The sequence below is a fragment of the Haliotis asinina genome, chromosome 1, assembly GCF_037392515.1.
Source record: "Haliotis asinina isolate JCU_RB_2024 chromosome 1, JCU_Hal_asi_v2, whole genome shotgun sequence".
Lineage (NCBI taxonomy): Eukaryota > Metazoa > Mollusca > Gastropoda > Lepetellida > Haliotidae > Haliotis > Haliotis asinina.
The window spans coordinates 55,536,180-56,058,098 of NC_090280.1; the positions used below are offsets into that span (position 1 = coordinate 55,536,180).

General features: G+C 40.1%; 18 protein-coding genes, 1 long non-coding RNA gene, 35 other non-coding genes and 1 pseudogene across 63 annotated transcripts; 43 read left to right on the forward strand and 12 right to left on the reverse strand.

Annotated features, from left to right (window-relative positions):
- Positions 1-6,634: 6,634 nt before the first annotated feature.
- On the reverse strand, positions 6,635-27,485 carry LOC137294426 (uncharacterized). Its single transcript, XM_067825439.1, has 2 exons — positions 27,227-27,485; positions 6,635-10,222 (listed from the first exon to the last, which is right to left on the reverse strand). The coding sequence occupies exon 2, from the start codon at positions 9,792-9,794 to the stop codon at positions 8,109-8,111; it is 1,686 nt and encodes a 561-aa protein (XP_067681540.1). The 5' UTR covers positions 9,795-10,222; positions 27,227-27,485; the 3' UTR covers positions 6,635-8,108.
- A 47,406-nt stretch (positions 27,486-74,891) lies between these two features.
- LOC137294291 (serine-rich adhesin for platelets-like) lies at positions 74,892-98,146 on the reverse strand. The gene is made up of 8 exons (XM_067825295.1): positions 97,814-98,146; positions 87,879-88,023; positions 83,601-86,618; positions 80,984-81,031; positions 79,518-79,610; positions 78,338-78,497; positions 77,554-77,640; positions 74,892-75,735 (listed from the first exon to the last, which is right to left on the reverse strand). Exons 1-8 carry the CDS (start codon positions 97,855-97,857, stop codon positions 75,587-75,589), a joined length of 3,744 nt encoding a protein of 1,247 aa, XP_067681396.1. The 5' UTR covers positions 97,858-98,146; the 3' UTR covers positions 74,892-75,586.
- Positions 98,147-104,274: 6,128 nt separating this feature from the next.
- LOC137294403 (protein retinal degeneration B-like) lies at positions 104,275-225,120 on the reverse strand. The gene is made up of 22 exons (XM_067825409.1): positions 224,995-225,120; positions 179,305-179,503; positions 155,929-156,061; positions 154,542-154,745; positions 152,728-152,976; positions 151,875-152,231; positions 141,079-141,171; positions 131,531-131,641; positions 129,706-129,846; positions 129,112-129,283; positions 128,335-128,548; positions 126,847-127,360; positions 126,424-126,594; positions 125,781-125,936; positions 120,362-120,510; positions 119,602-119,721; positions 118,601-118,717; positions 117,979-118,127; positions 117,333-117,482; positions 116,711-116,894; positions 114,077-114,205; positions 104,275-113,663 (listed from the first exon to the last, which is right to left on the reverse strand). Exons 2-22 carry the CDS (start codon positions 179,380-179,382, stop codon positions 113,316-113,318), a joined length of 3,939 nt encoding a protein of 1,312 aa, XP_067681510.1. The 5' UTR covers positions 179,383-179,503; positions 224,995-225,120; the 3' UTR covers positions 104,275-113,315.
- A 6,754-nt stretch (positions 225,121-231,874) lies between these two features.
- LOC137281126 (uncharacterized) lies at positions 231,875-285,853 on the forward strand. 4 transcript variants are annotated; one of them, XM_067812269.1, is made up of 6 exons: positions 231,875-231,993; positions 281,273-281,344; positions 283,193-283,378; positions 284,339-284,545; positions 285,077-285,228; positions 285,637-285,853. In XM_067812269.1, the coding sequence occupies exons 2-6, from the start codon at positions 281,278-281,280 to the stop codon at positions 285,814-285,816; spliced, it is 792 nt and encodes a 263-aa protein (XP_067668370.1). In that variant the 5' UTR covers positions 231,875-231,993; positions 281,273-281,277; the 3' UTR covers positions 285,817-285,853. The 4 variants fall into 4 exon arrangements, with proteins under 4 accessions (XP_067668370.1, XP_067668367.1, XP_067668373.1 ...); XM_067812266.1 differs by lacking the exon at positions 231,875-231,993 and adding an exon at positions 278,569-278,910; XM_067812272.1 differs by lacking the exon at positions 231,875-231,993 and adding an exon at positions 279,069-279,254.
- LOC137258772 (U1 spliceosomal RNA) lies at positions 234,150-234,314 on the forward strand. The gene has a single exon (XR_010954639.1). It is a non-coding gene; the product is annotated as a U1 spliceosomal RNA (small nuclear RNA).
- LOC137258842 (U1 spliceosomal RNA) lies at positions 235,965-236,129 on the forward strand. Its single transcript, XR_010954654.1, has one exon. It is a non-coding gene; the product is annotated as a U1 spliceosomal RNA (small nuclear RNA).
- On the forward strand, positions 237,368-237,531 carry LOC137258919 (U1 spliceosomal RNA). Its single transcript, XR_010954670.1, has one exon. It is a non-coding gene; the product is annotated as a U1 spliceosomal RNA (small nuclear RNA).
- Positions 238,613-238,776, forward strand: LOC137258869 (U1 spliceosomal RNA). The gene has a single exon (XR_010954659.1). It is a non-coding gene; the product is annotated as a U1 spliceosomal RNA (small nuclear RNA).
- On the forward strand, positions 239,858-240,021 carry LOC137258988 (U1 spliceosomal RNA). Its single transcript, XR_010954684.1, has one exon. It is a non-coding gene; the product is annotated as a U1 spliceosomal RNA (small nuclear RNA).
- On the forward strand, positions 241,103-241,266 carry LOC137259020 (U1 spliceosomal RNA). Its single transcript, XR_010954688.1, has one exon. It is a non-coding gene; the product is annotated as a U1 spliceosomal RNA (small nuclear RNA).
- LOC137258779 (U1 spliceosomal RNA) lies at positions 242,348-242,511 on the forward strand. Its single transcript, XR_010954640.1, has one exon. It is a non-coding gene; the product is annotated as a U1 spliceosomal RNA (small nuclear RNA).
- Positions 243,593-243,756, forward strand: LOC137258876 (U1 spliceosomal RNA). The gene has a single exon (XR_010954660.1). It is a non-coding gene; the product is annotated as a U1 spliceosomal RNA (small nuclear RNA).
- LOC137258884 (U1 spliceosomal RNA) lies at positions 244,838-245,001 on the forward strand. The gene has a single exon (XR_010954661.1). It is a non-coding gene; the product is annotated as a U1 spliceosomal RNA (small nuclear RNA).
- On the forward strand, positions 246,083-246,246 carry LOC137258924 (U1 spliceosomal RNA). The gene has a single exon (XR_010954672.1). It is a non-coding gene; the product is annotated as a U1 spliceosomal RNA (small nuclear RNA).
- Positions 247,328-247,491, forward strand: LOC137258890 (U1 spliceosomal RNA). Its single transcript, XR_010954662.1, has one exon. It is a non-coding gene; the product is annotated as a U1 spliceosomal RNA (small nuclear RNA).
- LOC137258896 (U1 spliceosomal RNA) lies at positions 248,573-248,736 on the forward strand. Its single transcript, XR_010954663.1, has one exon. It is a non-coding gene; the product is annotated as a U1 spliceosomal RNA (small nuclear RNA).
- On the forward strand, positions 249,818-249,981 carry LOC137258931 (U1 spliceosomal RNA). Its single transcript, XR_010954673.1, has one exon. It is a non-coding gene; the product is annotated as a U1 spliceosomal RNA (small nuclear RNA).
- Positions 251,063-251,226, forward strand: LOC137258786 (U1 spliceosomal RNA). The gene has a single exon (XR_010954641.1). It is a non-coding gene; the product is annotated as a U1 spliceosomal RNA (small nuclear RNA).
- On the forward strand, positions 252,308-252,471 carry LOC137258937 (U1 spliceosomal RNA). Its single transcript, XR_010954674.1, has one exon. It is a non-coding gene; the product is annotated as a U1 spliceosomal RNA (small nuclear RNA).
- Positions 253,553-253,716, forward strand: LOC137258789 (U1 spliceosomal RNA). The gene has a single exon (XR_010954642.1). It is a non-coding gene; the product is annotated as a U1 spliceosomal RNA (small nuclear RNA).
- LOC137258795 (U1 spliceosomal RNA) lies at positions 254,798-254,961 on the forward strand. Its single transcript, XR_010954643.1, has one exon. It is a non-coding gene; the product is annotated as a U1 spliceosomal RNA (small nuclear RNA).
- LOC137258804 (U1 spliceosomal RNA) lies at positions 256,043-256,206 on the forward strand. Its single transcript, XR_010954646.1, has one exon. It is a non-coding gene; the product is annotated as a U1 spliceosomal RNA (small nuclear RNA).
- Positions 257,288-257,451, forward strand: LOC137258809 (U1 spliceosomal RNA). The gene has a single exon (XR_010954647.1). It is a non-coding gene; the product is annotated as a U1 spliceosomal RNA (small nuclear RNA).
- LOC137258963 (U1 spliceosomal RNA) lies at positions 258,533-258,695 on the forward strand. Its single transcript, XR_010954678.1, has one exon. It is a non-coding gene; the product is annotated as a U1 spliceosomal RNA (small nuclear RNA).
- Positions 259,777-259,940, forward strand: LOC137258815 (U1 spliceosomal RNA). The gene has a single exon (XR_010954649.1). It is a non-coding gene; the product is annotated as a U1 spliceosomal RNA (small nuclear RNA).
- Positions 261,022-261,185, forward strand: LOC137258904 (U1 spliceosomal RNA). The gene has a single exon (XR_010954666.1). It is a non-coding gene; the product is annotated as a U1 spliceosomal RNA (small nuclear RNA).
- On the forward strand, positions 262,267-262,430 carry LOC137258822 (U1 spliceosomal RNA). Its single transcript, XR_010954650.1, has one exon. It is a non-coding gene; the product is annotated as a U1 spliceosomal RNA (small nuclear RNA).
- LOC137258912 (U1 spliceosomal RNA) lies at positions 263,512-263,675 on the forward strand. The gene has a single exon (XR_010954669.1). It is a non-coding gene; the product is annotated as a U1 spliceosomal RNA (small nuclear RNA).
- On the forward strand, positions 264,757-264,920 carry LOC137258830 (U1 spliceosomal RNA). Its single transcript, XR_010954652.1, has one exon. It is a non-coding gene; the product is annotated as a U1 spliceosomal RNA (small nuclear RNA).
- On the forward strand, positions 266,002-266,164 carry LOC137258971 (U1 spliceosomal RNA). The gene has a single exon (XR_010954679.1). It is a non-coding gene; the product is annotated as a U1 spliceosomal RNA (small nuclear RNA).
- On the forward strand, positions 267,246-267,408 carry LOC137258976 (U1 spliceosomal RNA). The gene has a single exon (XR_010954682.1). It is a non-coding gene; the product is annotated as a U1 spliceosomal RNA (small nuclear RNA).
- On the forward strand, positions 268,490-268,652 carry LOC137258944 (U1 spliceosomal RNA). Its single transcript, XR_010954675.1, has one exon. It is a non-coding gene; the product is annotated as a U1 spliceosomal RNA (small nuclear RNA).
- On the forward strand, positions 269,734-269,897 carry LOC137258848 (U1 spliceosomal RNA). Its single transcript, XR_010954655.1, has one exon. It is a non-coding gene; the product is annotated as a U1 spliceosomal RNA (small nuclear RNA).
- On the forward strand, positions 270,979-271,141 carry LOC137258957 (U1 spliceosomal RNA). The gene has a single exon (XR_010954677.1). It is a non-coding gene; the product is annotated as a U1 spliceosomal RNA (small nuclear RNA).
- Positions 272,223-272,385, forward strand: LOC137258982 (U1 spliceosomal RNA). Its single transcript, XR_010954683.1, has one exon. It is a non-coding gene; the product is annotated as a U1 spliceosomal RNA (small nuclear RNA).
- Positions 273,467-273,629, forward strand: LOC137258951 (U1 spliceosomal RNA). Its single transcript, XR_010954676.1, has one exon. It is a non-coding gene; the product is annotated as a U1 spliceosomal RNA (small nuclear RNA).
- LOC137258856 (U1 spliceosomal RNA) lies at positions 274,711-274,874 on the forward strand. Its single transcript, XR_010954656.1, has one exon. It is a non-coding gene; the product is annotated as a U1 spliceosomal RNA (small nuclear RNA).
- On the forward strand, positions 275,956-276,119 carry LOC137258836 (U1 spliceosomal RNA). Its single transcript, XR_010954653.1, has one exon. It is a non-coding gene; the product is annotated as a U1 spliceosomal RNA (small nuclear RNA).
- LOC137258862 (U1 spliceosomal RNA) lies at positions 277,201-277,364 on the forward strand. Its single transcript, XR_010954658.1, has one exon. It is a non-coding gene; the product is annotated as a U1 spliceosomal RNA (small nuclear RNA).
- Positions 285,854-286,734: 881 nt separating the features above from the next.
- On the reverse strand, positions 286,735-299,915 carry LOC137281151 (acetylcholinesterase-like). Its single transcript, XM_067812280.1, has 8 exons — positions 299,850-299,915; positions 297,800-297,848; positions 296,783-296,950; positions 293,242-293,420; positions 290,564-290,720; positions 289,243-290,057; positions 288,159-288,262; positions 286,735-287,899 (listed from the first exon to the last, which is right to left on the reverse strand). Exons 1-8 carry the CDS (start codon positions 299,913-299,915, stop codon positions 287,677-287,679), a joined length of 1,761 nt encoding a protein of 586 aa, XP_067668381.1. The 3' UTR covers positions 286,735-287,676.
- Positions 299,916-321,926: 22,011 nt separating this feature from the next.
- LOC137294527 (uncharacterized) lies at positions 321,927-379,054 on the forward strand. The gene is made up of 2 exons (XR_010957522.1): positions 321,927-321,978; positions 378,839-379,054. It is a non-coding gene; the product is annotated as an uncharacterized lncRNA (long non-coding RNA).
- Positions 325,764-336,185, reverse strand: LOC137281161 (uncharacterized). 2 transcript variants are annotated; one of them, XM_067812290.1, is made up of 2 exons: positions 335,971-336,185; positions 325,764-329,700 (listed from the first exon to the last, which is right to left on the reverse strand). In XM_067812290.1, the coding sequence occupies exon 2, from the start codon at positions 329,691-329,693 to the stop codon at positions 327,963-327,965; it is 1,731 nt and encodes a 576-aa protein (XP_067668391.1). In that variant the 5' UTR covers positions 329,694-329,700; positions 335,971-336,185; the 3' UTR covers positions 325,764-327,962. The 2 variants fall into 2 exon arrangements, with proteins under 2 accessions (XP_067668391.1, XP_067668398.1); XM_067812297.1 differs by having other exon boundaries at positions 335,963-336,185.
- Positions 339,350-344,259, forward strand: LOC137294411 (uncharacterized). 2 transcript variants are annotated; one of them, XM_067825420.1, is made up of 2 exons: positions 339,350-339,695; positions 342,214-344,259. In XM_067825420.1, exon 2 carries the CDS (start codon positions 342,221-342,223, stop codon positions 343,835-343,837), a length of 1,617 nt encoding a protein of 538 aa, XP_067681521.1. In that variant the 5' UTR covers positions 339,350-339,695; positions 342,214-342,220; the 3' UTR covers positions 343,838-344,259. The 2 variants fall into 2 exon arrangements, with proteins under 2 accessions (XP_067681521.1, XP_067681529.1); XM_067825428.1 differs by lacking the exon at positions 339,350-339,695 and having other exon boundaries at positions 342,103-344,259.
- Positions 351,822-353,430, reverse strand: LOC137258437 (uncharacterized; annotated as a pseudogene).
- On the reverse strand, positions 364,070-370,851 carry LOC137281179 (uncharacterized). The gene is made up of 2 exons (XM_067812303.1): positions 370,605-370,851; positions 364,070-368,554 (listed from the first exon to the last, which is right to left on the reverse strand). Exon 2 carries the CDS (start codon positions 368,541-368,543, stop codon positions 366,834-366,836), a length of 1,710 nt encoding a protein of 569 aa, XP_067668404.1. The 5' UTR covers positions 368,544-368,554; positions 370,605-370,851; the 3' UTR covers positions 364,070-366,833.
- On the forward strand, positions 370,961-379,054 carry LOC137294499 (leukocyte receptor cluster member 1 homolog). Its single transcript, XM_067825532.1, has 7 exons — positions 370,961-371,042; positions 372,433-372,532; positions 373,130-373,348; positions 375,092-375,209; positions 375,777-375,867; positions 376,419-376,515; positions 378,311-379,054. Exons 1-7 carry the CDS (start codon positions 371,020-371,022, stop codon positions 378,632-378,634), a joined length of 972 nt encoding a protein of 323 aa, XP_067681633.1. The 5' UTR covers positions 370,961-371,019; the 3' UTR covers positions 378,635-379,054.
- Positions 379,055-387,640: 8,586 nt separating this feature from the next.
- Positions 387,641-398,470, forward strand: LOC137281190 (uncharacterized). Of its 2 annotated transcripts, none has more exons than XM_067812321.1 (4): positions 387,641-387,956; positions 391,443-391,635; positions 395,563-396,586; positions 397,593-398,470. In XM_067812321.1, exons 3-4 carry the CDS (start codon positions 396,174-396,176, stop codon positions 398,437-398,439), a joined length of 1,260 nt encoding a protein of 419 aa, XP_067668422.1. In that variant the 5' UTR covers positions 387,641-387,956; positions 391,443-391,635; positions 395,563-396,173; the 3' UTR covers positions 398,440-398,470. The 2 variants fall into 2 exon arrangements, with proteins under 2 accessions (XP_067668422.1, XP_067668415.1); XM_067812314.1 differs by lacking the exon at positions 387,641-387,956 and adding an exon at positions 390,514-390,874.
- A 10,749-nt stretch (positions 398,471-409,219) lies between these two features.
- On the forward strand, positions 409,220-416,631 carry LOC137294518 (uncharacterized). Its single transcript, XM_067825555.1, has 4 exons — positions 409,220-409,241; positions 413,558-414,428; positions 414,979-415,035; positions 415,725-416,631. Exons 2-4 carry the CDS (start codon positions 413,758-413,760, stop codon positions 416,575-416,577), a joined length of 1,581 nt encoding a protein of 526 aa, XP_067681656.1. The 5' UTR covers positions 409,220-409,241; positions 413,558-413,757; the 3' UTR covers positions 416,578-416,631.
- An 809-nt stretch (positions 416,632-417,440) lies between these two features.
- Positions 417,441-425,920, reverse strand: LOC137294302 (CD2 antigen cytoplasmic tail-binding protein 2 homolog). Its single transcript, XM_067825306.1, has 4 exons — positions 425,615-425,920; positions 424,132-424,253; positions 422,374-422,941; positions 417,441-421,918 (listed from the first exon to the last, which is right to left on the reverse strand). The coding sequence occupies exons 1-4, from the start codon at positions 425,772-425,774 to the stop codon at positions 421,632-421,634; spliced, it is 1,137 nt and encodes a 378-aa protein (XP_067681407.1). The 5' UTR covers positions 425,775-425,920; the 3' UTR covers positions 417,441-421,631.
- Positions 425,921-426,319: 399 nt separating this feature from the next.
- On the forward strand, positions 426,320-452,546 carry LOC137281205 (SANT and BTB domain regulator of class switch recombination-like). Of its 3 annotated transcripts, none has more exons than XM_067812330.1 (21): positions 426,320-426,398; positions 427,242-427,395; positions 429,152-429,332; positions 431,916-431,985; positions 432,564-432,604; positions 432,964-433,155; positions 434,563-434,621; positions 435,202-435,296; positions 435,954-436,019; positions 436,409-436,495; positions 437,463-437,528; positions 438,677-439,007; positions 439,404-439,564; positions 440,646-440,757; positions 441,877-442,018; positions 442,756-442,834; positions 443,398-443,468; positions 445,365-445,447; positions 445,903-445,994; positions 448,358-448,433; positions 451,758-452,546. In XM_067812330.1, the coding sequence occupies exons 2-20, from the start codon at positions 427,249-427,251 to the stop codon at positions 448,422-448,424; spliced, it is 2,142 nt and encodes a 713-aa protein (XP_067668431.1). In that variant the 5' UTR covers positions 426,320-426,398; positions 427,242-427,248; the 3' UTR covers positions 448,425-448,433; positions 451,758-452,546. The 3 variants fall into 3 exon arrangements, with proteins under 3 accessions (XP_067668431.1, XP_067668439.1, XP_067668446.1); XM_067812338.1 differs by having other exon boundaries at positions 448,358-448,442; positions 451,758-452,185; XM_067812345.1 differs by lacking the exon at positions 448,358-448,433.
- Positions 452,547-454,227: 1,681 nt separating this feature from the next.
- Positions 454,228-457,737, reverse strand: LOC137294313 (uncharacterized). The gene is made up of 4 exons (XM_067825315.1): positions 457,643-457,737; positions 456,677-456,806; positions 456,122-456,244; positions 454,228-455,000 (listed from the first exon to the last, which is right to left on the reverse strand). Exons 1-4 carry the CDS (start codon positions 457,670-457,672, stop codon positions 454,969-454,971), a joined length of 315 nt encoding a protein of 104 aa, XP_067681416.1. The 5' UTR covers positions 457,673-457,737; the 3' UTR covers positions 454,228-454,968.
- Positions 457,738-457,916: 179 nt separating this feature from the next.
- LOC137294325 (uncharacterized) lies at positions 457,917-462,519 on the reverse strand. Its single transcript, XM_067825326.1, has 4 exons — positions 462,433-462,519; positions 460,815-460,947; positions 460,108-460,230; positions 457,917-459,340 (listed from the first exon to the last, which is right to left on the reverse strand). The coding sequence occupies exons 1-4, from the start codon at positions 462,457-462,459 to the stop codon at positions 459,309-459,311; spliced, it is 315 nt and encodes a 104-aa protein (XP_067681427.1). The 5' UTR covers positions 462,460-462,519; the 3' UTR covers positions 457,917-459,308.
- Positions 462,520-466,305: 3,786 nt separating this feature from the next.
- LOC137294334 (uncharacterized) lies at positions 466,306-480,486 on the reverse strand. Of its 2 annotated transcripts, none has more exons than XM_067825338.1 (4): positions 470,977-471,051; positions 469,368-469,500; positions 468,644-468,766; positions 466,306-467,914 (listed from the first exon to the last, which is right to left on the reverse strand). In XM_067825338.1, the coding sequence occupies exons 1-4, from the start codon at positions 471,001-471,003 to the stop codon at positions 467,883-467,885; spliced, it is 315 nt and encodes a 104-aa protein (XP_067681439.1). In that variant the 5' UTR covers positions 471,004-471,051; the 3' UTR covers positions 466,306-467,882. The 2 variants fall into 2 exon arrangements, with proteins under 2 accessions (XP_067681439.1, XP_067681447.1); XM_067825346.1 differs by lacking the exon at positions 470,977-471,051 and adding an exon at positions 480,403-480,486 and having other exon boundaries at positions 466,312-467,914.
- A 15,640-nt stretch (positions 480,487-496,126) lies between these two features.
- LOC137294349 (uncharacterized) lies at positions 496,127-499,666 on the forward strand. Its single transcript, XM_067825359.1, has one exon. It carries the CDS (start codon positions 496,169-496,171, stop codon positions 497,540-497,542), a length of 1,374 nt encoding a protein of 457 aa, XP_067681460.1. The 5' UTR covers positions 496,127-496,168; the 3' UTR covers positions 497,543-499,666.
- Positions 499,667-509,562: 9,896 nt separating this feature from the next.
- LOC137294360 (transmembrane emp24 domain-containing protein 2-like) lies at positions 509,563-518,993 on the reverse strand. Its single transcript, XM_067825368.1, has 4 exons — positions 518,686-518,993; positions 516,186-516,381; positions 514,455-514,562; positions 509,563-512,694 (listed from the first exon to the last, which is right to left on the reverse strand). Exons 1-4 carry the CDS (start codon positions 518,869-518,871, stop codon positions 512,570-512,572), a joined length of 615 nt encoding a protein of 204 aa, XP_067681469.1. The 5' UTR covers positions 518,872-518,993; the 3' UTR covers positions 509,563-512,569.
- Between the last annotated feature and the right edge of the window lie 2,926 nt (positions 518,994-521,919).

Below are 521,919 nucleotides of genomic sequence, written 5' to 3' on the forward strand. Positions count from 1 at the left end.
TCAAGTCCCAGAACCTGTTCCATCATCACGATCCCTGCATCACTGCAGTTGCTAGGACACGGGAATGTATTACCGGAAGAGACTTGGCACTCGCTGAGAATGTCGTTAGACTGGTTCTTCTTGTTTGGAACGGTTGATCTTGCAGCTACATCAGAGACAGAATCAAGAGAACAGGTCAGGTTTCAGGCGATGAGGTCATGCCCTCCATGTGATGACAGCCAAGTAATGCATGCATTCATGTTTAAAGTAACAAAACTGGTTTTCTGTTCGTCGCACGCATTTAACGAAAGTACTTTTCTTTCTGTGGGATTTGACTCACGTCACCACCCAACTGTCAAAGGTGATTATTCACAGAAGAAACTGACAGACTTCTCACTGATGTCTTGGCCTAAAATTCTACTTCCGCCTGTTTTTGTCTTGTTTTTTGTTTGTTTCATGGTTCCGGGGTTTAGCGTGTTACACTGACAATTCAGTCATGTGTCTATTTCCCTTGTAGGCATGTCATACAAACCAGCAATACACCCCCTCCTCACTGTTTAGGAAAATATTGCTTGGTTCAAAAAGTCGGGTGTTTCCGTTATAAATTGATATTTAAGAAGACAGTTTAGGGAGTAGAATGAATGAGTTTAGTTTTTTATTTGCTTTTAGTGACTTTAGCGATATTCCCAGATATCACGGCAGGGGACACAAGATATGGGCTCCACACAATGTGCCCACGTGTATAATCGGACAGGGGTCTTCGGTGTGACGAGTGACTGCTTTGACCACGAGGCTATCACCACCATTGAAGAATGAAGTTTGCAGTTGGTGATGTGGGAGAACACACTGAAATACTCCCGTTGTATCTATTATTTGTTTGTTTCCTTGTTTCCTAACGCCCCTCTCAACAACATTCCAGTTATTTGGTGGCGATATGTAGAAACTGTATGTATTGTAATATCTTGGTCTCTGAAAGATATTAAAACAAAAAAGGAAAGTTTATGGATGTCAGTTCACAATTATTCCACTTCTAAATGCCCTTCAAAGATCTGAAAGGTATTTTCCATTTTGTAAATTGAATAACGAATGTTATTATACCGAAGTTGACTACCATGTAATATCTGTCTATTCACCTGTAGGCTAGCAAGGTCTACTTTAGTAAATCTGCACAGAAATATTGTAAACCTTTTAGAAACTTTGTAAATCTAATGTCCTCAACAAATAAGAAATGTTATATTTAATATCATCTGGAGAAAGTCGAAAGACCAAGGAAAAAGACGTTATTACTTCGAACGTAACTTAAACATTCTGAAAATACAATACCAATGACCTTTTATTGAAATATATCTGTCTGTCTGTCTGTCTATCTGTATGCCTGTCGATATCGATCTCGGCAGTCACCGTCATCTTTCGGTAAACCCGAGTTGGAAAAAAAATCATTCAATTATAACCTCAGGATTTTCAATCACTTTAAAATCATAGTTTGCAAGTCGTAGTTTAACACCAGTGTGGTATTCAAAACGATAATAGAAGGCCTCCACCTATCAACCACTATATGTGGATCTTACATTATATTCTGTCCGTTGTGAAAACGGTGTTGATCGTGTCGATCGGTAGTGGCGTCATGAATCAAACAATTACAAACGTCTAACCTACCACCCCTTACCAGACTACGGTTTAGATGTATTAGCATACCTATTCTATAGATATGTGGGTTAAAGTAAATGTAAAGAGTTGGGAGGGACGCGTAATCATAAATACATAATACCCTCTTTTCAAACATTCGAGTTGACGTGTTTGCTAGTCCGATGACACGTGCATTTGATGTTTTATAATCCGGGTTTAAATTTTAGGTCTACCAATTTGATTGTTGATGAGAACATGTTGCAGCAATACTAAATATACTTGAGTGATTGTGTGTATTTAAATACAGACATACATATAATATAAATATAGATATAAATAAACTTTTACTGATCCGTAAAAAATCTGATGTCACAGTCAATACAGTAGATACGCTAATAGTGTGCTATTACTCACAAGGCCTTTGGCGTATGAATACAAGGCAATGATATTGTCAACTCAGCAGAAGAAAAGAGATCGCGGTAACTAGGCGTTTTCGTCGCGTTTGTGTTCTCTATTTTTTCGTTATTGTATATTAAGCACGACCTCTCTCACGAACCTGTGTATCGCCTTCTACAGATGTAAACACAGACTATGACAGTGTCAACACCGTCACAACGCCACACGCCTATGTTGGTTTCAGCATCGTATACGGTGATACATAGCTATGGTTCGCCATCCATCGGTTCCTTGACGTACACGGAAAGTATTGTGAAGCAGAGCAACGATTAATCGATATCAAATTCTGGTTTATCTTTGTTCAAATGTTGCCCAAAATATCCAAAATACCAATACAAAGGTTAAGAGTTATGGTGTGTGTTTTGTTGTTGTTGTTGTTGTTGTTGTTGTTGTTGTTGTTGTTGTTGTTGTTGTTGTTGTTTTAAGATTTGGGTTACGATGACACGTAATAATGTTGCTGACAAAATGAAGAGGGTGTTGGGGAAGGCAAATGGTTACAACGGTTACTCTTCGCGCTATGACACGGGTTCGATTTGGGTACAATCTGTGAACCTATTCCTGATGCTCAACGCTATTTCATCTTATCTTACTCGCTCCCTGAGGTTGGCACTAAACAGAATGCCATGGTATCGGTGACTTGCTGAAGCCCGTTGACGTGGCTGAGCATTGGTGAGTTCTTATCAGTTATTTGTTATAGAGGGATACAGCGGGGTAGATAAATACAATTAATTCAGAAAGCAATATCAATTTGCTTGCATGTTGTTCGACGCCGCACTTAAAATCTGTCGGCAGTATGATGACGGGCTAATCAAAACTGTGACTGATGTTATGAACAAGCATCCATGCCGACGGGACGGCGAAAAAGCCTTGTTATTAAAGCGTCCACTCATCATGGAGAAGACCCGGGTTCGATACCCCACATGGGTACACTCTGAGAAGCCCATTTCTGGTGTCCCCGCCGTGATATTAGTGGAATATTGCTAAAAACGTCCTAAAGCCATAGTCACTCACTCCGAGTTTCACCTCTCGATTAAGCTGCCTCTTATAAGGGTACAAGACACCTGGAATTTGATGACATAGTCGAAAGTTTGTATAAGACTTTATACTATACCTGTGTGTATTTATATCAAGGAAATATAGTGATGTCACGATGCATTTGGCTGTTTTGAATCTATACTTGACAAAAAATAGCTAGGGATATTTGTAAATTTTGAAATTATGAATAATGGTGTATTTATTCATTGACATACTGATAAGATATCAGTCATAAAAATATCAATATCGCTAACTGTTTTGTCCAGAATATAATGCAAAAAACCGTGGCCAATGATGAATATCAACCGAATATCGTGAGTGCTATATTCTGGACACACGTCCATGAAAGCCACGACAACAAACTATATATATGACATTAATTCCTTCAAGTAAAATACCACTGCAATTGTATGACGAGTACAAGTCTGTGTGAATGACTACCGATCTTTACCATTGCATATCTGAAATAACCCTTTCCATATAAATTCATTTTTCAATGTTGTTTTCGCTGAACAGTCAGACCAGTGCGTGTTTCTTTTTTCTTATAATTATTTTTTTTAATTCTCGTAAAATTATTTACTTTTAACTTTCACTTTTAACGTGATGGATAGATAAAAGAAGATGAATAAGTATGTTAAACTACGGGGAAGGAGTAAAATATAAAATATCTGTTATGTACTTAGGGACATATGTGTAAAAATCGAGCAATCCACGGGTCAGATTGAGACCCAGTTAATCCGTGTCCCCACGCAAAGAAAGAAGGGAAGCCAGTAACGTGACCATTTATACATGACATTGATGCTGTGTCACGCGGTAAGTGTAAACAGTGATATACGAGAACAATACACCTTTGTCTTACCTTGTAGTCTACAGAAACTTGTCGGGGTAGGAAAGTACAAATACGCCCGGCATTTCATCATGGACCTACATATAAAACACACACGCGCAAACACACGCGCAAACACACGCGTGTGCTTGTGTGTGTGTGCGCGCGCGTGTTTGCGCGTGTGTGTCTTATACGTAGGTCAGTGATGAAATGCCGGGCATATTTGTACTTGCCTGCCTCTACAAGTATGGCACGTACATAAACGCACGCACGCACGCACGCACGCACGAAACCACAGCACGCACGCACGCACGCACGAAACCACAGCACGCACGCACGCACGCACGCACGAAACCACAGCACACCATAAGTACTGGCCATCCCATTCCCTCTAAAGGATTGTGTTTCACAATTGTCAGGGTGACGTGCGAGGGTCCCCGTGACACTAATCACGAGAAACAGATACCTGGCACAGTATACATATCCCCTTTGTGCACCACTCATGCCTAAATTGTAAGATAGTATGGAAGCCCTCATCCACTTGTGTGTTCCCATTGACGGCAGTACTTACATATATACTGTACTATCTAAATAACGCAGCGTCCATTAAACAATGTTATGTTTCATTTAAGCACTATATTAGGTAGTTAATTCTCTGCGCGCGTTGCCTATTACAACCATGACCGTTTATAAGAATATACGTCAACCTTGCCAACTCAAGCATGCCGATGTAACTCGTATTCTTTAAATATATGTGTGAGTTCACTCCCTTAGCAGCCAGGATCCGCTGTTTTTTCGGCTCGAATTTCAAATCCCCATGACCTACGTCACCTTCCTGTGTCAACTTGACAAGTCGTTGTGTAAGTATTTCAAAAGGGATTTTAACCTAGTTCCGTCTAAACAGTAGTACCCATAGCGTCTGTCACATTCCCCTTTCTCCTCCGCCTATGTTAAACGTGACCCACCCTTCAAGAGAGGGATTTACTGCTGGGAGTAGAGAGTATACTTTAAACCCAGATGTGTCTTGCAACCACCACCGCGGCGTCGATGTATTTAGAGGGGTATATATATTATATTTCTGTGCTTCGAGTAGGTACACAGGGGTCAGGTGACCTGCACGGACACCCCAAACAGAGATAAATAAAGTATATGTACATTGTGATGTGGGTATTATTTATCATCTGAAGACATCAAGACTCTTTAACAGTCTCGTGAAATCTCGTGTCCCATGAAATTTCGTACAGACGTTTACTTGTCATCAGAATAAAGAAATGTGTTACAACACAGGGTGAAAATGTAATGGTCACAGACCGTCTGATTCGTAATCCAGTGCATTGGTCCTTTGATATTCGGTTGGAATTGGCGTTCCACCTGTATGAGTTTACGTTTGTGACCATGATCCTTGGGATCCATCTAGATGGAACGCCTTGATACATACTAAACGGAAAAAGAAACTCAACTCGATTTTTGTCATGGTTTTAAACAGAAGATAAAAACATGAACGCTTTCTTTTATGAAATTTTAATTTTTTCGAAACTTGTGATTCTTTTACTGTTCACTATGCCTTTCAAATGTTAACACAAGTCACTCAATACATTAGAAATGACTTATAAACTTTCTGGGTTCGAATTCAACATTCGCCGTGAATTCAGTATTTACTCCAATCTGCTGACACCGCGTGACTGTCTTATAGTTCTTTTTTTCACTAACACGACATTAAGGGGTCAGGGTTGTACGGACAAAGAGCCAGGCAATGAAGAAGAAACCATACTCCTTCTTGTTTCCCCTCCCGTCTATGTCTAGGTATAAGGTTTCGACGCCATCACACACGACACGCACAGCACACACAGTAGCTGCCGTGAGCTTCACTCATAACGGAGTCTGGTCAATGGCCTATTCACACATTTGTTTCAAAATTTACCTCTCTTTTACTAAAAATGGTTACTTTGTGCATATCGGTGGAAGGTGGTATACAACACGTTACTTCTTGAATGTTAATTACTGAAACACGATCTCAAAATAATTCCGAATTACCACAGATTTATTGTAACTTTCACCCTGTCTGTCCTGTAAGCAATACACTCTCGCTTTATTGTCTACAAATGTACGTTGTATACCGTTGTTCCCGGATACCCCGACGTTGTTGAATGAGGTGCTGTTAAAGACCTTTAACTTGTGTAAAGGTTTTTAATGCAAGAGAAGCTCGAACTGTCATTAATTATACGAGACTTCTAACGAGCCCAGGATAAGAAAACAAGGATTCATGAGGGTCAGTCTAGGATTCGAACTACAATCATCGGATCATGGCATAAGTAAGGGAGGAAACTGTAAACTCAGTTACAGATATCTTGGTATAATCTGGCAATCATGTCATCTAAAAGTAATTGTCTCTGTGTGTTCTTTTCACCAATCGACTTTTTGTTTCCACTGAGCACCTGGTGCCATGGACTGACGGTGAGCCATTTATATAATTTCTTTTCTTTTGCAAGCTCAGGAATCCGTAGGCAGATGAGTTCAAAAACATCTCTTCTCATCTGAACCTTCAATAACTCAAATATCAGATTACTGCGTTGTCAGCCATCGCTATAAGCCACATGCATTTCTAACCTAACCCTGGACATCATTGCGTTTTGTTGTGTGCCATGAAAACGCACATATCAATGAATCAATTTACGACATGCTCATACCAATCAATAAAGACAAAACAATACATTGTAATCAATGATGTTTATACAGTCACAACAGGTTAGCTTGCACATGCAAAAAGCGCATATTGCAATCAATGTATCAGGACTAAATCAGATATCGAACAAAATAGAATAATAGAGGATCTATAATTTAGCAGAAACATATACCCTTGATAGCTTGATGCTGTGTTTACATTTAGGCCAAGACGATGAAATTCTGACATTAGGTATCGTTGTGCAATCGTTAACTTTTACCTCAGGTTATGAACCTTAAATTATATAATTTGAGCTAAAATATTAATAAAGTTCGGCTTGAAAGAATCAAACTTGTGACGAATAAATAACGCGGGTACACGCCCCCTGTAAAGGAAAACAGATTTTCACAATGCACTTAATGGTAATTAAAGCATTGATTTTCTATACATAAAGATCTAGATTTTTCAGAGTATTATACAGTGCAGGGCGTAACTGAAAGACGGTATACGTGTATATTGAATCAGTGTCTGTATATGTACATCGGTATAGTCTTTAACACATAAATAATATTTGCCGTTTCTCAAAGGCACGTCAACGATCTCGTTGGGTAATAAATAAAATTGAGTTCAACATTCAGTCACAGAGGCTATCCCAGATTGCTTATGAACTTTCCGTCCATACCAGTCCTTCAAGGGACCTTCAAGCCATAGTCTGTATTTAAAGCAACTCTTTGCATGAACGCATTTGTTTGTCGGGTCTTTGCACGCCTCGTAGGTTTACACGCTGGTTTCTCTAGCTCGTGATTTAATATGACGATTATCCCTTTGAGTCCAAGAACCCTGGAATGATTCTCTTGTTAGATTAGTCTGATCTCAGATTAAGGGAGGTCTCAACTAGAGCCTAAATCTCAGTCTGTGGAACAAATCCTCCTGGATATCGGCAGAAAGAAGTCATTTGCAATACAGACAAAAACACATTACATAAACAGTCTGGTCTGTTCAGGTTGGTTGAGAATGGCGTCTTCAAGTTGATTAACCCCTTCACTGGTGATACTGTTAACACTTCTGGCCCTATGCATGACGCTAAATGGCCCTACAACTAGTTCAGGTGGACCGTTGCTGTCACAACGTCTTCTCTGACGTCCGTGCGGTTGCGTCCACCAATCACACACACTGTTTTCAAAAGTTTCTCAAATCACTTTGTCCATTATGGAATTCCCCGTGTCGTACGTTTTGATTTTAACAGAATATGTAGCTATATACACATTATGTCCTTTGAATATGGAAATATGTCTCTGTAATTGATTTTACAAGTTGCACTTCAGTTATTTACAGAACTCTTATTACGCTGCCATATATCCTGAGAATATAACTTGTTCGTACACAATTGTACTCCGTTGTCATTGTGTACACGCTCCACACAATAGGCACACTGTACACACGAGATTCCACCTGCAGTCAGTATTAATAAACAGTGAGGCGTGTACAGTGTTCGTTAGAAAGTCATTAGGAATTGTCCACACTTCACCTGTACATGGAATTTCCCCTCTTAGATACTTGCGCATACACATCCCTATATTGAGCCTCGTCCCCCATGTTCTGGGATCTCCGGGGATCCCTTTGGCCTCCAGCTGACATAGCCAAAAATTCCCGTCTCAACTCCGCCTGGGGAAAGCTTTTAGTCAGCTCCTCTCGACTCATGTATTCCGAGTTAGGAGCTAAAACCTTCCTCCTCATTTCCGCCGGACCCATGGTTCTGTCATAATCAGCAGGGGGTGTGTCTTCTACTGACGGGTACATCACAACTTCCTCTCTTTCATTGCTACCCCGACTACCTCTCGAGCCGTCGCTCTTGTAGCTGTTGTTGCTGTACATCGACGACTGTGACGTCTGACGGCCGTGTGCGACCATGCGGGGACTGTTGGGCCCGCTGTCGCCGTTGTAGACAGGGTTAAACCGACCGGGAACGTTGCTCTCAGAACCGTACTGGTTGTAGCTGGACGATTTCTTCAACCCTTCGTGACGTCGCAGCGCAGGGCTGCCTATGTCGCTGTAGTTCTCCGAACTATGTTGACGTTGAAAGACGTCGTTGCGACGGAGCGATGGACTGATAGGGCCGTAGCCGTTGAATTCCCGAGAACTTCTTGGGCTGTCCAGATCTCTTGAGCTAACACTTCTCCTGTTGTTTAGAGGACTGTCTGGAGAGGCAAAGGGGTATGTAAACTCCTGTCTTAATTCAGGGGTTATAGGGTTAATAGGCACATTTTTATCAAGTCCTTCTGTATATTCGGGTAGCTTGCTACCGGTTTCACTAGTGGGTGAGTTCAAGTCTATCCCACTTTCGCCCGACCCGTTCCTCTCACGGCCTCCAATAATGTCCATATTCAAACACCTCCTTTCCTTCGTTCCGGCCAAGTTCCCGTGTTGTCTGTGAACCGTATCATAGTCTTTAGGCGGAAGCAGAATCGGGGCATCTCCGATTTTCAATCTGAATTGAAGTTCATCAGCCACTGAATCAAAGTGTTGCACGTCAGACAAGCTCTGAAGGTCAGGGTCGATCTCATCGCTACCGAAATGAGGCGAGTCGTCACTGAAGGAGCTGTTACTGGCAGCGGAATCAGCAGGAGACTCAATAGAATATTGAGGATCACTCATACCATCAGAGGAGTTCAGACCTACCATTGTGCGACGGGGATCCTCTATCTCCCCCTTTTCAGCTAAATCCTTCTCCACCTGTCTGATCCGCACGGCGTTCGTATCCGTGATTTGGTTGATCATGTCCACAAAGGTTGCAGCCGTTGCAGCTTCGTCGAATCTGTACACGTGAGCATGGACGTATTTCTGGGTGCGCGGCATGTACCCTAAATAGATGATAGCCACAGTGTCATCAGGTCGACCATCCGGAAACATCGACTGCACAGCGAACGTAACATCACGGGAGGGAATCGTCGGGAATTTTATCTTCTTGATACTCCTCTTCTTCTTCTCCTCCACATCCTGGCTAATCTTCACCTCCTTCTTGCTCACCTGGATGGTCAGTTTAGGAGGCCTCTCCACATTTTGCTGCCTCTGCCGCAGTATTTTTACCACTGGTTCCGTGTACCGCTCACCTCGGAGACCGTTCGTCTCCATCCAACCCAGAAACTCTACATAAAAATTTGCCTTTTTAGACAACAAGTCTTTTGTCTTGCTTCCTGAGAATAATGACATGATTGAATCCAATGAGCACAATCAGTCCACTAAGAAACTAGTCCGGCCTTTCGGAGCGGCCCACAGTAGTCAACTAAATCCGTTCATCCAGCCCGGCGAGGCAAGTCGCCTACTGTCACTCGAGCGTTAACAGCTCTGAAGATCTACTGCCGACCCAGCGAAGCGAGGACTTCCAGCTCCCTCTGTGCCTGTTCAAAGACTGTAGAGAACCTCAATAGTCGACTGTTGAGCTGCGGCGGGCGGATCTGTCTGCCCAGTTGCTAAGCTTGTTTGCTTCAGCCACGCTCTGCCAGTTTCATTGAGACGCTCCTCGTATTCTGTAGGCCCGAAAGGAATGTTCCCTTTCACCGTCGTGTCGGGTGTCGGTGATAAACCCGGGCCAGGTAGTATCTTGATGTCGCAATCAACCTGTCCTTAGTCGCTCCCACCTGTTGAAAAGATATACAAATAGTTGAGTACATCGTATTGAATCCTCGTAACATCTCACCTGCGTTTCTCCGAAATGCAAAATGAGACTGATATGGTTTCTTTCAGACAACTAAATGGGTTGGGGAGGGTAATGCGTTACTGAAACAGTCACATGACATTCGGGTACTTCATCGAACGATGTTTTCAACATTATTCGTCATCGCTGGACTTGAGTGAATAGGGGAATTTTATGAACAGCTACTTTCGTAACGTTGTGAAACATTTCAAAGCATGAATAGAAAACAATATGGATGGGCTATGTTGCCACAGGATTATACAGGGGTGTATTCAGTGCAGTAAAAGCTTTGGTGATGTTTCTGATTCAAACAAATTACAAGTTGTTCAAGGTATATAAGAACCGAAAGACAACTTGTAATCACTCTTGCTTGAAAACGGCATAAGAATATATCCCAAAATATCACCATGACATAATAAAGTCGAGTCCAGGTCTAGCTTATGGCTACAGATTAGTTTTATGCAAAAGCGCACATTTATGTTAAACGTGCAACATGGTTTTAATATGTTAACAAAATTCCCGGGATATAAACAATTTTAGGCTTATTTACCAATCCGAATTTCATTTATAAAATATTATTCAAACTGTCGTTATTGTAACAATATCATATATCTATGTATTTTCAAAGTGTTTGTTTTGAAATTATGTTCTCTAATCAAATCACTTTAGGCATTTTACACAACATTGGCAATACAACATAAACCTGCTGAATCATTACATCCAACAGAATACTGCCTAGTCAGTTTTCTTATTTACAATTTGTAATAACTGAGGCCAAATTGTTCGTCACGGAAGAAAAGCGTGGCCACGCTCTACTAGAGGCAAGTTAACGTATGCCTACAAATAACTCTAATTCAGTTTTATACCGTTTATAGCAATATTCCAGCACCATCACGGCGGGCGACACCAGAAATGGACTTCACACGTGGTACCCATGTGGGGAACCGAACCCCGGTCTTCAGTGTGACAAGGGACCGCTTTAACCACTAGATTATTCCCACCGCCCCTACAGATAAGCTTTTTGGACTTCAGACATCAGAAAACGTCTATCCATAAACCAAGCCAAAATGGCAACTTATTTATGCACAGAAAAAATGAAACATCAGTGAAAATAATAATGAAACTAATGACGCAGAATCTGAACAGAGTAGTCTTTTGGGCACTTTTAATACATCTGTAAAACAAATAACAAGGTTAATATCCCTACAAGCTGGGTCTATATTCCCTCGACGTTTACACACAACCGATATAGGTATATATGTACATAGATATACAAACGCTGGCACAATCGCAGTAGGGCACTCTAGCACGTATTTGCATATTCACAATAGACAGGCATATCAAATATTTATCTTGAAAGGTGAATGGATCGCTACCAGCGGAGTGTTGACTAGGATACAAACTGGTAGCCTACAGCCTTGAAAACCTGCTTTCACAAACACTGCACGTAGTTATCATGAATATATTATTTCAACGCCCGAAAGAAACCATTGACAGGCTCAGCGAATCCCGAAACACGTTGACAGTTTGTTAAAGGGGTGAGGACATCATGAACGCGGAAGTTGACACAGAATGTTGTTAATATCTTATTGGAGTTTTTATGAAAATCTTGTCAGTGTTTATTTCAAAAGTAGCGGAATAAGGAGCAGAACAGAAGCTGTGAAGTCATCTGTTTGGATGCGACACCGCGAGTCACTCAGCGCCCTCTGGTGTTAATTAGTTGTTGTACTCAAACACCGACAGTTGACATAGACAGCTGTCAAAGAGGTCGATAAGCTGCTATACCTGATGAGTGAATGAAGTGGGTATAGTAACTCAATTTCTACGACATGTGCTCGAAGAAAAAGCAATTTATAGGATATATTTTGCATATTGAAATACTTAATAGAATTATGTCGAAATGTCGCCTTTCAAAGAAAAAATATCATTCTTTATCTATTAAAATTGAAACTACATTGAAATACGTTGAAACGTTTTGATTGCTTGTTTATGTAGTCGAGTTCAGTGATTGACGCCATGAGCATCCACATACGCAACTAGGATAGGATGAGATATTTTAACCAAGTCAACTTTACCATATGAAGGTATTGCCTGGTAGGACAAGCATGGGTTGCTGAAGGTCAGTCAGTGTGTCATATATGCATGCCCTAAATACTAAACATCTCAATTACATAATGGTATCGAAATTTTGGGCGAGAGTGGGAGAGACTGATTTTACGCTGCTGTTATGTATATTCTAAATATGTACCAGTAGGTACAGTAAGTATGGGTATCACGCACTTTTACGAGAATCGAACCGACGATTTTTGATTGACGACAGAACGCCCGAGCCACTGGACTACCCTCCCCGTTGGGTGGCGGCGACTTCTGAATGAACTGATATTTTCCCAGGTCACTACGAAAACTGCAACATTTATAATTAATATCCATGACAGACATCATCATCCAAACCACTCATTGCCCACGCCACGCTTATCAATGAATGTCCCTTGTGCGTCATTATCCTCTGAATATCAGAACACGCAGATCTTTAAACCCAAACTCATTTATAGTTTCTTAACGATATAATTACAGCTACGGGGTGACCAAGGATGTTCTCACGGTGACAGTACATATTGTAAGCAATGCCCCGTGACATATAAGCCCAGCTTTTGTTGTTTCCAATAAATCAGCTATGGGTATGTTGGTGTAAGGGCGCACCGCGCATGGGTGGCCACATTGACATCTTGTCATGTATCACAGTGTGCAATAATGCCGGTATATCCCAGTATGGGACAAGACATGATCTACTCATATAGCCATGTACGTGTTTCTATGCTGTTTTGGAGAAGACCCTTGTTCCAGCACAGTGCCTCCACGGTGCCATTCCCGATAGGTATCGTAGGTCGTTAAACTTGTCCTGACCTTGTTGAATGATTGTGACGGTGTTCATGCTATCCACCATTGGTTTATTGTCAGGTTCACCATAACGTCACGTATCTAGGATATCTTTTTACTGCGGTTAATGAGTGAGTTTAGGTTTTACGCCACTTTTAACATAAAGAAGAGCAGAGGACACCAGAAATGGACCTCAGGCATGTACCCATCGTGGCAAATTGAACCCGGGTCTTCGGCGTGACGAGCGAACGCTTTAACCACTTGGCTACCCTATCGGTCCTTCTAACTGCGACATAAACCAATATTCATTTCAGTCATATAGATACATTGTATTGACAATACTGGTTTATAGCGCAAGCATACTGAGATATTATGCTGCAGTTTAATGGACACCCAACACAGATACAACCAACAAAGACCCCCAACCAACCAGTCGCAGCTCTGTCCTCATCAATGCCAACCACGAACTGGGTAACAACAAGTACTATATTTCAACATTGGAATGACATGACCTGGAATCGAACCACCTCAACCGTTCTCCTGGCACACCTCTGTCTGTTAGACTACGGAGGTGGGCATTCGTCTTGACTAAGGCTCCAACCCTGAATGCGAGAGTCGCAACGACTCGATAAGATTGGTCGAAGCCCCCTGGATATGGGTATGTGTTTATCTTTATTGGTTTTATTGCCTAGTATACAAGTATACATAGGTAATTGATTATCTACTTTGTGCCAATAGATCACTCGGGAGACAATTTATGTCATTCACGATCGATAGCTTTCACCTGCCTCGATACGGAGCTATGTAGTAATATGTCATTTGCTGTAGAAGTCGTAAACTAAAATAGCCAAGAGATTTATTGCGGGCTTTGCAAGCGATCTCATCACTGATAGCGCAATAAGACGTGTTTCTGATTCTTAACAATTTGTGATAATTTCCTCGAATATTTAACCCTTGGTGTTCTCTATAGATCATGTTTGTAGCACACGTGTCAAGCTATAATAAGACGCCCATGAGTGGGTGAATATAGATTTATGCCGGGTGGCAATCTTGCACAATGGGAGACATCTGAAATGGGCTTCATGCATTGTATCCATGTGGGGAATCGAACCCGAGCCCTCTGACCCATGAGGAAGGCTTCAATCACACGGGTACCCAATTGTCACAACCCACGTGTGGAATAAGCCCGAATGCAATGGTATACCGTAGTTGTGCCAGACATTACAACATCTTTAAATGGTCGATTCTGCACATGGTGGACAAAACACGTAGGGCAGCCTAGTGGATAATTCGAAGAATGGATAATTGAAATCTGAAATGGCACCATATAACACATTCTTCAGTTAATCCGGTCAGTCTCGAAATCAGTGGAGCCAGTGTGAATGTCCTAAAATATGCGACAACATAGGGTTAAAGTAATATATTTTCTCCTGACTAGGACGATAAGGAGATCCGAGCGGTCGTATATCACGCCCTTCATGACAGACTCCGACATAATATCGATCGCAGATCGTTACACAGTACATCAAGTTTTGTCGACCTACCCACCTACCCAACTGCGCAGGTAATTAAAGCATGTTGACAGAAACGTGTGTACGTTGTGCATGTGTCAAGAAGTCCGCAGACCATTGTTCTCAGACACACGTAAGTCAACGGAAGAGGGTGAATTGGGAGCCACAATTACCGTTACATTCAAATGCCATCTGGAAAACGTGCCTGTCTTAATAGAACCTTCCAATTAATATGTGCCAATATGCCAGGGTGTGAAAAGCAAGGTAGCCCGTGGGACCACTTCTCGAACAAAACAGTCGATGTTTCTTTAAAAATTACAGACATTTCTACAACAGAGTGGTTGTATAACCGGTTTACCTTCCAAGTAGCTGTTCGATCCGTTTTGTATGGGTGATCAAAAACCACGCGAATCCAGATGAAATTATGAGGATATAATCGGATATATTCCATGCAAGTCGGAGTTTGTCAAGGATTAGAACCAATGGTTTATCGCTTAGTGTTCAACAAAGGTATAATCACAGCCTCAGTTACCTGTACGTGAGACCCGTAACCAAAATAATAGCCAGCCTGTGCCAGGCACCGTGTGGACAAGGTCAAGGTTGAACTAAGTGGTCGTTACGAAGTTTCCACCAGCGTATGTGTGTCACTGGTAATGTAGCGTTTATGATCGCATTAACCTACAAATGACAGTTATTCCCTCGACAAAAATAAGAACTTCTTTGAGCGGTATTTTTGAAGTTGGGTCGTACAATATGGAACAAACTCTGTAAATAACTATTTGTTTTATCACGTGAGAGTACGTATCGATACAGATTCTTGTACCGTTGCCCTGTTTGACAGTGGTACAAGAGCCTGCATCGAAACGTGGCACTTATGAAATGAAGGCAACTGTCATCTATGATTTTTGTGAAAATATAGACATAAACTGGCAGCAAAACATGAATAATTGAATATGATGTCAAAATTATTTTAAACGGTTTACTGAGCTACACAGCTTTAACACCCGTATTTACCAAACCACCATCGAATAATGAAGAAAAAGGCTTCGTAAAATATTTTTAAATGTTTCTCGGGCACATTTTTTCAAAGTGACGACGGCAGTAGGTACGAAAGAGTAGTAGGGCCACGATGAAAAATATATTTAGGCTCATTGTCTCCTACGTGCTATGATACTATCTCCTACCTAGGACTTAATATCTCCTACGTTGGACTTAATATCTCCTACGTAGGACTTAATATCTCCTACGTAGGACTTAATATCTCCTACGTTGGACTTAATATCTCCAGTAGATGATGGATGTATGTTAGTATGCATTAATCTGAAATGGCCGACTTAAATCACAAGGCACGCAAACAATGTCCGGTTTAACTGTTTCAGTCACTTTTAAAATTCTACAGTCATAGTGTTTCGTTCACTTTCAGAGTCCACAGTTATGTGTTACATTTATCAGTAGAGTCTACAGTTATGTGTTACATTTATCAGTAGAGTCTACAGTTATGTGTTACATTTATCAGTAGAGTCTACAGTTATGTGTTACATTTATCAGTAGAGTCTACAGTTATGTGTTACATTTATGAGTAGAGTCTACAGTTATGTGTTACATTTATCAGTAGAGTCCACAGTTATGTGTTACATTTATCAGTAGAGTCTACAGTTATGTGTTACGTTTATCAGTAGAGTCTACAGTTATGTGTTACGTTTATCAGTAGAGTCTACAGTTATGTGTTACATTTATCAGTAGAGTCCACAGTTATGTGTTACATTTATCAGTAGAGTCTAAAGTTATGTGTTACATTTATCAGTAGAGTCTACAGTTATGTGTTACATTTATCAGTAGAGTCTACAGTTATGTGTTACATTTATCAGTAGAGTCCACAGTTATGTGTTACATTTATCAGTAGAGTCTACAGTTATGTGTTACATTTATCAGTAGAGTCCACAGTTATGTGTTACATTTATCAGTAGAGTCTAAAGTTATGTGTTACATTTATCAGTAGAGTCTACAGTTATGTGTTACATTTATCAGTAGAGTCTACAGTTATGTGTTACGTTTATCAGTAGAGTCTACAGTTATGCGTTACATTTATCAGTAGAGTCCACAGTTATGCGTTACATTTATCAGTAGAGTCTACAGTTATGTGTTACATTTATCAGTAGAGTCTACAGTTATGTGTTACGTTTATCAGTAGAGTCTACAGTTATGTGTTACATTTATCAGTAGAGTCTACAGTTATGTGTTACGTTTATCAGTAGAGTCTACAGTTATGCGTTACATTTATCAGTAGAGTCCACAGTTATGCGTTACATTTATCAGTAGAGTCTACAGTTATGTGTTACATTTATCAGTAGAGTCTACAGTTATGTGTTACGTTTATCAGTAGAGTCTACAGTTATGTGTTACATTTATCAGTAGAGTCTACAGTTATGTGTTACGTTTATCAGTAGAGTCTACAGTTATGTGTTACATTTATCAGTAGAGTCTACAGTTATGTGTTACATTTATCAGTAGAGTCTACAGTTATGTGTTACATTTATCAGTAGAGTCTACAGTTATGTGTTACATTTATCAGTAGAGTCTACAGTTATGTGTTACATTTATCAGTAGAGTCTACAGTTATGTGTTACATTTATCAGTAGAGTCTACAGTTATGTGTTACGTTTATCAGTAGAGTCTACAGTTATGCGTTACATTTATCAGTAGAGTCCACAGTTATGCGTTACATTTATCAGTAGAGTCTACAGTTATGTGTTACATTTATCAGTAGAGTCTACAGTTATGTGTTACGTTTATCAGTAGAGTCTACAGTTATGTGTTACATTTATCAGTAGAGTCTACAGTTATGTGTTACGTTTATCAGTAGAGTCTACAGTTATGTGTTACATTTATCAGTAGAGTCTACAGTTATGTGTTACATTTATCAGTAGAGTCTACAGTTATGTGTTACATTTATCAGTAGAGTCTACAGTTATGTGTTACATTTATCAGTAGAGTCTACAGTTATGTGTTACATTTATCAGTAGAGTCTACAGTTATGTGTTACATTTATCAGTAGAGTCTACAGTTATGTGTTACATTTATCAGTAGAGTCTACAGTTATGTGTTACATTTATCAGTAGAGTCCACAGTTATGTGTTACATTTATCAGTAGAGTCTACAGTTATGTGTTACATTTATCAGTAGAGTCCACAGTTATGTGTTACATTTATCAGTAGAGTCTAAAGTTATGTGTTACGTTTATCAGTAGAGTCTACAGTTATGTGTTACATTTATCAGTAGAGTCTACAGTTATGTGTTACATTTATCAGTAGAGTCTAAAGTTATGTGTTACGTTTATCAGTAGAGTCTACAGTTATGTGTTACATTTATCAGTAGAGTCTACAGTTATGTGTTACATTTATCAGTAGAGTCCACAGTTATGTGTTACATTTATCAGTAGAGTCTACAGTTATGTGTTACATTTATCAGTAGAGTCTACAGTTATGTGTTACATTTATCAGTAGAGTCTACAGTTATGTGTTACGTTTATCAGTAGAGTCTACAGTTATGTGTTACATTTATCAGTAGAGTCCACAGTTATGTGTTACATTTATCAGTAGAGTCCACAGTTATGTGTTACATTTATCAGTAGAGTCTACAGTTATGTGTTACGTTTATCAGTAGAGTCTACAGTTATGTGTTACATTTATCAGTAGAGTCTACAGTTATGTGTTACATTTATCAGTAGAGTCTACAGTTATGTGTTACATTTATCAGTAGAGTCTACAGTTATGTGTTACATTTATCAGTAGAGTCTACAGTTATGTGTTACATTTATCAGTAGAGTCTACAGTTATGTGTTACATTTATCAGTAGAGTCTACAGTTATGTGTTACATTTATCAGTAGAGTCTACAGTTATGTGTTACGTTTATCAGTAGAGTCTACAGTTATGTGTTACATTTATCAGTAGAGTCTACAGTTATGTGTTACGTTTATCAGTAGAGTTCACAGTTATGTGTTACATTTATCAGTAGAGTCTACAGTTATGTGTTACATTTATCAGTAGAGTCCACAGTTATGCGTTACATTTATCAGTAGAGTCTACAGTTATGTGTTACATTTATCAGTAGAGTCCACAGTTATGTGTTACATTTATCAGTAGAGTCTACAGTTATGTGTTACATTTATCAGTAGAGTCTACAGTTATGTGTTACATTTATCAGTAGAGTCTACAGTTATGTGTTACGTTTATCAGTAGAGTCTACAGTTATGTGTTACATTTATCAGTAGAGTCTACAGTTATGTGTTACGTTTATCAGTAGAGTCTACAGTTATGTGTTACGTTTCTCAGTAGAGTCTACAGTTATGTGTTACGTTTGTCAGTAGAGTCTACAGTTATGTGTTACATTTATCAGTAGAGTCTACAGTTATGTGTTACGTTTATCAGTAGAGTCTACAGTTATGCGTTACATTTATCAGTAGAGTCCACAGTTATGTGTTACATTTATCAGTAGAGTCTACAGTTATGTGTTACATTTATCAGTAGAGTCTACAGTTATGTGTTACGTTTATCAGTAGAGTCTACAGTTATGTGTTACATTTATCAGTAGAGTCTACAGTTATGTGTTACATTTATCAGTAGAGTCTACAGTTATGTGTTACATTTATCAGTAGAGTCTACAGTTATGTGTTACATTTATCAGTAGAGTCTACAGTTATGTGTTACATTTATCAGTAGAGTCTACAGTTATGTGTTACATTTATCAGTAGAGTCTACAGTTATGTGTTACGTTTATCAGTAGAGTCTACAGTTATGTGTTACATTTATCAGTAGAGTCTACAGTTATGTGTTACGTTTATCAGTAGAGTTCACAGTTATGTGTTACATTTATCAGTAGAGTCCACAGTTATGTGTTACATTTATCAGTAGAGTCTACAGTTATGTGTTACGTTTGTCAGTAGAGTCTACAGTTATGTGTTACATTTATCAGTAGAGTCTACAGTTATGCGTTACGTTTATCAGTAGAGTCTACAGTTATGTGTTACGTTTGTCAGTAGAGTCTACAGTTATGTGTTACATTTATCAGTAGAGTCTACAGTTATGTGTTACGTTTATCAGTAGAGTCTACAGTTATGTGTTACATTTATCAGTAGAGTCTACAGTTATGTGTTACATTTATCAGTAGAGTCCACAGTTATGTGTTGCGTTTATCAGTAGAGTCTACAGTTATGTGTTACGTTTATCAGTAGAGTCTACAGTTATGTGTTACGTTTATCAGTAGAGTCCACAGTTATGTGTTACATTTATCAGTAGAGTCCACAGTTATGTGTTACATTTATCAGTAGAGTCTACAGTTATGTGTTACATTTATCAGTAGAGTCTACAGTTATGTGTTACGTTTATCAGTAGAGTCTACAGTTATGTGTTACGTTTATCAGTAGAGTCTACAGTTATGTGTTACATTTATCAGTAGAGTCTACAGTTATGTGTTACATTTATCAGTAGAATCTACAGTTATGTGTTACATTTATCAGTAGAGTCTACAGTTATGTGTTACGTTTATCAGTAGAGTCCACAGTTATGTGTTACGTTTATCAGTAGAGTCTACGGTTATGTGTTACGTTTATCAGTAGAGTCTACAGTTATGTGTTACGTTTATCAGTAGAGTCTACAGTTATGTGTTACGTTTATCAGTAGAGTCTACAGTTATGTGTTTCGTTTATCAGTAGAGTCTACAGTTATGTGTTACATTTATCAGTAGAGTCTACAGTTATGTGTTACGTTTATCAGTAGAGTCTACAGTTTTGTGTTACATTTATCAGTAGAGTCTACAGTTATGTGTTACATTTATCAGTAGAGTCTAATAGCTAGAGACGTCGAGCTCTACCTCGTCACATTCGTGACGTGACCAAGGGTAATGATGCATTTATAAACTATTACGCAGTAATGATATATTATGACGCATAGTCTTATATAATTTTATGTTCATATGATGAAACACATGCTTTTGATAAAGCAACAATAAAACACTGTATTCAGCTTTCGTTAAACCCGAAATGACTAACGGACAGAAGTATTATCTCGCTGTACATACCCGGTTTCTACGATACATCACAGGGACACCAGCGGGTTGCATTGAAAATTATTTTATGATCCCAAAGTTTATTTATTACGAAAATAACGAATGTGTCTTTAATAAGCAGACCCGTGAAGGTCCCGGGGTAGAACAGGCCTTCAGCAAGCCATGCTTGCCATAAAAGGCGACCCTGCTTGCCGTAAGAGGCAACTAACGGGATCGGGTGGTCATTCTCGCTGACTTGGTTGACATATGTCATCGGTTCCCAACTGCGCAGATCGATGTTCATGTTGTTAGTCACTGGGTTGTCTGGTCCAGACTCATTATTTACAGACCGCCGCCATATAACTAGAATATTGCAGAGTGCGGCGTAAAATTACTCACTCACTCACTTTAATAAACATTCCTGATATCAACACATGCTTCGATAAAGCTAGAATCGTACAAGGGTATACTACTGCAAATACCTGCTGGAATGTTGTGCTATAGAGCTTCTAACACGCGAGAAAGGTAATGATACCGGTAACACAGTACATGCATACCCTTTTCAGTAAGTAGTGATTGTTTCTTGCCTAACGCCGCACTCATCAATATTCCAGCTATATGGCGGCATTCTGTAAATAATCGAGTCTGGACCAGACAGTCAAATGATCAACGGTATGAGCATCGTTGTACGTAAAAGAGATACGATGACATGTGTCAACAATGCCAGCGAGCCTGACCACCTGATCCCGTTAGTCCCCTGTCACGACAAGCATGGATCTCTGAAGATTCTAGCCCGGGTCATTTCGCAAAGACCAGGTTTCATCAGTCATTGCCTGTGACACTCTCGTCATCATGGTTTCTACCAATGGACTGTGTTCGGGCAGATAATGGAGAATGGTCATTTGGTGGAGTTGATGTTAAGAATTAGGATGATGAAAGGGTTTTCGCTGCTCATAACAAATTATGCACGCACCGGGAGCATGAAATGCCCGTGTAAGTATGTGTTTACTGTCTGACGTATTTACAGTGTGTGGGAACCTTGTGCTTGAGATCTGGTGGATCCCTTCTCATCACACGCTCTACGTAACAACTAATAATTAGGTGATTCATATCTGTAGAATGTAGTTAAACTTTCACCAGTTGATTCCATGCGTGACTCGACGGCAAGTGCAAGAATTCTAATTACTGACCCAGCCATTACATGTCAACATCTCGATAATTATCCAAGGTCAAGCGCCGAAGACGACCAGAATACGGAATCGAACCCAGCTCCTCGGCGTGACATGAAAACGCTTTACCTACTTTCCATGAAAACGCTTTACCTACTTTCCTAATCCATTGTCTCATGGATCCACTGATCAATGTATTGTCTGGTCCAGACTCTATTATTTACAGACAGCCGTCATATAGCTGGAATATGGATCCGGGCGGCTTTAAACAGCCAACCACAGCGTCTTATGAAAGTCATCATAGCAGTTCGCTATGCTTCAGGAGTTTAGTCTTGGCTTCAGTTGATTGTTTGCACTCAGAATCCTGCACCCACTTCATTAATAAGATTTACCAGGTTCGTCTCTATTGATCTGTATTGATTTGTATTTTCCAATATGTCGATGTCGACGACTGTCCTGGACGACCTATTCTCCCCTGTGTGTTGCGCTATCTCTTGAGACAGAACATCCGGTCCAGTAACACAGTTGTAGCGTATTGTCGTTGAATCAGTAGTCTTCCCATTTCAAATCGATTATCGATTACAAAAGGTGCGGTATATCCCTTAGGAATAAGAATGGTTAATATTCTAGTAGAGACAAGCGGGCCGATTTTATTTATATTGCATTTTTAACAAATTAGTCGAACATTTTTCTACAGCCGATGAAGCTGTGGTCGGCGTACTGATTAAGGGCTCGTCCACCAAGCTTATGACCCTGTTTAGATGCCATATATGGGTATTACATGTGAAGGCCATACATAATATTTTTTTACAGTTGAGAGAAGCTTCAAAATGGCGACCTTCTTTCACATCATAAATTTCTTACCCCCTGATAATTCATTTCTAGGGTAAACCCTATTCATTTCCGTACTATAGTACATTGATTTAACCGCCACTCGAGAAGAACGATGTATGTTGCACAGGTGTAATGATTACAACCGAAATACAATACACCCTAATTCGCTGATTGTCACGTTGTAGTAGGCACATCATTTAGGTCGACGAATTGGAACTAAAATATTCATTATTTGACATCTCCTTAATCCACCACATACGTAACGAGACAATGCGAGATTTGAATAGAGTAAGTCGTCAGTGTTTCTGGATTATGTCACACAGTCGGGCAGACGGGGGCATTAATGCCACATGGCGCGCTCTGACTGAAGACTGCTCCGTGCAGGTGCAAGACGTGAATCCGAGGTCTTGTGAAAAACATTGACATGGGTGAATGAATGTGGTTTTAGGCCGTTTTAGACCGTTTTCATCACTATGTCTTATAGCGGAGGACACCAGAAATGGACTAGGATTCGAACCCGAACTTTCGGCGTGACGCTTTAACCTCGAGTTGACATGAATATAGATATTTTCTCCGAGCCAAGCCAATGTGAGAGTGAAATTGGGGTGGATATAGCTACAGCTTCTTGGCTGACACACTAGTATATAGGCACATCGATGTGCCTTCCTTAGACACCAAGGCGGCAGTGTTTCATTTTGTACTTGGTTCGTTGTAATGCTGAAGTAAATTACTGTGATATTGTCACATAAAAAAATGCCATGTCTTTGTATGTATTTTTTATGGAATACACTCACCTTTTCGATCACCTTGTATCATTACCTTTTGAAAGTGATTGATTTACTACACTCAGTAACGCAATGTTAAAGAGCTTGGTGTAAGAGTTACAATCGGCAACATTGTATGTTGATTCAGTCAGTCTTTCATGCAAATAAATCATCTTGCGTTTTAGATCAGGGTTTGGTGTCAGCAAACAAAGGTCTTATAAAGTTATCAAATTTATGTCAGAAGTTTTAGTTGATACCGACAGCAATCTCATATCACAAGGGCTTACTGAAGTCAAGTACGTTGCAAATACGGCCTGCAGTGTTTCCATACAAAGCAGCATATGATACGCCAGTGACGTATGTCCGACTTCACATCCTATACACATGACGCGTTCTAGACATGCTTCACCGGATGGAATTTCAACAATTACGAATTACATTGAATATGAGTAACTGGTTTAAAGGAAGCTTTAAGGTTATATCAAATCATCTGTTATTTAAATCCCATGACTCGTTTACTCTATAATGCATGTCAAATGCACCAAATAATCCAATCCCATCTTCGATTACCCAGGGAAATATGTCTCCATTACATGCGGATAAATGCCCTGGAATATTTTGCTATCTTAGTTTCGTTGTGGAAGTGATCTTGGCATCTCAAGTTCATCTATCTCTAATCTAGCGCAGCTCATCACCATCATCACCACATCATCACCATCATCATCATCCTTAGTGTGCCCTGAGGTTTAGGCTTGTATCAAACATACGCGCAATACATATATCGAGTTTATTGAATAGCACTTTCCCTATCGACTTTTGCAAATACCATTTCGATCAAAATCACTTATAAAGCGTTATTACCCATTCCTCTAGTCCGGACCCGGTCTAATCCGGACGATTACTCTCAAGAACGTTTTCAGTTTTCTTGACCAGACAGTCCACAGATTGACATGACACAAATCCCCTGAATATCAATCAATACCAATCACTGCATTGTCAGGCCATTCATTGCAGCGTTAAACAGGAAACAACCCAATACGTCTAAACCTGTCAATGAAATAACTAGTGAAGCCATTATAAGGAAATTTTTACAGCTTATGTTGGGAATAAATATATTTATGAATGGCACCGTTTGGTGTTAGCTAGTCTGACCTACATTATCAAGGATCTGTGCCAGCGTGTGCAGACACAAGAGTAGATCGACATGTTCCACATCAATATATGCCCCAGTATCATACAACAAGGAGCACGTGTGGTCTCACAAAGCTGAGTGACAGGTGTTACCAGCTACCAATCTCAATCTACAACAGCTTGGCGAGTGGATTTCACCAACACAGCACATATGTGAATATCTATTGACAAGGGATGGTATGGTTGTATCCAATAACGTTTCACGTTCCATGCCCGTCTTCCATGATATATTGCTGGTCGGGGAATGTAGAAGGGTCATCGAGGCTTCTATTCAAATTTCATAACACATGGCAACGAGTTAAATGTTAAATTCGACTGAAACCTAAACTGACCGATGATCGGGATATAAAATTGACTCTCTCCAGGTTCCGTTTGTTCCCGGGTTCGATTCCCTACATGGGTGCAATGCGTGAGGCCCATTACTAGTGTCCCCCACTGGAATGTTCCTAAACACGGCATATCATGAGATTCGCTCTCATGACAAGACTCTTAATAATGCTGCAAAATACTGTAAAAGATTGCTATAGAATATATATCCTATACACTGCTAGTGAATCTGTAACTGATACTATTATACTGACGAACCTGTTCAAGTCATTGTTTACGAATCAGTGCACAAGACACTGTCCACGAATATCTTCCAGCGAATGTTCAGGAACCGGTATGACACACTGTCCACGATCATATGTAGCGCAGTGTTCACGAGCTTGTTTAAGAAACTCCAAAAGCCACAGTCCAAAAATGTAAAGACGTCTGACCCAGCTGTATATCGGGGAGGGTGTGGTCAAGGTCTGGACACAGAGGGAGGGTGATCACGGGACGTGTCACCTCAACCCTTGAGCATGCCAACAAAAGCATTCGTCACCGGGAGGAGGTAATTAATTATCCGGCATATTCCTATGCCCTCTTCCTGTGGTCTCGACAACTCCTAGCTGATAAACCCACTCCAGGTGGACGAGAGGTTGCGGGGGAAAACCCGTACACACTCGGATTACCATTCCCGGACACACCAAACTATCTCTGCAGCTCGTAAATTTGGAAAACCACGATCTCACGGTGTCTGTAGTTTCTCACTGTGTCTGACCTCAGAAGCCTAGCTGGCGGGGGCAGGATGGACGATGTGTGTGTGTGTGGTGGTGGTGGGGGAAGGGGGGGGGGGGAAGAGTCTCGCGACATTTTTCACAGTGCAGCAAGGAGTGATTCTAATCTGATGCAGAGAAGTCATACCAAGACAGAAAACGTCGCAATTATTTGCGATGACATGTACCTGTGCCAGCTTAAACGTAAACATTTCGAGTCTCAACTTGTAAAGATAAAGAACTAAGCATGTTTGAGTCATGTATACATTTTCCTTGTTTTACCGTTGCCTCACGAGCACAAAACATACCCGGACAATTTTCTTCCGTCTCAAATACAGATTTTGTAATGAATTTGATAATTTAGTATATCTTCTTTCACTAATCTCCTTTGATAAGATAATCAGTTTGTATGTAGATGAATTGCCTGGGCTACCGCGTTGTTATTTCAGATCTGATTTCGTTTTTTCTCTTCCGTGTCCTCTTAATTTGATATACCGGTAGTTTCCTTACACCCGGGTCGTTTCGTTGTCTGGATTTCATATGCTGCATTCGTTTTAGAGGCAATTGATGATAACATCAACTTTAACTTAGTATTGATAATATTATTCATTACACAAGTAAATCTCTTTTTCTGTCTCCCATTCTATCATGATTGACTGAATATGACTAAACTATACGAATATGACTATACTAACTAAAGACTAAAAATAATAATTGTTCCATGCTCCATTTTTACCATACTAGTATCTTCTGTTTTGTGGAGATATAAATATACATTGAAGAAATATACGTTTCCGGGAGTAGATGATAGTTTAAGTCTGCCAAAAATAAAGATCACCATGTACCTCTGTTTCTGACATTATCGCCTATTCTTGATAAAGAGTAAAACTGACACGTAAAACCAATATACTTTGTTCTGATCACATATTAACATGCATAGGTAGTCACACTTCGGTACTCACACACAGACGCCGTAATAACATAGTAACAGCTGTTTTAGACTGCGCCCTTTGCCTCATTGCATAATAGATTTGTACTGGTTGCAAATATTAAAACCAGATATTAAAACATACCAATTGCAAGTATTGCTGAGTGCTACTGGTGAATGAATCGATTGAGTGAAGTCACGTGTGTCCCATATCTTTCCGCCTGAATTCTCACAGCGTAATACTGTTAGGATAACATCACAAATAAACAATAACGCGACGATGAAGATAATACACATCTTGATTAAAAGCATGTAAGTCCCATCAGATCTACAGACCGTCGCATCGAGTGTGAGTGTTTGAATCACTGTGTATCTTCGAGTGATCGTTGTTGTAGTGCTGACTGATGACGGCGGTTATGCCTGTGCCGGCGAAGACATCATTCAGACTAACCAAATCTTGATATCTATGTAAACTATATTTGACTATAACTATGATTATATCTATACGTTAAAATCACAAGGTATTATACATAAAAACAGTTCAAAACCTACCTGTATTGCAATGACCGTTGGTCAGCTAGATCTCGAACACCTTGTCCGTCCAGTGCGAATGACAACAAAATGTGTCCTTTTGAACCCAGCTAATTGTCTACTGCGTGCGATCAGGATATCAAATCTATTCTTCTACAGGTGTACGCGCCAGTTTCACCCGGAGGGGATACCCAAACACGGCGTTAGCTTTCTCAGGTGTGGGCCACAGTGAACGCGCGTTGCAACTGCTGGAGTCTACAACTGAACGCCCCAGGTAGACACACGCATCGTCCTGACGCTCGGTGTTTGTCAGTGGCGTAGCTCTGCACGGGGACCATTGTTTTTTTTTTATTTGTAAGCTTATTAATAACCACTGTAATAGTACAGTCTGTCCCATGCAGTATGGCCGACAGGTAGTCACTGCATGCAGTATTTGCATTTACGTTTCGGTTTGTCGTTTCACAAGCAATATTTAACTGACTTTAAATAGGTCTTGTGAGTGAATACACAATACAGTATAATTGTACATAACTTCTTTCAGAGACATTTTAGAAGTAAAGATGAATGAAAACCAAGTTCAAGTTCAATGGGCAGTCTGTTTCTTTATTGCAATGTGTACGACGTTTTGGTGCAGGTACTTGGTGCATGGCCGCTTACTTGATAACGATATTAGTACATATACCGAAACGCCACACCTATTGCACAAAAGCATTTGACTGTTTATAGAACTTTCGTTTACTTGTACATACACTGACAAATGATTATCCATTTTCAGTTTTGACAGTTTTACGCGTCATATTAGGTCGAATTAAGTTATTGATCAAGCGTTAGAGAACGCTGTATGTGTTTGGTTGCAGTACTGCCGCATATAAACCACGAATGCCTCTATAACCAGTACTATGGAGACCAGAACACGATTATGAGTTGTAACGAGCGAACGCACAAACCTTTTGCCTACAGCCTCTTGCCTTAATTCAGTGTGAATTTGCATCGCACAGAATTAACCAACTTGATTAAGAAACAAATGGCGTAAATGATGTAATATTCGTCTCAGGGTAGCTCAGTAGGTCAGGCGTTAGCCCATTACTCCGTGTTTCATTCCTGAAGCTATGGTCCTTTCTCCATCCTTACCTGTGCGGATTTTCCAGCTCTTTGAGCTGGAACAGACTAATTATAAATATGCAATTATTTTATTATTGTTATTATCATTGTCTTGAAGTGTGTTATGGCGTGGATACCACTGAGCATGAAACTGTCATACCCGTCTACAGAAAACAAATATTGTTTCATTGATGATTTAAGGAGACAATCTACCCAAGTGACTCGCATTATTGTCCATCTGGGATCGGTCGGGGTGTGTGATATCGGCCACTTAACACAAGGAATTCAAGCTATTCAATCTCCAATAGCCGAACAATACAACACCACGTGACCTAATAAGGAAAACACACTAGAATGTCAACATCTCCCAAAACACATTCCCTCTCACCAGCCGAGTATGGGTTATTACCTACTGTTTGTTGAAGGTATTTCGATTAAACGCCGACAAACCCCGTCTATGTTATTACTGAGGAAAAACAGTCTCAGATTTATTATTTGGACAGGGAGAAAATACAAACTGACCACAACCCATCACGTATGTGGATTATAGATTCATTGTCCGTCCAAGGAGGTCAGCGTTGTACAATATTTTATACAACAACAAAATATTGTATTAACAAAGACACGACTAAGGTAAAGATCAGTGATCAGACTGTGAAAAGGTATTAGTACTTGACTGGTTCCAGCTGCGTGTTTTTTGAACGCTTGAATAGGAGCTCCGAACAAAACGAAAATATTTTCTGCGCTGGATCATGGGTAATCTTGAAAATATGTTTACTCCACTGTAAAAGCTATTTCCAAAATATTTCTAATCTCTTACTTTAATTGCTCGGTATACAAGTTCTATAAAACGACACCGAACAGTACCGGTATGATGTAGATCGCGGTTCTGATACATGTCTGCTGCTTTGAGTCATATACTCTCGTCACACACTTTATTTGCTCGGTATACAAGTTCTATAAAACGACACCGAACAGTACCGGTATGATGTAGATCGCGGTTCTGATACATGTCTGCTGCTTTGAGTCATATACTCTCGTCACACACTTTATTTGCTCGGTATACAAGTTCTATAAAACGACACCGAACAGTACCGGTATGATGTAGATCGCGGTTCTGATACATGTCTGCTGCTTTGAGTCATATACTCTCGTCACACACTTTATTTGCTCGGTATACAAGTTCTATAAAACGACACCGAACAGTACCGGTATGATGTAGATCGCGGTTCTGATACATGTCTGCTGCTTTGAGTCATATACTCTCGTCACACACTTTATTTGCTCGGTATACAAGTTCTATAAAACGACACCGAACAGTACCGGTATGATGTAGATCGCGGTTCTGATACATGTCTGCTGCTTTGAGTCATATACTCTCGTCACACACTTTATTTGCTCGGTATACAAGTTCTATAAAACGACACCGAACAGTACCGGTATGATGTAGATCGCGGTTCTGATACATGTCTGCTGCTTTGAGTCATATACTCTCGTCACACACTTTATTTGCTCGGTATACAAGTTCTATAAAACGACACCGAACAGTACCGGTATGATGTAGATCGCGGTTCTGATACATGTCTGCTGCTTTGAGTCATATACTCTCGTCACACACTTTATTTGCTCGGTATACAAGTTCTATAAAACGACACCGAACAGTACCGGTATGATGTAGATCGCGGTTCTGATACATGTCTGCTGCTGAGTCATATACTCTCGTCACACACTTTATTTGCTCGGTATACAAGTTCTATAAAACGACACCGAACAGTACCGGTATGATGTAGATCGCGGTTCTGATACATGTCTGCTGCTTTGAGTCATATACTCTCGTCACACACTTTATTTGCTCGGTATACAAGTTCTATAAAACGACACCGAACAGTACCGGTATGATGTAGATCGCGGTTCTGATACATGTCTGCTGCTTTGAGTCATATACTCTCGTCACACACTTTATTTGCTCGGTATACAAGTTCTATAAAACGACACCGAACAGTACCGGTATGATGTAGATCGCGGTTCTGATACATGTCTGCTGCTGAGTCATATACTCTCGTCACACACTTTATTTGCTCGGTATACAAGTTCTATAAAACGACACCGAACAGTACCGGTATGATGTAGATCGCGGTTCTGATACATGTCTGCTGCTTTGAGTCATATACTCTCGTCACACACTTTATTTGCTCGGTATACAAGTTCTATAAAACGACACCGAACAGTACCGGTATGATGTAGATCGCGGTTCTGATACATGTCTGCTGCTTTGAGTCATATACTCTTGTCACACACTTTATTTGCTCGGTATACAAGTTCTATAAAACGACACCGAACAGTACCGGTATGATGTAGATCGCGGTTCTGATACATGTCTGCTGCTTTGAGTCATATACTCTTGTCACACACTTTATTTGCTCGGTATACAAGTTCTATAAAACGACACCGAACAGTACCGGTATGATGTAGATCGCGGTTCTGATACATGTCTGCTGCTTTGAGTCATATACTCTCGTCACACACTTTATTTGCTCGGTATACAAGTTCTATAAAACGACACCGAACAGTACCGGTATGATGTAGATCGCGGTTCTGATACATGTCTGCTGCTTTGAGTCATATACTCTTGTCACACACTTTATTTGCTCGGTATACAAGTTCTATAAAACGACACCGAACAGTACCGGTATGATGTAGATCGCGGTTCTGATACATGTCTGCTGCTTTGAGTCATATACTCTTGTCACACACTTTATTTGCTCGGTATACAAGTTCTATAAAACGACACCGAACAGTACCGGTATGATGTAGATCGCGGTTCTGATACATGTCTGCTGCTTTGAGTCATATACTCTTGTCACACACTTTATTTGCTCGGTATACAAGTTCTATAAAACGACACCGAACAGTACCGGTATGATGTAGATCGCGGTTCTGATACATGTCTGCTGCTTTGAGTCATATACTCTTGTCACACACTTTATTTGCTCGGTATACAAGTTCTATAAAACGACACCGAACAGTACCGGTATGATGTAGATCGCGGTTCTGATACATGTCTGCTGCTTTGAGTCATATACTCTCGTCACACACTTTATTTGCTCGGTATACAAGTTCTATAAAACGACACCGAACAGTACCGGTATGATGTAGATCGCGGTTCTGATACATGTCTGCTGCTTTGAGTCATATACTCTTGTCACACACTTTATGAGGGTTATACCGCATGGTGCACACACTGGAACACCAAAATAAGTTCCTTAAGATTATATGTATATTTCAAATTTAAGTGGTTTTTTTTTTTAATTTTATATTTCCTGAAATTGTCAAGTACTTGCAAAATGGATCGAGAGAGTTTTTAAGATAAACTTTCATTACGATTCAATAATATTTTATAAAATATATGCATATTGATATGGACTGTACATTAAATGATGTTTTTCAAAATTTTTATCCGAAAATACACTGCTTTGAATATGTTTAATATTTTCGCATTTTTATTTCTTCTTTTCGGTTGACTTTCAAATGTGAAATGGTCGTCTTCGTCGCTGTTTCAGAGTAAAAATGTTGAACACGAGATTAAAACAATTTACCATCACCTTAGTGATAATAACAAATAAGGAATGATCGAGATAGTATCTCCACAGAAACGACAAATTGCCCTTGCACCCATAGTAGGTGACTCAATGTCAACTAGCGAGTCTACTTTACTGACTTAACCGCCTTGGTAGAATTGGCTTGGCCTCTAAAACCCTCGCAGCAAGTACACGAGAAAGATTTGTAAAGAAAAGCGATGACGTCCAAGCATAATATGATTACGTCACAACACGTAACCCCGAATAGAGAGATCGTCTTAACCTACTACAAAGCAAACTGCCTCGGGGTGACTGGGAGCCGTGTTAAGATGTATTTATCACATGTTTGAACGTTCCTGAGAGACAGTGTTGTGAAGATTACACCTATTATCAGCCATCACCACCTGAGGCAGTCACGTGACTACGTGCACCGGCGCACGTACATCCTGTGGCGCCACTGGGTGCCCCACCCGGAAAGCCTCGGGGATTGTACATGTATATATTACGATGTACTGCCGTGATGTTTTCGCTGAATTGACGTTTTCCTGGACATTTCTCTTTGGTGTGAAACTGTGGAACATTTGTGAAAGATCGATTTAAGAGATAGATCATTTTTGCGATGAAAAACTTTCATTTCGTGCTAATACTAAATCCGGATTGCATCAGAGAAACGTTTTAATGTTCTACCCAAGGGGTTACAGGAAAGAAATAAAACGCAGGTATTTTGTTTACTCTTCGACGTAACAGGACAAGATTTGAATGGTTTGCTTGGTCGTAAAAATCAAATCGCACTGTCAAATATTACAGTGCCCATGTTTGATGCGGAAAATCACAAAACGGCTAAAGACAAAAAAAAAGACTCAGGTGAAATATATACTGAACAGCAAAAGAAACGCAAGTTTCGAAAAAATGAAATCTCATAAAAGTACGGGTTCATTTATGAAACGTTCACTTTAAAGTGACAAAAAAAACAGACATGCGTTTCTCTTGCTGTCGGTATATTATATAACATTTAGCGTACCGCGACATTATGTTTCATGACGCTTACCTGTAATGTTATCCTGTCCACCCAACCGTCTGCTGAAGTGAAATCTACAACAGGCGGCACTGAACACTCTTCCCACAATGCATCAGATCACAATTAACATCCTCGCAATGGCATTGCTGCACTTTTCTCTTAAACTAACCTTAATCCACTGCATGTTCATTATACAACAACAAAGTGTTTATATTTACAGTTTTATATTGTAAAGAATTTAAATCCATCTTAGTAGGGTTTTTTTTTCTTTTCACAGGGTGTTTGCTTCCGTGGATCCGGATCCATGAATGATCCAGCTTTGATTTGGCCTTCAGTAACCCATACAGTTATTAATCGTGAGAGGCAACTAACTGGATCGGGTGGTCAGGCTCACGGACTTGGTTGGCACATGTCATCGTATTTCTGTTGCGAACATCGGTACTCATGCCGGTAATCACTGTATTGTCTGGTCCGAACTTGATTATTCACAGATGGCAGTCATTTAGCTGATGTATTACGGAGTGAGTGATAACCAACCAACCGACCAACCAACCAAAGATCCTGGTTGGAATTTGTACTCAATGACTCATGTTGGGAAGGGGGAAGACGCCGTCATATCAGGTGGTCATTTGCTTGATGGTTGATGCATGTTGTCCTATCTGTAGTCTGTTACGTCAATCACCGGACTGTCTGATCTAAACATGTACAGTCCACAACCATGTAGCCTGGATGTTGCCGAGTGTGACGTTAAACAACAACAAAACATGAACAACCATCCACATGAAAAAATGGAGGGTAAGTAGCCTAGTAGTTAAAGTGTCCTCTCGTCATGCTGAACACCCGGGTTCGATTCCCCACTTAGTTGTGTGAAGCCCAATTTGTGTTCCCTTACCGTGATGTTGCTGAAATATTGCTGAAGCGGCGTAAAACCATACTAACGCCAACGCACTCACACATACCATATAACATAAAGGGCGCAGCCTTAAGCATTTTTTGAGGGTTTTACGGCATGGTGTTACACTGTAAACATGATAGTTGAGACGTGTAGGTCATGGCTGAAACTCCAGTCCTTGTTCCTGCTTACTAACATAATTTAGTAGCGTTCAGTTTGGGTGACACAACTCTGACAAGCAGACTGCAGGACAAATGTGCCAACTTAATACCTAGACACGACTCTGCCTGAAGCTATGTGGAGATAATGTGTTCATAATTAGCTGATGTGACGGGACATATTTTGAACAGCAGTTGGAATTCAAACAACTTGGAAGATCCTGACTGGGATGAAAGGCTATGAGTGCGTGTGCGTTTGCGTGCGCGGGTGAGTGAGTGTTTGTGTCTGTGTGTCCATGTGTGGCTGTGTGTCCATGTGTGTCTGTCTGTCTGTTTGTGCCTACATTATTGATTAAACAAGTGCTGTTTTCAGGGAGGCACATCCAAAAACATAATGTACGAGATAAATGGTGAAATATGTAACAAGACAAACTTATCCTTAATGCCACTTCAACAGAATTCACCCTCGTTATCGTGCCCGGATTTTAAACCTCATCAGTGAGGGTTTGAGGAGACGTAAAGTGTGTTAACGTGGCACGTGTGTGCGTGAATGTGTGCATGCGAACGTGCATGCATGAATGTGCATGTACTAGTTTGCTGTTTCATTGTTAGTCAGCCTAGATACTCTGCCTCAGTTTAACTGTGACACCTCTCCATTATGCTGATTCCATGTTCACCAGCCTTTTCGTCAGTTCATCTAATGTGAAGCACCAGGAAGGGAAACAAAATATGCCATTTATTAACGCATGTCGCGGTTAGGGAATCGAACAACCGGCCTTCCGCACTCCGGCAAAGTGTCTATTCACTCTCAAGTACAAGTTAAACGACTGTAACCACATATAGGTATATAAATGTGTCAGGTAGCGTGCTGCTGTGAATATCCACACGCATATGTGTAGGCATTTCGAAAACATTTTTCTCATTGGTTTGTTTATTCATCAACCGTATCTACAATTTGTCAGACATTGTCGATCATGCGCATGCTCAGATTGCAGACATTGGATCGAGGACTACTCCAGTTGTTCAAGTGTATTGGCAAGATTCCGAAATATTAAATTATACTCTACTCAGTATTATTTATTATTACCTTTCATCAGGATTTCAAGAACAGTCCTGGCTGATAAGACATAATATTCAGAGCGTCTACGTTATAGACTTGCTAAGAATCTTTGAATATATACGGTACGTAGAACACAAACACTGTTTTTTTTGTATAAATATGATTGCTATACAAAAATATCTCCGAATGGTTTCGCAGTTCCATTTGGAAAACACCTCCTCAAATGGCATGATATTTGTCCATGTTATTTTCATCGCCTGTTGGTGTGCCCGTCGTTGTAAATGTTGTCACAATTAATACTTACGTTGTTAATGTTGCTACAGCCTTGTTCCCGTTTTCATTGTCGTCGCCGTTGTCGCTGTCGTCGTTGTTAATGTTGTCATTGTTATTAACGTTGATGTTGCAGTTGCTGTTGCTGTTGCTGTTGCTGTCGGTGTCGTTCTTGTCGTCATTGCTGTTGTTGTACATGTTAGAGCCGTTCCTGGTCACCACAGGCTGACCTAGCCTACCCCACCATCACTTGCGTGACCAACGTGCATTCATAATCCATAATCTGTCCTGTCATCGAGTCACGGATCCCAGGTGATGAATACCAACCTGTAGACCCCAGCATGGGGCTGGTAACCCAGCTCCAACACCCCCACGCCACGGGACGATCACAGGAGTATCCGCCATCCCTCGGTCACACAAGTCACCGAAGTCCCCACAGCACACAATAACAAATGCTGATAGATATCTCACATACCGGCGGGCGATACAAAACACTGTTCTATACAGTACAACTGTCTACATGTAGATTGTTTCTGATAGATACTGTACAAACACTCTTTATAACTCGATACAGTTTAAAGCACACATGTGAATGGTGATATTATCTGTAGTTACAAGATCATTGCTCTGACGTTGTAGATCCTATGTCTGATTCAGAAAAACGTCGGTGTCGGTGTCGGCCCTGGATTGATGACGTCACGCCAAGACATGGGGTCATTCTCTCGGATGGCTAACAACAGAGATGTGATTTGTTTGTTTTATCATCGCAGTATTGTTAAAATGACATAAAGTTTACGATTTTGTTAGGACTGAAGTTTTATTAAATATTAGATTACACTGACAGACATTTGATAATCAACACTAAAAATTGCCTGCACCCATTGATTTCATTTGGGATTTCAAATAGGATTTTCAGTCCAACAAGTCAACATGCTGAATAGGAGCATTTCAATAACATAATGCTAAAATATGTTTGTATCGGGAAAACCATATGGATAGTGACGCAAAAGTAAGTTTACACGTATAAAAACTGGATTTGATTGAAACATATGCACGACGAAACCCGGATCCCGAATCCCTGATAAGTTCCAACTCAAAAATGTACTACAATGTGTGAGTGAGTGAGTGAGTTTAGTTTTACGCTGCACTCAGCAATATTACAGCTATATGGCAGCGGTCTGTAAATAATCGAGTCTGGACCAGACAATCCAGTGATCAACATCATGAGCATCGATCTGCGCAATTGGGAACCGATGACATATGCCAACCAAGTCAGCAAGCCTGACCACCCGATCCCGTTAGTCGCCTCTTACGACAAGCATAGTCGCCTCTTATGGCAAGCATGGGTTGCTGAAGGCCTATTCTACCCCGGGACCGACCTTCAGGGGTATACTACAATGTGTGAGTGAGTGAGTGAGTGAGTGAGTGAGTGTACTTTCCGGAGAAAATGATCACTCAAATAAACAACAACGAATAATTTCATTTAGGTTTCATTTATGTTCCAATGATATAGACAGAACCCCCAAAATGAATCACCCAGAATAACAAGTGCCCACAGTATCTTAATACGACAAACAGCTCTTGGATACAATGAAGAAAACATCGGCATCATAGGTCCGTAATATTGAATGCACAAAATTTAACCAATAAACAACAACAAATACACTATGAATGGCATCATAACCATCCCTGGGTTAGAACTGGTCTTCAGTAACCCATGCTTGTCGTACGAGGGGACTAAAGGGATCGGATGGTCAGACTCGCTGACCTGCTTAACACATGACATCGTGTTCCAGTTACGTAGATCGATGCTCATGCGGTTGATGGCTGGATTATCTGGTCCAGAATCGATCATTATAGACCGTGATCATACAGGTGGAATATTGCAGAATGCAGCGTTAGGCAAAAATCGAACCAAAGCACCTTGATGAGCGAAGCTTGTAGATCAAGCACACATGGATGGGGTCAAGGCCACATCGGGGCGTTTCCTGGCAGCACATTCTGCCCTTGTGCATAAGCACTTAGAATACCAGCCACCAGAACTGGAACTTTTTTCCCCCTAGATATTACAAATGGTCTGTCAGCGAGTGCAGACTAGCAACTCAACAGCATACCTTATCATGCTTATTACTTCTAATGAATAACAATGTCCACGGACATTACGCTAAGGACATAGAATGCCATACCAGGCAGCAGTTATAACAAATGATTCACTGACAAGGAGGCAAAGGCATAAAACAGATTATAGTTGTCACGAAAACATTACGGCAAACGATGGAAATGACGCCAGATATTTTAAAACAGATTGCGACAATGAATATTAAGATTGTTTTCCAAAACACAGAGCTTTAAGCCATTTCAGATCTTAATCCGGTAGGCAATAAACAACGGTCTGGTTTGGGGTATCATAAATATTATATATCAAAATCTTAAATCTTATTTTGAGAAATTAGGACTCGTTTGTATTGATTGAAATTGCTATTAACACGGTTGGAGCGAGTGAGTGAGTTTAGTTTTGGACCATATTCCAGCAACATCACATTTAGGGACACTGAAAATGAGCTTCACACCTTCTACCCATGTGGGGAATCGAACCCGGGTCGTCGACATAGCAATCTAACGTTTTAACTACTACTCTACCCCAGCGCCTAACATGGTTGGCCATATGTTCAGGGACATGCACTCTCCAAGACCGCAATAACAAAGATTCCAGAATACGGGGATTCACATCTACGCGGTGACACTGGAATACTTATCGTGTTATGTATATAATATCCAGGATCAGCCTCCAAGTCATCTTGTTCGTTTACAAAAAAAAACAAATCTATAAATGATTTCTGTGTAGTTTCAGTGTCTGCGGGTTAAGTGTGAACCTGCACAAAATACCTGTAATCTTAATCCTAGTGCACCAACTGAGTATGCCACTAATTGCGGTGCAAGTCAGATAATCCCCACCCCGACCTATCCGTCTCCACCCCCAGGGTGGTCTCGACCCCCACTCCCCTCTCGGTATACCCAAAGGGGACAAGCTCACCTTGTCGGGACACACAGGAGAGGTCAAAGGAAAATGCTTGATTGTCACGTAAATGTATTTTATTACGTTTTGAAACCTAAGACAGTGAAATCTATAGTGTTGCACACAGGAGGGATCTATAGAAGATCTGCTCAAGAGCAAAATGTGTATTTTCAGTTTTATTTAACTTGAAACTTTAAATCTTTTGATCGCAGTGCAAGATTATGCTCTGTGACCAAGTTCGTGGGTTGCCTAGTGATTAACGCGTTTGCTCGCATGACCAGAGTTCAATTCCGAAGGCAGTAAAACTTTTTGTACGGCCTCTTCCAGTGCCCCATATTGAGATCTCGCAGGAGAGGTGCTTTAAGTATAAGGGGCTTAACTAAACCGACAAAACAGAACCCACATGGAGGTAACATATGTTTGATTTCGCCCTTACTCATTCTCGTGTGTGAGCTTGCAAGAAATTGGTTATTTATGTTGGTAAGAACAGTACGTATTTTGCCATATTTCCTGTGCTCAATCACTTAATATATTTTACTACAGGTTCCGTAAGTAGGTCACGGCTCCATAAGTAGGTCACGGAACTTCTTTAGCACTTCGGTGACAGAAAATGTTTCACACCTTTCCGAAAGGTCTCGTGGATGTGAATTGACAGTAAGGAATGATGTCAACAATCCTTGCAGGAATAACAGACTGACGATCTAACCATTCCAAGAGTAGTCAAATATTACGACTGTTAAAAGCTGTGACAGCCAAGCCTTTCTTGTCCACTTGGTTGGTTGACGGTCCAGGAAAGTCATATCTAGCGGTCGCGCAACTCAGAACCAGGACTGGTTCTTGAATTACACGCTTCTCACCGGAAACCTGGCACCCGAAGTAAGCTAGAATATCGCAAGTTGGCGCGCGCAAAGGGACAGTGAACCAGTCCAGTGCCGACAGTAGCGCATACAGACTTACAGGCCCTGTTAGGATCTGCATCGCCCTCCAACAGATGATAAATTCTAAGGTCGGAGATCCTAACGGGCTTCTTCCGCTGGTACCAATACACGGCCTTCCTCTTGGCAAGCTCATTTACCTTAACACATCTAATGTCCTAAAACGCAAAACTTGTCAAACAAGACAATCCTTGTACTTATTTCTTTTTAAGGAGGGCAAACAATGCTGTACCTCCATAACGACGAGATCTCTCGAGTAGGTGGCAAGCCCTCTCCCCTCTCTACCCATCGTTGTCAGGGGCCACTGAATGGGCATCTGTCAACACACCACTTGCACGGATGAAACGTACAGACCCTGTAATTGCGTTTTCGCAGCATGACGTCACTCTCGGGCTACCAGGGCGGTTTACATTACCGAGGATTTTTACATTTGAGTTGACCTCTTTGAGGTTGAATACTGTGCTTTGGAAACGAAACCATAGTTCGCGAAACACTCATCGATCCAAGCGAATTTAAGGATCTGTTTTCATAACTAAAAACGATCTTGTCAACGTTCTTATGTATTGTGGGCGGTGGGGTAGCCTAGTGGTTAAAGCGTTTGCTCGTCACGCCGAAGACCCGGGTTCGATTCCCCCTATGGGTACAATGTGTGAAGCCCATTTTCTGGTGTCCCCCGCCGTGATATCGCTGGAATATTGCTAAAAGCGGCGTAAAACCAAACTCACTCTTATGTATTGTTTAATTTGACTGATGAAAACCATATAATCGGCAGAAATTCTGTCTCATCAATCAGTCTCTAATTTTTTTTTAAACACCTACCATTTATACATGAGCAAAACACAATATCTTCGTTTTTGTTATTTTCACTTAGGGGGATTCCATGGCCTTTCCCTTATCATGAAGATGCAAAACCAATTATGATGCCTCTATTTTTACATACTTTATAAAAGGTTTACAAGAAATACATCTCTGTCTATGATGGATTATCATCGTGCACCTACTGTAGTTCAACAGTTTACCTCCAGCCATACCAGTTTGCCAGGTATTCCTGGTTACAAACATTGCCGAAGATGCATTGCTTTGCCTCAAGGAAATGTTAATGTAACAACAGGTTACCTACATTTTAACAAACATTAACTACATTCTCTGTTGCACTAATGTTTACATGCTTCCACCACAAAATAAATGATGCAACATTCTACACATACTTGAATAGAATGCTTCTTGTTTGAATAGGCAGGATTTCATCTATAATTTTCACCTCTTGAAACGTCAAAATTTCACATTCTTTATTGTTCCTGTGGTGAGTGAGTGACTTAGTTTTAAGCCGCTTGAGTAGTAACACGAGGGAGACAGCAGAAATTGTGAGGAATGTGAGGAATCGAAACAGGGTCTTTTTTTGTCTTTTTTCCTGTCAGCAGTTGTTTCAGTTGTTTCAAAGGCATTTGGAAGTTGGTGGAATCAAACTAAAAATGCTTTATGGTTCAACTTCTTTATTATACAAGGTCACAACGTTTCGAGACAGTTCCTAGTCTCTTCTTCACCTCTTTCCTATCAGCAGTCGAGGTATACTGTGCAACAGAAAGAAACACAATACATAGTTGAATAAAACGAACGATGACGTGGATTACTTTACCGTCATCCTCCGATGTTAATTTGTCTCATTATGTATAGGATTCCAAAGTCACAAGTCACAAGCGAGCATTATGTATAGGATTCCAAAGTCACAAGTCACAAGCGAGAAGGTTGCATGACAGGGTTATATCGTGTTATATCTGTTTCCAACAGAACAGCTATCTCGGTATAGTGAAGAGAGTGTGTCTGGAGCCCGGTAGGTCTGTGGTTCGATCCTGGTTGCTTCTTAGAAAAAGCTCTCCAAGATGAGAACTTCTTTAAGTGGCACGGGGCGTTGGGGTAGCCTAGTGGTTAACGCGTTTGCTCGTCATGCGGAAGGTCTGGGTTCGATACCCCAAATGGGAGCAATGTGTGAAGCCCACTTCTGTAATGCTGGAATATTCCTAAAAGAGGCTAAGAGAGGAAAACTCACTCACTTTAACTGGCATTTAGAGGTTGGTGTGATAGCAGGGCTAGTTCTATGAACATAAAAACAATATTATTACTATGAAGGAACTGATGTACAAACTGCAGGAAAAGCTTAATTTATATACACGATCAAAATTTGGAAGTTACTTAATGTTTACACAATTGATGACGTCGATATACGAAGTGTGAAGGATGTTCACACAGACACTAGAATTAAGAAACTAGGAATTAAGAGGGTAAGCTAGTGATATGCATATGATAAGCAGGGTAAGACAGCTGCTCAGTGATGAGTTGACGGTAGGAAGTGGGAATGTGATTATCATATCTTTGTTTAAGGCCGACTGGATTCTCACAATATAAATGATATCGTAGAGCGTAGGATATCTGGTTAATGATTTGTTGGTGCTGTTCCAGAGCTGGTCTGGGTGAGCTTGGATTTGATGCTGGGTTTAGATTTTCTATTTTTCACAGAGGTTAATTCTTACAGGGAGGGGACTTCAAGTTTCACTGTTGTATAATCACCATAGTTCCAGTTTAAACTATACCCGAGGGGTCTTTATTAATTATAGGGGCTGGTCTGCCACTGACTTAGGAGAACGGAATAGGTTTACCTCATGGAACAACATAAATGTTGGCTTGGTGTTGGCTGACTTTGTGTCTGGTGGTACTTATCTGTTTTGTCATTTTACAGCCAGCCACCAAATCATTTCTGAAAGAGGAACTTGAGATGTAATGAAGATGCTCCAATTTTCCGTACAAAGTTACTCCCCTATAATCGTGGTTTCGTAAACCCTTGACTCTTATGTTGACGTGTCTAGATTTGTTAGTGTCAGATGTGTAGGTTCGTAAGCTTCAGTGAAGTGTTAAAGTCAAATATTACATTACTTCGGGCGTTTAACAACCTGACATCATGATATCACTGATATAAAGTCCTCAGTTAACCTCTACTAATGCGAATGTTAAAATGTAGTATATCAGTTAAAATGGCCCCATAACTGATATTACGTCATTCAGAGCGGTCACATGGCCAGCCTTATGACCAGAACCTTTTACCTGGACATTCCCACATGGTCATCTAGTGCATGTGGTCAAATTAATTCACCCACAAAGCCCCTAAGCCAATTATGAGTCCGGCGTACCATCTCCAATGTCCGTTTGTATGTGTCCAGTGTCCTGAACTCTGCCCGAGGGTCGACTGACCCTTCGTGACGCCCTCTGTATTGTGGGCTTGACCGTGACTGGCCATCGAGGGTGTCCATGTGTACTGACCCCTATAGTCACCAGACGGTGGGTGCTATGGAGTCATTGTGGACAATAGCCTGACTAGGAGGGGGTACGTGTGCACGTAGGCACTTGACTGTGAAGCCTGTAATTAACAGTGTTAGTGAGTTTGATTTAACGCCCTGTATGTATTGACGTCGGTTTTATGAGGGATGAAAGTCTGAAATGATACAGGTCTCATTTGTTCATCACTTTGAGAAAATCAGCGAGCAACGAGCTGGCGAAACTAAACACACTGTAATGCAAGAGAAATGTCGTAATGTTACAAATGACATTTAAGTATCAATGAAGTATCTGAACCTATTTATAACATATAAACTGGAAGTCCAGTTTGAAGAAAACAAGAATCCTCGTCGTATAGCCTGTGTTACCCAATAAAGTATTGTTTGAGATTGAGGTTAAACATGTTTTTGTTTGTGGAAAGGGGACAGATCGCACAAACACAACACTGAAATCGAGATGCATGTGCATTATGCATGCATTCAGGCATAAATGTCCGCCCTGAATGGCAATTGTTCACTTATAACACAGCAACTGTGGCTAGGCTAACGGGAGATCAACAAGCCATTGGACGTCTACACAATCTCCTGCGACGTTTCTTTTTCCTTTCAGTATATATTCAGGTCGGGAAGGGATTCGAACTCACGATCACAGACTTCACAGATCATAGTCAACGGACGCATTTTTCGCCTCACGCATATTGGAATGACCACCGTACAAAGTCAATCGTCTCTCGTGAACGTAGTATTAGAACATCAGCGTAAACAAGTGTTGGGGGTGTGTACAATATGACCTACTTTGTCGGGGATGTGTACAATATGACCTACTTTGTCGGGGATGTGTACAATATGACCTACTTTGTCGGGGATGTGTACAATATGACCTTATTTGTTGGGGATGTGTACAATATGATCAACTTTGTTACGGGGGTGTACAATATGACCTACTTTGTCGGGGATGTGTACAATATGACCTACTTTGTTCGGGATGTGTACAATATGACCTACATTGTTGGGGGGTGTACAATATGACCTATTTTGTCGGAGATGTGTACAATATGACCTACTTTACTGTCCCAAACGTCCGAGCCAAGGAATCCTAGCACTATTATGTCGTAAATCACATATTTACAACTTACGGTAGTCACTAAGATCACTATGTGCAAATTCCTGCGCGGTCTACAGCATGAGGATCGATCTGTGCTATTGGGATACGATGACATCTAAGTCAGCACGATTGAGCAACACTGGTTCTATATGTGAAGCCCGTTTCTTTTGTCTTATTACGAAAGCACAAATGAAATATCACTGGCATAAATCATGTGTACTCTCCGACATGTCGGTCTCGGGGGAAAGATGGTGCGTTGGGGATGAAGGTATCAGCTTTCTGTAACTTGTTAAATTCCGCACATTTTAGACAGACATGTTTCAACATATAGAATTCGAAAAGAATGTCCATCTATCATGATACATACAGTTCTACAACAAACCAGTCTGGGGTCGCGTGTCGGGGACAATGCGAGCAGCCAGGCAAGATTAACCATAACCATTGAATGCACTGTACAGATGAATATGGTAAGTGAGATCCGGTTTCAGTGCCATCTGCGGACTGTCACGTGGTTAATTGCTCGCAGTACAATATGTACCTCCAACCAAGGAGAGTTCCAGCTGAGATTTCTCAAGGTTGACACCAAACGTTTTCTCACGGATTTATCTTATGCACTACAATGAGACGGTGTGAGATTGAAATGGGAGGTTTTACTCCATTATCAATAAAACGCACAGGTGGATAGTTAGTATACAAGGTTGAGTTAAGTATGTTTATTCAAGCAAAACGACGTTCGAGATATTTTAAATCTTTTTCCTGGTAGAGGATGGTCACATTCCAAATATACATATTAATACATGAATTCATTAGGGGCAATATGTGCTTAAACAATGCATATGTCATACAGATTCCTGCCCAGAACTGGTTCCAGTACACTGTTTGAGGTTCTTGAGATCCATATAGAAGTTGGTATGAGACAAAACACTATGGATGTCAACTTCTTCTTTATTGTATACACAACGTTTCTCCTGCGTTAGCAGAGGGAATATTCTCCTGACGAAGGGTCAACGAAAAGCCCAGAAACGGTGTGTATGCCAAACAAAGAGTGAGAGAGTTTTGTAAAACTGAAACAATGCCTTTATGACTCTATAATTTACTAACTATGTCTGTCGTAACATGTGATCTACACTGACCCAAAAAAGAAACGCATAGCTGAAATCTCATTTTTAAAGTAGATTTTTTCGGAAAATATGGAATGGAATGACAATTAATGTAAATATTAAGTGTTTTTATAGTCAATACAACCAAAACAGACAAACAAACACAACCTCTGGTGATTATTCGCCACACCACAGCACCTTGAAAACGCTTTGTATAATCTGCACGTGGGAAAATCTGAAAGCATTATGCACGTGCAAATGCAGGATCTCAATCTTGATTATGATGGCTATAAAAGGGGACAGGTCCTGTTGCGATTCATTCTTCGAATTTCTTTCTATGCGACGCGAAAAATGCCAAGGTTAAATGAAGAAAACAGAAATAGAGCCATTGGACGTCTGGAAGCTGGGGAAAGTCAGTCATCAGTTGCCAGACGTCTGAATGTGAGGCAGAGCACGATTTCCCGTCTCTGGCAACGATACACGCAACACAACTCGACCAGAGACCGTCCAAGGAGTGGGAGACCAAGGGTGACAACTCCAGCACAAGACCGCTACATCCGGGTGCTTCATCTGCGTAATCGGGCCGTCACTGCTACGTATACCGCTGATCACGTTCCTGGGCTGCGTAGAGTCTCTCCACAAACCATCAGGAATCGCCTAAGAGAGCATGGAATTCGACCTATGCGACCTCATGCAGGACCTGTTCTGCATCCCCATCACCGTCGTGCACGTCTTCAGTGGTGCAGGAACGTTCGGGCATGGAACCTCTTGAATTGGAGGAGGATCTGGTTCAGCGATGAGTCACGTTTTCTGCTGTACAGACATGATGGAAGGATGCGTGTTTACAGACGTCGAAATGAGAGATATGCTCGACAGTGCGTTCGTGAGGTCAACAGACACGGTGGTGGAGGTGTAATGATGTGGGGAGGCATATCTATGAACGGCAGGACACAGTTGGTGCATGTGCAAGGGAATCTCAATGCTGTACGCTACCGGGATGAAATTCTGAACCGTCATGTTGTTCCTACAATTGACGCTAGAAGGGAAATTTTCCAGCACGACAATGCAAGACCGCACACAGCACGCATTACCACGGATTTCCTTGCCAACAACAACATTACAGTTCTTCCATGGCCCTCAAAATCGCCGGATTTGAACCCAATTGAACATTTATGGGACCAATTGGGTAAACGGTTACGACGTCGACAGCCGCAGCCACAGACACGTCTAAGTTGGTGAATGCGTTGCGAGATGAGTGGAGAAGAATCCCACAAAGGCGGATACGACGTCTTATACAGTCAATGCCCAGGCGATGCAGAGCAGTGATTGATGCCCGTGGTGGTCACACCAGATACTGACTTTCTCACTATGCCATGGAAAATAGAGACGCTTAATACCACTGTGAATGATTGTATATGTCTTGACACACATATGTTAATACCCGTGTGAATTATCATTGCTCAAGTTCCATTACTTTTTGTGCAATTTATGTTAATAAATCATCTCTCATAACATTGGATTTTCACCTATGCGTTTCTTTTTTGGGCCAGTGTATTAATCCTGTGTAATCGAATCCAGTTCATATGGGCTTGGCTGATAATGTGGATCACTGGTTTGTCTGTTCAAGGCTCTGAAGAACGGGTTACTTTGATCGAGAAACCACTGTGTGGCTGATCACCATGCATCACCGTATCGATATCCCTATTGCGCAGATCGACGCTCATGATGTTAATCACTGGATTGTCTGGTCCAGATGTGGTCCTTTACATACCGTAGTCAAATAGCTGGAATATCGTTGAATGTGGCGTTAAACATCAGACAAACTGTATAAAAAATGCAAACCGGAGTGTCCGTTTCTCACACAGATACAGATTAGTGGTGTTCCCTGACTCGAAAAACTTTGCTAAAGCCATCAAACCGGATAAAATCGTAATTATTATTATGAGTGTAAATGTATATTTAGATATTGGTGACACCGAAAGAGGGACACCTGTTGCCCCTACAGGAGATTCAGTTAATTTTGACCTGTATTTGTGTTCCATCGAGCGGTGAAATCTTGACATTTATGAGACCAAACGAAGGGGTAATTACATATTCATGAAGGTCTATCCCCTCACGCCTTTACCCCCATCCCCGTTTTCCCTGCTGACAGGTTTATAGTTTAGAGATTAAAGATGGTAAACCTCCCTCCCCATATTTAGGAAGAAACCAGATGGTAAACCTCCCTCTCCTATTCTATAAAAGCAGGGGTTGTATATGAAGATCCTAAGCTATGTATTTATCATATGATCTGACCATATTTCTAGCTGAGTCATCATTAATAAAGAATGGGGCCATTTTACCGAACGATTGCATGTAACATATGTACATATATATACTTGCAAGCTTTTCGTGGAAAGGTGTTTTTGAGAAAAAGATCCTTCATTAGTTACTGAAGAGGTACTGAAGAGCCTGTCATCTTACGCCAACTGCGTAGATTGATGCTCATGCTGTTGATCACCAGTACGTGTGGGCCAGACTTGATTATTTACACACCAACCAACCCACCATCATACGATCCACGATGGCCCTGTCGACTGCACATCGTGACGTTAAGAAACCCATCACCTGATCCCCGGTCCAAACGTATAGTGCGATGCCAGATTCATACGTACACACGCCCTATGCTGCCCACTCATAACAGCGGAATACAAAATACCACGTTATTAACTCTTAAACAGATGAATTCATCTGTATTCAAATTTTATGTACAAATTGCCTCCCTTAAACCACGCTCGCCCGAGGCGACTTTTTTTCAAAGCAAATGACTGAGATCGTGTAACTTCATCAAGCGATGGAGTGTCTTTGATGCGCTCCTTCTCATCAATTGACCTACTTGCATCGTCCTTATAACAAGTATCTGGCAAACGTGTGAAATATTTTATCATGTTGCGCAGAACGATCTCTTTGTGTTCTAAATAGCGTTAATGCAGTGGTATGTATGACGCCTCGGCTGTGAAATACCTGTCCCTGGTACAGCAATCGTCCTCCTTTGTTGTGAGATAAGATAAACTTTCACTTTAGCATTATGTTAATAAAAGATTCAAACACGTGCTACCCGGGTATAGATGACGCTGAAAATGGGAAGATGGGTGTGTATATGGGTATATCACAAGTAAGCAAGAGGTATAGGGGTAGATCAGACGCTGCCGTGCTGTAGAGCGTCTGCCTACGGATGAGAGAATTTGCGGTTCCAATCCCGCTTTGGAAAACCTTTGCTTTATGAGTGTAATATTGAACAATATTTATCAGCTGATTTCAAACAGTCATGTATCATTTGAATGTTAATGTTCATGTAAAGTTAGGAAAAGTAAAACCTGGGAAAGCAGTCTTACTCCAAAAGTAAAACCTGGGAAAGCAGTCTTACTCCAAAAGTAAAACCTGGGAGAGCAGTCTTACTCCAAAAGTAAAACCTGGGAGAGCAGTCTTACTCCAAAAGTAAAACCTGGGAAAGCAGTCTTACTCCAAAAGTAAAACCTGGGAAAGCAGTCTTACTCCAAAAGTAAAACCTGGGAGAGCAGTCTTACTCCAAAAGTAAAACCTGGGAGAGCAGTCTTACTCCAAAAGTAAAACCTGGGAAAGCAGTCTTACTCCAAAAGTAAAACCTGGGAGAGCAGTCTTACTCCAAAAGTAAAACCTGGGAGAGCAGTCTTACTCCAAAAGTAAAACCTGGGAAAGCAGTCTTACTCCAAAAGTAAAACCTGGGAGAGCAGTCTTACTCCAAAAGTAAAACCTGGGAGAGCAGTCTTACTCCAAAAGTAAAACCTGGGAAAGCAGTCTTACTCCAAAAGTAAAACCTAAGAGGCGGAGTGAGACAGATAGTCACACGTCAAGCAGATTCTCTATGTAAAGAAATGCCACAGGAAACGTCCCACGATATATGACTGAGATACTACCTTCCAAGAAAAAAACACAACTATTTATGTAATCATTAGAAATACCTAAACTTTGAGAAGAGACATACCTGACCAGACCGTGAGTTTGTAATATCAAATAGTCAGTAAATATCCAGCGGCTAAAAAGAAATCGTTATATAAGTCTGTTCGTGATAAGCGTTGTCTTCGCTATATACGCAATAAACGAAAACATCCGATAAGCGTCAACCCAACCTCTGTCAAATGATACCTTCAAGGAACGGACAGCTTGATCCAAATAAATGTAATAAGTTTTCGGGAAAGCGTCCCACGATACACTGACCTATATACAATGTACTATCTTCCGAGGAAAACCACTATTTATGTCATCATAACAAATACCTCAACTTTGAGGAGTGGCTTGCGTGTGGGATGATGATGTTGGAGGTCAGAGGTCAGGCCCCCCGTGATGTTCTCGTGTGTAGATATGGGGATGGGGGTTAACAAAGGAACCTTTTACCATTAGAGGGGCTGTGATTATTCCTGGTGTTGAAGTACGCTGACAGTTTTATTGGATGACTGTACGCTGCACTCTTTAATCATACCGCGTTGGAATACCCTCACGGCCTTTTAAGCTATGATCCACTTTTTCTACCTGTCTCTTCTTTGTCCATGGTCGCTGCGGGATACAGAACATGGTGTTTCTGCACAGCATTCCGTTACGCCGGGTTCGATTCCCCACATGGGTGCAATTTGTGAAGTCCGTTTCTGGTGGCCCGAAAAAGGCAATAGGGGAGTATAGAACTGCCCAAGAAGAATGTTTACAGGTGCATTCAAGACATTCGCTATCATTTGTGGGTGTCTTATTTTTTTGCCATAGGCATTTTTATTGCACGCGATGCAGTAAAGCAACGATAGTATGATATCAAGGTACAAGAAGTAAGTGGTCTTCTACCACGCATAAATGAGAGTTGCCGCCCTTGTTGACATTCCCTGAAAGGCCAGATTAAAGGGTTGGTAAACGGGAAGACAGTGACCTGCGTCAGAAAGCCCAGACTGACTGATCCCATAAAGCAATAATATACAGTTCACCCTAACAAAAACTAAAACCTCTTCATTCATACAATTAAAGTCGGGACAAAGAATATGAAGCTGCACCAGACAGCGGAGACAGTCGTTACGAAAGTAATACATGTATTGTATGCGGCAGCTATCACAAGAGTTTGCTATTCCTAAAGCTACACGGCTCCAAACATTACCCCGTAGTGGCGACGCGCTTGACATAGTAATTTCAAACAAGAATAAACCCCTACGGAGCATTTCAGGCGATAATATGTTTTTCCTTTATTCACGAAATACCGGTTCTGCCCACAAGTTGACTTCCTTTTTTCAATATGGCCGCCATAAGCTATTACCCTTACGACCATACATAAAGAGAACATTTAACATATTTTGGGCTTTTTTCAAAAACCCACCTGATTCAGCCTGAAGGTAAATACCGCTGTGTGCAAGGTCAAGGTTCAAGGTTTCCTGCCTTGTCTCTTGTTTTGTGGGATATCACTGCCAGAGTTGACTCGCCCATAAAAAAAGAGTTCATCCCGTGTACACACTGGTCATTTTTCATTTTCATTTTTCATGTGCAGTAAACTACTCTTATAACGAAAACGCTTGTAACGAAGTGATGGATAACTCGAACTCTACTTTGTTCCGGTCACTTGTCGATGTTATCATTTGGTCGAGATACATATAATGACCTGCGGTTAAAAGGAACAAAAATTAGTGAGAGGGTTTTAGTAATATTCCAGCACTATCACACCTCTGGACACCAGAAATGGGGTTCAAACATTGTGTGTCGATGTAGGGAATAGAAACTGAGTCTTCGGTGCGACGAGCCATAACCTAGTCACGTCGAAGAACTGGATTCGAAGTCTTATTAACAAATTTAAGGTAGAATGCAAGAAAGATGTTAAACTGATTTACTACCAGTAATGCTTTATGGTTTTGAATTTTAAAAAATGTATAAGGTAGATTGGTGCAGATAGTATATAGATAAAGTACACACATATTAGGGTGTTGGAATTATGACTATAAACGATAAAATAATAATTTTAAAAATGTTTAGGATAGATTGGTGCAGATAGTATATAGATACAGTGCCCACATATTAGAGTGTTGTAATGACTGCAAATGATACAAGGTAGGGGGAGGCCAGTCGCATTCGCAACGTGATATGCAGGGTTGCCTCCCTTGGATGAAATCATCAACATCCACGTGCGTCATGTCCTCCTTTCCGTCCACTTACTCACTAACTTACTCACTAACTCCATCCAACCGATCCACCTGGCTCATTTCGGTTTCACCTTGAGCTTTCCGCACTGTCATCGTGTTCTGTAAATGAATGTATTCGACAATATATATCTTGACACGGTCCCCATAAACAAACCCACCAGTTCAATTTGTTTGTTTGGATATAACATGGCCTTTGTGCCGTGAACTGGAATATATGGTGAATTCCAGAATATACAACGCTGAGGGACCATAAAAAACTAAACCACTACCAATACCATCAATTTCCTGGCTGATTGAACGGGGCTTCGATGTGTTTACAAACACAAGCAAATCTTGCTATGGGCCTAATCAATTAGGAACTGTCTGATTTGGTGAATATATTGATATAATCTCACAATCCAAACAGGACACGCCTTAGTGTTACAGCCCCAGGGGAGACAATTCATTGAAATCATATGGTCTATTATCACTATCATCAATATATCAGTAGAATGCCACGATGACATTCAACATTAGTTCTTGGAATGTCAGTAATTTGAACAAAAATGGACCAAGGACACTGGTATTTACAGAGTGTGAAAATACATAAATAAATAATAACAATTAATTCAGACTACATTTTAAAAAACAACGAAACCGTCCGAAATTACCAACTGAAGCATTTTCACCTAACGTGCCAAAGGGACATTCCATATAAACGTCAACTGATCTGTGGAACGCGGTTGCTCTTCATAAACTCCAATGCTGCACGTGTGTAAAAGAGCGCTGTCTCTCTTACTGCAACCGAGAAATGTGTCGCTGGTGTGAGTTTACATGACATGTCACATACTTGATGCACTCCATGGGCAGAAGAAATGTTACATACAGAAACATTTCAAGTAGAATTAATATCACTGATACATCCATACTTCTGGACACCCAATGGACAGGTAGGCTGATGGTGAAGGTGTTCGACGGACATCCAAAAAAATCAAGGGTTTGATCCCGTCGCGATGTTGTGGGAATATTATTTTAGACTGAAAGCAGCGTTCGAAATAATCGCCCTCCCGGAGGCCCAGAGCCGACTGTTATTTTCAAAAATTAGCCATCCCTTGTGACCTTCAGAAAATTATCCGGTTTTTGTTATTGCAAATGGAATCTTTTCCTTATTTTATCTTCTTTATAAAGGTTCATGAATTATTCATGATACTTCATGTAACGATGACATACAGCTTTAGTTCCAGGTATTTCACTGCTTTGCGCAAAGGAATGTCAACGCCAGTTTTTAACAAATTAGCAACGTCCCTCTGCGCCTTCGGACTCGCTAATTGATGTTGTAGAAACTGGGCACAGTGTAGTCTATTTTGTTTTTATTGGTTTGATTTGGGCCTGATGGCTTCAGATTTTGAAGTCTGCAGATCCTGATGACCAACTTGCAAATTAAAGTATTGCAAACACTGCTTAAAAGTGTCACGATACTAACTTAACAATTGGAGAACTACTATCTACCGTCAGACCGACAAACAGCTTTACGAAATGAAAGGGACCACTAACTTTAGTACGGTACATCCCTAGTTCCCTATCCCTGATTTCGACTTAAACAGACACCAAGTGACCAAGACAAGAAAAAATGTTCGTCATATCCATTAGTTCGTTATATATGTGTTACAACACCCACATTTATAAGACTTATCGTGGAGCCAAACATTTCCATTGGATTTTTACGACATATTGTTTTGAGGATGAGTTTTATGTAAAACATAATGTCACATCAACTAACTTTAGAGGTGGTATGGGTCACAAACGTCTAAAGAACTAAGCATGGATTTAATCTGGCATGTTGAACTGTGTAACTCCACCTGTTAAGAGTGGACCGAGGAGTTACCTCCCTCTGTTTATTTTACTTCCGGACTGATTCTGGAAGTTGATCGTGTGGCATGGCACTTGTTAGAAATGTCTAGGACTGTAAAAAAGATATAATTATAATGGAGAGTTCTCGAGATGTATGGGAGAACGACTTTGGATTTACGCGCATCTGTCTGTCAACACTGACGTTTCAGGACCTACCACTCAAGAGGCCTTTATCAAACTTTCAACAGCTGACAACAAACTTTAACCAGTAGATCAACAATAATGCTGTACACATTATTTTTGCATTAGAAATATGTACTGCCATTCACTGAAACCTTATCTATCTGTTATTCAATATATTAATGAACATTACAGACTTTGGGTTTTTTTTCATATTAATTTGCTGGTTTATAGAGGAATCACAAGCCTGTTATCAAGGCAATTTCTAAACCGTAGCAAGATTTCCAGTAACTTATCTTCAAACCGTATCGGTTTTTAAACTAGCTTTTATGATTCAGGAGTGGGCAGTGAATAAATCACTGAATGGTACCCGGAATTCTGAGGAGGGATGCCCCTCAAGGTTGCCCCTGGCTGTAGGCGATACTACGAACCTCACGACTTATAAGGTAAGACCTTGCGATAAGGTTTTACGGTTTAAAAGTGGTTGTACTTTCTATATTGCGCCCTAGGCAATGCCATGTCCGTTTGAGCACTGAGTGAGATTGGCCTTGCGCCGAAAATAGTTGGTAGGTGACCAGTTTCGTGTATACTCTTTGATGTGGAAAACAAACATAATTGCGTTCCCTTGGCGGTAGACAAAATTACGAAACATTTGATTTCATACCTCTTTAGATCTTCAGACACCATTCATGTAATTATGTATCAGCAATCTCAAGCTAGCTCGGACTGTATGTGAACATTTCATTCTTGAAAAGGAGTCATGTATGAAGTATGATAATAACTTTTCAGTGAGTGAGTGAGTTTAGTTTTATGCCGCACACAGCAATATTCCAGCTACATGGCGGCGGTCTGTAAATAATCGAGTCTGGACCAGACAATCCAGTGATCAACAACATGAGCATCGATCTGCACAATTGGAAACCGATGACATATGCCAACCAAGTCAGAAAGCCTGACCACCCGATTCCGTTAGTCGTCTCTTACGACAAGCATAGTCGCCTCTTATGGCAAGCATGGGTTGCTGAAGGCCTATTCTACCCCGGGACCGACCTTCACGGGTATACTACAATGTGTGAGTGAGTGAGTGAGTGAGTGAGTGAGTGAGTGAGTGAGTGAGTGAGTGAGTGAGTGAGTGAGTGAGTGAGTGAGTGTCGTGTGTATGTGTCAACCAAGTCAGCGAGCCTGACCATCCTACCCCGTTAGTCGCCTCTTACGACAAGCACAGTCGCCCTTTATGGCAAGTATGGGTTGCTGAGGGCCTATTCTACCCCGGACCTTCACGGGTCGTTGGGGTGGGAATGGGTGGTTGGGACTGTATGTCCAAAATGCAGGTCTCAGACACTTGCGGCTTTGCGGAAACCCACGTGTACAAGAATACAGATACCGAACCTTGAAGCGTTGAATGGGTTATCGAAATCACAGTCACAGACTTCGTGCACGCCTATGGTCGGAAGTCTACCAAGAAGACTGGGCCACCTGTCGCCATGCATAAATTACACATACGCGACGAATATATATCTCTACTAGAATAATTGTTTGTATGTTCGTGTGCTATTGTGATCTTTCGTGGTCTAGTTTCTTGTGGCAATCTCGTTGAATTAAATCTTACTCTCTGTCCATAACATTAGTACATATCGGATAGCACAGGCCAACACACAGCATTCACACTAATATGAATAATTCAGGACGCGCAGGATCTCCGCTCGTAATATTGCCGTGCCACCTTCAGCGTCGCCGAGCCTGAATATCGAACAATGCCTTGAGCTCGTATTCTTGATGGCTGTCTAAGAAAGGATATCACCAACAGACATATTATAGGAAATGCTTTGTAATAAATACATGAAATACTTAGTTCTTTTCTTCCTTTGAAAACACAATAGTGACTCACATATTTTTTCAGTCTACATAAACCACATTATTATTGGAATGTCATAAGGTTTGTTTGCTTCAGGTAAAGTTTATTTACAGGGTGATCCGTGCATCACAAGTAAGTCATACAGTTTTTTGTGTTCGTCTACGAATTTGTTGGCTTGGGAACTAGAAATTATACTTTGCAACTGACGGGGTAATGTTTGCTTTGCTTTGCTTTGCTTTGCTTTGCTTTGCTTTGCTTTGCTTTGCTTTTGCTTTGCTTTTGCTTTTGCTTCGCTTTGCTTTGCTTTTGCTTTGCTTTTGCTTTTGCTTTTGCGTTTGCTTTGCCGCATTAACCAACAGTATTGCTGCCGTACGACGGCGGTGTGTGAGTAATCGAGTCAGGGCCAGACGATACAGTGATTGACATAAAAGCATCGCAGTTAGGAAAACGATGGCATGTATCAACCAAGTCAGCGAGACTCTCCACACGATCCCATTAGTCTGCTCTTACGACAAGCACGGGCTGCTGGCGGTCAATGGTCTGATTGCTGCACCCATGAAGATCCACTTTAGAAATTGTTGTGGAGACCATTTGACGGCTGGACGTTCACGGATCGTAATTTACCCGTGGATATACCACGGGCACTATGTCTTCGCGGTATCGGGTCCACGTTGTGTTATGTCCACATCACATGTCCACATCACATAACACAACAGAGGGCACCAGTTTACCAGTAGGTTATACACGTGTAAATCAAATAAGCAACAGCTCTGAAACAACGTAGATAACAAGAAACAATACTTGGTATAATCCATCAAACTCTCACCATTAAAGACAATGTGACGAACTTTATCTGGGTAAATACTAGGGCTGGATGGACCTTCCCGCCTACAGTTGTTTAATTTCTCTGGGTCGGTGGCACAGTGTATTCGCTTCACAACATGCATGCTTACGATAATTCATTGATATACAACATACCCGTCAATCATTCAACGTCGACTGTCTTTACTACACTCACTCATCCACTATCTCACAATCAACGAATGAATAAGAGTGTACTCTTCCCGCATGCTATCTAAGATTAATTATTCGCTTCCTTCTGTAACGAAGGCAAATTATATATGTACATTTTCATCCCTGTCGGGTTTTCAGGGTAACATTGTTAGGCCATGTCATCTCCGACACGTGTTAGTAGCATCGCACGTGTTTCAGTGTTGAAAGCATACATGCACCTGGCTTCTAAAACTGAATATTTAACAGCTCTACCATCACTAGTTCGATGATCGATGTACTACTTTCCACTCTACTTATCAACAGTACGACAATTACAACATACCTGTCACGGCCTCTTAGGAATAGCGTCTATGTTATTTATGAGTGTAGCAAATGGAATTTGATGTTGTTGAAGAGACTCGTAATTATCTTTCTACTCCATAAACCCGAGTAATATTGGCGTATAATTGACGGTATGGTATGTGAGGGAGATTGTTTGGCTGCTTTGTCAACTGTGAGACACGTTATCGTACACATCAGAGAAGTAGAGTATGTTGTTATGATGTGTTGCATCATGAACTTATATTTTCTTATCCTCGAATGCGTTTTTAAGATAATTTTTAAATTTCATTTTATTAGACCCGAGGTTAACCCGGGGTAGAATAGGCCTTCAGCAACCCCCGCTTCCCATAAAAGGTGACCCTCCTTGTCGTAAGAGGCGACTTACGGGATCGAGTGGTCAGACTCGCTGACTTGGTTGGCATATGTCATCGGTTTCCAATTGCGCAGATCGATGCTCATGTTGTTGATCACTGGATTGTCTGGTCCAGACTCGATTATTTACAGACCGCCGCCATATAGCTGGAATATTGCTGTGTGCGGCGTAAAACTAAACTCACTCACTTACCCAAACCAACATTCAACTGTCACACTATGGCGTAACAGGACACCTACTGACAGGACTACTGCGCTGTTGAAAAGAGCTCACCCATAGGAATTAATACGAAAGTATCGACTTTAGTTTGTTTTCATGTTTGTGTGAGACTTTAATGGCTTTTATCATTTTGGTTTGCTTTTAAACGCCACACACAACAAACATCCAGCTGTTAACTAGCAATCTGTAAACAGAGATTCTTTATGAGACAAACCAGTGATTGATATTGAGAGCATGGTCCCTACAGACACGCCGTAGATCGAGTAATTAAGTGTCATTAGTTCATTTTGTCTATTTTGTCTAGTTCTTGTGCGTCCTGTTTCTGTTAGGTTGCATTAAAAAATGAACGTTTCTCGGGCACTTTCAAAAGTGACGAGGGCGGTAGGAGAGTTTTTCTTAACTTTTGATAGAAAAAAGTGACGAGGGAGGAACAGATTTTTATTTTTTCTCTCTCAGAAATACAGCTTGGGAAGTACCACACACGTGTCGTAGATTCTGCCATACTCGTTCTTACAGACATTCATTCTTATGTTGGACAAATGGATGATCAAAATATTTTTTAAATGGCACTGAAAATTGTTACGCGCACAAATGAAAGTGACGCGCCGATGTACGAGGAACATTTCACAAGTTTACTTAGTCTTATATTTGTACTGGTGATGTATTCAGCAAAGCAAAGCAAAGCTTGTTTACCAAACCGGATTCTCTAATGGATTCCAGTTCTAACCCAAATACACACACCATCGTCTTGAGTGTTTAATGTTTAATGTTTTTGCAGTTGACAGAGTGAGTGAATCTTGTTTTACGCAACAGAAAGCGTATTTCAAGATTTGGCGACGACCAGAACATATACAAATCTTGACCTGCAGTGATACACGCTTTAGTCACACTCTGGCACACCGTAAACAAGTCGACTTATTCCATCACCCACAATCGACAGGGAGATAACCCTATATCTTCACAGGGAAACTAACTCTTATGTAGCACTCCGACACGAAGGTATATAATGGTATACATTATACATTGTACATGGTATACATTATACATGGGTCATTGACAAACTGGCCAATAAAACACCAAAGACAACAATCAGTGCCACTGCTGTTGTCGACCTATGATTGACAGGAACATATTTCAAAGCTGATCCCGATATGCCCTTCGTGTTTCCAGCACTGACCGTCAACAATGTTATGACGTGTTTGATTGACAGGTGTAGTTATAAGTGACAGGTTGTCGCTCTCAGTTGAAACTAAAACCCGTGTTGTGACACACTGAGTGATCGGAGCAGGCTTCAGCTGTTGTTTATACAAAATCACCTCAGTGCTACACGAACTGAGATAAACACATCTATTTCAAGAATTTAGATGTTTATACGTATAAATATAGACAGGTAATGTTTGACGTGTTTACGCTAAATTATCAATACAACACAAACAAATCGTGAAAATTTTGATTTTCATGTACACAGGATAATTCTTACGGCAACGGTGGTGCATGAGAATACAATATTGCTATAGCCGTATAAATACATACATGTCAAGATGTCAGATAAAAGCGAAAAAGAACCAAAAGTTAATGTATCTTTGTAGACTTACATATCACATGTCTGTAGCAAGATTTTTAAGATTTCGCGTTTGTTTGGACGTGAACAGTTTGGCGACTTTCCACGCTATTGAATTCAGGTAAGGAGATAAATACGTTTGTCCATACCGGAACAAAGCATCGCTCGGGAGATAATGGAGTAACAAAAAGTACACACAGAGACATTTGCCCAACCGCCAACTTCTACAGGGAGGTGGTGACTATTTGTTCTGAATCTTAAAATCGGGAAATACATATGTTTTGGCAGACAGAGACATCTCTCAAATTCTCTATCGTTTTTTATGATACGGTAGAAATATGATTTGGAGCTCTGTATCGTGGATGTATGTCATTTCTGTGAAAATTGGTCTTTGAGGATCTGTTCGATCTTAAAAGAGAAACTTAGCTGGACAGAGAAATGGATTATCAAATATTTCAGATAAACCACAGTCATTTAGTGTCTTTCTTACAAACTTAATCCAGGGAAGTAATTGATTTCAGAACTAACCTACGACAGGATAGAATAATATATATTTTATGATAATTTGGCTGGGCGGATGTTTGTTACCATTTTGTGCCAAAAACATATACGTCTTTTGCTTGATTTACTATACATCGGGTTTCGACCAAATTCTCCGTATATCATATAATCTGGAGTTAAATTTCTAAGACCTGCAGCAAGTTTCATACATTTCATACGTTAGAAGCGATTAACAGGATCGGGTTGTCAGGCTCGCGTAGATAGTGGCTCATCATTGGATTGTCTGCTCCAAGACTAGATTATTTACAGACAGCGGCCATATGGCTGGGGTATTGCCTATTGAGGCTTAAAACAACAAACAAACCAACAAACTGTCATGATATATGCTACGTAAGGCATGACTGAATTCTTATTGGCGTAACTGACGAAAGAATTATATAATTCAGTTAATTGTATTGAAAATACCGCACAGTTGTATTCATTTTGGTAATTTATGCTTAACATACAGACGTTTTCCGTAAACAACGTTTGTCGCCATGCGTTAACCCTGACCTTTGCATTTCGACAGCGAGGTAGGTCTACATAAACAACGTGTATTTTTGACAGGTTTGATAGTCAACGGAGCTATATTATGTCATTGTGTGATCCCTTAGTGAAAGGTAGATCGGGATTAACATGTGACATTGATGGCTTGTAGAAAAGTACACGTTCCCATTAATAATTTCGATGATAAAACGCGAGTGCTATATATAACAAGCAAACTTCGGAATGTGTGAAGTGAAAGAGCCTGCGTGAAAAAATGACCTGGTTTCTTTAAAGGAATTCAATAATAGATTCAGACTCTGTGATTAATTGTTTAAAAAAACACGCGTGAATCATACATGTCAGGGAGCGTTAGGTACACTGCGACGAATTATATAATGTTTTGGAAAGAATTGAACACATGTAAAGGCTTTCGGTGACGTTAACATCTTCTAGTGCGTGAGAAATAAACATACTCGACACCTCCCGATCGGAGTCGCAGTTTTGTTGGCCAAGTAGATCAAGCTTTGCCAATCACGCTTGAACCCGGTTTGGAATCCGGCATTGGTTTATCGTAAGAACTCCATTCCGTATCGTCAACGATGACATAATGAAGTTTTATCTCCGAGTTCACTAATTTGTGAATGGTGGTTTATGCCGCATCACTTATTCGGCTATTCCAGAACGTTCTATGAGCAGTCAAAATTCGGTTTTGTTGTCTTTAAACACGATAAATGCTCAGTTTTGAGAACGCCGTTTTTTCCATATTGTTCCGTGTTGATTTAGTAGTTGTAGTCGAAATTCATTCCTTGAAAACGCAAATAAAAACAACAAACAAAAAAGAAAGATGACAAAATATTCTGACAGTAAGTTTACATATCAAAATAAAAGTTGTAGTACCAGGACCGTCAGCCTAATTCAAAATACAACATACCAGTGCCCCTACGCCAGCAGAAACAATGTAATACAGCTGACTACGTGCAGCATGGGACTAAGTGCTCGTTCACACATGACCTTGAAAATTGTGTAAATTCATGCGTCTGGAAAAATCTCTCGTTTTGTGTTGTGTTTAACAACGCTGCACGGCGTGTGGCCTTCTGCGTGCGAGATCTGTATCACTTACCTCTCCTTCAGCGTTTAGGGGTGGTGGAGTAGCCTAGTGGTTAAAGCGTTCCCTCATCGCACCCAAGACCCAGGTTCGATTCCCCGCGTGGGTACAATGTGTGAAGCCCATTTCTGGTGTTCCCCGTCGTGGCATTGCTGGAATATTGCTAAAAGCGGCGCAAAACCATACTCACTCACTCAGCATATAGCTGACATAACGGGGAGATAACTGTTAAAGCGATGTTAAACGCCACAGGGGCTTGTATTTGCTGAAAATTATACGTCCTAGGTCCAACAACCGTACGCTGATATCCACATACATATACAGAAGGATTTCCTTCTTGTCCAACAAGCGTACACTGATATCCATATACATATACAGAAGAATTTCCTTCTTGTCCAACAACCGTACACTGATATCCACATACATATACAGAAGGATTTCCTTCTTGTCCAACAACCGTACACTGATATCCATATACATATACAGAAGGATTTCCTTCTTGTCCAACAAGCGTACGCTGATATCCACATACATATACAGAAGGATTTCCTTCTTGTCCAACTAGCGTACGCTGATATCCATATACATATACAGAAGGATTTCCTTCTTGTCCAACAAGGATTTCCTTCTATATATGCATATGGATATCAGTGTACGCTTGTTGGACCCAGGACGTATTATTTTCAGCAAGACAAGCCCCTGTGTTAAACACACTCACTTAAGAACAATGACATATGTACCAGCGCAAACAGAATGTGACAAAATAGAGATAATTCATTCCGTCACTAAAATTTAAGTATATTAAAAGTAAAGTAAAGTAAGACACGTCCAATATATTTCAAAATCAATCATTACAAAATGAATTCAAATTGTAACAGACTGGATTCAGTTCGAGCCGATATGGAAGGACAGCAGTAATTCAGTTACGATATCAAACAAGATGAAAGGAAATAACAATAACAATTATTGTGAAATTCAGAAAAATGTAGAAATTACGCATCAAAAAGAGAGACAATGCAGATCTGTCTCATACACCAACGGTGAGACCTATTTTAGATTCCTGGTATCAAATATATGTATGTGAAGCCCATTTCTGGTGTTCAATGTCGCGATATTGCTGGAATATTTCTAGAAGCGGCGCAGAACCATACTCACTCACTCAGATAAAGGCGTGGTGGTCACAACAGAACGAATGAAAAGAGTACAATGGGATGACGTCACTCAAACCCCTTGTGTTTTGGTATTGATGCGATTACAACAATATATGTGCTTTGAAACGAAACTAAAAAGTACGCTTTAAGACGTGCAAGGAACAGATTACTGCACTCATGAAACTCTGCTTTTTTCAGTTTATCTGACATCCACTTCTTTCAAAACTAGAAAGTGGACTGGATACGTTTTGCAACAACTCGTTACAAGAAGAATGGTGTCAGGGAGGGTCTCGTGAAGCAATCTCTACGTGTCAGGTTGTAACTGACGTTTATGTCCGTACAACACTATTGGCTGTCACTGGAACGAAGTCACTGGAACACAATGACCTCTGACACGGTTCCTCTTCACGCCTGCGCAATAGATACAAGATGATGATAACCTAAAAACTAACCGACACATCCGCAACAAATCCCACCAGTCAACCAGCGAATACCTGCCCCGATCTGAAGATACAAGAGATGATCTATGTATTTCATTAACACAAAAAATAAATCGTTCAAAGTGTCTGCCGGAGAGGTAATCGGGCGAGACACGTTTGTTAATTCCCGCACACTCTAGTGACCTAGGAATTCTTTACAGCCGTATCACTGGTTTCAAGTCCCTGTGGTTATCAGGGACGATCGTCTACAGTTCTGGCAGAATGAAACACGAGAGGGTCGTCAGGTATCAGTTAAAATCCTAGCCGGTTGTCAGGCAAACACTATTGTCTGGTGGAAATAGTGTAGAAACATCGTATTATCTCCCGAAAGCTTTTGAATGTTGTTACAAATGTGAGCCCGGTTCTGTGATATAAGATACACGAGAGGCTTTGAGAAATGTTTTCACCATATGTCACCAAAGATCAAGGGTATGATTTATATATTGTCCTTGTCACGTCCGGCGTTCGTCATTGATGAAGGTTGCAGGGTTTCCAGCTTACCAACGTTGAACATGACACCATCAACACAAGCCCTCTACCTTCCACTGACATCCACATAAACAGGGCTTGACATCCCATGGCGATTCCGGGTTAGACAGGTCCTCAGTAAAGCATTCTGTTCGTAAGAGCTGTAAATGTTGTAGCCGATAGTTTATAGCATCGATCCAGCCTAGATTGCTGCTCATGATATCGATCACAGGTTTGTTGCTTCAGATGTGTGTGTTTGACCATCGCTTTCAGTAGCTAGAATATTGCATATACGGTTGGCCGTTGCACATTTAGTGGTAACCTCGTCAACCCGTGTAACGCGACACGATATTCGGTGGTCTTGGGAGAATCATTGAAGTCGATGTGATTTATCGGCACCTCCATCTTATCATTGCTAGAACCCTAGGACGAGCAGGTTAGATTTGGTCTTTTGCAGCTCATGTTTGTCCCTCGTGAAGATCCGGGATAGAATTGTTCTTCTGCAGCTCATGCTTGTCCCCGTGAGGATAGGGACAGATTTGGTCTTCAGCAGCTCATGCTTTTCCCCGTGAAGATCCGGGATAGATTTGGTCTTCTGGAGCTCATGCTTGTCCCCGTGAAGATAGGGACAGATCTGGTCTTCTGTAGCTCATACTTGTCCCTCGTGAAGATCTTAGATAGATTTGGTCCTCTGCAGCTCATGCTTGTCCCCGTGAAGATAGGGATAGTTTTGTTCCTCTGCAGCACATGCTTGTCCCCGTGAAGATCCGGAATAGATTTGGTCCTCTGCAGCACATGATTGTCACCGTGAACATAGGGATAGATTTGTTCTTCTGCAGCTCATGCTGGTCACCGTGAAGATCCGGGATAGATTTGGTCTTCTGGAGTTCATGCTTGTCCCCGTGAAGATAGGGACAGATTTGGTCTTGTGTAGCTCATGATTGTCCCCGTGAAGATCGGGATAGATTTGGTCTTCTGGAGCTCATGCTTGTCCTCGTGTAGATCCGGATTAAATTTAGTCTTCGGCAATCCATGCTTGTCCCCGTGAAGATCCGAGTTAAGAATTGGTTTTCTGTAGCCTATGGTTGGCTAAAAGACGGTTAACTGGACCGGGTTTAGAGCGCTATAACTTGGTTCGTATCCATACTATGTGGCTATAACTGACTTGTGAGGCAAAGTCTGGACATTTCCTGACCGTCGTTGTAATGGAAAACAACGACTAACAAATATAATCACTTGGCGAATTTTCCCTAAGTCACAGACTCGTCTGGCTTAATGAGTTATATTGGTTATGTTTAACCGAATCTAATTCTGTAACAAATGTCTTTTATGAAATATAATTATGCTTTTCAACAGTGTTTAGTGGAGGAAATACATACCACATCTTACTAATCAAGATGATTATTTTTACGACTTATTCCAGTACATATATTTTTACCCGTTAACGACCTTGAGAGCGCCCCCTGTATACACCTGTGTATGGCTAAGGTTATTCGTGCCAGAGTTTGATGACCGTTTTGATGTAAGATACATCCTATCTATAAGATGTGATCTCGTTCATGAATGTATCGACTAAAGACCTTTACTGGAGTCACAATAAACTGTGTGACGTCAAGTAGTTTGTGCCACGATTCCAGAATGTGGGTCAATGTTCGCCTAACATAAGGTCAATGCAAATAAGGAGATCGGATTAACTTAAATAGTCCTTTCTGACCCATCAAAAAGTCAAACGAGGAAGGACAGTTGTCTCCCCCTGTAAACTTCAATGATGCGGAAATGATATTTCCATATTAGAACAGAGAATTTTATGGAGCGTGAAAAATTCCTGTGATACTTAAAAACCCAGTGACCCTCGTATAGATAAAGCTGAGGGAGACTTAGTCGGTGTCGCATTCCTCTGAGATTCCTGGAGCTGTTTCAATGGTCCGAAGGGGGTTATTGTCAAAAGAATGCTTGGAACATTTCCACATAATGTCGCAATAAAGCAGTCTCATCATATTCAACAAAGCCTAGTCTAGACACTGATGAGATTATTATAAAACAACACAGTGTATAAGAGACAGTTGTCCTTAGAACTAGTCATAAGTAATTTCTGAAGCATACATTTTGAAATCATACAATCTGAAGACTACCTTCATGACCATATATAATGTAGCCGCTCAAAGGATATTTATGCCTACCGTGGTTTTAATCGTAGAATATTTGTCTGTGTATTAACTTGTCGTTTGTTTATGTATTAACTTGTCAGCCATCGTCAACAGCTGGAGGGAAATTGCTGATAATGCTGAGCTACTGTATAGGAAACAAAACTACCGTAAGTTTTCTACGGTCTCCAGTAAGGTGATCTGCCTATAGTTGCTGGTGGTGCACGCCAAGCCTGTTGAATTGTATGGAATCCCAGTGGGGACATAGTCGCTTTGTTGCACTATAGACAGACAGCCATATAAAAAGTGTCTGTGGACGATAACATGAAATAGTATACACAAGAAAAGTAATAAGGTATTCATTCACCCAGCCAATAAGGCTTATGGGACACTAGAATCTCTTTAGTAACTTTATGACTGTACATTTCGGTTTAAAATAAGATTAAATAGTTTTAGTGAGAAATAAATAAACGGTCTTCTACCAAAGATGTTAACAGTAGGTGATAAAACTAACGACATTAAAATATTTAATAATGGCACATTATCAAAAAATAATAATAAAAAGAACATGCATCCAATCTCAAGTTACTTATATCATGCCTCAGTTATTATAGGCTCACCGAAGCGACTAAACCAAAGGTAATTTCAGCTGTTCAATGCCGGTAGTATCTTCAGCATGTGTTTATGAATTACTATCAAACAGCTTTCACCAGTCTGAATTCAGATTTGTATTTCTAATGTAAAAAGTGGGAAAAGGACATTTAATAATACAGTAACACAGACCCTCGAAATCATATCAAGATGTACAGGGCGGTGTAGGATGCTTAAGATTTAGAAAAGAAAGCAATACAACAACATGGAGGTGGACAATCAAACAAAGACATTTGGAAATGTAGCGGGTGTGATTTGAGTCCATGCTGGAGAGTTCCGTGCCTGGTTCATTGTCACGCCAGATCGATCTCAGTCTTTGCCGAAACCACCCACGAGTGGGCCTTTGAATGACATTCAGAGTGAGTGAGTGAATTTAGTTTTACACCGTTTTTAGCAATATCCAAGCAATTTCGCGGCGAGGTACTCCAGAAATGGGATTCACACGCGAAGCCCATGTGGGGAATTGAACCCGGGTCTTCACCTTAACCACTTGGCTAACCAACCGCCCCGAATGACATACAGACGTGATACACATAAGGAGAAGTATTTTATTTACGTTAACTTCTTTATTAAGAGGAAAACAACGTTTTAGAGTACATATTTTCTACATCATCAGGCGAACAAGTGGTTTGCTATAAATTCAGCTCGCATCCCTCATCAAAAGAATTCTTAGCACAGTTGTTTCATACTGACACGACTCTTTGTTGTACATTCCTGACAGTGAATTCCTCCATCAGCTATATGACTATATGAATGGCAAAGAAACATTGTCAACAGCCGGCTAGGCTTCGTCGTGCCGGGTAAGGGGGCGGGGGGAGCCAGGGGACCACACCACAGAAATACATCAAACAAACACGTCACAATATATTATAGGGAATTGTATGCAATGAAACTGACAGGTTTAGAGGTTTACAAAAGTATTTAGAAAGAAAACACCATCGAACAGTACTAGAATTTGTACTTCACTAAGAATGTGAAATCCCAAATATGACATATGTTGAAGAAAACACTAGCTGATGTTTTCCAGCACATCAGTGCTGTTTTTAAGTACCACCATCAGTTCCCGGTGAAGGTGCGATGAAATAAGGTTAAATGTGTTAACTTTTCATCTGCCCCCGTGTGAGCGCGTGCATGGTTGCGTGTACAATCTTGTGTGCCAGATGTGTAGTGCAACACCACCCGCCACATTATAGCAACACTCCGCCGCACCATTCGTGCTTTTAATGTGAAAAATACTAGCATCAAAACAACTGCTTTCGTTTAAACGTGTATGTCAATGGTAATCCAAATTCTGATAATACGTCTTGTTTATTTTCAAATGTCTTTCTATCCCTAGTCATATTCAACAAATACCCAAGAACTTTGAGAAAATGAATCATCTTGTCCGATCGTTCTTGCCCAAAGATTTAAAGTATTTTTCAAATCTCACCAAATGTTCAGTCACTGTGTTTGTGCTTCCAGACAAATAAAGGTATATTCAGGTAAAACTTCTTTATTACACCGAACCGTGTTGAAGCCCAGGGTTAGAACTGGTCTTCAGCAACTCGGGCCTGTAAGATGATACTAAAGGGGTCGAGTGGTCGAATATTTAGGATTGCTGACACGCAAGTTGCATAGCATAGTATCACAAATTCTCCGTTGTTGTTAAAGCAAAGCTCAGCAATATTCTTGTAAGATATCACAAGTCTGGAAATAATCGAATCTGGACCAGACAGCGTAGTGATTACCATCGTCAGAATCTCTGAAGGCGACCACCATACGATTGCATTCATCAGCCAAGACAGCGAACCTGGCCACCCAATACGAACAGCAGCCTTTTACGACTTGCATCTGTTGTTCTGAGCCAGATCGTGTCAAACTTCAAGCCAAGATATCTCATTGAGTGACTTGTGGCAAACAGTCATTATCTCAGTGTGAGAAAAGTATTCAAGGCGGATTTAATCTGATACACATAATAATTAGTATGCTACAAGCTGCCATAACATTCCGAGTTCCTGGTAGGATTCGAACTGCAGAACTTCTGATACAAGTCCGATACCTCGTCCACATGGCCAAAGGGGTAACCCTGTCAGCAATGTGCGAGGACACGTGATAACTCTCAATCATCCTTCGTCGATTGTTTAATGACATGAAGTTTAGTGCTTGAATTGTCAAAATCCAGATCACGTTGACTACGTTAACCTCAGTTAATCTCAGCCCAGTGACCAGAAAGTAGGTGGTTCGATCCGCATATAGTCAGATCAAAAGACGGTAAACGGTGGTGCATGGCGTTCGGCACTGTGGATAAAAACTACACACAGAAACACGCATGCATGTCTCATGTCTCTGTATAAGTGCAACGATCTTGGACGCGAGATTAAGCCCCGTTCTACCTTCACCACAACATTAAACAACATACACAAGAGCCACCGACCGGCTTAGAAGAGACACGATCCTCCTCTCCCAAGATAGACTGGATAGAATTACAAATATTCTTTCAAAACAAGAGTGTCCGGGAAGTGATCGGTGCTTTGGAAGTTGATAAATGCATGCGCCGTAATTACATACAATCTCATAAAAAGATACCTTTCAATGATTCCGAGGTACAGATATTTGTTGCTAATTTAGATTTAATCCGTAGAGGAGAGATCACAAGAACTGATGAAAAAGATTTTGAAAAACAAATGTAAGTTCTAAAATCTGGTTTGTGGAAAGTCTTGCGATCTGAGACTGACACGTGAATAACGTTGTTCATTATGTCAGGAAGAAGAACATTTTTCGCGATAATGAGACACACAGGTCAACAGGCGTACATACCGGTGTGACGGAAATGTGTAATTTGGCTGTATCGAACTGAGGAGATCCATGTCAAGTCGTTCGCTGGTGTTGTCGTGAACGTGAAGTCAGTGTTTTCACAATAAAAATGCTTGCCATAAAAAGGCGACTATGCTTGTCGTAAGAGGCGACTAACGGGATTGGGTGGTCAGACTCGCTGACCTGGTTGACACATGTCATCGGTTCCCACTTCCGCAGATCATGTTGTTGATCACTATATTTTCTGGTCCAGAGTCGATTATTTACAGACCGCTGCCATATAGCTGGAATATTGCTGGTGCGGCGTAAAACTAAACTCACTCACTCTATACACAAAGCAACCGAAGCGCGCTACGCTATTGTTTTCAGAAGAAAAGACGCCTTTAGAACTCATATGCAATCCAAGTTTGTACATAAAGAGGATCCGTTTCACCAAGTGATGGTGATCATTGCGCAACAACTGTCGTTAGTTAATACTATTAAAATACAAATGCTCTCGACGAGTTTTTCGGTGGCAGAGTTGCGTCCCTTAGCGGCCCCCTTGGTCGGTCCGTTTGACTGTCACCAAAATAGTGAGACCTGACACCTGTGTCACTTCCGGGTTTAGCCTTAGCGTTAGAACATGATGACATACAATCACCTAGAGCACAGAGTGAGTCCAACCAATCAACGGTTTTCATTTCCGCCGTCATCAGACAGAATAAGGCTAAAACATCAATCAATGTTAAAAACGGCTGTACAATATGGGTAAAGGGACGGACATATTTCATATGATATAATGAGCATATTCCTAAGACACTAGCATTCACCAACCAAGTCGGGGGTGAGGGGGTATTCCATTGTCCAGACGTAAATCTCTAACAACGAATACGCACTGTACACGGATATGTATACGGAAAAAAAATTTTTCCGTTTCTTCCAGACACGATTAAACGACCGCCTACCTGAGTACCCAGTGAAACAAATCGAGTACAAGTCAAGTACTTTGCTTTCTTAGTATTATACCAGAGCATGTTTCAATTTAGATAAATTCTTTCAGTCCGTGAACAATGCAAGGGAGGTCACTCTCGTTAACCACAATTTCGTTTTCTCGAAGTGATTTGTTCTGAACCGAGATCGATCCACAACAGAAACATTTCATTTTCACAAGACACATGAAAATCAGACATTGTGTACCTAAAGTAAAGACAAATAAATGAATTAAATTTCATTAGTACATTTTGTTTATTTCCACAAGAAAGCACCTAACCGTGGTCTAATGTAGAAAACACTCAAAAGCATCTGATTTGAATAAATGACATTAATACAAGTCACTGACCCCGATGTGGCCTCGAGTAATAATTGTACATTCACAAACTCATTAATATCACAAAATAAGCCCACAAGTTTTCAAATGCCGCCAAGAACTTTGACTGTCAAAACAGTAAGACAAATACAATTATCACATAAAAAGTAACATAATTATTTTAACTCTTTAAACATACTTTTAATGTTAACTTCACTAAAAAACATAAACCAACTTACAAATGTTTATAGTGACTAATAATCTGCATCATTTGGTTAACAAAATTTTGGCATAAATTCAAAACAGGTGGCAAAGAATATACATTTTTTTTCAATCAACTTCCAGTTTGGTACTGCAAGTTATAAATGAAATAAAACAATTCGAACAATTTACAAAATCATGCTAAAAGATAATTCATTTAGATTTTTTTGGTTAAATTAAATACCTTCACACATATTATTCACCATTTCTTACAAAATGCATTTCTTGTTCACCTGATCCTAAATCTGAGTCAGTTGATATTTGCTTTGTTAAAATAAAATTCAATCACATTTTTTTCTAATTTTGGCTTTTTGGGTCAGTCAGCTGTAAATCAACTAAAGCATATTTCATTAGAAAGAAAGCATATTTCATTAGAACAATGTTTCATGTAAAGATCAGTCATTGTGACAACAAGAAATACTATTCCAGAATGATTAAACTACTAGTAAATAAGGAACACTTCAACAATTGTCAGTTTCACAATGTGAAAGCACTTCTTGTAGTGCCTTCATCACATGATTGCCCCAAACTGAAGCCATTAAAAATATCTCGGGTGTAATTAGTAAAACAAATATGCTTTGTGCTTTCATTTGACCCAAACTCCAACAGCCTGTACATTACGTCTGACAACTTTTCAATCGAAGTTATCAGATCTTTCCATCCAATGAAGTCCCAAGCTGGGAGATATCGTATCATAATAAAAGGTCTTATGGCAAAGGCAGCCCATAATGTTTTCTGTGTTTTTCATCTCAGATCAGAATTAAACATCTGACTCTATGGCCATTGTCCATATTTTTTCTGTTTTCATCTCAGATCAGAATTAAACATCTGACTCTATGGCCATTGTCCATATTTTTTCTGTTTTCATCTCAGATCAGAATAAAACATCTGACTCTATGGCCATTGTCCATAATTTTTCTGTTTTCATCTCAGATCAGAATAAAACATCTGACTCTATGGCCATTGTCCATATTTTTTCTATTTTCATCTCAGATCAGAATTAAACATTTGATTGTACGGCTGTAGGTATTCCATTCTGTGTTTCCCATCACACACATTCCCATAATTTTCATTACATTGAGAGGCCAGACCAACTTTATTTCTTGTATTTTAGCTGAATTTTTTAGACAGTATCTCTTTGTTTTTGACCCATATACGCTTCATAAATTGTTTTAAGTAAAATACATATGTTATTTAAAAGGAATATTCCTTTGACTGGATATTTTTTTCTTTAGCCTGCCTTTATGTTTTCTGAGGTCGAAAATCCATAAAATAAGAAATAACTCTGGTCTGGCCTGAAGTAGAAAACCCCACCGTATGTCGTGCCTGTTGAGATTAGAAATACTCTTCCCTTTGCACAGTCATGATAAAAATAGTCAGCCTGAACTCCTTTTACCCATGTATTTCTAAAAAGTATTTCTGAAGCAAAAAAACTACAGGTCTAAATTTTAACATTTCATAAAGTAACATAAATTAGACTGTTGGTTACACCTTCGTGCTCGAAGGTGGGATTATAAGAAACACATAAGAGAACTATGGATGGCCCTGTAAGTCTGATCATCACTTCGTTGTATATGTGACCTCACCTGTATCACTATTACGTAGTCACACTGAAGGCAATGTTTGGGGACAAAATTTGTAACATATTTCACTAAATACTGCCAGACTTGGTTTTAAAACATTGTAATTGTTCTGTCCACCACCTGGCATTGCTGCTTGGCCAAACACTGATCACTAGGTGACCAAACACGCTTTTAAGATAGACATCCAAACACTGTTCTTGCCTTGAAAGTAGAGCATGAGTAAAGATTGAGTGATGGAGTTTAGTTTTACGCCATTCTTAGCAATACAGCAACAACATGGCAGGGAGACACCACAAAAGACTCAACTTGTTGAGAATCAAACCCAGATCTGTGTTCATGCTCTATCACTAGGCCACCAATGACAACCAGTTGAGCATAAGACCTATACAGGCAAAGGCACAAGACTGATTCAAGGGTCTTTTTAGACAGCTTAACATCATTATTTTGCTGTTGTCTTTTACCACTCTCAGCAGCATTAAAGCTGCATGATATTCTGTAAACAATGAAGTCATAAGCAGGGATTTGGTTCCACGTCACACTAAATGACACGTTGCAAATGTGATGCCTCCTTAGGGAAGTGATTTGTTGAAAATGTGCATCAATTCACTTAGCAGTACATGGGTACCTGGTAGGGTCAGATGGTTGTGTGACTATTACCTTCTAGCATCTATCAGGCAGCTGGAGTTGAAAACTCTATGGGATCTCTACTCTTGGTACAATGATTAAATAGTGCCATGACCTTTCAACTGTGGAGGCAAAAGGGCGCATCATAAATGCACTAATTACCAGTGATTGATACCATGAGCAACAAGCATAAAAACACCTTTGGGGTAGGATGACAGGCACACAGTCACCAGACTGACTACCTGATATATTTGGTTGCCCTGGACAACCAACACAGGTTGCTAGGGACGTATTTTAAGCAAGAGTTCACAACCAGAAATAGACATCTCTATCCAGAACCATACTCTCTTACAGATTGTGTCCCCTTTACCATGGACCATAATTAGTATTTGCTTACAAAAGTAAACAGAAGAGGAAGGGCAGTTGGTTCACAAATTTGAAAAAAAAAAAAAAAAATTACAAAGTTGAATCTTAAAAGGATGATCTGTCATCTTGCCTTCAATTCTTGTGACGATCCAGAATTTTATGTGATAATAATTAACATAATTTCATCTTAATGTTAAGCCTTAACCCACTGTCATGAGGAGAAATTCTGAGAATTGATCTGACCAGCATTTGACAACAAGTAATGGAGGACTGGGACCTATTAGTCAGGATCCTAAACACATGGCCTGACAACACAAGAAAACATTCAGGACAGTCTACAATGACCAAGCCACCCTCGTACACCTCAGAACTTGCATTTTAGCAGACTCCAGGATTTCTGCATCTGATTCTCAATATCTCAGGTTACCTGCCCATGATTTACACTGGACAATTTGACTTCCAAAAGTACTCAGTCAAACAGACCAATCAGATGGCAAGTTTCAGGGGTTTTTTTAAGTATCCATTGCATGATGACCAGACCAACTGAATATAACAGAATCTGCCACAAAAAATATGCATCATAAAAACTTTACAGGAACATTTCATTGAAACTGCACATTGTGAGTTCTTCCCTTAACAATTTCTTTTTTCATCTCAACATTTGATTGGTTGGCAAATGCAAATCAAGGGCAGATAATTCAAGATTGCATTGTGGAAAACATGTGAATGGATCAGTACAGGTTTGTGAAAACACAAGCCCAGAGGTACAGACAATATTTAAAGGATCAGCACTGTACATGGTCATACCATTTTCAGGAAATGTTAAAAAAAATTAAAAATAAAAATATATCCATCCACATTCAAAAGAACATGATTTGCTTTTTGCCTATTTTTTGGTATAAATATTCATGTTAAAAATGGCTACACAAGTATGTACAATATAATAACAAGATGACTTCACAACAATACTATCTAGTCAATCACATTTACTTGACTTCTGTGTGCTGTCAAGACAAACTAATGTTGTCATGGCAACATAAAAAGTATGTAAAAGAACAATTTTACCAATGTAAATGTGGCATGATGTGGCCAATGATGTATGTGATAACATTATAATCAAATCCCAGCAGCCTCGTCGGAACACTGTGATTACGCATGAGTAAATCTTGTTTCAGTCTTATCAAATAAAGCCTCACTATGTGTTTGCCATGCCTAAGTATTTGTCTATCTAGCCTAAGTATTTGTCTATCTAGCCAAACAGTAGATCTAGCCTCAGTTTGAATTCCCCATAATTTCAGGATAAGATATTGCCTCAGTATGATATTTAGTCTCATTCATAGCATGTCTTCCCTCATTCATAGTACATGTATATCTAGCCTCAATAGCAGAAGATCTAGCCTACAATATATTGTCTCATCTTGTATACATCTTGCCTAACTACCAGCTCATCTGGCCTCTGTACCTGCACATCAAGCGTGCCATATATCAACTTATCTTGCAAACATCTACATCTAGCCTAATTACCAGTTTGGGTATTCTCAGTACCTGCAGATCGAGCCTACCATATATTTCCTTATCCTGCAAACATCTAGCCTAATTACCAGTTTGGGTATTCTCAGTACCTGCAGATCGAGCCTACCATATATTTCCTTATCCTGCAAACATCTAGCCTAATTACCAGTTTGGGTATTCTCAGTACCTGCAGATCGAGCCTACATTATATTACCTTATCCTGCAAACATCTAGCATAATTACCAGCTTGTCTATCCTCAGTACCTGCAGACTGAGCCACAGTATTGACAGATCTTGCTTCAATTTATGCAGTAGAGTGATCATATTAATGAGTAAGTGACTGAGTATGGTTTTACGTGGCTTTTAGCAATATTTCAGCAATATCACTGCAGGGGACACCAAAGATGGGCTTCATACATTGCACCCAAGTGGGGAATCGAACCCGGGTTCATGAAAAGAGCCACTCAATATCTTAGGGTCAGAAGAAATTCACTAGGAAGTTACATTGTCTAGTATGCCCACGAATTGTGGGACAGTAGGTGTCTAAGTCTATTCTAAAGGAGAGGAGCTGCCACGGTTGTTCAAATTAAACGACAGGGATTTAAGCCTGTTTCGTAGGACAAAAGCTGGAAGTGTCGTAAGTCTGTTTTATAGGATAGGAGGATAGACTGTCAGTAGTGCACAAGTAGTTACATCTGGCCTATATTTCAAGTCTATAAATGAATAAAACATTTCCACTGCCTTGATCATGAGTTCCAGCAACTATGAGTATGGCACTTAAAACAGGACCAGTTTACCTCAGAGTGAGTAACTCAGTATGATTAATCCAAATACAGAATGAGTGAACTGACTTAGCTTCCCTCTCTACAGAAGTAATGGAATTAAAGTAAAGATTTGACTATGTAGGCGGTCAACAGTTGTAGTGCTAAGATGACATCATTTAACAGGGTTATGTTTAGCAAAGTGATCTTAGTGCTAAGACGATCTTAACTCCTGATTATAGGAAAAAAGATCCTCAGTCAAAAAGTCGCTGCTACAAAAATCCTTTTGTAGTAAAACTGACTTAGCTATTTACTTGACAAGATTGACTTCAAATACTGATATAACATGTATAATGACAGATTACATTTTGACATAAAGCTTCTTTTTTCTTTCAAACAAAATAAACCATAACGAAACCAAAAGACATTTACATTTGTTGCACGTGTGAATGAAAACAGGACATATTTCAAAAGGGTATTTTTACCTAGCTAAATTCAGGACATTTTAACAGGTACTTTTTGACCGAGGACTTTACCAAACACTGTAGATCCTACCCTGTAACATAGACTTACAAGTTGTAGCGCTAAGATCACGGTGTAGAACACGTCCCATTTCAGCGCTAAGATGACCCTAACTTCCACACTGTAACATGAATTTTCAGTAGTCTTAGTGGTAGGATGACATTGTGGAACAGGCCAATTTGTCAACAGTTCTATCACTATCACAGAACAGCAACATCTACAACAGTTGTAAGGTACTCATAATAACGACTTCATCTTGTAAGGTATTCATAATAACGACTTCATCTTGTAAGGTATTCATATTAACAACTTCATCTCAAACTGTAAAGTGTATGTAAATACAAGGTCACATGGAAGGAGTTAGGAAGATCGGTAGCGCTGACAATTCTCCAGGAAGACCCAGCAGCTCAATATTGAAGATAATCTCATCCAGAGATCTAATTCCACCAAAGCCCTAGCCCGGAGTCATGAAGTCTTAGAGCCTTGGAGATTCATGATAATGTTAGTCTGCCATGTGTAGTTGCCATGGTTACAAGATGGTATACAATGTTCCTGCTCAGTCGCTATCTGATCCCTCACTGTCAATAATGCCTTTCAGTCCAGCTAGCCTCATCTTCAAAGGAGTCATCTTCTTCTGTGGAGATGGGCTTGGGGTCAGGCCACGCTTCTTGTAGCGACTCTGCACCTTCCGTCTTGGCGCACGACCTGATATAGAGCACATGATAAAATCAACCACCTGCAAGATGTATTTATCAACCATAACAACTACCCACCCCAGTTAGTGAACAGTACAATTGCAGTAACTCTGTTGCCACGCACTACTAAGCCTCCTTGACCTGAATCTGCTTCTATAAAGATTTCCAAACTACACATCGACAAACCATCCCAACAGATCAGTAGGCTTCTTAAGCAACAAGCATGCATCAACAGCACCTGTTCTACCTCAGTCACCATCGACAACCTCCTGCATGCTAGCGGAAGAAAACACCCACAAAATATGAAAGCCACCCCAAAAGCATAATCTACAAAACTGACTATAATTGTGGACACTAATATATAGGTGAAACATCCTGGCCTGTCAACACCAGAATCAAGGAACATCAGACATCAGACATCAAATCAGACCAGAAATCAGCCATATTAGACCACATAGCGGCCCACCCCAATCAACTGGACTAACTTTACCATTCTCCCAAAGAACTATCAGACTTTACCCAATGCAAGATAACTGAAGCAATCAACATCAAAAGATAGGGTACTCCATCCTCACTGCTTACGATAAGCTCAACAACCCACTCTAGCCACCTGTGCAATCTATGCTGTGTGCCTCCCCGTAACTCCACCTTTCCTTAATTATCATCACACTGTTAATTTGTATTCATTCTATGCTCTGTGTATCACAAGCTTCTACTGTCTTTTATGTTTAACCTTGCAATCCCTTATTGTTTGTCACCACTTATTAATGTGTCTTCTGTTCTTATATATATCGCCTATTCTCTTCCTGTATAAACGATACAAGAACCTCTATCGAAATGTCATACCCTAGTATAAAAGAAGCTGTCATCCATATATATACTTGTTCTATCTGAAATAGAGGTTGTTTGATGTGAAGGAGAGTGAGCTCTGTACAGAGAGTTCACTCAAATGCACCTTGTTAGTGTTTATGGAATTGAAACATTCACCAGTCTGTTTTGGTCACTGAAGACTGTCAGATGTAAGAAATCAGGAGCCATATTCGTTGGAATCAGTCAGTTTTAAACATTGAAATAGTTCAAAATTCAGCTGTTAGGGATCCTAAAATTAGTTAAATTCTTAGATATTCGTTTACACTAAATTTTACATATTAGTTCAGAGAAAATAAATCTTATCACAGTTATTTAATTCATTATTTTGGCAGGGTTTCAGATAATTTTTCATCATGAGGAGTACATACGCTTTATTTTTTCAACAAAAGAGTCCTGGGAAAAGTTAAGAGTACTGAAATGGAATTTAATGGCGTGTAAGTAATCTCGTGTTTAGTTTCATATATGCACTAGAACACTGCATATGTGTAATATATGTAAACACATCAAAAAAACAATAAAGCAACACTTTTTCAGATAAATACGTCTCTAAATTATTCTTAGACTGTACACCATTGCTGTGGGGTGTATCTGCTATGTTTTCTGATTTATTTCCCACCATATCGAACATGTTCTTTAGCCGTACATACCCCAATATGGCCCTTATCTGGAGCCCTGAGTTTAGTACGCTTCCACAAAACTTCGGATCAGGCTTTTAGCAGTATACCCGCCACAATACAGGGTGGATTGTCCAAAGTCTTCACTAAAATACGGTGAATCAAACCTGTTTTGTTTGTTGTTCAACACCACACTCAGCTATGATGATGATGCTCAGATAATAATCCCAGACAAGCCCATCATTGATTTCACAGCATCTCTTTACGCAATTGGGATACACCAACACACATGAAGTCTCGACCACCCTGATTCCGTTAGTCTGCTATCATGGCCTGCCACCTACCGGACTCTGAGATGATGTTATCTGTGTCAAGCTCAGCTGCCTCTTTCTTCAGCTTCAGAATCTCTGCCTTCTTCATACTTGGGGCTCCTGAAACAGAGACCAAGGGAAACATGTTAGCCCTAACCACACAATATACACATATAGACTTCACAAATGGTTAATACTTACCTTATCAGGTACAGTTACAGGGATGCCATGACAGCATATAGAAATGATAATCAGGTTTTTATTAACGTCTTTTCAATACATCAGTACAAGGAAACGCAGGTTCGTTCCAAACAAATCATCACAACCCTGACAGGTTCCCATATAACATATTACCATAACCCTTGTGTGCCCCCATCTCGGAGCAGTCCTTTCATCCCCCTCACTACTGATCATCACAACCCTGTCAGGTCAAATCACTACAGTTAAGCACAACCCTGACAGGTCCCCTCACTACTAATCAGCACAACCATGAGAGGTCCCATCCTTATGGTTAATTACAACCCTGACAGGTCCTCACCACAGAAAAGCACAATCCTGACAGGTCCCATCACTCCAGATAAGCACAATCCCGACAGGTCCCCTCCTTACTGATCACCATAACCTTCACGTGGTCCCCTCCCTACTGTTCATCACAACCCTGACAGGTCCCCTCACTATTGATCAGCACAACATTGAATGGTCCCCATACTGTCAGATCAACTCACAACCCTGACAGGTCCCCTCATTACTGATTAGCACAAAACTGAACAGTACCCCTACTGCCAGATCATTTTATCAAGAGAGGTCCCCATCTCACCTTGCATCCCCCTTGAGCGCAGGATTTCCTTGATCTTATAGATCTTGGCAGCATCTGTGTCACAACCCAGGAGCTCCACAGAGTTCCGCAGGATGATCCCTGCACACCGGCAGATCTTCCTTAACTGAGTCAGCTGTGAGTCACCTCTCCCACTCTTTCCCTGCAAGAATTACTCTGTCAGAAGACCTTGCAGGAACAAATAATCCAGAGAAAACTGTAGTCAAACTTGCTTCCTACTTACCCTGCATGCAGTGTTGGTTTGTAATACATGAAAGAGTTATCACCCTTGCTTCAAGATGGTTGTTGGTTGGTTAGTTTGTTATTTAGCCCTGTACTCAGCAATATTCCAGCGATATGTAAATAAACATATCAGGACCCAACAATCCAGTGATCAACAGCATGAGCATCAATCTACAGAAACGGGTGGCCACCACCAGATCCCATAGCAGCCTCTTCTAACCCAGGTCTTCATGGGTCTCAACAGGAAGGATACTACTACAGACAAATTCCCTACATAAGTTTCACCACACACAAGTCTGGAAGTGGACACAAGAATCAGAACAAACAATACATAATCAATGTTAAGGGAACCACATTTTGCATGCTGATTTCTTTTTAACCAATGGCAAAACATAGGCAGATGAACTGAATGAGATTGTGCATCAAATTGCTGAAAAGCATGGGCAAATATTGTGCACGTGAACAGTTTTGTTTTGGTGTAACGCTTTGCTAAGCATTCTCCATTTCTCACTAAGTTTCATGATTTATTGAAAGCATGACAATGATATTTCACCATTACAAATTTGATTTACAATACATCGGTTTATCTAGCTTAGAACAGCTGACTGAAGTAAGTGGTTCCATTTACACTTACACTAGTGAGTCTAACTTTTGATGGTTTAGTAGTATGTTTTCAGACACATAATAATATTAACAGTATTGATCAGGGATGTGTATCTCAATCACATCAAACAGTCAGTTCAGAGATGCCATCTCCCAAATAACATCTCCAAAATAAATACAGTGGGGCAGAATTAATGGCAATATTCACAGTTCTCCCAAACAGCCTGATGCAACTGCCTAATTGTTTTCATAAATTAACACTTGATTGTTCATACTTTTTCATGTGGTCTCTATCACAAAGTGTAAACGTACATCCCTCATGAGGATAATCTCTTACCTTGGATTTGCCTGCTGCTTTGTTATTTGACTGATGCACACTGGCTGCTTCAATGGAAGACATACTGTCTTCAGACCTCACCTCTACTGACCCCTGGAACAATGACAAAGCATTGATTCAGAAATACTGTGAGTGAGTGAGTTTGGTTTCATGCCGCACTCAGCAATATTCCAGATATATGGTGGTGGTCTGTAAATAATCAAGTCTGGACCAGAAAATCCAGTGATCAACACCATGAGCATCGATCTACACAAATGGGATACGATGGCATGTGCCAGCCAAGTCAGTGAACCTGACCACCTGATCCCGTTAGTTATCTCTTACGACAAGCAGAGTCATCTTTATTGCAAGCATGGGTTGCGGAGGGCCTATTCTACCCCGAACCTTCACATGTCCGTTTATACTGTGTATCTTAAATACAGGATTACCTGTTTTTAGACAGGTATCTTATTTTGACTTCACAGTCAAATTTGCAGCAATAGTAATACTTTATAGGTATATTTTGCAACATCTTCAACTACAAGTCTAACAAGTTAACTGGAAAAAAACAAACAATTGCAGCCTTTACTGTACATTTACAAATGTTATAGTGTGGCCATTATTGTTTGCCATTCAGAACTATCCATTTGCACTGGTTTTAGACAAAAGGATTGCTGCTGTGAACAGAGATTGAGAATCATTACTAATCTGAAAATTTGATAAAGCCAAACAAAAACAATGCTGTGACTCTGACTACACCACTTTAAAATTTAGAGTAGGGTTTTACATTTTTACATTTCACAGCTTTATCGATGTGTAATTGTTAATTCAACCAAGCTTGCCAGCTTTCTCTATCAGAATGACCGATGGCTGTCATTTCTGGGGAAAAACAACAGTATTTGAAAAAGCTTTCCCTTATCCAAAGGATGGCCAGGTGACTGGAACCACAACATTTTTTTTATGCCTGATCACACGATGGACGTCCCCGAGAGAGTATCATTGTATTCAGAATGTCAAAAGCTAACACAAGTCAGTGTAGTTTCCCACAAGCCTCTTACGATGATGGGAAATCAGTGCCCACCTGCCAACTAAGTAAGTAAAGGGAGGTAACTCTGTTATGTGGTTTGTAAGAACAGATCACTGCAAGATATATTGGTGGCAGGAGGCTGCTGTCAGTTGGTCAGGTTCCGTAACACTGGTCGACAGTGGGACATCATACCAGTCAAGTTCCATCACTGCTAATAATATCACCTGCTCAGAGACAAGTTTGAGTAATCCATCATTTACATTGCAGTAAATAATACAACAGCAATATTGCTGAGTTCAGCAGAAAACAACAAACCATTTTGCTCTCACAACCATGATAACAAGTTCCTTAGAAAATTTTCTCTGAAAAACACCGTCAACAGTCTGCACTTGCTGGAAGAGACTTTATAAGAATATTTTGACATTGTTTGACCAAAAAACAACAACAAAACTGCACTCACCAGAGAAGGCGGCTTTACTACAGAACTCGAGCTGTCATCACTGTCACACTGGAATAATAAAGTTCAAAACCCTTTATGAACATCATAACACAAAAACATTTCAACACAAGATATAACCCTATTACACTTCAAAAACGAGGAACAAAATATTTTCAAAATGCCTGGGCACTTGGATGAAATGGGGATTAAAGTTGTGTTGAAGACAACCACCGTCATACAGCTGTGTGCATACACATATGTGTACAGTGAGACCTCAAACCCCAAATATCCAGAAATATTGCCATCTGGTCAATTCTCGTAAGAAAAACTCCATTTCTTATGTTATAAAAGTGACTGTCTATAACAGATATTCATTTTCCATTTCCTGATGGTAAATTTTACAAACAAACCTGCAAATAAAACTGACTTACTTGTCTGCACGAAACTTTGATCTACCATTGAAAGGAAGAGCAAGTATCCATAGTAATTTGACACAAGACAAGGTCTACTAATCCAGATTAATGACCAACAAGCAGGGTATTGGTGGTGATAAGTAGACCAATCTGACACAGAGTGAACAGTAATTGGCAAACATCAAACAACATACTGGAAGTAATTTTAACGAAGAAGTGTATGCTAGCTTATGTTTCAACAACAAAGCCTAGATGACAAAAATCCAGACATCTGAATATTCAGATATCCAGACGATACACACAAAAATGAGTATGTCCGGATATCCAGGGTTTCACTGTATAGCTGTTTGAATTTGTGCAGATTAATGCTGGTTAATAGTGTCAGACCACTGTTCGATCAGCGTTTAATCCCACACACAGCAATACATGTATTCCACTTTTATATGTCGGTGGTATGCCAATCATCAAGTTGGAACAGGCAATCCAGTGATCAACACCATGAGCATCAATCTACACAAATGGGAGACGATGACATGTGTCAACCAAGTCAGTGAATCTGACCACCTGATTCTGTTAGTTGTTAGTTACGACAAGCGTGGCTGCAGAAAATCAATTCTAACCCCCATGTTGACTAGTATGTCAGTCCACTGAGATGCAATGGCACAGAAAACAGATAGTCCAGTCAGTTACATCACACTGAATTAGACTTGAACAGTCCTTGTTTCTCCTCTTGAAACCAGGCAGGAACCATCTTCTAACACCTTTCAGTATTACTCACCCTAGACACAGACATTGAACCACAGACCTTCCACTCTATGAGCAAACACTGTCAACAACACCATCATGGTGTGGTCAACAATGTTGGTGAGTGAGTGATTGAGTGAGTACTGCAAAAACTCATCATTATACCAGATCTGAGGTGATTTTATTTTAAATCATTTATACACATGTCCAACTACGCAAAGAAGCAATGGTATGATACTAATACTAACAGTATAAGCTTGATACAACTCATATCTGGATACAGTGCTATTCTTTCATCAGTTTATGTTCTATCCCTTTCTGCATGTGAATCAAAACCCAGAAATAGATCATTTTCTTAATTTCAGACAGTGAAGATGGGATAGTGGATGTGAGAATAACACAGTATTTGAGGCACTGTGCAGACTCTGCTATTTTGGTCAACCCCAAAATACTGGAGAATTGGCGTGAATGAGAATAATTTCCATTTTTATTCACGTTTCTACACCAATAGGTCGTAAATTATTATACATTTAATGAACAAGTGCATTGAATCATGAGACATATCAAAACTTTTTGCAGTTCTCCCAATCTCAAATTACCTCCCTTGATTTTCATTCCCAAGCTAGATCTGTTGAGCTCCTCTCTTGAGAATAAGGGACCAATCAGAATGTGAGTTACAAACCAGATAGTTAGGTGGGTGATATCTAGAACATGGCAGCCAGTCCCACTGATGACAGTATCTCCAGCAGTCACATTTTGGTAAACCTACACTATCCCTGGCATCCACTGCCTAGGTTCTCATGATGTCAATTTAGATGACATTTCTATGTGTTAAAGGGAAAGGGAAGTGAGCATTCTGAGGCACCAGGTTAGTGCTCCAGCAAGCTTAAGGTGCTGGGACAGGTCGTAAAAGCCTTGGACAGTTGGAGTCAACTCTGTGTGCAGAATCTTCAGTGTTGTCACATCCCCGAATGTACAGTTCACAACCTTTCGCACTTGACAGTACCCACAAATTCTCTGGTAAATGACCAGATGTTGGCCACATTAATACGTGGAAACACCCACTTGCAGGTACAGCAACGTGCAGTAAACTTGGACTAAGTACTGTGACTAGGTGTCCTAGCCCACTCACATGTGAATGGGTACATCATAAAGATGGGAAAGCCACACTATGCACCAAATGGTTGCAAGAGTTGTATGATCACAAGGGAGTTGAGATTGAAAAATATGATCTGCCACTGAGATTGACATCCTGTAATTTATGTAAAACAACGTGCAGCTGAGCCTGATATTGGTGCTATGCAAATATCATTTTATAATAATACAAAATAGTATTGCCATAACGCTGTATATCAAGTCATATACAGCATAAGGTCTGAAAATTCAGAAAATTGGATCTTATTGAACATTAATGAACCAATCAAATCGCAGCAATCTCTTTCATGTTAAATTATCCAATTTACATCGCTCTGTCAACCCACCTCTAATGCTGATCCATGTTTTGGCGTGGAAAACCCAGTTCCCCACACATCCTTCTCTCTCGTACTGATGTGAGCACTCGCATCACTGTCAACCTGTACAGAGTTTATATCACTACCATGTGTTTGATTAATGCTGCTGACGTCTGACAATCCATAAACGTCATTATCAGAGTCCTCTCCCCTTGACACACTACTTGACCTTGAAGACACATTGCTTGATTTGATTTTCTGTTTCTTTGACTTTGAATGCTTTCCTCCCAAATTTAATATGTCAAAGTTCCTTGTACTATCCTCCAGAGAAACATGGTCAGATTCTGCCTCACTGACATGAACAATTTCATCCCCTGAATCTGACGTTTTTGTTTTCCCTGCCTTTTTTGAGGGATTTCGTTTTGATTTAATAGGGCTAACTGACTCCGTAACACTTAAGCTAGACTCGTTCACACTATCTTCTGAGAAAGTTCTACAGCTTGTAGACTTGGAAGGAGTGACGTCCAACTCACTCGCAGTCTTCTGTGGGGAAACACAAACACTGTTGTCCGACACTGCTGCGACAGGGATTATTTCATATTCACTGTCACTATCAATTTTACCCCGTTTCTTGCCTTTCCCACTCCTGGAAACCTCCCCTTCTGACACTGACGTATCAAATTGTTTCTCTTTTCGTTTCGATTTCTTTGTTTTCCTCATCCTATGCTTTACTTTAGGAGTGTCCTTAATTTGAACACCAAAACCATCACTTCCTGAATTATTTAACCCAATTCTAATGGGTAACACTCTTTCGTAACTACTTTCAACACCACTGCCATTTACAAGTTTCTTCAGTGATTTCTCGTCATCGGATTCAAACTCAGAATCGGAGGAATCACTGTGGTATTTCTTGGCCACAGTCCACCGCCTCCCTCCTTCCGTGTCATTCTCCGAGCCGCTGCCTTTTCTCTTAATTACCAGCTTAAGGGGTTTGTGATCACTGTCTGGAGCTTTCATCGCCTTTCCATTTTTCTTGGCTTCTGGACTCTCAGTCTCAGAACTAGACAGTTTATATTTCCGTTTCCTTTTCTTTTTCTTTACAGATGGTTTGTCAACAGATATTTTCTTAACCGACAGCTCCTCTGTGTCCTCAGATATGGGAATATCATTCTTTTTTTCACTTACACCTCTGGGAGCCTTCAGAGGAATGTTGTCCTCAGAATCAAACGATTCATAATTTTTTAACTTAGTGGCCTTTTGGCTACACTGGGTGGAACGTTTATGAGATTTTCCATTGCCAGTTTTTTTCAACTTCTTAACCACAGGAGAAGCTGACAAAGTCTCCCCATCAACTTCATCAAAAGACAAGAGTGCAACTTCGTCCGATTCGGAAGAGGGTTTCTTCGTCATCTTACTGCTCATACACATCCAGCCAATCTGATCGTCAACACGCTCCAATACAACTGAACAGGTTTTCACATCAAAACTCTCACCTTCTAAAATCTTAGAAATATTCCTCTGTTCGAATTCCTGGAACAGACCTCGTCTGTCCTTCCGAACCAGATGATCACTTTCCGTTTCTGATACAGAAAACACAGATTTTTCTTTCAAAGAAGGGTCTGATGAGAAACCTGGTGTCTCACTATCATTAGTATCAACACTATTCAAGAGATCTGAAAACTTTATTTCTTTCATTTTTCTTTCGTATTTCTTGGAAGATGAAAATTTCTTTTCCCTCTCAATATCTTCCAAAACCTCAGACACATTCAGGGAATTCTTCCGAATGCCTGATCGCCTGCGATACTTTCCACTTGGTGTTAAACTCAGACAATTTCTTCCATCAACCTCCTCATCTGTAGAGTCCAGACTCTTCACCTGAAGAACAGTTTCTTCATGCATTATATTCTTCACCTCTTCCTCCATCGACCTCTTCTTCTCCTTCCTGGGTGATGTCCTAGTCTTTATGGATGGCTTGGTCTTGTGAGAATCTGCCTCAACAAAGGCTGAGTGTTTGTTTAAGTCCACATTGACACCACTGTCTTCAGATGCAGCATCAGAGATCTTGCTGGACTCAATCCTGCTGGAGGTGGACTCTCCCTCACTCCCAGAATCAGATGACTGAGCATAGCTTTTTCTCTTACATGATCTTGAGGTCTGTCTTCGTTTTTCAGGTGAAGTGACTTCGATATCGATCTGCAGGCGATCATCATCGGAATCAACTGCACTCATGTCATCCTCACTGACGACTTTCTTTACTGCTGGCCTTGGAACGGACTTCTTCCTAGGATGTGTATTCTCAACATCAGAATTCTCATCCTCAGACTGAATGACTTTCCGCTTTCGTTTTTTCTTTGGCACAATAATCCCACCATCACTATCGGACTCAGAAACCAAAACTGCATCAGATCCTCCATCTTTATCAGAGTCCATCATGGCTGTTACCACTTCACTTATGCTCAGCCTCTTTTGTGATTTGTTCACCGGTGTAAATTTCCTTCTCGTATTCTTAATCGAATCTACTCCTAATGTAGATTTATCAGACTTTTGCGAATTTACTTTTCTAACTTGTGATGATTTGTTTTGATTTTCAGAACGAATTTTCTTTGCTGGTGACCGTTTAGGTAATTCTTGTGTCTGTTTACGTGGTGATATTGACTTAAGTTTCGATGGTAAACTCATTTCATCTTTAATGACTCGTTCCTTTTCAAAGTCAATATCTTTGGGGTTTTCTTTGGATGTCTGTGTGTTTTGCTTCAAAGGAACTGACTTCGATTGACCACTTTCATTGGTTATTGTTGACTCAATCTCATCATTCTTGTTCTGATGTACTGACATCAAACTGCATGACTTGCTGTCCTCCTCACCACGACATTCCACATCATTATCACCAGGCTTTGGGCATTTCTTTTTCTCTGATTTTGCATTAACCTCAGGGATATCAGGTGCACCCGACTGTTTGCTACTATCATTAGTTTCTGATTTTCTTCTGGGAAGAGTCCAGGCTTCTGTTTTCTTAACAGGTGATTTAACACATGACTTGTCTTTGTTCTGAAGGATAAAATACAACAGATGTGACAGGAGAGATGAAGTAAAATGTTATGGGTCTAGATCACTCCACACACTTCTACACCCTACATGTCTTCTCTCATCCGTTCTGCATCTCTCTACTATGGTCTATTGCCCAGACCTTTTCCATTCCCATCATTCCACTACTCTTTATCCCCCCATATTTCTTCCAGTAACTCTCCCACACTCTTCCTCAAACTCTCCCAACCTTTTCCTTCTAAAATTCCCCCAATCACTTCCTCCTCTCCACCACCTCTACAGTCCCAATCACTTCCTCCTCTCCACCACCTCTACTCCCCCAATCTCTTCCTCCTCTCCACCGCTCTCCAAATCTCTTCCTCCACGCCACCACCTCTTCTCTCCAAGCCCCTTCTTAACCGCCACCTTTCACTCACTAAATCTCCTCCTCCTTTCCATCACCTCTACTCACCCAATCCTCCTCCATATTCCCCTTCTTTCACTCCTCTTCATCGCCCTCTAATATCCCAATCACTTCCTCCTATCCATCATCCTCTACTCCACAAATCGCTTCCTCCTCTCCACCACTTCTGCTCCCCAGTCTCTTGCTCCTCTAACTACCCCTTCTCTTCCTCCACTCCATCACCCCCTACAGTCCCAATCACTTCCTCCGCTCCACCACCCTCTACTCTCCTAATCTCTTCCTCCACTCCACCACCTCTACTCTCCCAGCCTCTCCTAATCTCTACCATCTTCCTCTCCCCATATCTCTCCCTCCTCTCCACTACCTCTACTCCCCCAATCTCTTCCTCCTCCAACTTTCCCTTCTTTTCCTCCTCTCCACTACCTCTACTCCCCCAGTCAATTTCTCTTCCAACTTTCCTTTCTCTTCCTCCTCTCCACCACCGTCCACTCCTTCAATCTCTTCCTCCTACCCATCATCCTCTACTCCCCAAGTCTTTTCCTCCACTCCACCACCTCTATTCGCCCCGCCTCTCCCAATCTCCATCACCTTCCGCTCCCCAAATCTCTTCCTCCTCTTCACAACCTCTACTCCCTTAGTCTCTTCCTCCTCAAACTTCCCCTTCACGTCATCACCCTCTACTCCCTCAATCTCTTCCTCCTCAAACTTCTCTCCTCCTTTCCCTCCCCTCCACCACCCTCTACTCACATAATCTCTTCTTCCTCAATACCCTCTTCTCTCCATCTTCTCCACCACACTCAGTTCTCTACCACTTCCACCTCTCCACTCTTCACTCCCACCTGGTCCCCATTTACCCTTACCTCTATCCGTACAGGGTCCCCCTGAGTGAAGAGTTCATCCAGCACGCAGCTGACCAGTTCTTTGAGTTTCTGCTTCTCCTCATGAGACAGCTGTTTTCGTGTATGTTTCTCATACGCCTTCCTCACACCCTTAGTGGTCAGGACACTGCAAAACAGAAGCTGATACCTTAAACCACCATAGGATCAGCACCAGAGCTTCTACACATGTAGACAAGATCAACAACACGGGATAATCAGACGTTTCAAATTTCAACAAGAACTTCTGATTTCATCATTGTTAATAGGAAAGATCTTAAGTCAAGATAGCAGCTTATAAACAATCAAGGCTGGGCCACCAGGTGATTGATACACAATGAAACATATCATCCAACTCTGATATGACTTTATCCAATAATCTCTTCTCACTTAAGCGTGTATTACAATATGACAGGCACTTTATCTGGGAGAACCGATCATGTGCAGTGGGAGAGATGTGTACTGAAAAAAGATGTGCTTGGCAGGACACTGCAACATATTGCAATATCGGTATCTGTACTATGATACAAATTGGGATACAATCAAATCTCGTAAATCTGACATCATCCATTGCACAACAAATTGTCGGATTAACAAGGATGCCGGACTAAATAGATGAGACTAAATTATGTTTCTTCAATTTGTTGCCAACAAAAGCAACGAATAAAGCCAACTGTCAGGTAAACTGAGAATGGATTAACAACACTTGACTGCATATTGTTAACCAAAATGTGGATACTGTTGATTAGAGTAAAGCATGTCAAGAGCTAGCAAGGGAGTTGCAGCCATCTTGAATTTGAAGTCAAGACTGTGGAATTAAACAATATACAAACAAAACAATTTTTTCACCATTTGACTTCAACTTGTGAGTGAGTTTAGTTTTATGCCGCTTTTAGTAATATTCCAGCAATATCACGGCAGGGGACATGGGCTTCACCACACATCAGATCCATGTGAGGAATCTAACGTGGGCCATTGGCCTGACAAGCAAACACTTTAACCTCTAGCTATACGGACGCCTCAACATAATAATATATTAATACAATCAGGGCCCTGTTTCACAAACCTACTGTAACAGCTGTGACTATCCTATCCAATAACTCCTAGACTGTGACATAAACTAATGACAGTTGTAGTGCTTTGACAGCTTTGCGGTCAGGGGATGACAAACCTTCATAGATTTATTAAATTCAAAACAAACATAATACACTACCCTTATATCCCAAACAAAATAACCTTTAGGAAATAGCTCCAAAATCCACACGGAAACAATTCACCTTAATGATACTCATCCTGCATAAGTTGGTCAGTACTTATCACCTTGAAGTTCAAGGCCATCTTCAACAACCCTTGTTCACAACCGCCTCGGATTACCAAACAGTAATATGGCAATGCTGGCAGGACGTGCAACAGTATTAATCCCTAGAATTGAATGCCTGTTATTGATTGGTAATCACTCCTACCGGTACTTGTCTCCATTGCAATAACTAGAAAGATTTCCTTTTGTGGAAAACACTCATAAAATTTCTTTCCCTCTGAATAAAGTAGCCAGGTGGCGAAACTATATGAAATTGTTAGACCGAACTAATATCACTTCTTGCTACACATAACATTTACAGATTTCATTGCTGAAATACCATGAGCAAGAAACATAAAAATGCAAACAGTAAACAAGAACTTTCTAAACAGCTTCAAAAGAGTAACATATCCACAGTGTGAATCCTGTCAATCAGTATAATTAAACAAAAAGTTTGTGTCCCCCTATGACCAACATACAAATTAAGATTTTCTAAAAACAGGAGAAAAGCACAAACACATTTGAAAGCTGCTCACAATTGTTTTTCATAAAATTTCATACACACGAGTTTACATTTTCACTGTGACGGGAATCAGTTATTTTCCATTGTACTCTGTTCCTTTTTCTCACATAAATCTAGGCGACAGACATTATGTCACCCAATGCCATCAAACAATGGATGACGACATATGCTTGGTGCAAGCTGAAGTAAGACAAACATGAAACTCTCCCAAAATGTTGACTATTAACAATAAAACAATATCACAGCTTGTGACATTCACAACCAGTCTGAAGTCTTATCGAGCAAATGTTTTTTCATACTAGCGCATCTGAGAAATAAACAAGGAAAAAGTTACTGGAATGATTGTTGTTACGTCTACATTTATGAACCTTAGAGAGAGACATCTAGGAATTCTCAAAAAGCAATATTCTGCCCCAAATCTAAGCATACGTTTAAAAATTCATATTTGAAATAAAACATAAAGTTGACTTTCACAACCCATATGTATGTAAAAATTACAACACTTACAGTGTTCACGAATGATGTTTCAAAGTAACAGGACATTGGGTCCTATAAGTTTCAGATGTCTGTCTGAGTCTCTGACCCACTGAACATTCACAGGACCCACAGAATAAAATTAAACACACATTTCACATTTTACATTTCTCATAACTGGCATTGAAATTATTAACATTATATAATGACAAACATTATAAACATAAATTTATAAACAGTGAACAAGTGTCACATGCCACAAATAACAACTTCAGACAAAGTTATTGTGATATATTCTGTCAGACACTGGGGCCAGCAGGTTGGGGACTTCTGTCTGATCGTTGGCAAATCTGATGGATTTGTCAGAGGGTCAGACACTTCACTTAGTTTCACATTGTTGTATTAAATACAATGATAAATATTAATCAATTAAAATAATAACCGTTATAAATAATGCTCATTTTAAACAAAATAATTCTGTGTTCTCAATTTGTTCAGGCACCTAGTTCAGAATCTGAGGTAAATCTGTTTGGTCCACATTCATCAATACTACTAGAAAGAGGTTAAGGACCCCAGATTCTTTCATATCAGAACTGATCTGGTGGTGTGTGGTCCTTTGCATAGAGATCAGGTCACAAAATAAGTTAAGCAACTTAGGACACATAGTCCTTGAATCGGTGCCTGTGTTTGGCAACTTGCCTCTTAAGAGTTTCTAGGACTTCACTCCCACAACATGATATGATACATGTGGTCTTACCTTAGGAACGCAAGTTTGTTCAAAACTGCCTCTGATCACCCAGCAGAAAATGGGTACCTGGTGGGATAAGTCTTGTGGCTATAACCTTCTAGCGCCTCACAGGCAGCTTGGGTTATCTAGGGTAATAACATATCTGCACTAGGAGCATGCTGTCAGTGTGGATTTAGCACAATATAAACAGACTAAATATTAAATTTATCACATGATTATTCATTACACCAAAGAACAAACTTCAGACATATCTAATCCAAATGTGCCTAAAAAGGCAACTTACTTAACTCCACACTGACAACTATTGTTTGATCATTTGTTTCAATATCCTACATCTACCATGACATTAATGCCAATATTTACCAGGACAGGTGAGACCTGCAATTAAGTACTCCCTGATAGTTGGCAACAGTGACAAACAAATATGATTAAAACAAAAAAACATCCCCTTTAGTAAATGTACCTATTTGGTGACATTTCATTCATGATGTCACTTACTCCAAAACCATCAACCTGTGATGTCACGTCTGTACCTCAGGTTGCTTGTGATAATACTTCCATTTCTGACATCACCTGCGATGTCACTTCCATTTCTCAGTTCACCTGTGATCTCACTTCTGTTTCGGTGGTCACCTGAGACGTCACTTCTAGTACTGCAGTCATCTCTGACGTCACTTCTAGTACTGAGGTCACATCTGACAGCACTTCCATTTCTGAGGACATCTGTGACGCCACTTGTGTTTCTGATGTCACCCATGACGTAACTTCCATTTCTGAGGTTAAGTGTCCCCTGTGACATTAATTCCATTTCTGAGATCTTCTGTTACTTCCATTTCAGAGGTTACCTGTGACATTAATTCCATTTCTGAGATCTTCTGTCACTTCCATTTCAGAGGTTACCTGTGACATTAATTCCATTTCTGAGATCTTCTGTCACTTCCATTTCAGAGGTTACCTGTGACATTAATTCCATTTCTGAGGTCACCTTTGACAGTAATTCCATTTCTGAGATCTTCTGTTACTTCCATTTCAGAGGTTACCTGTGACATTAATTCCATTTCTGAGATCTTCTGTCACTTCCATTTCAGAGGTTACCTGTGACATTAATTCCATTTCTGAGATCTTCTGTCACTTCCATTTCAGAGGTTACCTGTGACATTAATTCCATTTCTGAGATCTTCTGTCACTTCCATTTCAGAGGTTACCTGTGACATTAATTCCATTTCTGAGGTCACCTTTGACAGTAATTCCATTTCTGAGATCTTCTGTTACTTCCATTTCAGAGGTTACCTGTGACATTAATTCCATTTCTGAGATCTTCTGTCACTTCCATTTCAGAGGTTACCTGTGACATTAATTCCATTTCTGAGATCTTCTGTCACTTCCATTTCAGAGGTTACCTGTGACATTAATTCCATTTCTGAGATCTTCTGTCACTTCCATTTCAGAGGTTACCTGTGACATTAATTCCATTTCTGAGGTCACCTTTGACAGTAATTCCATTTCTGAGGTCACCTGTGATATAACTTCTGTTTCTGAGGTCACCGGTGAAGTCACTTAATTATCTGACTTAACTTAATTCCAAATCAGGACTTGATTTCAGCATCCTTGTGGACAATATTTACATACTGATGACACTGTTTGGGTAGGTAAATATGTTAGGTCGAGTACCGAACAATGATAACATGGACTGACGAATCCACCGATACACTGATTTTCGTGATCAGCAAATAACAGGTTTGGGTGGTCACGCTCACTGTCCTGGATGACATGTCATCATATCCCAACTGCACACATCGATGATCATTATGCTGATTCCTGGACCATCTGTTCCATATTTTTGCTTATCATTTACAGACAGCAGTCAAGGAGCTGTAATGTGGCTCAGCCCATCTTTAAAAAACAAACAAGCAAACTCATTGTTTGTTGTGTAACCCTCCACCTAGAAACATTCCACTAATATCACAAGTCTCTAGCGAGTTAAATGCCACTCGTATACATAATAGCTGTGGTCAATGAGGGAATTTAGTTTGATGCCACTTTTAGCAATATTCCTACAATATTACAGTGGAGGACACCAAAATTGTGTTTCACACATTGTACCCATGTGGGGTATCGAACCCCTGGTCTTTGACATGAACGAATGCTTTAACCACTCGCCTAGCTCACCACTCCCTCACCAGGAATGGCCCTCCACATACAGCTGAACAACTAGGCTACCCAACAGTCCTAAAGTTGAGATCATGATCATCAAGCTGCAGAACTGGGATTTGAAACGTTTCGTTTCAGCAGTAACGTAATGAGAAACATCAAACTTGGGCTTCACACATTTTCTCTATGTGGGGAATAGAACCTGGTTCGTAGAGGCCACAAGCAAATGCTTTAACCACTAAGCTAGCCCACCCGAGGATACGAAGATATGCAAAGAAAGTGAATCTGACGTTGAGATGTTCTCAGCTGCTTTTCACTAAAACCATGGGTTGCTGAAAATTAGTTCTACCATGGATCTTCACTGATTGTGAACCAAGCAGGAACTATGTAACACATGTTATATCCGGGATTCAAACCCACACCTTCAGAGTCAGGCACCTAATTGCCAGCACACAAAGTAAGCCATCTAACCCGCTCGGCCACCACGACTTCCACAAAAATGAAAGTCGAACAACTGGTGGTCTAGACTGTGGGCTTTGTGTACCCCTCAAAAGTGAACGAAGTCCCTGAGACTGTTTCAGCTCTAAGAACATTTTACATATGACCAAAAAAGTTAATGCTTACTTTTTTTTATTTTCTTTGGTTCTTTCAGGACAATATTATCATTTTTTTTTTTTTTTTAATTCACTACAGATTCAATAGCAACTTTATTATTACAACATTTTTTTTTGTTCACTACCTATCAATAACTTTATTATTGATAGGTAGTGAATGAAAAAAGAAAAATAATAATTACTTAGATCGTGTGTATATTTCGTATATCTCTTCATGATGTCAGGGTTAACCAACATCGTAAAAAGAAAGTCAGTGATAAATCCAACACAGAATCGATTTGCTTGCACTGTGATATGAAAGTTGCGGAAAATGAATACCACATTTTCTTTATCTGTGATTGATATGTTCTGCTCCGTAATGAATACTCTTTGTCCATCAAAAAATATTGCAAAGCTAGATTAACATTGCAACAAATATTCAACACACCTGATGTAAATGTAGTATGTCTAACATCTACATATCTGTTAAAAATATTTTGGTCATGTGAATATGACTCGATACCTTATAATATACTGAAGTACAAAAGAAACATCACACTTTTCAAAGTCATCTTGCTCCCACCTGATTTTGGTATTTGATAGGTTCACTCAACAGTTTAGGCTATTGTAACATTACAAATATGGCATTGACCATTCATAACACATCATCCTAAAGAAATTTCTGTGTAGGATTCAAACTCATACCGTTTCCGTGAACATGGTAACGCGCTCGAACGCAACTTTCTGAAAAGCATGACGCAAATCCCTGGTCCACTGGGTACAATATGGACCCCAAACCATCATCCTGTCATTTGATTCCTGATCACTGTCACCATACCACGTCTGACTCGAAATCAGAGGGATCAAGCCATCTGACGTCTTCACGCTGGTCAATGTTCTCGGGTCATTGCCAATGACTTCAACTGCAGTGTTCAGACAGTCGAGAGACTGCTGGAGCATTACAATGCAACCAACAACACCAACGATCGTCAGCGCAGTGGCCGTCCCAGGGTAACAACAGCATGCCAAAATCATCATCTTCACCGGGAGCACTTGCAGGATCGCTTCCGCAGAGCAACAGAATCGCCTAGAACGACTGTGGAACCCACAACAGACCCATTTCTGCAGCAACAGTTCATCGTCGGCTGAGAACTTTCAACCTGGCCTGTCGACATCCTGCTCAGGGTCCTGTCCTGACAGTCTCAACATTGTCTGTAGGCTCAACAACATCAGAACTGGCGCCATCAGCAGTGGAGGACTGTCATCTTTCCAAATGAGAGTCATTCCTGGATATCCGTGGCAGATGGCAGAGCTACAGTTTGGAGAAAGAGGGGTGAATGGTACATTGATGCATGTCACATGGAGAGGGACTCGTGGGGAGGACCAAGCATCATGGTTTGGTTGGCATTGGACTGAACCACAAACTTGGACCCCAAGTCTTCCAGAATATTGGTCCAGGTCGAGGAAATAGAGTGACTGCTGTTTGCTACATCGATCAGGTGTTAAGACCTCACATTGTGCCACATTTCGCCTGTCATCCAAACAACATATTTCAACAGGATAATGCACGTGCTCACACAGCCAGGTCAATGAGAGACTTCCTCCAACACCACAACATCAGCACATTGCCCAGGCCTGCTCTAAGTCTAAATCTGAACCCAACTGAGCACCTATGGGATGAAATTCAGAGAAAGCTGCATGACCTTCGACCAAGGCCGACAACTGCGGCAGAACTCACCGCAGGTTTTCTCAGAGTGTGGAATGCTATTCCCATGGCCTTCATCAACCACTTGATACAGGCCTTGCATGGCAGTTATCAACACAATTGGTGGCCACACACACTACTGACTTCAAGTTCAACCCTGAATGTCAAGGACATGACCTCATCATGTGGCACCATGTGTCATCAGACTTGTTTCAGGAGTACTTGTTCATCAAGACAAAACAGTTCCTTCAATTTCAACCTTAAATAACAAACATAAATAATAAATATGTTTCCACGTAAATAAAACAGTTTCAAGTACATACATGTACGACGTTTCTTTTGTAGTTCAGTGTACAATTGTACTTTGGGCCATGTGGCCTAAAATACAGAATAAAGTTGATGATGATGTACCAATGATAACAGCAGCACTCTTTTTTGTGCATAATAATTTGCATAATACCTAAATCTTTATCTAGCCTCATGTATGAATGTTGAGTTTTGATTGGTCCACGTGACTCTGATAAAATACCATGTACATCCATCACGATCCGTCAGCGGGAATATACGACTTTTATACTCCCGCTGCGAAAGTCATATCCTCCCGCTACGCCTCGGTGACAACGCGAGAAGTGAGAAAAGCGTGCATCGACAAGCCTTTAGTAACATGCGGTGCATTGAGGTCAAATGATCAGCTGGTGTCAACATGGCAGCAAGTCAATCCGATGCGTGTTGTTTTGTTTTGATTTAGTGAAAACATTCAGCTAGATAAATGTGCCTCCAGCTCGGGGAATACAACCTTACTCAGGACTGATAAAACCCTGTATTTCCCTCGACACGATGTGATAACTTATAGTATAACTGTTGTCTATAGTAAGGCAAATAGCGTTTGGTTTTGTCAGTCTGTCTATCATGCTATTGGAACTATTGTAATGTTTGTCATTAAGCATATTGCAGTATGATAATACAGTGCATGCCAGCTCATGCCAGAGCAAAAAATAACTTTTATGGTCATTCAGGTATGTGCTCGCATGTGTTCATCTCAACCGGGTGTCTAAATTTTCCTTTAAGTAACTAAACAAACTGTACCCTTTGCACTGGTTACTTTGCCATTTTAAATCAATTGTAAAAATATAATACAGCTTAAATGCTGATATATGTGTTTGCTATTTATATTTAATCTGTAATACAACAAATGATAATTCACTGATACGCAATCTGAAATGTTACATTTTAGTGTGCATGAAGGCAAGATCAAATTTATTGACTATTTACATAAATTCAAGCTTATTTGTAGTTGTATGTAATAGGTTAAATAGGAACTGAGTTTTCAGATACATATTTTAGCAGTATACACAGATACACAGCTTTTCTGTACCTCTGCATGTACTATGTGAATCTCCTAAAGGATGTCAAGCGATACTGTTTCAGGAATCAGAGTTGCTTAATTGTGTAAGATTTTGTTGGACGCGTGACTCCAAACAAAACCAAGGTACATTTAATCACAGACTGGATCATTTAGAGGAAAACAAATCAATATGAGTTATTATAGTATTCTAGTGAGTAGGCCTTTTTCCACTGTTTGGAGCCCCTGTTGTTGCATTATATTAGAAGAAACATAGAGTCAAAGATTTTCTGTGGACTAAAGTAGACACATCTACTTGCAGTTCCACAAAAATCCAAGTGATTTGCACATTCAGCTTTAGATATGGAATATTTCCAAAATGACATGGAGAAAATGGCAATAACTGGCCCGTTGCCATGCCATTAAGACATTTTGTAACATAATCTACCAATGTCCTAGAAAATGAACTGACTGGAAACCTGTGACCAGCCAGAACATACTAAACATCAGATTTCTGTCACATTGTTGGGGCAATGAAGCTGTTTATCCAAACAGATGTATACAGTATTACAGATTTAAAAAAACAGTAATGTGGATTAAAAGAAATCCTTTTGTTGCACAGGTACAGATGAATCTGGCAGTGCAATTCGCAATTATGACATATTTGGGCTTCATACAGTAAGGTGACATTTTAACATATGACAATTTAAGTCATTCTTTTCATGACAAACAAAACTATACTGGTAAACAAGCAGAGGTTTTCATGACATCTCAAAACTCATATTTTAGCATAATAATTACAGTATACACTACACATGTATTGAATTTGAAGACTTCTCCAATTCCACACTTAAGTATCTGTTGTTTACATTGTGTTAAATGTAGACATCGATCGGAGAAGTACTGATCAAGAGATATTTGCATTCCACCATATGACTGAGAATTGTTTGCCATGCTGTTGAATCGATGTTGACATCCTGTGCTTGTCATCCCTGACTCGTCACGACATTGCGTCGCTGTGCGATATCTTCAGGAAACAGTTCATTTGCTAGTACATCTGAAATACTAAATGTCCTGAAATACTAACCTCAAGTCGGATTCCTTGATCAAATTTTTCACAAACTCTTCCATTTTTGGCGCGTGCTCTTATCACATACAGCACTGTGGCTCTTTCGTTCATGAATGCGTCAAGCGACTTCCGCTCAGAAGCGTTACATGATTAGGACAAATGCTAACTTACTGCCTTGAAAAAACTAACAACATAATTTTCACGTATATGTTACTATGATACGGCATGTGACAATTACAAAATTTTGGAAACGTTGGTCGATAAAGAACGTGAATTTTGCCACCAGGCTAATGTAAACATCTTCTCTTTTCGCTAACCGGTCCCTTTCCTTGACTTTCTTACCTTCACGACAAAAGATGCACGGGGCCCTATTTGGGTATTCCTGTCAAGTCGTTGAGGTTCACTGAACACTATATTATTCAACCAGACGATAACGCCCCAAAAATATATATCTGTATATCATTTAACTTATTATTTATGCAATTTAATGTTGTGTTAAAATTACCATACTTGGGCTTGGAATGAACATGTGTAATTATGTTTATCTGTTTAATAGCAAGAAGGCTGAAAATCATTTGCTGGAGTAGGAGGACCTTTGAAATATGACATTACCACTTTATAAGGAAATGGACATAAACTGGAAGAGAAACATTTTTTAAACATATAAAAAAAAAAAAGAACTCAAACATGACATTTCTATGATTTTTTTTAAACATATGTCTGTAAATCACCACTGTTTTCTGTTCAATAAAATTAACAGCTGATTTTAATGGTGTAAGGGTTTATAAAATACCCAGCATACCCTAGTGTCCCTTGGTAAACTGGGTTCAGTTAAAAGGTTTTGCTATGTGTGCAAGCAGATGACTTTTATCTATGAAAGATAATAAAGGAAAACATACAGGCTAAAATCGTTAAAACATCCATTTAGAAGGGTTTTTTAAATAAAATATATTACTGAGTTTTCCTTGACCCTTTTCTTAATTCAGGTGTGATTTTGACTTCATGGCTGTTTTGTTTCATATTTGTATGTGTTCTATATATTGTTTATTCAAGACCAATATTGCAATGTTACAGATGATTTTAGTTATTTAAGTATCACAGGAGAGAATCATAGGACTCTGTTAGGCAGAAATTTCCTAAAATTGTGTTAGATTAACAGTGTTCATCAAGAAATAACTAAAATCATGCTAAAGAACATCTTTGAATACAAACACAGCATTCAATTTAAAATTTATTTGGCTTGTTGAAAAATACAAGCAAAAGATAGATTTATCTTCAGTTCAAACATGATGTTTCACTCAAAACCGTTCAGTCTGACAGTTTAAATGGAAAATGAAATTAATACATGTTTCAACAAATGTTTTTATTCAGTTGATGACATTTGCATAATAATGTTATAGACCATCACAGTCATGTTTCATCATCACCATGCTGCTATTGGAAACAGGCTCCCAATCTGTTTCATACAAAACAGACAATAATGACAAATAATCACTATTTATACCATCTGTATTGGTTTCGAAATAATGAGTAAAATCCTTTTTATTTTAATGCAATATTTATTCACATGACATTTTATGGAAAATTCTGTTTATAATTGGATAATTGTGACCACTAAACGAGATAAATCAAAGGTATATGTGTTGTGGCACAATAGGTCAGGATAATGTATTTTCTTATTGTTTACCCTACAGTCTGACAGCTCTGTTTGATGTAGGGGACTATGAAACGTGCTGTTGATTTCTGGGAAAGGTCTGGACACTGTAATTACAGTCTTCTGTGAAGCTGATCTCCTGTGTCTGTGTTGTAAGGGTACATTTATGGGTGAACTGTTGTTAGATAATAATGATTAAGGTAGCATACACTTAGCTTGATTACGTAATTCTCCTGCTTGCCCCCACCAGCAGAAGAAGGACATTTTCTGTGGAGAGGTTACTGATTTTGACTGATAAATACATTGTCTTTAGTTGATAATGTAATGCATTGTTGAGCATTGTTTTGTTCATCTTTCTGATCAGTTCTGACTGGCAGGTGATGAAAAAATAAATAATCTTCACCTGCTTTATGAATCTAATATCATTGTCAGAGCAAACATTACTGTTTGAAGTATTAAACCCCCATTTTTCTGGTCTAGAGTCTTTGTCAGCTGAACTGTAAATCAAGCCCCCAAAGTGTTAAGTCTGATGTATATTAAAATCTACACTTTTATTAGATGAGTGCAAACCATTTTTTTTCTCGTCTTTGTATCTGTAAAGACAAAAACAGGGGTTATTTGAAATTGAGGGGGGAAAAGGCCAATGAGTAGTAATTTCCTAGGAATCAAAGATGTGTGTGTGTGTGTGTGTCTGTCTGTCTGTCTGTCTGTCTGTCTGTCTGTGAGACAGAGAAAGAGAGAGAGATTGCTGACTTTGGTGATGTATGTAAACATATCCATGAGTAGATTTATGCTTATGATGCCAGTCACTGGATTGTCTGGTCTAGACTTAAATATTTACAGACCGCTGTCTGATAGTACAGAGAGTCTTACCAACCAACCAGTACTGGGTCGACAATCTAGAAACATACAAAGGGTAAACCAAGATTCATAGGCACAGTCAAATATTCCTAGTATGCCTGTGGGATGGTCTCTGCTAAAATTGTAGCGCCCCCCAAAACACAAGTCCATCCTTAGTGATATGAACATGTGAAGATCCAGGTTAGAATTGATATTCACTAACACATGCTGGTTTAAGGGGTGACTGAAAGAATCAGGTGGTCAGGCTAAGTGGCTTAGTCAACACAGAGACCTCTGGTTAACACATTGGATCCCAGCTGCATAGATCAATGCTCATGCTGTTGAACACAGGGTTGTCTGGTCCAGACTCCTTTATCTGCGGTGTAAAGCTGAACTCACTCACTCACCGTCCTGATATAACTGAAATACTATTCAAAGCATAATAATAGTTATTATATTGAAAAATTAAGTCTTTAGACTTTTCACATTCATTTTCAGAAACAAAATTCATAGCAAATTTGAAGAAATATTATTTTGTTTGTATGTTTTGTGTGGCTTGTGGCAGTGTTGCTGGAGTGACAGGGTTATGACTACTGATGTGGGCAGCATCTGTTGGTGAGCCAGTTGTTCCCCAGTGATCCATGACACACTGTTGCAGGCTACAATGCCCCTGGCTACAGCCCTGACCAGGAACTCAGATGCATGTCTATCTGTATGAGTGATGTTGACACATCGAACAGCCAGTCACAGGTATGACATAATGTGATTGATTGTCTATTCCTATCTGTTCCAGCCATTTCAGTGTTGGTGTTGTCATAGCAACATGGTGTACCTTACAATTAAGTGGTTGTCACTGACCTGGAAAATTGTATTTTTAAAAATGACCATAAATGTCTTGTTGATAGACACATATCACCACATGAGTGATGTATATAGTAGAGCTGCTAGCCGTATGTGTGTGTCTTGATGATAGACAGAGATCATCACATGAGTGATGTATATACATGTAATACAACTGTGATCTGCATGTGTCTTGTTGATAGACAGAGATCATCACATGAGTGATGTATATACATGTAATACAACTGTGATCTGCATGTGTCTTGTTGATAGACAGAGATCATCACATGAGTGATGTATATACATGTAATACAACTGTGATCTGCATGTGTCTAGTTGATAGACACAGATCACCACATGGGTGATGTATAGCGTGACAGCTGTGAGATGTTTGTATCTTGTTGATAGACATGGATCACCACATTATTACACAATGTGTAATTAAACTGGAAAATTATTAAATTGTGACCTCTTCAGTGGATGATTAATTAATACACTTACAAAACAAGTGCACCTGCTTTTACTATTGGATCACCACATGAGTGATGTATATAGCACAGCTGTGATCTGCATGTATCTTGTTGACAGACACAGATCACCACATAAGTGATGTATAGTGTACGGCGGTGATCTGCATGTATCTTGTTGACAGACAGATCATCACATGAGTGATGTATATAGCACAGCTGTGATCTGCATGTATCTTGTTGACAGACACAGATCACCACATGAGTGGTGTATAGTGTATGGCGGTGATCTGCATGTATCTTGTTGACAGACAGATCATCACATGAGTGATGTATATAGCACAGCTGTGATCTGCATGTATCTTGTTGACAGACACAGATCACCACATGAGTGATGTATAGTGTACAGCTGTGATCTGCATGTATCTTGTTGACAGACACAGATCACCACATAAGTGATGTATAGTGTACGGCGGTGATCTGCATGTATCTTGTTGACAGACAGATCATCACATGAGTGATGTATATAGCACAGCTGTGATCTGCATGTATCTTGTTGACAGACACAGATCACCACATGAGTGGTGTATAGTGTACGGCGGTGATCTGCATGTATCTTGTTGACAGACAGATCATCACATGAGTGATGTATATAGCACAGCATGTATTTTGTTGACAGACACAGATCACCACATGAGTGATGTATAGTGTACGGCTGTGATCTGCATGTATATTGTTGACAGACACAGATCACCACATGAGTGATGTATAGTGTACAGCTGTGATCTGCATGTGTCTTGTTGACAGACACAGATCACCACATGAGTGATGTATAGTGTACGGCGGTGATCTGCATGTATCTTGTTGAGACATATCATCACATGAGTGATGTATAGTGTACAGCTGTGGTCTGCATGTGTCTTGTTGATAGACACAGATCACCACATGAGTGATGTATAAAGTACAGCTGTGATCTGCATGTGTCTTGTTGATAGACACAGATCACCACATGAGTGATGTATATAGTACAGCTGTGATCTGCATGTGTCTTGTTGATAGACATGGATCACCACATTATTACACAATGTGTAATTACACTGGAAAATTATTAAATTGTGACATCTTCAGTGGATGATTAATTAATACACTTACAAAACAAGTGCACCTGCTTTTACTATTGGATGTTCATTGATTTAGGATCCAGTTGTATCCTGATAAGTAACGAGAAACATTCAGACAAACAAAATGCGGTATTTTTTGTTTATTGTATATCATTGTAACTGAGATAAATGGTCAGAAATGTCACTCAGTACTGCTGATGTAGTGAGTTTGCATCCTACACTTTGAATGGAAACTCCGGTTTCAGAATCTAAAATGTACCTATTTTGCAGACCCTTATTTTGGCTATGATCCTCTTCCCATTAGATGCCAGAAATAATGAGCCAGAGATAGAGGTGACGAAGACCATTTCTCCTTTAAATGGAAAATCTATGTTAGAATTTAATTATTATAAATGTGATTAAAAAAAGAAACACCTGTAATTATTTAAATGCTTTTTAGTAAATTCAGTGTCCAAGTAAACATTTGATATTTAGATTTCAAAACATTTCCTAAATAATACTATGAACATTCATTTAGTTATGTGCTGAAAACATTTGAGCTTTATGATGTAACTAATTTTCAGTAATTATGCTTTCCCTTCACTGACAGTTGATGTCACAGAACAGCAGATTCCACCAGAATTCAAAATTGCAAAGCGCTTTTGTGTGTATGTATTTTTAATAATTTAGTCTAGTGGTTACAGCATGCGCTCATCAAAGACCCGGGTTCAATTCCCCACATGGGTACAAAATGTGAAGCCCATTTGTGGTGTTCCCCGTCGTGATATTGCTGGAATATTGCTAAAAGTGTAAAACTATATTTTGTCAGTCATTCACTGAGGGCTGAGGAGGAGTACTCTCACATGCATGATAGTTTCTCAGCTTTAGTCTTGCACCACTCTAAAGAAAATGCATCATATGGTGTGTCCTTAGGCAGGTGACTGTTCAGAAATGCCCCTGATTACCTCATAGTGAGGCTGCTTGGTAAGTAGGGGTGACATGACTGTTAGACTAATGGTGGTTCACAAGCATCTTGGCATGTGTACTTCAGAGGGAGCTGAAAATTTGAATCAAGTTCACTGACCTATTGACCAGTGTAAAAATGTAAGGATTTCATCATGGTTTTGGGTGTCATCTGGAAGTGTTGTAGATGTGCACAGTATCAGTATAAAGATTTAATTTATACCAAATGCCCCCAAATATATCCTGGCACCAGAAAGGGACTCAACTCAGCGAATTTTAAACTGTGATGTCAGTAGCTCATTGTGTAGCTCTTCTGATGAGCAAATTTGGAAGAGGATGGAAAGTCCTGTTCCTCCATATGCCTCAGACAATAAACCTACAATTTGCCACTGGACCAGTGAGTGAGTTTGGTCTTATGCTGCTTTTCAGCAATATTCCAGCAATATCACAGCAGGGAACACCAGTAATGGGCTTCACACATTGTACCTATGTTGGGATTCAAACCTGGATCTTTGGTGTGACAAGCAAACACTTTAACCACTAGGCTACTCAACAGTCCCTTGGCCAGTGAGACAGGCCCTTTGCTAATGAGAAACAACAACTCAACGGTTTGTATTTTCCGTTTATTGTACCACAAAAGATACATATAAAAGCTTCACCTTTCATAACAACAGGACTAGACACTCAGCGGAAGGTGATAACAATCATAAACCCCAATCCTTAACTCACTCTGATCATCTTGACAGAAATCTAAAATACCATACATCCTCCATTAAGAACTGGGCCCATATTAGAAATCATTCCATGCAGTGTAAATATAACAAAGTCTTGGGAGTTGTGATCAGTATAGCACTATGATGTCTGTCTGTTAATTGTTTAACACTAATTCCAGCAATATTCCATCTAGTATCAAAATAATCAAGCCTGAACCAGACAATCCTGTGATGATTTTGTGATAATGATTTATCGTAACTCTTATTCTGTAAAATGTAGTTCTGCCTATCGTAAATCCTTTTCTTTAAACTGGAGTTTGGCCTATAATTTAAAATGGAGTTCTGTCTGCCATCCACTTAGGATGTGGGACTTGAATCAACGTGATCTTTGTGCTAAGATGGTTATAACACCCATACTGTAGCACAGAAATACCATGATCATCAGACTAAAATGACTGTTGAATAGATCATTCTGTTACACAAGGGGCTCTAAAGAGTTACCACTATAATAAACCATTGCTTAAAAAGGAAGGACAAATGATCGCCATAGCGCTAAGATCGCCTTGTGGAACAGGCCCAAGGTCAACTGATAATTCTCATTACTTCCCTACTACATCTGACGTCAAAACATGCAGAAACATACTCATCGTATCTTGTGACTTGAGAGACAAAGAGGCCAGCCTCAATAAGTAAACTAAATACAAGGACCTAGGCTCTTAATGGAGTAACTCTGGTACACTTTACCTTGATACAGTTCTTCAGTAAATGTACTTCTCCTCACATAAACCCTTTTAATTTGTTTAAAATGACATTTATAAATGCAAACTTCATTGAGAAAACTAACCAAAAGAACATAAATGTTATAAATATTGTACTAGAAAATGAAGTATGCATGATGTATATATTTTTCATATTATAACAATATTTATGTTTTGACATGTACAGTTTAAATTCTTTGGCTGCTAAGTAACAGTTGTTGGAGGGTAAAATATTTACTTGGGATTTCTTCTAAATATCGTGACATTCTGTCAATAATGTCCTTTATTCATAGTAATGATTATGACATAAATGTAACGGTTATAACAACGAAACAAACGTAATATTTCTTTTCATTATATTTCCCACCAAACATTTTGATTGTTACACATAACTTTTATAGACATTTCATTCTGATGCAGATCTTGAGAAAAGTGTCCACACAGAAAACATGATATTTCTTTTCAAAAGTATAAATAAAAATATTTTAAACCACTAGGTGAGTGTTGATGTGATATTCATGATATTAAGATTCTATCCATTATCAAAAATCATTTTTCAGACTTGTTCAATTTGCAAACTGTACTGACCTATGTCTTGACAGATTGTGATGTCATGGACACTGATGATTGTTTCATTGTAGCAATGTATTTCTTGAGGTATATCACTAGATCTCAACCCAACAATTATTGCCTCTGGCATTACTGTGGATGATAAAGTTTATCTTTAAAAAGTAACATCCGTACACGATCCTTGTCCACATTTCTGATGCAGTAACAAATATCATTAATGAACGCATACAGTGTAAAATAGCACCATTTGTGCAAGAACATTTAACACTATGACCCCACAACACAAACTAGTACAAAGAAGTCAATGTGAAAGACATTTAAACCTGGAGAGCCAACCAATTCAAAGAACGAGATTTCTGTTGAATAATAATCATGAATACATTCTCATGAATACAATCATTACACTCATGAAAACATCAGCATCAAACATTCTGAGTGAGTAGGTTTGAGAATGCAGTTCTGAACAATATTTCAGGTACATCACAGCTTGTTGACTGAAGTGGGGAGGGATGCCCACTGTGATGCAGGATGCCGGCATCTATGCCATGGTTGAAATTCACAGGTGTGATATAGATGGTCCAGATCACAATTTGGACATACATGTATTTGGACCATTTATCAGTATATCCTGTTATGGAGAAGGGAGACAACTAAGCAAAGGCTCTCCCTTCTCACCACAGTACAAGTGACAAGTCACAGCCATGGGTCATCTGTTATGTGGTGTCCGTGTTAACAAGACTGATGCAGTTGTTTGGCTCCATTTTCTTTTCCTTGGTGAATTTTTCAATTTAAGAAGAAATTCAACATCGTCTACATTATATAATAACAGAACACAGTGAAAGATTGTTATCACAAAAAAATCTAAGATACAGAAATCTTAGTTAACACTGTATTGTGTATATTATGTTTATTGAAGACCATTGAACATCATTCTCCATACAAACAAATGAACTGATCCAATGACACCTTTTCTATCAATCCTTCAATATTTGTCAGTTCAAAATTGGTCAGTTTGAAGTAAAACCTTTTGCAAAAATATTGTAACCATAGTTATGATGAGGCTTATCCAAATTGTTTATTGAAAGGTATTAACTTGTGTCCTATAACTGATTCCACAATGCACCCAGTTTTAATAATTACAAGTTACTGTGAAAGTCAAGGTGATTCAGGGCATGGATATCTCAGTATGGGAATCTGATCCATGATCAGCGGATCCTGGTATGGGTAAAGGACACAACTCTTACAACCATCATGTAAAACAATTGTAATGAATGTTTGATATGCATATTGAGGTAATAAACAGATATATTCCAACTAAACCAAGAACCTTCTATACAGGCTTAATGGTTCTTTCTTTCATTACTGTTAGTATCTTCCAGGCTCAGAATTTAAATGTTTTCTGCCTTTGCAAATTCTGGGTCATCGGTTGACCAGAAAATGAATTAAATGGAAAAACTAAGCAGCTGACTAAAGCAAGTCGTGAATTCATATAAATCAGTTGTATGACAAATTATCAACAATGAAGTGAACATAATGACGGGACAGTTGCTTTGTGCTGAAACATCAATGTGAACATCAACATATACAGTTCAATATATTAGAAGAGATTTATTAAATAACAAAAAATACATATGTCAACAATTGTAACAACATTTTGGGATATTCATAACTTATATCTCCATCCTCCTGCATGAGCTGATCACTCCATGGCCTTCTCATTCATGAACGATTCAGTTTAAAAAAATTCTGAACAAATTCAATAATGTCATTGTACACTAATGTCATCTTAGAAAAAACATATCTTGACTACCATATGAATCAATACATCATTTCTTCAAAATTCATAAACTACTAGCGAATGTAGCGAAATACTAACTTACATTAAATGTACATATTTTCACGTCATCATCAGTTTACAAATACATACAGAAAAAAATCTCTAAAAAAGTTTTCTGTCAACATGAGAATTCCAGACAGGTCAAATAAACAGTAGTCATTGCTGTACTCAGCTCCCTTCTTCCTCTCCAACCATGATCAATTCCTAGAGAACCTGTAACTAATCTTTAAAAGTGTCCATTAATATTTGACCCACATCTAATCTATATAGTTCATCTGACAACTAGTTGAATTCCTGTATATAGTTTTATAAGTGCTCTTTATCAAACGTTTGGCAAAATGTATTATGCCAAATATGGCAATTCTTTGTCGTTTCCTTTAAAATAGTCCCTTTTATTTATTTGTGTAAAGGGTAGGTTTTATACAATTTGCCATGTTATCAGAACATCACAATACACTGATTCCAACTGATATTTGATTACACATATTGGTATTATGGTAGCAGATAGGAAATGTTTTCTGATGGTATGAACTGTTGGACAATACAAATTACATTCTGATGACATGAACTGTTTTCTGACAATAGGAACTGAGTTTTCAAGGTAAACTTTTGTGACAACATGAACTGTTTTTTTTCTGGGCTATATTGACCAATGGTCTGACAGTATGAACTTTTGCAAAACCATTATTGGTTTCTTTTCCAACAGAATATGCACAAACCCAGGGCATATATCCTGCATAACTCTGTGTGCAATAGTGTGACCTTTCAAGACCCCAAGACACACATGTATATAGCTTACTGTATAGCTCTTCAACAGATACTCTGTAAATCTTGACTTGTTTTCTCTACTGTGGAAGTACTTTGGAACCTTCAACATATTCAGTAAGTATCATATCATGCATTGTAATGGACCCTGATAACCATGGGATTTTCTGTCAATAGGTAACTTTACAATCCAGGATTCCAGCATGACTAGAATGTTTAAAAATATATAACTTTTCCCATGTTTGAAAATTTCCAATGCAACACAATATGGTGATTTTGCTCGAAACAATGGAATAGGATTTTTTCACTCATTTTCATGATTTTTCCAATTTGTAATGAAGCATTGCGACTTCTGAACTGAACATTTTGGGAACAGTCAGTGCTAGATCCTAAGACTCTGCTGTCTTGGTATGGTCCATCAGTCACGGATATCAAAACTAAATGATGAAATATCAACAAATACCATATATTTGATTGCCATTCAAATTTCCATTGAAAACCATGAACTCATGATCATGAGAACCGTGTTTGACATCATGAACACAGACCTGCCTGCAACCAGCACTGCTAGGGACCTGTATTATCCAGAATCATAGGATACTTATTGAAGGTAATCCCTCAGGATATACAGGACACTTACAGAGGGGGCAGCAATAAATATTATTTAGTCAGCAACTTGAACCACAGAGTAAGGTTGTGATGCTGTAAAATCAATTACAAATAATCAAGGCATATCTGGATCGTGACATACCTCAGGGAGGCAACTGTGGACAGTAAATAGTGGTCTCTGTCATTAATCTGAAGTTCTAGGTATATGTTCTGAAAAGACACCCACAAACAAGGTCTATTTTCTATCACAAATAAAAGTAAAGTATTTATTAAACAGGTTGATCAACAACTTTGTCAAGGAAATTACATCAGACTGTCTGCCCCAACATCGATGTCAGCAACTAACTTTTATGATATACATGTCAGACTATAGACACATGTGACATGTGATGTACTTACAGTTATTAGAATTGTGCACAATCCTGCAGTGGCCAATACTCTCTCACAAATTACTGACAGCATGTCCAGAATACAACATGTCTAGACCTACCAAAAGTGATAATATTTGCATGCAGGTTGCCATGTGCTGCTTTTATTAATATTACAGTAATATTGGGGGAAATATGGCACTTCCAGTATTCTTGCAATTGTGATACATACCGAAAATAAAAAGTTAAGCACCAGCCTTTTTCAAAACTAAGATGTGAAGTTGTGGAAATGTTAGGCTGAACTAACTGGGAAGACCAATCCATATTAAGTGAAGGTTCATCTGGTTCAACTGGTTTAGGGATGTCATAATCATTTGAATTTACAATTAAAGGAAATATTGTTACAGATATGATGACACTGTTTATAAATCAAAATAACTATTCCTGTTGGGCTCATACAAGAGTATCATATTTAGGTTTCACTTGTTAAAAGTGACAGTCACGTGACCATATAACAGTCATTTCTGATTTTCACTTTTCAAAAGAAGGTAACCTTTTTGAGGAAAACAAAATGCATGTTTTCCAAAAGCGCATGCATCCTGTTGAAAGAAAAAGATTATTTCCATTATGGTTGTGTTTTTAAACTAAACATACTAAAGCAAGTTATGATGGCTCATTTTTTCTGAAAGATTTCCTATGTGCCAACATATATTTTTGCAAAATATACTGGGTGGTGCTTAACTTTTTATTCATGGTATATATTGAGATCAGGATTAACTGGGGAATGCTCAACAACTTGGTCAAACTTAATAATTACATCAATTACAGTATTCCTGTTGATCCTGTTTCCTGGTTCTTATCATGCACATCACTTTAACATAAACTTTCAATATTATCCACACGTCACTTATACCAACTGCAGGTCAATCGTTTTACCCAAACAATTTAGTTTTTCAAAAGTAAGCCACAAATAATGGGAAAAAAGACACCCAAAAAATTTCTTACATGAAAAATGTATCCAATGGCAACACTGGAATATTATCCACCGAGAACAGCAGCTGTGCAATCACCATGGTAACAAAACATCACCATTTTTAGGGATTTTCTATTTGAGCAATGATTCTTTGGCAACATTAACAAGAACACTATATCTCACAAAGATGAGCTGAAGTAATTATGAGTGTGATATCAGTGAGATTTTATGAAATGACTTTTCTTTGAACACGTGTAAATTATGAATTAAATCTTGGTTATGTCAAATTAGATATTAAACCAAATACAACAAATATTAAAGACACAATTGCAGGGAAACGATGGTGCATGCAAAGTTGTTAACACAAGGAGTCCTTGGATGTCCTTTCAACAAAAAGGATAAGAATACATTGTACTTCCTGCAATTGTCACTAATAAAGACAATATTCACCTCACAACAAATCAGACTTTCCTTAACATTCTGTGTATAATCTGACTACTTTATATAAAGTGTTTTCATTGCTACAAGTGATAATGTTTGATATATGAGAAACACTACAAATAAAGTATCCTAAAACATACATTTGTATCCAAATAAATAATTTTGATAAATGTTTAAGAACATGATAAAATGTATTCTCAACACTCTTCCTCTTACCATACAGTACACACGACACATCACACAACGTTAACCACATCCATCGTGCAAAGTATTGGTACTAAACACAACAAAGCAATTGGTAATAAAAGCTGCCAACATTTCAAGAAAACACAGCTCTTGCGTAAACATCTCATATACATAGAAAACAGAAACTTTGCGTGTGTGAATATACATTAGGACAAGACAATTTTGTGATGGTGCGGAAATGTACCAATGTTGTGCAACTCGATAACAAGACTGTTAAAAATGAACGTACAGTATTCTGAGTACATTGCAAATATGAAAGGAGACGTCAATAATCATAGATAAATAATGAGTAGTTCAAAATAACCTAATCAAAACATGCCATCCTCTTCCAGTTGTCTTCCTCTTACATGAGAACTGACCCACAAGACTATGGACTGGACTGGATTGAACTAACAAAGGAGAACATCTGGACCAGAGAATGCCCTGGATCTAGTACATGCCCACAAGTAGGAAAACACAACCTAGAACAAGCAAAGACCTACTTTAACAGTCTAAGTAAACTTAGGCTCACTATTATTTGTTACACTGCTATACTGAGTCTAACAAACTCAAGCAGAGGGTTGCATCAGATAACCATTGAGCAACCTACAACCTTCCAATCAAATGCAAGACAGCTGAATGGATTTAACCAATCAGACACAGGCTACTGTTTGGGGTTCAGTAGGACTTACAAAGTTCTCCAACGTCAGATACTGATCTCTCAACAAACGAAAATCAACATTAAATACAGATATTTGACCTGCAGTATATATGCTTAGGGCTTTCAAATGACATGGTTACCATAAGATAAAATTTCCGCAAGCTGACATCTTTGAATACTGGCAAAAACAATATTTTCAGAGACTGTTTACTTGGAAACGATCGTATGGAAAATAGAATTCAGAATCATTCGAGTGCCAACTTTTTCCGGGTAAGAGTTTAAACAGTATGTACAAATGTCAACTTTCACAATCTGGTAAGCTGTGTTCTCATTGGTCAGTTGAAAAGGTTACCTGACACAACCGTCTACCAGGATTTGTTACGATTCAGTACAAGCAATTTAACAAATAATACTTTACCTAAGTCTACTTAGATTGCTACTTCAAAAGCCTGGTTCAGACCACGAACAAACAAGGATCTTCTTCAAGCATATGGTACAGATCTTGACCTAGCATTGACCTTAGACATGGTTCAAGGACATGGTTCAGACCTCAAACAAGCAAGGACTTAAATTCAAATACACAGACATGACACAGATCAAGCAAGGAAATCCTTCAGGGATACGAGTAAGATCTAGAACAAGCAAGGACCTACTTCAAGGATATGGTTCAGAGATAGAACTAGCAAGAACCTTCTTTAAGGACACAGTCCAGACCAGAACAAGCATTGACCTTCTTCAAGGATGTGGTTCAGACCCCAAACAAGCAAGGATTTAAATTCAAATACACAGTCCAAGCCTAGAGTAAACAAGGACCTACTTCAAGGACATGGTTCTGGACTGGAACAGGCCTTAGCACAATCCCTTATTTTGAACATGGGGAAAGGCAAGACCTAGACCAAACCATGACATTACCAATAAGATGAAAAACATTACAACGGACAAGAGCAGTACCTTGTCCAAGAAAAACTCTTGAAGACATGCTTGCAATGTCCTTCTATGAAGAAATTTCTGAACATCTACTTGTCATTCTTTAGGAAACTGGGAGAATCTTGAAACATTGATAAGATTTTGTCAAAATAAATCATCTGAACAATTAATAAATAATATCAATGAACAGCATTATATACATGAATAAATAACAGTAACAACAAAACGTAAAATGTATGGCTGTTTTTCTCATGAACATATGATTGGCATTGTGCCAATACATAACTGTCCTTCACACAGCACAAATTCTACATCTACGTTTGAGAAATGTAACACCTGACAGACATTGAACCATGCTTCAATCGCATTTCATGAGTACATTTCGCACAAAGAGCAACCAATGTATTTAACCACGACAGTTTCACCCCAATCCTGCTCCAGCACACACTCTCTTGATCCTCTCATTTCACAAAAACAACATCACCTTCATAACTTCATTCTGCATATCCCTATGGAGCAAACAAAGGATGAATTTCTCATAAATAATCCAAGGTGTAACTGACTATTCCTGAATAATCAGACAGTTCATTCATCATTTTTTCTACCCTTCTCTAAAGCCACGATGTTTTCATACACAGCCAGGGTGACTTGAGGTACTGCTTTGGAGAAAGCTGTGGGTACCAAATGACTCTTCTTGTGACCATTAATGAGTGACTGGGAGCAGTCCCATGACAACATTCAACTCCACTACTGGGAGCAGTGTCTACACTCAAGTAGGAGGAACAACAAGCTGATGCCTGACAGTCAAATTACACCGCTGATTCTGTACGACTGTAACGCTTCTTTGTGGAGGGAGATTTTCCCATTTGTTTGTCTGTCGTTGGTGATATCAAGCCTTGGTCAGCTGCTGCTGTGTCTGTGACGGTAATCTTTGTGGTGACATTCTGGGTGAACTCTGAGCTACTAAGCAGATCTGCTGTTGTTGTTCCGTGGCAGGGAAAAGAAGTTGTACGCTTTGTCATTTTCCGATTTTCTTGAGGGCGCGGAAGTCGAAAACAGCTTTTCCTCAGGAACATCCTGGCATTCCCAACAGCTGGCCTTGACCTCCCTGGTGACATCAGGTCTGTTAGATGAGCGGCATAGCCATCTGATATGATCTGTTAGAAACATATAGAAGGTGACCTTTGTAAGATGAAGACATTCAAATGAGTCAAAATTCAACTCCCTAGAACAGTTACAGAGATTGGTAAAATTATTGAGTGAGTGAATGAGTTGAATTTTACATAGCTTTTAGCAATATTCAAGCAATACACCTGAAATTTGCTTTACACACTGTACACTTGTGAGGAATCAAACCTGGGTCTTTGGCATGATGAGCAAATGCTTAAACCACTATGCTACCCCACTGCCTCTGTGATGCTGGCATCAATGCCATGCTTGAAATCTACTGGTGTGATACAGATAGACCTGAGATCACAATTTGGGCATATATGGGAGCTCTTATCTGTTGTTTACAGCATGAAGAAGGGATACATCCTACACTGTAACCACTGAGCCAACCCATCCTTACCTGAGCTTGAGCATGTTGTTTCTTGGAGGCCTTGCCCACGATGAAGATCTGTGAAACTGTCACACCCAGGTCCTTGTACAGGGAGATATCCTTGCTGGAACCATATGCTGACTTGTACACTATCTGGGCCTAGAAGAGAGAATGAATAGTTTACATTACATCAGCAACAATGCATCCATGCTACAACAGGAACAAACAGATTATGATTCTCGACGAACCAAAAATTCAACAATTTGTACAGTTGTGTAGTAAGAGTCTTTTCCAATTAGGTACATGTATATCACAAATGTAATTTTATATATCCCTACATTTCATCTTCTCAGTAATATGACTTCAAGAATATATAGCTCAGTTCAATCAAATTTTGAAAAAGCATTGAAGTTTGTATGATAAAATTCAAAGAATACAACTTCTATTACATTCCATGTCCTTAATCGTCTGTCTATAGATAAGATTTGGTTTAGTTGTCTAATGCCACACTTAGCAACATTCCAGCTATATGGCAGCTGTCTTTGAATAAACTGAGTGTGGACCAGACAATCCAGTGACCAACAGCATTAGCATCAATCTACATTTACCAGTCAGCAAGCCTGACCACCAAATCCTGCTAGTCATCTCTGACAACAAGCATGGGTTACTGAAGACCAATTCTATTCCAGGGCCCACTTGCACAAAACGATCTTAGAGCTACAATTATTGTAAATCCTTAAGATCCCGATCTTAGGCACCGGCTACAATCGCCATCCACTTGCACAAAGCGATTGTAGGCTAAGATCATTGTAAGTTACAATCAAAACTTACAATTGGTCGGAACCAATTGTAAGGAGCTAAGATCATTGTAGTCAAGAGCAAAATGGCGTCCAGGTTGGTGTCAATTCCACGCAAATAATTAGCTTTACGTTAGGGGATTGCTTTCATACTGCATAAAACTGTATGATTCGCCTCGACACTTCAACAACACGGAGAATGCAACATCGATTTAACGTCAGAAATATCGTTATTTGCGGTAGTGAACAACATCATTATCGAGTCGATATCATAAAGTACATTTCTCACCCGATTCAGTGTTGGAAAAAGTATGAACACCATACCTTTTTGATAAACAAGGAAAGGATAGTAACGAAAGGTGTCTGCTGCGATTAGCAGTGGCCATGACCTTTTCAATAACTCAAGGGCAGCTAATTTTAGTTTTTACGCAAGATGGGAGTGGTTTCCCTTTGCAGATTATGCCGTTGCCGTAAAATCTGCTATGCCCAAATACAATGCATGTTCTCTTGTGACAGAACAGATCTCCACATGTTTCTTTTCGGTTAATGATTTTCTCTTAGTTTATCATTGAAATAATCTACAGTTGGATAACGTGCAGAATTATGTTTTTCTACTTGCAAAAATTGAATATGACGAGAGACAAGAGTTGTAATCTATGCATTTTAAATATAATACAAGTATTCTTCAAACGGGAAAAATACACTTGCTGGGGTATGTGAAATTTGCATAAAACGGGTTTTTTTTGACAAAACGAAAAAATAATTATCAATAGGATAAAGTAATTAATATACTGTGGATGAGCATTCAACAACACATACAACACACACGAAATAATAACGTTTTCATATTTCCCTGTCATGAATTTTCCACAACACTCCCACAGTCATGTCACACTTTCATATCTTTACAAATCTAATGCTTGTGGGATATATTGGGGATTTTACTCCAAATAACACCTACGAGATGCCAAACTATGTTCAACTGAGAACCACTGACAAATCATGGTACATTTAGGTGTTATATCATAAGGAAATTTTATTCATGTGCTATCTTTTAATTTCATGATTATTAGATCAATAACTCAAGACCCAATTTGTTAACGTATTTGTTTGTATTTCAATACTTTATAAAACATGATAGGTCTGTGGTTGCAGTATCACATGCTTAGTTCATAAAAAATTAGAATGTAGAAAAATTAGAGAATAACCCCTGAGGTACGAGTGATCATACATGTTACCTTCCACGTTATCGCTTCCTTCTTCAACGTTATCGTTTCCTTCAAAGATTTGTGGGTTTGGGGTTTTTTTTGTTTTGTTTTGTTTTGTTTTGTTTTGATGAAAAATCTGCAAGGTGCGATTAAGGAAGGGATGTCATTTGCGTGCGGGAACAAGTTCCACGTATTATTTGCGCTGCATGCTATGCGCACTTGAAGACAACTGTAGACAGGAGTCGAGTTCAAGAAATTTCTACTTTCAACGTTGAAGAGTTCAGTCTTAGTTAAGATTGCGATCTTAAATCCATGCTGTCTTAAGATCGTGTTTGTGCAAGTGGATTAGAGCAATTGTACGGTGATTGTAAAGTTGATTGTAGGTGCCTAAGATTGATTGTAACTAAGATTGCTCTGTGCAAGCGGGCCCAGAACTTTATGGGTCTCTAAAGATAGGAGATATTTGAAGAGAAGTGACGATAGTCCTGCTTTTGCATATAGCAACACAGTTGTCTGATAGTGCTACTGCAGGAACAACTAGCAATAGTTATGGATATTCATTTTCAAGCAACGTTGTCATAAGGGTAGAGGGTTACGTAAAATTTATCCGCTGTGAGCATATTTTGAACATAACAATACACCAGTGAACAATGAATTACCTCATTCTGCAAGGTTTTAAGATAGTTGAGCTTTTGACGAAGTGGGTCCTTGGAGAAACCATCCATGAACGCCACCATGCCATGTGGGAAGTTATGGTTGGCCAGCCAGGACACCACTTTCCTGTGCTGCATGTCCGGTCGCGCTGTCACGTACATGATCAGGTAACCCAGCTCCTGCCAGTGTCTGAAACAAGATATCAGATTCTCATAGGACAGCATCATGATGTAGTGAATAGATCTGCCACACCATCACGTACATATAACCCAGCCAAACAGTGATGCAATGGTTGGTGCATGGATATTAATCCTTGGTGCAGGTAATGAAAATTAAAAGTTAGTTAAAAGCTCATATTTAATTGTTGGGCATCTAATCATATGTACATGTATATCTATTAAAGTTAGAGACATGGCATGCTCACTGCATCTGATAGATAAGACTTTGGATTCAGAATGGAAAAACACTAAAACAGAGTCATCACCAGGTACACATAAAAGTCATTACCACTGGTTGTCTCTCAGGATATGGTAACTCTGCTGAGTGCTATATTTTACATCATACGATAATTTAGATCTGGAAGCCATCCAACAGTTGAAAATGATGACCTCAAGCAGATGTATGTACCTGACAACATCAACAGCTCCTGCCCTGACTTTTGGGTCTTTGCCCATGATGCTGACGCTGGCCGTGAAGGAACCATCGATGCTGAAGATGACCGTTTCTGTCTTCGGGGGTAGCACCGTCAGGTAAAAATCACATGATGTGTGGTCACCCCTGAAAAATAAGTAGGTATTACTACACTAGGATTTGTAAAACATAGTCAGTAATTGAAATGATAATAAACGTGAGTGAGTGACCCTTACTCGGGTCATGTCTGACCTTACTCATGTCATGTCTGACCTTACTCATGTCTCATGTCTTCAAAGAAGGGGTAAACAGTGAGTGAGTTACGTTTTGCACTGTTTTTAGCAATATTCCAGCAATATCATGAAGGGTACACCAGAAATGGGCATCATACGTTGCACCCATGTGGGGAATGAAACCCAGGTCTTTGGTGTAACGAACAAACACTTTAAGCACTAGACTACCCCCCATCGCCCCTCATAATAAGAGGGAGCGAGAGGGACGGATGGATGGAGGAAAGATTCAGCGATCAAAGGAGGAAGAGGAACTACAGCTAAGTAGTTATTGTTTGCTGTTTATCTTTGGTGTTTGTCTGGATCTTCAAGGGTAAATAGTTGCGAAGATGCTACATTACAGTTTCCCTTACTTGACCACCATCTTGACAGGGTACATCCCTTGATTGAGTCTCTTCTCCTTGGGTATTTCAAACACAAGTCTGCCATGTCCATCCGTCACCTCGGTGCCGATAAAAGTCCAGTTCCCAGATGGAGGTTGGGTCATTATATACACATCAACCTGTAATTGAAACTTTGAAGATATAACCAACATACCGGTAACATCCAGACTACAAACTTGACTCTCTCTGCTAAATGTGTAAAGACAGTATGCTGGCATTTTTACCTATATTCACACAAAAGGAGACATTCCACACACAACTTATCAATACTTATGTTTAATGTATTATCTCCTGTGTCTTATGTGGTATATCAATGGAAGTAAAGTCATCTGCAACAAAAGACAGAATCACTTTATGCTATTATCTAATCTTCTATGAAAAGATAAAATGCTAGCACTTAAAGAAAAACTGTTCAAAGTGATGGTGCATAGACCTCAAGATCTGCAGAAAGAATCACTTCATGTTATTATTTCACCATTCATAAAATCCTTGTCCTTGAAAAGATAAAATGATATTACTTAAAGAAAAACTGTTCGCAGTTATGGTGCATAGACCTCAAGAGCCTGTGTTAACACTGAGAGCCAGCACCCACCTTTTCTCCCGTCAGTGAGGTGATGTCCAGCGAGCCATACATGAACTTCCCTGTCAACACTTGGGCCTTGTCCTCCAACACTATCACATCATTTGCTCGGTGGTTTGGTTGCAGGTTCTGAAAAATGTTTCCTGAATATAGACATGGGTTTCTAAACAGAAAGAGGATGATGAGTGAGTGAGAGTGATGGCTTCCTTGAGCTTGTCTACTATGGGAGCGGTGTATGACGTTTGCCACAAGATGCAAGCCAAAGCTTAGCACAATTCTGAGCAGCTCATTAACATCATCCTTGGTATCTCAAGAGTATACATCCCGATAAATCTCCACTATATCCTTGATGCATCTATGGCTTGGTCCAATATATTTTTTTTACCTCCCTTTGAAGGCTCCACATTCTCACAGTAGTCAATCAGCTAACCCACTGTTACAAGAGATTTTGCCAGTGTCAACAGAGAAAGTGGTTGCAGCTATGAAGGTTTGTTCGCAGTGCAACTTAGATTTGGGGAAAATCATACAGACAAACTGTCATGAGCGAAACTTTAAAAGATATATGCAAGAACTCCTTCTACCTCTTTCAGAGAACCTCTGCATGGCTTGTGTTGCCAAGTTTAATCTGTTAGATAATTTAAAAAGCAAAAGTGAATTGTGACTGGTACGTTCAACTTTCCAGCTTAGACACCTTCATTTTATATTTAATTAGATTCAATCCCATTTTCATAAACTAAAACTGTCTACATGGCATTACCTCAAGTATCAGAGAAATATTTCAATTAATTTAAAAGAAAGCATTTATTTTTTTCTTTAAAATCATGATTCAGCATCAATACAAGCAAGACAGATAAACCGTAAATCTGTAAATAATGCCCACAGCTCTGTCAAAGCGCCATTCCCTGGTACAGATGAAAATTGAACAGCCTGTAGAAGTTGTCTCCCCTTAGACCATAAACATCTCCCATACCATTTTTATTGACCTGAAACAGCAGCAGATGTCCATGACTTACCCTGACTTTGATGGTAGTTCTGCGCTTGAGCCACTTCTCACGTGGGTGAGCCAAGGTGAAGGTTGACACAGCTCCCCTGGCTGTACGGTCAGTGTCCCCAACAGCATCATGTCGCAACACCTGTGGAATAATCAGTCACATCATACATCTCTTACAACAGGTGTCTAACCTCATCAGTCTGAATCTCCAGATTGGCAAGCTATACTGGTCTAGGGACACAAATCCTGTTCCTGTTAATCTAACTGTCAATATCACTCTGTCACATCAAGGCAAACATTATATGTATAATGGTTTGCATGAATTTCAAAATTTCCTTAGGATATTTGTAAATAAAGAAGCAATTTTCTGTATGAAAATTCAAGACTGAAAATATCTCCTGGACACTTTGAATGACAAATGCCGTAAGTTCAAATCAAATTAACAAGACATGCTACTTTTAGTAAGGGAACAACAAAAACAAGAAATTTCATCTGATATATTCTTCACGAAGTAACCTCAATTGTAATTTTACACTATTTTTTAAGCTGGTTTTGTTTAACTCTAGGTTGTACAGAAAGCACTATTATCTTGTGAAAGTGTCGGACAGCATTTATGAAACAAACAACGTAGATTTTTCTCATAGATTTGGTGTTGAGGATCTGCTATGAAATAAAAAGATATCATCTGAATTTCAAGAAAACCCTGTTCAGTTGTGTAGAGTAAAAGACAATTTACATGATTCCGCCATGTCCAACAAGCCGACTGGTGTAACTGCTAGTACCTGTCTGAGGATGAAGGCGACAACGTCTGTAGACTCCCAGAAGCTGGCGTGGAAGAGGTGAGGTAGGGCGTTGGTTGGGAACGAATGAAGAACCTCAGGACAGTACAGCACATAGTCAATACGCTTCGTACCCCACCAGCGGCTTGTCACTAAAACACAAAGAATTTGGCACAATCAAGCACAGATGTAACAAATAGAATTTCCAGTCTTACAATCCTGATGGAACTATTACCAAAATAACTTCAGGTTTAAATACTACACTGGATTGTATTTTACAGTTTCCAGGAGAGAGTAGTTACCTACCATAAGTGAGTCTCATAACACCTGTCTCCTAGACAAGCTCATTATTCTCTTTACAGCAGTTAGTTACCCATCAATAGTAATATTGGTGACACTGACAGTGGTCTCCCTACACCCGAGGTGGTACTGGACACCTTGGAGGTACCTACCATCAGTAATACCGGTGATGGTGGTCTCCCCAACACCAGAAGTGGTACTGGACACACTGGAGGTACCTACCATTAGTAATACTGGTGACAGCAGTCTCCCCTACACCAGAGGTGGTACTGGACACACTGGAGGTACCTACCATTAGTAATACTGGTGACAGCAGTCTCCCCCACACCAGAGGTGGTACTGGACACACTGGAGGTACCTACCATTAGTAATACTGATGACAGCAGTCTCCCCTACACCAGAGGTGGTACTGGACACACTGGAGGTACCTACCATTAGTAATACTGATGACAGCAGTCTCCCCAACACAAGAGGTGGTACTGGACACACTGGAGGTACCTACCATTAGTAATACTGATGACAGCAGTCTCCCCCACACCAGAGGTGGTACTGGACACACTGGAGGTACCTACCATTAGTAATACTGATGACAGCAGTCTCCCCCACACCAGAGGTGGTACTGGACACACTGGAGGTACCTACCATTAGTAATACTGATGACAGCAGTCTCCCCCACACCAGAAGTGGTACTGGACACACTGGAGGTACCTACCATCAGTAATACCGGTGATGGTGGTCTCCCCAACACCAGAGGTGGTACTGGACACACTGGAGGTACCTACCATTAGTAATACTGGTGACAGCAGTCTCCCCTACACCAGAGGTGGTACTGGACACACTGGAGGTACCTACCATTAGTAATACTGATGACAGCAGTCTCCCCCACACCAGAGGTGGTACTGGACACACTGGAGGTACCTACCATTAGTAATACTGGTGACAGCAGTCTCCCCCACACCAGAAGTGGTACTGGACACACTGGAGGTACCTACCATTAGTAATACTGATGACAGCAGTCTCCCCCACACCAGAGGTGGTACTGGACACACTGGAGGTACCTACCATTAGTAATACTGATGACAGCAGTCTCCCCCACACCAGAGGTGGTACTGGACACACTGGAGGTACCTACCATTAGTAATACTGATGACAGCAGTCTCCCCAACACCAGAAGTGGTACTGGACACACTGGAGGTACCTACCATTAGTAATACTGATGACAGCAGTCTCCCCAACACCAGAAGTGGTACTGGACACACTGGAGGTACCTACCATTAGTAATACTGATGACAGCAGTCTCCCCAACACCAGAGGTGGTACTGGACACACTGGAGGTACCTACCATTAGTAATACTGATGACAGCAGTCTCCCCAACACCAGAGGTGGTACTGGACACACTGGAGGTACCTACCATTAGTAATACTGATGACAGCAGTCTCCCCCACACCAGAGGTGGTACTGGACACACTGGAGGTACCTACCATTAGTAATACTGGTGACAGCAGTCTCCCCCACACCAGAAGTGGTACTGGACACACTGGAGGTACCTACCATTAGTAATACTGGTGACAGCAGTCTCCCCAACACCAGAAGTGGTACTGGACACACTGGAGGTACCTACCATTAGTAATACTGATGACAGCAGTCTCCCCCACACCAGAGGTGGTACTGGACACACTGGAGGTACCTACCATTAGTAATACTGGTGACAGCAGTCTCCCCTACACCAGAGGTGGTACTGGACACACTGGAGGTACCTACCATTAGTAATACTGGTGACAGCAGTCTCCCCTACACCAGAGGTGGTACTGGACACACTGGAGGTACCTACCATTAGTAATACTGATGACAGCAGTCTCCCCAACACCAGAGGTGGTACTGGACACACTGGAGGTACCTACCATTAGTAATACTGATGACAGCAGTCTCCCCCACACCAGAAGTGGTACTGGACACACTGGAGGTACCTACCATTAGTAATACTGGTGACAGCAGTCTCCCCTACACCAGAGGTGGTACTGGACACACTGGAGGTACCTACCATTAGTAATACTGGTGACAGCAGTCTCCCCCACACCAGAGGTGGTACTGGACACACTGGAGGTACCTACCATTAGTAATACTGATGACAGCAGTCTCCCCCACACCAGAGGTGGTACTGGACACACTGGAGGTACCTACCATTAGTAATACTGGTGACAGCAGTCTCCCCAACACCAGAAGTGGTACTGGACACACTGGAGGTACCTACCATTAGTAATACTGATGACAGCAGTCTCCCCCACACCAGAGGTGGTACTGGACACACTGGAGGTACCTACCATTAGTAATACTGATGACAGCAGTCTCCCCCACACCAGAGGTGGTACTGGACACACTGGAGGTACCTACCATTAGTAATACTGATGACAGCAGTCTCCCCAACACCAGAAGTGGTACTGGACACACTGGAGGTACCTACCATTAGTAATACTGATGACAGCAGTCTCCCCAACACCAGAAGTGGTACTGGACACACTGGAGGTACCTACCATTAGTAATACTGATGACAGCAGTCTCCCCAACACCAGAGGTGGTACTGGACACACTGGAGGTACCTACCATTAGTAATACTGATGACAGCAGTCTCCCCAACACCAGAGGTGGTACTGGACACACTGGAGGTACCTACCATTAGTAATACTGATGACAGCAGTCTCCCCCACACCAGAGGTGGTACTGGACACACTGGAGGTACCTACCATTAGTAATACTGGTGACAGCAGTCTCCCCCACACCAGAAGTGGTACTGGACACACTGGAGGTACCTACCATTAGTAATACTGGTGACAGCAGTCTCCCCAACACCAGAAGTGGTACTGGACACACTGGAGGTACCTACCATTAGTAATACTGATGACAGCAGTCTCCCCCACACCAGAGGTGGTACTGGACACACTGGAGGTACCTACCATTAGTAATACTGGTGACAGCAGTCTCCCCTACACCAGAGGTGGTACTGGACACACTGGAGGTACCTACCATTAGTAATACTGGTGACAGCAGTCTCCCCTACACCAGAGGTGGTACTGGACACACTGGAGGTACCTACCATTAGTAATACTGATGACAGCAGTCTCCCCAACACCAGAGGTGGTACTGGACACACTGGAGGTACCTACCATTAGTAATACTGATGACAGCAGTCTCCCCCACACCAGAAGTGGTACTGGACACACTGGAGGTACCTACCATTAGTAATACTGGTGACAGCAGTCTCCCCTACACCAGAGGTGGTACTGGACACACTGGAGGTACCTACCATTAGTAATACTGGTGACAGCAGTCTCCCCTACACCAGAGGTGGTACTGGACACACTGGAGGTACCTACCATCAGTAATACTGATGACAGCAGTCTCCCCAACACCAGAGGTGGTACTGGACACACTGGAGGTACCTACCATCAGTAATACTGGTGACAGCAGTCTCCCCCACACCAGAGGTGGTACTGGACACACTGGAGGTACCTACCATTAGTAATACTGATGACAGCAGTCTCCCCAACACCAGAGGTGGTACTGGACACACTGGAGGTACCTACCATTAGTAATACTGGTGACAGCAGTCTCCCCCACACCAGAGGTGGTACTGGACACACTGGAGGTACCTACCATCAGTAATACTGGTGACAGCAGTCTCCCCTACACCAGAGGTGGTACTGGACACACTGGAGGTACCTACCATTAGTAATACTGATGACAGCAGTCTCCCCCACACCAGAGGTGGTACTGGACACACTGGAGGTACCTACCATTAGTAATACTGATGACAGCAGTCTCCCCCACACCAGAGGTGGTACTGGACACACTGGAGGTACCTACCATTAGTAATACTGATGACAGCAGTCTCCCCCACACCAGAGGTGGTACTGGACACACTGGAGGTACCTACCATTAGTAATACTGATGACAGCAGTCTCCCCCACACCAGAGGTGGTACTGGACACACTGGAGGTACCTACCATTAGTAATACTGATGACAGCAGTCTCCCCCACACCAGAGGTGGTACTGGACACACTGGAGGTACCTACCATTAGTAATACTGATGACAGCAGTCTCCCCCACACCAGAGGTGGTACTGGACACACTGGAGGTACCTACCATTAGTAATACTGATGACAGCAGTCTCCCCCACACCAGAGGTGGTACTGGACACACTGGAGGTACCTACCATTAGTAATACTGGTGACAGCAGTCTCCCCCACACCAGAGGTGGTACTGGACACACTGGAGGTACCTACCATTAGTAATACTGGTGACAGCAGTCTCCCCCACACCAGAGGTGGTACTGGACACACTGGAGGTACCTACCATTAGTAATACTGGTGACAGCAGTCTCCCCAACACCAGAAGTGGTACTGGACACACTGGAGGTACCTACCATTAGTAATACTGATGACAGCAGTCTCCCCCACACCAGAGGTGGTACTGGACACACTGGAGGTACCTACCATTAGTAATACTGGTGACAGCAGTCTCCCCAACACCAGAAGTGGTACTGGACACACTGGAGGTACCTACCATTAGTAATACTGATGACAGCAGTCTCCCCCACACCACAGGTGGTACTGGACACACTGGAGGTACCTACCATTAGTAATACTGGTGACAGCAGTCTCCCCTACACCAGAGGTGGTACTGGACACACTGGAGGTACCTACCATTAGTAATACTGGTGACAGCAGTCTCCCCTACACCAGAGGTGGTACTGGACACACTGGAGGTACCTACCATTAGTAATACTGATGACAGCAGTCTCCCCCACACCAGAGGTGGTACTGGACACACTGGAGGTACCTACCATTAGTAATACTGGTGACAGCAGTCTCCCCCACACCAGAAGTGGTACTGGACACACTGGAGGTACCTACCATTAGTAATACTGGTGACAGCAGTCTCCCCTACACCAGAGGTGGTACTGGACACACTGGAGGTACCTACCATTAGTAATACTGATGACAGCAGTCTCCCCAACACCAGAGGTGGTACTGGACACACTGGAGGTACCTACCATTAGTAATACTGGTGACAGCAGTCTCCCCCACACCAGAGGTGGTACTGGACACACTGGAGGTACCTACCATTAGTAATACTGGTGACAGCAGTCTCCCCTACACCAGAGGTGGTACTGGACACACTGGAGGTACTAGACTGTCGCTGGAGACTTGGGTGACCAGGTGACACGGAATGTCGATGACCATCAGTGAACAAGCTCAGGTGGTTCTGTACTGTCTCAACTGGACAACAAATGAAAATGATGGTCAATATCTTTCATTAATTCAAGATTTAGGGAAGAATTCATCTCACAAGGAAATGATTAAGAAAATAACTCCTGTTTCTGCACCCTTGGCAGAATAATGGCAACAAGCATTTACACTGGCTTTAGTAGATACCATATGAACAAAGTAACAGGTCTGGATCAGTTGATTATTGATAACCCTTGACCTGCTACGTACTTACCACATACTCACAACAATTCCTGCACACTTTCCTTGTATGAAGGAGTGTTAGTCTGTCTCACACTCTATGAACCACACCACTTTCCCTTTCTGCAATGCTAAGTCTAGATTTCCTCAAGTTTAAGATTAAATTTTCCATCTTACTGGGCTCCTTTTCAATTTAAAAGAAATTATTGACTTCTGTCAAAATTACATCTATTCAGAAACAAAGCATTAGTAAAAAAGAAGTGCTTACAACTGCTGGTAATGACAGACAGGAACTCACCAACATGAATTGGCTCCCCGTCACCAAGAGGGAACTTGCTGTATCGTGAGATCTTGATAGGTGGGACATGACGAAATCCTCCCTGAACAAGTGGCTCAAGGCGGATTGCAATAGGATCGTTGGAGTGGAAGAGGTTATACACCTGGTGGCAGGCTGGCTTCAGGGGAGGACCTGCAACAAGGCAGCAGCTCTAAGGGGTGAATTTTAACAAGAGGTTAAGGAGTGTCTGAAGGAGCACAGTTTTGTGGAGTCCTTGAGATTTGTTCCTATTCCGTCTGAATCTTGTGCTTCCTTTAATCTTTAATTTGAAAGAATTGAATCTGAAGTCTTAAGGACTGGCCCATATTTAAAGGAGAGTCGTCAAAACAAAAGCAAACTGTTTAAAATATTCTGTGTGTTTTCTGTTCTGTCATGGCTACTTACAGCTTTTGTCCTCTCCTGAGAATAACCTTCTGTATGCAAGTACAAGTCCCAGCGGAGACCCACACATGAAGAAGTCCGACACATCAAATTCAAACTTTGTATAACTACTTTCAAAATGGCTGCCAGTACTGGTCCTTCGAGAAGCAGCATTATCACTTTGATTAACACTCAAATGAGTAGAGTTCTGTCGGGATGATCCTTGGCGGCGTAACTCCATAAAATCAGGGGGAACAACCTCACTTTTACTCCTCTTGTAACGTTCTGTGTGATCTAGGAGATGTGTAGTGTTCGCTTCAGGAGCAAGGTCAGGGTCACTCTGACTTAGCTGCTTCGTGTCCTGCAACATCGTATGTCCAGTGTGTCGATGGTCACATGACTTAGATTCCCCGCCACCCTCTTCCTCCAGACTGTTGTGGCTGCCGTAACGACTCCCACCTCGCATGCTGTGTTGATTGGCTCGAGTGAGGGCATCGTAAGCTAACAGTGATCCTGTAGAGTCTGCTAATATACAAACCTGTAGAAACAAAAATGAAAATGAAGCTCTAATTAACTTCACAGCTTTTAGAAAAATGTCAAACAACATTTCAGTATCTTTTCATAATTCCTAGCATCGTATATTTCATTAAATGAATTACAAAATGTTTAAGGTAAAAATGAGGCCAAATATTCATTTTAAACAAAATGTCTACAAACATATAAAAGCTTTCTTAGCCACTTAGATTATATGGTTTTCAGCTTTATGAATTACTCAATACTGCCAAGAATTTGGGGATGTCAACTTTCTTTGGGGAAGATGACATTCTGGGGTGCCATGGTATTCATACACTTTCTATGTGTTCCTCAAGCAGAGAAGATGACATCCATAAAATTTCACCTTTACGTATATCACTTCCAAATGCCATTCAGACTCTGAACTACCCAATATTTGAGGCCAGGTTTGTTCAGCTAGATAAGGCCACACTAAATTAACTATTGCATTCTAATCCCTGCCTGCCTCACTACCTAGCATTGACATTCATTCTATTGTCCCCAAACAAAATTATAAGTAATTGTTCACCATGTTGTAAGTACTATAAAACAACCTCTTCTTCACAGATACCGAATCTGTCAACGTTTAATGTACTCATATAGTGTTCCTTTTAATATAATATGATGCATGACATCATTTTCAGATTTGAATTTAAATCTCATTGGTGATATATTTTGGCCAAAGTGAAGAAAATAATGTCAAAGTTTGTAAAAACTCAAGACAAAAATCAGTTATTTCCTCCAAGGTCAGCCTGTGCCAAATACATGTACTTGTCAGTCCACTAGCATAAATCTCTCCTGTGACATCACTTTCAGTAGATTCTAGTCTTAATACTAAAATAGGATGATCTCCCAAGACCAGAATAACATTTACTATACTGGGGCTTCAGGCCAGCTGCTGCAGTAATGCACAACATATACAACATGTCTGTATGTGTCTGTGCTAATTGGACCTCTTACCTGTCCAGCAAAGCCCCTTCCTTCATCCGACAAGAGAAATTCCTGAAACACCTGGTTGGCTCTGACCACAGTGGTATTCACATGATCCTGGTACTCTGTACTTGATGATGCAAATAAAGCTATCGCCCCCAACGGCACAAAGTCTTGTGACCATGACAACGTGTTCTCACCAGAGTTCATAGTAGCCTGGCTCTCAAAATGGTATGGGCTTAGACTGAAAGATAACCAACAATCGTATTCATTCCAGCAGAGGGGAAATGTGAATATTTGTTTAAATGGCCATGTATTGGCCAAAACACTATTTGTGATACATTACAAGACAGGGACCTATACAGCAAGTAGTATATGGTAATAGACTGGGAGGTAGAGTTTTGCCACTGTAAATGTACACTGTACAGATCTGCCCACAGTGAAGTAAAGTCAACCTTGGTCAGTCAAGGATACACTAAGGATAACTTAGAATATACAATATTACTTCCCAGCATTTCAGCAATCAATTTCACTGTGATATAATATTTGTTGAGTTCACATTGAACAATAGCAAGAAGACTTTAATTCATTACATGTGCTTTCCCGAATAGTTTGAGTTGTGTAACACTGCATGAGCAACTGGGATATCACAACCAAGTCAGCGAGCATGTCCACCCGATCCCATGATTCGCCTCTTATGACAAGGATGGGTTACTGAAGACCAATTCTAATCCTGGATCTTCATGAGTATTTCCCCAAAGGAGAGCACTTCACTGCCCCTTATATCCCCTCTGATGAAGATCTTACCTCGACAGAATGGAGAGTGTGTCACTGCAGACTTGTGGACTGGGCACATGACGGAATGCCAGCTGGCCGGATGCTGCATGGTAGTGAGACTGTATCACAGTCTCGAAAGTTGACCGCAATGTCAGGAAATCACTGCGCTTTGTGGGTTCTTTACCAGAATCCAACACACTGCCTGTTGATTTAGGAAGCAAAAAGTCAGCAAAGGAATTTGTGAAGACAGCATGTACGATCTTATTCAAGCAAAACCACTGGACAAGGACGCCATATATTGTCATCCATGTTATACACACGGCACAATCTGTGAACATCTCTACACCTACACTATTATCTTGAACTCTCTATGAAGCCTTATTTCACTGTCGCTCATGACAAATCAACTATTACTCCACAGTTACCCCAGATGTCAGCAATGATCCAGCTGTTTTCAGATTACTGTACAATATATACTGTAGACAGCATGAGCTTCTAGTAACTTTGATCCAAACTGGATTCATGGCACGTATCAGGTAACAAACTGTAACAACTTTGCTACTGACATATTCCACTGGGGAACCAACCATACAGACCAAACTAATCAGTGACTCAATGACTCACCTCCATGCAGAACGAGGAAGAGTATTTTGACAGGGCAAGCACCACTGGTTTGGGGGTGCGGCAAGTCAAGAGAAGAGGGAAGGGAGGTATCCACACTGTACATCATTCGGAACTGCTCCACCCGCCTGCCAAAGTTGGTCTCTGTAATCAAAACAGAACAGCCACTGATATAAAGACTTGAGACATTGCAGTTTCACAATGATTTCCTTAGAAAGTTAAATTTAACTGTTCAGGAACTGAGAAGCTTCAGTCTCCATCTTACCTCTATGCCATTGACAGGAAGAACACTGTTCTGTGTTGAGGAACAAACACATATAACATCATTAGAGCCTAGCAGAATGTCAAGTGTGGAGGTTTCCATATATAACATATTGATTCCTACTACAAAGGAACCCTGCCTAAGGCCCCAAAGAGGCCAAAGGCAAGAGGACTAAACTAAAAATGTAAGCCAGGTCATCAGGGTGAGACGACTGAGGGTGAGATACCACTATTATGTTCACCACTAGAACTCAGTGTTTCAAATTACGGGTTCCTTTGGTCCTTGAAATTGGTTTGAGTTCAGGGGGAGACAACTGCATTGTCCTTTACTATAACACTTTGTACCACAAGAACTCAATGAAACTACGGGTCTCTTGGTCCTTGGAAGGTTAGAGCATTGTTCACAATTATAATACTCAGAAGTCAGTGTTTGAAATCGCAGGTTCCGTGTAGGGCTGAAACAGTATAGCTTGTTTTCGGTTTGGTACACCGAAATTCACTTTGAAAAAAAGGAAAATTTTGTTTACATACAAAAAATATCATCTTACTCACCTTGTTTTTTTTAAAATGTCATTACAAATATTTAATGCAATTTAGTTCTAGATGACATGCTCATATAGCTACCGTTTTTGACATGTCTGTGCCACGACTGCATGAATGAGATCGTGCAAAGGCACTTTCAACTGGGTCCCAATTCCAAGAAAATTTCTTCTCAGAACTTTAACCAACCCCACAGTGCCTTTCCACGAAAATGTTCATCCAATCCAATTTCATTGTTAATGAGTGGCATCAAGTACCAAACCAAGAACTGTGCACCGCAATACGTAACGAACCATGGTAGAGGCATACCATTGCACAACTAGTTCCTTGGGTCATTGAGGTTAGAGGCACCTCATGAATCATGAAGGTCCCGGGATAGAATAGGCCTTCAGCAACCCATGCTTGCCATAAAAGGCGACTATGCTCATCATGAGAGGCAACTAACTGGATCGGGTGGTCAGACTCACTGACCTGATTGACACATGTGATCGGTTCCCAATTGTGCAGATCGATGCTCATGTTGTTGGTCACTGGACTGTCTGGTCCAGACTCGATTATTTACAGACCACCGCAATATAGATGGAATATTGCCGAGTTCAGCATAAAACTAAACTCACTCACTCACTCATGAATCCTAAACACAACACTCAGAGACACTGACAAGAGTATTGCTATTACAGACAAAATCACAGTATTCTTCAATTAGCATGAAGTAAGGACTTAACTTGGTGAAAATTCTGTTGACTGCTGGAGATGATGACCAAGAATAAGGGAGGTAACTTTAGTTAGAACCTGATTTCAAGTTCCGCACTTGCCTGGTTACTTTACACAAGGTGTAGTTTTTATCAGAGAAGATGTGGATTACCTGCACTAATTATGTCGTGAAAACGACCTGTAGTCATGAGTAATAACTACCTATTGTGAATCTTACTTGCCATCCAGGCAATGGGCAAAGGACTTTGGCAGAGCAACTACAGTACCATCAATTATTACATCTAAAGGTTTAATACACCCGTAAACATCATACCTTCAGATAGAGCATCAGCATACTCGTCCCCACTGGACACCATCTCCATGGATGAAGAGCGCACCATCCCTCGGCCCCTATGACCCTCTTCACCTTCAGCTTCCATACCCTCTGAAATATAAGCAGCATATATTAATGGAATGTTGGTATGGCCATGTTTCTTGAAAATGTATACACCACACACAAGCCACACAGTATGCACTTATGTAATGCAAATACTAGCAAATATATGATTATCACATATTTGTTAGTGTAAACTTCTATACCTCTGAAATACAAACAGGAGGTATGAATGTGACATTGGTTGGGCTTAGTGTGCACTGTGTTACAGTTTATAAGTGTGTTTTGAAAAAGAAATGAAACTACCTGCAAGAAAGAGATGATTCTTTGAGTATTTGCCTGATATAAGCATGAGATACAGTAATGATACACCCTTCTTTGGCAGGATACACCCCAGGAGCTGAGCATGAAACTACATTCTGACCATTCACCTGGTTAATAAAGAAGCATTTTGTAAGCAGAGAAGCTTAAAGACATGTTGATGACAAAGCATGGAATCTGTAACTCTAATTATGGTCACCAAAAACCCTTCTTCCAATCTCTGGGAATCCATAAGCAAATTTGATTTTACTGACTGCAGTTTCAAATATGTTCGTTCTTGTGACAGTAGAACGTCTTTTTTTCTATATATGCCAACAGTGAAGTGGCATTCTAATTTGTCAGAAATGGCCACCATATCACTGAAGGACATGCTCCAGGCACATCTCATTTAGGTTAGTGAATCAATGTATTCTCAGCTCCCTGGGGGTATACATTCCTTGCTGTATGTTAGGTAAAGTGAAGGAACAAGCATGCCCCCTGAAACATTGTGTTATTCACAATAAAGAAGTTGACATCTTATGCTTTCCACTTCTAGATGCCCTTCAAAGATTTGACAAGACTACAGCATTGACGTAGTGATGTGTGGCTTGTATTAGTCCCGGGTCCAGGTCTACAAAATGTTCTATGACATTCCTAAGCCTATGATAAACTATAGAGCTACCACAGGTCATAACTTGCTGGGTTATATAGACACAGTGCATACATGCAAATATACCCCTGGTTCTATCCCAACTATGCCAAGTGCAAGTCAGGGTAACAAATGGCATCTTTCAACATGTTTTAGGATGACATCAATCACCTGAATCCATCCACTATACCACTGAGGAGCTAGCCACATTTTACACATTGTGACAACAATGCAACCATGGATCCTTGCAGACTAATGGTCGGTGTAACAAGACAAGATTTAAGAAGAAAACCATGCCACACAAACACTACATCCAAAACATCTTGACATTGATGGTAAATCCAGAAACCTTCTGGACAAATACAACTTCATGGAAGGACAAATTTGTTCTAATGATCATAGTACAGACTTTAACCTTGAACAAATGTACAGTCCCTATATTCCAACAATGCAGCAGACAAGAAAATATGGATTTCTGGCTTCACTGAACTTCAAGATGCTACAGAAATAAGATGATGCTGTGTCACCCCAGAGCTGTCATATCAAGATCTACATAAGTTGCTCCATACAGAAGAAAATCAATATAGTCTTCACATACAGCCATTTATCTGAGAAAATCTCAGACTCAGACACCACCACCTACTAGCTTGTTCATCACATAAGGCATTATGGGTACATGTTCAGCTTGTACATATACATCCAGCTTCAGGGTCATGCAAGGAGCAGGTGCCCCCTCTTTCATCAAGATGAAACTGATGAAGATATAATGAAGACACTGTCCACAAACACAGTTTAAACACAAAACATAAGGATGGTTATAAAGGAATCTTTATTTCACCAGTCTGTGGTTGGGAAAGAGAATGTTGACAATGGACCATTTTCAGGATTATTAGCTATTTTCTGAATTTAGAATTTGCCACTGCCCTTGTAGTAAATTTCAAAATTGTAATGGGCATTTTCTTATTCTAATGTGCAAAATGGCACATCGCCCTTGCCTTTCAATATAAGAGATGTTAACCTACTTGCACCAGGCACAACCTAAGATAAAGACATAGTTGCTCCAGCTAAAATCCAGCTGCAATGTAATGTCTTAAAGCATCAGAGGTTTTGGTGCACATAAACATTTTTCTGTGATGTAGTACCATGAAACCATAGCAACACAGAGACACAGCTGATCCCTGTTTACAAGAGATGTCACTGCCGAGACATGAATAGCAATGTTATGGTGCCAGAATTCAAAGTTTGAAAACAATTGAGCTGACATACTTATAATGTTAGAATTACTGTTCATATATTTCTCCAAAATTGATTTGCACCTTGTGCAAGTTAAACCCATAGATAGGTTGCACTTTGAAATACTGGATTGCCCCAGTGCAAGCAACAAAGAACTAAATCGAAACCAGCGTCTGCAATAATGATCTGCTGCACAGTTGCCACCTTCACAGTTATGAAAACTGTTGTCCTCAAGGTAAAGTACCATGTCTGAATTTGATAGTATCAGGTGGGCAGACTCACTCATGGGTCGCCTGCTCGTGATGTGAATCACATTGTTTTGCCATAACATAACTGAGTACAGAAAGCCACACACATAACTGAGCACAGCATTCAACAAAAAACAACCAAAACATGTTCGGGCCTTGCAGAATGATGTCAATTTCAGTACTTGTTTATACAAGAATGAATTCATTATACAAGAATGTATGTTAGAGTGAGTATGTTTTTATGCCACTTCTGCCATATTGCAGCAATTTCACGTCAGGGACACCAGAATTGGGCTTCACACATTGTACTCATGTGGGGAATTGAACCTGGGTCTTCATCATGACGAGTAATTGCTTTAACCACTAGGCTTCCCCACCGCCCTTGTATGGAAACATCTCAAAACAATCTCTGATAATGCACACACTGAAATCCAGATTCCTCATACATGGCCATCCATCTGATACAAAGATATCAGACAATGATAAATAAACCTATTCCTTCAGGTACTTCTAGGCACCAAGGAACTCCATGGATGAAATCTCATATCATACACGACATCAATGATTCAGCACATCATTTTTCCACAATGTATCATCTCCATACAGCCTCATGCCTCTCAGTGATTCAAGTATAGAATGTAAAGATCATACAGCGATGACTAGGTTTCTTTGAAGTAACAAAAACACAGACTTGGGAATGTTACTTGTGAAAAACACTGACAGTTATGGACTCTTGAGATGGTCTATGTATCTTGTAAAGGCTTGGATGTCAATCCATGACCCTTGCTGTGACAGATATGTGTAATTCTTCGATTCACAAAAAATTCCTGTGCCTATATATATAACAGTTACAACAGTTATAAATTTTCAGTGACTCAGAATGATTTTCGTGACAACCTATAATATTCTGCTGCATCAGGGTTTTTTCGGGGTTGTAAATTATTATTCATTTCAGTGATAATGAAAAAATGCCCACATGTGATGTAAAACAAGATTTGCAATAAAAGTAAGTGAACATATCTGATTAACCACCTAAACCCCTTCTTGATCAACCTGTGAAAATAATGAGGTTCTAACTTGCAAAACTATCAGGATAACAATACTTCTAAATTTTAGACATATTTCAACATGAAAATGTTAGAATAAAATATTATAAGTATTTCCTCAATATGGCTGCATCACATTGATCAAGCAGAAAAGGAATCCTTAAAGTTACTGAAGGTTATGGCCAAAAACAAGCAAACAGTCAGCAATTTCTGAGGCAAATTACTCCTCTGGTCCTATATTTCTGAGGGCAGTCGTTCATCTTGCCCTATAATTGCCTAATGCATCATTAAGTCAATGTGAAAATCTGCTGATGTACTGTACACGATACATCCATCCTTACATGAAAGACAAGTCGTGAGCTGGGTGACCGTCCTCTATCCTAGTTTCCACTGCAGCACAAACATACATCCTTTCCTTGGGATAAATACACAGATGTCTGGAATACTAGAAGATGAAATACTAACTGACCATGTCACAGTGATAGACAAGGCTTGGGGTCTAACTGATTTGTTACCGTATAGATCCTAAAGGAATGAAATTGCAAGATGTTTCCAGAAAAATAAAACGAATGTGTTGGTGAACCTATGACAGTGAGTGACTGGTTGGGTGTGTTGAGTGAGTGAGTGAGTGAGTGAGTGAGTGAGTGAGTGAGTGAGTGGGTGGGTGGGTGAGTGAGGGAGGGAGGGAGGGAAGGAGAGAGCGAGTATCCCAATTGCGTAAAGCTATACTCATAATGTCAATCACTGAGTTGTCTGGTAAAGACAACAATATTTATTGAATGCTGTCACACAGCCAGAATGATTCTTGGCACAGCATTAAAAAGCAATAAAACATCCATCATGCATTATCTTCCACATCTTCCTCCCACAAAGTCTGCTGCAGCTTTTAAGTCTCACCACCATTATGTATAGGGATTCCTGCAGAGATCATCACGAGAAAGCCAGCTTCTTATTTCAAGACCCCACACTGGCAGCAATAGATAATTGATTGTATCCCATCAGAAGAGCATCATCTTTTGAAGCATGGTGTTTCATTATTAATAACAGGAGACCATCTGAGGCAGTTCCGTAATCATTTCTGAAGCAGCAACAAAAAAGCTCAAAGGAGAACCTTTAAAGTTGATATCATCTAAGGAGAGAAATCCTGGTGTGATGTTCCATAACAAGATCCCTTTGAAACTGTCTTGTTTGATGAAGAGAATATCGTGATTTTGTGATGGATGTTTTCAGGATACATAATGCAGCATTTATATTCCCATGGAAGGTATAACAGTGGGTGAAGATACCATTTAACTTTGTGAGTCTTCATTCTGGGAACACAATGAAGTCTTTCTTGCTGAATCAGAGGATATAGTGAACAAAAGAGTCATCCTCATTCTCATCCCTTCCAGAGGTCTAGCAACCCATACATCTTATTTTCAATGGTTCCTACTGTACCTTTGACTGCTCAAGTACTCATTGATACCATTCAGGTGACGTTGATGTTAGGTGATGTCTTTTTTGTATATCCAATATATATTTACTCCTCTCTGTACTAAATATTGGGTATTTTTACACCAATCAGTGTACATGGATCATAGGTGGCCACAATTGGTTTTGGCTAGACATGATGTTTACAGATGAATCAAACTTTTGCCAACCTGATAGTACTGCATGGATAATACCTTCACGGCATATAATTGCCAAGCATGCTTATGTGTGTCCTTGTATTGCCCACTATTCCCTCTGAATAAGCATTCAAAGTTGGGCCTTGTTTATAAGGTACTGACTCTGTCTGCTCAAGAGCATCTCTGATGCCATGTAAAGGGTTTGGTTTTGTTGCTTAACGCCAGCTGTAACCAATCAAGTCTGGACCAGTCAATCCAGTGATCAACAGCATGACCATCAACCTACACAACTTGCATACAATGAAATTTGTCAAGCAAGTCAGTGAGCTTGACCTGAGGGTTACTGAAGATCAATTCTAGTGCATAACTTTACAGGTGCTATGTAAGGGACATGTCAAGGGACAAAGCAAACCAGTCATATGTTTGTATGTCACCTTGTCATTGATAACCAGTTCAAGAGGAATGGTGGGCAATACAAAGGCACCCACAGGCAGGTCTATCAACAATGTGCCATTAAGGTGCAATACCAACACCCCATGGTCTGCCAAGTCCAATATTTTTCAGGAAATTACATCATTACACATGAATTGTCATTTCATCAATTTGCTCACTTTTTCTCAAAAATGTTTTTTTGTTTAAAGAACAAGGACAATTTTCATGGATATGCAGCTCTTTTATTCTGTATAGGCACTGTTTCGACATAGAATCTAATATCGTTGTCAAGCAAGTGGTTGTTCTAAGTCTTTATCTCTTCAACTTCTATAATGCCAGTAAAAGAAGACTTTAACTATAGTTTAAAGATGCAACATATGTCATATTTGGGATTTCACTTTCTTAGTAAAGTACAAAGTTCTTGAACAGTACAAGGATATACAAGAAAGGCTTCACTGCACATGTATTTGATACTGCATGGTACAAGGATATACAAGAAAACCTAACTCCACATATATTTGATCTTATAAAGTACAAGGCTATACAAGACAGCCTTTACTGCCCACATATTTCATCTTGTACGGTACAAGGATACACAAGAAAGGGTTCACAGAACATATATGTCATCTTGTACGGTACAAGGATACACAAGATTGAGTTTGCTGCACTTCCCAGACAGTATTGATATTCTCACTTACAGCTCCACAAAGTAATTTCAGTTTTGACATACACCCAATTGATTGTTCACTCAAGGGCAAACCTCACTAGTAAATTCTTGTCATCGAAAACCAAAGTGAATAGTTGTTAATTTTCTGAAGATTCTTTGCTATATCAGAATGCTTGGACAGGATCAAAGACAAACTTGTCACTGCTGGTCTGTCTTTCTTCAGTCTACTGACAGAAGTACAGAAGTCTGAGGACCTCATGATGAGAGCTCAACGAGATATACACGCATTTAAAACTGATGATGCAAATCTACACACACCCTCGATATCTCCAGGGTATACGTTCCGAAAAATCTCCACTATACCCTGGACTCATCTACAGGTCGGCCCGATAATTTTATTACCTCCCTTTGCTGACTCCGCTTTCTCACAGTAGCCAATCAGAGTGGTCACCGTTATAACCGAACTTGCCAGTGTCAACAAAGGTAGCAGTTGCAACTGCGAAGGTTTGCTCGCCGTACGACTCACAATTTGGGGAAATCATACATGCAACTTTATAGGTCCGAAACCTTTTTTAAAACATATGCAAGAAATCCATCTAATACTTTCAGAGTACCTACGCATGGTTTGTTTGCCAAGTTTAATCGGTTAGAGAATTTAAAAAGTGAAAGTGAGTTGTGATTGGTTCGCTCAACTTCCCAGCATAGACACCTGATTGGATAAAAAGCCAGCCAAGGGAGGTGATAAATTTATCGGGCTGAGTCGTAGATGCATCCAGGGTATAGTGGAGACTTTTCGGAACGTAGACCCTGGAGATATCAAGGATGATCTACACAGAGGCCTTACTGCAATTTATTAAGCATTGTTGAGAAGATAACTAGCACAGCTATACTACAACTGATCTTCCAACTTCTTGAGCAGAAGTAGAATTTAGGAAATCAATAACTGAGTCATCCGATGTTTTTTTTTCCTTAATAATCAGCCGGGGGATGAGAAAGATAATCAAAATGGTCAACTGCATGAATGGTGAAGGTCACCCACTGTGAAATATATCTGATGTAATGTCTTCTGGATACTTGTACCCATTTGCCTTGTGACCAGATAACACATTACCTCAAGATCTTTATGCTGTGATATGTGAATAATGTTGCCCAAATACAATAATGACATTCTTAACTTCAAACACTGTAGTCACTTGCACAGAAAATTCTGACAAATCTTTTAAATCTTTCACAACTTCAACCTTGGAACCCATGAGACAAAAGTAGTTCCAGATTCTGATATGGCCAACTTCAAGGGCAATATCCCATAAACCTATAGACTTTCGTGCAAGTCAAGACACAAATACAGCCAATTATCATTGTCATAAAAAGAAAGCTCATTAAGATTAGGACAAATACGGTTATAAAGTCCAATGAAGACGTATTCCTAGAACATGATGGAAGCCGTAAGTCAGCTTTTACAGGGAGGGCTCTATTCCTGGGTATCATTTTTGTCACCAACACCATCAACAGTACTTCCTTATCACAAAAACAATACAGTAAATAATCCTCCATTGTCCAGCCTGGCAGGTCATGTAGGCACACTGTACTTTAATATCTATAAACTATTCTGGGGGAAGGCTGAGGGATCCTCATCCTGCGATATAAAGGATTTATTGATGCAGCAAAGGAAGGGTTGCCTGGTAACAGTTAAATAGAAAATACATCAAATTCTGGATCTAATCTACCACTGCAATAGAATGTAGTTACTTCCAACATGATGGATATTACGAGAGTGGATATAAACCATTTATACACAGAGTAGGAATGATATATGACATGGGTCATGCAATGCATTACTTTGTCACGCTTCTAATTCCTCTTCATTTTCAGTTTCTTACTCATTGTTTCTTTATTCAGTCCCTATAGGTGTTCTTCACAGCTAATACAAAACAAAACTTCATCAGTTTGTTAGAAAAGAAAAAGTTTAAGTCAGCAGCCTGACAGATCTGGTGCCATTTGAGCTGAATTTTAGTGTTTATATATAGGTGATATATATATAGGCTAGATTTGATGTTCAGTAGCCCGTGCTTGTCGATCCCATAGATTGATGCCCGTGCTGTTGATCACTGGATTGCCTGGTCCAAATTTCATCATTTACAGACTGCTGCCACGCAGCTGGAGTTTTGCTGTGTGTGGTGTAAAACTAAACTCACTCACTCATTATCTGAGCTTCAAGGTAGGAACTCCATGAACTTGCCACAGAGTACACCTTGTATTCTGTGAACAATGTTATGTTTCAAGGAAGATGCTTTAGCGTCAGTGGTATTACTGCATCTGTGGTAATTTATTGACAAAGGTACAATAATTTGTTGTGAGGTGTCTACAAAGATGCCAAGAACACTAAATCAATGCATCCTTCAACCAACTTTTATATGGATGAAACAATTAATTTTGCAATCAAACTAACCCGCCATCCACTGTAAACTGGCACAGTATTGTACAAGCTAAATGCACATGGCTTCATGAAGTTGGAAGTATTTTCATCTACAGGAGGAAAGGTATGTCAAGTTATCTTTCACTGAAATGAATACAAACAGAGAAGCCTACTCAGTGAATGATCATAACAGAATGCCACATTCAGAATGAGTGAGTGAGCAGAGACGCCTTCTCAGTGAAGGATCATAACAGAATGCCACATTCAGAATGAGTGAGTGAGCTGTTTTAAAGACTATTTATTCCAGTATATCTGGCTATTGTGTGCAAGCTCTTACACATCGACAACCATAAAAAATGTAGAGGGAATTAATATGCATCAATGTTGATATTCTAAGTCTGGGGTTAAAACTGCTATTATTTATTTGACAACTCTCTGTAATGTAAAATGTATTCTCTTTGTGGATAAATAAAATGGACAGAGGTAATTGGGAAATTGATCTTAAAATTTGCCAGGCACAATGACACATTCTAACTTTGTATCGGTAAAAGTCTGAATATACCGGATAACAGAAACATTGCCTCTAATATGGGTTTGTAGCTGACTAGCCTGGAAACATTGGCAGACTAGATTTGGAACCTGTGATCACAGATTTCCATCATGCCAAAGAGACACAAGTCTGTGCAAGAAATTGCCCTGATCCCTCTGAACTCTCATGCGGAGAGAGAGAGCAGGCTGCTCAGAAACAGGATCACAAAGCTGCCCAGTCATCTTGTTAGGTGTACAGATGTTTAATTGTGAAAGTACGAACATAAACTTGGTATCTCTGTTTTTCAAAGAGCCTGCAAAAACAAGATCACCGGCCATTGTTACATTTACAAATATCTCACCTTGAGCATCGAAGAACTCATCTTCATCTGAGCTGGACTCCTGCAGCTGTTCCAGACTCTCAAACCTCCACTCTGACACATCTCGACTAGAACCTACATGCAAATAGAAACAAAACGTCCCAACATTAAATGGTCACCTGTCATAAAAACATCAATTTCAATCACAGCCTCAATGGAATACTGCGACAAGGTGAGTGAGTGAGTGAGTGAGTGAGTGAGTGAGTGAGTGAGTGAGTGAGTGAGTGAGTGAGTGAGTGAGTGAGCGAGCGAGCGAGTGAGCGATGCCACTTTCAGCAATATTCCAACAATATCCTGGCAGGGACAACAGAAAAAGGGTCACGCATTGTAAAAATGTGGAGGAAATGAACCCGTGTCTTTGGTGTGACAAGCGACCGATTCAACCACAATTGGCTCATCACTAGCATCTGTGGAAGTAATGATAGCCAATGTATGGAACAGTATTCACCAACAACCTATCTTAGCATGTTAATGATGATGTACAGTGACAATGAAGAGGAGGAGGTGTGGGGAGGATGAGGAGAAGGAAAGAGGATGGAGAAATGTCTTCTTCATATAACTGTTCTCATGAATATATAACAGTGAAATTGGACTAAATGCTTTCACATACAGTCAGCATGGTTGCCATGGTAAAGACAAAAACAAAATGTTAATGTATTCCAAGAGGGTGTTCTTTTGAAAGGCATGTCACTTAGCCACATCAGTCACACAAATAGCATCTAGTTTGAGAGGACATGTGAGGGATTCAAGCCACTTGTGAGTTAGAAGTTAAATTTCTTGTGAAACAATTTTAATTAGACCTTGATGAATGAACAGCATTACTGGTTCGAGTTACATATTTTTTCATACACAAATTATTCAAGCAATAAAAGTATTTTTTCAATATTGGAAACATAATGATGACAATAATATCTGATCAAATCATTCCAAAGCATTGAAATACACTTGCATCATTTGCAGACTAACTATGCACTCTGCACTATTGTACCATCACAGTTCTCTCGAAATAATCAAATCTGGACCATTTGATCCACTGACAGATATCATGAACAGTGACTAAGGCTCAAGGTGTATGATGACTCACAATTAACCAGGTTAACTAGCTGACCAGCACAACATTCAAGCTATCTCCTTTGACCATCATAGTTTTCTAAGTAATCTTTACATGGAATCCTCGTGATACGCAATGAGAATCATTACTTTATTGGTGTGCAGCACTTTTAAATCATTGTGATCTGTAAATAATCAAATCAGAAGTACATCCAATGGACAACCTTTGAACAAACCATGGACTCCCTCTGGACAACCCATGGACATCCTTTGGACCACCGGTTAAAAACCTGTAGAACCGAAGGACATCCCCTGACTGACTACATGACCATCATCCTTGAGGTGTACCACTGGATCTTACAAGCAGGACTTAGGCAGCACCTATTCAGAACAGGACACACCGCAGAGAGTGGAAGTTCACTGCTTAAAGCTCTGTTGCAACATGGATCTCTTGGCTCCTTACAAGCCATGTCAGTCAACTCAAGCGACCACCAAACAGTTCTCTTTTGGTCTTAGCAATTTCTCATAGGCATCTCATGCTTATGATTTTAATAAGTGGTTATAATCACTGGCATCTCCAATTAGGACCTCAGTCTGCAGCAGTCATCAGTTTTGGGGCATTATGCTAAAGATCTTAGTAAGTGTGTATAATGAGCCCTGAGACCTCTCAAACTTAGGATCTTATTAGGTATCTTTAATCACCACAGTGGCACCATAAGTTAAGTATCTAAATGCAGCAGTTATATACAGCATAGGGACAACCAAAGCTTAGGGTCTTAATGCATAGCTATGATCAGCTTTGTGGCATCCCTAGCTAAGGATCTGAACCAGTGGCTATAATCAGATCAGTGGCATCTGAAGCTTAGGGTCGAAGTAAGTATCTATTATCAGCTTTATGGCATCACAAGCTTATAGGGTCTAAAGAGACTGTCCTTGTACGGCAAAGTGATATGGACTTCAGGATATGGACTACCCAATCTAGAGACATAGACTTCCAGTGCAGGACGGTTTAAACCTACACCAATAAGAGGATACCCTTTGTTATAATCCTTTTGACCAGCATACACCGACTAATGGAAGCATGCAGACTTTCCTTCTTTATGAGAGCCATTCAAACCATGGGTGACATTATCATCATCAGTGTACTGACTGCCTCGGAGTTTCCGTGGAGCGTATTTATTTCAGAATTAATAATAATAATGATAATACTGAAATTTGATGGCAGCACTAAATCCCAGTCCTACAGCTAATACAATGAAGGTATTTCAAAATTGAGTGCTTAAGCACAAAATTACAGATCCAAGATTCATGGCATCAGTAGTGTAATTTGCCATATGATGATGTACAACAAAGTAATTCAGTTATGTTGTCATCAAACTATTCCTTACATTAGCACAAGCATGAAAGTGAAAAAATGTGAAATATTCTGAGTTACTGTTTACCCCTGTTGGGCATATCAGAAAAAAATGAATTTCTTTTTAATAACATATAAATAACATACTTGGCAAAATCAATACAGTATTTGCAAGATCAGGGAATTGATTATGTTGAATGTCATAGTTAGCCATACACAGCCATAATTTTGAGAGCACTTAGTACAGCTTCATAAACTCTTCAAAACATTCACTGATATTAGAAAACCCTCTGCTTCCATCTCTCATCACAAATGATTACTCTCCACTCAACACAAAATGTTAAAGTATACTGTACGAAAAACAGCTTGAAAAAACTTCCCAGTCCCTAATCTATAATTAACGAGAGTTTTACAAAACTCATCTGAAGTTTAAATCCTCGTCTCTCAGCCAGAAAGTTTAAGCCAGTCGATGGTAAGGAAAATACAAATTCCTCTATCAAAATTGACACACGTTACACAAAATGAAAAGTGACAATGCCATAAAATGAGGATGGAAGCTCAATTTCATGGGTTTATAACTCTGACCAAATTTGACATCAGAGCTGAAACACTTCAGATTCATCCTTGTAATATCTCGATCATTATCTCCACTGATGTGATGGCCCTCAGCCTCTTGCATCCATGTAGTTAGTTACGTAGTCAGCTCCTCCCAAGCCGTGACACTCTGATCCCCGAGCCAGGTAACTAATATCTTTACACAACCACGATTACAGCCCAAGCTCCTGAAAGCTCCCTGCCAAGGTAATCCGACTGCCTCGGAGTTTCCGTGGAGTTATCTTAAGTGTATTGTAAATGGCAATGACATGAAATGAAACCGGAGCAGAATAAATTGCTGCCGTAATCAAGAAATAACAAGCTGTTAAGTATCCTAAGAATAGGTTGAAACAAGTAGGCAAGGGCTCAGAAAACTGTAGTTACATCAGATGCATTAGTTTGAAGTTCTTCAATATCTGTGTACATTGTGTGCTAGAGTTCATGGGGCTGAGTGAGTGAGTGAGTGAGAGTGAATTTTTGTGTGCATGTGTGTCATTTTTTCAGTCTGTAAACTTGAGAGTGGACCAAACAAGCATGAGCATCAATCTATGCTATTGGCACATGACGGCATGGTAAACAAGTAAGCTAGACCCATTGGTAACCCGTTACAAGCTGAAGACAAATTCCAACTCGGATCTTCATATGATGAACAAACCTGTGATCGATATTATGAGCAACTACACATGTCAATGTAACGAGGACAAATACGAACATTAATCAATATAAAAACTGACCACCCAGTCTGTTTAGCCAGTTGCATGGGAACGTATTCAAACCCAGCAGCATTGAAACACATACCTCTGCTACTTTGAAACTAGTTTCAAAGAAACTCAGGAGCGAACAAGTATGGTTTTATGCTACCTTTAAGCAATATTCCAGCAATATTATGGTGGACTTCACACATTTTACCCACATGGAGAACCAAACCTGGGTCTAGGGCATGACAAGCAAGGGTTCAAAATTGTTTTAAAGCCACTTGCCACAGGGTAATTGGTATTTGATGTTAACGTTTACTCGACTGTTTACTTTACTGAGAAGTGATATATAGCAAAGAAAGATATCACTGCTTCATTATCTTTGTGAATTCCAACTTTATTTGCAGTTTGAAAACGTAAGCAAAAATTATCTAGTAGCCAACAGACAAGTAAGATACCATTATTTGGTTGCCCCAAATGAAAACTGACTTGTCCCGGCATCAGACCATGGGATTTTTTAACCCCTGACATGCGAACACTTAACCCACTAAGCTCCCCCACCACCCCTCAAATTCAAGAAGAACTAATAATATATACCAGTGGATGATCATGTTTACCCTCACGAAACTATGTAAAAGGACAAGTGACATTATCCTAGTGCCCCCTCACCAACAGGGATGGTGTCGCTGTAACAGGTGAGTGAGGGAATAAATATTGCTTAACGCCGTATCAGCAATTTTGTAGCTATTCGCAGCTATCTCTTGACACTGCACCAGTGACATTTACATGTGGACTACCACTATTACGATCAGATAGATGGAATTCTGTATCAGGGCAAATGACATTTCATTGTCAACTTGATGCAAATGTTTAGTATCCAGATAGCTGGTAAGGGAGGCAGAATCATTTCTGTGACGCCATCCTGTTCTTCATCATGCATATCTGATTATATCGAGTCTGCTGTTTCCAACAAATAAGCAAATAGGCAAGCAATGATATTCAGATTCATTAAAATATTCCACCTCAGTGCCAGTGAGATTCAGCTGAGTGACATGTGATCACTCAAACAAGAAACTAAATGATGGAGACTATTTCATAGACATTCGCTGGTGAATAACAAATTAAAACAGCATCGTGCACGCCTGCTGTCTTATGCCAGTTAAATAATACATGGTTATCTCAGTACAGGATAAAGTTACTGATTATTGCTCTCATATAGTGTATGTGAAATGCATGTCCACAGAGTTCATTCAATTATTTCTAAAACATGTCCATGGCCCATCAGCCTTCAGTTAAGTGGGTCAGAAATTACTGGGGGTCATGTCAAATGTCAGTCTTTTTAGTCATACATTACAAATATTTGTGTGAGTTGATTTCCTTTTTTAAACTTGAAATCCATATGTGTACATGTGTATGTGCCTGCATGCATGTGTGTACATCTGTGTGCAGCTGCTTACAGTCCACCCAAAGGTTTCCTTGTGCCTGAACTGGACATGCAACGAAGTATTTCAAGGGGCAGTGGGGTAGCCTTGAGGTTAAATTATTCACTTGTCACACCAGAGGCCAAGATTCGATTCCCTATATGGGTAAAAGGTGTAAACACCATTTCTGGTGTACCCCACCATGATTTTGCCTGAATATTGATAAAAGCATCAGAAAACCCAGGTCACTCAGTATTTGACAATTTTTTTCAAATAGGTCAATGTTTAAAGGCTGATTAGCTGATACGTCAACATGGCCACATCAACTAAATCAATGTCCATCAAAAATGGAGAGGATTTGTTACCCAATCAGAATGCAATATAACAGAATGTGAATGAAGTGAGATACCACATTTTTCTATGTCTCAGTGCTGCCACTCCCATCACCCAAATACTTTCCATGGCCTTACGTCAGTACAGCAGGAAGACTGTGTGGTAAAAAGGAGTAGAGCGCTCAAATTAATGGCATGCCTGCTGGAACATGTGTAAGCGAATCTGAAGAGCAAATGCTGTCAAGAGACAAGGTCTGATATTGATCAGCAAAAGGTCTGTAATTTTAGCCAGAAGTCCTTGGTCTACAACAAATGTCTGTAATTTTAGCCAGAAGTCCTTGGGTAACAAAAATGTCTATCTTTTTTGCAACCAGGAGTCTTTGGGCCACAAAAATGTCCCTACTGTCAGCAAAACGTCTTTGGGCTAGTGTTGGGAAATGGTTGAAATTGGACAACTGGTTCATTTCCAACGAGCAGTCATCGAAAAATATTGGTTAGCATCATTTTTCAGATTGTCTTATTCATGTTGTTATTGCAGAGAAGTATAACATGGTTCTCTGTTGTTCTTTTTGTTTGTTTACTTAGAAAGCATGCAAAATGCAGTCATGACTTTTCCAGAAAGTGAAGTGAGCTCTCTAAGAATTAAACTTGTTTTCAGACGCCGACAACAAGAAAACAGTAGTTCCGAAATTAAGTGTGTTCAATTAAGAGAAAATGTGATTGATTGCCTGTTCATTTCATCACTGTGACCAATCTTCAATTATTTCATTTAACTGGAACACCACTACTTTGGGCCACAAAAAAGTCTGAATATTCAGTCAAAATTTCTTGGGCCATAGAAAAAGGTCTGACTTTTATGAGCCAGAAGTCCTGGAGTCACAAACTGTCAGAAGATTTAGCAGAGCGGGACACAAAATTATACCAAATTAAAAGCCCCTAAGCATCAAGATGGCCTTGAATATAACCTATCAGCCTAGAAGCCCAGACTGGTCCAACACTGTTTTTCAATATGACAACTGAGACTTCATCTCCAGCTCATGAAAGCAACAATACTAACACTAAAACTGCTTAACAGGACAGGACTTGGGTAGCGGGAGGACTAGTTCTGGCTGAAGAATGAAGGGCTTAGTCAGTCTGCCAGCACAGACCAAATACAGATTTAATATTAACCAATATGAGAAGACTTTCTTGAAAAAGCTGTAACTGTTCAACCCTGTCACCCACCAATGGCGATGTGGAGCATGAGCGACATTGTACAGCACCAGGTTCCTTCACTCAAGCTGTGGTGTGTCCATGTCTGATCTCAGAGACAACCTATAGACAGACAATGGTGGAAGGATGTATTTGATGCCCTACACAAATACAAGGACAGAAATAACCTGGGCAGTTTGCCCGGCAACGTTGCCAAATCATAAATGGAGCACTTTTGCTATAGTCTTGCCATTTGAAACAGAATTACGAATTATCGTAATGACTCATAAGTGTGGACAGAATAACAAACCATTCCAATTATAAGGAATATTAGAGTTCTGTCTAATATGACAAAGGTGCATTTAAGAAGCAGCCATTCTGCTACGACAGTTATCGTCATTGAGTTTTGATCACTTAGTTACACAGCAGGTATGTATCAGCAGTCACATGACTCAATGGTTAAGTTTACAAATGAACTTAATCAACAGTCCTTTAAATACTGCACATTTTTCTTTCAGTTTATAATGTAATGTACTAGGTCAGAACAAGCTGCTTAACATAACTGCTTCATATATCTATAAGCACATATGCAGCTATCGCTGATAATTGATCATTGTGATAGTTCATGATTCTGTTTCATGCTGTGATGGTTGTCAAGAACTATTCAGATTGTGCCAACATTCTGAATCTAACATTCCAATTAAGTATTTTGACAACATTTTCAATGTCACCACACCAGATTGAATCCAGGCCGTTGTGTCGATGAGTGATGTAACATTGTTTCCACAATTTCTGCCGGCACACTTTTCAGGTTAATTTCTATCCATGCAAAATTATGACCTTAGGCACACTTAGGTGACTACTTCACAAATGAATTATTGTAACCTTTTCCCATCAATAACACTGAATTTTCAAGATGGCTGTTCAAGTGACATTTTATAATATACAACATACATGCCTATACGAGATTTTACACATTTGTTAAATGCCAAACAAAGCAACATTACAGCTTCATGATGGCAGCCAGATAATCTCATCTGGATCAGTCAGTCCAGTGACTGACACCATGAGCATGCAACAATCCACACCTGGGATACAATGACATGCAGTTCGTCAAGTCAGTGAGCCAATCCACTCAATCTAGTAATCCTTCCTCACATCAAGCAGGACAAGTTACTCTCTGATTCTTACCCTGAATCCCCAGATTAACGTACAATCAAGTGAAGAGACCAATTTCCATATGTGCTAGTTCCACTGGTCAGGACTGACATATGCAATGCTTCTACATTCCATTACCACCCAGCAGTTGCCTAATGTCTCAACTCTCTTCTCAGCTAAGCTCAAAATAACCACATCGGTTTCTAAATGTAAACTTTACTTTGACAGTAAGATAGATAACGGTTTCAAAAAACACTCGCCATGTCAGCTCAGTCCAACTTTAACTTGAAAGATACATACCTGAACCAAGTGTATTATACAACTTATACTACACTAAATATCCAGCATATGCATCTTTCCTTCTATGTAAGATATGTGAAAATACAAACGGAAGAGATATTTCTTTAAGTGGCATTTTGAACCTGGTCTGATGAAGAAGACCCTTAATTGTTGCCAGGTTCAATGTATACGCTAACACTGTTATCACTTGCTTGATAACAGTATTAACATCTACACCAAAACATAGCATCTATCACAATAAAGAAGTCGTCTTTCTGTAAAAATTGTTACACTCAAAGAAATACTATTTGGGTGGTTCTAAAGTTACATTAAGCATGCACTGAAAGCTTATCATCTCCATGATATTCATAGTGATGAGACAACAGAAAACAATGAAGAACTTCCCTATTAACCGTCAGTCAGTCTTGGGTGAGGAGCTGGTATTCCGCCAGACAATGACCACATATCCGAGAGTTAGATCCAGACAGTATCACAAAACAAAGACCCAGTTCAGACAGACCTCCTGTCTCAAGCAGCAACAGGCAATATGGCTGCTTATCAAGAAAAACCTGGTTAAAACTAAATTGGAATGCATGCTTTGTACAAGCAGGGGAGGCGTTCTTCATAAACTTTACATCCTGCCCCAGATAAGAATACCCTCAGATACTGGGCACTACAAAGAATCAGTGTGAAAGTGGAGGGGTGAGGAAAGGGGGAGGGGACAACGAAGATGGACAGGGTAGGGAGGGACATAGACTGTGTGCCAGTCTTTACATCAGAATCTGTTTCTTTATCAATTGTTTGTTGTTAGACGTCATAGGTAGATCCAGGAATTTTCACAGGTGGGAAAGAAAGGTTTCAGGGGTTCAGGTATTCAGGGGTCCACCAATGAACATCATGCTTATTGGTAGTCCAGCTATATGATCAGGCCAAATAATCCAGTGATTAACATCATAAGTAGTTGATCTGGTGAAATGGAAACGATGACATACATGACCATGACCCATCCTTTCTTACATCAAGCATGGACTGCTGATGACTAGTTCCTGTTTATCATGTCAGCTATGCAGTGGTGTTTCACCAACACGAAACTCTGTACAATGAAACAAGGTTTGAATGATTCGCTTACATTGTTCATACACCTGCCATAAGGCAAATTATAACATTTACATTAAATGTTAGTTTTGCATGAATAACATAACAATAAAAATATCATTGGGAATAAAAGATGACATAACCCAGTTGTAAGTCAATCAGGCCATCTGCTGGTCTAACAACAACGCAACATGTAAATCAATGATTTCATGCACAACAAAGAACCTGCTAACTGAACTGACACCTATTAAAACATGTGGAGATGCAGCACAGAATCATCGCATTAATAATACAATTGATGTATATTCAAAATATACAGCAATACAAGGCAGTACCGGATATGGATCAGATATATTGTATAAATCCAAACTGGAAATGCAGAAACAATCTGAAACATCATGCACAGCATAAGTTAAAGTCACAAATAGTACAACACCAGATGTTGTTAATTACAACCGAGCAGCCGCCACCTTTGAGACAGAAGTGTAGGAATGCATATGCACTTAAGGGAGGTAACTGAGAATTAACCTCTTATCTTTGCATAAATGCATTTTGGAATTATGGAAACATTTCAAAGATGTTTGGCAAGTGTATAACATTAAACACATGATAAAAACTCCAATTTGAAATTTCCCAATTTACCACAAATTCAAAACAGTCTTGAGAACTTCCAGAAAACAGTATACCAATAATACCATGAATGCTTAATTAATATTAAAAACAATAAAACAGATTATTCCTTACAAGGGCAAACATATCTTGGTTCATAGTGACATGACGTCATGGATCTTCTGTGACATTGTGTTCAACATGCGGCGACGACAGGTATTCAGCTTATGTTAAAAAGTTTGAGTTCATTTTTAACATACTATGTTTACGACACTCGTGCCTTAATATCAGTATATCCCTAGCTTTCACTCGGGAAATGCCAACATTTAGGCACTCGTGTCATAAACATAGTATCACATGGGCACTCATATAACATCCTCTATTTCTACACTGATATGTTTCAGCGTGATCTAAATATATGGGGATGACAACTACAGCAGGAAACCTCTAAACTGGACAACAACAGGAGTTTACACCGCACTCAGCAATAGTCTAACCATATAGCAACGATCTGTAAATAAGCAAGTCTGGACCAGACAATCCAGTGATCAACATGAGCATCAATATGCAACTGGGAAACTATGACAAATGTCAACCAAGTCAACAAGTTACATGCCCCATTTGATAAACACGGCTTACTGAAGATCGATTCTGAAGCTATACACCTGTATTTTAATATACCCAAACACTTCATCAGTGCAAAGGTGCATACCAATATCATGGTATGCATGTTCAGTGAGTGAGTGAGTGAGTGAGTGAGTGAGTGAGTGAGTGAGTGAGTGAGTGAGTGAGTGAGTGAGTGAGTGAGTGAGTGAGAGTGAATGGGTTGCTGCTGTCTCCCCAACATGATATTCAGGGAATATTGGAGAAAAATTAAACTCTCTCAATAGACTCTTACAAGCATGGATACTTGGGACCGTACTTCCCAGAAATCTCCATGTCAGTCCTTCATGAAAAGCAATATTCTGTGGTTAAACAACAGCTGAAAAACATTCCTTACCTCCTACTGATCTCTTGCTGGATCCAAGTGATCTTCTCCTTGGTCCTGTTTCCCCATTAATTATTGTGCCACTACTCTCCTGAGAAGCTGTCCGATTGATTAGCACCTTCGAATTTAAGTGAGCATTGTCTTGAGTTTCACTAGAGGTTGTGTCAGAAAACCTCACTGTGTTATCTCCCTTCATACTTCCTCTTCTTGCATTGTCCCCTTCCTCTTCCGTGGCAGCGGCCATCTTCTCCTGAAGCGCCAGCTGTGTCTCTAGCTCCAACTGCCTGATATCATTCAAAGTCAAACCACTCCATTCATCCTGCCAACACCATGCCTGTCGGTGTGCACGCAGCATGGTCTTCCGTAATGCTGAAAAGATGTTACAGCGGAATACTCACTGGCTGAAGGGTGTGATGGTGGGGTGGTTCAGTGTGGCATCTGAGGTTTCAGCACTTACACTGAGATATGTATACACATGTAAGTGTGTGTTGTGTGCATGTAACTAATGCTGGTTCCACTGTGTCAGCCAAGTTAGATTTAAAAAAAAAACAAAAGTAGAACATATTACAGTATTGTCATCAAGCATAGATGTCTTAATGATGTACTGGGTGTTCACATTATTGATAAATTCACTCAGTGATGCATTAGGTATAATAAGATTTCACATCAAGAGTACAATATCGAAATCAAGGTCTGGGTGAATTGTTGCAGCCCTAGAGGTTGGAGCAGTTGTTCATCTCAAAAATGGTCAGAGTTAGATTCATCACATGGGTACAGCCTCTGAAAACCTACTGTCATCTCAATGAAATATTGACCAAAGCAGCACAAAAACATTCATTTACTGTCACATTACTTCATAACTTACCAATATCATGAATAAATCTCTCTATTTTATTCTGCATGCCCCAGTATCGGAACTCCACCTTGCACAGTTTATAGGCCGTCATGATGGCCTTCGTGGTGTTGTTAGGGTCAAGAATGGCCTTGCTGTACTCCTCCCGCCAGTTGTCGTCGAGAGGACCACGTCCCGTCTTGGAGGACTTGTACAACTTGGGATCCTCATCCTTGGTGTAGTCCCCGCTTGTGACTGGGTCTCGGACAATATCCAGTACATCTGGAACCAGGATGGGATATCAGTTATATCACCTGAACAACATGGATTTATGACAAACACTTCAGAATTAGATTTCAATTGGAAATTACACTTGTACACAGAAGTTGCTGTAGACCAGTTCTAACCAAGATCTTCATAGGGGACAAGCATGGGTTACTGAAGACCAATTCTAGGTCTTACCATACACGCAGTAACTGGCAGACAATTAATCATTTCCGAAAATGTTTTGTCATGGTTACATTAGTATTTTACAGGATTTGATATATTTCAAGGATACTGTAGAAATAATATTTTCAGGAGCTTTCAGTATTTTTATAATACAGGGTACAGTTTTCTACAGGAGTTGCACAACCAGCCCAAGGCATTTGGATCAAAACTTATGTCTGAACATAGATAAGTTGATAAACAGTGATAATCATCTATAGCCATTAGGATGTCAATTTATACACAACAAGTTATCCACATCTGAGCCCAGCATGATTCATAGCCTGTCTCATAGTCCCTGAACCACATTATTTACCCTACTGCCAATCCCTCCCTTCAATGCTAAAGCCTCTCATGAACCAAGTCTAGATTTTACTAGGTTCCTGAACCACATTAATTCCCTACTACCCAGCCCTCCCTGCAATGCTAAATCCCTAAAATAAATCAAATCTAGATTTCCTCAGGTTGAAGATCTCCCATCTAACTGGGGCTCCTTTTCAATTTAAATGGGTATGTTGGTTACTATAGAAACTAAGCGTTGGTGTACATGATTCAGTGAATAATTCAGATAAGTCTTCATAAAAATATTGTCCCCCACATTATCGTTTGTTCAATATTAATAATGAACACATGAAATAATATAAAAACTTGACATCATTGTCCTGCATAGGATCATTCAATGGTTATTATCATCAATCGTTGAACCTGCAGTATGCATGCAAAGTGTTACATGTTTTGTTTCAGTTTCATTGCCATGGTTACAATGGTTTGAGCTACACTGCATATGCTAAAATCGAAAACCTATCAGAATTTGACATTGCTAATTTATTTGCTTGTAACATTAATATGCATAAAGAAAACATGATGATTGGACGCATTTCATAAATATTCAGTCTAAGGATGCTGTTAACATCTGTTGCAATGCTGGCTAGGAACAACATTTATGACATAAAATAGGGGCATCTGGCTTGCAGGACAGCTTCATAATTGTAATATAGTCTAATCCCACACTGTGGGTTTGATTCGATGCCTCTCAATCAAGACAGGACAAGCTCTCCATTAGAGGAAACATGAAATGAACATGGTCAATCAAGACAAAGGATGCATGATTCTATGTTTTTGACTAATCTCTTGTTACTTTTCAAACAAGAAACAGTTTTTTAGCATTTGAACATACAATCATTCTTCAGTCTGAAGGGAGTAATATTTAAACTGTTTGGAACTTTAGTTCAGCTATATGCTGATGGGGTGTAAATGACCCCAAGTAAGAAATGTGTACAATATTTGCTTATGCAGCAATATTCATTACACCTTTCTCCTTCTTCACCCTCCCTCCCTCCCTCCCTCTGAGAGATGCTCACCTACAACTCTCTGTCTCATATCTGATGGGGACATGTTGAAGACATTGTCTGTCGTGCCCCCATTGTCTAAGTACTTGGTCTCAATCTCCAGCAGGAACTTCTCAATGAAGGGACACTTGTAACGAGTCTTTGTGTAGGGGTAGGCGTTCCATGCCTCTTCCTCCACCCGCAGAGCTGACTTGGGTAGGATAGCTCGAAACCACCCTTCAAACACAAAACAGTTTCACATTAAAAAGTCCTTTTTTCGTTAAGAAATCATGAAAATATGACATGAAGCAATGTTATGCTTGTTTTAGATATAGACATTCTGTTTTTAAGGTGGAACCTAGGTTACCTTTTGATATAACTGCCATAAACTTGATCAGAAGTGACAGTCCACATAGGTACAATGTATGAAGCATATTTCTGAAGAGCAGTGTCATGATATTGCTGGGATGTTGCTAAAAGTGTCCTGAAACTAAACTCACTCTAAAAAGCAACAGTGTGGAATAAGGGTTCCATGTTACAAGGCTAAATCTACACACAACAAAACTCTGCATCACAACACAGTTGTTTGCCTCTATTTTTTTATCATGACAACACTTAATGTAAATGCTTTGCTACCTTGTAAGTGTACAATCCTTATTATCTTACTTCACACATGAATGTCTCTTTCTGATTGGCTAAGCGCTATTCTATTATTTTGAATGTACCCCACTTACAGGCGATGTATTATTTTCAATGTACACTGCTGGGAATTCCAAACTCTTGTGGTGCTTCATGGTAGTGCTTCTTTGTCTCGAATAACACTGAATCATGCATGAAGCACGGAAATTACTGATGTTTTGCGAATGAAAATCGATGGAAGGGAGATAACTCTAAATCTGTTTACCTTGTGTCGTCTGCAAAATGGCGATTCGCCTCGCATTGAACAAATAGTTCAAAATTAAAATTCAGGTGTTCAGCAAGATAAATACGTTGTTCAAGGTCCCTCGGGGGCCATGGGCTCATGTACCCTTGAGGTTTGTTTATGTTCCATGAGCCCATGGCCCCCTCATGACCAGTGAACAACTTACAGTATTACCTACCTGGCACATGGCTGCCAATATGGTATTTACTGTAGGTGTACTATCCCTCGTACTAGTTACCTGGCAGATGGCTGCCAATGTGGTATATCTGTAGGTGTACTGTTTCCCGTATTACCTACCTGGCACATGGCTGCTAATATGGTATGTAAGGCTGCCAATGTGGTGTATCATGTAGGTGTACTGTCCCTCGTATTACCTACCTGGCAGATGGCTGCCAATATGGTATGTAATGTAGGTGTACTGTCCCTAGTATTATCTATCTGGCACATAGCTGCCAATGTGGTATATCTTGTAGGTGTACTGTCCCTCGTATTACCTACCTGGCAGATGGCTGCCAATGTGGTATATCTTGTAGGTGTACTGTCCACTACCCCCTGGTCCCTCTGTGTAGGGTGTGTTTTCCAGAATCTCCACTCCGCTCCCTGCTCCATGGCTCTCCTGGCGAGACTTTTTCTGGAAATACAAATACATCCACATACTGACAGAATTCCATTAAGGAACAGCTGTAACAGAAAGCATGTGAGTCTTGTTCATTATTTGCCATTTAATGCTGCACTAATCAAGCTGTATGACACCTAATCAGTTTTACTAAATGGAGTAAATCGAACATCTCACTGGTGTTATTTTTCAATTTAACTTGGTTTATTTGTTATTTTATGTATCAAAATTATACATATTCATAAACAATGTGTTATTAGTTTATATGACACCCAGTTAAAATTCATTTCTGCAATTGAGAAAACCTTACAGCATTCTCATGTACAGGAGGCTCCTTGATGAAGACATGCATGGCAGAAACTCAAAGCTTTAAGGGATGATAATATTAGGGTTTCAAACTGATGGCATAGGAGGCATACAATCCACTTAGTTCTATAACAAAATAGAAGCGAGAAGAGAAACCAGATTTTCACAGGGGATGATAGGCTTTAGTGAGGACAAGCTTGGGTTGCTGAGGACCAGTTTTAACTTAGATCTTTAGCGAGGACATGCTTGGGTTGCTGAGGACCAGTTCTAACCCAGATCTTTAGTGAAGACATGCTTGGGTTGCTGAGGACCAGTGTTCTAATGCAGATGTTCACACAGGACCAGAATGGGTTGCTCATGACTGGTTTACAGTTGCCAGATCAAAGAGTGGCAGATATTGAATCATTATTTGTTCATTTGTGAAATAAATATATTTGTGAAGAAAATTTGCAAAACCTGTGTTTTGAAACAAGACTGACCTATCACTGATAAGCTGACTGAGTAAACCAGTCATAAATATCCATAATGTGACTTTTTGTCAGACGTCATGATGACTCAGTAAACACTAACATAAAACTAACTGATGAACAAACCAATAGATTTCAATCCTTTCCTTCAAAGACACTTCTCAGAATGCTAACACAAAATTGTTTACCTTATCAGAATAGGCTTCCATTACATCTAGATCCACATCTATTAAACTTGTCATAGGTTAAACATAACCAATGATCCCTGCTCTTTGTTCCTAAAAGTACTGGGACTAATAGTCCAAACATTGCTGCTGAATTATTTTCAGTGTTTAAGTTTTATCATTTATCGACTAAGTCTCTCTTGACCAAGCAGACCTTTATAAGAATCATGCTCTAGACTAGGTTAACAGATGGTTAGTTTTCTTTGATTTCATACTAACTAGGAATTCTGTTTCCTTGAAATCTTGCTAACCATTGCCACCATGGATCATTACCATGACTGAAGTTACAAGCTCCAACAGTTGCTGATGAGGCACAAAGGAACAGTTTATCATTCTCTGACTTCAAAGAGACAGCAGCTCAGAAAACACTGTGTTCGATGTACACTGATTCAGAAAGGTTGTCTAGCTACAAGGTATAAAGTGTACAGAAGAATACATATCTGGCCAGATGACCCTGGAGACATATATAAAGGAATAGTGCCTGACTTCTGCAGGTCAACAAGTAATTCAAAACTCTATGATATTGATTGGGCAGTCTACACCTGCATGTTCTGTTCCTCAGCCTCCAGACGTGAAGAGATATACTCAAGTATTATCATTATTGTTACTTGCGACTACTTGCGACTCATCCTTCATCTCTTCTCATGAAGGTTGTCTTGTTTATGCAGCATGAGAAATCAATTTACCTGACAACACCCAGCCGGCAAAGTTGAAGAGTATGTGGCAAGAGTAAGGTCAGCTCCACATTGAACATCGTGAGAGGAACGTGATCCAAGTTTTAGATATGAAATACTATTTTATAATTGCATAGGTTGCTGAAACCACTTCAAAATTCGGATTTTCATTGGGGATGATAGGCTTTGGTTGATGGAGACTAATTCTACCCAATCTTCATGGAAGACAAGCATGAGTTGCTGAAGTTCAGTTCAAACTCAGATCTCTACGGAGGCCATGCTTGGGTTGCTGAAGACCAGTTCTAATCAGGATCTTCACAGGGGACAAGCATGGGTTACTGAAGACCAATTCTAGGTCTTACCATACACGCAGTAACTGGCAGACAATTAATCATTTCCGAAAATGTTTTGTCATTAGTATTTTACAGGTTTTGATATATTTCAAGGATACTGTAAAAATAATATTTTCAGGACCTTTCAGTATTTTTATAATACAGGGTACAGTTTTCTACAAGAGTTGCACAACCAGCCCAAGGCATTTGGATCAAAACTTATGTCTGAACATAGATAAGTTGATAAACAGTGATAATCATCTATAGCCATTAGGATGTCAATTTATACACAACAAGTTATCCACATCTGAGCCCAGCATGATTCATAGCCTGTCTCATAGTCCCTGAACCACATTATTTACCCTACTGCCAAGCCAAGGTCTTCACAGAGGACAAGCATGGGTTGCTGAGGGCCAATTCTAACCTGGATCTTCAGAGGGGAAAACGATGGGTTGCATACCCTTTCTCCCCCTGGTCTTCAGACAGGAAAAGCATGGGTTACAGAAGTCCTATTCTACTCAGATCTTCACACAGGACGAGCATTGATTGCTCATGACCGGTTTATTATCAAATTATTATTTTATTTGTGTACTAAATTTGCTTAAAACAAAAAAGCAAATTTGCAAAATCTGTGTTTTGAAACAAGATTTGCCCGTCACAATCAGCCGATTGCGTAAGTCAGTTATAAACATCCACAATGTGGCTGTTTTTGTCAGATACCATGTTGCTTCAGTAAACACAGACATGATTATAAAAGCTACTGATAAACTAACGAACAGACTGGATGATTTCCTCACAGGAACAATATTCCTTTAATTCAACAACATTACTTGGATTTTGAACTCAAATAAGTGAGCTGGTATTGCAGAAAATACTTTTCATCGATGACCAATTTCAGAGTATTTATCTATTTTTATCTTGAGAGAATTCAAACCTGGGACATTTTTCATCATGATCTAGTAAACATTTCAACATGCCTGACGCATTTTCTAAAAACATAAGTTGGACACAAAGGAAAACGAACAGCATTATCTGTTCCATATGTGTAAAGGGAATCGAGTTATAATATTAACAGTATTGATCCTCAAATGGAGACTTTACCCAGCAGAAGCGTTGCATATTCATCCTATTTCGATGTTAATCACAGGACTTATTCGCACACATAATACAGCAGATTACTATAGGCTTCCTGCCATGAACAGAAATCAATTTCCACACAGACAATGTATCAACTGACCAACAAACACACCAAATAGTACATGTGTTTTCAGAGGGAAGTATTCCCACATTAGCCTCAGGCAATCGTCCCTTTGCTTAATGCATTGAATGTTGATTGTTTGCCAGTGTTATTACACATAGTGTCAAAACTGACTGAATGAGTTTGGTTTTATGCCAACAAACATCAAGGCAGGGAACACCAGAAATGGGCTTTACACACTGTACCCATGTGGGAATTCGAACCCTGGTCTTTGGCGTGGCAAGTCAATGTATTAACCACTAGGCAACCCATCCACTCCTGCTGTGATAAAATACACGTCGGTGTGTTTTCGATATGAACTACAACACCAGACTAGTAAAACATGATGCACACAGGCATCAAAGAAGTTGTGGCAAGATTCTTTTTCATGAATTAAAAAACTACATGAATAACAATTCAAGTGAAAGTTTTCCAGTGCCAAGTACAAGCATAGCAATAGTTTTAAAAAGATTGGAAAAATTGGGGAAAAAATATGAGTATAAATGTGACTGAATGTTTTCCACTTATTGATTGCTCCTCACTAGGATGTATCAAGGATCTCTTCCATCACGATAAGCACATCTTCATCTACTTCAGAGTCTAAGTTTGTTATTGGAGACAGACTGATTTGATTGCATGGTCTGCTGGAAGCAGGGTGGATAGCCCAGTGGATAAAGTGCTTGCTCTAACTAGCAACCTGGTATTGACTCCCAACATGAAGTTCAGCCTTGGTTTCCTTTATTGTGATCCATCACAGGAACACTGCTTCGAATCAGCTCATGGTTCAGGAGATTTTACAGCATTTATCAACAAACCATGGCCTGTGTCTGCACTGTAAAACCTCCTGCTTGAGACTAATGACTGTTTAACAGGAATAACGTTACCCATTAATGCAAGGTTATTCCAGTTAAATAGTCATTAGTCTGATTCACACTTCGCCATAAATCAGAAATACAGCATCTACTCTAGGATCAATAATATCCATATGCATAAAGCTTTGTTTGGTATTGATCTGTTCCACACCATCGATCACTGGCAATAATCTGTACAATATCTACTGATCAAAGTCCCATTACAAATAGCTTCTGTTAACCATATTAGCAGAAACAATTTCAGACCAGGAAAGAAGACATTTAAAAGAGTGAATTTTTTGTCTTATTCCACTGTGTGTAACAGTTCAGCTACACCTGAGTACCATGGACTCACATTCTGGTTGAAACAGAGTGAGTCACAGTGAGTCACAGTGAGTGAGTGAGTGAGTGAGTGAGTGAGTGAGTGAGTGAGTGAGTGAGTGAGTGAGTGAGTGAGTGAGTGAGTGAGTGAGTGAGTGAGTGATTTTTATGCCACACTTGGCAACAATACGGTGTTGGTCTGCAAATAATGGCACATGGATCAGACAATTCAGTGGTCAACAGCATTAGCATCAATGTACGCAATTGGAACACAATAGCATGTGTCAACCAACAACTTCAGCGAGTCTGACCACTCCCATTAGACGCCTCTTACAACAAGCATGACTTTCTGAAAACCAATTTTTACCAATGATTTTCAGTCTGTCACATACTTATATATACATGAACATCTACCTAACTTTGCAGACATGAGTCAAGACAGCACTAGTGTTTCCATATTTACATTCTAACATACAGTAAATATAGTACTGGTATGGACCCATACTGGATTAAACAAATGTTAATTTAGTTTACAATTATTGATTTTGGAACAGAAAGACCTTCTTTGAGAGGCATCTAGAAATTGGAACAGTAAGGAAGAATAACAATACATGAATGAGCAATGTCTTCAATTCAGTCCTAATTCCCATTGTATACAGTACAAACATCACCAGTCAGTTGCACAGGCCAATTTGGTACAATGTAGTTATCACATTCAAAATTTTATATGCTTTAACATTACAGTAAAACATTATTTGTTCTTCTTCAGAACGATTCTGTAGCAACCGTGGTAACTCCGTCATCAAATATATCACAATAAAAATATCATTATTTTGTGCTTCCTATGATCTAAAGATAATAATAAATTTTTGAAGGAAGAAAAATGAACTTAGTGGTTGAGACTGCACAATCATCTGAGCTACAACCCCTTTAATTCTGTTAACTTCATCCATAGTACATCTCACGCTGATCAAAAACAGAACATATTCCAACCTTGGCAGTTAAATATGTTAAAAAACACTATTTCTTACCAAATTTGATTCCACAAGTTTCTGTGACGTTACAAAACCGTAAGATGTGTCAGAGTTGGCAATACATCCAAACCCTATCCCTACCCTAGGGTACAGAGACATGTTTGAAGAATTCTGAGACAATATATTTATTTTGCTTTGTGCTTTCACACAGACTAAGGGCAGCCCTGTGGGGACGGCTCTGGGATGTCTTCTGACATTCTGACTGATTCATCTGTCTGCAAGGAGTCACCTGATGGAAATCAAGCAGTGTTTTCATTAATTCAATCAGTGGGGGAAAAAGAGTGCCTCTGAGCTTAGTCACACGAAGCAATGCTCATGCAGTGAATGTGGACCTCACAATACAGAAAATGACATCCATATAACTCTCTTTCCTATGTGTATCACTTCTAAATGCCATTCAAAGACCTAATCTGGTGACTGAAATCATAAGCATCTATCAACACAATTTGGATACGCATCAATGAAGTCAGAGAGTCTGACCATCTGATCACTTTTGCCTTCTCTTATTAACAACCATGGGTTGCTGAAGACGAATTCTAACCAGGATCTTAATTGTTAAGCTAAGCTAAAAATGAGACTTTCTTTCGGCCTCCTGATGAAGGCTTATTTGTCAATGGTTATCTGACACAGATTATTAAAATATGAACAACAATGGTCAAAAGTATCACAGTTGTATACACAGGATAGCCGGCGGAAGTATGAAGCAAAAGAGATGACATTTCGTAAGTGATAATATTTAAATATTTCTATATATACAGCAACATGCTAATAAGCCTTTGGAACTGAAATTACATTTCGGCAAAGGCTGTCATAATAGTGAGGTGAGGTGACACGGGGTTTAACTTCGAACTTATAGTCATTTATTTTGGTCATATGACGACATGCATGTGTGTTTATGTGTAACATCTTTTGGTATGATGCGTCCGAGGATCAAACCCACAACCTTCCATTCTCTGGGCAGAAGCTCCAACCACTACACCACGGAGGCAGTTGTCCCAATGGGCCTCAGTGACACTGGGTTGTGACCTTGGCCATTTTGTGAATTATTTTTTCATTTCTCATCAGCTTTATTTCAGCCATATCACGACCCACTCTTGTGAAAAACATGAGCACGGTTATGGTGCTAACACACTTTGAAATATACACAAAGAAGGATCAAGGTTATAAGCTCTTATTCCTAAACAAACTTTTAACACCCCATGGAAGCACATAACCAAAACATAAATAAATAATGCTATATTCTCACATTTGATCTCAAAACACAAAATGTGTTGCCTGGAGATACAAATACATTGCCAAGTAATCTGGTTGTATTATATTCACCCTGTCTATTACTGCAGGATAATTCACAATAATTGTGATTTATTCAACCAATGATGATGCTGAACACATTAACACAGCCCCCTCAAGCTGTTTAACCAAACAAAAATAATCCTTTGTGTTTGTACAGCCCTTGTCCCAAGGCTTGTTAACACACTTTATACATCTATGGACGTCCTACAGCTACCCTTGGCTATTAATCTGCACATGATCAATATTAAATGTAACTCCTTAACAAGCTCAAATGTTAAGGCTATGTTACATGACTCTCTAGCTGTGAAAGTAGCATATGACATGCATAACAAGTGAAAATGTTTGATATCTTTTGCTAATTAGTAGTGTTTTGAAAGGAACAGGTATGAGATAAGTGCATTCATGTTATTATGGTACATGAAAATTCCGGTATCAGATGTGCTCAAATGGTTGATGATGAGGTGACCAAAAGGTTGATAATTAGACATTTCTGTGAATTTTCCTTGCGAATTTGAACACGAACATGGCTAAGATGACAAATCAGTCAAAACAAATATGTTGTTTACAGACAGTGAAATTCTAAATACATACATAAATTTCTGACAAAGGAAAAGCATTTTTAAGCTCTGTAAGTACTGTTTTCTTGCAAGCAACTTCTATATGGCAAGGTAGCTTCGTGGTAAAAGCGGTACTAGCATGAGTACTTCTCTACTGAAATGCTGTAATCTCAAATATGTAATAAGCAACATAAAGACAATGTGTTTTTTATCTACATATTTGCACTTAAGAATCCTTACTCAATTTACAAAGTCATTTTTACATTGAAAACAGGCAACTTCCTCAGCACTCAACCACTCAGGTAACTGTTTGGCATAGGAAATCCCGACTCGCCTGTACAATACCTATAACATAGAGCACATTGCTCAAAGTAGGCATGTGGCTAATCTTTAGCATGTTAGATGAAAAGGAAGTCTTCTTGCAATTTTTCAGCCTAATTATATACTTGCATAAAAAAAATCTCAAAGGTGCTGCTGCTAGAGGAAAGACAAGGCCTGAAGCTGCAGTGTAATTACTCTAGCTTTTCCTTATTAACAATCACAACGTACAGGGTTTCTATCAATGACGTACAGAACATACACAGTCTGAAGTAAAGGCCTGGCCTGAATCCAACTGCCTCTCCCAGATCTATAGTAGGATCAGCAGTACTTCTGAGAATACCATAGTTACTGGAATGAACTATCTAAAGTCAGGCCAAAGTTATTTCTGTTGAATTTGATTGTGTCACAAACCACTAAATTGAAATCAGTGTTTGTACTTTACAAGTGGTTTCTGCATACCCTCATTCCCTCAAAACCAATAGTTTCTGCTCTTGCTCTTTCTATAGATATGTCAGGGGGAATCGGGAAGCTTAATGGTGGAAGAGGGTGCTTGTCACGCTGAACACTTTAGTTCCATTTCCTGCATTTCAACACATGGGCACAACGTGTGAAGCCCATTTCTGGTGTTCCCTGCCATGATATTACTAACTCGGGGGCGGTGGGGTAGTGTAGTGGTTAAGGCATTTGCTCGTCATGCCGAAGACCCGGGTTTGATTCCCCACATGAGTACAATGTGTGAAGCCCATTTTCTGGTGTCCCACTAACTCACTCACTCACTCACAAACTCATTCACTCATTCACTCACTCAATCACAAGGGGTGCCCATCAATACAAGCAGGCCATAATATATTTCAGTATAACTTGTGCTGTGTAAGATTAATGAAAACAAAAACAACTTGTATGTCACACAATCACCAATGTATGATTGCAAAAAAACCCTAAAAGATAAATGATTGAAATGAAAGATAAATTATTACATGCATGTATGTTTATTCCCCCATTTCCCCTAACCATAACAGAGTTGGTCCAAAGATTTTTATTCAACAGTTATTTTTACTTTCTTTCATTAAATTTGTTCAAGTTTATTGAGTTCCCAAACCACCTAAAACCAAATACATATAGTCTGAGAGGCAACTAAATGGAGTAGGTTGAGTTGGAGCATATCAATATACCACACAGGTGTTCATAACATTAATCACTGGATTGTCTAGTAAAAAAACATAATTTCAGACTGTAGGCGAGCTGGAATTTTGTGTGGCATTCAACAACAACAAACTGTTTCATCGACAATTACAGCAGTTCTGTAAGCTGTGAGGCCTGTATTGATTATGACATTAGGTTGTAAACATGCATCATGTACATGATGTACTATGGGCCTAATGGCCATATGTCTGGAAAAATGTCATCATCACACCTCAAACAATTATATTTATTGTTTTAACAAGACATAACAAAATATACCAAGTGCACATATCCAATGTCTAATTTTCCTTCCAACCTGTACTTTCCTCCTATCATTCATAAATATCAGTCATAAAGCCTGCTACATCCTGACTCAGCCTGTCTACACTCGGTGCTACCTTCTTCTAATCATGTTAATGACTGACTTAATGGCCAGGGTGGAGCAGATGTTTCCTCAGTCATTGATTCAGGAGCAGATGATGTTGGACAGAGCAGTAGTCATTGATGAAAATAAGAGCAACAAGGTGTCCAACTTTCGAAAATGATTATAAGGTCAAAATTTATAAATATAATGAATAAGTGACTATTTTAAACCTTGAAATGGTTTAAAAATTCTCAGAGATGACTGATAACTATTTGAGTTTTTCCTTCTGACATGATGAAACTAATAATAATGGGTGATGTAAGTGAAAAAAAGCAGATTATTCATCTGATATTCGGCAAGACTATGAGTGAGTTTAGTTTTATGCCACACACAGCAATATCCCAACTGGATGACATCAGTGTACTCTTTTGGGATACAAAGACATCTGACAACCACGTCAGCGAGCCTGACCTCCTGATCCTGTTAGTTGCCTCTTATGACAAGCATGGGTTGCTGAAGACCAATTCTTACCTGGCTCTTAACGTGTGGCCAAGTCTGTGACCTAAAATGACTTTTTTACAGTCTGCTTGCAAGATGAGCTTGCCTGTTCATGAACAATCAGCAACATCACTGTTTGATAAAAATTCATGAACACATGTTCATAATGAAGGGAGAATGTCCAATGTATTGTGCTTTAAGCAAAGCCTTATAAAGACTGCAGAAAGGGTCCTGTTGCTTTTAATAATATAATTTGAAAAACAATAAGACTTCATGACCAATTTCTCGCACTGAAACTTACAGCAGACCTCTACCACTGCCACTGTCTTTGCCTGCTGACTCACATCCTACAATGCATTTGACTCGACAGGTAATGATAACCTTTTATTAACCTAAAGGGCATGGATATTGGCGACACTATTCTAGTAAAGCTAACTGAGCAATGGCAGGGATATTGGTGATACTATTTTCTGTAAACCTGATCGAGCCATTGCATGGATACTAGTCACAGTACCTTCTGCAGATCTAATAAGGCAATGGAAAGGATACTGGTGACACAATTGCAAAGCAGTGACAAAATTGTTTTATTATTGAGTCCTCATGTAACATCCTTACAAAGTAAATGAAAACAACAAACAGAAATTTTCTATTATTCATAACAACACAATTTTAAGCTACATCCCAACATAAATTAACTCAGCTTACGTCTCTCCACAAAATCAAGTAGAATTGTTAATCATAAAGATAAAGATTATGGGGAGGAGACAGAAGATTCGCCTACACGCAACCAACTAAATGATTATCTATCCCTTGTGAATCAACGCTGACTGTTCCTCAGCAAGGTTCAGAACATATAAAATCAATTCAGTCATAGTTCCAAGGTTATTCTCTTAATAATCACACAAAGGCAGTGAGGGCACTCATTACAATGTCTGTGTCTAGACTGAAACTGAGACCTTGGAGCATTCTGGTAGTCACACAGAACAGCAACGCATCATAGGTGACATCGATTATCTGTAACAGAAATAGACAGCCATCCACCTTGCAACATCTATGGAACAGCTTACTTATCCTTGGTCTTAAAGACCCACGAGGGTCCCGGGGTAGAATAGGCCTTCAGCAACCCATGCTTGCCATAAAAGGCGACTATGCATGTCATAAGAGACAACTAATGGGATCGGGTGGTCAGACTTGCTGACTTGGTTGACACATGTCATCGGTTCCCAGTTGCGTGGATCGCTGTTCATGTTGTTGATCACTGGATTGTCTGGTCCAGACTCGATTGTTTACTGACCACCGCCATATAGCTGGAATATTGCTAAGCGCGGCGTAAAACTAAACTCACTCTCACTCACCCTGGTTATAAATACAACTACGGTAGTTCGTTCCATTCTTCCTACATACAATTGAAGACAGCTAGCTGTGGTCTTAAATATAAGTACTACAGCAGTTAATTACATTCTTCCTACATACAGTTGAAGACAGCAATGGTCTTAAATAAAAGGACTACAGTTCTTCGTCCCATTCTAATTACATGCAGTTGAAGATAGCTTGCCGTGGTCTTAAATACAACTACTACAGTAGTTAATTCTGTTCTTCTCACGTATAATTAAAGACAGCTAGTCTTGGTCTTAAATACAAGGACTACAGTAGTTCATCTTGTTCTTCCCACATAGAATTGAAGACAGCTAGCTTCAGTCCTAGATACAGTGACTACGGCAGGTCAACCTGTTCTTCCCATGTATAATCAAAGACAGCTAGCTTTGGTCTTAAATACAATGACTACAGTAGTTCACCCTGTTCTTCCCACGTATAATGTGAAGACAGCTAGCCTTGGTCTTAAACACAACAACTACAGTAGTTAACTCCATTCTTCCTTCATACAACTGAAGACAGCTAGCTCTGGTCTAAAATATGACTACGGTAGTTAATTCCGTTCTTCCTACATACAGTTGAAGACAGTTAGCCTTGGTCTTAAGTCCTTCTTTTTATAAAATGCCAATTACAGACACTGTATCACGTTTTCTCACAGTTCCAATCATGTATTTCCTGACGAAACCTTCACTTATGATGATAAAAGATTTGTGAAAAATATATCTACACTAACCATTTTTCAAATTACAGACAAAAACATAAAAACCGAGGCCTTCCTGTTATGACATTGATTTGCGGGGTCTCTGGATTCAAATGTGCATGCACGCACACACACAGAGCTCCTCACAGTATCAAACAATGGAATAATGCCATCAGCCACTCCCTCTTGTACTCGAGGGAATGCTGGAACATATAAGACAGAGACCAGAGCCAAATTATCCCCTCATTACACAGAACACACCTCAGTGTGTTAATGTAGACCACCTGCAGTATAGCATCACTCTCAGTGCAAAGTACAGTAGAAATTAATAGGCTTGTTAAGTATCATCTGTCTCTTCAGCACTGGCCCCTTACTGAGCTGACTGCACAAGGTTAAGCAAACATACACTACCACACCAAGGGTGGTAGCTCACCTTAGACTTCAATTCTCACAGGGTTGGTCTGGTAGCTTCAGGCCAAAGATTCGAAGTTCAATTCCACACATGCTGATTTCTGGTGTCCCCTGACGTAATATTGCTGGAATATTGCTAAAAGCAGTAGTAACTAAACTCCTGCATTCATCTCTCCCAAGTACTTCAAATAGTGCTCACAAATCAGAACTGCCTCAAATAAGACTAAGGTTCAATTTCCCAGTATGGGTACAATGCGTGAAGCCTGTTTCTTGTGTTCCCTCACTGCAATATTGCTGGAATATAGCTTAAAGTCACAAGTAAATTCACTCAGTCATCTCTTTCTTGTGTTCCCTCACTGCAATATTGCTGGAATATAGCTTAAAGTCACAAGTAAACTCACTCAGTCATCTCTTCCTTGTGTTCCCTCACTGCAATATTGCTGGAATATAGCTTAAAGGCACAAGTAAACTCACTCAGTCATCTCTTTCTTCTGTTCCCTCGATGCAATATTGCTGGAATATAGCTTAAAGGCACAAGTAAACTCACTCAGTCATCTCTTTCTTCTGTTCCCTCGCTGCAATATTGCTGGAATATAGCTTAAAGTGACAAGTAAATTCACTCAGTCATCTCTCCCACCTACATCAAACAGTGCTCACATACGAGAAGTGCAGATTACTATCAGCATGTTATCATTTAAGCTGTAAAAGCTGAGTATCTGTCTGTGACACCATCACTGCTTCAGAGCTTGAAATGTTTCTCAAAACGTTTCAAATCCTATGAACTGTAAAATATGGAAAGATATTGATCAAAACTGTTAGCATATTTGGTAAAAAAGGCAACAGGTCTTTGTAGTAACACATGCCCTAATGTCAGGCCAAACCTTTACACAAGCTTCATTTACAAATCAGATTCAAAGAAAGGCTTTGTATTCCATGAAAGGGTAAAATGTCACAAATTTGCTTGCAATGGCTATCAGTACCAACAAATTGCAATACATATATCCTGACAACTTATGTTGGTACTTAAAAATAAATCATACCTAATCATGAGAGAAAATTAAAACAGAAATTTCAAGTCCTTTTGGGGCAGCCAAAAATCTGTCCACTCTAAAGCCATTTCAACTGTATGAGGCCAAAAATCTGTTCATTCTAAAGCCGTTTCAACTGTATGTCTTCCCTTGATTCAAATACCCCAATAACCTAAAACACATTAACATAATAGTGAATCTGACAAAACCTTTCCATTACCCTAGCAAGTTTGAACTTTACAACTGCAACAATATCCTAAGAATCTTTATCAAGTAGTTCTGATACGAGGTATTTGTGAAAATGTCTCTGCAATATCCTAAGAATCTTTATCAAGTAGTTCTGATATGAGGTGTTTGTGAAAATGTGTGTGCAATCTCATAAAAATCTTTATCAAGTAGTTCTGACATGAGGTGTTTGTGAAAATGTGTCCACATCCTGGGCCCCCTTCCTCAAAGTGATCGTTTGACAGTTGGTTTACCCCTTTTTGAAATCTTGAGGAAAGTACATTATAATGGCATTATATCCACGGAGGCATTATAACCAGGGTATCATAAGGGCACTGTGATCTGGCTGATACAAGGCCTCATACCAGATCAAATAATGTACTTCCATGAAGACCAGTCTAAGTAAACTTAGTTATTCGTGTTATTCGTTACGCTCCACCACTGAGTCTAACAAACCCTAGTAGAAGGTCACGTCAGGTAACTTTTGAGAGACCTATGATCGTCCAATCAAACGCGAGACGGTTAAATAGATTTAACCAATCAGACAACGGCTCAAAGGGTCAAAGGGACTTACAAAATATTCAGGTCACTGACAATTTGTCAGATCTCTCCACAAACAAATATCCTCACAGTTATTTGACCTGCAGTATATACACATTGGGGTTTCTGTTGACATGGTTACCATTAGCTAATATTTCCGCAAGATAACATCCTTGAATATAGCCAAAACACTAATATTAGCCACTGTTTACTCACCGTTGTCATGGTTGTACCTATGGTGTGTGCATCACCCGGAAGCAATCATATGCTCAATAGTAGTCAGAATTGTTCAGGTACAAACCTTTTTGAGATAAAATGTTCAAAAGGTATGTGCAAATGTCCACTTTTGCGATTTTGTAAGCTGTGTTCTGATTGGTCAGTCTCAAAGGTTACCTGACGCGACCTCCCATAAGATTTTGTTAAGACTCAGTAGTGGAGTGTGACAAAAAGTACTGTGTTTACTAAGTACTAAGTTTACTTAGACTGCCATGAAGACAGTCCAATATCACATTTACCTCTTCTGCATCTCTGTATCTACATTACTTTACTGCAGATGGACACAGCCAGCCAGCCAGCCAGCCAGCCAGACATATTCAGTAAAGGGGTCTCAGGTCCAAAATACAAGCATCATTAGATTTAAGTTTGCTTTCAACAGTAGTATGGTTTTTCCTTTGGCTCAGAGCATGATTATCACGGACAGGTAATCAAACCCAAACTGTCCATTAACACAATCTCAGTGATATCTTTGGGAATGAAGTGTACCACAAGCTGCCAACAAAAAAATACGATATAAGCTGCCTGATATACCTAGACTAATTGACCTGAGAAAAACCTTGACAATACTGGTCATTCACTGAGTGACCAGCATGACCGGTGTGCTGTGAAATGACTGATCAAAAGTACTAGGTGATGCCCATATTTGTGAATATGTTTACCTTTCTGACAATGCCAAGATGAAGACACCATAGGTCAAAATCAAAACAAAACTCAAGTTCCTCATTGGGCCCGCTTGTACCTTTAAATACTGTAATCAAAGTGACTGCATCTGATTCCAAGTTTGTTTAACATTTCTCTCCTTATTCCTGCCATATGGCGATCACCAGTAAATACACTCATACATTGAGTCTGGATTAGACAATCTGGTTACTGATATTGTAGGGACCAATAAAGATGTCTGAGTATAGTGTTACACATTCAACCAATTCAACCAATTCTCACTATCCGACTCATTTGGCACCTCTGATAACCCAGTGTAGGTGGTTGGGCACATGTTTTGACTGTCCCCCCAGAGTAAGAGACTTGGATTTACAGATGCTTCAAACAGTACATCAACTACAAGGCATCACAGGTCCTCGTGACATTGTGAGGATTAAAAATTTTTTTTAAAAGATGAAATTTTTTAGATGACCCCCTGATTGGAAACGTTTCAAAGTACAATATATCTACACAAGGCCGGACACTTTGGTGTACCCCAAAAGCCTGCTTTGCTGCCAACTACACTACCATCCCATGCAGTCGATTAAAACTTCATCAAAACATAATCATGGGTGATTGACCTATCAATCACTACTCATGACACCTACCAGTTCTTTATTGTTATTTCTACAAGTCGACTGAAAGCTGTTATGACTCTCAACTAAACAGTCTTGACACTTGGAGGACGAAAGCAAGGACAAAAAGTCCGCATAAAAGCGTGTGTGGTCATAGCAAGCCCTCTCATTGGTCAGTGCTTGCTATTGTCCTCTATTACAGGAAATGATTGCATATTCACATTACAGGAACTGATTGTAAATTCACATTACAGGAGCATATAGAAATGTAAAAACAAAACATCCATTACATCAATATCATCAGCAACTACTGAGAGCAAGTGAATGTATTGGATTATAGTGAGATTTGGAATTCTAAACAGATTGAAGAAGACAGAATTTCAACTTCATCAAATTCATTTTAGCCTTGAAGGGAAAAGTAATTTATTTCATCAAACGTGCAAACTTAATCATATCCGGCAAATCTCCAAATCATTGATTTTCTCTTAGATCGTCAACTTTTGGTTGCCTTTAACAGTTTTCAGCAGCTTGAAGTTCGTCTTGGCAGCCAATTTCAGCTGCAAGTGTGCAAATGCAAATCTGAAGCCACATAAAATGGAAATACAATATATATCAGTTTCATCTGAAGCTGAAGCTGAATGAAAGAACCAGTAATAATGTCATGAAATGCTCATTTGTAACTGGTGTCCCTATTTGTAATTTCTGATTTTTCACTTTGATTTTGAATTTATTACACCTGATCTGCAACAACCACATAACCCATGCTGCCTGTAAGTTGCTACAAGGTTAACAGGCACAACATGTGACTTTTCCCACCGGGTACCCATTTAACCTGCCAGGGCGAAACCACAGGTGTCCAATGGTCTTCTGGTGTTTCCTGTCATGATACTTTTGGAATATACCCAAAAGTATGTAAACCCAGACTTACTCACTTATGTACACCCTTTCTCTATACATCGCTCACAGCTTTCACATCCCAAATCAAATGCTGTCTCCAGTCCTCAGTCCTACTTGTCACAAATAATCCTTAGATCCATCTTAAACTATTCAGCATTAATTTATGTAAGTGTCACAACTCTAATTACGCAATCAAGTACAAAAATGCAACACAGGCATCTACACACCCTGAACTGATGCAAGTAAACCAGTCAATGCTAACTTATTTAAGCACTGTCACATCAAATAGAATAATGTAACAACATTTGGACAGTCCTATCAAAGGTAAGTGAATTACTACAATAAGACATTATGGAAATGGTATCAGAGACTTCATACTGATCAATGTGTCACTCATCTATCAACCAAGGTACACATGGGACACAATTAGTGGTGTTCCGATTAATTGAAATATCAAAGATTGGTCGCAGTGACCAAACAACCAAGCAATCGATCACATTTTCTCGTAATTGAACACAAACAATTGTGGAACTAATGTTTTAGTGTTTGAAACACTTGACAATGGAACTTATCTTGGAAGCTGTCAGGGCCTGAAAACAAGTTTATTTCTTAGAAATTTCAATTCAGTAACTTAAAAGTCAGGACTGAGTATTTCTTGAAGACTTCATTAATGTTCATGATATATTAGTCAATGTTTATGTATCAAGTTGCATCATGTTATACAAATCTGCAACAACAACCTGGATAGGAATATCTGACAAATGATGCCAACCAATGTTGTTTTGATGATTGTTTGTTGGCAATGAAGCTGTCATCAATTGTAAGAATTCAACCCATTCCTATCACTAGGACCAATCAAGTGTGAGAGGTGGGCATTACACAACAAATATGAAACAAAAGCTCAAAGTGACACATTTTCCAAATATATACCACTCTGATAGATCAGGGAATAGCCAAAAGTCCCTTGGTACAGAAGCTCCTTGACCAAAAGACCCTCACTAATTTGCACACTCTTGTCTAAAACCCCTTGCCTCATGAATTTCATTTACTTTTGATGTGCTTGGGTAAAAATACAGGCTAATATTTAAAACCACCAAATAATCTCTGAATACTGTGGAAGCCAAAGCCAAATGAAAACCGTCCATTCCAAGGTCCTGAATTTTAAGAACCCTGGGGATCATATTCAACAGATGGGCTCTTGCAGTTTGGCCTTCTCAAAGATGTGCAAAAACAGAAAGAGAATTCAAAGGAACTGGGGCAAGATTTTCGTAGCTCTTTTAGTGCTAAGTTAGTTGTAACTGTAATACATTAACATTCACTTACGATTACCTTAGTGCCAAGAGACCTTTCAAAAATCTGGTCCCTGACTTTATCCTTGAACATACTGAACTAGTCAAATTTCTTTACATATCTTGAACTGGCAGAGTCTTAACAAGACAGGCAACACTCAATAAGCACGACCCAGAGGGACACACTCATTATGTCTAAGAGGATATTTTTAAATATTGCCAAATTATCATGACTCTGAACCCTTCCTCCTCCACAAGCTAGAACATTCTACATAGAACTAGTCAGTATCTAAATACTGGGTCACATATATCAATTATTAAATTATTGGCCAAATTTGAAAAAAAAATGTAAAAGAAAACAATATGGTACATAATCCGAAGCAGGAATATTACAGTCCGTTTGATTCCTTTTGAGACCATCTGAGACTGATGAATTGCTCCTAACACAATGTTGTTTCAATCTAAGAATTGCAACAAAAACAAATTTTGGACAGGCACATGAAATCAACTGACCAACTCTGATGATTTGTCTCATGATTTTTTATACCTGAATAAAAAAGGTGTTCAACAAACGATCATCACATTGTTGTCTTTTTTCACTAGTTTCGATGAGGGGGACCACTTGCTGGTAGAACAGCCAGGTAACCAACAAGCGATGTGATGTGAAAATGGGGGTCATCTCAAAAGTCCTTATCTGGTTACCATTCAATTGGAGTCAGTGTTGCCACTTTCATTTGCCATGATTTTGTATTCGTAATCAGTGTTGCTATTGTCTGAATCGGTGTTGCTGTCTTCAGAGTCAAGTCTGATGATGACTGGCTTGACAGACTATAAGTGGGAAATTAATTACATGATCCTCTTTCCTAGGTAATTCTGCTAGACATCATACCTGTTACCTCAACATAATACTTCCTTCCTTCCTGACCTGACAACACTGCCATAGAAAAAGTCAGGTGAAATAAAGGAGGCATATATTTTCCAGCCAATCAGATGTTAACTTTCTAAGATGATATGGCTTTTATTCTGTAATCAGTTCAGAAGTTTAGATTTTGACGAGACATTTAACTAAGTAGGGTACGTAATGCATTCTCTTAAATTGTTCCCACTCTTGGTCAGAGATGGCACATAGGTATGAGCTGACAAGGGTAGTGGGGTATCATTCTTAATCCTTCTTTCGATCGATTTTCAATTATTTACGATCATGAGAACACCACTATTTGAACCTGCTAAAAATACACTGTGTAAAGTAACACAGGAAGACAAATTTACACTTATCCTGTCCTCACTGTTAATCCCAAGTAATCCCAACCACGAATGATTTATACCAAGTTTAATCAAAGGAGCAGAGCATCATCACAGCGGCCACGCATTAGACTAGCTTCTTCAAACATCCAATATGTGTAATTTCTTGTCTCTTATCTTCTTAAAGGCTTGGACATGACACTATTCACCCGAGCACTGTTTACAGTTGGGTTTTGCTGGAATACTTGATCCATTTGGTATTGGTTTGGGATAATGGATTCTAGCCATGTGGCTTAATTAGCATCTTGATCAATGTTGTACTTCCTGGTCCTGCTAATTAAACTCCTTCCTTAAGTAGAATGCTACAGGCTTTGGTGGTTTGCTGGTTATTTCAGGCAGTGTCGTGATCAGTGCTACAAACATGTACAATTTGCAGTGATTTAGTGGGTACGGATGTCAATAATTTACTCCAGCATCTACATTGGGCATAGTATCAATATTTGCAGTGCATGAATCACAATGTCACACGCCACTCTTAGGGGTAAAGCAACATGCAAACACAAGTAGAAACTACAAATACACTGAACTACAAAAGAAACGTCGTACATGTACATATTTCAAACTGTTTTATTTATGTGGAAATATATTTCTTATTTAAGGTTGAAATTGAAGGAACTGTTTTGTCCTGTTGATTAACAAGTACACCAGAAACAAGTCTGACAACACATGGTGCCACATGATGAGGTCATGTCCTTGACATTCAGGGTTGAAGTCAGTAGCGTGTGTGACCACCATTTGCGTTGATAACTGCCATGCAACGCCTATACATGGAGTGTATCAAGTGGTTGATGAAGGCCATGGGGATAGCATTCCACACTCCGAGAAAACCTGCCGTGAGTTCTGCAGCAGTTGTCGGCCTTGGTCGAAGGTCATTCATCCTTCTCTGAATTCCATCCCATAGGTGCTCAGTTGGGTTCAGATCTGGACTTAGAGCAGGCCAGGGCAATGTACGGATGTTGTGCTGTTGGAAGAAGTCCCTCGTTATCCTGGCTGTGTGAGCACGTTCATTATCCTGTTGAAACACGTGGTTTGGATGACGGGCGAAATGTGGCACAATGTGCGCTCTTAACACTTGATCGATGTAACGGACAGCAGTCACTCCATTTCCTCGACCTGGACCAATATTCTGGAAGACCTGGGGTCCAAGTTTGTGGTTCAGTCCAATGCCACCCCAAACCATGATGCTTGGTCCTCGCCACGAGTCCCTCTCCATAAGACATGCATCAATGTACCGTTCAACCCTCCTTCTCCAAACTCTAGCTCTGCCATCTGCCACGGATATGCAGTAACGACTCTCATCTGAAAAGATGACAGTCCTCCACTGCTGATAGCGCCAGTTCCGATGTTGTTGGGCCCACAGACCACGTTCCCGACGATGTCGAACTGTCAGGACAGGACCCTGAGCAGGATGTCGACAGGCCAGGTCGACGACGAACTGTTGCTGTAGAAATGGGTCTGCTGTGGGTTCCAACAGTCGCTCGAGCCGATTCTGTCGCTGTGCGGAAGCGATCCTGCAAGTGCTCCCGATGAAGATGACGATCTTGACGTGCTGTTGTTACCCTGGGACGGCCACTGCGCTGACGATCGTTAGTGCTGTTGGTTGCATTGTACCGCTCCTGCAGTCTCTCGACTGTCCGAACACTACTGTTGAAGTCGTTGGCAATGACCCGTGGACGTTGACCAGCGTGAAGACGTCCGATGGCTTGTTCCCTCTCATTTCGAGTCAAACGTGGCGTATACAAGTCATGAATGGGACTGAGATTTTATGCCAGTGTTGACAACTTGCTGGATTGGACAGATGCTGGTTTTGACAGCTTCCATTGTATAATCAAAGTACTGAAATCATGCAATGTTTACTCAAGAGACACTGAGTGAGGTAATCACTTGCCAACAGTATTCCCTGATACTGTCACAGCAAACATTGTAATGATGACCAATGTCCACTGCTACAAACACTGACCATCCACAGTAATTGTCTTAAGACACAAGAAATTTACATCTTCTGCTAACTGTGAAATATGCTTGCACCATGATTGTGTAGTGAAGTCAAGTGTGACACAGAGCAGACATTAGATAACTGGTCACCTGACAGTGAGGGACAACTGGCAAACACCAACAAGAGACCTTAAGTATACACCAGCTTCTGGTGACACACTGCCTCAGTAGCTTATCAGGGCAAGTCTTGTTGACAACGGTCAGATAACAGTGTAGGCATACAGTGACAGACAGCTACCAAACCCCAACAAGAGTGGTGAAACACTGGCTCAAGAGCTGATTAGGGCAAGTCTTGTTGACAACAGTGCTCACAAACACCAAAACAAAACCTTCAGTATACACCAGCCTCTGACAAGACTTTTCCTAGCTGGTCTTCAGCAATCCATGCTTCTTGTAAGAGGCAACTAACAGGTTTGGCTGGTTGGGCTCTCTGACTTGGTTGACATATGTTATTGTATCCTAATTGCATGGATCGATGTTCATGATGCTAAACACTGGACTGTCTGGTCCAGACTCGATTATTTGCAGACCTAAAGGTGGCATTAACCAGCAACCAACCATGGATCTCTGTAACAAATCGCAGATCCCTGACACAGATCAAGGAATGCATAGAAGACATTACGTCCTGGATGTCATCCAGCATGCTGAAACTATGTGACAGTAAGATAAAGTCTGTCTTGGCCCAACTTAAACACCAGCTTAGGAAGGTCGCAGCCCAGATTACAGCAGTCCAAGATGCCACTATCAATATATCTGACTACAAGCTCATGGAGTATATACTGATGTCGGGTTATCCACAGAGGCTCAAATAAACTGAGTCAAAGCTGCTTCTTCCTTCTGTGCCATCGGTACAATCCAGCAGCTTCATACCACCAAAGCCACACATGCACTTGTTTGTGCTCTCATTACAGCCAGACTCAATTATTGCAGCAGCGTCCCATCATCCCTCTGTCTTAAGCTCATTGACAAGCAACAGACCTTACAGAAAACAGATGCATGCTTCATTAGGAGATAATTAAGATGGGTATATTACATCTGGGTTCAGAGTCTACTCCAGCTACCTGACTTCAAGATTCTCTCCTTGAAATAAATCTCTTCATGGACGGACACCCACTTATCTGCATTTATCCATGCCCATATGCCAACGTGTGACCTCCAGATATTAACATCACTTTACTGTTCCACCTAATTTAGTGTCTGGCTAGGGTAGTGGTTGGCTTGTCATGCTGATGACTGGGTTCCACTCCAATAGGTACAATGTGTGTTGTTTTCTGCCATGGTATTGCTGGAGTATTTTTAAAAGTGGTGTAAAACCATACAAACTCTCTCACACACACATGGCAGAGTACAGTTCTTGTCTTACTGAATAATCTAATACACAGCATAACAGTCACTCACAATATGGTGACAGTTTAATTCAGACCTTAACACACCAATTTCTGTGTAACTACTGTTGTTGAACATTTCCTTTGACTGTCCACAAGACACACATCATATATATTTGATGTAAGCTCACAATGCAGCCCCTTACACAAACTGAGCCAACCCCAGGGTGAGGAGCTGTTCATATATCAATATGCCTTATTACGATAAATAAAAAATGTAAAACGTTTCTCAGGCATTGGCGCGTCAATTTTATTTGTGCGCATAACAAATATTTATTGTCATTGAAAAAATAATTTTGACTTGCCGCAATCCTGATCATCCATTTGTCCACTATAAGGACGAGTGTCTGTTAGAACGGGTGTGACTGAATCTACAACTCATTAACACATGCTAAACTTTCCAAGCTGTATTTCTGAGAGAAAAAAATACAAATGTGTTCGTCCCTTGTCACTTTTTTCTATCAAAATTTTTTTAAAAATCCTACTGACCCTGTCACTTTTAAAAATAATGTGTCAAAGGAATATTTAATCTTTTTATGCAGCCTTACGTAACAGTCAACCTAAGTTTGGGTTGTAAATGTAAACATGTAAACATAAGAAATATCAGAATGATAAACCTAGATATATTAAACAAGTTTGATGACAAGGGCTAGACAAGGACCATGTACACCATGAAGACAAGAGAGCCTGGCATCGCTTCTATAACCTGCCCTGCTCTCCTTGAGAAAACACTGGGTAACAAAATCAAACACAATAAGAATGGTTGAAAAGTCAATGCAAACAGCTGCGTGTGTCATGTAAATAAATCCACATTTCACACATGATGTATTCTACTTGCGTGTTCAGCACACAAAGCATATTGTGTTCAAGGAAAACAATGAAATATAATAAAGTTTCTTGCCTGGATCATATAGAGCTGAGCTATCCTGTACTCCTCCACGCTCATGGGGAGGGAGATCCGGTACTCCTTGATCAACATGGTGGCAGTTGCTATGTGAACCAGGTGAGATGATGAGGATGATTCAGGACACCATGGTCCGGCAGCTACTGCTGGGTGTACAAGCAGAGGACCAGCTTCATCTGCTTTACCTTGTCAACATCTGAAACAAGAAAGATTACATCTAGTGAGTGCTAAGAGGTTTTTATGTCGCCTTTGTTAATATTCTTGCAAAATTGATATGGGACACATCAGAAATAGGCTTCACACACTGTACCAGTCTTTGGGTCTTTGGTGTGACAAGCAAATACCTTATCCAAAAGGTTACCCATCTCCCATGCTTTATATGCGAAAAGGAAAATTATCACACCTGAAAGTGGCAAAGCACCGTCGGGCAATGAAACACAATCACACAAGTCTTAAATATATTCTTACTTATTGTTATTTTCCATAGCAGACTACAACGAGCAGTAATGTTATGCCCAGTATACACTGCAAGCTAAACTGTGCTGGCTGATTGCTCCTGGCTGTATTTCCCTGACAGCAGGAATGGACTACTTCTCTCTGTGCTATACACATCACTATCCAGCCACCCTCATATTTATCAAACTGAAGTGACACATCTTCAGTAATAGTACAAGTCTTACAAGTAGCCAATTTCCTTTTTGTGTGTGAACAAAGGAGTGAATGAGTAAGTGGGTGAGTGAGGTTAAATGACACTGTTAAGTGAGTGAGTGAGTGAGTGAGTGAGTGAGTGGAGTAAATGATTCTGTAAGTCTCTGAGTTTGGTTGAATGTCATTTAGAGCAATATCACATACATATCACAGCATGTAAGCTTAATGTGGGTGGAAGGCCGAAACTGATGCATAAATGTCAAATCTGTGACCTGGCACACCTAAGTAAAGCATTCCTGTGCAGGAAACTGCTGTAGCCATTACATGCACAACAGGCACAATGCTGTACAGTGCATGTCACATACTGAGACAAGCATCCCACACACATTCATACCATTTGTGTGACTGAGACATTGTTTCTGTATGACTGAGAGACTCCTGTGCATTACACAACTAGAGCTGGAATGTAACAAGGTGGATATTGAGCATGCTGAGGGCTTTCACTGAACTGATAATCAGCCTCAAGCTATTCCTCTTTCAAATCAATAACTACAATCAATGTCATTCAAGACCTATTCTTTGTTGCCCTTTAGAACCCTTTCACGGTAGCATTCAGTAATAGTTCTTTCAACTCAATGGAAAAGAGATTTTGGAAAGAAAAACATTCACATGAAAATAATTCTGAGAGTTATGTTAGACAACAATCAGTCGTTATTCTGGTCATGCTGGCAGTAGTGGAACTTTGGTCTTTGGAACAAGGTCTTTGTGAACTGAGGCAAAAGAGAATTTGTAAGTTTAAACATTTGGATGGGCATGCTGGGCACATTGACTGACATAGGGAAGAAATGGTGGTTTGAAAAAATATCTTGTTTTAAGATCTTCCTTTTACAGAATAAATTGTCCTGAGGCAGTGACAGAATAAAGCTGTGTATCAATCAAAAGACAAAAAACACCTCCCTCAAAACTTAGAATATTAAATGGTAAGACCCCAGGAACTTTATTTCCGTGTCACAGTCCCACAGTGCCCCTCTTACTCCATCACCATGTGGGTAACTCAGACATATCACTGGAGCAATCTTAGTGTTGACATTAATTTGACACAAACAACTGTCAGTATTTATTATCAGAATACAAAAAGATCATGGTTTGACTATATTTGAAGAACACAAGACATTCCTTGCAGAAAAGCAGTATTGAACTGGTATGAGTATATTACAACATTTGGGGGCACTGGGTAAGTGATTTCAGTTTTATGCCCCTTTTAGCAATATTCCTCCAATATCACGGTGGGACACCAGATACGGGCTCCAAATATTGTACCCATGTGGGTTTTAGTTCAGGCAAGCAAACACTTTAACCACTAAGCTAACTCAACATAACTACTAAATATACCTGGATATACTCATCTAGCCCAGGCACCACATGTACCTGACCTCTACTAGTGGGAATAATGCATACAAAAGGCTAAATGTCTAAAATATTGTTAATCAGATAAGTATACACCTCTTGTGAGGTCATGTGACATGCTATCCACTTGGAACAGCACGTAATCAGATACAAATCTAACAGCATTTAAGACTAATTGTTCTCAAACTATTATTTTTTATTTATTTATTGTTTTTATTATTTTTTTTTAAGCATCATTTTTAACAAAATGGCCCATAGACCAGTTCCAAAGGAAGCAGTGAAAATACACTGAATTTTTAAAAGAAACTATCAATACCTCGTGTGAATAATACCAGGTGAATAAATACTCCAAGACTCAAAACATTGTCTGAAACTCTGCCAGACATAGCATAAAAACAGCACTGTAGTCCCTTGTATCATTTGAACATAAATAGGAATGAATGTCTCTTGTAAGAACTTACTCACAGAAGTAACAAATCTGTCTATCCATTTGCCAACTAGCTGTTTCCCTCATCATATTATCATGCTTCAATCTGTTTAATATAATACAGATAATTTTTACTTAGGCTTTTATGTCAGTAATTGTACAGCACAGTTACACCTTGTATTGGTGACAAGGCGGGCAATGAAAATGTTTGGCATGTCGTATCTGCATTGCACTACAGCCTCTCCAGATCTTGTGTCACACACTGATATGTCAACTCTTGCCTTTTATCTGCTGCACTTTCTAATGTACTTGCTGAAGGCAGATCACTTGGCCAAACAGACATGTTGACAATCTGATTACAAGGCCTTAGAACTGCAGTCATTTGATAGTCCTGGTACATTCATTTTATCATCATGATACGGTAACAATATGTTTTAAATTGCAGACTACATAAGAGTGAAACTGTGGCTTTACTTATCTTGTTGAAACAGGATAACTGCTCCTTAAAACCTAGACAGATGTTTCAAATTATTTTCAAAACTTTTCTTTTGATCAACAACTCCAAAGCAGTTTATGTTATACATGAACATTTTTGTTGCTGGCATCTTGTCTGAGCCCTTGCCGACATCATTTGAGCTAGAATAAGCATGACTAATGAAATAAAAACTGTATTCGGAATAAGTTATGAAGAAAACAAGTCCAGGGAAATCATGCTTATACGAACAATCAGACTTACATTTAGTCACAGAAGTTATCTCACTGACAAATATATCCACAAAAAAAACAAAACATAAGTAGTAATTTCAAAAATTTCAATGGAACCCAGAGTAATTCTAATTCAGCCTGCAAGTGAGACCATCTTGACCTACCAAGTTACTGGACTCCTTGTTTAACATGTTTTGTGGTTCGTAGGAGTCAGACATGGCAATAGTCCATGTACAGCCTGTACACTGTTGACAACTCATCAAGGTCATCATTGTCCTCTTTACTAGGTCATACCTGTAGTTTGTCACCTACTGAACCTGGATTTAGTATATATTATCAGATCACCACTGCAGGAGAATGTGCATGTTACCTGTGGGAGTTTCCAGGTGAGACTGCTGTTCCTCAATAGCCCATTATTGTTGACTAAAGAGGTGACTAAAAGGTCAGGTTATCAGACTTGATGACTTGGTTGATGTTATGTTATGCATTATTGCATTGAATTATGTGAGAAGGTGAGGGGGAGGGGGAGGGGAGGAGAAGAAAAAGGAGCAAGAGAGAAAGGGAGTTGGGGTTTTGCAGGAGGGCACAACTCCCTTTTGTCTTGATTGTTTATAAAATAACCATTGAAATTCTCATGTTTTGAGTGAAAATGAACTGTGATATCCCCTCACCTTTCTCAAAATGCCCTGTCTGCTCCTGCAGTTAACTGGCCTATTGCCACCTTCAGTTTTCCAGATACATACATGTAAATAACTAATTTGATCTAGACAATCTACACAATTGGGTTAAGATGACACTCCGTCAACCAAATCAAGCAGTCTAACCACCTGATCCACTAAATAGCCTGTCATGTAGACTACATGCTGCTGCTTTCTGATAGTAACCTGGAATCCCACTAAGTTTTCATCACTATGGCAATACTGCCGGATTCAACACAAATAAAAAACCATTAGTCCTAAAACAAACAAAAATCTGCAGGACTCATTCTTTTCTTCGAAATCTATTCATGTTATCAAAAGCACTCGTCAAAAATGTCCCATGGATGACTAGTGTCACTCATGATGTCTGTGCTGAAACATATGGTCACATAGTCACTGAACTGTATTATTCTTGCTTCCACCTATGCCTTTCTGTAATGATATATCAAAATCTTCCTGGGAGGTTCAGGAATCTCCAGCCTCACAGGGGCTCTTTCTAACATTAAACATTACGTATGTGTCAAATACATATATTTTCAGACACTACATGCTAGTTTTATCTCAAACTTCTGAATGAGGAGAAACCAACAGAAAAAAATACTGTCAACAAAGTTACACATTTTAAGAAATATTTCATTTTCTAATATTAACATTATTGGTGAAAAAATGAAATCTCTTTCAAATGTGCTTCAAGACAAAAAATCGCTTTATCCACTTTCAAGTTGTGACTTTCAAATCTGACTTAATGCAAAAGAATCTCAAGGTGGGAAAAACCTCTAAGTGTAGCAGAACCAAGTAACTCTTGAACCAATTTCCAATTTATCAGTCATACTGATGAAGGTAGATTATTCCTCCATCAAATATCCTGCTGCAGGCAATGTTGTATCAGCCTAATTCAGCCAATCTGGTTTTCAAGGTACACTAATCACCCAAGGGAAGGCTAATATCTTTATGATCATAGAACATAACAAGTACAGGTTCTTCCTTGCTGGACAGCAATAGGAAGTTATGCAAGTGCTTCATCACACCAAAAACAAAGATGAGGAATGCGTCTTCACTTGATCACTGTAATAAGGCCAGTTCCATCCTATGTTTGTAGCAAATGACAATAAATAGCCTCATTGGAAATAATTAACTTCCTAGTCATCAAAATTTGTGAAAACATAATTATTACAAATCCACTTCGAACAAAGCCAAAATCTTTCTCATCTGCCTTATCATTTTTGTAATGCTTGATAAATCGAATGATACACACTTGAACAGCACAGAAAATTCTCTTCTATGGTATTGAACCTACATATCTTGAATACTTAGTGTAATGGCTTGTCCAGAACTGAATGTTAGCTGCATCTGTTACTCGTATATGGGTTAGAACTAGTCCCTAGTTGGTCCAAACTATCAGTAGTATGTCTGGCTTAGTGTAAGATAGTATTGGCAACAACATCATAATATGGATGAACGTAGTGCTAATGTGTTAGCTGTTATTTATAAGTTAATTATCTGCATTAAAGGTCACATGCACCCAAAAAATCAAACATAATTAAAACACAATTATCACTTATTTATGACATATAATATACATTGTTGGCAATAAAAAAAAAGAAATAAACCAAATTATAAGTGTACAATCGTGATTCAAAAGTGCAATATTTTGTACTTGGGCTTACTTCCCTTGAAACGAAGGCCTCGGGAGACCGAACTCAGTCATAGCAAGTGGGTGTGCACTCAAGTGTAACGATGGTTTCCGATTGGCCGGTTCATTTGCTGATATGCTGAGGGCTCATTATTGTGTGTTCAGAAAGATGATCTGTTTGATGGGCATTTTACATGTATGGCGAGTCACAAGAAAGTAAGATTCTTTCTGGCTAACAACGTCTTTTATTGTACTTGATGCATTGTTTCAGTAAATGTTCTCTGAATTTGCACTCGATCCAGTCAAAAATCATTTCAGTAGAGATGCGTGGCTTGAAACTGTCATTCGTCCAAGTACAAAGCAGGACTTGAAACTGACAAGAGTTTGCACCAGTTTCTGTCAGATCCAGTCATCCAAGAAAAATGCATGTAGTTTGTTTGCAACCCACAGACATAAAAACATGTCATGAGTACAAGTATCACACTTGAATAATTACATAATGTGGCAGAGACAGGACTCGGGTCACGAGTCATAAATCAATTTATTTTGTTTATGGCGTATAGCCTGATAGGTGTTAAGTTCAAATTGCATGTGGTCAATGATTGCATGTGTACTGCATATTGTCTTTTGCAGACAGGTAGGCAGACATATTGGTGTCAGTAAACTAGACATTGAGCTTTCTCTGTGACTGCTTACCACAATCAACAAGATTTTTTATGTAACGAGTAGAATTTTTACGTGTTTGTGTACACAACCAAGATTAGACTACTGCTCACTACCTCATACTAAGTGCATGCATACTGTTTCAAGCTCCGCGGACCTATTCACTGTGTCTGCATTATAGGTGCAGCGCAGCGCAGCTGTTGAAACCACTTTTCCGATAGCACTGGGAGAAACTTTGGGAATCGTTTGAACTCAGATTTTGCGGGCATTTTTTTCATTGCGTTTTTTCAACTTTATTAGTTGAATTGGCAATTTTGATGATTTGTTTCGGTAAGTGCATACCAAAAGGCATCAGAATATGCAAAGTTGTGTTTTACGTTGCTTGTGACCTTTAACTGATCGCTGATTTAGAATGAAAGTCAAGGCAGAAGAGACATAACTCACCAAAATGTCAGCAAGACAACTGGTGTGGTAAGTCTGAAAGGTTACCATACTCATTGGAAAATTTCCTGGATTAAGAAAAATAGTAAGCAGGTAAATAAGTGGAGGGAAACTGCATAATGTTTTCAAATCTGTTACAGTCATGGCTTTAGTCATTATACTCAAAGTCATATTCCAAAACCATCGGGCATGCAACTTTTTAAACTGACCATCCAGACGCAAAACTGACTGTCCCTGACGTTCAGGCAGGCAGGGTTTGCAATGCTGCTTCTAGTCTGAAACTAGTGAAAATCTAGAGGAACTACCCTTGTTACATAAAACACCTGTCTAAAATAACAAATGAATGTCTAGTAGGCTAACTCAGTCCCTGAACCAAATTATTTCTCCTCAACCCTTTCTATAATGACAAATCCAGATCATCTTAAACATCAGGAGTCTTCCTCATGTGGGCTCCTTTTGAAAAGAAGTGGTTTGTTTGTAAGAGTTAGTCTAGTCTGAAAAGGACTCATCTGTATCTTCTCTTGGCAGTTAAAATAAGGAAGAAGTAAAAAATGGACGAGCGTGATATTGTCAATCATGTCTGCAACCACTGACAAGCCCTGTGGTAATGCCTGAATACCTCCTCATTCGACAAACCGTCTCAGACGAGTGTGCCTCCGTCAATTCTGTATATTAGTTTGTAATGCCTTCTCAGCAATACTTTCTGTTTCTGACAAGTGGTTGATATTTGTGAGCAATGACCCATACCATGAAGTCATAAGACAAGCAATCAACAAAGTCTCCAAACCTGACCATGATCCATTAAATCACCTCTTACTGTAAGCATTGGTAGCAGGAAACCAGTTCCTTCCCAGAATGCCTGGAGAATTCTAAACCTGATGAATGGCCAAAGAATACATCTATTCCACGTACATGACAGTACCATCTTTGGTTTAATCTTCTCTACTGAGAAAACATTGATCAATATAGTCTCACACAAAATGAACAATAATTATTCTTTGTCTATCTGTCAGTCTACTGCAAAGGAATTTCCAACATTGGACAAGACATAAATCACTATACAGACTTACAGGCCAATAAACAAACTGACCAAGAGCTTTCACTAAATTGCCTGGAATTCTGTACAGCTCTCATGTTCCCAATCAAAAGCCATGTACTTGGTGTGTAGGTGCCCTTGGCACACCATCAAGGCCCTATCCATCACTGGATGCCGGACACTTCCACACAACTAGATTGCTCATCCCACAGCCCAGGTCTTCATCTAGATTTATGACAAGATAATGCAATCAGCACTGATCAATAGGACCACAAGTGACTTGGTTCTACACTGGACCTTCCTGGTCCTCCGGGATCCAGGTCAGGAACCCCTCTCAGGCTCTGTTGTCCATGCATCCATTTGATAATTTCACTAAATGTCAACAGAGATGGGACAGCTGAACCTAACAAGCCCCTTGTTCCATAGGGCTGCAGCTATTGTAAGTCTATGTTGAAGTATGGGAGCTATAAGTGCTTGAGTGCTTTCCAACCTGAAAGAGCCAATAGTGGTACCAAATAACAACATTCAATAAAAAGACGGACATTCTGTGCATATTTTTATTTCTGGAGTGACATCGCCTTCCCAATCTCTCTGACTGACATTATTCAGAATGTCCTTTGCTTGTGAGAGTAAATCAAATGGACAGGTATACCAATCAGAGCCCACAAACTATGGCAAATATCAAGGGTCCTTTTGTCATAATAAAACATAGATAAAATACACTCAAGGAACTAGTAACTCGGTAAATGTCAAAACATTGTAGACATACATACATCACCAAGGAGTTTTAGAGGAAGACTTGAAGACTGTATTCAAATGTTTCTACTTGTAGCCATGAATCCTCATGAAGCTAATTACTTCTACTGATCATGTCAACACAAGGTCAAAGTTGAAAATTTCATCGAGCACCCCATCCAACTGTAGGGAGACAGGTTACAATTTACTCAAGTTAATTTCCTGTTGGGCTTGAACAAATATTTCCATCCATCAAGTACACCAAGGGTATGGAATCATAATGATTAATGTTCAGCTTTTTGCCAAATGAAAGTTCACTCAAAGTTCAGTCCCCCCATGTTGATATTGTATTTATAGTCATTTGTAAATACTCTGGTCTGTATCATTGTTATACCTCACAGTGAAATATATGTCTCCTTTGGAATGTGGTTTTCTTTAGAGTGAGTGCTTGAGTATGGCTTTATGTCACTTAGCAATATCATAGTGTCAGGGGCAGGGGGACACCATAAATAGGCATGGAACCAGGTCCTCAATGTGACATGTGGCTTGCTAAAGCCACTAAAAAGAAATGAGACTAACCCACTGCTCTGACTTTTTTTGTCTCAGTACACCAAGTAGTGAATGGGTACCTGGTAGGATGAGACGGTAAGGTGCCTGTTAACCGTCTGCCTAAGTTGTATACTCCCCATGAAGCTGAGAATGAAAATCACATGCACACTGATCCATGGATGAAACAACGTATTTGAAGAATTAAAAGAAGTTTTATCCATAACAGATGTTGGTCAAGATCAGGTTTGTTGACAGGAATTGTTCCTGAGGCGCTATAAAGGTCTATTACAAAGAAACATTTATTAGTATTATTGAGATAACAAAGATACAAATTTCAATATTAACATACTCACTCCAGACCACCACTGACTTATTCTCACCAACAATCAATGTTTCTCTGTTCATAGAAATGACTTCTACTGGAAGGAATAGCATTGGCCATGACGTATTCACAAATTATTCAACTGACAAGCAAGTAACTTTGCAACAAATAAACACTTCATCTCAAACCCCTCCAAATGAAAAGGAAATTCAATCATGATATAACCAAAAGCTTCAAATTTGTTCAGTGTGACACTGTCTCATCTTGCAAAAATCCATTTAGCCTCCCACAACCACTACTAGACAGAGCTTTTATGACATGAACGTACCACAAGCTCCTTAGCTCTCTGGCCCTAGCTATTATGTAAATATACATTAGTGTTACAGAATCTATACCAATAATTTTGTTTCTGACAAATCCAGACGAATAGAAACAAACTAATCGTATTTGACAACATTTAGCGACAAAATAGAAAATTTAATCCTAATGGAACATGGAACAATGCATAATTTCTTGCCAATTCATTCTAGAAATCAGTTGTATTATTTTTCTATGTATTCTGTAGAGTGTAGGATGCATACTAAGACAGGTCCGACAAAAGCTTCACAGTTCAGACATCCATGCTTTGACCATCATTAGCCAGCATTTGCCCTTCCACCCAGCTTTTACTGTGATGCTACAGACCTTAATGATACAGATCAAGAGTTTCTGCAGATACCAAAATCTTTTTACGGTTCCTTTTCAGTCTAAATGCTTGTTTCTGCCCAAAATGCTTTTTGTTTCAGAATAAGCACTTGTCACGATCCCAAGTTAAAAATTTCTGGTTCTTAAGCATCAAAAATGAAAAAGCCAATGGACCTTTCTTAATTGTGAACACTGCAGATATAGCATGGAAAACAGAAAACTGAGGCTAGACATTTGTAACTGTGTATGTTGGACAGAACAACATTCCAATTACATTACAGCATCTCAGTTCAATGTGTTGGCATGCGAAACCCATGACCATTTGTATGCTGCTGACAAAAATTTGATTTTTTTTTTCATGTTAAAATGAGTGAGTGAGTGAGTTTAGTTTTATGCTGCACTGAGCAGTATTCCAGCTATGTAGCAGCGGTCTGTAAATAATTGAGTCTGGTCAGACCAGACAATCCAGTGATCAACATAAGCATCGATCTGCGCAACTGGGATATGTGTCAAACAAGTCAGAGAGCCTGACCCCCCGATCCTGTTAGTCACCTCTTACGACAAGCATAATCGCCTTTTGTGGCAAGTATGGGGTGCCAAAGACCTTTTCTATGGCCGGATTTTCACACATCCACATGTCTAAAGATGCCTTTCAGGAAGGAACTATGATGTGTTCCCTTATTTGTTTTCCTCAGAATATAATACTTACATTTCAAGTGAAGTGACACAAGGGATAAAAATCACAGGTGGCTTTGACAAAACATCTTAGTGAACCCTGAAAGTTTCCAAAGAGTCTCACACTTTCACTTCAGCTAACACAAGAGCAAATTTATCAAAAGTACTGGATTTCACAAAGTATGATACAATACTTCCATTTACCACTCACACAGGTTCATGGACAGCCCACAATCACATGAACTGTAAAGCTAACAAGAACCCACAAATTTGTACAGCTTCTGGGCATATCGAGGAAGACAATTGGAGGACAAGCTTCACGGCAATCACTTCCACAGAGTTACCAGGCTTGCTTCAGGACACAATTATAAGCTCAACTTGCTGCAGAGATAGACAGTGACTACTGCCTGTCCAGTATGTGTCCGACAATGACTTGAGGGCACGGTGATCACACAATGATCGACAGGCCATCAATATGAGATCGTTCTCCACGGCACTCTCTGATTGGATATTTAGCCGGGCAGTACACTGGTGATTAAACACTCCTTGAACAGAAGACTAACTTAGATTATTGCAACATGTATTATGAGGTCTGTAATGAAGGTCATTGCTGCTGTGTTTCCTCATCAACCATCTTGATGAAATCCTACACTTAAGTGCCTTGACAGACCCGGATTTATTCCTCTCCTAGTTTTTCCACAGTTGGGTTTGAAATGGCACATATCAAAACAACTAATTGAGCATGGTACATAACTGGTGCTAATTTGTCACATTCCTACTTGGCAACGGTACAAGAATAATCCCTGTCAACTCTGATGCATCCTACGTGAAACTGCAATGTCACACACTCACGCATTACCTGTCTAAACTCTCACATCATTCAAATTCTTCATGAACTAGCACCAAATAACAAAGAAATCATGCTTAAATAACGTAAAAACAATTTTTTTCCCCCTACAATCGATCACCAGGACTTCGCCCTACTCCTGACCACAGGTTGCACCCCAGGACACTTAGTAAGCTTCACACTCTCTGGAACTACGCTAGAATCTATATTGAAACACAGGACACACGAATTGTGACGAAATAAAAGACATTGTCATAAAAGAGCTTGTTGCACATTGTACTCCTCAGCTTCTAAAATCCCTCTCAAAAGAACCTGCGAAAATAGTAGCATAATGTTAGAGTGAATGCATGTAAATGCTTGTAAAAACAGAACTCTTTGGAATGAGGCATTTTTTCAGTCAGAATCCCAAGTCAAGAAAATATTCAGTTCAGTCCATATGTCAGCACTACACACTATCTCATACTGAAAGTATGGGCAGTGAGTAAAGGCCTATGGGTCAAAATTACTGGTAATTACATAATATGCCTGGCAAGAAACATAACCAAAATAAAGCTCACCAGAGCTCCCTCTTGCCAACTGCTTAACAGATCTCCATCTGATCAGACATAATTATTCCTGAGCTGATAATTGTTATGGTAAACATCCGTACACTGCCATATTGTCCTGACTGTGTTAGCTGCTCATGTCCAACATCCTCCCAGCCATTCTCCAGAGTTACTTCACATCCTCCACGCCATCACTCGGCTTGTATGGCTGCTCTCTCACCACTGCACTTGATGACATCCTCAAGAGGCATACACTGCAACGTTCTTTACACGGTAATAAACTGAAGCTCTCAAATCTGATTTCATTGACCTGGGAAGCTACCTGGCTAGTTTAGGTGCACTGAATGTTGTTCACCCAGTTAAAAAATGAAGTTCTTGAAGCAAACTTCAATGAATGGAATGCCCACTGCCTAATTTAGATGCAATAACAAATTCTCTACTTAGTTATAATGGAATCACTCAAATGTTACTTCACTTGCCCATTAATGGCCCCTGGTTTGTTTATATGCACTTGATGTCTCCACACAAATACTGGAAATTCTTAAACATGACTTCACTGACCAACGACTGGTACCTGGCTTGTTTAGATACATTTGATTTCTTTACACAAATACTGGAAACTCTAAAACGTATTCACTAACCAAGGAATGGTATCTGGCCTCTTTAGATGGATTTGCTCTTTACCCAGTAATAAAGGAAACTCTCAAATCTGACTTCATTGAGCTAAAAATGCAAGCTGATCAATTGAGATTCACATGCATGTTCTTCATCACAAATAATGAAACCTCACAAATCTGAAATCATTTACCAAGGAATGGAAGCTGACTAGTTCAGATGTACTTCCAACTACTTGCAAACTACACTGACGTAATGAAGATATCTGCAACTGATGGACACTGACACTGACAGTTCATAGAAAGAGGAATTCAGTTCAGCTTTGGTGAGATATCTCTAGGATGATGGCAAAATGGCAGTGTATTCTTGACGCCCTGCCTACAGTTACATCATCACCTTCATCCTCACAAACTTCACATCCCGGACAAACACATAAGCAGCAGCTGCAGGGAATCGGGGTTGTCATGGAAGCAGGAACAAATCTGTCAACTTTAGCATACTTGGACACCCAAAATCTAGGATAAAAGGCATCAGTGATTGGTAAATGAGAACTGGAAAGGACCAATAACAACTTTAATTTTGCACATGCATAATCTGAAGACTTTGAGCCTTGGTTGGAATTTACTGAGAATCTATGGGGACCTTTAAACACATAAAATCCTCATCCTGAAGTTGAAATTCAAGAGTAGATAACTCAGCACATAGCATGGACAGGGAGTGAGTGGTTTACAACTCTTACAGCACTGTTCCAGCCATACTTTAACTATAACTACACTGTCATATGTAACTGAGTGGGGGTGGCACTACAGATGGAGCAGAACACACTTACATTTATAGGTAACACATATGGCAATATTACCTGAGTTTTCTATGTTTTACACACTTATGCATAAAGGTTCTGCAACTATCTTGCTTTCTATGCTGGTGTAAGCTGTTCTGGCAGGTAATAAACACCAATTAAATGTTAAAAATGAAACAATTACATGACTTGTTTGGTAATTTAATTTCTTGATATTAAACATTAAGTATTTATGAAGAGATAGCATCTGTTACCATTTTTTAGTGAAACACATGAGTGAGTTTTAGACTGCTATTAGCAATATTCCAGCAATATCACGATGAGGGACACCAGAAATAGGTGTGTAAATCATATGATATTCCCCTAATACTGTACTTGTTGCAGCACTATCACCTAGACCATAAAGACTAGGTCAGTGTGTTTCCTTGCAACTAACGTAGACCCTGAGATGGCTAAAGATGTGCTTGTCTTGACGGCAGAGTTTCCTGATATCCTGATACATCCCAGGACAAATCAATATGTGGACTTGCTGGTGGCAACATACTTCTTTCAATTTAATGGTATTCATAACAACATGACTGACTTGCCAAGACGTTCTGACCCTATTACCAGGTTTTAATCAAGTATACTCAAACTGATGTTGCAGATAGAAAATCACACGAAATGACTTGTCTCTTTGCAACACCTCACCTGCTTACTGAAAATGACATTGCCGCAGATAGAAAATCACACAAAATGTAACATCTCAACTGCTAGTCTATCCAATCATTCAATGAAACAGAAAACACAGTTATCTCCATGATGACAAGGAAATGTTTAAAATATCATTGAAATTCATTTACTGAAATATTATGTTCATCACAAAACTGCACCTAACAGGAATCTGTTGTTTGATCCAGCACATTCCAAGTGTTTCAGCAACAACAAAAGTTACATACTCTAAATGACTTCATGACAGAAATTACATGTCAGCTGGTGTAAAAATTGATACATATTCTGAAAGCACTTAACAAGGTATCAGTTGTCTTGAAAATGAATTCATCCTGAACAGTGAGCACTGTAACAAACTAATGGATTGAAACACGATACCTGTACTACACTCAGACTCTACAATACCTACTTAAATATTACCATAATGTACTTAAAATAACACTTCGAGGGGGTTTAATAGGCAATTACAAAATCTAAATGAGAATGAAAGCCATAATATGAGTTGAAGCAATATGAAAAACAAATATGTTGCTGAACTATCTTTCAACCAATGTATTGGAAATACACCAACAGTTAGTGCTTTTACTCTGAAAATTATAAAGCTGTTATTTGCTTTCAGCATACGGGCATTAAGCATAGATATCCACACAAACATTGTTGTGATGACCCTGAACTACAAACCTTTCATCTTTCTTGTTTGTTTCGGTGTGGTTAAGATATGTTCATTGGAATCTTGCTGTTGGAATCTTCGTAACATTTTTGTAACACTAGACCATAACACTGAAATTTCTGGTCCAGAATTGATTATTTACAGACAGCCGTCATATAGCTTGATTTACAGATAGCCGATATATAGCTTGATTATTGCTGAGTTAAACAACAAACCATACAACGAACTAAACTTAACAAATCATTTAAGATAATACTCTTGAACATGAAAATATTACATAAAATATCACTGTTTCATTAGGTATGATAACATCTGCAGCACAAGTAACACAACCTGTCAGATGTGTGACTACAGCAATGGATGGTCCTGTATAACATGTACTATTATGAACAGGCTTTGATCGGACTTAATACTTATTGGTAAATGATATGCACAATTACATAAACCAGTATGGACAGGTATTCCATACATCTCATAGTTGTGAATGAGGGTACATGTATACAATGGTTTGCTTCGGTTCATGTTTGACTCCATACTCAGCAATATTCCACTTTATGGAAGCTTCTACACAATGATATTGCATGCTATCACCCAACTGAATAATTCCTAGCACCATAACTCCAGTGAACATCACTCGTAGTTGTGTTTCTTTCAGTATGCTCTAGTAATATCTTGGGATATGAATCAGACCATATACACTTATTGATTCGAAGCAACACATTTTAGCCTTTTATCACCACTGGTAACATTTAAAAGCAATTTACATTGTAAGGTACAATACAAATACACGGCTTTACATCCATTCAAGCAGGAAATTGGCAGATAACTGATAAAAAATGCTGCTGTAATGTTGACATGCAAGTTTACCTGTATGTCAGGTTTTGTTGTCAGTTGTGCAGAGATATTGTTTTAAATATCTGGATTTTTTCATTTGCCAGATGTACAGTATCCAGACTCTTCTATATCAAGGTCTTGGTTGTGATGTTCCGATTGGTTTGTTTATTAAAAAACGAGATTTTGTGTTACTCGTATGTTACAGGCAACTGTCACACTGATATTCAAAACATTTGACAGAGTATACAGGGACAGCATTAGACTAGGACCTTACACTGGGCAGTGGTTGAAGTGTCCGCTTGTCACATCACAGGCATACATTGGTTTCATTCCCCACATGGTACAATGAGTGAAACCCATTTCTGGTGTCCCTGTCGTGATATTGATGGAATATTGCTAGAAGCTCATTCACTAGGATCTTATATTATTCTCAAAGATACCTCTTGGTATCCACTATACCCTGGATGCATCGACGGGTGATAATTTTATAACCTCCCTTTGCTGGTTCCACATTCTCACAGCAGCCAATCAGCTAAGCCACCGTTACAACCGAGCTTGCTAGCGTCAACAAAGATAGTGGTCACTGCTGCAAAGGTTTGGTTGCAGTGCGACTCGGATTTGAGGGAAATCATACAGACAAATTGATAGGTCCTCAAAGTATAAGTAAAATATAAATGCAAGATTTCCTTCTATCTCTTTCAGGGAAACTGCATGGTATGTGCAGCCAAGTTTAATCAGTTAGATAATTTAAAAAGCGAAAACGAGCTGTGATTGGTTCACTCAACTTCCCAAAGTAGACACCGGATTTGATAAAAAGCCAGCCATGGGAGCCACAGATTCATCCAGGGTATAGTGGAGATTCATCGGAACAAGGATGCTTAAGCTGGTACATGCATACAATATTTAACAAGAATTTTACAAGGAACTGCCACTATGGCAACATAGCATTTTGAGGTAGCAGACAAGTAAAGAGCTTTTCACACAGACTGGTTACATGTTCCTGCGTGAATCTAAGACAAGGTCTCATAAACAAAGTCTGAGGGTCCATTTGCTCCGGACTCGATTGTGAATAAACTTTCTGATGTGGATGAACTGGACAAAGTATCTTGTGGAAGAAGTGAACAAGGTTCAAACTATTTCCCTGGAATTGTCTTAGAAAACAAATTTCTTTCAAAGTGGGAATAATGTGTTCAGAGTGAGGTATTGCCCATGCTACTGACCTCATGTTCAGCTTACATAAACTGAAATCTTTAAGAGATGTCATGAAATAGTTGTTATGTTGCTGGATGCCCTCATAAACATGTTCAAACAAACAAAAATGTTTTCAAAGGGGACCATATCTTATCTGTATATATTTCTATTTCAACAGTGTGAGAAAGCCATTAATTCTGCTGGTCATTACTGTCAAAACACTTTGATAATATCACCCTTAACTGAACAAAATATTTCACTTAGGGAACACAGGGTGTTACTGGTGACATCCTCTGGGCTTTAAGGAACAAAATTAATAATGTCTGCCAATGATCAGCATTGATACTTCATACATCTGCATTTAGTTGCAAACATAAAGGTCACATGGGATTCAGCTGTCCTCATGACCAACACAGGCTTTTTTTGCGCCAGCAAAATGCCAAGGAAAGATTATTGAAGTTTCAGGATAAATGTGTTAGTACCTACATAACAGAATTGGAACATGAGTTTATAAAGCAAAACACTACATATCTTATAATACCACTTAATCTACTTATAGGTTTGTTTATATATAAAACAATACAGAAGTGACTGAAACCAACTGAAGTTTGAAGTCAGACGAAGCAAATGCTGGAACACGTAAGGAACATATTACTCTGTCATGGACAGTTTAACAACACCGACTTCTTAATATCTCTGGCATCACATCATATAACCGACACTGTCAGCACTACAGAATTAATAATAACAATGATGTTACTCAAAGCTTTTTTCAAGCTTCAAACGCAATGTTGACACAATTCCTGAAACACACTTTGAGATTGTGATGAGTTAATGTGGCATCCTCAAAATATGACAAGAGACATAATTTCAAAGGTATGAAAACAGCTGAACGATATCAGAAGAATACGCCATCTAATAAACATACATGAAGTGAAGAAGATAATTTTGTAATAAAAAGCTCATGCCAAACTAATGGTCTTTCTCATACCTGATGAGATCTGTTCTGGCACAACTACCAAGCCAAGCTGATTTCCTGTCAAATTCCAATAAAGCTAGTTGAGTTATGGCACTATCCAGACCAGGGTAGCTTTCTATCTTCATTGATCGGCTTTCTTGGACAGATGCATTGTCAAAGATGTAACAACAAGATTTTCATACACTTTCAGTTAAGTGAATCTTGTTAAATGTCGCAAAGAAACTGCTTCTGGCTTTGTCACAAAATCCATAAAGTTTCAATATTCATTCTTCATAAGCAGGCTATAGTGGAGCAATTAATTTGGTTGCTGCAGCGCACTCAAGCCAACACAAGTCTCCTTCTGCAGAAACAGATCCCACTCGCTAAGCTGACCCGAGACTTCCATACAAAAAGAAGGCCGAGCTAAATAAATGCTAGAATCATTAGCATATCGTGACATTTAAGATAATCAATGAAAATTATCCCTCACCCCTCTTCCTCACTGTATCTTACAGAACCATGCCTCTATCTTATTGATTTTCCGGACAAAAGTTTCATATATATCTGACCACACCAAATCAGGGATCACAGAACTGACAGCAGCTAACCTGTTTGGTCTGAAGGTAGATGATTAGGCGGACAGCACCATAGACACAGTCGACACCATAGACACATGCGACACCCTGGGCCCTGTCTTTATCAGCACCAATACTCCATCTCTGACAGAAACACCAGCACTGACACAGTTACATGAATGCAACAATGATGTATATGTCTGATGCTGCAATGTGCATCTTCTCTTCCTAAACCATCCCTGGGACAATCTGAACTTGGAGAAATATTGATTTTGTACTGTAGTCAATAACTGTCACCACTTCCTCACACTCAACAGGTCTCAAATTTGAAAGACGAATTTCAAGACAACACTTCATTTTACATCCAGGACTGTCCACTTATATCCTGGTCTGATGCACATGATGCTGCCCAAGAATATCAGGATGACACAAATGCTGAGACTAGACATTTCTAAGTTCAAAGGTCATGTATATATTCAGTTTCCCAGGTACCAGCAGAATGTCAACTTCCTTTCAGAGCCCATCATCTCTGTGCATAGCAACTTCTGTAGATGATGTACTGGACCAGTACAGGACATGTAGCACAATCCTGTGTATAATGCATGTATGGCATATAAATGCCATGTTGATATTAACATATAGATATTGGCTGCAGTCTGTCAGAAACTCATTAAGTGCAAGTATCATGAAAAAAATTAATATCTTTCACTTACATCAGTATGCAAACAGTAATAAGTATGATGCAAAACATGTTAGCAAAACTAATATACCTGAAGATATAAACTTTGAGCTACTGCACTTGATTACAAGTAAATATTTGGTTGTCTGTATTGGTAGCAGCTGAAAAAGATAAAATCCTAATTGAGTAATAACGGTTAAACACCAGCAGGGTATATAATAAACAAGATCATATTAGTGCTTGTTGTGTAACTAATACAGTGTATATACATCATTTAAACACATTTAACATGTTCAGGCATAAAAAAATGTTGTGGTTCCGATTACCCTAATGACCCCTGAATTCTAGAAACGACCCTATTTTTCCAAGTGGTACGAACACAAGTGCTTTTACCTGGCACTGAGGGACATTGGTCATTCTGAATAAACAATTACACACTGACAAATGTATTAGTAGGTTGTGTTTAACGAATGAAAACAATGTAAAAATACACCTATCTACCTATCTACCCACCTACCCACCCACCCTAACTCTTAAAAACTTAAAGAGGTGTAATCTGAACTTTAACCATAACATTTATTTTTTATTTGGGAAAGCTGAACTCATTTGGCCCTTTGTGGTAGTAATAATTCATCTCAGTTAACACAGTACAGTCATATCACTAGGGTCCATGATACATCAATGTATCATCAGAAGAGACAATATATCCTGATACAACTAAAAATACTACAAAGTTGTAAGGAATATTACATTAATGCTAGGATAGGAGTGACATGACACTTTGAAACCATTCTGAGTTTTAAAAACAAATTGAAGCTAAAAGGAATTTGTTTGTGTCTGTTATCTTTGTTACATGAACAAAGTTGTGGGTGTATAAGTAGTGTGAAGATTTCACAAACTCTGTGATCTATGGAACACTTGTCTTCATGTAATTGAAATATGTTTTAGTTGTTTGACAAATAACACTATTAACACCTGCAAACGATGTCTTACCTTTGTTAAGACAGAGAACAAAGAGAAGATACAACATAGGAAGCAGACATAAGGGCACTTTTCAGTGCTTCAGAATTCTGATATAAATTACATTAAGTTGTTTGTGAAACTACTGGTGTAGGAACACAACTTCCCAAAGGAAACTTCACTTTCAAATTTACACATACTAGATAAAGGTATACTGAATAAGTTTGACTGTTCTTTCTTAAGCATGAAAGCTATTAAATGAACAACTGGTTAAATGTGTGTGAACGTAACACAAGAGCGATAGTATCAAAGTGTTTTGATAGTAACGACCAACAGGATCAATGGCTTTCTCACACTGTTGAAAAAATAATATATACAGATAAGATATAGTCCCCTGTGAAAACATTTTTGTTTGTTTGAAAATGTTTCTGACTGCATTCTGCAATATACGTATCATATAACCACAGTTGTGATGTTCGCAGGTTCCTTAACATATCATACTTTCATGATATATAGTCTCAACTCATTAAACTGGTACTGGGATACATTGTCTCGCCACTTACGTCATGATACACAGCTCTAGTGCACAACTTATAATGCATGCCAGCATTTTGGTACTAGTGGTAGTCAATCAGGTGTCATAAACCACACAGTGATGTAACACTTGAGCTATAACTGACATGGTTTCACTAAGTCAATGACACATTGTTTCATCTTTGTTGTGCTTGTTCAGGCATACACAAAGATAATGTAATTTGGAAAAAAAACAAGCTAATCTGTGTTTTTCAGTTTACCAACATCAATTGGACAAGATCCCTGCTGAACTGAAAAATGAGTTCCTGATCATAAAAATATTGCATAAACTTCAATGTTTCAATAAGTCTGGTAACATCTGTTACCCTGAGTGAACACAATGTGTAACATCTGGGATTACAGTTGGCTGGTCCTGCACAATATACACTGGTAATGAACAGGTCTTCGGTGTGACTTATGGGTTAATGATACCCACAAATACATTAAACATTCAGACAGGTATTGTGAGTGAGTGAGTGAGTGAGTGAGTGAGTGAGTGAGTGAGTGAGTGAGTGAGTGAGTGAGTGAGTGAGTGAGTGAGTGAGTGAGTGAGTGAGTGCTCCATTTTTGGCAATATTCCAGCAAAAAATATGTCACACTACACATGAAACACAGTTCGAAGTAAGGCCTACCTTCACCCCATGTGGAAGGTACTCAAGTACTGACACAACCAAACAGTTACATTCCTTTTTGCACTGTGTGGTCCATCTACACATGGTATCTGCCATACACATGCATACCGTTCTCTACATTAAACAGGAACACCTGGAGTCCTAAATACCACACTGGCCTCACAATCACAGATCTGCAGATACCAACACAATAGCACAGCGTACATGCACGCTAACATGTACAACCAAAATACAATTACACATTATGCAACTCCAAAAAGGTTCATAACACCTGATTTTTTCATATGATTAGGTAAATTCGCCTTGCCTCTGCCGTGGATTTTCTATGACCAGTCAGGAAGTATCTTGTTGTAGAGGTACGTACATAACCTATGAAGATCCGGGTTAGAATTGGTCTTCAGTAACCCATGCTTGTCCTGAAAGGCAGTTAACAGGATCATGTGGTCAAACTTGTTGACATTGAACCCCAATAGATATTCATGATGTTGATTAATGGATTGTCTTTTCCAGATTCAAATATTTACACATGGCCATCATATACCTTGAACACTGGAAGTGCAGTGTAAACAACTGACAAAACTTGTAAGTACATATTACACATCACAAATCATCAAGCATTTCAACAGTACATTAGAGAAACTGTCATTATTATCCCTGTCTCAAATATCTGTATCTTTAAACATCCTGTGAAAAAGTCTGATACAAACTTGTCTCTTACACATTCAGATACATTTGATGTCATCACATAGTGCATTATCAGCTACACTATTTACACTAGAGACCCATGAAGGTACAGGTTACAATATTGGCCTTCAGCAACCTATGCGTGTCATAGGAGGTGACTATCGAGATGGGATGGTCAGGCTCGCTGACTTGGTTCACACGTCATCGGTTCCCAAATGCGCAGATGGATGCTTATGCTGTTGATCACAGGATTGTCTAGTCCAGACTCAATTACTTACAGACCAGCGCCATATGACTGGAATATTGCTGAGTGCGGCATAAAACCAAACACACTCACGCACCAATCTACACAGGATGTAATTTTCCTTTGGACTGGTAGATTAATCCACATATAGACTGAGATTGATAACAACCGTCAGTTTATGTTATCCCAAATGTTGATCGTTCCCAAAATGCTGCGAGAGTTAAGCACAGATTATTCTAACCAAACTTCATAAAATTTTTATCAGGACAAAGAGGCTTGTTATCTTTGAGAGAACACTTCAGTCAACTCTCAGACTTCTGTACATCTTCTCAAAACATATTCTGGGCTGTGAGGCAAATTAATGGACACATTTCAATTTCCATCAACCTTCAGTCTAATTGCCCAGACAGAATTGAACTCAACTAATCGAATAAACAGCCACCACCTTTGAAGTTTGGAGTCTCCGTTATAGAGAGGCGCTGTCAAATCTGGGCTGGGGTACAAACTGGAATCCAATGAAGACTGTCCTTCACAGACAGTCCAATTTGTGGCAGTATTGACAAGTTCTGTCTGGCAATACAGTAAGGTGAATATTATTCTCAAGGCATTTTGCTGACCTGGGACAAAACTAATCAAGGTCTATGTCATCCAGACCCTACACTGAAAGCATTTAAGACAACACTGCTCGAGTGTGGGTATTAAAAGAGGATTAGCATAGCTAGCTGGTTTGTTCCAAATGACAGAATAATTCTAACAGAATTAAATAGATCATTGTTGTCACTTCTGGTCTACTGTCATCCTTTAACTGACATTTAAAACAATAAAATCATATCACATCATATGTGGTATAATTATGTCAATAAATTTTGTGCCTAGGCCAGACCAATTTTATTTCTTGTTTTACAGATTTTTGGCCTCAGGAAAACCAAAGTAGGAGGGGGCAAAAATCACCAGTCAAAGCAAAAATAGATATGAGTTTTTCAAAAGCATTGTTTTTCAAGTTGACACTTGCTGGGGTGCTTGAGGCACCGATTTCTAACACAAATACTGTTTAACAGAAACCGGTGTTTTAGTCTCCAACAAAGTGCCTTGCATAGTCGGAATGTCACTCTTGTATATCTTAACATTAAGATTTCATTTTTCAAGCTGAACAAAATGTATTTTTATATTTGTTCTTATTCTTGAAAAACTATGACCAGTGGATCCGTAAAACAAGAAATAAAACTGGTCTGGCCTTAAGGAGGCATATACACACTGTATAAATGTGCATGACTATGTCTAAAAACATGTTTGATTTGTTTGCTATTGTGTAACATCCCACAGAGCAATATTCCAAGTATATGGCGGGGGTCTGTAAATATTCAAATCTGGACCAGACAATTTGATGATCAGTAGCATGAGTATGTAAAAAACGCAACAAACATCCAGCTCCCCACATGTTAGTTACACAAGGGCACTTAAACGTTAGGTGTCCATACTTATTTACTACAGTACAAGAGCGTAAGGTGATGTGACAATCAGCATGATCATGAACAGCATCTGCAGGACTTCAGGACACAAGGTAGATCATCTTCAGATAGATTAGTATAGGCCACAGGCTATGCTTTAAGATAAAGATTTTCATACACTATTGTTTACACATATACAGCTTACTGATAACAATGTCTTCAAGGTGGAAGGTAGGTTAGTGGTGTAGATTGGTGGTTATGTCATTCAGTCAAATCAAAGAATACTCACTCACTCACTCAAGAAGGAAGGAAGGGATGAACACTACTTCACCAACTCACTGAATCAAAGCAAAATTGTCACCTTGGGAAATGTCTAATTTCAGTTGGAACTGTCACATATTTAATATGAAATTTGTTCATATCTCAGCTTTTAAAATGTAAAGTAAAACTATCTTTATCATAACTTGTTCCTATTTCAACTGTTTGAAGCAGTTCAACAGTTGTCTCCTTGAAGTTTAAATCTCTCTTTTTTGTTATTTCAAACAGAAAATTACAAAAGGTCAAATGCTGGAATTTATTAAAATTTCCTCCATTTTCCAGCCTCTGTTGTGGACCCAGGAGTAAGGCAGTCACAGTTAATGCTGATATTTCAAGAGGCACTTCACACATCTGATGTAACGAGCAAACACTTTGACCACTATGATAAGACCTCAATTGCAGTTGGGATATGTTTCAGTTGGCTTTTCCAGGCTGGACAGCTCATGCACAGCTTCAAAGAACTACTTCGTGACTTAAATTTTGATATTCCTGGTGCTTATCAAGAGACTTAGCCTCCAACTTAGTACGCTCTGACTAAAATTACAGCTGCACACTTATCAGATCATAATCCTCCCCCTTCAACACTGCTGTTGTCCAGTTTTCCAGAAGAGTTCAAATTCTAGGACACTGACTTTTAAGTATCACGTCTTAAAGAGTTTCTTCAATATCAGCAAATAGATCCGCATGAATACAAAATAAGTTTAATGACAGAAATGTCCTTGAATATCTCATGCTGTTTGTTTATAGGCTTGACAGTGTCAGTATCCCCCTACCCCTTTCTGTTTTTTCCAGTCCCTAGATATGAGATAATGCCTGCTCAAATCTTGGTTCTGAACATGGTTTGTTTCTAGGTTTCACTGGAATACCAGTGTAATGGTTTTTCTCTAGTTTACTGTTACAAAAAAAAACAAAAAAAAAACCAAAAAAAAACACAGATGTTTTTCATCATCTATAAAGATTAACTTTCCTAAAATTCACACGGGTTGCTGGAAATTCTGTCCTCTGTGAGGTGCCTCTTTCCCCAATACCTATTTACCGTTGGTTTGAAGGGTTTGAAGGCTACATAGGTGTTTGTTCGTGTGTGGGTTTCACAGAAGTGGTTAACTGTGAGTTCAGCTTTACGACGCTTTTAGCAATTTTCCAACAATAACACGGTGGGGGATACCAGAAATGGGCTTCACACAATGTGCCTATGTAGGGAATCAAACCTGAGTTTTCGGTGTGATGAGTGAACAGTTTCACCTGTAGGCTACCAAGTGGCAAACATCTAAGACCTTCATTATTTAAGACGTTTGTCCCACATTAAACAGACATTCCATGCTTTAACTGTGTCAGAAGAAGGATTCAATGCAACTGACTCATTCACTATTTATTCATTTCTGGCAAAATGTTTCCAAGCTATCTTTCACCAAAGGGACATATTCATAATGAACATCACTACACAATAGTTCATGTCTGCATCTTCATTTACTTCATGACAAGGTGCGAGTGTGTGAATGGATCATCGTCATCATCAACATCGGCTAGGACAGCCCTAGAACAGCTGGGACAGCTAAATTAACATAAAACTAACAAAATATATGTATTTCCAAAGACAACAACGTCCACAACAAAATAACATCATCAGAGAAGGCTGAGAAAACAGAACATCACGTCACAACTAATGGTTCAAGCATCTGTGGTTCCAGTGGATATCATTAAGTGTGGGCAAGATTTTACTGATGACTTCCTTATAATGACAAATTACTCAGTGACTTCTCCGCTTGGATCTGTGATAAGAATATATAGGTTGCTAACAACTCTTGCCTGTTAGAAGAGGTTACAAATAGGATCAGGTGGTCACGCTTGGTGACTTGGTAGGGATGCTTGTTTGCTTAGTACTGCTATCAGCAATATTCCAGCTATATATGGCAGCAGTCTGTATTTAACAAAGTCAGGACCAGACAATCCAGTGACTGACATCATGAACATCGATCTGCGCTTTTGGGGTACAAGTACATGTGTTAACAAAAGCAATGAATCTGATCACCCAACCTTTTCATTACTCACTGTTTATGACAAGCATGGTAGCTCATTTGTATTCCAGATCTTCATGGGTGGGTTGGCATGTCATGATGCTGATCAATGACTAGCCTGATCAACAAGCTGGGGGTGGCCTATAAGCTGTTAAAAGCCTTCGCTCATCACTTTGAAGACCTGGGATCACTTACACACATGGGAACAATGTGGGAAGACCACTTCAGGTGTCCCTTGCCATGATATTGCTGGCATATTGCTAAAAGCAGCATAAACCTTACTCAATCACTCATCCAGCTGTAATAGTGTTGAATGCTGCATCAAGCTACATATATTCCCACACTGTCAGGGTCCAATGACAGGCAATCAACCTGGTCACCAACTGTGAGGTGGAAGTCTCCCTTTAAGACTGCAACAGGCTGGTGTTTGTATTACCTACTGGGTTAGATCAAATATGATCTGTAGTATGTAATACACCCAAAAATGTTCATCTACCTCACCAACAAGTACCTGACTTCATTTCCAGTAGATGATTGGGTAATCTCAGGTTTTGGATATGTGATTACAGATGAAGACATAAATTCATGACCACTGAGGAAAGATATGGGACAAAATCAGCAATATTTTCATCATCACATTAGCTAAAATAACGATGCTAACTACATTCAGTCAATGTGGTCATGTTTTACATGTACAATATCATGCTGACACCAAATATCAATACACTTGTCAGTGTTGAAAATTAGGTGTGTGTGTCATTGTTTATATTTTGTCCATGTCACGATGATTGAAATGGTAACAGGTGTCAGTGTCCGTGCATTAGCTCTGACAGACTTGCATTGTGTGGTTTAAAGCCACTTTTAATGTATATGTATGACTGTGCATCAGCAACAATGATATAGTTACACTGACATGCTGCTCTGCTTCATTAACTGCAATTTACACAAAGTCACAGACTGTGACAATATTTACTTCATTGTGTCCAATCTCATTAAGCGAACACAAATAGTAATGTATATATAGATATTCTTTCCACTACATGAAATTAACATGATACAGTTTGGCATAAAATTAATAACCAGTATAAATTTCCACACTGTTGTGTTCATGAAACTGCATAGGAAGAGAGGTTCTAGGGAGTCCAGTGGTTGAATCCTTCACTTTTCTTAACTAAGAACCGGGTTTGATTCCCTTCATGTTTTACAGAGTGGGTGAGTGTGTTGAGGTTTACTCCGCTTTTAGCAATATTCCAGCTATATGGCGGGGGACATCAGAAATTGGTTTCACCCTGTATGATTAATATGGGAGCCCATTTCTGATGTCTCCAGCATTAATATTGTTGGAATATGGCTAAAATTGGTGTATGACCTCAAATGGACATATTTATCACTGGTAATTAGACAGTTCCTCCAGTGGGGACTCCTTTCAAAAGGGTTTTACAGGAACCTCAGTGAACTGGTTGATGGCATGGCACAGTGAAGCACAGTGACATCCTTGAATATTGCCCAAAAGACTACTTTTAGCGTCTGTTTACTCACTGTTGTCATGGTTGTAACGTGCGCCGTGTGCATCACCCAGAAGCATGTATGCTGAACAGCATTCGGAATAGTTCGGGTAAGAACCTTTTCGAGATAAAAAGTTCAAAAGGTATGTGCCAATGTCCACTTTCATGATTTGGTAAGTTGTGTTCTGATTGGTCAATCTCAAAGGTTACCTGATGCGACCTCCCATAAGGTTTTGTTAGACTCAGTAGTGGAGTGTAACGAAAAGTACTGAGGGTAAGTTTACTTAGACAGCACATGTCATAAATTTGGTCTCACCTTCAGAAAATAAGTTTGTTGTTCCTAAGTTGCCTCTGTTCACTGAGCAGACAGTAGTAGTAGTAGTAGTAGTAGTAGTAGTAGTAGTAGTAGTAGTAGTAGTAGTAGTAGTAGTAGTAGTAGTAGTAGTAGTAGTAGTAGTATCAATTACTTGATTGTCTGGTACACACTTGATGATCTCCAGTCCAATTGAATCATTGCATATTGTAGCGTTAAAAACACACAGATTCCTAAGATGACAATGCAGGATATGTGAGTCCTGTACTTACATACATTTGCTGCCCAGCCTTCTGATCCATCATGAACAGTTACATACCCTGTTAGCTCCTGCAGGGAACTGTCCGAAGGAACAGTGGACTACCAAACTCTGGCATCAACTGTGATATCATAGGCTGTGTAATTGCTTGCATGGTAAACTGGTTGCTTGGTGAGCAGGGGCAATCAATAAGAGCTGATGGCAGTGACATGCTTTATGCCACTTACAGCTAACAGAATAAAACATACACCTTGTCTCGTACTTCCAAAGCAGCAGGACACACACCCAGCTTGGCCAGCTTAGATATTGCCTAGCCCCAATCAATTCTTTTGGCAGTTTATTTCCATTCATGTATTTTGTTTTCATAATGGTGCATTTTATTGCTGCCAAGAGGCATTTCATTTTTTTATAAACAGTGGCCTAAATTACTGGGCCTTTTGGCATGCTCTACAGAGCTTGTGCCAGTTTCTATTATTGGTACATAAGAAATACTTACATGTTTTACACACTCATGACAAATTGTGTAAAATACGTATATCAAGGACCACAATGTCTTATCTTAAAACTTTCACCCTGCAAAAGGCAACACGCTGTGAGGTCTTTCTTCTAAACAGATGATATTTTTCTCAAAGCTTTGGATAGTGTTCAAAAGAAAACAGAAATCTTGAAATAATGACTTTTTAACAATACTGAGTTTTACTCCGATGTTAGCAATATTCCAGCAATATCATGACAGGAGACACCAGAAATGGGCTTCACACATTGTACCCATGTGGGATATTCGAACCCAGGTCTTCAGCATGATGAGCCACATTGTAACCACTTTTAAGAATACACAATCTCATATATGACATAGGATGTTCGGCAGGATGAGAAATAATTTGTGTATTTCCTTAGTATGATGAATTGTGACAGGGATGTTGACACTGCTCACAGGGTGCTTTAGTACAAAGCTACACACTACCACACCATGTTTGGGGCATCTGTGAGGTCTGAAAGGTAGTTGAAAAGGCCACTGTGGGTCACTAAGCATGAACAGTATCAATGTTATTCATAGACACGATAATCAGGCCCAGTGACAAAATACACGAAACCTCACACTGGAATTTGTAATATTTTCAACTTTCCCTTAAGCTTAGCAAAACAACAAAACAAATAAGAGAGCTAAAAACATTCTACTAATTTCAAATGAGTTTTCACAATGTCTTCATGTTGTTTAACGCCTAAATCAGCAGTATTACAGCTTTTTGAGGGCAGTGTGTAAATAATCAAGTCTGGACCAGACAATGGAGTGATTGACATCTTGGGCATCAATCCATATCATTACTCTGCCAGACTTCATCCTTATCATCACACTGCCAGCCTTGATTGTTGTTTTAGTTAACCCTTGTACAAACAATCTCTGTAACATAATCATGTCCTACTCAGTCACTGATCGCCTGCTTGATAAAATGCCAGTATCTGTATCTAAATGTTACAGTGAAAGAATACAAGAAGATGAAAAGTGTGTCAGCTTTGTCTAATGCTGCTAACACCATCCCCTCCTTCCTTCCTTCAATCTTTCAAGCAGAGGTGTGTTGAAACGGATTACCAGCAGTGGTTCGACACTTTAAATCATCTTTATTTTAGTCAGTTAAAACTGTGGCGGCTTTTGAAAGTTATCTGTTATATTAGTGAAAATCTAACGCTCTGCACTTTGTTCTCTAAGATGTTCTAATCACTGCTTAATGATTGAAATGGAGCGGAAACTGGGGTTAAAGAGGGAGGAACGTCTATGTCCATTATGTATTGTTCCAGCTGTAGAAACAGAACTACACTGTGTTCTACAATGCCCTTTTTATGACGAATTAAGACAATCCTTATTACCAAGATATCACTGCAAATATCCATCAGAACATAAACTATATCTAATGTAACATCATCCAGTGCACGTATCTTTGAAAGTATATATATTTCTTGCAATGAAGAAGCGTACAGTCAGCTCTCTTTTATCGGATTAATTAGCGAGAATGTCGGATTAACAAGAGTAGTTATCACTGTTTTAAATGGTTCCCTAATATTTAGTCGGATTAACGTGAATGTCGGATCACTGAGTGTCGGATAGACAAGAGTTGACTGTAGATTGTTTTTGTCGCCAACATGACCACGATCATTAATATATCACCTGTCGACTGTGTGACGCTCCATCAGTGTTTGTATCCTGTTGTACAGTGTATAATGTATAATGTGACTGTGGCCCCTTCACTGCAATAAATTCATTCATTCACTCCTACAAACCTACTGGACAATGACCTCTGACCAGTGTTGTGTGTCACACCCTAAATTCTTAACTGTAACTTCTCTTCTACACATAGTAAATGAAGAGACTTGAGGACATGCTGAATGTTTCCAAGATACTGAAGCATTGGTGACTGGCACACAGAGGTGAGGGTTGTTAGCAACCTATGTATTCCTATCAGACATGCACACACTTAATCATATCCACTAGGCTCACAGATACTTGACCCGTGAAGATCCGGGTTGGAACTGATATTCGGTAAACCATGCTTGTTGTAAAGGGTAACTAAGAGGATCAGGTGGTCTGGCTTGCTGTATTGGTCGACATGTCATTGTATGCCAATTGCATAGATCAATGCTCATATGAACATCACTGGAATGTCAGGCCAAAACTTGATTACTTACAGACTGCCACTATATTGCTGGATTACTGCTAAGTGTGGCATTAAGCACCAATAAAGTTGTACCCTGAACAACATCAGCTTGTTCACATCTCCTATGTTAATGTTTCCATGAATATACACCCTGCAGGCCAAACCACGAAGATATTCATTTATGCCATACTTGCAGTTCTTGCCAGGCATATAATAAATACATCACATGTGCTACACCATTCCCATGTGCCTAATCACAAATACTTCCATTTCAGTGTTGTTTTTAAAGTGAAAGAGGACAATTGGTCATTTCTGCAGATTTCTATTTGAAGTATGAAGTCATACTTGCAAGACAGGCTAATTGCAGTGACACTAGTACCAGGAGTATTCCAGGATCTCTTTAACACATGTTCACTCCTTGTGCAATACACAACACACCTGCCAATAAGCCTCCCAGAAACATTTGCAGATATGGCAGGTGCCCCTCTCATAAAGGGACATAAATCACTTACACATCTACCGACAAGATTTCAGAAATGGTTGCCAGTGTCTGCAGTCACAAAGCAGCCACTGTAATTGCTCAAATGTGTTTACACCATGAAAGATCTTATCATCCAGGGCCTACATTTTTTAAACTCTCTGAGCACTAAGATAGTCATAAGTGCCATACATTAACATTAACCTACAACTATCTTAATTAACCCCAAGAGACCCTTGAAAATTTAGGCCCTGGTCACTTGATCAGTGTGCATTCTGTTTGCATTCTCAGCTCCATGGGGATAGTGCAACAAAAGGAGACTAGAAGATTAACAACAGACAAGTGTCTTGATTGCAATGCTTCACAAATCATAACCGAAGTAAAACTAGTTATCAAAAACAATTTGCACCTCACCTGTGTCCATAGGTTTCACCATAGTAGTAATGACCTGCGTCACCTCTGGCTTTCCTCACCAGTCAAACTGACTTGCTGTGATACAACACATATTCCGTTCAAAGGTTTGTTGAGACCAGCTCATTCACTTCTATATATACTGAGACAGATGAATTGTCTCCACTTGTGTCTACCAAATGGTACAACTTCAACACGAACCATTACTAGTCCACTTTGAAGTCTGTTCCTCTCAAAATATTTTTCTGAACGGTTGTTAAAAAACATTAAAACTTTTGTGAATTAAGTAATAAATTATATTTATTTAACTGAAATCATGGCTAAGTGAGAATATTTCAAATAATATATTTGCATAAATGATCTGATACAGAAATCAATTTTACATGATATCATGAAGTAGCCACATTCATTCCTAAACACGAATAACTATGCATAACATTTCTATGTCCTGACCCTGACATGTTTTCCTTTTTAAGCAGAAAAAGGACACAGATTTTCCTGCCATAAATCCCATCAAGTTTCAATATGGCATTCTAGATCAACATCAAGGTTCGTGTCCATCCTGCTCACTGTTGTTGATGCCTTCTAGAAAGAATTTAAGCCTAGATTTTATGGCACGCCTTTACACAATTATCAAGTGCTAGACAAGCAATTACTTGCTGACTGAAAGATCATGCCCAACACAATTCTCATTTATTTTCCAACTTGTCAGGAAATGGTGACTTCACCCAACAAGAAAGGATTTGATTTGCATAAACCATTTACTAAAAGTGTCTCTCCAATGCAATTAACAGAAGATTTTTTTATTCCAGCAGGATCATCAGGGCAATAATCACGTGGGCACTGCGCACACATTCCATCATCAACTAGCCTGACCATGATCTCTAGTGCACTGCATTAGTTGGGCAAATTCTCACTCTGATTAATATTTCAGTTTGAATAATAACCACTGGCAAATCAGATTTACTGACCTTCATTGTTCAATTCTGAAGAAGTTGCAGTCAAACTGTATTCGATTTCAGAGAAAATATAATTGCTCAGTTTATTTCCAATAAAAATAGTACTTTGAAGAAAAATGCAATGGATTACTGTGAATATAAATATATAAAGGTAAATACAATATTTTTGAAACATGTAATCACATGTACATAAACATCCTTCGCTGTTTAAATTAGAAATGAGATCAGTGAGAGAGAGAGAGAGAGAGACAGAGAAACAAAGAGATGGAGATGGGAGAGTTGGAGGAGAGAAGGAGGTAGCAGTCCTTGATTTAAAGAAATGAAACCAACTTGTACCTGGTGCAACCTTTCATAATATCATGGTTGCACCAGAAAAAAACAGATTACGCCTGCTGTTCAGTATAAAAATAGTATATTACACTTAAGTTTGCTATTGATAATTCACATCAGTCTTATTATAAAAATATTCAAGGTGATCATTCCGTCATTGTCCATGGATTCATCAGAGTCACTGATCCAAGCCAGTTCCTTAGGTTCCTGTCTTCCAGCTGAAACCTGTGTTCTTCGAACAGCTCAGCATTAATATGCACTCAGACCATAAATACAAGGTTGCACTTTGCCATTTCATTTTGCAGCAGTGAAAGTACTCAGTGAGCCCTTTGCAGGATTAACCCTTAAATATTAACACACACACAGGATACTAGTACCTCCTTCAGCCAGTCTAAGTAAACTTAGTCTCAGTGTATTTCGTTACTCTCTACCACTGAGTCTAACAAAACCTAGTAGAAGGTCGCGTCAGGTAACCATGACCAATGACCGTCCAACCAAACGCGAGACGGTTAAATAGATATAACCAATCAGACAACAGCTACTATTTAGGGATCGGAGGAACTTTCATAACATTCAGGCCACTGACACAGATCTCTCCACAAACAAAACTCAGCATATTGCCCAAAACACCATTTCAGCGACGTTTTACTCACTGTTGTCATGGTTGTACGTACACTGTGTGCATCACCCGGAAGTGAGCGTACACTAAATAGCATTCAGAATCTTTCAGGTAAGAACCTTTTCGAGACGTAAAGTTCCAAAGGCATGTGCGAATGTCCACTTTTGCGATTTGGTAAGCTGTGTTCTGATTGGTCAATCTCAAAGGTTACCTGACGCGACCTCCCATAAGGTTTTGTTAGACTCAGTGGTGGAGTGTAACGAAAAGTACTGAGGATAAGTATACTTAGACTGCTCTTTGAACATGCTCACTACTGGCACAGGAGCAGAAGACCAAAGACATGGAAACTATGAATCTGGTGCCCAATGCACATCAGACCAGTTTTACTAAACTTAGACCAGTGAAGGTCCGGGGTAGAATAGGCTTTCAGCAACCCATGCTTGCCATAAATGACGACTCTGCTCGTCGTAAGACGTGACTAAGGGGATCAGGTTCGCTGACTTGGTCGACACGTCATCTGTTCCCAATTGCACATATCAATAATTATGCTGTTGATCACTACTGTCTGGTCCAGGCTTGATTACTTACAGACCGCCGCCATATAGCTGGAATATTGCTATGTGCGGCATGAAACCAAACTCACAACTAAAGTTAACTATACTTTGATTCAAAACTACCAGTGTGTCTACTATTGTACTCATCTTTCAAACGGAGATGAGGGATGACCCCCCAATATCTGGTATACTCTCATGTGAGGATGATCTAATTAAAACTGCACTAGTTTAGGAGCAGAAATGTACTTGCACCAGCCTTCCAGTTGAAAGGGTCACAGGATAATAAGAAGGCTTGGGCTAATACCTATTAACTGATACCCATGTTGTACATGATTAATGTTCAGAAAATGTTTGATCCTGAGTTTGTGAGATCAGAAACAGGTACAGTTGACCCCTACAATAGCAAAGTGCCACCTGTAAACACGGTCAAGTGTCCTAAAACACACAAAGGCGATAAGATGGTCTTAGAAGTTAGAGTTTATTCCAGAAACGTCACCATTTCTGTTCAGTCATTATGTGTATGACAATGCCAGTGGTACTGACAGTCTGTATATGATGCCAGTGGTACTGACAGTCTGTATCATGGTGCCACTGGTACTGACAGTCTGAATCATAATGCCAGTGGTACTGACAGTCTGAATCATAATGCCAGTGGTACTGACAGTCTGAATCATAATGCCAGTGGTACTGACAGTCTGAATCATAATGCCAGTGGTACTGACAGTCTGAATCATAATGCCAGTGGTACTGACAGTCTGAATCATAATGCCAGTGATACTGACAGTTTGTATCATGATGCCAGTGGTACTGACAGTCTGTATCATGATGCCAGTGGTACTGACAGTCTGCATCATGATGCCAGTGGTACTGACAGTCTCTATCATGATGCCAGTGGTACTGACAGTCTCTATCATAATGCCAGTGGTACTGACAGTTTGTATCATGATGCCAGTGGTACTGACAGTCTCTATCATGATGCCAGTGGTACTGACAGTCTGTATCATAATGCCAGTGGTACTGACAGTTTGTATCATGATGCCAGTGGTACTGACAGTCTCTATCATGATGCCAGTGGTACTGACAGTCTGTATCATGATGCCAGTGGTACTGACAGTCTGTATCATGATGCCAGTGGTACTGACAGTCTCTATCATGATGCCAGTGGTACTGACAGTCTGTATCATGATGCCAGTGGTACTGACAGTCTCTATCATAATGCCAGTGGTACTGACAGTTTGTATCATGATGCCAGTGGTACTGACAGTCTCTATCATAATGCCAGTGGTACTGACAGTTTGTATCATGATGTCAGTGGTACTGACAGTCTGTATCATGATGCCAGTGGTACTGACAGTCTGTATCATAATGCCAGTGGTACTGACAGTCTCTATCATGATGGTCATTGTACCATAAAAACTCAAGAGGATACCCAGCTTTAGATAATGAATGTTTTTATGTAACACATAATTGTGCATCCACTATGCACAAATGTAGAGAATGGATGCAGAAAAGAATTCACTGCATCCAGCGGGATGCAAAATATTATTCACTGTACATACAACACATCTCTGACTTTGCCATGTGCATGGTTGTTTCTTTCAGAGCAGTTATGTGCATCATTTCATCCATGAGTCCACATGATCAATGATTCATTTAGGCTCCAAAGAAATTAATGTATATTTTCTACACTGTTACCTCCACAGGACCCTCACATTGTCTGTAGGGACCCTAAGACTAATAATTGTGTGTTTTGAGTACATCCATGTTTGTGAGCTGAGGTAAAACCCTGAGGGTGCCTCTAAAATTTACCAAACTACCATGAAACTAGTGATATCGACAGTTCAAATGGTGATACTGTGTATACCGAACCACAAAATCTGATGATAGTATGCTTTAATTAAATTACATATGACATGTTTTTGTTGACTTGCATTGAACTCCAATAATCATGTCTACAAATAAACAACTAACAGTGCACACACCACACCAACTTCCTATCCCAACTTCCACCCAGGGACATGGTATTTGGACCGTATCCTGGAGATGGCCTCTGGAACACAATAATGTAGGTGTAGTATTCCAACCCAACACTATGACAGTTATTCAACCATATAGAGTTTTTATGTCCACGTTTATACATGACAGACTGTAATATAACACAAAGTCTATCTGATAATGGCTGGTAATAAAAGAGTTCCTCAGACGAGCCGGATGGTACCATACACCACAAGGACTGTTATATCAGAAGCAGAAGAGACATACGACACTGGGTCATCAGACTACAGTCATGAAACAGTCATCAATCCAGACACTGGCTCCACTTGCATAACAGTCTTCTTGACAGGTAGCCTTGATGGTCATCAGAGCTGCAGTTCTGAAACCTCTGTGGTGTTCTAAAAGAATGGGTCGTGGATCGGTAAGAGTTCTAAATATTCCATTTCTATCATTAGGTTTATGTCAACGCTGCTCTTTGTTCATTCAGTGATGGCACAGTCTAGTGGCTGAAATGTTCACTTGACAAAGGTAGGTATACAAAGATAAATAATGTAAATCATGCAATACTAATGTCATAGAAAACGAATATAATTTTTTGCTCATATGTCCATTATATGATAAACTACGGAAAAAGTTACTTAAAGAATATTGTTATGTCCATCCATCTGTAGATAAATTTTACACAATATTAAACTGCAATAACCATGATATGGTTCAGGATGTTGCTAGGTTTATACATCAGAAACGCCATCGAGCATTGTTTAAACGTCACAGCTGTTTAAAAACATAATATCAAATAACAAATGTACTTTACACATGTACAAAATTCTTTTATATACTATTACTATATATTGTACTATAGGCCTGTGGCCTCTGAATATTGAATAAATAATTGATTGACTGATTGATTGATTGATTGGTTGATTGGTTGGTACATTGATTGATTGATCAATTACACAAGATCTGTTCAGTGCCCTACATGAATAAAAGGTTTGAAAACTTTAGGAAACATTGTTCCTTGCAGAATTCAGTGTTATACTCTACACAATCAGTAACTCCATTATCATGCCATGCTGGGTTTCATAACCATATGGATACAATACGCGATATACATCCTTGCATCCTGGGAAGGTTATTGATGGAATATGACCAAAAGTGACACAAAATATCAACCCACTGGTTACTCGACAAAGTCAGAATAGCAAGTTGCTGACTGTGAAGGAAAAGTATGGCTTCTGTTTGTTACACATGAACCCCATTTATGTGTTAGCTTCCACTGTTGTCTTTTTACTTGATTGTTCTTACATGTACACATATTATGAGAGTCTTTAAATAGGTCCTGATTAGGTTTTTTGATGTTTGCTGGTGTAATGTTTAAGCCTAGACCTCAAGACCACCTACTGATGACCAGTATTAGACAAGCCACAACCTGACAAATGATCCCAGTTTGCATCTATGGGAAGGCCCTTTAGAACATTCCATTCGAAAAATGAGTGAAACAGGTTGTCGCCTAGAACTTGACAAATTCAATTTCCTAGTGCGAATCGTGTCTGTGGATACGTGTTAAACAGAGACGGCACTGAATTTATGTCACAGTCAGAGTGTATTGCACATGCTTAATCCCTCAATTCCTAATCTCTCCCTCAATCCTCTCTCTACCTCATGTACCTGTAGCAACCAAGTGTATTCGTCTACATTCCCTGCCCAGCCTTCTTTTCACAAACACGTTTACTGTGCAGGCTCATCTAATACGTGTCAAGCAGTAAATCTGAATATCAGACAATAACCAGGGTCCCTTCCTTCATTGCTTAAATCAGACAAATGCCAGGCTTGCTCTAGACATTGGAATGGTAACATCAGAAATATCCTTCTTAAACTTACCATATTACCATGACATGAATAAATGCCCATAAACCAACACTTATAGCTGACTATGATAAAGTAAATTATATGTCATTCTTATGTCATTACAATAAGAAGATACAGTTACAGTAATAACAGATACAAATTGGTAATGTGTTTGTTGGTTGTTTAACACCACGCTCAGGAATATTCCAGCAATATGGTGGCAGTTGGCACATAATCAAGTCTGGACCAGACAATCCAGTGATCAACATCAAGAGCATCAATCTCTGCATTTGAGAGATGATGTTTATATTAAGGCATGGTTTTATGCATGGTTTTACACTGCCAGCAGCCTGCTGATGTACTATTTAGAAATAAGAGAATTATGTTGAGGATTGGCAACGGAATAGTATAAATTGTACATGTAAACTCTGACCAAAATAATGTAGACTAGCTTTAGTCACTTTTCTCACACTTCTTATTACATACCTTACCAACATATAATATTTACCTAAAAGCTATCAAAATTTGGGAAGGATTAACCAATTTTGAGTTAAAAGGGTCACTTTCACTTAATTCAGAACAAGAAATCACTGGCCTGTTGCTTTAAGAAAGAACTGGGCCCTTCCCTGTCAGGTTATCTTCATGCTGTTGAGTACTGAAGAGACAACTGAGATGTTTAGCCTGTGCTGTATGGCCACAGGAAACTGAGCCCAATCTTCATCAAAATTATACCATCTTGTCTATGGCTTTCCTATAGCTGACAACCTTCAAATGGGACACAGCCAATGTATAAAAAGGTCGGTTGTAAACCGCACCCACATTCCTGTACAAGCAGAGTGGCTGTGACAGTATGCTGATCATACAAAGTAACAGTGAACTATTCACCTACACTGAAACATGAAACTCAACAGTATTGATTCTTGGTGTATCACTTGCCTGTAATAGCAGCAGTGTTCTTCATTAATGATTTTATTGCATGGACCTTCATTAGTTGTATTCAAATCTTGTCCTGATAGTTTCCAGTATCTGAACACATGTATTAAAATACCTCTATTGTTGCTACACTCAAATATTAACTGCTCTGGTATATCACTTAATCCCCATAAATATGGATGACAATAACGTGGGTGGTTCTCATAACATTTCGCTTATAATTTTTTTATGCATAAAGTCAGAAACTGTGAAATTACACTTGCATACAAATTGGGTACGATTCTGGAAAGAATTTTCTTTGTCAGACTCACTAGAAGTAGAATTGAATCAAAGCTTTCTTCCAAGGCTAATTTTGGATTCTAATAGAATTGAACTTATATACATTTCATGTATATACATCCCCTGAAAATAGGGCGCACAAATGTAGAGAATGGATGCGGAAAAAAAAATTCACTGTGTTCACACAGATGAACAATGTTATTGATTGTACCCTGAAACTGTGGAAATCTAGACTTATTTTAGACCAGAAACTGTGGAAATCTAGACTTGCCACTTATTCTAGACGTGAAACTGTGGAAATCTAGACTTGCATGGGCCTTCATGGACATATTTGTTTCAGGATCTGTATGACAGACTACCCAGAACACATATTTGACTTTGCTAATTAAGTGTTTGGTTGTTTCTTTCCTAGCAGCCATGTGCACTGTTTAATACATCTGTTCACAGATGAAAAAGATGTAATCAGAGAAAAGATTTAGCTCATGTGGGGTGGGGATTATGAATGTTAAGTGGGTACATTGTATTTCATTTTCTGCCACCCACTGCTTTCAAATATGTGGGCATTTCAGTGATTTTACTCTGCCATGTATATGTCGTTGAGTAAGTTTACTAAACAGGTGTGTACTACCTTATGTCATATCTAATTAAAACCATCTTAAATATAATGGAAATGATTTCATAAAAAATCACTAATCCTATACTAACAGCACAACACTAGTCCAGTACAACTCAATAGCAAGATAGCAATCAATGTTTTTGCTTTTTTTCATCATGCAAGCGACTTGTATAAATATATTCTGTACATGTTTTACACTTTTTGCATATCTAACATTTTAAATACATAATTGGTAGGCAACAACTGTTTTTCAATGAATAATTGGAAAGTTTCTATGCAATTTTTGCCCGACGAAGCTTATCTGGGCCGCCATGAATGATTCATTCCAGATTCTAAAACTATGATCAAAATATACAGTGTTGTACACCTATACTTCACTGGGCCTTCACATTCCTTGCATGGCCCCCTTAAAATAATAATTAGAGGTCCCCAGGAACTCAATGCTTGTGAGACAAGGTACACCTCAATACAGTATATAATGCAACAAAGCAATTACCTTCGGAGACAATCATTGTCCCAAATCTTCATAACTAAGCAAACCAACTTATTGCCTTTAAAGATAACAAATTTTAGCAGAGGTGCAACTTCATAGTTTCTAACTTCAGAGTCCATAACTTCATCCAGTAGTCTGAGGGCTGTTTCAGTCAGCTTTCTTCTGGGTTATAAACATCCAACTAGGCACACACTGAAACTGTCCCCTAAATATAGTGTTAGTTGCCAAGCATTTATTGACAACAGAAAATCAATCGAACAACACTCAATATTATGATTTTTTTCCTTTTTACTGTCAAACTGACTATAAAAATGACAGACACACTCATTTCAGAGTAACATGCCAGTTTAGGCAGTTTTAGGCATAAAAACTTTGCATTTCATGACTCCTCCAGTAATCACAACAGGTTGTCCTCTACATGATGTACCTTTGACATTTGGATTCCGACAGGGATCCACTGACAATAAACATAAAACAGCAATGATGTTGAATGTTTCTGATTCATTATTAAGCTTCAACTGAAGTATGTTCACAATTCCCGCAAGTGTCTCAGCTGATGCCATCATGTGCATAGCGTAACTACAGGAGCAATGTGCTATCCCATATCAATTTCAAGTAATTCATGTGCTGTTTTAATATGGGGATAAATCTATTTGTTTTAATTCTGATGGTACTTTAGCTTGTGATTTAAGTCTGGTGGTGAGTGTCATCTGATGCCAAACATGTCCCCACATGGACCCACAGCACTGGGCTGGGATTTGTGTTTTCACAGTGATTTTGGAGAATGGCAGAGTAATGCTGTGTAGGAGCTGTGGATGAATCATCAGAAAAGGACTGTAAACACTGATGACTAAATCCAGTAGGTTATTAAAGACATGACTTTGTATCAAATTTATCTCCAAACAAAGTACAGAAGTTGCCAAAATCAAAATGCTCACATTCGATTTTGCCTTTTTTTATAAACAATAAGGACATCGAGTGCTATGTGTTCATACACAGGTGCATTGGTCCATGTAATTTGCTGTCCTTTGATTTAGGTTTAAGATCAATCATGATCAGTAAGCAACCAATCAGAAAAGAATATCTCCAAAAGTCATGCCAGAATTAGGAGAAAAAAATACATGCTGTTTTCTTTGATTACAGGACATTTTGCGCATGAGTAGTGATATGGCATTTTCCCGGGAATTGGTGTGGAAACATCCAACTATAGAACAAGATGTACATTATCAATATGGTCCTGTAATGGCATTCAAAATGGCCACACCCATGCTAAGCTGAGAAAAGGAGGGAAAAATCGATCAACAGGTTCAGGGGGTGTAAATATAGGTTTTGAATCATTTCTGATGGTCAGGTTTATTGTATTTTCCACTAAACGATGGGGTGTATTATTTTCATAGTTTTAATCACGCCACTAAGCCTTAGGGCTCATTGAAAAATTTTCATCAAGGCCATTTCGATATATGATATATACCATGCCATGGTATGCAAATTAAGTACTCTTTCGATCCCTGGAAAAGCTATTTCAGTCAATTCTAAGTATGGAAAAATATTACCTTGTAAGGACTTCATCATAACTGGCACTGATAGGAAGTTAAAATATTGGGGATGAAACTTTTGAATGATACAAATTCTAAACAAAGCCAAGAAAAGAATTGGGACAATTCAGAAGCAGGAGATGATTAACAGTTACATCTTAAATTATGGTTACAAAAACTCAGGTATTAACCACTGTAGATTTATTCCCCTGTCCTTCAAAGCCACATAAAGAATTTCATGTTGTATGAGTTCTTTGGATACATGAATGTGGAGACATTTGAAGGCCAAACCAACAGGACTTGCAACACATTCATAATTTAAACTGTTTGGCTCTTACTCTCTATAGATTCATGCTCCAATGAACTCAAACAGAAAAAGAAATCTTATAATTTTTCATATTACTATTTCATACCTCAAGGGATGTACTGCACAGCTTGATTTGGCAAGCATGACAGATATACTGACAGCCATACAATAACCAACCGTAAAGAGATAAAATTGGAGAAGTGAGAAAAGTTCAAAGCTGTTGACTAACCTGTGTTTGATCACTTGTGCAAGTCCTCATTGATCAATATACCACCTGTTGAAAGTTGATGAAAAGATGTATCAAACAGATACTTAGGTAAATTTATAGATGGCTGCCGACTGTCACTTGTCAGCCTTGACACTACTGAGTCAATAGCTGGGTGTGAACTTCCTTCTTTTTTCTGAGGGATGGGTCTTTGCCATGACATTCTTAAATGGACATGCAGTCCAACTGTCTGACTTATCTCAGTGAATGCTAAAGCACAAGATTAACATTAAAGGGCCTAAATGATCAAAAACAGTGTTACTCTATTAAATTGAGCTTTGGAATTCCCAGGGATTTCCCCAGACACGAGGAAGTAGTGTGTGTATGTCATTTAAAAATAAAATCTGCTGAATAATGTGCGAATTTCAAAATATGCCGTTCATATATTTACTCATGATTTTCTCATGTGACCAACCAATTATCTAGCTACAAAGGAGTACATTATGTAAACATCAGATTTAAGAATTATGTTATGGACACCCCAAGCAATAAAGTCAAATGGGAAATGGGAACAATATTGTGCACAAAAGGGAATGAGGGATATCCAAACATACGTTCAAAAAACTTGTTAGTTTGAGTGAGCAAGTATGATTTCACATTGCTTTTAGTTATATTCCAGCAATATTCCAGAAATCAGTTTCACAGATTGTACCCATGTTGGGAATCAAATCCAAATCTTACACATAAACCATTACACAACCCCTCCCTTTCTCCCCTCCCACCCTGTGTTGATTACTTGAAAGTATGCCACAGTTCTGTCAGTAGGCTATCACAGTATAATCAGTATTGTTTGACATGCTGTTTGAGTTTTTCTTGTTTTATAGAAAGTGTAATTATAATTTAATGTTTCAATTTAAGCAATTACATGTTTGTTTATTTTCATTTCTACTCTTTCACCATAAAGTATTCACAGATATTATTTGTACTAATTACTGTTTGTAAAAAACAACATATTTGCTTCGTTATAAATTCATTGCAGCCCTACATGACACCTAACTTTTTTGGTTCAGTATAGGTCATTCCTACTGGAAGCATGAACATTAGGTAACAGGTTGTTACAGTAAACATTTCTTCAGTTATGGCATGAACACTGTCAGAATAATGTGTGGTACTGACATGACAATACAGTGAAAGAGAAAGACTGAGAAAATGTTAGATATTTACAGCCAAGTGCAAAAGTATCCTAGAAACACAGAAAAAGTTTTGACTTCTAATGCATTGACTATGTGTTATTGTTATCAGCAGGTGCTGAAAATGACTGAGTTTTCTCTGTAGGGTTTTAAAGTATGACAAATATGCATCGCTTATATAAAGTACATATGGTCAAAGAACTTATTTTATCTGTTGAGACTGTATCAAATTACGTACACCATGCAAGAAGCCCAGCTATTCACAGTCATGTATTAACTTTGATAAACAACTGCTGTTCTTTCAATTTGTTTCAAATCTAGAGTCCACTTCTTTCTCCCCAAATTGACTTATTTTATGTAAACCAATATCTGTAGTGAGATGAAAAAACATGGATTTCAATATTAGGGTTTACCCCTGGAATTTTTATGTAGATATAGGTCTTTTAAAGTTGCTTGAATTTCCATTACTATAGTTCTCATATCATTGGCATAGATGAAACAGAGTTTGATTTGGTGTCAAATGTTGGAAGAAACTTAATCTGTCAAGTTGAAGGAACTAAAGCTGTAGTGCATACTGCATAAGGACATTGTCACTTGTCCTCACTGAAATCTACTGGTCTTGAACTACCAGACTTCACTGGTCTTGAAATGCTGAATTAAACATTGTTCATTAATCTCCTGAAGCAACATGTAGATAGATTAAAAATAAAATGGCATAGCTATACCCTGGCTGCCCCAAGCCTGGAAAACAACAAGAGTCCTGAGTCTATCAAAGGTGTTTTTTGGTAACAGTAAAATGCCAGTTATAATAACAGACACTGACAGCTGTTGATTTGTTAAAGTTGGTGGGATACTGATAACAAAGCATTATGGACAATAACCATCTTGATTTTCATAATACTGATGTTTCTGTATAGATTACACCGTTTTAAGCATATACAACTCTATACCGAAACTTTGCTATTGTACAAATAAAGAAGTTGATCGTTCATGTTTTTGTCATCAGTGTCCATAATCATGAAGTTTTGACGTTACACTGAGACAGACAGTTATTGTATGATTATACACAAAGTCAGCCAGCTATAGATACTTCCTTCCTAGCATGATGAAACATCTTATCTGGCACAAAACACATCCCTCCCACTACAGCATACAATGGCCATTCAGTGACACCTTCTGCATGTGTTGATACCACAATATCTCTTGACAGACAGTCAGTGACAGTGCAATGCCCTCAAATAGTGATGCCATACAAAGGCAGCTAGTCAGTGACATATCCCAGTCCTTATGACAACAAGTGAACATATTTGTTATTGTTATGAGATTGTTCTTTGAATATCCAACACAGATCTAATATAACATCAGCGCAGAGTCATCACTGATAAAAATTAAATTATCAGTTTCAGGAGTCTAACAATAAATGAGACTTTATTTATCGTGCAGCATAGAAAGGGTGTGGATATGAGTGTGAATGAACATAAACATCATTAAAATAATCAATGTCCAATATACAAACAAACATCTGAGTCTCTGTAAAGGCAATGTGTTCAATATCATTCTCACTGTTAATATTTAAATGCATCACAATAGCTTCTGAACTTAGAAGAATAATTTTGTTTGTGTTATGTAAAGTTGTTTGCATGCGTTTTGTGGTTTGGACCATTGATGTGTCATATCTGGGACATTGTGAATTAAATAAAATACAAACAACACATAAAAAGCACACATTAAAGTGACATATCACGGATGTTGCCAAAACGTATCAAGAAAATGGTCAAAACTAAGCATCTCCTCCTGGTGTTTCTGTGGTCCCAGTAGGGTGAAATTATTCATTTATTGACAGATTACACTTTGTATGTTGTTTTCTGTGTCAAAAAGGCATGCATTGTTGTCATCATTTACTACAGTTAATTTCAAAATTAATAACATGGTTCATGTGGCCCTAGGATATGTTTGCGTCTGAAAAGTGTGTCTGAGTGTAAAACCAGCACGAGTTACCTAAGTCACGGTGCAGACGACTACTGAGTATCCAAGATTTCGATCTCATTGAGGCCACTGTTGATAATACGTGCGAGCTTAAAATCAATAGCTATATATCTCAGTGGTTTATTTTGAGACTCGAACGAAGCTAAAACAAGGTCATCTAGATATCCCACACTCTGCAAAGAATATAGACAAAATAGCTCGTTGGACTTTGCAGTTAGCAGTAGTAGACAGAAAATCAAAACAATCCACTGGCACACCCGTGGCACCGCACGTAACGCTCATTAGTGGCGCATTGCCTACCTTTAGTTCTTTTGTCGATGTGAAGTCCTGTTCATGTACAAGCCGTCACCAAGATCTGATTAGTCAATCGGTTTACTACTCAAACGTGTGCAAGATAAAAACATCACAACATTATCGCTTCTTCAACCTGTCATCTGCTTCAACGTCATTAGAATATAGTAGTAGTGCTACAACTAGTTCTCTAAGATATTATCAAATGGACATTTAGGATAAGTATTCCCTCAAAACATCGTACAGAATAAATTAGAAAATATAAAAAAAAATACATAAAGCATGATGCATTATTTCATGGTGTTTTTGTTTGGGTCTTATTTTAAAAAGTATCCTTAATGTTGTATTTATACGATTTGCTGTAGAAGAAATAGTACTTGCTTTTACTTCCGGTTTCCCACGCCTGACGTCACTGCATAGGAAATGTCTTTCAGAAAATCGGTGGGGATGTATTTCTATTTCCCAAAATATTTGTACCATATTTTTCAAACACAATCAATACATTAAATAACAATTAACTTCCATATTCAATTATTTTTTAAATTCAACATTAAAAAAAAACAGTTTTGGCTCCTGAAACGTGGTCTTGATTCCTTTATTTCCTGCTTGTATTTCTTGATAGACTTGGTTGATGGAAAACATTCGATTCGGTTGAAGGTGAACAGTTCAGAGTTAGACTTTCATATCTGATATTCACAGAATGCATTAACAATAAAGTACTCTTTTAAGATAAACAGCGTTTACATATTAATCCGTCATTTTCCTGGAAATTGCTGTCATGGTTGTCATGGCAACGTCTGTCTGCTCGGAAGTGAAAGTAATTATTAGGTGAGTTTACAAGATGTGAAGGCGTACATATAAATAACATATACGGACATCTGCTCTGCACCCTAAACGTAGGTAAAATCCTAAGCGGAGATGATGGATTGTTAAGCGCTGGTTGTGCAAGTTTCTTCATTTTCTAGTGATTAAAGCGTCCGCTCATCCCGCCGGAGACCCGGGTTCGAGTCCAGACGCGGTTACAATGTATGAAGTCCATTCCTGGCAGGAGCGTAGCTACCATACGAAAAGGCCCTAAAATAGGTTTACACGTGGTTATTGCCAAAAAAAGGTTGGCCAAGCCGTACAAATACTATCTAAACATAAAGCTTTGCAACCTTGCAACCTATCGGGCGTAAACGAAAAAATGGCCTGCTACGTGCCTGCTACGTGCCAAAACCTGGTGTCTCCCGCCGTGATGTTGCTTAAATATTGCTGAAGGCAGCATAAAACTATACTCGCTCATTCATTTAAAGCGTTCGCCCTCCGTGCGCTAGCTGAAGATACCGCGGGAATATTACAGTGGATAACTAAAAAACACATTCAACTTATTGGTTTGCATTGGCGAAACCAATGGAGGGGCCAGAGGACTCGAATCCCTGGGCTTCACACATTGTACCCATGTGCAGAATCGAAACCGGGTTTTTGACGTGACGTCGGACGCTTTAACCACTTGGCTACCCCACCGCCCCATCTGGACAAACTAAACAAATGATATATATATCACACAAATGAATGCTCAGGGCGTCTTCGGGAGATGACCAAAACCTACTTCCAAGATGTTCATGTTGTTTCCGATATTTCTAATTTTGTCTTTTAGCGGCATTTATAAGTTGTAATATATGACCAAAATCTTTTATGGATAAATCTTCTTTTAATTCTTTGACACACAACGTTTCGGGGTCATATCAGGCTCCATCATCATCAACTGTCAGTTGACCCGATGAAGGGCTCCGAAATGACCCCGAAACGTTGTATGTTAAGGAATTAGGAGAATATTTATCCATGAAACATCTTGGTCATTTTTGATTTTGTCAGCACCATTCCTGTGTTCGTGCGTCTCACGGTGGACAGCGTCTCCGACTCGTATCACTTCCGGCTTTTCTCTCACGCATTACTGGTATATTGCTCAAAGCGGCGTTAAACCATCGCTCGCTCAGCTTCACGCCTTGAAATGGTCATTTGAAAGACGCTGGGACCCTACGCCCAGTACAAATAGGTATTGTCATGAATGTGTCTTTAAATCATCTGTTTTTCAGTCGAGCTAATGGCTGACCAAAATACGTATGTACGTTTATGGTCCAGCTTTGACAGCGCCTGTGGTGACGCTCCCGCACCACCGATAATAGGGTCATCAATCTTCACGCATTCACTCCTGGGTGTGGGCTTATGAATACAGTGTTGTTTTAGGTGTGCATTATTGATCTCAGAGCCGATAATATCTGTCAACAAACCTGTGTTTCATATTCCGAAAAGGTATGTAAGTGTATATTCGGAACGCTTGTGCTGGTTACAGGAGGATCTCTTTTGGACAATTTCACGGCAGAGTCCAAGCAATGTCTTATAACACTGCTCTATGACAGGAACAGTTTCCCCGAAGTGTTGTAGTAGTATCCCTGCATTGTTCCAGAAACCTTCAGAACAGGGTCATCGTCCAGACGAGCGAACGGTTAATCATCAAGAGAGATTATCACCCGTTGGTCTGCTATATGTATAGAATAATATCGGATTAAAACAAATAATTTCATGATTATACATTTATTCGCCAAGTGGAAATGTCAAATGGTGACGTGCACCTTCTTCCACGTCAGAGTATTTGCTCCCATTTCTGGGGCGGTGGGGTAGCCTAGTGGTTAAAGCGTTCGCTCGTTACGTCGAAGAACCGGGTTCTATTGCCCCCTTGGGTACAATGTGTGATGCCCATTGGTGTCCCAAGAGATATTGCTGGATCATTACGAAAAGCGGTGTAAAACCATACTCACTAAATCACTCACTATCAATTCTGGACCAGCAATTGTATCTCCAAGCCGTTCGCACCACTCATCACCCGACTTACGATTGTAGTTAACTGAGATCGGTTGGTTTGACAACGCCCTGAGCGAGCGCCTGAATAAACATGCAGTAGCACGGTATACAGTACAACCTTGGGGCTTATGTCTGACAACAGATCAGGGAACTCACTACCACCCGTGGGCGTATACCCGACAACATATCAGGGTACTGACTACCACCTCATATCAGGGTACTCCCACTAGGTACCACTTCTTGCCATTTATACTTTCTTTACACGCACAAATGTCAACATATATCAATGTAGTTTAGTTTAAATGAACATTTGTGGATAGTTTCGTCAGCAGATGTCTAGTCGACAACATAAGTGACACAACTACGACATCAAACAAAGGAGGGGTCACTTGCCGTCAATATCACATGTGTCCACCATGCTGCAAGACATGTTCGCAGTCTCCGGGGCATTGAAAGACACACATTTCTCTGGAACAGCTAGCCATGGGATGGTCTGCCTCCGATGGTCTGTTGTCTGATCATGAAACCCACTCCCTCCAAAACGATCATGTTCAAAGGCAGTTTGGTCCAATGTCTTTCTCCTTTACGTCGATAAATCCTTTGACGTGCAAACACGGATCCATTTGAAAAAATGACATCTCTTCATGGTCTGTTGACAAGATTGGCCACAATCGCTGTCTTGCAGGTCTATGGCGATGCAATAAGGTTGAACCACGGTACAGGCGACGACACCGGATGATGTAGGCATCTAGGCGTATTCGCACCGTTTGGGTGCGCTGACATGACGTTGTCTTGTCCCAGTTGTCCTCCTTGCCAAATCAGTATAGCTGTTTGGAGCCGATTTCGCAAGGGTGAAACTCGGATGTTGTGGTCTTGTCGAGCCGTCGTCACGATCAGCAACACTTCCGGTAGCCTGAAAACGTGGTCTGAGTCCACTAACAGTGGATGAATGTGCCTGACAATCATCGCATCTGAAGCACCTTGGCTGCCCATTCCGATAGCCTGATTCCTCAAAAATGAAAACAACTTTCGCAAGTTCTAGGGCAACAAATACCAATTTCGTTTTAATGGTTTCAGTATATCAGGGTACAAAGCGCAACGTTGTAACGGAATACAACAATTATACAACACTCCGGTATGTATTTGAAAGGAATTTTAATGTCCTTTCATTCATAGCGTCCCGTGTAAATGTAAGGCAACCTATTTGCGATACAGTTTCAACGTAAGGATATCGATACGGCAGCTGGCGAACGGAGGTGAAGGACACTCTATCAGCTTGTTCACGTTTCTGTCAATTTTGACTAAAGTCAGCTAAATTGAATCTGAGTGCGCAATGGCACAAATCCGACTTGTTGCAATAAAATAAGTCGTAAAACAACATTATGTCTTCAAAAAGTCCCCGGCAGGTGATTTCAATCAAGACTCCAAGCTCAAGCACCGTCGTCACTCAAGGCACAATCAATAGAAAACTCGCTACAAATTTCAAATACTCGGTCGAAATTGCCGCATTCATCCCATTACTTTGCAGTCGAGCGCCTTCCACCAAGCTTGTCTTCATTCCAGTCAAGTAACCCAAACGTTATTTTCTGCACAAGTATGTTTTTATTACAAAATCTGTTTAACGATTAAAGTGCCACCACACAGTGACACAGCATGTCCTTTATCAAAGAAGTAAACTTTTAATACAAGATATCGATATGTGGTTTGTAATGATTTTTTAAAGCTTCCTAAACACAGAATAACATCAATACTTAATTTCAATATTTATCATAGGCTTGCAATTGTCATTTTTGTTGCGATGTTTTGAAAAACGTCATTTGCTCTGCCATATGAGGTAACCTTCATTAACCAGAGTATCATATCTACATTTGAGCAGTAGGGCATATGTAGCCTTGTGGTTTTAAGCGTTCGCTCATTAGACAGACGTCCCGTGTTCGAGTCGATGTGTAGAATGGTTGAACCCCATTTCTGGGTTATTTCCATGATATTGTTGGAATATTGCTGAAGGCGGCGTAAAACCATACTCACTCACTAATGTCTATAATGAATCGTTCACCCATCATCCTTCTCTCTGGGCCAGCTTGAAAGACTGTATTTTATATGTAACATACACAGTGTACATTGTTCCCCAGGGCTTACAGAAATACTAATTATTTGTTCAATGAACAACCTCAAGTTGAAATTAAGGTCTCTTATAACGAGTGTTTGTCCACAGATCCGGGGTTTGAATCCTAAAGATTCAAAAAGATTGCGGCATTCCATGTCATCCAGGCCAGCACACACGTTCACGCATACGTGCGTGCATCAAGGTCGTTAAGATGTTCCATGCAACTGTGAACGGAATCTTAAACTCATTCAGGCTCACTTCGCTTCTCCTATGTGCGTTTGCAGTCGCAGTCAACTCTGAACCAGACCATCCAATGATAGATGCTATGAGCACCGATCCATGATTTCTGGCGATGAAGGCGCTACCGACCAATACACAAGCTGGTCCGATCCACGGGGTCGAACACGCGTGTACTCAGCAAAGTTAATGGGGACCATTTCCAACCCACAAACCCTCTTACGTACGATTGGGTTTAAGGAGCTGGGACACATTCACCTCCCAGCCTCCTCGTCTCATATTACGTAGCCACGGAGCAGATGGAATTTAAAAAAACCCAGATTGATGAATAGGTTACGTGGGCGAAGAAGCGACCGATTATTGTTACATTTACATTTAGATTTTCTCCTGGGTGCCTGACCGTAAGTCTGTAAGAAGTTTGTATTGATTTTATACATGCAGGAGGTGTCACTTACTTTGCACACATGCACATAAATAAAATTGAGGCATTCGCATTGTACATCCTACTCCATAAAAAATGACACCCCCACGCTTTTTTCACCCTCCAATCAAATTACATTGATGATGATGATGATGATGATGATGATGATGATGATGATGATTCCTTCAGTGCACAATGCCGCAAAATAAGTTTCCCCATGCAGGGTACACTCACACACTATATCGCCAACTTCCCGACGAGTATACAGAATGATAATAGTTAAACAGCAACAACAGCAAAACTGAAATCACTGGAAGGCGTCGGAGCATGTAGTCGTGCTTAAAGTCAGGCATAGCACATTGGGATTCCATCCTTTCAGCCAGGTGCCCCCTTCAGAGGTAACGGTTCCTAATGCGCGAATGTTTCTAAAATGTGTGAAAACCCATTAATCGTCCGTATAAACGATTTATCGGACGGACTCGTATTTGTTATGCTTCTTTGGAAAACACACGCGAACTCGTAACCGGAACATTGATAAGAATTCTCGCATTGCATGATGAAATAGGGTGTCCCGGGTTACCTCCCTTACATGCTTAAGCCATTTCACCACCGCAAGGCTCGCCGCAGTGTGACCCCGCGTTTCACTAACTTTCAGAAATGCTACTAAAAACTGCAAGCTTTGAGACCATCCTTGTTATATGTGTTTGTCATCTCCAAATTACACGGGCATGGGAGAAGGCGGTCGACAGAATACATATAAAATGATTGTCAGAAATTGTGTAACTTATTTTGATGGAATTTTGGAATTGAGATCACTTGTTAACTAGCTTTATACGTTATCAATTCATATAGATCCCTCTCATGACGTCGGGAACATAGTAAGACATATCAAGCGGACCTGTCACTTTAGGAGAATAACTATGGGCGATTATATATACAGTGGCGGGGAAAACTGAAATAGATTTTAAAAATTATTTCGCGTCAGGATGAAAACACTTTTAAAACGCTTAATACAATGAGGACTTTTGGCATGCTTTTACGACAACGCTTTGCCGCATAATTATAAAACTGAAACTACGTTTGCCACTTTAGTTTAGTTGGTGTAAACGTGCTTGTTGTTAATTTCACTCTTTCAGTTCATCCAAATACAACTCCATACCGCCAGTAATGCATGAGAAGAACTTTTTGCGTGATCATCACGTGCATGTCCCAAATGTTGCACACGGACTTCACGTGAGGGAGCAGAATTTCCGGAAGTTTCGTCTAGAGCTCGGTGGTTGATTTGTCATCTCAAGCAGTCATGGTTAGCATACTCGATATATCGTGACAACAACTGACACTTGAACGGCTGAACATGGGGCACTTTATGCAGGGATTGAAGAAGAAAGATGCGTATCGGGTAACCGTTTTCTATTGCCTGACATTCTATCGAAAGTACTTGCTCAGGGGCGGGAGATGATGTGACGGAATCTTGGATCAGATGATAACCGAAGGGGGTATCTGACAGCACGAATTACTGTATCGCCCCAGTCGGAGGATATATTTGTTGTACAAAGCCGTACCTGTAATTATTCATGTGTGGTCTAGACCAGGCAGTCCAGTGACAGACACTTGATCGATGCAGTTACAACCTTGAGAGTTGGTTTCGTTTTGATTGTTGTTTATCACCGCTCTCAGCAATTTTCTATAGGTAAACAGCGTCTATAAATAAGTCTGTACCAGACTATCATGTGATCAATAGCATGAGCATCGATTTCTGCAGTTTTGAAGATCAAATTTGTCAACAAAATAAGCGAGACTGACCACCCGATCCCGTTAGTCGCCGCTTACGACAAACGTGGGTAAGGAAGAATAAGTCTAATTAGCCCGGAGCTTCGAGGGTATTTTCAATTTTCAGGTATTTCACAGTTAATAATTTATTATCCTTCTCCTCGAAGCTGTGTATCTTTGAATGTGGATTTAGAGAGTGCCAGAGTTATATGCGAGTTAAATGGTGACTGCGGTGAGAATATTTTGTCACTCCTTGGCGGAGTCTTCAATTGTCCAAATAGTTTCTCCTCAAGTGTTTGCTTGGCTTAACTTTTCACTGTGCTTGTGCTATTTTCCGTTGTTGGGGACACGCGGCATTACAGTTCTCATACTTATGACAGAATGATCTGTCCAGATTGAGAAGTCAGTTGCATCAGGTTTGCCATGGAGTTAAAGCGTTCGCTCGTCACGACGATGACCCGGGTTCAATTCCCCACATGGGTACAATGTTTGCAGCCCATTTCTGGTGTCCCCCGTCTTGATAATACAGGAATATTGCTAAAGGCAAAGCTAAATTCGCTCAAGATTTATTAGGTTTTCTCATGGATAGTGCACATATGTGTTGGCAACTGGTACCCGTACTGTTAGTTTGTGACACAGATTGAGTATCTTTTCGTACGCGCAACATGAAATAAATGCTTGTCTGTTGGGTGCGGGCGCCAAAGGTACGACTTGATTGGTTGTTACTTTGGCCCTTTGCAAACTCGTAACAGTGTGGGTGACGTTAGGATGCGATCGATCAAACCAATATGTACATTGTGTTGGTTATATGTAGAATTATAGGACGATATGTTATACACCACCAAAATATGTATGTGTTGATCAGAAAGTATTTAAAAGAATAAACACAACTTCTGCCTGCAGTACATAAAAAATAAGCATGTTAAAAATTCCCTTATTCCTTTTTTGTAAGGACACCGCAATTCAGTTTTTCCCTATCACGTATTAATGCTTGGGCAATTACGGTGTTATAGCATGCTTATCTGGTACGGGGGTAATAACTCTTCGATCAAGGAGATCTGTTTCACCGATCCGCGCCTGTTTTATATTTGTAGAGAAGTGAAACAACCATCCTTCCTGAACCATCGCTGTTACTTGTAAAAATGGAATGTTAAATACTGATAAAGATGCCTGAAATGTGACTTAATAGTATGACAACACTAAGTCCAGATAAACTGCACTCCTCCGATTTTGTCTGAACAGTGAACAAGCTTTGTTTTCGCGGGCGTGGATTTGATTGGCTGTTGTGCCATTCATGGTTGTTTGCAAGCTCTGAACATCGCCACTCCGAATTCGGTTGCAAGCTCAGAAATAGACTCTGTGGCTTACTATCACCGTATTCATTACAAGCAGTAAGGAAATGAAGATTGAGGTTGGTGTTGGCTACTTAGGATGGAGTTAGTTATTTGATGTGAATAGCTGATATCAGTTTTACGGACTCGCGTATCCATCAACAAATGTTCGCCCTCTCTCATCCCTGTATGGAGAATAGACAGTATACGCTGGATGTGCCGTTAACCTATGTTGTTAGTTTTGTTCCTTTAGACAAAGCAGACTCTAAACACACACAATGTGTAGAAAAAACATAGTAACCACAAAATTAAGTTTAATTTGTATTTTGATAGCAGAAGAAGTGTATGTTATCTTATTATTCTGCTATTTATATAGGTTCGATATATAAACCGCCACACCAAAGGTGAGTCATTACAGACCAAGTATTAGTACTGATTTGTAGAAAGTACAAGCATACTTACCTGGTACGGGAGGTTACCGTGATCCGCAAGGCGGTCCTCCCAGGGCGAGGCCTTTCCATTGCACCTCGGTTTGGCTGACCCCTGCGATCACCCCAAATGCGGGTGACTCGAGTACGTAATTTATAAGTGTGGGGGTCTGCGTCCGCGCTAACCCCTGAAAACTCAAATCAAAGAATAGAACTTTCTTAAGTTTGGAGATGAGACCGTCGTCGCTTCTTATGGCTGCTTCCGAGAACGGACTGCACGTAAATATCTGTCGCAGTAGTAGTATTACAGAGAAGATTATCTAACCAAACAAGCACGGTGTCCTCACATTTGGACGCAGTGCTGAAAGCATAACCTTGTTCCAAGGCTGTACTGAATGCTGAACCCATGGAAGCATATTAATTCTATACTTCATAGAAGCAAGTCTTGATGAGTGCACTATATATTTAATATTTATTAGATATTATCATTTAAATTAATATATTTTTCTTTGTGGACTAGTGCAAGTCTACTAACAGCACATCCTCTTTTTATTCAGTTGCTTCAACACAAATTGGGAGCTTGAAAATCAGTTATTTAACGTTAGCGTGAGTCTTATCGTGATAGTTATATGATGGGATCACCCTTGAAGACATGTTTGTGTGTCTCGTCGGTATTTTCCCCAATAACAAGCACTGGATTGTTTGGTTTAAACCATATTATTTTCAGGCGCCGTGAAACAGATGATGCATAGCTTGCATTTGGTTACGAGTTGCACATGCTTATCGCTTGCTCCTACCGAGTATAAATGCACACTAAATACAGGTTAGGGTGTAGTAGAACATAAACAATCAAACTTGCCAAAAGATTACATATTTACACACTGGGTCAAATAGTTGCTTTGATTTGCTACACTTGATGAAGTAGGTAAAACTGTAAATTTACCGGACGCGCCCTTATATTACTTGCACTCGCTCTCTTTCTTTTGAGATCGAAATTATATTCCCCAGAAAAATGTGAAATGTAATTTATCACTTTTTTGGTAATTTTAATCACAGAAACTATTCATATTTTAGAGAGAGAGAGACGTGGACGGATCCAGGAGAGGGTGGGAGATTGCTTAGCCTTTAATAAGCAATGAATGCTTTTCTTTTTACAGTATACCTGCTAGGCAGACCCTGAAGTCTGAAGTCAGCATTTTCAGCCACAATGGCAGTGACGAGACTTTCAAGGTTTTGTGACCTACTGCGGTAAATCAATATCAACACTCCACATCTCGTGTAGAGACAGAAGGAAAGACAGCGCGACCTAACAGGTTCAAATGCTAGTGTTTGATTGGTCGGTGTATGTGACCTTCACTTTTCACTGTTTGCAAACTCTCAACAGCGTCCTTTGAGATTTCGCCTCTGATATTGAGACTCCAGTGTTGATTATCCTTCTTACTAACTAGGTGTTCAAGACATAGGAAGTGAAACGGAGACTTTCAGTCACAGTTAGCAGAGTTATTTGGGGTAGATAATACCACTAAGACTTTAGGCTAGCGTATCTTTCAATAAATGTTTGCGTCCTCACAACCCTGCACGGAGATTAGAAGGAATACGTTGACTGTGCCCATACATAATTGCTATCTGATATGATCTCAAGGGAACACTGCATTCAACAGGATTAGTCGTATAAAAAACAGGAAATATCACAAAATGCACAACAAATTTGATTTTTGTACCGCATCGTGGATGTAATACTTATAGCTCTGCTGTTTATATAGGTTCGATATATAAACCGCCACACTTAAGGTGAGTCATTACAGACCAAGTATTAGTACTGATTTGAAGAAAGTCCAAGCATACTTACCTGGTACGGGAGGTTACCGTGATCCGCAAGGCGGTCCTCCCAGGGCGAGGCCTTTCCATTGCACCTCGGTTTGGCTGACCCCTGCGATCACCCCAAATGCGGGTGACTCGAGTACGTAATTTATAAGTGTGGGGGTCTGCGTCCGCGCTAACCCCTGAAAACTCAAACCAAAGAAAAGAGCTCATACATGCATAGATGAACATCGTTTCTCATGCTGCTGTGGTTAACTACTGTACATACTGTTAAGTGTCGTTGTAGTTATAATAAAGTGGAGACTCCATCCAAACATTGCGTCCTCACATGGAGACGCTCTGCTAAAACACACTCTTTGTTTTCTTCTAATATTTTATTTGCAATGTGGAGATTGAAAATCACATTTGACGTCAGAATACGTCTTTTCGGCAGAGTCAGGGTAATGAAACCGGTGAACGTAAGAAATGGGTTTTCCGTACGCATTCGGAGACCTCATAACATGGCCTAATTTCACATAAAGCGTCCATGAATATCTATTCTCTATAAGCACATAGGGGCAAACGTGACGCTTGAAAACCAGAAAACATTTTGTTCTACATTTTCTATGCCTATCACATTAGGTAATGTATTTGCGCATGATTGCCTCTTTCAAAACAAATTCATCAAGTGCTGACAAAAAAATCCCTCTTCACAAAAATTATTATTACCTAGTGTTTCTATACAATCGCAGATGGACTCGTGATGCCACCTCAGTTGAGTGAGTTTGAGTCATACAAACAGCTCCAATTTTAAGTGGTATTTATCATTTCAATTGCTGTCTAGTGTTTGATTGAGTTTGAGGTTTTCGCCACGTATATCACTAACTCATCAATACCAAAACGGGAGACACCAGAAATGGACTTCACACATTAAATCCATGTTGGGAATCGAACCTGGGTGTGCAGCTTGACGAGCAAAGACTTGAACCACATACCTACCCCATCGCCCCTGCTATCGAGTACTGCTAGAAGTATGTACTTTGATATTTAAACGTTCGTAAAATATCAGGAGGGTGTGAACTCGCGGAAACAATTTTGAATGTTAGTTTTGAAAATCAGAAACTTACAATAAACGTTTTCTATACGTATGATGTATGATGATGCAGTTGTGGAGAGACGTATGAAGTACGTCTGCGGTAATGTGCATGTTTCTTCTCCAAGATAGGTTAAGGTGAGAAAATGTGTACCTGTATGATAAATGGAAGGAAATGAAGTGAATGATATCGACCAAAATATGAACAAGTACTGAGACAGAAATATCTGTTGACAATGCTGTGAGGTTATTAGCTGGTGTTTCTAACAATCGGAGACAGACTCGTGATGCCACCTCAGTTGAGTGAGAACCCCTATCAGAAGACGTTGTGTGTTGAAAATGTGAACTAGCATACTTACCTGGTACGGGAGGTGACCGTTCTCAGCATCGGTTCTCCCAGGGTGAGGCCTTGCCATTGCACCTTGGTTTGGCTGACCCCTGCGATCACCGCCAAATAGGGGTGACTCGAGTACGTAATTTATAAGTGTGGGGGTTTGCGTGCGCGCTAACCCCTTTATAATTTCAATTGAAAAACAGAACAGTCCAGAAACCTTGTCTTTGTAGAATGTATTTCGGGAATAACTTATAAAGGTTAATCTCCTCATGAAAGTAGCGTTGGATTTCGGCTAGTTTTCACACATTTCTCGGATGTGTGACTATCCAGTGTAGTAGTGAGATTGTATAATATTTGTATTCATTTAATAATCCCCAAAGATTGTTTGTATATGTATGGTATAAGCAAAGTCCTATATTTCTCCAAAACCACCCGTATCAGACTTTTACACCCAAGCTTTCCTAATTAAACTTGCAGTTTGCTACGTACATTGTACAAGAGCGGTTGTACAGGAGTCCAGGAGCTATCAACTTCAGCCTAAATGATTTTAAACAATTTTGTAAGGAATTTATTATCATGTTTATGATTATGTTATGTGTATTTGAAAATGATACAAACAGCTCCAATTTTAAGTGGTATTTATCATTTCAATTGCTGTCTAGTGTTTGATTGAGTTTGAGGTTTTCGCCACGTATATCACTAACTCATCAATACCAAGACGGGAGACACCAGAAATGGACTTCACACATTAAATCCATGTTGGGAATCGAACCTGGGTGTGCAGCTTGACGAGCAAAGACTTGAACCACATACCTACCCCATCGCCCCTGCTATCGAGTACTGCTAGAAGTATGTACTTTGATATTTAAACGTTCGTAAAAAATCAGGAGGATGTGAACTCACGGAAACAATTTTGAATGTTAGTTTTGAAAATCAGAAACTTACAATAAACGTTTTCTATACGTATGATGTATGATGATGCAGTTGTGGAGAGACGTATGAAGTACGTCTGCGGTAATGTGCATGTTTCTTCTCCAAGATAGGTTAAGGTGAGAAAATGTGTACCTGTATGATAAATGGAAGGAAATGAAGTGAATGATATCGACCAAAATATGAACAAGTACTGAGACAGAAATATCTGTTGACAATGCTGTGAGGTTATTAGCTGGTGTTTCTAACAATCGGAGACAGACTCGTGATGCCACCTCAGTTGAGTGAGAACCCCTATCAGAAGACGTTGTGTGTTGAAAATGTGAACTAGCATACTTACCTGGTACGGGAGGTGACCGTTCTCAGCATCGGTTCTCCCAGGGTGAGGCCTTGCCATTGCACCTTGGTTTGGCTGACCCCTGCGATCACCGCCAAATAGGGGTGACTCGAGTACGTAATTTATAAGTGTGGGGGTTTGCGTGCGCGCTAACCCTTTTATAATTTCAATTGAAAAACAGAACAGTCCAGAAACCTTGTCTTTGTAGAATGTATTTCGGGAATAACTTATAAAGGTTAATCTCCTCATGAAAGTAGCGTTGGATTTCGGCTAGTTTTCACACATTTCTCGGATGTGTGACTATCCAGTGTAGTAGTGAGATTGTATAATATTTGTATTCATTTAATAATCCCCAAAGATTGTATGTATATGTATGGTATAAGCAAAGTCCTATATTTCTCCAAAACCACCCGTATCAGACTTTTACACCCAAGCTTTCCTAATTAAACTTGCAGTTTGCTACGTACATTGTACAAGAGCGGTTGTACAGGAGTCCAGGAGCTATCAACTTCAGCCTAAATGATTTTAAACAATTTTGTAAGGAATTTATTATCATGTTTATGATTATGTTATGTGTATTTGAAAATGATACAAACAGCTCCAATTTTAAGTGGTATTTATCATTTCAATTGCTGTCTAGTGTTTGATTGAGTTTGAGGTTTTCGCCACGTATATCACTAACTCATCAATACCAAGACGGGAGACACCAGAAATGGACTTCACACATTAAATCCATGTTGGGAATCGAACCTGGGTGTGCAGCTTGACGAGCAAAGACTTGAACCACATACCTACCCCATCGCCCCTGCTATCGAGTACTGCTAGAAGTATGTACTTTGATATTTAAACGTTCGTAAAAAATCAGGAGGGTGTGAACTCACGGAAACAATTTTGAATGTTAGTTTTGAAAATCAGAAACTTACAATAAACGTTTTCTATACGTATGATGTATGATGATGCAGTTGTGGAGAGACGTATGAAGTACGTCTGCGGTAATGTGCATGTTTCTTCTCCATGATAGGTTAAGGTGAGAAAATGTGTACCTGTATGATAAATGGAAGGAAATGAAGTGAATGATATCGACCAAAATATGAACAAGTACTGAGACAGAAATATCTGTTGACAATGCTGTGAGGTTATAAGCTGGTGTTTCTAACAATCGGAGATAGACTCGTGATGCCACCTCAGTTGAGTGAGAACCCCTATCAGAAGACGTTGTGTGTTGAAAATGTGAACTAGCATACTTACCTGGTACGGGAGGTGACCGTTCTCAGCATCGGTTCTCCCAGGGTGAGGCCTTGCCATTGCACCTTGGTTTGGCTGACCCCTGCGATCACCGCCAAATAGGGGTGACTCGAGTACGTAATTTATAAGTGTGGGGGTTTGCGTGCGCGCTAACCCCTTTATAATTTCAATTGAAAAACAGAACAGTCCAGAAACCTTGTCTTTGTAGAATGTATTTCGGGAATAACTTATAAAGGTTAATCTCCTCATGAAAGTAGCGTTGGATTTCGGCTAGTTTTCACACATTTCTCGGATGTGTGACTATCCAGTGTAGTAGTGAGATTGTATAATATTTGTATTCATTTAATAATCCCCAAAGATTGTATGTATATGTATGGTATAAGCAAAGTCCTATATTTCTCCAAAACCACCCGTATCAGACTTTTACACCCAAGCTTTCCTAATTAAACTTGCAGTTTGCTACGTACATTGTACAAGAGCGGTTGTACAGGAGTCCAGGAGCTATCAACTTCAGCCTAAATGATTTTAAACAATTTTGTAAGGAATTTATTATCATGTTTATGATTATGTTATGTGTATTTGAAAATGATACAAACAGCTCCAATTTTAAGTGGTATTTATCATTTCAATTGCTGTCTAGTGTTTGATTGAGTTTGAGGTTTTCGCCACGTATATCACTAACTCATCAATACCAAGACGGGAGACACCAGAAATGGACTTCACACATTAAATCCATGTTGGGAATCGAACCTGGGTGTGCAGCTTGACGAGCAAAGACTTGAACCACATACCTACCCCATCGCCCCTGCTATCGAGTACTGCTAGAAGTATGTACTTTGATATTTAAACGTTCGTAAAAAATCAGGAGGATGTGAACTCACGGAAACAATTTTGAATGTTAGTTTTGAAAATCAGAAACTTACAATAAACGTTTTCTATACGTATGATGTATGATGATGCAGTTGTGGAGAGACGTATGAAGTACGTCTGCGGTAATGTGCATGTTTCTTCTCCAAGATAGGTTAAGGTGAGAAAATGTGTACCTGTATGATAAATGGAAGGAAATGAAGTGAATGATATCGACCAAAATATGAACAAGTACTGAGACAGAAATATCTGTTGACAATGCTGTGAGGTTATTAGCTGGTGTTTCTAACAATCGGAGATAGACTCGTGATGCCACCTCAGTTGAGTGAGAACCCCTATCAGAAGACGTTGTGTGTTGAAAATGTGAACTAGCATACTTACCTGGTACGGGAGGTGACCGTTCTCAGCATCGGTTCTCCCAGGGTGAGGCCTTGCCATTGCACCTTGGTTTGGCTGACCCCTGCGATCACCGCCAAATAGGGGTGACTCGAGTACGTAATTTATAAGTGTGGGGGTTTGCGTGCGCGCTAACCCCTTTATAATTTCAATTGAAAAACAGAACAGTCCAGAAACCTTGTCTTTGTAGAATGTATTTCGGGAATAACTTATAAAGGTTAATCTCCTCATGAAAGTAGCGTTGGATTTCGGCTAGTTTTCACACATTTTTCGGATGTGTGACTATCCAGTGTAGTAGTGAGATTGTATAATATTTGTATTCATTTAATAATCCCCAAAGATTGTATGTATATGTATGGTATAAGCAAAGTCCTATATTTCTCCAAAACCACCCGTATCAGACTTTTACACCCAAGCTTTCCTAATTAAACTTGCAGTTTGCTACGTACATTGTACAAGAGCGGTTGTACAGGAGTCCAGGAGCTATCAACTTCAGCCTAAATGATTTTAAACAATTTTGTAAGGAATTTATTATCATGTTTATGATTATGTTATGTGTATTTGAAAATGATACAAACAGCTCCAATTTTAAGTGGTATTTATCATTTCAATTGCTGTCTAGTGTTTGATTGAGTTTGAGGTTTTCGCCACGTATATCACTAACTCATCAATACCAAGACGGGAGACACCAGAAATGGACTTCACACATTAAATCCATGTTGGGAATCGAACCTGGGTGTGCAGCTTGACGAGCAAAGACTTGAACCACATACCTACCCCATCGCCCCTGCTATCGAGTACTGCTAGAAGTATGTACTTTGATATTTAAACGTTCGTAAAAAATCAGGAGGGTGTGAACTCACGGAAACAATTTTGAATGTTAGTTTTGAAAATCAGAAACTTACAATAAACGTTTTCTATACGTATGATGTATGATGATGCAGTTGTGGAGAGACGTATGAAGTACGTCTGCGGTAATGTGCATGTTTCTTCTCCATGATAGGTTAAGGTGAGAAAATGTGTACCTGTATGATAAATGGAAGGAAATGAAGTGAATGATATCGACCAAAATATGAACAAGTACTGAGACAGAAATATCTGTTGACAATGCTGTGAGGTTATAAGCTGGTGTTTCTAACAATCGGAGATAGACTCGTGATGCCACCTCAGTTGAGTGAGAACCCCTATCAGAAGACGTTGTGTGTTGAAAATGTGAACTAGCATACTTACCTGGTACGGGAGGTGACCGTTCTCAGCATCGGTTCTCCCAGGGTGAGGCCTTGCCATTGCACCTTGGTTTGGCTGACCCCTGCGATCACCGCCAAATAGGGGTGACTCGAGTACGTAATTTATAAGTGTGGGGGTTTGCGTGCGCGCTAACCCCTTTATAATTTCAATTGAAAAACAGAACAGTCCAGAAACCTTGTCTTTGTAGAATGTATTTCGGGAATAACTTATAAAGGTTAATCTCCTCATGAAAGTAGCGTTGGATTTCGGCTAGTTTTCACACATTTCTCGGATGTGTGACTATCCAGTGTAGTAGTGAGATTGTATAATATTTGTATTCATTTAATAATCCCCAAAGATTGTATGTATATGTATGGTATAAGCAAAGTCCTATATTTCTCCAAAACCACCCGTATCAGACTTTTACACCCAAGCTTTCCTAATTAAACTTGCAGTTTGCTACGTACATTGTACAAGAGCGGTTGTACAGGAGTCCAGGAGCTATCAACTTCAGCCTAAATGATTTTAAACAATTTTGTAAGGAATTTATTATCATGTTTATGATTATGTTATGTGTATTTGAAAATGATACAAACAGCTCCAATTTTAAGTGGTATTTATCATTTCAATTGCTGTCTAGTGTTTGATTGAGTTTGAGGTTTTCGCCACGTATATCACTAACTCATCAATACCAAGACGGGAGACACCAGAAATGGACTTCACACATTAAATCCATGTTGGGAATCGAACCTGGGTGTGCAGCTTGACGAGCAAAGACTTGAACCACATACCTACCCCATCGCCCCTGCTATCGAGTACTGCTAGAAGTATGTACTTTGATATTTAAACGTTCGTAAAAAATCAGGAGGATGTGAACTCACGGAAACAATTTTGAATGTTAGTTTTGAAAATCAGAAACTTACAATAAACGTTTTCTATACGTATGATGTATGATGATGCAGTTGTGGAGAGACGTATGAAGTACGTCTGCGGTAATGTGCATGTTTCTTCTCCAAGATAGGTTAAGGTGAGAAAATGTGTACCTGTATGATAAATGGAAGGAAATGAAGTGAATGATATCGACCAAAATATGAACAAGTACTGAGACAGAAATATCTGTTGACAATGCTGTGAGGTTATTAGCTGGTGTTTCTAACAATCGGAGACAGACTCGTGATGCCACCTCAGTTGAGTGAGAACCCCTATCAGAAGACGTTGTGTGTTGAAAATGTGAACTAGCATACTTACCTGGTACGGGAGGTGACCGTTCTCAGCATCGGTTCTCCCAGGGTGAGGCCTTGCCATTGCACCTTGGTTTGGCTGACCCCTGCGATCACCGCCAAATAGGGGTGACTCGAGTACGTAATTTATAAGTGTGGGGGTTTGCGTGCGCGCTAACCCTTTTATAATTTCAATTGAAAAACAGAACAGTCCAGAAACCTTGTCTTTGTAGAATGTATTTCGGGAATAACTTATAAAGGTTAATCTCCTCATGAAAGTAGCGTTGGATTTCGGCTAGTTTTCACACATTTCTCGGATGTGTGACTATCCAGTGTAGTAGTGAGATTGTATAATATTTGTATTCATTTAATAATCCCCAAAGATTGTATGTATATGTATGGTATAAGCAAAGTCCTATATTTCTCCAAAACCACCCGTATCAGACTTTTACACCCAAGCTTTCCTAATTAAACTTGCAGTTTGCTACGTACATTGTACAAGAGCGGTTGTACAGGAGTCCAGGAGCTATCAACTTCAGCCTAAATGATTTTAAACAATTTTGTAAGGAATTTATTATCATGTTTATGATTATGTTATGTGTATTTGAAAATGATACAAACAGCTCCAATTTTAAGTGGTATTTATCATTTCAATTGCTGTCTAGTGTTTGATTGAGTTTGAGGTTTTCGCCACGTATATCACTAACTCATCAATACCAAGACGGGAGACACCAGAAATGGACTTCACACATTAAATCCATGTTGGGAATCGAACCTGGGTGTGCAGCTTGACGAGCAAAGACTTGAACCACATACCTACCCCATCGCCCCTGCTATCGAGTACTGCTAGAAGTATGTACTTTGATATTTAAACGTTCGTAAAAAATCAGGAGGATGTGAACTCACGGAAACAATTTTGAATGTTAGTTTTGAAAATCAGAAACTTACAATAAACGTTTTCTATACGTATGATGTATGATGATGCAGTTGTGGAGAGACGTATGAAGTACGTCTGCGGTAATGTGCATGTTTCTTCTCCAAGATAGGTTAAGGTGAGAAAATGTGTACCTGTATGATAAATGGAAGGAAATGAAGTGAATGATATCGACCAAAATATGAACAAGTACTGAGACAGAAATATCTGTTGACAATGCTGTGAGGTTATTAGCTGGTGTTTCTAACAATCGGAGACAGACTCGTGATGCCACCTCAGTTGAGTGAGAACCCCTATCAGAAGACGTTGTGTGTTGAAAATGTGAACTAGCATACTTACCTGGTACGGGAGGTGACCGTTCTCAGCATCGGTTCTCCCAGGGTGAGGCCTTGCCATTGCACCTTGGTTTGGCTGACCCCTGCGATCACCGCCAAATAGGGGTGACTCGAGTACGTAATTTATAAGTGTGGGGGTTTGCGTGCGCGCTAACCCTTTTATAATTTCAATTGAAAAACAGAACAGTCCAGAAACCTTGTCTTTGTAGAATGTATTTCGGGAATAACTTATAAAGGTTAATCTCCTCATGAAAGTAGCGTTGGATTTCGGCTAGTTTTCACACATTTCTCGGATGTGTGACTATCCAGTGTAGTAGTGAGATTGTATAATATTTGTATTCATTTAATAATCCCCAAAGATTGTATGTATATGTATGGTATAAGCAAAGTCCTATATTTCTCCAAAACCACCCGTATCAGACTTTTACACCCAAGCTTTCCTAATTAAACTTGCAGTTTGCTACGTACATTGTACAAGAGCGGTTGTACAGGAGTCCAGGAGCTATCAACTTCAGCCTAAATGATTTTAAACAATTTTGTAAGGAATTTATTATCATGTTTATGATTATGTTATGTGTATTTGAAAATGATACAAACAGCTCCAATTTTAAGTGGTATTTATCATTTCAATTGCTGTCTAGTGTTTGATTGAGTTTGAGGTTTTCGCCACGTATATCACTAACTCATCAATACCAAGACGGGAGACACCAGAAATGGACTTCACACATTAAATCCATGTTGGGAATCGAACCTGGGTGTGCAGCTTGACGAGCAAAGACTTGAACCACATACCTACCCCATCGCCCCTGCTATCGAGTACTGCTAGAAGTATGTACTTTGATATTTAAACGTTCGTAAAAAATCAGGAGGGTGTGAACTCACGGAAACAATTTTGAATGTTAGTTTTGAAAATCAGAAACTTACAATAAACGTTTTCTATACGTATGATGTATGATGATGCAGTTGTGGAGAGACGTATGAAGTACGTCTGCGGTAATGTGCATGTTTCTTCTCCATGATAGGTTAAGGTGAGAAAATGTGTACCTGTATGATAAATGGAAGGAAATGAAGTGAATGATATCGACCAAAATATGAACAAGTACTGAGACAGAAATATCTGTTGACAATGCTGTGAGGTTATAAGCTGGTGTTTCTAACAATCGGAGATAGACTCGTGATGCCACCTCAGTTGAGTGAGAACCCCTATCAGAAGACGTTGTGTGTTGAAAATGTGAACTAGCATACTTACCTGGTACGGGAGGTGACCGTTCTCAGCATCGGTTCTCCCAGGGTGAGGCCTTGCCATTGCACCTTGGTTTGGCTGACCCCTGCGATCACCGCCATATAGGGGTGACTCGAGTACGTAATTTATAAGTGTGGGGGTTTGCGTGCGCGCTAACCCCTTTATAATTTCAATTGAAAAACAGAACAGTCCAGAAACCTTGTCTTTGTAGAATGTATTTCGGGAATAACTTATAAAGGTTAATCTCCTCATGAAAGTAGCGTTGGATTTCGGCTAGTTTTCACACATTTCTCGGATGTGTGACTATCCAGTGTAGTAGTGAGATTGTATAATATTTGTATTCATTTAATAATCCCCAAAGATTGTATGTATATGTATGGTATAAGCAAAGTCCTATATTTCTCCAAAACCACCCGTATCAGACTTTTACACCCAAGCTTTCCTAATTAAACTTGCAGTTTGCTACGTACATTGTACAAGAGCGGTTGTACAGGAGTCCAGGAGCTATCAACTTCAGCCTAAATGATTTTAAACAATTTTGTAAGGAATTTATTATCATGTTTATGATTATGTTATGTGTATTTGAAAATGATACAAACAGCTCCAATTTTAAGTGGTATTTATCATTTCAATTGCTGTCTAGTGTTTGATTGAGTTTGAGGTTTTCGCCACGTATATCACTAACTCATCAATACCAAGACGGGAGACACCAGAAATGGACTTCACACATTAAATCCATGTTGGGAATCGAACCTGGGTGTGCAGCTTGACGAGCAAAGACTTGAACCACATACCTACCCCATCGCCCCTGCTATCGAGTACTGCTAGAAGTATGTACTTTGATATTTAAACGTTCGTAAAAAATCAGGAGGATGTGAACTCACGGAAACAATTTTGAATGTTAGTTTTGAAAATCAGAAACTTACAATAAACGTTTTCTATACGTATGATGTATGATGATGCAGTTGTGGAGAGACGTATGAAGTACGTCTGCGGTAATGTGCATGTTTCTTCTCCAAGATAGGTTAAGGTGAGAAAATGTGTACCTGTATGATAAATGGAAGGAAATGAAGTGAATGATATCGACCAAAATATGAACAAGTACTGAGACAGAAATATCTGTTGACAATGCTGTGAGGTTATTAGCTGGTGTTTCTAACAATCGGAGACAGACTCGTGATGCCACCTCAGTTGAGTGAGAACCCCTATCAGAAGACGTTGTGTGTTGAAAATGTGAACTAGCATACTTACCTGGTACGGGAGGTGACCGTTCTCAGCATCGGTTCTCCCAGGGTGAGGCCTTGCCATTGCACCTTGGTTTGGCTGACCCCTGCGATCACCGCCAAATAGGGGTGACTCGAGTACGTAATTTATAAGTGTGGGGGTTTGCGTGCGCGCTAACCCTTTTATAATTTCAATTGAAAAACAGAACAGTCCAGAAACCTTGTCTTTGTAGAATGTATTTCGGGAATAACTTATAAAGGTTAATCTCCTCATGAAAGTAGCGTTGGATTTCGGCTAGTTTTCACACATTTCTCGGATGTGTGACTATCCAGTGTAGTAGTGAGATTGTATAATATTTGTATTCATTTAATAATCCCCAAAGATTGTATGTATATGTATGGTATAAGCAAAGTCCTATATTTCTCCAAAACCACCCGTATCAGACTTTTACACCCAAGCTTTCCTAATTAAACTTGCAGTTTGCTACGTACATTGTACAAGAGCGGTTGTACAGGAGTCCAGGAGCTATCAACTTCAGCCTAAATGATTTTAAACAATTTTGTAAGGAATTTATTATCATGTTTATGATTATGTTATGTGTATTTGAAAATGATACAAACAGCTCCAATTTTAAGTGGTATTTATCATTTCAATTGCTGTCTAGTGTTTGATTGAGTTTGAGGTTTTCGCCACGTATATCACTAACTCATCAATACCAAGACGGGAGACACCAGAAATGGACTTCACACATTAAATCCATGTTGGGAATCGAACCTGGGTGTGCAGCTTGACGAGCAAAGACTTGAACCACATACCTACCCCATCGCCCCTGCTATCGAGTACTGCTAGAAGTATGTACTTTGATATTTAAACGTTCGTAAAAAATCAGGAGGATGTGAACTCACGGAAACAATTTTGAATGTTAGTTTTGAAAATCAGAAACTTACAATAAACGTTTTCTATACGTATGATGTATGATGATGCAGTTGTGGAGAGACGTATGAAGTACGTCTGCGGTAATGTGCATGTTTCTTCTCCAAGATAGGTTAAGGTGAGAAAATGTGTACCTGTATGATAAATGGAAGGAAATGAAGTGAATGATATCGACCAAAATATGAACAAGTACTGAGACAGAAATATCTGTTGACAATGCTGTGAGGTTATTAGCTGGTGTTTCTAACAATCGGAGACAGACTCGTGATGCCACCTCAGTTGAGTGAGAACCCCTATCAGAAGACGTTGTGTGTTGAAAATGTGAACTAGCATACTTACCTGGTACGGGAGGTGACCGTTCTCAGCATCGGTTCTCCCAGGGTGAGGCCTTGCCATTGCACCTTGGTTTGGCTGACCCCTGCGATCACCGCCAAATAGGGGTGACTCGAGTACGTAATTTATAAGTGTGGGGGTTTGCGTGCGCGCTAACCCTTTTATAATTTCAATTGAAAAACAGAACAGTCCAGAAACCTTGTCTTTGTAGAATGTATTTCGGGAATAACTTATAAAGGTTAATCTCCTCATGAAAGTAGCGTTGGATTTCGGCTAGTTTTCACACATTTCTCGGATGTGTGACTATCCAGTGTAGTAGTGAGATTGTATAATATTTGTATTCATTTAATAATCCCCAAAGATTGTATGTATATGTATGGTATAAGCAAAGTCCTATATTTCTCCAAAACCACCCGTATCAGACTTTTACACCCAAGCTTTCCTAATTAAACTTGCAGTTTGCTACGTACATTGTACAAGAGCGGTTGTACAGGAGTCCAGGAGCTATCAACTTCAGCCTAAATGATTTTAAACAATTTTGTAAGGAATTTATTATCATGTTTATGATTATGTTATGTGTATTTGAAAATGATACAAACAGCTCCAATTTTAAGTGGTATTTATCATTTCAATTGCTGTCTAGTGTTTGATTGAGTTTGAGGTTTTCGCCACGTATATCACTAACTCATCAATACCAAGACGGGAGACACCAGAAATGGACTTCACACATTAAATCCATGTTGGGAATCGAACCTGGGTGTGCAGCTTGACGAGCAAAGACTTGAACCACATACCTACCCCATCGCCCCTGCTATCGAGTACTGCTAGAAGTATGTACTTTGATATTTAAACGTTCGTAAAAAATCAGGAGGGTGTGAACTCACGGAAACAATTTTGAATGTTAGTTTTGAAAATCAGAAACTTACAATAAACGTTTTCTATACGTATGATGTATGATGATGCAGTTGTGGAGAGACGTATGAAGTACGTCTGCGGTAATGTGCATGTTTCTTCTCCATGATAGGTTAAGGTGAGAAAATGTGTACCTGTATGATAAATGGAAGGAAATGAAGTGAATGATATCGACCAAAATATGAACAAGTACTGAGACAGAAATATCTGTTGACAATGCTGTGAGGTTATAAGCTGGTGTTTCTAACAATCGGAGATAGACTCGTGATGCCACCTCAGTTGAGTGAGAACCCCTATCAGAAGACGTTGTGTGTTGAAAATGTGAACTAGCATACTTACCTGGTACGGGAGGTGACCGTTCTCAGCATCGGTTCTCCCAGGGTGAGGCCTTGCCATTGCACCTTGGTTTGGCTGACCCCTGCGATCACCGCCATATAGGGGTGACTCGAGTACGTAATTTATAAGTGTGGGGGTTTGCGTGCGCGCTAACCCCTTTATAATTTCAATTGAAAAACAGAACAGTCCAGAAACCTTGTCTTTGTAGAATGTATTTCGGGAATAACTTATAAAGGTTAATCTCCTCATGAAAGTAGCGTTGGATTTCGGCTAGTTTTCACACATTTCTCGGATGTGTGACTATCCAGTGTAGTAGTGAGATTGTATAATATTTGTATTCATTTAATAATCCCCAAAGATTGTATGTATATGTATGGTATAAGCAAAGTCCTATATTTCTCCAAAACCACCCGTATCAGACTTTTACACCCAAGCTTTCCTAATTAAACTTGCAGTTTGCTACGTACATTGTACAAGAGCGGTTGTACAGGAGTCCAGGAGCTATCAACTTCAGCCTAAATGATTTTAAACAATTTTGTAAGGAATTTATTATCATGTTTATGATTATGTTATGTGTATTTGAAAATGATACAAACAGCTCCAATTTTAAGTGGTATTTATCATTTCAATTGCTGTCTAGTGTTTGATTGAGTTTGAGGTTTTCGCCACGTATATCACTAACTCATCAATACCAAGACGGGAGACACCAGAAATGGACTTCACACATTAAATCCATGTTGGGAATCGAACCTGGGTGTGCAGCTTGACGAGCAAAGACTTGAACCACATACCTACCCCATCGCCCCTGCTATCGAGTACTGCTAGAAGTATGTACTTTGATATTTAAACGTTCGTAAAAAATCAGGAGGATGTGAACTCACGGAAACAATTTTGAATGTTAGTTTTGAAAATCAGAAACTTACAATAAACGTTTTCTATACGTATGATGTATGATGATGCAGTTGTGGAGAGACGTATGAAGTACGTCTGCGGTAATGTGCATGTTTCTTCTCCAAGATAGGTTAAGGTGAGAAAATGTGTACCTGTATGATAAATGGAAGGAAATGAAGTGAATGATATCGACCAAAATATGAACAAGTACTGAGACAGAAATATCTGTTGACAATGCTGTGAGGTTATTAGCTGGTGTTTCTAACAATCGGAGACAGACTCGTGATGCCACCTCAGTTGAGTGAGAACCCCTATCAGAAGACGTTGTGTGTTGAAAATGTGAACTAGCATACTTACCTGGTACGGGAGGTGACCGTTCTCAGCATCGGTTCTCCCAGGGTGAGGCCTTGCCATTGCACCTTGGTTTGGCTGACCCCTGCGATCACCGCCAAATAGGGGTGACTCGAGTACGTAATTTATAAGTGTGGGGGTTTGCGTGCGCGCTAACCCCTTTATAATTTCAATTGAAAAACAGAACAGTCCAGAAACCTTGTCTTTGTAGAATGTATTTCGGGAATAACTTATAAAGGTTAATCTCCTCATGAAAGTAGCGTTGGATTTCGGCTAGTTTTCACACATTTCTCGGATGTGTGACTATCCAGTGTAGTAGTGAGATTGTATAATATTTGTATTCATTTAATAATCCCCAAAGATTGTATGTATATGTATGGTATAAGCAAAGTCCTATATTTCTCCAAAACCACCCGTATCAGACTTTTACACCCAAGCTTTCCTAATTAAACTTGCAGTTTGCTACGTACATTGTACAAGAGCGGTTGTACAGGAGTCCAGGAGCTATCAACTTCAGCCTAAATGATTTTAAACAATTTTGTAAGGAATTTATTATCATGTTTATGATTATGTTATGTGTATTTGAAAATGATACAAACAGCTCCAATTTTAAGTGGTATTTATCATTTCAATTGCTGTCTAGTGTTTGATTGAGTTTGAGGTTTTCGCCACGTATATCACTAACTCATCAATACCAAGACGGGAGACACCAGAAATGGACTTCACACATTAAATCCATGTTGGGAATCGAACCTGGGTGTGCAGCTTGACGAGCAAAGACTTGAACCACATACCTACCCCATCGCCCCTGCTATCGAGTACTGCTAGAAGTATGTACTTTGATATTTAAACGTTCGTAAAAAATCAGGAGGGTGTGAACTCACGGAAACAATTTTGAATGTTAGTTTTGAAAATCAGAAACTTACAATAAACGTTTTCTATACGTATGATGTATGATGATGCAGTTGTGGAGAGACGTATGAAGTACGTCTGCGGTAATGTGCATGTTTCTTCTCCATGATAGGTTAAGGTGAGAAAATGTGTACCTGTATGATAAATGGAAGGAAATGAAGTGAATGATATCGACCAAAATATGAACAAGTACTGAGACAGAAATATCTGTTGACAATGCTGTGAGGTTATAAGCTGGTGTTTCTAACAATCGGAGATAGACTCGTGATGCCACCTCAGTTGAGTGAGAACCCCTATCAGAAGACGTTGTGTGTTGAAAATGTGAACTAGCATACTTACCTGGTACGGGAGGTGACCGTTCTCAGCATCGGTTCTCCCAGGGTGAGGCCTTGCCATTGCACCTTGGTTTGGCTGACCCCTGCGATCACCGCCATATAGGGGTGACTCGAGTACGTAATTTATAAGTGTGGGGGTTTGCGTGCGCGCTAACCCCTTTATAATTTCAATTGAAAAACAGAACAGTCCAGAAACCTTGTCTTTGTAGAATGTATTTCGGGAATAACTTATAAAGGTTAATCTCCTCATGAAAGTAGCGTTGGATTTCGGCTAGTTTTCACACATTTCTCGGATGTGTGACTATCCAGTGTAGTAGTGAGATTGTATAATATTTGTATTCATTTAATAATCCCCAAAGATTGTATGTATATGTATGGTATAAGCAAAGTCCTATATTTCTCCAAAACCACCCGTATCAGACTTTTACACCCAAGCTTTCCTAATTAAACTTGCAGTTTGCTACGTACATTGTACAAGAGCGGTTGTACAGGAGTCCAGGAGCTATCAACTTCAGCCTAAATGATTTTAAACAATTTTGTAAGGAATTTATTATCATGTTTATGATTATGTTATGTGTATTTGAAAATGATACAAACAGCTCCAATTTTAAGTGGTATTTATCATTTCAATTGCTGTCTAGTGTTTGATTGAGTTTGAGGTTTTCGCCACGTATATCACTAACTCATCAATACCAAGACGGGAGACACCAGAAATGGACTTCACACATTAAATCCATGTTGGGAATCGAACCTGGGTGTGCAGCTTGACGAGCAAAGACTTGAACCACATACCTACCCCATCGCCCCTGCTATCGAGTACTGCTAGAAGTATGTACTTTGATATTTAAACGTTCGTAAAAAATCAGGAGGATGTGAACTCACGGAAACAATTTTGAATGTTAGTTTTGAAAATCAGAAACTTACAATAAACGTTTTCTATACGTATGATGTATGATGATGCAGTTGTGGAGAGACGTATGAAGTACGTCTGCGGTAATGTGCATGTTTCTTCTCCAAGATAGGTTAAGGTGAGAAAATGTGTACCTGTATGATAAATGGAAGGAAATGAAGTGAATGATATCGACCAAAATATGAACAAGTACTGAGACAGAAATATCTGTTGACAATGCTGTGAGGTTATTAGCTGGTGTTTCTAACAATCGGAGACAGACTCGTGATGCCACCTCAGTTGAGTGAGAACCCCTATCAGAAGACGTTGTGTGTTGAAAATGTGAACTAGCATACTTACCTGGTACGGGAGGTGACCGTTCTCAGCATCGGTTCTCCCAGGGTGAGGCCTTGCCATTGCACCTTGGTTTGGCTGACCCCTGCGATCACCGCCAAATAGGGGTGACTCGAGTACGTAATTTATAAGTGTGGGGGTTTGCGTGCGCGCTAACCCCTTTATAATTTCAATTGAAAAACAGAACAGTCCAGAAACCTTGTCTTTGTAGAATGTATTTCGGGAATAACTTATAAAGGTTAATCTCCTCATGAAAGTAGCGTTGGATTTCGGCTAGTTTTCACACATTTCTCGGATGTGTGACTATCCAGTGTAGTAGTGAGATTGTATAATATTTGTATTCATTTAATAATCCCCAAAGATTGTATGTATATGTATGGTATAAGCAAAGTCCTATATTTCTCCAAAACCACCCGTATCAGACTTTTACACCCAAGCTTTCCTAATTAAACTTGCAGTTTGCTACGTACATTGTACAAGAGCGGTTGTACAGGAGTCCAGGAGCTATCAACTTCAGCCTAAATGATTTTAAACAATTTTGTAAGGAATTTATTATCATGTTTATGATTATGTTATGTGTATTTGAAAATGATACAAACAGCTCCAATTTTAAGTGGTATTTATCATTTCAATTGCTGTCTAGTGTTTGATTGAGTTTGAGGTTTTCGCCACGTATATCACTAACTCATCAATACCAAGACGGGAGACACCAGAAATGGACTTCACACATTAAATCCATGTTGGGAATCGAACCTGGGTGTGCAGCTTGACGAGCAAAGACTTGAACCACATACCTACCCCATCGCCCCTGCTATCGAGTACTGCTAGAAGTATGTACTTTGATATTTAAACGTTCGTAAAAAATCAGGAGGGTGTGAACTCACGGAAACAATTTTGAATGTTAGTTTTGAAAATCAGAAACTTACAATAAACGTTTTCTATACGTATGATGTATGATGATGCAGTTGTGGAGAGACGTATGAAGTACGTCTGCGGTAATGTGCATGTTTCTTCTCCATGATAGGTTAAGGTGAGAAAATGTGTACCTGTATGATAAATGGAAGGAAATGAAGTGAATGATATCGACCAAAATATGAACAAGTACTGAGACAGATATATCTGTTGACAATGCTGTGAGGTTATAAGCTGGTGTTTCTAACAATCGGAGATAGACTCGTGATGCCACCTCAGTTGAGTGAGAACCCCTATCAGAAGACGTTGTGTGTTGAAAATGTGAACTAGCATACTTACCTGGTACGGGAGGTGACCGTTCTCAGCATCGGTTCTCCCAGGGTGAGGCCTTGCCATTGCACCTTGGTTTGGCTGACCCCTGCGATCACCGCCAAATAGGGGTGACTCGAGTACGTAATTTATAAGTGTGGGGGTTTGCGTGCGCGCTAACCCCTTTATAATTTCAATTGAAAAACAGAACAGTCCAGAAACCTTGTCTTTGTAGAATGTATTTCGGGAATAACTTATAAAGGTTAATCTCCTCATGAAAGTAGCGTTGGATTTCGGCTAGTTTTCACACATTTCTCGGATGTGTGACTATCCAGTGTAGTAGTGAGATTGTATAATATTTGTATTCATTTAATAATCCCCAAAGATTGTATGTATATGTATGGTATAAGCAAAGTCCTATATTTCTCCAAAACCACCCGTATCAGACTTTTACACCCAAGCTTTCCTAATTAAACTTGCAGTTTGCTACGTACATTGTACAAGAGCGGTTGTACAGGAGTCCAGGAGCTATCAACTTCAGCCTAAATGATTTTAAACAATTTTGTAAGGAATTTATTATCATGTTTATGATTATGTTATGTGTATTTGAAAATGATACAAACAGCTCCAATTTTAAGTGGTATTTATCATTTCAATTGCTGTCTAGTGTTTGATTGAGTTTGAGGTTTTCGCCACGTATATCACTAACTCATCAATACCAAGACGGGAGACACCAGAAATGGACTTCACACATTAAATCCATGTTGGGAATCGAACCTGGGTGTGCAGCTTGACGAGCAAAGACTTGAACCACATACCTACCCCATCGCCCCTGCTATCGAGTACTGCTAGAAGTATGTACTTTGATATTTAAACGTTCGTAAAAAATCAGGAGGATGTGAACTCACGGAAACAATTTTGAATGTTAGTTTTGAAAATCAGAAACTTACAATAAACGTTTTCTATACGTATGATGTATGATGATGCAGTTGTGGAGAGACGTATGAAGTACGTCTGCGGTAATGTGCATGTTTCTTCTCCAAGATAGGTTAAGGTGAGAAAATGTGTACCTGTATGATAAATGGAAGGAAATGAAGTGAATGATATCGACCAAAATATGAACAAGTACTGAGACAGAAATATCTGTTGACAATGCTGTGAGGTTATAAGCTGGTGTTTCTAACAATCGGAGACAGACTCGTGATGCCACCTCAGTTGAGTGAGAACCCCTATCAGAAGACGTTGTGTGTTGAAAATGTGAACTAGCATACTTACCTGGTACGGGAGGTGACCGTTCTCAGCATCGGTTCTCCCAGGGTGAGGCCTTGCCATTGCACCTTGGTTTGGCTGACCCCTGCGATCACCGCCAAATAGGGGTGACTCGAGTACGTAATTTATAAGTGTGGGGGTTTGCGTGCGCGCTAACCCCTTTATAATTTCAATTGAAAAACAGAACAGTCCAGAAACCTTGTCTTTGTAGAATGTATTTCGGGAATAACTTATAAAGGTTAATCTCCTCATGAAAGTAGCGTTGGATTTCGGCTAGTTTTCACACATTTCTCGGATGTGTGACTATCCAGTGTAGTAGTGAGATTGTATAATATTTGTATTCATTTAATAATCCCCAAAGATTGTATGTATATGTATGGTATAAGCAAAGTCCTATATTTCTCCAAAACCACCCGTATCAGACTTTTACACCCAAGCTTTCCTAATTAAACTTGCAGTTTGCTACGTACATTGTACAAGAGCGGTTGTACAGGAGTCCAGGAGCTATCAACTTCAGCCTAAATGATTTTAAACAATTTTGTAAGGAATTTATTATCATGTTTATGATTATGTTATGTGTATTTGAAAATGATACAAACAGCTCCAATTTTAAGTGGTATTTATCATTTCAATTGCTGTCTAGTGTTTGATTGAGTTTGAGGTTTTCGCCACGTATATCACTAACTCATCAATACCAAGACGGGAGACACCAGAAATGGACTTCACACATTAAATCCATGTTGGGAATCGAACCTGGGTGTGCAGCTTGACGAGCAAAGACTTGAACCACATACCTACCCCATCGCCCCTGCTATCGAGTACTGCTAGAAGTATGTACTTTGATATTTAAACGTTCGTAAAAAATCAGGAGGGTGTGAACTCACGGAAACAATTTTGAATGTTAGTTTTGAAAATCAGAAACTTACAATAAACGTTTTCTATACGTATGATGTATGATGATGCAGTTGTGGAGAGACGTATGAAGTACGTCTGCGGTAATGTGCATGTTTCTTCTCCAAGATAGGTTAAGGTGAGAAAATGTGTACCTGTATGATAAATGGAAGGAAATGAAGTGAATGATATCGACCAAAATATGAACAAGTACTGAGACAGAAATATCTGTTGACAATGCTGTGAGGTTATAAGCTGGTGTTTCTAACAATCGGAGATAGACTCGTGATGCCACCTCAGTTGAGTGAGAACCCCTATCAGAAGACGTTGTGTGTTGAAAATGTGAACTAGCATACTTACCTGGTACGGGAGGTGACCGTTCTCAGCATCGGTTCTCCCAGGGTGAGGCCTTGCCATTGCACCTTGGTTTGGCTGACCCCTGCGATCACCGCCAAATAGGGGTGACTCGAGTACGTAATTTATAAGTGTGGGGGTTTGCGTGCGCGCTAACCCCTTTATAATTTCAATTGAAAAACAGAACAGTCCAGAAACCTTGTCTTTGTAGAATGTATTTCGGGAATAACTTATAAAGGTTAATCTCCTCATGAAAGTAGCGTTGGATTTCGGCTAGTTTTCACACATTTCTCGGATGTGTGACTATCCAGTGTAGTAGTGAGATTGTATAATATTTGTATTCATTTAATAATCCCCAAAGATTGTATGTATATGTATGGTATAAGCAAAGTCCTATATTTCTCCAAAACCACCCGTATCAGACTTTTACACCCAAGCTTTCCTAATTAAACTTGCAGTTTGCTACGTACATTGTACAAGAGCGGTTGTACAGGAGTCCAGGAGCTATCAACTTCAGCCTAAATGATTTTAAACAATTTTGTAAGGAATTTATTATCATGTTTATGATTATGTTATGTGTATTTGAAAATGATACAAACAGCTCCAATTTTAAGTGGTATTTATCATTTCAATTGCTGTCTAGTGTTTGATTGAGTTTGAGGTTTTCGCCACGTATATCACTAACTCATCAATACCAAGACGGGAGACACCAGAAATGGACTTCACACATTAAATCCATGTTGGGAATCGAACCTGGGTGTGCAGCTTGACGAGCAAAGACTTGAACCACATACCTACCCCATCGCCCCTGCTATCGAGTACTGCTAGAAGTATGTACTTTGATATTTAAACGTTCGTAAAAAATCAGGAGGATGTGAACTCACGGAAACAATTTTGAATGTTAGTTTTGAAAATCAGAAACTTACAATAAACGTTTTCTATACGTATGATGTATGATGATGCAGTTGTGGAGAGACGTATGAAGTACGTCTGCGGTAATGTGCATGTTTCTTCTCCAAGATAGGTTAAGGTGAGAAAATGTGTACCTGTATGATAAATGGAAGGAAATGAAGTGAATGATATCGACCAAAATATGAACAAGTACTGAGACAGAAATATCTGTTGACAATGCTGTGAGGTTATAAGCTGGTGTTTCTAACAATCGGAGACAGACTCGTGATGCCACCTCAGTTGAGTGAGAACCCCTATCAGAAGACGTTGTGTGTTGAAAATGTGAACTAGCATACTTACCTGGTACTGGAGGTGACCTTCTCAGCATCGGTTCTCCCAGGGTGAGGCCTTGCCATTGCACCTTGGTTTGGCTGACCCCTGCGATCACCGCCAAATAGGGGTGACTCGAGTACGTAATTTATAAGTGTTGGGGTTTGCGTGCGCGCTAACCCCTTTATAATTTCAATTGAAAAACAGAACAGTCCAGAAACCTTGTCTTTGTAGAATGTATTTCGGGAATAACTTATAAAGGTTAATCTCCTCATGAAAGTAGCGTTGGATTTCGGCTAGTTTTCACACATTTCTCGGATGTGTGACTATCCAGTGTAGTAGTGAGATTGTATAATATTTGTATTCATTTAATAATCCCCAAAGATTGTATGTATATGTATGGTATAAGCAAAGTCCTATATTTCTCCAAAACCACCCGTATCAGACTTTTACACCCAAGCTTTCCTAATTAAACTTGCAGTTTGCTACGTACATTGTACAAGAGCGGTTGTACAGGAGTCCAGGAGCTATCAACTTCAGCCTAAATGATTTTAAACAATTTTGTAAGGAATTTATTATCATGTTTATGATTATGTTATGTGTATTTGAAAATGATACAAACAGCTCCAATTTTAAGTGGTATTTATCATTTCAATTGCTGTCTAGTGTTTGATTGAGTTTGAGGTTTTCGCCACGTATATCACTAACTCATCAATACCAAGACGGGAGACACCAGAAATGGACTTCACACATTAAATCCATGTTGGGAATCGAACCTGGGTGTGCAGCTTGACGAGCAAAGACTTGAACCACATACCTACCCCATCGCCCCTGCTATCGAGTACTGCTAGAAGTATGTACTTTGATATTTAAACGTTCGTAAAAAATCAGGAGGGTGTGAACTCACGGAAACAATTTTGAATGTTAGTTTTGAAAATCAGAAACTTACAATAAACGTTTTCTATACGTATGATGTATGATGATGCAGTTGTGGAGAGACGTATGAAGTACGTCTGCGGTAATGTGCATGTTTCTTCTCCATGATAGGTTAAGGTGAGAAAATGTGTACCTGTATGATAAATGGAAGGAAATGAAGTGAATGATATCGACCAAAATATGAACAAGTACTGAGACAGAAATATCTGTTGACAATGCTGTGAGGTTATAAGCTGGTGTTTCTAACAATCGGAGATAGACTCGTGATGCCACCTCAGTTGAGTGAGAACCCCTATCAGAAGACGTTGTGTGTTGAAAATGTGAACTAGCATACTTACCTGGTACGGGAGGTGACCGTTCTCAGCATCGGTTCTCCCAGGGTGAGGCCTTGCCATTGCACCTTGGTTTGGCTGACCCCTGCGATCACCGCCAAATAGGGGTGACTCGAGTACGTAATTTATAAGTGTGGGGGTTTGCGTGCGCGCTAACCCCTTTATAATTTCAATTGAAAAACAGAACAGTCCAGAAACCTTGTCTTTGTAGAATGTATTTCGGGAATAACTTATAAAGGTTAATCTCCTCATGAAAGTAGCGTTGGATTTCGGCTAGTTTTCACACATTTCTCGGATGTGTGACTATCCAGTGTAGTAGTGAGATTGTATAATATTTGTATTCATTTAATAATCCCCAAAGATTGTATGTATATGTATGGTATAAGCAAAGTCCTATATTTCTCCAAAACCACCCGTATCAGACTTTTACACCCAAGCTTTCCTAATTAAACTTGCAGTTTGCTACGTACATTGTACAAGAGCGGTTGTACAGGAGTCCAGGAGCTATCAACTTCAGCCTAAATGATTTTAAACAATTTTGTAAGGAATTTATTATCATGTTTATGATTATGTTATGTGTATTTGAAAATGATACAAACAGCTCCAATTTTAAGTGGTATTTATCATTTCAATTGCTGTCTAGTGTTTGATTGAGTTTGAGGTTTTCGCCACGTATATCACTAACTCATCAATACCAAGACGGGAGACACCAGAAATGGACTTCACACATTAAATCCATGTTGGGAATCGAACCTGGGTGTGCAGCTTGACGAGCAAAGACTTGAACCACATACCTACCCCATCGCCCCTGCTATCGAGTACTGCTAGAAGTATGTACTTTGATATTTAAACGTTCGTAAAAAATCAGGAGGATGTGAACTCACGGAAACAATTTTGAATGTTAGTTTTGAAAATCAGAAACTTACAATAAACGTTTTCTATACGTATGATGTATGATGATGCAGTTGTGGAGAGACGTATGAAGTACGTCTGCGGTAATGTGCATGTTTCTTCTCCAAGATAGGTTAAGGTGAGAAAATGTGTACCTGTATGATAAATGGAAGGAAATGAAGTGAATGATATCGACCAAAATATGAACAAGTACTGAGACAGAAATATCTGTTGACAATGCTGTGAGGTTATTAGCTGGTGTTTCTAACAATCGGAGACAGACTCGTGATGCCACCTCAGTTGAGTGAGAACCCCTATCAGAAGACGTTGTGTGTTGAAAATGTGAACTAGCATACTTACCTGGTACGGGAGGTGACCGTTCTCAGCATCGGTTCTCCCAGGGTGAGGCCTTGCCATTGCACCTTGGTTTGGCTGACCCCTGCGATCACCGCCAAATAGGGGTGACTCGAGTACGTAATTTATAAGTGTGGGGGTTTGCGTGCGCGCTAACCCTTTTATAATTTCAATTGAAAAACAGAACAGTCCAGAAACCTTGTCTTTGTAGAATGTATTTCGGGAATAACTTATAAAGGTTAATCTCCTCATGAAAGTAGCGTTGGATTTCGGCTAGTTTTCACACATTTCTCGGATGTGTGACTATCCAGTGTAGTAGTGAGATTGTATAATATTTGTATTCATTTAATAATCCCCAAAGATTGTATGTATATGTATGGTATAAGCAAAGTCCTATATTTCTCCAAAACCACCCGTATCAGACTTTTACACCCAAGCTTTCCTAATTAAACTTGCAGTTTGCTACGTACATTGTACAAGAGCGGTTGTACAGGAGTCCAGGAGCTATCAACTTCAGCCTAAATGATTTTAAACAATTTTGTAAGGAATTTATTATCATGTTTATGATTATGTTATGTGTATTTGAAAATGATACAAACAGCTCCAATTTTAAGTGGTATTTATCATTTCAATTGCTGTCTAGTGTTTGATTGAGTTTGAGGTTTTCGCCACGTATATCACTAACTCATCAATACCAAGACGGGAGACACCAGAAATGGACTTCACACATTAAATCCATGTTGGGAATCGAACCTGGGTGTGCAGCTTGACGAGCAAAGACTTGAACCACATACCTACCCCATCGCCCCTGCTATCGAGTACTGCTAGAAGTATGTACTTTGATATTTAAACGTTCGTAAAAAATCAGGAGGGCGTGAACTCACGGAAACAATTTTGAATGTTAGTTTTGAAAATCAGAAACTTACAATAAACGTTTTCTATACGTATGATGTATGATGATGCAGTTGTGGAGAGACGTATGAAGTACGTCTGCGGTAATGTGCATGTTTCTTCTCCATGATAGGTTAAGGTGAGAAAATGTGTACCTGTATGATAAATGGAAGGAAATGAAGTGAATGATATCGACCAAAATATGAACAAGTACTGAGACAGAAATATCTGTTGACAATGCTGTGAGGTTATAAGCTGGTGTTTCTAACAATCGGAGATAGACTCGTGATGCCACCTCAGTTGAGTGAGAACCCCTATCAGAAGACGTTGTGTGTTGAAAATGTGAACTAGCATACTTACCTGGTACGGGAGGTGACCGTTCTCAGCATCGGTTCTCCCAGGGTGAGGCCTTGCCATTGCACCTTGGTTTGGCTGACCCCTGCGATCACCGCCAAATAGGGGTGACTCGAGTACGTAATTTATAAGTGTGGGGGTTTGCGTGCGCGCTAACCCCTTTATAATTTCAATTGAAAAACAGAACAGTCCAGAAACCTTGTCTTTGTAGAATGTATTTCGGGAATAACTTATAAAGGTTAATCTCCTCATGAAAGTAGCGTTGGATTTCGGCTAGTTTTCACACATTTCTCGGATGTGTGACTATCCAGTGTAGTAGTGAGATTGTATAATATTTGTATTCATTTAATAATCCCCAAAGATTGTATGTATATGTATGGTATAAGCAAAGTCCTATATTTCTCCAAAACCACCCGTATCAGACTTTTACACCCAAGCTTTCCTAATTAAACTTGCAGTTTGCTACGTACATTGTACAAGAGCGGTTGTACAGGAGTCCAGGAGCTATCAACTTCAGCCTAAATGATTTTAAACAATTTTGTAAGGAATTTATTATCATGTTTATGATTATGTTATGTGTATTTGAAAATGATACAAACAGCTCCAATTTTAAGTGGTATTTATCATTTCAATTGCTGTCTAGTGTTTGATTGAGTTTGAGGTTTTCGCCACGTATATCACTAACTCATCAATACCAAGACGGGAGACACCAGAAATGGACTTCACACATTAAATCCATGTTGGGAATCGAACCTGGGTGTGCAGCTTGACGAGCAAAGACTTGAACCACATACCTACCCCATCGCCCCTGCTATCGAGTACTGCTAGAAGTATGTACTTTGATATTTAAACGTTCGTAAAAAATCAGGAGGATGTGAACTCACGGAAACAATTTTGAATGTTAGTTTTGAAAATCAGAAACTTACAATAAACGTTTTCTATACGTATGATGTATGATGATGCAGTTGTGGAGAGACGTATGAAGTACGTCTGCGGTAATGTGCATGTTTCTTCTCCAAGATAGGTTAAGGTGAGAAAATGTGTACCTGTATGATAAATGGAAGGAAATGAAGTGAATGATATCGACCAAAATATGAACAAGTACTGAGACAGAAATATCTGTTGACAATGCTGTGAGGTTATTAGCTGGTGTTTCTAACAATCGGAGACAGACTCGTGATGCCACCTCAGTTGAGTGAGAACCCCTATCAGAAGACGTTGTGTGTTGAAAATGTGAACTAGCATACTTACCTGGTACGGGAGGTGACCGTTCTCAGCATCGGTTCTCCCAGGGTGAGGCCTTGCCATTGCACCTTGGTTTGGCTGACCCCTGCGATCACCGCCAAATAGGGGTGACTCGAGTACGTAATTTATAAGTGTGGGGGTTTGCGTGCGCGCTAACCCTTTTATAATTTCAATTGAAAAACAGAACAGTCCAGAAACCTTGTCTTTGTAGAATGTATTTCGGGAATAACTTATAAAGGTTAATCTCCTCATGAAAGTAGCGTTGGATTTCGGCTAGTTTTCACACATTTCTCGGATGTGTGACTATCCAGTGTAGTAGTGAGATTGTATAATATTTGTATTCATTTAATAATCCCCAAAGATTGTATGTATATGTATGGTATAAGCAAAGTCCTATATTTCTCCAAAACCACCCGTATCAGACTTTTACACCCAAGCTTTCCTAATTAAACTTGCAGTTTGCTACGTACATTGTACAAGAGCGGTTGTACAGGAGTCCAGGAGCTATCAACTTCAGCCTAAATGATTTTAAACAATTTTGTAAGGAATTTATTATCATGTTTATGATTATGTTATGTGTATTTGAAAATGATACAAACAGCTCCAATTTTAAGTGGTATTTATCATTTCAATTGCTGTCTAGTGTTTGATTGAGTTTGAGGTTTTCGCCACGTATATCACTAACTCATCAATACCAAGACGGGAGACACCAGAAATGGACTTCACACATTAAATCCATGTTGGGAATCGAACCTGGGTGTGCAGCTTGACGAGCAAAGACTTGAACCACATACCTACCCCATCGCCCCTGCTATCGAGTACTGCTAGAAGTATGTACTTTGATATTTAAACGTTCGTAAAAAATCAGGAGGATGTGAACTCACGGAAACAATTTTGAATGTTAGTTTTGAAAATCAGAAACTTACAATAAACGTTTTCTATACGTATGATGTATGATGATGCAGTTGTGGAGAGACGTATGAAGTACGTCTGCGGTAATGTGCATGTTTCTTCTCCAAGATAGGTTAAGGTGAGAAAATGTGTACCTGTATGATAAATGGAAGGAAATGAAGTGAATGATATCGACCAAAATATGAACAAGTACTGAGACAGAAATGTCTGTTGACAATGCTGTGAGGTTATTAGCTGGTGTTTCTAACAATCGGAGACAGACTCGTGATGCCACCTCAGTTGAGTGAGAACCCCTATCAGAAGACGTTGTGTGTTGAAAATGTGAACTAGCATACTTACCTGGTACGGGAGGTGACCGTTCTCAGCATCGGTTCTCCCAGGGTGAGGCCTTGCCATTGCACCTTGGTTTGGCTGACCCCTGCGATCACCGCCAAATAGGGGTGACTCGAGTACGTAATTTATAAGTGTGGGGGTTTGCGTGCGCGCTAACCCCTTAATAATTTCAATTGAAAAACAGAACAGTCCAGAAACCTTGTCTTTGTAGAATGTATTTCGGGAATAACTTATAAAGGTTAATCTCCTCATGAAAGTAGCGTTGGATTTCGGCTAGTTTTCACACATTTCTCGGATGTGTGACTATCCAGTGTAGTAGTGAGATTGTATAATATTTGTATTCATTTAATAATCCCCAAAGATTGTATGTATATGTATGGTATAAGCAAAGTCCTATATTTCTCCAAAACCACCCGTATCAGACTTTTACACCCAAGCTTTCCTAATTAAACTTGCAGTTTGCTACGTACATTGTACAAGAGCGGTTGTACAGGAGTCCAGGAGCTATCAACTTCAGCCTAAATGATTTTAAACAATTTTGTAAGGAATTTATTATCATGTTTATGATTATGTTATGTGTATTTGAAAATGATACAAACAGCTCCAATTTTAAGTGGTATTTATCATTTCAATTGCTGTCTAGTGTTTGATTGAGTTTGAGGTTTTCGCCACGTATATCACTAACTCATCAATACCAAGACGGGAGACACCAGAAATGGACTTCACACATTAAATCCATGTTGGGAATCGAACCTGGGTGTGCAGCTTGACGAGCAAAGACTTGAATCACATACCTACCCCATCGCCCCTGCTATCGAGTACTGCTAGAAGTATGTACTTTGATATTTAAACGTTCGTAAAAAATCAGGAGGATGTGAACTCACGGAAACAATTTTGAATGTTAGTTTTGAAAATCAGAAACTTACAATAAACGTTTTCTATACGTATGATGTATGATGATGCAGTTGTGGAGAGACGTATGAAGTACGTCTGCGGTAATGTGCATGTTTCTTCTCCAAGATAGGTTAAGGTGAGAAAATGTGTACCTGTATGATAAATGGAAGGAAATGAAGTGAATGATATCGACCAAAATATGAACAAGTACTGAGACAGATATATCTGTTGACAATGCTGTGAGGTTATAAGCTGGTGTTTCTAACAATCGGAGACAGACTCGTGATGCCACCTCAGTTGAGTGAGAACCCCTATCAGAAGACGTTGTGTGTTGAAAATGTGAACTAGCATACTTACCTGGTACTGGAGGTGACCTTCTCAGCATCGGTTCTCCCAGGGTGAGGCCTTGCCATTGCACCTTGGTTTGGCTGACCCCTGCGATCACCGCCAAATAGGGGTGACTCGAGTACGTAATTTATAAGTGTTGGGGTTTGCGTGCGCGCTAACCCCTTTATAATTTCAATTGAAAAACAGAACAGTCCAGAAACCTTGTCTTTGTAGAATGTATTTCGGGAATAACTTATAAAGGTTAATCTCCTCATGAAAGTAGCGTTGGATTTCGGCTAGTTTTCACACATTTCTCGGATGTGTGACTATCCAGTGTAGTAGTGAGATTGTATAATATTTGTATTCATTTAATAATCCCCAAAGATTGTATGTATATGTATGGTATAAGCAAAGTCCTATATTTCTCCAAAACCACCCGTATCAGACTTTTACACCCAAGCTTTCCTAATTAAACTTGCAGTTTGCTACGTACATTGTACAAGAGCGGTTGTACAGGAGTCCAGGAGCTATCAACTTCAGCCTAAATGATTTTAAACAATTTTGTAAGGAATTTATTATCATGTTTATGATTATGTTATGTGTATTTGAAAATGATACAAACAGCTCCAATTTTAAGTGGTATTTATCATTTCAATTGCTGTCTAGTGTTTGATTGAGTTTGAGGTTTTCGCCACGTATATCACTAACTCATCAATACCAAGACGGGAGACACCAGAAATGGACTTCACACATTAAATCCATGTTGGGAATCGAACCTGGGTGTGCAGCTTGACGAGCAAAGACTTGAACCACATACCTACCCCATCGCCCCTGCTATCGAGTACTGCTAGAAGTATGTACTTTGATATTTAAACGTTCGTAAAAAATCAGGAGGGTGTGAACTCACGGAAACAATTTTGAATGTTAGTTTTGAAAATCAGAAACTTACAATAAACGTTTTCTATACGTATGATGTATGATGATGCAGTTGTGGAGAGACGTATGAAGTACGTCTGCGGTAATGTGCATGTTTCTTCTCCAAGATAGGTTAAGGTGAGAAAATGTGTACCTGTATGATAAATGGAAGGAAATGAAGTGAATGATATCGACCAAAATATGAACAAGTACTGAGACAGAAATATCTGTTGACAATGCTGTGAGGTTATAAGCTGGTGTTTCTAACAATCGGAGACAGACTCGTGATGCCACCTCAGTTGAGTGAGAACCCCTATCAGAAGACGTTGTGTGTTGAAAATGTGAACTAGCATACTTACCTGGTACTGGAGGTGACCTTCTCAGCATCGGTTCTCCCAGGGTGAGGCCTTGCCATTGCACCTTGGTTTGGCTGACCCCTGCGATCACCGCCAAATAGGGGTGACTCGAGTACGTAATTTATAAGTGTTGGGGTTTGCGTGCGCGCTAACCCCTTTATAATTTCAATTGAAAAACAGAACAGTCCAGAAACCTTGTCTTTGTAGAATGTATTTCGGGAATAACTTATAAAGGTTAATCTCCTCATGAAAGTAGCGTTGGATTTCGGCTAGTTTTCACACATTTCTCGGATGTGTGACTATCCAGTGTAGTAGTGAGATTGTATAATATTTGTATTCATTTAATAATCCCCAAAGATTGTATGTATATGTATGGTATAAGCAAAGTCCTATATTTCTCCAAAACCACCCGTATCAGACTTTTACACCCAAGCTTTCCTAATTAAACTTGCAGTTTGCTACGTACATTGTACAAGAGCGGTTGTACAGGAGTCCAGGAGCTATCAACTTCAGCCTAAATGATTTTAAACAATTTTGTAAGGAATTTATTATCATGTTTATGATTATGTTATGTGTATTTGAAAATGATACAAACAGCTCCAATTTTAAGTGGTATTTATCATTTCAATTGCTGTCTAGTGTTTGATTGAGTTTGAGGTTTTCGCCACGTATATCACTAACTCATCAATACCAAGACGGGAGACACCAGAAATGGACTTCACACATTAAATCCATGTTGGGAATCGAACCTGGGTGTGCAGCTTGACGAGCAAAGACTTGAACCACATACCTACCCCATCGCCCCTGCTATCGAGTACTGCTAGAAGTATGTACTTTGATATTTAAACGTTCGTAAAAAATCAGGAGGATGTGAACTCACGGAAACAATTTTGAATGTTAGTTTTGAAAATCAGAAACTTACAATAAACGTTTTCTATACGTATGATGTATGATGATGCAGTTGTGGAGAGACGTATGAAGTACGTCTGCGGTAATGTGCATGTTTCTTCTCCAAGATAGGTTAAGGTGAGAAAATGTGTACCTGTATGATAAATGGAAGGAAATGAAGTGAATGATATCGACCAAAATATGAACAAGTACTGAGACAGAAATATCTGTTGACAATGCTGTGAGGTTATAAGCTGGTGTTTCTAACAATCGGAGACAGACTCGTGATGCCACCTCAGTTGAGTGAGAACCCCTATCAGAAGACGTTGTGTGTTGAAAATGTGAACTAGCATACTTACCTGGTACGGGAGGTGACCTTCTCAGCATCGGTTCTCCCAGGGTGAGGCCTTGCCATTGCACCTTGGTTTGGCTGACCCCTGCGATCACCGCCAAATAGGGGTGACTCGAGTACGTAATTTATAAGTGTTGGGGTTTGCGTGCGCGCTAACCCCTTTATAATTTCAATTGAAAAACAGAACAGTCCAGAAACCTTGTCTTTGTAGAATGTATTTCGGGAATAACTTATAAAGGTTAATCTCCTCATGAAAGTAGCGTTGGATTTCGGCTAGTTTTCACACATTTCTCGGATGTGTTACTATCCAGTGTAGTAGTGAGATTGTATAATATTTGTATTCATTTAATAATCCCCAAAGATTGTATGTATATGTATGGTATAAGCAAAGTCCTATATTTCTCCAAAACCACCCGTATCAGACTTTTACACCCAAGCTTTCCTAATTAAACTTGCAGTTTGCTACGTACATTGTACAAGAGCGGTTGTACAGGAGTCCAGGAGCTATCAACTTCAGCCTAAATGATTTTAAACAATTTTGTAAGGAATTTATTATCATGTTTATGATTATGTTATGTGTATTTGAAAATGATACAAACAGCTCCAATTTTAAGTGGTATTTATCATTTCAATTGCTGTCTAGTGTTTGATTGAGTTTGAGGTTTTCGCCACGTATATCACTAACTCATCAATACCAAGACGGGAGACACCAGAAATGGACTTCACACATTAAATCCATGTTGGGAATCGAACCTGGGTGTGCAGCTTGACGAGCAAAGACTTGAACCACATACCTACCCCATCGCCCCTGCTATCGAGTACTGCTAGAAGTATGTACTTTGATATTTAAACGTTCGTAAAAAATCAGGAGGATGTGAACTCACGGAAACAATTTTGAATGTTAGTTTTGAAAATCAGAAACTTACAATAAACGTTTTCTATACGTATGATGTATGATGATGCAGTTGTGGAGAGACGTATGAAGTACGTCTGCGGTAATGTGCATGTTTCTTCTCCAAGATAGGTTAAGGTGAGAAAATGTGTACCTGTGTGATAAATGGAAGGAAATGAAGTGAATGATATCGACCAAAATATGAACAAGTACTGAGACAGAAATATCTGTTGACAATGCTGTGAGGTTATTAGCTGGTGTTTCTAACAATCGGAGATAGACTCGTGATGCCACCTCAGTTGAGTGAGAACCCCTATCAGAAGACGTTGTGTGTTGAAAATGTGAACTAGCATACTTACCTGGTACGGGAGGTGACCGTTCTCAGCTTCGGTTCTCCCAGGGTGAGGCCTTGCCATTGCACCTTGGTTTGGCTGACCCCTGCGATCACCGCCAAATAGGGGTGACTCGAGTACGTAATTTATAAGTGTGGGGGTTTGCGTGCGCGCTAACCCCTTCATAGTTTCAATTGAAAAACAGAACAGTCCAGAAACCTTGTCTTTGTAGAATGTATTTCGGGAATAACTTATAAAGGTTAATCTCCTCATGAAAGTAGCGTTGGATTTCGGCTAGTTTTCACACATTTCTCGGATGTGTGACTATCCAGTGTAGTAGTGAGATTGTATAATATTTGTATTCATTTAATAATCCCCAAAGATTGTATGTATATGTATGGTATAAGCAAAGTCCTATATTTCTCTAAAACCACCCGTATCAGACTTTTACACCCAAGCTTTCCTAATTAAACTTGCAGTTTGCTACGTACATTGTACAAGAGCGGTTGTACAGGAGTCCAGGAGCTATCAACTTCAGCCTAAATGATTTTAAACAATTTTGTCAGGAATTTATTATCATGTTTATGATTATGTTATGTGTATTTGAAAATGATACACACAGCTCCAATTTTAAGTGGTATTTATCATTTCAATTGCTGTCTAGTGTTTCATTGAGTTTGAGGTTTTCGCCACGTATATCACTAACTCATCAATACCAAGACGGGAGACACCAGAAATGGACTTCACACATTAAATCCATGTTGGGAATCGAACCTGGGTGTGCAGCTTGACGAGCAAAGACTTGAACCACATCCCTACCCCATCGCCCCTGCTATCGAGTACTGCTAGAAGTATGTACTTTGATATTTAAACGTTCGTAAAAAATCAGGAGGGTGTGAACTCACGGAAACAATTTTGAATGTTAGTTTTGAAAATCAGAAACTTACAATAAACGTTTTCTATACGTATGATGTATGATGATGCAGTTGTGGAGAGACGTATGAAGTACGTCTGCGGTAATGTGCATGTTTCTTCTCCAAGATAGGTTAAGGTGAAAAAATGTGTACCTGTATGATAAATGGAAGGAAATGAAGTGAATGATATCGACCAAAATATGAACAAGTACTGAGACAGAAATATCTGTTGACAATGCTGTGAGGTTATAAGCTGGTGTTTCTAACAATCGGAGACAGACTCGTGATGCCACCTCAGTTGAGTGAGAACCCCTATCAGAAGACGTTGTGTGTTGAAAATGTGAACTAGCATACTTACCTGGTACTGGAGGTGACCTTCTCAGCATCGGTTCTCCCAGGGTGAGGCCTTGCCATTGCACCTTGGTTTGGCTGACCCCTGCGATCACCGCCAAATAGGGGTGACTCGAGTACGTAATTTATAAGTGTGGGGGTTTGCGTGCGCGCTAACCCCTTTATAATTTCAATTGAAAAACAGAACAGTCCAGAAACCTTGTCTTTGTAGAATGTATTTCGGGAATAACTTATAAAGGTTAATCTCCTCATGAAAGTAGCGTTGGATTTCGGCTAGTTTTCACACATTTCTCGGATGTGTGACTATCCAGTGTAGTAGTGAGATTGTATAATATTTGTATTCATTTAATAATCCCCAAAGATTGTATGTATATGTATGGTATAAGCAAAGTCCTATATTTCTCCAAAACCACCCGTATCAGACTTTTACACCCAAGCTTTCCTAATTAAACTTGCAGTTTGCTACGTACATTGTACAAGAGCGGTTGTACAGGAGTCCAGGAGCTATCAACTTCAGCCTAAATGATTTTAAACAATTTTGTAAGGAATTTATTATCATGTTTATGATTATGTTATGTGTATTTGAAAATGATACAAACAGCTCCAATTTTAAGTGGTATTTATCATTTCAATTGCTGTCTAGTGTTTGATTGAGTTTGAGGTTTTCGCCACGTATATCACTAACTCATCAATACCAAGACGGGAGACACCAGAAATGGACTTCACACATTAAATCCATGTTGGGAATCGAACCTGGGTGTGCAGCTTGACGAGCAAAGACTTGAACCACATACCTACCCCATCGCCCCTGCTATCGAGTACTGCTAGAAGTATGTACTTTGATATTTAAACGTTCGTAAAAAATCAGGAGGGTGTGAACTCACGGAAACAATTTTGAATGTTAGTTTTGAAAATCAGAAACTTACAATAAACGTTTTCTATACGTATGATGTATGATGATGCAGTTGTGGAGAGACGTATGAAGTACGTCTGCGGTAATGTGCATGTTTCTTCTCCAAGATAGGTTAAGGTGAGAAAATGTGTACCTGTATGATAAATGGAAGGAAATGAAGTGAATGATATCGACCAAAATATGAACAAGTACTGAGACAGAAATATCTGTTGACAATGCTGTGAGGTTATAAGCTGGTGTTTCTAACAATCGGAGACAGACTCGTGATGCCACCTCAGTTGAGTGAGAACCCCTATCAGAAGACGTTGTGTGTTGAAAATGTGAACTAGCATACTTACCTGGTACTGGAGGTGACCTTCTCAGCATCGGTTCTCCCAGGGTGAGGCCTTGCCATTGCACCTTGGTTTGGCTGACCCCTGCGATCACCGCCAAATAGGGGTGACTCGAGTACGTAATTTATAAGTGTTGGGGTTTGCGTGCGCGCTAACCCCTTTATAATTTCAATTGAAAAACAGAACAGTCCAGAAACCTTGTCTTTGTAGAATGTATTTCGGGAATAACTTATAAAGGTTAATCTCCTCATGAAAGTAGCGTTGGATTTCGGCTAGTTTTCACACATTTCTCGGATGTGTGACTATCCAGTGTAGTAGTGAGATTGTATAATATTTGTATTCATTTAATAATCCCCAAAGATTGTATGTATATGTATGGTATAAGCAAAGTCCTATATTTCTCCAAAACCACCCGTATCAGACTTTTACACCCAAGCTTTCCTAATTAAACTTGCAGTTTGCTACGTACATTGTACAAGAGCGGTTGTACAGGAGTCCAGGAGCTATCAACTTCAGCCTAAATGATTTTAAACAATTTTGTAAGGAATTTATTATCATGTTTATGATTATGTTATGTGTATTTGAAAATGATACAAACAGCTCCAATTTTAAGTGGTATTTATCATTTCAATTGCTGTCTAGTGTTTGATTGAGTTTGAGGTTTTCGCCACGTATATCACTAACTCATCAATACCAAGACGGGAGACACCAGAAATGGACTTCACACATTAAATCCATGTTGGGAATCGAACCTGGGTGTGCAGCTTGACGAGCAAAGACTTGAACCACATACCTACCCCATCGCCCCTGCTATCGAGTACTGCTAGAAGTATGTACTTTGATATTTAAACGTTCGTAAAAAATCAGGAGGGTGTGAACTCACGGAAACAATTTTGAATGTTAGTTTTGAAAATCAGAAACTTACAATAAACGTTTTCTATACGTATGATGTATGATGATGCAGTTGTGGAGAGACGTATGAAGTACGTCTGCGGTAATGTGCATGTTTCTTCTCCAAGATAGGTTAAGGTGAGAAAATGTGTACCTGTATGATAAATGGAAGGAAATGAAGTGAATGATATCGACCAAAATATGAACAAGTACTGAGACAGAAATATCTGTTGACAATGCTGTGAGGTTATAAGCTGGTGTTTCTAACAATCGGAGACAGACTCGTGATGCCACCTCAGTTGAGTGAGAACCCCTATCAGAAGACGTTGTGTGTTGAAAATGTGAACTAGCATACTTACCTGGTACGGGAGGTGACCTTCTCAGCATCGGTTCTCCCAGGGTGAGGCCTTGCCATTGCACCTTGGTTTGGCTGACCCCTGCGATCACCGCCAAATAGGGGTGACTCGAGTACGTAATTTATAAGTGTTGGGGTTTGCGTGCGCGCTAACCCCTTTATAATTTCAATTGAAAAACAGAACAGTCCAGAAACCTTGTCTTTGTAGAATGTATTTCGGGAATAACTTATAAAGGTTAATCTCCTCATGAAAGTAGCGTTGGATTTCGGCTAGTTTTCACACATTTCTCGGATGTGTGACTATCCAGTGTAGTAGTGAGATTGTATAATATTTGTATTCATTTAATAATCCCCAAAGATTGTATGTATATGTATGGTATAAGCAAAGTCCTATATTTCTCCAAAACCACCCGTATCAGACTTTTACACCCAAGCTTTCCTAATTAAACTTGCAGTTTGCTACGTACATTGTACAAGAGCGGTTGTACAGGAGTCCAGGAGCTATCAACTTCAGCCTAAATGATTTTAAACAATTTTGTAAGGAATTTATTATCATGTTTATGATTATGTTATGTGTATTTGAAAATGATACAAACAGCTCCAATTTTAAGTGGTATTTATCATTTCAATTGCTGTCTAGTGTTTGATTGAGTTTGAGGTTTTCGCCACGTATATCACTAACTCATCAATACCAAGACGGGAGACACCAGAAATGGACTTCACACATTAAATCCATGTTGGGAATCGAACCTGGGTGTGCAGCTTGACGAGCAAAGACTTGAATCACATACCTACCCCATCGCCCCTGCTATCGAGTACTGCTAGAAGTATGTACTTTGATATTTAAACGTTCGTAAAAAATCAGGAGGATGTGAACTCACGGAAACAATTTTGAATGTTAGTTTTGAAAATCAGAAACTTACAATAAACGTTTTCTATACGTATGATGTATGATGATGCAGTTGTGGAGAGACGTATGAAGTACGTCTGCGGTAATGTGCATGTTTCTTCTCCAAGATAGGTTAAGGTGAGAAAATGTGTACCTGTGTGATAAATGGAAGGAAATGAAGTGAATGATATCGACCAAAATATGAACAAGTACTGAGACAGAAATATCTGTTGACAATGCTGTGAGGTTATTAGCTGGTGTTTCTAACAATCGGAGATAGACTCGTGATGCCACCTCAGTTGAGTGAGAACCCCTATCAGAAGACGTTGTGTGTTGAAAATGTGAACTAGCATACTTACCTGGTACGGGAGGTGACCGTTCTCAGCTTCGGTTCTCCCAGGGTGAGGCCTTGCCATTGCACCTTGGTTTGGCTGACCCCTGCGATCACCGCCAAATAGGGGTGACTCGAGTACGTAATTTATAAGTGTGGGGGTTTGCGTGCGCGCTAACCCCTTCATAGTTTCAATTGAAAAACAGAACAGTCCAGAAACCTTGTCTTTGTAGAATGTATTTCGGGAATAACTTATAAAGGTTAATCTCCTCATGAAAGTAGCGTTGGATTTCGGCTAGTTTTCACACATTTCTCGGATGTGTGACTATCCAGTGTAGTAGTGAGATTGTATAATATTTGTATTCATTTAATAATCCCCAAAGATTGTATGTATATGTATGGTATAAGCAAAGTCCTATATTTCTCTAAAACCACCCGTATCAGACTTTTACACCCAAGCTTTCCTAATTAAACTTGCAGTTTGCTACGTACATTGTACAAGAGCGGTTGTACAGGAGTCCAGGAGCTATCAACTTCAGCCTAAATGATTTTAAACAATTTTGTCAGGAATTTATTATCATGTTTATGATTATGTTATGTGTATTTGAAAATGATACACACAGCTCCAATTTTAAGTGGTATTTATCATTTCAATTGCTGTCTAGTGTTTCATTGAGTTTGAGGTTTTCGCCACGTATATCACTAACTCATCAATACCAAGACGGGAGACACCAGAAATGGACTTCACACATTAAATCCATGTTGGGAATCGAACCTGGGTGTGCAGCTTGACGAGCAAAGACTTGAACCACATCCCTACCCCATCGCCCCTGCTATCGAGTACTGCTAGAAGTATGTACTTTGATATTTAAACGTTCGTAAAAAATCAGGAGGGTGTGAACTCACGGAAACAATTTTGAATGTTAGTTTTGAAAATCAGAAACTTACAATAAACGTTTTCTATACGTATGATGTATGATGATGCAGTTGTGGAGAGACGTATGAAGTACGTCTGCGGTAATGTGCATGTTTCTTCTCCAAGATAGGTTAAGGTGAGAAAATGTGTACCTGTATGATAAATGGAAGGAAATGAAGTGAATGATATCGACCAAAATATGAACAAGTACTGAGACAGAAATATCTGTTGACAATGCTGTGAGGTTATAAGCTGGTGTTTCTAACAATCGGAGATAGACTCGTGATGCCACCTCAGTTGAGTGAGAACCCCTATCAGAAGACGTTGTGTGTTGAAAATGTGAACTAGCATACTTACCTGGTACGGGAGGTGACCGTTCTCAGCATCGGTTCTCCCAGGGTGAGGCCTTGCCATTGCACCTTGGTTTGGCTGACCCCTGCGATCACCGCCAAATAGGGGTGACTCGAGTACGTAATTTATAAGTGTGGGGGTTTGCGTGCGCGCTAACCCCTTTAAAACATCAATTGAAAAACAGAACAGTCCAGAAACCTTGTCTTTGTAGAATGTATTTCGGGAATAACGTATAAAGGTTAATCTCCTCATGAAAGTAGCGTTGGATTTCGGCTAGTTTTCACACATTTCTCGGATGTGTGACTATCCAGTGTAGTAGTGAGATTGTATAATATTTGTATTCATTTAATAATCCCCAAAGATTGTATGTATATGTATGGTATAAGCAAAGTCCTATATTTCTCCAAAACCACCCGTATCAGACTTTTACACCCAAGCTTTCCTAATTAAACTTGCAGTTTGCTACGTACATTGTACAAGAGCGGTTGTACAGGAGTCCAGGAGCTATCAACTTCAGCCTAAATGATTTTAAACAATTTTGTCAGGAATTTATTATCATGTTTATGATTATGTTATGTGTATTTGAAAATGATACAAACAGCTCCAATTTTAAGTGGTATTTATCATTTCAATTGCTGTCTAGTGTTTGATTGAGTTTGAGGTTTTCGCCACGTATATCACTAACTCATCAATACCAAGACGGGAGACACCAGAAATGGACTTCACACATTAAATCCATGTTGGGAATCGAACCTGGGTGTGCAGCTTGACGAGCAAAGACTTGAACCACATACCTACCCCATCGCCCCTGCTATCGAGTACTGCTAGAAGTATGTACTTTGATATTTAAACGTTCGTAAAAAATCAGGAGGATGTGAACTCACGGAAACAATTTTGAATGTTAGTTTTGAAAATCAGAAACTTACAATAAACGTTTTCTATACGTATGATGTATGATGATGCAGTTGTGGAGAGACGTATGAAGTAGGTCTGCGGTAATGTGCATGTTTCTTCTCCAAGATAGGTTAAGGTGAGAAAATGTGTACCTGTGTGATAAATGGAAGGAAATGAAGTGAATGATATCGACCAAAATATGAACAAGTACTGAGACAGAAATATCTGTTGACAATGCTGTGAGGTTATTAGCTGGTGTTTCTAACAATCGGAGATAGACTCGTGATGCCACCTCAGTTGAGTGAGAACCCCTATCAGAAGACGTTGTGTGTTGAAAATGTGAACTAGCATACTTACCTGGTACGGGAGGTGACCGTTCTCAGCTTCGGTTCTCCCAGGGTGAGGCCTTGCCATTGCACCTTGGTTTGGCTGACCCCTGCGATCACCGCCAAATAGGGGTGACTCGAGTACGTAATTTATAAGTGTGGGGGTTTGCGTGCGCGCTAACCCCTTCATAGTTTCAATTGAAAAACAGAACAGTCCAGAAACCTTGTCTTTGTAGAATGTATTTCGGGAATAACGTATAAAGGTTAATCTCCTCATGAAAGTAGCGTTGGATTTCGGCTAGTTTTCACACATTTCTCGGATGTGTGACTATCCAGTGTAGTAGTGAGATTGTATAATATTTGTATTCATTTAATAATCCCCAAAGATTGTATGTATATGTATGGTATAAGCAAAGTCCCATATTTCTCTACAACCACCCGTATCAGACTTTTACACCCAAGCTTTCCTAATTAAACTTGCAGTTTCCTACGTAGATTGTATACGAGCGGTTGTACAGGAGTCCGGGAGCTATCAACTTCAGCGTAAATGATTTTAAACAATTTTGTAAGGAATTTATTATTATGTGGATGATTATGTTATGTGTATTTGAAAATGATACAAACAGCTCCAATTTTAAGTGGTATTTATCATTTCAATTGCTGTCTAGTGTTTGATTGAGTTTGAGGTTTTCGCCACGTATATCACTATATACGTGCGCGCTAACCCCTTTATAATTGCAATTGAAAAACAGAACAGTCCAGAAACCTTCTCTGTGTAGAATGTATTTCTGGGGGAACTTATAAAGGTTAATCTCCTCATGAAAGTAGCGTTGGATTTAAGCCAGTTTTGTGTGAATATCCAGTGTATTAGTGAAACATTGTATAAATATAGTATAAACATAAATATTGCTCCAATAACCACTCTTATGAGACTTTACACACAAGTTTTCTTACGTTTAAATTTGCAGTTTGCTACGTACATTGTATAAGAGTGGTTATATATGAGTCCTAAAGCTATCAACTTTATCCGGAGAGATTTCAAACAATTTTGTAAGGAATTTGTGTGTGGATGATTATGTTGTTTATGTTTGAAAATAAAGTAGAGTATTTATCGACTATTGCGCCGACTACTTGTATTTTTTCTGTATGGTCGTACAGCGTTGGCGTTGAACTGGATCACGTGATGCACCCGAAGCCATGCGACGTGAGTCAACCACATGTCTGAAAATCGAAACAACATATTACTACACCCCACCCCACCCCCCACCCCACAACTCTCTCTCTCTCTCTTCGAAGACCCGGGTTCGATATTCCCTACAAGGGTGCAATGTGTGAAGCCCGTTCCTGCCCACCCCCCACCCCCCTTGCCTTGATAAACGCGGACTACAAACATACTCGCACTTGCAGCTCTCTTGGAATGTTAGAGTTACCATGGCAGCGCGGTGTAACTACTTTGCATTGTTCCATTTCCTCAATACCGTGAACAGCTGTGGCTTCTTCTAGATACTGCATGAATACTTTTATATCCACAGTGTCAATACTGCAAGCTATATATCGGGCAGTCAATACTTTATATACTCCCAGCAGACTGTTTAATCCGGGCAGTCAATAAATGACTGTACTCCCCGTCAGTCGTGTTATCTGTCTCAAAGCCACTATGTACCTCGCTTGGAATCTTCAGGCTGGTGATCGGCAACTGCAGATTTAATGGAAATTCAGCTGAGTTTTATCTGGTAAGATAAGTTATATTATCTTAGCACGGTGAGGAAATGTTCATTAATGTCGCGACAACACATGAATAATAACTGGGGTAAATTGTGCCGCTTGATAAGAACATTCTCCTGCTCCTGGCGATGTATGTAACGGGATCGTTCTGTTTGACCATTTCGTTGATATCCTGTAGTCACCTGTTGCTTGCGTACTTTCTGTACGGAGTTTCGTGTCTTGCCCTTGCTCTGATCTGCTGGTTCGAATTTGACCACTGGTCGATCAAGGTATTCAATATGGACGGTTAACCACACCCAACTCAATATTACCTGAAGGTGTACATGTACGGCGAATTGAGCGAATATCTCAGGTAAGATACATGTGGAGCTAACCTTGGGGTTTCGGATTCATGGGAGGCATGTTTTACAATGTTTTAACGCTCAAAAGCCGATAATGCATTCAATCCAAAAAAATCAATACTATTCAAGCTTTTGTAACCCACCTGTGATGTGCCTAAACTTATGGCACGAAATCGAATAAAATACATTACTTTAACGTCGACAGATGTATTTCCTAATTGAAATGTAGTTTAGAGTTTTTAGAATATCGCAATAAAGTGCATGTATATATTGTATTAACTTCGTCAATGACTTTTAAAGACCATAACGAGTTAAGTATTGTTCCTGTAGCCTCTTGCAAACGCTTGAAGGAAGCTAGACAAGAATCAGTTCGTGCATGTAATTACATATACAATTACTCGGTATACTTTGACTTCTGTCGAGTAGTATAGTATATGGTAAGATCGTCCTCATGCATTGCGTTCCATTTCATTGATTTTATGTCCAAGTGTATAATGTTATTCTGATTCGTCAAACGAGATAAGAAAATCCCAGACATAAACCATGTCGTGTGGGTTAACGTAAATATGATGTGAAATAGTCTCTTGGATGTAGGGTGTAGTTGTGCAAGTTCCGCTGGGGTAGCCTGGTAGTTGAAGTGTTCAATAGTTACGGCGACCCGGGTTCGATTGCCTACATGGTACAGTGTGTACCCCACCGTGATATTGCTGGAATATTGCCGAAAGCGGTGTAAAACTACACTCATTCACTAGTTATCGCAAGCCACGCCAGTTCTGGTGTTTTTGTTGTGATACTGCTGAAGTATTTATTAAAGTGACGTAAACGATGCTCACTCGTAACTTAATTTGCTGGGATATTCCTAAATTGATGTGAATTAAGATATGTCAGAGAAGGGTTTAGTACCATGAACATCGATCAGTAGGGAACCGATGACATGTGTTAGCCAAGTCAGCGAGACTGGGATCCGTTTCACTCTCATAACCGTAAGATCTTGTAACTTTTCTCGTAGCACTTGTACCTGTATACTGTAACATAGGAGGTGCAAATGTTACGAGAAAAGTTACGAGATCTTAGGCTTACGAGAGTTTTGTGAAACGGGACCCTGGACACCCGGTCCCGGCAGTCGCCTCTTGAGAAGGAGAACCATTGGTTGCTGAAGACCAGTTTTAGGCCGGATCTTCACGGGTAGCGAAGTGATTCCTTTACGTCACCCAACACAATCTCATCTAGTTCTGCAATCGAATTTAAGGTTCAAGCATCACCGAACGACATTTTCACCCGAAATATACTTCTCAACATAACTTTGATATTACAGTTCAACTGCAAGTCATATAGGTTAAAACGTTACCATGACGTCAGACTGTTGCTGTGTAGCGTGGCACTCACTGGTCATTCAGGACGTGTATTTATCAAGTCAAAGTGGCTCATCAGAACATCATGGTGCTGAGAAGATAAAATGCGTCAAAATGGCTTGAGTGCGTCAAAAAGCTTGAGTTCGAATCTGGCAAAGGTTATTCCAGTGTACTCGTGAAGATCCGGGTTAGAATTTTTTTGATCGTCAGTAACCCTGGCTTGTTTTCAGAGGCGGCTAACGGAATCGTGTGGTCAGGCTCGTTGACGTTGTAGATACGCCATATTATCCCATTTGTAGATCAATGCTCATGCTGTCGATCTCTGGATTGTAGTACAAAGGTTCAGACTCGATTATCCACAGACCGCCTCCATGTAGCTTAAATTTTGCTGAGTGCGGCGTTAACCTAGACTTACAATGCCTAGAAACAAAAGGTTCTGGAGATTTCTCCAGTGTGGAATCGGATGTTCTTTAACTTCTTTTGAGTAGTATGAGCTTTTTCAGTCATGACTCAGAACTTTAATCAGAAGGGCACGAGATGTATGTCGGTCACACAGTAAGGGAGGAGATCTCGATACAGTTATGTAAGGCCAGGTGCTGATAAGGAATTATGTCTTCATAAACATATGGCTCTCGCACTTTGCCCTCCCTTGAAAACGTTCTTTGCAATGCTCACAGACAAGATGGCGACGGGTGTCGTTCTCTCATGGCTCGGGTGCATGGTTTTGACGGTTGCTGCTCTACATCCGGGTACGTCGAAGTTACTTCGTTTGGATGTAATTGTGTGGATATATATGTACCTATGTGATTTATGGATAGTTGACGTTTGCGGCGTCCTGAAATAGAGATTATGCATTCAGCTTAATAGCTTTACATTGAACTCACTACGGCTATAAACCAGATAACTGAGAAATAAGCCTCTTGTGTTCAGTCGTGTGCGTGCAGCATAGCACCAGATACACGTGCATCAAGGTGTCTTTTACACGTGCATCATGGTGTCTATCACACCTTTCTTATGGTTCGGTAGTGAGTGGAAGTTGAGGTCTGCAAGTCCACTGTAGGTCTGTGATGGTAATTGTCTTACCTGTATTGCACGTTAAATGTTACTTTGACCTATATTTGCCCCAAATCTGCAAAATCTATCTCACAAATACACACACGTTCAAAACTATTAAGCATTTCACAAATTACGAATGACGAATATCAAAGAGGTATGCTGAGATTTATATAGGCCTCTGGAAGTGTAACTTAAATCTCTACGATTCACCAAACATTCCTTGAGTCCACGTGACACATGTGAATGCATGTGTCTCCTTGAAGCGGAAACCCAGTTGGAGAATGGTGGTAGCTCCTTCCATTGATGAGCATCACGTCTACTGCTGGAACGATCGGGACTCCTAACTACCCGCCCTGTGCTTCCATACTCTTGCTTTCAATATACCGAACTTGCCTTGGCGTATACCATTCCTTTACCTCCGAAGTCCGATCCTATAAAAGAATCCAGTATACCGACTATATACTTCCACTTTACTGATCCTATTTATATATTCCATATACCCACCGTGTACTCCCAATTTGCCGACTTTACACGGTTTATATACTATACTTCCAAATACCGGTTCTCTGCGTGGACAGTTTGGTGCCGACTCGATTGTTGACAGACGGAGGACTTGTAGTTGGAAATGTTGCTGAGTGTGGTGCACCAAACAATAATCAAATCCAATTGTGCTTGTACTCCCCGTAATCTTCCCACTGACGATGAACCTCCGTGAAATAGTGGTTAGATCGGAAGGTCGCAGGTTCGATACACGGCCGCGCCATACCAAGACGACGTCAAACTGTGGTACTTTCGGACCCTACCAGGCGTTAATAGGTGCAATAAGGACTAGTCGGCCTGCAGTCAATATAATGTGTCTGAGTAAGGTATTCATACTTAACTGAGGCATGATATCTCGGTGAGCTAGCACTGTAAACCAGTCTGGGCTACTTCACCTCTCGCTTACAGTGGTTTATGTGCGTCAGACAACAAACAACCGCTGAACCGCAACCACACCTGTCTACCGAGATGGTGGACGTCAATGGCAAACACAACCACACCTGTCTACCGAGATGACGGTGGACGTCAGGGGCAAACACAACCACACCTGTCTACCTAGATGATGGTGGACGTCAATGGCAAACACAAGCACACCTGTCTATCTAGATGACGGTGGACGTCAGTGGCAAACAGAACCACACTTTTGGTTCTAGGTTGAATCGAGATTTTCTTGAACTGGAACCTGTTACAAAAACCGGCACGCATTTCAACGGAAAGATTACATCAGGCAGACCACTTGACTAAATGTTCGATTCTGCTGAAACTGTGTCGAACCTAACGAGGGGTGTGTCTTCCGAAAATACAATAAGCATTTGGGAATTGTCATTGTATTAAGTACATTGCCCTTCCCACTTGTATTCCCATTGCAGTTCCTATGGCATGTGAACCTCTCGCCTTAGTTGGTCCAATCAGTCAGTCAGATTACCATAATCATGTTTATTGATCATCTATTTACTATATTGGATTTGATACATTATGATGTTTGCAATTTCATTTCACAGACGACATCGCATATGTCCAGACAGAGTTGTCTCCTTCTGGTCTCGAGATCCAGGCGACAGATGGCACTGTGTTCATTGAGGCAGTTGGCAGTAGGGTTCGCGGGGTCCTCAAATGTTCAGTGTCACATGACAAAGATGCCGTGACGAAGCTGTTGGGCAATCAAAATGTCGTCACGAAAACAATTGGTGAGATCTTTTGACCGAACTTCAATCAAACATTATACAAGAACATAATGACATCCTTCGTGTTATTGCACAATATTTACATACCATTTACTAGTGTCTTAGTGTCTAGTTGCCTTAGATAGCCAAGAGCAAACTGGTCGTTCAAGTGCGCTAAGGTGTTCATCCTTCACGTCAAAAATCCAGGTAAAATTCATCCACATAAAAATGTAAGTTGAGACCATTCAGCTTCTCTCCTGACTTTAAAAGTCAGATGACCATCATATCCATCACTCTATCTTCAGGTTCAAAATTAAGTATTTACAAACTGTCATCATTTGGCAAGAATATTTCACAGGGCAGCGTCGTACACATGGCGTGGGGATTAAACCGTTACCACGTGATATCATGCTAGCGGGCTTCAAATAAGTGTTCACTCTTTGTTGCTTATCGTCACACTCAGCGTTATTCCAGATACATGGTGGCGGTGTGTTAGTAAACGAGTCTACCATACAGTCCAGTGATTAACTTCCTGAGCACTGATCTACGCAATTTGGATACGTATCAGCCAAATCACCAATACTGGCCACCACATCCCGTTAGTCTGTGATCAGTTCAAACCCGAATTTTCATGGGTAGGCTTCAAATGGAAGGATAGCTAAACACCCAACTTGATGAACAGATCAGTATATGGTCTGCCGTTAAGAAAACTACTACCTCGTCTTTAAAAGTTTCGAAGAGACACCCGTAAGGGTCTGGGTAAGAATTAATCTTCAGTAACCCATGATGTAATAAGAGGCTACTAACAACTTTGGGTGGTCACGCTCGTTGACTTGGCTGACACACGTCTTCGGTTCCCTAAGGTATAGCTCATGCTGTTGATTACTGGATTGTCTGATTCAGACATGATTATTTACAGATCGCCTCCATATACCAGTAAGTTTGCTGAGGGTCTCGTAAAACTAAATTCACTCACTCTTTTAGGAGAGTCAAAAGTTAAAGATGTGGTGAGTCTCTGTGAACAGCGTCACCAGTTCTCATACCGAGTTGTCGCCCCTGCCGCTCTACCGCCTCAACCATTCGCCCCCGAGAAGACCGCTCAGCCCGCGGGGTCAGGCAGCAGCCTCCTCATCGTCCCCGGGACCAAGTGGTGTGGGGAGGGGAACGTCGCCAACAGTTACGACGACTTGGGTTAGTTTCGTCGGCCTTATTTTCCTCGTTGAATATCCTATATGGTTGGGATTACTTGTTATTAAATGAGGTACCTGGGGAAATCTGCACATGCTTCATTTAGGGCTTTAGCATTGCTGGGAGGGAGAGACAGTAGGGTAATGAAGAAAGTCTCAGGGCTCCATTTCATTATATTATTTTTTTTTCACTATGAACGTTTTTTTCAGTAAAATATGTTCATTTCACAGACCAGCTGTTAGTCTAGCAGTAGGGGGAAATGATGTGATTCAGAGACTGTGAGACAGACTTGTAGTCACTATCTGAGTGGCAACAGACAGGAGCGATGGGGTAGGCTAGTGGTTAAAGCTTTCGCTCGTCATGCCGAAGACCCGGGCTCGATTCTTCCATGTTCATACAATGTGTGTCTGTCTCCCCCGTGAAATTACTGAAATATTGCTAAAGTACATCTAAACTCTCTCACTCACTATTCTCCGGAATGTCCTTAATGGCTGCATGCGATGGAGAATATTTCAAATTCTGTATTTATTTCAGGGACTTCGAGACAGACTGACGCCTGTTGCCGAACACATGACCACTGTCCATACTTCATCGACGCTTTCCAGTCCAAATATCATTACCAGAACCTGTACCCATGGACGCTGAGCTTGTGTGACTGTGATAAGGCCCTATACCAGTGCCTCAAGGTATACAGTTTTCGTGGACTCCCTCACATCCCCCCCACCCCCAACCGATTTATCGTTTATTATGTATTTGTATTATGTGTTTATTATGTATTTGTATTATGTGTTTGTGTGTTTTCATTTTCGTTTCTGTAAATTTTACATTTATTTCACGAGGGATAAACCAGAGTAAAATGAAAAAGGCGGGTAGTTCATAACACATGTGGAAAATTATCAATTGGCAGACCTTAGCAAAAACTTAACAGATTAATTAAACCGAATTGCAACTTTTTCTTACGCACAACACAGTTCGTCTTTCATGGCTATAACAGGCAACGTACAGTTATGTGGACGAAGTGGATGGTCCTTAATGTCTTCCAGGTTAGTATATGTGAAATTTTAAATGTAACAATTATTATTCCCTCCTGGAAGAGTGTGAACAACTCGGCTTCAAACGAAGTGGGCATCGGTTTCTTCGGCGTGCTGGACGTGGAGTGCTTTACGTTCACCAGGGGCGAGTACTGCGCCAAGTACCACTGGTCTCATCTGTGGTGTGAAAAGAAGACTACTGGTCCAGAAGCAGTTGTGAAGAAACTAGGATTGCACTGGTAGATGGTGGATGTAGTAATAAATGTGATATGGCTACTGACTCAGCGTTGTCTGTGAGCTGCGCCTTTCCCTTGGCTTTCCCTTCCCAACACGAACACAAGAAAGCTGCAGTCTCGGGAGGTATACTCATGTATACTCACTTTTCCTTATAAGGTATGTATTGCACTGTGGGCGAGAATCTGGAAGTATATACGGGATTTTCATGTGTTCCCTTATTCGTTTCCTTGATTTTTGATAGGAACAAACAATTCCATTTAAAATGAGAAGGGGCCCCAGTGACAAGGGAGATCCCGGACTGCCGGAAATTTAGACTTGCTTCATTTAAGGCTTCAGCATTGCAGGTGTGGTCAGAATGCGGGTTAGACTTGCTAGAAAACGTTTTACACTGTGTACTAGGAGATGTCCTATGTTTCGCGTCCCTGTCTAGTGGACTGTGCGTCTGCGCGAGAACGGAAGAAGGATCGTTCGAACCTCTGCGACGCTATGCCGAAATGCACGTTGAAAATGATATTTGTTGTTACCTTGGCTAGCACGTGGCATTAAGGGATAGAATCACGTATCTTATCGGAGTCACTGTGTGTATGAGTACAGTATGGTGGGCTTGCGTTACATAACAGACACACGCACACATGTTTTCTACGTCAGATAGATGTACCAGAATCTGCAGATCGGTTTTATTATTCCCTGATTCTCCCTGACTGTGATCCTTGGGGTGTGACAACTACTCCTGTTCGTGAGATTCACAAGTCAAGGTCGCTGGTGAACAAGAATCCTCAACCGGACAAAATCCAGTGCAAAGGGAAGTAACTGTCAATTCCGTTAATTGATCTCCTTGACCCTTGTTCGGTCATCGGTTCCACTGAAGGACAGATACATGTGGTATTACATGAGGTGTTATCCTTCAAAGGGGAAAAAACAACATACTAGTTAAAAATATTTAATAAAAAATGGTACGACAAAAATACAAATAAATACCGAGTATGTGGGGGTTTTGAGACATACATACTACACTGCCATCTACTGTCTCTCCACTAAGATATTTTCTTACTACTCGCCTTAAAGCAAACACGTTTTGGCCACTGGCTGCACATCACCATATTACGGAATAGATGCACATACACAGAACGAGTTTTCGTTTTTGATTGTTTACGGAATCACCAACAATATCCGTTCCAAAGCAAAGCTAGTATTGAGTTAAGTCGCGTATTCAAAGGTCAACACAAAAGCGAAGGAATGGTAAACTGGATAAAACATTCACTTGTGTAACAACAAATCAAAGATCACGTTTAAATGAAGTCAGTTATTTTAGTTCTTTTAAGTCGATTATAATTCTAATGGCGATAAGTATAACATCAGAAATAGATATAGGCAACTCGATGTCAAAAGTCGAAATTATCAAATAAAGCGGAAGGGAGGAGGGGTAAACTTGAACCAATTTAGAAAGTTGACGTCTTAATAGTGTCAAAACCTCGCGCATCTTTCACTAGTGCAATGCAAATATCTGCGGAAATGCCCTCAGATCCTAACACAAAATCACTAAATCGAGTGAAATATTATCTTTAAAAAGAGAAACTAAAAAATTAAATCCCTCTTAATACTTCCTCGATGCTTGTGGGTGTAAGGCCGCGCATCTATATCTGGATCCTAACATAAAACCATTAAATGGAGTAAAGTATTATTTTCAAAAAAGAGAAAACTTAAAAAAAATAATATCCCTCCTAAAACGTCCTCGGTGTTTTTGGGTGTAGGCCGGACATTTTCTTCTTGCATACTAGAAGTGTTCATGAATCAAGCACAATGTCTCTAAAATACGACCAAACTTGCCATGTTAGTCCTACATCACGTGTACATCACGTGATAACCTTACGCCGTCACTCCGAAGACGGTGATGATAACGAGGACTACGATGCTGGTGTAGCTGGTGTAGCCCCTGTTGCCCCCCGACCCTACCAAACTGCTCCAGAAACGGCACTGATCTGTCCTCGGGCCTCCCTCGTGCTTCTTCTCTTGCAGAACAAGTTCCAGGAATTCTTTCTTACCGGTCGTATACCCTGGCCAGGGGCTGTTGCCATGACCGTTTGGGTTTCTGGAACACGAAGGGGGCATACATTACATGACATTCAAACACAGATTAGTCTCACCCTGATTCCTGTTGTACCTAGATAACTTGACCCGAAAGTTGATGTACCCGGTCACCTTGAACGCTTATAAACCTCCCCGCCGTCAGAACGCTAATATCCCCTTACTGATACACTTATTTGCCCGATTGTTGATATACTTACTCTAAAGGCCGATATACCTACCGTGAGGGTTGATATACTTACTTCAAAAGCAGTCATACTTACCCTGACTTTGCAAAGTTGGTCCAGTATGACATAATTCTCTCTGAGAACCTCTTCTCCTCATCTGTGTATCCCAGGGTGTTGTTCAAGGGCATTCCGAAGACAAACTATCGGGGACGTAAATAAACTCCAAATAAATCGACATGGCACGGCACAACGTGGTAATATTATGCAGACAACTGTTTAAGTACGGATGTCTTTCCCAGAGTATCATATTTTGCGCTTAGCACAGACTTAATCATTGCATTTTCTGCATTGACCAAATAATACCGGAAATATGCACTGAACAGCAAAAGTAGCGCAAATTATGCTTTCGAGTCACGGAATAACAACACTAGTTATAACCCGTGAAGATCACAAGGAACTACAACACTAGTAATAACCCGTGAAGATCACAAGGAACTACAACACTAGTTATAACCCGTGAAGATCACAAGGAACTACAACACTAGTTATAACCCGTGAAGATCACAAGGAACTACAACACTAGTTATAACCCGTAAAGATCACAAGGAACTACAACACTAGTAATAACCCGTGAAGATCAGGGTCTGAATTTGTCTTCTGCAGCTGCCAACTATACTTGTCGTAAGAAGCGACTAACAAGATCTGGGGGTCAAGCTCGCAGAACTGGCTGATGCGTGTCATCGTATCCCAGCTGTATGGGTTGATGCTGATTATGTCAATCACAGGATCGTCTGGTTCAGTCTAGATCATTCACACACTGCGGTCACGACTGAAATATTGCTGAGTGCAACGATGAAAAACCCAAACAAATATAAGACAACCATTGTGTCAAAAAATCGCCAAACCTCGCAAAATTTAAAGTTACTTTTAAAAAACTCGAGCATAATCGTTTTATCTACCCTACAGTTTCCTTAAACATATCGAGTATTAAATAGCAACAGCCCTTTAGTAGACGTGAGACTGAGTAAGCAGCAATATCCCGGTAATATCACGGGGAAACAACAGAAATGGTCTTCACACTTTGTACCCATGTGGGGAATCGAACCTGAGTCTTTGGCTGAACGAGAGAACACCTTACCCACTTGACTCCTATACCCCTACCCTAAATAGAGGTGCCTACCGGTATTTCAGCTGAATGTATGACGCCCATCCACGCAGGCCAGGCTTCGTTCGAAGCACGGTAGGTGTAGTAATAGCGAAACGTCTCGCCGCCAACCGCAGCGTTGTTCTCTGCTACGTTTGTGGAAGGACATGTGAAGAAGCGATCCCCCATCAGCGCGTCGATGGCGTTACGGTTGCCGACGAGATCATATTCGTCGATGTTTTCAGTGTAGTAGTTGAAGACGCGTTCCCTTTGGCCCTCGTCCAAATCCGAGTGGAAATACGAAATGGCGTCCTTTATGTTTCGTTGTGTCTGTCCGCTTACTGGATCGTTAATGGATACAGATTTCAGGCGGTATATCATGAAATAGGTCCCTTCGTTTTTGTTCGAGCCAACCAAAACCGCCTTCTTTTTGAAGCCTCGTTCTCGAAGAAGCACTTCCGGTCGTCGTGGCATGAAGGGTGATATTGTGGGTTTATGCAGGCATCTACCGTCGGGGAGCCACTGCATGTTTACGAAAGTTTGAGAGTTTATTTTTCGCAAACATTTTAATATATCATCATTGTCTTTGCATCTTAATCTTTCGAAAAATGTAACCGCATTACGTTTTGCTTGTTCCCTGTCATTGAATATGAGAGAGTCGGCTGCGTGAGACTGTATAATGGCACGCTGGAAGAGTCCATCACTCAGGGGGGACAGGAGATGGTAGGTGACACTGGCCGCCCCTGCACTCTCTCCAACTATGGTCACCTTGTTTGGATCTCCCCCGAATGTCTTGATGTTGTCTCTGATCCACTTCAGGGCAAGCACCTGGTCCATCAGACCGAAATTACCTTGAATAAGGAAAGAAGTTATCATTGTTCATTATTTGAATGAATGAACGAATGAATGTATGTATATGAATAAATATTGATATACATGAATTAACATATCTGTAAATGTATATGAAGGATATATCTTTGATTGTACGAATGAATATGTGAATGAATTAATGAATATTATGAATAATATATGAATGAATGAATGAATGAATGAATGAATGAAACGAAACACACCCACTTAGCCTATGGAAAGATATGTCGAGTAGTGTGTCCTGAAACTAAATCGTCAACGAACATTGCCCCGTCACATCAAATGACATGCGCACCATGTACATGTATTCCTGAAAATACGTATACATATACTAGTTCAAAACCTGCGGGACGCATATAAGAGTAAAAGAAGTCCATATCTGTTCCTGTCAGAGCTTTTCATGAAATTAAAACGAAACAGTTCAAATGTACAAATGGAATACAAATAACTCTAGAGGGTATCTGTAACTCCAAGGGTGAAGATGTACCTGGGATACGGTCATCGCCGGTGCTCAGGAAGCCCAGCGCCCCCACGCGGTAGTTGAAGGAGACTACTATGACGTCTTTGGAAGCAGCCATTGTCTTGCCGTTGTAGAACGACAAGCTGCTGGTGCCGCTGTAGAAGCCGCCGCCGTAGATCCACACCTGGGTAATATAACGGAATACCTATTCAGGATAGTTTCATACGTATACGTACGAGCGTCTGTTTCGTTTGTTGGTTACTCTGTACTCAGCAATATTCCAGCTATATGGCGGCGGTCTGTGAATAATCGAGTCTGGACTACACAACCCAGTGATCAAAAGTATGAGCATCGATCTACGGAATTGGGACACGATGACATGTGTTGACCAAGTTAGTGTGCCTGGCCACCTGATCCTGTCAGTCATCTCTTACGACAAGCGTGAGTTACTGAAGATCAGTTCCGATCCTGATCTTCACGGATCACAAGATTGGGTAGGGCTGGTTTAGCACCGCTTTGCAGGGTGTGTCTGGCGACTTCTCATGAAAGGATATTCAATTATGATCGTAAAGCTCTTTCATGTGTTGTCTATACTGGGGCTTCGTGAATTGCAGCTTCGGGAGTCCACGCAGCTGCAATTCATAGGACAGAGTTACCTCCCTTTGGTCGACCCCAAATAATGATCATAGGTTCGAGTCTGGAGTCTTTCTCAAGCACGTGGGTTTCATCAAAGTGGGATGTGTCTGACACCAGCATTACTGAGATATCCTCTCACAATGAGCTGTTTTACAAATTCAATGGTGTTCAAAGGAGTGGTGTTCCGATAAATTGAAATAATTTAAGATTGATCGCGGTGACCAAACTGCCAAGCAATCGATCACAGATTCTCATAATCGAACATAATAGATATTGGAACAACTGTTTTAGTTTTTTGAAACACGTAACCGTATCTTCAAAGTTTTCAGGGCCAGAAAATGTGTTTTAATGTTAGAAATTTCACTTCCCTAACTGAATATTAGAATATTTCTGACTGAATATTCCTTGAAGTTCATGTTCATGATATGTTAGTCATTACGTTATAAATAACAAGTTGCATCAACATCTGCAATAACAGCCTGAATAGGAAAAGCTGAAAAGCTAACCAATTTTATTTCGATGACTGGTCGATTGTAATAAACCAGTCACCAATTATTAAATGTTAACCAATTACCATCACTAATTCAAAGCCAAGTCAAACCCATATCACTCGTTAATATCTGAGATGCCAGAGTTAGCGAGTGAGTGAGTTTAGTTTTACGCCGTACTCAACAATGTTCCAGCTCTCTGCGGCGGTCTGTAAATAATCAACTCTGGACCAGACAACCCAGTCATCAACAACATGAGCATCGATCTGCGCAATTGGGAACCGAGGACATGTGTCAACCAAGTCAGCGAGCCTGACCACCCGATCCCGTTAGTCGCCTCTTACAAGCAGAGTCGAATTTCATAGCAAGCAGACCCGTGAAGGTCCCGGTGTAGAATAGGCCTTCAGCAACCCATGTTTGCCATAAAAGGCGACTATGCTTGTCGTAAGAGGCGACTAACGGGATCGGGTGGTCAGGTTCGCTGACTTGGTTGACACATGTCATCGGTTCCCAATTGCGCAGATCGATGCTCATGTTGTTGATCACGGGATTGTCTGGTCCAGACTCGATTATTTAAAGACCACCGCCATATAGCTGGAATATTGCTGAGTGCGGCGTAAAACTAAACTCACTCACTCACCCATAGCAAGCATGGATTGCTAAAGACATATACTACCCCGGATCTAAACGGGTCTCGAGATGTCTGAACACATCTGGCCTGCGAAACACAGTCAGCGGATGAGAGTGAGTGAGGTTTACATCGCTTTTAGCAATATTCCAGCAATATGACGGCGGCCACCAAAAAATGTGGAAAATGGAACCAGAGTGGTTCGGCTTGACGAGTGAACGCCATAGCCTTTGGGCTAGCCACCCGCACCCTGACAGAACCTTAAAAGGAGGCAAGCATGGTCTGCAGATTGTGACGCTCTGGTCGCCTTAGTAGGCAGTTCCCATAAATCGTGACCTTTCGTGAAGCGAGGAGATCAGTTTTACAGTGCCAAGTCAGTTTGTATGACACTGTTATAAACATTTAAAATTTGATTCTCTGAAGTGAGGGCCAAAGATTTTCTTTTAGAAATAAATTCTGTAGTATCCGTGACTGACGAACGTGCGTGTGGGAGTATGTGTGTGTTTGTGTTCGTGCGTGTATAACTTAAGAAAAAGACAAAATTTCAGAATATTAAAACAATGACCGGTAAAACACAAGCAACGCGTAACTTGTGATTATTAAAATTTATACACCTTATGGTCGCCATTATACATGTCATCGGTTCCGAGTTTCGCAGATAGATGCTCATGCTGTTGATCGCTATAGTGTCTGGTCCAGAATAGATTAGTTACAGGCTATAAACCTGGGTTATTGTTGAGTGCGGCGTAGAGCTAAATTCACTCACTTACTTTCTTTGGTCGTCGTAAACCATTGGACTATCAATGGTTGTCGTAAGAGCCAACCGACTGAACCATGATGAACGACTTCGTTCATCACATCGAATAAGAATCTCGTGGCTAAATACAGATGACGCCTTTCATTGGATATTCTGATTCGGACTGGACTATTTCCAGCCTACGTCTACAACTCACAATAACGGTCTTGCTCTGGCCCGAGGTCTGCTGCGGCACCCACACATTAAGGAAGAGACAGTCCTCGTCCATCACACCGCCAGGGGCATTCCACTTCGTCGCACCACTAAAGTTGCCAAAAACTGTGTCGATGGCTTGGGGACAGGAGGCACCGTACGTCTTGGCGTGGTACACCTCCTCTAAGAACAGAATCACAGAGGTTACCCCGTGATGGCAAAACAACCCACTGTTAACAAAAGCCTCAGGCGTATCGATGATTTGAATTTCTGGTAACGATATGTTTGACGTGTTTGCATTTTACTTTTAACTCTGTTTTATAATCACTGTCAATAAAATACCACATGCTTTTACCATTCGTAATTTGTCTTAAACAATTCCAAACAATTCTAAGTCAGGTCTATGTCCAAGATGGCAAGCGGACGCGCACGCACGTCGTCCTAAAAGACAAACCCCTGTGTTATTTTCAAACCATCTTCATGATGTGGCAGTATGTGTTGGGTGCGAGCGAATTTTAGACAGTTATTTAGTTATATAATAATTTGTCCGCTTTAGACACTATTTTTGTTACATCACAGTCCCCACCTCGGAAGTTATATCACAGCGTGTCCGCTTTGTATACCAGTTATATCAGAGCGTGTCCTCTTTGGATAGTATTCTAGTTGTAACATGGCGTTTCACTTAAAAAAACGAGTCGTGTTCATTAAAAATTTCGTAAGATAGAATTCGAACAAAAAATATCAACAAATCTGGATACTCCTAAGGGACGCAACTCTATCGAGCAAACTAAGGCCACTTGGCTACACGTGTCTTCCCGTGACATGAGGAAACATCAAACAAGCTTTCGGTATCCGGTACAGATCCTACCGATGACCATAATGTACTGTACCCAGCGGGACTACTGGAAAGGTCAAAACAATACAGGGTCGGGCCGGAAACTAACCTTTCAACGCTATGTTGGTCTCAGTCACTAACTTTACTAGTTGTAGGTCATGTGACATACACAGTTGCTTTCAATGCACCACTGTACTAGACAAGCCACTAAGCTTTTACTGCAAGGCTGTAAAATAGTTTTGTTTGGTATCCCGCAGGGTTCGGCCATAGGAGTAGTTTCTTAAACACCCAAATTCAACCCATGCAAGTCTAGATTATGTGGCATATCTATATTACCACAGTTTCAGGAAATGAAGTTTCTGAAAACGAAAGAAAGTCTCTGGGCATCTTTTTGTATATTTTATAATTATAAGTTATTCGGTGTTTTTGAAATGTGTCTGCATTGGAACCAGTATCTTTATGCAAGTAAATGTGTTGAAACTAGTGCAGCCCTAGTGGGGTTTTTTCTGAGATCCGGTATATTGGGATACTCGATCTGCCTGTGACTATATATTTCATTTTCATTTCATTTACCTAGCTCAAAAAATTGTTATGTACATTTCCGACCCGTGAAGGTCCGTGGTAGAATAGGCCTTCAGCAACCCATGCTTGCCGTAATAGGCGACTATGTTTGTCGTGAGAGGCGACTAACGAGGTCGGGTGGGCAGGTTCACTGACTTGGTTGACTCATGTCATCGGTTGCGCAGATCGATGTCTATGCTATTGATCACTGGATTGTCTGCTTCAGACTCGATTATTTACAGACCGCCCCTGAGTGCGGCGTAAAACTAAACTCACCCACTCCCTCACTTATGTACATTTCCAACCTGGGCTTTTGGTAAATACGTTTAAGATTGACAGAGAGTATATATGTTTTAGGTTGACAGTAAAAAATATATGAGACTGATACCTGTGTCGGTGGAAGAAGCTTAAAAAGGGGAATTCAGGTATGTTTCCCGAATGTTGCAAATGACTGATGACCAATCAAGAAGGGCATGATATGAATATACAAACTGGTTAGTGAGTGGTGTTTACGGTTTAAGCGGGACTGTTGTTTAGTACGACGTCCACGGTAGATGACAAATACGCATAGTGCTATAGTTTTGCACATAGCAGCAAACCCTTGCTGATCATGATCCGGTCGGTTAGTCTCAGACCTTGACGTTCCACTGCACTAAATCCAGAATCGATTCCGTACAACTAAAGAGACGTATGACTGCTTTGATTGGATGAAATAGCGTAGGATGTTTATGGCTTTTAAAAGCACGTCCATCCAGTAATTACTACTGACCACAATTTTATTTAGTGCTGTCCTTTTAGTCTCCATGACATCCTCATGTGTGTACATATTATCAAATAGGTGACATTTGGTGCGGGACTGGGGTTGATATGTCCAGCGTCTTGTGCGCGGAACTCGAAGTGGGCCAGAAATTGTGTTTTATTGTAGTTCCAAGGCCAATCTGTATCCATGTGTACATGGAATGGCTGCTGATAGTCTGGACAATCTTTAACAAAATAAAATGTTACTATAGAAGTCTACGGTAAAACAGTTGGTGTTGTGTAACGTTGACAGCACTGCCAGGAATGCATTGTGAAACTAGTTTCAGTTCTGTGACCGCGTGTGTGAATACCATTTCCTTTAGTTTAAAAGTGTTTTCGAACACAGAAATGTGCTTAGTCAGTCTCTATTTGACATTGTCAGCCTGGATATCCCAGACTAGGACACGGCGAGTGATGCAACATGATACGACACTTGACAGCTGGGCAATATTCATGAGTATCGTGGCCATAAAAAGTCACCTCATGGAATCTATGGTGTACATTTTATTTGTGACATGTCAAAGGCCATGTTAAAACCTGTTTGAATTGTCACATGCATGTAAACTATTGTCATTGTCATTGATAAGTAATGTAATGGATGTAAACATATGGGGGGTGGTGGGGGGGTGGTAAAGAGCATTCGACGTGTTCGGTTTTAAGTCAAATTTAGAGCTAGTATAATGTCGTTTTCTACCTTCTGACTTTCCAACACAGTATGTTTACCTCCTAATTCATTCATTCAGATCAGAGATCAGAGGAGCCTGTTAGGGACTATATGCGGCTGGATCTGGCGTTATTGGGCTGGGGTAAGTGAATTTTACTACTCCGGCTATTCAAGCAAACTTCAGTTATAATGGACAGAGTTTAATTCGTTATGGCCGCTGTTCATTATACGCATTTCGATCGAAATAGTGAGCTAATGGTCGGAACAAAATTCAGTACGTAAGATCTGTCAGTTCGTGATTTGTTACATGCGTCAGTTAGTTCTATCTGTCAGTTCGTTACATATGTCAGTTTGTTATGAGCTAAGTATAAAACTCGACTGTATGTCGTTATTACAGTAATGGTCTTGATTGTAAGACGTGTCAAGTGTCTGAGCCTGGGCCCCGTTTCACAAAACTCTCGTAAGCCTAAGGTCTCGTAACTTTTCTCGTAGCATTTCCACCTCCTATGTTACAGTATACCAGGTACAAATGCTACGAGAAAAGTTACGATACCTTAGGCTTACGAGGGTTTTGTGAAACGGGGCCCTGATCACTCAATATCGGTAGTTGCCTTTTACCGATGACCAATTCTAACTCAGATGTTCACGGATGTGTGCACTACCTCCGATGTATGGGGCTGTATTCACCTGGGTGCGGCGTGCGAGGCTTTGGATTGGCCAATCGCAACTCTCCGATCGGCGGCTCAGCGAAGGGAATTCCCAGGTACTCAGCGACATATTCGCCATTTGTCGACGTCACGTAGTTCCCACGGTACTTGCCCTGCTTCAATCCGACCAGGGGACCATCTTCAGATCCTAAAATAAACAATAGTAAAAATAATGGTGATAATACAAATATTTTTTAATAATGATGATTATATATTGAAACGAGATTGTTCTTTGTTTTTCTTATTGATGTTGATGGCGGCAAATTGGGGCAGTAACGTACCAGAGACCATATAATAGCTCTACACTGATCCGCAAACTCTGTTCTTTGGTCAAATTTTGAATAGAAGGCATAAACATGAAGCCTTACTATTTTGAGATTTCATTTTTTCGAAACTTGCGTTTCTTTTGCTGTTGAGTATATTATATGTCTCTGACCGTACTAAGGAATCTTCTAGTCATATGATGGCATCGCGTGTTCAATCGGATCAGTACCAGACAATCCAGTGATTGATATTATGAGCCACGCAAATGTTATTGACTTTCCTTTGCATGCGCTTGTGACACCGGCTTTGCAGGATAAGTTTACTTTTATCGCAAACACCTGCTGACATCACTGTTTTGTACTAAGTCGTTAATACAAACTTAGAATGGTACGATGGCCATTTCACCTGACTGTGGAGATGATTTTGTGTCGGGCATTTAAAGGCCGATTATACTGCTTGAACGTTCGCTTAGTGTGGAGTTAGATAAACAATGAATTATTTTAAATCACACTGCTTACCTTGCAACACAAGCTATATTTGGGCTTATACTTTAAAAGTACAGATTCTAGTACTTTTGTTGGGTCGAGTGACTTACGACATGGGTTCGAATCCCGCATGAGCCTCAAGCCAACAGAACTACTAGAAGCTGTACTTTAGGGAGAAATTGTTATTCCATTAATACCATGTGCTTCATTTCACCACAATCAAAATGCCTTTGTGCATCAGAACTCACCATGTACATCGGAAATGACGCTGATCCATGCGACGATGGCGACTGTGACCTGGCGAACAGAAAGACGGAATAGCCATGCAAATGATGTCGAGAACCAGTCAGTCTGTCTCATACTTCCTGAACCATATCATTTACCCTTCCGTCAAGCCCCACTGTAACACTAAAGCTCTGAATAGAGCCAGTCTAGATTTAATTCTGAATCTCCAATCTGACTGGGGCTCTTTTTGGTTTTAATTAAACTGGTTGTTTCTGTAAAAGCAATACAGTTTTTGATCCGGTGTACATAACTCTATTCTGCGTTAAGCACCCAGCCTCGGCTTCACGGGTTGTCTCTTGGCGACTGGTAGTGGTACTGTAATCACTGTCTAACTAATTACTGTCTGTCTAACTAATTACTGTCTGTCTAACTAATTTTAAGGGCCAGTTAATTACTATGGATGTTACAAACCGTTTCATATTCACTGAGAATAAGCTGCTTGGGACATGTATCAGGGACCTTGTCTTGCTGACTGTGACTAGAGACATTACACTTTGCCTCATGGCCTGTTTGTTGACATAATAAAACCACATAAATCAGAGTCCTTCTTACGTTCAGATTGTATCAGGGAGTATAAGCGTTGTTCTGGGCGCAATTAGTTTGTAGATATCTTTTTTTCAAAATTAATATACTTCCTTTCAAACGTTTAGACTCATTAGTGTAAATAGACCCACTTACTTCGGGCAGCTGTTCTGAGCTACACTTTGGAAGGTATGGTGTGTGTGTGTGGCGTTCTAAGAGAATCACTTTTGAAAGAACTCTGTTTAAAAAGAATTAATTTCTTGAACTGACATCAGTCATCATCAAAGGTTCTCGTCTACATTTCCTCAATTCTCTTTCAGATCGTATTAAGACAATATATGAATTCAATGCCGCTACAATAGACATGCTTACAATGCCGTTATTGAATTTCTAGTTTCAGTGTTTTAAAGTTTTACTGGTTCAGTGAAATTATACAAAAAAATAGCTTTCAAAATGAAAATATTTGCTCTGGAAACAACCTGAATTATCCCCGTTATACTGCGGAACCAAGGTCAGAGTCGTATACTACTGCCTGGCCAGGGGTCAGTCTTGAATCTGGACAAGATCTTCGAAACCCTATCGCGAAGAAACCGATACCGGTTCCAGTGTTCGCACGTGCAAGCAAGACCTTCACCTCAAAATAACTAGTAGACAGGCGCAGCGAATAAAAACCCTCCCGCCACAGCGCCTGTGTAGTGTATCCCCCAAACATACGACCCCTCCCCCCGGCTCCCCGACCCCTTCAGGGATGCATGTCAGGGATGCATGTGGATGACATTAACTCAGCAGGCCGGTGTATCCCTGGTGCGTTATAAAAAGGATGAGCTAAAGGCGGGAGCAAATATAGAGGTCAAGAATATACTAACATACGACTAACATAACATGTGCATGAAGCCACATGCCCAGAGGTTCTTAGAAAATTGAAGTTGTGAGAGAAAGCTAAACACCACACAATATAAGATTTAGATGTAATTTTATCCGTCACTATGAAGGGGTCAAGTAAATACATACAGAGAAGTAAATACATTTCCTTTGATTTCTGGAAATGAAATTATCATTGCGTCGTGTCCTTGGTTCTATTTCTGTAGTCTCCGACACAATGTAAGGTAAGCTCTGAGGCGGAGGAATTGGAGCTATTTCTCTTAACAACATGGCCTGGATTTTCAACGCTCACTTTGCGATTATCTTAGCACTAAGAGAGCCTCGAAAATACTAACAGTTGATGAACATGATTCACGAGATACATCAGGACAATTTAGTTCGATCCAAGTTTGTACAGATTGTCCACGTACGTTCATTCAAACCTTGCACAATAGCAAAACAGCATGTTTGGTTTGGAGTAAACTGACACGAGACATGAAAACTGCTGTATTGTGTAAAAAGAACACATGTAATAGATATTAAACGTAAATAAGATACAGATATTTCTATCATTTATGTGCATGCTTGCACATTTGCGTGCGGCAATGTATGTATGCATGTAGTACTCACGTGGGGTAGAAGGGCCATACCTCCACACGTTGCCAGGATGTTCTCTGTCGGAGTGCACTTTGACATCTCTCTTGATTCCCATTTCCATCATGTAGGTCAAAGGTCAACGCAGGGTACAGCACTATAATGTCATGCCGAATGTATGCTGCATTCAGAACTGATCGGTAGATCCCGTGGCATTGCGGTATTTGGCTACACTACCGACGTGCCGGAAAATAACGATGTATTCCAACTGTAAAATATGCAAACTATATACCTTTTACTGTGCGAGGTTTCAACGATTACATCCGCTGGGACTGACGTGCAGATTGTATGTGTGTCATGTAATGCATAATGTGTTTTCAACACTCGAACTTGTTCCGAGTTTACAGATCTGGTTTGTCTGTTAAGCGCATTGCGATCACTCCTATGTGCGGAGATTTGAAGACTGTTTATGGAAACAGCTGGGCACATGTCCAGAGTGAGTGAAGAGTACTGGTTTAGGTCCAACTGTGGCCTTTAACTAAGCGAGTTTGTACAAGGTAAAACAGTGACTGGCTGAGCAGAGTTCCTTTTTCGTTTAACGCCGCACTCAGCAATATTGCAGCTATATGGGGGCGGTGTGAATGTAATCGAGTCTGGACCCGTCGTTGAGTGTGCAACTGAGATATGATGACACATGACAAGCAAGTCAGTGAGTCTGACAACCCGATGCCGACTGTCACCTCGTATGACAACATAGGTTAGTGAAGATTATAATTTCAGCCCGGATCGTCACGGGTCCAGAGTACCTCTCCTACATACTTCGTAACGTAAAAAGGAAAAACAATCTTTTCCATAATCCCAAGAAATATCTGCGGAATTCCTTGTATGACTTAACATTTAGCTCTCACGTTCCCATCAGCTTATCAAGTAACTGAGAGAGTGAGTATGGTTTTATGCCACTTTTAGCAATATTCCAGCAATATCGGGGCGGGGGACACCAGAAATGGGCTTGAGGCATCGAACCTTGTGCAGAATGGAACTCGGGCCTTCGGTGTGACCAGCGAGGTCTCCACTAGGCTACTTCAGCTCCCCTGATTGTAAATCACGCCTTGAATAACAAGGATGTAACAATGTCCCTTTATCTGGGCAAAGAGTGAAATGTGAATTTTCAAGAATACACCACCTTTTCACCGGCTGTTTACACCTATATCTATTTTTTTCATCATACGATTCGATTCGATTTCACTATATCAATAAGGTCAAAAGAAGGATTAACTGGATAGTCTGCCACACGGTCTGCGAACCGCAATATTTCCCCTTTTGTCAACCCTTTCAAATTTTCAAATGAAGCAAGTCGATATTTCTCCTGTCTGAATCTCCCAGCACACTGCAGTGGGTTCTGTTTTAACTGTAATATGGTTATTTATTTCTGTCAAATTCTGTATATTCAATGTACTCGTCTAGATCAAACCGGTGTTGTGTGTTTTCTAGGAGTCCATTTCTATATGAACGTTTGCTTGCCATTTAATTACCTAGGACACAATTTCACAAATGCGACTTCCAACATATCCATATGACTATGTCTTATTGTTGGCGAAAGGCGTTATTTATTTCTAATTCGGATGCATGTTACTTTTTGTGTCAAAAGGACAGATCGATGGTCGGCAGGCCTGAGAAGTTTCCCATTGCAAAACAAGGGCATGACAGTGAGAAACATGAACCTGGATTCGAACTCATGACCACTGGTTCCTGGCGTGATCGAGATTTTAATAATGCACTGTTCATTTACTGTTGAGTTATTCATTTCAGTTAGTTAGTTTGTTTGTTTTTGCATGTGCGCATGCAGATCTATTCTGTCCCGAATCTCCTTGGGTATGTTTCATTTTAGAATTCAGCATATCAGCACTGTCAGTAAATGAAACGCACCTGTTGGGATGAAAGCATATGTAATGCCATTCAATTTAAATGTTATATACAGTTCTGTAAGACCTTGGTTCCTCGGTACTCTACTTACGAACGCCGTGACGATCCTCGGCACTAGTGATTACACCCATCCCGCCAGAATCGGCCGAGTTGTGACAATGAAACGAGTGTGACATTTATTTTAATGTGCTTGATAGTATTTAATATTGTCCCGTCTGTCATTGTGGTCAAAGTGGGATGATGCTGAATAAATTATTCACCGGTGCATGATGACAGGGACCTCGCTGCGGGAGGCGACCGAATCTGCCATGGTAGGCGGACCAAAAGTACGGAAGGCAGTCGGGGTCAATCAACCGTCTGTGTGTGAAGTCAGTGTCTGAATTCAGTCATTTTTGTACAGCGACTGAACTCTGGATTCACCCTGTCACTTCACAAATCGTCACAAATTCTGTGAGTTTTGAAGTAATAATCACGATTTGTTATTATATATTCTTTATTTGTTTCAATAAAACATCTATCGTAAATGTAGTAATACACTGAACAAGTTTATTTTTACTCCGCACTCAGTAATATTCAAGATATATGACATTGTTCAGTAAATAATGGAGCCTGGACCATATAATTACGTGACGAATACCGTGAGCATCGAGGTACGCCACTGGGATACGACGACATATGTCAACCATGACAACGAAGACATGACAGCGAGCCTGATCACCCGATCCCGTTAGTCGACTGTAGTAATACAAGTAAAGTAACAAGGTTAAATGAGAAGGTAAAAGATGACAGCGAGCCTGATCACCCTATCCCGTTAGTCGACCGTAGTAATACAAGTAAAGTAACAAGGTTAAATGGAAGGGTAAGAGATGACAGTGAGCCTGATCACCCTATCCCGTTAGTCGACCGTAGTAATACAAGTAAAGTAACAAGGTTAAATGGAAGGGTAAGAGATGACAGCGAGCCTGACCACCCTATCCCGTTAGTCGACCGTAGTAATACAAGTAAAGTAACAAGGTTAAATGGAAGGGTAAGAGATGACAGTGAGCCTGATCACCCTATCCCGTTAGTCGACCGTAGTAATACAAGTAAAGTAACAAGGTTAAATGGAAGGGTAAGAGATGACAGCGAGCCTGGGCCCCGTTTCACAAAACTCTCGTAAGCCTAAAATCTCGTAACTTTTCTCGTAGCATTTGTACCTGGCATACTGTAACATAGGAGATGCAAATGCTACGAGGAAAGTTACGAGATCTTAGGCTTACGAGAGTTTTGTGAAACGGGGCCCTGATCACCCGATCCCGTTAGTCGACTGTAGTAATACAAGTAAAGTAACAAGGTAAAATGGAAGGTTAAGACAGAAACAAATCCAATCCTTCCACAAACTATGTGCGATATTTGCCTGTTTGCATGTTTGAGTCGAGACATAGAGTTAAAACCCTGAACACGTGACGTTATCTCCGACATCAGGGATCCATTCATAAAATTTACCACACAATCTTGATTTTTCGCCCACTGAAATTACACTGATACATAATCTCTTGCGATTACACTGTATTTTACACTGTGTATAAGCTGATGGCACTGTATATAATCTCTTGCGTTGACATTTTTATATTTGTGGTAAAATGGAGGTTAAAATTTGGCGACGTTGGGTGTTTTGACATCTGTTGCTGAAAATTTATAAACGGTCCTTTCCAATTCCAACTGGAACGCTGGCGTGGCAGAAAAAGCGATGACCTAAGGTCCGCATCCCACGTTCACTACACATGTTGACATACTATCTCAGTTGCCATTGCACCCGTGAAGATCTGGTTTAGAATTGATCTTCAGCAACCGTCGTAAGGGGCGACTAACGGGATCCAGGGGTCAGAGGCTGACTTGGTTGACTGGGTTGACAGAGGTCATCGTCGTATCCCAACTGATCGATGATCATTCTGCTGATCACTGGATTGTCTGGCGCAGACACGATTATTTATAAACCGCCACCATATAGCTGTGACATTGTTCGGGTTTAAACCTAACTTGCAAGCTGCGTTAACCGACCTTTCACAAAATTGGTTCATCTTAGTCACAGTGAGTGAGTTTAGTTTTGCGCCGCTTTTAGCAACATCCCAGCAATATCACGGTGGAGGACAACAGTGATAGTCTTCACAGACTGTATCATTATGAAGAACCGAACCCATGTCTTCGGTGTGACTAGCGAGTGCTTTCACCACTAGGCTAGTAACGTTTGGAAAATACTTTTGGTAGACATTCAGAGGTTGTGTCCAATTTTTACGTTTGAGGCACAATTAGGAGGACTGGGGCAGTTCCCTATTTTGAGTTGTACCATTGTGTTCTTGTGTCTTTTCCTGAAGTGCACATGCCTTTGCACGTGTTTCTGACAGGTGTGTCAAGTAGGTCAGGATACGCTTAAATTTATGCGAACACTTGCTTTCATCTCTTTCTGAGTGTGATTCATAAACACAGTTTCATTATAATGTGGAATAGCTAGGGATTTTCAATTTAACAGAGTTGTTATTCGTCACAATTCGTAATTGTATTTAAAACACGAGGGTTCGAATCTCTGTTTGGACAGCAACTAAAAAACAAACCTAGACTTTTGCAATCGTATATTCTTTTTATATGTTATGAATAGTACGTATTTCAAATTTGAACGAAATCGGCGAAGAAATGGATTTTTAGAAAAATCTACCGCTACACTCGTTACACTCGTATATTGCATAATATATTGCAAATATGGTCATGCCCTCTGTCAAGGTGTCGTGGCGCCGATGTCATCTGACTGGAACACTGTTGGAACTTTGTTCGTGTGTTTCTTGAACGTTCTGTGTGTAAAATTATGCCATACGTGTATAAACTGTTTCCACTGGGGGAAATAACATTAATTCATTCATTCACACTTTCGTTTTGAGTGGACTCTCTTCGACCTGATGGACCTGGTGTGAATGTGGTGTGAATGGTGTGACCTGGGTGATGTGAATTCAAATTCAAGCAGCAGTACCTCTCTCCACCCCCACCCCACACCCACACCCACACCCACATACCCACCACCCGCAGCTTGCCCACCATCATAACAAACGGCGGTTGTGACATGCGTTAACCAAAGCGAGCCTGTCCACACGATCCCGTTAGTCGCCTCTTACGACAGAACAATAACGAGGATGGGTTACTGATGATCACTTCTAACCCGACACTTCACGGATATATTTGAAAGAAACTAAGACATTATTGGTCTTATTCGTTGATCGCTATCGTGGTTTAGTGGGTGTAGTGTCAGCCCGGAGAGCGGAACAAGGGGCTTTGATCCTAGTCTGTCCCACAGTCACTGAACCATATTATTTTCCTTCCACCCAGTCCTTTTCCAATGCTAGAGCTCTAAATAAAGCAAGTCAAGATTCCACCATGTTCTGAATCTCCCATCCACTCAGGTTCCTTTTCAATCTAAAAAGGAATTATAAATTTCAGTCAAAGTCATATGCATCCAGAGATTAAGAGCTAGTCTAGTTTGATCCCATGGTTGTGTTGTACCAATATACGTTTAAAGGCGGTACGGGTTTGTTGATTGAACTGGGTACAACAGTTATCCACATTAAAACGGCTTCACAGTGAGATAACACTATAAAACCGGAATATTTACAGACTAAATATTGTCGCATATTGTCGGTTGGGCACACAAACACACACGTGCAATAGCCTTAAGCGTTATGTTAATCCGATTTTACCGCACCTTCAAACTTATCGTACCCGTGTTGGGAATCAAACCAGGCCTTTATGCATGGCGAGTGTAGGCTTTAACCACTGGGCTACCCCAGCAATAACCTGCATCGGAAACGTTACTTAGTCCACCTCGCAAATTAGGAAATGAACACAAACAGTGAGACTTGTCTCAAACATTTAACATTTATTTGGAATCGTTCGGATTCTATTATATACTTGAAGTTGTATGTTAAGATATGGGAATTTTCATTTCTGTGACTGAGGGTGAGTCTAACCGTTCGTTAAGTGAACCATATTTTCGTAAAAGTATCTAACCTTAAGGAACTAATAACAATCGTCTTTCATATCGTCTTCCACAGAACAATAACAGCGCCAAACCTTCCAAGCAATGGTTATAAAACACGTTCCTTAAGACATATTGTGGTTTTCTTCCTCCTTTTGATCTATAAGACGTAACTGCAGGTTGGTGTCACTATGATTATTCATTCAGAGAACATTAATTCAGAGCCACACCTCTCGAATTTTCATATCGGTTAATAACCTCAGCAAAACAAAGTTATTACATATATATAATATCGATAAAGATGAAAGAAATTTCGTATATTCGCAGATGGTTTCACAGTGAAACATATCCTACGCCAATAAATCAATATATTTATTGCACACCTGTACTATCAAGTTCTTCCGTACTGAAGTTGCTTTACGTCCACTGAAAGCTGTAGCGCTGTGATGGCCTTCGACGAAAGGGAAGTAACTCCCTTACCACATGTGGTAAACTGAAAGCCACGTGTGGCAGATGGGTGGGCTTACTTTGAACTAATGATAATAGGATAAGGACTATTCAACACATCAGCGGACACAGTTTCAAGTCTTGTACACGTTTCCGGTTACTTGTTTTAGCCTTGTTTCCTAATGTTGGGTATTTTTATGGTCAATATAGTGAGAATACTTTATTCCCTGCCTTCGTATCGTGAACAGGATCACAGTAGTAATGTATATTTATGTATAATGCATTCATGTTTTATTGATATATATGGTCTGCTGGGTCGCTCTAAATGTTTCATGAAAAAGACGAAAAACATCTGATATTTGTATTCTTGAAAAATATACCGTACATACCCTGGCAAATCTGTGGAATTGTTTTCTACCATGTGTAAACGGAGCGTAATTTCATACTTAATATAAATAATTAATAATAAATAAATGATAATAAAAACAGATAAGAAATAAATATACCCCTTGTAAAATTTGAAATTAAATGTATGACCCTTATAACTTCTCTGTAGTTAAAGCTCATACCATCCCCACCCACCCATTCTTCCCCTATATCTCTCTCTTTCTCTCTCTCTCTCTCATCACAACTCATATATGATATATATGTGTATCTTAGAAAGTGGGCGGTATGGTGGTGCGTGTGGTGGAGAAGTGTGTGTGTGTGCGAGTGTGTGTGTGTATGCGTTTTCCCATCTGCCCCACCGTGGTAGTGTTGGGATATTGTTAAAAGCCCAAGCCTCGTAAAATCCGACTCACTCTCTGTCTTGTACGAAGATGTAGTGCATTTAAAAGGAAACCGTGCTTTATTCCGATGAAGGTATACCACATCGGCTACCAGCGTACGGATGCTGTCAAAGGTGTATACTCCACACAAGTTTGCAGTATCACACTCATCAGGATCAGAACGCCTGGAAATAATGTGTTTCGTATAAAAGTTATTTACAATATTATTGATGAATATGTCACCCAAGACCGACCAGATGGCTCTACAGCCGCCAGATGTCGGTGTGCCCACACAGATACGCATGCGCACTAGCAGAACACGTGACCATATCCACGGGAGTCTACACAGCTGTCGATACTATAACATGTACAGGATGGTAAAAGTGTTTTCAAAAAGCATGTTTTATTATATTTCATAGCAATGAGTCTTTCGTCTTGTTGAAGCTGCCTTATTTTCTTGGTGTTTGTGAAGTTAATATATGTTTATGTAAATGTTGTACTGTGCACCCTGTGCCATCTTTTTGCCAGAACGGATTGCCTGTCTATACAATGCCCTGATGCCCTGGTTATAATGCAAATCTGGATATAATGCCACATGCAAATGTTTTGGGTTTTTTTGTTTTTTGTTGTTGTTGTTGTTTTTGTTATTTTTGTGTTTTTTTTGTTTTTTGTTTTTTTGTTGTTGTTTTTTTTTGGGGGGGGGGATGTTGTTTTTTGTTTTGTTTCTTGTTTTGTTTGTTTTTTTTCCAGGTTTTAATGTCAATTACACTGGCTGTATGTAGAGTAAATATCTTAATTGTTTCATTGACATGACTCATATTCATTGACCAAACTAATTAATGATTTAAGTAGTCTTGTATACCATAGGATAACACATGGACAAATGATTCCTGCCACATTACAACAGGAAGTCACCTGCAGCCTCTAAACGCTGGGAATATCCTTTCATTCAATGTTCATTACAGGAGACACCAGTTCAATCACGTCGTTTGAACTGTCCTACCTGATTATAATGCCACCCTGGATATAACGCCACATTATCTTCTGGACAAACGGTGGCATTATAACGAGGGTATAAAAACAGAAGGTTATTCAATGTATTCGTTATTAGATTAAAACATTCCCAGTGTCCCAGGATCATATTTTAGTCGAAAGTGCATGTAACGAAATACGGTTATTACGTACCTAAATTCGTGGTTCCTTTTGAACAGGTAGTTTACAGTACTTTACTTGGATGACAGTTCCACCTGAGAAAGGGTCGATTATTTCCAGACTTCTGTGAAAAAACTTGCCAATTTTCTTTTCTTATGCTTTGGAACCGGTGAAGGTCCGGGTTAGAATACTGGTCTTCAGTAACCACAGACCGACGCCATGTAGCTGGAACATTGCTGCGGCGTAAAACTAAATTCACTCACTCACTCACTCACTCACTCATTCACTGTTTTTGCCGAAAATAATAAATGTTTTTAGATGATAATGTACTATAGGATAGTTACAAGCAGGACAACAGATTAACCAAATGCATAAATAACATATGTAAAGTCATTTACCCTTCACAAAATAGTAATTACTTACTGCAAAAAAGATTTAAACATTCTCCAAATAGCAAACATTTTACGTTATAAACAAAAAACATTAATGTATATTCCCTTGTAATGGAACCAGATAGTTTGTTATAATTCAACAGTTGTTTCAAAGTACTGAGGGTCGCTTAAAACTTTCGTTCGGTACGCTGAAGACACAAGTTCGATTCCCCACATGGGTACAAAGTACAGCTTGTTATGCATGGTGTGTAAATCTGAAAATTCCCGATAAGATGGGCTATATCATCATTCAGAGAAGCCTACTGGCTGTTTTAACTGTTAACGCCCGAGAACCAACATAAAAACATCCACATCCGCACATGCACCTAACATATTTTCAAAATGGACGAGATATGCAAAACCAGACTCGGGGGAAACCACAGATGTTGATACTTGATTGTTTGTTTTTTTAATCCCGTCTATCGATTTTCTACCATGTGGCGAACTCCCAGCACGATACGTGCGGAGGATGCAACACGTGGTGTAGTTGTCGGGAATGTAGCATTTACCTTTTCTCGGGGATTGCTTTAATGTCTGGATATTATTGACAGCTTGTGGAAATTGTCTACTTTCGTCTGATAATAACTGCATCGTTGACTTTTTTAACTCGACTAGTTATGTTAAGTCATTTCTTCTTTTGTTCTCTTTCCTTGACATAGATGTTGATGGCGTTTTCACTTGGGGCTTTGGGTATGGATAGATATTGTAGATACTTTGCGCACGCGTGAAGCAAAATAAAGTAACGTATGGGTGCCATGTATTCGTCAATGAAACGTGCTATGGATGTAATACCACCTGAAGTGGTTACTCATAACAATTGTGTCGCTTCATGCTTTTGTTCTTGTTTGTGTGTTTAACTTGTTATCAAACAAACGTTGTTTATTAACATGCAACCTCAGATTCTTCATCGTGGTGCCAGGAACTGCTTCCATTGTAAATCACATTATGAATATACAACGAATATATGTTTTGATGGCCATCTCCGTTATCTCTGTCAACTCCTAAAAGAGGAAATATATTCAATAACTAGCATAATTTCCTTCTCTAATGATCACTGAATATGCATACATAAAAATAATATCTCGGTAATTGTAAACCTTTTCGTATTTTCATATTATCTTTCATATATTTCTGTATCCTACTGTTGTTATTAACAATTCATTTTCTTATACTATAATTCCCAACATTGGTACAATATGAAGTCTGCTGCAGTGATACCTGTTAGTGTAAAGTTGCGGAGTAAAGCTACACTTACTCACTCACTCTTACACTGTACCTATTCAGTGTTTGTGTTTTCTTTTAAGCAGATCGTTATACGTAATCCATGTGTCTTGTCTTTCTACATTTTCGTTTATGTTTTCTTAATAACAAGCAGTGAAGCCTTTAATGATCTCATCATTGTATTGCTTAATATCGTTCTTTTTGTACACAGCTTTTTAGGAGGGGACACTTGATGCTCTGCGTCAACAGTCAACAGTCAACAGTCAATCTATACTTGCATGCATCCGTATGTTTGTAAATACCCATCACCGACTTTACGTTTGAGTTTTCTCAGCGGTGGTGTAAAGCGTTCGCTCGTAAAGGAGAAGACCAAAGTTCGGTTCCATATGCGTGTACACTTCTGAATGTTTTGATATGGCTGTAAAGCTGAAAACAGAACTTGGATCTTCTAAGTCTTATGTTCTATTTATGCATCGTTATACAAAGTCAGCATTGATTTTGTTGTTTGAATTTTTATTACAAAGTACATTCTTCTGAAAAGGCATTGTTGAGTGGAAAGCATTGTTGATTAAAACTATTCTATCTATCGGTAATATATTTGGCATTGTTGTGTTAATGATAAAAAATACTTTTAAATATACCAAAAGGTTTCAAAGGGTGTTTTTTTTGGGTTTTTTAAAAAAAGTTATGTGTGCCCCACCGTCACTTTAGAATATTCCCCCAAATATTACGATTTCGAATTATTTCGACTTGACAGAGATTCATACACACATGACTTTGATGAAATCAGAATCGTACAATGCACACCGTCTTTAAAGGGGTATTTTTTTCGACTATGAGAAGGTCGCTTTCACTTGTACTGAACTAACATACTTGTATAATGCAAACGATTTGAAGGCGAGAAATCAGTATATATTTTCTTGTTTCTGGTATAAAAATAGGAAACATTTTAAATTCCTGATGACATCCAATTTGCGCCAAATTATACTTGCAAATGAATAAACTATATCTCTGACCATATAACTGTGTGAGTCGGTTTACGACTGTCGCAAGAACCCATCCATGAAGGATGACTTAGGAAAAGCTAACCAACCGGAATGATAAAACACTTTATAACAGAAGGAGCAGTCATAAGCACACGCAACGGCAAGTCAATTGTCCACGTGAACCCTCACCCCAACCCACATGAAAAAAACGACACAAGAACATAATGTACAGGCCAGAAAAGGAAATCATATCGAGAAAAATATTTGTCATCGAGGTGTCAAATTCAGAAGTGTCCTGAACGTGTCAAAACAGCTGGATGGATTTGTTTAGAAGATTTGCAAGTTTCGACCACGTGGGTGGTCCAGTGCCCGAGGTGTGGACTCGTCACATCTCACTTCAGGGTTCTATTCCTTACATTGCGTCTAGCCAATGTTTGGACTTGACTGACCTGAATATTGTAAATATGATATTTACATTACACGAACACATAACTAATCTTCGAACTCGACATGTTTCAGTCAGTTATATATGTCTAGAAACACCACTAACATCTTTCCTATAAAGCAAAGAACCATGAGCTTAAGTCGTATATTTCAGCGATAATGTATTCCGAATATTTGTACCAAATCCATGGCAACGGAAGCAAATTAGTAACGACCTCTAAAACTAATGCTTATGTACATAAACCTCTAACTACACAAGATATGTTGTCATCACTTTCAACACTGTTACATGACGAAATACACAAAGGTTGATGACGTCACTCTCACAACCGCGATATGACGAATGGCAACTCATTCCAAACGAACGAAAGTCCCACCGATCCGATTTAAAGACCATGCCAAGACTTTCACTCGGGCGCAACGAGACGCACGTGCCGGTATGTGACGTCATCAGCTAACAAACAAATATAAATCATGATTCAATAAGCCTTCAATAATACAAATTATTCAAAAAGGGAACAAAATAATATAACATCTATACATAATTAGGAGTGAAATGAAAAAAAGGGCTCACCATGGTCACATCGTCTTGAATGACAGGTAGTCCGAAACTTCAGGCCTGTACATTGGCGTGCAAAAATGCCCAGACCACGTGTGAGGTCTAAACTCGACTGCTCGCTTAGTTGTTTGTGCTCGTAATACGTCCTCCAGATCAACCAAGCATTTTATTGGCTCTCTTGGTTGCAATCTGTCCTCAGGCAGGATCTAACTGGACAATACCCAGTTCTGTATCTCGATATCTTGCGCTGATTGGCTTTTCCAAACATAGGGTCTGAAAGCACGTTCTTGTGACAGCAGGCCATGAAATAATGAACAGGTCGATACAGCTGTAAACAGCTGGGTGTACCTATTGGCGGATATTGACCAATGAGACCAGCACAGCTTGTCCTGGTTTAGTCCAGAGTCCCTACACAATATTCACGCATCATGACGGCAGACACTGATTCGCCGTGACGTTAATATAATGTACAGTACGGAGTAAAACCAGATCGAATACACTGTACTTTGAAATTCCAATTCTAATTTGTTGACTTAAAAGTGGGGTGACTGGGGACCTCTCATAAATTATGGAGACGCACATTTAGGCATAAAGTAAGTACATCTACCCCACTATGTGAAGCCCCTTTCTGGTGTCCCCCGCCGTGGTATTACTGGAATATTGCTAAAAGCGGCATAAAACTAAACTCACTCACTCTCCTCACGTACCTCTTCAGAACAAAATGGAAGATCCCCTTAAATTCATTTTCATCAAGATATAGTTTGAGTTCTACTTTAAGTTTGGTCAGACACCACTCTCTGGAAAATTTATTTGTCGAAACTTACGGCTGTTTTGACGTGTAAAAGCTTGGTTCCTGTGCATTCCTAAAGTAGTCATCACTTTGCGGTTATTCCGAACCTCGGAAAATTCATGTCCCTTCAGCCTCGATTAAACATTGTTTCTATTTTTATGCTTTGTTAACGCGTAGTTGTAAATTCATTTGTGCCTTACCACGCCCACAAGTGGCCACATGTAGCCTGGCTACTTAGGCTATCAGCTGTTCCATAAAACAGTCTATATAGCTTCTCCATTTATTACGTGGAAGCTTTTCAAATTCTCTTCACAGTACCTTTATTGACGTCAACAGGTGTCAAACCCAACTCACTCACCCACCCACCCAGTCACTCATTCACATGGAAACGAAATGGCTCTGTTTCTAAAAGGCAGAAGTATTAAACTGAACTAATAAGTAATTAATGTATTCTTCGTTGGAGCAGTTTAGCGGAATGTATATAAGTAAATACTACGCTATCAAAACACGATTAGGAAACTTGAGTGAGTGAATTATGTTTTACGCCGCAACCGGCAATATTCCAGCTATATGACGGCGGTTTGTAAATAATCTAGTCTGGACCAGACAATCCAGTGATCACGAACATAGAAGTGTGGCTGGTTCTTAATGGTGACTTTATGTAAAGCCTTAACTGCATCAATCAACCACGGTCTGTACAACTACTACATCGGTTGACATGGTGCCCTGGTTGACTCTCTGTCAACATGTCGCTTTGGCTCAGTGCTCACAGCATCAATCACCGGATTGTCTGGGCCACACTTCGACATTATATTCAGATGGACGTCATACCGGTACGTGCGACGTTAAAACAACAAAGAAACACACAAGCCGTCACCAGATCTATAGATTATGGACTGCTGGTGCCGCCTGCTGGCGCCATTTGTTGCCCATGTTCACCACAAGTTCCAAGTTATCTTTATGCCAGTGTCACACATTGTTTCAGCAGTTAATTATCAAGGATACTAAAAGTGTTGAAGCAAAATTCAGTGTACTGATATCTGGTGCCCACCACATCCGGAAACCGTGAGATATTTTCAAAGATTAGACGTTATATCTGAACATTGTCTGTCCATACCAGTGTTCATTACAGTTGTATGAAAAGCTCAAATAAACCTTAAAGCGGAAATTGAGGACAAAATGGTTCATGGAAGTGGGAAATAAGAAAAATGTGATGAAAGGTTCCTGACAATTGTTGTCTCTTTAGTGTTAATCGTGAAAGCGTGAAAGTTTTGTGACCGCAGAGTGGACAATCCGGTGACTAATATTGTGAGTTACGCCACACGTTTCGGGGTTCGGTGACAACCAATCAACAAAGTCACCGACCGTGACCACCCGAATCTTTCGGGCTCCTCTCACAGCCAGCAAAGTTTTGGGAACTAATTTGAACCCGTTATTCCCGTGATTAAATATTGTCATCGATATCGGTGTATTTAACTGGCCTACATATGATTACATCTTTTTAAAATGTCTTTATTCACTTTCGTATATACTTACTTTCGCAGTTGTGTAACGTTGCTTCCACGCTGATGTTGCATTAGTGAGTGAGTTGGATTGTAAAACGTGTGTCACCGAATTACCAATATGAGGGTCGGGGTCATTGGAAAAGGTCTTCATATGTTCGATATTTTATCACTTCCAATTTAACAGAGAAATGCTGTCCCATTTATTGTATCCTATCCTTACATTTCGTGACTACCTCGTGTTATTCCGGGGCAAACGAATAGTGGTTACGGAAGAGGGTGAATGATGATGAATGATCAATGCTTCCACTGAATTTTGTACGTGTGTCATATTTACACAGTGTTCTGTTTGTCTTTAGTATTTCTCATATATATGTTTACCGTTATCTAACCGTTACGTTAGTTTACTAGCAATACTTTCGCTTTAATATAACATTAATTATTCATATTAATAATTATAATTTTAAACACGTGTTTAGCATAAGTCCGATATCAAAGTTGTTTGTTGCTTCATGCTGTACGTAGCATAATTTTAGTTGTATTACAATGGCGTGCAGTTAAACTGTGTAAAGATCACCAAGTGAACGACATCACGAGCATCAGCTCTGAGAAGTTTGTTGTTTAACGCTGCACCTGTATACTTATTTCAAGCACCACAGAAATATTACAACGGTGTGCCGTGTGCAAATCTGGACCAGATAATGCTGTGAATAACGAGAATCAATAAACACTTTGACCATAATATTCATCAACAATGACCACCCGATTCTGCGTGTTGCCTCTTAGGAAAAAGTTGATTTAATGAACCACTACATGAACAGCGGGCGGAGTCACGCAACATCGACAACAACGATGGCACAAATCCACAGTTCATTGCGTGAAGGCCCGAGTCGGTTGGTTGCCTTGTGGTCATCGTCAACCCTCACAGGGATGTGGGTCAACGCTGAGATCTGAACCACGAAATCATAATCATAAATATCATAAATTTCATAAAGGCATATCTGTATCCCATCCCATTTATGAATATCCGGGTAAAGCGGTTTATACATGCTCACAAAAATAGTGATAAAAACCACCAAGAGAGAGTGAGTGAGTGAGTGAGTGAGTTTTCTTAACTGTATTACAGTGCTAAGGCTGCATGACGGCGGTATGTAAATACTGATTCTCGTCCTAACAATCTAGTGATTAATATCATGAGCATCGATTTACTAAGTATGTAGGTTATGTGAAAACCCTGTAAGGCACCTGTTACGATAAATACTGGGTTGCTGAAGGCCAGTTCTATCCCAGATATTCACGAGTGAGTCAGGCATGTACACGTAGACAGACGCATTAATGAGCAGACGAATGGGTGAGCGAGTGAGTGGGTGGGTGGGTTATTGAGTGAGTGAGTGGTTGAATGGTTGAGCGATTGAGCGGTTCGGTGAGTGCGTGTATGCTTGAGTGCGCGAGTGGGTGAGTGAGCGGGTTGGTGGGTGGGTATGTGAGTGAATAAATGTTTAGACGAGTGAGTGGGGGAGTTGAATGTGAAGGAGTGAATGTCTGGGTGGGTATTTAATAGTGAGTGAGTCTTCACGATTTCAGCATTATACCACCAACATTACGGCATCCGTCCACGGAGCTGACTTCAGCGCCTCACAACAATTCTGACTCACATTGTCACAGCTGGTATCCTCGCCTCTTCACCACCTTGGTGAACAACCCCTCGCATTGATTACAGATACATTATGACAGCCAAATTAATCAATTCGGATCCGGATTTAAACTGCCAGGAAAAAAGAAGTACATATAGACATTTGTAAATTGGATTTGACCCAAGAATTACGAACTCTCGGATGTGAGCTGTTCATTGATATGGTACACATGTGTGTGCTATCGCCCACTTGTGACAGCCGTGTCAGGTTTATACATCACAGCAATATAACTGCATTTTGTTTCCTGTGTTGCCCACAACGAACGCATGTATTTTTCTCGATAGGCTGAATATTTTTACAAAGGAAAGAATCTGTTTACATAATTTTGTTGTTGTTGGTGGTGATTTATCAATGATTACATCCCGTTCTTTTAACGGTTAATGAAGACGTTCATCACATTTGCAGCAATTAAACAACTGAGTTCGTAATTACCTCTAAACATATGGCGTGAAATTCCCGTCTCCCCTCCCCATCTATTTTAACGTTTAAACATAAACCGACCCACTAAAACAGGAAAGAATATAGACAATTTTATTATTGTAATATTCATGTTAAATAGTTCGATTTAAACACAACAGCTCCACGCACCTGTTGCAGTACCCACCGTGTTTGTCCTGGGATGGGGGCGGTGTTCCTGAATAAATCCGTGGCTTAGCTTAAATACAACCACGATTAAAAGATTCAGAGTGAAAACTGCTATCATTGGTAGAAAGCATATATTGAGGAACCTTACACTTCAGCACTGTTAGGATGCTGAACCATGGAAGGACCAATAGCACGTGATTTTTTAATTCTATTTTTCAGATTAAAATTGAAACTTTTCTCTTCCTAATCATCTATTTTTTATAGTCGTAGGTAATTTATGAAAATGTATGTGTAATTTATGGCAAGACGTATTTTTGGTAATGGCGGCATGGTAACTATATTAACGGACAGTGATAGTCTATGCTAATTTTAAGGATATATTTCTGAATGCTGTATTATTGCAGTGCGTGGCTAACATAATCCATGCTGTTCCTAGTGCCAGTGCTAATGGGTATATCAGCTCACCACACCCCCATAAATTACTCAAAAGCAGAAATAAGTACTACATAATATTCCCATCAAAAAGCTTTGTAATATGTCATAACATGTGTATTTTTAGAACGGTATTTAGTAAAATATGAACGGGAAGTTATTACGAAAACCTATACAGCAGTTTTTCATTATAAAACATTAGCACTTACCTGGCCAGCTAACACCTTACCTGCACAGATAGATAAAAGGTATGTATGTATCTTCACGCTGTGTGCGGCTTACTGGGTTTATTTAAATGTCTGTATTCTACAAGCCACGTGGCAGAGACAATCTCACCTCTAGTATTGGAGCCGTTGTCATAGGACAGTTCTGGCGATCGATACACTCGATGACTGAAGCCAACAGCTGTTGTTTTTGACGACACCTACGTTGACGTGAATAGTGAGGAAAATCTGAATATACCATCCGGCGGTAGCTACAGCTTGCTGCAGGACGTGCAAATGCACGGTCAATATTATCATATACAACGTATTTCGTTACTGGTAATATTCGTTATTCCGAGAAATAATTTGTATTGACGATTTGCATAATGTACTGTAGGGCGCTTAAAAATGAAACCTATATGAACTGAATGGCAGAAAAAGGGCAAAGAAATTAAATAAACGCATCGATATGTGGTTGGCGTATGTGTTGGAATGTTCTTTTCCGTCTGAGAACGTTACAGCTCAGACAAAGGTTCAGTCCAGCGTGAATATATATATATAAGTAGAAAGCAGCCACAAGAAATAAATAATCCGTATGTTATACGCGGCGCAGTTATGGTTGAACAATACTGACGGGCAAAAGAAAGTATACATCCATATTTGATAGAACAAACAACACATGGTATTCGTTGGTGATGTATGTTGGTATTATATCTTTGTTCTGGGGCTTATGCTGTTTTGATTGGGCATAATAATAACATTTATAACTTTTTGGAATCCAAATGTATATTTCCTTGGCCCGAATTCCGTTCTTTTCCTCATATGAGTGACCTTAACCTTATTTGTACCTTTGTAATCCATAAAAGACAATGTCCTTTGTCTAGACGATGTTGACCATGAAATTCATTTTTAAATTACTGTTCCCCAGTCAGCCCCACCCCTTACCCCGCCACCCATTGTGGGTAATGATTTAAACAGAAATATTTACTCTAAGTGTAAAGTATTTGGGTTTGAGACCTGTTGCAACTGTATCTTCACATTTGGGAATATTACGAATCGTGACGAAATGATTACGAAGTAAAGGAATTAATTCCAAATTTGACACAATATTTTTAGAAATATTTTGTATCCTCAAACCCGAAATACTATCCCACAGCACATTGATATTTCTATCCTAGCGTTGTAACATAATCTGCATAGGCAGGCCAAAGAACGATTCAGAAAGGGAGATAATTACAAAATGGTTTCATCTTTGGAGAGGCTAAAATGAGAAGACGGTTCTTATGTAGCTAATTGTTATTCTCTATTGTAAAATTCTTATTTTAACAAGTTATAATTTTAACACATTATTGCAGCATATACTTATTTTACCTGGTTTCTAAAAGATAAAATAATGTCCCAAAAATAGTAACGTAATTCTTAGTCCATACACCGACACCGCTTTATGTTCTCTAGGTAACCCATTACAGCAAAAGTAATGCTGGGAATAGTAATGCCAAGAAAGGTCAGCTTTCTAGTTCAGCTTTTTCAGTATTACCGTAGTTACACACGTGGCCGGACATTACAGCTCGTTGTGACATTTACGTCAACAGCTGCATCTGCACACCAAGACACGAACTCCACACAACGGTTATATCATATACAGTCTATTAATGAGGTGCTTCAGTATACACCAGCCCCATCGCATTTACATCGGTTAGAACGCATCTTTTTGTTGTCGATGTTGGTGCAAAATTTATGTGTTGTTGATACAGCTGACGGCGCGACGCTGGCAAAGAAAACGTGCTTTTATAGCTAGAAGGATTTCAGATGCTACATAGTTGTATGGAAGGCCCGTGGACGAAAGAAAACTTATGACATACCAGCTATATTACACACAATTTTTTATAACTGTCATGGGTAGCCACGGTGACGACACTATCGGTCGTCACTCATATATTCCGAGTTTAGATCTCTATCTCTACGGCTACATTTAATGGTGCCCCTGACAGAATGGTAATACCAGTAAAACCTAACACTTAATTTACGGAAAAACATCTGAAAAATGTAGAAAATGAAGAAATAAAAATATAGCAAATTTGTTAACGTTTATAAACTCATATTCTTCACACAATTTTGCAGCTTAACTGATAGAATGATAATATCGGTGACACTAAATGCATAATATTCGGGGGAACATATGAAAAATGTAGACAGACAGGCAGATAGATATTATCTTATTAAAAGTGTCATGTGAACGATTACATGACATGAAACGTACTACGAAGATTGTTTAAATTTACTTTATTTCTGACGTTCCACATGATATATCACTGTATCCTAAAACATGATTAATAATACTGGTTTTCACCCAGACTTGCTCATTATCTGTTATATGCGCTTTCTGACGCACTCAATCGTTACGAACACACGCTGCTGTGTTAAAACTGATAACTTATACATATGTGTTATGTTTGGGATTATGCTCTCTCAATAATCCTTAATCTGTATATTTTCCTGAGAAACTGTTTGCCCAAATATAACATGCGATCAGTGAGCCACACCACATTAACGTGCATCTCTCCCATTACAACACACTATATTCTGCTTGTCCTTGAAATGCATTTCGATTTCATACAAGATAAATACACGCTTCGATGCATTTTACCTCGGTATGGCCAACCGACATAACGAGATGCATTATTCTGAACATTTATGATATGCGATCGATACCTATTGATTTGAAAGTCGAGTATAAACTATGAACACCCGCATTCCCAGAACTCAGATTAACATATATTCTAGTTGCAAGCACGTCCCGCAATGAATATTAGCAGATGTGAGGAATACAGTATAGAAATCGTTAGGAATTCCTTACTCTGGTACAGCTTTAACTCAGTGCATTGTTGAAGATTCAGCCGCACCACCTGTTGACGGAATCACAATAGAATCCCAAGGTGTGCAAATTAGTCGTGTGGGGAATAGCACGCTGTATTGATTGTAACCCGTGGATGGCCGAGGTTTATGCTCAGGGCTACCGTGGAGAAATTATCTACGGGAAATGAAAATGATTTTAGTTTTGAGTGATAACAGGAATAAAGGATGGAGAGAGATGGAGTGGGGGTAGGAGGTGGATGTTATTATTTATTAACCGTGGAGCATGCTGGGTATTCTGGGATATCTGTATTTGGCTTGGTGATCGACAGATATGATAAATTGAGAATATAGGCTGATGTATGCAGTGCACTGAAGGATTTTAAACATTTAATTAACCACTAACGAATCTGAAAATAAACTAAAACATTTTAGTTTTGTTTCTGCTGCAAATGTGATGTTTATTTACAAAATTTTAATTTGTTCCAGAATTTGTTCATGTGTGAATGAGTATGTTTTTCGCCGCTTTTAGCAATATTACTGCAATTTCACGAGGAAATGGGGTTAACATACTGTAGAGAATCGAACCCGGGGACGGAGCGTGACAAGCGAACGCTCTAACCACCTGGCTACCTAATCGTCCTGTGTATGTATGTGCATTGCCGTGTATTTATGTATACGGGCCTCATTAAACACCATCTCCTTCAATGTGAGGGTTTTAGCGGTAATGGACTGTAATGTTTAGGCCAGACTGTATGTGATATCACCGAAATTGTGAACTATATGGTATGACGTCATTTATATATGCATGAGGAAAGCTTCTGAGAACACACGTAATACTCAGATTTAAGGCCCAGAGTGAGTGAATGAGTGAGGGAGCATTTTTACTTATATTCCAGCAACATCATGGAAATTGTCAGAAATGGGTTCACACTGTACCCATGTGGGGAATGGAACCCCGTCTTCTGCGTGACGCGAACCTAACTACTAAGCTACCCAACTTCCAATTTAACACCTAGAATTGCAAACGTTTTCATGACTGAAACAGTCCCTGGAACATTGTAACCTAAATTCCTCCCAAAACGCCAATGACAACAGCGTTTAGTTTAGTCTTTGGTTTGTTCAGCTATAAGTGAACGTGAGTGACATCCTTGTTTTCCCTTGCAGTTCACACCCGAACATCTGGAAGCACACACGTAGGTTCAGTAAATGACATGGAGCATTATAAAGCGAGCATTTACAAAATAGAGATCTTGATTGGAGGAAACATGGTCAAACGATAAAAAATCAAAGAAACTAAAATCTGTGATGTTTAAGATCGATTGTTGTTGATGCATGCGTGCTAATACCCATTGTTGAATAACGGCTGTTCCCATATTCATCTTGTAACACGTGCTTGCATGGTCGATATACGTTGACAATGCATATCACAGGAATATATTGAGATAGGGGAATATAACCACTTCTCATACAGCCAATAAGATTTATTCACCACCCCAATTATTTCGGTTTTTGCAGTTTTAAGCATAATTGCAGGGGGGATCTTATCAGACTGTTGCTGGTAAACGTATTGCCACTAGCTAAACGTAATACCAGTATCTAACCATATTATTAGTAGCTAAACGTATTACCAGTATCTAAACATATTATTAGTAGCTAAACGTATTACCAGTGTCTAAACATATTACTAGTAGCTAAACGTATTACCGGTAGCTAAACATATTACTAGTAACTAAGCGTAGTACCAATATCTAAACATATTACTAGTAGCTAAACGTATTACCGGTAGCTAAACATATTACTAGTAACTAAGCGTAGTACCAATATCTAAACATATTACTAGTAGCTATACGTATTACCGGTAGCTAAACATATTACTAGTAACTAAGCGTAGTACCAATATCTAAACATATTACCAGTAGCTGAACGTATCACTAGTAGCTAAACGTATTACCAGTAGCTCTCACATTTGAACATGTGTTGTTACGGAAAGAAGACATAATAACAACCATTAGCTGTGTATGTAGAAAGGCGTGGGTACTTAATAATTTCAGGTAAATTGGTGTACATTATAAAATTCATTTCACGCAGTCCAAATAACTGGGGCGGCGGGGTAACCTCGCTGTTAAAGCATTCGCTCGTCACGCTGAAGACCCGGGTTCAATTCCCCACATGGGTACAATGTGTGAAGCTCATTTCTGGTGTTGTAGCCTAGTGGTTAAAGCGTTCGCTCGTCACGCTGAAGACCCGGGTTCAATTCCCCACATGGGTACAATGTGTGAAGCTCATTTCTGGTGTTGTAGCCTAGTGGTTAAAGCGTTCGCTCGTCACGCTGAAGACCCGGGTTCAGTTCCCCACATGGGTACAATGTGTGAAGCCCATTTCTGGTGTCCCCCCGCCGTGATATTGCTGGAATGTTGATAAAAGCGACGCAAAGCTAAAACTCACTCACAACTACAAACAAAACTTTCAGGATGAGTGAGTGAGATTGGTTAATGAATCCTTGAACAATGATTCCAGTTACACCACGGCGAGTCTGCTTAATATGGGAGGGAAACTCGAAGTTATGCCGTTCTCGGACGTTTACCACTTCTGTGAAAACCACGAACACGCGTATGGTTCTGACAAACCTAGAGACGCATTCGAGGGAAACCGAGATTAGATCCTGCCATCAGTCCTGGCGTGTGTAAGGGACACAACTCTACAGATTGAAATGCGGCGTCTCAGACTATTGTGCCACCCGAACCCCCAACTGGCTCCCCCAAAGCAATGTTGCTGGATAAATAAGCGGCGTAAAACCATACCCACGGCCAAGTGATCAGAAAATAAAGACAAGGGTGGCGTTTGTTACGCTGAATGTTCGATTACCAATACAGGCACTTTGCGTTAAGCCTATTACTTGTGCCTTCGTTGTATATCTGGAACACAAAATGTATAGAGCGCAATACCCCTCTCATATCAGCTAATTTTAGCTCAATTTGCCGAAAATGTCATGGTATGTTTTTTCGTGTATCATGCATCCTAAACACCTTCTCCTCAGACACGACCCGTGAAGATCCTGGATAGTATATTAGCCTTCATCAGATCATGCCTGTCGTAAGAGACGACAAACGGGATCGGGTGGTCAGTCTCATTGACTTTGTTGACACATGCCATCGGTTCCCAGTTGGACAGACCCATGCTCATGCTGTTTATCACTGGATTGTGTGGTACAGACTCGATTACTTACAGCCCGTATTCTCAAAGATATTTTGTGCTTTGACGTGTGCGTTGAGTATGTCTCATCCATTGAGTAACATCTAAGGTGTCTGTCTTTCTTTCATGAAGCCAATGTTAAGATACGGAAAAGAGTATGATACCTGATACCTGCATCACATGAAATGTCTCAAAATATACAAGTTTCATGACCACCCGGAGATCGACATGACTGATTATTATTTGTAAATTGTGATCACACGCCGTCTAATTCCCCAGCTTAATTCCCATGATTCCCCTACGGGATTATAGCTGATATCTCTATCTCCCTGCTCGAATCCAACCATCGTTTGCAACAAGTGCTTTTGAGACGACCCCTCCTACCTTTTTCTTTTTATAGTGATAGTGAGACGCCATGATAGCTACATCCTTAATAGTTTCAGCATGAAAGCTATTATTTTTTTCACAACAGCTATCGTTTATAATGAAGCTAAGTCTAATTTCAAAATGGGCATTTAGAAAGTGCACTTGATAAGACAATATCATCGCACTACTAATTTGCATAAAGCCATATTGTGTTCCAAATAAGACGCTTTTGACTTTGAAGAAATCGGCATTGCTCATTTCTGGGATAGGTGACCAGACACTCACTCGTGTCATCCCAGGTAACGTTAAGAAACGATACTTGTTGTTACCGTGTCTGCTGTTCGGCACCAAGGAGGTGAAACAGAGAGTAGACGGCTCGGGTGTAATATGCAGTGTCCATGTAGTCGGTCTATATAAACCTGAAGCTTGGTATCTCTTTTTTACCGGACACGTGAATGTCCCCGGGTAGAATAGGCCTTCAGCAACCCATGCTTGCCAAAAAAGGTTACTATGCTTGTCGTAAGAGGCAACTAACGGGATCGGGTGGTTCCCAATTGTGCAGATCGATGCTCATGTTGTTGATTCCCCACATGGGTATAATGTCCATTTCAGGTGATGGATTATTGCTTAAAAACGGCGTAAAACTAAAGTCATCAAAGCCGAGTAATCTTGAACGCGCAGTCCATTTTACCTCAGAGTCTCCTTTGGCTGCCGTTTTTATATTTTACATGCGCTTCTGCATACAGCGCATCATGCATCGATCCGTCTGCTTTGTCGCTGCACTGCATACAAATGTGGAGGTAATTCTACAGATGAGATTGCGTGTCAACTGGGTACAAACCAATCATCGATCTCCCCACGATAAAGGATCTGCTGATGACAACACACATAGGACCCTGGCGAGGTGAGGCGACATGGAGTTAACCCCCTGATTCTCGCTTGTCTGTGATTATGTGTCAGGGTCTAGTACTGGTGCCAGTTTCACCATGCTACCCGACTGAGATATCCTGTTTAATAAGAATACCACACTGAGACAGTATACTGAAAAATGCGTGTTCCTCTTAATGCCGATCGCTAGGAAGGTTGGTTGGGCTGTTTGTTGTTTAAAGCCGCACTCAACAATATTTCAGATATATGGCGGCGGTCTGTATATAAGCGAGTCTGGACCAGACAATCCAGTGGTCAAAGCGAACATCGATCTACGTCTCTGGGATACGGTGACTGTCATCCACGTCAGCGAGCCACTGAGGAGAATGAGTGAGTTTAGTTTGACGCCGCACTCAGAAATATTCCAGGTATATGGTGGCGATCTGTAAATAATCGTGTCTGGAAAGGACAATCCAGTGATCAACAACGAACATAGATCTATGCATCAGGGATACGATGACGTGTCAACCATGTCAGCGAGCCCGATCACCCGATGCCTCCAGTCGCCTCTTACGACAAGCATGGGTTACTGAAGATCAATTCTACCCGGATCTTCACGGGTCCTGTCGTAGTTTAAAGTATATAGCCCACTCTGTAATATTCCAGCAATATCAAAACGAGGGCACCATAAATCTGCTTCAGATATTGTACATATGTTGGGAATTAAACCCGGGTCTTCGCGGTGACGAGCGAACGCTTTAACCATTAGACTACCATACCGCCTGCTGGGACAGTATGCGACTCTGAACCAAATCTCTTTGATACCAATCTTGCAAGGAATTTCAATGTCTTAAAAATGTTTTGAAGTCGTGCCTATTTACCTTCGCTGAATAACCATGTTGGCTTAAGATAAACAAGGTTTATGGATGTCAACGTCTTTATCGTGAATAACATGACGTTTCTCAGCGCATGCTTGCTCCTTCACCAGGTCATCACCAGTTCTTCACAATAAAGAAGCCGAACTTTGGTTCATAAAAATCTTGCTTTTCTTATGCATTCCACTTCTAAATGCCCCTAAAAGATTTGATGTTGACTTAGCTGTTCTTTTCATGTGGCACATTCATTCTTGATTTTCACGTTAGTGGGCGGCCGGTGGGGTAGCCAAGTGGATGAAGTGTTCGCTTGTCACGCAGAACCGAGCTCGAATCCCATTAAGTTTATAAAGTGTGATGATTATTCTGGCATCGGCACGGTATTGTTGGCACATTGCTAAAAGCAGCGTAAAACCGTCCTCGCTTATTGGCAGTATTCGGTAATAGAATCAGCTGGTTACACAAACTGTATGAGTATTTGTTAATACAAGGAGAAAGAATTAAAGGCATAAGTGATCAAGTCGTGGCATAGGCTTCACACGTCGTAACGATCTGAGAATCGAACCCGGATCGATGAACGAACGCTTTGACCATTAGGCTATCCTACATTCCTCGTTTGTATGACGCTCCGAAGGTATCGAAGACTGTACACAAGTTCCATGCAACAGGATTTTATTAACAGTTCACATATATATCACAGAAGTCATCCGATTAGAGGGTAAATAAGGTAACAAGATGAGATGGAGCAAAGGATTGACATCACATGTTGTTAAGACACATCAGTTCACTGTAAAGATACTAGTGTAGCTATGCAGTTTTCTCCAAATTATACTGTTCCGATAGACGAACAGAGTGGGGCGCATACTTATTTCACCTGTTCTCATAATTTGTAAACAAAACAAACGAAATGTAACAACAATAAGGCGAAAGGGAAAATGCAGAAAGAGACACCGTAACAATATTTACACTGAATAACAACGGATGGGAAACCCATTAGAGATAACTGGTGTGTGCGGGGTCAAATTCCAAGTCACTGATTGGTGTCTCTATGGTGATGACCTATTGTCAGTGATGGCGGATGTCGTTCCTGGCTGTAATCAATATCCAAAATGAACTCTGTTTGGGTCGAATTCATCTACACGTGTGCCGAAACTGTAAGGTTTCTGAAAGTTAACAAACGTTCTCTGTGTAGGATTGTTTTTAGTCTTCCGGATAACGTCACTCACTCATGACTGTTGTTCGTTATATTTATACGTCATTGCGAACACGAGGAAGGACTAAACATGCATAGCTGTGATACCAAAATGGTGCAATCCTTGCTGTTTGTAGAAAAAGATTTCTAACTTTGATTCATCATCTCCTTTTCACACGCTGCTGTTAAAATAGTTCCGTTTTGAAACAAATCGTAGCATAAATGACCCCTCGTGCATTAATTTTTCTGTAAAAGAAACCGACGGGCCTGGTTCACGAGGTTTGCTGCGTTAACGCTTTGCCACTGTGTTGAAGCGTTAGCGCAGCAGCCCCCGGGAACCAGTCTGAGGAAGCAACCAACATTTACAACGTTTAACTCGTCGGTATCAAACGTCAGTGCTGACTCTCCATAGTCATTCGACATAACAAAAAAAGGATAAGAAATGCCAAACGCTTTTTTCACGTTTGTGGTTAATCGTGAAACAAAGGGGGTGTCGCTAATTCACCGTAGATCAATAGCAATATTAGACAACATGTCACAATAGGTGATGATTGAAGTTGCAGTTGTGACAAGCTCACTACGGACGGACAAACGTACATATGACGGACAGTGCGCTGTAACAACACCTCTCTTGGTACTTCCGGTCAGGTGAACTGACACACGTGACTAGGTATGCCAAAGCCGAACACTACGTACTCTAATACATATAGATGCTGCAGTCTCGTGTGCAGACACACTATCAGATCAATATCACCATTTGATCAGTTCAGCCTGCATTTGAACCTACATGTTGCACGCAGTCCCACTACCCGCCCAAGCCGTGATCTACACCCGATCTCAACCCATCCTGTTGATTTACAATCCCTTCTTCCTTTGGCTTCACCAACCCATCTCGTAGACTTACAGTCCATTCATCCAATGGCGTAACCGACCCACCCTGTAGACTTACAATCCATTCATCCCGCGACTACACCAACCTTTCATGTAGACTTACAATCCACTCACATCTTCACATTCATAAAATCAATGCTTCTCATATACACACAGTCAATCATCTTTACATCAACATGGTCAATCATCTTTACAGCAACAGTCATTCATCTTTACATAATCACAGTCAATCATATTTGCATCATCACAGTCAATCATATTAACAGCAAACACAGTCAATCATCTCTCCACCAATCTTCATTTCCACACACGTTCACCTTCACTTCCGCACCCCTATCGTCCCACCCACAATTAGACATCTTTGCACCCCATAAGTCAATCACCTTCTGCTGTCAGTACTCTTGATGCCAACCCAGACAATCATAATCCAAGTAGAGTCAGTCACCTCCAACCTACAATCAATCCTTTTCCACACAATCATTCATCTACAGCTCCCCCTCAATCTTCTTCACCCCAACACAGTCAATCATCCTCACATCCACACAGGCAATCATCCGCACATCTACACAGTCAATCAACTTCACACCCACGTGTTCAATCATCTTCATATTCTCATTGTCAGTCATCCTTACACCCATATATTCAATCATCTTCACAGACACAGTCAATCAACTTCACACAATTCACCCACCCCCCTACTGGAACAGGGCCAGTCGTTCACTGCCACGCAATCTGTCCCCTTCAGGTCAATATGGATCACCTATATCTATACACAGATTAAGCTTTGGCAACACATTTGGGTTTGAAAACAGAGATACCACCTTCCCAGTCAACCACACACAATTCGTCGCGCAGACTTAAACAAACAGACGCCGGCTTTTTTATGCCATTCTTCTCACTAAGCACTCTTTCACATCTAATGGTGGTCCCCACGTGTACTCGATATACCGCGTTGGCGTCCTGGTCTACCACGTAGATGCTTCCGGAAGACCTATGACAACACAATCCACCAAGACTGAAGAACTTCCGATCACCTGAAGGTGTAAAGGAAAAGCTCTTCTCTCCGACCTTCCTGCCATTCCTAGTCTTGATATCATACCCGACCAGACTTCTCTGTAGAGTGTCAGCGACGACAAACGTGTCAGTTGACACACCACACATGTGGTTCGGCGTGCAGATGGCCCAACACTGTTGGCTGTTCTCCAGCAAACAGTCTCGTCTGGTCACTTGGAAACGATTGTCAACCTGTACCATGTCTATTCTAGCAGGTCTGATTGAACTTCCGGTCAGGAGGGTGTTGGTGGACAACATCGCCACGCTACGGACGTTGACCTCAGTGTCAATGATTCGCAGGAAGTACAGTTCTGGGATTGAAATGAAGACTATCTTTCCCTTATTTAGAATGTTGACCACAACACAGTCTTCTAGTGATTCGTCCAAAGGTGCTACAGATGTCGGCTTGCCCTCCACCTTGACCTTGGTATACGTTTTACATCCTTGGAAGAAGCCCTCCCATAGAAGGACATGGCTGTTGTTATAGTCTGTGATAACGATTGTATTTGCTTTAGATAGACAACACACATCTGAAAACTGTCTGTGTACTGACGTTCTGTAAAAAACAACCTTTTCCATCATGTCGGAATCAACAAAATAGGCAGGCATCTCATGACGATTTAAGTCATTAGAACTGTGACTCTTCGTAGTGCACAGAGGGTTCAGGTTGACTTGCAAGTTAGCTTCAGAATAAAACTCAGGTGTTGGATAGGAAAGCGTCATGGCTCCACAAGGAAAACTGTGTCGCAGATGGTCGACATTTCTACCTGTTTCTATCAGTGAACGCCGATGGCTGTATCGTAAGGGGTGCTGATTCTGTAGAACAAATGGGCTCAGAGGCCGGTCCGGAGGAGACGGAGAAGCTGTACTACTCTCCTCCTGGCGACTTCCATTGTCTGGGTTTGGTCCAGCAGGGAGTACCTCTAAAGAACCATCTTCTTCATTGTCTGGATTCAACAGAGAGGTTCTGGCGGGTGGGTCCACTGACGGGGGGCACACATTCTCTGCCTGATCACCAGTCTGCGGAAGGAGATATTCTATCATATTCTGAACCATGAAGTTATTCTGTATACCTTCAACCCAGTGACTTAACGGCATTTCATAGTTTTTAATAAAGTAGAACTGGTTGCATAGCGGGCAAGGAAATCCCTGCTTCCTCCTTGCACGAAATGCATTCTGAGATTGAATGTAGGAGTCTAGACACTGACAGCAGAAGGTGTGGAGACATGGCAGGCACTTGGGATGACTGTACATCTCGTAACAAATCGGACATGTTAGAAACTTCTCTCCGATCTTCTTTGTTGTGGGAGTAAGGCGGTTGGTTGTGGAGACGGGCGACTGGGCATGTTGACTAGCCGCTGCAGTGTTCAAGGGAGTCACCATGTTGGCTGATGATGCATGTTGTTCGCTGCCACAGTCTGGACCGTCACTCACAGATGGCGCGCTCTCCGCCATGATTCCACTGCAAGAACATGAAAATATCTATAGCAACACTATCATTTCGCTTTTTGCAAAGGCAAAGGCAAGGGCTCATGGAAAGGACGAAACGAAAGAGAGCATACACCCGTTTGGGCTGATTATTTTCAAATATACGCAATTAGGGCTGCAAAGATTCACCCAGACCTAGTTGCGATTCGATTTTATTATACTATTATATATATATATTAGACTCCCGATTCGATCATTTTCGATTTCATTTTACATACACGTAAAAACGTCAAACTCCTAGAGTCGACTTTTTAGCGTCAAATCCATCGTCAACTTGGCAATGTCTACTAACAACAATTCATATTGGATAATCAGCCCGGCGTCAACCACATTTCGCTCAATTCAGCGTTCGAACTGCTCGAGTTGGAACCAAAATTTATTTCTGACTGGGTGGAAATAATTTCAGTCGGTGTTCAAATATCGAATCGAAATAATGATAATGGTTATCGAAAATCGAAACTAAGGTGTCAGTTTAGATTGTCGATGAATCGACCCATATCGTTGCAGCCCTATACGTAACATGTATAGTTTTAGAAGAGTTTTCGTTGTGACAAGTCCCAAACTCTGCGTGCACGATGCCCAAAGCCTATAGTCTGTCTCACAGAACCAAATTATTCTGTCTAATACCAAGCCTTCTCTGAAGTGCTAAAGCCTTAAATGAAGCAAGTCTAGATTTCTTCAGGTTCTGAATCTCTGGTCTCCTTGGAACTCATTTCCAGTTAAAATGGGTTTGTTTGTTAGTATCACAATTATATATAATGACCACAGATATGGAACTGAATTGCGATGTGGTCGGAGCACCACTTCCCTCGCCCGATTCAACCAATGTGGACGGGTCCCAACTATCAAAGGACCTAAAAAGTGACCAAGGAGTTGTCGAACAATGTTTGTAAGCAAACAAGCTTATATAGACATGTTTCATCGTTCTTCAGTATTACGGTGGCATGTTTTATCTCTCAACCAGTCTTCCAACTTTCGGTCTCGTTGATAGTTGGTCAAGGTTGTTTATACTAAAAATCCAATTAAACATATTCCTAAAGTTCTCAACAATTTCTGGTCCTCCTATAATGGTGGCACTTGTAGTATCGAAGGTAGTCTGTCTCACATTCCCAACTGCATGGCCAGCCCATACTGCTACGCTAAAGCCCTAAATGATACAACTGTCGATATATTCTAGTTCTAAATCTCCCATTTCACAGGGGCTCCTTTCCAAATTAGACTGGCGTATTTGTTAATGTCAAATCATATACATTCAGAGACTAAGCGTTAGTCTATATCGAGTGTAAAACATGTTCCACCACAGTGTGCTTGTTGTTCTTTGTTGCTGACCTTGCAGTAAAATGATAAATGGTTTTGTACACAAAGTTTCATTATCTATGTTCAGATAACCATCTACAAATAATACATATTTTAACGGGTGTCCCAGCTTCTTGGTAAACTGTATGGTTGCACACTTGTTTGTATTTTGTGTTCTGTTGATTATTGATTATTGTCTTTTGTTCTCAAGTCAAGCTACAGCGCATACTTTTGAAGTCAGGAACAGATCCTTGATAACCATCGAAGCCTCAAAATTGATTTTCCTCAAAAGTGATTGTCAAACTTGGAGTGTTTTTCCTCTCTTTCCTTTGTTGATGCGCTCGCATGCTAATTAATACTAAGTTAACGAAAACAAAACCAAAAGTTTGTAAAATCGCAATACCCACGCAAAAGCGCAGGCGCATTACGGAAACATCATAACAGTGTCTAAGGATTCTCAAGCAATAAAAGCCTGGGTATATTGGGGCTCTTTGGTTCTTTGGCATAAAGTAGAGAAAGATCCTACAACGAATTAATGTCATCGTCATGACTACCGCTTGGGAAACCAACCACATCAAAATCACCTATGTATCTCATTACCTCTGGTCATTGCCAGTTGAGGTTGAACCAACATTAACGGCAAGGGAGTTGTACCTTGAACTCTTGTAAAATAATCACCAAGAGTTCAAAAGGAAAAGAAACCGAACATTTGTCTTACTTCTGATCAATAGTGCTTGTGTTGTTTTTCAATTCATCAGATTGATGGTGAATTCCCTTCACCCCAAATGGATCGTGTCGTTCACAATATAGTTTTAATTTCCGTTTGTATTCATAAGTAAAGAAATGGGCCTAGATTTTCGAAGCTCTCTTAGCGGTAAGATAGTCGTAGGTTAATGTTTATGTGTTTACTTACGACTGACTATCTTAGCGCTAAGAGAGCTTCGGAAATCTCGGCCATGTTTCTTTCTTAACCCTAAAAATATGTATGAACACTGATCTACATGTAGAACATTTCAAAGATGCTACACCCAACCATACTTCAAGGTGTGGACCCATACTTAACAAACCTTGTAAATGCAGTTCCCACCCCTTCAGAACTGAACGCAAATTTCGTGGTTCGACCGTAGCGCTACAACTGGCTATAGCAGGTCACAATGGATAGTGTTCTCTGCAGGATAACGTCGACGGATATTTCCGGTATCCGTTCGGGTCATAAACGTATACGGTAGTTACGGTACTGTCAGTGCTTTGATCCCTGAAAAGGCATTCCTGGTTATGATAGATGGTGTAGATTACAAAGCGAAGACAGAAATCCATAGGCTGGCGACGATAGCAACATCGGTTTACCGTCCGACCGTCAGTGTTAGCGAGAGGACGGCATAGGAATCCATGTGCACAATGTCACGCGAACATTAAAGTGCATTTGATGTTCAAAAGGTTAACTGAAAATTTCCCAAATTCCACACGTGCATTTTGTCATTTTTCAGTTAATATTTGTTGACAACAATACGCTCTGTAAGCAAGTCATAAAAGCTGACTGGGAATTACATGATGTAATAGTCAAATGAGTGATCATCACTACAAAACTGTGTCACCGGACTTGTGACGTCACGTATTACTACGCACATATTTGTGACGTCATAGATATGCGGATACATCTCAGGAAGTTTAGTTTCATGATCTGTGGCAAATGAAATCACATTTTTTAAAGATTTTAAAGTAAGAATGACATTGCATGATAAATAGGTTATCACACTCGTGTGTTTTGGGATGGTTAAAATCCTGCATTAGGAATAAACACTATGTATTTAGATCGCCAGGACTCGCTAAATACAATCATGGTTATTCCCAATGCAGGATATTAACCATCCCAAAACACACTCGCGTGATAAACTATATTTCTCTGCGCCACCAATCATATCCCTTTTTGTGTTTGCTTCTAACAAAATGGGGCCTAGCTTTAGAACACAGCACCATAAACTTTAAAAAACACGTCATAATGCCCTTTCACGTAATTGAAGGTTATTAGGGTTAGTGTTAGGGTTAAGATTAGGTTAGGTCAATCTAACCCTAACGTCCTCACGAGAAGTTGTGGTGCTGTATTCCAAAGGTGCTCCAAAAATGGCGGCGCCCTGTCTTCTGATCGATAATCGAGATCTATATTGTAATAACACATAACATAAACACCTCGATAACAAAGCAAAAAGACGTTTCAAACTATCTTTCAATACCAAGCCGAAGCGTTTCGCATATCCTGCGAACGCAATCGTTAATAATGATGCTGTTTTCATCGCGTAATAAAACTGGGACGCTCGAACAAGGCTAGCTTGGCAAGGCTGGAAATTGACTTTTCTATTAAATAATCTCTTGCCATCGGAATATACATATTTATATTAAACTATATTGCTTAACTGAAATCCATTTCACTATACTGCGAAGATAATGTACATATACATCAGCCAGTGTTTGAACTTAGTTTGGTCACTAAGGCGGTTAAAACCCATAAAAAAACTCATAGGTATATTATCAAATGTGTTTACATAGAATAGTATAGCTGTTTATCTACCTAAATTTATGTCACGACTCGTCGTGTTCTAAAGTGAGCCGTTTTACTGTATTTGCTTTTCAAATAAACCTTTCGTCACGCGCCAGTGCTGTCAACAGTTGACTTGCCACAGAGCGGGATGGTTAGATCCCCCAGATTCAGGATCATGGAATGTTCCGAGAAGGATCATATCTAACTAAACTCCTTTGATAGGTGACATTGTTTGGCAGCTTGAGAGTCCTGAGAGTTTTTTGGAGTTCGGTTCTGTCTCACATGTAGTTTGTTCATAAACTGCCTCTTCTCACCAGCAGAAAATGGGTACCCGGTGGGATAAGTCATGTGACTAACCTTCTAGCGCCTCACATGCAGCTTGAGTTCTCCGGGGTAATAATAATCAGATTGTAGCGATGTGTTCCCCTTAGTGTTGAGCAGCGCATTACAAGTGACCTTATAATCATTATTATTAAATATAACGTTATAGATCGTCGTATTTATATTAATTTTCCCTCTCTAAGGACACTCTATCACAAGCGTTTCGTCCGAATTAGCCAGGGATTTCGATATCTACTGAAACGTCACAGATATAACATCTCACGTTTTCACACATGTATAATCATCTGATGTTTACCTAAACACTACTCTATAATGTCAGAGTTCGTGGTATTTACTACAGAACACGTTACTCTATGAAGAGCATTTTTCCCATACCTCCAACATGTATTTGGTCCAACCTGTTACCGGTGGTCAAGACAAACCTTCACGTCACAGATGTACCGTAAATTATCAACAGAATAGTCTTTATAATAAATTATAAAGCAATATGAAATAGTGTTCATACTAAGTGAGTGAGTATTGTTTTACGCAGTTTTTCACACTATTTGGGCTGCGGAACCATGTAGGGAATCGAATCCAGGTTTTCTGTATGACGAGCGAAAGTTTCTATCACTATGCTATCCTGCATTGTGTAACATGATCTGTCTCACAGTCCGTGAACCCTGGTGCCAAGCCCTCCCTGCAATGCTCTGCTCCAAGGGAAGCGTGTCTAGATTTCCTCAGGTTCGGAATGTCCCATCTCACCGTGACTCCTTTTCAATTAAAGGGGGTTTATTGGTTTCTATCAAAATTATATACATACTATATATATTCAGAGACTAACAGTTGGTGTATGTGTAACAAGAACCAACTTCAGAACTATCTAGAAGATGGCGCTAACTCGTTGACAAGCAAGAGAAACGTGTTTTGTGTCACCCTTTAACATCTTAATCATATTATCTATGTAAACAAATCATCAGAGCCAGAGTTTGTGAAATCGCACAACACAAGACCAGTTAGTAGTGGTGTAGCCAAACATGTACTGACCTAACAAAATACATATCAAGGCATAAATTGAGATCTAGAATTGTAGAATCAAATATATTTTACTATTTTTTTCTCACCGTATCCTCATTTAGATGATGTTAACACAGCGTGTGTCTTCATTTAAATGAAAAATTCTACATAAATATAACTGATTTTGTTACTGAATATTTCTTTGCCATACAAAAACGTGTGAAGCACAATAATACATCGTCCTAGATACAGAACAGAATGTAAATACTCACTGAGTAGAATTTCTTGGTCATATAGTCGAATGTGAAAACGGGTCTCCTGGATAGAGAACATACTTTCCTGTCACAGCAAACAATGTCCAAATGTCAAGGTGTCTGGGCTGGGATAGGTCTTCAACAACCAATGATTGTCATGTAACGAATAAAGAAACCCGGATGTAATGCACGCTTTGGTGCTGCATGTCATCTTATCCCAAAAGCGCAGATCGATGATCACGTCAATTATTGAATCATGTTCGATCACTAACAGGCAGGTAGTTAGAACATTGCCGAGTGGGACTTAAAACAACAAACGGGTGTGTTCTCGATAATCATTTAATCATTAGGAACAGAATCCCTTGGATGGGTGCCAACGACGGTAAAATGCATTCTCCATATTTTGCTAGATTAACAGTGTCTGTACTTACCGAGGAAGATTGGCTGTTATCACTGTCTTATCGATCATAGATGTACGAAAGGAATGTCGTGTACAAGCCGTGACACCTGTATGCATCTAGAACGTTGTATACTGAACAGCCGCCCTGTTCATGTTTGTGAACACACATCTCCCACTGCCATGTCGGTTAAAACAAGCATGAATCCCTACTGTTAAATAATTTGTTTCAATCGCCATTGCTGCGTTATTGCCATCGAGTGAATTATCACATATTCACAGACATACACTTATATAGAGCCGATGTGTGGATAAAACGATATATATGGTATAACGTCACTTGTGAGACGACGAACTGCAAAATACTACCACCACTGTGTTTCATACACGGTATGGACATTACGTAAATACGTACATACGTACCCCTAGTCTCCTCGTCGCCCGGCAGCTAAGAATACGGCAGTCGAAGAACTGTTGGGTAATATCTCCGCCATTACGTTTCCTGGTCGATAACAGCGCCTGTGGATTTGTGTCAGTCTGCGACGATTCCAGGCCGGCTCTAGTTCCAGGAACTGTTGCTGCTATCCATGTTTATGGTATTTATAGATTAACTCTGTTTATCCATCTTTCTCTGTGTGTGTTTGCCTCTCTGCCGTATTCAACTTGAGACTACCGGAAGTTCATTCCCGACGGCAAAGGAATTTGTGGCCGAAAATACTGTAACGTAATAGAAAACGAAGTCAAAGGTCATAGGATCGTTCGAGGGAAAGCTTCCATTGTATACATACATGTATTAATTCTGTAAAATGTACTCACGATGTGAGGAGGAGGGTCGAATCACATTGTTTTATCTCATAAATATCGGATGAGTAGAGATGAAAGCTCGTTTACATTTCACCGCTTATCGCATGCAATTATCGAATGCCAGGCATATCTACGCGCGAAGCTTGGCCGGACGTTTGTTGACGTGTTTGTTTGTCTCCTTTTAACAACTCTACCGCCGGTATGATTTCGCAGATAAGTCCCAGGTGAACTCAAACTCCCTCGGGCTTTGCACTTGCCTAAAGGATAAAGCGTTCGCTTCTCACGCCTGAGTCCAGCTTTCGATTTTCCAATTTTGTCCAACGTGGGAAGCTGATACATGTTGTACCCCGCCGTGATATTGCTTGAAGATTGCTAAACGCGGCGTAAAATCATACTCAGGTACTGCAGAATCATACAATGAACTCACCATGGGCGAGTGAGTGAGTGAGTGAGTGAGTGAGTGAGTGAGTGAGATTTGTTTCATGCCGCTTTTAGCAATATTCCAGTAATAACACGTCGAGGCACAACAAGGGTAATGGTGTTTGCATTTTTTTAGCATTTTGTGTTTCATAAGATTTTCTCCAGTGAAGGTTACGGCGATCATATGTGATAATGAGTGACGCTTGTTTGTTTCGTTTTGTTTGTTCATTTGTTTGTTTGTTTGTTTTTGTTGTTGTTGTTTGTTTTTGTTTTCTTTTTGTTTCTTTTCTGCCGCAGACGGCTATATTCCCGCCATTTCACGGTCCAATTCGCCGAGAAGGGAACAATGTGTGTTATAACCAAGTAGTGGGTATTTACACTGCCGGGCTTGAAAACTGGATTTGGGAGAGCATTTCCCGACGTTTCTTGGCTTAAAACTCTCACCGTAATAATTGAGACTGGGAGTTCATAGAACCACTACTTCTATGATACTTATATTAGGGCAGCATTTGTAATCAAATGTAACTTAGATTCTTTGCCTGGTCAGAAAGGTTATACTAATCTGAGTATGGAGAAGAACTAAAGACCTTTTTCTAACTGCAGTCTAACCCAAAGCAGTAGACACCAATATAGAAAAGAAAAAAAGAGTATAGATTGAATCAAATGTTACTGCCCCAAAAGTTAAACCCCTGGGTCCCGTTTCACACACCGATCGAACCGCTAAGGTAATAGTAACTCAGTTACTTTAACAACTTCTTCAATCGTATGTAATGAGACGCAAGGTATGGATTCTTATACCGTTATCACTCTAACTAAGTGATAATTGCGTTTTAATTATGTTACGTTCTGTTTTGTTTTGTTTTTTGTTTGTTTGTTTGTTTTTGTTTTTTTTGTTTTGTTTATTTTTGATTGATTGATTGATTGATTGATTGATTGATTGATTGATTGATTGATTGATTTATTTATTTATTTATTTATTTATTTATTTATTTATTTATTTATTTTTTTTTTTTTTTGTGGGTGGGTGGGTGTTTTGTATATTTATTTTTTTTGCTTTATTCCTGTTGCCAGTGACCCTTAATATAAACCAATATATATTATCAATAGATATGTAAGATTGCAGAATGTTATTATCTGGCGCTAAATGCACTTGTTAATTTACACCTGCCCTCTACCCGCACCCTTCACACCAGCACTGACACTGGGAAAAAGCAACTGAATGAGCACTCTGGGGGCCTGAGTTTCGAGTAAGCAGAAAACATGTGTTTTTTTCATTATCGGGTCGGTCGGACGATGAGAAACACAGCAATAAAAATGTTGCCCTTACATACATCGCTATCGAAAAAAACATGTTCTTGTATGTTTCATTATCGTTGCCATGAAACACTGGTGCATTATTTCTTTTCACGGTTGTTATTAGAGGATTCGTTGCGTATGTCATATAACAGCGGAATCTGTCTATTACGGACTGGTCTAGGGCGGACTCATTTGTTCGGATCATAAAGCTGTCCGGATTAGTCAACCTTTCTCCGTTACCGTAGACAGTGCCATGATGAGTTTCGGATTATAACTGTAGATAAGCCGTAGATAAACCGGTTTACAAACAGTCCGGATTAGACAGATTCCACCGAAGTGTTTTTAGGATGTACCGATCAGTGAACTCGAGGATGAGGATGCTGGTGGTCGGCTTTACTATCGGTGAACACTGCGGTTCAAATATCACTGTATCTTCAGCTCTCTGATAACACGCGTTATAAACCTACTCACCCTGATAAGTGGTTGAACTTGTCAACATAGCACCGGCGCTGGATGTAAATGTTTCCTTACATAAGTATCACAAAAGCGTCATGGAGATAGCTGGGGCGGTGGGGTAGCCTGGTTAAATCGGTCGCTCGTAACGCTGACGACCCGGGTTCGGTTCCAAAATGGGTACGAAGGTGTGTTGTTTCTGTGTGCCCCATCGTGATTTGTCTGCAGTTGTGCTGAAAGCGGTCCGTGTTAGAGTATTGGCCTTCAGTAACTCATGCCTGGCGTAACGTAAGGGATCAGGTGGTCAGGCTCGTTGACTTGACAGACTCCAGCTGCGCAGATCGATACTCATGCTGTTGATCTGGTCTAGACTCGATTATGTACAGACTGCAGCCATATAGCTTGAACACTACTTATTCACTCATTCACCTAAAATGATCGAATAGCATTGTGACAGTAAAATCCTTAGCATAGCGATACAGCTGCGTAGCAATGGCAATATGTTCAACGTTGCATATATCCCGTCCGTCTGTCCCGCATATTATTAGGTTAAATAGGGCTGCCTGAGACCACCCGAGGTCAATCTGACACAGACCGGGTATCGGTCTTACACCAGTGTTATGAAAGCACCCCCAATTGAAGCAGTCATAACGTACACAGAACATACAGGTTACATATGCTGCTAAATATAGATCATAACCACGACATGAGTGTCCAGGACGCATCATATACCGTGTACATTTCCACCCAACCGAAACAAAACACTGTCGACCTTCACCTTCGATCCAATAATGATCAACAAATCGTTGCCATGGCTTTCTTGACCTTTGACCCAGTTCGGCATACCTTGCTGACGTCAAGGCTAAAGGTTTGTTGATAAACCGTTTTGGGGACCTGCATCATGTAAGATTCCTGGATGTGGAGAAATATTCCAGTGTCTATTTAGGACGTCAGTGTTATTTCGCAACCATGTCAATCGAATGGATTAAGCAAGACTGAACAAGACTCACTGACGTTTACAATGACTGCAGAGAACTGGAGCGGATAAATATGGAGCTATTATACTGAACTGCAGCAAACCAGCCACGGTGCTTGGTGCGTGAAGAAGAAATCTTGTACAACAGGATTTATTTATCATAGCAGTCCTCCCTACAGATATAGGTATATCTCTAAAGGTAAGTGACAGGTTAGACTGGCAGGGTACAACAAAAAGACATTCGTTCCGGGTGCGATTGGTGGTTGAAGAGGGAAAGGGGAGGGGCATGGTGGAGAGGGGGGTAGGGAGGTACCGACGAATGAGTACATGGATCGGGTCGGGGTAGACAGGTGGGTAGTAAACAAGAAGGGGTGTTGGGAGGGGGTAGACAGGAGAGTAAAGACGACAGGATGAGGAGAGGGAGGAAGGGGTGGGGAGATAGGGGTAGCGAGGGGGGTGGGGTGTGTGTGTGTGTGTGTGGAGGGGGGCTAGTGGTTAGCAAGCGTTGGGGAGACAGGAGGGGTAGGGATGACTAAGGAATGGGGAGACGAGGACAGTAGGCTCCCATAGACGACAGACACAACGTAATACTCCTGCGGTTATTGGGAAAAGTTAACCCAAGCATAGCAGGGTACATCGTAAAAAGATGGCATAGGGAACCTGCTTGCATGTCTGCAAATTGACAGAACTGATATCATAATCGTAAATTATCAGGAAATTTGACAAGCTTGCAGAAACTACGTTTAGTAAGAACCATTGACAGATGCGAACCTACGGACGCCTTTGTCTGACTTTCATAACCCGTTTACATCGAGGTTTCCCCATAGATTGAGTGAGTTTAGTTTTACGACCCTTGTGCACGCCAGACACCAGAACTAGGCATCCCAATGTGGGATAATCGAACGCGGGTCCTCGGCGGGACGAGCGAATGCTTTAACATTTTCCCCATAGGGCCTCAGTAAACAAATGTGACTGCAGATCAATTTCATATTATGTGATATAAATAGGACCACTACTCAGGCCTTGTGTGCCTACATGCTTTCCTCACCACGGGTCCTGTGGTATAAACCCATTATATGTGTCCTATTTACCATTCGAAACTATGGAATCCTAAAAGTGCCGAAACCGAAATAACCAAAGCGCGACAATGCGACAACGCGACATTTTGGTGAGTGGTCGCTTTGTCGTTATGTCGCATTGCTCGCTTGGAATAATCTTTTCGTATTCATCCAAAAGGCGACATAGCGACAGTTTTCAAGGTGAAAATATTCGGCGTTGTCGCCCGATCTCACATGGGTTAAAAAGGCCTTGAAATGCGCGGTAAAGCGACAGTAATACACATAGAATAGGTTGCGTTATTGCACTATAGGTAATTTTGCCATATTTCGCTTGTGAGCGCGGCGATCTCCCTGCCAGGATTCCATACGAAACAAACTTTACATGTTCTTTATGTATTCATGAACACTGACCAGCTCAGTCAGGTTCTCCAGCTGTTGTTGTATAAGGTCTACAACGGAAGAACGTTGGACGTGAGTATTCTGTCTAAAACTGTCTAAAACGTGTTGAACCTCTGTCGTTACTCCCGTTTCACTAACCATGCTCTAACTTCATGTTCACACTTTTACAAACATTCTTTTGCTGTGCTGTATGTTCAGACTCTATTACGAAGATTCTAAATATATCGCTGTCATGCTGTCAAGAGTGAGTGAGTGAGTGAGTGAGTTTAGTTTTACGCCTCAGTACTATTCCTGTTACATGGCGGCGGTCCGTACATAATCGAATCTAGACCAGGGCCTAGATTTTCGAAGGTCTCCTAGCGCCACGACAGTCGTAAGTGCCAGACACTAACATCACCTTACGACTGTCTTAGCGCTAAGAGAGCTTCGAAAATCTAGGCCCAGACAGCCAAGTGATCAACAGCATGAGCACATATCTACATATCCGGGATATAATGACATGTGTCAACCAAGTCACCAACTCTGACCTCCTGATCCCGTTAGTCGCCTCTTACAAGCATGGGTTGCTGAAGATCAATTCTTGTCCAGAGGTCCACGGGCTGTGGCCTAAAGAATCAGAGTTTTGTGATATATTGAGAAAATGATTAATATGTAGGTCCTATAAAACATTTAAACTTTGCAACGTGTTTCCTTATTTATCAACGAGTAGATCTATCGGGTATCGAGAACACAGCATACAAGAACTGAATGGAAGCATGCTCAACCGCCTTACCTTGCGTTGCTGGGGCGGTAGGATAGCCTACTGGTTCAAGCGTTTGATCGTCACGCTGAGGAACCAGGTTCTATTCATGTGAAGCCGATTTCTGGTTTGCACGGAATATTGCTAAAACCTCACTCAGTCAATTCCAGCAGCTAAATTGGTGTAGCCTTATCGTTTGCTCGTTAAGTTGAAGGCACAGGTTCGATTCTCAAAAGGGTAGTGTGTGAAGCCCATTTCTGAAATACTGTCGAACCCCGTTTACTCGGACCCCACATATCCGGAAACCCCGCGTTTATGAAAACTTACGTTCATGAATTGTACTCGCGTAACCGGACCTCGCGCCTCCGGACCTACTCTTCTCGTAGATTTCCATTGAAAAATGATCCAGTTGTGATACTGCAAGAATGTTAATAATTGGCGGTGTAAAAGTCGCTCCTCTTATCACAATACACATATGGAACTAAGCAGATAATACTGACTCCATCATGTTATATTTACAGAGACAACATGGCCAGTCCATTGAAGCTCAACACATATGCAGCAAGTCAACAGACTCAGTCAGCCAACTCTACTGATACTCCTCCCTCCCCATTTACTAAGAGTATAGATGATAGGTTTTTAACATGTCCGATTTGCTACGAGATGTACACTCAGCCAAAGTGCCTGCCATGTCTCCACACCTTCTGCCATCACTGTCTAGATTCCTACATACAATCCCAGGAACCGTCTCAAATGCGGAGGAAGAAGGGCTTTCCTTGCCCAATGTGCAAACAGTTTCACTTTGTGAAAAAATGGCTGAAGCCATTACACGAATGGGTTGAAGAGTTTCAGAACAACTTCCTTATTCAGAATATGATCGATTGCCTACATCCTAAGACGAAACCAAACACCCCTACTCCATCGGGTGGAATCGGACCTTCAGTCTCAACATCAGCAGAAGCTGTTCAGACCTATAAACTATACATTCCTATAAGACCGATTCCTTCAGCGCCACCACTGTCAGAGTATGATCCACCCAGTGAGCAAGGCAGTGCTGATTCTTCGTCAAATCTGCTTTTACGACCTCCTGAGTCTGCTTTCAGGTCACGCGGAGGTCAAGGTCTTTATTCAAGTTACAACTCTCCGTCTGGTCAAAGCAACAGCTCATCTGGTCTCCGTCCGTCCACCAGTGTGTCGAATGTTTCAGATTGGCAATCCGCCTCATGGAATCCCTTGAACGCAAGGAGTTCCAGTTCGAATGACTTAACCAGGGGCGAGGAACCTGTTTTATATGTAGATGCATTCACAATGGAGAGAGTAAATGTCTACTCGAGACACTATGACAATAGCAGTTTCTCGGATGTGTGTTTTCTTCCCAAGGCAAGCACTATCGTCTTGACAGACTACAACAAAAATTGCGTTCTATTTTTCAGGAGTTACTTCCTAGGCAATAGAGTCTCCACCAAGGTAAAGGTTAAAGGCAGGCCATGCTCTGTTGCTCTGTTGAATGAAGCAGAAGACTGTATCGTGGTGAATCTCCAGCACAAGTGCCAAATATACTTTATCTCTATCCCACGGCTGAGCATCCTGAAAGTTGTAGACACTGAGCGTAACTATGAGAGTGTCACGATGTTGGCTGTCAACACTCTGCTAACAGGAAGTTCAGCAGAACCAGCTAGAATAGATCAGGTTACGATTGAACCTGCTTCTTTTACCACGTCATCCCACAAGTGTCTAGTTCAGAGAGGTAGGCTTTGCAACGAGATCTTAAGACCAAATCACATATGTGCCTTAACAGAAGACACGTTTGTGGTCTCCGATACGGCCAAAAAGAGCCTGGTCGGATTTAAAATAGAAACTGAGTATGGAATAAGCGTCGGTAAGAAATGCTTCTCACTCGCACCAACACGTGACCGGAAGTTTCGGAGTCTTGGTGGAATGTGCTGTAACGTGGCTGCAGGCAGCTTCTACGTGGTTGACTACGGTGGCAATGCCGTATATCAGGTATTTCCCGGGGACACAATAATATGTGAAAAGGTCCTTTGTGAGAGTCATGGAATTCAAAAACCATCCTCGGTGTGCTTGGGTCCAAATGGTACCCTGTGTGTGGTGGACTGGGAAGGCGGCATCTCTCTGTACAGATAAAGGCCCCATGTGACTGCTGTGTAAATCTACTGCTATGTCTTATCATCCATATTTTCATAATAATCGTGAGGAACGTGTACTTCCGATACGGACATGGTCATAGTTCTAGTGAACACCTGGTGTCATCATTGATTTTCCGTGATCCATGATATCATCCCAACTGCTATTTTCCTTTTTACACACTGTGCAATATGTTTCGACAAGCTGATTGACCAGGCTATAGGCCTGAATCAGACTGCGTCCTTTTTTCATATTAAAACTAAATCAGCTGTTTGCTTTTATGAAACTTATATTTTTACATATTTTCAGAGACTTAGCGTTAGTCTCGTGAAATGCGTAACGGTGCTCGTACAGAGTTTTATATAAAAATAGCTTGCATGGATGTTATACTACATAATTCGCCATTAAAACTTCAAACAGTACAACCGGTTTTGTCTTTATTTAAGGTATTTCAGTGAATACATGTCATATTTTTTATATTGTTTCCAACATCTCCTCTCAGGAAATAGCCATTCCGTTGCATTTTTTGCGATATGTCTTGACAAAACTTGTTGATGGACGTGAGACCTTCACTCAAGGCACCAGAATGACTGAACACGCAAAGAGTGCGTCAAACGTTGTAGTTAACTGGTTCATTGTTTAGCAAGATTCTGGATCAGACAATCTAGTGGTTAACATCATATGCATCGATCTACAGAACTGGGATACGATGCAGTGTGGCTGCCAAGTCAGCGAGCCTTACCATCCGATCCCGTTAGTCGCCTCTTACATGCTTGGGTTCCTGAAGACCAGTTCTAAACCGGATCTCCACGGGTCGTCAAACTTTGTAAAAGAGGTTGCATCTACGGTACTTTGAACTCTCCCTCAATAACACAAAGTGCATATTCTGTAGGTGATGTAGCACTTTGAATGCAAATCATGGAATTAAACCTGGTCAGGAACATCTACATCTGAAAGTCATTACGTTTTATGTACGTATTGTATCAATTTTTCGTAAGTACGCTCTGTGGCTTGTTTAGGGGAGTGAGAGAACTTGGTTTTACGCCTCTTTTGGCAATATTCCAGCAGTCAAGGCGGTGGACTCCAGAAATAGATTCCACACATTGTGCCCATCTGTGGAATCGAACCCGGGTCTTCAGCGTGACAAGCGAGCACTTTACCACAAGGCTACCTCACCGCCCGACATTCAGGGGTCTAGTAACGTCTGCAAAATATTTTTGGTAGACATGTGGAGGTTATATCCATATTAAACTCCTTATTGGAAAATATGAGGCCTGGGGCAGTTCCTAATTTTGAGTTGAACCATTGCGTTCTTGTGTTTTATCCTGAACCCATGGGCCAATAACCAGGCATATGTGTATGAGGCGGCCCAATAATCGAGAACAGTCTTAGGAACAGTCAAAATCTCAGCCTCTAACGACCCGTGAAGACCCGGGGTAGAATAGTTCTTCAGTAACCAATGCTTGATACAAAAGTCGACCATGTTTGTCGTAAGAGGTGACTTACCTGATCGTGTGATTAGGCTCCTGACATGGTTGACACTTGTCATCATTACCCAAATGCGCAGATCAACGCTCACTGGATTCACTGGATTCAATTTGGGCAGACCTCCTCAATAGAACCCCTGATTTCATGGAAAACCAACACCTACTGAATGGCCCGGTTTGTATCGCCAAAACGGTGTTCACGTCGTCTGTGAGGGACAAATTGAGCAGTTTCGAAATTCCTTTTCCATCTCCCAACGGTATCAAACGATACTCACCATAAACTGAGTACATCTGAGTCCGTGTGAATCTGTCAGGCAGTACAACCCTTCAAGTGCAGAAACATGTGTTTTAGGATCAACTAGCAGAAGACTGAAGTAAGTGAAATAAATAGTTTGGGAGCCATTAACTAGGTAAGTATCCCTGATGTTACCTTAAAATGTTCATCATAATTTCTTGATAAATTCATATAGATGATCAGAACCTTTTGACATCCCCTCGTAGCTTGCACCGCACATCCTAAAGCCCCGGCCAAGTTTCTTAATTATGCGAGTTTCTGTGCGTGTGCTTGTGCGTGTGCTTGTGCGTGTGTGTGTGCGCGTGCGCGTGCGCGTATGCGTTTAATTTTGTATACTGATACTTGATGGAAGCTTCAGGTAGACTAAGAATGGCTTAGGTATGAGGTCCGAACAACCGTTTTCTGAGCAGACGCTATAGCCACTCGAACATGAATGCAGTCAGAAGATACTGGCATTACATCTTGCCAGGCGACAGGATAAAACATATAACTTCGGCGGAAAGCAATGCCGAGGTGAGCGAGTGAGTTCAGTTTTTCACCGCCCACATGCACCAATATTCCAACCACAAGGGTTCGAATCTCTGCTTGGACAATAATTTTCAAAAATATAAATCTAGACTTTTGCAATAGCATAATACTTTCAGATAATAATTTACATATATTTCAAATTTGAACGAAATTGGTGAAGAAATAAGCAAAATTCTACCGCTACACTCATTACATAACATACAGTATAGGCAGTTTATGTTTGATTCAAGCTCTTAGGCAGCGAGCAACAACAGCAACTGGTGTTTCAAGTGATAACTGAGAATGATACTGAAAGTAACTGTAGTCTGCACGTTGTAAAGTTAGTAAACCAGAATAGAGAGCATGCGATTGTATTACCAACACAATGAAAACATGCTCTGCACAAAAGCAACAATAATAACAATCTCTGCTCCCCTCTTTAATGAAGGTAACTCGACCTGTCGTCTGTGCCATTTGACCTTCCGGGTCATGCACGCCCACACGCACACACGCACACACGCACACACGCACACACGTACACACGCACAATCCTGGATCTGCCCCTACTGATTGGTTGGTCAGCTCCAACAATCATGATGGGATGTTGGAGCCTACCATCGTGTGCATATGGAACAAAGGAATGTTTTAAATATATCACTTTGGTAAACATTTTCACAGCATCGCTGAAGCTTTCAGTACATATTTAATGATAAATGCTGCAGTTGGGTATTTTGGTGTATGTTATCTGTGAAAACCATTAGAATTGGCCATCCGCAACACATGCTTATAACAAAATGAGGTGACGTAAAATGGGGTCCAACGTCCTACTCATATGACGGCAATGTGCACGTGTGTGAATATGTGTCCCCTTGTTCTAGTCCAGATTTACGTTGGTTTTGATGAGCCAGCTCACTGAGACACCATGTCTCAGGTAAGCGTCAATACCCCACTCAGACACATTATACGACTCCAAGCCGCCCAGTCCTTGTTGTGCCTGTTAATGCCCAGCAGGGAACAAAAAGTACAATATTTTAACATCTTGGTATGATGCGACCAGGATCAAACCCGCAACCTTCCGCTCTCAGAAATGACCCTCTAACCACAACACCACGAAGGCCGCTAGTGGTAAGAGGCAACCAGCTAGTAATCTGTTCACATATATATGCACCTGTTCTTGTTAAACTATTCACCTCGTTCAAGTAACATATTCACCTCTTACAACTACTTAAACTAATATAGTCGCCTTTGAGGACTAGCAATGGTGGTCTGTATATGCATTCTACTATGGCCCAGAAACCTGTACACGTATCTGAAATGTTAGCTTTTTTCTACTTCTCATGCTCCTGGGTTAACTTGTAGGTAGAAAAGCTGGAAACCCAACATAATATCAGTCAAAGTAAACTTAGTCTCAGTGTTATTTACTACACTCCACCACTGAGTCTAACTAAACCTAGTAGAAGGTCGCATCAGGTAACCTTTGAGCGACCTATGACCATCCAATCAAACTCGAGACGGTTAAATAGATTTAACCAATCAGACAATGGCCACTGTTTATTGATCGCAGGGACTTTTAAAATATTCAGTTCACTGACACAGATCTATCCACAAACAGTATACACACTTTGGGGTTTCTGTTGACGTGGTTACCATTAGCTAATACTAGTATTTCCGCAAGATGACATCCTTGAATAGTGCCAAAAACACTATTTTCAGCATCATTTACTCACCGTTGTCATGGTTGTAAGATACACCGTGTGCATCACCCGGAAGCGAGCGTACGCTAAATAACATTCGGAATCGTTCGGGTACGAACCTTTTTGGGATAAAAGTTTCAAAAGGTATGTGCGAATGTCCACTTTCGCGATTTGGTAAGCTGTGTTCTGATTGGTCAAAATCAAAGGTTACCTGACCCGACCATAAGGTTTTGTTAGACTCAGTAGTGGAGTGTAAAGAAAGGTACTGAGGATAAGTTTACTTAGACTGAACATAATATATCCCTTGTAACAATTTATGACATCTATGGACTCATTATTAATATGAACTAGTGTCTAAAGACATACTTTTCCAAACAATTAATCACAGGACAGGATATCCTCAAGGCAAACTTGAGAGTCAAATGCATCAAATCCCATCTTAACTCAGGGTCACAACTCTGTCAGTGACTTGACTTGACGACTGGGTCGCCCGAGGAATGTTTGCAGTGTTAGTTCACTAAGTACAGTGAAACCTGTAACATATGTTATATTTGTGATTACACTTTCTTGGTAAAGTACAAATTCTAGTACTTTACACATACTAATACACACCCTTCGAGTCAGACACCTAATCGCCAGCACACAAAATCAGCCGCCTAACCCACTCAGCCACCACGACTGCCATAAAAATGAGAGTCCTACAACTGGTGGTCCAGACTGCAGGCTTTGTGTACCCCTCTGTTACAGTGAAACCTGTCTTAACTGGCACCCATTTGGACTGAAATACAATGCCGGTTTACATAGGGTGTTGGATTAGACAGCTATGACCATTTTCCAACATGGCTGCTGCCACACCCATCAATCTCTTATCTGTATAATGCCTCTGATCTTTTGTAATTGTGAGTATCTAGGTTCCAAAAGGTGAATTAGTGTGTTGGATTAACAGTCTTTGATTGGTCGCCTGACATCCATGCCAGTTTAGACAGGGTTAATTACGGTAAAACTGCTTGTTGATAAAGGTGCTAGATAAGACAATGTTTTAATGACCATAATATCTTTGTAAAAAAGCAGGAGTGAGTGAGTGAGTTTAGTTTTACGCCGCTTTTAGCAATATTCCAGCGATATCACGGCGGGGGACACCAGTAAAATGGGCTTCACACATTGTGCCCATGTGGGGAATCGAACCCGGGACTTCGGCGTGACGAGCGAACGCTTTATCCACTAGGCTACCCCACCGCCCAAAAAAGCAGGACCAAACTTTTATGCTGGTGTTGGCAGGTTTCCTGTACAAATATTTCTCATTCTCAAAGATACGTGTTTCTGGCTGTCCACAGGAACATTTTCCACTTCCTTACAATGACAAAGGAGAACACGGGCATATTTTATAGAATTTCTTTATTAACATTTGCCAGGTGTATCTTGTGGCACTGTATCTGCCACAGATAAGATATGCGTAAACGAAAACCTTTAGATTTAGACGAACGTTTGGGGTAAAATAATGGCATTTTGAACGCATTAAGCAAGAAATCGCCCTCAATATGTAATTATAAAATATTGAAACTACTGGACGTATGCGGATCATTGCATAAAAATGCAGAGTCATAATCATTATTCCAGGTTTCTTGACATAAGTTTTTACTCAAATCTCAAACTGACTCTAACAATATGAAACATCTGAAATTTTAACTCAGTTGCATTTTTAAGATAAAAATGCTCAAACAGTCAAAACATTCAAACAGTCTACTATTTTTAAGTTTAATATCAATTTCAAAGCATTCTGGGAATTGTATTTTCGCAGACTTGTAAAAACTCTTAACTTAAGTCAAAACTCAGATTTGTTTGTTTTGAGAAATCGGGGCCAAAGGACATAAAGGACATATATTTTAACCAGTTTCGCACATCTTTAACCAATTCAGGAATCAAAACTGCTACACAGTTGTAAAATATTTCAATTATAATAGGTTCATATTTGTTTATTTTAAATATTAAAGTCTTTATAACTCAAACAGGCTGATTTGGTTTGATATCCTAACTGTTTGGCTAACACAAAGTCGCCCAGACAGACAGTAATATGGGCTTGTACAGGATCATTTGGCTGGTCAAGTGGTGATAATATACATATTCATCTGGCTTATACAGAGTCCTCAAGACTGACAAGCGTCACTGTCATTCTGGAAGTTGCTGAATCAATAGTAAACAATGATAAAGCTTATTGCTTTACGGATAAAAACTTCTGGAGTATTGCACACAATGTTTCAGTGTAGATTTGGTGGCCCATATAGAGTCATAAAGAGTGGTGAAGGTCAAGGGGGCCTATACAGAGTCATTAGAAGGACAAAGGTCATGGTGGTCCATACAGAGTCATCTAGACTGACAAAGGTCATGGTGCTCCATATAGTCATATAGACTGACAAAGGTCATGGTGGTCCATGTTGTCATCTAGACTGACAAAGGTCATGGTGCTCCATATAGTCATATAGACTGACAAAGGTCATGGTGGTCCATGTTGTCATCTAGACTGACAAAGGTCATGGTCTTCTTTTAAGAGAAATCTAAGCTGACAAGGTGACCTTTGGTGACCTTTACAGAGTGATTTTGACTGACATATCTCATAGATGTTTAAACGGGGTGATTTAGGATTATGATGTGTCAAAAGGAATGGCACTGATCATAATGGCTTATGCAAGGAATCAAATAGCCTTAAACGTGATCAAATAGGCTAATAAAGTATCATTTAAGCTTGTAGAGGTCACTAGTCTCATTCAACCATGTGACTCAAAGGCAAACTAAGTCCCAAGTCACACATACTAGTCATATGAAATCAGCTAATACAGATTAAATATAGCACAATATAAAACAAGACATATTAAAAGAAATGTAACCATCAATTCAGTTGGAAGTAATACAAATACCCATTCATAGCATGAACACATGTTACTTGTGGGTTGTAAGGCAAGTTAAAAATGATAAACATATTTGAGCTTGTTCGGTCTGCATGATGATAAAGTTATCGACATGATATATATTAGGTTTCTCTTGTGACATAAAATGATTGCATAACAGAAAGCTTGCAGGAAATACTGAGTAACATGTACAAGGTATTGCTACGAACATGTCTAAATACTAAACATACAACGTGTATTTGTATACCTGCTTAGACATCACAAGATCCTTCAGAGTACAATGGCTTGACAAAACCCTCCACAACATGCTTGTTCAAGGAGTGTTCTGTTTGGAAAGACTGCACAGGTGCTGGTTTGTAGATGACTAATCACTATGTACAAGTGTGTACATTGAGCACAAGGGTAGACTTTATATCAGATATATGTTTGCACAGATACTACCCAAAATTTGTAGGATAGACAGTTTGCACAGTTCAAGATCAATAACCCGTAAGGGTGTTTAGTTTGCACCAAAAGAGTAGGAAAACCTAGAAGGATTTTCAGTTAGCACAATTTCTATCACTAAAACCCACAAGGGTCTCCAGTTTGCACAGATTCCAACACTCTATTTTACAAGGGTGTCCAATTTCCAGTTTCCAGAGTTATAATTTGCAAGGGTGTTCCATTCGCACAGTTTCCAGAACTGTAAGCAACAAGGGTGTCTAATCTGCACAAATTCAAACTATACTGAACATCAAAAGACTGCTTTTTGTCAAGATTTTTTTTAAAAATAGAAAACATAAACATGAATGCTTACTTTTGTGAGATTTCACTTTTTCAAAACTTGAGTTTGTTTTACTGTTCAGTATACAGTCAACAAGGTTGTCCAGTTCACAGAAATTATATACCTACTGTACCTAAGGTGATCAGCAGGTTCATGCAGCCCATAAGGACAATACAAATATCACACACCAATGTGGGTTTAATATAGGCCATAAATCACATATCATGCACAGGGTGCCATAAAAACCATATAATATGCCCTGGATGCCATATCAATTATAAAACATGCACAGTATATCACATAAACCATATATCATGCACAGGATGAATTATGAATTATAATGCACAGGATGTGACCTTCCCTTCCCAGTTAGTAACACATATTTCTCCACGAGGCCCAACACAAATAGATGATGGTCTGTACACACCATCCCTCTCTTTGAGGATTGTCTCGCACTTGATCCCAGCAGTGGAGGAGATCTTATGGACTTCATGTTTTTCTGAGTTTACAATGTACATGCAGCCATTGTGGTAACACAAGCCACCTGGCTGGCGGAAAGATCTGTAATCTGGGGGAGTTACTGTGAACATCTTCACTGCCTTTTCTCCATTCTCTATCTTAAAGAATACAACACTTCTCCTCCCAAAGTCAGAAACTGCAAACTGTGTAGCAGACATGGTCTTGATATAAAGAGGTTGGGCGAGGTCACCATTCCATGATCCTTGGAAAGCTCCACACCAGTAGATTCTGGTGGTGTTGACAATCTTACAGTGACAGTTGATGAGGAGGAGGTCCAAATGAGCTGGTTGGGCTTCACTTGAAGCCAAGATGGCGGTTGGGCTTAGCACTGTGACCCCGCGGTATGTAGAAATTGTGTCAAGAGTCGTTCACAAGTTCGAGGTCAGGTACTGACAGGAAGTACATCTTCTTTCTGTCAAGAATGCTGACCACAATACGACTCTCAAGGACTTTATCAAGGAGTTCTAGTGAACATGGCCGTCCAACCACTTCATTGCTTGTGGTAACATTCCGTCCCAGGAAGATGTCCTTCCTCTACTTGACACATCCATTAACTCAATCAAGCACCAACACGCTGTTTTATTTGGGGAGACAACAAATATTAGAAATAACAGGAGGTTCATAATCTGTCCTGCTTCTTGCTGCACTTTAATTACCTGCAGGTGAGTGAAACCTTTGGTTCAAATACGGCATGCTGGAAGAGTTCTGTGTACTGTAAGATGGCCTTGAGGGACGATGTGGAGAGTCAGGACTCTCGGTTTGTAGCCTAAGGTTCGACCGATTAGACCAGCCATGAAACAAGGATCTGGGGTCTGAGGGTGTGTATGAGTAGACTGTTAGACACATAGCTGAAGGCCTTGGTGGAGCTGAAGGCCTTGAAGGAGCTGTAGGCCTTGGTGGAGCTGAAGGCCTTGGTGGAGCTGAAGACCTTGGTGGAGCTGAAGGCCTTGGTAACACTCGTAGCTGTGGTGGAGATGAAGGCGGGGGCGATGTTGGTAGTGGTGGGGGAGTTGTGGGGAATACCACTTTGGTCATCTCTTCACTTTTCTTTCTTCCTTGGTCAGACTTCTGAACGATCATATCAATCATGTTCTGTATCATAAAGTTATCCCTCAATTCTTCTGCCCACTCACTCCAGGTACCGAGATGATTTGTAATGGAAATGAACTGCTTGCAGACAGGACATGGGAAGCCCCTTTTCCGTCTGGCACCATACACTTCCTGTGATTCCATGTAGGAAATTAAGCAGGGGCAGCAGAATGTGTGGAGACAAGGCAGGCACTTAGGCTTCTTATAAACATCAAAACAAATAGGACATGACAGGAATCTATCCTTGAGAGTCTTTGCTGTGTTGTGGTTCATCATCTCCAGGAGAGGGATGTTCTGTGCCTCAGCCGCACCAGACACAAAGAACTTGCTGGTCATGTTGGTGGACATCTTGTTGCATTCTTCAAGGAAAACAGATCATCAAATAGTGAGTGAGTGAGTGAGTTTAGTTTAGTTTTACACAACATTCTGCAATCTTCCAGCTATATGGTGGCACAGTCTGTAAAGAATCGAGTCTGGACCAGACATTCCAGTGATCAGCAGCTTGAGCATTGGTCTATACAACTGGGATACAATGACAGGTGTCAACCAATTCTAACCCAGATCTTCATGGGTCAGTTAATTAAATAAAACTATAACCAACATGTCATGAGTATGAGCGAATGTTTCAAGCCACCATATTGTAACAACATCTTGGCAGTTATGAAGAAGTGGGAAAATAATTGAAGCTAAGCAAGAACATCACTTACTGATAACACAAGCAATAATTATGATAATCAATTGGCCTGGGTTCACAGCAGGATTTAGATATGAACTGTCCATACATGCCGTACCTGTTGTATGTTTAGGTTAGAGGTGTATGTGTCTTAGCAAAATTTCTGGGGAAAAAATGTTTCCTTCTGGATGTTTTCTGACAATAGAGCTAGTGGTTGTGTCTATCCTAGGTGATTATAGAGCTGGCTGGGTTTAACTGTTCCACATGGAAAAACCTTTAACAGCCACTGCTTGGCACGTACTAGATGCGTCTGTGCAGTAAACGTGTTTGTGACAAGTAGGCGGGGCAGGGAATGTACGAGTACACTTGATTGCTACAGGTACATGAGGTAGATTGGGGATTAAGCAGGTGCAACACACGCTGACCGTGGCGTGAACTCAATGCCGCTTCAGTTTAACACGTGTTCAGTAGTATGATATAACAATAAAATCACGATTCGCATGAGGAAATTGAACTTTTCAGTATTAAGACGACAACCTGTTTCCCTCTTGTTTCAAACAGAATGCGCTGAAGGGGGGTCCAATAGATGCAAATTGGGGTCATTTGTCAGGTCGTGGTTCATCTAATACTTGACAAGCAGTAGCTATTCCACACTGTTAATTGGTGATTACATTAAAATGCATATATTTCGATTATAATCAATAATCGTTCACCACAAGTCCTCCAGTAACCAATAGTGATTTGTTCTCGGATTCCGAACACTAATCATCATTAATAAACCTGTATATTATTGGTTTTGCTAATAGAGCACAGCACTCCCAGTGGTTTTGAAAATTTCCGGTGGCTTAAACTTATGCCGACAGAGAGAGAAAGTAATCAATATTTATAACGAAATACTGTCAATAGGTGTGTTGCAAGGTGTGCTGTGCGTTGCTTGTTGTTTGAGAATATGTATCAGCCAATCACATGGTATGCCTCATCTGCATATGCGCAATGTGCTAAAGTCTATATCTGGATGTGCCAAGACGTTGTTTTTAACTGCGATTATATTACAATTTAAAAGCAACTCAATGCAATGTAAATTTACCGGCAGCAGCCACTGACGGCAGTTGAAAATGCCGGACCATCCAATTTTTATCGGAAAAAAACCCGTAATTACCGGAGAGCGGGAACACTGACTCCATACAATGTTGTTGTATGTAACTAGAGTATCATCATGACAAGGAGTGATGGACTCATGTCCGATCTATTGAAATACATGTGTAATTGTCCATCGCCAGGTGCAGATCTGTCGTCAACAGCTGAAAAGTCCAGCAAGTGGCCTTACATGACAGCTGATCTGTAAGAATCCTAGATTGAGAAACCTATAAGTGGCCTTCATGACACTCGGTCAGTCAGAATCCCAACTAGAGAAACCTAGAAGTATTCTTACATGTCACTCAATCTGTCATATTACAAGAGTCACGCCTGAAAGGGACATGCTAAAGAGAATGACGAATGACATGGAATGATGAATGACAAAGTATTTTTTATACAATGAATGGTCCCTTGTCATTCGGTTTCTCACAATATGGAATGACAAATATTAGATATTTCCTTTCCTTTATTTTGCCCCAAAACATATTGAATGACAAAGCTACAAGTTAGAATGACACCATTTATCCTGTTTTTCACCAGTATAAAATTCCCAAATATTTCCTTATAGAATTGGATTTACCCGGTTAAAAGATGGTATGGCACCATTTCAGTTGACATAACGTGGAATGAGAGTGAAATGAGGACCATGAGTACAAAATTAAAGCATTTTTTATTAATGTTATCATTCTCATTAGGGTGTCCTGTTTGAAACTGGCTTAGTTCGATACAATTTATCCAACCAGAGATCTAACTCTCGGTGGAATTTTACATCGGCATTTTGCTCACTGACAATGTAATAACAGTATTCTTCATTTCTTTCTCTATGTCATTTTATTAAAAACTTACCAACTGATCAATGATTTGATCCCATTTACTCCCTCACTGTCCGTTGTAGGTGTGTAGTGAACTGATCTCTTCGCCCGTCTAATCACTGTTACGAAATCAACACAGCGATCTACAGCCGAGATAACCCAATGCCCTTTTGGACTCACAAAATCTCATGGTTGACGTAGAAATCAAAAGCACGTCACTGATGTGTAATTCCATTTCTGAACTTCTAACAGGTCCTATCTTGTGAGTGTTCTTTCCTTATTTATAAACAACTACACGTGACATCACGTGTCATTCGTAACTACTCGTGTCATTCCGGCCTTGCAGGTTACGGAAAGAGGCGAGTAGTTACGAATGATCACGTGTCGTCGTGTGATAGTGTCACTATCATGTCTATGCACAGACTTCCACCGGACCCCGTAGTTTGTGCTAAATGGGTAGTTTGTGTGTGCGAAGCGAGCGTTGTGGAAGAAATTAAAGGAGCAATGTGAGGCTATTACCTTCTTCGAGGAATGTATCCATCAATATCCACAAAAACGAGTGATATATCATTCATCCGCAGATTTCCCAAGTAATATGTCTTTTAACAGTCTAATATACGAAAAAGTGATGTATCGTTTCAGGTTTTTCACATTGGTGTATAGTCTCAATGGTCACCCAAGATAGCACACCTGGCGACTAATTGCACAATGCCAGGCATTCTCATAAGAAAGTAATTTAGTTAGCCAATAATGAGCAATCATTGGCGCTTAATCCTTTGAAAGAAGGGTGTTGTTTTTACACAGACACAGACACGACAGAGTGTTTTCACTACTGATTAATAAATGGTCATAAATAAAAACTACCTTTTGACAAATCTGCATTTAAATTCGCATAAAGCAATTAATCGATCAGCGTGTTATCGGTTAATCCTTTGATCGATCCTGACACAAGAAATGCCAAATGGGGACGTTTGTCGGGTAATCTAAGTCGCGTTACCACTAATTATACCTGTTATAAATTCATTAACTGAGTGAATGATGACAAATAACATGTAGGTTTATACCACCTTAGGCGCATTACAATCTAGTGACACCAAGTGATTTTGACAGAAACAGAATCGTCTACGAAAACAAGGGTTGTAACCCGGAAACTAGGCAAAGCAGCAGACAAAACTAAACGATAGCAGATAGTGAGAATACATAGCTTTCATTTTTCACAACAGCTGTCGCGATTTCAGGTTTGTACAAACCTGTAAACGAAATAGTTTAACCCCTGAAATGTAGATGTATTCTGCATAGGCCCTCATATCTATACCTTATATTGTGTGATGAAGACGCGCTGCTCTGATTGGTTGAAATTTTGTTTGCGGCTGAGAATTGTGCACTGTTGTCAAAAAGGTCGATTTAAAGTAATTTTATGATCAAAATGGGTAGTTTTAATGGCGGGGTTTCATTTATATTTTTCATTTCATTCAATGAGTGATTTATGAATTTGCACCCCGTTTGAGTATATGTGATCTTTAAAGTTGACAAGAGTATATATCATCTGAAAGTGTGACGTTAGCGGTCAAAAGTTTGAAGAACTTCATTCTGTCCCTTCAGAGAATTTTGGTGACAACACAGATTTGATCAATAAAATGTGTAACCACTGATACAATATCAGTAGCCTTTATTTGGTACTTGAAAGGATGGGGCGGTGGGGTAGCCTATTGTCCAAAGTGTTTGCTCGTCATGCCAAAGATCTGGGTTCTATTCCCCAGATGGGTACAAATGTGTGAAGCCCATTTCTGCTGTCCCCAGCTGTAATATTGCTGGACTATTGCTAAAAGTTGCATAAAAGTAAACTCAGTCTCTCACACACTATCAGCCAGCTCTGGTTTGTTGAATTTGATAATTTCAGAAATTGTTTTGTAGCCTTGAAGGTTATGTTCATCATGATATTAGACATGAGTGAACTGCTCTCTGGATCCTGCATATTGTGATATGGAGACAAATTCATTGTTCTACCTTGCCACTGATTTCTGTGTGGTAGCTGATGTTATCCTAGTCCATGGCTCAAGAAACAAGGTGACAGTGTAGCAGAAAACAGTGACATGGAGAAAGAAATGTCTTTCATCTTTCCCTATTGACGACTTTTGCCCAGACTCTTTACATACCTTACTGGGTACCCATTGACTGCTGGTCATGTGAATGGTCATGTGAGTGGCATTTACCTATGTTGAATGCAGGAAAAGGCTCACCTTTCTTCACGTTGGTTAAAAGATAGAGTTCCTAGGGCAACTGATGACAGATCATTCACACAACACAGCTCCCTTTTTAACCATTGCTTGTATTTTGTAACCATTAAATCAGGATGTTGAATCCCATGGGCATGAAAGGTTACAAACCAACCTTGCTCTCTGATCATACTGCTGGGACGTTGACCATTTGGTCAGGTAGGAAAGGGTGTACAAACAGATCAATCATACTAGATTCATAGTGAACTTGGTTGTTGATTGATTGTGTTGCCCATTGTAGCTGGCATGTTCGGACTAAGAAGAACATCGAGAGAGTTCGTAGAGATGAAGAGAAAGCTGCTGAAGAGGAGAAAGAGAGGCTTAGGAAGACTGCTCTTGCAGTAAGAATCAATTTAAATCTCAGCTAGTATAAAATACTGACATGTTTTATTTCGTATGTTCAAATTGTGGAGGGGCAGTTGGGCAGTCTAATGGTTTAAATGTCAGCTTGTCATGCCGAGACCCAGGTTTGACTCCCTACATGGGAACCAAGTGTAAAGCCCAATTTTGGTGTTCCCCACTGTGATATTGCAGGAATATTGGTAAGAGTGGCCTAAAACAATACACACTGACTCATATTGTGTAGGTAGTAGTTTGTGCAAGTGTTTAGATTTACATCATTTAATTGCACCAAGATCAGCTGAGACTGTGAAAGTGAAAATGAGTTTCTGGGAGAAATGATTCACAAAATTTCAAACGCCTCTTCTTGTGTGCATGAAATGGTATTTAACAAGGCATAGTTTTTCAAAACCTCAATTAGTGTGCCCCAGTGCCGATTCAACTAGAGCTGTCATATCAGCAACTTTAAAAGTATGGTAAATATACTATTGTTTATACGTTATCACACTTCATCAGTTAGATTTACAATCTGTTGTCATCATGATGTTTCGGTGCTTTATTCAAATGAGGCTAATTAATCTTATTCCAGGAACAGGAAGCAAGAACAGATTTGCTCCGAAAGTGAGCAAAGTCACGAATTGAACATGTCCCCTCAGAAAGATAGAGGAGATGTGGAAGATGGACCCACAGCAAAAGCTGGGGAGTTTCAGGGAGGGGAAGAGGACGAGTCAACATCTGTGTTAGAGGCAGAGCATCAGCCACAACACATCAACTTCTTCAAGGAGATAGAAGATGGGGTAAGCTTTGTAATTATCTGTTCATTCCAGTGTCAGATGGCTGTGGGTTTTGAAGTTATTTGGTCTTTGACTTGTCACTTCAAAGGCATGTATTCATGTAACATTTACTTGTCATAAATAGAGGATCTGGTTGTGTCGTGTTTGATTGTGTGTCATCATTCACAGATGGTGCATGTCCTGGCTTACAATATCAATCACTGGATTCTTTGGTCCAGACTGACTATTTATAGGCTGCTAAGACGTAGCTGGAATATTGTTGAGTGTCATGTGAAACAGAATCTAAAAACCCAGTTTAAATTCTGTTCTTAAGTACTGTGTGGGACAACCAGTCTTTGAATCTTTCTGGACAGGGACTCAAATTTGAATCTGCCTTGAACACTACTGAACAGAACAGAGCTTACACTTACTTGTAGAGGTGCATGGTGTTTATTTTGTTGTAAATCATCTAAATACTAATCATTATGTATTACAATATGCTTGGATGAAACAAGTATATTGTGTTTTTTCAAAATAATGGATTCTTCATGATGATTACGTTTACATACGTGAGAACATATAACGCATGTCTTCCACACCATAGCTGTCAGAGGCGAAGTTGGATGGATCGGTAAGTTTTTTATTCACTTTAATAAAAAAACCTACAATATCAAAGAAATCATGCAGTAAACTGTTGGCATACTTATCAAAATGATTTAGTACAAACGAGAGACCAGCTTCCCAGTCAAAGTTAACTTATCCTCAGTACTTTTCGTTACACTCCACTACTTTATACTCCACTAATGAGTCTAACAAAACCTTATGGGAGTTCGCGTCAGGTAACCTTTGAGATTGACCAGTCAGAACACAGCTTACCAAATCGCGAAAAGTGGACATTGGCACATACTTTTTGAACTTTTTATCTCGAAAAGGTTCGTACCCGAATGCTATTTGCATATGTTCACATCCGGGTGATGCACACGGCTCACGTTAAACCATGACAACAGTGAGTAAACAGTCGCTGAAAATAGTGTTTTGGGCAATATTCAAGGATGTCATCATTCGGAAATATTAGCTAATGGTAACCATGTCCACAGAAACCCCAAAGTGTATATACTGCAGCTGAAATAACTGTGTTATATGCTGATTGTTGTTTGTGGAGAGATCAGCGTCAGTGACCTGTATATTTTGTAAGTCCCTCCGATCCCTAAGTAGTAGCCGTTGTCTGATTGGTTAAATCTATTTAACCGTTTCGCGTTTGATTGGGCGGTCATAGGTCGCTAAAAGGTTACCTCACGCGACCTTCTACTAGGGTTTGTTAGACTCAGTGATGGAGTGTAGTGAATAACACCGACACTAAGTTTACTTCGACTGACCAGCTTCCATAATTTATATCCTTGAAAAGTGTGGAGGGTCAAAGACATGATGACACATACTTTGTATGTACCACAGGCTCGATTCCCTACATCTGTATGTACTGACTCACTTGAATGTAACATTTCTCCCTTGGGTTGTCATCAGATGAAGAAGCACGGCACAAATGCCGACCATGAAGCAGAGAAGAAGGCTGAGAAGGAGAAGTGGGAGAAGAGTATTGGCTTGCTTACATACCTAGGTCAGAGTGCAGTGGAGACTCAAATGAGGGCAGTGTGCATGCATGCATGTGTATGTGTGGCTCCTTGTGCTAGTCCAGCTATACGCTGGCTTTATAGAACCAGCTCACTGTGATACCATGTTGCAGGTAAGCGTCAATACCCTACTCAACATTATACGACTCCAAGCCGCCCAGTCCTTGTTGTATCTATTAATGCCCAGCAGGCAACAAAAAGAACAATATTTTAACATCTTGATATGATGCGACCAGGATCAAACCTGCGACATTCCGCTCTCAGACATGACCCTCTAACCACAACACCACAAAGGCCGAAGGCCGCTTAGGTTAGTAATCTGTTCACACATATATGTACCTCTTCAGGCTAATCTATTTATCTCGTACAAGTAACATATTCACCTCTTACAACTACTTCAACTAATATATTAGCCTTTGAGGGCTAGCAATTGTGGTCTGGATATGCGTTCTACTATGGCCCAGAAACCTGTACACGTATCTGAAATGCTACCTTTTTTTTCCTTCTCATGCTCCTGGGTTAACGCTCGAAAAGCTGGAACCTAACATATTTCTTGTAACAAATGAGGACATCTCTGGACCCATTATTAATATGAACTAGAGTGGGAAGACATACTTTTCCAAACAAATAATCACATGATATCCTCAAGGCAAACTTGACATTCAGTTGCATCAAATTCCATCGTAACTCGTATCAGGGACTTGTTATGCCTTAGACGACTGGGTGGCCTGAGGAATGTTTGCAGTGTTAGTTCACTAAGTGCAGTGAAACCTGTAACATATGTAACATACACTTTCATGGTAAAGTACAAATTCCAATACTTTGTTTTTAGTTGACTCCCCTCCGTGATTCGAACTCACACCCTCAGTCAGGCACCTAATCGCCAGCACACAAAGTCTAACCCACTCAGCCACCACGACTTCCATAAAAATGAAAGTCCTACACCTGGTGGTCTAGACTGCAGGCTTTGTGTACCCCTCTGTTACAGTGAAACCTGTCTTAACTGGCACCCATTGGGACTGAAATACAATGCCGGTTTACATAGGGTGTTGGATTAGACAGTGATGACCATTTTCCAACATGGCTGCCACTTATACTCATCAATCTCTTTATCTCTATAATGCCTCTGATCTTTTGTAATTGTGAGTATCTAGGTTCCAAGAGGATTAAATAGTGTATTGGATTAAGAGTCTTTGATTGGTCGCCTGACATCCATGCCAGTTTAGACAGGGTTAATTACAGTAAAATTGCTTGTTGATACAGGTGCTGGATAAGACAATGTTTTAATAACCCTAATATCTTGTAAAAAAGCAGGACCAAAATTTTATGCTGGTTTGACTGAATGGCAAACTAGACAAGTTGGCAGGTTTCACTGTACAAATATTTCTCAGTCTCAAAGATACATGTTTCTGGCTGTCCACAGGAACATTTTCCACTTCCCTACATTGACAAAGAATAACAATGACATATTTTATAGAGTTTCTTTATTTATTAACTTTTGCCTTGTGTATTTGTAGCACTTTTGCCTGGTGTAAAGAGTATAGCACTGCAAGTAGATGTACATACGTGAATTGTAACATAAAAGATTAACTACTTCTGATTTTTTCTGACTACTTTTAAACATTCATGCAGAGTGATAATCATTGTTCCAGATTTAGGACCCCAGGCCCTGATTTCTCGATACAAACTTAAGTTTTAACTCAAATCTCAAACTAAGTTTGACATGAAACAGCTGAAATTTTAGCCCAACTGCATTTTTAAGAAAAAAATGCTCAGACAACTTAAGCAATATATTCAGGAAACTGTCTACTATTTTTGAGTTCAATATCAATTTCAGTACATTCTGGGAAATGTATTTTCTCAAATTTGAGTAAAAACTGTCACGTAGTCAAAACTCAGACATAAGTTTGTTTCGAGAAATCAGGGCCAGAGGACATAAATATTAACCAGTTTCATATTCTTAACCTATTTAGGAATCAAAACTGCTACATTGTTGTAAATATTTCAATGATAATAGGTTGATATTTGTTTATTTTAAATATTAAAGTCTTCATAACTCAAACAGGTTGATTTGGTGTGATATCCTAACTGTTAAGCAAATATACATAGCCATTTGGCTAACACCATCCAGACAGACAGTAATATGGGCTTGTACAGGATCATTTGGATGGTCAAGTGGTGATAATATACATAAGGTCTTTTAGGGTTATGCTGGCTCTTTGACTAACATAGGAAATATATTCATCTGGCTTATACAGTCATCTAGACTGACACGTGTCACTGTCATTCTGAAAGTTTCTGAGTCAATAATAAACAATGATAAAGTATATTGCTATATGGATAAAAACTTCTTGATTGTTGCACACAATGTTTCAGTGTAGATTTGGTGGCCTGAATAGTCATCTAGAGTGGCAAAGGTCATGGCGGTCCATACAGAGGCATCTAGACTGACAAAGGTCATGGTGGTCCACACAGAGTCATCTAGACTGACAAAGGTCATGGCGGTCCATACAGAGTCACTAGACGGACAAAGGTCATGGTGGTCCATACAGAGGCATCTAGACTGACAAAGGTCATGGCGGTCCATACAGAGTCACTAGACGGACAAAGGTCATGGCGGTCCATACAGAGGCATCTAGACTGACAAAGGTCATGGTGGTCCACACAGAGTCATCTAGACTGACAAAGGTCATGGCGGTCCATACAGAGTCACTAGACGGACAAAGGTCATGGTGGTCCACACAGAGTCATCTAGACTGACAAAGGTCATGGCGGTCCATACAGAGTCACTAGACTGACAAAGGTCATGGCGGTCCATACAGAGTCACTAGACGGACAAAGGTCATGGTGGTCCATATAGTCATCTCAACTCACAAAGGTCATGGGAGCCTTTACAGAATCGTCTAGACTGACAAAGGTCATGGTGGTCCATACAGAGTCATCTAGACTGACAAAGGTCATGGTCATCTTTTAAGAGAAATCTAAGCTGGCAAGGGTCATGGTGACCTTTACAGAGTGATTTTGACTGACATATGTCATAGAGCTTTAAACAGGGTGATTTAGGATTATACTGTGTCATAAGGACTGGCACTGATCATAATGGCTTATGCAAGGAATCAAATAGCCTTCAACGTGATCAAATAGGCTAATAAAGTATCATTTAAGCTTGTAGAGGTCACTAGTCTCATTCAACCATGTGACTCAAAGGCAAACTAAGTCCCAAGTCACACATACTAGTCATATGAAATCAGCTAATACAGATTAAATATAGCATAATATAAAACAAGACATATTAAAAGAAATGTAACCATCAATTCAGTTGGAAGTATACTAATACCCATTCATAGCATGAACACATGTTACTTGTGGGTTGTAAGGCAAGTTAAAAATGATAAACATATTTGAGCTTGTTCGGTCTGCATGATGATAAAGTTATCGACATGATATATATTAGGTTTCTCTTGTGACATAAAATAATTGCATAACAGAAAGCTTACAGGAAATACTGAGTAACATGTACAAGGTATTGCTACAAACATGTCTAAATACTAAACATACAGTGTGTATTTGTATACCTGCTTAAACATCACACGATCCTTCAGAGTATAATGGCTTGACAAACCTTCCACAACATGCTTGTTCAAGGAGTGTTCTGTTTGGAGAGACCATACTGGTGTTGGTTTATACATGTCTAAATCACTATGTACATGTGTGTACATTGTGCACAAGGGTAGACTCTAGACCAGATATATGTTTGCACAGATAATGCCCATAATTTGTAGGATAGGCAGTTTGCAAATTTCCAGATCAGTACCCTGTAAGGGTGTTCAGTTTGCACCAAAAACAAGGGAAAACCTTGAAGGGTTTTCAATTTGCACAGCTTCTATCACTAAAATCCACACGGGTGTCCAGTTTGCACAGTTTCCAGCACTGTATTCCACAAGGGTGTCCAGTTTACGGTTTCCAGAACTATAATCCACCAAGGTGTCCAATCTGCACACATCCAAACTATACTGAACAACAAAAGAAACACAAAACATAAAGATGAATGCTTACTTTTATGAGATTTCATTTTTTCGAAACCTGCGTTTCACTGTTCAGTCCAAATCAACAAGGGTGTCCAGTTCACAGAAACTATAAACCTACTGCAGCTACGGAACACACAATAAGTCATCACCATTTGAGTATTTGCTGGGACTGCCTGTCATTCTAAATAGGAGGACATATTTGTAAAATGACACACATACAAAACAGTTCCTATAAAATACTAATAAGGCAAAATAAATAGATTAGACACCTTCTCTGTATCACAGTTGTCATGAATCAAGTGATAAATATTACACTACAAATATTTTTACATATATTACAAACAAGACCGCCAATATTCCATCACTACAGCACTGACACTATTAGCTCAGCCAGTATTGCAGATATCAGCTTGGTCAGTCAGACAAATGAAGTTCTTTAAGTTGGGAATAAGAACAGCGGGCTCAATATAGCTCATACAATATATATCTTCCTAAGATACTATACATATATCACACACCAATGTGGGTTTAATATTGGCCATAAATCGCATATCATGTACAGGATGTCATATAAACCACATATCATGCCCAGGGGGCCATATAACATGCACTGGTTATCACATGAACCATATATCATGCACTGGTTATCACATGAACCATATATCATGCACAGGATGCCTTATGAATCATACAATATGCCCAGAATGTCATTTAAAACATATATCATGCACAGAGTGTGATAAAAATCTCACATCATGCACAGGATGTAAAAAATCAATATTACATTCACAGACAACCAATAAAAGGTCATGTGAACTGACTAAAAGAGAAAAGAGAAAGCACAGATCTAAAATAACAAATGTTACAAACATAATTTCCAGAACACTACTTGCATCATCACTAACAGCCAGTGCTGTGAAGTAACAAATTGTGCATGGATGAGTTATTCACTTTAACTCTGAGAAGTAAATAACGACCTGCCATTACATGCTGTTCAAGTTAGTTCATTGTCCTGGTCACATGCTGTGTCTTGTGACAGCCAAACAGTTTGCTTACTTGACTTCAGTCCAAAAACTGTGCAGTGTCCACATCACTCTTGTGATGAGGGCTCAGTAATTATCAATCATCCCTTTGTAAAATATGCAGATGTTGTGACCAAAGGTTGGCTTTAGAATATACATGACAAAATGATCTTTTCAAAACACCACAAGTCAACAATACTAAGGAGGATCAGAGATTAAATACTACATCAGCAAATTTCATTTTTGAGCAAAAGCACTGTCATACAACATGTCCAGCTGTCCAGTTGGCAGTGTACTCTGCCACCTATATACTCCACACACTTCCCTTAATAAGGTGACCTTCCCATCACAGCTGGTAACACACAGTTCTCAATACAACATGTCCAACTGTCAAGTTGCTTGGGTACTCTATCACCTATATTCTCCACACACTTCCATTAAATAAGGTGACCTTCCCATCACAGCTGGTAACACACAGTTCTCAATACAACATGTCCAACTGTCCTGTTGCTGGGGTACTCTGTCACCTATATTCTCTACACTCTTCCAGAGATTTACCTTGAGTTCTTTAATGGAAGGTCCCTAGGGTCCCTAGCACCACTAGGTCCCTTGCACCACTAGGTCCCTAGCACCACTCATATTTATCTTTAGGGGTCTTGGACAACAAAATAGGGGCCCCAGACACTTAAATATTATTACTAAAACTATTTTTGTATTGTGTATCATGATCACCACCTTAATTGTTACAGTAATTAAAATGTAAATGACACCATAACCAAGCTGGTAGGAAACTCAGTGATAACTAAATGTTACTTGATTGGAGTTTTACCAAAAGTGTCTGGACATTTTTGCATCAATGTGGATGCTCTAATAAATTTTGGGGGCCCATTGTTAAGTTTTATGAGGTTTGGACAAAGGAATTCACATCCCCCCAAATCCCTGCTATTCCTGTGTAAAGATGGTGACCTTCCCTTCACACTTAGTAACATGCGGTTCGAGATACATTTCCAGTTGTCCTGTTGGTGGTTTGTAGTCTTTCTAGCTTCATTCCTTATACTCTTTCTTTGAAGATGGTGACCTTCCCTTCCCAGTTAGTAACACATATTTCTCCACGAGGCCCAACACAAATAGATGATGGTCTGTACACACCATCCCTCTCTTTGAGGATTGTCTCGCACTTGATCCCAGCAGTGGAGGAGATCTTATGGACCTCATGTTTTTCTGAGTCTACAATGTACATGCAGCCATTGTGGTAACACATGCCACCTGGTTGGCGGAAAGATCTGTAATCTGGGGGAGTTACTGTGAACATCTTCACTGCCTTTTCTCCATTCTCTATCTTAAAGAATACAATACTTCTCCTCCCAAAGTCAGAAACTGCAAACTGTGTAGCAGACATGGCTTTTATGTAGAGAGGTTGGGCGAGGTCACCATTCCATGATCCTTGGAAAGTTCCACACCTCAAGATTCTGGTGGTGTTGACAATCTTACAGCGACAGTTGATGCGGAGGAGGTCCAAATGGGCTGGTTGGGCTTCACTTGAAGCCAAGATGGTGGTTGGACTTAGCACTGTGACCCCGCGGTATGTAGAAATTGTGTCAGAGACGTTCACAAGTTCCAGGTCAGGTACTGACAGGAAATACATCTTCTTTCTGTCAAGAACACTGACCACAATACGACTCTCAAGGACTTTATCAAGGAGTTCGAGGGAACATGGCCTTCCAACTACTTCATTGCTTGTGGTAACATTCCGTCCCAGGAAGATATCCTTGATGTACTTGACACATCGATTACCCCAATCAAGCACCAACACGCTGTTTTGTTTGGGGAGACAACAGATATCAGAAATTTTGGGAGGTTTGTAATCAGACCAGCATCTTGCTGCCATTTCATAGGTTTTGTTTACTCTCATCGCTGTCTCTGTATAGGATACAGATGTGTTAGAAGCAGAAAATCCTGGACTTGTCCCTGGACTGGATGCAATAGCATTTGAATTACCTGCAGGTGAGTGAAACCCTTGGTTCAAAGCCGGCATGCTGGAAGAGTTCTGTCTACCGTAAGATGGCCTTGAGGGATGATGTGGAGAGTCAGGACTCTCGGTTTGTGGCCTACGGTTCGACTGATTAGACCAACTATGAAACATGGATCTAGTGTCTGAGGGGGTGTATGAGGAGACTGTCAGTGGAGGAGCTGAAGGCCTTGGTGGAGCTGAAGGCCTTGGTGGAGCTGAAGGCCTTGGTGGAGCTGAAGGCCTTGGTAACACTCGTAGCTGTGGTGGAGATGAAGGCGGGGGCGATGTTGGTAGCGGAGGGGGAACTGTAGGGAATTCCAGTTTGGTGGCACCATCGTCTTTGGTTGTCTCTTCACTTTTCTTTCTTCCTTGGTCAGACCTCTGAACGATCATATCAATCATGTTCTGTATCATAAAGTTATCCCTCAATTCTTCTGCCCACTCAATCCACGTACCGAGATGATTTGTAATGGAAATGAACTGCTTGCAGACAGGACATGGGAAGCCCCTTTTCCGTCTGGCACCATACACTTCCTGTGATTCCATGTAGGAAATTAAGCAGGGGCAGCAGAATGTGTGGAGACAAGGCAGGCACTTTGGCTTCTTATAAACATCAAAACAAATAGGACATGACAGGAAGCTATCCTTGAGAGTCTTTGCTGTATTGGGGTTCATCATCTCCAGGAGAGGGATGTTCTGTGCCTCAGCCGCACCAGACATAAAGTACTTGCTGGTCATGCTGGTGGACATTTTGTTGCATTCTACAAGGAAAACAGATATCAGTTCATCAAAGTGAGTGAGTGAGTGAGTGAGTGAGTGAGTGAGTGAGTGAGTGAGTGAGTGAGTGAGTGAGTGAGTGAGTGAGTGTAGTTTTACACCACATTCAGCAATCTTCCAGCTATATGGTGGCACAGTCTGTAAAGAATCGAATCTGGACCAGACATTCCAGTGATCAACAGCATGAGCATTGAGCATCTATACAACTGGGATGCAATGATAGGTGTCAACCAAGTGAACGAGTATGACCGCCTGATCCCACTAGTCTCCTTTCATGACAAGCATGGATTACTGAAGATCAATTCTAACCCAGATCTTCATGGGTCAGTTAATTAAATAAAACTATAACCAATATGTCATGAGTATGAGCGAATGTTTCAAGCTACAATATTGTAACAGCATCTTGGTAGTTATGAAGAAGTGGGAAACTACTAAGCAAGATACATCAGTTACTGATAACACAAGAAATAATCATGACAATCCATTGGCCTGGGTTCACAGCAGGATTTAGATATGAACTGTCCATACATGTAGTTTCTTTTGCATGTTTAGGTGAGAGGTGTATGTGTCTTATCAAAATTTCTGGGGAAAAATGTTTCCTTCTAGATGTTTTCTGACAATAGAGCTAGTGGTTGTGTATATCCTAGGTGGTTATAGAGCTGGCTGGGTTTAACTGCTCCACATGGAAAAACCTTTAACAACTACTGCTTGACATGTATTAGATGAGCCTGTGCAGTAAACGTGTTTGTGACAAGTAGGCGGGGCAGGGAATGTAGATGAATGCACTTGGTTGCTACAGGTACATGAGGTAGATCAGGGCTTATGCATGTGCAGTACACGCTGACTGTGACATGAACTCAATGCCACTTCTGTTCAACACAGAAGTAGTATGATATAACAATAAAAACATGATTCAAAAACGAGGAAAATGAACTTTTCAATATTTAGATGAGAATCTGTTTCCCTCTAGTTTCAAATGGAATGTTCTGAAGGGGGGTCCTATAGATGCAAATTGGGGTCATTTGACAGGTTGTTGCTCATCTAATACTTGACAAGCAGTAGCTATTCCACAATGTTCATTGGTGACTACATTAAAATGTATATATTTCGATTATAATCAATAATCGTTCATCATAAGTCCTCCGATAACTGATAGTGATTTGGTTTCTGCTTCCCAACACTAATCTTGATCAATGAAGCTGTATATCTTTTGTTTTTCTAAGTGTCCCCAGCACTCCATACAATGTCGTTGTAATTTGTATATAACTACAGTATTATCATGACAGTGCGCGATGGACTCATGTTCAAATTATAGAAATAAATGTGTAACAATCCATCGCCAGGTGCAGATTTATCGTCAACAGCTGTAGAGTCCTGCAAATGGTTTTACATGACAGCTAATCTGTGAGAATCCTAGATGGAGAAACCTTTATGTGGCTTACATGACACTCGGTCCGTCAGAATCCCAACTAGAGAAACCTAGAAGTATTCTCATATGTCACTCAATCTGTCATATTCCAAGAGTCACGCTTGAAAGGGACACGCTAAAGAGAATGACGAATGGCATGGAATGATGAATGACAAAGTATTTTTATATTGTGTATGTTCCCTTGTCATTCGGTTTCTCACAATATGGAATGACAAATATTAGATATTTCCTTTCCTGTATTTTGATCAAAAAACATATTGACTGACAAAAGTTCAAGTTAGAATGACACCATTTATCCTGTTTTTCATCAGTATAATATTCCCAAATATTTCCCTATAGAATTGGAATGACCCCGTTAAAACATGAAATGGGACCATTTCAGTTGATATAACGTGGAATGAGAATGGAATGAGGACAAAATTAAAGCATTTCTATTAACGTTATCCTTCTCTTTAGGGTGTCCTGTTTGAAACTGGCTTAGTTCGATACAATTTATCCAACCAGAAACAACTCTCAGTGGAATTTTACATCAGCATTTTGCTCACTGACAATGTAATAACAGTATTCTTCATTTCTTTCTCTATGTCATTTTATTAAAAACTTACCAACTGATCAATGATTTGATACCATTTACCCCGCACTGTCCGTTGTACGTGTGGAGTGGAACTGATCTCTTCGCCCTTCTATATTTAAAGCTGTTGCGAAATCAATGATTTCAACACAGCGATCTACAACCGAGATGACCCAATGCCTTTTTGGACTCACAAAAATCTAAAATTTAACTTGGAAAGCATAAGCACGTCACTGACGTGTAATTCCACTTCTGAACTTCTAACAGGTCGTATTTTGTGAGTGTTCTTTCCTTATTTATAAACAACTATTCGTGACATCACTTGTTTATTATGGAAATATATTTTTGTCCAATCAAATACCGTGACATTTTTCGTGCTGAACTGTTTAACAGGAAGTGAATCGTCGACCCACCAACCTGACCCAGAAGTATTAGTGTTTTGGATTGGGATGAATATCCTACCACATAAAAGGTATTGTGAATGTCATATTCCTGCAAACGGATGCAATCCGGTAATAACCAGTAACTTGATGGTATTCTTTTTGTTTCATTCATTTGAACAAGTTGTGTTGATTTTTTTATGTGTTTGCTGGGTGATCTGAAAGTAGCTGAGTAGCTCCATACCTTCTGTTGTCTTTTTGTGAAATAGTTGAATGAATAAACCGAGTAATTTCCAAGTCTGCTACTGTATTCATGGCAAAGACCATATACAGACAGGTGAGGTCTAAATCTACTGTACATTTACGGCTTTAGAATTTAGAGCTTCACAAATTTTGCGAACTGAAAGTGAGAGGTCTAATTTTTGAATCATGAGCACTACAATAAGATCTCTATCCATGCTGATATATTCTTAAGTTGACAAGAGTATACACCACTTGAAAGTGTGATTTTAGCAGTCAAAATCGTGAAATGCTTCATCCTATTTCTTCAGTAAAAATTTGCTGACAACAGATTTGATCAATAAAATGTGGAGGCAAAGATACAATATCAAAAATCTTTAAGTTTATTTGGTACTTAAAAGGACAGGGCGGTAGGGTGGCCTAGTGGCTAAAATGTATGCTTGTCATGCCAAAGATCTGGGTTCTGTTCCCCACATGGGTACAAATGTTTGAAGCCCATTTCTGGTGTCCCCAACTGTACTATTGCTGGACTATTGCTAAAAGTGGCATAAAAGTAAACTCAGTCTCTCACACACTCTATCAGCCAGCTCTGTTTTGTTGAATTTGATAATTTCAGAAATTGTTTTGTAGCCTTGAAGGTTATGTTCATCATGATATTAGACATGAGTGAACTGCTCTCTGGATCCTGCATATTGTGATATGGAGACAAATTCATTGTTCTACCTTGCCATTGATTTCTGTGTGGTAGCTGATGTTATCCTAGTCCATGGCTCAAGAAACGAGGTCACAGTGTAGCAGAAAACAGTGACATGGAGAAAGAAATGTCTTTCATCTTTCCCTATTGACAACTTTTGCCCAGACTCTTTACATACCTTACTGGGTACCCATTGACTGTTGGTCATGTGAGTGGCATTTACCCATGTCGAATGTAGGGAAAAGCTCACCTTTCTTCTTGTTGGTTAGAAGATAGAGTTCCTAGAGGCAACTGATGACAGATCATTCACACAACACAGCTCCCTTTTTAACCATTGCTTGTATTTTGTAACCATTAAATCAGGATGTTGAATCCCATGGGCATGAAAGGTTACAAACCAGCCTTGCTTGCTGATCATACTGATGGATCATACTGCTGGGAAGTTGACCATTTGGTCAGGTAGGAAAGGGTGTACAACCATCGTTCAGATCAATCATGCTAGACTCATAGTGAACTTGGTTGTTGATTGATTGTGTTGCCCATTGTAGTTGGCATGTTCGGACTAAGAAGAACATCGAGAGAGTTCGTAGAGATGAAGAGAAAGCTGCTGAAGAGGAGAAAGAGAGGCTTAGGAAGATTGCTCTTGCAGTAAGAATCCATTTTAATCTGAGATAGTGTAAAATACTGACATGTTTTATTTCACATGTTCAAATTGTGGAGGGGCAGTTGGGCAGCCTAATGGTTTAAATGTCAGCTTGTCATGCTGAGACCCAGGTTTGACTCCCTATATGGGAACTAAGTGTAAAGCCCAATTTTGGTGTTCCCCACTGTGATATTGCAGGAATATGGCTAAGAGGGGCCTAAAACAATACACACTGACTCATATTGTGGAGGTAGTAGTTTGTGCAAGTGTTTAGATTTACATGAGTTAACTGCACCAAGATCAGCTGAAAGTGAAAACGAATTTCTGGGAAGAAATGATTCACAAAATTTCAAATGATTCTTCTTGTATGCATGAAATGGAATGTGATAATGCGCGATTATTTAAAACCTCAACTAGTGTGCCTCAGTCCCGATTCAACTAGAGCTGTCATATTAGCAACTTTAAAACTACTGTAAATATGTTATTGTTTGAAAAATGTTTTCACACTTCATCAGTTAGATTTGAAAATCTGTAGTGATCATGATGTTTCAGTGCTTTATTCAAATGAGAAGATTTTCTGAGGCTAATTAATTTTATTCCAGGAACAGGAAGCAAGAACAGATTTGCTCCGAAAGCGGGCAAAGTCACGAATTGAACATGCCCCCTCAGATAAGATAGAGGATGTACGAGGAGATGTGGAAGATGGACCCACAGCAGGAGCTGGGGAGTTGCAGGGAGGGGAAGAGGACAAGTCAACAGCTGTGTTAGAGGCAGATCATCAGCCACAACACATTAACTTCTTCAAGGAGATAGAAGATGGGGTAAGCTTTGTAATTATCTGTTCATTCCAGTGTCAGATGGCTGTGGGTTTTGAAGTCATTATCCACCACGACGCGTTTTGTGGGGGTATTACTATTAAAATGCACCCAGTCTGTCCGTGCGTCTGTCCATGCACATTGATCTTTTCTGGAGCAGAACTCTAAAACCATTCAATATTTCTTCACCAAACTTGACACATAGATTGGTCTAGTGGTGTACTGGTGCCTTTAGATTGTTTTGGAATTCTGAATAAAATATTTTTTGTCATTTCCATGGCAACAAGTTTGACTTTGACTGAAATTGGAGGTAATGCGGGGGATATTGATGACTGTGTCTGCTTGTTTGGTCTTTGACTTGTCACTTCAAAGGCATGTATTCATGTAACATTTATTGGTCATAAATACAGGATCTGGTTGTGACGTGTTTGATTGTATGTCATCATTCGCAGATGGTGCGTGTCCTGGCTTACAATATCAATCACTGGATTCTTTGGTCTAGCTTGACTATTTATAGGCTGCTAAGACGTAGCTGGAATATTGTTCAGTGTCACATTAAACAGAATCCCAAAACCCAGTTTAAATTCTGTTCTTAAGCACTGTGTGGGACAACCAGTCTTTGAATCTTTCTGGACAGGGACTCAAATTTGAATCTGCCTTGAACACTATTGAACAGAGCTTACACTTACTTGTAGCGGTGCATGGTGTTTATTTCGTTGTAAATCATCTAAATACTAATCATTATGTATTACAATATGCTTGGATGAAACAAGTATATTGTGTTTTTTCAAAATAATGGATTCTTCATGATGATTAGGTTCACATACGTGAGAACATATAAAGCATGTCTTCCACACCATAGCTGTCAGAGGCGAAGTTTGATGGATCAGTGAGTTTTTTATTCTCTTTTATAAAAAAAAACTACAATATGAACGAAATCATGCAGTAAACCGTCGGCATGCCTATCAAAATAAATGAACATAAATGAGAGACGAGCTTCCCTGTCTTAGTAATCTTATCCTCAGTACTTTTCGTTACACTCCACTACTGAGTCTAACAAAACCTTATGGGAGTTCGTGTCGTGTAACCTTTGAGATTGACCAATCAGAACACAGCTTACCAAATCATGACAGTCACACATACTTTTTGAACTTTTTATCTTGAAAAGGTTCGTACCCAAATGCTATTTAGCGTACACTCACCTCTGGGTGATGCACATGATGCATGTTACAACCATGACAACAGTTGCTGAAAACAGTGTTTCTGGCAGTATTCAAGGATGTCATCTTGGGGAAGTATTAGCTAATGGTAACCATGTCAACAGAAACCCCAAAGTGTATATACTGCAGCTGAAATAACTCTGTAATATGCTGATTTTTGTTTGTGGGGAGATCTGCGTCAGTGACCTGATTATTTTGTAAATCCCTCCGATCCCTAAGTAGTAGCCATTGTCTGATCGGTTAAATCTATTTAACCATTTCGCGTTTGATTGGATGGTCTTAGGTCGCTCAAATGTTACCTGACGTTACCTTCTACTAGGGTTTGTTAGACTCAGTGATGGAGTGTAGTGAATAACACTGAGACTAAGTTTACTTCGACTGACCAGCTTCCATAATTTATATCCTTGAAAAGTGTGGAGGGTCAAAGACATGATGATACATACTTTGTATGTACCACAGGCTCGATTCCCTACATCTGTATGTACTGACTCACTTGAATGTAACATTTTCTCCCTTGGGTTGTCATCAGATGAAGAAGCACGGCACAAATGCCGACCATGAAGCAGAGAAGAAGGCTGAGAAGGAGAAGTGGGAGAAGAGTATTGGCTTGCTTACATACCTAGGTCAGAGCGCAGTGGAGACTCAGGGTAAGCTCTAATGCACATATGGTGTGAGAAATAATAGCTCATAGTGCATGCACAGTGGTTAATGTTCAGTGTATCTCTGTGTAATGTTAAGGGCAACTTCCCCCACCCAGCCACACCTTTGTAAAAGCCTAGAAACATTGCTTATTTCATATACCCTACGTATATAACATTCATGAATAAAGCACATTACCAGTACATGCATGATCCCTATTTGCAGTAAAAGCTTGTTAGTTTTCCGGTGGCATAGAACTCCAGCACCAGGCCATTTTGTGGGCTCACATGCCTTCAGACCACTCTGATCTCTTGTTGAAAAAGGAGCGGTGGGGTAGCCTAGTAGCTAAAGTGTTCATTTGTTTAAAAGGTTTGATTCCCCACATGTGTACAATTTGTGAAGCCCATTTCTGGTGTCCACTTCAGTGATATTGCTGCAGTATTGCTAAAAGCGGCGTAACCATGTATTTACTCCCTAGCTCATCTCTGGTGTCCCTCCTGTGATGTTGCTGTAATATTGCTAAAGGCAATATAAAGCCTCACTCACATAACTGACACAACTTTAATGTGTCTCAGAGTCTGACCCCTGGTATCTGGTGCCTCAGAAGAGGAAGCGGAAGAGAGATGATGAGGAAGAGGAGGAGGAAGAAAAGAAGTTTGATTTGAAGTGAGTTTATTACTTAAATATGCCATGAAAAAGAAGTGTTACTTATCATGCTTGGTCAAAAACATTAGCCAGAAAAACATTACCCAGAGATGTTTTCAGCATAACCAGAAACAGAAAATCTCTCTCTCTCTCTCTCTCTCTCACACACACACACACTCACACTCTCACTCTCACTCTCACTCTCACTCTCACTCTCACTCTCACTCTCACTCTCACTCACTCCGTGAAAGTCCCGGGGTAGGATAGGCCTTCAGCAACCCATGTTTGCCATAAAAAGGCGACTATGCTTGTTGTAAGATTCAAATAATGGATCGGGTGGTCAGGCTCGCTGACTTGCTTGACACATGGCATCGGTTCCCAATTGCACAGATCGATGCTCATGGTGTTGATCACTGGATTGTTTGGTCCAGACACAATTATTTACAGACTGCCACCATATAGCTAGAATATTGCTGAGTGCAGCGTAAAACTAAACTCACTCACACACTCACTCGACCACTAACTAGTAAAATTTGAACTTGAAGACTAAAAAGTTTTCTTTCTTTATTCAGGTCAATGAAGGAACGCAAAAGACAAGAACACCTGGACCCTATGAACAAAATGAAAGAATATGTCCACAAGAAAAAACACAAACACCACAAAGAAAAGGTGAGAACAGTTTTGTCAGTTAACATGGTTAAGGGCACAAACTACTAGCTCACTGATAGTGTTCCCTAGACTGATCATTTCCTGCCATAATGTTTAGTGTCGAGATAGCCAAGCAGTACGGCATAGCCTTTAGGTTTTTGTGCTGTTTCTTACATGTCCTCAAACCTTAGACTATGTTCCCATGCCATGTCATTATTGACCTCCTTGCACAGGAAAGCTCCATCACTGAAGTATCCAGGTTACATTCAAGTGTTGTTAAGTCTGCACTTGTTGTATTCCATAATGAAATAACACGGGAAGACCGCACAAATTAAACTTTAATAAACAAGAAACAAGCGAAATGTTTTAGTCTAAATTTGTCCTCAGTTCAGTTTAGGTTTGAGGAATACCACTTCCGATAATCCATTCACTGTTTCAGTAACTCGAGTCCAGAAATGAACAAACCTAACAAAATGTTTATTCTTTTGATTGACTGCTTCTAATACTTTCTATTTTATAATCATGTCATTGTAGCGAACTTAAAGGTTGCAAATGCAAGTATTTCATCTCAAATTAGTGTACATATTTGATCTTGATAGTTTTCTTAATACACCAGCCATTTGAAAATGTCAACTATTTTCACATTAATGCGCAGACATTTTTTTTTTTTTTCATATGTCAACATAAATACACAATGCCATTCAGAGAGTGGTCAACATATGTTATATTTGGAATTACACTTTCTCATTAAAGTACAGATTCTTACACCATTGTTGGGTATATCCTATCTTGGAGTTGAACCTGCATCCTCAGAGTCAGGCACCTCATGGTCACAAAGTCAGCCATCTAACCTACTCAGCCACCATGGCTTCCTATAACATATGTTATATTTGGAATTACACTTTCTCATTAAAGTACAGATTCTTATACCATTGTTGGGTATATCCCATCTTGGAGTTGAACCTGCATCCTCAGAGTCAGGCACCTCATCGTCACAAAGTCAACCATCTAACCTACTCAGCCACCATGTCTTCCTATAACATGTGTTATACACTGGCATGTCTGTCTTATCAGAACAATGTTGCACACACAGATCAGGGATGTTACTGTACAGGGGAGGTAACTGTGCAAGAACTCTCCCTCAATGTGAGGACACTCGAATTGCTACTTTAGAATGGAAACACTCTGGCAGAACATATTACTGGAGAGACTATTATGTTAACATGGTTTTCTTATTTAAATTCTAGATTTGACCACCTGATTTTCCTGAAAATTATATTTTACACAACTTGGAACCTTTTTAGCCAGAAAATGTGTTAACTATAATTCTGGTTTCAACTAGGACTGGAACAATATACTGTGGTATTTGTTAAACTGCAGTATTTTGCCTTTGGTTCGGTATACCATACTGTATTTGTATTCCAACAATTCAGTGTTTTTGGTATCGTCATTTCTGCTTTATCATAGATTGACTGTTCTGATCATTCCAAATAAAAAAGATTCTGGTTGTGGTTATGGTTTGGCTCTTGTTATCGATTTTCTGCATTGTGTTCATAAGTCCTATACCAAACTGATAGACTATGAGACAGACTGACCTGAAGGCTTCATACCATGGTAAGAACATACTGTTTCATTGAATTAATATTGTTGTGAAGGTGGACCAAATTCACATGCAACCTCTATAACTGTAGTGACCCACAAAACCCAACAACTTTTCCAGTGGAACAACTGCTTTGTAAATCAGGCTGAGTTGCAGAGTAAAGAGGGATCATAGTATTCACCAGCATTTGCTCAGACTAAATATTTCTGTTTTCAGAAACACAAACACCACAGCAAGGTCAAGGATCGCCACAGCAAGGTCAAGGACAGCAAGGTCAAGGATCACAAACACAAGAAGAAGAGCTCCAGTCATGGAAGTTCCAGTACGACGATAGAACAGCTACGTGCAGCACGGTTGCGGAGGGAGGCGGACGAGAGGAAGAAGACACAGCTGTTGATGGCAAGGTTACATGGAGATGCACCTCAAGAACCTGTGGAAGAACCGGTTGGTGATCGGCAACGGAAGTATAACTCCCAGTATAATCCAGAGTTTGTCCGACAGCCAAAGAAGAAGTTCAGACTTTCTGATGTATATGACTGAGTGATGAAGTTACATGGGACAAATGAGTGTTTGATGGATACTTGACAGAGACAGGCTTGGTGGACGTATTCTGCAGTTGGATGAGAGTGTTTGTGTGCATGAGTGATTGATGCTGGTCACCAATAAAACCACTTTGATTAACTTATTTGTCTTTTGGAAACACTTCTGCTGTTAAAGCTTACTATTTGTTGGGGTCCCACATAGGTATAATGTGTGAAGCCCATTTCTGGTGTCCCCTGCCTTGATATTGCTGGAATATTGCTAAAAGCGGAGTAAAACTAAACTCAGTTATTATTTGTTGGTTTAGTTTTTTATCTCATATTTGAGAATAATTTCACCTGACATCAGCTACATGTGTAAAACATTTAGATATTGTAAATAAAAATGAACTGACCTGCTGGGTTTATATGTTACTTGAAACACTGGTGTTTGTTTTTGACTAAATCATGTTGATGGTGCACTGACAGTGAGAGAAAGTAATATACTGAGAGAAACAAATAAAAGAACAGGAAAGTTCAAAGTTCAAGTTCATATTTTCCAACTGGCATCACCATTTAGAAAGTGGTCAAATGTAACATATGTCATATTTGGGATTTCACTTTCTTAGTAAAGTACAAATTCTAGTACTTTTTTTCGGTTGAGTCCCATCCGGGATTCGAACCCGCACCCTCAGAGTCAGGCACCTAATCGCCAGCACACAAAGTCAGCCGCCTAGCCCGCTCAGCCACCGCGACTTCCACAAAAATGAAAGTCGGACAACTGCTAGTCTAGACTGCGTACTTTGTGTACCCCTCTGATGAGTGTAAATTGGCACGGCTCCCACGGCCGAAAGCTATGATTACACGATGCCATTTAGAAAGTGGTCAAATGTAACATATGTCATATTTGGGATTTCACTTTCTTAGTAAAGCACAAATTCTAGTACTTTTTTTCGGTTGAGTCCCATCCGGGATTCGAACCCGCACCCTCAGAGTCAGGCACCTAATCGCCAGCACACAAAGTCAGCCGCCTAGCCCGTTACATTTGACCACTTTCTAAATGGCATCGTGTAATCATAGCTTTCGGCCGTGGGAGCCGTGCCAATTTACACTCATCAGAGGGGTACACAAAGTACGCAGTCTAGACTAGCAGTTGTCCGACTTTCATTTTTGTGGAAGTCGCGGTGGCTGAGCGGGCTAGGCGGCTGACTTTGTGTGCTGGCGATTAGGTGCCTGACTCTGAGGGTGCGGGTTCGAATCCCGGATGGGACTCAACCGAAAAAAAGTACTAGAATTTGTACTTTACTAAGAAAGTGAAATCCCAAATATGACATATGTTACATTTGACCACTTTCTAAATGGCATCGTGTAATCATAGCTTTCGGCCGTGGGAGCCGTGCCAATTTACACTCATCAGAGGGGTACACAAAGTACGCAGTCTAGACTAGCAGTTGTCCGACTTTCATTTTTGTGGAAGTCGCGGTGGCTGAGCGGGCTAGGCGGCTGACTTTGTGTGCTGGCGATTAGGTGCCTGACTCTGAGGGTGCGGGTTCGAATCCCGGATGGGACTCAACCGAAAAAAAGTACTAGAATTTGTGCTTTACTAAGAAAGTGAAATCCCAAATATGACATATGTTACATTTGACCACTTTCTAAATGGCATCGTGTAATCATAGCTTTCGGCCGTGGGAGCCGTGCCAATTTACACTCATCAGAGGGGTACACAAAGTACGCAGTCTAGACTAGCAGTTGTCCGACTTTCATTTTTGTGGAAGTCGCAGTGGCTGAGCGGGCTAGGCGGCTGACTTTGTGTGCTGGCGATTAGGTGCCTGACTCTGAGGGTGCGGGTTCGAATCCCGGATGGGACTCAACCGAAAAAAAAGTACTAGAATTTGTACTTTACTAAGAAAGTGAAATCCCAAATATGACATATGTGGCATCACCAGCTTTCGATAGTGCTGTGGGAGGAAATCTGAGAATAAGTAAAGGAACACTGCCCTGAAGTGGTGTTCCCTTATTTGTTTCCCTCAGTATATATATATATATATATATATATATATATATATATATATTATATATATATTGACCATTTGACAACATTTATTGTTATGGTTTATAATAGCTAGAAAAATATATTTATTTACAGGACATGCAGCATCTGAATTCCAAAACGTATTAAACCTGTAGACAGTACAGATACAGACAGTGATGCAGATCTGTGTCAATTTTTGTTAAGATTAGGCATCCTAGTGTACAAATGCATCTCAAATGCACACATGGGGATCTAAAATTCATAGTTGTACCCAGGTATTATATAATCTTGTAAAGCTGAGTTGATGTTATAAAAGTTCAAGAGTTTTCTTATTGTTACACTACTGTATGTATCAAAACAAATGCTAAACAAAACTGAATAAAGCTGTTAGATAAACTGTCAAGGTAAATGAGTTCAGCACTCATATGTTTATCCTGTTGAAAGAAAGTTCTTTTGAAGATGTTATAAATGCACAATTATGTACTGAGGCGAGGCTTGCATTGCATGTGGTTGTGTTTACTACAACATAGGTAGTGATTCAACATCATTGTGCTTGACATGATATTTCATGTTAACAGATTCCTGTTTGGAAAGACAACACGCATCTTTCCATCCATAAATGATAAAAGACATGAAATCTTCATGTCATGAATTTCAGCCTTGGGTTCATCAAGATTGTTTCTGGCACATAACCCAAAGCCTAAGCCATTAATTGGTGCATATCACTTTCCAGGTAGTTCAGAACTTGTAGTAATTTTTGGTCCGGGGTTTGAGTCTTGTAACCAAAGAATCATGCCACTGGTAGGGGATATAAGTATTTAATGTGTCTCCGTGATACACTGACTTTGTTAAAATGTCCCCCCTGTCCATCCTGCAGATAATGGGTACCATGGATGGAATGTGCAGGTGTAGAAACCTTGTAGCACATCAAACTGTACTGAACAGCAGAAGAAATGCAAGTTTTTGAAAATATGAAATCTAAAAATAAGCGTTCATGTTTCTTTCGTCTATTAAAAAACGTGTCAAAAAGCCAGAGTTGCTTTTCTTTTTCTGTTCAGTATACTTTGGGTTTTATACCTCCTAGGGAGTTGACTTCAAATCCGTAATCCCTTGCATGTCATGTCAGGTTGCATTCAGTCCCATTCACCAGTACAGTCGCAATGTTTGGCAACCTTTGTACACATTTGAGTCATCAGACCATATTATGTGTTGAGCATACTTTCCTTCCCACCTTGAAGGAACTGCTGAGTCAGTGGGATAGCCTAATGGTTAAAGCGTTGACTCGTCATGCGGAAGACAAGACTTGATTCCCCACGTGTGTACTATGTGTGAGACCAATTTCTGGTGTACTCCGCCACCGTATAATATTGATACACGCATCGTGAAACCATACTCGCTGCATTGTACATGTAATAACTACCAAGCGCCAGGTGCCCTGTTGACAAAAGGTATACGCTAAATATAAAGCTGATTTAGTGTATATTTAGTGTATATAACAGACCCCAGTATTTCAATGTTAATTGTTATTACCAGCTAACTTTCAAGATCGATTATTGTCGAAAGACCTGGTGTACCGTGTCAGAAATTCAGAGAAGAGATCGTAAAATATGTGATGTTTTAGATTTAAATGATGTGCGAACCAACTTTTCTTCCGTTGTTTTACACCTATTTAGCAATAATCCAGCAATATCACGACGGTGAACTCCAGAAATGGCCTTCAAACATTATAGCCGTGTGGGGAATCGAACCCGGCATGACGAACGAACGATTTGACCAAGGTCTACCCGACCGCCCAAATCTTTCTTTCGCTTTTGCCACTATTCCAGACAAATGGTTCCTAGAGCGTTATTATTACTAGTTTTTTTAAATTTTTGTTTTTACAGTTGATTGTATGGACGGGAAGATGGCCACACGTTAATTTCAACAGGAGTTTAGGCATGAAAAATGTAATGAGAAGATCCCTAATTAAACCATTTTGTGTATCAATTAGGATAAAAGAAATACGTGATAAATGGTAGATGACGTATTTCAAAAACATAACTTACGCGGAGAGAAACCAACATTTTGACCATGATGAAATTTTAGGGGGTAAAATCACACGATTTGCTCTCCTGGGAATACATTACGGATGCTTTTACATGAAGTGTTACACACTTTTTTGAAACGTTTTGAAAAAAGATAGTCGTAGAATAATTATCAAACTTTATCTGTGTTCAAAACTACGAAGTAATGCCAAAAAACACCCCATTTTATTCCTATTTTGTTCGGAAATGGGCATACTCACTCGTCGATGTTACCTAAACACCGCCCGTCAAGCGCAGTAACAAACAGTATTATCTTCTAGTGTGATCGATCGACCGATCTTCGGCTCATGCTTTATCTTGCCGACCTGTGAAGGTCCCGGGGTAGAATAGGCCTTCAGCAACCCAGGCTTGCCATAAAAGGTGATTGTACTTGTAAGAGGCGACTAACGGGATCGGGTGGTCAGGCTCGCTGACTTGGTTGACACATGTCATCAGTTCCCAATTGCGCAGATCGATGCTCATGTTGTTGATCACTGGAATGTCTGGTCCAGACTCGATTATTTACAGACTGCCGCCATATAGCTAGAATATTGCTAGAATATTCTTATATATGATAGTAACGTAAATATTGTTTTCACAGTTAAACTGTGATTAAATATCCTAATAGTTAAAACAGATGTTCCCAGGATACCATTTAGAAGTTAGTGTAGTTATTGGTTAAATTAATGACGATGTGGTAGCCAAGAGCGTGAGTGTTCGCTCGTTCTATTCTTAACACGAGTACAATTTGTGAAGCCGATTTCTGGTCCCCCTCCTGTATGTTTCCCGCATAGAGGTCATAACATGGCAAACCATGTTCATTAGGAAATGAGTTTGTTTAGCATTTCCTTGTCGCTCACACCCGTGAAAATCCGGGGGTAGAAAAGCCCTTCAGCAACCCATGTTTGCCATAAAAGGCGACTCTGCTTGTCGTAAGAGGCGACTAACGGAATCGGGTGGTCAGGCTCGCTGACTTGGTTTACACATGTCGTCGGTTCCCAACTGCGCAGATTGATGCTCATGCTATTGATCACTTGATTGTTTGGTCCACACTCGATTATTTACAGACCGCCGCCATATAGCTAGAATATTGCTGAGTACGGCGTAAACCTAAACTCGCTCAGGGTGCACATTTCTTATGAAGGTGAACTGTCCTATCACAGAAGCTATGACAGGTCATAAGTGATAGGATTCGTCAACGCTTCTATTCGTGGTTTTGGAACAATAAACAAATAAGGGATCTAAATCAGCGTAAAACTGAGTTTCCACACAAAAATAAGCGGATCCTTTCAAGGAAAAGAAACAGAACTCTCTGCAGCCAACTACTGGTAACCTTGCTTTTGAATCGTTTAGAAAGCGCCATGACCTAACACGAGGCGTGAAGTGCCACATATTGAGGCTCTTACAGTACATTTGTGCTCACCGAAGTTAGTTGTACCGTTGAAAGGAAAGTTTTGCTCGGCGACATTAAACTGAGTGAACTTAGGTTAGGAATTCATGGAAGGTATGAATATATTTATTACCTATTTAAACTTACACTACACAATATTCCACGGCTTTATCACACAACGAATGGCTATATTATCACTGGTTGACTTTGAATGCAGGGCCATTCCACAAGAATGCTTTGTGGGGCAAATCGGTGTTGGCTAGTTAATTTGCAGGCAGTGCTCATTGTGAAGGGTTTATGTGTACTGGATAGAGGGATTAGCGGCTCAACTAGCACATCACGTCCGCTTGGTAAGTAAGCCACGTTTAGAGTATTAGAGTTTTAAAACGTGTTGTTTTGCTAACAGCCGTGATTAAACTGACGTCAACGTAATGTCTGCTTGAATTTTCCTCACACTGACGGGATATATGTCTGACAATATACTACGCGTCAAGTGTTGATATGAAGACAGGTTATAGAACGGACGTGGTAACCTTAACACAGTGCCATTTAGACAATGGTCAAATGTAACCTATACTCTGTTTTGGATTACACTTTCTCGGTAAAGTACTGATTCTAGTACTTTTAGGGGGTTAGTCCCTTTCGAACCTCAACTCTCAGAGCCAGCCGCTCTCTTGTGGAATCTGCGGTGGCTGATGTTGGTTCGAATCTTGGGTGCGACTCAACCCAACAATAGTACCAGTAATCTGTACTTTACAGAGAAGGTGTAATCCCGAACACAAGACATGGGACAAGATAGCGTTTACCTCCATAGAAACATTTCGCTCGCTAGGCCGAAGGCCTGAGTTCGAATCTCAAGAGTGTGTTTGATAAACTTACTCACCCAAGAACGATGACTCAAGTGACAAGCTTCGATTGCTGAATATGAACTCTAACCCAGATCTTGTCAGGGGATGGCCTTCTGGTGATACCAAGGAATATAACTGGTGCCGAGGCAGCTGAGATTATCACCAGATGAAAACTCACGAAGATCCGGGTTAGAATGGTCTTCAATAACCTATGCTTGTCGATCACTAGATTGTCTGGTCCGAACTCGACCAATTAATAACCGCCTCCAAATAGCTGGAATAGTGCTGAGTGCGGCGTAAAACTATACTCGCCTACCAGATTAAAACAACTATATATCAGATCACATCGAATATTCCGGAACCTATGCCCATCCTACATGAACTTTGCAATTAGAAGAAAATAATAATTAATTAGGTCCCAGAACAATGCATATATCAACAGCTGATGCAATCTCGACGTGCCAAATGATTCTACATTTTGGTTCATTTTTAGAAATTTATTCTCATTTCTCGAAAGACATCCAAGGGTCACTCGCGACGCGAACTATATTCACACTTGAAAAACGGATCTTTAACGGTGTGAATAAAATAGAGCAGGTTAAACAAACAGACACTTAGTCACGTGGAGTGAATTTAGATGTACGGAGCTGAAGTCAGAGAGAAACAGTCTTTATTTGTTTACTTTCACACTGAGGCTATTAGACCTACAAGTATATATTCCAATTACTTTTAATATTGGGTCACACGGGTCACGATTATCTCCATTCACACGCCTTATTTCCCGACCGTATTTCTCCATTAATTGTTTGCATGTACTACTCATTGACAGGTAAACACACAGATGGAAGGTTATGCGTACCAATACCCACCAGCCTAGACTAAGTGTAGTCATATGAAAGAAACTACTCATCCTTAATTTCTTTTGAGTAGTATTCACAAGTGCAATACCCTGATATCGACTATCAGTGTTGAGATTGATTGAGAGTGTTTTTCTTGTGTCTTCAGAACTGGGTAGGTCTGGTATGATGTTTAGCGAGAACACTCAACTGTGTCCAAAGGCAAGTTGAGGTCCTTGACCGAAGATCAAACAGACCGCCATCTTAAAGTGATCAGTTCTGTGTCTAATGAATCAATGCTTTCCACTTTATTGCCATATTGGATATTTGTACATGAAGGTATTTAATCAATTTTCCAAATAATTTTCCTTGGATTGGTCATGTGCTGTTTTGCTCTCTCGGTGGAGATAATTATTATAACTCTAACGCCGCTCAATAAAGTTGATGTGGTTATTGCAGGAACTCTCTGGGCTTGGTATTGAAAACATATAAGGTGAGTTGCTGGTCTGAGGCGCGGCAATTCCGAGTGCAGAGTTCTGTACTACGGTTAAAAGACTACAAACGGCTATATCCCTGACTTTCCTAGTTTCCTAGTAAGTGACCCCCTCCGTGGTACAGCGGCCAGCGTTCCTGTACGGAGAGCTGTAGGATGGTTCGATCCCAGGCAGCGTCATACCTAAACTCGTTAGATGGTTAGTTAGATGGTGAAGTTGATACCCTGCCTGGTTGACTGGAATCAGTAGCTACAACATGTGTCTTAAACTTGAGTCTGGTTCCCACAGGAACGCAGTGTCAAGCCCATTTCTGGTGTCCCCAGTTGTGATATTGCTGGAATATGCTAAAAACGGGGTAAAACTAAATTAACTACGTCACTCATTCTAAAACGTTAACATGACGTTATACCTTGTTTCACCTTAAGTAGAAAGCAAGGGTGGTGTCATGTTGGGTGTCGTTGTAGTAAGGGATTTTAGTGCTAAGGTAACTCTTATACTTGAGACCAGTCGTTGGTCTAAGGTTGCTTTGTACAACGAGCCACGTTCTCTAGAGTTACCTTAGCATCAGGTTTATGTATTAAATGCACGACCGTCTTAGCGCCGAGGTTGCTTAGTCGAACGGACCGCTTTCAAATTCATTACAAAGCTACAATTTTTTAGATAGGGGAGTTCCTACCATCTAAGCGCAAATGTCGCTTTGTGACGTAGGGCCCGATTGTCAGAAGTCCACACACGCGCAAACTGTATCGCATATGGGGTTGCGCAGCATAAAGAATATAACAAGTCTTCTTATATGCGAGCGAAGCTAGCAAAGGTTGGCAACGTACTTTGCTCTCCAACCCAATGGAGAAATGGGTTTATACATTTGATGGTGGGGATATTTTATTTTGACATGAAAAATATGACGCTAAAAATATCCACATGATGAAGGAGTAAGCATTAACTCCGAAACGTTGTGTTCTCATAATAAAGAAGTTGATATCCATAAACATCTTCATTCTTATGAAAAATATTTGTCGAACTGAAGCGAGGAAAGTACGTAACCAACCTTTGCTCGCTTCGCTAGCATGTAAAGAAGACTAGTCATTCTCTCTATGCTGCGCAGCCCATTTGCGCTACAGTTTGCCTGTGGTCTACATTGACGCATGGAGTTGCGATCGACAGAGATAGCTTTATAGAACGGTCCTTAGCTCTGGTTCCATATGTGTTGTGTGTAAAACCTTATAAGTGTCATGCACACAGCAGGGGGTCGAGTATAAGCCAATTGTCACCCTGGATTATTACACAAAGACCCCCGTCTACAACACTTACACGTCTTAACGTTCTCAGTCGTTACACAGTTACCGGTAAGAGCATTGGAACGTCGCGGAAAACCCGCATCGTTCACGTCGTTGACGATTCATCATTTTGCTCAACGTAAATCTCAGTAAATCAGATCTCCAGGCAATGCCAGTTTTGGCGCGGTTCGTTATTAAGTTCGATGACCCGTGTTGTCTGAAGCCCGTGTGGTGTGGTCCGAATGACTCCAATCAATCATCACGCAAATCGATTTCTCTGGGTAAACGATCGATTGTGTTGAGGGCGTTATAACAAAGTTATATTCGGGTGAGACACATACCCTGCTGTCTACGAACACAGGGGCACAAGGGAATGCCGTGACTCACGGAAAAAATCAGTTAAGGTGAGATTTGTTTCATGTAATTAATTATTCAGAATATATCAACGTGCACATGCAAACATGACGCTAAAAATGAGCGATTATTGTTTTAAGCCGATGTAACACAATTCATACAAGATCGCAGAGAGGTTTTTCTTACTAGAAATGACCTTCACACAGCTTTACACTCTACCGCAGAACTTTTCATTCTCGGCATTGGAGCGCTAAAAATATTGCGCATGCGTTGTATTCATATAGTTTACGACATAGATTTATTAACCGGCACGGCCTGTTATGTAGAGGTAGACATCGATTAGTTCAGAGGGTCTGGAAGATCTTAAGTAACACTTGATCTTGATATATCATAATGGAATACTCTCCCAGGTCACGTCAGCAGTTCATCGTGGATATTAGACACATTGATTCAACAATTTGTTTGCATTGTTTATTGTATGGTGCCCTGGTGTTATTGTTCAATTTAGTCTTCACTCAGGCTTGTTAAATGTACTCCCAGTGTGCTCAATGGCCAGCTGTATCGCTGTCCGGGTGTCAAGTCTTGGGTGAGCAGTCGAGGGTGCACTTTCCATCTTATACATGTACAGCGACCACAGCGGAACGTCAACGTCTTCCATGGTCGCTTGGCGCAACATTGTCGTGTGGTTACAGTGACTCTGCAGTATTCCAGTTATGTAATGGTGGTCAGTGAGTAATCGAGTCTTGACTATACTATATAATCCAGTGACTGATATAGTGAACATCTCCCCACGACACTCGGATACGAGGATACGAATAAACGATCAACGCTAGGATGTGATTGATGCGCTTTTATCATTCTACATCTGGGGGAATGTTACATCAAAATATGTGACATCAAACTAGGCGTCGATAGCATGGGCATGCACTGATACACGTTATCGGGACACGGCGACACAGTCAGGTCAGGTCAGGTCAGGTCAGGTCAGGTCAGGTCACTTTTCAGAGGCCAAGGAGTTTACTGTCCTGTCTAAGCCCTGTTTGTACTCTTGTTTTACTATACTCCTCTCAACCAAAAATTAAACATAAAGTATTTTCAGTATAATATCATTATCTCGATAGCGATTTGGTAAATATTCAAAGAATGCATAACCTTTTGAGACTGTCAAATATATTTATCTGATGCCGTTGACAACATCACCTTAACACAACTTCCTTGTTATGGATGATAATGCACGTCCATGGGTGATAATACCTGAGAAAGAGTTGTTAATGGTGTTGTTTAGATCAACAACATCATATATATAGATTGGTCTGCAAGGTCACTGGATCTTAACCTCCTTGAAATACTTAGGACATCATTGTGATTCGTGTTTACGGTCACCCCCAGACTCTGGATGACCTTGAGCAGGAGTTACAGAGAGAATAGCAGGGCATCCACAACAGTCACTTTAAAGGCTCATTTGGTCCATGCAAAGACGCATAGAAGCCTGTATTTGTGCTCAAGGTGATCATATGCGTTATTGAACACTGATTCGCTGTCCAAAACTAATATAACTTGAACCTTAATGTTAACATTTTGTTCCATCAATGCAGCAGATTTGGCATCACTGTTTCACGGGTACATGCTTTTGGTGCTTTGTAAGTCTATTATTGCTGAATATCATTGTTAATAGTGTGTACATGTTTCACCTTTCTATTGCATTATTTCATGATTTGCAATTTCAATAAATGAAAATGAGACTAAACATTTGTGTTGCTTAAGTTTTTGTTAGGAGTATGGTTTCAAATTTCGTTACTCGAAATAGCCACCAGTGGCTGTTATGAATAGTAACCCAAATGACCTATCAGATTCCTACTTTCATATCACGTATATTTGCTTCAAATACAATCGCGGCGTCCGTTCAAGGAGATCTGACCGATGGTCAAGTTCTTTATCGCAGTTATACAGGTTAGTCAGTGCAGTGGTGAAAACTGTCCCTGTACTATCACTTTTCTCCCATACCTCAATGTAGATGGATGACGCGTTGTGACAACCAATCGTCATTTTATCACCCTCTTATGATGATTGTGGCACTTTAAGATATCCAGGTGGATTCGGACCGTGCTAATACCGTTTTCGACCCTGTCTACCACTTATACAACGTTTTCGACTGCATGTTACTGTCTCTGTGTACAGCACCCAGATTATGGTGCCATGCAGACATTGTTGATAAAACTGAATTAAGCCTGAGAGTTACGTTGTGAATATATTATGATAGATTTGACGATAATAAATCACAACAAAGCTCGACCTATCCTTTTAAAGCCGTTCATTCGCTGTAGGTTGTATTTGGCGTCAAACAGAAAGGATTTAGTAGTCCACCTTGTCGACGGACTCTCTCCACCGGGGTGATATGTGATTTTCACGGATATATATTTACTGTTACAAGATTGTCAACTACAAAGGGAGCGAGACCTCGTGGGGAGACGACTATGATCCCTACACTGTACACGGAGTCATTTAAGCTTGCAATCTTGTCTGAGACCGGCCGTTCTTAGAGGATTATTTTGAATAAGCTCGGGCTTTTCTTTGAGAGGGTGAATTTCGTTCAACGAAACTGCCAACAATCTTCAAACAATATCACGTGTCTGGACAGACAGATGAACAGGTATTCACCCCATAGGGGGACAACAACAATCGGCATGGCTTCTCCAGGTTGACCATCCGATCCACATTTAGTCGCCGACGTTTTCAGTCAAGATATTTTATTTGACAATATAAACATTTGAACGATTTGGGAAGAATCGACTTGGAAATTCCAACAACACTCCAACCAACATATTCCTTATTTGATTCCTCGGCCTGAACGTAATACGTTTTAGAGGAATGGTTTTTATTCCGACCACCAACCTTTTTCAGCATTTCTCGATTGGAGTAACCATCTGTTTCTGTAAATCGAAGCGGACCCAAGCGGAGAATACCCAAGGTAATGGTATGCAAGTCTTCTTCGACTATTTAATTCGCCGCATGTTCAGGGTTACGTCCCTTGGGCGTGCTAGAATCCTCTGATCTTGGATTGAATCCCGTTTCGTCCCGATTGGGTTTCTAGGTTTGTCAACTCTATAACCGTGCTCGTGGGTTCATCGAAGTGGTACACACTCGAGGCCTATATCCATTTTGACTTTCCAGTCCATTTCTGCGGCGTAAGGCCTTGTTCCTTCTCCTATTTCACATCCATATCAAGCTGAACCGCCGTGGTAAAACTGGTTTTATGTGATCCCAGCTCATTCATAATAGACTCTTCCCTTAAGGCTGCAACAGAATGACTTTGTGAAAGCAAGTGAGGCCAAGAAAAATTCTTGTGACGGTTTTCCACATCAAGAACGCAAACACAATTCACCGTCACCAAACTGGAACTTATTAACCTTATTTCATAGGTGATTCTCTTTGCAGCACGATGTGAAGAAATGATTATCAGTGTTAAATGGAACACGCCTCAGAATTCCCGAGGCCAACTGATCAATTGTTTAACATTAATTAGCACTTGTCTACAGATGGCGTGAGTTACGGAACCTGGTGTGACCTCGTTCACAGCTCAAGTGGGATTGACGCCTGATAGCCCGGATGTAGCTGTCATAGAGGGAGGATTCCCAGTTTAACGTCGCAACACGTTACCCCAAGCAAACCAGTTTTGGAAACCAGCAGAACTGCTTCGGATCCGATCACTCCGCACTGGATACGAAACAGGTAACGTGGATGTTTTTCGAGTTTCTTAGATTGACTGTTTCACCAATTATTAATTTTAGTCCTTGATACGTGCTGGAGGTGAGTCTCAACAATGTTAAATTTCTCCTTTGTTTAACTGCACCACAGAATACTAAAAACTAATACTATCATCGTCTTAAAATATCCTTATTTGCAGACGGTTTTTGCTCAAAATGGTAAAGGAAAGTTGAGATTCCATTCTACCGTAAACATTCCTTCCAGGTAAAGTGAAATCTGTTCCGATGGTTGTGATAAGTTTTATTCATTTCTTATTTAATCACGTCTAGATCAAGTACATTTGAGCAATTCATCAAACTACATCGTAAATGCCCGAGAAACACTTGCGTTTGGTGTTAGTGAAAGATTGGTGACAGAAATGTGACAATGTCAGGCAAGGTGTTAGTCACGTACAACGGACACTTTTAAGTACGTGGAGAATGTATGCTTTCATCGAACACTTGTGGTGATTACAGGGTGTTAGTTTACGAAGACGTATGGCTTAGATTGCGTGTCCATTTATATCAGCAAATATACACAATTATACACACACGCCGGTGTACTCTGGCTATCAGGCGTTGACAAACAACAGTTCAAATACAGGCATACAGTGTCGCTTATTGGAAATCATAAGATAGATGGTTGGACATACTGAAAAATATCATTGAAAGGAAATATCATTTATTAGGATATGATAAGTGTAAAACCTGGTTCATGTCAGTAACAATAGCGTAAGTCTTTCTAAATTCTAGTGTGTGTGAAATGAGTTTCACACTAATTTAGAGTACATGTATTCCCGACGTTGACGGACTGGTTTCACGTGGGAGGAAATCCCAAGGTTAGGCAATTTTTAGACGTTTACGCTTTGATCACACACACGCACGTGGAGAATGTATGCTTTGCGCGCGCGCACATACACACCACCCCCGCCCCCCTCCCGTACACGGGCATGAAACTGACAAACCTTGAAATCAAATCGAACCGGGATTCGAACTCGCGCTCATACGTTTCGGGTACACATAAAGGAGGTAACTCTGCATGTCGAATTACGTCGCCTTGTAATGATAACCATAATCAGAGACCACATGTCTTTATATCAGTTCTACTGGTTTCACGTCCATCGTACATATGTTTGCAACAAGCTTTATTAAGATCCCAATCAGTTCAGATTAACATATTATGCATGTCTAAAGAAGGTAATTGGTGCTCGACATGCAAACGTCAGGGTTTATCTTTCTGGTTCGTTTTTGTGTTTCTCTTACCTGACAACACTTATTCACTTATTCAGTCTTACCACAGTCGACTGATCATTTCAACCGAGTTACTCTCGCAACTCAACGTCGATTATGTAATCGTGTTGTAATATTTTCCTATGAAATTAACGTGCGCGTGTTGTACAGAACTTGTTACTGGCGACTATAACACCATACAAACGAGTGTACGTGGTGTAACATTAGCCTTAATGGAACATTGCGTGTTGGTTATGACATTATGACATAATACTGACGTTATTATCCATATAGCTCAAAGCAAATACGCAAACAAAGAGTTTATGGTTAATAATGATTTCTAGCGTATTACTTACGTTAAACAAAGACAACGCATTCGCAATACAGGTACCAGATATACGTAATGTGAATAACACTATACTAACGACCCATGAAGGTCCGGGGTAGGATAGACCTTTAGCAACCCATGCTTGCCATAAAAGGTGGCTGTGCTTGTTGTAAGAGGCGACTAACGGATCGGGTGGGAGGTTCGCTGACCTGGTTGACACATATAATCTGTTCACAGTTGCGCAGATCGATGCTCATGCTGTTTATCACTGGATTATCTGGTCTAGACGATTATTATTAGACACCCGCAATGTAGATGAGTGCGGCGTAAAACTAAACTCACTCACTGTACTAACATTATCGCCCAACAATAGAAACAGTACGTTGAAATATTGAGAAGGGTTTTAATTTAGCCCTTTTGTTGTTTTCAGCATAATTAAAATGAAGTGAGGTCGTTTCCTGTCATTAATTGTCACAACCGATCGGTCTGACCGCTTAATATTGATATGCTCACAACATCAACTATAAAGCTAATGGTTGTTGTCAGCGGATAAGCCCTCATCAGATCCATGTAATACCACCATTTAGAACGGATTACATACTGGTAAATACGTGATTATCCGTAGCAGGATAAATTAGTATGCCTTCTCAACCCTGCAGCCAAAACAAACCACGACTTTAAGCTGAGCATGTCAACACTGGTTTCGTCACATCGGAATGTACGGCGAGTTCTTCTCTGGAGTGTGACATGGCGAAAACGATTCTGATTGATGACACGGATATTCATGTGACAACGAACATGGAACAAGCTGTGTTTGTGACTGATGGCTTTGGTATATTGCCAGTCTTATACCCTGGAATTTCTATACTGTCAACTAGCATATCTTGAAGCGGATACACAACCAGTTGTTATGAATCCATATCTCCCAAGAATTGGTTTTGTCTCAGTGGATAAGGTGCATTTTGAGACTGATACACCGGATATTCTATTGCAATTCGACATATCCTCATGCGGACATAAACCGCTTGTTGTTAAATCATATCTCCCAACAAGTGGTTTTGTGTTGGTGGATTAAGGATATGGTAAGGTTGATACCCCGGATATTCTATTGGTGCCTAACATATTTCAAGCGGACATACGTTATATTTACATATCTTGCAACAAATGGCTTAGTGCAGGTGGATAAGTGCATTATGTGATATTGATACCCCGGACATTTTACTGATAACTGACACATGTTATTAACAATATCAACTATTCTTCAACGATTTTAAAGTATCTGGCTTAGTCGGGTTTAGTACTTTGGCTCTCACGCCAAGCTTCATCACCACACAGATGAGTTTATGGGATCCAAACATTTCAAATACAACGAATACGTTCATGATATACATCATCATATCAGTTTCAAAAACCCCACACCTGGTTTCTTTTCTCTATTCTTCTTTAAAAACGTTGTACACGGTATATGTTCACAAAAAATCGTTATTACGACAACCTAGGCGACTGGTTTGGTCCTGTTCAGAATCCTATTATCGTCATTAAATTTCCCACTTCATGTAAATATATATGAGATGACTTGTCAGCTTCACAGATAACAGGTCACTCAGAGGAATTTACAGGACGTTTAATTTACATTATCAAATTGAATATGCTTTCCAAAACAATATTAACAGGAGTCTAAAATTCTGAACACATTGTCCTTCTTAAATTATTTAATGTACCTCAGTGTGGAATACCAGTCAAATTCTTGTAACGCGGTCTCGAATCTTTTGAGGGAAATGTAGTAATCAGGTTTACCATCGACCGGCTCTTAATGTCGTAATATGTACTTGTGTGGTTGAATTTATTCCCCACTTGATTGCAAATTCTACTTCACGTCTCTTAAATATGAAACACCCGCCCGGAGTGAGGTGAGTAATACGCTTTTGTGACCCATAACCAGAGTGTTGTAATTCACCCTGTCTTCACAGTGGACGTATCATAAACGTGTTCTCATATTCATTTCCCGGTCAGTAGGTTTACAATTTTGAGAATAATGCAGTACACCTCTATATAACACTGTTTGACTAACGGCTGGTTCCGCGCTTGAAACACGCTGTTGTTAGGTACAGACTCCATGTTTTAACAAATTTACAGAAAATTGTCGTGGCGGCGTGAAAGAACAGAGACAGAAGGAAAAAGTGTATATTTATGAATACCATTGATGAATTGATGCCATGTTTAAATTCCAGAATTTGTACTTTATTGCTAAAACAATGCCTACGCGAAGATTCATTGAAACTAGATTACATGTATTGATTATGTAATAGCATGACCACTGGCAAAGTGTTAATAATGAGTTGCCTCGCTTTACAGGTGTATCATTGATCGGAGGATCGTATTACATCCCAGAGTAGCTCGTCGACGCTGGCGTTATTCTCGTGACCTGGACTTCATACCTGAGGCGACAATATCAATATCAACACCGCTTCGCATCCTGGCAACATTGCCGTAATGAAACCGAAAGGGTCATGTATTTAATGACTTGCTGAGACCAACAAAGTTTGCATTACTAGTTGTAGTGACCCCCACAGCGGTCATAGCAATTAAAAGACGTGTCTTTTTTGTGTCTTCTGGCTAGCTAACCTCGAAGCGTTTGTAGCCATACAAAATTAGTAAGCCCATTCTTAACACATTGGCTGCGAATGTTAAGTTAAGAAGTTAAGAATTCTTAGGACTTTGAACATTTCGAGAATAAGGGCGTTGGTTTGTAAGAACATTTCCAAAACCTTTTCGACAGATCTACTCGGGAGTATGTTCCAAACCGACCTGTTTGATCGAGTTACAGAATGATTCAAGTGAAAAATTCCCACGGACCACGTTTTGCTGCCATAAACCTCAAATGACGTCATAAAGAGATGACGTCGTTTAGGATGTCTGTGCTATTGTGACGTTTTCGTACCCTGACGCCAGAGAGTGACAAACATATGATGTCACAATCAGACAGCATGGCCGAGGACGGAGGTTGTGGAAACATCTACAGTTACGGTTGCCGCTTCTCCACCTCCGCTGCAACCAAAACCCTCCTTTCAACATCGGAGAGTCCACCATGTATAGGCGAAGAGCCGAGACTTCAGAGCTTCTTAGAAGTCTATGATAGGATCCGATGTGATCCGAGTGAAAGAGGACAAAAGAAGGTGAAGGCCAGTGTGAGCGGACAAAAGTTGGGAGGGTCACAAGGTGACGGAAGCATTCCATACGTGTTCAGTCATTTTGACAACATAGACAAATACATGCAGAGGTATCGATATTACCACACAGTGGGTGATGCAGGTCACACCGGTATGGACCCCCATATCCTGGGCATCCAGGTAGCAAGTGTGGCGTCCGATGACGCAAGGTATGTATACTATGGGTTGCTTGTACAGAGGCAGTTTGTTTTTACATACACTGTATGTTCATTATGGATGGGCAGTCTGTGACAGTGTGTATGCATGCCTTGTGATGGCGTACGTGTAAATCTAATTCATACATTGTGATGACGTACGTGTAAATCTAATGCAAGCATTTTAATGGTGTACACGTAAATCTGATTCATAAATGCTTACGTGTAAATCTAATTCATACATTGTGATGGCGTACGTGTAAATCTAATTCATACATTGTGATGACGTACGTGTAAATCTAATGCAAGCATTATATTGGTGTGCACGCAAATCTGATTCATAAATACTTATGTGTAAATCTAATGCATACATTGTGATTGCATACACGAAAATGTAATGGATGCATCGTGATAACGTACGTGTAAATCTTATCCATATATGGTGATGACGTGCGTTTAAATCTAATGGGTACAAAGTGATGACGTACGTGTAAATCGGATGCATACATTATGATGACGTACGAGTAATAACCATGTACATTTCGTAATGATACATACCTGTGGTGAAAGCAGTCTCATAACGTGTGTACAGCCTAATATGAGACAACCTGCGGACCAGAGTTGCGTCCCCTAGGCGTTCCAGAGAACTGTGATCACTGGATCGAATCACGATTCGTCCTGATTTGGTTTCTCAGCGCCACGCCCGAACTGACGTTAACGTCTGAATGGTCAATTTCTCACATATACTTCACTTCAGTCTTTGTTCTCAACGTCATTCTGATTCACATTGACAAAACCAAAATATTGTTCAAAGCGGTATTCTGTAGTTTGATGACAGAAATTATAAAAATGACGTCAAAAATATATTTACCACACGATTTGTAATTTAATATTAAGATGTGACCTACTCATTGATTAACCTTGAGTATACGTTCCTGGTAATGTGTAAGCATTATCAATATTTGTGATTGATGCTCATTTTCATTTTCATATTTTACCATTACTATCATTACGTTCCCAGCAACAGAAGCCTCCTGTTGAATGATCTGACAGAGCATGGACCCAGCTTAAGCGAGTTTCGGACGCTCCTTGTGAGCACCAGACGACACAAGACCGACCTGTCGTCTGCCAAGAGGAACAAGTCCGCCCCTTGTTCCCAAAACTTGAAACAATCCAAACGTCTGTATCTGACGTGGGAGGAGTACAGGTCGATACACGGCCCAGACACCACGCGTACACCTACACAATCTCCGCAGCATCTCCAGACATGCTCCAGTTTTGTGCTCGACAAAGACGAGCAGACGACACCCAAGACTGTGAGGAAAGTCTCGTCTGCGTTTCCGTTGCGGTCTTCTGGTGCGAGTTTAAGTGCAGAGACACCAAAAACCAGGGTTAAATTGAAAGACTCTAATACTAAAGGTAAGGAAAACCTTGATGTTGAGAAGTCTCCAGTAACCATGACTCCCGCTGCCCCGGATGTGAAATCAAGACAGGTTTCTCCCTCCACGTCTGTAATTCCTCGTGCATGGTCAGCGTCAGCCTCCACCACGTCCAGATTCAAGATGACCACAGTGAAGGAAAGACCGCGATTGTGCAGCAAGTCAGTCATGAAAGAAATATTGAACAACCATGCTGCCCATCATTCTTTCACAGAAGCAGCACATCGTTCTGCAGCGCAGAGGAACCATGCGCACTTTGTGTCATCACCACATTCGCATCCCGAACAATGTAAAACAGAAAAATCTTCCAAAAGGGATACATCCCAGATTGAACAGTTCAAGAAATTTTCCAACAACAGGTCCCCGAACTCCCGGGTAGGAGTAATGTACAAGTTCTCAAAAGTCAGACGACAACAAATTCATTTATGATAAAATATGATGAATAAAATATTTTTTTTTCTTTGGTCTTTTTCGCGAGTGAATAAGTGAAAGAGTGAGTGACACTTTGCAATACAATCAACTTTTGTCGCAGGAGTGTGCTCGAGGGTTGTTTAGCGCAGCAGGGCAGCAGAATATCGTATTTATTGCTCGAGTGTTACATTGTGTCTGTGACCTCGTATAGTAGTGCCTTAAGACCTCAACGCCTGGACAGTATATCACTTGATTGTCTGGTCCAGACTCGATTTTTCTACAGATCCCCGTCATATAGCTGGAATATTGTTGAAGTGAGGGGTTAAACAACAAACAAACCAATTAGTCAGGTCACATTTTGTATCTACCCCATTGTCATGACAGATAGCTCTCCAAACAAGGAAATTGTTTAAGGAAGGTATACAAGGGACTATAACAATAACGTAACGAGTATAACACGTGTGTGTGCGGTGTGTATGTGTCTATGTGTGAGAGAGAGAAAGCGTAGGAGAATAATAATAACCGCCATTCTTACGTTTACACATTTGTTTCTACGAAATCCCTGACATTGCATGTACCCTGACTATATTTGACTTAGTCTGACTTAGTCTTTCGAATCCCTGCTCTCCCTCGGGCTTTTCTTTGGATTTCCCGAGTATTGTTTGCACTGGTTCAGTCAGCTTTCTACATAATGACATGGCCACCGATGTCAGATATTTTACAGCCTCTTGAATCTGTCAGTTGATCTTTTACGGCACATCTCGCACTGGTTTCAGGGCCTGTAACCATGCCAGGGCGAGGGCATGCAGCATGTTTACATCAGAGACCATATGATATATAATATATAATATATAATATATAATATATAATAATAGATTATATAGTCTCTGGTTACAGACATATGATCTCAGAAAATTATTCATCCGTAAGCGAATAAAACTGAATAAAAATAAAATGCCTTTGAACTTCCTTACGGTAAAATTGTTTCTGTGAGAGGACGTGATTCATGACGTGGACGTTTGGGACGTTGGTGACTATAAAGAACACGAGTATGGATCAACCAGACAAAGGGACACAACCGTGTTGCATACTGGCCAACCGATACAGCTGACAATATTGACAACTGTAAAACCTTAACCCTCGGAAACACAAATCGTTCATGCAATAGTGACAAAAAAATATACCAGGGGACAAAAGGAAGTATACCTCTCAACTCTTGAAATTATGTAGATCTATGATTTTAGTTTGAAAATATTTTGGTAAGCGATATCATATCACACAAAATGAACAGCACTCACGCGGTAAAATACTTATATCTGTTTTAACACATTACGTACAATGTAACTGAAAACTGTTAAATGTACAAAACAACCCTCTGACGATTGCAGAATACACACTTGTTGATCGATATCTGAGGCATCCTGTATTTGAAAATCGATCCCATGGTAGGGCATTATATTCGCATATGCATGTCACATCCCAGGATCAGCGTTATAGGGAAATCAAGGAGTTCTTTTTACAAAGTGTTGCACGATTGAGGGACTGTTAGAATCATAATGCAATTTTCCAATCTTCTTCGGTACGCTACATTTTTCTTCAGTACCATTTTTCTTACAAACAGACGTTAAGAAACGGGTTCGGTTCAAATGAATCAGATAGATACAGCATCACAAATTTTGAAAGTGTTATAAACTTGCCCTTGGTCTAGAATTACATTATCTCAGTAAACAACATCTGATGCTACATAATACGTAGTCATTACTACCGACATCAGTCTCATTACTATCAGATCAATGGCGTACCAAAGAAACCGCTAACAGGAAGTCGACATTACATAGGACGAAAATATGGAAAAACAGAAGTGACATTGTCTTCCGTTGGTTAAATATTAAAAAAACGGAAACAAAATAAACAACAACAACAACAACAACGAAAAAGGCGTCAAAGCGACAAATGGTCAAAATGGTTCTCGTCGCTCTCTGGTTAATTTTGACACTTTTTGCTTTTTGTAACGACAATGTCCCTTCCAGGTTTCCATAGGAAACAGTTACACGATGTTTCAAACGGGCCTATACCTGACCGTTGCGCCACTAAGGAACCCCCGGGGTAGTCACGCAGCGACGAGTTGGAGCGTCGAAATGGGCGTAGAAACTTGGGGCGCGAGCCATCTTGGGTGCAGATCTTGGGGCAGTAGCAAATATTCAATATTTCGTTATCAAAATTCTTGTCTCTAGATCTGAAAGTTGAACAAAAGGAGTTTCTGGAATGTCCAACAGAATGTATGCCGGGAATGTATGGCAGTACTTCTTATAGGCAACGGAAAATCTTATCCGTTTCAGTGTTCACCCTACAGAAGAGAGAGATCATTGATGACTTTGGCGGAATCCGTTGCAAAGATCGGATAATTCCTGACTAAGTCAGGTTATTGCGGGACGAAAAGAATATGGGAGGTTACGGAAAGTCGCTAGTGGTGACGAACGGGAAGCGCGCAGACATGTCGTACAGAATACGTGGTCGTGTTTCCGAGATCCAAGATTAGAAAACACCTTCGGATGCCCGTAAGCGACGCTATCAGTACCCGGATGAAAGGATAAGAGGTCAAAATGGCGTGACTCGGACGTTCCTCAGATCCTGGTTTAGTGGTAACGGGATATACACCTGATTTTATTTATCTGATAGAATTTGCTAATGTTCCAAATACATGTTGGTTGGTGTTGAATAAAATATGTTTTCAAATATATAGTTACTTCAATCGCCCTTTACTCGTTTGAACTGCACCCGGTCAATCCCGTGCAGCTGCATGCAGGTGAGAGCGTGCAGACAGGCCGTTAGTTCTGATTATCTGCAAGTGCCCTTTACATATTGCATATCGACATGTTGGCCGCGTGCAACGTCTGACCGCACTTTGTTTACCGGGAGGAGCGGTGACTGACCATGTTGTGTCAGAACCACACGGAACGCGTGGTACTATAAACAAAAAGATCCCGTCACGTAATATTGCAGCCTTTCCGTGGGAAAATCTAGACGAACTGGTCTCAAGTAATCTTTGCCTGTTGGAAGTGACTCACGTCAACTCACCGTGCATCACATGGCGTTATCCTCCCCCAGTGGCGTATCAACCATTGGACAATGTGATCCAGACGGGGTTACTTACAGACTGCTAAAATGAAGATGAGTAATGCTGAAATGTTAAGTCTCAAACTCTCACATGTGCCTTAGATAGCAGCTGCAGTCGTACCTGTATATCCATTGCCTAAGAAGTTGAATGTTGTCATAAAATCCGACGATAATGACATTACTGTTATGAACAGGCATGCCCCCGGGATGTTGCTCAGATAGTGAATTGTGTTGCTGTCCAACAATCAGTCAAGCTTGTCCGTCACCAGGCTCTGGGTTCCCTGTATTGCGAAAAAAACATGTAATAATACGTTTACCCATCATTCAGCGAAACCTGATATTAAACAAATTAAATAATTATTAATCAACGTTTAAGGAGCATATGGAAATCGCATTTCACATTACTAGTATCTCGTCAGCTTCTGCCAAAGTGTGGTTCCTGCTCATTTGATCGTGGGAATTGTTTTTGTCACTAACTTGCAAAATGTTTCAAATAATAAATTCCAAGACCACAAGCCTTTCCTTAACTATATTTACATTGAATCCGATCAGAAATATACCAGCTCCGTGGTATATATAGAATCTCACCAAAGTGTATACTGATATCAAATATATCAACACTAGTTGATAAGGTATCAAATATCCGAGGTTTGCCATTGTACAAAGCCTACTGTCCAAACAGTATCCCACACAGGCGATATCTCCCGAGGGACACCGTTTTGGACGACAAAGACGTTTATGGGACTTAAGTATAGAAGAGGCATTGGAATGAACAAACCTGTAAAGGACCGGTCTTCAGCAACCCATGCTTGTCGCAAGAGGTGACATCCGTCATATAGCTGGAATATTGTCGAGTGCGGCGTAAAACTATATAATTACATGTATTAGTAATGGTGTTTAACGAAATATGGCCTACACTGTGTGTGACTGTATAGATTGCCTGCAGTGGACTAGGACGTCCAAGGGAAGAGTTCAAGTGTCATATAGTCAATTATACATAACAGCAGTGAGACAATAGGGTCTCACATGGAACGAGAGACATGCTACTGCCAGCTAGTTATGTCACAATATGGGTGATCCAGTGGTACACGAGTACCGCTGGTTACCACGAAATACAACAATCTTGGCGGCTTTGTCAACTCTCCAAATTGCTTTTCAGTTTTAGCTTGAAATTCTGAATTTTTACCCGCTCCTGTTAGCATACTACAGTCAATTCACATATGTAAGATTCGAACTTTTGCTATCACTAAAACGACATTTTACATCTATATTTGTAGCTACTCGGAATGACAGCAATGCAGTCACTCCCTTTGTAAATGTATTTCAGTGTTGAAAGTTCCTGACCCCTTGGGTCAAAGTTTATGTTTAAATTGTAACTTGCATAGTCTAGCAAGGTTTCAGAGTTCGATGGTGTCGCCATTTTCAGGCTTCGAGATTATGCTTTTTACTACGCGCGATTTGATTGGTTTGTCTCGTTTCCTGGCAACAATAGCGTACGGTAGGGGTACAAGTAGTGTTGTAGGTAACGGACAGAGGCGGGTAGTTAGGAATGTTTATATCCATATGATTTTGCAGAGGTTCTGTTTAAAGATATTGATGTGGGTGTCCTATTTTGGCCCTTTTAGCTTGAATATCCAATTGTCTGTCTTGTCTTATAAACTGAATGGTCATTGATTATAGCCTCTGTACCATTTGGCCATTTCACGTTATATTTTGTTCACAATTGAAGCACTTCTTGACACGTGCAAGTCAGAAAACCCATTTTAAGAATAAACGAGGTTAGGTAGCCAGTGTATCGAGATTTTAGTTTCTGTCAAAACATACAAACTGAGATATTAACGAAAATAATGACGGTATCCATCGATGGTAGTTGCTTCATCGCTGTACGGGTTTTTGGTTCCTTGCTAGCTACACGAGATCGGGAGGTCAGGCTCGCTGGCTTGGTTGGCAAAAGTCATCGTATCCCAGTTGCGTAGATCGAAACTCATGCAGTTGATCACTGGATCGTCTAGTCCAGACTCGATTATTTACATATCGCACCAACCAACCAACCGCTGCAATACGATGGCAGTTTGACAGAGAACCGGATTTCCTAAGTAAATGAAGTGGTAATGGTAACCAAAACAAAATTAGTACATAATAGGCACGGTCTGTGAACCAGGATGATATTGACGGTGTCCTCCCAGTACGTAGTTTCCTCTGGCATGTCTTTAGCTTTCATCTGGTTTTTTTCTCATCATCAGTTATTAGCAATAGAACTCCACGAATTTACATCCCCTGTACAGTGTCCGGTGGATGGACATCCCGGGGTGTTGGGGTTAAGAATGATAGGTCATCATTAATAATACACTTATCATCAGTGTTAAGGAAGACTTTACTTTTTCACTTATTTTCCAGTATGTTTCAGTATTTCATAATGTATTTTTAGATCTTTTTTTACGACTTCCAGTGACATTGTAGCGATTGTAGCGATACACTATAAATTTAGAGAACATCATCACTATAAATTTAGAAAACACATTATTATACATTATAAAATAATATACAGTCTTTGGAGTCTCCATCAAGGTAAAATAATACAACATCTCTGTAATTTGGATATACATTATCTTGGATATTTGCCCATTTAAAATAGGAAAGCCACAATGGCAAAACATGGGAGCAATAAAACATAAAACCTCTGACTTTTCATGAGTTTAGAGAGTGTGATAATTCCAGTCAGGGCCAAGTACACGCGTGCCTCATAACCAGAGATCGAATCGTTTATTTAGACTCAAGGCGATAAGAGGCCTCCTCTAAAGTCAGGTTAGTACATTTTGTAACCAAAGACATATTATTGACACTATCTGATATCATACCCGGAGCAAACCCACGTGACATGGGCGACATACAGACAGATTACCGCACGCCCTGCACGTGCAGATGAATAACTTTTCTGTATTATGTGCCCTACCCGCCTACAGTTCAACCAATGGGGTGATTTTGTTTGCCGGTTAAAATATCGCATTTATTTCTACAAAATACAGAATAAAGTGAGGTTAAGTCCTACTTCACTTCACCACCTCTGTCACAACCCTCACGATGGGTGAGTGAGTGCGTTAAGTTCACTCCGCTTTAACAATATTCCACCAATATCAAGTCGGATATCAGAAATGGGCGTCACACATTGTACCCGTCTGGGAAATCAAACTCGGTTCTATGGCGTCACGAACCAGTTCTTTACCACTATGAAACCCAATCGCCACGGCGTTGACAACTCAAGGAACACAATCAGAAACATCACTGGACCCTCGCACAACTAGGGGACGTAACTCCGTTTGAGGCCAGTTACTACCTTTAATAATGAAAACAAGATGTATAATGTTTGCATGAATAGTTCAGTGAACATGTCCTGCATGTGTGATATAAATCTATACCGTGCAGTAAGTGAAAATCAATTTTTCCTGAAGACCGAGCCTCGGTTAAATCATGTACTCATATTTAAACCAACCCGACACAGGAAATATGGTAACACGATGCCAGGGTTTATTGACTGTTATTGCCATTAATCAGTTTCGCTTTCAACCTTTTGTTCGCATATCGACCCTAAACAAAAGAAGTCACGAGCCTAATATAAAACTCTTCAAAACCCAAATTTATATCATGAGCGGTATTGTTCACCTAAGCCAGGAGGACCTTCCGCTGCGGGGTTGCCTGTTCATGCAACGTTATTACATACTAGTTTCCCAGCAACTACTGACACTGTGGTTTGCTTCTAGGCGAATCTCAAGGCGCTCCGCCGCCCACTAAACACCAAGTACGTGTAATGTGAACTCATGGCGATAACAGGCCTCCCCTCTAAATCGGGTGAGTAGTACGATACAATATTATACTTTTTTGAATTTTTATGTTTTTCATACCATTTTTGTTATGTATTATTCCGATAAGTTTTGTTGATATCATTTCCGGTTTATGTTTTTAAACATTGTCAGTTCCAAACTCAAGCTCGTGGATTTATCTGCAATCCGCCTTCCATATTACGCTGACTCGCCTGGACACAACACGGACAACTGCAGTGTTCAAAGCGTGGCGCTCCGCTTTTTGCTGGGGTTATTTTGATGTTCCCTTCGGCCACGCAGTCTCGTTTCTATTTGTTCCTCAAAAGTCAAGTTTTGTTTGGTCCTGTTATGCTTTCTCACGGTCTGTGACGGTATGCATGTTGGATCGCAGGGATGAAAGGACCACTGAGTCCCGGAGGCTCAAGGGAGCACTCCGGTTCTGCCCGCAGTCCAGTACGGATGCCATTACATTTCCTCCCGGCCTGTAGCGTTCTGATGGGTTTACTCACGTTTTGACCAAGGTTTTGACATATTTTGCGTGTACCTTCTGTGGATGAAGCTCGGACGGTGTTCAGCCTTAGGCCATGTTTGTGCCCACGGTATAAAACTAAGGCCCCCCAAGCAATAGCAGTCATTGTATTGAGATTTGGATTGCAGGTGTGCTGGAAGCATACATTGCGTCCTTGTGTCAACAAGAAGACCAGAATCAGCTGTAGAGAGGGCATGCCAGAGAACGAAATGCCGTATCTCGCCTGTCCTGTAAATCGTCACACGCCTGGATGCGTCGTGACAGAACGAGACGAATCGGCTACCATACAACCTAGCTTGCCGTGAGAACCGGGACAAAACGCCAAACAGCCGTGACAAAACTCCAAACAAGCGTGTCCGAAGGTGATAAAACTTGAAATGCCCATGAGATGCCGGGCAAGGCGCATACCTCCAGCCTCTCTACGGGTGAACTAGGTTTGTTACGGCCTCTTACGTGCTGTCACATTTTATTGCGTTTCCCCCGTTTTAATACGTCCAACTAAGTTTCCCCGTGACTGCCGTGGCGAATTTTCGAACAGTCTAACAATCTGGCACGGCAATCACGGACTGTTACGTTTGCACATTCAGTCTCCCACGTTGTCTCACGTCCACCACGTTCAGCGAAACAGGGTTGCCGTTGCCTCCGGGAACATAACCCTTGCATTAGCAAGCAATCCATTCTTGTGGAAAGAGGCGACTAACGGGATCACTTGGCCAGGATATCATTCATCGGATTATCTGGTCTTGACTCGATTATTTACAAACCGCCGCCATCGAATTGATTAACAACAATTTGCCTGTTTGTTTGTTGTATAACGCCGCACTCAGCAATATAGTCACGCTATTTGACGGTGGTCTGTAAATATTCGAGATTTCGAGACTTCGAGATTTGCCCAGTGATCCACAGCATGAGCATCCATCGAGCCATTTGTGATTGGATGGCTTTGTCAACCAACTCAGCGAGTCTGGCCACCCTACCTCGTTAGTCGCCTCTTACGACAAGCATGGACTGCTCAAGACTAATTCTGACCCGGGTCTTTACGGATTCACGAAACAAGAAACAAACTATTGACAGCGGCGTTAATCAAAGCCATTTACCGACAGGGTTTACCATACCGTGAAGTACGTTGTATGTCCAATTCAGTTGCAGATGCTAAAACTAAACTGAGATCTGATGGTTGGAATATGCGACATGACTCATTGTGTGCCATCATCTACCGACAGGACATAGATATCTCATTGTAGAACATCGGACAGGACATAGAACATCGGACAGGAGAATATGGAACAGGACATAGAACATTGGTATGGGGCGATACTTCTGACATGAAATCTTGTTAATGCTTTACTACATTCTGGTCACGTCTTCAACTGAAAGACGGGAGTAACCGACACATATCGACTGTAAGTATCAGTATTTTGTACACGAGATTGCATTGCGGTAAATCTTGTGTGTATTGGGATGACAAGTGTAGCATACCTGTAATTAATATAACACGCTATTTCCGGGTGTGTCCTTTTTCTAATTGATGTCATGAATATGCCATGAGTTGTTAAGCTGTCTGCGTGATCATACAGTTTACGTTGAATCATGGATACGACACGGATGCCACCATTGTGGGCCTCAACATACCACACACAGACCTTGTGATGATAATTCATATAGACGAAAGAATCCACCACTGGGAAATTGATTTTCATAAAACTTTACAAACGTTATCAATGCAAAGTTAGCCCTAAGCTAGGCTGAAAACTCACTGCCAAATACATAACTAATAATACCCGTATAAAATTATAACCAACGAATGGACGGGGGATGTCATTGGGGCACCGCCAATGAACTGTGTACAGGCTAGTTTATTTTGTCTTTATTGGTCGACCATTGGTCGAAAATGGGCATGCAGATTTCATTCGGGGCCATTAGGTTTAAATTCTGCTGGCGACAGCAAGCCTTGATGGCCAACTGGCAAAATATAGTATTGCAAACAGTGTAAATGAATGAATCGGCCTATTTGTACAGCATGTGCATAGTGCTAAAGTCAACCAATCAGAGCGCTGCTCTCCTTCACTGCCGAACCACTTGTCACTAAGACTAGCATCACAGAATGTCTCAAATAACACAACATAATAAGTAATAAAACATTGTGATATACAAAAATACAAACATTACCAAGAAGGTCACAGTTATCCACCCATGGCCTTCTCTAAGCCTGTAACATCTGCTGGACAATGTGAAACATTGTCACATGCCAACATCTGATCGGGGTGGATTATTAACGTAGGATTGTGTGTACAAAGCGTATCGGGTGTATTGTGTGTACATATGTGTTTATTGTAATTCCTCAAAGTACTGTGATGACACTAAAAACCGTTCAACAACGGAGGTGACTTGAACCTGTGTATACATGCACACACACACACACACACACACACACACCCCACACACACACCACCACCATCCACCCCCCAACCAAACAAAAGTCAGTAAAATCAAGGGAGACAATCAGAAGGGCAAAATTGAAACACAAAGGGAGAGAGGGGGGGGGACATAGAGAAGAATTGGAGAGAAGAGGAGAGAAAGAAGGGATAGACAAGGGGAGATAGAAGGAGATGAGAGATTGAAGAGGGAGAAATAGAGGAGAGATGAGAGATAGAAGAAAAGAGGGGTGAGAGGAGAGAAGAGGGCAGAGAAAGAGATGAGTGAGAGAGAGAAAAAGAGAGATGAGGGAGGGAGAGAGAAGATAGAAGAGAAGAGAGTAGAGAAGAGAGGAGAGATAGAAGAGAGGGAGGAAGAGACAGAGGAGGAGATATGGAAGAGAAGAGGGAGGGGAGAGAAGAGGGGTAGAAAGAGAAGAGAACGGGAGAGAGGAGGGGAAGGAGATAAAGAGGAGGGAGAAAGAAGAGAAGAACGAGGGAGAGGGAGAGAGGTGATAGATAGAGGGAAGAGGGAGGGACGGAGAGAGGATAGGGAGACAGAAGGAGGTACCTTCTGACACGTGCTTGTACGACAGTTATCCCTGACTATACTTGACCAGCATGAACCTGTAACGCTCCACTAGTTACTACAAACGTATGCTCCGCTCGCTATAATACGGACCTATATGCTCTTCCATGCCATTACAAACTGTCTCTCTTGGCTACCTATCATGTTGTTGGGGAGTTTAATTAGACAGCTTACACGGCTTCCTGGTCATAAAAAGACAATGGGATGGTATTGATTACAATCAGTCAAGATGAAGATATTTCGATGAATTATTGACGATCTGACGGTGGGTTGGAGTACATGGGTCCGCAGATGGGAGACTAGAATACTGATCACACACTTGCGGGAAGCTGAAGGTTTTACACGTGTCCCAGGTAAGTCGGTGTATGTGTATTGTCAATGTGTTTTTGTGTTATTTTTTTTGTTTTTGTGTGTGTTTGTGTGTGCGTGCGTGCGTGTGTGTGTGTCTAATGTTACATATGTATGCGTAATGGCGCGCGCGCGCGCGCGCACGCACACACACACACGAGTGTCTCGATACACTTGGGAAGTATGGTCAACAGAAGGTTATGATTTACCTGTGTGTCTCCATACACATGGGAAGTATGGTCAAGAAACAGGTTATGATTTACCTGTGTGTTTCCATACACATGTGAAGTATGGTGAACAGACAGGTTATGATTTACCTGTGTGTCTCCATACACATGGAAAGTATGGTCAAGAAACAGGTTATGATTTACCTGTGTCTCTCGATATACATGTGAAGTATGGACAACAGACAGGTTATGATTTACCTGTGTGTCTCCATACACATGGAAAGTATGGTCAAGAAACAGGTTATGATTTACCTGTGTATCTCGATACACATGTGAAGTATGGTCAATAGACAGGTTATGATTTACCTGTGTGTCTCCATACACATGGAAAGTATGGTCAAGAAACAGGTTATGATTTACCTGTGTGTCTCCATACACATGTGAAGTATGGTCAGCAGACAGGTTATGATTTACCTGTGTGTCTCCACACACATGGGAAGTATGGTCAAGAAACAGGTTATGATTTACCTGTGTGTGTCTCGATACACATGTGAAGTATGGTCCACAGGCAAGTTATGAACCACACACGTGACGTATGATCCAAACATGAAAACCTAGCATTTCCTCAGGAAGATTGGCGTCAAAACTATCACGTCATCATCGATGTCTACGTTGCTTAGATTTGTAAACTGTGTGATGCTCATGTATTTTACTCACTGAGCAGGTAAGTTTCACACCTACATACAGAAACATTCCAGCAATGTTGGTAAACCATTGTCCCGGTGTCGTGAATCGAACCAATTCTTCTGACGCTTTGACTACAAGGAATTGGGGTTCTTTTTTAACCCTGTACATTAGAAATCAATTTTTTTTAATCCCATGTATTAAAAACCAGGACTGTTTTAACTCTATGAATTATAACCAGCGCTATTTACTCTTACCAGTAATCTCCAGATCAGACCACTTGAGGTCTGTGGGACTCTTGCCGTTGTCTTGCCAAGAGGTGTTACGGTGTAGATACAACGTTATATTTATGGAGATCAGTTGTTGAGATGAAATGATAAAACCTTTTTCGACCAGATCTATTCAAATTCTGAGAAGGTACTTATAAGTGTAGGTATCTAGTGGTATATATGATTTCAAATCACTTGTTTTATCTGTAGACAATCAGAAGACTGCACTGAGATGTTTATCACGATTGTGTAATCATGCCTATTACTCTCCTTTCACCATACAATATAAATATTGTATGCTGAGGTCGAAGGATATAATTCGTACCAAGAGTTTATGGACCCCAAGTCGGCACATGTTCACAAACATTGTACATCAGACCTCTTCTCTGATTGGTGGGGTTCCGTTCTCAACCTTGCCAACAAATAAAACACTCTTATGTTCCCCGTTCGAACTGCCGAAAAGCTGGCATTACATTTGCAACCTACTAGCCGCATATGTGTATTCTCGTAAGGCGCCATTCTCCGGAAATGTACGATATTTTCCAAATGATATACATCTGCGGGAAATAACCCTTAATTTGTCTCTTTTTCGTCTGCAGTCTACACACATAACTGTGGTATTCTTACTTTAAAATATTCGGAGAAAACACGCATGCATAAGACATACTTGCAACATAGTAGCAGGTGTATGGTAGGAGATAACGGGGTGACTGGGTTGTCTAGAGCTTTCGCTCGTCACGCCCATGACGCAGGTTCGATTCGAATGTGTTTAGCTCATATCTTGCAACCTCGATAGTGCTGGTAAAAGCGCCGTAAAACAGAATACCTCATTACTGGATACTGAATATTAGAAGCGTTCGGACTATCATGAGTAGGTAGATGAGTCACGCGAAAATTCCAGGGTTGGTGCATCAATTTGGTACAATGTGTGAAACCTTTTTCTGTGTGAATATGAGTGGGTCAGTTTGGTTTACCGTCGCTTTGAAAAAATATTCCAGTTAACTGCGTGTAAGAGTAACTTACTAGCAAAGCCCCAGGAGATGCCGGCGTTAAACTTTTACCAGTTTGATGAAACACGCGAGCACGTGACTCATTTCTGAGTGCTCCCGTCGTAATATTGCAGAACCTAGGCCCTTAAAACCATACTCATTCATTACAGGTGTCACTCAAGCAGTGGGAGGGTGGGGTAGCACACTGGTTTAAGAGTCCGCTCGTTACGCCGAAGACCCGTGTTCAATTCCCCACACCTGTGGGTACAATGTGTACAAGTAGATTGTCTGATGTCCCCGCAGATATATGACTGGAAAAGCGGTCTAAAACTAAAACTCACTCACTCACTCGAGGAGTGAGTCCTTTATCATCCAGGTACATCATTCTGTGAACGGACGGGCTTGAAAATTAAACCACGTCTTTTAACACGAGCACCTGTTAAAGATATTTAGAAAACATTGTATAGACCGTCAGTTAAGTCCGTCATACACAGCCTTGTCTTACATTTCATATCAACACCCTCCCAGATTTCGTCGTTGCGTTTACTCGTGCACACTGCCGTGACTGACAAACACCTCCACGCTAATGACGAAGTGTCGACCCCGACTTTCAATCAGCCATGTTTGTGAAAACGTTAACAATGTCATTTGACGTTATCACGCACAGGAACGGTACAAACAATCGCCAATATCTCCCACATAGAGACTGCCATGTGATACGGCGGAACATTAGATGGGATATACCAGTAATTGCTATTCATCTAACATGGAGTCATTCACAAACATAATCATACACCGGCCGCGTCTCAATAGAAATGTTTATTTGCAAATGCTTTTTGTCGAGATAAACTTTCCTATTCATAGACTACAAAGACTGGGTTGAACGCAGAACATATATATATTGACATGGATCATATCTGGCACTAATCACGATCAGCAAATACGAATAACAACCTGTACATATTTCGTTTAAACAGTTATAGGGAGTGTATTTGATACCTCGGTCAGATTGACTGGTTGTTTGTGTTGGAGCTTGTGCGTCCGGTATGTGTTTGGCTGCAGGTTTATTACGTAAACATACGTCCCCAAACATAGTGTATATATTTACTGACCGTCTTCCCGGGGGACACGGCTTAGGTTTTCGGAGTAGCCCAGGTAAGGTGATAATCTTCCAAGGGGGTGAACGTACAAAGCTAAGAGGATTCAGGATTGTCGAATACCGACTGGTTTAAACATTTATCAACACAATTACAACGTGAAACGGAAAATAGCTATTAATAACCTTACGTCTCTTGTGCACTTTGATGGTGATGTTATCTCAAAGGAGTTTACCAGTAGGGAGCTGTATCATTCAGAACACATTAGTTATTATTTTGTATTCCATACTGGATTTCACCACAGGTAAATCTAAACAATTCAGTCAAGAGAATGACTGAGGGTGTGTATGTTTTTCCTCTACGAACGCTTAGCCTTTGAATGTATATTTTTTGATAGAAACAACTAATTCCTTTTAATTTCTGTGATCTTCCACCCTGGAGATTATTATCGAGGATATTTAAACTGGAAAGAAGCCCCGTGTAGGGTGTGAGATTTAGAACCTGAGGAAATCTACACTTGCTTCATTTAAGGCTTTGGTATTGCGGAAAGGACAGAGGGAAGTAATGCAGTTCGTGGACTGTGAGACAGATTATTTTTTACCGGACTTTAAGCGAAATCCCCGCAATACTACGACGGGCCAATACAAATGTGGGTGCCGAACACGGTGTAAGGCGCAGAGGCGTTAACAACAAAGCTACTACACTGCCTCCTGTCTTTGTGTTTTATACTGTGACGTCAATGTATGTATTTGGCCCCCGAAGGTGACTATTCCTTGGTTCAATAGACAAAGCAGAAGGAAAGATCGTGGGCTAAATCACTCAACCGCAGGAGATTCAAAAACCCACCCCACACCTTCTACAAAATCCTGGATCTACTCATGACCCCTATTTTATCGATATTGGGTAGTGATTACAATTTTGCCTCGGACTTCACCAGAAAAGACAGTTGTTCCGTGAGCACACTAATTGTTTTGCCAGTATGTGAAGTATTGTGGAAGAAACCATTCTTCGTCTATACTTAGCAGGTAGAATCGATAAAGCAGCAAACACGAGTTTGGTTTCTTATCATTTTGATGTTCACTTATTTGACATAAACGTCCTTGTTTTTGTTTCAGGTCTGTTTCACAAAACTGTGTGTTGGGCGTCAACTGTGACCCCAAAGCTCCATAGATTCACACCATTGCGGCCATTTTGCTGGGTATCCTCCTCTAATTATTCACCGCAAAGGCCGACCATTGTTTTCATTGGAAGAGGACGGTTCAGATTGGTAAAAAATTAATGTCAATCTTGGCGCGGGGTAATTAGAAGTGATGGTATGACACAAGCCCGTATCATCGACATCAAAGATGGTGGATTGTTGCCATGGCAACAACCAAACGAGAACCATGAGTCTCAGTCACATCTCGATGACGTCATACCAAAGGACTTTGACAAACTGTATCGAGCCGGTTTTCCCGAAATTGATACCGTCGCCGCTGCAAATGGCTATCTCGTGTGCCAAGGCTCAAGAAGTGCAATTATTGAAGAAAAGGACGAGGAAGAGGTCTTACCAGAAAACCGCTGTCAAAAGCACGAGACGCATCAAGTTGTGCAGAAGACTAAATGCATGTGCAATTACGGGAAGTCTTCCCCTGGAGACCAGCTCAAAATATGTTCGTTGTCGAACAGGAAGTGTTTCTGTAGTCCCATTGACGAAGGAGAGGAAGGTATCATGTGCGCATGGGGAGGCGCAAAGAACAAGGATCGAACGCAGAACAGTGGTGTGTCTGTGTCCAAAAGGAAGCCGTATATTTCAGTGTTTCAGAGACTCTGTGCCGATCATAAGTACAAACCATACCACTTCCAACATATGACTGACGCAAGCGACCACATGGCACAGTACCGGAAGTGCCACACTGTAGCGGATGTGGGGAAAGAGGCTCGACCACCGCCCAAGTTTGGAGTGGACGTGCCAGATCCGTACGCCATCAGAATTAAAACTATATGGTTAGTTTGGTCGCTTGGTGCATGGCTTGTCATATAATACAAAGGCCCCTTGTTCCGTTGTGTATGATTCTTTAACATTACGATATATATAGGTGGTGAATTGGCAGGAGCCTGATGTCTCGAAACTGAAGTTGAACTTTTGTGGCGTTAAACAACATACATTCTGTACTACCTATGTATACCATGTTACAAATAATGTTTACATTCATTGTATGTTGTTTACACATTTTATCACATTGAATGAGTATTTGCACATTGCAGACATTGCATAGCATTATGTCACCAAACCTCTCACTACTTCCCTTAGTATGTCACAGATTGCTCTCGCCTTGTATACCTCAGATCACATCCGTTAGACCACACCCCAGATGGAATGTCACGTATCAAGGCAACTTAGCATGGCTCTGACTACATCCGAACCTTTTGTAACAGTAATCACGCCCAGTTTGCAACCGTAATCACACTCCCTTTGCAGCCCTAATCACGCCCCTTTGTAACTGTAACCACGCCCGCTTTGCATGTTTTTGACCACCCGTATTTTGTGTTCCAGCTCTATTGTCAAGTCATGTGATTTCTCTGCCCTACTCCCTGGCGACTCGTACGCAAGGTAACAGGAGCAGATCGTAGCAACCTCGAACCTCCGAACGGGTACCTTCGTCCAAAGAACAATTTTACTATACAATCAGGGATATCCTTATAACCTTAATACAACTGAACACAGCGTATGGTGACAGTCGATGTGACGTACAAGCGAGGCATCTGTCTGGGTGCTGTTGTACAAACACAACCTTGGTGCGAAAACTGTCTTGCATTAGAGTTGCGATGATCTAAGCTCTAGGATTCCTCCGTACAAGATTAATTTTGCCAGCATATACGAAATCTACGACTGTCGCTAACAGCTGTGTTAAAACAGGGTGATCACTATGCACGAACAGCGGTATCAAATCAGTAGGCAAAGGATCAGAATAATGGTTGTTGTGTGGGGATTGGGGATAAGAAACTTCTGCCTCAGCAGTCATGGTTTAAATCTCAGTGCATTTAGAATATTATGCCCTCCTTGCGGAAAAATAGAACTAGTTTTCAGCCATCTATGCTTGATATAGGCGACCAGGGGGTTAGAGTGGGCATGTTCGCCGATTTCACTGATGCATGTCATCTTATCACAGGATCGATGGTCGTGTGGTCTCATAGAAAAGTCTGGTTACAGACCGCTGATAAACAGCTGGAATACTGTTTAATTAAGTATGAACAAAAGCAAATACAAAAGACTAACATGTCTTTATTCTTTTTCTTCAGCTGTTCCGACTTCGGCAGCACCATGTCCGCCGAGTCAGGGGGAAAGGAGAAGGAGCGGGGCCACGACAAGACGCTCCAGGGGGACAATCAAAAAAGAAAGAAGGGAGACAAACCGCATTTAACCAGCACTCGTAGCGTTCCATCCCTGACTCCCGTTCGAAACAAGAAGGGCGACTCCACAGATCACCAAAACCGTCGAGAAGACGAGACGGCAGATGATTACATAAAGGAATACGAACGGCTGAGAAGGGAACGAGAGCTGGTAAAGTCCAATACACTGCCTCAGATTCTGCTCCGAAATGAAGCAGATGTGACCGTGAAACCCGGATCCAGACCAAACTCCGACTTCTCCTCAGCTACTCAACGCTTACTCGACCAGTTACAGTCTCCCTTTAAACGATTTCTCCAATATAAGCATATTAAAGGAGGACATGTGGAGTTCCTCAGAGAAACAGATCACCAGAAGTCCACCAGTGTTAAACTGTCAGAGTTCCTGTCAACGGCTCTCCTTGGAGACGGATGTCTAAGAACAGGCTTCAGGACGTCCAAGGTTACCAAGCCGAAGATCAAGGAGAAAAAGGGAGATAATAAAGATACACCGGATGTACATCTTCCAGAGCTTGTTGGCCGAACGTGTGATACAGTCAAAGATTCTAAGAGAGATCAGGGACCCAATGAGTCTCAGTCTTGTGGTAATGTGTTATCTGTGTCCTTTGATGATATTGAAGTGCCAAAGGGCAAATCCTTACGTAAATCAACTAATCCCAGTGCAAGAGATCAACTTCCAATAGAATACAAGATAAAGAAAAGACAGATGCAGAAAGTAGTAGACCTGATGTCCATAGCAAGGTAGACCCTGGGTTGCAGGACAGATCGTGAGTCAATGTTTATCAACAGATGAAATAAATTATTTGTCAGTCCTAATGTAGTCCATAAGTGTTATTTTTCGAGGAAACTATGAACACGTGAAATCATTTCCAAGTCAAACCGAGACGTCTCTTGCGAAAAGTTATTAATGGCCTCGGGTACTTGGAAACGAAATAAGGTACAGAGTACTATGTTGGTATTAAGTATTCATCATAACAGACTTGGCAGTTGACCTTCGATTGCTCTGACCACTCAACACCAAAAATCCTCTGTTTTAATCGATAAGATACCATATAAACCATATGTAAGTTTTAAAAATTAGGTAAAATGGTATTTAGTGTCATAAGCACTTCATTCCTATAGCAACGTGTATATACATTGATATGTGTCTGTGTGTTAGTAACATTATATAAACCATATGAAAGTTTCGAAAATGGGTAAAATGGGCTTTAGTGTTAAGAGACACTGTATTTTTATACTGACGTGTGTATGCATTAATGTGGGTCTGCGTGTTAGTAACATTATGGAATACTACCTGTTTCAATGTTTTATCATCTGATTGCACAACAACAAAGTGATAGTCAAAGTGAGTGAGTTTAGTTTTACGCCACACTCAGCAATATTCCAGCTATATGGCGGCAGTCTGTAAATAATCGAGTCTGGACCAGGCAATCCAGTGATCAACAACATGAGCATCGATCTGCGCAATTGGGAACCGATGACATGTGTCAACCAAGTCAATGAGCCTGACCACCCGATCCCGTTAGTCACCTCTTACGACAAGCACAGTCGCCCTTTTATGGCAAGCATGGGTTAATAGTCAAAGTGCAGAGATTGCAAAAACAAACATTTACAAAGAAAAAGGGTAACTTTTACTGTTATAGGTATGAACAATGGCTATGAAAATGAGGTATATACAGGATGCCATTTATGGAATATAAAGGATATATTATACAGAGTATACACAACAGACCAGAGAGACGAGGCCAATGTGGACACTACACCTCAGGCTCATTACAGAAGTTGCAAAAACACCTCACGAAGCCCTTTCCTTCAGAACTAACTCAATCTTGAAACAGACATTCTTACCTTTTACCAACTGGTATCATCACTGATTTTCACTCATGCAAAGTGCTTCCACTATTCGTTATATACCATACTGTAAGCAGTGCAAAGTTAGAATGTCCGGTAATTTCAAAAGTTGTGCGTCATCGTGTCAGGCAAAATTTCAAATAAATTTTCTAATTACCTCTGTCAATTTTATTTCTCCATGAAAAAATACGTTTTCAGAATGACATTGCGGTGTCCTCAAATATAAACAGCAACACTGGCACATTGCAATACCCTCTACATTTCTGACTGGTTGTTTGGATGCAATGTCCCGCACACAATGAAAAGTGTGATGACTTGACCGGTTAAATTTACAAATGACTGGTATTTGAAATGCTTGCCAGAAACAGCATCCAGCTGTAATAAATGCCAGTGCAAACAATGATCCTTTCGTATCATTTTGCTTTTTCATGTTTCAGGGTTAGTTATTTTATGAAATGCTTTATTGTTAATATATAATTTAATGATTAATGACATCTCTGGTAATAGTGTCCACCATTTCTCACCAAGTTCTTGAAAGGTTTGAAGAATGAATATTAATGGACGACACCCTTTCCTTTGCTGGGAAAGATGTCTTACTTGAGTCTTACTTGATCCCTATGATCAGTTAGTTTCGTACACTTCTAGTGTGTAACACGTCCCCATCAGCCTCGCAACCTGGTCATCTAACGTGATAGACAAAATACTCCCTTGTCCATTGCGTAAATAAATGTTTTATCTAATCTAAACATTTATTTCATTTCTTACCACAGTTCATGGAATTCTCACCACATATAATACATGACAAGCGTTACTGTAAATATTCTATCAATGTATACAGTTATAAGACACAGGATAAAGAGTCCCTCCATTTCATCCTTCAGCTTCCAGCAAAAAATGGCATTGCCAGAAATAACACATTTGTCAAAAGCACATGTGTATAAGTTACAAACATGAATGAAATCATCTCCACTCTGTCAGTCACACGTTTGTAGCATTTGGTTCTTCCATTATGAGAACCCTTGAACAATCCGGTTAGATTTCGTGTTCAGCAACTCATGAAGGTGCATGTAGGATGTGAGTGATTGAGTGAGTTTAGTTTTACACCTCACCCAGCAATATACCAGCTAGATGGTGGCGGTCTGTAAATAATCAAGCCTGGACCAGACAATCCAGTGATCAGTGAGTGAGTGAGTTTAGTTTTACGCTGCTTTTAGCAATATTCCAGCAATATCATGGCGGGGGACACCAGAAAATGGGCTTCACACACTGATTCCATGTGGGGAATCAAACACGGGTCTTCAGCGTGAGGAGCAAACACTTTAGCCACAAGGCTACACCACCGCCCCCAATCAGGTGATCAGAAGCATGAGCATTGATCTGCGCAACTGGGAACCTGACGTGACAATCAAGTCAGCGAGCCTGACCACCCAATCCTGTTAGTTGCCTCTTACGACAGGCATAGTCGCCTTTTATGGCAAGCATGGGTTGGTGAAGGCCTATTCTACCCCTGACCTTCACAGGTCGCATGAAGGAAGAGCCAACTAAAAGGATCTGGTGGTCAAGTTTGCTGATTTGCCTGACACATGTCACTGTATCCCAGTTGCGTGGATTGATGCTCATGATGTCTGGTCTAGACTTGATTAATTACAGACTGATATCATATAGGAAGAAAATTGTTGATCACATTGTTAATCAACAAACTTATTCCTAGTATCACCAATACATACTACCACTTTGCGAGTCACTATTTTTACTAATTAATCAAAACATGACATACATCAACCAAGTCATTGAACCAGACCACCCTGATCCACTAAATCACTGTTGATAAGATTTCCATGGTAACCCACAGCCTAACTTGATATGTATACTGAAAGTTGTCACACCTCATTAATACATTAGGAAGCAACCTTTGTATTCTCAGTGATGGAGGATCAAAGTGCACACAAACCTATGAGTACTAATGACGTCATCTCAATATGCCTACTGGACAAACGTGTTTTCATCATGTTATCTGATGATGTTACAGTACTGTAAGTATCAAGAGAATATTTACGATACATGTGTTTCAAGTCTACATTCACTCGCCATTCAATAAACCATCAGCAGTCAACAACATTCACTCTACACTCAAACTGTCAAGATACATCAAACTATTGTGGCAATACAATACTTTTTTCTCCTGTATTAATCTACATGAATGAATGAGTTGGGTTAATCACTGGTCTGGAGAGAAGCATAATTGCAGCAAATTTATACGAACCTGTTGAGGCCACAGATTCTTTGAAGAAAGTCCTCCTTGGGGTACATGTAAGCATTAAAATGTCCATTTTAAAACCCGACAACAGTTGTAGTTGTATTTATCACTAAAATACTTACACTCTTGTGAGACCACCCCTACAGCCTAAAGCAGGTAACTCTTCAGTGTCTACCTCATCCATTTTGTAGCTGATGTTGGAGCTTTTTACCAAAGGCGTGTTCAGAACCGTGAGCGCCCGGGCGATTGCCTCCAGTGAGCGCTCTCATGGGTCCTAACAGATGTGAGCACTTGGTTACATTAAACCATTCGTGACCAACTAGTGTTATTCCGAGACAAACCAAATAGCTTTTCATCTTCTTGTTGGAGGTTACAGAAAGGAGTGAGTGGTGATGAATGACATTAAACATGTATAAGACAAAATGTTATGGATGTCAACCTCTTCTATATTGTTTACACAACGTTTCTTGGCTATGCCTTGCCCTTTCGTCAGCTGGATGCTAACTAATGATGATAATTTGAATTTTTCATCAAACATGGTCACCATCTTTGTTTGCTAGGTGAGGCAGCTGTGAGGATGGTTCGCAGGTGCTCCTCTGGGCACAGGCATTCAGGATCAAGCGCTCGTGATTCTGAACACGCCTCTGGTCAACTCTTTCCCAGCATGATATCAAAGAAGTGCAACACTGCACATGTATCAAAGTGCCAAATCTGACGTGTATCCAAGCCTATAAGGTTGATTGTAACCAGGCATCCCAAATGTTCCTAGTCAGTGAGTGACTTAAAATTTAAACTGACATCAGCAATATTTCTGCCATATTGTTACTCTATGTCCTTGGATGCTAATATCATTAGGTATGTATAATGTGGCAAGTCTGTTCTGATAAACCCAATGGATCTCACTCTCAATATTAATAAGTAATCCACTCTCCTAGAGCTGCATCAAAAATCTGTCTTATTCTCTAAGCTGCAATCTCAGCAGTGTCAATATTGCCAATATATACACCATGTTCAGTTTTTGATACATCTGAGATTGCTACCAGAAAAGATCTACTAACTTTACCAAACTGGAATTGATAAAAATATACAAGATATGTAAAAAAACCTGGTTGCTGCCTACAAATGAACAAGATGATGGGATCTGTTTGGTCCTTGGATGACACAGCTGTCAATACCGAAATGGTGCACCGACTTCTAATCAAACAGATGCAAAGACAACACTACTACCTATCGGACCGTGAGACTAACATGATCAGCACCAACCCTCAAACCAGACCAGTACTGACCTTCAGACTGACAACCACCCTCTATAGCTACTTTGGAATACATTCTGTAAGAGAACTACATAGAAAACTAAAGAAAAAGAACTCGTCGCCCAAGATTTCACAAACAGACCAGTGCCTTAAGCCTTAACACTGGCATGAACAACTAGTTAGTAGGTATTAGGGATTATACCTTACTAATCACATGATGCTGTGACAGCAGGTTAATAATTTCAACAATAAAAGACCCTGGACAGGACCAAAGCACTAAAACAGTTTCAAATATATACAAATACTAGTGAACACATTCATCCTCTATGGATCAATGCCTTGACACACTGCAAAGACACCTTATTTAACACTGAATGATGTGGCTCTAAACAATCATAGACAAACACACTATTTCCGGGATAGAAATTATTGTTGAGCTTATGTATACAAGTCAAAGTCTATTCTCCGTGTGTTGTAGAACTGGGCGTTAGTTGCACCGACTTTGCGGCAGTATGCTCCATCTTTAAAGAAGCCATCGTCTGACCACTTCAACATCTGTGTGCTGGAGAAGGGACCATGGATTGTTGCAGTGTCTGTGTCCTCCCACTTGTACTCCCATCTAACCTCCGACTCCTCCTCCGCTGATGTAGACACTGCTGCTGACGTTGATGCTGCCTCTGTGGATGTTGATGCTGCGGTGGGTTCAGTTTTATGGGATGCATCCACTGGAAGACGGAAACGTCAACAACTGTTTACATAAATGGATTTATAAATTAACCTCTGAAGGTAAAAGGAATGAACATCGAAAGTGAGAGAACACTGTCATGATGTTGACAATCCAGAAACATAACAGTGAATCTTCGATTCAAACCCATATTTATCACCACTAAACAAAGAAAGTGACCTGGTGCATGACAAGTTCATATTTTCCTAAAATTTGAAGGTACCTTACAACTGAATTGTATGACTGCATTGCATTAATTCCTTTTCCTCTCTAGTGGTCCCATTAATAGTGCTATTGGTAAAGGACAGTTCATAAATAAACTCCATAAAGTATGAACTGTCCCTTATCCTCAACAATGCCTGACCCTCTGAACATGTAAGTTGCCACTTGCGACAAGCAAGGGTTTTTAATTTGAAACAAAGCCTCATTTAAGTCACTCTTAACACAAAGACCTACCTCCACTGCCATTCAGATCTATCTTGGCTTTTTTGCTTTCACTGGGTCCAAGCTCTGTGTCATCAGACTCCTTCTTATCAAAGTTCTCAGCGAACATATCAAGAGCATCATCATCATCAACATCAGCTGGTACATCAAACTTCACCTTCTGAGTCTCCGTCCTCTTCAAAGTGTGCGAAATCTTCTCATATGTCATTTCATATATGTCCATGATACCATTTGACACAAAGCTGTCTGCAAGTTCTGTCAATTTTGCCATTTTGGCCTTCTTCTCCTGTGCATCTTCTTCAGTGTTGCTGTTGTTTACGTTTCCTAGTTTCTTTTGTTTCTTCAGTTTTAATCTTTGACTGGCAGAAAGATTTTGATTTCCCCCAATTCTCCGCATGGCTTTAGCAATACTCTCACCAGGTTGTAACATTGTCAGTATCTCAGCATAGACAGCTTGTTCATTGAAGGGAGGTAACTCTTCATCACTATCTGACAGTGACCGTTTGAGGTCATGTTTGATCTGCGTTTCTTTCACCTTAACCCAATCGATGTTGTCCATCCAACTATCTCGGATTTGTGCCTGAAAATTGAAAGCAAAATTTCCATATAAATCTATTTTTGCATTCTGCACAAGTAACTTCCTAGTTTGATTCTTCAAACAACTCGCTGAAATTGTGAGATAGTGACAGGGGAGTTCTATAATAATCAGCAGTATTTCAGTTACATGCAGTTCAAACTGGATTTTGATAGCAACAAAATGGAACTTCAGTTAGTTCAATTAGTTTTCATAGCTGAATAACCAACAAGTCATCATATACATGATTAACATGACAATGCTGAAATAGCAATAACGTTAACTAGATGACAAAAGCAGCTGAAATCTTAACACTTCAACATGTTAAACCTTAATGGTAGAGTATTTCCAAAACTCGAGCACTGAATGAGACAATGACATACAAGTCACTACAGCCTTTTTATCATGATCAAAGTTGAGTTGCCCTCATACAAGCATGAATGAAGAAATTTGATAACACAATAGAGAAATAATATAAATAAGCTTAATCACCCAGCTTTCTACTGATGAACCAGTATTAGATGAGTCACGACCTGACAAATGACCCCAGTTTGCATATATGGGAAGGCTCTCCAGAACATTTGAAAAATGAGTGAAACGGATTGCCACCTCCAAGTCAATTTCCTCGTGCGAATCGTGTCTGCGGGACACATGTTAAAGAGAAGTGGCATTGAGTTCACACCACGGGCTCGTGCTTAGTCCACGATCTACCTATGTACCTGTAGCAACCAAGTGTATTCATCTATATTCCCTGCCCTGCCTACTTTTCACAAATGCGTTTACTGTACAGGGTCATGTAATACGTGTCAAGCAGTATACTTGAGCAGCCACCTTTATGAATTTCTACAACTCTTTCACTGACCGATTGCAGTAACATAAGTACCACATGATCATGATGATCCAATAACTTACCTGCAATGAGCAACATGGGCAACACACAAATGTATTGAACCCTTAACAAAAACTAGCAATAGACAAAGTGAATCTTAGCATGAGAGTAAATACACACAAGACTCAGCGCAACTTCTTGGGCTTTGCGCCATCAATCCAAGACTGCATTAGAAAAATATATAACAGTGTTCATCCAATGTCCCCAATTCTTACAAAGGTAGGGGTCAGTGGATTCCACTTTTAAAGTTTCTTGCATGAATACAATTAGATATTTGAGATCACATAACTGAATCATAGGATGCTACCTTGTCTTTCTCAAAGATAAACATGCCATCCTTGTCAAAATGCCCTTCTTCCATTTCCTCTGTCATGTTGAAGGGTGTCATGTGAATGCCTTCCACAACATCGCTAATTCCCTCTTCTTGGCCTACAAAATATGATGAGCAGGTGTGTTATCTTATAATGATGATTATCATCTTTGGGAGAATCATAATCTGTAATCATGATGATACAGACATGCTTGACAGTTCATATCAAAACGATGACAAGTTATGATCTTAAGAATATGAAAACATGTTATCAAAGCATCATTTTCATAAAATGAATTCAAGCTTTTTAAGATCAGATTGTGCTGATGCGACAGATTTGGGTTCAAATACTGGCCACTGAGAAACTGAATGGATACTAGAAAATCTGTTGCCACAGAGATTCAAATCAGACCCATCAAAGCACTCTGAAACCTTTGTGCCCCTTTACATTACAAACTTTTTTTCATAATAATCTAGTTAGTTTTGGCCAGAGTGGACTTTACCAGGTAAAGAATTCAGGCTTGCTGTTGAGCAATTTCTGAGGCGTAGCACTATTGTCAGTGGGCTGCATTTGTTTACATTTGAGATGCAATTCCTTCAAATTTGCTGTAATTCCTTCAATTACTTAGGGGGGCCTGATTGTGCTCTAGCGCTGTCTTGCTATATCGTGGCAATTGCTCTTCCTCTCTCCCTTTGCTGCAAATACATGATCCTTAGGATTAGGGCTGAGGGTTAGGTTAAACCTAATAGGTGCCTATTTTGTCCCTTGGGAGCTGACGCATTATTAGATCCTTTGGGCACCCTTTCTGATCCTTACAGACAGGATTCAGTACCCTTTCTAAACCTAAGGGTTAGGGAACCTGACATGTCTTCTAAGGCAAACAACCCTTTCTGATCTGTTGGTTTATGGTTAGACCTTATCTTGGGGTAGTGTAATCTATTTTATCCATTTAAAACACACAGCACCCCATCACTGGCTGGGTGTGGCACAATGTGACAGAGGCATGAGAAATGAAAACAAACCATGGCACACACGCATGCACATTCACGTTTTTCAGTTTTTGCACTTCTCCCTAACTTTTGTGCTGATAACGAGTGAAAATGATTAACTGTGATGCACTGGATATATCAAGTTAGAGTGCTCGCTAATTCCCTCACTAATTAACAAAGTCATCAACATAGTGTCAAGACCCAGCTCATTGATCTGGAAAAGCCTATACCTGGTATAAGGAACTTGTTAGAGAGTGCCATGCATAAAACATAGCATGGAGACATCCCACAGAGGACCTCCTTATCGGGTTAACATTATGGTCATGCAGACGCTTCGAATCAGAATGTTTGTAGTTTGAATCCCATCACAGGACACGGAAATTTTATGGTCACTATGTGTGCAACCAACCAAATCACCAGTCCGATTTACTCACCCTCTCGCGATAGCATATTCTGGAAAACACTATAATCAAAATCATGGTATAGCTACCTTCAATTTCCTCGTCGTCGAGAATTTCTTGTTTGTCACCATCGTCGTCTTCTTCATCACTGTCGAGAGAATGTTTTTCTTTAAAACGTGTCTCTTTCGGTTGCTCCTTGGGGCGAGTTTCTTCCATCTCAGAAAACATGTCTCCTTGGAACTCAGACATTGTGTATTTTGGTCTTTTCTCTTCAACTGTCACAAACCAAATTTAATTAGAGAAAGAGAAAACACGTCAAATAGTATGTGTTTCTTCGCCACAAAGCATGAACGTTCATCAAGCGTGTTTGGCGGAAGAACGTCCTTCGGATTTTCTCGGAAATTTTCCGAAAACGTAGTGATAAAACTCCGAACGAATGACCGGGCTATACATGATCTCTGCTGGGTAAAGTCCCTAAAAATTCATTGATAAAATATATTCAAACCCTGGATCTGCGGTATGTGATAGTGTAAAAGAGCTATTGTTAGCTATTTTAGGCACATGTGAGAAGGTGCCGATTGATGGAATGATTGATATCGTGAACTTCCGGCACTGTTGAACATGGTGAATAAACGACCATAGCATTAATAATATATTATAAAGAGAAATTATAATTAATATCAACAAAGACAGATAGTCCTTGCACTATAAACATTAATATATAAGAGTAAAAATAAACATTTTATCCGCATTTATATTTAGAGAAATTCTCAATTCGTTTTTTCTTCACTGGCCACTTGTAAAAGGAAAATGGAGACCAAGCACTTGGCAACATGACGCTAAGGGATTTCATTTGGAGTTTTGTTTTCAAATGTGAGTTGGTAACAGTAAGTCTTACACAAAAGACCCTGTCATCATTATAGTTAAAGTGGCTTTTGTTTCAACGTCTGCATTCCCAAACAAAAATTCATTGTTGAATACTAATGGAAGCTGCAGCTGTGTAGTCTGCAATTACTTCATTATGTACACATTTTTGCGCAGTGAATGTAATGGACCCCAAGGTCAGCGTTTCCCAGTACCATATGTGAATAAATCAACTTACTCCAGCAACAAAAGCATTTATCATTTTAAGACTACTCTTGCTGAAAATGCCAGTCAGTCCACAGACTGTGCATTTTATTTTTATACTTTCCACAGATGTTTTCTTCTCCCTTCCCTGCTAATAGTGAATATTTAAAATTCTTGATGAGTATAACAGTTTCTTGTATAATCATTTTCTTGAATAGTTATTTAAGTTTCCTCATCATGTTCTTAATGTTGAAACTGGTTTTGGATTTATAGGGGATTATATGTTACATTTCTCACTCACTCTTTCTCTCATTCATTCATTGGCTAACTCACTCAACCACCCAATGGCTCTTTCTCTCACTCATTCTCCCTATCACTCAATCACCCCAAGGCTCACTCATTAACTGATATTCCTACATTAATCTGAGATATGCTGATTTTCCATGTTCCTTGAAGCTCCTGTTTGGTGTCAGCACCAAATCCATACTTGTAGTGGCACCATTATCATATATTTCTATAGGGTCTCCCCTTAAATACACTCACAGTCATATGACAGAAATACTCTTGAGAGTTGCATTAAAGCCCAATAATTCTACCCAGTACTAATATTGTCAGCTGACAGTTCTGATATGTGTCATGTGTTTTCAGAACGGCCATGTCAGTAATTGAACCATCATCGCGTGTCGGTGTTACTCTCGACCTCATCCTCAAAACCCTCATAGCATCATCAGACTTCAATGAACTGCAAAGTAAAAACTGGGAAGCAATTGCCCGTCTCATTCCTGGAACATCAGCAACACAGGTATGTTGGGCCAACGGTCAAGTAAATCTCGGATAAACCACTAAGTGGAATATGGCCTGCACATTTTGCTCAAACTCACTTCACTGTGCAGAGTCGCCTCCCCTAGATGTTAAAGGATCTGAAAAATAATATACAAAGGGATGAAACATCTTATTAGAACGACTTTAATTTTCCAGAATTGATAGTTCCTGATCAGTGACTGAAGTTGATAATCATTGGTTCTTTTCTACCAGCTCACAACAATTATTATCCAGGGTATAAGCACAAACTACCAAGACAGTACCTGGCCCAAACCTATCACCAATATAAGTTTGGTCTTTTGTGTCTCATAACCCAATTTTAAGGGGCATATCAAACACTAATTTGGTTCCGAGGTGGGCACATTTGCAAAGTGTCCATGCACAGGATACTTAGATCAACATCATCTCATTTTCCCCAGGTATAAAATGGGTACCTGTGAGCATGTGCTGGCAATGTGATTGTTAAGTTCATTGTGCCTGACATGGCTGTATGATCCCAGGGAGTTGAATAAGTACCGGAAAGGACGATAGTCTCCTGTTGCCAGGAATAATAACGTATGTAGCACCTGGAGCAGGCAATATGCCTGGATATGAGCGACATATAAGCAGACTGTTACTATTACTTTTTCTAATTCAGCTGTAGCACTGTGAGAGGTAGGAGATGATAGGCACTGACAGTGAGTATAGCTGAGAGTTATATCCCTCTGATGTCACTACCGGATTTGGCCAACCAACTTCTTCTGTATGTTTCTATCGTTCCTGAAAGATGTTGATTGGACCTTGACAATCCTACCTTAAAGCCTTACGTTTGATGGATGATTATCTGTGCAAACCCTGATAAGGAATTCCATGATGGAAATGATTCTGAGGCAACTGAATGTTGTTGACATGGTTAATTGTGTGACATCATGTCATGATTATTGAATACTGCTCATAATAACTGTCAAATGTCTGTTTGCTACCTATTATCATGATTATTTATTGACTAACTGTCACCTGGATGAAATATTGTGCGTATTGTGTCCAGCCATAATCAATGAAAAGAGACCTTTAAGTTACTGGGTTCACATAATCACAGGGTCAGTGGGGTAGCTGAGTGGTTAAAGCGTTGGCTTGTTGTGCTGAAGGCCTGGGTTCGATTCTCCACATGGGTGCAATTTGTGAAGCCTGTTTCTGATGTCCTCAGTGTTGATATTGCTGGAATATATCTAAAAGCAGCATTAAGCCATACTCACTCACTCACTCACTCACTCACTCGCCTGGGATATAATGAAATGAAGTACCATCATGGATGTTAATTATGTTCCCCTCACCCACCCCGCTTGAAATATCTGAAAATGAAATGACAGACATATCTGTAGAGTATGTCCAACCTGTGTTCAGTAAAGGTCAGATGTAACATGTTCTATTTACGATTATACTTTCTCTATAAGTACTGATCCTAGTGTACTGTTACCTGTATATTTCTCTTTCAGTGTTGACCCGTGAAGGTCTTGGAGTAGAACAGGCCTGCAGCAACCCGTGCTTGCCATAAAAGGCGACTATGCTCATCGTAAGAGGTGACTAATGGGATCAGGTGGTCAGACTCGCTGACTTGGTTGACACATGTCATTGGTTCCTAATTATGCATATCGATGCTCATGTTGTTGATCACTGGATTGTCTGGTCCAAACTGCCACCATATAGCTGGAATATTGCTGAGTGTGGAGTAAAACTGAACTCACTCACTCTTTCAGTGTTCCAGAAGATACCAGGAGCTGCTAAGCACTGGAACTGGTCTGTCATACGCTCAGTTTGGGAAGAACTTCCCACTACAGACGTCCAGTAGCACCAGCCACGCAAACACTGCAGAGACAGATAATACCAGCAAGACAACTAGCTCCACTTCTAGTAGACCTGGCTCTGACCGACAGAAAGGTCAGTGAAATTCTTCAAAGGCATGTAGAACTTGGTTTAGTAATACAAGACAAATCGTATGGATAACAACTTTTTTTTTTACAAAGTTCTTGGCTTGTTCTAGCCCCTTTTTCTCAACCACCTAAAGAAGGTCAGTGTTGTGGACAATGTTCTCATTATGATTTCAGTCACTATTCAGTCAAATGAAGAAGTGAAAGTGTAGGGGTCTCCACACTATATATACTCATCTGGCATTGGTACAGTGGGGTGTGCTCCCTTTGTCTGTTGAGGAGCCTCCAGAATGTGTAACATATCTGGTCTCACCTTAGGCAGGTGATTTTGTTCAAAATTACATCGGTTCGTGCGGCCGTGAATGGGTACCCGGTGAGGAAACCTTCTGGTGCCTCTAGGGCTAACTGATCTTTCAAGGCATCTCCAATGTCATTAAACATATACTCATAGATCTTAAACTTTTATTCAGTACCTATGCACATCAAGATTGGACTAAATCCATCACATAATTTTGTAGCTATGTTTGCATTTGGTTTCAAACAATTTACATATAAGAAATTATATATGAATGTACGTTTTCACATTATAACTTTTTCATATCTGGTTTCAAAAGATGATGAATGATGGGGTCAGTGCTTAATGGTTTTGTGTACAATCCGTTCCTCTATCAGCTGTGACTACATGCATCTGTTCTTTGGTGTGATCATGGTAAAATGACCTTACTGACCTCAGTGTATAACGCACAGGATACATTTAGACCCAACTCTGTCAGCGTTTGCAATACTTTAATTTGTCAGTTGGCCATCAGGTCATGCTGCTGCCTGCAGATGTTAAAATCTACAGGCCCACAATGAAACTTTGGTAACATCAAACCAACAAAAAAAAATGCAATACACTGTACACGTTTTCACACTGTTTCTACAAAGTCAGTTAGCAAAGTCTATGGCGCAGAGAGAGATTTGTATTGTAATAAAGACTGGTGTTGCCACCTCTGAACAAGGTCACGAGATACCAGGAAGGGGAACTTTAAGTTATTGTAACTTGATGATTCATGGATGATTCTCAAATGTTAGTGAAAATATATATGGAAAATATTCTTGTTGAATAAATAGAAAATGACAGATAATTTACTGAAGGCAACAAGGGCCTGCAAATATCTGAAATTGCTGGCCCGATGCAGCAACAACCTGCGCTGGGGCATGGGGCTGGCGATTATTTTGAACACTGAATTCTGTATGAACTTGAGTAAACACAGACAAGTTTCAACTCTTTTATTGGCATTTAGTGATACTCAAGCTGTGGATTCCAGCCCACAACTGCCTGTTACTGTCAAGCTGCAAACACAAGGCTCTGGTACATCAGTTACCAGCAAGTAACATCACCCTTTTGTGACATTACCTGACTGCACAATGCTGGGGTACTTCCTGACTTCCATCTCGCTAGAAACAGGCCGTCTGATTTGTTGGTTCTGTTCCATGCCCCAACTCCAGTGATTTTTTTTACACCATGGTTTTGAGCTTCCTTCAACAGCAACTCTTTGACCCCCATTTAGCAGTTTTTGTGTGCTGTTTGACAGTTCAGGAATTGTTGCACATTCACCATTTTTTACACTGATAACTGAGTCAGTCCTTCTGGGTTCCCTCCCATTACGACTACTCTCCAACTGGACTACTCATTAAATACACAAACTGAATGGACGACTGATTTCTAATTACTACCTGTCACCCCTATCATGCGACTCTTGGATCAGTTCATTTTCAACAAAAATATAAACACACGTGTAATCTCATGTTTATTTTACATACAACACATTACACATTTATCACACATTTATCACATAGCGCATTTAATCATCACAAACACAACTTTAAAGATGCAATCAGATAAAACTAATGTTTGTATAAACAAATAGCTGATCAAACAAGTGAGGATTATCAATCCGTCCTGTTTCCTGGTTATTTAATTATTTTTTTTTAAATGTTATGTTCTTTACTTAACTAAGTCAGTGGAATGAGTCCATTATTATAAAGGGTGCCTAATTGAAATGAGTATTTCAACAGTAGTCAAGTTGGGAAGTAGTCCAGTTGGAGAGTAGTCGTATTGGGAGGACACCTCCTTCTGACTATGTACGTTCAGTTCCATTACATCGTCAGCTTGTGTGTAAGTGATGTCATCGATTGTTATATCTCAGAGTGTCCCATTTCATCAACTATTTGTGACAGTGTATTGTCATCTATCCCACTCATAAATAGACAAAAATTGAAGTAACCATGTGTGTTGAAATCTGAATACAGAATGTTTTCATGGTACAAAGCAGTCACTTCATCCAATCACCCGATCTTGGTCCAAATACACAACTGCCTGATTGCTGTTTATTCGTCAATGAATTTGCATCTCAGGCTGCGCCCTTGACAATTCATTGACCAATCACACGCGACCAGGTCATGGTATAATTGGAACACGCTCTCATATTAGAATGAAGTAACTACTACAAAAATAGAGGCTACATTGCACATTTGATAAGTAAATGTAGTGTAAACAAAGCCTTGACGTACAGATGATGATTGATGATAGAACTTCATCACTTTTCAGGAGTGAAAGAAGAAAGAGGAAATGCAGAGGTCAAAGGTCAACCCCAGAATTCTGACAATGGAGAACACGGGTAGGTACACCTGATTTTAGTTCTAACTGAATGAGGTAGCATTTTAGATATTGTTGAATTGCTAAAGATTGCTCCCAGATTTCTTCAACAAGATGTACATCTTTATGTATTAAGATTACAGTATAAAATTAATGAATTAATGCAACTTTGAATTATATGGACTCTAACGACCTCTAATGACCAAACTTTATTTCAAGCAACCCTCACAGAGTTATGTCCCTTGGAGCACTCTTTATGAATATTCCTATAACACACTTATGGGATTGAGGCCAGTTTGGCAAACACTGACAAGACTGCATGCGATAGTTTCCAAAATACGGAGCAATCATTTACATTCCATATATGGCAAGCATTCCATGTTCGGAAGCTGTTCGCCCCAAAGTTTCAAGTATTGATTTCAAGAAAGTCACAAGGAACAAAAAGTCTTTTATTGTATCAGTTGGTGAGAACATATGCCCCATTATACACATCATAAACCAAAATATTGTCATAAAAGTGTGACATTGTGCCGTTATAGTGCTACAAGCATAAAGAGCACTCTTGTACAATGGGAGTTATTGGCTGTTTCTCTGTTTCAGACCAATCATGGTAATACATGTCTGCGATGAAGCAAAGAATTGTGAGTAAGAATGTCTGTCTCCTTTGTTTCATCAGTTAGTTGAATACGTGCCAAAGTTTAGCAAAACTCCCCTTATGTGTATCATATAGAGCACTTTCAAGGTCATTTTACTCAGAGTGCTAAAATTTGGCGGTGGGCAGTGTCTGTAAATTTGAGTCAAAACATTCAGAATGCTGTTGACGTCATCCGTGACTGTTTCATTAACACGCCACTTTCATCATGAGGAAGACAAAAAACCCAAAATCCATCAGTTGAAAGCTAAAATGATATGATATAAGGATATGTATGAAACATGAAGATAAATGATATCTTACTGTTTATCATGTAGTATTCCCAATACAACTGCAGATGTGTTTCAGTGAAGAAGGACTTCAACTGTCCGCGAGACCTGCTGGTGAAGGAGATGAAGTACTTTGCGGAGTACCTGTCGACAGATGCCCAGCGGTGGGAGGAGGTAGACATCTCCGTCCACTGTGATGTGCAGATCTTTGATTGGCTAATGAAATATGTCAAGAGGTCAACGAAAGATGTCCCAGACAAACCAAAACTGGGTACGTAAGACACGGAACGTTTTTACTGTTATAGCGATCCAGACTGCTTGGTCACAGGTCATTGACCCCAAACATCTATGGCAGGGATAGAAATAATTTTTTTACTTAATGTGCCTTGTTCAATAAGGAAATGGGTTTATGAGCATTTAAATATGTATGGCATTATTCATTTGGGAAAAAATAATTGTTTCGGGTATTGAATGACTAATGTGAGTTATGTTTAAAGAAAATTAGGCGTGCCATAAGGGCACTGAGAACATTTTCTAACTCGCCATTTCAAAATAATTACAGTGCCATGGCACACTAACATATGGGGTAAACCCTTGAACTCTGAATGGATTTATGTTAGGACATAACAGTGGTTATACTTACAACCAATAAAATGCAAAACCATGTCAGTTCTTCTGAGTAAGTATGTCAGCTATGATATTTTTCCAGACTTTTTATTTATTCATTAACATCACAATAACTGTAGACAAGTGACATCTTTAAGTAGAATAGTACAACACAAGCCATACCTTTCTAGTAACAACTGCTTTACACAATCCTAATATGTGTTTAAGTCTCTGGTTCTGAGAGAGTCATTGAGTTTAATTTTACACCACACTCAGCAGTATTCCAGCTATATGGCAGCAGTCTGTAAATAATCAAGTCTGGACCAGACAATCCAGCGATCAACAGCATGAGCATCGATCTGTGCAATTGGGAACCGATGACATGTGTCAACCAAGTCAGTGAGCCTGACCACCCAATCCCATTAGTCGCCTTTTACGACAAGCATAGTCGCCTTTTAAGGCAAGCATGGGTTGCTGAAGGCCTATTCTACCCCGGGACCTTCACGGGTCTCTTTGCTTCTGAACAGATTGTTATGTATTTTAGCCAATGAAAAAGGCATGGTGGGTGAACTGTGTAAGGCTAGTGCTCCAGCGTGATTAAGGGATCGAGCCCACCTGTGAGTGGTGTGAAAACCTTGGAGTCAACTGTGTGTGCAGACTCTTTCAGTGTTGTCACAACCCCTAGTGGACAGTACAGAACCATGAGAACCCTGTGGCCCCAAAACAACCCACAAATCTGTTGTTATATGACCATATGGTGGCCACATGAATATGTGCGAACACCTTGTTGCAGGTACAGCAACATGCGGTAAACCTGGACAAAGCACTGTGGATATGTTTTCCTGTCCACACTGCTGTGAATGGGTACCTTATAAGGATGGGAAAGCCGCATTAACTCAGTGTGCCTAGTAGCTGCAAAAGTAGTATGATTCCCAGGGAGTTGACATTGGTAATACAATGTGCCTTCAACATTGACATCCAGTGATGTAAGGAAAAATACCAGTGCCTTGAGCATGTACTAGTTGCATAGATACATACATATCCTGTAATAATAATAATTATTGCTTTTCAGAACCAAACAATGTGGTTTCCATTCTTATCTCATCTGACTTTCTCAAAATGGACAATCTGGTAAGTTCATAATTGTACTACATTCTTGTTCAGTGATGTTACTTAATATTCCTCTTTTATCCTAAGTCTCCTAGTCTGCCTATAGCTAGTCTTGAAATATAGTTATTTAGTGAAAACACTTCTCATTGCATTCTCATTGTTATTTCAATAACAAAAGAAAGGAAATCTGAGGAAGGTGTAATGATATCTTGTTGATGGACATCACAGACACTTCTGGTCAAATTTCTAAGCATATATTATCAAGAGTGTATCTTCTGGTGCCACTAGCAGCATGTACTGATGATTAAAGTGACTCTTTGTGAAGATATTATGGAAAACTGGGACAGTCTGGTAGCCTAGTGGTTAAAGCATTCGCTGATCATGCTAAAGACCTGGGTTCGATTCCATACATTGGTACAATGTGTGGAGCCCCTTTCTGGTGTCACCCTCTGTGATATTACTGGGAAGTTGCTAAAAGCGGTGTATTCCTTTCCTCTCTCACTGTTGTTGAAATCCTCAAATGCCACTTGTTTCTGTAGGAATTAATGGGACAGAGACACCATGTAAGAGTCGTGTGTTTCTAGAATGTGACGTGTTGCAGGTTCAGGAATGTATTGAGTACTGCCACAAACAGATGTCCTCCATTGTCGCCACCAACTGTAACATGAACTGCATCAATGACAAGCTCGTCACAAGGTATGTGTGTAACCAGCTCTGTTCAGAGTTTTTGTTGAGCTTATATACAAGGCCCTGCTGAGCGTAAGACAGTTAGTCATGATATCAGTTGTTTATTATGTACTCTGTGATTTTGTTTCTATGGGTAGTGATGATGATTTTTATGGATAAGCATGTAAAATGTGAATGGTGACATACACCCCTCACCATCCCATATTTGTTAAGCTTGATTTTTATGCACAAAAGTTATGGCCCCCTTACCTCCTTAGAGCAACATGGGTGGCTGACCCTTTAAATCACCATCACCCCATTGCCATAAATTATGAATGACCCCTTAGTTTTAGTTATTATTTTTCCCCATTTAGGAACATTCACTGACATTTACTGCTGACTTGACAGCTAAAATATCACTCTGATCATATTGTAATACCACCATGAATAAATGTGTCACTAGTTTCTTCTTTTCATGGTGATGCAAGTTATCTCCCCTGCTGTGACGACAGACTGTCTTTATTAATGTCCAAACTTGCCATCAGTGTGTCACCTTCTACAAGGCAGTTCACTGATCTTTTGTGTGCACAGGGGCCTGTTTGTTTAAGGCACCAGGGTTGGCATGGCAGAGACATGAATTGAACTCGTCCACTTGTCATCTCATTACACACATTTATTCCTTTTCAGAATTGCTGATCTGTTCACACATTCTGAAGCAGATGAGATAAAGGACAGGAAAGACAAATTTAAGAGGTGATTTTTGTGACACATTGGACATTTTGTTTCATTGAATATCATGTGTTTCCGTATGTGTTCATCAAATACAAGACATTTCATTTCGCCTACAGTTAGCAAGACATAATGCTTTTGTTTTCTTATAGACTGAGGTAGAGTTCATGTGTAAATACTGCCTGCTGTCAACCAGTAAATCAAGATATATATATACTGACTATACAGTCTAAAACAGCTCCATTGTGGAATTACATCCAGTATCATTAAAGGGTTGGCTTTTAATCTGTTTGTGTGCAGGTGCACACTAGCAACACAATTAATAGTGTGATGGTGATGTTCAGTGCTTGCTGTATAATGCAGCTTATCTGAATCTTTCTCTGACACATGTGTATGTCCTGTGTTGACCACAGCAAGCTGTTCAGCAAGAAGTTGGAGAAGCTGTTTGATGCAGAGTATACATCACCTGACTCTCCAGAGAGTGCTGTCTCTCTCTTCAAGTAAGTGCACGTGGTTCATGTCTTACACTTGACTCTCTAAAGAGTGCCATCTCTCTCTTTAAGTAGTACATTTCTTACAGATGTAAGATTGTACTTCTGTCTACAAACTAGTAACATTTTGAATATTTGGTTTTTTTTACAGTTATTCATGAATGTGCCTTCATTTTCAGTATAGTCAGATGTGCAAAGAATATGGCTGATATCACAACACACTTAGTCCCAAAACAAAAATTATTTACCCACAGGGGAGGGGTATAGAGTGAGGGATTGATTGAGTGAGTGACTGAGTGAGTGAGTATGGTTTTATGCTGCATTTAGCAATTTTCCAGTAATATCATAACATGGGACACTAGAAATGAGCTTCATACCTTGTACCCATGTGAAGAAACGAACCTTGGTCATTGGCGTAACAGGCAATACTTTAACCACCAGGCTGTCCCACCGCCCGGGGGTATATACAATGGGGTGGTGCAAGGGGTGTCAGTCCATATGTACATATTATTTTTTAACATGAGTAATATGTACTGAGGGTATCCCAAAACACTGATGTATCCGTTCATTACAAAATTCCTGACAAACTATATTCTCATAAATAATGATATTAATGAAAATGAAAAATTGCAGTTAACTGTCCCACAGCCATTCTATAGAAGAAAGTTAAACACACGCTGGTTTACAGAATGAGCTTTGTTAACCAGTCCACACGGAATGCTGACAATTTTACTGAACATGTGTCACAGATTTATGATGTTATACATATAATGATGTGGCCTAAGTACCATGGTATGTATTGATGTGTATCATAATGCCCTTTGTGAGTACATCCCTTACTCAGTGTAGGATCTTGACGTTTATCAGAAGATTTAAATCATCCTTTTTCAAGCAATTGTTCTTGTTTATTTTTATCAATGTGTAATAGTGTAGGAGGTGTTATGCCACACATTTCTGCAGATTTCATCTCTTACAGGTGTTCCATTTGTAAACGCCACCTGACCACAAAACTTGAGAAGAAGGTCAAATGTGTATCCAGCAGGTCGGTTTCAATGTTTAACTTACCTGATGAATTTACAAATGCTCAGCAAAACAAGTTAGGGCTCATGAAATGGCTCATGAAATGTTTGCATATGTTCTATTCCTGTTAGAAATTGAGTCTTCACTATAAGAAACATCACCTAAACATTCATCTTCCCTAACATTTTCGTTTATTTTTATATTTTATATACTATATTCTAGTAGCTCAGGTAATTTGTGAAGATAACCCGTGAAGATCCGGGTTAGAATCGGTCCTCAGTAGCCCATGCTTGTCATAAGAGCTAACTATTAGAATGGTGGTGGTCAGGCGTGTTGACTTGGTCAACATCATATTTCATTTAACTCAAATTTCTTTAAACAAAACATTTCACACTTAAAACGTTTTCGGAGATTTGGTAAGGAAATCGTGTATTTAAAAGACATGACTCTTTGTCAAGGAAATAAAATATGTTGTTTAAACACAGAACAGCATTTTTCACTTTCTTGTCCCCATGTCAAGAACCATAAAAGTTGATGAGTCAAACTCATGCTGAGTACTCTCGGACACTGCAGATAATGAAAGTAAATAAATAAAATAAAACTTTTAAATGTCAACAGATATTCAAATATCATTCGAAATAGTGATAATGGTTATCAAAAATTGAAAAACTAAGTAGTCAGATTTGATTTTTGATGAATCAAACAGAACCGTTGCAGCCCCAATGCTCATACTGTTGATCACTGGCTTGTCTGGCTTTAATTATTTACAGACTGCCACTAGTTCTTACAAATTAGAAATCCAACTATGCACGTGTGAAGCAATGATGTGTCAACCAAGTCAGCAAGCCTGACCAACCAATTCCAATAGTTACCCCTTGCGACATGCATGGGTTACTGAAGATAAATTCTAATGTGGATCTTCATGGATCTAAACATTCATGACACTGGACCAAACTTCCTGTCTTGGGAGTATGCTTCAGTGGTACTGGCCTGTAGACTCTGCTAAAGGGGATTTGGCTCTGTTTTAGGTCCAGAATAGTCAAACTGTATCATTACTTGCCTGGAAGTTTAATTTAATATTATTTTAAAAATTTATACTTCCTGTCTAACCAATATTCAGTAACACCTTCATATCTGAACCCGCTCATCTCATGATACTCTCCTGTTCAGAATGACTGTCAACAAGCGTGGAGGACTGACTTATTGTCATTTGAAAGACACCACCTTTGATTTGAATGACTACCTGCTGGAACTGAAGTCCCAGTTGAAGTATTGGCGAGATGTCTACTGGCGAGTGTGGGGGACAATCAACTCACTGGCCTGCAGTCGGTGTGGAGAAACATTCCCGCTCACAGAGTTTGGACACTGTAAATATCACCCAGAAGCTCCTCGATACGATAATGAGGGAAGTACAGGAGGGTCTGCAACATCGTCGTGTGTTGGGGTATACCCCTGCTGTCATCAGAAAACCATGCGATTTGATCCTATACAACTCAATAAGGTTTGTTTTTTAGTTTTGGTTTTAATGCAGCACTGTTTTGCTGTATTGTGGCTGTGTGGATCAAACAATCCAGTGTTTGACATCATGAATCTTGACATGTGCAGTTGTGATATGATAAGATACATTGACAAAGTCAGCAAGCCTCACCAGGAAACCTTATGAGTCACCTTTTAAATTAAATTAAATTTTCTGATTTAATTTAATTTAATTTCTTTCTAAATTCTATTGTTTTTTTCAATTCTGATATGTAGGAAATTGAAGCAAGTGAACTAGTTAAGAATGATAGTCACTAATTGCTGCTTGTCTGTGATGGATTTTTGCTTGGCATAGTTTTGTAATCTTGGGCTAGCAGACTAGCATGAACTTCAAAGACTGCATAGGGTAAATGTCTTTCAGGGTTGTCGTGTGAAGGACCACATCATCAACCTGACTGAGGCGACCCCTGGTGGTGGTGACCTTGACACAAACTCAAAGTCTCCTCTACACAAGATTTATGATGACCTTCTGGCTCATCGAGATGTGATCTGTGTTCCCTATCAGAGGTTACCTGAAACCAGGTAGGGGTCATTAACTCATGTTCTGAATAAAAGCAACAAAACTCTTTCCACATGTGCATGCATATTTGCTACATATTTGTAAATGAAAGTCAGTTGCTGCCATTTTGTTGTCATGGATACAGGGGAGATAACAATATTTATCTACCATTTTGTCAATTGATTTCAAACATTTGTAAATGAATTTCTCTGAAGGTTTTAGGCTGTAGAACAGAAGTAATAGAAAGTTTGCTCTATGTTTTAGTCAAGATACCTTGAGAACAGAGAGATATTGTAATGTGTATTCCAGTATACCGGTGACACTGTGCAGCAGTACAATACATTTAAGAAATACAGGTCTCTCTACCACCATGTATAGTTTAATAAAGCACACTTTCAACCTGAACAGTTATAGCTAAAGCATGAAGATGCTTGACATGTCTGCACCCCCTACGGTAAGACGAACATTACCAGAAGGTTGAATCCTTTCTGTATCATTTCAGTTACATCTGTGATTAATGTAAACCATATGGACAATATGAACATTGCATTTCTACTACCAATGTAAGTTTAGATCAGTACATCCAGATGAAGCTAACTAGTCAAGCGACATTCCACTTGACTGCATTGTGGGAATGTAAACATTGCGAACGTTTTTGTGTTGCTTTAAAATACTGAGTCAACCTATGAGACATTTTTTTTCTATTGCGAAACAGAAACGTAAAGCTTCCCGCTAGTGGTGCTAGCTGTGTGATGTGATTGCTAAACAAAAAACGGGATGCAACAGAGTAGTTTACTGTAGGAGGCTGTACGAGATGAGGACAACTGACATGTGTTGTCGGTTACATTCTGACGTAATGCAAACGTGTTCAGTTACGAGGGGGCAGACTAGAACAGCGCAGTGATGCCAACATATTGTGATGTAATACAAAAGTGCACATTGTTGTCTAATAAAGTACTGTTTTCACATTTGATCTTCCATCAAAGCATCTTGGAATATAAAGTAAAATACTATATAATTTTTCCTGTTCATGTTTGGTGGGTTTTGACTCTAAATGAGTGCTGGTTGAAGTTTTGCCAAATATAATGTCTTCTTGTGTTCCAGTGAAGCTGAGCTGAACATATTTGGCAATGAGGTGTTTGCCAGTAGGTCAAGGTCATCAGGAGTGCATATATCCAAGTTGTCCTCCTCAGGAGAAGAGGACAAAAAAGTAGAGGTAATAAATATTTACAGACCACATTTAAACTACATCACTCTATTCTGTTTCAGTTATCCATTAAAAGTTGTGCAGGTAATAGTACCTGTTTACCCAAAGGCTTTTGTACATCTACATTGAGGAAACTCTCACTTCTTCATGTTGGAAAATTGAGGATTTTATACTTGAAATTTCAGGATATTGCACAGGAATATTAGTGAGGCAGTATTCTTGTATTAACTGACAGTAATAAGTATTTTGTGATTCTTAGTGTAAACTGCAGGTGCTTCATTTTTTATGTGACACCCAAATGTTTGTGTCCAGTACTCATACATGTGGGGAATGGTTGCAGAAAACCCAAAGTACTGTGCCGGGAGAGACGCACAAAAATACCTAGTAGTTCTCTGTGTCTGTTATTTCACCCACTTGTCAAGACCACTGTCCACATGATCATTGATTCATTTATCTCAATGTACACCACAAAAGGTTCCAGTACTTTATGGGACCATCTTATTACTGGCAAGGACCCTACAAACATTATTCGTATGGGTCCCCTGTCCGGTGTGCCACATAACCATTGGCCAGCTCGGCAGTGGCCAGTAAAAATCCAATCAGGCCAGTAAATCTCCACAGTAACTAGCCCGACTAGCTAGTGAATTTTCATGAAAGAATGTCACTCTCTCCAACCTGATAATTTATAATATACCTTTAAATCATATAAGATTATGGCAGTGTTAGAAATTATTCTTATGTTCAGACAGGCCCTTCGGGACAGTAGACATAAAAACTTACTGGCCCAAGATGTTTTCTACTGGTCCAGTTAATAAAAATGATGCATTAAAAAACTCATTTTATATTAACCAACTGTAGTGACGCAAACACATGTAAATGATTGTGGTGAGGCTTTTTATCAGTTGAGAGAAGAGGAGATATGGATGGAAGTCTTTCCATCTTTATAATCAGCAGTGACACATACCCTTGTCGCCCAGCGGGCGACCAGTAGCATGGTTCTAATTCGCCCAGACAAACTTCTACTTGCCTTGGGCCAGGGGGCAAGTGTTAATTTCTATCACTGTTATGGCCTGATAAATTTGTTCATCATATTTGTGTGGACTGTTCATCGGTGTTTTTGTGTCCTAGCACCACCACCACCATCACAGCAAGCCTCAACCACGTTTACAAGCCCTCACTGTGGAGAGAGAAGTGTCCTTTGAGATTGACGAGTTTGCCTTTGGTGAAAGTGATGACGAGATTGGAGATGAGGAGTCTCTCAAAGGTTCAGGTGTGTATATGGATTAGTCCTGAACTGATAACTGAAGTCATGATGTACAGCACAGTACATTGTAAATGGTCACAATTTACCTGTTACTATACAATATTTCTTAGTAAATTGGTAGAATGTATTCTTGTTTTGATAAAGCAGGGAAGATTTTTGTCAGGGACTTTTCAGTTATTTTAGGAAGGGATGAAGATTAAGTGGGGGTCGATGAATATTTCAGCCAAAGAGGGAAGATGGCCAAAATTTATGTGGTGTAGGGGCATGAAAAAAGAGCAGTTCAGTTTAAAAAAAACCATAAATTATATTTCTAAATGATATTTGAGGACTTATCATATATTATAAGGAAAGTTACATGTGCTGGTGAGATTGGGGTTGTGTTTTAATGACTTTTTTCATGTCAGTGTGATAGTCCCCTAAACTTTGTCTCCTCCCACCTCTATAATAAATAACCAGGGCCTTGTACAAAACAACCTTGGCACTACAACTACCCTAAGTCTATGTTAAAGGATGGGTGTTGTAGTCACCTTAGCACTAAGATCACTTTGTACAGCCATACCAAGTCCTTTATTGTCCCATTCATGCCAGTTTGCTGGAGACTTTGCAGAGGATAGTCATCAGATTGTTTACAGAATTACTATGATTGATACAGGTATGACCTGTATTTTGTGATGTATTTTGATGTATTTGGTGCCTGACCCAGTAAGAAACTATAATGACTCGTAATCATGTATTGTTTGCAGTCAAGAAACCAAGAGCTACTAGGAAATCACGAGTCACCATTGATCCCCAGGCAATCCTGCTGGACGCTCCAGGATTTGAGTATGTCAGAAATGCTTTACATCTTTCAGTTAGGAGTTCTGTATTTATTTTCAACCTGTGATCTGTCTGAATTAAGAAATGTACCTGTTGATTATGTATCATCTCACCCTAGGAAATCAGCGAATGAACTTACCATTTTGTTACAGAGAGAGAAAGAGAGAGAGTTATGCAGCATGACTTGAATGGGTTTTAGACATTGCATTCATACATGTATACATATAGCAACTTAAATGATCTTGAAAGCATATGTGTGTGGTTGTTTGCACCTTCAGGACTGATGCATGGATACAGTAACGTTTGTCTGGATTAGAGTTTTATTCAGTCACCTATGCTTCTCGTAAGAGGTGACTTTTGGAGTTGGGTGGTCAGACTTGCTGACTTGGTTGACACATGTCATCTTATCCCAATTGCATAGGTCAATGCTTATGATGTTGATCACTGGATTGTCTAGTCCAGACTCGATTATTGACAGAGCACTGCCATGTAACCAGAGTGTGGCGCTGAACTACAAACAAACAATTAGACAGGGCTTATTTTAAGTGTGATCCTTACATACATTTCAGACAAACAAAGAAATCAACATGGGATACGCAGAGATCGATGAGATACAACCAGGATGCACAGAGACAGGAAGGTAGGACAGTTATAGTATACTACTCAAAATATGTTACAGATTTGATTTTCCCTTTCCTATGTCACTCTGTGCATTCGTTCTTTTGATTCTATATGGAAACACGTAAGAACAAAGTTTCCAGCTTCAAATCAAAACATAGCACCCAAACACATCTTAAATCACCAAGTAGATCCCTTACAGATCTGCCCAGCTGACATCACACAACTGACCCATTACTGACACAGTAAAGTCAGAAAATTGGGCCGTTCTTAAGGCATTCTTGAACTGGGCCTGTACTATTTTGCACATTAACATTGAACTGGTCCAGTACAGGCAAAGTAGTATGGCCCAGAACATAGCCGTAGCGGTTGCAAATTGGCCCTTTAGAGTTTGGGCGGCACTGGCCCTGTTTAGTTTAATACAGTGTCTACTATTTATAACAAACTGATACCAAATGAAACTCTGAAAAAGAAAAAAAACAAGACAACACAAGTTTCTCCATATCAGGCTAATTCATAAAACAATAAGGATGAATTTGTTCAACACAAGTTTCAAATTCAATTCACCAGATATACGGGGTACAGTCTTTTTTCAAAGAAGTTTCAAAGATTCATGTAGTGTTCAATCTTTTGACAGTTTGTCCAGTATGATATGATCATGAAACAGTACTATAAGCTGAGCCATTTATTGAATTAGGCATGTCAACAGGTTTTCCATGATCTAACAACATGAATCATACTGAATGTTTCAAATGACCTTGCCCCAGTGAAATACAAGCTGCATGCTATTGTTGAAAATATGCTGAACACTTAACCTTAGTTGAAAATGTAGCCTTCATAAGTGATTCTCAACAAATGCTGTTACTTTTAAGAACCACATTCAGTCAGTTTTCATTCAGAAATGTGGAAAATATCACTCTCTACCTTTTGGCCATCTCTCTTGAACAGACCACATGGTCCTGAGATAACCCCCCACAATTCACCAGACAGGAAGTGTACTGTCTATACTGGGTTGGTAAAGTATTTTGAGATGCAGTATTTACTGCAACTGCCCATATAGGGCCCAAAACAGTTTTGCCTGTTACGTTCCACTGACGGAAAACAATCATTGAGCCAGTACTGGCTCTATACTGTCGTACGTCATGCCAGTACCAGGCCACAATGATGCCAGTACTGGCTCACTTACGTGATGCCATGCGTTACTGCAGGTTATGTGTCCCTTTGTGTCCTGATCACGTGACAAAGCCTGTCACATCATTTTCTGTCTCATCGTGGGGAGGAGGGGTAGACTAGTGGTTAAAGCATTCGCTCATACTCACTCATTCTTTCTCATTGCCATGGTGTAGGCACGTGTTTTGAGCCTAATGCCGCTATCTGATTCGCAAGAAGTAATATGTAAACATGTCAATTGACTTTTGGGAAGACTTCATATATAAACTCCTTGACTGCTGTACAAGTAATGTTTGAATGTTCAGCGAGTGTGTGGGTTTGGTTTCATGGCGCTTTTGGTAATATGTCACAGCAAGTGACACAAGAGTTGTTTCCATGTGGGGAACTGAACCCAGGACTTTGGCATGACAAGCAAATGCTTTAACCACCAGGCTTCCCCTTGAGTGAGTGAGTGAGTGAGTGAATGAGTGAGTTTTACACCACTTTGAGCAATATTCCAGCAAGTCGAGTCTATCGGCGGGGAACACCAGAAAATGGGCCTCACACATTGTACCCATGTGGGAAATTGAACCCGGGACTTCGGCGTGACGAGCGAACGCTTTAACCACTAGGCTACCCTACAAACAATCAATCAAACACATGCTCATTATATGGTTTGAACTGTGCAATTGACTTTGTTTTTAACAGTGATTTCTTATAGATATGGAAAGGGTTTTGTTGCTATTGTGCTATTTGTTTCTTTATTCAGACCAGAGACGAATGAAGGACATTCGTCTTTACTTGACCAAACTGAGGCTGAATGCAGATAAGATTGATAAGCCAAAAAAGGAGGTAATTTTGAAAGTTCATTTTTTATGGAATAAAAATACTGCAAGTGATTCCATTGCATTTGACTGGCTAGTTTCTTATTGACTCTTTGAATTTTGAAGTGATACACGTAAAGGTGAAAATTTATGGATGTGAACGTATTGATTTGAGGAATGTGACGTTTAAGAGAATATTCTCTCCCCTTTGTCAGTGGAAGACTAGAAAACAGATAGCTGCATACTGAGAGTTAAAAATAAGGGATCGCATGAAAGCAGAAGTGTTTCCTATTTTTTTCCAAGGTGTCTTCACAGCATTTATATCACAGAGCTTGTGAAGAAACCAGGAAAAAGTAAAGGAACGTAAAACAACAACAGTGGTAAGATAACAAGAGAAGCAAGAAGTTGAGTCCATAAATTCTCGCCTTTAGTTTCTTATATGTTAATGATCACTATGTGATGTTGTGTGTATTTCCTCCATAGTTCTCTGGTGGAATATTCAGCAAACTGGAAGCCCAGTGGAAGATAGCCAACACTACCCAGCAAAACAAACAGCCGGGACAGACCCAGGCCAGGTGAGTCCACTAGTCACCTCCAGGTCAGGTGAGTCCACTAATCACCTCCAGGCAAGGGGAGTCTGTTAATGACCTCCTGGCCAGCTGATTAAGCGAATTACCTGAGGGCAGGTGAGTCTGTTAATGACCACCTGGTCATGTGAATTCACTGGTCATCTCCAGGGCAGGTGAGTCTGTTAATGACCACCTGGTCATGTGAATTCACTAGTCATCTCCAGGGCAGGTGAGTCTGCTAATGATACTCTGCAGGTCATGTCCCATTAGTCATATTCCTACTAATCATACGGAAAATGAAAGATTAATTAAAACAGCAACAGTCATATACCCTTTGTACAAAATAGACTGGCCCGTTCATTGGAGAGCTTGAAGTTAGTTTAATCTCTAACACTGAGAATGAAACAGTCTTAGGTAATGAAACATATGAACAAATGTTATTAGAGTAAATTACTTTGAAGTTATGTGAACATCATACATCACAACCGTTGAGAAACATATTGGACAGCTTGAGGTTAGTTTAATCTCAAAGTCTACTGAATCTCAAACTGTACCCAGTCATGTAAAGAACCATAAATTAGTGCATAACAGTTCCATGTCATAGGCTCTAGCATACCACTCTTGGCAGGATTGATTGAAGTGGAATATGTTACGTCTAGGCAAGGTACACAACAGGTACTGTTTCAAGGCCACCTTCTCAATGAGAATTTTACAAAGAAACACTACATCCACTGGAAGTGTGTTTCGAAGGCTTGTTGGGGTAGCGTCACTACAGTTGGCGACCATGTCAGGAACTCCACTCCACACAACCATGGCCCTTATGAACCTGACTCGTTGAGATTCACAGTGAAATGAAGAGAGATTATGCTGATGTCTGGGGCATGCTCTCCAGTAGCAGGAGGAAGCGGAGGTCAGACTGTGAGTCAGAAGAGCATCAGCCTTGGCACTGTTACCAGAGGGTCATGTGCAAGATGCCTGGGTCCACGTCATGGACAATACATCAACGTAAACAACACCCAGAAATTTAATGATTACATTGTGACAACTTGGGTTGCATGATGATACAAGATTCCCCATCCCTCTATGGAATCAACACTACAGTGTTGTGCCTCGAACAAATGATAATTTTAAAGGCTTCCACTATCATAGGAACAAGACTCTTCCACACCATCATCCCAATATCTTTCGTTTTGTTGAACTGATCAAGCAGATTGAGAAGCCTGAATCGACTTCTGTGCATCCAGGGAAGAAAGTGAGTGTTTCATGAAAAAGAAAATGGACTTGTCTAGTTGTGGGGCCAGCTTGAGGCGGCCAGAAAAACACTCTTCAATTCCCTGATGCTGTTGGCTACCTCGACCCAACTGACCTCACATGGCAAACTGTGAATTTATATAAGTTATAATAAGAATTAAAGTGTCTAGTGTTTAAAATGCTTAAAGTTCTTAAATGTCTATGTCAAAAGCACTGTAACTGTAAAGATAAGGCATATAATAGATTATATTGTTAAACATTTACAGATTAGGGCTAGTGCTTACAATATGTTACTTGCTGACAACTGATCATTAAAGTTCACTGATGCGAAGCTGTATTTTGGTCTCTTGGGTCATTCCATTTTATTACAAAGGTACTTGTTGGTGCAGTCGACCATACCATATGTGGTTTTAACCTGTATGACTAGTGGGGTGTATGACTAATGGGAGAACACTCATTCTGCCTGGTGAACCCGGTAATCACATCCACATCAGGTAAGTTTGCTAAAGACCTTCTGTCCAGATGTGTTCATAAATTGTGTCCAGGTCAGGTGAGACGTCAGGTGAAAGTGTGATAAGTAATTTGATAATGATGAAAATTTCACTTGGATGAATGAGGTTTCTCAGCAATCTCATTAAAATTCACAAACAATGCATCATTAATTGGTCAAACTGCATTCTTGATCTCTCTAACTGAGCATCTTATCTGATCATCAGACAGACAGGTAATATTTCAGTGTGAAAGATCAAATATCAGTAAGATTTATTTCTGTTTTTCAAACATTGAAGTAATAGAAGCCATAGTGGGAAATGTTGCTTCTTTTACAGTTTATTGATTTGTAACTAAAACCTCTGGTGAATCCAGGTTACAATAGGTGGCAAGCAACTTATAATGCATCAGGTGGTCAAATGGATTGGTTCGTTCATCTTGTTGACACAATCCATATATGTCCTAGTTCCCTGGCTGTGTTGATAGCTGCTCACAGTATCCATCAATGGATTGCTTGTCTGGTCTAGAATCGACAGACCATCATCATATGACTGAAAACTTGCTGAGTGTTGCATTGTACAACAAACAAACAAATAATGAAATTGCCGTATCTGCATACTCCTTCCCAGGCATCGGATGGGGTCAGGTCAGACGTTCTACCAGCGCAGACAACAGTCATTTACAAACAAATCCTAGCTCGTTAAGGTACATCAGGTATATGTTTCTCTTGCATCTCTTGCACTACTAGGCATGTACACAGTACTCACCTGTCTCGGGCAACTCTCATTGTTGTACAAGGTGCTTGTAGCCAGAAAACTGGTAACCTGAAGAAGTGGAGGAGTAAATGGAAATTCAAGCTTTTTTTGTCTCTGTATAGGTGCTTAAGTAGAGTACATGCTTATACATGAAAGGTTTTACTTGAAGTTTACGTCAAGAGGGTGTCTCAGTGAGTGGAAGGTGGTGTGTGTGCAATGTGTTGGAGGAGGTGTGTCAGCAAGGTGTGGGATGAGGTGTGTCTGCAATTTGTTGGAGGAGGTGTGGGGTAAGGAGATGTGTGTGCAAGGTGTGGGAAGAAGTGTGTGTGCAAGGTGTGGGAAGAGGTGTGTCTGCAAGGTTTTAGGAAGAGGTGTGTCTGCAAGGTGAGGGAGGAGGTGTGTTCACAAGGTGTAGGAGGAAGTGTGCCTGAAAGGTGAAGAGGTGTGTCTGCAAGGTGAGGGAGGAGGTGTGTATGTAAGTCGAGGGGGGAGGTGTGTCTGCAAGGTGAAAGAGAAGGTGTGTCTGCAAGGTGAGGGAGGAGGTGTGTCTGCAAGGTGAGCAAGGAGATGTGTCTGCAAGGTGAGGGAGAACATGTGTCTGCAAGGGATGGGAGGAGATGTATCTGTATGCAGTAGAGGAATGGTGTGTGTGTGTGTGTGTGTGTGTGTGTGTGTGTGTGTGTGTGTGTGTGTGTGTGTGTGTGTGTGTGTGTGTGTGTGTGTGTGTGTGTGTGTGTGTGTGTAATTGAAGGAGGTGTGTCTGCTGAGATGGAGGGAAGTTTAATTGTTTATTTATTTTTAAAAGAAAAAGGTTCCTTTTCATATTTTAGTTACTTTTCATTTTTGTAGAAACTTTTACTTCACATCATGCATGTGTATGTTTCAACAGTCTTTTCAAATTACTGTACCCATAGATGTTATGTGTGTTTTCTTATGTCTTTTCATTAGTTTCAATTTATTGAATTAAAACTTTGTAGAGAAGAAATGCAGATAAAGTTGTCTTTGTGCATGACAATATATCTTACATGCATGTCCCCATTTGTCACACACCCAGCATGTCTAGACTACAGTATATACTCCCCCAGTAACAACAAGGATCTCTTCCTTTTTCTTATGCAGAGGTCACATGAGGTTTTTAAAGGTCACATGAGGTTCTTGAAGGCATTTTTGGCTCTATTCTAAGTTATTTATGGAGGGCTCTTTCTGAACCTGAGGAGGTTATAAAGCAGATACAATACGGTAATGTTATACTGAACAGCAAAAGAAATGTTTGTTTCTAAGTAATGGAATCTCATAAAAGTAAGTGTTCATGTTTATGTCGTCTATTTTAAAACTTGAGAAAAAGCCAGAGTTGCATTTCTTCTGCTGTTCAGATAAATTCTACAGCAACACACTTCTCACAAGATTGCAAGAATAGTCTCATCAAATGTCAAATTGATTTCTATAGTAACAATTGGAAAAAGTAATTTTCTATTCTGCTGTGACATCCATATATACAAGAAAACAAACGTTCATATTGATATGAAAATATTTCATAGATGTTTGGTAGTATCTGTCATTTATTGGATGTTTAAAACTGAACTGTTTATTGAACCCCTGGCAGAATTTCTGTGACCTCTGAGGCATGCCAAATTTATATATCCACTTCTCTACACACCTCATCCCTCCCTTCATTTTTATTTGCACACTGGGTTATGTTACTGGTTTGCACAACTTTTAACAGATGGTTAGTGTTACCTAACTAGACAAGTGGAGTTAAATTTCTAAAGTATTGTAATCGCATTTCCGTAGTTAGTGGTAGGAGTATATCAGCAAAATTTCACTTCTCAACATTTGTTTTTTTAAATATAACAAAAAATATATGAAACATATAAATTATATGGTTTCATGTCAATCCCCAAATAATGTTATGTTTGTGTAACCTCTGTTACATTGGTAGTAAATGTAGGTATTGATGTCTGCCATTGAGAGACAAAGATATTAGACTCATATGAATCTTCAACAAGACAGTTGTTCTGCAAATTCTTTTAAGCCTAAGATATTGAAAAGTGTGTTTTTCTGTATTATTATTAATTCTACAGAATGTACATAATTTACTTTGCACAGAAATTTGTGTATGTTCAATTCATGGAAAATATTTCAGGGACACAATTGCCAATTGTCTTAATGGTGAAACAAACAACATGTGTACTCATGATGCAGATATAGAAATGTATTAGATACCTTTCCAAATACCATCCACCAAAAATGTTCTGAAAGGCCTTTTTCATTGATTTTCCTCGCTTCCAATGTACCTCACCATTTTTCTCTAGAAACGTTACCACCCAAGAAAGTAAATAATTCTATGTAGCCCTGCCTTCTTGTTTCTTTCTCATGTTTGATTTTCACCATACAAAGCCGTCATACCTTGGTAATGGTAACTGATCTGAGTTATGCCCAGGTTGACTTGGTTTGTCATCTTGCCTTGACACTGTGAGGCACTGTCAACACTCTTCAAGTCGGATATGACTTACCTGTCTTAGGATCAATCCTTATCACTTGTTTAGCACAGATTCAGAGCAGTCTGCAAATGCTCAGGTCATGTGTGATATATTTTCTAGGTTCACTTAAACAGGAAAATTAATGGTTGATCAGGAACCTAGTACCAACAGATGGCCTCGCTTTGGGAATCCATAGCAGAAATTCCTCCAGTAGCCTATTCTGGTCTCCCTTTGGGATTCTAGGACAGACTAGGGCCCTAATACTGCATGTTTGTCTCACTGTGATATTCTTAGACAGAGGACGTTTCTCAAACCTCATGCACATGTTAGACTAGGGCCCCAGTACTGCATGCTTGTCTCCCTATGATATTCTAGGACAGAGCAGGTCCCCCTACCCAATGCTTGTGTAGTAATGTGGATTTCAGGTTCTCAGTGCCTCATGCATGTTTTCCTGTAGCTTTCCATGTTTGTCAACCTGTGGGATTCTTGAAAGAATAGATCCCACGTTTCTCCCCATGAACTTCCAAGACAGACAGGTCCCTTGATACCCTATGCTTGTCTCCCTGGGGATATTTCATGACCTACTCTGTCCCCAGTTCCCCATGGGTGGTCAAACCTCAGCTTCCCCTTCATCCAGGACCAAGTTCCCCCTTGTCATTGATTGTAAGTATCAGGACCAGAATCACACTTGTCTTTCCTTGCAGATCAAACTGACACTTCATCAGATAACTGAAGCATGTTAACAAGTGTTCAGTCACTCACTCATGAATGCTGGATGTGTTTTCGTGTTGCAGGCTCAAACCCAGACTGGGACAAGTGAGATCCTCCTTCTCCTAATCCTCCTTGTCATCTTCCAGCACTAACTACATGGAGACATTCCAGTATAAACATTGTACAGTACTTCATGGATTTGTACACTTTGAACTCAGCTCACTAAAGGCTGTTTATTGTTAAACAACATGCAGCTGTCTGCACTACACATTACGTTTATGGTGCTCGGTGATAGGCTTCTGCTTGAGGTTGATGTTTGTTTCTACTTACTGTAAGGCAATAAATGTTTCTGCAAGTCATAGATGACCATAGATTGTACAAATTGATGATGATGATGATGATGATGATGATGATGATGATGATGATTTAGTCAGTAAAAGAGAAGTTGCAATGTAGCATTGATTGATTGATTGTTGACACTCTGACCAGCCAATTAAATTGCTTGTTTTGATCATGTTTTATATTCTAAGGGATATTCAGATATACAGGACTTTTTTCATTATGACAACAAAGAAAGATTACGTCAGACTGTATTTTGAGTCTGGTTTATACAGCAATGAGAGAAAGACAGAGTCAGAGTTGGACAGAATGCACTGTACACAAGTAACTACACAAACTACCCTACTGCACATCATACTTTTACATGAGAATGTTCAAATTACTGATAATAAAAAAGGTATGATGAGGTTGTATTTACACAGTGTTAAAACACATGAGGCTGTGAGTTAAATATTGTGACATGTGATGCACCTTTGTATGATTGTGTGTTGGGCCAGTGGCCATATACTGAATAAATTGTGTCTGTTACATTAGCTGGTACAGTTCTCTGGAGGATGTTTGTTCGGAGCCATTGGTATGTGCATATGTTCATGTGGAAGATCCTAGAGGAAATTTGTACAAGTTGTCTTCAGTATGTCAGGTTTATGACATTAAAGAGATGGGCATTGATATTCCAGCATGGTTATTGGTTAGAAATAAATCTTTTCAAGAATAAAAAAAATCAAAATTATTTTTCCTTACTCAAAAAATAAAATCATTATTTTTAATTGACCAAAAATTTATACTGACAGGAATATGTTTTTAGATTATCCTTATACACTTCATAAATTGCCAAAAGTGAAATACTTTTAGTATTTAGAAGGAATATTTGTTTGGTGGTTTTCTGAGGACAAAAAAATCTTTAAAACAAGAAATAAATTTGGTCAGGCAGAAATATATTTATTTCTCTGACGCTATTTTCTCATATTTCAATATAGAAATGAAGTGTGGAAACACAACTTCAGTATAAGGCTAGTTCCATGCTTAATCAGATGTTGAAATTGTCTGTATTGTTAACAAATACAACGAGATTCACTCCACATGGGTAGAATGTGTGAAGCATATTTCTTGTGTACAGCCGTTATACTTGTAGAATGTTGTGTAAAAGTGTACTTAGTCACTCCCGCACGACCGCTAGGTGATAGGTTACCTAGTTGACACAATAAGGAGGCCTGTAAGCATACCAAAAACTTCTGGTTTCACTTTGAGGCTCTTCTGAAATACAAAATACCAAATTTTGTCTTAACTAAGTCCACAATCTTTTTGGTTATCATTCTCCTAGTCAAGAAATACATACATAACATGAACCTAAAAAGTAAAATTCCGGTATTTTGGAAATTCAAGAAATCTCTCAAAACGATAATGAAAATAGAAATATATATATTTTACAAAGAACAACAAAGAACACAAATTCGATAAAAGTGTATCTGGATGGATCCAATGTAGTGTATGTAAAGACTACACAAATATATGTATACTTCTGAAGTGAATAAAAATATGTGAGAAAAAAAGTTTTGAAAGTTTATGTCGGCCGCGTAATCTAAAAGCGTTAAAAGCGTTCGCGCGTTACGTCGAAAACCGGTCTGGATTGCCCACATGGGTACTATGTGTGAAGCCCATTTCTGGTGTCCCCTGCCGTGATATTGCTGAAATATTGCTAAAAGCGGAGTAAAACCCCAACTCACTATGTGTTGAACGCGGACTTCGTGATTGCCTCGTCACGCCACAGTTGTAGTCTCTTGGCACTGAAAACGCACCGGTGAATTTTACTTTAAACAAGAGAGTAAATCGAATAAAGTGAAATATATAATTGTACCTTGCCACTTGAGCATTTAAATCTCAGATTTCTATTCAACTTAGGATAAAAGTTGTTTAACAAACGAACATAGTTTCAAATCGCTGTTTTAGGTTTGTATTACACTACTTGGAACCAGGGATAATCAACAACGTCTCTAGATAGGTTCCCTGTTCCCAGTGAAACAAATGCACGTGCGGGAGGTGATGAGCGTAAACTTAGACCAGCCCTACTTGTTCTCGCTGTTTTAATTAATGTGCATACTCCCTTGTAATGCAAACAAATAAAGCGATTTGACACTATCTGCTTGGGACAGACAGCATCTGCGGTCCAGAAGAATAGATTGGGATGGTGGTGTACTGTTCACTGACGAGTCGAGATTTCAGATGGACAGCTTTAATGGCAGGGCAATGGTGTACAGACAGCGAGGTGAACGGTATGCTAACGCGGGTTTTGTTCAACGTCGACAGTATGGTTGTGGAGGCGTTATGGTAAGCGGGGACCATCACTACTCATGGTCGGACACATCATGGTCATTGGCAATGGCAATCAGACAGGCCTACGACACAGGATCTCGTGTGCAGCCGTTCATTCTGGGACAGAAACATAACTTAACACTTTCAGGAAGATAATGCCCGTCCACATGCCGCTGGTGTTGTCACAGATTTCCTGAGACTGCAGAACATTCCGGTACAGCCCAAGAAAGCTGTTTCTCTGTACCCCTACCTTATCGAGTACGATTGGAATGACATGGAGCGACGCTCACGTCGAGCCCAGGATCAGTCAATGACGTTAGCTGAACTGGGACAAACATCATTTCCCAAACTTTCTTCAGCTGCTCAGTGCCGTTTATATGTCAAACCTGCCTCAACGCCAATGGTCGACGCACACGACACTGAATGTGTGGACTGACTTCTGACACCACATCACTTCAAGGACATGCCACGATGCATAGTGTCAAATTACACAGATTTAAACAGTGATTAAGGAAAACACCACAAATGACGTTGCTATTTCTTTTTTTCATTAAAAATAGCATTGAATCAGTTTATCCACATTAGTAGTATATATTCTTGCAAGGAATGGCCGAGATGTAGTCCAGCATGGAGTTGTCCCCGACTCTATGGAAGACCATTCCAGTGTCTGCACGTTCCTGTAATAACAAGATTCCAAAGGTAGAAAACACAACACGTGTCTGAACTGCCTTCAATACAAGTTTGAGCTGTGGGGTACTCTGCCGATAAAGCGTTTGTTAACACTCCGAAGACCTTTCGATTTCCTACTGTGGTACAATGTGTGATGCCCTTTTCTAGCGTCCCACACCGTATGGAGAACCACTTAAGTTGTCTTGTGAAGCCAGGGAACATGTTACCGTTTGCAAGTGATAATGCATTTATTTCTGTTTCCGAGGATGATACGTATATTCTTGTTGCAAGCGGTCACAAATGTGCAAAGTGTGATATCTATTCTTGAAGCAAGGGGTTACACCTCTGGAAACTTCGATGTCTATTCTCGTAGCAATTTGTCAAACATTTAGATTTTGTGATATCTATTCTTAAATTCATGTGGAAAGAGGTCACATACATAGACATTGTGATATGTATTCTTTTAGCAAGAGGTCACAAACACAGACGTTATGATATGTATTCTTTTAGCAAGAGGTCACACACACACAGACATTGTGATATGTATTCTTTTAACAAGAGGTCACACACAGACATTGTGATAAGTACTCTTTCAGCAAGAGGTCGCACACACAGACACATTATATGTATTCTTTTAGCAAGAGGTCGCACACACAGACACATTATATGTATTCTTTTAGCAAGAGGTCGCACACACAGACATTGTGATATGTATTCTTCTACCAAGAGGTCGCACACAGACATTGTGATATGTATTCCTTTAGCAAGAGGTCACACACAGACGTGATATGTATTTGTTTAGCAAGAGGTCGCACACACAGACATTGTGATATGGTTTCTTCTACCAAGAGGTCGCACACAGACATTGTGATATGTATTCCTTTAGCAAGAGGTCACACACAGACGTGATATGTATTCTTTTAGCAAGAGGTCGCACACACAGACATTGTGGTATGTACTCTTTCAGCAAGGGGCTATATATTTAGAAATTGTGATGTGTATTCTCGTAGCAAGGGGTCATATATATACCTATAGCAATATGTCAGTAAACGTGTGGTTTATCTTTCATAACACTGGTACGAATTCTTATTTTATAAGCAAGGGATGTTTCGCTGACGGTTTTAGTTACCTCTGGACCCCAGGGGAGGTTGTGGGTTGTCGGATCCACAGTAGAGACCATCATGACAGTTGCACTCTCTCACCATCCATGGAGTCTGACCCCAGGATGGTACCCCGGAATACATCTGGCAGTCTAATAATATGTGACATATAATTACATCCACACGTCATCCAAGAACTAGTTTCATAACAGTAAGCCAAGGTCAAAAGAGACTAAACATACACTGGATATAAATTCATATGGCTGTAAGTTCATTTCCTACCTCAGTCCCTATTGCACCAATTTCTTTTTACACATTGCTAACAAGAGTTCTGTCTGTTTTCAATTACACAACCATACAAACTACTTTCTCTTCCCTTCAGTTTAGATTTCCAGATCGCGAGAATCAAAGTTACTGTATATTTCGCGAGCATTCGTACAAGCCACCTATGTCTGATCTACGACATTATATGTGTATACTGTTATCAAAATTGTGGCGGTATTGCCAAGTCGTTACTGTGAGGATCCGCAGAACTCCGCGTTAATGAACCGTACATTACTAAGGATTCAGGTGAAAGCGCTTACCTTCTCCTTCAGTCTTCAGGGGTGCGCATTGCCCCTGGGAACCTGGGTTCCCTTTGCAGCACATCTCCTTGGGACAATCCCCACCCACATTACATGACATGTCCCCAGCAGTCACGTGAAGAACCAACACCTGGGGTACAGACCACATTCTGCCAAAGACTAAATTTTTGTAGCCTGAATCTACACAATCTGAAGCAGTGGCGTTGGGGTAGCTTAGTGGTTAAAGCGTTCGCTCGTCACACCGAAAACCTGGGTTTGATTCCCGACGTAGTACAAATTGTGAATCTCATTTTTGGTGTTTTTACAGTTTTCTTTTAATGATCCCGAACCATTGCGTGGGAAAGAATAAAGAAGCTAAAATTCATAATATATCTTGGACAACGACTTCAAATGGCCGCTAAAAGAACTGTAATCAACTCTAGACTTGCTTCGCATCCAGTTGCATTTCGGTGATCAAGGTTTAAATTAAAAGTGCGATATTACCAGAATCTCAGAATATATTGATAAACTATATAGCCACGTATTGCGTATAGTCAACCCAATATAGCTTTGTGAGAAATGAATACAGACAAACACGTTGTTTATCATGGAATCATGGATGAGACCTTGAGTTGTCTTATCAAAATGTTTATGTATGTAGCGACTGTTTTGTAGTCTTAAATAGAGCATGTAAATGAGGATAAAGTCTTTGATATCTACAGAAGGACGCTCATTAATTTGAAGTTCCACAAAGGTTCTGTCTCTCAGGTTGTCAGTTTTGCATCGTTTTTCTGTGTCTGGCCATTTGTGGAGCACAAGGGCAAACGCTCGCTTGATTTTGATTTTCAGTACAGACCGTGAAAGCGTGGCCTAACCATCATTTATCTCTGTCTATCTATATCACCGCGTTCCTTCAATTCTTCACACGACCAGTAGGCTAAGAACCATGAACGACTGATGAATGCATTATGACAACACATTACTTACTGACATTGTGATCAAGAGGAAGGACTTCATCTTTGTCGTGTGTGTGTTGGCAGCAGTGTCTGGGTCAGTAAGCAGTTGACGTTATCTCAGTGTGTAAGATAACAACTCATTACATGACCTTGCATAAAATGAAACTTTGTCCCAGAGCCAGGTGGCTTATGATCGATAGTTAAGTTGCTTGTCTTTTTGTGTGTTTAGGCTGACAATGTGTCAGGCTTTTCAAATGTAATATTCCCATGGTATACACATGGGAAAACATAGCGCAACAACTATATTTTGTATGGTCTAATTGTAGTGCATACCACTATCACCACTGTTGGTTTTGTTTTGCAAGTGATTTCAGTGGTGTTCCGATTTATTTCCCTGTGATGATACTAATGATACTGAGATAATATTTGTTCCTGCGAATACAGGACCATTGTCCGCATCAAATCTGACAAATAGTTTGTATCCAGGTTAGTGTTTCGTCAATTTCCATGGTGATGGAAACAGTATTCAGACGCAGTCGGATAAAAATGCCAGTTATCCTTTATAAGTTTGACCACATGTGAGCTGAAGGGTTTGTACAGACAACCAAAAAACTGTTTGTAGACTTATTTGGTTTGTCCTGACCTCTTGGATGTAACAGATGTTTTCTCGGAATTTGCTATATGCAACAATGTCAGTGAAACATTTTAGGTAAAATGTCTGGAAAGCGTTAGCATATCTACCGTATTTCTCACCAACAGAGCCAATTCTCTTGATTCTAAAGATAAGGCTGGTATGACATGATACGTTAATAAGATAACTGGGTGTATCAGTAGGTCAACACAACAGATCAAACCATTCTTTCTTGGTTCAGTATCACCCTGGGACCCTATCCACGACATGTCCGTAGCATTACGACATCCGTAAGCCAGTGGTATCGTAATAAGTTAAGAACGTTTTGTGGATCAGGGCCCAGGTTTCTTACACACTGACGCAATCTCCAAATTGCTCAGTACGTTTTATGGAGGGTTTCACTGAATTCACTCCATGTAGGAATCACTTCAGCGCATGGGAAAGTCATAGAAGGATATTTTCCATCCTTCAGCTTGTCCTTTGGTCTCAGCTGCGATTTGTTTTCAACACCAGCAAATTCAGAAGTACATACACTTATACTCCCCATGCATACATACTCCCCAACTTTGCAGGCAATGACTGTCGTTGAATTCAAAATTGTTACAAAAGTGGCCCAATTTCAACAAAAGATGGAGACATTTTTCAGGCTTGCATCGTCTTATTACCGAAGCTAATGCAACGACACTCAAGGATACATGGAGGTGACATCCCTAGTAACCAAGCGAATGTCCCAAAGTGTGGATGACGTTTGTGATTACTTGAATACAGCTGTCATAATTAGCAATAGTTTGAGGCAATTGTAAACCAAGAAATGCGCTGGTGGATTCAGCGGAAATACATGTACAGTGGAAGTTGTCACAACCGGCATCTGTCCAATCCGGCAAGCGGGATAAAATCTCAGTCCAGTCCATGGCTTGTACATTTATCATCAGCTCTGCAATCCGGCACGTTGTCTTAACTGAATTAATTCTTCAGTCCCAATAACTGCCGGTTTAGACAGCTTCCACTGTATATATTCTTGTAGACAATGACTGAGATGTTTGTCAGCATGGAGATGTCCCGAACTCTATGGAATACCGCCCCAGGGTCTGCAAGTACCTGTAAGAACAAACTTACAAAACTGCAACAGGTAAACTGCCGTCAGTACAGTCATAAGTGAAGAGGTGGTTAAAGCATTCGTTTGCAATGCCGAAGGCCTAGTTTCGATTCCACACATGGGTATAATGTCTGAAGACCATGTCTGTTGTCCCCACAATAGTATTAATGGAATGATGTGGCTAAAAGCGACGAAAGGCCCAGTTCACTCCCTGAATATAATGCTGGAACCATATCGAGTTAAAGGTTGGGTCCTCACATATCATCAACCTTTTGAAAGCCTTGTAGGAGTCCAAACGTTTGGCTACAAGATATCAGTCAAATTTGTTTCCACAGGTTCATATACCTACGGGACGATTTATGTTCAATAATTATGTGGTTAATAAATAAAGCAGAAGCTGTCTAAACAGGCATTCATTGGGACTGAATACTTAATCCGGTTTAATCAATGTGCCGGATTTTAGAGCTGATGATAAATGTACAGGCCATGGACTGGACTGAGATTTTATGCTAATGTCGAAATTTGTCGGAATGGATAGATGCCGGTTTTGACAAATCCCACTGTAATTTAACTCTGTCTAGGTCTTATACTTACCAAATTGTCTAGGAATATATTTAATCAGATGGTGTTTGGGGTTTCTAGGACATTATTTTACGAAAAAGCTGATTCTATATGAATGCAATTATTTTAGCCAGTTTTACCATCCTAGGTACCTCTTAATGTTGTGCTTGTGGGCTTGATACATAACTTCACAGAGGGTGACAGTTACCTGTAAATCCATGGTGAGGCCAGTCGATGTCGGATCCACAGTAGAAATCATCATGACAGTGGCATTCTCGCACCATCACCGGATACTGCCCCCAGGAGGGTAATCCGGAATACATCCGGCACTCTGGGGAAAATATGGACATAACGAGCGACTGATGACTTTAAGCGTTACAGGAAGGACTACGGTATTTGGAGACCGTTAAAGCTGGTTTGATCATGTTCTTTTAATGGCGCCTTTTTGTCACAACGCAAAGAATATTTCAGCAGAATTATGATCCACAGTTTAATTATAACTGTGGCCTAATTTACACAAACGAATGGACAGCCAAAGTATGTCAAGTTGATGCAAGTCCATTCCTTAATCCAGTCCTTACTAATCCAGGTTCGATCTCTACAACTTAAGCCGTAGCGAATTGTTTGTCGCAAACAAGGAGTGGTGATTTTAAGGCATACATTCTACACACACCCCACACACCCATGTAAGCACATATTGTTGTTGCAAACAGTTTTCTACAATGTGAAAATATTGCCAAGTGCTTCAGGGTGAGGATCAGCAAATAGCGGAATCAAAACCCAGTTTCGATTTGAACACAGTGCCTTTTCTGAACACAGTGCCTTTTCTGGACACGGTGCCTTTGCTCGTGGGCGAAACCTAAGTAAAACGTACCTTTAATGAACTTTTCCAAGGGTTCAGGTGAAAGTGCCTACCTTCTCCTTCAGTCTTCAGAGGAGTGCAGTTCCCCGGGACACGGGGGTTGTTTCCTTTGCAGCACATATCCCGGGGACAGTCCCGACCCAGCCTACATGGCATGTCCTCAGCAAGTACATGCAGCACCAACACCTGCGACACAGACCACGTTCTGCTAAAGACTGTTAAGTTTATAGCCTGAATCAATTTCATCTGGACCTGTGGGGAAGCCTAGCTATTAAAGCGTTCGCTCGTCACACTCGGATCAGATACCCTACATGTGACGATCAAAAGAATCAACAAAGCTCAGGTCTGTAGACAATCTCATGGTGTTGTGTAAATGTTTGTACAATAACTGAATGTGAACGATTGTCTGTTATTTGCATAGAATACTGAGTGTCGTATTTCCAACATTGTAACCATGCAGTCTTTGAACGGCATTTAGAAGTGATACACATAAAGTCATGGCGTTGAGGCAGCCTAGTGGGTAAAGCGTTCGTTCGACGCGTCGAAGATCACAGTTCGATTCCTCACATGGGGACAATGTGCGAAGTCCATTTCTGGTGTCTCCCACCGTGATGTTGCTGAAACATTGGTATAAGCTCACTCACTGTAAGCACGTTTCAGAGTATAGTCTTACTCATATGATGTCAAAACATCGTTCTCGTATTTGTCCTACTGCATGCGATTTTGAGAATCTGAATATACTGACGGACCAAAGAAAGTATGCAAGTTCACTGTGGCGAAAATGAAACGAGAACTGGTAATTCGACGATGATATATTTCATAACACATTGTTTTAATAGTTGTTTCTCGGCGACTTCTTCCGACTTTACTACAGTAACAAACATTTTCAAAAGTCGAATATTCAAACATGTATGCTTGTTTGCCTGGTAATGTATAGCAGACCAGCAAACACTGCAAGGGAATTATGTTACTGGCTATTGTAATTGATATACCACGGCACAGACAACACGGTGAACACGATTTGTGTTAACAATATTGTGAAATATGACCAGATTTTGTCATTCCAGATGATATCCATCATCTTCGTGCTATTATTATCCAACAGAGACTAACTTTCTGCCAATTGGTTATTAGATAAAGTTGTTTATCACAGATGAATTGTCTTATCAAACTGTAATGACATGTGGTTGGTGACATGTATTCGGGTTAAAGTCTCTCGTAACTTCGTAACTTCTCTCGTCTCTCTAACAGCTGAAAGCTCAACTATTTAAGTTTTTTCTGCTGTGCGTGAACCTCAATTTGAACAGAACTCCTTTCCGTCTGTAGTTGTCTGTATCTGATCGTCAGTCGGATTAGCTCTGTCTGTCTCAGTCTGTATGTCTCGGAATTACCATGTTAATTCTGTCTTGCACATAACCAGTAGACAAAGTAACTGGTTTGAATCTTTGAGTTGGAGAGTCAGATAAGGACAAAACTTTATGGATGAACAAATTCTTCATTCAGGCGATGTGTCTTTTCTATACAGATTTATGAATCCCTGTCAAGCAGGTATGCATGAATCTGTATCGAAACGTTGCATCATCTGAATAAAAAGCTGTTCTTACTTAAAGTTTGAGCTTATCCACTAGACAATGAACCATGATGAATGCACAATGATCACTCATTACTTACTGAAATGATCAAACACAAGGACTTCATCTTTGTTGTGTGTATGTTGACAGCAGTGTGCGGGTCGTGTGCAGCAAGCGATATGAAGCTTATGTTATCTCTAGTCATATGATGACATTCAGAGTTCCGAGAATAACATATTTCCAGGGCTATTTTTGGCTATTGTTCATGCTGGCTTGCACGTGGAACATTATTCTTGACATGACGTCACAAATTGATAGCATCATATTATCTGAATAACATGTCGTCTTGAATTTATCACCGTATTTGTATTTCAAATTTCATCGAGTATGAATTGTAATTGAGTATTTAAATCTCAAAATTCAATTCAACTTAGGATAAAAGTTGTTTAACAAACGACCATAGCTCGTAGGTTTGTATTACAGTACTGGGAACCAGGGATAATCAACAACGTCTCTATATAGGTTCCCTGTTGGAACATTGAAGCAAATGCACGTGCGGGAGGTGATGAGCGTAAACTTAGACCAGCCCTACTTGTTCTCGCTGTTTTAATTAATGTGCATACTCCCTTGTAATGCAAACAAATAAAGCGATTTGACACTATCTGCTTGGGACAGACAGCATCTGCGGTCCAGAAGAATAGATTGGGATGGTGGTGTACTGTTCACTGACGAGTGGAGATTTCAAATGGACAGCTTTAATGGCAGGGCAATGGTGTACAGACAGCGAGGTGAACGGTATGCTAACGCGGGTTTTGTTCAACGTCGACAGTATGGTTGTGGAGGCGTTATGGTAAGCGGGGACCATCACTACTCATGGTCGGACACATCATGGTCATTTCTCAATGACTATCAGACAGGCCTACGACACAGGATCTCGTGTGCAGCCGTTCATTCTGGGACAGAAACATAACTTAACACTTTCAGGAAGATAATGCCCGTCCACATGCCGCTGGTGTTGTCAAAGATTTCCTGAGACAGCAGAACATTCCGGTACAGCCCAAGAAAGCTGTTTCTCTGTACCCCTACCTTATCGAGTACGATTGGAATGACATGGAGCGACGCTCACGTCGAGCCCAGGATCAGTCAATGACGTTAGCTGAACTGGGACAAACATCATTTCCCAAACTTTCTTCAGCTGCTCAGTGCCGTTTATATGTCAAACCTGCCTCAACGCCAATGGTCGACGCACACGACACTGAATGTGTGGACTGACTTCTGACACCACATCAGTTCAAGGGCATGCCACGATGCATAGTGTCAAATTACACAGATTTAAACAGTGATTAAGGAAAACACCACAAATGACGTTGCTATTTCTTTTTTTCATTAAAAATAGCATTGAATCAGTTTATCCACATTAGTAGTATATATTCTTGCAAGGAATGGCCGAGATGTAGTCCAGCATGGAGTTGTCCCCGACTCTATGGAAGACCATTCCAGTGTCTGCACGTTCCTGTAATAACAAGATTCCAAAGATAGAGAAACACAACACGTGTCTGAACTGCCTTCAATGCAAGCTTGAGCTGTGGGGTACTCTGTTGATAAAGCATTTGTTTACACTCCGAAGACCCTCTTTCGATTTCCTACTGTGGTACAATGTGTGATGCCCTTTTCTAGCGTCCCACACCGTACGGAGAACCACGTAAGTTGTCTTGTGAAGCCAAGGAACATATTACTGTTTGCAAGTGATAATGCATTTATTTCTGTTTCCGAGGATGATACGTATATTCTTGTTGCAAGATGTCACAAATTTGCAATGTGTGATATCTACCTGGGTTGAAGCAAGGGGTTACACCTTTGGAAAGTTCCATATCTATTCTCGTATCAATTTGTCAAACCTTTAGAGTTTGTGATATCTATTCTTGTATTCATGTGGAAAGAGGTCACATACATAGACATCGTGATATGTATTTGTGTAGCAAGAGGTCGCTCACACAGACATCGTGATATGTATTCTTTTAGCAAGAGGTCACACACACAGACATTGTGATATGTATTCTTTTAGCAAGAGGTCACACACAGACATTGTGATATGTATTCTTTTAGCAAGAGGCGCTCACACAGACATTGTGATGTGTATTCTTTTAGCAAGAGCCGCTCACACAGACATTGTGATGTGTATTAGTTTAGCAAGAGATCACACACATAACCAGGGGCACACAACACTGGTATGAATTCTTATTTTATAGCAAAGGATGTTTCAGTGACAGTTTTAGTTACCTCTGAACCCCAGAGGAGGTTGTGGGTTGTCAGATCCACAGTAAAGACCATCATGACAGTTGCACTCTCTCACCATCCATGGAGTCTGACCCCAGGATGGTACCCCGGAATACATCTGGCAGTCTAATAATATGTGACATATAATTACACCCACACGTCATCCAAGAACTAGTTTGATAACAGTAAGCCAAAGTCAAAAGAAACCAAGCATGCACTGGATATAATTCATATGGCTGTAATTCCTACCCCAGTCTCTATTGCACCAATTTCTTTTTACACAATGCTAACAACAGTTCTGTCTGTTTTCAATTACACAACCATACAGATTACTTTCTCTTCCCCTCAGTTTAGATTTCCAGATCGCGAGAATCAAAGTTACTGTATATTTCGCGAGCATTCGTACAAGCCACCTATGTCTGATCTACGACATTATATGTGTATACTGTTATCAAAATTGTGGCGGTATTGCCAAGTCGTTACTGTGAGGATCCGCAGAACTCCGCGTTAATGAACCGTACATTACTAAGGATTCAGGTGAAAGCGCTTACCTTCTCCTTCAGTCTTCAGGGGTGCGCATTGCCCCTGGGAACCTGGGTTCCCTTTGCAGCACATCTCCTTGGGACAATCCCCACCCACATTACATGACATGTCCCCAGCAGTCACGTGGAGAACCAACACCTGGGGTACAGACCACATTCTGCTAAAGACTAAAGGTTTGTGGCCTGAATCTACACCATCTGAAGCAGTAGCGTTGGGGTAGCTTAGTGGTTAAAGCGTTCGCTCGTCACACCGAAAACCTGGGTTTGATTCCCGACGTAGTACAAATTGTGAATCTCATTTTTGGTGTTTTTACAGTTTTCTTTTAATGATCCCGAACCACTGCGTGGGAAAGACTAAAGAAGCTAAAATTCATAAAATATCTTGGACAACCATAACAACTTCAAATGGCCGCTAAAAGAACCGTAAACAGCTCGAGACTGTTGCTTCGCATCCAGTTGCATTTCGGTGATCAAGGTTTATATTAAAAGTACAATATTACCAGATTCTCAGAAGATATTGATAAACTATATAGCCACGTATTACGTATAGTCAAGCCAGTATAGCTTTGTGAGAAATGAATACAGACAAACACGTTGTTTATCATGGATGAGACCTTGAGTTGTCTAATCAAAATGTTTATGTATGTAGCGACTGTTTTGTAGTCTTAACTAGAGCATGTAAATGAGGTTAAAGTCTTTGATATCTGAAGAAGGACGCTCATTAATTTGAAGTTCCACAAAGGTTCTGTCTCTCAGGTTGTCAGTTTTGCATCGTATTTCTGCGTCTGTCCATTTGTGAGCGAGGACAAACGCTCGCTTGATTTTGATTATCAGTACAGACCGTGAAAGCGTGGCCTAACCATCATTTCTCTCTGTCTATCTATATCACCGCGTTCCTTCAATTCTTCACACAACTAGTAGGCAAAGAACCTTGACGACTGATGAATGCATTATGACAACACATTACTTACTGACATTGCGATCAAGAGGAAGGACTTCATCTTTGTCATGTGTGTGTTGGCAGCAGTGTCTGGGTCAGTAAGCAGTTGACGTTATCTCAGAATGTAAGATAACAACTCATTACATGACCTTGCATAAAATGAAACTTTGTCCCAGAGCCAGATGGCTTATGATCGATAGGTAAGTTGGTTGTCTTTTTGTGTTTTTTGTTTGTTTGTTTGTTTGGTTGGTTGGTTGGTTGGTTGGTTGGTTGACCATTTGCTGGCAGACCAGTGCGCATCATTAATTGTTTGTTACAGGTTCAAAATTGTTTAGGCTGACAATGTGCCAGGCTTTTCAAATGTAATATCCCCATGGTATACACATGTGAAAACGTAGCGCAACAACTGTATTTTGTATGGTCTAATTGCAGTGCATACCACTACCAACACTGTTAGTTTTGTTTTGCAAGTGATTTCAGGTGGTGTTCCGATTTGTCTCCCTGTCATGATACTAATGATACTGAGATAATACTTGTTCCTGCGAATACATCAAATCTGACAAATAGTTTGTATCCAGGTTAGTGTTTCGCCAATTTCCATGGTGATGGAAACAGTATTCAGATGCAGTCGGATAAAAATGCCAGTTGTCCTTTATAAGTTTGACCACATGTAGTGCTGAAGGGTTGAAGGTACAGACAACCAAAAACTGCTTGCAGAGTTATTTGGTTTGTCCTGACCTCTTGGACGTGACAGATGTTATCTCGATATTTGCTACATGCAACAATGTCAGTGAAGAGTTTTAGGTAAAATGTCTGGAAAGCGTTAGCATATTTACCGTATTTCTCACCAACAGAGCCAATTCTCTTGATTCTAAAGATAAGGCTGGTATGACATGATACGTTAATAAGATAACTGGGTGTATCAGTAGGTCAACACAACAGATCAAACCATTCTTTCTTGGTTCAGTATCACCCTGGGACCCTATCCACGACGTGCCCGTAGCATTACGACATCCGTAAGCCAGTGGTATCGTAATAAGTTAAGAACGCTTTGTGGATCAGGGCCCAGGTTTCTTACACACTGACGCAATCTCCAAATTGCTCAGTACGTTTTATGGAGGGTTCCACTGAATTCACTCCATGTAGGAATCACTTCAGCGCATGGGAATGCCATAGAAGGATATTTTCCATCTTTCAGCCTGTCCTTTGGTCTCAGCTGCGATTTGTTTTCAACACCAGCAAATTCAGAAGTACATACACTTATACTCCCCATGCATACACACTCCCCAACATTGTACTAATGACTGTCGTTGAATTCAAAATTGTTACAAAAGAACCCCAGTTTCAATACAAGATGGAGACATTTTTCAGGCTTGTATCGTCTTATTGCCGAAGCTAATGCAACGACACTCAAGGATACATGGAGGTGACATCCCTAGTAACCAAGCGAATGTCCCAAAATGTGGATGACGTTTGTGATTACTTGAATACAGCTGTCACAATTAGCAATAGTTCGAGGCAATTGTAAACCAAGAAATGCGCTGGTGGATTCAGCGGAAATACACGTACAGTGGAAGTTGTCAAAACCGGCATCTGTCCAATCCGGCAAGTGGCATCAAATCTCAGTCCAGTCCATGGCTTGTACATTTATCATCAGCTCTACAATCCGGCACGTTGTCTTAACTGAATTAATTCTTCAGTCCCAATAACTGCCGGTTTAGACAGCTTCCACTGTATATATTCTTGTAGACAATGACTGAGATGTTTGTCAGCATGGAGATGTTCCGAACTCTATGGAATGCCGCCCCAGGGTCTGCAAGTACCTGTAAGAACAAAATTACAAATCTGCAACACGTATCTAAACTGGTGGTTAAAGCGTTCGTTTGCAAGGCCGAAGGCCTAGTTTCGATTCCACACATGGGTATAATGTCTGAAGACCATGTCTGTTGTCCCCACAATAATATTAATGGAATGATGTGGCTAAAAGCGACGAAAGGACCAGTTCACTCCCTGAATACAATGCTGGAACCATATCGAGTTAAAGGTTGGGTCCTCACATATCATCAACCTTTTGAAAGCCTTGTAGAAGTCAGAACGTTTGGCTATAAGATATCAGTCAAATTTGTTTCCACAGGTTCATATACCTACGGGACGATTTATGTTCAATAATTATGTGGTTAATAAATAAACCGGCATTAATCTGGTCTGAAGAATTAGTCCGGTTTAGACAATGTGCCGGATTGTAGAGGTGATGATAAATGTACAGACCATGGACTGGACTGAGATTTATTGCTAGTGTCGAAAAATGCCGGATTGGACAGATGCCGGTTTTGGCAACTTCCACTGTAATTTAACTCTGTCTATGTCTTATACTCACCAAACTGTTATATTTAATCAGATGGTGTTTGGGGTTTCTAGGACATTACTTTACGCAAAAAGCTGATTATACATGAATGCAATAATTTTAGACAATTTTACCATCCTAGGTACCTCTAGTTCTTAGTGTTGTGATTGTGAAGTTGATACATAATTTGACAGAGGGTGGCAGTTACCTCTAAATCCATGGTGAGGCCATTCGATGTCGGATCCACAGTAGAAATCATCATGACAGTTACATTCTCGCACCATCACCGGATACTGCCCCCAGGAGGGTAATCCGGAATACATCTGGCACTCTGGGGAAAATATAGGCATAACGAGCGACAGATGACTTTAAGAGTTACAGGAAGGATTACAGTGTTTGGAGACCGTTAAAGCTGGTTTGATCATGTTCTTTTAATGGCACTTTGTCGCAACGCAAAGAATATTTCAGCAGAATTATGATCTACAGTTTAATTATAACTATGGCCTAATTCACATAAACGAATGGACAGCCAAAGTATGTCAAGTTGATGCAAGTCCATTCCTTAATCCAGTCCTTACTAATCCAGGTTCGATCTCTACAACTTAAGCAGTACCGAATTGTTTGTCGCAAACAAAGGAGTGGTGATTTTAAGGCATATATTCTACACACACACCACACACCACACACCACACACCACACACCACACACCACACACCCATGTAAGTACATATTGTTGTTGCAAACAGTTTTCTAAAATGTGAAAGTATTGCCAAGTGCTTCAGGGTGAGCATCAGCAAATCGCGGATTCAAACCCCAGTTTCGAGTTGAATATGATCTCTATTTTCTGAACACAGTGCCTTTGCTCGTGGGCATAATCTAAGTAAAACGTACCTTTAATGAACTTTTCCAAGGGTTCAGGTGAAAGTGCCTACCTTCTCCTTCAGTCTTCAGAGGAGTGCAGTTCCCCGGGACACGGGGGTTGTTTCCTTTGCAGCACATATCCCGGGGACAGTCCCGACCCAGCCTACATGGCATGTCCTCAGCAAGTACATGCAGCACCAACACCTGCGACACAGACCACGTTCTGCTAAAAACTGTTAACTTTATATCAATTGAATCAATTTCATCTGGACCTGTGGGGAAGCCTAGCGATTAAAGCGTTCGCTCGTCACACTCGGATCAGATACCCTACATGTGACGATCAAAAGAATCAACAAAACTCAGGTCTGTAGACAATCTCATGGTGCTGTGTAAATGTTTGAACAATAACTGAATGTAAACGATTGTCTGTTAGTGTAATATATTTGCATAAGATACTGAGTGTCATATTTCCAACATTGTAACCATGCAGTCTTTGAACGGCATTTAGAAGTGATACACATAAAGTCATAGCACTGAGGCAGCCAAGTGGGTAAAGCGCTCGTTCGTCGCGTCGAAGACCCGAGTTTCATTCCTCACATGGGGACAATGTGCGAAGTCCATTTCTGGTGTCTCCCACCGTGATGTTGCTGAAATATTGGTATAAGCTCACTCACTGTATGCACGTTTCAGAGTATAGTCTTACTCATATGATGTCAAAACATCTTTCTCTTATTTTGACGTCTACGGGCTTGTCTTTCTGCATGCGATTTTGAGAGTCTGAATATACTGACGTACAAAAGAAAGTATACAATTTCACTGTGGCGAAAATGAAACGAGAACTGGTGATTCGACGATGATGTATTTCATAACACATTGTTTTAACAGTTGCTTTTCGGCGACTGCTTCCGACTTTACTAACAAACATTTTCAAAATTCCAATATTCAAGTGTGTATGTTTGTTTGCCTGGTAATGTATAGCAGACCAGCACATACCGAAGGGGAATTATGTTACTGGCTATTGTAATTGATATACCACGGCACAGACAACACGGTGAACACGATTTGTGTTAACAATATTGTGAAATATGACCAGATTTTGTCATTCCAGATGATATCCATCATCTTCGGGCTATTGTTATCCAACACAGACTAACTTTGTACCAAATGGCTATTAGATAAAGTTGTTTATCACAGATGAAACCCTGAATTGTCTTATCAAACTGTAATGACATGTGGTTGGTGACATGTGTTCGGGTTAAAGTCTAAAAAGCTAAAAGCTCAACTATTTCAGTTTTTTCTGCCGTGCATGAACCTCAGTTTCAACAGAACTCTTTTCCGTTTGTGGTTGTCTGTATTTAGCCGTCTGTCGGATTAGCTCTGTCTGTCTCAGTCTGTATGTCTCCGAGTTGCCATGTTAATTCTGTCATTCACATAACCAGTAGACAAAGTAACTTTGAGTTGGAGAGTCAGATAAGGACAAAACCTTATGGATGAACAAATTCTTCATTCAGGTGATGTGTCTTTTCGATACAGATTTATGAATCCTTCTCAAGCAGGTATGTGTGAATCTGTATCGAAACGTTGCATCATCTGAATAAAAATGGTGTCCCTACATAAAGTTTGTGCTTATCCACTAGACAAAGAACCACGATGAATGCACAATAATCACACATTACTTACTGAAATGATCAAACACAAGGACTTCATCTTTGTTACGTGTATGTTGACAGCAGTGTGCGGGTCGTGTGCAGCAAGCGATATGAAGCTTATGTTATCTCTATTCATATGATAACATTCATAATTCCGAGAATAACTTCTGATGACGCACTTACTAACAAACGGGACATTTATTGTTGCTTTTATGCTGTATATCTACATAACATTTGCGACAAAACGTCTGTGTCATTCTGCACCTGTCGACCTTTGCATCCTATTTTCAGGGCTATTTTTGACTATTGTTCATGCTGGCTGGCACGTGGCACATTATTGTTGACATGACGTCACAACTTGATAGCATGAAAGTATCGGAACAACATGTCGTCTTGAATTTATCTTCGTATTTGTATTTCAAAATTTCATCGCGTATACATTGTAATTTACTTCCGGAATGTCTGATTTTTATGTACAATTTCAAAAAATAGTAAATGTTCCATTTTGTGAGCATACCACAAGCCAATGCCAATACATATGAGAAAAAGCAGTGAGTATACCACAAGCCAATGCCAATACATATGAGAAAAAGCAGTGAGTATACCACAAGCCAATGCCAATACATATGACAAAAAGCAGTGAGTATACCACAAGCCAATGCCAATACATATGAGAAAAAGCAGTGAGTATACCACAAGCCAATGCCAATACATATGACAAAAAGCAGTGAGTATACCACAAGCCAATGCCAATACATATGACAAAAAGCAGTGAGTATACCACAAGCCAATGCCAATACATATGACAAAAAGCAGTGAGCATACCACAAGCCAATGCCAATACATATGACAAAAAGCAGTGAGCATACCACAAGCCAATGCCAATACATATGACAAAAAGCAGTGAGCATACCACAAGCCAATGCCAATACATATGACAAAAAGCAGTATATGTATCCAAATGAAACATTTCGAAAGGAATGGAATAAATTGCCATGTTTTCTCTTAAATTATCTTCTGTTTCCTCCTTGGCATTTGATCAACTTTGTAAATCCACCATCCTCTAATTTTGTAGTGGTATATTATCTGATACTGTATAATTCTTGAAGATCGTTGTTTGTTCAGAAAATGGCTGGAATATTCGTCGACAAGGGACAAGATACTCCTTCCTTCCGCGTATTTGGGCTTTTATGTACCGGATTTCCTATAGGGTCTAGCATAGACATTGTTCACCATGACAGGAAAAGTACGATCTTCACTGACATGTAATCGTGGTGTTGCCGACTGATGAACGGATCAAATTCATTATCTCAACAGAAACTTATTGTGCCGAGCGAACAAATAGCCTGAGCGAGTAAATCAATCGTGTACAAAGCAAGCCTAATTGAATAGATACCTGGCTGAGAGTACCGCGGAAACATCTGTGATAATATTTCCATAGTGACTATGGGCTCGTTAGCGTACAACCGAACGCTAGAAACATATGGTGACGTTTGTTAAGCAACATGACACACCTTTGTTTGGTGTCACTTGGTTACAAATGAGGAGGTTGTTTTTCCCGCGAAGCATTGTCATGGACACGATGGAGGACAGGTGAGGAGGATGACGCTGACCCGGCCACAGAAACATCAGCACTTTCTGCTTCTGTTGCAACGTCTGGGTCGGATTAAGGGTGGGGTTTCCTTTTTTATGTGATCCGTGAAAATTAGGGGTAGAATAGGTCTTCATCAACCCATGCTTGCCACTAAAGGTGCTGTAAGAGGCGACAAACGGGATGGGGTGGTCAGGCTCGCTGATTTGGCTGACGCATGTCATCGGATCCCATTTGCGCAGATCGATGCTTATGTTGATCATCACTAGATTGTCTGGTCCAGACTTGATTTTTTACAGCTTGCTGCCATATAGATGGAATGTTGCTAAGTGCGGCGTAAAACTAAAACTCACTGACTCGCATTTTTTAAATGCCGTCGTCCAGACCCACCCCACCTGTTTTACATAGGAGCTCATTGTCTTCCATAACATGTAGAACTGGTCGTTATGCTAAAATCAATAGTTGTATGCTTACCGTTTTGTAATATTTGGGGGTAAGCTATTGTAGGGACACTCGCTTCGAATTACAAATTGACAAACGACATCTGTCACTGGGACGGCGATGAGTAAATACTCCAAGACTGTAATGTAATTGTCGTATTGTTAATCACCGTTTCACTCACTTTTCATGACGGTATCTAATGGGTGGTTTCCATTCTGAGAAATGCTTTCTAAAAAGCATTGTAGAATGTATTTTGGTATTGGTATTTGGTATTTGGTATTTTGTTTTCACTTTGTTTTCTTGGTTCTATAATTTCTTGTGGTTTGTCGTTGGGTACTTTGGTCGTTGTCTGCTTTACGAGGGTTTGTTTATATTTCTAAATTTATTTTTTGTTCTTGTTGCTTTTTGTTGGTCGGGGTGGGTGGGGAGGATAGGTGTCAGAGGGCAAAGCCACACACGGGATTCAAACCCACACCTTCAGCGAGAGGCTGGAATATGTGCTTCACTAAGAAAGCGCACTCCGAAACGTAACACATGTTGTCGTTTCAGGAGGTTGCCAACAGTGCACCTGGGAACCAGCTTCAAACATAAGTATTGACATAACTGATGCTCACTCATGTAAAACCCGATCATGCCAAATGACCTTCCGTGTTTCCCTTCTGACATGACGTCATGTTTTGACGTGAAAATGAACTCTGGCCATCTACTATGCCGAGTTTGGGCAATAACATTAGCCTGTGTTTTCTAAGCGCTCCGCTATGACAGTTTAGAGGCACAACTTTCTTGTACTGATAATTAATTGATGAAGTCATTCGCTTCGTTGTTTGGTCCATCGTGGAGAATCGCTTGTCACAATGTTTATGTTTCTAATGGGCAGATCAGAGCAAGTGACCTGGCAGAAACGAATGGCCAGGTGTCGTATTGATGCTCAACTGCCGGCTAGGTGCCTAAAGCTAAATGTAAAACTCTAAATTCAACCCTGATTTTATCATCGAGGAAAGTCAGCATTTGATATTGTTTCCCAAGTGTACGTCAGTTGCGATTGATCTTACTTTTGGACCAATTATCCCGAAACCTAGAGATGGAACTCTGCAGTTATGACACGTGACCAGTGGTGAAGCCATGTTGCTATGGGGATTGTGTTTCGATCTTCCATCCAGTTTATTCACGAGATCCAGTCACAAGTAGCATATGATAAAACATCCCCACGTGGTCAGAGATTAAACACAGACCAACACTTAGCTGCTGCTGGGAAAACCTCGCTCGCACACTAAGATTTGACCTCCTACCAAACAGGAAGTGAGATTGAAGAGAAAGATTGTAATCAAAGCTAAGATGACAAGAGTTCCTTACTCCTCCCAATACAAGTCTCCATTGCCTCAAGACACGACAACACTTCAATCCTGTATATGCAAGGCTTAAAATATTTAAGAGTGCGGAGGTGTAAGCTGGTGGTTAAAGCGTTCGCTCGTCATGTCGACGACCCTGGTTCGATTCTCTACGTTAGTTGAGTGTGTGAAGTCCATTTTGGCGGGCGCCGTCGTGATAATGCTGAAATAATGCTAAAAGCGGCGCAAAACTCAACTCAACCCAACTCACTCACTTTAGAACCAACACAGAGGTTGAAACTAGAATTTAAAGGTTGAAACTAAACTTTAAAGGTTGAAACTAGACTTCAGTATATAGCAAGTGGCATGCTTCCTGGGAACTCTTATAGTCTTATTGCTAATACATGTTGTCAGACTGATTGGAGCATGGATTATTCTTGTGGCTTATGCTTTCACCCATCACAGGTTCGGGGATGATATGGTCGCGCAGTGGTTCAAGTATTCCATCGTTACGCCGAAGACCTGGCTTCGATTCTCTTCATGGACGCAATGTGCGAAGACCATTTCTTGTCTCTCCCGCCGTGATATTGCTAAAAGCGGCGTAAAACTAAACTCCCTCACTCCATTGTGACGTCATAAGCAATGTACAAACATGTTACCGTGACTCAACGAGGATGACAGTTGGTAAGAAACGTTTCATATTTAGTCGTAGAACTAACAAGGATTTGTGCATCTGGGCCAAGATTTTCGAAGCTCTCTTAGCACTAAGATAGTCGGAAGTGGCATTCATTAACATTAACTTGCGACTATCTTAGCGCTAAGAGAGATTCGAAAATCTAGGCCCTGATCTCGTGGGATGGTGATGTTGTACACCGAACTATTGATTGCCGGAATTTGCTTTTACCACACTTCCTAGGTTATCTTGACATCAGAAATGGGCATTAGAAATTTGAACTTCTCCGTGAATCGATGCAGAATTCGGAGTGACAAACCCAGCTACCATTCACTACAGAACTAAACATTAGAACCCATTCCGATTAGCACTAACGATGACGCGTAACAAATATGGAGTCACGGGTATGTAGGGTACATCCAGTAGAATGCTGTTTTTTCACAATAAATCACAATTTAAATGTTCTTCATCGAGTTGATCATGTTATAAATATCCCGTGTATTGATCAAATGAGAATGGCTTCTGGCAGTACCGTGGACTGCAATTATCAGTTCATCTGAATCGACATCTGTTGATGAGGAAAAGGTGGCTCCTGCAGCAGTACTTGTGGAGCTTCCAGCGGGCCACCATCTTGAGCGTAACACGGCGCCTAGCTTCGGCAGGCTTCACTCATCATGGCGTGTAATTACCTACGATTAATTTGTCTGATTGCAGTTTGCCAGATTTGTAGCATGTGTTCGTGTTGATGTTTCTGAAAAAGTAGAATATAACCTTCTGCTACTTTCTGCTACCGTCATCGGTTGAGTGTGATGTTAATGTACGTGTAGTCCGTTGAATACGATGAAAGAGGCCACTGCGTTTGTTGAAAATGATAAGAACAAAACCTCGGGCTTTTTGTTTTAGTTTTCTTAGTCTGTGTCGCCTATTCGCCAGTGACCGCCTGTTTGGTCCGGTGACCTACGCGTCCTGACGGGAGGAACGTCGATCCTCTATCTTCGACCTCGTCATACCGTTGGTGTAGGAGTACATGTTGTTGTTCTGGCTTCTAAGGGATAAAACGGCCAAAACTGCTGGTTTCCTGAAATGCGTAGAGTATTGTGAGGTGACTGAGGCAAGACTGGCGCCCCTCTCTACACATAGAATGCTCGCAGAACTCTATCTGTCTCTCTGGGTCAGACGACAATGAAATATCCAGAATAGCTTAGGGTTTTCCACACGCCCTACTGGGTATTAACGGTGTCCAATACTGTCCTAGAATCTTGACAAACCATGCCACACAACACGTTGTAATTTGCCAAAAATGGATCTGCCCTTCGTTGATAAATTAGGATGTAAACTCGATACATACCCATTTATTATTGTTTGGTCGATGGTCAAACAACTGGTAGATACGTATTAATTGCTGACCATTGAGTTATGAAACAAGAAAGATCGGTGTCGAGACTGATGTTAGCGGACTTGTCACCTAAATACGAGCATTATCCCTCCTGTTAACACCTGTTATTACTCACGCTGACACGTATCTTGTGTTAACCAAGTGTATATGATGACTGCAGCTTGACTAAGGCCGGCGGGTGCTACAAACGTGTCAGTCAGTTAGCGAATGAAGGCGAAGAAAGTATGCATTAATATAGAGCGGTTGCTGTATATGTATCGGAGAAGTATTTGTATTACAATGTCGCGCTTGTGTGTGCGTGCGTTCGTGTGTATGTGTGTGTGTGCGCGCGTGTGTATGTTTGTGTGTATTCGCGCGTGTGTGCGTGCGTGCGTTACCAAATCCCAGTAATATTGAGGCGGGTGCCACCAGGTTTGAATTTCACTCACTGTACCCATGTGATGTACCCAATGTGTACCCATTGATTTCAGTGATCCATTTAAATGATTGCCACAGCTGTTTTACCGTTACACTAAAAACGGAAAAGCTTCTGTCGAGACTGGGTATTCCCTTGCACTGACATCTTGAGGGTGTAAGCATGGTTTACACCGCCTGAAATCAGACCCTTTAAAACGTGTACAGACGTGTGATACTATGGAAAAAAGTCTGTTTGATGAGTATTTAACTGTAACCATTCATCTTCTTCATGGTATTTTATCCAAAAGCATTTGCGTTAAGCGGCCCAAATTTGAATTGGTAGTGAGGAGAAAGGCGATAAAGGGTTGCCGAAAGGGTTTAATGAGTTTGAGTGAAGTGAGCGAACTAGGCGGTATAAGATACGCTTAAGAGTTGGTGACCAGATAATCATACAGTTGGTAGTTGAAAAGAATTATCCTGCGACTTCAATTCTGTAGAATGAGGCTGGATAAAATAGTATGGCTTAAGGACAAAATTGGAACGATGACACCATGAGGTGGGTTCTCTGAGAAGATGCGTGCAGATTGCCGTCTCTGGGGCACCGCAATACGTTGTGCGGATAGATGCGTTGGGCACATCAGAAACGTATTATTGCAGGTGTGAATCCCACAGTTCACTCTGTCTATGTTACAATGTTTGTCAGCACCACTGGCGTGCTCATGGGTTTCATTGAAGTGGTAAATATCTGGCTTCATGGTTTTCTTGATCATGTATTGACCTTCTGCCGCATCAAGTTGACCATCTGGCCCTCCTTTCACAACGCACTAAGATGATCGCAAGTCACTAAGGCTACCTTTGTGCCGTGTTAAAGAATTGGAGTTGAGGTTAACCTTAATAAAGGTTGCTTCGTGAAAGGAGCCCCTGGGGTGGATGAGGGCTGGCGACAGCGGGGGAGGATACAGCTTTTTCAGAATGGTAGGGAGCACAACATATGTCATATTTGATGCCACGAAATGGCATCGTGTAATCATAGGTGGGGTGCACAGTTCAAAAAGAGGGGTTCACATTACTCATTCCCCCATTACTTGGTTGATGCATGTCCTAGTTTCCCAGTGGATGCTCATGTTGACAGTCACTGGGTTATCTGGTCTCGTGTCATTTGCAAACCGCCACAATAACTATTTTACACCTCTCGTACCAGTGAACAACGTATTTATCATTCGGTACATCAACCTATGCCCCTCTCATACCAGTGAACAACGTATTTATCATTCGGTACATCAACCTATGCCCCTCTCATACCAGTGAACAACGTATTTATCATTCGGTACATCAACCTATGCCCCTCTCATACCAGTGAACAACATATTTATCATTCGGTACATCAACCTATGCCCCTCTCATACCAGTGAACAACGTATTTATCATTCGGTACATCAACCTATGCCCCTCTCGTACCAGTGAACAACGTATTTATCATTCGGTACATCAACCTATGCCCCTCTCGTTCCAGTGAACAACGTATTTATCTTATGGAACAATTCAATGTTAATTTTGCATAAATAATGAATAAGACATAACTAACAAAGCCGGGTTTCCTAATGTTGTCGTATCCCAGTTGAACGATTAATGTTATTTTTATTAATCCCTCGATTCTCATTTCATATGCTGAGTGCGACGTTGAATAACAAACACATAATCATTTGGCCATGATCTTCATTGTCGCTTTGTCTGTGATCTTCATCATTGTTCTGTCCGTAATTGCCGTCTTCAGTTTGACTGTGATCAGTGATCTCCATCATTGGTTTGTCAGCTTGTCTGTCATCTAAGTAATTACAGTCGGTAACGTTGATTAAGTCGTCTGCTCGACCATCAACCTTGTCAAAAGTTCCTCTGCGTTGTTGCTTGTTACCTGCTAATGAACCCCGTGGTCTGACCATATCTGACCATATCGTCTTCAATCCTTGTCGTCAACGCTTTGTCGTATGTTCACCTCTGATCTCTTGTCGCTGTTTCATCCACATTCGACGTCTGCTGCCGTCTGTTTTTCCATCCCCGCGTCTCCAGCAGCTGATGCCCGCATGTGAGCCTCAGCACACGCCCATGTATGGATTAAAGCAACAGTGTTGCCTGTTGCAGAATCTCGCTAGGTGACGTCACGCGGGTTATTTGTCCGCGCGATTATAGAACCAGTAGAATTATAGAGCGCCATCTGTTCAGCCGATAGTCATCGTCTGCTTGTACTAACTCGACATCACCACCTCTTAATGAGGTCCCGAAGGACCGGTCAGGACTTCGCGTGATCGTACTTCACATTCAGATGAACCGTCACTACAAAGTGGGAATGACCTCTGCTCGCAAGTGATAGAACAGGAATGGATTTGTCAGAGAAGATAAGGTCAGCTGTCTACATGCGACATATCGACTGAATGCAACCACTCCACCCCAGGCTGTCATGGATGGAATATGACTGCGGCAGCAATGTTTACTACATAAACGTCCAACGTGTTTGTGACATCTGATACTAGGCTAGAATTTGGGATTACATGTGAACCCGGGACCATTTATTTTCCAATTTACTCGAGAAAGTCAACAGGAATGCCCCGGGGTTGGATTAACAACGGCCGTTGAATCACACAAAATCTGCAGGTCAGTTTGCATGGCAAATGTTCTATATGAAGACTATTAGGATACCCAAGCTGGAGCTGGACCTTATTAGTGATTAATCATGGAGTTATTCATTGGTGTATATTCTGCCAGTGAGATGCTAGTGGCCAGGTAACCATACACCGTGGGCACCAAGAGGTCAGCGCTTCTGATGAAGACGGTAAGTGTTCGGTGAAAGCGGCTTGTCGCATAGGACATGACCATTTGCTTTTGTTGTACCTATGGGGAATCGAACCTGGGACTTCAGCGTCACGAGCGAATGCTTAACCACTAGGCTACCCGGCAACCCTTTAGAGTGGGGAGCATTATAGTGAGTGAGTAGGGAAAGGAAGGTGTTGTATGTGGGTTAGTGAGTTAGGGTGTTACTGAGAGTGAGTGAGGGATAGACAGTCTGTACGAGTGATGAGGGGGTCAAGAAATGATCCGTGTATTTTTTGGAGACAATGGATAATGTTGTGCGACTATTTTGAATGGAGGTTAGCGCGTTAGCGCAACTTTGTGTCGACGCCAAGACCAATTGAACATGGAGAGCGCATCGCACATAGACACGACTCAAACATTGGACACGAGTTAGACTTAGAACACGACTCAAACATTGGATGCGACTCAACCATGGACACGAGGCAAACATTGGACACGAGTCAAACATTGAACACGAGTCAAACACAAAAAACAAATAACACGTAGATTTGTTCGGATAGAGCGACTCCACTTTTACTTGCCATATTAAACGTGCCTATTTAACCAACATAACGTTAAAACGTTTACCTCTTCCAGCGGTGCACTGATGAGAAGACGATTTGTGTCTTAAGTGTGTTCTGTTATTGTGTTCAGCCATCCCAGTTTGGTAACCACAAATAGCATGCTTCAATATCCATGAAACAAAAACAAAAGATTTTCTATTATATGTAATTTTCTATAGTTTTACATAGTTTTATAGTTTTTTTAAAAAAGGGAATACTCACTTTCAGACCGTCAGTCTGCCATTCCATACCTTATGACTTGTTACTGCGGCATCTGATACGTATATATACAAAGGTCTGTTCGATGCATGTTTGCGAATAGATTTTTCAGCTCTTTGTAACGTCATTAAATGCAGAAGAATGATAAATATGAAATGCCAACAGTGGAGATATTTATCTTAATTATCTGACTGCATAGAACTTCAAAGGTAAAATATTTGTCAAAATTATAAAAAAGCTCTTTTGAAGTCACTGACGAGTAAGTGCTTGCAAAACAGCTTGTCCTGTACAGCTGATAACAAGGACAGATATTAAATTTATGCACATCTTTGAAAATAGATATATACAGACAACAAGATTTGGCTCAGTAAGAATACGGTACAGCGCCGTTCTTAAGAGACGGTAAAATCATATGCAAGCAGGCATTTTTACATATAAAAAGTGACGGTTTATCCATATAAGATATATTTTCTATGTTGAAGTGTTACGCAGTAGGCTAGGGCAGCAAGTTTTAAAAGTCTATACGACTTTCCTAGTTTGACGGTGTTAAAGCTGGACTCTTCAGTGGCTTCATTGAAAAGAGCTAGTCAAACATCACCATATAAGGACACTTTAAACACTGTAATAAAACCTGTTGCATCTTCAATAAACTCATCAGAGTTACAGCAAGCTCTGTAGTCAACAATTAGTTTAAATCTTAAAGATTCAATACCACATCTAAGTTTTGCAAAAGCAGAACGGTAACTACGGGGCATAGAAAAGGCATTAAGAGATGCGCAGTCATGCACACACTTTGTATACATATGTATGTTCCAATAGGAACCGAGCACCTCCTTGGTGCAGAGCTAGCACTATAAAACCAGCTCAAGTCTTGACTAGAACAAGGACGTGCGCGTTGTCGTATGAGCGAAATATTCTCAAGTATGACGTGAATTCACCCCCACCCCACCCCACAAACATAGTCGACTTTTGAGGCAAGCATGGGTTGCTGAACGCCTATTCTACCCCAGGACCTTCACGGGCCAATTTAGATATAGTAAAATGGCAGTCTTTAGTGCTCATTTCGGGAAGACTAACTCTATATATGTCCTGTGATTGCTTCTCGGTATATTCATCATCATTTGAAACAAAGTGAATCGATTTTTATCAAAGTTTATTTGTCATTTTCATTTCCTTTAGCCCAAGCCAAGTAGGATGACTTTTATTCTCAACTAACTATATTTGTGGTAGCAAGGGAATTGTTTTCGCTGCCGTAAATACAACATGAGAAACAACACAATAGGAATATTAGTCTTCGTCGCATGGGGGCCGCCTCCGTCGTCTGGTGAATACAGCGCCAGATAAAGAGCGGAATCGCATGGTAATGGGATACTAAAATACTACAATACTAACACGCAAACACGTGTGCGCACGCGCGTAAGCATACTAACCGAAACAAACAAGACGTTGTTATTTGGCCGTGATATATGCATAGGGCCTTTGTAGATATGTTTGGACTTTGGTTTTTATATTTGCCATATTTGGCCACATCTTTCAGTGTAATGTTCTTGGTTCGTAAGTTTTTAGTCAAATACATTTCCAAGTGTATACTTTGTTATTTCCACCAATCTTTAAACATAAAGTAGTGTCGCTGGATAACGTCAGTTGCCTCAGATACGGTTGGAGTAAGAAAACACATAGAACATCAAGACCAAAACTTAAAATGCACAATGTTACTTTTAGGGTCCGAGTAAAATGGTGTAAGACCATACGTGCATACGTATAGCGTGGTCCCTGGGTACAAAATAAACCCGTTTTAGTTATTAGAGGTTAACAACTACTCTTAGTGGTAAACAACGAATCTTATCGGGTCTTAACGTAATGACGTAAATCGCCTGTATTCTGGTCGTTACATAAACAACATCGCAAAGACTATTGTTTGTTGCTGAGACGCCCAACGTACAGTGGGTAGTTCGATGGTTAGAGTGTTCGTTTTACACGTCAAACAGCCATGTTTGATTCCGTATTTGGGAACAACGTGTTAGTCCCACATACCGCACAATTTGTGCCCCCGCGTGATAAGACTGAGCCAACAAAGAGGCGTAAATACCCACAAAGATCACAAATCTCATTAACATTTATCGCCCCAACAATATCACAGCTGTTACATGACAGTTTATAGATAATCATGATGTTCTTTAAGCAAGGGTGTTGTGGATGTCTTGGTTCACACAATTCAGCGAGTTAGTTTTACGCCGCCTTTGCCAATATTCAAACAGTATCACGGGACACCAGAAATGGACTTCACACATTGTACCCATGAGAGGATCGAACCAGTTCTTCGGCGTAGCAAACAAACGCTTTAACCACTAGGCTACTCCTCTCCCATAAGTACGAACATTAATTTGACAGGGAATCATTAGTATATACAATTTCAAAATACTTTATGAAAACGAGATGGTTAGCAAGTTTGTATGTCTGTTTTAGAATTCAGCTTGTCGTGTAAGGCGTGTAAACCAAAGAGGAAGTACACAGGAAACTGGCTCATCCTGTTGACGAACGACACGTCACTTAAACAAGAAACTATCCTGTTTTTTTGTGTTTATTTTGAAGCATGACGTCTGTAACGTGTGATAGTTGTGAAACTGTCTGAAGGCTGTTAATTGAAAGTTAAAGGTTTTAAAAGAGTGTCTCTGTAGTAAGTTTAGTCATCATTGGGAGGGACGTTTTCCAAGTATATAGGGTAGTCCGTGAGACCTAGAACCCCGCTACGCCTCACAGTCGGAACACGGACGGATGGATCTACTCACCTGGAATACCAAGTAGGCACAATTCCAGGTAGACATAATACCAGGTAGCTTTTAATACCAGGTACCGTAGGTATAATACCATGGGGATATCTATATAATACCAGATATGCATAATTCCAGGTAGGCATAAATGGCTCAAATGTTTGTTTTACTGGAACGATATAACTATCCGTTCGGATAGTTCCGGGACAAGGGTAACGGTGTTCTTGAAAGTCCCACAGTGATTGACTGGTTTCTTTCAGCCATATCCAAGCACTGGCTGGGAGTGAGCGTGTGTATTTTTACGCCCCTAATATTCCAGTAATATTATGGCTTGTGTACACAAGAAATGAACTTCACACATTGTATCCATATGGAGTGAACGCTTTAGTCACTCAATTTTTACACTGAACAGGAAGAATAGGCTTAACTTTTACACAAGCGGGCAATCGAACCCCAGTCCCTGATTAACACGCTAACCACGAGAGGACCACGACGTTAAATAATGCCGTTAACATCCAGGCAGAACATCTTTTGTATTTGGAATGTTTTATTGTACAGTGTCAGACATACAGGTAGTATGAACCACAGATTCTGGAAGCCATTGCGATATAGTCAGGGAAAACTAGAATTATCTCCCCTCGCTCTCAGCACTACCATTGTGTAGTGGGTAGTGCGTTTGTCAGAAGACCCGAAGGTCTGTTGTTCGATCCATAGCCTTGTCATACCAACAGGCGTTAAAATAGTACTTTTGTTATCGAGGAAGATTCCCACGGTGTCATAAAGCGGCATTTTATCCATGGTAAACGGCGTTGTAGAAGGGTTGTTCAACCACAGACTCTAACTCTGTTGTAAAGAATTCCTGGTTCAGCAGATCCGCGTCAGGTCCTTTGCATAAGCAGTCACACCCCTTCATTCCACCCTTTCCTCACAATCATATGGACCCAACTGGGTAAGTTTTAGTTTTACGCCACTTTTACCAATATCCTAGCCATATCACAGCGGGGGACACCAAAAATGGGCTTCACGCCTTCTACCCCTGCAGGGAATCGAACCCGGCTCGTCGGCGTGACGAGGAATGCTAAAACCACTAGAATGATCCCACCGCCCCGAATACGAACGAACAGTATGATATACCTCTCAAAAGAAGGTAAGGACTACCGATGATTTTATATTCCTATAATGTCTTTCCGGCATTTTGAAGCTGGAAGAACTTGAAAGAGTGGCGTGCATTCATATAGTGTCTTGTCAATATGTTCTCGTTACTTCAAGTTTCCGTCAAAATTGTCGAGTAATTATTCGTTAGTTTGAGTATTTCGTGGTTACTTCAATTATATTTCTTTACTCGATTTCTTTCTTGTTGCTTCGAATATTTTGTCGTCAATTCAAGTTTTTGAAAAAAGTTGAAGGAACGAGAAAATAATCAGTGTAACGATAAATTAATCGAAGCAGCGAACAAATAATTGAAGCAACGAGAAAATATTCGTAGGAACAAGTAAATAGTTGAAATTACTCGAAGTTTTGAAAGGAACTTGAAGTAATGAGAAAATACTCGAAGTAACGAAAAACATATTGAAACAACGATAGAATATTCGAGGCAACGAGTTAAAAATCGAAGCAACGAGAGCTGTCGCTGAAAAAAACCCTCAAAAACATGCAGCATCGGACTTTCGTACACAATACCTCAGTGAGATTCATTTACGTTCTCTCTCTCACATACTGAAGGTGCACAAGCCTTCCATCTGCTGTGGAACCATGATTTAGGCAGGTTTAAGTTACGCGAACAGATTTCATAGTCGTCCAACGCCCAAGTCATTAGTGACAGGACGGAAAAGCGACGAGCAGTTTCATGTCACAGCGAAGGATCAGGATAGTTATTTCTTTGTGCTATATCATTATGGACATCAATTATAGGTTTTCAACTAACAATAATGACCATATCGTGATTAAACATGCATTCAAGTGTATGTATTGTCAGATATGTTGCTCCATATAGAGGATGCGTTAAAGGTAACATCTGCAGTTACCATGACAACCCTGCCAAACAATTCGCCCAACTGCATATTTGATGCTACTTGGGGCTATTTGATATTTTGTCATTAACCGTAATGGTTCCTAATTTGAACAGGAAACGGCTACTACGGCGGAAGCCCCACGGGTTGTTTTTGTGCCTAATAGAAAATAACGCATTCCCATCAGTGTTACGTCATAATGACCTAATTGTAGACAGTGTCCTTCATGATGGGGTTTGAGGACAAGTGACGATTTGTTCTTGGGCGCATTTTTCGTACATAGAAAATAGAATGTATTCTAAAACATTATCTGTGTTTGTACTGGCGCCCATTGGCTATTTGGCATCCATTGCTCTAACAAATGTTAGGGATTACACTTTCTCTGTAAGGTTAAGAGTCAAGTACTGTATAAGGTACTCCAAGAATCGAACCCACACTGTCACCGTACAGAACCAGTACCAGAACGTATAATTTACTAAAAGTGTGATCCCAGATCTAGCATATGTCGTCATTTGGGAAGGTCTTTAGGCCAAGGCTTGAGGTGCACTGTTCGTATTAATGTGTGTGTGTGTGTGTGTGTGTGTGTGTGTGTGTGTGTGTGTGTGTTTATATATATATATATATATATATATATATATATATACACCACATGTATGTATATACCACCGACAGAAAATAAGAGAACTGATAAGCTGTGATAATTTGGGCCCGATGTGGTTTGGCGTTATGATCTTGGAATTCAAAATTCCTGCCGATGATTCTTGCCAGAGGAGCCACGACAGGACGCAAAATTTCGTCAACGTATCGCTGGCCAGACAAGTATCCATTAACGATGACCAGATCCGATCGCCTGTCATGTGTAAGCCCACCCCACACCATGACACTACCACACCGTACCTATCATGGTCAATAGTTGCCGCTGTGGCATACCGCTCACCACAACGGCGCCATCAGTGAATTTGAGGGAAAAGCTTGACTGATTTGAGAACATGCCAATGGCGCAAAGCCCGTCCCTAATGCTGCCTAGCCCATGTCAGTCTTTGGCGCCTATGGCGAGCTGTAAGGGTAACACCCTTGAAAGGCCGCCTTGCTTGCAGACGGACTTGATAAAGCCAGTTTTTAACGGTTGAGTGTGAAATTCGTGGCCCAGTGAGCGTACGTAATTCCTTATTGCTGACAGGAGCTGATTTGAACCTATTGCGTAGGGCCATTAATGGAATGACGACCCTGTCGTTGTGTCGTTGATTTTGGTCTGCCGCGCCCAGGACTCATTGCAACACCACATGTTTGAATACTTGTCCCACAGGCGTGAAATTACACTTTTTGATTTACCCAGCATTGACACAATGATGTCCCCCAACTATCATTCCCACAATTGTCCACTTTATTTGTTTGAGATACTACCTCGGAGGCATTTTTCAGCATGTGTTCAACTCTATTGCATCCGTGTCTGTAAGTTCTCCATTTCGTTTACAGAGGATAACTTCTGTGTGAACTTGCATCACGTGTTGGTAATACATCACGTGGAATTTCATTGTCATTGGATTTTCCGTTTCGGTGCAACGCTGCGGTAACGCACCCTTTCACCTCAGGAGTTCGGTCGTGACTGCGGACGTTCTTTGCTTGTGCGCAAACTGAACAGTATACTGGCATACTTGGTTGTAAATGGTTTTCCTCTTTTGTTGCTTACATTTTCTCCACGCTTGTAGTGTCTTGAAACTTTATTTGTATTCCTCTTCATGGATTAATCAGTCAGTTGTTAGGGTTTTCCTCGGCAATGGCTGAAAACAGCATTGACTGTGAAGGTGACTTCAAAGTGGTGTCCTCTAGGAGGAAGCCCAACGGTCGCATTCCAGATGGTACTTCTAAGAAAGTTTGTGTTGTGAAGCAAGCACCTGCTGCTACTCCTGCATGGTCTGATCTCTCTTTTATTTATGATGAGCCAGTTCAGGTGAAGTCGACCACTGTCATCATGAAAGGAGATGTTGATGATAACGTTTCTACAACTCTTTGTCAACTGATGGCCCAGTGGGCCTTAACGAGAGCATTGGGTAAGAAAAGTCAGTGTTAGGAGGACGGCCAGGGGGACATTAGTGTTACAGCAAAAACCGTTGAGGCTGCCAAAAATCTTATGCAAATTATAGAACTTGGTGACCATTATGTTACCACTTACGAGCCTGAATCACTCATGAGATCCCGCGGGGTATCTATGGTACTGACCTGGATGTTGAGATGAATGAAAATTGAGGAAGAACTAAAACCTGTTTTGCCTTTACTATGCTTATGCGTCTGACTCGTGGACCTGATAAAATCCCTATTAAATCTGTTTTGCTTACATTTGCTTGTCAGTCCTTACCAGATCATTTGGATATTTTCTTCCAGAGATTTCCTATCAGATTATATGTTCCCCCTGGGTATTTTAAATATCAGTCCTTTTGACATGTCTTTGCTAAGTGTAGGGGCACTCATCATGTTTGTGCTAAATGTGGAGGGAAGCACAAGTATGAGGAGTGCACTGAAAGTTCCCTTAAATATAGAAACTGTGGTGAAGCTCACTCTGCTGCTTACAGAGGTTGTATTAAGTATAAAGAAGCGGTTCAAATCCAGAAAGTTAGAGTTGAGGGGAAGCTTTCCTATTCTCAGGCTGCCCGACAGGTGCGTGGAGATTCTCATGTTGTTATGGACCCACACGTTCATGCCACACCACCCGCTGCTCAACCACAGTCTCCAGTTGTTCCCATTCCTGTTGCGGTATCTCGTCCTGTCAGACACCCAAGAGGTTGAATGTCAGACTGATTCTCTTACTGATCTTATGCATGAAACCTCTTGTACACCTCTTTTCAACAATGTCTCTCCAGTTGATTTTCTCAGTTTTGTTATATGCATAGTTGCCAACCTGGGATCCAATCGTGCATTCAAATCTGATGATCTACAGACGATAGCATCAGCTGCACATTCTCTGCTGGGTCAAAAGTTGTCATCTGATGATCTGACGAGCATGCTTAAGGGTCACCAATGGAAGTCATAATTCTTTTTATGGCTCTCTTAATACTTCAGTAGAATGCTAGATCTATTAATGGTCCAGCCTTTAAAGTTTCTGTTAACAGTCTTGATCCCATTCCAGATGTAACTTATGTCTTCAAAAGACGTTTTTGAATCCCACGCATCGATTCCGTTGGGAAGGGTATATCTGTTTACATAAAGACCGTCCGTTTTGGGTCTAGAGGAGGTTGTGCTATACTCATTAAGGATTCTTTGTCGTTTAGTGAAATTAGAGTGCCACAATCCGATATTGAATCAAGTGCAGTCACTATCCATTTCGATTTTTAAACAATCATGTTTTTGTTTCAAGTGATGATTATGTTTCTCTTTTGAATGTGTCTGATAATCTTAAAGTATTATGTGGTGATTTTAATAGCCATAATCCGCTGTGGGGAGCCGTTAAGCTGGATGCTGGTGGCAAAGCCATTGAGACACTCCTTGATGAACAGAATCGTTTCCTTCTGAATGATGGTTCTTTGACCCAGAATGACTTGGCTTCTGCTTCATTTTCAGCCCTTGATTTGACCATTGTCAGTCCACCACTAGCTCCACACTCTGATTGGGAAGTATATTTTCAGGATTCGTTTGGCAGTGATCATTATCATGCGTTTACCCACCTCCAACTTGCCCCGATAACTGAATTAAGAGATACAGCTCAGCGGTGGACTTTCTCTAAAACTGACTGGTCTGCATATACTAATTTGTGCTCCGACACTATCACCTCAGCTATAAATTCGATTGATATCGAACAGTTTCATAACTGCTTTGTTTCGCTCATTATTGCTGCAGCTGATAAAACCATAGGCAGAAGTTCAGGTAAACGTCCTTTTAAACCACCAGTTTGTTGGTGGACAGATGCATGTCAATCAGTTCATGATGATACGAAGAGGGCCAAGAAAAGGGTTGAAAAGTCTGCCTTACCGTCTGATTTAATGGAATTTCGACGCGCTTCCGCTTTCCTCAAACGAACTGTTACTGAAGCCAAACGTTTGTCTTGGTCTAAGTACACACGTTCCATCAACAGAACATTATTTTTGGTAGTTCATGTTCTACTCGTGCAATTCCATCTATTGGTAAAGATACACCAGCAACAACAAATATTGGCAAAAGGGATGCATTGGCTAAGTCCTTTCAGTACAGACAACTTTGATTCAGACTTTCGAATTATTAAGGAGTCACTTGAATCAGAGTATTCAGATATCTTACATTGTCCAACACATCATATTGCTGACTACAACTCTTTATTTTGTTTCCAGGAATTAAGTAACGCCATTTCTGGACAGAAAAATACCTCCCCGGGTGATGATTCGTTGTATAATGATATATTCAAACATCTGCTACTTATCAGCCTTCAAACAATGCTTTTACTTTTTAATCATATTTGGTTTGAAAGCAAACTTCCCATCTCTTGGAAAAAGGCAACTGTAGTTCCTATTCCTAAGCCTGGTAAAGATCCTACTCAAGCCACATCCTATAGGCCTATTGCCCTTACCTCCAACATGTGTAAAATAATGGAGAGAATGGTAAATAACCGGCTAGTTTACTTCATGGAAAAGATCAATCTCTTTTCAGGTATTCAGTCAGGCTTTCGGAAAAACAGATCTTGTGCTGATCATTTAGTGCGACATGAAAGCGAAATTAAGAACGCACTAGGAAGCACTGAATATCTGATGGTTTTTTTCGTGGACATTGAAAAGGCCTATGACATGTTATGGAGGGACGATTTGGTAATACAACTGTATAAGCTTAGAGTCTGTGGACGCATGCTTGATTGGATCAAAGAATGTTTGAGGGACAGAAGTATACAAGCTCGTATTGGAACTTTTCTGTCTTTGCATATATTCAGGTTAGAAAATGGAACTCCTGAAGGTAGTGTAATCAGTCCGACATTATTTAATGTCACGATTAATGGCCTGTTTCAGAATATCAATGTCCTGGTCGAAACTTCACAGTTTGCTGATGATAGAGCGCTGTGGAAACGGTCCAGTAATTTTGACGTCGTTTTCAATGGTCTTCAACAATCTCTCGATCTTGTACAAGCTTGGTGTATACGGTGGGGTTTTAAGATTTGAGGTTCAAAATCGTCTGCAATCGTTTTTACTAGGAAGAAAATTCCTCAAAATTCAAAATTGGTTTTGTGCGGTTCTCCTTTGGAGTTTGTGGATGAGGTGAAGTTTTTTTGGTTTGATATGAGGCTTACCTGGAAACCTCATCTAGATTATTTGATTCAGAAGTGCACTAAAATCTTGAACCTTCTGAGTAGTATTTCCAGTACTAAATGGGGTGCAGACAGGAAGTGTTTATTGCTGTTATATCGTTCCCTCATTAGATCACGACTCGATTTCGGCTGTCAAGCTTATGGATCTGCATGTGTTACACAAAAGGCAAGACTAGATGTTGTTCAGTGAAAAGCCCTCCGAATCTGTCTTGAAGCATTTAGAACTACCTCTGTTGAGGCTCTACATGTTGAATCGTGTGAAATGCCTTTAGATCTCAGACGTGAACTGTTAGATACATGCTGAAGTTGAAATCGCTTGGGTTAAAACACCGGACGTCAGCTGTATTGGAAGATTTTCTTGAGTATTTTCTCGATCCTTGGAAAGACGGTATGGGGCCTTATGGGATGCGTAGTCAGAGAACTGCTTTTCCTCATCAAGTACGTGATGTTGCTATAGATGATGTCAGTGTTCTGCCTAAGAAGCCACCCTGGTTGCTTGAACTTCCATCCGTTTATCTTGATGTCCTGGAACAAGCATCTAACTCTGAGCCAGCTCCTCGTGTAAAAAGCTCTTGCTGAGGAACATATCCGAAGTCTTTAGTGGACTAGTGCTATGCAGATTTACACTGATGGATCTAAGTGCCCAGTGTCCGGTATCTTCATAGCTACTGATCAAAGAGAGGTTTCTCTCCCATTAGCTGATCACTTGTCAGTATTTTCTGCTGAACTTGCGGCCATCATTGAAGCTTTGCGTTGGATTCATTTTTAAGGCCTGTATCAGCGGTCATTTTTAGCGATTCTGTCAGTGCTTTACATGCAATTCGGACAGGCTCCTCTTCAGCAAGGCAAGATTTGATCAATATTATACTTGATCTCTTTAATGACTTAAGTAAAGATCTTTTAGACGTTGAATTTTCATGGCTACTGGCTCAAGATGACAGATTGGCAAAAGCTGCATTAGATTTTGATGGATCCATATTGCCCTATCCTGCTGAATTGTGCACCATAAGTATGTTCTGTGTTAAGACGAAATGGCAACAGAGATGGTCCTCATCCTTAAAAGGACGCCATCTCTATGACATCGAGCCTTTTCTAACGAAGTCAAAATTATCCAGAGGCAACCGTAGAGAAGAGGTGATATCAACCAGACTTCGTCTTGGGCACTGTGGTCATGGTGCCTATCTAAACGTTATTAATAAAGATATTTCTCCAAACTGCTCTGTGCCATCAGCTAGATAATGTTCCCCATTATTTACTGCATTGCCAAAAGTATGTCACTCAATGTAATTCGGTGATTGAATCACTTACATCACTCACTATTGATATCTCCTCAACTAGACAGTTGTGTTCACAGAATATCGCCCGCACTGATGTTCAGAATGTACTTCTTGCTTATATTAAAGGTTGTGCCAGTTTTAATACATTATAAATGTTTAGGAAATTAGCACACCTTTGTGATGGGCAATGTGTAATCTATCTATCCTTTCACCTCAACATTTGCTGAGCTCAGTTTCTTAGTTCCGTCATTTTTGTCGATAGCATAGTTTAAGCGTAATGTCAATCCCTTCCTTAAATATTTCCTCTCCGATCAGTATGTATGCATGACGATACACATGAGCAAAAAGGCGTTCACAGTTGGTGCCAATGGTCCCTGCTTCTCGTGTAGGTGTTCGACGATAGTAGCCTTTCTTATATTTCACCTGGATGTAATCAGTGAGAAGTCTGGATTTCTAAAAATTCATCACACAGATGGCACACATTCACAAAACCTGATGCACACACACACGAAAAACCACATAAAGCATGATGCGAACCCACACGCATACAAACACACGCTCGCACGCACTCACACATACCAAACACATCAAACAGGAAGCACGCACACAAAGCAGGAAACACACACGCCAAGCGGGAAGGAAATGCACTACAAGCAGGAAGCACACACTCCAAGCAAGAAGCACACACACACACACACACACACACACACACACACACAGCCCGAGCAAGAAGCACACAGTCCAAGCAAGAAATACACACCCCAAACACACACACACACACACACACACACAGCCCGAGCAAGACGCACACAGCCCAAGCAAGAAATACACACCCCAAACAAACACACACACACACACACACACACACACACATATATATATATATATATATATACACACCTTATTTGAGGCACGCACGCCAAATGGAAACCCCACAAACCAAGGCCGATGCGCATGCGCGCCCGCAAACACACCAGCCTTGCATCACACCCACACGACTGATAACGTCTGGTTAGTCTGGCGGAGCGAGATGAGTTGACTACACAACGCACCTGCCTATCTCTCAAACAACTGATAGTCTGGGCTGCCAAGAAGGTCCGTGATCTTTACCACGAGTTCAGCTGTGATTGGTCATGCAGTATTGGTCATTGTTCCTGAAATCGAATCCCCAACGTTTAATATGTTAGCGTAAAATACATTTTGTATGGTTCTATTGGAATCTGACGAGCAAGATTCGATTTAATATCAAAATTAATAACACTTCTTACGCTGATATTTGACACGCCATGAGAAATCTGATTAATTTTCATGATCAAGATTTATGGTTAAAATAATACAACGCAATGTATTGTAGGGTTGCAGTTCAATGTCACCACCAGTTACTTGCGTCAGTGATAATTTATGTGTGCAGTACGTTATGAGAAAAAAACCAAAACAGATCCGATAAGAGGTCAACGTATGTCGGTGGTTCAAAAGATCATTTATTAATACTATATTCCTAAATCTGTTGTACACGTGAAGATACGAGTTGGAATTGATCTGTAGTATTCCATGCTTGTCGTAAAAGGCGACTAACGGGATCGGGTTGTCAGACTCACTGGCTTGGTTGACACATGCCATCGATTGCTAGTTGTGTAGATCGATGCTCATGCTGTTGATCACCCGATTGTCTGGTCCAAACTTGGCGCCATATAGCGGGAATATTGCTGAGTGCGACTTACAACTAACCTAACACACTTGTAGCTGCTGCCTGTCTATATGTCCCGACAGTACGCTTTCACAAGTCTCACCAAGTCTCAATATTATTATCATTATCATCGGGGTATTTACATAGCGTTATAGTCCATCCCATGTGCATGCTCAGAGCAAAATGTTTGCTCATATGCAGCAAATCCGACACCTAAACAAAACCAGTATGTCTACATCGGTATTAAATGCTTTTCGTGTAATGCGCCATTCATGCCTCTCGGACAGACCTGGAGATGATTTATGGCTCGCTATAGTGGTCGATGTTCAAACCATGTCAATTTCCTTCTCAGCGAGCTGCGTCCATCAAGAGCACTCCAGCTCGTGGTAAAAACTCCACTATCATAACTCAAGCCTACGGAGCTCCTGACATCATTGCTGCAAGCTCGAGTCGTATTTACAATCTCTTCGTATTTAGAGACGCACATAAATTGTAGCCCATGTTGGAATACACAATCCGAGTGCCACTCTGTACGGGGTCCCGTGTTGCACAATTCCTTGTTTATGTTCAACGTCGGGGGATGATGGTGACTCTAAGGTCGCCGAGCAGATTGGGAATTAGCTAAAATCATAAAAGACTGATAAGGATAAAGAATTGTTAAGGTGACGGCACCTGGACTGAGGTTATTGAATCCCTTCATCGGTACGTATCGTCTTTACTTTACAAGGGTTTTGATAGCTGGAATCGGAATAGTAGGATGTTGTCAAGATATTCTATTTTATGGACAATATATGGTGTTACACGAACCCTCAAGTGAGTGAGTTTAGTTTTACGCCGCACTCAGCCACAGCCACATTCCAGGTATATGGTAGTGGTCTGTAAATAGTCGGGTCTGGACCAAGCACTCCAGTAATCAACAACATGAGCATCGATCTGCGCAATTTGGAAACCGATGACATGTCTCAACCACGTCGGCGAGTCTGACCATCTGATCCCGTTAGTCGATTCTTACGACAAGCATAGTCACCTTGTTCTACCCCGGATCTTCACGTGTCACCCTCAATGGAAGGTTTGTTTAGAGTGATGGTCAATGTCGGGATTCGCTCCTTTTATTTCAACATTTGGTGTTGAAAAACTTGAGTAAGTTTAGTTAGCAATATTCCAGCAATATCATGGCGGGGGACACCAGAAAGGGGCTTCACACAGCGTATCCATGTGGGGGACCCGGGCCTTCGGCATGACAAGGGTACCCCACCGTCCTGTGTTGCTCGAAAAGGTCATTTTTAGAGCCATAGCCAGTATCAAGGAATCTCCGTCATATCTGGAGTCTGGGAGATCCATGATAAATTTCCAGCTATGTCGACACCGTACATTTACGTTTAATTTAGTTATGTTGCAGTGACGTTTTACCTGAAGGTGCTGTGTCATGCTCAATAAGGTGGATATTTTAAACGTTACACACACTCAATAAATCTCTCTGTTTACCCATCATATCGCAGTGTTAGACAGTATCCATTTAGTACAGACACCCTACTTCTTGAAGTAGACAGGGTATGGATATGATTACGAGAGTCGAGGGAGAGAGAAGGGAGGTGAGAGTCAAAGGCAGTAGGGATGTGCAAGGACAATGAGCCACAGGGAGACAGAAAGTGGTGAGAGATAGAGAGAGGAGAGAGAGCAAGACTAAGAGAGAGGGAAAAGGCGAGACTCGACTTTCATCGTCGCCATTTCGTCTAATCGGTTTGGGTGGATGTTTGAGTCGACGGGATATTCTTTCAGGTTCCTTTGAAGGAGGGCTGAGAACCTCCATGGAAACTGTTCATATCACTGTGACATACACGTTGTATTTCCGCTCATGATTCTGTAGCATGTGATACTATTTATCGTTTCATAAATGATACAACTGGACTCACCTTTCTTTGCCCCTCTAAATTTCTCTCTAATTCTATAGCATTACAGTTGAATGACACCTTACTGCAATGTAAAATGTTACGCAAATATTCCCCGGTAATACCTGTTTCCTCTTGAATCGATATACCTATGACAATACCCATTAGCGTTAATGATACCTGACTGGACCTCACATGTAAGTGCAGGTGGAACGACTGACAGAGTGGCGTGTGTATTGATTAAAATGCTCTGGTTCCTCACCTGTACACATGCGGCGCACACCTTTCCGAGACAGGTAACAGCACAGGTAACACACAGATCAGCTTTTCTTACCAGATTGTCAGGGGTAAAGAGAAGCATATTGGTTGCTGTCACATATCACTGAATATATTAATGGCTGCTCTAGGCCTGAAGTAGGTTCTTACTGGATGCACGTACACGTTAGCTTTACCGATGTATGCTAAAACTTTGACAGGTATACATCTCATCATTTGTATCTTCTTTTTCAGACAGGATGCGTGTGTGTCTTCATCAACGTTGCTGCTTGATGACGTCAACACACATGACAGAGAATTGGATTAACCACGTCTACATCAGGAAGCATTGTGGACAAAACAAGCCAGTGAGGGTCGTCACCAGTAGAACATGTGAGAATGTCAAGGAAAGTATGTTCTCACAGTGACTTCTTTGATGTCTGTATTTAGAACAACGTTATGAACGCAACATCGTTATCTAAACACGTGGAAACAGTAGAAAGCGGCCAGTATTTTTAGAATGACGTATGATGAAGTCCGGGGTTGAAGTCAGAACTGAAATATCGGTCAAGGTCGTGAGCCAGAAAACCATGCCTGTTTCTGGTTCATAGGTATTTGAATATGAACAACACTACCGGAGAGTGTGGACACATTTCTGGTAGTTGCGAGGTGTGGGAGCTGCCGTTCGGCGTCACTGTGTTTGCGTTGTTCTGTCTTGCTGTCAACATCGTCATCAGCCTTCTCATCAACGCTTTACTGATGCTAATATTGCAACACTCTCCGAGTCTGAAGACGCCCCCCAACAGCCACCTCCTCAATATCTGCATCAATAACATAATGCTCTGTATCAGTATGCTCCTTTCCATGGTCGGTGTCAATGTAAACAGCGTCAACGACGTCACCTACGAGATGAGTCAAGCTCTCTCTGGCACACAGCTGTTTATTGTGTATAATTCCCTCCTTCAGTATTGGGGAACATTTGCATCCATTGGCTACTACCGCCAAAAAACGACCAAGGAGCCTTCTCTGACCCTGCGGACCCGGAGGCAGATTGTGTCTAGGTCAATCGTCGGGAATTGGATTATCTCCCTTTCGTTGAGCATGACGTGCAGCTTGACTTACACTGGAACAAGCAACCTCATGGAGACGACACTGGACCCATTTCGAAAGGACTACTACCTGTCCAATACGTCAACTTTTGCCGTCGAACAAATAACAATCATTTTATTCATCCTCGGGGTGTTCTTGGTCGGCCTTGTGACTATATTTTCTTCCTATTACAGTATATTCAAGACATTAAATGTCACTGGTACATTTGCCAAAAATCGCGTGACTCCATGGCAACGCGCCCCTAGTCTTGCCTCGGACGTTGCGGACCTGACAGTGCCTTGTGGGCGGTCGTACCATCCTGCAGATGCCGCAGCTGGTAGACCGTTTACCATCTCCAAAAAGTCAAATGATACACTTGTGCATTATCAGAAGTGTGACAACACTCTTGCCTTTGAAGACATTCTTGCCTTAGAAAACCCGATCCGCGCCGTCAACCAACATAAGCAGGACCACCAGAAGCGTCAACTGCAGATGACCTTGAGCAATGGCAGCGCGTCTTCTACCAGGTCACGTTGCCCAGATTTCACGGACATATCACTAGGTGCGGATCTCGAGCGTTTTCAGATGTTAAAGAACAGCTCTGCCTTGAGGAACCAGTTTCTAAGACGGGACCGAGTCAGTTTGAGCAGCGCTATCAGAAACAGTGTTGTCATGTTCTGTGCCTATCTCGTCTGCTCGCTTCCTCTCATCTTCTGCAGTTTCCCGCGCGTACTTGCTGCAGTCTCACCCCCAAGCCGGGTCATCGCCCTGCTCGCTTGTCGTCTGCTCTTCTATATCAACGCACCAGTGTATCCCACCTGGTATCTGCTGTTCAGCAAACGTGTGCGTAAGTGCCTGCGGCGAATGTTGGACTCCTTGCTTCTGCGGCTGAACGTGAGAAGGTGATGCGCATCACGGAGATACTTCGCCGGCAGCTTTTGTCGATGCCAAAGAAATAATGTGATACATGTCACATGTTTGTAGATGTATTTCTGGCCTAATATACATTTCATACAATAACTAATGCTATAAATATGCTGTTATATTACCTTAAAAAGTGTTTTGTGTGAGATTATAAAGTACCTATTTTTCTGTAGTAATACTGAACCCTCGTATCATCAGAACATTTGCCTTGCATATTCAAAAATACTCATCACAAATATAATCAAATTTGCCAAATATAATACCAGTCGGATGAGTAATTAGCGTGATCTCATCTTTGCTGTTTAAACTTGAAACATAAGTATTGCAGAAAAACTACTTTGTAGTGATTAACATTCAATGTTATTTGGAAACCTTTATTTCATTATCAGCGGATTTGCACGTAATGTTCCTGCTATGCTAAAGCTCAAAATGAAGCAAGTCCTCCTTTCCTCAAGTTCACAAATTGGGATCTACCATCTCACTGTTCAGTTAAAATGGGATATTTTGTTTCTATCACCATCATATATATTGAAAGACTAAGCGTTAGTCTTAGGGATGTTTTTCCTGCAATGTCAACAGTCAAGACCCTAAATGAAGCAAGTCTACCTTTCCTCCGGTTCACAATTGGGATCTACCATCTCACTGTTCAATTAAAATGGGATATTTTGTTTCTATCACCATCATATATTTTCAAAGACTAAGCGTTAGTCTTAGAGTAGCTTTTCCTGCAATGTCAACAGTCAAAACCCTAAATGAAGCAAGTCTAGCTTTCCTCAGGTTCACGAATTTCTGTCTCCCATCACACATTTGTTAGGAACATTTGTTACTATCAGTATTATGTATATTCTGAGACTAAGCGTGAGTGTGGGAGACAAGTACCGACGTGTTCCAATGAAGCACCTATTGTAAATACTAGTAGTGTAAATAACCAATAACGTAAGTAATGGGGATATAAATAGAGGCGACCAGTCACTATTTACGTTTTGCATATTTTACCATAGACAAGCGGAAAATCCATTCTATACAATAAACAAGAAGTTGCATCCATTCGGCTAAATAAAAACGTGAAGTGTTTCTCGGGCATTGGTGCGTCACTTTTATTTGTGCGCGTAGCAATTTTTATTGCCTTTAAAAAAAATAATTTTAACTTGGCCGCGTCCCGATCACCCAATTGTCCACTATGATAGTGTGTGTAAGAACGAGTGCGACTGATTCTACAACTCATTAACACAGACTAAACTTTCCAAGCTGTATTTCTGAGAGAAAATGAAAATAAAAATGTCTTCCTCCCGCTTCACTTATTTTTCTATCAAAAATTTAAAAAGTCCCTCCGCCTTCGTCACATTTGAAAAAAAGTGCCTGAGAAACAGTTAATTTTTTATGCACCCTTAAGTTTTACGGTTCATTCTAAATTTTTAGAAAACATGTATTTCACCAAGTGAGTTGACATTTAATCCAAGAAACAACATTCCAGAGGTTCCTGTCCCTAGGAACAGATTTACAAGTCAGCTTGGGAACCTAAGGACTGATATGAAGCAAGAGTCATCAAAATATTTGTTTGACATTTTAGAATATCTTTGACGAATGTTTGATTTTCAGACTGACGTTGGCCTCAGACATATCAAGCTGTGCTTATGTCATCTGTGTATGTCTGGTGTATATTCGATGTTCTTGTTCGTATAGTTACATCCCGGCATGATGATAAATACAGGAGCTGACTAGTGCAGTAGAGTGTGGGACAACAGTTTTGTAGCTTTTGCTGCTTGGAAGACTGTAGAGAAATATGACAATTTCTGTGCCTGACAAAACCGACCCTGCCTTATTTTTGCCTTATTGCCACATCCTTGCTTATCCAGTGTGTGTATCAACATAGAATAGAGAGGTAAATCACTGGATCACCAAGGGTGTGTGTACTACAGATTCGTTGGGCTATAATGATTTATATATGTTTGTTATATGACATGTATTGCTACATATGATGTTTGTGTTTCTTGATAGTACATATTCAAATCTGTCAAATCGGATTCTGATTAATCCGGATTTCTGTCAATAACGGTCAACACATTCGGCCCTGAAACTGTGATAAAAATATGCCATTCAAACTTACATGTGTTTGTTTAGCACTGTATCTTCTAACCTACTGCCCTCTTAAATCCGGTTTTCTATTTAAGCCGGACTAAACAGACCTCTGTGGTGATCTGGATCATAACTGTAAGGCCGTGACAATTGTTCTTTCCAGGCTCACATTGTTCTTATGTGGCTGGGTGCGGCTTTAAACAACAACGAATGAATGAGAAAAGGTTTTTTAGCAATATTCCAGCAATATCAAGGCGGGAAACACCAGAAATTGCCTTCACACATTGTACTCACGTACCCACATTGAACCTGGGTCTTCACCATGACGACCAGACGCTTTAACCATAAGGTTGCCCCTTTAAATAACAAACAAAAAAAACCGTAAAGGGTCAAACTCGACGCATGTCAACGAACCACAATTGCGTGGACCTAAACTCACAGTAAACACCTGTTTGTCCATCCTCGATATCTCCAGGGTATACGTTCGCATAAGTCTCCACTATACCCTGGATGCATCTATGGCTCAGACTAATAAATTTATTACCTCCTTTTGGCTGGCTTTTCATCCAATCAGGTGTCTACGCTGGGAAGTTGAGCGAACCAATCACAACTCACTTTCGCTTTTTAAATTATTTAACCGATTAAACTTGGCAAAACAAACGATGCAGAGGTTCTCTGAAAGAGGTAGAAGGAGTTCTTGCTTGTAAGTTTTAAAAGTTTCGGACCTATATTAAATTTGTCTGTATGATTTCCCAAAACACTGAGTCGCAGCGAGCAAGCCTTCGCAGTTGCAACCGCTACATTTGTTGACACTGGCAAGCTCGATTATAACGGCGGATGACTGTCTACTGTGAGAATGCGGAGCCAGTAAATTGAGGTAATAAAATTATCGGGCTATCGAGCCATAGATGCATCCAGGGTATAGTGGAGACTTATCGGAACGTATACCCTGGAGATATCGAGGATGCTGTTTGTCTGGTCATAGGCAAACTCTAGCGCAAGTGGGGTTGCGCAGCATAGAGAATATGACAAGTCTTCTTATATGCGAGCGAAACGAGGAAAGGTCGGCAACGTACTTCTCGCTTCGGTTCGGAAAATGTTTTTCATGTTAAAATAATATATCGCCACCAGTAAAGGTACACAACCATTTCTGCACTTGGTTGTGCTCTCAGATTTCCAACCCCGTGTTTAATAATTACTCACGTGAAATATGTTTTATTCAACATTTTAAGCGCCACTCGTGTTATTCAGACCATTACCCCTTCCAGCTTCCGGCTGAACAGCGTGACGGAACAAGAATAGGCAGTAATTAAAAAGAAATACTGCTAGCTGGATTTACACTACCCCTTCACTCAATGGCCTTCGTGCTGAGAATTAGCCATATATTAAAATGGCAAAACTTGACAAGATAATTACCAATTTTGAAACCAATGCGGTCCTGTACTAATTATGAATTAGGATATAGGATGCTAGTTACATTACACAAGACATTGTTCTGAGACGAAAACATGTCGTGCTCAACATATATTCACCCTTCAATGCGGGGTTCCTGTTGTGCTATGAAGAGAGGTCGATGGGGAAATGACATGAGTGGAACAGTATCTGAACGCCTGTCATCTACCTTGTATCTTAAACTAATGACACTTTGAACAGAGCCATTTACAAATCGATTATTAACTACACTCATTCGGGTTCACTCGGAGTTTTCCGCAAATTCCCTTGGTAAAATATAAGCAGTTTCATGTTTTAAAGAAGTTCGAGCGAGTCACATTCACACACGCACGCACGCACGCACGCACGCACGCAACACACACACGCACGTACACACACACACACACACACACACACACACACGTACACACTCCCTTCATCCTTCCCCCGAATTCAGTGCTGATGTCCATCAGTCTGCCAACAGGGGGCGCTGGGGTGGCGGAAACAGCCGAACGTGATACTGAATGTTGTAGACATATTGCGCGATTTATCCGCCTAGTTTTAATGATATGACGGGAGATGGTTCATGTTGAAAGTGGTATTGTTTAATGACACACTTGCCAATATACCAGCTCTTTAACCGTGGTGATTCGAACATGGTCCAGACAAACCAATGATTTACATCATGAACATCGAACGACGCATCTGTTTCAACGATTCCATCAGCAAATTAAAGAGCGTGCTTGATCACTTGCTCACCTTTGTCACCACCTACGAGCTTAATATACTTAAGAGCGATGCCAACCCAGCGTTTTATGTACTGCTATTGCCGGCTGTTTCTACCAATCCCAACCCACAGTCTTTGGTTAGATGGAGCGACACCTGTGACAGGATCAGAACTATCCGTCATAACTTAAAAAACTACAAAGGTAGATGTCGCAGCAATCAATCATTCACTTCATTTATTCGTGATAAATTGATTAAACTATAAACACAACAGTGTAATACGGTGGGATACGATCTAGTAACACCATTATCATAGTTAATCCTTCAAGCTTCCGTCTGTGCAGCGGGGGCAGCTGACGTAACAAACGGCTTATTTCCAACACATGTTTTACTTGAACATCACTGATATTGCCACTAGTTCGTAGACTACTAAGTACTTCTTTGTAGGGTGTGACATGCGCAGGCGCCTTTAATCCGATTTGTACATCTATTTCCGGTGCATGTTATACGACGTATCCATATGACTCGATGTCCTTTCATATGTATTTGGCCAGCTTGACCATTCCATTCATTCAACGCTAGCAACGACATAACTCATCTGTCAAAGCAACGTACCTCGTCACCTAGAAGAGTCACGCTGAGCACTCGGTTCACCGCTATCCCGATGTATATCTCGACATTATTATTGAAACCACGGAATATACCGACTGGAGCCGAATGAGTACCGTAGCATCGCCAACGGCAATCTTCCTTTTGTTTGTCGCACACCCATGTTTTAAGCTGAGTTAATGCTAACATCGATTTTATCTGCTTTGTTAACACGACTCTGCCAGTAGCTATTATTTCCTGTCGTTATTCCATTGCTGCATTACTCAAGGCCATACTCAATAAGTTATTGTCAGAACAAGGTTGTTTATGGACAGACACTATTTTGTCAGTTAGTGGCTTTATACATTAATGACATTATCAGAAATCTGATACATAACACATTGTGACTGTATATATGCCGGACAACTGGTTGGTGCATCTGGTTGTAAAGCTAGCTCTTCCGAAGACCTCCTATGGCTGTTTACCTTTCATGGCGACTCGACAATTGACACCTGGTTGTACAGCTCTTCCGCAGACATTCCGCAACTGTTTACTTTCCTTGATGACTCGACAGTAATGACACCTGGTTATAAAGTCCTTCCGTAGATCTCCCGCAACGATTTACCTTCATTGATGACTCGACAGTAATGACATCTGGTTGTAGAGCTCGTCCGTAGACCTCCCGCAACGGTTTACCTTCCTTGGTGACTCGACATTAACGACACCTGGTTGTAGAGCTGAGACGATATATCGTAGTATCGATAATGGTGACACTTTATTGGACGATAAATATATCGATACTTTTTCGTATCGTGATACGTATCGTTGACCTTAAAAGTGTTAATTTTCACTAGAAATTGACGGTTATCTCAAAATTTACACTGTCACCTGAGACCAAATATACATTTTTAAAGAAAATAACTAAATATAGCACATCGTGATATGAATCGAATCGCATCTCATCGTTCCAAGATATCGAGATACGCATGGAATCGTGAGTTTTCTTTATCGTCACACCTCTACCTGGTTGTAAAGCTCTTCCGTAGACCCCCCTCAAATGTTTTCCTTCTGTGACAACTCGACAAATGACATCTTGTTGTGAAGCTCCTCCGTAGATCCCCCGCAACTTTGTACCTTCCTTGATCACTCGAAAGTAATGACATCTGATAGTTAAGATCTTCCGCAGACCTCCCGCTGCTGTTAACCTTTCTTGATGGCTCGACAGTCATGACACCTGCTTGTATAGCTCTTCCGGAGATCACCCGTGAGTGTTTACCTTCCTTGATGGCTCGACAGTCATGACACCTGCTTGTATAGCTCTTCCCGAGATCACCCGTAAGTGTTTACCTTCCTTGATGGGAGACAGTCATGACACCTGATTGCAAAGCTCCTCCGCAAACCTCCGCAACGGTTTAGCTCTCTTGATGGCCCGTCATGATGTGTAACATTCCCTTCTCTCCAGGATTCTGTCGCTACCATGTTATTAGTATTTGTTTAATAACGGTTGGCTACAGCGTGGAAGGGGTGTGGTGTTGATAATTAGTAGGGGCTCGTGTTTTCTGTAACATTTGTCTTAAAATATAGGACGTTCTTCCAAGTATTGCTTAAAGCAGCGCAATCACTGTCTTTCTATAGTTTTTCAGTGCACGACATTGACATTTTCCTCGATATAATCAATCTAATGAAAGCTTTGTAATGTGCACGTTTCGATTGTGAGTGGCTTTATTATGCTCATTAGATCACAGGCAAAGTGTAGCGCAAAATGGGTTGCGCAGCAGAACGAAACTGACCAGTCTTCGTATATGCGAGCGAAGCGAGCAAAGGTTGGCAACAAACTTCCCTCGCTTCGGTCCGAAAAATATTTTTCATGTCAAAATAAAATATCGCCACCATCAAATATAGACACACATTTACTCACAGGGTTGTGCTCTCAGATTTCCAACCTCATACTTAACAATTACTCACGTGAAATATATTTTAATCAACGTTTTAAGCGCCGCTGGTGCTCTCACAGAGCGTTCTTCGCCTTCATTACCCCTGCCAGCTTCCGGTTCAGCGGAATGAAGGAACAAGAAGACTGGTCAGTTTCGTTCTGCTGCGCAACCCATTTTGCGCTACACTTTGCCTGTGATTAGATAGAGAATGATATACAATGAGTGAGCAAATATGGTTTTACGCCGCTTTTAGCAATATTATAGCAATGCTTTCTAATATTTTCGTCCTTTCGTATTCTTTTTTTGTTTTTGTGTATGCATGCATGCCTCACGTCAATGTTCCAATTTTATGATGGCGGTCCGTAACTAATCAAGCCTAGACCAGGCAGTCCAGTGATTGACGTAATGAGTGTCTATATGCGAATGACATACAACATGCGTTCACCAAATCTTCGAGAAAGCCTTCATTGTACTTCACACGAATATTATAGCTTCATGTTTACATCCCGTAAACTTTGATAACTGTTATAATGTTGGGATCCATGTTTGTCTTCATGCGCATGCTTTATATCCTGTCTGCATCGCAGTCCCTGAACCACATGATCTTTCCCTACTGTCTGGCCCTTCCGTGCAATGATAAAGTCCGAAATGAAGCAAATCTAGGCTTCCTCAGAAGATATATTTAATCAAATAATTTGGAATAATATATTTGTCATTATAAATAAGAAGTCTGTCTATAATGATGAATGGGTAAAAGCTGGCATTGTATATATCGGAGATTTGTTTGATGAAGAGTGGACACTTAAGAAGTAGACCAGAGTTACAAGAGATATTTTAACAATAGATATTTTATAATATCAAACGAGCTGTTCAAAGGGCAATAAGGAGCAATATACTTACTTAATCGATATAGTGGAAAATTTCAGTTTTTGATAAACACGCCACCTAAGTTATAGGTAAGTATTATTAATGATAAGATTATGTCAAGGGACTTTTATTCTATAATTGTAGATAACAAACAATTTAATGAATCATGACATACTAGCAAAACTAGCAAAATGTATGGTTTTTGGAGTTTTTTTTACAATCCCTTCCCTTATCCAACAAGTTAAAGGAATGACAATTATAAAGAATATTGTGCCTTGTAAGAAATGGTTGTTTAAGCTTCACTTAAGTGAACCACCAGGATGTGACGACTGTAAAACTTTGGAAGACGTTTCACGTTATTTCTATATTTGTAAAAAATATTACTTCGATGATTAATGATCTTGTAAAGTTTCTAAGTTTTCATAGCAGAGTGAGAGAGAGAGAGAGAAGAGAGAGAGAGAGACACACACACAGAGAGAGAGAGAGAGCTGTTTATGTATTAGGTTAAGGCCGTAAAGCAGATGGCGTATCCGGCGCCGTCGGACGTCCCTGGAGGATAGACAACAAACATTCATGCTATTTCAGTGACCTTCACCTTGCGAGTGGGTTGTACCTGAGAAGTCGGCGCATTTAATAACGACGCTACTTTAGCCAGATTGCGATAAAGGTGGTTACCTTTATTGTCAACAGTAATCCAGCTATATAAAGGACGTCGAGGAGGCTTGTAAACACTCTAGTCTGTACCGCACAGGCGGTGAGTGCATAATAAAAATGAGTATTTATAATGCTCAAGGCTTCGTGCATTAATGCAAGAGCTCGGTTTTATTTTCATTACTCTGCATATGGGATCAGATGCCACATTTGGTGTGATGAAAGTACCTTCCCGTGCTGTCACAGAAGGGTCACAGAACAATGCATGTATTGACATCCATTTGCTTCAAGAGGTCTCTCTCGAAACTTATTTCCTTGAAGGTCAAGACGGAAGTGCTAAATCTCTCGAGTCAACATGCACACTATCCATCGTTAAGGACAACATACATTGGAAGCTGTCTAAACCGGCCTCGTTGAGACTGAATAAATTATCCAGTTTAGACAGTGTGCCGGATTGTAGAGCTGATGATAAATGTACAAGTCACGGCTGGGACTGAGATTTTACGCCGGTGTTGACACTCTGCCGGACTTGACAGATGCCGGTTCTGACAGCTTCCATTGTATAACACTCTTTATGGATAACGGCGTCTCTATTTTGTGACTAAGGCTTTACGATACAGATTCGTGATCCGTTGTCACGCTGGACGCGGTGGTGTTTGCCACTGTGTTGAAGAGACGAGGTGATGATAGCAGCCACCTACCAAGTTCACAAGAATTTCTAATCAAACTCGGTCCAACCCATGATCAAGTAGAGATCGTATTGACTGGAGATGCTGCATACCCATTCTCATCTTGGCTCCTCAGACCTCAGTCCAACTTCACACGCCGTGTCAACAGTGCTGGAATAACGATAGAGAATATCTTTGGGTGATTCAAAAGCAAGTGAGGACGTTTCCTGAAAAGACTAGATGTTGACATTGGCTTTGTATCCAGTCTGGCAGCTGCAGGTGTAACCATAAATAACGCGTGGTAGATGATGTCACCCAAGTGTCTACTGATATCAGATATATCAACACGAGTTGATAAAGTAACAAAACAAATTTACCTTTATCGACGAGTGTTGATATAACTGATATTGATATTACTTTTCAAAGAAAAATGTATATCTCTGAACACAGCACTGGCATTAGATTTGCAGTGCCACGATGTCGTAGCATTGTGAAGTCATCAAGTTCATGACGTCATAGAATTGTCAGGGCATTGTGCAAAATCTGCCAAAGGCTAGGAGATACAGTCTGATCTCATACAAGCGACGTCTCCCGTGGAAGACAGTTTTGGGTGATGACGTGTGGGACATAACAGAGGAGGACACTGTCTCACCAGGACCTGGAGACAACGAAAGTTGACTCAGCGCAAGTAACATGAACATATGGGATGTCCTAGCGAGGAGCTTTGGGGAGCAGTGTTAGATAGCCTAATGAACAGAAACCTTCGATAGATATTCCACTTCACTTTAATCAGTTGAAGTCATATACTAGTATTCCAGAATATGTTTCTGCATTGATAACGCAAGAATAACGTGACACGCATTTTCATGTAAAACATGAAAGATCATCTACTTGGAATAAATTACTGTTCGACATTCATTACGTTATTGTTACAATATCGAACTAAAAACAATATCTGGCGGCAAAGAAGAAACAATGCATAATGACAAATAGTATTCTACCTTTTCTGGCATAATGTAATTGGAAGCTCCCTTTAAAAACCCCAAAATAGTCCGGACCAAAGATAAACGGTCCCATGTCCACATAGACCGACCCTAGCCAGCTGAGTTATCCATCAGGTCGCTGGAACGATCAAGTCCACTCAGAGGTGTGGAATAAGTGAGTTTAGGTTTACGTCGCACTCAGCAATATTCCAGTTATATGGCGGCGGTCTGTAAATAATCGAGTCTGGACCAGACAATACAGTGATCAACAACATGAGCACCGATCTGCGCAACTGGGAACCGATAGTGTGAGTCAACCAAGTCAGCGAGCCTTACCACCCGATCCCGTTAGTCGCCTCTTACAAGTAAATGTTACTGGACACCGGAATTTTCACCCTGACCTTCACGGGTCACAGGTGTTGACTGGAGGGTGCGCAGCTGCATCGTGGTGTTAGATGGGCCTGGGGGAACCGGCCAAAATGTAAAAGGCCAATTTGAAACCATTACGGCTGTGTAGTGGTGCATATTTCTTTGCTTGTACTGGTCCAGTTCAAAGCCAGTGTACAAAATAGTACAGGCCCGGTTCTGGAATGCCTTAAATGGGCCTGATGCTCTGGCCAAGTGACGTGATGATGCTGGAAGGTCACTGTCATCGTCATTAGAACCAGTGGGGTCCCGGGGTATACTGGTACCAGGTTCGTCATTGGCAGTGGTGTCATCAAAGGGTGTAGGTGCTGCGCACCCATCCTCCCCCTCCTCATCCTTATCTAACTCATCACCATCATCATCATCATCATCAGACTGCAATTGAACAGCTGGCATACTTTGCACAATAATCTTTGGTCAGGTTGACGGACGAGTCTTCTAATATCAAGTTCTGTTCAGGGTAGTATTTACGATACAGACTGACCGCGCCTTATATCTTGTCCCAGCGGGTTCTGTAGGTCCTTCGAATTGTTATCATTCGCTCCTTGCACTGGTTCGCTGATTTAGCGAAACCTCTTTCCATCACAGCATCTGAGACGTTCCGGTATACCACCATATCCGAGGATGATGCACAGTCAAATTGAGCCTGCATGTGTCATTCATTCCAGACATCGAGAAGACACTTCGCTTCCTCGTCACCCAAAGCATTCCTACGAGATCGTCTTGATTTAGGGGGCATTTTCAGTGCTGAGCTAACCACTTGCAAACAGATTGAATGTCCAAGAGTGGTTACGTGATTTCTATAAATAGACCCCATGGCACTGTCGTGGCAAAGTCTACTTTGATAGGTGAACTCGGTGAACTCTGGTGCCCTGAGACCCGTGAGGGTCCCGTGGTAGAACAGGCCTTCAGCAACCCATGCTTGCCATAAAAGGCGACTATGCTTGTCGTAAGAGGCGACTAACGGGATCGGGTGGTCAGACTGGCTGACTTGGTTGACACATGTCATCGGTTCCCAATTGCGCAGATCGATGCTCATGTTGTTGATCACTGGATTGTCTGTTCCAGACTCGATTATTTACAGACCGTCGCCATATAGCTGGAATATTGCCGAGTGCGACGTAAAACTAAACTCACTCACTCATTCTGGTGCCCTGAACCAATGCGTTACTGCCTCTCAAGTCATAAGAGTTGTCTATATGAAAAGGGTGTTAGTGAAAGAACCCAGGGAGATCACCTTTAGTCCATGTCGTGGGTGGGAGTCACTCCTCCGATTACAGCATCACCATATCAAGCTTGCTAACTAACTTGGTCATGCAGACAAACGCCAGTCGAGTTCGAGTCCCTTAACAGTGATATATTATGGACGCTACACCTCCTTGTACAAGTTTTTCCACATCATATCTACAGCTAATCTGGCGCGATGCAGTCCCATTTCTCACGATCCCGTCAAAACTGAGCACTATTCATAGAACTGACACATTAAGGATAAGAGTCGATGGGATCAGTAAAACCTTCCACTACTATAATATCAAAATTTACCAAACGAATGCTGATTACTCAAACATATTTTCAAATGTGCCTCAGACAATTTTACAAAAAAAATCCATAAAAAGTTCTTAGATGCATCAGAGAAATGAGACAAAGTCACATTTGAAAAAAAAAGATATTTTATTTTGAAGAAAAGATATAGGCATGCTTTGTTTCACAAATATACACAACTTGAGTTAAACCTCATTAACATCAACATAAATTAATAGCTATATTATTTCCTCTTACAGACTGAGCTATGAAGGGTCACAATAAATGTTCCTCATTCACTTTCAAAATGTTAGATTATTGTCTTACTTAAATTCAGGACATAACTGTAAAATTCTCTTAACAGCATTATTCAGACATAGTGCGATTAACCACAAACAAATATCCATCTGTATATTGAGTAGTCCTGTAATTCAATGTGATGTTAAATATTAACTCACTCACTCACACCTGTAATTCAAGCTACTTGGTACCAAAATGAGAACCTGTGACAAGCAAATTAGGGAACTCATTTTAGTTTATATTTCAAATTTCCTACCAATCTTAAATTCAGACGTCTTCACATTGTATATTTACTACCCGCAATAATATAAAAATATGCATGAAAGCCTCTTCCTCATTATAGATCATTAGACAAAGACATCACATTAAATGAACCTGTAATAAGATGAATTTGAATTCAAACTGGGAAATGTTTACTGATATTTGCTGTAGATTTGATGCGAGAAGCCCCAAGTCACTCGATCTGGTTAAATCTTGGGGTCATAAAAGGAAATCAAAGGGCATTCTTCTACACAAAGGAAAACAGTAATGACACCTTGAAGATTTAGGGAATTGCACTATGACTTCTTAAATTCTCAAGGGCTATCAAGGATGAATACAATAGTTTGCGTGAACAATATTTACAGTGACCTGGTGTAAGAATAAAACTGTCAGCTGTCCTAGACAGACATGGTCAATATAGTGCCACTGTAACTGTACAAGTTCTCTTATGTTCTTGTTAAAACAATAGACACTCCCAGGAACAGACTAGTGGTGGTCTGATTAATTGAAATAATCAAAGATTGGTTGAAATGACCAAGCACTTGATCATGTTTTCTCATAATGGAAAATAAAAGTTTAGCAACACTTGTTTGCAATAAGTTTCACAAGCTGATTTTGCCAGTCACTAGATTTACATTACATAGGCAATGCAAGCTTCCATGACATGACTGAATTTATCTTAAGATTCCATGACATTTTTGTTACTGAAGCACTTGTCATCCTTTTAAGATGTGAAATTTGCAAATGCAGAACTACTCGTTTTTTCTTTATTTTTTTATGCATAAACATACAGCAAGAAATTTTGATAAATGACGCTAACCAAATACTTTTTAGGAAGTAACCAATCATCAATTATGAGATCTTAACCAATTCCCAACACTGGAACAGACTAGACGTTTACCTATGCAGCACTAAAGAGAGGCAAGTATGTTCATCACATTATTGTACATGCTTGTATATTACAGATAGCTGCAGTACTGGTATTTCATCTTTTCTCCCCATTCACAGTACTGAGATACCGACTGCAGCCAAGTCCAGAGATGCTCGCATCACGCAAAGGTAGTAATGTACAGGGATGTGTTGATCAATTTAATTCATCACCTTTCCACCAATCACATCAAATGTGGCTTCAAGCCAAACTACCCAAGGGAGGTAAGCCACACACTGAAAGGTGGCACCTTAGGGGCCCTAGTTTGTCTCAGCAGTCCCACTTGTACCGAACCATCACCCACAGATGCTATCTGATTAAAGCTATTTCACTCATTTCTTAACACAATAAAGACATATGTCTCACACATCCTTCCAAACAGACATCCAGTTGGCGAGTTGGTGAGATAATGAGGTATACTCAACAATTCCTGAACCAGCCTCTAAGGTGAAAACCAGAATATCATTAAGAACTGATTGGCTATCTGTGCTAGCTGAAAGAGCAATTTCACAAATTTTCAGATACTTATGGCTAGGGTGGGGAAGAAGACAACATTCCAGTTCTTTGTTTGCAGTTATGCTGTTAAACTATTCAAAACCCTGATCTGCCATGAATTGGATTCAATAGTGTTCAAACCTAATCGTGAAAACCGTGAATTCATCATCCTTTAAAATACAAATGTTAGCAGTTCAATATTTAGGGACTTAAGATGAGGGTCTATTACTTTAACAAAAGGCATTAAAGGCTCCCAAATGCCTCATTTATAACATGCCTTGAAAGTAAAACTCACAGATATATGCACTAAGTATGGATGGGTGTGTTAGCTGTTTAACACAGGTCTCAGCAAAAATCTATCCCTATGACAGGTATAAATAACTGACCCTAGACCAGGCAATCCAGTGACAGATATTATGAGCAACGATCGACACAATCAGAGTAACAATGAGAAACACCCTTGTCATCGAGTCTGACCACCATATCCATAAAGTCACACCTTGTTCTCATCAGAGCTTGCTGGAATCTCCAGATGGACTAAAGCCACAGAATATGATGAAGGTGTCAGCCACATTTGACCTGACCCAGAGGAAAGCAAAAGCACGGACTACTTCTCTGTATGAATACTAGACAAACAAACACACATACATACACTGTTACCATAAAAATACCCTTGCTTAGCACACCTTCACATTTACATTTTTACACATTTGAAAACTTCCACCATAGTGTTTAAAAAATACATACACCAACAAAAATACACTGAATTAATTTGTAACATAGTAAACTTCCTTGAGTTTATTGGCTCAAAAACAAAATAAATAACTTACATTTCAATTACAAACTTTTCACCATCTATTCATATTTAACACATGAAATAAACTAATTTAACACAGTCATTCATGATGCTTGTCAAAATTTGATTTCCCACAATACTGTTGTCTACAAATGTTGGAACATAATTAGTACACTAAAACCTCTTCTTTTCATTATGGAAGTCTTCATTCAAAACCAGTCTGTCATCTGTGGTGGTGTACAAGAGGTGCATGACGATGAGCTCAGCTGGATTAAGGGTTGGATTGATGACATGAGGGATGTGATGGTGATGATGAATGTATACAATGAGCATGAGATCAATCCTTGGCTCTGGACTCTTACACCACACGTCGCACTTCAAAGAATCTCTTTAGGTAGTAGACTTGTCCTAGTGTCATCGCAACCAGCACCAGAGCCTCAAAGAATGACCATAGCACCACCCGGGAGTTAGTGTTGTCATTGACTGAAAGAGGAACAGAACAGTGCAGGTTTCTGTTACCATGGTTACAACATCATTAAGCAAGGTCAGTATGAAATCATCCAAATTTAAGATAAGGTGAGACAATGAGTAATAGTGTGTTCAAGACTTTTTCACTTCTTCACCAATATGTGCACAGCTTCTGGTACAGGTCAGGCCTGATAATGTTTTATCACTACCAATATATTCATGACTGTCACTTCACAGAAGCAGTCGATGACTTTGCCGACATTTTGATTTGATAACTACGTTCAAATTCAGTTTCTGTCCCTTGACAAAGAAAATTACTCCTGAGGGGCGTAACTCTTAATGCATAGACAAACAGCATGCAGAGTAAACCCCTTGCCATTGATTGAGGCACCAAACCGGATGTTGGAAAACGTGCAAAGCGCTGTGAGGATTATATATACTGATTGCTAGAAAATAGGAAACAAGTTGAAAACATTGGCAAGTTTGGCAAAGTATGATCAAACATGATTGTTACTAGTCCTTATTTTTATAGTGCGCCCACCAGATCCACTACATTAATGAATAGAGGAATAGTGCATCAGTTCAAATAGATAATATGCCATGTTTTACTTACTCCAGTTGATGAATCCTTGTTTTATCCCTAGAATATGCACAGTAACAATTTTTCAAGATGAGTACCTACGCCTTATTTTTTCAATATAAGTGTACCGGGAAAAGTTAAGAGTACTCTAAAGAATTTAATGGCATGTCATTAATCTCGTCTTTTGTTTCACATATGCACGACACCATTGCTACTCTTGAGTAAACATGTCAGCAAACAATAAAGCAATACTTTTTCAGAAAAATACGTCCGCAAATGATTCCAGACTGTACACCATTGCTGTGGTGTGCATCTGCTACATTTTCTGATTTTTTCCCTACCACATCGTGCATACTTTTTATTTATCTATTTTGGAGCCCTACCCTCTTTTGGTAAGGCACGTTTATAAATTTAGGATAACAGATTTAGCGAGTCCATACCCAGGGCCCGATATATTGTTGGAACGTTTAGACCATATATTGAGGAGTTTGTTTCATGTCAATTATAGCAATCTTCCATCAGCATCATGGTGGGGAAACTAGAAACAGGTTCTTACATTGTGCTCATGTGGGTGAACGCTTTCACCACTAGGCCACCCCATCACTCCTCAGAAAATGTGAGTGAGTGAGTGAGTTTAGTTTTATGCTGCTCTCAGCAATATTTCAGCTATATGGTGGCGGTCTGTAAATAATCCAGTCTGGACCAGACAATCCAACGATCAAAAAAATGAGCATCGATCTGCGAAACAGGCAACCAATGACATGTGTTTAAAAAACTATGTTTACAATGAAAATGCCAATAATGAACTGACAGATGAAATAAAATGTTATGTCCTCGTCCCTTGCTGCATTTGTTATTCAATATGCATTTAACAAAGTATGGTTATGGCAAATTTAAACTAGTGGGCCCTTTGAGTTTCCGCTCTTTATTTATAATGGATCAAACTGTTGCTGGCAAAGTCAACCTCATCATTAATTTACCTTATTTCTATGGGAATTATGATACTACTGCATTCTTTATTTATAGTTTTAGTCTGCATTATTACAATATACATTTGACAGAATCATTTCAGTTTGCATACTGGTTTGGCAGGATTTAATCAATATGTAAGGCTGTGCAGGACAAACTAATGTACTGACATGTTCTATGATCATATAGTGTTAGACCTTGACCAAGGTGTTGCTGCCATACTCACTAGCTCGATGGATTCTCTCTCTGACTTCCATATATTCCTGTTCATGTTTCACGCCAGTCAGAGCTGTGGAAAGCTCATTAATCATCTCTGCCAGCTTGTTGTGATGAGCTGAAACGAAAAAAAATCACAAACATCTGTTACCAATTTATTGACATAAGAATGATCAGAGGTCACGAAAATGTCATGCAGAGGGACAGTATAATCTGTTTTACATAGAAATCACATGTGTGATGGGGCTGTCTAAAAGGATCAATAATTGGAAATGTTGTCAATAGGAAAATATACAAATCATTATCAATATGAAGATTGTGTTATCAATATTATCACACATTAACTCTCATGATAAAAAAAGTTTTAATTTTCCTTAAAAATATACATCATTTATGGTCTGCCTCTAAATTGAGTTTAGGACGTTGTCTGGTAATCTATGCAAAATCATCTGTGATGTGGAATGTGTTAATTTTTTTATTTTGAAATTTTTCATCAAAGGTACATCTCCAGCAAAAATACATCTCTGATAAATATTGATGATAAATCAATATTCAGTTAACGATTATTGATGTTATGATCTATATCGATAGTGTGTGTAGATGAATGATTATTGTTCACTTTCAGTGGAAGCCCAGTGAGAAATGATTCTGGAGTTTAACATAACCAACTCAGACAAGCGTACAGACTCTGGACCAACCAGTGCTAGTTTATCTTTTTAATTGCCGAGCACTTTTTCCTAACAAAACCTGTCTTCCCTTGACTTTATACACACAATACAAGCAGCTAACATGAACATCCAGATACACATCTCCGTTTGTAAACAATTTTCTTACAACGAAACTGTCAGTGATTATAAAGTAGCTTTACACTGACCATAAACATATAAATACATATATCTATATGTGTTGGAATTTTATGCAACCAAGATTTGTAACCTAAACATGGTACATAAAATTAGCATTGACTTTGAAGGCTTTTACAGATCAATCAACTTAAAGGCAGAATGTCACACATTTTCAACAGTATTTTGGCCTATATTCTATATATATATGCACTGGCATATGCACTGACTTAAGCTTTTATTAAATGCCATAAAAGGCTTATTATTCCTTATGACTTGCCTGAAATCAATCACTGAATTTTTGAGCGAGGTAAACAGCTTCAAAAGAGAAAACACTTGCCATGTATGGAACGTCAACTATTGCTCCTGCATGGAAAACTTGTTGGTGTTTGACCAAATGGTTTCAATGACAAGTTGTGTGTTGGATATCCATAAAGAGCACTCCAAGGGACATAGCTATGGAGCAAACTTGAAAGAATGTTTGGCTTGGTAGAAGGTGCAAGAGTCGATTTCATCCGAACGTTTCAATTTAATCTTGTAACCTAAATACACAATCTTTCAAGAAATATATTTATTATATTGTAGCTTCCCTGTGGGCTGATGAGTGGTAATTAGTATCACTGACAGAAATTCATTGTTCATTTGTTGCCTGCAAACATGAAGTAGCTCATAATTGCCAAAGGACAAGATGAAATTGGCAATTTCGTTACAAAACATGGAAAGTTCACTATGCAAAGGAGTCTAGCAATCTTATTTTATTACCCCTGGGGCACTAACCTGGAATTGCAATGGGGTTCATGGAACAAACTAACATTGCATCACCTGATGGCATAGTCTGATCACCCTAACATGTGTACAATTTAACAGTTTACACTGGCAAGTGATATTTATGCTCTTACCATCTGTTTCCATATTGTCTTGATCTTTGGGTTTTTCTCCAATATCCATGGTGAACATAACAATCTTCGGCGTCATGGTAGACATCTTGTTGCTGAAGCAGTATTTATAGATACCATCCATGTGGGCAGCAAACGTGTATTTGCCATTGGACTCACGGTCTCCGGAGTGGATCACTTTACCCTCTGGCCCATATATCTGTAAACATTAGTGATAAGCAAAAATGGGGAGTCTATTACATTAGAATTCAATTACATGCTTTTGGCAGTTTATAGCCTCATTCAGCGATATTCCAGCCATATGGAGGTAACGGGTAATATGTGAATTGGGGCAAGACGTCAAAGAGATTGACATCATGAGAATCGATACGCATTTGCAACATAATGATATGCATTTGCCAAGTCAGCAAGTATGGCCCTATAATCTTTTTGTTTTCTCCTGTAACAAGCAGAACAATCTGAACACAGATTTTAACAGTTGTTTCAATGGAACCAACAACAGATATTCTTTTATTTCCTCACTCCCTGAGTGCAGTATTTCCAATGTCTTTTGTATGAGCCTTCAAACATGTCTAATTTTTAGTATTGTCTCAACCTGATTATCAACAAAGATGTGTAAATTTGGTGAAAAAGACAACTTCGTTAAATGTATAGGGCTTTTTTAACAAAAATGGTCATTAACCATGATCAAAGCTATTTGTCCATCTGTTTGGAAGCACTTACTATGCTTACAGTAAAGATTAAACTTGAATTATCCACTTTAGGTTCCACTTGGTTTAAGAGTGGAGTTAATGAAATTGGATGTTTCAAATGAAATTAACACAAATTAAGCTATTTATTAACCTACGCTAGCAAGTCCACACTAAGTGAGTTGTCAAGGGACGTAACTCTGTAGTACTCATGAAAACCTGGTCCAATTTTGGGGGTCCTTGTTTTACGCGTTCTGGCTTTTTCCACGATGTATTTGGGTGAAAAACAACGACTGGTCCCTTCAGAAGATATTCCCGAGTTGGCGCCATTGGCGAAAAAGGTTGGTCTGCTCTGTTCTTTCATAGTTTTCCAACCCTTTAAAATATTGCTGAACATTGAAATTTGTTTTATCAATCGATGGCACACTTTAGATTATTTTTATCATAAGCACACATCAATCCTCTCCATTATAAAACAAATTTTAACTTAATGTAACCAGGGATGCACATTTCAGATAGATTTGTGTGAGGGAGGGGTGTATTGCCAGGGGCAGACAACTCCATGTGTGAATCCAGCTAACAATGATTGTGTCATTAACTCATTCATTGAGTAATTTTATTTAACATGCTTAATATGTTTTAAAGTGTTCAAATGTGTGTACTTTGATTATTAAACAGGTAGGAAAGCATTATTTATGTTTCAAATACCTTGTGCAATATGTATGTTATTTTCAGATTTACATGTATTTTCTGTCTGTATCCAGAAGTGACAGCCATAGAACACAAAATTGTGGCTAATAATAGTAATATTTGAAAACTGACAATATTTTATTGATCTTTTAATTTAAGCAGAATTCAGCATTATTCATTTGTGGATGTCATAGCACTTACATAAACACATGATGTAGATTTGGGAAGAGAGTAAGTATTTTTTGCACATTACAGCATCACAACATATGCGCAACATACACTGATATAATTCAGGATCAGATTTGCTTCAGGTTTGAAACATGGTATCTTCAGCACTGTCTTTAAAAGCACTGTCTAAATTGAATCTTCAACACTGGTGATACGGGTTTAAGATTAGAATATATGAAAACATGTTACAATCTTAAGTTCATCTTAATTGATGCAAAACAAAGGTAGCACTTCATAATCTTGACTCTCTAACTTGAATCTGTTTCAATAATTTAGTGTTAAGATACTGATTTTGCCAACATTGACATTGTACATCAGTCATGATGTTTAACGAACCGTTTCTTTCTTCTTCTGCAGACCTGAAACATATGTTGATTCGAAGTTCTAGGATGTTCAAAGAAGACGTATAATTCCAGATGAAACATTTTTCCTCTGTAAAGCACTGTGCTGATAGAAAAGACTATTAATATATTTGTGGTTCAACAACATTTACTTAAAATAGTTTGGTACTTGAAATAAATAGGTGTGACGTTTTTTTCACAAAAATGGAAATGTGGACATTTCGCAGAGTTGACAGTAGTTGGCTTGATCACCTTGTTGATCAAGAACGGATGGACAGAATTTAATCAGGTAAAGTTTGTTGCAATGCTGATGTATCAACAAACCTTGGAAAAATAGTTTTAAAAATCTGAACCGTTGATCTAAAAATGGTGTGGACTTGCTACCTACGCCTGATGACAGCGTCTAATAATAACCTGGCAGAATGTGGCTTACACTAATTTAATCATTCAGAAGAATACAAGCCAATGGTTTCGCAAACAAAGTGCAGCAAACCATGGCAAAATACACGGGAAGTCTGCACATATGCCGATCGCTGTCATGTAATACGTGTTCACCTTGACGTCGATGTCCAGGAACCCTCCTTCCGCGACTTCGAACATAAGGCTCATCTTGGTTCCTGACGTGACTTTATCGAAGAAGCATTCTTCAGCATGAGCATCTATATGAATGAAATATCCCTGAATTTGTGTGAAAGAAAGTAGACAAATCACAAGTAACGATAACATTTCAATGGGATCCATGATGAGTGAAAAATCAACACTGTTTTGCCGGTTTGATATTCAGCGTGCAGCGGCTTGCCACGTAACTCTAATCTGCGCATGCGATAATGGAAGGACCGCACGGAATAGCAAGTGCTCGTTTCCGGATCTGTTAAACAAAACCAGTTATTCATTATATAGTATCCGTGTTACTTTTACTGCCATAAGTAAATACAGACAAGGTATTATTTAAGTTATTTGTATTTTCATCCTCATTAACAACTAGAGGAAGTAGAGCCCGATACTGAAAATGTTTATTATTGACATGTATACTGTATTCCTATTGACTGCTGTTATTCGATAGTGCCACACGTTGACACAGAACAGAAACATGTTTTGGGCTGTCGAAATTATATGCAGTCAATTATCGACACATAGGTGAAATGTTCATAGGAGTATTTAATACCCATCAGTGACTGTCTGAACCAAATTTATCACATATATTCGATACGGTAATTATTTCAATTTTGAGGAAGTAATATGATTTGTCAACCACAGTAGATCCTTGAAGACGTTCAATCTTTGAATCAACTGGTATTTGCAAGAACACAACGTTAAGGGGAAGCTATCGTGTATTTAGTCATATGTGACTATTCATATTAGATATTTTCTTCAGGGTAGTCAGTATATGGCTCTCGTCTTCTGAACAAGAATAAATCAATAAAATGGATACAGTTATATTTTAAAGTATTTATGTCTACTTTTACCAATCCACAAGCTACTGAAACACGCATGAATTAATAAAGCTTTATTGAATGTTTGATTGAAACCAGTGAAATAATGCCCCTTTTGAGTGGCATTTTGAAGTTGATGAACAAAGGAAATATTTCTATTGACATACAACCTGTCCATTACACTATATGCACCGTTTCAGCGTAGATGCTAGCACTTGCGTGATAATGGTGTTATCATCTACACCAAACGTCGTATATACTATAATAAACAAGCATATATCCTATACATTATCCTTTTGGTCCACCCAAAGACGTAAAGAACTCCCTGTTTATTTATATGACTTACGTTAATATTGCATGAAAAATGCATCCTATAGGTGTCATAAACATATTTTGAGTATTAGATATTATTCCAGATGTTAATAATCACCCTAGTCACACAGTGATCGAAAATATGTCAGTTTATCACGGGACATGAATGCAAACTATTATTTGTTTAAACACTGGTGTTGTCAGTTTTCTCTAGATCTGGTAGTGTTTATTCTGTTGGATTTATTTGCTTTGCATATGGATGGTTGGGTATGTTCTGTGTGGCTTTTTTGTGGCTCTGCGATTTCCCTCAAACATTCTCGACGTGTGAAACACATAACACCTTCACATTTGCAAATTCAGTATTGCTGGAAGCGCTCTTTAAATCTCCAGTCGTATTCACTGAGGTCAGGTGAAACAAGTGTGTTTAAAATATTTGACTCACAGGCTGGTTGGTTCGTTGTCTAACACCGCATTCAGCAATATATTGGCTTACGTGCAGGTAACTGAAGAAAGGGCAAGAATTAGCCCTGAAACGAAGTATTCTATTTCTGTATGCTCACAAACATATTGACAGCTTCGAGCGGTTGAGCATTACATCATTCCATTTTTAACCATATTCCAGCAATATTACGGAGGGACAGACCAGAACTGGGTTTTGCACACTGGGCCAATGTTTGAAACAAACTCTTACCTTCGGCGTGACTAGCGAACGCTTTAACCACTTAGCCACCCAACTGCTTCATACTGGCAATAATAACGTTTCTCTGTATGCCCTGACTAGGGAGACTATATGCAGTTGTATATTATCCCTGCCTTGACATACAAAGATTTTCTTCTGGTTGGCGGGAATTCCAAAGTCTTCGTTTTGCAGAACCATACAGCTTCCCTCTTTAATCAGAAACCATATAATTTATTTTATGGTTTCTGCTGTAATTTATGGAGTATGGCCCCATTCAACAAAACATTCGTTGGGCTCGTATTTTCGAATGTATGTGGTAAAGCATATGAAGTACGATAATATAACTAATGCAGAAAAAGATCCAGAAATAATTACATTTCGGCTATCAAAATGCTATAGCTCCGCCCAGTACTAAACGGCTATACCAACTGCTTTCCAGTGGTACTCATTGGCGGACCGTGCGTGCGTGCGTACGTGCGTGCGTGCGTGCGTGCGTGCGTGCGTGCGTTTCCAGGGTTCCGGAGACCCCCCCCCCCCCAGGCCCCATTTGGAATTTCCCGGATCCGCCTATGGTCCTACAATCCCGATCGGAATACACTGGGTTGTTTGGTCCTATAGCACATGTTCAGCTAGTGAAGTGTACTTTCACGCGGGACAATGCAAATTGTATATTATTGCAACGTGCTTATGCTGTCGAGTTCGATGAATTCCTGGAATGTATTTAGAATGTCTGAGATTTGTTTAAAAAGAAAAAAGAAAGAAAAACCTCAATGACATATTTAGAAAAAAAGTACGAAAGAAACCGCTCTTTTTTTAATTAATCTCGTTTCCCGACACAAGGGTATACATGGGTAAGGTGCGTTTTGTGTAATATCTTTGTTATACAGTTTGCCAACTACTATCAATATGGATTTTCGTGCCATTAAATGTAAAACATATTTAAATATGTGACATTCAGTGTAGTAATCTGGTAGAAAATGATTTGTTGTTTTAGAAAAGCCCGAACATTCCATTATATATTCATAATCGGCAGCAGCAGCAACAACAACAACAACAACAATCGCCTTCAGGTAAATTACTTGGAATCTCCCAGTTGAATCAATAAAATCAGTCGGCGCTGTTTTAACCTCAATTTGACGATGAGCCGAGAAATTTAGAGATCAGTTTATACCTTGACTTTTAAGATACAGATGGCAGTCCTCGCTGGGGAACCTACATGTCTGGCGTGAATCTGTTACCCCCTCACGGCAATGTGAAACAGTTAACAGTTGGATTGTCACGTTTGGTATCACAGCGATTGCTACTGTGTTCGGATTACACTGTACTTGTATACGGGTGTAATCCACACCCCCGGGTAGATTGTTA

What these genes read in the sequence shown, in the direction of transcription:
- LOC137281205 (XM_067812330.1), top strand. Translation starts at nt 427,249, where the DNA reads ATGTCAGTAATTGAACCATCATCGCGTGTCGGTGTTACTCTCGACCTC. An exon ending in AATGACAAGCTCGTCACAAG is followed by an intron (nt 435,297 to 435,953) that starts GTATGTGTGTAA and finishes ATTCCTTTTCAG; the next exon opens with AATTGCTGATCTGTTCACAC. An exon ending in AGTGCTGTCTCTCTCTTCAA is followed by an intron (nt 436,496 to 437,462) that starts GTAAGTGCACGT and finishes CATCTCTTACAG; the next exon opens with GTGTTCCATTTGTAAACGCC.
- LOC137294360 (XM_067825368.1), bottom strand. Translation starts at nt 518,871, where the DNA reads ATGGATCCCATTGAAATGTTATCGTTACTTGTGATTTGTCTACTTTCT. An exon ending in TCCTGGACATCGACGTCAAG is followed by an intron (nt 516,382 to 518,685) that starts GTGAACACGTAT and finishes TAATGTTTACAG; the next exon opens with ATATATGGGCCAGAGGGTAA. An exon ending in AGACAATATGGAAACAGATG is followed by an intron (nt 514,563 to 516,185) that starts GTAAGAGCATAA and finishes TTTTCGTTTCAG; the next exon opens with CTCATCACAACAAGCTGGCA.
- LOC137281126 (XM_067812258.1), top strand. Translation starts at nt 281,221, where the DNA reads ATGGCTCTCGCACTTTGCCCTCCCTTGAAAACGTTCTTTGCAATGCTC. An exon ending in GGTTGCTGCTCTACATCCGG is followed by an intron (nt 281,345 to 283,192) that starts GTACGTCGAAGT and finishes TTCATTTCACAG; the next exon opens with ACGACATCGCATATGTCCAG. An exon ending in CCCTATACCAGTGCCTCAAG is followed by an intron (nt 285,229 to 285,636) that starts GTATACAGTTTT and finishes CCCTCCTGGAAG; the next exon opens with AGTGTGAACAACTCGGCTTC.
- LOC137294403 (XM_067825409.1), bottom strand. Translation starts at nt 179,382, where the DNA reads ATGTTGATCAAGGAGTACCGGATCTCCCTCCCCATGAGCGTGGAGGAG. An exon ending in ACACTCTCCATTCTGTCGAG is followed by an intron (nt 128,549 to 129,111) that starts GTAAGATCTTCA and finishes GTTATCTTTCAG; the next exon opens with TCTAAGCCCATACCATTTTG. An exon ending in CGGGGAGCCAATTCATGTTG is followed by an intron (nt 125,937 to 126,423) that starts GTGAGTTCCTGT and finishes TTTGTTGTCCAG; the next exon opens with TTGAGACAGTACAGAACCAC.
- LOC137294302 (XM_067825306.1), bottom strand. Translation starts at nt 425,774, where the DNA reads ATGTCTGAGTTCCAAGGAGACATGTTTTCTGAGATGGAAGAAACTCGC. An exon ending in CGACGACGAGGAAATTGAAG is followed by an intron (nt 424,254 to 425,614) that starts GTAGCTATACCA and finishes CATATTTTGTAG; the next exon opens with GCCAAGAAGAGGGAATTAGC. An exon ending in TTATCTTTGAGAAAGACAAG is followed by an intron (nt 422,942 to 424,131) that starts GTAGCATCCTAT and finishes TTCAATTTTCAG; the next exon opens with GCACAAATCCGAGATAGTTG.
- LOC137294411 (XM_067825420.1), top strand. Translation starts at nt 342,221, where the DNA reads ATGGCCAGTCCATTGAAGCTCAACACATATGCAGCAAGTCAACAGACT.
- LOC137294426 (XM_067825439.1), bottom strand. Translation starts at nt 9,794, where the DNA reads ATGTCATTATTCTCAGGAAGCAAGACAAAAGACTTGTTGTCTAAAAAG.
- LOC137294334 (XM_067825338.1), bottom strand. Translation starts at nt 471,003, where the DNA reads ATGAAGTCCTTGTGTTTGATCATTTCA. An exon ending in TCTGAAGACTGAAGGAGAAG is followed by an intron (nt 468,767 to 469,367) that starts GTAGGCACTTTC and finishes TATTTTCCCCAG; the next exon opens with AGTGCCAGATGTATTCCGGA. An exon ending in GCCTCACCATGGATTTAGAG is followed by an intron (nt 467,915 to 468,643) that starts GTAACTGCCACC and finishes TTGTTCTTACAG; the next exon opens with GTACTTGCAGACCCTGGGGC.
- LOC137294518 (XM_067825555.1), top strand. Translation starts at nt 413,758, where the DNA reads ATGACACAAGCCCGTATCATCGACATCAAAGATGGTGGATTGTTGCCA. An exon ending in ATCAGAATTAAAACTATATG is followed by an intron (nt 414,429 to 414,978) that starts GTTAGTTTGGTC and finishes TTTGTGTTCCAG; the next exon opens with CTCTATTGTCAAGTCATGTG. An exon ending in CCTGGCGACTCGTACGCAAG is followed by an intron (nt 415,036 to 415,724) that starts GTAACAGGAGCA and finishes CTTTTTCTTCAG; the next exon opens with CTGTTCCGACTTCGGCAGCA.
- LOC137281179 (XM_067812303.1), bottom strand. Translation starts at nt 368,543, where the DNA reads ATGTCCACCAGCATGACCAGCAAGTACTTTATGTCTGGTGCGGCTGAG.
- LOC137281161 (XM_067812290.1), bottom strand. Translation starts at nt 329,693, where the DNA reads ATGGCGGAGAGCGCGCCATCTGTGAGTGACGGTCCAGACTGTGGCAGC.
- LOC137294313 (XM_067825315.1), bottom strand. Translation starts at nt 457,672, where the DNA reads ATGAAGTCCTTCCTCTTGATCACAATGTCA. An exon ending in TCCTCTTGATCACAATGTCA is followed by an intron (nt 456,807 to 457,642) that starts GTAAGTAATGTG and finishes TCTGTACCCCAG; the next exon opens with GTGTTGGTTCTTCACGTGAC. An exon ending in ACCTCCCCTGGGGTCCAGAG is followed by an intron (nt 455,001 to 456,121) that starts GTAACTAAAACC and finishes TTGTTATTACAG; the next exon opens with GAACGTGCAGACACTGGAAT.
- LOC137281190 (XM_067812321.1), top strand. Translation starts at nt 396,174, where the DNA reads ATGATGTCACAATCAGACAGCATGGCCGAGGACGGAGGTTGTGGAAAC. An exon ending in GTGGCGTCCGATGACGCAAG is followed by an intron (nt 396,587 to 397,592) that starts GTATGTATACTA and finishes TTACGTTCCCAG; the next exon opens with CAACAGAAGCCTCCTGTTGA.
- LOC137281151 (XM_067812280.1), bottom strand. Translation starts at nt 299,915, where the DNA reads ATGTCAAAGTGCACTCCGACAGAGAACATCCTGGCAACGTGTGGAGGT. An exon ending in CGTCATTTCCGATGTACATG is followed by an intron (nt 296,951 to 297,799) that starts GTGAGTTCTGAT and finishes TGTTTATTTTAG; the next exon opens with GATCTGAAGATGGTCCCCTG. An exon ending in GCCAGAGCAAGACCGTTATT is followed by an intron (nt 290,721 to 293,241) that starts GTGAGTTGTAGA and finishes TATATTACCCAG; the next exon opens with GTGTGGATCTACGGCGGCGG.
- LOC137294325 (XM_067825326.1), bottom strand. Translation starts at nt 462,459, where the DNA reads ATGAAGTCCTTGTGTTTGATCATTTCA. An exon ending in CCTTGTGTTTGATCATTTCA is followed by an intron (nt 460,948 to 462,432) that starts GTAAGTAATGAG and finishes TCTGTGTCGCAG; the next exon opens with GTGTTGGTGCTGCATGTACT. An exon ending in GCCTCACCATGGATTTACAG is followed by an intron (nt 459,341 to 460,107) that starts GTAACTGTCACC and finishes TTGTTCTTACAG; the next exon opens with GTACTTGCAGACCCTGGGGC.
- LOC137294349 (XM_067825359.1), top strand. Translation starts at nt 496,169, where the DNA reads ATGAACAACACTACCGGAGAGTGTGGACACATTTCTGGTAGTTGCGAG.
- LOC137294499 (XM_067825532.1), top strand. Translation starts at nt 371,020, where the DNA reads ATGAATATCCTACCACATAAAAG. An exon ending in AATATCCTACCACATAAAAG is followed by an intron (nt 371,043 to 372,432) that starts GTATTGTGAATG and finishes TGCCCATTGTAG; the next exon opens with TTGGCATGTTCGGACTAAGA. An exon ending in GAGCGCAGTGGAGACTCAGG is followed by an intron (nt 375,210 to 375,776) that starts GTAAGCTCTAAT and finishes AATGTGTCTCAG; the next exon opens with AGTCTGACCCCTGGTATCTG.
- LOC137294291 (XM_067825295.1), bottom strand. Translation starts at nt 97,857, where the DNA reads ATGGAAGAGTTTGTGAAAAATTTGATCAAGGAATCCGACTTGAG. An exon ending in ATCAAGGAATCCGACTTGAG is followed by an intron (nt 88,024 to 97,813) that starts GTTAGTATTTCA and finishes TCTGTTTTGCAG; the next exon opens with TGTCCTGACCACTAAGGGTG. An exon ending in TAGTAAAGCCGCCTTCTCTG is followed by an intron (nt 79,611 to 80,983) that starts GTGAGTGCAGTT and finishes TCATTGTTCCAG; the next exon opens with GGGTCAGTAGAGGTGAGGTC.